This window comes from Salmo trutta, chromosome 2, assembly GCF_901001165.1.
Source record: "Salmo trutta chromosome 2, fSalTru1.1, whole genome shotgun sequence".
NCBI classification, from domain to species: Eukaryota; Metazoa; Chordata; class Actinopteri; order Salmoniformes; family Salmonidae; genus Salmo; species Salmo trutta.
The window spans coordinates 52,400,720-52,821,729 of record NC_042958.1 but is presented as its reverse complement, the minus strand read 5'-3'; the positions used below and the strand labels follow the sequence as shown (position 1 = coordinate 52,821,729).

Below are 421,010 nucleotides of genomic sequence, written 5' to 3'. Positions count from 1 at the left end.
AACCTTATTGGGTAAGGAGTGGCACAAAAAACTTCCTCTTGACTCTCCTTGATATGGCCGAATCGGATCTACCAATAAATGTGCCCTGACATGTCTTAAGAAGATACAAATGAACTGTGGTGACTTCCAGGAGTTGTCACTTCTACAAGTCTTTGGTTTTGTTAGAACAACATTTTGGTTGTGTGACTTCACAACGTAAGCATTATGTAAGGAGTTAATAAGTATGATAAAAAAAGCATGATTTTGACACATATACTGTACACTATTAGAAAAAAAGGGATCCAAAAGGAGTTTCGGCTGTTCCCATAGGAAAACCATTTTTGGTTCCAGGCAGAACCCTTTTTGGTTCCATGTAGAATGCTCTGCAGGAATGGTTTTACATGGAACCCAAAAGAGTTCTACCTGGAACCAAAGGGGTTCTACCTGGAACCAAAAAGGTTCTTCAAAGCGTTCTCCTATGGGGACAGCCGAATAACCATTTTAGGTTTTAGAGAGCACCTTATTTTCTAAGAGTGTACAATAAGTTCATAACAATTTTAATTGTTTTGTTTTTTGGGTCAGTGACACAGCAAAAGCTGTTTCTTAGCACTAAGATAGATGACCCAGTACTAGCTGCTGTACTTTTTACTAGCAGCCTGTCTGCCATGTTTGAAAATTACAGATGTGAAATTCCAACAGTAATGATGTCAGGCATCACACATAGGAGCTCACAGAGAAGCGGACTTCTAAAGAGCAGGCGCTTGTCTGGTGGGTCAGTACACAAACAGAAAGGAACAGTCAAACACCTTTAATGTTGCAGGTTTACCCAAAGATTTACAGGTCAGACTGACCGTCAGAGACATAAAGGATTTAGGTGAAAAATCTGTTTATGTGCCCAAAGAGCAAGGCACTTAACCATAATTGCTCCTGTAAGTCGCTCTGGATAAGAGCGTCTGCTTAATGACTAACATGTAAATGTAAATCTTCAAGTAAAAGCTAGCTAAAGGCATTACCTTAAGCATCAGTATCAATTGCAATTTATATGGAGTAATGATTGTGTTCATTACCAAGACATTGCTCACAAGACGGTTTACCACATTGCCTGGGAACTGCAGATGTACAGTATACTGAACAAAAATATAAATGCAACATGCAAAAATTTCATTTTTTTTACGGAGTTACAGTTCATAGAAGGAAATGAATCAATTGAAATAAATTCATTAGGCATTAATCTATGGATTTCACATGACTGGACAGGGGCGCAGCCATGGGAAAGCCTGGAAGGGCATAGGCCCACCCACTGGAGAGCCAGGCCCAGCCAATTAGAATGAGTTTTTCTCCACAAAAGGGCTTTATTACAGACAGAAATACTCCTCGGTTCATCAGCTGTCCGGGCGGCTGGTCTCAGATGATCCCGCAGGTGAAGAAGCCAGATGTGGAGGTCCTGGGCTGGTGTGGTTACACGTGGGCTGCTGTTGTGAGGCCAGTTACTGCCATATTGTCTAAAACGACGTTGGTGGCGGCTTATGGTAGAGATATGAACATTCCATTCTCTGGCAACAGCAATGGTGGACATTCCTGCAGTCAGCATGCCAATTGCGTGCTCCCTCAAAACTTCCGACATTTGTGGCATTGTGTTGTGTGACAAAACTGAACATTTTATAGTGGCCTTTTTTGTCCCCCAGCACAAGGTGCACCTGTGTAATGATCATGCTGTTAATCAGCTTCTTGATATGCCACACCTGTCAGGTGGATGGATTATCTTGACAACGTAGAAATGCTCACTAACAGGGATGTAAACACATTTGTGCACTAAATTTGAGAGAATAAGCTTTTTGTGCATATGGAGACTTTCTGGGATCTTTTATTTCAGCTCCTGAAACATGGGGCGAACACTTTACATGTTGCGTTTATATTTTTGTTTAGTATATTATAGTCCGGACCTCTGGCAGTCTCTATGGGGGTACCACAGGGTTCAATTCTCGGGCCGACTCTTTTCTCTGTATATATCAATGATGTCGCTCTTGCTGCGGGCGATTCCCTGATCCACCTCTACGCAGATGACACCATTCTGTATACTTCTGGCCCTTCCTTGGACACTGTGCTAACAAACCTCCAAACGAGCTTCAATGCCATACAACACTCCTTCCGTGGCCTCCAACTGCTCTTAAGTGCTAGTAAAACCAAATGCATGCTTTTCAACCGTTCGCTGCCCGCACCTGCCCGCCCGACTAGCATCACCACCCCGGACGGTTCCGACCTAGAATATGTGGACAACTATAACTACCTAGGTGTCTGGTTAGACTGTAAACTCTCCTTCCAGACTCATATTAAACATCTCCAATCAAAAATCAAATCTAGAATCGGCTTTCTATTTCACAACAAAGCCTCCTTCACTCACGCCGCCAAACTTATCCTAGTAAAACTGACTATCCTACCGATTCTCGACTTTGGCTATGTCATCTTCAAAATAGCCTCCATTACTCTACTCAGCAAACTGGATGCAGTCTATCACAGTGCCATCCGTTTTGTTACCAAATCACCTTATACCACCCACCACTGCAACCTCTATGCTGTAGTCGGCTGGCCCTCGCTACATATTCGTTGCCAGACCCACTGGCTCCAGGTCATCTATAAGTCTATGCTAGGTAAAGCTCCGCCTTATCTCAGTTCACTGGTCACGATAACAACACCCACCCGTAGCACATGTTCCAGCAGGTATATCTCACTGATCATCCCCAAAGCCAACACCTCATTTGGCCGCCTTTCCTTCCAGTTCTCCGCTGCCAGTGACTGGAACGAATTGCAAAAATCGCTGAAGTTGGAGACTTTTATTTCCCTCACCAACTTTAAACATCAGCTACCTGAGCTGCTAACCGATCGCTGCAGCTGTACATAGTCCATCTGTAAATTTCCCACCCAATCTGCCTACCTCATCCCCATACTGTTTTTATTTTATTTACTTTTCTGCTCTTTTGCACACCAATATTTCTACTTGCACATCATCATATGCTCATTTATGACTCCAGTGTTAATCTGCTAAATTGTAATTATTCGCTCCTATGACCTATTTATTGCCTACCTCCTCATGCCTTTTGCACACACTGTATATAGACTTTCTTTTTTTTCTACTGTGTCATTGACTTGTTTATTGTGTTATTGGCTTGTTTATTGTTTACTCCATGTGTAACTCTGTGTTGTTGTCTGTGTCACACTGCTTTGCTTTATCTTGGCCAGGTTGCAGTTGTAAATGAGAACTTGTTCTCAACTAGCCTACCTGGTTAAATAAAGGTGAAATAAAATAAATAAATACATAAATAGACAGACTATATTCACTTTACCTCTGTATTATCCAACCAAAGGTCTTTATCTCTGCCAAAAGCATAACATTTTGCATCATTGTTGGATTTCTGCTTCTCTGCCAGACAAACATTGATATAGCCAACCACAAATATGCGATGGATTTGTCATCTGGCTCTATGAAGCTGGCCACATCCTTAATGACAAGGATATGCTGTCTGTATCAATACACTCTGTCTGCTTAGACAGACAGTATTGGAATTCCAATGTATTCCAATACAGCTTCAGGCTCTATTCAATCTGGATCCCTGAAGAGTTACAGATTCTGCAATAGAAATGTAAAGGGAATTTCTGATTGAACATTATGCAGCTTTTACCGTGAATGCGGTCTCCGCTAACGCATGAACATTGCCTATAAATTTCTCAATCACGCTGAACTTCCCACGATGCGGATTGAATAGAGCCCTTCATCCAAAAGGTTTTCCTGCAGGATGATGTCTCCAGGCTACATCTGCACCAGGCAGGTGGAATCTCTCTGTGCCCGAGGAAATGACTGTCATAAGGTCAATAGGCAGCCCTGGTGTTCCAACAAAAAAAAAAAATAAGGTGGACATGAAAAGGCAATATCTGTCCTGCTGAATATCCTATAGTAACATACTGGAGAGAGAGATATGGTAGAGCGAGATAGAGACAGAGAGAGAGAGAGAGAGAGAGAGAGAGAGAGAGAGAGAGAGAGAGAGAGAGAGAGAGGAAAGTGAGGAACTATGTGACTGGCCCCCTGTCGTAAATGCAGCCTCTGAGTTACAGTAAAGTGGGCTGGGGAAAGGGAAAACAAGGTCAGCCTGCTGCACAGGGCTGTAACCAGCTGTATGTGTGTGTGTGTGTGTGTGTTCGCGTGTGTGTGCTTGTGTGTGTGCGTGTGTCTGTATGCTGGGGTAGAAACCACAGCTAACCTAACCAAAACCACAGCCTCGTAACCCAGAGAAGGTAAATAGATGCTTTGATTCAGACTCTTCATGCTAAAACGTGACACTATGTTTTGGCTTGAAAGCGCTGATGATTCATACAAACACAGGACTGTGATACTGTATGTTCCAAAATATTATCCTAGCATTAACCACAGGTTTACTTCTGCCACTCAGTCACAAAGATAGTCCTTTGATATGGTGAATCTCTGCTTGTCTCAGACGCACGTTGATTTAACATGACAGCAGGACTTCATGTGACGCTTGTGTCACTGAAACAGATTATATTAAATAAATGAAAGAATGGAAAGTACTTTCGCTATAATGATTTAATGTCTGGTGGAAATTCATATGTGCAGACAAATCCTGTCAATTTCAACTAACGGTAGTCTGCTATCCAAGCAAACACACAACTACCTTAAAGTCGTGTCCAGATGAAGCCCACTGAAGGTCGTGGTAAATTACAGATTCAGATTCAACAAACTGCAGTGCCTCAATCTAATGTGGTTTAAAAACATGGTTTGGTGTAGCCTAAAGTCAACTACTAGAAATGTGATTTCAACGTTACCTACAATGGCAAATATTAATGAAACCTAGAGTCTAAACTCTAGAGTCATTTTTTTATATATAGCATTATTTGTTTGACTGAGTAAAAATTTTGAAAAAGAGTCCATGGTCCTCTTCGACCGCCAACCTTTTTCAACAACATCAACAAGACTCCAACATCATTTGCATATTCCTCATGTCCAGAAACAACAGGAATATGTCCGCAGGCTTTTTTACAAGCACCATAAAAAAATAAAGATTTACAATGTAACAAACTGCCAAAGTCGGTGTTGCCAAAGGGTTTTTACACATTTTGTAAATAATTTGATACAAAACAGGTCATTATGAAGTCTAACAACTTGCGTACCTCCAACTACTTTAGCCCTACCTAGCCCCACCAATCACGTTGCCCAAACTCGGTCCTTTCCCAAACTCGGTCCTCGGGACCTCAAGGGGGGCATGTTATCTTTTTTGCCCTAACACTACACATCTGATTCAAATGATCAAAGCTTTACGATTTGTTGATTATTTGAATCAGCAGTGTAGTACTAGGGCAAAAATCTAAATGAGGACCAAGTTTGGGAAACACTGATTAGGCTAGCATTAGATTTCATTATTTTCTGTTATAGGCCTATTTCAAAGACTATAATTGAGTGTTCCAGGCAGCCCAGGCCTCTACAGCTGCAGAAAGATCTGATTCAGACGGCCTATGCTTCAGACTGGGCCTTCTGGACATCCCGACATACCAGCCTTTCTAGATAGATTCTTTCAGTTCCGAGCACACACTAAAAAACAGCACAACGTTATGTCTACTTTTAGTGCCAGACAAAATGAAACAAGATAAATAAATCCCCTTGGGCTGCATTTCATTACTTCAATTGGCCCAGATTTTCTTTGGGAAGAAATGTTGGTCTCATTTCTCTTTGAAAGTGTTTAATTCTTGCAACTCTGTCAAGGCCATTTTGTTTTGCATTCGACATTAATCACACGTATACAACATGTATCACTTAAATCGCTCTGCTGACTCACACTAAGAAACAAATATGAGTGAAATATGGTTCACTATGTATTTGCAACTGAAAAAAGTTAATGTATCTTAATCAAGACAATTTTAAGAGCCCTTTCCAAGTAATCACACTGCACATCTTTGGAGTATATTAACCTGATGCTTCTTAGAAAGTGGAAAGAAACACAAATTCAGCCATTTCTTTCCATAAGACTCTCACATTATTTCAGCCAATGTGTAATGGGCCATAAATTGCTCACTTCAAGTCATAAATTCATTTCAAGCTAATTGAATAATTTGTTAGCATGTCTTTGAGTGAAGATGGTTAATTCTGTCAACATACTGTATTGCTTTGCAAGAGGCCCGTTGACAGTATTTCTCTTGGTTTGAACCCATGAAGGTCAAAAGGAGTTGAAGTGAGATAACATTGCATACTGTAGCCCTATGTCTCAAAATAGTTCTGGAGGTTAAGCAAATACTTTGGTACAAAAGCCCTTTCTCTATCTCCTGCCCCGAGAATGAAAGGGACAATGCCATTCCTCCGGATCACTCAATCTTCTGATGTCCAATATTAAGGCCAATTATGTCACATCTATTTCTCCTCATGGCTCTATAAAGGGAAGCCGCCAAAGCGGCCAAAGCCTATTTACTGTGTGTTTTCAATTGTCTCCATTGTGCCTTGTACAGTTTAGAGAGCTTAATAGGATTGGGGCCGCTTACCTTTGATACCACCTCTTCCACCGTGAAACACATAATGCCCCCATTTGTTTTACACAAAACACTGACTTACACTAGACAAAGAGAGGGTTACAAGCAATCTCATTTGCTTAAGTGATCACATTCACAAGAAAAGAGGAGAAATCTTTGATCTGGCAGAGGTGTAAATGTGTTGGGTTTTCTGTTGTCAGTGGCTGTTGTCCGGTGGTGTGAGCCGTTGGGTAATACAATGTTGGATCTAATAGAGGCATAGTACTTCCACATGACTATCTCTGTGTCGGCTCATTTGCACAAGGTGTTTAAAACGGGAATACAATATGTGTCAATGGGTAGAACTAAAGCAGATGCTCTGAGATTATCTTCGTCTGCCAACAGGAACAGTAGGTAGCCTTTAAAGTTTGATGACACACTTCAAAAAGGAGGGCCTTCCCAGGTCCGCCACTATCTGAAGACAAACAACATTTAGCACTTTGGTGTCTAGTAACAAAGACGAACAAGATGGGGAATGGAAGAAAGGACTGGAAGAGCTGAGAGAAAAGCTCTATACTTCCTCCGCCCAGCTCAGTTCAGTCACTTCTTTGCCCTTTTAACAAATACAAATGTTTTTTCTTTACAATCATTGTCTCTCAAAATATGAATGAACTAAAAAATGGGGGTTCCTTCTCATCTGTGCTTGAAACAAATACCATAAATAAAGCAAAGAGGGAGGGGTTGGTGCACATTACAAGACATCAAAGAGTGTCTCTGCCCCACAGCTAAGGTAGTGTGGTTATGTTCAAGGTGCCTATTCATGTGAAAAGACTTGGGGCAAAATCATTCACCGTTACCTGAGGATACTTACCCGTTTCCTCTAAAAGAGAAAACAAATCTCTGAGAACTTGAAACTGCCAAAAAGGATATGTTTTGAAGTGACCCTTTCACCCAAAGGCAATATCAATTAACCCCCGGTTTTACAGTCTGGTAAGCTGTGAGAAAATACTCACTTTCACACAGCAGCTCTAATGATAAGATACTATTAACACAGAAAGCACAGGGCCTGCTGTAAAAACACAGTCGCAACCTCAAGGTTTAACATTTGAATTATATCAGAAATCTAAATGGTCCAATGTTTTCATGAATGATTGCCTCTAATTCTCTGTCAAACTAGAATAAGAATACTACAGATGTGAATAAGAAAACCGTTACAAATCAAAATGTTTTCGTAGACACTCTTATCCAGAGCAACTATGGTTAAGTGCTTTGCTCAAGGGCACATCAATATATTTTTCACCTAATCGGCTCAGGGATTCAAACCAGGAACCTTTTGGTTACTGTCCCATTGCTTGTAACTACTAGGCTACCTGCCGCCCAGAAGTAGAATGAGGTTTCATTGCCTCCATTAATTAAGTTGAAAAATCTTTCCTTTCACAGTGTCCTCACCAACACCTTGATTGTTCCGCCCTGTAATGTTTTGATCCTCCCTTTTCATCATATACAGATGTAGGATCTTAATTTGAGCCAGGTTGCTACAGCAGGAAAATAATCCCGCAGGAAGAGGAAATGTGAATTATTATGTGATTATATTTAGTGGACATTTTTGGAGGGGTTGATACATTTTTCATAAGAGAAAATGAAGTCTGACATTTCAAAGTGGAAATTACAAACTTCAGAAGCCTTTTTAAACCTCAAATACACTACAAGTTTTAAACACCCACACAATCCACTTTTTTTTGCTGAAAGACTATGACCAGAGCTTACCCATGATGTTGCACAACGATTTAAGGCTTGAAGTAACAAATCCTGCCAGCAGCACACCAAAAGTTGGACCATGTCCATTACAAAGTAGAAAAACGCATATCAACTATCTTTCAATAGTTATCCATATTACCGAAGCTACACATTATTCCTGCTAACTATTTCTACGACAGATTTGTGGCCACAATTTTTGGAAAATGCCAAAACTTTGGATATAGCAGTAGATGGCAAAGATAGGCCAGTGGTTTCCATCTGTGGCAAAGTTTTCCCTAAATCTGTCACATCCTGACCATAGAAAGATGTTATTTTCTATGGTAGAGTAGGTCAGGGCGTGACAGGTTTCTTTTCTCTATGTTTTCTATTTCTATGTTGTCAGGGTCTAGTTGGGATTTTGTTTTGGATGATCTCCAATTAGAGGCAGCTGGTCCTCGTTGTCTCTAATTGGAGATCATACTTTAGTAGGGGTTTTTTCCACCTGGGTTTGTGGGAGATTGTTTTTGAGTAGTTTATGTTTCACCTCTGCGTCACGGTTTGTTGTTTTGTTCTTTAGTTTATGTTTATGTATTGCATAGTTTCACAGTGTAAATAAAATGTGGAACGACACACACGCTGCACTTTGGTCCGCTTCTCCTTACAACAGCCGTGACAAAATCAATGTTTATGAGAAATCCAGCTCCAGCCATAGAGCCAGCTGGCTAATCTTTTAAATACGGTGTAGTAAAAGAAAAACTGCAACAACAGATAACATTAGCTAACTAGATAAGGTTATCAAGATAGCTACACAGACAGCAGTGCCCTATTTGTTAATATTAATAATCTCTACGTGGAAATTCCCACACCCAATATGTATAAGCAGCCTTCATAGGTGGAACCTAAACGTGCATTTCATCTCTAGGAAATTACATTGAAATAGTGGAGACAACTTCTTCTGGGGGAATGACTCACTCTCTCTCCTCTCTCTCTCGCTCTCTCTCTCTCTCTTCTCTCTCTCTCTCTCTCTCTCTCTCTCTCTCTCTCTCTCTCTCTCTCTCTCTCTCTCTCTCTCTCTCTCTCTCTCTCTCTCTCTCTCTCTCTCTCTCTCTCTCTCTCTCTCTCTCTCTCTCTCTCTCTCTCTCTCTCTCTCTCTCTCTCTCTCTCTCTCTCTCTCTCTCTCTCTCTCTCTCTCTCTCTCTCTCTCTCTCTCTCTCTCTCCTGTAAAATAAAAATTATTTTGAATTCTGGACAAAGTTCCAAATATAAAAACATATTTTTTTTAGGTTGACCAGAGACTACTGGATTACTGTAAAATGGATTACAGTAGCTGTACTGTAAACTTACAGTAACTTGCTGGTCAATTACTGCCAGTAAGATTTACAGGAGATGCTTTAGAGTGTTGCCGTGAAAATTCATTGTTTGCCAACATTTCCAAACACCCAGCAGCATGGGCATTCTACTGTGTTCTCCTTGGAAAGTTAATGATCATCTTTGGCCCTTTCCGGCTGTTGCCTTCATCAGAAAAGGTTCAGCAAATCCCTCTTCGACATCAAACTAGCTGCAGGGTGCAGGCCAAGAGGGTGCTGCTGATTCAACACGGTCGTTCTATGGGCTGTGAAAACACTCTCAGCTGCAGCTTCACATCTCCTTGGGATATCTGCCTGACACCAAGGCCGTAATTAAGATGCATCGACCCACACACACACGTATCCTGAAAACATATTACTCTGCAGTTTTCATCTCTCTCACACCCCTGCTCCCTCTCTCTCTCTCTCTCTCTCAATTCAATTCAATTCAAGGGGCTTTATTGGCATGGGAATCATATGTTTACATTGCCAGAGCAAAGGGCTCCCGAGTGGCGCAGCAGTCTAAGGCACTGCATCTCAGTGCAAGTAGGTGACACTACAGTCCCTGGTTCAAATCCAGGCTGAATCACATCCGGCCATGATTGGGAGTCCTATAGGGCAGTGCACAATTGGCCTGGGGTAGGCTGTCATTGTAAATAAGAATTTGTTCTTAACTGACTTGCCTAGTTAAATAAAGGTAAATAATGAACAAGAAATATTACACTCACGACAGTTCCAAAATAATAAAGACATTTAAAATGTCTCTCTCTGATACTTTTGTAATATAGACACTTTTACTGTATCAATTGTAAAATAACAATGATTTTGAATTCTGGCCAAAGTTCCAAATATATAAATGATTTTCTAGGAAAAAAACAGGACAACTTGACCAGAGACTACTATGTATTTGATAAGTGACTGATTCTGGTGCTATCTGCCTGTCCATCTCTGGCACGCCACTGCAGGATTTATTTTGGGATCATGTATTGATTAAGTCTCTTTGATTAAAGAAGTGGCTTTCATTCTCACAGGAATGTGCTGTTTCAACTGTTCATATGGAAACACTTGTCAGACAGACGTGAACTTGTCAGTATTACGAAGAAGTAACCTTTGTCACAATGCAGTCAGAGGCTGTAATATGCAATGATATTCAATATAGCAGACACTTCTATCTGTGGGTGGTCCCGGGAATCAAACCCACTATCGTGGCCTTGTAAGCACCAACAAATGCATATAGATGACCACTATATGGTGGAGCTGGGTATAAATACAGAAGCCTGGTAGAAATAATCCATAACCATGTATCATGGAGTTGACTGTATTCATTCATTGAAGTTGCATAAAGATGACACCTTAATAGGGATAAATAGTGACATTACTACCGCAGACACACAACTGCTGAGTAAGAGGCATGTTCTTCCGCCGTATAAAAAACAGTCAAACTGTGCCTGTGGTCTCCTCATACAAGACTCATTACATTGCAAAGGCAATATAGAAATACAACTCTGAAGGAAGGATGTCATGAGCCCCAACCCTTACTGTCACTGATGATATACGCAGAAAAAGCCTAACTGCTGTGACGCTAAGTGACAGTGGTTTTTTTTGGTGCGCAATTACAATTATGCCACTCTTGTTGCCTCTCCTGCCAATACCTTGGTTTCAGCTCCGTTTGTGGGAGCTTAGCCTTAGACGTGTGGTTTGCCACAGCTCAGAAAGTTCGCCAAAAGCATGAGAACGATTTTGTTGAAAACCACACATAGCACACAACCATACATGTTATTTCTTTTGATAGGGCACACATACCCATATTTTCACAGCGAGGGCTGAAACCAAATAATGTGTCCAGTAAAAGAATGTGTGGAAGAATGTTTTGTGTGTTGTTTTGTCCCCCCAGCCTCTATGGTAAGAGGTGCAGCGCTAGACCGTGTCAATGACAACCCTTGGAAAGTAGAGTAGACCCTACTGATTAACGTGACAGGAATGGCTAGCCGTGCTCTGCGGTGTTGACATGTTGAGTGGAGCCTGCGTGCAGGTGAAGGAAGCCCTCTTAATAACACAGAGCATTACCTATCAGGTAAAAACAACCGCCTTTGGAGTCTGAGACGGCTCCTAATCGCCATCCCTGGCCCATGTGCTTCCCATTCAAACAAACATGTTTACTAAGAGGTTTCTTACTTACTGAGGGATGAAGACAAGAAACACCAGAAATGTCCATTGTGAACAACAGTGCAGAGCCAAGTTAGTAATTGGGTCATTTCTTTTACACAGACATTTCTGAGAAGTTACAGTCCAAAGACAGACAATTACAAATACCAAAGCTATTTACAGCGATTATTCTGAGATGAAGACCACAAACATCAGCATTTTGTTTGCTATTTTATCCAGAGAGAGCGATAAGAGTGGGACATCATTCGCCAACTGATATACTGACTACTGTTAGCATTCCGCGATCCAGATGGTCAAAAGATGTACCACTTCGCTAAGTATTCTCTACCACCCTGCATAGCACAGTGACTAAACCAGTGCCTAGAGTGGAGAGCCTTTCAATACAATACCTTCTGAGCCGTACCTGTTTCCATGGCTGACTGACAATGTAATTCCAGGCACATCAGTAGTCCAGGCTCCAGCAATGAGCCACTTGGCTTAAAAGGGATTCACATTATAGAAGCAAAAAAGCTTTGAAGTCACCTAGAGTTAAACACATGACATAAGCACCTTGAGTTTTTTTCACCACGTCTTCACACTTGGATTGCAATGGGTCATTATAAACGTGATTGATGAAGAGGTTTCTCAAACAAATCACCTCAACTTTCCATGCGCAGCGTGCCAAGGAAACTCTAGACACATTCCCTCTGGTTTGAGCCATCCCCCATCATCACTTCATCGTCAGGCCAGTATACAAGCCTCTGGGTAATAAAGGAATAGTGCTTAAGTGGCAATAAGAGGGCCATAGAGAGGTTTCAGAGACTCTTGGGAGGACTGGAAGAGGAGGGGAGGATCACACCAGCCACAGAGAGAACACACCATCCACAGACCACAAAGCCACCCCAGCCACCCAACCAATGATATTTGCACACTTACTCAGCAGCTTGTGGTCACTATGGCATCCACTGGCAGTCTGTCAGTGTGTGTGTATGTCTTTTAACGTACCTGTTTAAATAAAGGTGGATTGATTTGAATTGGCGCAGTGTCCTCAGCAGCAGAGATGAAGGCTGTTCTTTGTTACCCCTAAGGTGAAAACACTCATGTAAAAGTGGCTGGTTGTCAGTTTTCATCAAACATCCACCTGTGTAAACGTACATTCTGACATTCATTTAGTGCGAACATTTCTGTTTGTTTATTAAACCTGACATCTAAATGAGGTTTTCAACTGGGCACTGGACCCTGTTGACCAAGGTCTCCAAACTATTCCTTCATTAGGGGAACAGACACAATGTAGGCCTACTGTATATTCCCTCAGTAATAGGGGAATATACTTCTGTTCACATATTTGAGTACAACAAATGCTAACTCACATGCAGTCGATGACATGCCTTTGTTCATGCTAATAAAATGCCAATTATTTTCAAATATGTATTAAGTAAATCCACAAAATAAAATAAAATGCACTCTTGTTCTGAAACCAAAGTGCAAAGCAGAATTTGAGGAAGAAACTTCATCTTAACAAATTGTCCATGACCAGTCATATAACCATGTTTGGAGCAGCCTGATATTTAGGATGAGGCAAAAAAATACTTTCAGGAAAAAAAGGGGGAAAATTGGTCTTCAATGGCCTTTTAAAGGATTGCGAAGAGGAAGTCACTGATGCCTTTAAACCTTCAATGAACCTCCTAGTCTACACTAGCAGTAATACTGCTGCGAGAGACAACTGGATTCACTCAGAGGAGAAAAGCTCTTCCTTTGAAAGATAACAATGACTGCACGTCTGATAGCCGAGGAGGCAATCTGTGATACTTAAAAGACACAGCAAGAGGATGATAATGTAAGGATCTAAAACAGGGCTCCCGACAAAAACCCCTACAATGGTAATGATAATTGATATCACATGTTCCCTTATCAGAGGACAAAGACAGGAGCTTAGAGGAAAGAATCCATACGTTAGTCTCCTGATCTCCCAACCTGGACTCAGGGGTAGATGGAAATCCAGGAGAGTAAATGTAAATCTGGGACACTCCCATTAATATGATATGTTATCTTTCATATTGGTATGTATTCATTTGTGGACATCTATCATCCATTTTGTATGATATGTTACAAATTACAAGTAGTATGATATGTTACGAATTACAATATGTTTTTTAAAATTATTATTAAACTTTTATTTAACCAGGAAGGGCTCATTGAGATTTCAAATCTCTTTTTCAAGAGCGTCCTGGCCAAGATAGGCAGCACCAAGTCATTAATGTCATGTTGTCGTCAACGTTAGCTAGGCTAAGGGTTAAGGGCAGGGTTAAGGTTGGTTTGTGAGTTTGCTTAAAGGGTTAAGGGAAGGGTTAGCTAACATATTAAGTCGTTTCAAAGTAGCTAAAAAGTAGGAAGTAGTTGCAAAGTTTCTAATTAGCTAAAATACTAAAGTTGTTAGTGATGAGATTTGAACACGTTTGCGTTATACGCCTACTCTTCCACACCGACCAACCAACCTACTTTCGTTTTCTTCTATCTTATGTAACCATACCAAAAGTAACATATCATACTAATTTGAGTGTCCTGGATTTACATTTACTATGTTACGTCTAGTCTATGAGACCAGGCTGGACCTCCAGTCTGCCAGTGCACTTCCTCGTTGGTGCCTCTTGCTAATTTACAGGGTTCTCCGCTCAGCTCAGGAGAACCTCTCTGATAAATGGGGATTAGGATGTGTGGATGGGACAACTAATGAAATGTCATGAAGCTTAGTGTGGATGTGACCTCAGCAGACTAGGCCTGCTGGCTCCACTCTTGGCTGCCTGTAAAGCCAGGGTTTCTCAAGCCCTCTTCTGATGAATACAAGAGGAATCCTGAGGAGGACTGGAGAGGGGAAATACAACAAGGTGAGGCTTTCTTTTAATCCTCTATAAGGCGGCTCAGACTGGCCCCAAACACTGGTCCGTCTAGGGACTTGACAGGACACTTTAATTGAGTCAGACCCATAGGCCTTTATAGAGTAACATTTGTTATATGTAAAGTAACATTTGTATTCATATTTAGGTCAAGTCATCCACATTCAAGAGATCCTGTCAGTTTGACAGTGGTGAAATGACCGTCCAAGTTCCATGGAAATCTAAAGTGTGTGTTATCTTCGACAATCCAGCAGTACAGAAATACAGCCACCTTTGTGGAGTAATTCGATGACTCTTTACTGCAGTAGCCACTCCAGGAATGTTGGAAGCAGAGCAGACATCCTCAAGTGTTTGAGGAGACAAGATGGAGATTCATTGCTAGATAATGACATGGCTCTGGACAAGAGGATTAGGGCTTCACTAATACATATACAATTTAGGCCACTTTTTGGACAAAATGATTGGTGTATGTGCAACTTCAAATATTACATGGAAAGTAACTTTTCTCATAATACATCTGAGAGGTTATAAATAACTGTCAGTTGGACTGAAATAGCCTGACCGAATCAGAATGGTATGTTAGTTTATGTGTTATGCTGACTAAGGGCCATAGGGCTTTGGTCAAAAGTAGTGCATTATATATAGAATAGAGTACCATGGCAGTCAATACTTCGTCTTTCATATGGTATAGCCCTCTTCCGAACAATACATTTTCAGTTATTATGTATGGCCTCCCTATTTCATCCCAAACACAATGCCTTTATAGGTCCCTTAGTCGTGTCACATATTGATCAGTCTGTGGTGGACTACCAGTCTCAGGTTACAGTAGCAGTGTCAGTATGTGTCTCCCATTGGGCTGAAACCTGATCCGGAGCCAGTGTTCAGAGGTGCAGACCTACTGGCACCAGGCAGTGTGGAGAGAGAAGATGCTAACAGTGCTGGAGGGGAGGCCTGTCATTAGAGTGGCTGACTCCAGATCAGCTGTATGATGAATCACCCAGCAGAGCGGCGCTGTGTTGCATGGCCCTGGCAGAAGATGGAGTACTAGCGATACACCTTAAGCCTGGCTGGGGGTCACCCAGTCTCCTCGGGCCTCATTAGGGCCTGCGCTGGCCTGTAATTTACTCTCCTCTCCCAGAGAGATCTGTCTTTGGCCCTGCGTCAGAGGCTCCTTGCCATCCACCACAACCCACTGAGGTGTCTGACAGAGGGCCATTCAAGGAATTCCAGGAGAATACTTTGGATGGTTAAAGGTTGAAATGTTTCATGGTGATGGAATGGTAACCTCTGAGATAAGTCACTGGAGAAATAAATGTGTTAATCCATGACGTCAACTAAAACTTTACCATCAGTGTGATACACAGTGTGTCACTCAGGATAAGGTCAGTTATGAATATTAACTTTAAATCAAATCTTTATCACAAATATATGTCAAGACTGTGTTTAAACATAAAACTTAAATGTATAACTGTATGAATAAACCTTATTATTACCAGGATCAAGAACCTCAAAGCAAACTGTAGTCTACATAGCAAACGCATACACATGTCAACATAACAATTCTGAAATATTTCAGTCTGACAGCGTGGAGACCAAATTCCTTCCTGTAAAATGACTTCATCTTCCTCAAAGGGAGCGGGTCCTCCAGTAATGAGCTGAGGGCGTAATAACAAGGCTCCTGCCGGCAGATGTACACTCTATGGTTGGGAGGGACAGCGGGAGTGTTTTCTCCCTGGCGTCACTAGTCCTCAGACCATCCATACAATTTATCTTATTACAAGGCGATGCAGTGCATACAAGCCCGGGTACAAAATAAGCAATTACAGTTAATTAGACAACAACACAAAAATATGGCCTCGGATACTTCAGTCAGTCAGTTCAACTACGGCCAAGGTAATGAATGAAGAAAACATCAAAGAATAGGTTAAATGACTGTTTCATCAGTGGAGCCAACCAGGACCCTCAATTGTGTATTCTTATTTCCCCTGGTTTAAGGACTCCTCTCAGTAGTTGAGGCCTCCTCTCAGTAGTTAAGGGCTACACACCACAAAAAGGTTGTATATAGTGCCAAATACGGGTTATTTAGCTTGTAACCACAGTGCATTCATTTTTGGTGCTATATAGAACCCTTATTTGAAGGTTTTATAAAGAACCATGCTCATAAGGTTCTGAATGGAATCTTTATGCTGGTATGAAGAACATTTTCCTAAGGTTCTACAAAGAACCATTAATAAAGGTTCCATATAGCACCAAGCCCGAGCCGACACACCAAAGCAAGGTTACTTATCCTGGACTCAGTCAGTGGAGTTAAAAGTCAGTCTTCCTTTTCTTCTTCTTGTTGTTGCAGCAGGCAAGCGGGCAGGGAGGCAGGGAGGGAGGCAGGCAGGCAGCAGACACTCTACACGCTGTCTTGCCTCTTTCTAGTAATAGATCTGCTCAGCTCTCTCCTAATTTTCCTGGCTTCTCACCACTGTCAGAGCCACCTGTTTGATCTCACAGACACCCTCACCTCTGCAGTCTGTCTGCAGCCCTGGGAACAGCCCAGCCGCCCGGACCCAGCCTGGCCCAGCCTGGCCTGTCACACCACCCGCACTGCAACTGCATTGAGCTGCAGTGGACTGGGAGATAGAGAGGGGGGGGGGGGGGGGGGGGGGGCAGACGGACAGACAAACAGAGAGAGGGAAAGAGATGAAACAGAGAGAGAAAGAGAAAAACATAGAGAGAGAGAGAGAAAGAGAGGGAGAGAGAGACAAACAGAGAGAGGGAAAGAGATGAAAGAGAGAGAGAAAGAGAAAAACAGATACAGAGAGAGAGAAAGAGAGAGACAGACAAACAGTGAGAGGGAAAGAGATGAAAGAGAGAAAGAAAGAGAGAGAGAGAAAGAGAGGGAAAGAGACAGACAAACAGAGAGATAGAAAGAGAGAGAGAGGGAGAGAGGCAGACAAACAGAGAGAGAGAGAGAGAGAGAGAGAAAGCATGCAGAGCCACTATACACACATGAAAGACAGACCGGTAAGGTCTGCCAATCTCCTGCTGTCGCCATGCCGACCTGTGTCTGAGCCCAGACAGTGGAGCTGGCCAGAGGGAGTTCTGACCAGAGGGTGGAGTACTGTAATACTGCAGTATAGGGGTGAAACTGACCAGGGCCATATATAGTAGGCTTATATTGTGTACAGTATATTGCATCTAAATCAAATTAAATGTTATTGGTCGCATACAAATATTTTGCAGATGTTATCACAGGTGGAGCTAAATGCCTACAGTTGAAGTGGGAAGTTTACATACATTTAGGTTGGAGTCATTCAAACTCATTTTTCAACCACTCCACAAATTTCTTGTTAACAAACTATAGTTTTGGCAAGTCGGTTAGGACATCTACTTTGTGCATGACACAAGTAATTTTTCCAACAATTGTTCACAGACAGATTATTTCACTTATATCTCACTGTGTCACAATTCCAGTGGGTCAGAAGTTTACATGCACTAAGTTGACTGTGCCTTTAAACTGCTTGGAAAATTCCAGAAAATGACGTCATGACTTTAGAAGCTTCTGATAGGCTAATTGACATCATTTGAGTCAATTGGAGGTGTACCTGTGGATGTATTTCAAGGCCTACCTTCAAACTCAGTGCCCTTTGCTTGACATCATGGGAAAATCAAAAGAAATCAGCCAAGATCTCAGAAAAAAATTGTAGACCTCCACAAGTCTGGTTCATCCTTGGGAGCAATTTCCAAACACCTGAAGGTACCATGTTCATCTGTATAAACAACAGTACGCAAGTGTAAACACCATGGGACCATGCAGCCATCATACCGCTCAGGAAGGAGATGCGTTCTGTCTCCTAGAGATGAATGTACTTTTGTGCGAAAGTGCAAATCAATCCCAGAACAACAGCAACGGACCTTGTGAAGATGCTGGAGGAAACAGGTACAAAAGTATCTATATCCACAGTAAAACGAGTCCTATATTGACATAACCTGAAAGGCCACTCAGCAAGGAAGAAGCCACTGCTCCCAAACCGCCATAAAAAAGCCAGACTACGGTTTGCAACGGCACATGGGGACAAAGATCGTACTTTTTGGAGAAATGTCCTCTGGTCTGATGAAACAAAAATAGAACTGTTTGGCAATAATGACCATCGTTATGTTTGGAGGAAAAAGGGGGAGGCCACTCTGTACTATACTCCGTTCATCTTTCCCTCGATCCTGACTTGAACTGACTTGATCATGCTGTGGGGATGGAAAGACATCCCCACAGCATGATGCTGCCACCACCATGCTTCCCCGTAGGGATGGTGCCAGGCCAAAGAGTTCAATCTGGGTTTCATCAGAACAGAGAATCTTGTTTCTCATGCTCTGAGAGTCCTTTAGGTGCCTGTTGGCAAAGTCAGAGCGGGCTGTCATGTGCCTTTTACTGAAGAGTGGCTTCCGTCTGGCCACTCTACCATAAAGGCTGTAGTGCTGCAGAGATGGTTGTCCTTCTGGAAGGTACTTCCATCGCCACAGAGGAACTCTGGAGCTCTGTCAGAGTGACCATCGGATTCTTGGTCACCTCCCTGACATCTCCCCCAATTGTTCAGTTTGGCCTGTGGCCAGCTCTAGGAAGAGTCTTGGTGGTTCCAAACTTCTTCTGTTTAAGAATGATGGAGGCCACTGTGTTCTTGGAGACCTTCAATAATGCAGAAATATTTTGGTACCCTTCTCCGGATCTGTGCCTCGACACAATCCTGTCTCATAGCTCTACGGACAATTCCTTCGACCTCATGGCTTGGTTTTTGCTCTGACATGCACTGTCAACTGTAGGACCTTATATAGACAGGTGTATGCCTTTTTAACTTATGCCCAATCAATTGAATTTACCACTGGTGGACACCAATCAAGTTCTAGAAACATCTTAAGGATAATCAATGGTAACAGGATGTACCTGAGCTCAATTTCGAGTCTCCTAGCAAAGTGTCTGAATACTTATGTAAATAATACATTTCCAAAAATGTCTAAAAACCTATTTTCACTTTGAAATTATGGGTTATTGTGTGTAGATTGATGAGAGAAAATGTGTATTTGATCCTTTTTAGAATAGGGCCGTAACGTAACAAAAGTTTGAAAAAGGGAAGGTGTCTGCATACTTTCCAAATGCACTGTACACTCAGGTACACCCATCCAGTACTGGGTCAGACCCCCCTTTGCATACAGAACAGCCTGAATTCTTTGGGGCATGGAAACGTTGCTCAATTGGTATCAAGGGACCAAACGTGTGCCAGGAAAACATTCCCCACACCATTATACCACCGCCACCATCTTGTACGGTTGACACCAGGCAGGATGGGGCCATGGACTCATACTGCTTACGCCAAATCCTGACTCTGCCATCAGCCTGACGCAACAGGAAGCGGGATTAGTCGGACCAGGCTATGTTTTTCCACTCCTCAATTGTCCAGTGTTGGTGATCGCATGCCCACTGGAGCCACTTCTTGTTTTTAGCTAATAGGAGTGGAACCCGGTGTGGTCATCTGCTGCAATAGCCCATCTGTGACATGAACCGGCAAGTTGTGCATTCCGAGATGCCACTCTGCACACCACTATTGTACAGAGCCATTATTTGCCTGTTTGTGGCCCACCTGTTAGCTTGTACGATTCTTGCCATTCTCCTTCGACCTCTCAACAAGGAGCTGTTTTCACCCACGGGACTGCAGCTGATTGGATGACTCACTGTCTATAGGAGAGAAACCATTTTCGTGAACCTAATAAACTGGCCCCTGAGTGTACGCATATGATGGTGTGTATAGACAGTATAGACAGTATATGATTAGGAAAGGTGTGTACAGCAGTAGTTATATAGGATGAGCCTTGACTAGAATACACTATTCATACCCCTTGACTTTTTTGTTGTGTTACAGCCTGAATTCAAAATGGATTAAATATACATCTTTTTCACACATCTACACACAGACCCCATCATGACAAAGAGAAAACACGTTTTTAGAAATTTTTGCAAATGTATTGAGGACCTTGGTCAGGGACCAAGAACCGAAGGGACTGTACATATAAAGTGAGTAAAACAGTATGTAAACATTAGTGACTAGTGCTCAATGACTATGTACATAGGGCAGCAGACTCTAAGGAGCAGGGTAGAGTACCGGGTGGTAGCCGACTACTGTACTAACAGTGACTAAGTTCAAGGCAGGGTACGAGGCGGAGGCCGGCTAGGGGTGATTATTTAACAGTATGATGGCCTGGAGATAGAAGCTGAAGTCTCTCGGTACCAATTTTGATGCACCTGTACTGTCTCCTCCACCTAGATGGTAGCGGGGTGAACAGGCTGCGGCTCGGGTGGCTTGATGATTTTCTTGGCTTTTCTGTGACCCCGGCTCTGAAAGAGGCCCACTTATATATAAAAGTCCACACCTACTCTGAAGGTGTTGGATTGAGTCAATTCAGATTGATGCATGGGAAATAGAGGGAATATTGGCACTCATTCATGGTTCAGTATCTTGGAATCAGAGTGGAATTAACAAGTGTTACAGTCATCAACACAAATGGCAAGAAGAGATTCCTCTGAAGGCACACGGCTGACTCTTACCAGGAAATATATATATATATATATTGAACAAAGATATAAACGCAACATGCAACAATTTCAACGGTTTTACTGAATTACAGTTCATAAGGAAATCAGTCAATTGAAATTAATTCATTAGGCCCTAATCTATGGATTTCAGATGACTGGGCAGGGGCCCAGCCATGGGTGGGCCTGGGAGGGCATAGGCCCAACCACTTGGGAGACTGGCCCACCCACTGGGGAGCAAGGCCCAGCCAATCAGAATTTGTTTTCCCCACAAAAGTGGTTTATTACAGACAGATACTCAGCTGTCTGCATGGCTGGCATGGTAACACGCGGTCTGCCGGTTGGACGTCCTGCCAAATGATCTAAAACAACGTTGGAGGCAACAGCTCTGGTGGACAGTCCTGCAGTCAGCATGCCAATTGCACGCTCCTTCAAAATAGGACTGTAAATTTCACAAATGTAAGAGGACTCCCATGGTGTTTACATATTTGCAGAAATCCATGTATTTTGTGGCTTTTGGTGAATGTGTTCTAATGAAAGTCGTGCTGTTGCAACTGCCTGTAAACACATAGTCCAGTTCAAAGTGAATGATGGCAGGCCCATGTGGCAAATGGCTTGTTTGTAAAGGCCTACTGTAGCTCTGATTGGCTATAGTGCATCGGTCTGGGTAGACTCCAGTCCTGGACAAGACAGATGTTTTTATTCGGTTTTATTTACTGCAGTGTCTATTAATTGTCCAAACTGTCGCTTTCCCTCTCTATTTTGCTGTAGAATTTTCACAAAGGCCTTTGTATACATCATTCCCAAACATTCTAAGAATTTATGAAAACATTAAAATGACCACATCTAAGTATCATATTCTTCCTGGGGGTGCATATGAACAGATTTTAATAAGATTTCAAGTTTCTAAAATGCTGTCAGATCCACTTTAAATGCAACAATGTTTCACACACATGAGTTATTTTCAAAGCGATGGCAACAACAGCAAGCGTGCTGCAATAAAAAAACACAGTTCCACTCACCAGATGATGATCATTTGAAAGTTAACTTCTTGTTGAAAGTAATTCTTGAAAAGGGAGAAGCTAACAAATTAGCGACATCATCCTCATTGATAACACCCGCTGCAAACTAGCCAACAACAAAAGCTAGCTAGCTAGACCGTGGGAAAACTACTACCGTGACCAGTTGGCCTTCAAGAAGGCACAAGTTTCCATAAGATTTTTTTAAAAACGGTCCCACCCATTAATTCAAAATGTGATTGGTTGATTCCTCTGTCACTCCAAAATGTTGCTCTAATACAGTTGAATGGCAGAGGCCTTTATCTACTATAGCATCTGATGGCCTAGCCAATGGCTGACTTAGCTACATAGATTTATCTCCCCAGAGACCAGCAAAGAAAAATCCTGATTGAATCTTTTTTTTCTTCAGTGTTAACCCTTTCCTTTCTAAAACAAACTGAAGAGATTAAATAAGGATGTCATTGAAAATAGTAATACAATTATTTTACAAATCCTTAGCCCTTCTCTGAAGGCGTAGAAGGCCCATTGTTCCTCACTGTGTTTGGGTTAGTGGCTCTACTTCCCTCAGCATGCATTTCACTATTCTGAATGACTAAAGAATCGATATGTTGTTTTAAAATATGAACACAGAAATACTGGACATTTTTAACTCTTATTATTGTGGTGATTTGACAAAATTACAATCATGGTCTTGAATTGGACTCAAATTTATCTGGTCTCGGTCTTGACTCAGTCTCGCCCCCCCCTCTGGTCTTGGTCTTGACTCGGACTCGATTTGCTCCTGTCTTGGTCTTGAATCGGTCTCGCTTTAGGTGGTCCTGAACACAACACTGCTGGTCATTACTTTTTAGGGTACATGTGCAGATAATCTATGTTGATAAAGGTTGAGCATATATTTTGTCATGGTCAGTTCTGCCTTCTTTGTAAGAACTTGTGGTAATTAAGAGTGGCCCTGTTAAGAGCTTACTGTGCCTCTTCCATAAGCTTCATGGGCAGCTGGTTCACAGGAAGTTAATGTTTATTTTCCTCCAGGGGACAATGACACAATGTTCTGAGAATGTCCTAAAAATGTTGTTGGGATGTCCCTGGAACAAACCGTGAACTAGACCAAACCTGCAGGGGAAAATCAAATTGTATTGGTCACATACACTTATTTAGCTGATGTTATTGCAGGTTTAGCGAAATGCTTGTGTTCCTGGCTCCAACAGTGCAGTAGTACCTAACAATTCACAACAATACACAAATCTAAAAGTAAAAGAACGGAATTAAGAAATATATAAATATCAGGACGAGTAATGTTGGAGTGGCAATGACTAAAATACAGTAGAATAGAATACAGTATATGCATATGAGATGAATAAAGCAGTATGTAAACATTATTAAAGTGACTAGTGTTCCGTTATTTAAAAGGCATAACTTACATGAATTCAATTTATACCATCAATACCGTAAAGAATTCTAAATTACAGTTGACATCTCGTCTTTCACGTGTTCACATGTTGTCACATGTAGTACCTCGGTATCACATGGTGATTTATTTCACAATCATTTCACAAGATCATGTTCTTCCCTGTTGTCACGTGTAGCTTTACGTTATCACGCTGCTTCACATTAAATCACGTCATCACACCAGATCATGTGAAATGCATGTTTTTTTCTTCTTCGTAAGGGTTGCCTGGCATTCATTCTGTATGAACCACAGTGTTAGTATGGGGTCACCCAATCAATAGTGTAAATGACTATGTCTACAGAATGTCTGCAGCCCTTTGAATCTGGACAAAAGCATGCTATTATAGTCACATGGGTGGACGTGGTACATCTCACACTATTCCCTTACCACACAAGACATCACTGATATGTGAGGGAATGAAAACAACATTCCTTGGCTGGTTTGTAAGTGCATCCTCCTCACTTCTATTCATGCATAATTTCAATGGGTGTATAATTCTGAAGGAATCACATTAATAACACAAGATCTCCATACCATCAACCATATCGTCATGATTTCATTGCATAGACCAGGGTTTCCCAAACTCGGTCCTGGCACCCCCCTGGCACTAGACACTAGACTGCATCTTGTTTTCAAACCATTAAACTGCTACTTGTCTTTCATACCATTAGACTTCTACTTGTCTTCATACCATTAGGATGCTACTTGTCTTTCATACCATTCAACTGCTACTTGTCTTCATACCATTAGACTGCTACTTGATTTTCATATCACTATACTTCTGTCTTCATAACATCATACTGTTACTTGTCTTTCATACCATTAGACTGTTACTTGACTTTCATACCAGTAGATATTCTACTTGTCTTCTTACCATTAGACTCCTACTTGTTTTTCATACTATTAGACTACTACTTGTCTTTCATACCATTATACTGTTACTTGTTTTCATACCATTAGACTGTTACTTGTATTTCATACCATTAAACTGTTACTTGTTTTCATACCATTAGACTGTTACTTGTTTTCATACCATTAGACTGTTACTTGTCTTTCATACCACTAGACTGTTACTTGTTTTCATACCATTAGACTGTTACTTGTTTTCATACCATTAGACTGTTACTTGTTTTCATACCATTAGACTGTTACTTGTTTTCATACCATTAGACTGTTACTTGTCTTTCATACCACTAGACTGTTACTTGTTTTCATACCATTAGACTGTTACTTGTTTTCATACCAGTAGACTGTTACTTGTTTTCATACCATTAGACTGTTACTTGTTTTCATACCAGTAGACTGTTACTTGTCTTTCATACCACTAGACTGTTACTTGTTTTCATACCATTAGACTGTTACTTGTTTTCATACCATTAGACTGTTACTTGTTTTCATACCATTAGACTGTTACTTGTCTTTCATACCACTAGACTGTTACTTGTTTTCATACCATTAGACTGTTACTTGTTTTCATACCATTAGACTGTTACTTGTCTTTCATACCACTAGACTGTTACTTGTTTTCATACCATTAGACTGTTACTTGTTTTCATACCAGTAGACTGTTACTTGTCTTTCATACCACTAGACTGTTACTTGTTTTCATACCATTAGACTGTTACTTGTTTTCATACCATTAGACTGTTACTTATTTTCATACCATTAGTTCCCTACTTGTTTTCATACCATTAGACTGCTACTTGTTTTCATACCATTAGACTGCTACTTGTTTTCATACCATTAGACTGTTACTTGTTTTCATACCACTAGACTGTTACTTGTTTTCATACCATTAGACTGTTACTTATTTTCATACCATTAGTTCCCTACTTGTTTTCATACCATTAGACTGCTACTTGTTTTCATACCATTAGACTGCTACTTGTTTTCATACCAAGGTCCTATTTCTTAGTGTAAGTAAGGTAGAGGTGACAGACTGAATGACTCTGGGATGATGAGGCTGCACACCAAATACAGCTGTGCTTACTGTGCATAGGGGAACACATCATTTACCAGCAGTATGAGGTGTGTGCATACCTCCGTTCAGGCCTGGTTGGAGGGAACATACAGATCCATTTACAAGCAGTGTTTGGTAAGATAACAATACTGGGATTGTGTCATTCAAGGCAGGGGTTTAATTGCATCAAATTAGACAAGTTGACAAAATACAAACGCTAACGTGTCATTTAGTTCCATAGTGTTGTTTGATGTTGGGCAGAAATACTAAAGGGAAGACTTGAAGAAAAGACCTAAAACAAATCCTGTGTTTGTGATACCATAGCAACCTCAACCTCAATCTAATGCCTGGCTAGGCTGTTAAATAACAGGGTCCAAGCTTGAAGCGTCTAGTAGGCCTATCAACAATGGGAACTGGGTACGAACACATTCAGCTACAACTGAACAATAGGTGGACGATAATCCAACACTGTGAATAGAATAGTCATCGAGGTCGATGTCATTAAGGCTTCTACCTCGATATATTTAGCAGTTACAAATCTTGTGCTTGTTGGATTGTTGTCAAATGCATTCTCACACTCTTCTAGATGAAGAATGACTCAGCAGCTGGAGCCAAACGTAAATGGGGTAAACCAAATAAAAGCAACAGAATGATGGCTCCTATTGAGGGAGTCAGTTGAAGTTATTGGCATTGCTACTTATAGGTACTAAAGAAATCCTGCTTATCTAAAACACTTGGGCAAATCAACACCCACAGTGTCTTTACGAGCACATGGGAGTTATCTTAAGTTTCTCTGAGTGTGCAGTGAGTTGGGTGGATCGAGGATGCCAGACGCTGTGGTCAGACTCGTATCACATCAAGCCATAACAGCTGTTATAATGAGAACAGACGGTCAAATTCTAATTTAAAAATCTGTCTTTAGTGCCGGGTCCACCAGTAAGACTCAGACCATGGAATTTTTCGATTGTCTCATCTAATTTGGTTTTAACAAGATTCCCCGCTGGGGCTCCATTCCACATTAGGAGCCTGTTGGATGGCTGGCCAAATGCTCTGCTGGCTACAGCTAAATTATCAGAGGAAGTACTGAGCCTGAAGCAGCCCATTGCTGTGAGTCGATGGTATATCATGATTTATTCACAATGATTGGTTAATTGATTGATATATCATGATGCCTTGTGCATACCCAGAGCAATACAATTATGATCCAAATTAAAATTTGTGACATGGTTGCCTCCAACAATATTTTCATAATTTAACCATAGAAGATGCTTGGAAATCTCACAGATCCCCCATTTGTAGTAGCTGTGACTGTTACTTCCTGTTCTCTGTTGGGTGTGGTGAAGTCAGGAAGTCTACAAGATTTTCACCTGTGGAAAACAATATGTATAAAACAGTACTTACTTTGTTTAAAGATGACATGATTTGACCCAATGAGTGTAATTTTGAGGAGAATATCTCCATAACATGACCATACAGGTACTCCCCTTCTGGAGACGATCACATGCTGCCTGCAACCCAATTCATGTTTTCTTACAGCTGGTTCTGGTGCCATGGTGGCAAATGTATGTCTTCTAATGTCTGAGCAGGAGACATGCATAAAGCACCCCCTCATTAACTGGGACCGACAGTGCCAAGCTTCTATTTTTCTATAGGCCCTGCGTTTTGAGAAATAATAAAACGCTTGGGTGGGATGCCATCAACATTATTTACTCTGTGTACGTTTGTGTGTGCGGGTGAAGGGAGATCAAGAACATCTCTCAAATGCTACCTTAGACTGCATGCACACTACATCAATTATAAAGCACCCAGAGTCTACAACATATAGTTTAGAAAACCAGAAATACTCCAAAAATCTATACATGGTTCAGGAAAAGGGCTGCATTACGGGTTTCACATTTCACACAGTCCTGCCATTATACAGTGTGACTGAAATTGGTCTAAAATGTGAAAAATATATAAACAATGTAATAAAGTCAGTGACTGTCCAACGGACAACGTCAACTTCAGTTTTCAAGTTTTAAGGAAACATTTCCTGGGGTGTGTTCTGTTAGATGTGGTCCATCTCTAAACGCTGTACAGCTATGACCACAGAGTTATTATCCACCTGCAGTCAACATCTCTGATGCTATTGCTGCGTGGTGTGTGTGAGCTGTGTGTGTGTACACACATTTACTTGCATGTGTTTTGTGTTTCCTCTGCATTGTGCTGTATTAGCTTCAGCTGCTATAGAATGTAAAGGGACCATGATGCTCGGCTGCTGCTGCATAATAACAAATCTGCCGGCTTGTAATTATTCACTTAATTATGTATTTTGGATGTTTGTTTGATATATTTCAATGGGAATCCATAATGTGCAGATCACAAGGTCACAAGGGACAGGTAATCTTGTCATAATTGTTTATTGTTAATTAGAGTGCCTCTCCTTGTAAGTTATTATCTCTCTCTCTTGGCGGGTGTTCAAGAGCAGTGTAATTCACTTGTTTACTAACATGACCACTTAATGTGGAGATAAACCACTGACTTCAGAGTGCTTTGTCAGTGTGATGCTGCCTGCTGGTGAAAAGTCAACTTTGAGTACCTCTGGACATGTTTAGAATATATTATTAACCGTGGAACAGCACGGTGCTCTGCCTGTGTAGTTAAATGGTTCATAAACAAGGGTCTACCCTTAGTCATTTCTGTGCAGAAGTGAAGAATTTGTTTTGCAGGCCAAGTGACTATCATTATACACCTTGTGCAATTAAAAACAATTGATATAATTGGCACTTAATTAAACATGTTAAAGTAACTGTCTAGTGAAAATTTCACATTTGAAAGTTCATATTCTGTTAACTCATACCCAAATAATGTTGTTGACTCCAATAATCTATACTATTTGAGGCCAAAGCATAAATTGGAGAGAAAACCTTCAGAAACCCTACCTCAAACAGACCGTTTTTCAAATGCTTGCTATTTCCTCATGGAACATGATGTCATGTTGGCTCATTGGCTGAGCTGGCCAATCAGCAGTCTACACGCATTCATATTTTTACTGACTGGTATACACCCTCACCAATCTGTTGTTGGGGTACGCCCACTCCATTCTGTTGTTGGGGTACGCCCACACCATTCTGTTGTTGGGGTACGCCCACACCATTCTGTTGTTGGGGTACGCCCACTCCATTCTGTTGTTGGGGTACGCCCACACCATTCTGTTGTTGGGGTACGCCCACACCATTCTATTGTTGGGGTACGCCCACACCATTCTGTTGTTGGGGTACGCCCACACCATTCTGTTGTTGGGGTACGCCCACTTCATTCTGTTGTTGGGGTACGCCCACACCATTCTGTTGTTGGGGTACGCCCACTCTATTCTGTTGTTGGGGTACGCCCACACCATTCTGTTGTTGGGGTACGCCCACACCATTCTGTTGTTGGGGTACGCCCACACCATTCTGTTGTTGGGGTACGCCCACTCCATTCTGTTGTTGGGGTACGCCCACACCATTCTGTTGTTGGGGTACGCCCACTCCATTCTGTTGTTGGGGTACGCCCACTCCATTCTGTTGTTGGGGTACGCCCACTCCATTCTGTTGTTGGGGTACGCCCACTCCATTGTGTTGTTGGGGTACGCCCACACCATTCTGTTGTTGGGGTACGCCCACTCCATTCTGTTGTTGGGGTACACCCACTCCATTCTGTTGTTGGGGTACGCCCACTCCATTCTGTTGTTGGGGTACGCCCACTCCATTCTGTTGTTGGGGTACGCCCACTCCATTCTATTGTTGGGGTACGCCCACTCCATTGTGTTGTTGGGGTACGCCCACTCCATTGTGTTGTTGGGGTACGCCCACACCATTCTGTTGTTGTGGTACGCCCACTCCATTCTGTTGTTGGGGTACGCCCACTCCATTCTATTGTTGGGGTACGCCCACTCCATTCTATTGTTGGGGTACGCCCACTCCATTCTATTGTTGGGGTACGCCCACTCCATTCTATTGTTGGGGTACGCCCACTCCATTCTGTTGTTGGGGTACGCCCACTCCATTCTATTGTTGGGGTACGCCCACTCCATTCTATTGTTGGGGTACGCCCACTCCATTCTATTGTTGGGGTACGCCCACACCATTCTGTTGTTGGGGTACGCCCACTCCATTCTATTGTTGGGGTACGCCCACTCCATTCTATTGTTGGGGTACGCCCACTCCATTCTATTGTTGGGGTACGCCCACTCCATTCTATTGTTGGGGTACGCCCACACCATTCTGTTGTTGGGGTACGCCCACTCCATTCTATTGTTGTGGTACGCCCACTCCATTCCAACACAGAAAAGCTGTTTTTTAACATACTTATTTACAATTTTTTGGAAGGAAAGATATTTAGCTCATATCGTAATTAATTATACGTCTTATTTCATAGAAATCTGGAAACACTGGACAGTTACTTTAACTGCCTGTAATCAAAACAATTGAATTTGATACCAGGGGTTGATGTACTGCAAACTTCATCACCTCCATCTACTGGTGAACAGTAGCTACTACAGCAATCAAGACCACACATCAGTTCTTTCTCTCTCCGGGCTCTCTCCACACGACAGATAAAATATATGGTGTCAGATGCCATCTGGTGGCACACATGTTTCTTTAAAAAGCCTGAAATAAACAGTGTAAACTGTCCAATGGTTTTATATTAAAATAACAGGTGTGAGGTTTCATGTTAGGTGTCAACACAATATTTGAAGGAAATCATAATCTCAATCTTTTATGAAACATTTGCATAAATATTACATAAGCCTAAAGTAAAAAGTGACTTGTATTGAACAAATAAAAGTGTTAACAGAATACTTACCACTAAGCTATGGTGAACTCAGGAAAACTGAGATTCTCCCCTAGATAGGTATTTCTCACGCCCAGGAGAATTATAATCTACTGTTTAAATGGAGTAGCTCTGAAAACCTCTCTGGTTGTGAAAGGAAACTCCTTTGACAACGAGCCAGAGAAAGAGAGAAGTGCTTGAGGTGCCAGAGAAAAGAGCTTTTGGAGATTTTGATTGTTTTGGGGGTTTTCCAGCTCTATTTTCTCTCCCCGTGTCTGTTCTTTTTAAAGACTCCGTCTCCCAGAAATCTTTGCACTGCGGGGGAAGTGCCTCATGAGAATCAGCCACCTGCGGTAGCAAAGAGCACAGTGATACTGATCACACACTTTTGAGTTAAAGCAGCTGCACATTCAGACTACACATTTCACAGGTTTGCCACTTTGAACCAATACTGTGACTGGATATTTCTGTTGCGCTATTAGCTAATGATTACACTTATCGTTAAATGAATCAATGAACAAAATAAAATATATAGTACAACATGTTTCGAAATGTTGGCATTATTGATCTGTGACAAGAAGTGTGAGCCTTGGGCAGACTTGAAGAAATTAGAAGTTGACAAATAGATATCTTCGAGTCTGTGGACATGTCGATATGATTCCAGGGTCAGAGCAGACTACTTCTCTGCTCTTATAATTATCCTCCTTCCTTTCCTCCTCTTTTCCTCCGAAGATGTCATCTTCGTCCATGCAGAATCACCCTCTGTATTCAGAAATAACTGGGCTAACTCCATCCTCTGGTTAATAAGCCCAAATGACTTCACTGTCTGCACACTGGAATCGCTATAAATCAGGTAACTTAGTTAAATCAATCAAATGGATGTTTGATATGTTCTCCAAGAACCATTCAAAATGAACACCTTCTCCTGAAGGTCATCAATATCATAATGCTGATTCTCAGAGCAGAAGCAAACACATGGAAATTGAACTGACTGTAATGTTCATTTTACCTGGGCATAGACTGGGGGTTTTGGATTTGGCATACTTCTCTCTGCAAACAAAGGGATTTCTAACCATTTCGGAGAGAGAAAAAGGACTAGATGAATAGAAGTAGCAACAGTTTGATGAGAAATGTTTATTTCTGTTTCCATCAATAGGTTGAAGACGTATTTGAAATATTTATGAAGGCAGCACTAGAACAAAGATTACTGCATTGGTTTTTCATGTGCTTATAAACATCACACGGCCATTACGAATATCGATTCAAAACCAGACCACAACCAGAATTGTTATTTCAAGACATGGCAAGTATGCAGTATGCAGCAAACAGGATAGTATTTCAAATATCCCTCAAAAATGTAGCAATCTGTATAAAAATGACAAAAATAACACTGTATTCGAGTCTGAGTGACTTTTATGATTGGGGCACAGGTAAAGGCCTACGTGGACAGCAAGTGCATCCCTGATCAAGACACCTCTGTGTCGCCGAGACATTTTCATAAGCTCCTCTTAGGGAAGAACATTCTACAAGTGACAATATTGGGAAAAGAGCATGTTTTATCCTAAGTAAACTCAAAATTGTTAGTATTCTGTATTTAAAGGAAACCTATAGCTTACTGGTTGCAAAAACTTTTGGATGAATGTACAGTAGCTAAATAGAGAGAAGACCATTTTTAAGATTAAGCCAATTAATTGCGATGTTGCTTTCGTTGGCAACACTTAACAAGAAACCAGTGGATTACTGATAAATAAATGCAAATATAATGCTGAAGTAAAGTGCAATTCAATTGAGATTTATGCCATGAATTAAGTCATTGGGGACAATACTAAAAAGTTCATTTTGTCACAAGTGAAAATACAAAAGTCACAGTTTTGTCATTGGTATGTGCAGATTGTTCCAGGGCCCCATCCATAGCTCCTCCTCATCGGAATACGTGCGATCGCTCTGAGATTCTAAAGGTTCTCTCACATTCTCATTGTCCACTGTTGACTCCTGCTCCTCCGCGTTCCACGTTCTCTCGCTCCTGGCCTTGGCGATGTTGGACTTGGACGCAATGCTCTCGGCGCCCGTGGTGCTGGAGGCCAGGGAGCCGCTGGAGGGCTGGGTGTTTAGGTTCTTGTCGGCCGAGGACGTGGTCGCCACGGGGCTGTTGAGCGGCAGTCTCTCCTCGTGAGTCACCGCCAGTTTGTCTAGTTTCTTAAAGTGCTTGCCCAGGCGCACCGGGGAGTTGACCTTGATGTTGTTTGAGTGGGCGGCCCGGCGGGTGCGTATGACTGAGCCGTTCTGTGCCAGGTACACGCTGCCGTTGACGTTGCTGTGGTTGGTCAGATTGGACAGACGGTTCCTTTGGGGTTCCGGAGCACTGTCCTCCCCCGTGGAACTGGTCTCATACTCCCTGTCCACCACCAGCTTGATCCGCTTCTTCCTCCCGTACTGAACAACAACAAGCAGACAGATATACACTGAGTGTACAGAACATTAACATTAGGAACACCTTCCTAATATTGAGTTGAACGCCCCCCCCCCCTCAGAACAGCCTCCATTCGTCAGGGCATGGATTCTACAAGTTGTCGAATGCGTTCCAAAGGGATGCTGGCCCATGTTGACTCCAATGCTTTGCACAGTTGTGTCAAGTTGGCTGGATGTCCTTTGGGGTGGTGGACCATTCTTGATACACACGGGGAAACTGTTGAGCATGAAAAACCCAGCAGCGTTGCAGTTCTTGACACAAACCGGTGCGCCAGGCACCTACTACCATACCCACGTTTAAAGGTACTTAAATATGTTGTCTTTCCCATTCACCCTCTGTATGGCACACATACACAATCCATGCCTCAATTGTCTCAATGCTTGAAAATCCTTCTTTAACCTATCTCATCCACTTAATCTACACTGATTAAAGTGGATTTAACAAGTGACATCAATAAGGGATCATTGCTTTCACCTGGATTCACCTGGTCAGTCTATGTCATGGAAAGAGCAGGTGTCCTTAATGTTTTGTACACTCAGTGTATGAGAGACATGAAGCTTAACATCAAGACATTATTAAAGACACTCAGTGCACATTGTCACGCTGGAGAAGGAGCTGTTGGAGGAAATGACTATAACTTCTGAGGTGAATTAACCACAATCTTTTGTGCTTCTTCACACAGATGGATGAGAAGCAATTATTAACCATTTACTAAGAGCTTTAGAAGGAGGAATGGGATTATCACATCAAAGGACATTGCTTCCACTATTCATGAAAGAAAAGGCAGCAGCTAAAAAGAGAAGAGGGGAAGAGAGGGCATGCGGTTTGGACTCTGTAATTGGCTAAAATGGCTTCTATTACAATAACACATTCCACACAAATAATTGCAAACGCAATCAAGGCATTCGGAGATCTTACTTAATGGGATCGGAATTCAATTGAATTAAGATGTTACGGCTTCATCTTCCTCTTCTTCCTCTGTGCTATGCGCCAAGCTGTTTCCATAACTACCGCTGGACGGTCTCGTCGTTGTGGCTCCCTCATCATCCTCAGGGGTAGGGGACAGGGTCATCTGAGGTTTCCATGATGCTACCTCTGACCTCTGTCGAGCCTCGTCTCTTTCCTGTTGAGACCATTGTAAGGCTCCCACTGGACCTCTTGGACAATGACCCTTCACACCTCAGATGACTCTCCGCTCTCAGCCTCTTCTTCCTCCTCCCCCGAGGACTCCTGCTCTTCCTCGCTCTCCTCTTCGATGGTGTTCTCAGGCCCTAAAGTGTGTGAGGAAGTTGTGGATCTAGCGCTTCTTGTCCAGGTGGATCTAAAGCTCCTGGAGCTTTGGTCAGAGACTTACTCTGCTAAGTGAGGATCTCTGTTCTGTCCCACTGTGCTGTGTATCAGAGGATGTTCTCCACTGTCCTGTCTACTCTGACTGCGGCTGGAGACCACAGAGGATCTCCTGCTGGACGAGGGCGTCTGTGACCGTGTCCCTGGCTCTGTGTCCGCCTCTGCAGACGTCACATTCCTCTTGTCTTCCTCAGTCTCTGATCCTGACCTTTATCGGAGTATTTCTCCTCAGAATCCCCAGCCTCTCTCTCTTTCTCTCTCTCTCCCTCCCTCTCTCTCTCCCTCCCTCTCTCTCTCTCTCCCTCCCTCTCCCTCTCTCCCTCCCTCCCTCCCTCCCTCCCTCCCTCCCTCCCTCCCTCCCTCCCTCCCCTGCAATCCAGTGTGGAGGATGAAGCAGTGCTGCTCATACTCCTCCTGTCTGAGAAGGCCTCCCCTGGGACCCTTCCTCAGAGCTGCTGCAGTCCTGTTCACGACAGTCCCCCCCGCCAGGGAGGCCTGCCACCTCTACTCCCTCTCAGTCACTGGAGCATTGGGACCTGGAACCATACATTCTCTGCTCAGCTACAGAGCTCACACTGAGGATATCCTCCTCTCTTGAAGCCTGCTTGATATGTTTATACAGTTGAAGTCAGAAGTTTACATACATTTAGGTTGGAGTCATTAAAACTCGTTTTTCAACCACTCCACACATTTCTTGTGAACAAACTATCGTTTTGGCAAGTCGGTTAGGACATCTACTTTGTGCATGACACAAGTAACTTTTCCAACAATTGTTCACAGACAGATTATTTTACTTATAATTCACTTTATCACAATTCCAATGGGTCAGAAGTTTACATACACTAAGCTGACTGTGCCTTTAAACAGCTTGGAAAATTCCAGAAAATGATGTCATGGGTTTAGATGCTTCTTATAGGCTAATCGAATCATTTGAGTCAATTAGTGGTATACCTGTGGATGTATTTCAAGGCCTACCTTCAAACTCAGTACCTTTTGCTTGACATCATGGGAAAATCAAAAGAAATCAGCCAATACCTCAGAAAAAAAATTGTAGACCTCCACAAGTCTGGTTCATCCTTGGGAGCAATTTCCAAATGCTTGAAGGTACAACGTTTATCTGTACAAACAATAGTACGCAAGTATAAACACCATGGGACTACGCAGCCGTCATACCGCTCAGGAAGGAGAAGCGTTCTGTCTCTTAGAGATGAATGCACTTTGGTGCGAAAAGTGAAAATCAATCCCAGAACAACAGCAAAGGACCTTGTGAAGATGCTGGAGGAAACATGTACAAAAGTATCTATATCACAGTAAAACGAGTCCTATATCGACATAACTTGAAAGGTCGCTCAGAAAGGAAGAAGCCACTGCTCCCAAACCGCCATAAAAAAGCCAGACTACGGTTTGCAACTGCACATGGGTACAAAGATCTACTTTTTGGAGAAATGTCCTCTGGTCTGATGAAACAAAAATAGAACTGTTTGGCCATAATGACCATCGTTATGTTTGGAGGAAAAAGGGGCAAGCCGAAGAACACCATCACAACCGTGAAGCACGGTGGTGGCAGCATCATGTTGTGGGCTTTGCTGCAGGAGGGACTGGTGCACTTCACAAAATAGATGGCATCATGAGAAAGGAAAATTATGTGGATATATTGAAGCAACATCTCAAGACATCAGTCAGGAAGTTAAAGCTTGGTCGCAAATGGGTCTTCCAAATGGACAATGCATACTTCCAAAGTTGTGGCAAAATGGCTTACAAAGTCAAGGTATTGGAGTGGCCATCACAAAGCCCTGACCTCAATCCTATAGAACATTTGCGGGCAGAACTGAAAAAGCATGTGCGAGCAAGGAGGCCTACAAACCTGACTCAGTTACACCAGCTCTGTCAGGAGGAATGGGCCAAAATTCACCCAACCTATTGTGGGAAGCTTGTGGAAGGCTACCCGAAACGTTTGACCGAAGTTAAACAATTTAAAGCCAATGCTACCAAATACTAATTGAGTGTATGTAAACTTCTGACCCACTGGGAATGTGATGAAAGAAATAAAAGCTGAAATAAATCATTCTCTCTACTATTATTCTGACATTTCACATTTTTAAAATAAAGTGGTGATCCTAACTGACCTAAGACAGGACATTTTTACTAGGATTAAATGTCAGGAATTGTGAAAAATGGAGTTTAAATGCCTTTGGCTAAGGTATATGTAAACCTCCGACTTCGACTGTACATCTTGGCACCTTCACCAACCACTGTTTCACCGAGGGCTTGGCCTCGTACCAGGCCTGGAAGTAGCTACCATCTATGACCATCTATCACTGTTCATCCTCAGCATGCTGTCGGAGCACTAGGCCTTAATTAGTTCAGGGGCAGTCTCCACCATCTCCTCCGTCCCTCCGATCATTGGAGAAGAACTTCAAGGGGAATATCCTGGCTTAGTTACACGGGGGGTGGAGTGAGGGGGGCTCACCAGGAAACTGCAGAGTTTCATGACTGTCTTTAGTTTCTGAGCAGCCGTAGAGGAGTGGTGGGGCCAATGGAGTCTGCTGCAGCAGCACTGCTGGGGGTGGCTGTTCCTGGCCTGGGACGGGGAGACTGCAGGTCTCCAAGTACCTGTTGGAGGGGCCACTGCGGGGGCTGCGGGGTGGTCCTCTACCCCACCTAGATGGCCTCCTCCCACCACGCATGGCCACCTATATTACAGTCACATCAGCCCAAGCTACCGTTAAAGCCACTGTTGACCATTAACCATTACTGACCCATTACTGAACCAAGCAGGGCTTCCTCCAGGGACATACTTTTCATTGAATTCAAAGGTGCATCATTTTGAATCAAACAAATCTGCTACCTCTCCATCCGACTCCTGTGGACTGCAATAGTAGTAGCTCCCATCGTCTTCCACAATCACCTCTCCGTACTCATCATACAGGCCTGTCGGCGATATCAACTTCCTGCGACTGCCATACTGAGGCAGCTCATACCTGTAGGGAGACACAACGGTTTAGTTACACACTGTACTGACTGACACACAGACACAGATAGACAGACAACACACACACACAGACATACACACACGCAGCACACAGATACATGCACGCGCGCACACACACACACACACACTAGCAGCCATAACATGATTTATTCAACCTCTGTCAATACACATTTATCAGTATAATTGTGCCATTCGTTTTTTAGAAGCGAGTGTGAAACAGAACATGTGATTCAGCCCGGGTCTCCAGTGGCTCCTGGATAACAGAAAGAGTGAGAGGTGGGCGGTAAAGGAGGCTCCTTATGGGACTTTACAGTCATTGTCCCAGACAGGCTATTTCTTTTTTTCCTCTGTCTTTGTTCAGCCTGTCTTTAGTGCCAGAGGGGGGCAGACAAGGCGTACAATAAGATCCAGGGCCCACTCACTACAGAGCGTAGAAGTCAGTTCCCTATGAACCCAGATTAAAGGCTTTGAGTGCTCCTAGGGAGAAACCGTCTGCTAAAACAGAAACAGACCATCAGCTTAACAGGGCTGACTGTGACTGTATGGACACAGGGTGTGGTGACCTTTAACCTACATTCTTAAGAAGTAAAGGTGCCTGGAAGAACCTTTTTGGTGGCCACACAGGCGGAACCTTTCCAGTTGAAAAAGGTATTCGAGGAACCTCCGTGTAAAGGTTCAAACCAGAACACTTTTGTGATTGGAGGGGTTCCATTTTTTTTAACCTTTTTTTATAATATAGTGTCGAGGTAGCAGCCTATCAGATTGGAGGTGTGGCTTATTGGAGGTGTGGCTTTATGATAGTTATTTTTGGTCCCCAGTTAGCATAAATGTCATTAACTGTTCATAACATTAATTTTGTACACTACAAATGAAATGTTCCATGAATATCTATGCTTATTACATATTCTAATATAATATGAACATTACTGACATACAGTAATAAAGTGTTAACTACTCCAACTTCTGGATTCACAGAAGCTCTTGGGGAACTGAAGCTACAAACGCCTCACTGAAGCTACAAAACTGTCAGCTTTCAACCTTAACATTGGAAGACAATACAACAGATCAGATGAACAAGAATGACATTTACTTTAATGGGTGGCCCAAAAAATACTGATCCGCAAGCCATACCCCTAATAAGCCACGCCTCTGCTCCAGGGTTCCTCCAGGAACACGTTGCTACATTGAACCAATAAAGGTTCCTCCATGAACCACTCAACTAATCGAAGATGCAAATATGAACCATTGACTAGCAAATGGTTCCTTGAGGAACTCCAGGGGTTCCTTGAGGATCTCCAGGGTTCCTCGAGTCACCACTAGTTCTAAGAGTGTACAGTACACGGTGTCAGTAGAGGCCAAATGGCTAAAGGGCTCAAGCCTCCAGCCAGAAGACTATTACCCACATCTCAACCCAAACACTCTAATTTTATTCATAGTGATCGATGTGAAGCGAAACATTAGCATTTTGAGAGACCCGCTACATAGCAGAGAGAAAAATAACATGCGGTATGGCTGAAGTCAGAGGCTGGACGTTGTTATTAAAAGGTGAAAAGCTGCATATAGAGAGAGCGTGAGGAGAGAGAGGAGAGACAGGAGAGAGAGAGTGAAGAGCGAGAGGAGAGAGAGAAGAGAGAGGGAGTGAGGCGAGAGGAGAGAGGAGAGAGACAGTGAGGAGAGAGAGGAGAGAGAGGGGAAAGAGGAGAGAGAGAGTGAGGAGAGAGATTGAGGAGAGAGAGGAGGGAGAAGAAAGAGAGAGGAGAGAGAGAGGAGAAAGAGACACTCAGAGACAGTGAGAGGTAAATGTATCTGTCGCTAGAGCATATAGAAATCCGAATCATTCAGTTTCTACATCCGGGGTGTCAACTCATTCCATGGAAGGCCTAGTGTCTGCAAGTTTTAGGTTTTTCCTTTCAATTAAGCCCTAGAAAACCAGGTGTGGGGAGTTCCTTGCTAATTAGTAACCTTAATTCATCAATCAAGTACAGGGTAAGAGTAAAAACCTGCAGACACTCGGCCATCCGTAGAGTGAGTTAGACACACATGCTCTATAACTATCATCCTCTCACTTGGGTGCTGGAGAGCTTCATTCCATAACTTTCAATCTGCATCAACACTCCTTGTTGTTCTCCTGTTGTTAGATAACGTGGACGATGCTCAATGTAACGTGCTAAGTGAGTGATTAGCCTGGCTACCATTGTGCCAGGACACCTAAATGGGGTCTCTAGTGTCTTAAAATGAAATTATGGAATTCATCACAGGTGGCAACAAACGACAATTTGAATGATTTCGTCTGAAGCTATCATTATGTATTCTGAGCTGAACGCTTCACTTCAAGGCTGTTCGGAAACTACTTCCGATTTTTCAGTCTGGAGGCCTGTTGTGTCGAGAGCTGTTTGTTATGGACGGGTATTTAACTCTAAATGAGTTTCCGGACTCTGCAGACCGACTGAGTTTCCCTGGTGTGAGGTGAACTGTCGGCACTCACAGGATCAGCAAGGCCTCAGGAACAAAAACACACACAAACACACACTGTGCAGAGACACACCGTACACAGACACACCGTGCACACACACAGCCACGCACACTCCCTTACCCATGGTCATAATTATAATAATCCTGGGTGTAATAGTCCTGGCCAGGATCGATACCAGACTCAATAGAGAGCTCCTGTTGTGGGTAAAGAAGAGGTATTAGTTAAAGGAAAACAAGAGAAGACCACCAAACAGGCTTTATTAAAGGAGGATTCTTTACTACTATGGATAGCAAAGGGAGACAGACAGACAGACAGACAGACAGACAGACAGACAGACAGACAGACAGACAGACAGACAGACAGACAGACAGACAGACAGACAGACAGACAGACAGACAGACAGACAGACAGACAGAGAGACAGACAGAGAGACAGAGTCTAAACCACACAAAAACAACACTAGACACTATGGAACACAAAACTTTTACTAGCTCATCCTGGAATATACAAGGCCTGAGGTCATCTGCCTTTGGCCTAAAGAGCAGGAACCCAGACTTCATCAAAGACATTGGAAATACAGACATTGTCATTCGACAAAAAACATGGTATAAAGGAGATGGACCCACTGGTTGCCCTCTAGGTTACAGAGAGCTGGTAGTCCCATCCACCAAACTACCAGGTGTGAATCAGGGAAGAGCCTCAGGGGGTAAGCTAATTTGGTATAGAGCAGACCTAACCCACTCTATTAAATTAGCCAAAACAAGACAATTTTACATCTGGCTAGAAATTAATAAGGAAATGATATCAACAGAGAAAAATGTCCTCATGTGTGCTACCTACAATATATCACACCAATATATTCCCCATACTTTAACAGTGACAGCTTCTCCATCCTAGAGGGGGAGATCAACAATTTCCAGGCGCAGGGACATGTACTAGTCTGTGGTTACCTAAATGCCAGAACTGGACAAGAACCTGACACCCTCAGCACACAGGGGGACAAACACCTACCTGCAGGTGACAGCATTCCCTCCCCCATATTCCCCCTTAGAAACAACTACGACCACATAACCAAAAGAAATGGGTCACAACTCCTGCAGCTCTGTCGGACGCTGGGTAAGTACATAGTCGCTGGTAGGGTTCGGATCGGACTTCTTTGGTAGGTACACCCATAGCTCATCTCTTGGCAGTAGTAATGTAGACTACTTTATCATTGGCCTCAACCCAGAGTCTCTCAGAGCGTTCACAGTCAGTCCACTGATACCCTTATCAGATCACAGCAAAATCACACTCTATTTGAACAGAGCTATGCTAAATGATGAGGCATCAAATTCAAAGGAACAGAATAATATTAAGAAATGCTATAGATGGAAGGAAAGTATTGTGGAAATCTACCAAAAAAAGGTTTAGGCAACAACAACTTCAATCCCTTCTAGGCAATTTCCTGGACAAAATGTTTCACTGTAATAGTCACTTATAAATGTCCTTGTTTTTGAAAGAAAAGCACATTTTTTGTCCATTAAAATAACATAAAATTGATCAGAAATACAGTGTAGACATTGTTAATGTTGTAAATGACTATTGTAGCTGGAAACTACAGATTTTTTATGGAATATCTACATAGGCATACAGAGGCCCATTATCAGCAACCATCACTCCTGTGTTCCAATGGTACGTTGTGTTAGCTCTAGAGGTCGACCAATTATGATTTTTCAATGCCGATACTGATACCGATTATTGGAGGACCAAAATAAGCCAATACCGATTATATATATAAAAATTGCCCGATTAATCGGTATCGGCTTATTTCTCTGTTGATATCATATATTTGTAATAATGACAATTACAACAATACTAAATGAACTATGAACACTTATTTTAACTTAATATAATACAGAAATAAAATCTATTTAGTCTCAAATAAATAATGAAACATGCTCGATTTGGTTTAAATAATGCAAAAACATAGTGTTAGAGAAGAAAGTAAAAGTGTAATATGTGCCATGTAAAAAAGCTAACGTTTAAGTTCCTTGCTCAGAACATATGAAAGCTGGTGGTTCAATATTCCCAGTTGTTCAATATTCCCAGTTAAGAAGTTTTAGGTTGTAGTTATTATAGGAATTATGACACGCTGACTATTTCTCTCTATACCATTTGTATTTCATATACCTTTGTCTATTGGATGTTCTAATAGGCACTTTAGTATTGCCAGCCTAATCTCAGGAGTTGATAGGCTTGAAGTCATAAACAGCACTGTGAATCAAGCGTTGCTAAGAGCTGCTGGCAAAACGCAGTAAAGTTTCAATGAATGCTTACGAGCCTGCTGCTGCCTACTACTGCTCAGTCAGACTGCGCTATCAAATATCAAATCCTAGACTTAATTATAATATAATAAACACAGAAATATGAGCCTTTGGTCCTTAATATGGTCAAATCCGGAAACTATCATTTTGAAAACAAAATGTTTATTCTTTCAGTGAAATACGGAACCGTTCCGTATTTTATCGAACGGGTGGCAACCCTAGTCTAAATATTGCTGTTACATTGCACAACCTTCAATGTTATGTCATAATTATGTAAAATTCTAGCAAATTAGTTCGCAACGAGCCAGGCGGCCCAAACTGTTGCATATACCCTGACTCTGCGTGCAATAAACGCAAGAGAAGTGACACAATTTCCCTAGTTAATATTGCCTGCTAACATGAATTTCTTTTAACTAAATATCCAGGTTTAAAAAAAATATACTTCTGTGTATTGATTTTAAGAAAGGCATTGATGTTTATGGTTAGGTACATTCGTGCAACGATTGTGCTTTTTTTGCAAATGCGCTTTTGTTTAAACATCCCCCGTTTCGCGAGTAGGCTGTGATTCGATGATAAATTATACGCAAGGCAGGACAAGCTAGTTAAATTAATAATATCATCAACCATGTGTTGTTAACTAGTGATTATGTGAAGATTGATTGTTTTTTATAAGGTAAGTTTAATGCTAGCTAGCACCTTACTTTGGGTCCTTGCTGCACTCGCATAACAGGTGGTCAGCCTGCCACGCAGTTTCCTCTTGGAATGCAATGTAATCGGCCATAATCGTCGGGATTTTTTTTTTAAATTACCGATTGTTATGAAAACTTGAAATCGGCCCTAATTAATTGGCCATAACGATTAATCGGTCAACCTCTAGTTAGCTAATCCAAGTTTATAATTTTAAAAGGCTAATTGATCATTAGAAAACCCTTTTGCAATTATGTTAGCATAGCTGAAAACTGTTGTCCTGATTAAAGAAGCAATAAAACTGGCCTTCTTTAGACTAGTTGAGTATCTGGAGCGTTAGTATTTGTGGGTTCGATTACAGGCTCAAAATGTCCAGAAACAAAGAACTTTCTTCTGAAACTCGTCAGTCTATTCTTGTTCTGAGAAAAGCAGGCTATTCCATGTGAGAAATTGCCAAGAAACTGAAGATCTTGTACAACGCTGTGTACTAGTCCCTTCACAGAACAGAGCAAACTGGCTCTAACTAGAATAGAAAGAGGAGTGGGAGGCCCCGGTGCACAACGGAACAAGAGGACAAGTACATTAGAGTGTACTGGCCTTCTAAGCAGAGTTGCAAAGAAAAATCCATATCTCAGACTGGACAATAAAAAGAAAAGATGAAGATGGGCAAAAGAAGACAGACACTGGATAGAGGAACTCCTCCTAGAAGGCCAGCATCCCGGAGTCGCCTCTTCACTGTTGACGTTGAGACTGGTTCAAAGTTCTCCCTCGCCCTCCATTTGGCAAATCGGATAGAATGCTATTCGGACCTAAACAGAGAGTATACAGCGGCAGAATACCTGACCACTGTGACTGACCCAAAATTAAGGAAATCTTTGTCTATGTACAGACTCAGTGACCATAGCCTTGCTAATGAGAAAGGCTGCCGGAGGTAGACCTGGGTCTCAAGAGAAGACAGGCTATGTGAACACTACCCACAAAATTAGGTGGAAACTGAGCTGCACTTCCTAACCTCCTGCCAAATGTATGACCATATTAAAGACAAATATTTCCCTCAGATTACACAGATCCACAAAGAATTTGAAAACAAACACAATTTTGATAAACTCCCATATCTACTGGGTGAAATACCACAGTGTGCCATCACAGCAGCAAGATTTGTGACCTGTTGCTACAAGAAAAGGGCAACCAGTGAAGAACAAACACCATTGTAAATACAATCCATATTTATGTTTATTTATTTTCCCTTTTGTACTTTAACTATTTGCACATCACTACAACACTGTAGACATTTGAAATTTGGAAATTCTGTGAGTGTAATGTTTACTGTTAATTTTTATTGTTTATTTCACTTTTGTTTTTTAACTATTTCACTTGCTTTGGAAATGTAAACATATGTTTCCAATGCCAATAAAGCCTTTGAATTGAACTGAATTGAATTGAGAGAGAGAGTATTCTGTACCTCCGGTCTCAGAAGAGAGGGCCTGAGCAACTGCTGTTGCTGCCAGAGAGAGTGGACAGTTGAGGAGGAAAAGACAGTCAACAGGGAAGTAGATAAGAGGAAGGTTTCATTAAACAGATAGTGGATCAATGTAAATATGGATGGGAAGGGGTAGCAAGCGAGGTCAGGGGGAATTTGATGGGAAATAGACAGAAGAAACAGCCTGTGTCAGTGAAGTATAATAAGAGAATTTCATAACCAAAACCAAGGGATTTAATACGAAGGGATGACAGCTTCCGCCATCAGCCAAACCTTTCCAATATCTGTGCATCACATCGCCTCCCCAAATATAAGGCGGGCGGTGCATTGGAAGTTTATTTCCATATTTAGTTTTGGTCCTTCTATCAACGCTGTGTCTACAGATAAAATAATGTTAAATAAACTGACAAGTAGGTTCACCATTCAAAAGCAGCAATGCCAATTTCAGAGGAATGGAAACGCCAACGTACCTCATGATGTCCATACCCGCGCCTGTAGAGGAAGAAACATTGTGGAAATCAGTAAATCAGATTGTCAAGATAAAGATTGTCAAGATAAAGATTGTCAAAAATAAAGATTGTCAAAAATAAAGATTGTCAAGATAAAGATCGTCAAAAATAATGATTGTCAAGATAAAGATTGTCAAAAATTAAGATTGTCAAGATAAAGATTGCTTGAGTTTGTATTACTTACTGTAGCAGTAATTGGCTGCTTAAATCAAAAGCAGAGAGTGGTCTCCCTTCGCTAATTTTTCAGTTTCAAGTACATGAGAATTGTAAAGCAGTTGTTCATCTCCTTTTGGAAGGCAATAATATGAATTATTCAGTGCTCTTAAATCTATTCTACCCCTACACCTCACTAAGAGAGAGAGAGGGAAAGAGAGATGGACAGAGGGAGAGAGAAAGAGAGAGAGGGACAGAGAGAGAGAGTTTTAATTGAATTGTAATTTAATAATCCATAGAATCTAACCACTTCTGGGAAAATTGTATAACTCTAAACAAACAATCCAAAATGAAAATGTGTGGATAAACCACATCTCAAATCTTTTTGTCTCTATAACAAAGAATAAACAGCAAAAAAACATGATCAAATACAAATCCTAGAATCAACTATTAAAAACTACCAGAACCCACTGGATTCTCCAATTACATTGAATGAACTACAGGGCAAAATACAAACCTTCCAACCCAAAAAAGCCTGTGGGTTTGATGGTATCCTCAATGAAATTATAAAATATACAGACCACAAATTCCAATTGGCTATACTTGAACTCTTTTAACATCATCCTCAGCTCTGGCATATTCCCCAATATTTGGAACCAAGGACTGATCACCCCAATCCACAAAAGTGGAGACAAATTTGACCCCAATAACTGCCGTGGGATATGCGTCAACAGCAACCTTGGGAAAATCCTCTGCATTATCATTAACAGCAGACTCGTACATTTCCTCAATGTAGACAATGTACTGAGCAAATGTAAAATTGGCTCTTTACCAAATCACTGTAAGACAGACCACGTATTCACCCTGCACATCCTAATTGACAAACAAACAAAACAAAACAAAGGCAAAGTCTTCTCACGCTTCGTTGATTTAAAAAAAGCTTTAGACTCAATTTGGCATGAGGGCCTGCTATACTAATCGATGGAAAGTGGTGTTGGGGGAAAAACATACGACATTATAAAATCTATGAACACAAACAACAAGTGTACGGTTTAAACTGGCAAAAAAAACAAATTTCTTTCCACAGGGCCGGGGGTGAGATAGGGATACAGCTTAAGCCGCACCCTCTTCAACATATATATCATCAAATTGGCGAGGGCACTAGAACAGTCTGCAGCACCCGGCCTCTCCCTACTAGAATCTGAAGTCAAATGTCTTATTGTTTGCTGATGATCTGGTGCTTCTGTCCCCAACCAAGGAGGGCCTACAGCAGCACCTAGATCATCTGCACAGATTCTGTCAGACCTCGGCCCTGACAGTAAATCTCAGTAAGACAAGGATAATGGTGTTCCAAAAAAGGGTCCAGTTGCCAGGACCACGGATATAAATTCCATCCAGACATTGTTGCTCTAGAGCACATAAAAAACTACACATACCGCAGCCTAAACATTAGCACCACAGGTAACTTCCACAAAGCTGTGAACGATCTGAGAGACAAGCCAAGAAGGGCCTTCTACGCCATCAAAAGGAACATAAAATTCGACATTCCAATTTGGATCTGGCTAAAAATACTTGAATCGGTTATAAACTCAGCAACAAAAAAAACGCCCTCTCACTTGTCAACTGCTATAATCTATAACATAGCCCATCTATAATTTAGCCCATACAACTACCTCTTCCCCTACTGTATTTATTTATTTTGCTCCTTTGCACCCCATTATTTCTATTTCTACTTTGCACTTTCTTCCACTGCAAATCTACCATTCCAGTGTTTTACTTGCTATATTGTATTTACTTTGCCACCATGGCCTTTTTTGCCTTTACCTCCCTTATCTCACCTCATTTGCTCACATTGTATATAGACTTATTTTTCTACTGTATTATTGACTGTATGTTTGTTTTACTCCATGTGTAACTCTGTGTTGTTGTATGTGTCGAACTGCTTTGCTTTATCTTGGCCAGGTCGCAATTGCAAATGAGAACTTGTTCTCAACTTGCCTACCTGGTTAAATAAAGGTGAAATAAACTTTAAAAAAGAAATAAAACTGCGTTTATTTTCAGCAAACTTAACATCTGTAAATATTTTTATGAACATAACAAGACTCAACAACTGAGACATAAACTGAACAAGTTCCACAGACATGTGACTAACAGAAATGGAATAATGTGTCCCTGAACAATAGTAACAGTCAGTATCTAGTGTGGCCACCAGCTGCATTAAGTACTGCAGTGCATCTCCTCCTTATGGACAGCACCAGATTTGCCAGTTATTGCTGTGAGATTTTACCCCACGCTTCAACCAAGGCACCTGCAAATTTCCTGACATTTCTGGGGGGAATGGCCCTAGCCCTCACCCTCCGATCCAACAGGTCCCAGATGTGCTCAATGGGTTTGAGATCCGGGCTCTTCGCTGGCCATGGCAGAAGACTGACATTCCTGTTTTGCAGGAAATCACGCACAGAACGAGCAGTATGGCTGGTGGCACTGGCATGCTGGTGGGTCCTGTCAGGATGAGCCTGCAGGAAGGGTACCACATGTGGGAGGAGGATGTCTTCCCTGTAACGCACAGCGTTGAGATTGCCTGCAATGACAACAAGCTCAGTCCGATGATGCAGTGACACACCGCCCCACACCAAGATGGACCCTCCACCTCCAAATCGGTCCCACTCCAGAGTATAGGCCTCGGTGTAATGCTCATTCATTCGACGATAAACGCGAATCTGACCATCACCCCTGGTGAGACAAAACCACGACTCGTCAGTGAAGAGCACTTTTTGCCAGTCCTGTCTGGTCCAGCGATGGTGGGTTTGTGCCCATAGGCAACGTTGTTGCCGGTGATCTCTGGTGAGGACCTGCCTTACAAAAGGCCTACAAGCCCTCAGTTCAGCCTCTCTCAGCCTATTGCGGACAGTCTGAGCATTGATGGAAGGATTGTGCATTCCTTGTGTAACTCGGGCAGTTGTTGTTGCCATCCTGTACCTGTCCCGCAGGTGTGATGTTCGGATATACCAATCCTGTGCAGGTGTTGTTACACGTGGTCTGCCACTGCGAGGACGATCAGCTGTCCGTCCTGTCTCCCTGTAGCGCTGTCTTTATTGCCCTGGCCACATCTGCAGTCCTCATGCCTCCTTGCAGCATGCCTAAGGCACGTTCATGCAGATGAGCAGGGACCCTGGGCATCTTTCTTTTGGTGTTTTTCTGAGTCAGTAGAAAGGCCTCTTTAGTGTCCTAAGTTTTCATAACTGTGACCTTAATTGCCTACCGTCTGTAAGCTGTTAGTGTCTTAACGACCGTTCCACAGGTGCATGTTCATTATTTGTTTATGGTTCATTGAACAAGCATGGGAAACAGTGTTTAAACCCTTTACAATGAAGATCTGTGAAGTTATTTGGATTTTTACGAATTATCTTTGAAAGACAGGGTCCTGAAAAAGGGACGTTTCTTTTTTTTGAGTTTAGAACCCATTGCCCTTTGTGGTTGTGAGGTCTGGGGTCTGCTCACCAACCAAGAATTCACAAAAATGGGACAAACACCAAATTGAGACTCGGCATGCAGAATTCTGCAAAAATATCCTATGTATACAACGTAAAACGCCAAATAATGCATGCAGAGCAGAATTAGGCCAATACCCGCTAATGATCAAAATCCAGAAAAGAGACGTTAAATTCTACAACCACCTGCAAGGAAGCGATTCCCAAACCTTCCATAACAAAGCCATCACCTACAGAGAAATTAACCTGGAGAAGAGTTAAGCAAGCTGGTCCTGGGGCTCTGTTCACAAACACAAACACAAACAGACCCCACAGAGCCCCAGGACAGCAACACAATTAGACCCAACCAAATCATGAGAAAACTAACAGATAATTACTTGACACATTGGAAAGAATTTACAAAAAGAACAGCGCAAACTAGAATGCGATTCGGCCCTAAACAGAGAGTATACAGCGGCAGAATACCTGACCACTGTGACTGACCCAAAATGAAAGAAATCTTTGTCTATGTACAGACTCAATGACCATAGCCTTGCTAATGAGAAAGGCTTCCGGAGGCAGACCTGGATCTCAAGAGAAGACAGGCTATGTGCACACTACCCACAGAATTAGGTGGAAACTGAGCTGCACTTCCTAACCTCCTGCCAAATGTATGACCATATTAGAGACACATATTTCCCTCCGATTACACAGATCCACAAAGAATTCGAAAACAAACACACTTTTGATAACCTCCCATATCTACTGGGTGAAATACCACACTGTGCAATCACAGCAGCAAGATTTGTGACCTGTTGCCACGAGAAAAGGGCAACCAGTGAAGAACAAACACCACTGTAAACACAACCTATATTTATTTTTAATTATTTTCCCATGTATACTATTTGTGTATCATTATAACATTGTACATAGACATAATATGACATTTGAAATGTCTTCATTCTTTTGGAATTTTATAAGTGTAATGTTTACTGTTAATTTTTTATTGAGAGAAAGAGAGATGGACAGAGGGACAGGGAGAGAAGTAGAGAGAAGTAGAGAGGGAGGGAAAAAGAGAGAGAGAGAATAACAGACAGAGAGATGGAGAAAGAGAGGGAGGACTGAAAGTTTAAAAAAAACTACAAGACAACTTTTAAAATGAAATGTTCTAGTATGATAAAGCTATCGACTACTCCTTCCGTCATATGGGCAAATTGTTTTCAGTAATCAAACCAATTGGAAACAATGTGCGTTGAATAGGAATGCATACCTCGTAGGCCTCAAATCATATAGAATTTGAGTTATTGCCAGTGAAGGCTTATAAAATACTACACCTACGGATCTGACTGAGACCTATGTTATCCATTATATACCATTGTGGCATCTCAGAGTATAAATTAAAATGAAAGACACGGATTCATTCACACTTTACACACAGCAAGTGAAGTATATAATATACAAAAGTGAAATAAACAATAAAAAATGAGCAGAAGCTCCAAAAGAATAAAGACATTTCAAATGTCATACTATGTATATATACAGTTTTGTAACGATGTGCAAATGGTTAAAGCACAAAAGGGAAAATAAATAAACATAAATATGGGTTGTATTTACAATGGTGTTTGTTCTTCACTGGTTGCTCTTTTCTTGTGGCAACAGGTCACAAATCTTGCAGCTGTGATGGCACACTGTGGTATTTCACCCAGTAGATATGGGAGTTTATCAAAATTGTGTTTGTTTTTGAATTCTTTGTGGATCTGTGTAATCGGAGGGAAATATGTGTCTCTAACATGGTCATACATTTGGCAGGTTAGGAAGTGTAGCTCAGTTTCCACCTCATTTTGTGGGCAGTGTGCACATAGCCTGTCTTCTCTTGAGACCCAGGTCTGCCTATTGTGACCTTTCTCAATAGCAAGGCTATGCTCACTGAGTCTGCAAAACTTTTCTTAAATTTGGGTCAGTCACAGTGGTCAGGTATTCTGCCACTGTGTACTCTCTGTTTAGGGCCAAATAGTATTCTAGTTTGCTCTGATTTTTTGTAAATTCTTTCCAATGTGTCAAGTAATTATCTTTTTGTTTTCTCATGATTTGGTTGGGTCTAATTGTGTTGCTGTCCTGGGGCTCTGTGGGGTCTGTGTGTGAACAGAGCCCCAGGACCAGCTTGCTTAAGGATGTAGAATTTAGAGTCTCTTTTCTGGATTTTGATCATTAGCGGGTATCGGCCTAATTCTGTCTGCATGCATTATTTGGTGTTTTACGTTGTACACAGAGGATATTTTTGCAGACTTCTGCATGCAGATTCTCAATTTGGTGTTTGTCCCATTTTGTGAATTCTTGGTTGGTGAGCGGTTCCCAGACCTCACAACCACAAAGGGCAATGGGTTCTATAACCAATTCAAGTATTTTTTTGCCAGATCCTAATTGGTATGCCGAATTTTGTTCCTTTTGATGGCATAGAAGGCCCTTCTTGCCTTGTCTTTCAGATCGTTCACAGCTTTGTGGAAGTTTCCTGTGGTGCTGATGTTTAGGCCAAGGTATGTATAGTTTTTTGTGTGCTCTTGGGCAATGGTGTCTAGATGGAATTTGTATTTGTGGTCCTGGCGACTGGACCTTTTTGGGAACACCATTATTTGGACATTTGTCTTCAGATTCTAGTAGGGTGAGGCCGGGTGCTGCAGACTGTTCTAGTGCCCTCGCCAATTCGTTGATATATATATATATATATATATGTTGAAGAGGGTGGGGCTTAAGCTGCATCCCTGTCTCATCCCACGGTCCTGTGGGAAGAAATGTGCGTGTTTTTTGCTCATTTTAACCGTACACTTGTTGTTTGTGTACATGGATTTTATAATGTTGTATGTTTATCCCCCAACACCACTTTCCATCAATTTGCATAACAGACCCTCATGCCCAATTGAGTCATAGGCTTTTTTGAAATCAACAAAACATGAGAAGACTTTGCCTTTGTTTTGGTTTGTTTGTTTGTCAATGAGGGTATGCAGGGTGAATATGTGGTCTGTCGTACGTAAATTTGGTAAAAAGCCAATTTAACATTTGCTCAGTACATTGTTTTCACTGAGAAAATGCACACTGTCTGCTGTTAATGGTAATGCAGAGGATTTTCCCAAGGTTGCTGTTGATGCACATCCTACGGCAGTTATTGGGGCCAAATTTGTCTCCACTTTTGTGGATTGGGGTGATCAGTCCTTGGTTCCAAATATTGGGGAATATGCCAGAACTCAAGATTAAAGAGTTTAAGTATAGCCAGCTGGAATTTGTTGTCTGTATATTTGATCATTTCATTGATGATACCAACACCACGGGCCTTTTTGGGTTGGAGGGTTTTTATTTTGTCCTGTAGTTCATTCAAAGTAATTGGAGAATCCAGTGGGTTATTGAAGTCTTTAATAGTGGATTCTAAAATTTGTATTTGATCATGTACATGTTTTTGCTGTTTGTTCTTTGTTATAGAGGCAAAAAGATCGGAGAATGGTTTACCCATACATCTCTGTTTTGGATAGATAATTCTTTGTTTTGTTGTTTGTTTAGTGTTTTCCAATTTTCCCAGAAGTGGTTAGAGTCTATGGATTCGTCAATTACATTGAGCTGATTTTTGACGTGCTGTTCCTTCTTTTTCCGTAGTGTATTTCTGTATTGTTTTAGTGATTCACCATAGTGAAGGCGTAGCCTCAGGTTTTCTGGGTCTCTATGTTTTTGGTTGGACAGGTTTCTCAATTTCTTTCTTAGGTTTTTGCATTCTTCATCAAACCATTTGTCATTGTTGTACATTTTCTTCATTTTCTTTTTACATTTAATACTCTCTCTCGCTCTCTCTCTCTCTTACACACACAGACACTTTTCTCTCTTTCTTCCCTTCTCTCTGTCTACCTCCTTCCCTCCACACCTGACAGAAGGCAGTGCAATATATAGTGGGATGAATGAGGTCAAACTGTGTAATCTAGTGAGCAAAATACAGATGGCTGTGTGGAAGCAAGAAGCCGATGATCACTCTGACAGAGCTCCAGTGTTCCTCTGTGAAGATGGGAGAACCTTCCAGAAGGACAACCATCTCTGCAGCACTCCACCAATCAGGCCTTCATGGCAGAGTGACCTGACGGAAGCCACTTCAGAGTAAAAGGCACATGAAAGCCCACGTGGAGTTTGCCAAAAAGCACCTAAAGACTCTCAGACCATGAGAATCAAGATTATATGGTCTGATTTAACTCTTTGTCCTGAATGCCAAGCGTCACGTCTGGAGGAAACCTGAAACCATCCCTACGGTGAAACATGATGGTGGCAGTATCATGCTGTGGGGATGTTATTTAGCGGCAGAGACTGGAAGACTAGTCAGGATCGAGGGAAAGATGAACGGAGCAAAGTAAAGAGAGATCCTTGATGAAAACCTGTTCCAGAGTGCTCAGGACCTCAGAGTGGGACGAAGGTTCATCTTCCAACAGGACAACCACCCTAAGCACACAGTCAAGATAAAGCAGGAGTTGTTTCAGGACAAGTCTCTGAATGTCCTTGAGTGGCCCAGTCGGAGCCCGGACTTGAACCCGATCAAACGTCTCTGGGGAGACCTGAAAATAGCTGTGCAGCGATGTTCCCCATCCAACCTGACAGAGCTTGAGAGGATCTGCAGAGAAGAATGAGAGAAACTCCCCAAATACATATTTGCCAAGCTTTTAGTGTCATACCCAAGAAGACTCGAGGCTGTAATCGCTGCCAAATGTGCTTCAACAAAATACTGAGTAAAGGGTCTGAAAGCTTACGTAAAGGTGAAATTTCATTTTTTTATATATATTTTTGCAAAACTTTCTATCAACCTGTTTTTGCTTTGTCATTATGGCGTTTTGTTTGGAGATTGATAAAAAAAGATATATATATATATATATATATATACACACACATTTTAGAATAAGGATGTAACGTAACAAAATGTGGAAAATGTCAAGGGCTCTGAATACTTTCCGAAAGCACATACATACAGTATGTGACTGTGTAATACATCTGTAAAGTTTGCAAGTTGAATTCCTTCATAACATATTCCTTCAAATGAGATAGCTCTTTAAGTATACACTTGTTAGCGCAACACTGTGCGCTACTCTAGAATCCGCATAAAGAAACTATGCACATTTTCCCACGAGTGGTATGTTTCCACCAAACATACACTACCGTTCAAAGGTTTGGGGTCACTTAGAAATGTCCTTGTTTTTGAAAGAAAAGCAAATTTTTTGTCTATTAAAATAACATCAAATTGATCAGAAATACAGTATAGACGTTGTTAATGTCATAAATGACTATTGTAGCTGGAAACGGCAGATTTGTTATGGAATATCTACATAGGCGTACAGAGGCCCATTATCAGCAACCATAACTCCTGTGTTCCAATGGCACGTTGTGTTAGCTAATCCAAATTTATAATTTTAAAAGGCTAATTGAGCATTAGAAAACACTTTTGCAATTATGTTTGCACAGCGGATAACTGTTCTGATTAAAGAAGCAATTAAACTGGCCTTCTTTAGACTAGTTGAGTATCTGGAGCGTCAGCATTTGTAGGTTCGATTACAGGCTCAAAATGGCCAGAAACAAAGAACTTTCTTCCGAAACTCGACAGTCTATTCTTGTTTTGAGAAATGAAGGCTATTCCATGCAAGAAATTGCCAAGAAACTGAAGATCCCATACAACGCTGTGTACTAGTCCCTTCACAGAACAGCGCAAACTGGCTCTAACCAGAATAGAAAGAGGAGTGGGAGGCCCGGTGCACAACGGAACAAGAGGACAAGTACATTAGAGTGTCTAGTTTGAGAAACAGATGCCTCACAAGTCCTCAACTGGCAGCTTCATTATATAGTACCTGCAAAACCCCACTCTCAACATTAACAGCGAAGAGGCATCTCCGGAATGCTGGCCTTCGTTCATAGATGACCAGCAAATGTTCATAGATGATCAGCAGGGTCAAATAATAATAATCACAGTGGTTGTAGAGGGTGCAACAGGTCAGCACCTTAGGAGTAGATGTCAGTTGGCTTTTCATAGCCGATCATTCAGGGTTAGAGACAGCAGGTGCGGTAGAGAGAGAGAGTCGAAAACAGCAGGTCCGAGACAAGGTAGCACGTCCTGTGAACAGGTCAGGGTTCCATAGCCACAGGCAGAACAGTTGAAACTGGAGCAGCAGGTGGACTGGGGACAGCAAGGAGTCATCAGGCCAGGTAGTCCTGAGGCACGGTCCTAGGGCTCAGGTCCTCTGAAATTCCTTATGCGATTTTACCATTGAACTTAAAATGGTTGAAATTACTTGAGAGAAATTAATACGATTTCTTCTTTTAATTAAACGGATGGGTAGAATTCTCTAGATTATTTTCATCTTTAGGTGACCATAAAACCTTACAATTTCAGGCTAAGTTATGACACGGAACAAGACTAGCCATGCATTCATAAATAAAGAAATATCAATCAACATTTCAGATTGAAAACAACTCCCTTAAAAAAATACAGAAATAATGAGAAGAATGGAATTGCAAAAGCACACAAATTGAAGAAGAAAAAGAAGAAACAGTCACTGAAGAGAAATAGAAGGAGAGAGTCACATTGCAGTGGACTGAGAGGGGAAGCGTTTCTCCAGCTCTTCCACTAAGGAGTTCATTTTGATGTTTGGCTGGACGTGTACCTGTTTGTACTGTGCTCCAAACGGAGCCTCTGCCTGTAACTCTGCTGTGGTGGGGGCTACGGTCTCTGCAATGTCTAGTTCGCCATAGAAGGAGTCCACAGAATCGACAGACCCTTGTGGCTTCAGGACACTCCGTGGAAGCATCGTTTTTTTTGTCTATTTGATTGCACATGTTGGAAACAGATTTCTCGATGTCAGCGATATTCTGTACATTATTCAGGATCCCCTTGGGCTCCTTCCTGGGGAACCACCCCTGCATCATTATTACCCATCACTCTGGGTAATAATGATGCAGGGTGGGCCCTCTCTTTCTTGTCCCAAATGGCAGTCCTCTCTACCCAGGATGGAGCCCAGAGACTGGCGGTGGTGCTGGGGGCTCTCTTTACCCAGGATGGAGCCCAGAGACTGGCGGTCCTCTCTGTTTCTACCCAGAATGGAGTTCAGAGACTGCCAGGCCTCTCTGGCCCGGTGCTGGGGGCTGTCGAACCCCAACCCCATCAGGAAGTCTGCAGAGAGAGACTCCTGGGAGTCACGGCTCTGCCTCTGCTTCATCTCCCATTTGGCCTGCTGCTCAAACTGCCTGGCCTGCTCCTTCACGGACATGGGCTTGGGCTCCATTTAGGTGCCGCTCCCCAGGTTTCCCCAGTCCAGGCCGTCCAGCATGTCCTTACTGTCCTTCAGCTCAGTCTGTGGCCCGAGCCCCCGTAGTTGAAATTCAGGAAGGGGCCCTCTCTGAGGCCCACAGGGTTCTGCGGGGGGGGGGGGAGTAGGTCCCCAGGAGGTCCATCATCCTCTGGTGCTGCCCCAGGATCTCTGGGCTGCTGAGAGTGCCCGTGCCTTCGTCAAACAGGGGGTTCTTGGTGGTTAAGGGGTTCTCGTCTGAGAATAACGTGATGTTACTCTCGGACTTGGGCATGTTGTTGAGGAGGATCCCATTGGCACTGGAAAGCTTGTGTGCAGCGATGCCCCCTGTGGCAAATGTGCTTATGAACCTCTGGCAGGTACCCTCCTCTAGCAGACAGCGCTTGCTCCTGCTTTTATGGAGACGGCAGAGGAGAAAAAGACTTGAAACGATAGAAGGAGGAAAGCTGTGATGAGAGAGATAACTTCCAAAGAAAAAGTTGACCATTTACACCTTACTGCCACCAAATAAGCTTAGCGACCTATCTCCTCTACTAAAATGTTACAAGGCAAAATAAGACCGCAACTGCCAGACTGAACGGGCTCATTGTATTGGCCGGAATGTAATCAATGGAAGGGAGTCAAATGTGTGGTTTCCATATGTATGATGTGTCTGATACAATTCCATTTATTCCATTCCAGCCACTACAATGAGCCAGTCCTCCTATAGCTCTTCCCACCAGCCTCCACTGATCTACATACAATTTAAGGGCCTGCTACTTGAATAATAACCAACAACAGACAAGAAGCAGAGACTAAAGGAAAACTCAACCTAGCGTTACAACACAAGTACTCACTTCACTCTGGAGGCCAAGGAAGAGAAACGAGGCAATAAGATAGATGAGTATAGCAGGAAAAGCAGGGTGAATCACACAAATGCTACACACTTTTCTCTGAATGTCAACCGCCTGGTTGATGGCTGACAATTTAAAAAACAATTCGCTCTACCATTGCATTGTTTTTGATCAGACAAGGAGGAAGCTACAAGTAAGCACTGAGGGCTACTTGATTAGTAGAGTGGTTAACCAGTTAATTCTAAAGTAACCCTAGACTCCAGCCTGTTCTCTATGTGATCGGGACATATCTTATGGCTTTGCAGCAGCACATGAAGCCAAACCCTGTACTGCTCGATATCTGCCCGCAATGACTGAGCCACTCAACAACCTTATCGATAAAATAAATGATGTTTCACCACGGCACTTATGAAGAAGTATTTAAATCATCTTAAATTGACATTCATTTCCCTCTTGTTTTCAGAGAGCTGGCCAGTCTGTTTTGAAGTCAATCGTACTCCATCTTGAACAGTAAAAAAATAATATACATATTCCAGATGGTATTTTCCTTGCATATGAAATTCTATTAAGTTTATAGATCATGGAAGCGAGCGTATCTAGAAGGCAGGAAACTGCTGAGCCACGGAACGGTGATAACAGCTTTGCCCAGTTGCCTCCCGTGAAGAACTACACTGAAGCACAGCATGATTTAACCTCACAGATAAACTGAAAACAATGTCTACAGTAGCATATGTTTGACCAAGGAACCCAATCACGCCCAGGAAAATTGGTCCAACTCTAAATTAAACAGAGAATTTGCAAGAGCCCACATAATGGGATAAGATAGGATATATTATAAAACTTACATAGTGCTGTCCCCCAGCTCTTCATACAGGTTGTTGGTGGCAGCAACCACTGATTTGCCAGTAGGGAGGGTCATTTGTATCCGGGCAGTTTTAGCACACTCCGCCTGTCTCCTTTAGTCGTACCATGGAGAAATATTCAACCAAGTTACGTTAAATTACAGCGTCAGCAAATTCAAAGAGGACACTGCTACATTATAAATGCACACATAAATAAATATCTTGGCACACAGTGGCACCCCAATATACTCAAAGAAACCAATTGTTGCCGGGACATTTCTTATATATTGCCTCCGACTGCAGTGTATAAAAACAGGCTATGCACTATTCATTTGTTTTAGGTTTCGTTGACTTCCCTGATCCCAATCATTGACTTTGAAAACATGTTCGAGCCACTGAAATATCACATGAATACACATTAGACATGGAAAAATGTGTAGAATTGCACAAGAATAAGCTTTAAACCTGAAACATTTTCTCTCTGCCAACCAGAGGGGAATGAACGGTGAGGGGAATGAACGGTTTGTGTCATGAACAGTGTTTGTGCCCATGGAAACAGATGTGGCGCACACAGCGGGGGTGTGTGGGAGGTTGCTCGTTCTAATATTTCTATATTTGGGATTTGTGTGTATTGTTAGATATTACTGCACTGTTGCAGCTAGGAACATTAGCATTTCGCTACACCCGCGATAACGTCTGCTAAATATGTATATGCGACCAATAAAATTGGATTTGATGATTTTAATACTCACTCTTTGAATCTGTTGACAATGGAAGAAAGAGGAGAAAGAAAGAGAAGGATGTTGGTAATAGCGAGGGGCAAATTACAGACACAATGCTTCATTGTCTTTTAATACAAAAAGAGAGAGATTGAAAGAATTCTCTGTAGACTAAGCCACTTTCCTGAAGCTGAGACACTGATGAAGATGACACACAATTATTTTCTCATCTGTTTCATGTCTAGCCCTGAAATCGTGATGGCTGTCAGTCTAGCCCTGAAATCGTGATGGCTGTCAGTCTAGCCCTGAAATCGTGATGGCTGTCAGTCTAGCCCTGAAATCGTGATGGCTGTCAGTCTAGCCCTGAAATCGTGATGGCTGTCAGTCTAGCCCCGAAATCGTGATGGCTGTCAGTCTAGCCCTGAAATCGTGATGGGTAGCAGTCTAGCCATTTGCTGCTCGGTATGGTTCGCAGGCTCAGAGCAGAGGGAGAAAATCTCCCCCAAACCGCAACAATCAGTCTGCAGTGTTTATCTGCTCTGACATTAATTAATGTGCTTTCACGCTGTATAAATAGACGATTATGCCGGCTCTCAAAGGCGTTTCCATGGTGAATTGTGGAGAGAAAGCTTGCTTCCTCCTAAAACGATGGGCATTAGGGACAGCCTCTGAGGACTAGAAAGCAGGTAACGTGTTGTCTAAACAACTGTGTCTGCACCTCTGTGTCTGTCTGGCACCTCTGTGTCTGTCTGGCACCTCTGTGTCTGTCTGGCACCTCTGTGTCTGTCTGGCACCTCTGTGTCTGTCTGGCACCTCTGTGTCTGTCTGCACCTCTGTGTCTGTCTGGCACCTCTGTGTCTGTCTGGCACCTCTGTGTCTGTCTGCACCTCTGTGTCTGTCTGCACCAGTACTTGTGCATTGTGGCCTATTCATACAATTCCCATTTGACCCAAAATGTACTTCCAATAAAGCATTTGAACTGTTTTTTCTACACACTGCCTGTAGGTGATGATGACGATGATGATGGCGGGGATGCAGCAGAGGATGATGATGACGGCGAGGGCGAGCAGCGCCCCCTCTGTGTAGCCCACGGTCTGCACGGCCTTCTTCACGCTGGTCACCACGACAGGGGAGCGTATCTCCAGGATCCTCCCTCCTCGGCCCAGGTACGGCTGGAACTCCTTGTTGATGTCCAGCAGCTTCCCATCCAGAAACCTTGGATGGAAACAGAGATTACATGCAGTATAGTTACACACACACACGGTCATCATCATCATCATCACTATCACATCATTATCATCACCACCATCATCACTATCATAACTATCATCACTAACATCATCATCACTATCACATCATTATCATCACCATCATCACTATCATCACTATCATCATCATCACTATCACATCATTATCATCACCACCATCATCACTATCATCACTATCATCACTATCATCATCATCACTATCACATCATTATCATCATCATCACTATCATCACTATCATCATCATCACTATCATCACTATCATCACTATCATCATCATCACCATCATCATCATCACTATCACATCATTATCATCACCACCATCATCACTATCATCATCATCATCATCATCCTCATCATCATCATCACTATCATCATCACTATCAACATCACTATCATCATCATCACTATCATCATCATCACTATCATCATCACCATCATCATCACTATCATCATCATCATCACTATCACCATCATCATCATCACCACCATCATCATTATCATCATCACCATCAGTCAAAGGGCCTGGAGTTTTTCCTGATCACCTGACCAGGCCTTAGTTATAGTTAAGTGTTCAGGAAAAAACAAATGTCTCCAGTCATATACCAATTATGTGCATGAGAAAATCATTATGATATATCCATCAGTTACATCTAAGAGCAAACAATGGAACACAGAGTGCAACACTCTACTCCCTGTAATGGCCGGAAGCCTAAATGACAGGTGTGGGTACACACTGTTTCACAATTATGTTGTCATTGTTCACTAGGTCCATTTGTCACTCTGTGGAGCTGAAAGAGGCAGAGGGCGGTTAGATGACCACTGAGCCTGCTGTGGAGTGTGTAGGAAGCAGTACAGAGCGGTGGCTCAGCCGGTTGTCAGCCAGTTGAATGGCAGAACCGGGGCTGCTGTCGTACGAGGGCATGCGTTTGGCTCTCTAATGAGGGCCTGACTGCAGGGTGACAGGGAACAAAACAACTCTGGTGAGTGGTGACATCCCCCCTCTGTCTGTCACTGGGTAAACACCTGCTCCACAGGGATGGCGTATCTAGATACTACAGAGGGTGGCCCTAAGGGGCAATCACTTTAGTTATAAACTGTTTTGTCCCTCAGGGACACCGTAGTGACTTTCTTCTCACTTGAACAGCTCTTGGCGTGAAACGGCCCTGTTGGTCAGAGGGTCGATAGCATACACCATCAGGTCTGACTTGGAGTAGTCCTCCTGCTCGAAGCCGTCGCCAAACCGCCGCGGTCCTATGGACTCCACCACCACTTTGGCCCCTGGAATCTGGTCCTGCACATAGCGCTCCAGGACCCTGCAGAGGGAGAGGAAGCAATCATCAGGTGATTTGTATAGAAACAAGGTAATAGCAGGATCTAGGGGGAAATGTTCAACGGTGATTTACACTGGGTACAAAACGTTATGCTCTTTCCATGACATAGACTGACCAGGTGAATCCAGGTGAAAGCTATGATCCCTTATTGATGTCACTTGTTAAATCCACTTCAATCAGTGTAGATGAAGGGGAGGAGACATGTTAAAGAAGGATTTATAATTCTCGAGACAATTGAGACATGGATTGTGTATGTGTGCCATTCAGAGGGTGAATAGACAAGACAAAAGGTTGAAATGCCTTTGAACAGGGCATGGTAGTAGCTGCCAGGCGCACCGGTTAAGTGTGTCAAGAACTGCAACGCTTCTGGGTTTTTCACGCTAAACAGTTACCCGTGTGTATCAAGAATGGTTTTGGATTGCAATGCAAAGCCAAACGTGGTGCTCCGTCTCCAAAATCGAAGTATCTACAATAGTATCAGTTCAAAGAAAATATCCTTGTGTGCATCTGAAATGGTACCCTGTTCACTATAAAGTGCACTACGCCCTATACCCGAATAGGGTTCTGGTCAAAAGTAGTGCACTATATTGGAAATAGTGTTCCCTTTCAGAGACAACCCTTGTCTGGCGATGGGCCTCTGCAGCCCTCTGAGCTCCGAGGGAAGACACAGTAGGTGTTGAGCCAATTACCTGGGAAACGCCAAAGAGGACGGCATGACAGAACTGAGACCAGATGGATGTCTCTCCCCTTGGGAGTGGGAAAACACTGATGAACTAGGTGGCTCCACAGCTGGGGCCGTAGCCCTGGGAGAGAAAGTGGAGAGACCTAGGATGACACCCAGTCAGAGAAAGTCCATCAGGAGGACTGATACTGGTTGATTGTCAGTAGGAGGATACGTTGGGTGACGGACAGGTGTATAGTAGCAGTACAGCTAATACACGCAAGCTCACACACATATGCCGGAATTCACACACGCGCAGACACACGCCCCACCTCACAGGAACAGGAGACAGCTATAGAGCCACTGGCACTTTTCCTCTTTTGCAATTTAGATTCAGAGAGAAGTTAGACTTCTACTGATGATAACAATACCAATGGCTAAGAAGTAAGCTCAAGACAAGAAGGGAACCATTGGGGAGTGGCTGTCTGAAGTGTATGACAGAGCTCCGATAGACCTGAGGAGGCAGGTAGGGAGAGGCTCGAATGGAAACTGAAGGAAGGCTCGCAGTGCCTGACACTTTCATTTGAGCAGCCGTCACACAGTGGGACACCTTTTCATCTCGGTAGAAGGCGACGATCAAATCAACTTTGAATCATGCAGCCCCCTCAAACACCTGCACGCCTGGGAAAGGGCCAAATGCAAGTGTTACTGAAATGAGTCACTTGCATATGAAGTTTAGGAGACAGCTATGAGCACAGTCGCGACTCGAATGTTAAAAGACGGACGCAATAGCCTCCTTAAGTGAATTATAATAGATTAGAGATCTTCTACGTTACCGGAGGAGCTTGTCCTTGTTTTGTTCCACCACTGTAGGAGCAACGTTGGAGACCACCACCTGCATATCCAGCAGATTCACCACGGATACCTGGGAAACAGGGTTCAATCAGATGATCAATGCGGCAGACACAAAACCAGTATCTATTCCCCTCCCCTCCCTAACTTCTACAAAATGAGCTTTCATTTTGGAAAGCAGGCTAAACCACACAGGAACTCTCCCTGTAGTTTGGCAGGAAGGTCCCTTTATACAGTCCCCATGAAATTAAGCTTCCCGTTAGAATTAGATTAATTTAGCCCCAGCGTGGCTCCTCTCGTTCAGGCAAGGCTCTGACCCAGCCAGCCCCTTATTTCATTAAGGGCAACGGGAGGAATAGGCAGCACAAGGCTGTAATGTATAATCAATGGTCCCCATATGCCCTGGGACAGTTCAATTTGCAACAAACTGGGAAGCGGCCAGCACGGAAGGAACACACATTCATCTACTCTCTCAGGGATAGCTAGCCTATACTATCTACCACAAGGATGGCACCGGACACAGATCATTGATTAGCTGGAGTATCACTACTGTGTCTTTTTACAAATGCAATTCCTATGGGAAGCTTTGAATGTGTATTTTGGGAGGAGAGGAGGGGTATGTACTGCCAGTGTAAACCTGTGGAGTGGAAGTATTGTGGATATTGACATACTTAAATTTCCATAAGCTAGAATTGTTCATAGCTGGCATGGAGTATGAAAAACTAGGCGGGACTGATGGAACTTGAACTGAGCATTGAACAAAAGACTCAGAGACCAAACCAATGGCTTTTCACGGAGGGAAACGCACAGAACATAGAACTAGAGTTACTAGAATGGGAATCTCCATTTAATTCAATGGGAACAGGACAAACACTCACCACCACTTCTGCCTTGTTGCTCAGTCCCCCCTGGCCGTAATTGTCAGTGGCGACCACTTCAAACTTGAAGTAAGACCGGCGCATGTTCCTGTACATAATGGCAGTCTTGATGACACCGGTGTAGGGCTCGATGACAAAGCCGTCCTTGCCGTTGGTGGTGGGGGGGATAACGAGCCTGTACTGCATGGAGCTGTAATTCCCTGTGTCCTTGTCCAGGGCCTGAGACACAGACACAGACACACACACAGACAGAGTCAAAGCATTCAAGAGGTTCAAACACAGCAGCGTCAACAACCCCAACAACCATACAACATCAAGATCCCAATCAGCTCATCCACTGAAAATACAAAGGGCACAGAATTGTTTTATTGTTTGAAGTGGTTGTAGTTCTCCATTCTTGCTGTAGGTGGAGTCTTTGAGCCGCGAGCCACTCTCTCTTTAACAGGGACACAGCTGACTTCAGCGGTTGCCTTGTTGCTCTGCAGTGACGTTGATTTATTAGACCTCTTTTGTTTTTTACGACTGAGACTGAGTGTTAAGGAGCAGAGACAGCACTGTGCCCTGCCCAGCTGGAGTCATTCACACTAATGAGATATTTTCAATATTCTGCAACTCATTTGTATCTCACACTATACTGTACAGTATACTTGTATAAGTAAATGTTCACTGGTAAAAGAATCCACCCCCTGGGTTAGTTAATGGTGAGACCAGACCAGGAAAAAAGATACCAGTGTATGAATGCAGTGTGAAAATGTGGCACAAAGACTGCACCAAGCAAGCAGAGAGAGAGAGGACAGCCTTTGACTGTGTTATGAAAGCAACCCTGGCTTGTTAGAAACTGAGGTTCTGATTTGAGGCTGATTTGCTGCGAAATTGGATTTGTTCTTTGCAGAGATTCCGCTCTGTTTTCCTATCTGTACAGGAACACAAACACATTCCGTCAAGAGTGACTTGTTTTGTGTTCAAATATACTAATTATGAGATCAATCACAGACAATGTGTGTCACTCAGAAGACAAGTTCTTATTTATTTCTACAGTGCCGACGCTCCTGTGTGACACAGTAGCAAACATCCCTTCTGCCCCTCCCTCTCTCCATTCTACCCTTTCTTCAGGTTTGGCCACCACTCCATCAGGGTTTAAATGCCCTCTTTCTTACAAAACTATTTAAAGAAGGATTTAAAAGTAGATTAGTCTAATCTTGGGGATGCTGAGCAGCTTTTACAGAGATCCATATTCAGATCTGCTACGAATGTCCTATTAGTAAAGCAACAGGGAATAGGTATGAATACTAAAGACGAAGATACTGACCCCGACTGTGAGTGAAACACCTGGGAGGTGGAATGTTACCATTAGGAGTTGGAACCAGTGGGTACAGTATGTCAGCTCAGGAAATCTTTGACCCAGTAATTACCTCCTGGTCTAAAAGATCTCTTTTGAGAATCTTGACAAACCCGTTTGTGACTGTGTTCTACACTAGCCTGAAGGGAGCCACAACAGTCGAGCGGAGCAAAAACAGTCCAATGGAGCAACAACAGTCCAATGGAGCAACAACAGTCGAAGGGACCAAAAACAGTCGAATGGAGCAACAACAGTCCAATGGAGCAACAACAGTCGAATGGAGCAACAACAGTCCAATGGAGCAACAACAGTCGAAGGGAGCAACAACAGTCGAAGGGAGCAACAACAGTCGAAGGGAGCAACAACAGTCAAATGGAGCAACAACAGTCGAAGGGAGAAACAACAGTCGAAGGGAGAAACAACAGTCGAATGGAGCAACAACAGTCGAAGGGAGCAACAACAGTCGAAGGGAGCAACAACAGTCGAAGGGAGCAACAACAGTCAAATGGAGCAACAACAGTCGAAGGGAGCAACAACAGTCGAAGGGAGCAACAACAGTCGAAGGGAGAAACAACAGTCGAAGGGAGCAACAACAGTCGAAGGGAGCAACAACAGTCGAAGGGAGCAACAACAGTCGAAGGGAGCAACAACAGTCGAAGGGAGCAACAACAGTCGAAGGGAGCAACAACAGTCGAAGGGAGCAACAACAGTCGAAGGGAGCAACAACAGTCCAATGGAGCAACAACAGTCGAAGGGAGCAACAACAGTCAAATGGAGCAACAACAGTCGAAGGGAGCAACAACAGTCGAAGGGAGCAACAACAGTCGAGCGGAGCAACAACAGTCCAACGGAGCAACAACAGTCGAAGGGACCAAAAACAGTTGAATGGAGCAACAACAGTCCAATGGAGCAACAACAGTCCAATGGAGCAACAACAGTCGAAGGGAGAAACAACAGTCGAAGGGAGCAACAACAGTCGAAGGGAGCAACAACAGTCAAATGGAGCAACAACAGTCGAAGGGAGAAACAACAGTCGAAGGGAGAAACAACAGTCGAAGGGAGCAACAACAGTCGAAGGGAGCAACAACAGTCAAATGGAGCAACAACAGTCAAAGGGAGAAACAACAGTCGAAGGGAGAAACAACAGTCAAATGGAGCAACAACAGTCGAAGGGACCAAAAACAGTCCAATGGAGCAACAACAGTCCAATGGAGCAACAACAGTCCAATGGAGCAACAACAGTCCAATGGAGCAACAACAGTCGAAGGGAGCAACAACAGTCGAAGGGAGCAACAACAGTCGAAGGGAGCAACAACAGTCAAATGGAGCAACAACAGTCGAAGGGAGAAACAACAGTCGAAGGGAGCAACAACAGTCGAAGGGAGCAACAACAGTCGAAGGGAGCAACAACAGTCAAATGGAGCAACAACAGTCGAAGGGGGAAACAACAGTCGAAGGGAGAAACAACAGTCGAAGGGAGCAACAACAGTCGAAGGGAGCAACAACAGTCGAAGGGAGCAACAACAGTCGAAGGGAGCAACAACAGTCGAAGGGAGCAACAACAGTCGAAGGGAGCAACAACAGTCGAAGGGAGCAACAACAGTCCAATGGAGCAACAACAGTCCAATGGAGCAACAACAGTCCAATGGAGCAACAACAGTCGAAGGGAGCAACAACAGTCGAAGGGAGCAACAACAGTCGAAGGGAGAAACAACAGTCGAAGGGAGCAACAACAGTCGAAGGGAGCAACAACAGTCGAAGGGAGCAACAACAGTCGAAGGGAGCAACAACAGTCAAATGGAGCAACAACAGTCGAAGGGAGAAACAACAGTCGAAGGGAGAAACAACAGTCGAAGGGAGAAACAACAGTCGAAGGGAGAAACAACAGTCGAAGGGAGAAACAACAGTCGAAGGGAGAAACAACAGTCGAAGGGAACAACAACAGTCAAATGGAGCAACAATAGTCGAATGGAGCAATAACAGTCGAAGAGAGCAACAACAGTCGAACAACAGTCGAAGGGAGCAACAACAGTCGAAGGGAGCAACAACAGTCGAAGGGAGCACAGCGAGGGAGCAACAACAGTCGAAGGGAGCAACAACAGTCAAATGGAGCAACAACAGTCAAATGGAGCAACAACAGTCGAATGGAGCAACAACAGTCGAAGGGAGAAACAACAGTTGAAGGGAGCAACAACAGTCGAACAACAGTCGAAGGGAGCAACAACAGTCGAAGGGAGCAACAACAGTCGAAGGGAGCAACAACAGTCAAATGGAGCAACAACAGTCGAAGGGAGCAACAACAGTCGAAGGGAGCAACAACAGTCGAAGGGAGCAACAACAGTCGAAGGGAGCAACAACAGTCGAAGGGAGCAACAACAGTCGAAGGGAGCAACAACAGTCGAAGGGAGCAACAACAGTCAAATGGAGCAACAACAGTCAAATGGAGCAACAACAGTCGAAGGGAGAAACAACAGTTGAAGGGAGCAACAACAGTCGAACAACAGTCGAAGGGAGCAACAATAGTCGAAGGGAGCAACAACAGTCGAAGGGAGCAACAACAGTCAAATGGAGCAACAACAGTCGAAGGGAGCAACAACAGTCGAAGGGAGCAACAACAGTCGAAGGGAGCAACAACAGTCGAAGGGAGCAACAACAGCCAAATGGAACAACAACAGTCCAATGGAGCAACAACAGTCCAATGGAGCAACAACAGTCCAATGGAGCAACAACAGTCGAAGGGAGCAACAACAGTCGAAGGGAGCAACAACAGTCAAATGGAGCAACAACAGTCGAAGGGAGAAACAACAGTCGAAGGGAGCAACAACAGTCGAAGGGAGCAACAACAGTCGAAGGGAGCAACAACAGTCAAATGGAGCAACAACAGTCGAAGGGGGAAACAACAGTCGAAGGGAGAAACAACAGTTGAAGGGAGCAACAACAGTCGAACAACAGTCGAAGGGAGCAACAACAGTCGAAGGGAGCAACAACAGTCGAAGGGAGCAACAACAGTCGAACAACAGTCGAAGGGAGCAACAACAGTCGAAGGGAGCAACAACAGTCGAAGGGAGCAACAACAGTCAAATGGAGCAACAACAGTCGAAGGGAGAAACAACAGTCGAAGGGAGCAACAACAGTCGAAGGGAGCAACAACAGTCGAAGGGAGCAACAACAGTCGAAGGGAGCAACAACAGTCGAAGGGAGCAACAACAGTCAAATGGAGCAACAACAGTCGAAGGGGGAAACAACAGTCGAAGGGAGAAACAACAGTCGAAGGGAGCAACAACAGTCGAAGGGAGCAACAACAGTCGAAGGGAGCAACAACAGTCCAATGGAGCAACAACAGTCCAATGGAGCAACAACAGTCCAATGGAGCAACAACAGTCGAAGGGAGCAACAACAGTCGAAGGGAGCAACAACAGTCGAAGGGAGAAACAACAGTCGAAGGGAGAAACAACAGTCGAAGGGAGCAACAACAGTCGAAGGGAGCAACAACAGTCGAAGGGAGCAACAACAGTCGAAGGGAGCAACAACAGTCGAAGGGAGCAACAACAGTCGAAGGGAGAAACAACAGTCGAAGGGAGAAACAACAGTCGAAGGGAGAAACAACAGTCGAAGGGAGAAACAACAGTCGAAGGGAGAAACAACAGTCGAAGGGAGAAACAACAGTCGAAGGGAACAACAACAGTCAAATGGAGCAACAATAGTCGAATGGAGCAATAACAGTCGAAGGGAGCAACAACAGTCGAACAACAGTCGAAGGGAGCAACAACAGTCGAAGGGAGCAACAACAGTCGAAGGGAGCAACAACAGTCGAAGGGAGCAACAACAGTCAAATGGAGCAACAACAGTCAAATGGAGCAACAACAGTCGAATGGAGCAACAACAGTCGAAGGGAGAAACAACAGTTGAAGGGAGCAACAACAGTCGAACAACAGTCGAAGGGAGCAACAACAGTCGAAGGGAGCAACAACAGTCAAATGGAGCAACAACAGTCGAAGGGAGCAACAACAGTCGAAGGGAGCAACAACAGTCGAAGGGAGCAACAACAGTCGAAGGGAGCAACAACAGTCGAAGGGAGCAACAACAGTCAAATGGAGCAACAACAGTCGAAGGGAGAAACAACAGTTGAAGGGAGCAACAACAGTCGAACAACAGTCGAAGGGAGCAACAATAGTCGAAGGGAGCAACAACAGTCGAAGGGAGCAACAACAGTCAAATGGAGCAACAACAGTCGAAGGGAGCAACAACAGTCGAAGGGAGCAACAACAGTCGAAGGGAGCAACAACAGCCAAATGGAACAACAACAGTCAAATGGAGCAACAACAGTCGAAGGGAGAAACAACAGTCGAATGGAGCAACAACAGTCGAATGTAGCAACAACAGTCAAATGGAGCAACAACAGTCGAATGGAGCAACAACAGTCGAATGGAGCAACAACCCTCCTCACTCCTGAACCAACACTTGCACTTGACAACCCCACCCCTGATAGCTACTTTATTGAGGAAAAGTGTACTTACTATGCCTATGATATGTGGTTGTCCCACCTAGCTATCTTAAGATGAATGCACTATTGGAAAGATGAAGGCAGGAAGACAGGCAGGCAGACAGAGAGGGAGACAGGCCGGCAGGGAGACAGACAAGGAGACAGGAAGACAGGCAGGTAGACAGACAGGGAGACAGGCCGGCAGGGAGACAGGCCGGCAGGGAGACAGGCAGGCAGAGAGACAGGCAGGGAGACAGGCAGGGAGACAGGCAGGGAGACAGGCCGGCAGGGAGACAGGCAGGGAGACAGACCGGCAGGGAGACAGGCAGGGAGACAGGCAGGGAGACAGACCGGCAGGGAGAAAGACCAGCAGGGAAACAGGCAGGGAGACAGGCATATAGACAAACAGGGAGACAAACAGGGAGACAGACCGGCACGGAGACACAAACATCAGACAAACACCAGAGAAAACAGCATGCATATCTGAATAAAAAGTAGTCTTGCTACGGCTCATCATTCTGAAACAACGATGCAAATGACACACACACACACACACACACACACACACACACACACACACACACACACACACACACACACACACACACACACACACAGTCTCAGCACACTCCCAACAGGTGTCACAGTGGCTTTAGCAACAATGGCGCGAAGAACTAACAACAACACGCCCCGGTGCACACAGGGGATAATTCCCTTTCACACAGGACTTTGCAACATGCTATTGATAGATGTGTGGAGATATTATGTGAGAACCTCTACGGCCTGGGTATTCTAAGTATTGTCAGAGATTTTATGTGAGAGGCTATACGGCCTGGGTATTCTAAGTATTGTCAGAGATTTTATGTGAGAGGCTATACGGCCTGGGTATTCTAAGTATTGTCAGAGATTTTATGTGAGAGGCTATACGGCCTGGGTATTCTAAGTATTGTCAGAGATTTTATGTGAGAACCTCTACGGCCTGGGTATTCTAAGTAATGTCAGAGATTTTATGTGAGAACCTCTACGGCCTGGGTATTCTAAGTATTGTCAGAGATTTTATGTGAGAGGCTCTACGGCCTGGGTATTCTAAGTATTGTCAGAGGTGTCTGCAAGTCTGAGATGGTTGACCTCCAGCTGGTCATGCATTATCAACACGAGTCAACTACAACTACAAAACTCTGCATTTCAAATGCAAACACAGATAATCGGTCAACCGGACACATTTTGGCTGGTTGCATCGTGAGGAGGAGTGATCGTAGTTTGATCGTTCCATTTCAGAAAATTTGCATTTTTTGAAAATAATGAATTGTCCTCTTTCGACACCAATTGCACTATTTAGAAGTTGTCCACGTTGTGTAAGAAAGGAGCTTGGTGTACCTGGACTTGTAGTACAGAAGTGAATGTCTTGGCATCCTCGGCCACTCCTCCCAGGTACAAGGGTTTGGTAAAGACAGGAGAGTGATCATTCTCATCCAGAACATCAATGAACACCCTCGCTGTGTTGGCTGCAGAGGAGAAAGAAAAAAATAATAAAAAATGACCCCAAAGGCTAATCTGAATGTAATTTGAATTGAATAGAAAACGAGAACTCTAAACAGTCAAATGTGCATCATATACATTTCACTGCCAATACAATGATTTAGACGTTTGACTAAAATACTACAGCACTGCACTGAGGTTTGTCATTTCTCATAGTAAAATGCCAGGCCACATCCTGAAGGGCTACAAATACGCAGAGGGACCCGCCAAATAAAATGTCTTACATCATCTGACAAAATGCTCTGGGGCTGACCAGTGGGACAGACCAGGGGGACAGACCAGGGGGACAGACCAGGGGGACAGACCAGGGGGACAGGCCAGGGGGACAGACCAAGGGGACAGACCAGGGGGACAGACCAGGGGGACAGACCAGGGGGACAGACCAGGGGGACAGGCCAGGGTGACAGGCCAGGAGTACAGACCATGGGGACAGACCAGGGGGACAGACCAGGGGGACAGTAGAGTCAGCACCTTTCTCGTCTACCCCTGCCAGAATGTCCAATGTTACAGCGGATGACAACACTAAACGAGCAACAGCAGGAGAGTACTTACAGCTGCATTGCAACACACACCTGGGTATTTCTATAAACTAGGATACCAGTGAGGATAAGTCATTTATAATAACTGGAGTGAAATCAGTGGAATGGTATCAAATACATCCAACACATGGTTTCCAGGTGTTTGATGCCATCCCATGTGCTCTGTTCAGCAGCCTCCACTGTTCTCATGGTGTCTTGATGGGTTTGTCCAAAATCATGTGACATAAAATGTCCTTTTCTGTCCTTGCATTTATGGCAGTGTAAGTTGTTGTTGTTGTATCATATATTAAGCATGAATCAGTTAAATTAGACATTGAATTTGAACCCTGTATGAATCCTGGATCTAGCTGACGGACAGTTGTTTTGTGGAGAGATCTCAGAAATGCAGTGTAACTACGTACTTAACATTTCGTGCATAAGGAATGAAACAGTTTTCATGGACACACAAATCACATATTTTACAATGTAATAATAATATGATTACCAATTCATTGGCAAGGTCTAAAAAATGTATTATAAAACACTTTTTGCATGCTTGCACCCCCCGCATAATCAGTGCTGTGGCTCGAATCAATTCAACCAAGTGTCTTCATAATACAGTGATGATGTCACCTCCATAGCCAAACGCAGTGAGGAGTACCCATCCACTCTCTGCAGCCATTTACCACGCTACCTCCTCCAGCGGACTGAATCAAACAACATCAATAGCCCCCCCACCCCCCCATGATGAAACTTCCACGACATCTCAAATATAGCTGCCAGGCCTGCTTCAATGGAATGAGGACTTAATCTATTGCTAGTGGGTGTCTTTGTCATGTTTGCTGCTGCCCCCTCTCAGTCTCTCAGCCCCCTCTCAGCCTCCTCTCAGCCTTTCAGCCTCTCAGCCCCCTCTCCGCCCCCTCTCCGCCCCCTCTCAGTCCCCTCTCCGCCCCCTCTCAGCCGCCTCTCAGCCGCCTCTCAGCCTCCTCTCAGCCTCCTCTCAGCCTCCTCTCAGCCTTTCAGCCTCCTCTCAGCCCCCTCTCAGTCCCCTCTCAGTCCCATCTCAGCCTCCTCTCAGCCTCTCAGCCCCCTCTCAGTCCCCTCTCAGCCCCGTCTCAGCCCCCTCTCCTCCCCCTCTCCGCCTCTCAGCCGCCTCTCAGCCTCCTCTCAGCCTCCTCTCAGCCTCCTCTCAGCCTCCTCTCAGCCCCCTCTCAGTCCCCTCTCAGTCCCCTCTCAGCCTCCTCTCAGCCTCTCAGCCCCCTCTCAGCCCCCTCTCAGTCCCCTCTCAGCCCCGTCTCAGCCCCCTCTCCTCCCCCTCTCCGCCTCTCAGCCCCCTCTCCGCCTCTCCGGCCCCTCTCCGCCTCTCAGCCCCCTCTCAGACTCTCAGCCCCCTCTCAGCCCCCTCTCAGCCACCTCTCAGCCTCTCAGCCCCCTCTCAGTCTCTCAGCCCCCTCTCAGCCCCCTCTCAGCCCCCTCTCAGTCTCTCAGCCCCCTCTCAGCCTCTCAGCCCCCTCTCAGTCTCTCAGCCCCCTCTCAGTCTCTCAGCCCCCTCTCAGTCCCCTCTCAGCCCCGTCTCAGCCCCCTCTCCTCCCCCTCTCCGCCTCTCAGCCCCCTCTCCGCCCCCTCTCCGCCTCTCCGCCCCCTCTCAGCCCCGTCTCAGCCCCCTCTCCTCCCCCTCTCCGCCTCTCAGCCCCCTCTCCGCCTCTCCGCCCCCTCTCCGCCTCTCAGCCCCCTCTCAGACTCTCAGCCCCCTCTCAGCCCCCTCTCCGCCCCCTCTCCCCCTCTCAGCCCCCTCTCAGCCACCTCTCAGCCTCTCAGCCCCCTCTCAGTCTCTCAGCCCCCTCTCAGCCCCCTCTCAGCCCCCTCTCAGCCACCTCTCAGACTCTCAGCCCCCTCTCAGTCTCTCAGCCCCCTCTCAGCCTCTCAGCCCCCTCTCAGTCTCTCAGCCCCCTCTCAGTCTCTCAGCCCCCTCTCAGCCCCCTCTCAGCCACCTCTCAGACTCTCAGCCCCCTCTCAGTCTCTCAGCCCCCTCTCAGTCTCTCAGCCCCCTCTCAGTCTCTCAGCCCCCTCTCAGCTTGAGTGGCCTGGATACAGTATATTTGTCAATTTAGTTGAGTATAGAAAAACATTCTGAATCTAATTCTAATTGTAATCTGGGTAGAACATACAGCAGTGACCAAATCTCTACAAGCCTTTTATTCTAGAATCGACTAAGTTGGCATTTAGATATAAGTGGTTGACAGCGCTATTGTAATCAAATTGATTTGAGTGATTGCTTCTGTATATGGAGGAGACATGATGAGATTGTCCAGAAAGGAATGTTTTTAAAGAAATCTGTCACATTTAACAGTAACTGTTAAATCAAATGTCTCGTCCTCCGCAGCAACTCAGCATGAATTTGACTAATCAGAAAACTAAATATCGTGAAAGGATGAGGCATGCTTTTAAGTATTTTGGAAAAAGCTAAGATGGGAAATAATTTACAGACAAATGCCAGATAAACATTTCTGTTACAAGTGAGAAAAACAGAGAGACGGCAGAAACAAAGATTTGAATTTAAATTACTCCTCAAATTAAGGTTGTAAAAAGCTTTTTTGGTCAACCATTGCCTTCCGTTTTTAAGTCTTTCTGAGGCCATTAACCCAGAAGCTACAGAAGGCTTTTAGCCCTGGTCAAAAGCAATGCCCTATATAAGAAAACAGGGTGCCATTTTCTAAGTGACAGTTTGAATGATAGGCAGGCGTACTCTTGGAGGGCGCTCGGAGATTGGACTCGGCCAAACCCATGGAGTCAGCCTCCACTCTGAGGCTGTAGCTGCCGTTGGTCTCATAGTCCAGCGGCTTGGCCGTAGAGATCACCCCGGTGTTGTTGTTGAGCCTGAACACACCTATTAGACGATGAAAACATAGTCATTTAATACTGTATCAGTCCCTGGGTAGAATGACAAGTCTATTCACCTCCCCAAATCCCACTGTGTGTGGCGTCACGTGTTGAGGCACGACACCAGAAAGAAATGACACTAGACTGGAGAATCACTTAGTCACTCATTGATTTTGTGTAAGGCATAATTGATGCACATGCACAGCAGGAACGCACCGAAGAGCATAGCTAGAACTCATCTCGCTCCCCTTTATTTTCAGACCTACAATTAAGTCCTCCCAGTACGCCATGAACCTTGAATTCAACAACAATGAATCTTCCTGGTGCTTCTTCATTGAATCTAATGAGAGTTAAAAGTGAAGCCAATTCCCTTTGTTTCCAAATGACTAAATGCTTCAGATGTAGTTGAATGCAAGGCTCAGTATTGGGATGCAATTTCATCTTTTCACACTCTGAGAGGCATGAGCCCAGGTTTTAATCACAGTGAGGGACGATGGGAGAATGGACGGGTCTAATCATCCCTCAGGGCGCTTTTACATGGCAGTAACTCTGTCATGACCGGGGCACGCACACATACACACACACTTTGGGTGCTGTCTCTCTCTGGGCAGATGACTGACTAGAGCCATAGAAGAGCCGTATAGAGGTATATAGAGCTGTACAGAGCCGTATATAGCCATATAGAACTGAATAGAGCCGTATAGAGGCGAATAGAGGCGAATAGAGGCGTATAAAGGCGTATAGAGCCGTAGAGAGGTGTATAGAGCCGTATAGAGGTGTATAGAGCCGTATAAAGCCGTAGAGAGGTGTATAGAGGCGAACAGAGCCGTATAGAGGCGTATCGAGCCGTATAAAGCCGTAGAGAGGTGTATAGAGGCGTATAGAGGCGCATAGAGGCGTATAGAGCCGTAGAGAGCCGCATAGAGCCGTATAGAGGCGTATAGAGCCGTATAAAGCCGTAAAGAGCCGCATAGAGCCGCATAGAGGCGTATAGAGCCGTATAAAGCCGTATAAAGGCGTATAGAGGTGTATAGAGGTGTATAGAGCCGTATAAAGCCGTATAAAGGCGTATAGAGGCGTATAGAGGTGTATAGAGGCGTATAGAGCCGTATAAAGGCGTATAGAGCCGTATAGAGGCGTATAGAGCCGTATAAAGGCGTATAGAGGTGTATAGAGGCGTATAGAGCCGTATAAAGCCGTATAGAGCCGTATAGAGGTGTATAGAGGCGTATAGAGCCGTATAGAGGTGTATAGAGGCGCATAGAGCCGCATAGAGCCGTACTTAGCTGCATAGACCCGTATAGAGCCGTATAGAGCAGTATAGAGATGTATGTATGGCTCTGTGAGTGACCTCTGAGGGTCCTTACTACTTCATGTTAATAGTGTGTCAGAATAAAAAACTGGGACTATTACAACATGACCTCTGGAACTAGGTCAAAGGCACAGTGTAGGTTAGAGTCTGTTACTACTCACCTCCCTCGTTGCCCTCCACTATGGAGTAGACAATCGTTTGATTGACAGCTGCAGCCAGTATGACACCGACCAGCTTCCCCACCTTAGCCTTCTCACTCACAGGGGGAAATCTGGAAGAAAACACACACACACAGTATATGAGACACACCGATGAGACACACACACACGACACATAGGATGAGATACTCAGATGAGACACACACACAGAGTAGATGAGATACACAGATGAGACACACAACACAGTAGATGAGATACACAGATGAGACACACACACACACACACAGAGTAGACGAGAGACACATATGAGACACACCGATGACACACACACACACACCCACACACACACCCACAGACCCACACACACACACACACACACACACACACACACACACAGAGTAGATGAGATACACAGATGAGACACACACAACACACAACACATAGATGAGAGACACATATGAGACACACACACACAGAAGATGAGATACACAGATGAGACACACACACACAGAAGATGAGATACACAGATGAGACACACACACACAGTAGATGAGATACACAGATGAGACACACACACACACAGTAGATGAGATACACAGATGAGACACACACACACACACACACACACACACACACACACACACACACACTAATGGAGACCTACTGACTGGTGCACCAATATATAATTTTTTTTACCACATTCTCCCAAGCCACATGCTAGCTAATGATCTCTCCCAGCTCTATGTAGACTGCAGTATAATCCACATTCCAATACCACGGTGCTGTTCATACTAATACCACAGAAGGAAAGGGTGCACAATCTCTTGAGGTCCTTGAGGGCCACAAACACTGTGTTTTCATATTTTGCCATTTCATCAGCAACTCGCTTCATCTTGGGAAACCAGATGTGTGAACTTTCTGGCTAATTCAAAACCATTAGAATCAACAGAGAGAGAGCGAGGAGTAATCAACAGCAGGACTGTGGTCCTTGAGGAACAGAGTTTTACTATGCTTTTCTCAGACTTAAAGCTCTATCTGATGTATGTGTAAGTGAGTAATGCGACCAGTAATATTTGATTTGAAGTACTGTAGTTGAAACAAAAAAGAAGAAAAAATACCCAAATTATAGACTGAGGAGTTAGAAGAATAGACGGAGGAGTTAGAAGAATAGACTGAGGAGTTAGAAGAATAGACGGAGGAGTTAGAAGAATAGACGGAGGAGTTAGAAGAATAGACGGAGGAGTTAGAAGAATAGACTGAGGAGTTAGAAGAATAGACGGAGGAGTTAGAAGAATAGACGGAGGAGATAGAAGAATAGACGGAGGTGTTAGAAGAATAGACTGAGGAGATAGAAGAATAGACGGAGGAGTTAGAAGAATAGACGGAGGAGTTAGAAGAATAGACGGAGGAGTTAGAAGAATAGACGGAGGAGTTAGAAGAATAGACGGAGGAGTTAGAAGAATAGACGGAGGAGTTAGAAGAATAGACGGAGGAGTTAGAAGAATAGACTGAGGAGTTAGAAGAATAGACGGAGGAGTTAGAAGAATAGACGGAGGAGTTAGAAGAATAGACGGAGGAGTTAGAAGAATAGACGGAGGAGTTAGAAGAATAGACGGAGGAGATAGAAGAATAGACAGAGAAGTTAGAAGAATAGACGGAGGAGTTAGAAGAATAGACGGAGGAGTTAGAAGAATAGACAGAGGAGTTAGAAGAATAGACGGAGGAGTTAGGAGAATAGACGGAGGAGATAGAAGAATAGACAGAGAAGTTAGAAGAATAGACGGAGGAGTTAGAAGAATAGACGGAGGAGTTAGAAGAATAGACTGAGGAGTTAGAAGAATAGACTGAGGAGTTAGAAGAATAGACGGAGGAGTTAGAATAGACGGAGGAGTTAGAAGAATAGACTGAGGAGTTAGAAGAATAGACGGAGGAGTTAGAAGAATAGACTGAGGAGTTAGAAGAATAGACGGAGGGGTTAGAATAGACGGAGGAGTTAGAAGAATAGACGGAGGAGTTAGAAGAATAGACGGAGGAGTTAGAAGAATAGACGGAGGAGTTAGAAGAATAGACGGAGGAGTTAGAAGAATAGACTGAGGAGTTAGAAGAATAGACTGAGGAGTTAGAAGAATAGACGGAGGAGTTAGAAGAATAGACTGAGGAGTTAGAAGAATAGACGGAGGAGTTAGAAGAATAGACGGAGGAGTTAGAAGAATAGACTGAGGAGTTAGAAGAATAGACGGAGGAGTTAGAAGAATAGACTGAGGAGTTAGAAGAATAGACGGAGGAGTTAGAATAGACGGAGGAGTTAGAAGAATAGACGGAGGAGTTAGAAGAATAGACGGAGGAGTTAGAAGAATAGACGGAGGAGTTAGAAGAATAGACGGAGGAGTTAGAAGAATAGACGGAGGAGTTAGAATAGACGGAGGAGTTAGAATAGACAGAGGAGTTAGAAGAATAGACGGAGGAGTTAGAAGAATAGACGGAGGAGTTAGAAGAATAGACGGAGGAGTTAGAAGAATAGACGGAGGAGTTAGAATAGACGGAGGAGTTAGAATAGACAGAGGAGTTAGAAGAATAGACGGAGGAGTTAGAATAGACAGAGAAGTTAGAAGAATAGACAGAGAAGTTAGAAGAATAGACGGAGGAGTTAGAAGAATAGACGGAGGAGTTAGAAGAATAGACGGAGGAGTTAGAAGAATAGACGGAGGAGTTAGAAGAATAGACGGAGGAGTTAGAAGAATAGACGGAGGAGTTAGAATAGACAGAGGAGTTAGAAGAATAGACGGAGGAGTTAGAATAGACAGAGGAGTTAGAAGAATAGACGGAGGAGTTAGAATAGACAGAGGAGTTAGAAGAATAGACGGAGGAGTTAGAAGAATAGACGGAGGAGTTAGAAGAATAGACGGAGGAGTTAGAAGAATAGACGGAGGAGTTAGAATAGACAGAGGAGTTAGAAGAATAGACTGAGGAGTTAGAATAGACGGAGGAGTTAGAAGAATAGACGGAGGAGTTAGAATAGACGGAGGAGTTAGAATAGACGGAGGAGTTAGAATAGACGGAGGAGTTAGAATAGACGGAGGAGTTAGAAGAATAGACGGAGGAGTTAGAAGAATAGACGGAGGAGTTAGAAGAATAGACGGAGGAGTTAGAAGAATAGACGGAGGAGTTAGAAGAATAGACGGAGGAGTTAGAAGAATAGACTGAGGAGTTAGAATAGACAGAAGAAAAGCAGACAAACTACCCACTTATTTTAACACAGAGATGTGTCCTCCTAACCCAGGATATGACTGACTGTGGAACAACCCTGTTTGGATACAAATCATTTCTGTGCGATATGGTGAAACTACACCGTTAACGGGAACACTGGCAGAGAGACATTAGTCGCCGTGCCAGATAGCTTGATTAACTCCTATTTGGCACAGTGAAACCTCATTTAATTAAATACACTCGATTCATTTGGTCTCTGATTACAGCTGGTTCACCTCAAAAACATGGGCAATTAACCAGGTAAATTATCATAATTTCATAAAGGCTCAGTTGATGTGAATCACATCACAAACAGCATGTGGATGCCCCATAAGGGTGCATGCTCAGCCCCCTCCTGTACTCCCTGTTCACCCATGACTGCGTGGCCATACACGCCCCCAACTCAACCATCAAGTTTGCAGACGACACAACAGTAATAGGCCTGATTACCAACAATGACGAGACAGCCTACAGGGAGGAGGTGAGGGCCTTGGCGGTGTGGTGCCAGGGAAATAACCTCTCCCTAAAAGTCACCAAAACGTCACCAAAACGTCAACAAAACGAAGGAGCTGATCGTGGACTTCAGAAGACAGTAGAGGGAGCACGCCTCCATCCACATTGACGGGGCCGCAGTGGAAAAAAAGCTTAAAGTTCCTCGGTGTACACATCACTGACAATCAAAACATACCACGGCCTGTTCATCCCGCTTTCATCCAGAAGGCAAGGTCAATACTGGTGCATCAATGCTGGGACTGAGAGACAGAAAAACTGATTCTACCTCAAGGACATCAGACTGTTAAACAGTCACCACTAGCTGGCTACCGCCCAGTACCCTGCCCTGAACTTCATCATAGTCACTAGCTGGCTACCGCCCAGTACCCTGCCCTGAACTTCATCATAGTCACTAGCCGGCTACCACCCGGTTACTCAACCCTGCACCTTAGAGGCTGCCTATGTAGCGCCTATGTACATAGACATGGAATCACTGGTCACTTTAATAATATTTACATACTGTATTCTAGTCAATGCCATCCTATTCAACTATTGCTGTACATGTACTATTCTATCCTACGTATTCTACAGATATACTACATATTCTATCCACATACATGTCCATAATGTCTATACATCCCATCACATATACATACGAATATATACAGTGAATATATTTTTATACTCCGGACTCCAACATTGGTTGTCTTAATATGTATATATTTCTTAGCAAGGGACACAAGCATTTAGCTACAACCACAATAACATCTGCTAAATATGTGTATGCGACCAATAAAATGTGATTCTATTTCATTTTATTTGAAAGCAACGGTGTGGCAGATTACGCAGTCATAAGGTGATCAGTAAAATATGAAACAGCTGGGATGCAGGGAAGCACTCCACTGAGGGTTGGTCAGACGGTCAGAGAATGAGAAACAATGTTGTCTATGAGCCAACAGTGTGTTACATATGAAACGCTTGGGAGATTTAGAGAGTCTTACAGGGGGACTGGTGTGAACTAAGGACACCTACATCATTTGTTGGACTTGCGTCAATGTGTAATCTTTTCACAAGCAAAATCGAAAAATGGCATTAGAATATGGAAATGAAAAAATGCTATGCATTCCTAGCGCCTGGTGACCCCAACAAAATATGGCTTTGTTAATACATAGTAGTTAAAACAAGGACAGTTTGTCACTATATTTATGTGGTTCTTTATTGGTAAATGAGAATACTATTCTGTAAATCTGAATACTGTCGTCAAGGTTGCGAATGTCGTCAATGGCAGAGTGACAATTAGGCCATCTAGTACTTCATAAACAAGTAGGTTCTGTTCCTCTGGTCTGTTTGCTAGCCATGAGCTACATGCCAACAGTACCAATGTGCCAGAGGAACACCTACACCTGTGGCATGGTAATACGGCTGGGCTGAATGATATTGCTTTGACCTGCATGCTACCCAATACCTTTCTATAGTCAGGAGCTGAGATTGTAATTCTGAGGAGGACGGGTTGTTGTTCTTAACTTTGGTAGCTGATGGTAGATTCACAGTTATATTGCCTCATCTCTAGTCCCCACCTGTCCCCTTCCTCACACCTTCCTGTGTCTGCCTCCCTCCCTCAAGGTCTCCACGACAACACGTGAGCTGCCTACCACATATTTCATGACACGGTGTGCATGTTACAAACACCAACCCTCCCCTAGACACACGCCTATGACACATACACACTGACACACACTGACACACACTGACACACACACACACACACACACACACACACACACACACACTGACACACACACACACACACACACACACACACACACACACACACACACACACACACACACACTCCTGCAGCATGCATGGAGGGAGAGTGTTCCACCTACCACATCCCCACAGCCCCAGTCTCTCTCTGAAGGAAGGAGGATATCATCCCCACAGCCCCAGCCTCTCTCTGAAGGAAAGAGGATATCATCCCCACAGCCCCAGCCTCTCTCTGAAGGAAGGAAGATATCATCCCCACAGCCCCAGCCTCTCTCTGAAGGAAAGAGGATATCATCCCCACAGCCCCAGCCTCTCTCTGAAGGAAAGAGGATATCATCCCCACAGCCCCAGCCTCTCTCTGAAGGAAGGAGGATATCATCCCCACAGCCCCAGCCTCTCTCTGAAGGAAGGAGGATATCATCCCCACAGCCCCAGTCTCTCTCTGAAGGAAGGAGGATATCATCCCCACAGCCCCAGCCTCTCTCTGAAGGAAGGAGGATATCATCCCCACAGCCCCAGCCTCTCTCTGAAGGAAAGAGGATATCATCCCCACAGCCCCAGCATCTCTCTGAAGGAAGGAGGATATCATCCCCACGGCCCCAGCCTCTCTCTGAAGGAAGGAGGATATTATCCCCACAGCCCCAGCCTCTCTCTGATGGAGGGAGGATATCATCCCCACAGCCCCAGTCTCTCTCTGAAGGAAGGAGGATTTCATCCCTACAGCCCCAGCCTCTCTCTGAAGGAAGGAGGATATCATCCCCACAGCCCCAGCCTCTCTCTGAAGGAAGGAGGATATCATCCCCACAGCCCCAGCCTCTCTCTGAAGGAAGGATATCATCCCCACAGCCCCAGCCTCTCTCTGAAGGAAGGAGGCTATCATCCCCACAGCCCCAGACTCTCTCTGAAGGAAGGTGGATATCATCCCCACGGCCCCAGTCTCTCTCTGAAGGAAGGAGGATATCATCCCCACAGTCCCAGCCTCTCTCTGATGGAGGGAGGATATCATCCCCACAGCCCCAGCCTCTCTCTGAAGGAAGGAGGATTTCATCCCTACAGCCCCAGCCTCTCTCTGAAGGAAGGAGGATATCATCCCCACAGCCCCAGCCTCTCTCTGAAGGAAGGAGGATATCATCCCCACAGCCCCAGCCTCTCTCTGAAGGAAGGATATCATCCCCACAGCCCCAGCCTCTCTCTGAAGGAAGGAGGATATCATCCCCACAGCCCCAGCCTCTCTCTGAAGGAAAGAGGATATCATCCCCACAGCCCCAGCATCTCTCTGAAGGAAGGAGGATATCATCCCCACGGCCCCAGCCTCTCTCTGAAGGAAGGAGGATATTATCCCCACAGCCCCAGCCTCTCTCTGAAGGAAGGATATCATCCCCACAGCCCCAGCCTCTCTCTGAAGGAAGGAGGATATCATCCCCACAGCCCCAGCCTCTCTCTGAAGGAAGGAGGATATCATCCCCACAGCCCCGGACTCTCTCTGAAGGAAGGATATCCTCCCCACAGCCCCAGCCTCTCTCTGAAGGAAGGAGGCTATCATCCCCACAGCCCCAGACTCTCTCTGAAGGAAGGTGGATATCATCCCCACAGCCCCAACCTCTCTCTGAAGGGAGGATATCATCCGCACAGCCCCAGCCTCTCTCTGAAGGGAGGAGGATATCATCCCCACAGCCCCAGCGTCTCTCTGAAGGAAGGAGGATATCATCCCCACAGCCCCAGACTCTCTCTGAAGGAAAGAGGATGTCATCCCCACAGCCCCAGCCTCTCTCTGAAGGAAGGAGGATATCATCCCCACAGCCCCAGCCACTCTCTGAAGGGAGGATATCATCCGCAAAGCCCCAGCCTCTCTCTGAAGGGAGGATATCATCCCCACAGCCGCAGCCTCTCTCTGAAGGGAGGATATCATCCCCACAGCCCCAGCCTCTCTCTGAAGGGAGGATATCATCCCCACAGCCCCAGCCTCTCTCTGAAGGGAGGATATCATCCCCACAGCCCCAGCCTCTCTCTGAAGGATGATATCATCCCCACAGCCCCAGACTCTCTCTGAAGGAAGGATATCATCCCCACAGCCCCAGCCTCTCTCTGAAGGGAGGATATCATCCCCACAGCCCCAGACTTTCTCTGAAGGAAGGATATCATCCCCACAGCCCCAGCCTCTCTCTGAAGGAGGATATCATCCCCACAGCCCCAGCCTCTCTCTGAAGGGAGGATATCATCCGCACAGCCCCAGCCTCTCTCTGAAGGGAGGATATCATCCCCACAGCCCCAGCCTCTCTCTGAAGGAAGGAGGATATCATCCCCACAGCCCCAGCCTCTCTCTGAAGGAAGGAGGATATCATCCCCACAGCCCCAGCCTCTCTCTGAAGGAAGGATATCATCCCCACAGCCCCAGACTCTCTCTGAAGGAAGGATATCATCCCCACAGCCCCAGCCTCTCTCTGAAGGAAGGAGGACATCATCCCCACAGCCCCAGCCTCTCTCTGAAGGGAGGATATCATCCCCACAGCCCCAGACTCTCTCTGAAGGAAGGAGGATATCATCCCCACAGCCCCAGACTCTCTCTGAAGGGAGGATATCATCCCCACAGCCCCAGCCTCTCTCTGAAGGAGGATATCATCCCCACAGCCCCAGCCTCTCTCTGAAGGAAGGATATCATCCCCACAGCCCCAGCCTCTCTCTGAAGGAAGGTGGATATCATCCCCACAGCCCCAGCCTCTCTCTGAAGGAAGGAGGATATCATCCCCACAGCCCCAGTCTCTCTCTGAAGGAAGGTTGATATCATCCCCACAGCCCCAGACTCTCTCTGAAGGAAGGAGGATATCATCCCCACAGCCCCAGCATCTCTCTGAAGGAAGGAGGATATCATCCCCACAGCCCCAGCATCTCTCTGAAGGCAGGATATCATCCCCACAGCCCCAGCCTCTCTCTGAAGGGAGGATATCATCCGCACAGCCCCAGACTCTCTCTGAAGGGAGGATATCGTCCCCACAGCGCCAGGCTCTCTCTGAAGGAGGATATCATCCCCACAGCCCCAGACTCTCTCTGAAGGGAGGATATCATCCCCACAGCCCCAGCCTCTCTCTGAAGGAGGATATCATCCCCACAGCCCCAGCCTCTCTCTGAAGGAAGGTGGATATCATCCCCACAGCCCCAGCCTCTCTCTGAAGGAAGGAGGATATCATCCCCACAGCCCCAGTCTCTCTCTGAAGGAAGGAGGATATCATCCCCACAGCCCCAGACTCTCTCTGAAGGAAGGAGGATATCATCCCCACAGCCCCAGTCTCTCTCTGAAGGAAGGAGGATATCATCCCCACAGCCCCAGCCTCTCTCTGAAGGAAGGATATCATCCCCACAGCCCCAGCCTCTCTCTGAAGGAAGGATATCATCCCCACAGCCCCAGCCTCTCTCTGAAGGGAGGATATCATCCGCACAGCCCCAGACTCTCTCTGAAGGAAGGAGGATATCATCCCCACAGCCCCAGACTCTCTCTGAAGGAAGGACATCATCCCCACAGCCCCAGCCTCTCTCTGAAGGAAGGAGGATATCATCCCCACAGCCCCAGCCTCTCTCTGAAGGAAGGAGGATATCATCCCCACAGCCCCAGACTCTCTCTGAAGGAAGGAGGATATCATCCCCACAGCCCCAGCCTCTCTCTGAAGGAAGGAGGATATCATCCCCACAGTCCCAGCCTCTCTCTGAAGGAAGGAGGATATCATCCCCACAGCCCCAGCCTCTCTCTGAAGGAAGGATATCATCCCCACAGCCCCAGACTCTCTCTGAAGGAAGGAGGATATCATCCCCAGAGCCCCAGCCTCTCTCTGAAGGGAGGATATCATCCCCACAGCCCCAGGCTCTCTCTGAAGGAAGGATATCATCCCCACAGACCCAGTCTCTCTCTGAAGGAAGGAGGATATCATCCCCACAGCCCCAGACTCTCTCTGTAGGGAGGATATCATCCCCACAGCCCCAGTCTCTCTCTGAAGGAAGGAGGATATCATCCCCACAGCCCCAGCCTCTCTCTGAAGGAAGGTGGATATCATCCCCACAGCCCCAGCCTCTCTCTGAAGGAAAGAGGATATCATCCCCACAGCCCCAGCCTCTCTCTGAAGGAAGGAGGATATCATCCCCACAGCCCCAGCCTCTCTCTGAAGGCAGGATATCATCCCCACAGCCCCAGCCTCTCTCTGAAGGCAGGATATCATCCCCACAGCCCCAGCCTCTCTCTGAAGGAAAGAGGATATTACAGAGAGTTGAGCTGTAATGCCTTTCTCCTCCCATTATGAGGAAATTGGATTCCTAGGGTGGCAGTGTGCGAAACGAGTCGCACTTAGACGACACACACACACCATGCAAGACCATGCATAACACAAACCCCAAGCGGGCTCTCAGTAGCTCATTCTACCCCAGTAATCCCCCCTGACATTTCCCAATCAGACCCTCCTCGCTGCCAAGTGAGTGGCGAGCGCTGCTGTTTGCAGGGATAACACAGAGGGCGCTCATCCATTCCCCTGGCTCAGACACGGCTGTAATGGCCGCTCCACATAAGCAGACGGTTAAGTGTGAGAGATGACTGATGTCCACAGAGCAATGCCTCTCTGTATCGCTGTGGTGTACCTAGAGTCTGGAGCACCTCGTAATAACTGTAGGAAACATAGCTAAACCTCACAGTATCATTTACAGTATATATCTTTCTTGACGAATTGTAATGGAATGTTTGTCTTTTTCCTTTTTTTCCCCTCAGAGTTTTGGTAGTCAGTCTAGGAAATGTGCAAGAGTGAAGTAAAAATCTGCATCACAATTATTATTATTATTATTATTATTTAAATCTGCTAGCTTTGGTTCATACATGATGTCACTGGGGACTGACTGTTATAAAAATGCAGCAAATATTATATATATGTTTTTTAGATGCAACTTAACTTCACGATGAAATCCAATTCACATCTCTTCATTTGATCTTCATATTATATCACATCATTTCATCTTCTGAAGTGTAATTGGAAGATAACGCAAGGGATGGAAGCAGTCTGCAACACTGATATGAAAATTTGCCAAAACCCACAGAAAATATTAAATTAATGATAAGAGCCACATTTAATCCAGGTCTTGACTAAAGCATGTCACTTGTTATGAAGGACAACCATAATAATCCACTTGTTATTAAGGACAACCATAATAATCCACTTGTTATTAAGGATAACCAAAATACTCCACTTGTTATAAAGGATAACCATAATACTCCACTTGTTATTAAGGATAACCATAATAATCCACTTGTATTAGGGATAACCAGAATAATCCACTTGTATTAAGGATAACCAGAATACTCCACTTGTATTAAGGATAACCAGAATACTCCACTTGTTATTAAGGATAACCATAATAATCCACTTGTATTAAGGATAACCAGAATAATCAAATCAAATCAAATCAAATGTATTTATATAGCCCTTCGTACATCAGCTGAAATCTCAAAGTGCTGTACAGAAACCCAGCCTAAAACCCCAAACAGCAAGCAATGCATGTGAAAGAAGCACGGTGGCTAGGGAAAACTCCCTAGGAAAAATTCCCTAGAAAGGCCAAAAACCTAGGAAGAAACCTAGAGAGGAACCAGGCTATGAGGGGTGGCCAGTCCTCTTCTGGCTGTGCCGGGTGGATATTATAATAGAACATGGTCAAGATGTAATCCACTTGTATTAAGGATAACCAGAATAATCCACTTGAATAAAAATGAATTGACACAGTCTGAAATAATAACAAAGCCAACAATGTGCTGAGATCCTGGTTTAAATCAACACTAAACAGCGTTCTACTTACTAGAAGTGCAGGGAAACAAATTGACTTCGATCCAAGTTATGTGTTTGTGTAAGGTCATGAAGCCTGCTTCTGTTCTGTGTTGGCGTGAGAGACAAATGCTCATGTTACCCATGCTGAGCCCTCTAGCAGACCGTGTGAGATCTAAGGAAAGCATGCGCTCTGATATGGATTATAGACAGCATCAATCCTCCCAGAAAACAGCTGACTCGGCCACTAGACACTATGGCTTCTTTCACTGCACACAACGGGAAAAGCTAACTCCGAAAGTTTTGTACTCTCAACGACGCCAAGAGAAACTAAAAAGCATCCATGTTGGCTATTTGGCTTTTTTCAGACTGGGCCTAATCGACAAAGAGCCTTAAGATGTTTTGGGGGAGCAACTGTTTTGCTAGCGTGAGTATTAGACACTGACCTTTTCAAAGAGATTAGGATCGGTGCAGTTAGAAACCAGTTGGCATACTGAGGCTGTCCTTTTGCAAACAAGAGGTAAAGGTCAACTCTCAGACCTGTGAACTTATCTAAAGCCGTTCAAAACAAACCGATTCCTTCCCGTCCAGATGGAATACATCAATATGAAGCATGCATAATGGATAATGGGTGTGTATGTTGCAAATTAAAAACCTGTTGTTACAATGAATCAAATCAAAGTGTATTGGTCGCGTACACAGTTCAGCAGGTGTTATAGCGGTGCAGCGAAATACTTATGTTACAAGCTCCTAACAATGCAGTCAAATGTCAAACGGCTAAAATGTAAAGAAAAATACAAAACAAACGGAAGAAATCAACAATGGTGGGACAAATCCAATTAACAACCCAAATAGCACTGTAGATGTATCAAAATGCAATCTATACATATCTACACTGGGGAATTTACACGATATATACTAAGAATGATAGGTACAGCAGTACCCCCCCCCCCCCCAAGGTGTAGACCCCGGATGCACCTCACACAAAAAATAAACCCCAAAACAAAAAAGAATCCTAAACTAAAGGGAGGGAAGGGAGGGTGGCTACGGTCACCGACGGCTCCCGTGCTACACCTCCCCTCCCCAATCCTCCTCCTATGGAGGTGGCTCAGGCTCTGGCCTTAGTCCCCAACCTAACCTGTCCACCCCCGCTGAAGACCTCGGGCTGAAGCGCGTCGCTGGAGACCTCGGGCTGGAGGGCGACTCTGGGAGCTCCGGACTGGAGGGCGACTCTGGGAGCTCCGGACTGGAGGACGACTCTGGGAGCTCCGGACTGGAGGGCGACTCTGGGAGCTCCGGACTGGAGGGCGACTCTGGCTGCGCCGGTTCGGGACTGTAGGGCGACTCTGGCTGCGCCGGTTCCGGACTGTAGGGTGACTCTGGCTGCTCTGTCGGCTCCGGACTGTGGGCCGTCTCTGTCGGCTCCGGACTGTGGGCCGTCTCTGTCGGCTCCGGAATATGGGCCGTCTCTGTCGGCTACGGACTGTGGGCCGTCCCTGCCGGCTCCGGACTGTGGGCCGTCCCTGCTGGCTCCGGACTGTGGGCCGCTCTGCTGGCTCCGGACTGTGGGCCGTCTCTGCAGACTCCAAACTGTGAGCCATCTCTGGACGGGGCCCTGTTGCCGGACACTCTGGACGGGGCACTGTTGCCGGACACTCTGGACGGGGCACTGTTGCCGGACACTCTGGACGGGGCACTGTTGCCGGACACTCTGGATGGGGCACTGTTGCCGGACACTCTGGACAGGGTACTGTTGCTGGACACTCTGGACGGGGTACTGTTGCTGGACACTCTGGACGAGGCACTGTTGCCGGACACTCTGGATGAGGCACTGTTGCCGGAAGTCCTGGACAGGGAATGCGCACTGGAAGCCTGATGCATGGGGCTGGTACTGGAGGTACCAGACTGGAGACACGCACCCCAAGGCTAGTGCGAGGAGCAGGAGCAGGACGAGCTGGACTGGGCTGATGCACTGGAGGCCTGGTGCGTGGGGCTGGTACTGGAGGTACCAGACTGGAGACACGCACCCCAAGGCTAGTGCAAGGAGCGGGAACAGGACGTACTGGACTGGGCTGACGCACTGGAGGCCTGGTGCATGGTGCTGGCTTTGGAGGCGCCAGACTGAAAACACGCACCTCAGGGCTAGTGCGAGGAGCAGGAGCAGGACGAACTGGACTAGGCTGACGCACTGGAGGCCTGGTGCGTGGTGCTGGCTTTGGAGGCGCCAGACTGGAGTCATGCACCTCAGGGCTAGGGCGAGGAGCGGGAGCGGTTCTGTAACGGCCGTTGAAGGGCGCAGCGGGTTGAGTGCTCATTTTTAACTTTTATTGAACACGTAAACAAAACAAGAAACGAACGACAGTTTAACAGTTCCGTCAGGTACAAAACACTAGACTGAAAACAACCACCCACAAACACAAGCTGAAAAACCTCTACTAAATAGGACCTCCAATCAGAGGCAACAAGAAACAGCTGCCTCCAATTGAAGGTCAAACAAAAACCCTAAATATAGAAATAGAAAAACTAGACACGGACATAGAAATATACTAACATAGAACATATACCAAAACCCCCGAAACACATAAAACAAACACCCTCTGCCACGCCCTGACCAAACTACAATAACAAACAACCTCTTTTACTGGTCAGGACGTGACACATCTATCTACACACAATACCCCGTAACGACAAAGCAAAAACAGTAATTTTCTTCTTTTTTTTATTTTTCTTTTTTTACAAATGTACACAGCAATTACAGCCTCAAGTCCTCTTGGGTATGACACTACCAGCTTGGCACACCTGTATTTGGGGAGTTTCTCCCATTCTTCTCTGCAGATCCTCTCAAGCGCTGTCAGGTTGGATGGAAAGCGTTGCTGCACAGCTATATTCAGGTCAGAGATGTTAGTTTGGGTTCAAGTTTCTGGCTGGGCCACTCAAGGACATTCAGAGACTTGGCCCGAAGTCACTCATGCATTGTCTTGGCTGTGTGCTTAGGGTCGTTGTCCTGTTAGAAGGTGAACCTTCGCACCAGTCTGAGGTCCTGAGCACTCTCAAGCAGGTTTACATCAAGGATCTCTCAAGCAGGTTTACATCAAGGATCTCTCAAGCAGGTTTACATCAAGGATCTCTCAAGCAGGTTTACATCAAGGATCTCTCTGTACTTTGCTCCGTTTATATTTCCCTCGATCCTGACTAGTCTTCCAGCCACCACCATGCTTCACCGTAGGGATGGTGCTAGGTTTCCTCCAGACGTGACGCTTGGCATTCAGGCCAAAGAGTTCAATCTTGGTTTCATCAGACCAGAGAATATTGTTTCTCATGGTCTGAGTGTCCTTTAAGTGCCTTTTGGTAAACTTCAAGCAAGCTTTCATGTGCCTTTACTGAGGATTGTTTTCCGTCTGGCCACTCTACCATAAAGGCCTGATTGGTGGAGTGCTGCAGAGATGGTTGTCCTTGTTGAAAGTTCTACCATATCCACAGAGGAACTCTGGAGCTCTGTCAGAGTGACCATCGGGTTCTTAGTCACCTCCCTGACAAAGGCCCTTCTCCCCCGATTTCTCAGTTTGGTTGGGCGGCCAGTATTAGGAAGAGTCTTGGTGGCTCCAAACTTCTTCCATTTAAGAATGATGGAGGCCACTGTGTTCTTGGGGACCTTCAATGCTGCAGAAATATTTTGGTACCCTTCCCCAAGCCTGTGACTCGACACAATCCTGTTTCGGAGCTCTACGGACAATTCCTTCGACATCATGACTTGGTTTTTGCTCTGACATGCACTGTCAACTGTGTGACCTTATATAGACGTGTGTGCCTTTCCAAATCATGTTCAATCAGTTGAATTTACCACAGATGGACTCCAATCAAGTTGTAGAAACATCTCAAGGATGATCAATGGAAACAAGATGCACCTGAGTTCAAATTCAAGTCTCATAGCAAAGGGTCTGAATACTTATAAAAACCTGTTTTCGCTTTGTTATTGTTGGGTGTTGTGTATAGATTGATGAGCCCCCCAAAAATAATTGAATTCATTTCAGAATAAGGCTGTAACGTAACAAAATGTGGAAAAAGGGAAGGGGTCTGAATACTTTCCTGAATGCACATTATATCAGAGTGAGCTACAAATCTAGCACGAGCACTTCAGTACCTAACTATTTGAGCAGCTTTCTGTTCAACACTTGGGATATACAATAATACTATGAGTATGTGAGTCAAATTGGCTATTGAGAAAACAAGTAGCAAAAGAGAAGAGCATCAAGGGAACCTTTAAGTATCCTTTAAAGTTGCCCTTAAATCGACTATTTAATCATAAAACATAAAATAACACATTTATAGTTTCTACACATTCTCCTTTGATGCTAGCTAGCTGTCTAACCCTTAATGTCAAGACTGGTAGCTAACACATTAAACCCAGAGGGCGTGCCATCAAAATTACATTTGCATGATTTACCCATAGTGCAGCTTCACATTTTCCAACCATGCTCAGGAGAGTTTTAAAATAAGATAAACCGATACGTGATAAATAATTTAAAAGCACAATCAATATTTAAACGATGGACCCTTGTTGTAAGAGAGCAGATGAGGGCTGTTTAATTAAGACATTGTGGGATAAAAGTAATGGAATTCTAATGAGAACAACAATGATTTTCAGGCTATACGGCAAAGCTGTTTATCCATCTATCCAACTAAAGACACAGGAAACTCACACACAGACAGACAGACAGACAGACACCTGCACATGTGCGCTCACACTCACACACATTAATGAGCCCAGTAATGATCCAATAATCTCACTGATATGCCATCAATGTTTGCAATGCACACAGGTGACTTCTCAATGACGTGTAGCAAATCAGAATGTTAATCGTGATGTCTGTTGTTGCGAGATTTTCATGTTTGTTTCAGTGTCATTGCCTCTATGATTCTAGGCTGCTAACACCAGCTATAAATAAAACAAAAATGTATTTCAGTGCGATCAACACACAACTTTGCCTGTAGCACTCTGTGATGCAGTAGCGATGGTAACCTTGGTCGTAAGTAGCTGGGGATATTTTTTTTCGGGCACTTTTTACGAGTGCGCATTTATATCGTTGTTAATAATTTAGAGGTTCTGTGAGTCATGTGTTTGTTAGCGGATGCAAACAGTTTAATAGCTGAGTCACATCATAATAAACTTCATAAAAGTCATAAAAACATTCAGTCAAAAGAAAAGGGACTTGAGTATGGAGGACAGACGGGTGAGGGATTATTACTAAAAAACACTAAAAAACATTGGACTATTTAGTAAACAACGAACATGTACCAGATGGCAGTCACATTCAATATGGAACAACTGGTGGCTCTGAAGAGGCAAGTACACCTATACATTCCGTTAAGTGTCATCTCATCTCGCTTTCAACAATCTTAATTACGTTAATTAACAAGGCCGTCGCCCATCACACCACATCTGTTTGACAGTGCACTGTGGCTAACTCAGCTGCTAGCATTAGGACATGTTAATGAGCTATGTTATGCTAATATTGTGTTTGTTTGCCTGACCTCCGTGCTGGTAGCGGTGCGTGGGGACTGCCAACAGCTGCATACTAATACTGCAGGGAGTCCACTTCCCTAATCATGAGAGAGAGAGAGAAAGAGAGGGTGGAGGAGAGAGAGAGGGAGGGTGGAGAGAGAGGGTGGGTGGAAAGAGAAAGAGGGTGGGTGTGGGTGGGTGGAGAGAGAGGATGGATGCAGGAGGAGGAGGAGAATAGGGTGGACTAAACAGCAGGACTCTGCCAGGTTGTTAATTGGACCTGACCATTAGGAATGCACACAGCCATGACAGATGACATTAAACACCGCACCACAGCAGTGTAACGTTGCACAACCCAGTCTGTAGCATAAACACTCCTTATGATAAAACAGGCTGGTGGCTGCGAGGCCACGCCTCTCTACAACTCTAAACACATATTTAAGGTTGTTACACGTTTAATCCAGTTAAATGCAGCAATGCAAAACAGAATATCAACAAACTCAAAATACTTCAGGAGTAACTTCAAAGTGGTGCGTGCCACTGTAGATTTACAGAGAAACATTTACAGTTAGCTACTGTAAAGAGCAATGCATTAAGGGCACACTGCTGTAAAATTATTTGACACTATTTTTACAGTAAGGTACTGTATTACCTGTTTTGCTGTATTTGTTACAGCAGCATAATTTGAATTATGGTGCATTGTGGGAAAATGTTGTGGGTGACTAAATAATCTCTGGCTCATTAACATATTTTGAGGCGTGCCTCTTAAGAGGCTTTATTTGTTTCACCTGTTTGTGAAAATGCTGTACCCAACAGAATACAGTACCATACCATATTTTTGAAAACTAGAAACCTTTACCTCTAAATCTACAGTAATTTACTAGCTACTGTGCTGCCAGTAATTTACTGTAATTCAGTACCACCACACAGAATACAGTACAATACCATATTTTTGAAAACTGAAAACCTTTACCTTTAAATCTAATGTAATTTACTGGCTACTGTGCTGCCAGTAATTTACTGTAATTCATTACCACCCAACATAATACAGTACCATACTGTATTTTTTGGAGCGCCAAAAACTGTTTGAACACTAGTGGGTGCATGTTTTTTTCTTCTGGCTCATTAACATATTTTGAGGTGTGTGTTGTAAGAGGCTATATTTGTTGCAGCTGTTAGTGAGTGCTGTACTAATTTAACTGAAACGTGGCAGTAGTTCCATAACAATTTAATGTGTATCGGGGACAAATCAGAGTGGCAGCAAGTCTCAACTCTTTAATGGTTGAGTTTTTAGCCATGTCCTTTTGCCCTGTAGTCACTGCCAGTTTAGAAGCCTTTGTTTAAGCCTCTAGAAGTGCAAGTGAATTACAAATATTCATTGGTATGCTGTAATATATAATTACTATTCACTGTTAGCAATTGCTGTGATTTTATTGCAATGGCTTCTGTGCTGCCAGTAATTACTGTAAAAACAATAGGACATGTTTTACAGTGTGTGTCCACGTGTGTGTGTTCCATGTGTGTGTCCACGTGTGTGTGTGTGTGTGTTCTATGTGTGTGTGTGGTGGGCTCATTAATCTGGCCTTGCCCATTATTTTTCCACAGAGAGACTAATCACACGGCTGTGATGCGCGCCAGGGGGTTAGGCCGGTACAACCCATCCTTCCATCCATGCCTGCCTGGGACACACACAGCTAGGCAGGCAGCACTCTGTCTCCCCCCTTGCTCTCTGCTCCAACCCAATGAGGGTCATGGAGAAGATGGAGCTTCCCCACTATTTAACTGTGACTCATATCATGACTATCGCAGCACATCTAGTACCTAGTTACACTCCCTTCCTTTTCCCCGCCCTGCTCCACTAACCTGTATGCCAGGGACAGAGCACGGCGATTGCCTTTATATAGCATGACCATTGCTTAGCAGGCAGGCTCTGGCACAATGTTCACGTTCGTTAAGTCATCCTATTAGGATCTTTTAATCGTCTACCTCTACAGGTAATCTGATGATCATGATTGACAGGTACTGGCATGCAAAACTGCAGCTGTTCTTGTTCTCATTTCTATTGTTAGACTTCTCTTATTCAGCAGGCATTTATGCTCAAAGGTATACGGTGTAAAAGTAATCAAATGGCTGACATGTTGTTTCTATGCAATAGCCTTGTGTGTGTGTACTGTGTAATAACGAATAAACAATCGAATGCAGGGTTTTTCCGCTTTCAATTGCTTGCAGGGCACAGGGCTGCTTACTTCACAGACACGGTGTAAAAGCCCATCTTGCCTTGGATGCTGCGTTTTCCTCATTATTTTTCATGCACTAGTCTTACTCAGGAAGGGCAGATCAAAAAAGCTAATTCACACATCCACGGAGGTAAGCAGAAAACGAGACAGTGGTTGCTGTGATCGTCAAAATGACAAACTCAGAAGTGGTTACGCTGGTGGTTGATTTAGTGAAAATCACTGCGGCTTCATTAAGTGTTTTTATAAGATAAGCGGCGTGGAAGGAAAGGTTTTGGTGGGCATCTTCCCAGTTAGTTCCACTCAGAGGGGGAATCCACTGGTGTCACTTGCCAGATAGAGCTTCTGCCAGCCAGCCAACCTCACGTCACTTTACGCACACTAAACAAATATAATCTATAATATCAAGCTCTTCGTCAGCCCTATGCAAATTCATGGTCATTGATGTTCAGAATCAACCCACCTCATACACTTATTAAAATCTCCACAGATTCCCAAATGTTCTTGTCTTAGAAGTTCAACGACAGAGCTTCAGATACAAGACAAACGTTTCTATCATCCAATCAGGTGATCCAATAACCTTTCACCGCAGCTCAAGGATTCCACACTCTTACATTGTAACGCCATTATACATTAGGCTACATTATATGCCACGTTCTAAACTGAACAGTTGATAAATGCTGAATATTACATAAAAATGTCTGCAACACATAGATTGGTTGAAATGGACAGTGTAACAGGACAGTGAATTATTGATGTACACTGATTGATTGGCATAGCACAGGGACCTGAGTCCACTGATACTGAGTTAAATGGGTCATTGGTTCCTGAGAGGCCCACAGACGGAGTAGGGAGGGATATAGGGAGGGGGAGGCATTATTTTGTGGACTGTAAGTTGACTAGTATGTGGCGTTTTATTAGGATCCCCATTAGCTGTTGTGAAAGCAGCAGCTACTCTTCCTGGGGTCCACACAAAACATGAAAAATAAAATACTACAGAACATGACTAGACAAGAACAGAACTACATACATTTTAAAAAACAGACCACATAGTCTACATAAACTCAGCAAAACAAGAAACGTCCCTTTTTCAGGACCCTGTCTTTCAAAGATAATTCGTAAAAATCCAAATAACTTCACAGATCTTCATTGTAAAGGGTTTAAACCCTGTTTCCCATGCTTGTTCAATGAACCATAAACAATTAATGAACATGCACCTCTGGAACGGTCGTTAAGACACTAACAGCTTACAGACGGTAGGCAATTAAGGTCACAGTTATGAAAACTTAGGACACTAAAGAGGCCTTTTTATTGACTCTGAAAAACACCAAAAGAAAGATGCCCAGGGTCCCTGCTCATCTGCATGAACGTGCCTTAGACATGCTGCAAGGAGGCATGAGGACTGCACATGTGGCCAGGGCAATAAATTGCAATGTCCGTACTGTGAGACGCCTAAGACAGCGCTACAGGGAGACAGGACGGACAGCTGATCGTCCTCTCAGTGGCAGACCACGTGTAACAACACCTGCACAGGATTGGTACATCCGAACATCACACCTGCGGGACAGGTACAGGATGGCAACAACAACTGCCCGAGTTACACCAGGAACGCACAATCCCACCATCAGTGCTCAGACTGTCCGTAATAGGCTGAGAGAGGCTGGACTGAGGGCTTGTAGGCAGGTCCTCACCAGACATCACCGGCAACAACGTCGCCTATGGGCACAAACCCACCGTCGCTGAATCAGACAGGACTGGCAAAAAGTGCTCTTCACTGACGAGTCGCGGTTTTGTCTCACCAGGGGTGATGGTCAGATTTGCGTTTATTGTCGAAGGAATGAGCGTTACACCGAGGCCTATACTCTGGAGCGGGATTGATTTGGAGGTGGAGGGTCCGTCATGGTCTGGGGCGGTGTGTCACAGCATCATCGGACTGAGCTTGTTGTCATTGCAGGCAATCTCAACACTGTGCGTTACAGGGAAGACATCCTTCTTCCTGTGGTTCCCTTCCTGCAGGCTCATCCTGACATGACCCTCCAGCATGACAATGCCACCAGCCATACTGCTCGTTCTGTGCGTGATTTCCTGCAAGACAGGAATGTCAGTGTTCTGCCATGGCCAGCGAAGAGCCCGGATCTCAATCCCATTGAGCACGTCTGGGACCTGTTGGATCGGAGGGTGAGGTCTAGGGCCATTCCCCCCAGAAATGTCCGGGAACTTGCAGGTGCCTTGGTGGAAGAGTGGGGTAACATCTCACAGCAAGACCTGGCAAATCTGGTGCAGTCTATGAGGAGATGCACTGCAGTACTTAATGCAGCTGGTGGCCACACCAGATACTGACTGTTACTTTTGATTTTGACCCCCCCCCCTTTGTTCAGGGGCACATTATTCAATTTCTGATAGTCACATGTCTGTGGAACTTGTTTAGTTTATGTCTCAGTTGTTGAATCTTGTTAAGTTCATACAAATATTTACACATGTTAAGTTTGCTGAAAATAAACGCAGTTGACAGTGAGAGGACGTTTCTTTTTTTGTTGAGTTTATCAATACATACACACAATACATACACACAAACTATCTAGGTGAAATAGGGGAGAGGCGTTGTGCCGTGAGGTGTTGCTTTCTCTGTTTTCTGAAACCAGCTTTGCTGTTCATTTGAGTAATATGAGATGGAAGGGAGTTCCATGCAATAATGCATTTATATAGGGGAGTAGAAGGAGAGAGGGATGGCTGGAGAGAAAGAGACTAGGGGTGCAGATTGTTGAGACCTGGCTGTGGAGGGGGACCAAACACCTGGCTAATGTCTCCACAGGCTCTAATTAACAACTGATCCAGGCAGTGCTGCCTGCTAGGTGGCCTGTTACCAAGAGCCACCGTTATTCCCCCGCCTGCCAGAGAGCCTATATCACCGGCGACCTTCTACCGCTGTGTAGGACATGGCATCCATTTAATCCCCCATCCAAGGCTTTTCATTGGCCATGTTTCTGGCTCTGTAGCCTTGATCAATCAACAGATAAGGTTGGCTTGTTAAAGAGCTGGTTTACACACACATCCCCCCACCAGATTACAACACAGCTCTACTCCCCTGGCAACAGGGAACTGGACCAAGTTAAGAGACCTACATGGTTTGGGAGTGTGCACACAACATACTGTATATATAAAGCATGTCGAGATGTTGAGAACTTTACATGGACTTCATGGGTCTCAAATGCACTTGATATTCGGTATTGATAATGATTCGATGTGGTGGGGTGAAAAATCATTGTTGCACAAATGGCTTTCACACACACACACACACACACACACACACACACACACACACACACACACAAATGAGGGTTTCTCAAGGTTCTTTGGGAAGGGTGATGGTTCTCTTTAAGTGATAATTAAAATGTAGGGGAGGTGGCTCATTAGAATATTTTGGGGTGTGGTTTGCGCACAGCTCTTTTTGTGCAACCGTGGGTGAGAGTGTCATTCCAGTTTAATTAATGTGTTGTGTTATGTCATTACATATTATCTAGGAATATGACCAGTGATGGTGTCTTGTGGAAGACTCATGTATGGCCTTTTGTCAATTGAGACCAGTTACCTAAATCAGTAGTTCTCTACTCAGGGACCCCAGCCATTCCAGAGCTAACACAACTGATTCAACTTGCTAATAAAACCTATGGAATTATAATAACGCTATTAAACTAAAATAAAAACCTGTATGGTTCCACAAAGAACCTTTAAGATTGAGAAAGGTTCTTTACAGAACCATTCTCTATAAAGGTTCTATATAGCCCCTGAAAGTGTTGTGACCATAGCGGAATTCGTTTTTTGAAACCTTTTTTTAATGGTTCTTTATACAACAGTGGTCACCAACCTTTTCTGAGTCAAGATCCCTTTCGCCTGGCATGCCTATATTGTTCTTCTCAGACCATATTATATTTAAAAACTTGAGCTTTGATAACAAAATAGATCAGTTGGTGTAGCACTTGCAAGGCACAGCTGAGCCTAAATTGAAAGGATTTGCAAATAATTCGCTTTTTTTATTTTGTGCTTTAAAGACAACTGGGAAATCATGACATCCGTGATCTTCAGGTCGGAAAGTCGGAGCTCTAGAAAGATGCCAGAGTTTCCGATTTGGAATTTCGAGTTTGATGACTGTTCAAAAAAATGTTTACAGTCGGATCTCGTTTTTTCCGAGTTCCCAGTTGTCTTGAACGCACTGAAGTCAGAAGTCTGAGATTTCCGAGTTCCCAGTTGTTTTGAGCACGGCATTAGTCTCAGTGGAGGGAGGGAGAGAGCAGCAGAAGGTCCGCCTCACGGTCCCTGCTCTCTCCTTCCTTTCCACCGGTGAGACTGAGGGGACACTGTCTCCACCTGATGGCAAAACTCGAGTCACACCGCGCCTGCCTCTTCCACAAATTCATGTTGTTCCTATGATCAGAGAATGTGAAATATTCCTTGATATTAAAATAGACACGACACTAATAATAATACAATGCAGGGCTATCGATACACGTGTCTACTCATTCATTGCAGCTGCAGCACGAGTGGATATAGGGAGAATGCACATTTGATGTTTTGTAATAGTGTTGAATGAAAACAGTGTTGAAAGTGCTGAATAAAACTTAAACATGAATTCACTCATAAAAACAGCAGCTCTTTGCTGTATTCTTTGACAGTCTCTTTGTGGTCATGGTTTTAAGAGTTATTAAATCTTACGTAGACTAGTATTAAACTTTGCTGTGGCCGGGGTCGTGGATGCTCTAGAGGTATGCTGATTTAAGCTATCCAATTGGCCAGCGTAGTAGCCACACTCGATTTAGCCACAGATCTCCCGGTCCGCCAGGCGGAGTTTGTCTTTTCAGATAAATTAAATGGTTAAAAATGGGAACACTTGCCTCCCGAGTGGCGCAGTGGTCTAAGGCACTAGAGATTCTGGGTTCGAGTCCAGGCTCTGTTGCAGCCGGCCGCGACCGGGAGGTCCATGGGGCGGCGCACAATTGGCCCGGCGTCGTCCGGGTTAGGGGAGGGTTTGGCCGGCAGGGATTTCCATGTCTCATCGCACACTAGCGACTCTTGTGGCGGGCCGGGCTCAGTGCACGCTGACCAGGTCGCCAGGTTTACGGTGTTTCCTCCGACACATTGGTGCGGCTGGCTTCCGGGTTGGATAGGCGTTGTGTCAAGAAGCAGTGCAACTTGGTTGGGTTGTGTTTCGGAGGACGCATGGCTCTCGAACTTCGCCTCTCCCGAGTCTGTATGGGAGTTGCAGTGATGAGACAAGACTGTAACTACTGCCAATTGGATACCACGAAATTGGGGAGAAAAAAAGGGGTGAAAAATAAAAAATAAAAATGGGAATACTTTGCCGGGTATGCAGGGCTTCTGAATCAACTGCACCTACCGCCAACAGTGCAACACACAAAAAAACCACAAGCCTTTATCATTGGCTTTCCTACATAATTCGACTGGTTGGTGACCACTGTTATAGAACCATTTAGAACCTTATGAGCATGGTTATTCATAGAACCTCAAAGTGGGCTAGGTTCCATATAGCACCAAAAAGGGGCCCACTGTGGTTACAAGCCAAAATAACCCTTATTTGGCAGTATATAGAACCACTTGTTTTTAGCATGCATGCCCTCACTATCTTTTTTCTTTTCTTTATGGAAATCAATAATAGCAATTTAGTAAGCCAGAGCTCCAGCATGCTGATCTATCTCGAGTCAATGCCAGGGGATCTGAATTAATTAGCCCCTTATGTCATATATGTACAATACTTAATTCAATAAAAGTGCTATAATTCATGCAGAGCAAGTGCACTTCACCCTTTGAGAAAACAAAAGTGTGTAGTGGTACAGTACATTTGCTGCGCTACACACTCTAGCTGTGAGCTATTATGAATATTCATTAAACACTAGCAATGAAAGCTTAACTGACAGTTTCCATATCGCCTCTAACCCCTTCAGAAAATACATCAACAGTTTAGCATTCTCTTAAATACCTAAACATCTCCACAAAGAGGCATTAATGAAGAGTGTTTAATGTTTTTTCAGTATTTTTTCAAATTTGTACAGAGAAGAAGAAAACCTGTGCTCTGACCATATGACCTCATAAAAGAGGAAAACCTGTGCTCTGACCATATGACCTCATAAAAGAGGAAAACCTGTGCTCTGACCATATGACCTCATAAAAGAGGAAAGCCTGTGCTCTGACCATATGACCTCGTAAAAGAGGAAAACCTGTGCTCTGACCATCTGACCTCATAAAAGAGGAAAACCTGTGCTCTGACCATATGACCTCATAAAAGAGGAAAACCTGTGCTCTGACCATATGACCCCATAAAAGAGGAAAACCTGTGCTCTGACCATATGACCTCATAAAAGAGGAAAACCTGTGCTCTGACCATATGACCTCGTAAAAGAGGAAAGCCTGTGCTCTGACCATATGACCTCATAAAAGAGGAAAGCCTGTGCTCTGACCATATGACCTCGTAAAAGAGGAAAACCTGTGCTCTGACCATATGACCTCATAAAAGACGAAAACCTGTGCTCTGACCATCTGACCTCATAAAAGAGGAAAACCTGTGCTCTGACCATTTGACCCCATAAAAGAGGAAAACCTGTGCTCTGACCATATGACCTCATAAAAGAGGAAAACCTGTGCTCTGACCATATGACCTCGTAAAAGAGGAAAGCCTGTGCTCTGACCATATGACCTCGTAAAAGAGGAAAACCTGTACTCTGACCATATGACCTCGTAAAAGAGGAAAACCTGTGCTCTGACCATCTGACCTCATAAAAGAGGAAAACCTGTGCTCTGACCATATGACCTCATAAAAGAGGAAAGCCTGTGCTCTGACCATATAATCTCATAAAAGAGGAAAGCCTGTGCTCTGACCTATGACCTCATAAAAGCAAAAAGCACTGTCATAGGCTACATCATTTGACATGTCGACCAGTGTCCGCGGCTCCACTTTGATCAAATAATAGTCTACCTGACAGTCCTGTCCTTGTAGAGTACCTGTATTCCTCCTGGGTGAAAACTGGTATGATGGAGGGTTGCAGGACAGTGATAACCACCAGGGTCTTGTTGACTTTCATTGGCTCCCCGTCGTCATAGGCAACAATAACCATCTGAAGAGGGAAATAAAATCAATTTGATGAATAGATGAAGTGGAACATGGGGTGTCACTCAAAAGCCCCCCTCAAATCAGTAATTGTAGATGGGTATGTACTCACACTAAACACTAGATTGGGCTCTTCATTGAGGTTGACTCGTGTGATGACGCTGCCTGTGATTTCATCCACGTCAAAGATGCTGCCACTGTAAGGGTCCTCATCCAGGTCCAGTCTGTAACGTACATGGCTGGCAGGGGTGCCCTGTGAACAGGAAAACACACCTCCTGTTCATTTATCTGCAATGACAGGACGATCATAACCAAATGCATAAGGACTATCTACCCAAAGCTCTAAGGCAGGGAGGCGGCGACTCAGTTGGGTGTCTAGATCATTTCGGGCGGTGAAGTGAGGGGGAACGAGAGCCTCCAGGGGAGCGAAACCCCCCCCCCCCCGGTGGCAGTGACATCTCAAACAAATCCATTCTCCAACAGCATGAATGCCACAGGAAATGGAACCTGATGAACGGGGGCTTAGTGTGAAATCTGCTCAATAAATCATTCAAAGGTAGTGCACTATATAGGTAAAAGGGTGCTAACTGGAGCACAGCCTGCTGGGATATCTAGTGAGGCATGATGCATGCTCCATTGTGACTCAAACATAAACCTTAATCATAATTTGTCTTATCGCATTCCTGTGAATTTATCTCCTTCTGTGTTTCTGTGTTTCACACAATATGCCAATGTGTTTTTCTCGGTTTCCTCTGAACTCTAATATTTTCTCTGCACTTTAATCTCTCTCTCTCTCTCTCTCTCTCTCTCTCTCGTTAAAAAAAAAATCTCCTAGTTGATTTTCCATGATCAAATAGCTTCTTGAGACGCTAAGACCCTGCTTGTGCCCAGTAGCTTAGCTGGCAGCAAAGACCAAGATTAGTCTTCCCAGTCAATAGCCAGTCATGAGCAGGCTTGCAGTGTCTTCCTTTATTTGAATAGAGAGAAAGCTACACTTTCAACAATAGATTTTTCTTTAGCTTCCTCAACTTTCACAGTGTGTGATCATAACATTTAGTGACAAAGCAACTACTCTGCTTATCAGATTGATTAAAGGGGGAGGGGTTCTCTCTAGGGTGGGGTATTCAATAATACCAGCATAATGAATGCTGATTGTGTAGCTTGTTCATGGGATCGTGTTAATTGCGTATCGCATATAAAACATTATTAGACAAGATGGGAAATGAGAGGAGTAATTGAACTCCTGATATCAGAAGCCCAACAGAGTGTGATTACCTTTCTCTCATTAACAACTGATCTTCTCTATTGTGACACCAAACCTTCCCTCCCTGCATGAATACTGAACAGTTGGGAGAAGACATTGAACAGCTTGCACAGCGCACTGAATTCACTTGTGAGATGTTCGATAAAACAACCGAACAGAACCAAAGAGACTTGACTTGAGTCTCATCCAGCTTTGACTTGAGTTTCAAAAAGTATTCTCTCTTTGAGGACCAACTTGGACATAGGATAGATTATGCTACAAAAGCTCATATTAAAGGCAGACTATTGTCTCTGAGATGTTGAGGACAGCGGAGGAAACAGTGACACCGTGACATAACATCTGCAGTGTGGACCAGCATTCTCAGACTCCCACCCTCCACAGCTTATCTGTCAACAAACTTGGATGGAGAGAAAGAAAGAGAGCGAGAGAGACAGACAGAGAGAGAGAGGTAGAGAAAGAGCGAGAGAGGATGGGGAAAGGGGGGAAGAAGGGAAGCAGCCGAAAGAGAGAGTGAAAACAAGAGGGAGGGAGGTTCTCTCCTCCGTCTCCTCGCCTGCATTCATGACCAGGAGTAACCTGTGTGTGAGACTGGGGGCAAGCCTGCTTTGAGGCTCTAGTCAGGCGAGGTGCCAGGAAGGCTCTGTGGCGTCTCCATCTCCCTCCCCGTCTCTTTCAGTGATTCATCTCGCAGCTCAGCTTGAGAACCTGCCTTTCCTGTCATCTCAGAACTGCTTAACATACTACTGAGAGAGAGAAGTGATGCAGAGTGGGGCGCTGGCAGCACCAGTCCCAGCCCAGCCAGGGCCTCCCACCCATGCAGAGAGATATCACAGGGGCTCAGCTCAGCCTGCCAAGCCTGCCAGGCAGAGGTGGTCTCCAGCGGGGCAAGCCTGGACCTCCGATGGGGCTCTCTACTCTTCCTTTCCTCTGCTCCCTTTAGTTTTTCTGTCCTGTTTTCTTCCCTCCTCTACTCCCGACTGCTGTGACCATTAACACAATTCTTTAGAATGACTTGACCTATAACAGGACAGTTAAGTTAAAGAGGAAACTGTCTCTATACAGTAAGCTCTGTCCTACTGTACCACTATGCACTAGCTACATATGGAATATTATCTATGTGTTTGAGAAATGCCTTAGACTATTTCCACTGCATATCAATTGACTGTTATCATTCATGAATAACATTTGCTCTGTGCGTTATTTGTTCTGAGAGATCGTAAGTCATCTACCAATGTGACGGGTGAATTTGTGAAATCAAGCGTTTAATACCATTGTATATTCAGGAGCTTGATGCCGAGGCACGGATAATTCTCCACGCCTTGAGACGTCGGCTTGGTAACACTGCTATTATTTTTTCAGGCCACAGGCCAATGAAATCCCACAACACAGTAAGCATGTGCAATATGCTCCTATATGACATGCAGAAGGCAGATTGCTTTCTGCCTGCAGGTCCACCCATGGCTATAAGATGTAAGAACATGTAGTGATATCAACCTCTGTCATGAATAACCATCTATAACTCATGTATGAATGAACGAGTCCACGAACACAAAACATTATCAATAAATGAAAGCCCAAAATGATGAGACTTTGCCTCCCACAGAAATAATAGCATAACATAACCAAAACACACTGCAACAACTCCAACTCCGACCGACGTACACTACCTGGCCAGAAGTATGTGGACACCTGCTCGTTGAACATCTCATTCCAAAATCATAGGCATTAACATGGAGTTAGTCCCCCCCTTCGCTGCTATAACAGGCTGCACTCTTCTGGGAAGGTGTTCGATGGGGTTGAGGTCAGGGCTCTGTGCAGGCCAGTCAAGTTCTTCCACACCGATCTCGACAAACCATTTCTGTATGGACCTCGCTTTGTGCATGGGGGCATTGTCATACTGAAACAGGAAAAGGCCTTCCCCAAACTGTTGCCACAAAGTTGGAAGTGCAGAATTGTCTAGAATGTCATTGTATGCTGTAGCGTTAAGATTTCCATTCACAGGAACTAAAGGGCCTAGCCTGATCCTCTTTCACCAAACTTTACAGTTGGTACTATGCATTCAGGCAGGTAGCGTTCTTCTGGCATCTGCCAACCCAGATTTGTCTGTTGGACTGCCAGATGGTGAAGCGTGATTCAGCAGTCCAGAGAATATGTTTACACTTCTCCAGAGTCCAATGGTGGCGAGCTTTACACCACTCCAGCTGACACTTGGGATTGCACATGGTTATCTTAGGCTTGTGTGCGGCTATTCGACCATGGAAACCCATTTCATGAAGCTCCAGACGAACAGTTCTTGTGCTGACGTTGCTTCCAGAGGCAGTTTGGAACTCGGTAGTAAGTGTTGCAACCGACAATTTTTACGCGCTGTGTGATTCAGCACTCGACGGTCCCATTCTGTGAGCTTGTGTGGCCTACCACTTCGCGGCTGAGCCGTTGTTGCTCCTAGACATTTCCACTTCACAATAACAGAACTTACAGTTGACCGGGGAAACTCTAGCAGGGCAGAAATTTGACGACTGACTTTTTCGAAAGGTAGCATCCTATGACAGTGCCACGTTGAAAGTAACTGAGCTCTTCAGTACGGGCCATTCTACTGCCAATGTTTGTCTATAGAGATTCCATGGCTGTGTGCTAGATTTTATAAACCTGTCAGCAACAGGTGTGGCTGAAATAGCTAAATCCACTAATTTGAAGGGGTGTCCACATACTTTTGGGCATGTAGTGTATCTAAATCAATAAGCATTCCAACAATGGGACACCATCCTCTGTGGACCATGCTTATTAAATAGAAACACATCATGCAAACACAACTACAATGAACAAGCACAGTAACCTTTTCTCCTCTAAATCGCTGGCTTGGACAGAGCTGAGTCAATCACTGTCTCACCGGCATCGCCATGGGAGCAGAAACCTGGCAGCCATGTTGTAAAGTTACAGTCAAGCACAGAGCGCAGAGCTGTCACATTGTTGTCTACTCACAGGAGGGTCTAGGTCCTCTGCCTGTACCGTGGCGACCACAGTCCCCTTGACTGCGTTGGGAGCTACCATGCCCCTGTACACCACCTGGCTGAACACTGGAGAGTAGTCATTCATATCCTGGAGAAGAAAGAGAGAAACACAACCATGTAATTAGTGAGATAGTCTGAATCAATAGCTCTTTTGACTGTAAAAACCTACTACTGCTACTGCAACGACTACTACAAACTACTGCTATTTCTGCTACTGCTGCTACTACTACTGCTAATACTACTACTACTACTGCAACTACTACTACAAACTACTGCTGTTTCTGCTATTGCTGCTACTACTACTGCAACGACTACTACAAACTACTGCTATTTCTGCTACTGCTGCTACTACTATTGCTAATACTACTACTACTACTGCAACTACTACTACAAACTACTGCTGTTTCTGCTATTGCTGCTACTACTACTGCAACGACTACTACAAACTACTGCTATTTCTGCTACTGCTGCTACTACTACTGCTAATACTACTACTACTACTACTGCAACTACTACTACAAACTACTGCTGTTTCTGCTATTGCTGCTACTACTGCTTCTATTACTACTATTACTGCTACTACTACGACTACTACTACTACTACAACTACAAAGTACTGCTACTAATACAACTGCAAACTACTGCTACTACAAACTACTGCTACTTCTACAAACTACTGCTACTACTACTACTAAAAACTACTGCTACTGCTACAAACTACTGCTACTGCTACAAACTACTGCTACTGCTACAAACTACTGCTACAACTACTAATAACGACTACTGCTACTACTACTATTGCTACTACTACCACTGCTAATGCTGCTAATACTGATACTACTCCTACTACTGCTACTATTGCTACTGCTACTACTACTACTACTACTATTGCTACTACTAATAATGCTACTAACACTGATATTACTGCTACTACTGCTACTACTACTGCTACTCCTACTTCTACTACTGCTATAACTATTGCTACTACCACTTCTACTCCAACTATTACTACATTTACATTTACATTTAAGTCATTTAGCAGACGCTCTTATCCAGAGCGACTACAAACTACTGCTACTAATACTGACACAGCTTCTACTACTGCTACTAAAAACTACTGCCACTGCTACTACCACTACTACTGCAAGTACTACTACAAACTACAACTACTACTGCTGCTACTACAACGACTACTACTGCTACTAATACTGACACAACTTCTACTACTGCTACTAAAAACTACTGCTACTACCACTACTACTGCAACTATTACTACTGCAACTAATGCTACTAATACTGACACAGCTTCTACTACTGCTACTAAAAACTACTGCCACTGCTATTACCACTACTACTGCACGTACTACTACTACTCCTACTGCTGCTGCTACTACTACTACTACAACTACTACTACTACTGCTGCTACCCCAACTACTACTACTGCTAATGCTACTAATACCGATACAACTTATACTACTGCTACTACAAACTACTGCTGCTGCTACTACTACTGCTACTACAACTACTACTAAAAGCTACTGCTACTGCTATTACTACAAACGAATGCAACTACTTCTACTGCTATTACTGCTACTACTACTCCTATTGTTACTACTACTAATGCTACTACTCCAAATACTGTTACTACTGCACCTATTGCTACTACTACTACTACTGATAATGCTACTAATACTGATACTACTACTACTGCTACTATTACTACTTTCTATTGCTACTACTACTACTGATCCTACTACTACTACTACTACTACTGCTACTGCTATTACTACTACTACTGCTGCTACTACTACTATTGCTACTACTGCTACTACAAACTACTAATACTGCTGCTACTACTGCTACTGCTGCTACTATTGCTACTATAATTATCATTGATATTACTACTATTACTAACACTGATACAACTGCTACTGCTACTACTGCTAATACTGCTACTACTGCTAAAATCAAATCAAATTTATTTTGAATGTAGCGAAATGCTTGTGTTCCTAGCAGTAGTAGTAGTATCTAACAATTCACAACAATACACACAAATCTAAAAGTAAAAGAATGGAATTAAGAAATATATAAATATTGGGACGAGCCATGTCAGAGTGGCGTTGATTAAAATACAGTAGAATACAGTATATACATTTAAAATGAGTAGAACAGAATGTAAACATTATTAAAGTGAATAGTGTTCCAGGTCTCTGAACATAGGGCAGCAGCCTCTAAGGTGCAGGATTGAGTAACCGCTGAATAGTGTTCCAGGTCTCTGAACATAGGGCAGCAGCCTCTAAGGTGCAGGGTTGAGTAACCGCTGAATAGTGTTCCAGGTCTCTGAACATAGGGCAGCAGCCTCTAAGGTGCAGGGTTGAGTAACCGCTGAATAGTGTTCCAGGTCTCTGAACATAGGGCAGCAGCCTCTAAGGTGCAGGGTTGAGTAACCGCTGAATAGTGTTCCAGGTCTCTGAACATAGGGCAGCAGCCTGTAAGGTGCAGGGTTGAGTAACCACGGAATAGTGTTCCAGGTCTCTGAACATAGGGCAGCAGCCTCTAAGGTGCAGGGTTGAGTAACCGCTGAATAATGTTCCAGGTGTCTGAACATAGGGCAGCAGCCTCTAAGGTGCAGGGTTGAGTAACCGCTGAATAGTGTTCCAGGTCTCTGAACATAGGGCAGCAGCCTCTAAGGTGCAGGGTTGAGTAACCGCTGAATAGTGTTCCAGGTCTCTGAACATAGGGCAGCAGCCTCTAAGGTGCAGGGTTGAGTAACCGCTAAATAGTGTTCCAGGTCTCTGAACATAGGGCAGCAGCCTCTAAGGTGCAGGGTTGAGTAACCGCTAAATAGTGTTCCAGGTCTCTGAACATAGGGCAGCAGCCTCTAAGGTGCAGGGTTGAGTAACCGCTGAATAGTGTTCCAGGTCTCTGAACATAGGGCAGCAGCCTCTAAGGTGCAGGGTTGAGTAACCGCTGAATAGTGTTCCAGGTCTCTGAACATAGGGCAGCAGCCTCTAAGGTGCAGGGTTGAGTAACCGCTGAATAGTGTTCCAGGTCTCTGAACATAGGGCAGCAGCCTCTAAGGTGCAGGGTTGAGTAACCGCTGAATAGTGTTCCAGGTCTCTGAACATAGGGCAGCAGCCTCTAAGGTGCAGGGTTGAGTAACCGCTGAATAGTGTTCCAGGTCTCTGAACATAGGGCAGCAGCCTCTAAGGTGCAGGGTTGAGTAACCGGTGGTAGCCGCTATTTTATAGTCTGATGGCCTTGAGATAGGCCATGCTACCATTACTACTACTACTACTACTACTACTGCTACTACTATTGCTACTACTACTACTCATACTGCTGCTACTACAACTGCTACTAGTACTACTGCAACTGCTCATACTGCTCCTACTACTGCTGCTGCTCCTACTACTGCTGCTGCTACTACTACTGCTACTACTATTGCTACTGCTACTACTCATACTGCTGCTACTACTACTGCTACTAGTACTACTGCTACTAGTACTACTGCTACTGCTCATACCGCTCCTACTACTGCTGCTGCTACTACTACTGCTGCTGCTACTACTACTGATGCTGCTACTACTACTGCTACTAGTACTACTGCTACTGCTACTGCTCATACCGCTCCTACTACTGCTGCTGCTACTACTACTGCTGCTGCTCCTACTACTGCTGCTGCTCCTACTACTGCTGCTACTACTACTACTGCTGCTGCTCCTACTACTGCTGCTGCTCCTACTACTGCTGCTGCTGCTACTACTACTGCTGCTGCTACTACTACTACTGCTGCTGCTGCTCCTACTACTGCTGCTGCTCCTACTACTGCTGCTGCTCCTACTACTGCTGCTGCTACTATTACTGCTGCTGCTACTACTACTGCTGCTGCTCCTACTACTGCTGCTGCTCCTACTACTGCTGCTGCTCCTACTACTGCTGCTGCTACTACTACTGCTGCTGCTACTACTACTACTGCTGCTACTACTGCTGCTGCTACTACTACTGCTGCTGCTACTACTACTACTGCTACTACTACTACTGCTACTACTACTGCTGCTGCTACTACTGCTGCTGCTACAATAATAATAATAAAGATACTCCTCACAGTTAGATGCTTAGAATGAGAAGCATGTCTGTGTAGGCAGGAGTTTGTAAACAGATACCCTCCATTAACATGCTGTATCTTCAGAGTGTTTGATTGATTTCAACATTTTTGTGAATTAGTGAAGTAGCTAGCACCATCACTGTCACTGCTGCTGGACATGGCAAACAATTTTCCCCTGCTCATCTTTCGGCGGCCTTTACAACTGTCAGCCTGGCCTAGAGAGTCTCCCATTAGCACTTAGGCAGAGCACTAAACCAAAATGTCATACAGAAATATCTAATTTATGTAATTATTAACACCCCTGAGTCATTACTTTGTAGAAACACCTTTGGAGGTGATACGTCTCTAAGAGCTTTGCACACCTGGATTGTACAATATTTGCCCATTATTATTAAAAAAACATGTTTCAAGCTCTGTCAAGTTAATTGTTGATCATTGCTAGAGAGCCATTTTCAAGCAGATTAAAGTCAAAACTGTAACTAGGCCACACAGGAACATTCAATGTCGTCTTGGTAAGCAATTTCAGTGTAGATTTGGTCTTGCCAGTGTAGATTTGGCCTTGTGTTTTATGTTATTGCCCTGCTGTAAGGTGAATTCGTCTCCCAGTGTCTGTTGGAAAGCAGACTGAACCAGGTTTTCCTCTAGGATTTTGCTTGTGCTTATTGCTGTATTGCGATTATTTTTATCCTAATAAGCTCCCTAGTCCTTGCCGATGACAAGCATACCCATAACATGATGCAGCCACCACCATGCTCAAAAATACACTGCTCAAAAAAATAAAGGGAACACTTAAACAACACAATGTAACACTTAAACAATCACACTTCTGTGAAATCAAACTGTCCACTTAGGAAGCAACACTGATTGACAATAAATGTCACATGCTGTTGTGCAAATGGAATAGACATCAGGTGGAAATTATAGGCAATTAGCAAGACACCCCCAATAAAGGAGTGGTTCTGCAGGTGGTGACCACAGACCACTTCTCAGTTCCTATGCTTCCTGGCTGACGTTTTGGTCACTTTTGAATGCTGGCGGTGCTTTCACTCTAGTGGTAGCATGAGACGGAGTCTACAACCCACACAAGTGGCTCAGGAAGTGCAGCTCATCCAGGATTGCACATCAATGCGAGCTGTGGCAAGAAGGTTTGCTGTGTCTGTCAGCGTAGTGTCCAGAGCATGGAGGCACTACCAGGAGACAGGCCAGTACATTAGGAGACGTGGAGGAGGCCGTAGGAGGGCAACAACCCAACAGCAGGACCGCTACCTCCGCCTTTGTGCAAGGAGGAGCAGGAGGAGCACTGCCAGAGCCCTGCAAAATGACCTCCAGCAGGCCACAAATGTGCATGTGTCTGCTCAAACGGTCAGAAACAGACTCCATGAGGGTGGTATGAGGGCCCGACGTCCACAGGTGGGGGTTGTGCTTACAGCCCAACACCGTGCAGGACGTTTGGCATTTGCCAGAGAACACCAAGATTGGCAAATTCGCCGCTGGCGCCATAAGCTCTTCACAGATGAAAGCAGGTTCACACTGAGCACATGTGACAGACGTGACAGAGTCTGGAGATGCCGTGGAGAACGTTCTGCTGCCTGCAACATCCTCCAGCATGACCGGTTTGGCGGTGGGTCAGTCATGGTGTGGGGTGGCATTTCTTTGGGGGGCCGCACAGCCCTCCATGTGCTCGCCAGAGGTAGCCTGACTGCCATTAGGTACCGAGATGAGATCCTCAGACCCCTTGTGAGACCATATGCTGGTGCGGTTGGCCCTGGGTTCCTCCTAATGCAAGACAATGCTAGACCTCATGTGGCTGGAGTGTGTCAGCAGTTCCTGCAAGAGGAAGGCATTGATGCTATGGACTGGCCCGCCCGTTCCCCAGACCTGAATCCAATTGAGCACATCTGGGACATCATGTCTCGCTCCATCCACCAACGCCACGTTGCACCACAGACTGTCCATGAGTTGGCGGATGCTTTAGTCCAGGTCTGGGAGGAAATCCCTCAGGAGACCATCCGCCACCTCATCAGGAGCTTTCCCAGGCGTTGTAGGGAGGTCATACAGGCACGTGGAGGCCACACACACACTACTGAGCCTAATTTTGACTTGTTTTAAGGACATTACATCAAAGTTGGATCAGCCTGTAGTGTGGTTTTTCACTTTAATTTTGAGTGTGACTCCAAATCCAGACCTCCATGGGTTGATAAATTGGATTTCCATTGATTATTTTTGTGTGATTTTGTTGTCAGCACATTCAACTATGTAAAGAAAAAAGTATTTCATAAGATTATTTCATTCATTCAGATCTAGGATGTGTTATTTTAGTGTTCCCTTTATTTTTTTGAGCAGTGTATGAAGAGTGGTACTCAGTGATGTGTTGTGTTGGATATGCCCCAAACATTACACTTTATATTCAAGACATAAAGTTCATTTTTTGGCACTATTACTTAAGTGCCTTGTTGCAAACAGGATGAATGTTTTGGAATATTTGTATTCTGTACAGCCTTCCTTCTTTTCACTCTGTCATTTAGGTGAGTATTGTGGAGTAACCACAATGTTGTTGATCCATCCTAAGTTTTCTCATATCACAACCAATAAACTCTGTAAGTGTTTTAAAATCACCATTGGCCTGAAGGTGAAATCCCTGAGGAGTTTTCCTCCTCTCCAGCAACTGAGTTAGGAAGGAAACCTGTATCTTTGTAGTGACTGGGTGTATTAATACACCTTCCAAAGTATAATTAATAACTTCTCCATGATCAAAGGGATAGTCATGGTCTGCTTTTTGAATTTTACACATCTACCAATCGGTGCCCTTATTTGCGAGGCATTGAAAAACCTCCCTGGTCTTTGTGGTTGAGTCTGTGCTTCAAATTCACTACTTGATTGAGTGACCTTACAGAGATGGTGTAGTCTTTCAAACATTGTGTTTTTATTGAACACAGAATGAGTCCAAGCAACTTATGCGATTTGTTAAGCACATTTTTACGCCTGAACTTATTTAGGCTTGCCATAACAAAGGGGTTGAATACTTATTGACTCAAGACATTTCAGCTTTAAAATGTTTATTAATTTCTAAAATGTTCAACAAACAAAATTCTACTTTGACATTATGGGGTATTGTGTGTAGATTAGTGACACAAAATCTCAATGTAATCCATTTTAAATTCAGGCTGTAACACAAGAAAATGTGGAAAAAGTAAAGGGGTGTGAATACTTTCTGAAGGCGCTGAATAGGATAGCTTGGATCAGAACAGAAAACATCTAGAATCTGTCCAGTGGCTGCTCAACTATTCATCATTAAGACAGAGCTACATTCTAAAGCATTCAATAGAGTATGTCGCCTCACAAAGTCCCGATGAGGCCAGGCTAGTATCCAAATTACACATCCTCCCCTGGCTTCCTCCTGCTCACAGAATTTATACAAAAACGTCCTTGGTACAGTACCTCGGCTTGTTAATAAAACCTAGCGGTTCTCTGAGTGAGTTTTGCTCTGGCAGAGTGGAAAATGCTGCGGCAAAGAATCTCAACTGTGTTATTGTGTTTCTATCGATGGTTTCCTCATCAAGTCTATCCAACCCATAGAAGCGATCTCACAGCTTAATCACTCCGCGCTCCCTCTAGTCTCCACGGACCAGGCATCACATTACATTACCATCCTACACCGCGCCACACTGTTCTGTCTCAACAGCAAATAATCATCGATTAGCATCGCCAGACGGAAAGGTACACTATCTGTTTCCCTGCCCTTTAGATACAGGAAGGAGGATGGATACACCTCATTTGTACTTTTCATTCCTTTTCCCATGTTGTTTGGCTGGTAAAACACACAGGTCATCCTATTCGTGACGAGTGAGGGAGTGAGGAGTTAGGAATGAGGGAGTGAGGGAGTGAGTATGCAAAACCCTAACACAAAGCAGCAGTGCTTCACAGCTTCAAAGGTGTCGTCCTCCAGTGTCCCTCTTTAACAGTATCCTTTTTCATGAGTAACATATCTATGTAGCAGCTAGATCTAAAGAATTCTACTCAAGGACACCGGCCGAGTACTACAGTCTTGTTTACGTGCAGTGTAATACCACATCACGAGCCTGATCTATTTTAGTGGCTACTTTTCTACTGTACCACAGTACTACAATAATACTGTTCTAGTGTACTACTAAAATACTGTTCTACCGTTCTACTGTACCACAGTACTACTATAACACTGTTCTACTGTACTACTATAATACTGTTCTAATGTTCTACTGTTCTACTGTACTACTAAAATAATGTTCTACCGTTCTACTGTACCACAGTACTACTATAACACTGTTCTTCTGTACTACTATAATACTGTTCTAATGTTCTACTGTTCTACTGTACTACTATAATACTGTTCTACCATTCTACTGTACCACAATACTACTATAACACTGTTCTACTGTACTACTATAATTCTGTTCTAATGTTCTACTGTTCTACTGTACTACAATAATACTGTTCTACTGTACCACAGTACTACTATAATACTGTTCTACTGTACTACTAAAATACTGTTCTACTGTACCACAGTACTACTATAATACTGTTCTACTGTACTACTATAATACTTTTCTATTTTACTAATGTTCTACTGTTCTACTGTACTATAATACTGTTCTACTAATCTACTGTACCACAGTACTCCTATAAAACTGTTCTACTGTACTAATGTTCTACTGTTCTACTGTACTAATTTTCTACTGTTCTACTGCACTACTATAATACTGCGCTAATGTTCTACTGTACTACTGTAATACTGTTCCACTGTTCTACTGTACTACTATAATACTGTTCCACTGTACTACTGTTCCACTGTTATACTGTACTAATGTTATAATGTTCTACTGTACAACAGTTCTACTGTACTACTGCATTACTAAAATACTGTTCTACTGTACTACTATAATACTGTACTACTATAGTACAATAATACTTTTCTACTGTTCTACTATAATACTGTTAAACTGTTCTACTGTACGACTATACTACTGTACTACTATAATACTGTTCTACTGTCCTAATATACTACTACTCAACTGTTCTAATGTACTACTATAATACTGTTCTACCGTACTACTGTAATAATGTTCTAATATAGCACTGCTCAACAGTTATAATGTACTACTATAATACTGTTCTACTGTACTACTGTAATACTGTTCTACTGTAATACGGTTCTACCATAATAATGTTCTACTGTAATACTGTTCTACAATAATACTGTATTACTGTAGTACTGTACAACTATAATACTGTTCTAATGTTCTACTCTTCTAATAAAATACTGTTTTACTGTAGTACTATAATATTGTACTACTGTTCTACTGTCCTACCATAATACTTTCCACTGTAATATTGTACTACTGTACAACTATAATACTGTTCTACTATAATACGGTTCTACTGTAAAACTGTTCTAATGTACTACGATTCAACTGTTCTAATGTACTACTATAATACTGTTCTACTGTACTACTGTACTACTATAATACTGGTATACTGTTCTACTATAATACTGTACTACTGCAATACTGTTCTACAATAATACTGTACTACTGTAGTAGTACTGTTCTACTGTGATACTGTTCTACTGTACAACTATAATAGTATAATACTGTTCCACTGTACTACTGTTATTCTGTACTAATGTTATAATGTTCTACTGTACTACAGTTCTACTGTACTAATACAGTACTGCTCAACTGTTCCAATGTACTACTATAATACTGTTCTACTACTCCACTGTACTGCTATACTACTGTAATACTGTTCTACTATAATACTGTACTACTATACTACTGTACTACTATAATACTGGTCTACTGTTCTACTATAATACTGTACTACTGTAATACTGTTCTACAATAATACTGCACTACTGTAGTACTGTACTACTGTTCTACTATGATACTGTTCTACTGTACAACTATAATACTATAATACTGTTCCACTGTTATACTGTACTAATGTTCTACTGTTCTACTGTACTACTAAAATACTGTACTACTGTACTATTGTTCTACTGTACTACCATAATACTCGTCTACTGTAATATTGTACTACTGTATTACTATAATACTGATCTACTATAATACTGTTCTACTGTAAAACTGATCTACTGTAAAACTGATCTACTGTTCTAATGTACTACTATAATACTGTTCTACTGTCCTACTATAATACTGTTCTACTGTACTACTATTCTATTATACTACTGTACTACTATAATACTGTTCTACTGTACTACTATTCAACTATGATCCTGTTCTACTGTACTACTACAATACTGTTCTACTGTACTAATATAGTACTGCTCAACTGTTCCAATGTACTACTATAATACTGTTCTACTGTTCCACTGTAATGCTATACTACTGTAATACTGTTCTACTATAATACTGTACTACTGTAATACTGTTCTACTATAATACTGTTCTACTGTCCTACTATAATACTGTTCTACTGTACTACTATTCTATTATACTACTGTACTACTATAATACTGTTCTACTGTACTACTATTCAACTATGATCCTGTTCTACTGTACTACTACAATACTGTTCTACTGTACTAATATAGTACTGCTCAACTGTTCCAATGTACTACTATAATACTGTTCTACTGTTCCACTGTAATGCTATACTACTGTAATACTGTTCTACTATAATACTGTACTACTGTAATACTGTTCTACAATAATACTGTTCTACTGTACTACTGTTCTACTATGATACTGTTCTACATGATACTGTTCAACTATAATACTATAATACTGTTCCACGGTACTACTGTTCCACGGTTATACTGTACTAATGTTCTAATGTTCTACTGTTCTACTGTACTACAGTTCTACTGTACTACTGCACTACTAAAATACTGTTCTACTGCACTACTGTTCTACTATACTGTTCTACTGTACTACTGTTCAACTATGATCCTGTTCTACCGTACTACCACAAAACTGTTCTACTGTTCTACTGTACTAATATAGTACTGCTCAACTGTACTACTATACTACTGTAATACTGTTCTACTGTTCTACTATAATACTGTCCTACTGTAATACTGTTCTACAATAATACTGCACTACTGTTCTACTGTACTACTATGATACTGTTCTACTATGATACTGTTCTACTGTACTACTAAAATACTGTTCTACTGCACTACTGTTCTACTGTACTACTGTTCAACTATGATCCTGTTCTACTGTACTACTACAAAACTGTTCTACTGTTCTACTGTACTAATATAGTACTGCTCAACTGTACTACTATAATAATGTTCTACTGTTCTATTATAATACTGTTCTAATGTACTACTATAATACTGTTCTACTGTTCCACTGTACTGCTATACTACTGTAATACTGTTCTACCATAATACTGTACTACTGTAGAACTGTTCTAAAATAATACTGTACTACTGCAGTACTTTTCCACTGTACTACTGTACAACTATAATACTGTTCTAATGTTCTACTGAACTACTGTAATAATGTTCTACTCTTCCAATAAAATACTGTTCTACTGTTCTACTATAATACTGTTCTACTGCCCTACCATAATACTGTACTACTGTCCTACTATAATACTGTTCTACTGTCCTACTATAATACTGTACTACTGTAGTACTGTTCTACCATAATACTGTACTACTGTTCTACTACGATACTGTATTACTGTACTACTGTTCAATGTTCTACTGTACTACTGTAATAATGTTCTACTTTTCTACTATAATACTGTTCTACAGTTCAAATGTACTACTATAATACTGTTCTACTGTACTACCATAATACTATTCTACTGTACCACTGTAATACTGTTCTACTGATCTACAGTACTACTGTAATATTGTTCTATTATAACATTGTTTTATTATAATACTGCACTACTGTACTAATGTTCTACTATAAAACTGTACTACTATACTACTGAGGTAATATTCTACTGTTTTAATGTACTACTGTTCTACTGTACTACTATAATACTGTTATACAGTACTACTATAACACTGTTCTACTGTTCTACCATAATACTGTTCTACTGTAGTACTGTTCTACTGTACTACTGTTCTACCATAACACTGTTCTGCTATAACACTGTGCTACTATACTACTGTACTACTGTTCTACTGTACTACTATAATACTGTTCTACTGTTCTACCATAATACTGTTCTACTGTACTACTGATCTACTGTACCACTGTTCTACCATAACACTGTGCTACTGTCCTACTATAATACTGTTCTACTGTTCTACTATAATACTGTTCTACTGTCCTACTATAATACTGTACTACTGTAGTACTGTTCTACCATAATACTGTACTACTGTTCTACTACGATACTGTATTACTGTACTACTGTTCAATGTTCTACTGTACTACTGTAATAATGTTCTACTTTTCTACTATAATACTGTTCTACTGTTCAAATGTACTACTATAATACTGTTCTACTGTACTACCATAATGCTATTCTACTGTACCACTGTAATACTGTTCTACTGATCTACAGTACTACTGTAATATTGTTCTATTATAACATTGTTTTATTATAATACTGCACTACTGTACTAATGTTCTACTATAAAACTGTACTACTATACTACTGAAGTAATATTCTTCTGTTTTAATGTACTACTGTTCTACTGTACTACTATAATACTGTTATACAGTACTACTATAACACTGTTCTACTGTTCTACCATAATACTGTTCTACTGTAGTACTGTTCTACTGTACTACTGTTCTACCATAACACTGTTCTGCTATAACACTGTGCTACTATACTACTGTACTACTGTTCTACTGTACTACTGTTCTACTATAATACTGTTCTACTGTACTACTATAATACTGTTCTACTGTTCTACCATACTACTGTTCTACTGTACTACTGATCTACTGTACTACTGTTCTACCATAACACTGTGCTACTATACTACTGTTCTACTATAATACTCTTCTACTGTACTACTATGATACTGTTCTACTGTTCTACTATAATACTGTTCTACTGTACTACTATAATACTGTTCCAATGTTCTACTGTTCCACTGCACTACTGTAATAATGTTCTACTGTTCTACTATAATACTATTCTATTGTTCTAATGTACTACTATAATACTGTTCTACCATAATACTGTACTACTGTTCTACTCTACTACTATAATACTCTTCTACTGTACTACTATTCTACTATAATACTGTTCTACCTTAATACTGTACTACTGTTCTACTGTACCATTATAATACTGTACTACTATACTACTGTACTACTATACTACTATAATACTGTTTGACTGTACTACTATACTACTGTACTACGATAATACTTCTCTACTGTTCTACTGTTCTATTATAATACTGTACTACTATACTACTGTTCTACTGTACTACTGTATTACAATAATACTGGTCTACTGTACTACTATAATACTGCTCTAATGTTCTATTGTTCTACTGTAATAATGTTCTACTGTTCTACTGTACTACTATAATACTCTTCTACTGTACTACTGTTCTACTATGATACTGTTCTACTGTTCTACTATAATACTGTTCTACTGTACTACTATAATACTATTCCAATGTTCTACTGTTCCACTGCACTACTGTAATAATGTTCTACTGTTCTACTATAATACTGTTCTATTGTTCTAATGTACTGCTATAATACTGTTCTACCATAATACTGTACTACAGTTCTACTATAATACTCTTCTACTGTACTACTGTTCTACTATGATACTGTTCTACTGTACCACTATAATACTGTTCTACTGTACCACTATACTACTGTTCTACCATACTACTATACTACTGTACTACTGTAGTACTGTTCTACTGTACTACTGCACTACAATAATATTGGTCTACTGTACTACTATAATACTGTTCTACAGTCCTACTATAATACTGCTCAAATGTTCTACTGTTCTACTGTAATAATGTTCTACTGCACTACTAAAATACTGTTCTACTGTACTACTATAATACTGTTCTACTGTACTACTGTTCTACTGTAATAATGTTATACTGTTTATTTATTTATTTTATTTAACTCTGCAAGTCATTTAAGAACAAATTATTTTTTTAAATGACGTCCTACCAAAAGGCCGTCTGCGGGGACGGGGGCCTGGGATTAAAAATAAATACAATATAAATATAGGACAAAACACACATCACAACAATAGAGACAACACACACTACATAAAGAGAGACCTAAGACAACAACATAGCAAGGCAGAAACATGTGAGAACATAGCATGGTAGCAACACAACATAAAAACAACATGGTAGAAACACAACATGGTAGCAGCACAAAACATGGTACAAACATTATTGGGCACGGACAACAGCACAAAGGGCAATTAGGTAGAAACAACAATACATCACGTGAAGCAGCCACAACTGTCAGTAAGAGTGTCCATGATTGAGTCTTTGAATGAAGAGATTGAGATAAAACTGTCCAGTTTGAGTGTTTGCTGCAGCTCGTTCCAGTCGCTAGCTGCAGCGAACTGAAAAGAGGAGCGACCCAGTGATGTGTGTGCTTTGGGGACCTTTAACAGAATGTGACTGGCAGAACGGGTGTTGTATGTGGAGAATGAGGGCTGCAGTAGATATCTCAGATAGGGGGGAGTGAGGCCTAAGAGGGTTTTTATAAATAAGCATCAACCAGTGGGTCTTGCGACAGGTATACAGAGATGACCAGTTTACAGAGGAGTACAGAGTGCAGTGATGTGTCCTATAAGGAGCATTGGTGGCAAATCTGAAAGCCGAATGGTAAAGAACATCTAGCCACTCGAGAGCACTCTTACCTGCCGATCTATAAATTATGTCTATGTACTCTAGCATGGGTAGGAAGGTCATCTGAATCAGGGTTCGTTTGGCAGCTGGGGTGAAAGAGGAGCGATTGCGATAGAGGAAACCAAGTCTAGATTTAACCTTAGACTACAGCTTGGATATGTGCTGAGAGAAGGACTGTGTACCATCCCGCCATACTCCCAGGTACTTGTATGAGGTGACTACCTCAAGCTCTAGAACCTCAGAGGTAGTAATCACACCTGTGGGAAGAGGGGCATTCTTCTTACCAAACCACATGACGTTTGTTTGGGAGGTGTTCAGAACAAGGTTAAGGGTAGAGAAAGCTTGTTGGACACTAAGAAAGCTTTGTTGTAGAGCATTTAACACAAAATCCGGGAGGGGCCAGCTGAGACTGTATCATCTACATATAAATAGATAAGAGCTTCCTACTGCCTGAGCTATGTTGTTGAAGTAAATTGAGAAGAGTGTGGGACCTAGAATCGAGCCTTGGGGTACACCCTTGGTGACAGGCAGTGGCTGAGAGCAGATTTTCTGACTTTATACACAGCACTATTTGAGAGAGGTAGTTAGCAAACCAGCCCAAAGACCCCTCAGTGACACCAATACTCCTAAGCCGGCCCACAATAATGGAATGGTCTACTGTATCAAAGCTTTGGCCAAGTCAATACAAATAGCAGCACAATATTGCTTATAGAATCAAGGACAATGGTGACATCATCAGTCGCATTAGAAGGGGTGGGAGATGAGGAACTGTACTACTGTTTTACTGTTCTACTACAATGCTGTTCTACTATAATACTGTTCTACTGTACTACTGTTCTACTGTACTACTATAATACTGTTCTACTGCTCAACTGTACTACTATACTACTGTACTACCATAATAATGGTCTACTGTACAACTATAATACTGTTCTAATGTTCTCCTGCTCTACTGTACTATTATAATACTGTTCTACTGTACTACTATAATACTGTTCTACTGTTCTACTGTACTACTATAATACTGTTCTACTGTACTACTATAATACTGTTCTACTGTACTACTATAATACTGTTCTAATGTTCTACTGTACTACTATAATACTGTTCTACTGTACCACTATAATACTGTTCTACTATAATACTGTTCTACTGTTCTACTATAATACTGTTCTACTGTTCTACTATAATACTGTTCTACTGCTCTACTGTACTACTATAATACTGTTCTACTATTCTACTATAATACTGTTCTAATGTTTTACTGTTCTACTGCTCTACTGTACTACTATAATACTGTTCTACTGTTCTACTATAATACTGTTCTAATGTTCTATTGTACTACTATAATACTGTTCTACTATAATACTGTTCTAATGTTCTACTGTTCTACTATAATACTGTTCTAATGTTCTATTGTACTACTATAATACTGTTCTACTATAATACTGTTCTAATGTTCTACTATAATACTGTTCTACTGTTCTACTATAATACTGTTCTACTGTAATACTGTTCTACTGTTCTACTATAATACTGTTCTACTGTTCTACTATAATACTGTTCTACTGTAATACTGTTCTACTATAATACTGTTCTACTGTAATACTGTTCTACTGTTCTACTATAATACTGTTCTACTGTAATAATGTTCTACTGCTTTACTATAATACTGTTCTACTGTTCTACTATAATACTGTTCTACTGTTCTACTATAATACTGCTCTACTGCTCTACTATAATACTGCTCTACTGCTCTACTATAATACTGTGTTACTGTTCTACTATAATACTGTTCTACTGTACTACTGAGCGTCATTCCGAGGCCAACGGCAGGCTAATCTCCATTCAGCAAGTGTCTGGTGGTTAATCTTCTGAAACATAATAAATCAGACTGACAAAATAGAGCCCTCAGAAACCTAATGACCATCAAGACATAAAATACCACAGCACTGTACTACAGTATCAATCTGTCAGCTTGTCTTTTGTCAGGCCAGGAAAAATGAGAGGTAGCTGGAGGATCATTTATCTCTCTTTAGCTCCGTGGTGATGAGGGTGGCTAGTGGTTTCAGACCAGAGAGAAAGACGAGGGAGTGAGAGAGAGAGAAAGAGTCACACGGCAAATCAACATGGTGTCCGTGGATCCATATAGAAACCGGAACAGTGTTAAATTAACACTGCTTAGCAGTGGTGTAAAATACTTAAGTAAAAATACTTTAAAGTACTACTTAAGTAGTTTTTTGTGGTACTTTTACTTTTACGTCACTACATTGCAAAGAAAATATTGTACTTTTTACTCCATACATTAACCCTGACACTCAAAAGTACTTGTTCAATTTTGAATGCTTAGCAGGACTGGAAAATGGTCTAATTCACACACTAATCAAAAGAACATCCCTGGTTATCCCTACTGCCTATGGTCTGGCAGACTCAGTAAACACAAATGCATCTTTTGTAAATAATGTCTGAGTGTTGGAGTGTGCCCCTGGCTATCCATACATTTTTTAAACAAGAAAATGGTGCTGTCTGCTTTGCTTAATATAAGGCATTTGAAAATGTATACTTTTACTTCTACTTTTGATACTTAAGTATATTTTAGCAATTACATTTACTTTTGAAACTTAAGTATATTTAAAACCAAATACTTTTAGACTTTTACTCAAGTACTCTTTTACTGGGTGACTTTCACTTTTACTTCAGTAACGTTCTATTAAGGTATCTATACTTTTATTCAAGAATGACAATTGGGTACTTTTTCCACCACGGCTGTGTAAAGTATAAAGCCCTCTTCAAATATTTCCCAGAGTGCCTTGCCTTTTGAGTAAATTGTAGAGTTAGCACCCATGACTTTATTTGTTAGTGACAGAGACATGGTTGTTGCATTCATTAATTTTCGGTCCTGTGGAGATCCTAAGCGAATATGTTAGCAATATGCAGTTGAAGTCGGAAGTTTACATACACCTTGGCCAAATACATTTAAACTCAGTTTTTCATAATTCCTGACATTTAATCCTAGTAAAAATTCCCTGTTTTAGGTCAGTTAGGATCACCACTTTATTTTAAAAATGTGAAATGTCAGGATAATAGTAGAGAGAATGATTTATTTCAGCTTTTATTTCTTTCATCACATTCCCAGTGGGTCAGAAGTTTACATACACTTAATTAGTATTTGGTAGCATTGCCTTTAAATTGTTTAACTTGGGTCAAACATTTCAGGTAGCTTTCCACAAGATTCCCACAATAAGTTGGGTGAATTTTGGCCCATTCCTCCTGACAGTGGTGGTGTAACTGAGTCAGGTTTGTCGGCCTCCTTGCTCGCACACACTTTTTCAGTTCTGCCCACAAATTTTCGATAGGATTGAGGTCAGGGCTTTGTGATGGCTACTCCAATACCTTGACTTTGTTGTCCTTAAGCCATTTTGCCACAACTTTGGAAGTATGCCTGGGGTCAATGTCCATTTGGAAGACCCATTTGCGACCAAGCTTTAACTTCCTGACTGATGTCTTGAGATGTTGCTTCAATATATCCACATAATTGTCCTTCACCATGATGCCATCTATTTATTGAAGTGCACCAGTCCCTCCTGCATGAGGGACTGGTGCACTTCAATAAATAGACCCCCACAACATGATGCTGCCACCCCCATGCTTCACGGTTGGGATGGTGTTCTTCAGCTTGCAAGCCTCCCCCTTTTTCTTCCAAAATAACGATGGTCATTATGGCCAAACAGTTCTATTTTTGTTTCATCAGACCAGAGGACATTCCTCCAAAAAGTACGATCTTTGTCTCCATGTGCAGTTGCAAACCGTAGTCTGGCTTTTTTATGGCGGTTTTGGAGCAGTGGCTAGTACCTTGCTGAGTGGCCTTTCAGGTTATGTTGATATAGGACTCGTTTTACTGTGGATATAGATACTTTTGTACCTGTTTCCTTCAGCATCTTCACAAGGTCCTTTGCTGTTTTTTTCTGGGATTGATATGCACTTTTCGCACCAAAGTACGTTCATCTCTAGGAAACAGAACATGTCTCCTTCCTGAGCGGTATGACAGCTGCGTGGTCCCATGGTGTTTATACTTGCGTACTATTGTTTGTACAGATGAACGTGGTAACTTCAGGCGTTTGGAAATTGCTCCCAAGGATGAACCAGACTTGTGGAGGTCTACAAGGTCTTGGCTGATTTCTTTTGATTTCCCCATGATATCAAGCAAAGAGGCACTGAGTTTGAAGGTAGGCCTTGAAATACATCCACAGGTACACCTCCAATTGACTCAAATGATGTCAATTAGCCTATCAGAAGCTTCTAAAGCCATGACATAATTTTCTGGAATTTTCCAAGCTGTTTAAAGGCACAGTCAACTTAGTGTATGTAAACTTCTGACCCACTGGAATTGTGATACAGTGAATTATAAGTGAAATAATCTGTCTGTAAACAATTGTTGGAAAAATGACTTGTGTCATGCACAAAGTAGATGTCCTAACCGACTTGCCAAAACTATAGTTTGTTAACAAGGACTTTGTGGAGTGGTTGAAAAATTTGTTTTAAGTGTATGTAAACATCTGACTTCAACTGTACAGTATATCTTTCTTTTATTACACAATACCATATGAATTTCATTAGGCCTTATTTTGAGGGCCTATTTTTACCCTAATTGAGGGGCCTGAAACTCATACACGTCCCCTTCATTGTTTGTTTTAATATCTATGTTTGTGAACAACTATAATTATTTTAACACTGGAGAATTTGCTGTGCATGTATCTATGAAAAAAATAAATAAGTCTTCTGCCAGACTTTTGCATTTTCCCCTTTGAATGATGGCTTTGGCTTGTGAGTGATGAACAGCCTAGTGGCTTAACTGATGGGGCTCTGTTATGGAGGAGGCAGAGGGAAGGTCGTTTCCTTACCGTTATCTTTACAGTGACAGTGGCCAGGCCTGGGGGCATGCTCTCTTCATTGTCCAGGGCTTCCACCACGAAGGTGTAGGTATGGTCCGAGGCTGCCAGGGTCTCAAAGTCCAGCGTCTGCAGCACAGAGAGCTCTCCAGTCACTGGATTGACGGCAAAAAGTTGTCTAGCCTCCTGGGTCCGGATACGGAAGGTGATGTTAGAGTCCAGGTCAGCGTCTTTGGCCTGGAGGAGGAGGAGGAAGAGGAGGTGGAGGAGAAGGAGGTATGAAGGAAGAGGCGGAGGTGGAGGAGGAGGAGGAAGGAATACTGTGGGTAATGGTTCAGTATCCAGTATTAGTCGGTCTCGCCTATAGGACCTGATATCCATTAACTTTTACAGTAGTTATAAAAAAAAGTATTACGTAAGAAACATTTCCCTATTTTCTAAGAACCCAACAGCCAGAAGATGATACGAATTATACAGCATTTTGCAACCTTTATTTCAACCTGAGTCCCTTATTCAGGCGACAAGCAATTCTAGTTTCTACAGAATGGCAACTCGTCAGACAAATCACAGTGATCTGCAGTAATAACTACTCAAATCCATTGTCAGGAGGGAGGCCACTATTAACGGATTCATCCCTGTCTGTGTGTCTGTAGAGTGCTTTCAGGTGGGGGTGAGTGTGTTAACTTGGAGTGTGTATTGGGGAAGAATATCATTGGGCCTATACACAGGTAAACCCCCTACCGTGCTAGCTCAGTCATCAGTGGCCCCACTAATTTGCCCAAAATATCAGCGTATCAGCAGGTTCGGTGTGGCGTGGGGAGCGACGGAAGGTGATGATAGGTTTGTCACTGCTGAGGGATCAGTGTACTTGGACCAGACAGTCATTGTCACGGCAACTGTCAATCGACCAACCCCACCTGAAATGTCCCATGATTAGCCCAACACAGGGAGATATGACTGGTCTCATAAAAAAGTATTCTCTGGGCTGGCCAACAACAAATAACCACAATTGTAGTTAGTCTAGGTTCAACTTTTGGATCAAAGAAGGTTATTTTAAAACACAATTCATCACAATTCTAAAAGGAAAGGTTCTTGTTAAACACAAATACACACAATTCTAGAGGCAGGTTCTTGAAAAATAATGGGGTAAAAATTGGGTGGTTTGTCTTTTTCGGTTTCTATTCCACTCAGAGAGTCATGTTCTGTTTGTTTGTTTGTATGGTTGGTTGGTTGGTATAGATACTTGGTGTAATTTGATGTAACAAAAGGCAGCAACCGCTGTGTGGGAATCTGCAGCTCCTGTTTGCCCTTTCCTGGCAGCATGTGACTGAATAGTGAGGCCATGTCAGAGGTTTTGATATCCTCTGTCAATACGCTCTAGGCTAACCATGTACCTCCTGGCTTTGTGTGCTTTGATGTACTAGAGGATGCATTTGGACTGTGGAGTGTTTGAAGTAGTATATACCCCTGCTGCTGAGTGTGTATGGAGCATGCTGTGCACTCTTGGACACACACACACACACACACACACACACACACACACACACACACACACACATATACAAACACACACACTCACGGTAAACTGCAGGATGACTGTGTTCTTAGGACTATTCTCCGGCAGATTGACCGTATAGGATGGTTGTGAGAACACCGGACTGTTATCATCCACATCCAGCACGGTCACCGACAGAGTCAGTGTGGTTCTCCTGGGGTCCTCCACCGCTCCGTCCTCTGCCTCCACGATGAGGTCATACTGACCCTTGACCTCTCGATCCAAAGGCACTGCGGTGGAGATGGTGCCGTTGGAGTTGATCCTGAAGAGGTCGGCGTGGTTGACCAGTCGGTAGCGCACCTGGCCATTAACCCCCACGTCTGGATCTGTGGCCTGGGTGTATAGATAGAGGGATGGGTGGAGAGATGGAGGGATGGATGGATGGATAGATGGAGGGATGGATGGATAGATGGAGGGATGGATGGATGGATAGATGGAGGGATGATAGATAGATAGAGGGATGGATGGATAGATAGAGGAATGGATGGATAGATAGAGGGATGGATGGATGGATAATGGATAGATGGATGAATGGATAGATAGATGGATGAATGGATAGATAGACAGATGGATGGATGGATAATGGATAGATGGATGAATGGATGGATAGATAGAGGGATGGATGATAGATAGATAGATAGAAGGATGGATGGATAGATGGAGAGATGGATGGATAGATAGAAGGATGGATGGATGGATGGATGGATAAATGGAGGGATGATGGATAGATGGATAAATGGAGGGATGGATGGATAGATGGATAAATGGAGGGATAGATGGATAAATGGAGGGATGGATGGATAGATGGAGGGATGGATAGATGGAGGGATGGATAGATGGAGGGATGGATAGATAGATAGAGGGATGGATAGATGGAGGGATGGATAGATGGATAAATGGAGGGATGGATAGATGGAGGGATGGATAGATGGAGGGATGGATAGATGGAGGGATGGATGGACAGATGGAGGGATGGATAGATAGATGGATGGATGGATAGATGGAGGGATGGATAGATGGAGGGATGGATAGATAGATGGAGGGATGGATGGATGATAGATGGAGGGATGGATAGATGGAGGGATGGATAGATAGATGGAGGGATGGATAGATGAAGGGATGGATAGATGAAGGGATGGATAGATGGAGGGATGGATGGATAGATGGAAGGATGGATAGATGGAGGGATGGATAGATGGAGGGATGGATGGATAGATAGATGGATGGATAGATGGAGGGATGGATGATAGATGGAGGGATGGATAGATGGAGGGATGGATGGATAGATGGAAGGATGGATAGATGGAGGGATGGATGGACAGATAGATGGAGGGATGGATGATGAGGGAGACACAGGGGTAGTTAGACCAACCATATGGTAAGCATCATGCATAAACCAATAGGGAGGAACACATACACACGACGAGACACCTGTTTCAACAGCAGGGAGAGAGCAGTGCACAGGCCCCAAGCTGACAGCCTTAAACAGGTACAGTGTTACAGTTTAACCCTCTCTCCAAACTGTGTCCTCTGTAATGCAAATGAAGAACATTGTGCAAGTTAAGCAGTGCTGTCTGTATACTGTAAGGCTTATATTGTATTCCACATTAATTCCTCCATTTCTCTTCAGGATTTGATCGAGGTTGAGGACAGTGGAGGAGGTTTTCCAACCCACTCTAATGAGGTAACGGAATATATAGCTCATGCAAAGAAGAAATTACATATCTCAGAAGCCTTTTAAACCTCCAATGTACAGGAACGTTCTAGGTCTTTGTAGGAATGAGACGCCGTGATCCCATTGAACAAAGGAGGATCAAGACATAACATCTCACCTCGAGATTGGGAGCTAGAAGTCATTGACAGACAAAAAGATACACGATCTTGAAAATGAAACTTATTCTACTAAAAGATAAGTGATAATTTACTTTGGAAAAGGTTTCTTTTCAGAGATCATTTCTTTTCGACCAGAGATAATGAGACAGGATTGGATTTAAATTTGCATATGCAATTTTCAATTGCAATCACTCAAAGCATATTGCAATGGGGTGCAAAAAGTAGAAAAAACGACCCAAATGATGTTCCTGCTGTTAATGTCTGGTGTACAACATCCTACCATGAGAAATAACAAAGAACATGTTGGCTCGACTGTAGTCTGAAAGCAGCCAGGTCAAAAGCATGACGATAGCTACAGTATCCAGTCAGTGATGGAATTCATTTTTTATTACCTTCTAAAGGAACCAGGGCCTGGTAATGAAAGCATACATTTTCTCAGAAAATCAATTAAAAGTTCATTAAAACCTGTATGGAAGAGAAGCAGAGATATGTCTTACACTGTGCATCACCCCAGACCCAACCGGTAAACACCACAATTTGGGAAGAGTGTCATTATCTAGTGAGGAAGAGACTGCACGCCGAGCCAGAGAGAGAACAGTGATTTCTGCTTCACTTGTCTTGCTGCCTGCTCTCTCTCATAAAGTGAATGCAGTAATGGGTCTTGCTGGCTTGATAAACAGAGCAAAATGCCGCTCAGTAGCAGACAGAATGTGCCAAGTAAAACATTGGAGATGGGCTGATAGTGCTATCAACGAGATAATAGAAGCAAACTAGACAAGTCTTAGACATCAATTCCAATCAGGCAACGATTTTCATCCCGTCACTGACACATATTCAAACTCATTTGTCTTGCAGACAGTACCTTGGATCACTTCGATCAACATTATACCACAAACCCCCGAGGTGCCTTATTGCTATTATGAACTGGTTACCATCGTAATTAGAGCAGTAAAAAATAAAGGTTTTGTCACACTGTCACGTCCTGACCAGTAAGGGGTCATTTTGTTATTGTAGTATGGTCAGGACGTGGCAGGGGTGTGTTTGATTTATGTGTCTTGGGTTTTTGGGTAATGTTCTGTGTTGTCTATTTCTATGTTTGAATGTCTATTTAGTCTATTTCTATGTTCAGGTTTTGGTTTGGCCTTCAATTGGAAGCAGCTGATCTTCGTTGCTTCTAATTGGAGGCCATATTTAAGTAGGTTTTTTTTTGTCACTGTGTTTGTGGGTAGTTGTTCCATGTATAGCCTTTCAGGACAGTTTTTTGTCCTTGTTTGTTATTTTTGGTAAGTGTTCACGTTTATCCAAATAAAAAAGGAAGATGCGCACGATACCGCTGCGCCTTGGTCCACTTTTTACGACGCACCTGACAGGACTACCCCCCTTACGAAGACCAAGCAGCGGAGATTGGAGCACCAGGGAGAAGGATGGACTTGGAGTGATGATGACGATTCTGGGAGGACAAACTAAGGGAACTAGAGGAGACCAGGAGGCATCCCCCCCAAAAAATGTTGGGGGGGCACACAGGGAGTTGGGCAGAGTCAGGATGCAGACCTGAGCCAACTCCCCGTGCTTATTACAGGGCGCGATGGATCAAGAAAGCACCGAGCTATGCGGAAATGCGCACTATATTGCCCAGAAGCATTCAAAGGCCAGTGCGATTGGTTAAAGCTCCTCAGTATGGCCAGGCGATGTTGAGCACTCAGCCAGGAAGGATTGTGCAGGCTGTATGCTCCAGACCTCCAGTGTGTCTCCAGGGTCCAGTTTACCCTGTTCCTGCTCCTCGCACTAGCCTTGAGGTGCGTGTCACCAGTCTGGCGCCTCCAAAGCCAGCCCCACGCACCAGGCCTTTAGTGCACCTGCCCAGTCCAGTACGTCCTGGTCCTCGCACTAGCCCTGTGGTGTGTGTGTGTCCCCAGTCTGGTGCCGCCAAAGCCAGCCGCACACATCAGGCCTCTAGTGCGCCTGCCCAGTCCAGTACATCCTGTTCCTGCTCCTCGCACTAGCCCTGAGGTGTGTGTCACTAGCCCGGCGCTGCCAGAGTCGCCCGCCAGTCCAGAGCCTTCAGCGGGGGTGGACAGGTTAGGTTGGGGACTAGGGCCGTAACCAGAGCCACCTCCGTAGGGGGGAGTTTGGGGAAGGGGGGGGGGTGTTTGCACAGGAACCGTCGGTGACGGTGGCCACCCTCCCTTCCCTCCCTTTAGTTTTTGTTGTTGGGGTCTTTTGGTTAAGGTGATTTCGGTTTCACGTCCTGACCAGTAAGGGGCCATTTTGTTATTGTAGTTTGGTCAGGATGTGGCAGGGGTGTGTTTGATTTATGTGTGTTGGGTAATTTTCTATGTTTGAATGTCTATTTAGTCTATTTCTATGTTTTGGTTTGGCCTTCAATTGGAAGCAGCTGTTCTTCGTTGCTTCTAATTGGAAGCCATATTTAAGTAGGGTTTTTTGTCACTGTTTCTGGGTAGTTGTTCCATGTGTCGCCTTACAGGACTGTTTTTCGGCGTTGTTTGTTATTTTTAAGTGTTCACGTTTATCCAAATAAAAAAGGAAGATGAGCACGATACCCGCTGCGCCTTGGTCCACTTTTTACGACACACCTGACACACACCAGTGGTATACGGTCTGTTATACCACGGCTGTCAGCCAATCAGCATTCAGGGCTCGAACCACCCAGTTTATAAATAATACCACAACACACAAGGTTGCCCACCGTCGGTACTACGGTTTTTTTCTGAATGCTTAAAACACTAACAGTGATTCTTGAGGCACTATCTCTGAAACCACTAACACTTGTAGCCAATGCATTTACCAAGTGTGCCAAACTGAATGCACGTTCTCTGCTTTACACTCAGTGTGTAATTTTACAACAGACTTTTTGCAAAACTGTAAACACAACTCGGTGCTCTACACTCAGTTTGCAATGTAATAACACACTTCAGGCAAAACTGGAAACATTGGTCTCTACAATGCTACACTATTTCGCAAATTTCCTTTCCACATTGACAAATGTGAAAAGACTTTTATATAATGAGTACACTTACAAATCAGAGCTTGAGCACTATAAATAGTCCACAGGTAAACATTTGGTTGGGACAACAATGGAGGCCAATATTGGACAGAGTAAGAGGGGTGAGAACTAAAGGAGGAGGAAGAGGAGGGCGAGGAGGACGAGGAGAAGAAGTAAGAAGAGGAGGACGAGGAAAAGGTGAAATAAGATGAGGGAGAAGGAGAGGACGAGGAAGGGGAGTCAGGAACACAATAACTGATGAAATCAGAGCGACTGTGGTTGGCCATGTTGTCAACCATGGGATGATCACGAGGGAGGTTGGGCAACGAGTTCAACCAAATCTGAGCCGCTAAACTGTTGCAGGTATCATCCGGATATTTTGAAATGAGAAGCAGTAAGTAACTAAGTGCTGTAGTTCTACTGGTACAGTAATATGTACTGTACTTTCATAATGAGAAGGATCTATCACTAAAACCATTCAAATGCTTTTACAGAACTGCAAGAAAACCAGTATCTGGTGGAAGAGGTTGACTGTTCTCCCCAGAGCAGGAGAACTACATTGTAAATATGGTCATTGCAAATAACTTCCTCAGACTCACTGAACTGCAGGACCACATAATGGCAGATAACACCATATTTGAAAACATCAACAGAGTGAGTCTCTCTGCACTGTCTCGTCTACTGAAATGCAATAGAATTAGGATGAAGCAGCTGTACAGAGTCCCTTTGGAAAGAAACTCAGACCGTGTAAAACAACTGAGATATGAATATGTGCAGGTAAGCTATACTATCCTATCATTGGTACTGGATCTGGAAGTACATGGTGCTACATCATATTGACTGATCCCTGTCTTTTCCTACTGTGCTACATTGTCTTGTCTCTTTCAGAGAGTCATGGAGCTAGAAGCAGATGCAGTGCATCATGAGCTAATATATGTGGACGAGGTAGGTTTCAACCTTGCAAAAACAAGGGGCCCGACAGAAATATCATCGGACACCGTGCCATCATCAACGTCCCGGGACAAAGTGGTGGCAACATAACAAAGTGTGTGGTTATTAGTCAAAACGGCGTCCTTCACCATCTTGCAATCCTAGGCCCATACAACACTGCACACATTATCACAATTCAGGACACCCTCAACAACAGACTAATCCCTAATGACCAGGGGCCAGAGCAGCCCAGGTACGTTATCATCTGGGACAATGTTAGTTTCCACCGGGCTGCTGTGGTCCGCAATTGGTTCACAGGTCACCCACTTTTCATTGCACTCAATATCCCCCATACTCTCCGTTCTTGAATCCTATTGAAGAATTATTCTCTGCATGGCGTTGGAAGGTGTGTGTTCGCCAGCCCCACCAACACATACCCCTTCTACAGGCAATAGAGGAGGCTTGTGGAGATATCGATCAGGTGTCATGCCAGGCCTGGATACGGCACTCCAGGTGATACTTTCCACGCTGTCTAGCTCAAGACAACATGTGATGTGGATGAAGTCTTATGGCCAGACCCACAAAGAAGGTGAGATGGAGCCACATTTGTTTCTGTTCTATTGATAGTGTGTTATGTTCAGAATACACATCCATACTTTACACATTTGGATAGCTGTGCGTATGTGTGTTTAATACATGTATGACAAAACTTTATTGCAAACTGCTATGCCCTGCACACAGAAAAAGCAAAAGCCAAAAGTGTTCATAATTTATACCATCAGTGCGTAGTTGGTGATTCGTGTGCTCATTCAAATGATGGTTTGTGTGTACTGTTGATGCAAAACCACTTTTCTTTTATAGAGTTTGAAGAATTTTTACAAGAATTGTTTGCTTTTGCAAGAGATGTATAATGTTTTGCTGGTATGGTGTAAGGTTTTGTGGTTGGTGTGTAGAGCTTTGCAAAAATAGCCTATTGTTTCAAAGATAGTGCCTAAGCAATCAGAAAAAACTGTAATAACCATGCGTTGGCAGATTGAGGAAGGGCAGATGGTTGAGTGGTTAGTGTTCCATAAAGGCTTGCTCATTTCGATGTGCATACTGTAGCCTCTGTAGCTACACAAATCCCACTTGTCTTATCATATGCTGAGCCAGTATGAGCGACTTGCTGATCAATTGCACATTCCGAGATGTTATTGCAGTAATTGATCATATCTGAGAGCTTATTTGATCAAATATTTCAGTTTGGCGGGAGAATTAGTGTTGATGGTCATGTTTGGCTGAGATAAATTCTGATAGCACACTTCAGGGCCTCTGGCCAGCTTTAATGTGGCTTGTGGTCCATGGTTTTGCTCCAGGTTAGCTGTGGGGGGGGGGGGGACAAACATGGAATGTTAGGGTTGGGAGCGTGTCCCAAACTCCCCACTGGAGGCCATGTTATGTGGTTGGAATGATTGTCAGTTTGGAGGAAACTAAGGATCAGGTTTGGGAGTCTAGCCACGCACGCACACGGGTACGCATGCACGCACACATACACACACACAGTAGTGTAGTGGAGTGTATACACAGGTATTCGCCCTTTGCCCACTTATAATTTAGTGGGCATTCCCTATACTCACTTCTTAATCCCCATTGATGCGTATATCAAAGTAGTTTAGTGGAGGTATACGCCATATCAATTAATAGGACTGATGGAACAGGTCGGAATGTTTAGCTTAACATTTTGATAAATGATTATTTCTTCACATTTTAGGCGCAGTAACGTACACACGGCAAAACGCCGTTCTAAAATGCGCACCGCATATGTGAGCGAACAGAGATGGACATATCTGCTAGAAATGTTAAAAGAGTGGTATCTAAAAATGCAACAACTATCATGTGTTGCTAATATGACTAGGATAATGCCATTGGCTGCTAGACATTGAGAAAAAAAGAATAGAACAAATAGAACAGGAGAATGCATAATGAGGAAGTCTTTATACAAATAATTGCCTCCATCTTTCTATGGTGGGGTTTGGGCTATAGGCTACTTTGAAGCAAGGTAAGACATGCCTCATAATATGAAGTAAAACATCCAGATTTCAAACAATTATGGAACAGGAAAAATATACATACTAATGATAGGCCTAACTGTCTTCTGGTAGATGGAAAGTATTTTCCAAAAACCTTCTCTATTAAATATTAGCTACAAAGTAGCCTATGCCTACCTGGCATAAATCCAGTGGCCATTTATTTTGCAAACCTCATCTCATGTGCTACAGAAACAATGCTAATCAAACCACAGTGCTAGGTGCCTGCACACTTCAATTAAACTGTAACTACACAAAAAAACAAAATGTATTGGATTTTTGCCAGACTTCAAAAGTTGTCTGCTGATGTCCTTTCAGCATTGTTATGGACTTTGAGAGCAAAAACCTGAAAAAAATGGAAACCTTTGAATTTCTGACTCAGTTGACAGCCTCATTTATCTGTTTCAATAGTAGGCCTACTATTAGCCTACTGCACAGTACAGCTTGGGTTGGCCTGACTGTGAAAGACCAATATGGGATTCATCATTTTAGGTCATTCCGTGTGGATATCACTGTATCTCATATCATTTTTTACACAGGGTGCCTTTCCTTCACCGGATGGCCGGGTCAGAATTTTTTGGGCATACCCACTTCTCCAGGCACCACACACACACACACACACACAGGTAAACATTCATCTAATGATTCACAACACAGCATTCTGCTGTACTGTACAGAAAAAGCACAGAGTCCCACCAAAGATGTCTGCCTACATTATCCTCCGCTTATTCCACAAACAATCCTCCCGCCCTATTATTCACACCACTAATTACAGCTCCTCGCAGCTTAACAGAGCCCAACAAAGCTACTCATTATGGGATGTCCCTGAACGTGACAAATTATTAAAATTTAATTTATTTAATTGGAAAATTATCAACAGCGGACCGGGCAGGGAGCCCTTCCTTTAACTGTAAGAGGTAAATATTGTGTTTTTTATCGTTTCTGGATGCTGTTGCCATAGTGATAACCAAAAGATACGGGCCCTGCCTGCTCTGGGGCTCTTGGCAGCTGGGCACACATGCAGGGAGACCGGGGGGGGGATCGGCAGGCCAAGCAGAGAGTTGGGCCTTGGCACCCTCACATCCCTGAGGGCCACTAACTACAATTAGCCAAATGGGACAGGGAGAGTTAGCGGGAGACAGACACCAGAGTCAAAGAGGAACAGTAGGGTGTACTGCTGCAAGCCAGCTACATGTAAGTTAAACAGCATTGGGACAGACTTTCAATGTCAAAGGCCCCTTGGACATTATGCCAATGCAAGCTGCAATATACATGTTGTGGCAAAGAAGGGGGTCGAGTGATAAATGGCAGATATGTGAGGGCAGAACTAATAAACGGGCTCTGCCCGATCACTAAAATGGCCACCCCGATCAGAACTACAGATCACAAAATGGCCGACTGCCAAAACTACAATTCCCAGAAGCAAGGGGAACCCTCAGAAGGTGGAGCCGACCCACAGATAAAAGGTCAAGAAAAACCAGGAAGAGAGAGAGAGAGCGGGAAGGATCTATGAACCATAGAGAGAGAGACATTCTACATTGGCTGGATTTACCGTGTACGAGCTGGACTGTTTTGGACTTACCTGTTGGCGTTTAGACCTGGACCTACCGAGAACCAGATTTGTGTACCGAACCCTGCTATCCTTGACCTTACCTGCGACCTGGGTGGACCAGGACAGAGAAACAAACATACAGGTACTGTCGTGTTCGAAAGAACTTTAATTCTGGGCTGACTTTGGTGACAGTTTCTCACTTAATTTGTGACAAACGCTCCTAGCTTTGAAGAGGTTTGCCACACGTGGTGGAGAATGTGGGCATTGGATTAACCATACCGCTGGTTAGGTAGAAAAAAAAAAAAAAAAAAAAAGTTTAGTTAGCACTCCAAAGGGGAGTCAAGTTTTTTTTTTGTTTGTTTTTTTGTGGCTTTGTTTGGTTAGGACAGTTTTTTCAGGAAAATGAGTATGGAGGGAGCCATACAGGCCCTGTTACAAGCGGTGGCCGCCCAACAAGAGGCAACTAGAGCTCAACAAATAGCTCATCAGGATGCAATGCGAATGTATCAGGACACGTTACAGGTCCAGCACCACACCAACCAGCTGCTCAGAGAAGAGCAAGAGAGAAACACCCGGGAGTTAAGAGAAGGCCTAAAGGGGCTAGCGGACCAAATTGGGACTCAGTTACCAGCTGCAAATACCCAAAGGTGGGCCAATCATTTTCTTAAAAAAATGACAGCGCAGGATGATGTGGAAGCATATCTTACCACCTTCGAAAGGACGGCAGAGAGGGAGAAGTGGCCAAAAGAAGAATGGGCAGGGCTTCTGGCACCATACCTGGCAGGGGATGCTCAAAAAGCATATTTTGACCTGGAGTTGAAGGATGCACAGGATTACGATAAACTCAAGGGAGAGATTCTGACTAGACTGGGAGTGACCGATACCGTGAGGGCACACCGCTTCCACCAGTGGTCCTACAGACCGGGACAACCCCCCCGAACACAGATGTTCGACTTGATTCACCTGGCACGGAAATGGTTGCGACCGGAGACCCGTTCGTCCGCTGAGGTCGTCGAGACCATCGTACTCAACCAGTTTCAGCGAGGTCTACCCCAAGAAGTGCGACGATGGGTTGGCCAGAACGAGGTACTTTCCGCTGACCATCTCGTGGGCCTGGTTGAACGGTATTGTACGGCAGGAACAGCTGAGCAGGCGCAGGAGGAAAGATTCCCATTCCCCAGGCCTGGGCGAACCAGCGGACAGGTTAAGACTGTGCCAACAGGGGGAGGGGGAGGAGAGCAGCGTGGGGCCATGAGGAAAGAATCAGAATCAGGCCGAGACACTAAGGGAAAAACCGGAAACCGGGACTGGGGGTCGAGGAGGTCTCCCCCCTGGAACCCTATTATCTGTTACAATTGTAATCGACCGGGACATATTGCAGCCTACTGCCCTATTAAAGAAGAGCCAATGCAATGTAACCTCGGTGAAAAAGAAGATGAGATATGGTATGCATGTCCCGTGGTAACCACTGTACTTGAAAGATCAAGAAACAAACATATGTGCAGGGTGAAGGTTGAAGGGAAGGAGGTTGAAGCACTACTGGATTCCGGCAGTATGCTAACCCTGGTCGTTGCAAACCTAGTGCCGACGCATAAACTGGATACAAGTCAGGATATCAGTGTTACGTGCATTCATGGGGATACCCGTCTGTACCCCACAGCATTAGTGAGCATACAAACAGAGGACGGTCTGCTGGATTATGAGGTCGGCGTGGTCCCAAAGATGCCATATGATGTAATATTGGGTAGATACTTTCCTAACTTTGCGAAGTTAGGTCAAAAGAACGGCATATTTGAGAAGCCAACAACCCTGACCAAGCAGGAAGAAGCATGGGGCCTTCAACCAAGGCCAAGAAAAGAGGTCTCCCAGGGGCCAAGCCCACAGGTACTAGTAGGGGAGGATGAGGATGAAGTGGCAAACCTTGTTGATAATGAACAGCCCAGTACTAGTGGGGCTGGGGTCGATCTGAATCCAGAGGACGACTATCTAGAACCAGCAGACCTGGCAGGGTCCATGACTAATTTCGGGACGGCCCAACACCAGGATCCAACCCTGCAGCAAGCCAGAGCAGACGTGCAGGTCATAGATGGTACTCCCATAAATGATAGGATGATGCCTAATAGTTTTCCCCACTTCATCATGAAAAATGGTTTGGTGTACAGAGTCTCAAAAATAGGGGTTGATGTGGTGGAACAGTTGTTGGTCCCCACCCGGTACAGAAAGACAGTGCTGGATCTAGCTCATGGGCACATTCTGGGTGGACACCTTGGTATCGATAAAACCCGAGACCGGATTGTAAGGAGGTTTTACTGGCCAGGAATTCAGGCTGAAGTGGCTCGGCATTGTGGAGAGTGCCCGGAGTGCCAGGTAACAGCTCCCCGACCAGCGTTTAGAAGCCCGTTAGTGCCACTCCCCATAATCGAAACGCCATTTGAGAGGATAGCGATGGACATAGTGGGCCCACTACCCAAATCTGCCAGAGGGCACCAATACATTCTGGTCATTCTAGATTATGCCACTCGCTACCCAGAAGCCATTCCCCTTCGGACAATGGCTTCCAAAAATATCGCCAAGGAACTAGTGCTATTGTTCACCAGGGTTGGGGTCCCAAAGGAGATCCTTACTGACCAGGGGACCCCCTTTATGTCCCGCCTTATGGCAGACCTTTGTAAATTGTGGCAGGTGAAACAGTTGAGGACATCAGTTTACCATCCACAGACGGACGGGCTGGTTGAGAGATTCAACCGGACCCTGAAGTCAATGCTCAGGAAGGTAATCGACAAGGATGGGAAAAACTGGGATTGCATGTTGCCATATCTGATGTTTGCCATTAGAGAGGTTCCTCAAGCCTCGCTGGGGTTTTCTCCCTTCGAGCTGGTATATGGGAGGCACCCCCGGGGAATCTTAGACATTGCCCGGGAAACCTGGGAACACCAATCCACCCCGTATACTAGTGTCATAGAGCACGTCACGGCAATGCAAAACAGGATAGCCACAGTCATGCCCATCGTCAGAGAGCACATGAGACAAGCACAAGAGCACCAGCGGCACACTTATAACCGGCAGGCTACCCTGAGGGAATTTCAACCGGGAGATAAGGTGTTAGTGCTGATCCCCACGGTAGAGTGCAAACTACTAGCCACATGGAAAGGACCATATGAAGTACTGGAGAGAATAGGAGAAGTTAATTATCGGATCCGACAGCCAGGTCGACGGCCCCAGGAACAGATCTATCACATAAACCTGTTAAAAGCATGGAGAGAGAGAGAAACACTAATGGTCACGTACCCCACACACACTCAGGAGACAGCTGAAGTAAATATTTCACCTACTTTGTCCCCAGCACAAGTACAGGAAGTAAAGACCCTGATCCAGAAAAACAGAGATGTGTTTTCAGAAGTACCCGGCCGAACTGAGGTTACAGCTCATGATATCGTTTCCCTACCAGGGAGAAAAGTGAGCATGAGGCCATATCGGGTACCCGAGGCTCGACAGGCAGCGATTAGAGCAGAGACGGAGAAAATGTTGACAGCTGGAGTGATCGAAGAGTCACATAGTGAGTGGTCTAGCCCAATTGTGATGGTCTCCAAGCCCGATGGGTCTTTGCGGTTCTGTAACGACTTTCGGAAGGTAAATGAAATCTCCAAGTTTGATGCCTACCCCATGCCCAGAGTAGACGAACTACTGGAGAAAATTGGTAAAGCTCGGTACATTACGACCCTGGACCTGACAAAAGGGTACTGGCAAATTCCTCTGACCCCCAGGGCCAAAGAAAAGACAGCATTTGCAACCCCTGACGGTTTGTTTCAATACACCGTCATGCCATTCGGCCTACATGGGGCCCCAGCCACCTTTCAACGGCTCATGGACAAGGTCCTAAAACCGCACCAAGCATACGCCGCAGCTTATTTAGATGACGTGGGGATCTACAGCCCAGATTGGGAATCCCACTTACCCCGGGTACAGGCGGTGTTAGACGCCCTTAGAAAGGCAGGGCTCACGGCGAACCCTGCCAAGTGTTATGTGGGGTTAGAGGAAACGGAGTATCTGGGATACACCGTGGGAAGAGGATTAATCAAACCCCAACGTAAGAAGGTGGAGGCAATTAGAGAATGGCCGAAACCAGTAAATAAGAAGCAGGTTCGAGCCTTCCTAGGGCTGACCGGGTACTACCGGAAGTTCATCCCAAGTTATGCCACAGTGGCCGCCCCACTCACCGACATGACTAGAGCCAGAGGGCCAAACATGGTCAAGTGGGATGAAAGGGCCACCAAAGCATTTAGGACATTACAGGAGGCCCTCTGCTGTAATCCAGTGCTGGTGGTACCAGACTTTGAGAGAGAGTTTGTGGTTCAGACGGATGCTTCAGAGGTCGGCTTGGGAGCAGTGCTGTCCCAAGAGGTAGAAGGGGTGGAACACCCCATCCTGTTTTTAAGCAGGAAGCTGGAACCACGGGAAACCAACTACTCAGTTGTTGAGAAAGAGGCGCTGGCAGTAAAGTGGGCTCTGGAAAGCCTGAAATACTACCTGCTGGGGCGCCACTTCACCCTCATCAGTGACCATGCACCACTCACCTGGATGCATAGGGCTAAAGAGAAGAATGCTCGGGTGATGCGGTGGTTTTTGAGTCTCCAACCGTTTCACTTTGACTTGAAACACAGAGCAGGAAAGGAAATGGGAAATGTGGATGGGTTATCCCGCATGCACGCATATTTTGCTGCGGTAGCCCGACCTAGGGGGTCGGATCTAGGGGGGGAGATGTGTGGCAAAGAAGGGGGTCGAGTGATAAATGGCAGATATGTGAGGGCAGAACTAATAAACGGGCTCTGCCCGATCACTAAAATGGCCACCCCGATCAGAACTACAGATCACAAAATGGCCGACTGCCAAAACTACAATTCCCAGAAGCAAGGGGAACCCTCAGAAGGTGGAGCCGACCCACAGATAAAAGGTCAAGAAAAACCAGGAAGAGAGAGAGAGAGCGGGAAGGATCTATGAACCATAGAGAGAGAGACATTCTACATTGGCTGGATTTACCGTGTACGAGCTGGACTGTTTTGGACTTACCTGTTGGCGTTTAGACCTGGACCTACCGAGAACCAGATTTGTGTACCGAACCCTGCTATCCTTGACCTTACCTGCGACCTGGGTGGACCAGGACAGAGAAACAAACATACAGGTACTGTCGTGTTCGAAAGAACTTTAATTCTGGGCTGACTTTGGTGACAGTTTCTCACTTAATTTGTGACAAACGCTCCTAGCTTTGAAGAGGTTTGCCACAATGTTCATAGATTCAGTACCACAGAAATATTACTCTACACAGCTAACCAGCCACAGTACACTGACTTACTCATCAGACAGGTCTACTGTATCTTAACATGAGTCCATTCTACAAGGGTCTATGGATGAGTCAGTCATGTGGATTATACAGTGAGTACACAGTATGGCAGACATAAGGTCAGACTTACCTTTACATGGCCCACAAAACAGTTGGCCTCCTCCTCTGTAACCGTTAAGTTTTGGGGCAGGAGAGGATCGAAGACAGGGTCATTATCGTTGACATCAGTGACCACAATATTCACAGTGGCCGTGGAGGTCTGGAAGCACAGAATAAAAAAACGACACAACTTTTGATCTCCGTTTTGAGCAAAGCTCTTCCTCTATCTAAAATAGTAAGTTAAAAGCACAGTAGACTTCTCTGTATGTTATGCTTAACCCAATCAGAATGTGAGTGAATAAATCCATGTTTTGTTTCTGGTTAACTGCTACATCTTATGCTACAGCCCTTGGAATTATGATGACATACTGTGTTTGCATTCATCATCATGTAATGAATGACTCATCTCCTCAGCCTTAGGTGAATTAGCGTCTTAGTGTTCGATATGAAAGCAGGAACACATTTAGTTTGAGGTTCTCTTAGACTGTGCATCTTGTCAAAATGTTTGCTTGATTAACAAAACTACTGAGCCGTACTGACATGACATCTCTTCAGAAACCAGTATACATCACGCAACTTGCAGTCTCTTACAGAAAATAAGGCTTTTATAAAACTGTATCTTCAAATAAATGCCTTTTCACTTCTAGCTACACTCTTACCAGAATGAAGAGCAGAATCCAGGAAGTACGAGCAGGTCAACAAGTACCAGTTAATTCCATCATACTGTACTTAAGCCTGCTGGCTATAGAGGTTGGTATTTAAAAGCCAATATCACAGTGTGGAGAGTCCATCTGCAAATGACCCATCACCGTGACCATTTCTCTTGAACTTAATGTGCTCCTGGACCATTGGCAAACCGTGGGAGGAAGGAAGGCGGTCAATGCCGGTTATCTAACATCTCAGCACTTAAAGGTTTAATCTGTAATTTGTAATGTTACAGATGGACTGGGTGTGTTGTCCTGATTCACTGTTTCACAAATATGATGGAATCTCTACCTAAAAAGCCAATTAGGTAGTTTTTTGCTGGCGGTATCAGAGCAGGCCATTTAATGGATTAAGAATATATATACATATATGGTCAGAGCGGCATTATACTAAGATACAGTGGCATAGTATAGAGTACAGTATATACATATGAGATGGGTGATGCAACATTTACACACAATTAAAGTGACTAAGATACTGTAGAATAGTATAGAGTACAGTTTATACATATGAGATGAGTAATGCAAGATATGGAGACATTATTAAAGTGGCTAGTGTTTCATTTCCTTAAAGTGGCCAGTGATTCCAAATCTATGTCTATAGGCAGCAGCCTCTGATGTGCTGGAGATGGCTGTTTAACAGTCAGTGGTGTAGTATAGAATACAATACAGTGTATATATATATATATATATATATATATATGAAATGGGTGATGCAATATGTAAACACAATTTAAAAGTGACTAAGATACCGTAGAATAGTGTGGAGTGCAGTTTATACACGAGATGAGTAATGCTCGATACGGAAACATTATTAAAGCGGCATCCATTTCTAAAAGTGGCCAGTGATTTCTAATCTATATCTATAGGCAGCAGCCTCTGATGTGTTAGTGATGGCTGTTTAGCAGTCTGATGGCCTTGATAGAAGCTGTTTTCAGTCTCTCGGTCCCCGCTTTGATGCACCTGTACAGGCCTCGCCTTCTGGATGATAGTGGGGCGAACAGGCAGTGGCTCGGGTGGTTGATGTCCTTGATTATCTTTTTGGCCTTCCTATGGCATTGGGTGCTGTAGGTGTCCAGGAGGGCGGGAAATTTGCCCCTGGTGATGCGTTGGGTAGACCACACCCCCCTCTGGAGAGCTTTGCAGTTGTGGACGGTGCAGTTGCCATACCAGGCGATGATACAGCCCGACAGGATGCTCTCAATTGTGCATCTGTAAAAGTTTGTGAGGGTTTTAGGTGTTAAGCCACATTTCTTCAGCCTCCTGAGGTTGAAGAGGCACTGTTGCGCCTTCTTCACCACACTGTCTGTGTGGGTGGACCATTTCAGTTTGAAAGTGATGTGTACGCAGAGGAACTTGAAGCTTTCCACCTTCTCCACTACGGTCCCATCGATGTGGATGGGGGGGTGCTCCCTCTGCTGTCTCCTGAAGTCCACATCATCTCCTTAGTTTTGTTGACGTTGAGTGAGAGGTTATTTTTCTGGCACCACACTCCCAGAGCCCTCACCTCTTCCCTGTAGGCTGTCTCATCGTTGTCGGTAATCAAGCCTACTACTGTTGTGTCATCTGTACACTTGATGATTGAGTAGGAGGCGTGCTTGGCCACGTAGTCATGGGTGAACGGAGTACAGAAGGGGGCTGAGCACGCACCCTTGTGGGGCACCAGTGTTGAGGATCAGCGAAGAGGAGGTGTGGTTTCATACATTCACCACCTGGGGGCGACCCGTCAGGAAGTCCAGGACCCAGTTCCACAGGGCAGGGTTCAGACACAGGGCCTCGAGCTTGATGATGAGCTTGGATGGTACTATGGTGTTGAATGCTGAGCTACAGTCAATGAACAGCATTCTTAGGAGGTATGCCTCTTGTCCAGATGGGACAGGGCCGTGTGCAGTATGGTGGCGATTGCATCGTCTGTATCTATTGAGGCGGTAAGCAAATTGAAGTGGGTCAAGGGTGGCAGGTAAGGTGAATGTGATATGATGCTTGACTAATCTCTCAAAGCACTTCATGATGACAGAGGTGAGTGCTACGGGGCGATAGTCATTTGGTTCAATTACCTTTGCTTTCTTAGGTACAGGACAATGGTGGCCATCTTGAAGCATGTGGGGACAACAGACTGGGATAGGGAGAGATTGAATATGGTCTGGTCTGCGCATGCTCGGACGATGCGGCTGCCTTGGGATGGTTAGAACATGCTCTGACAACCATCTGGGCCGGCTGCCTTGCGAGGGTTAACACACTTAAATGTCTTACTAACATCGGCAATGTAGAAGGAGAGCTCACAGTCCTTGACCGCATCAGTGGCACTGTATTATCCTCAAAGCGAGCGAAGAAGGTGTTCAGCCTGTCTGGAAGCAAGACGTAGGTGTCCGCGACGTGGCTGGTTTTCCTTTTATAATCCGTGATTATCTGTAGACCCTGCCACATTCTTCTGGTGTCTGAGCCGTTGAACTGGGCTTTGTCCCTATACCGAAGTTCAGCATGCTTGATTGCTTTGCGGAGGGAATAACTACACAGTTTGTATTCTTCCATATTCCCAGTCTTCTTGCCCTGGTTAAAAGCAGTGGTTCGCGCTTTCAGTTTTGCGGGAATGCTCTCATCTATCCACGATTTCTGGGTGGGGTAGATTTTAGTAGTCACAGTGGTTACAACATCTCCTATGCACATCCTGATAAACTCATTCACTGTATCGGTATTGGTGTCGATATTATTTTCTGAAGCTACTCTGAACATATCCCAGTCCAAATGATCAAAACAATCTTGAAGCGTGGATTCCGATAGGCCAAACCAGCATTGAATAGTCCTTACCACGGGTGCTTCCTGTTTGAGTTTCTGCCTATAAGAGGAGCAAGATGGAATCGTTGTCCAATTTGCTGAATGGAGGGCACGGGAGGGACTTATATGCATTCTGGAAGGTAGTATAACAATGGTCGAGAGTTTTAGCAATTCAAGTACAACAATCAATATATTGATAGAATTTCTGGAGCCTTTTCCTCAAATTTGCTTTGTTAAAATCACCAGCTACAATGAATGCAGCCTCAGGATATGTGGTTTCCAGTTTGCGTAAAGTTCAGTGAAGTTCTTTGAGGGCCGTCGTGGTATTCGCTTGCAGGGGATATAGACCGCTGTGGCTATTATTGACGAAAATTCTCTCAGGAGATAGTACAGTCGGCATTTGATTGTGAGATATTCTAGTTCGGGTGAACAGAAGGACCTGAGTTTCTGTATGTTATCACAGTTACACCATAAGTTGTTAATCATAAAACATATGCGTCCACCCTTCTGCTTCCTGATGAGATTTTTGTTCCTGTCGGTGCAATGTACTGAGAACCCTACTGGCTTTACAGAGTCAGACAGTATATCTCGAGAGAGCCATGTTTCCGTGAAGCAGAGTATGTTACAATCCCTGGTGTCTCTCTGAAAAGAAACTCTCGACTTGAGCTCATCAATTTTATTATCCAGAGATTGGACATTAGCGAGTAAAATACTCGGGAGCGGTGGGTGTTGTGCACACTTCCACCCCCGAGCCTTATATGGACTTCCTGCCCCAACGAGGCGAGGCTGTGGTTCATTAAGCCAGGGAGGGCTTGGAGATAAAGGAGGAAGCAGCCTGCACAAAGGGGCAGAAAATGGAGAGAGAAACGTGCGTTATGAAAAGTGGGAGAAGAGAGAACAATATCTGTGAGATTACCCGTTGTGACCTGGACTGTCGGATTACCCCCCTTGTGTACCGAACCGGATTGGCTGAGGACCCGAGTTTTAGGTTTACCTCTGGAGAACGGAACGGACAATGAGAACGGCTTGTGGACTGTGAAGTAATTGGTGAATTCCCTCTTCTTTCCCCATGTATAAAAATCCCTAATAAACTCCCCATTTGCATTCTAGTTGTGCTACTGGTGAATGTTTTGTTATTGAACTTGGTAATGTGGAAACCCCACACCCTTGAGCCTGCTACAATATGAAAAGAAAAGCAACCAATTACAGCACAGACTAAATTAGAAAGTTGTGGGAACATACGTTTTTGGTTTCCCATTGGTTTTGGGAACGAAGCCATACGCTTTCTGATCGGTAAAACTGAACTTTTTTTTTTAAATGTTCAAAGAACGGAAGTTAAAATGTTGCCTGTTCTGTGAATGTTCATTTTTAGGTTGCAGGGAGGTTCTGAGAACATTTTACTTTGGTTTCCTGAAAGTTTTCCAATGAGGTTTCATTCTGAGAACAGAAATTCTAGGTTATTTGAAGGTAATGAAATAATGTTCTGAAAACATGTTTCAATGGCTTAGGTTAACAGTTTCTAACTCCAAACACAGACAAGCATATTCAATTATGTGCCTAAGCATTAATCATGCAAACATGTATTTTTAAATTGTGGCACAGCATTCGATTCAAACCTAAGGTTTTCTATCCATGGAATAGTCCACTGCACCACCAGGACAGAGTTAGCATGCCACGTTTATTTTTTTTGTTTTACTCCTACAAAGCTGTTCATTTTAGTCTATTCAAACAGACCCCATTTCCAAGGAAACAAGCACTCATTATGATCAGGTGTGGCCAATTAGTGGGTGTGGCAAACACCTGAACACACGTACAGTGAGGGAAAAAAGTGTTTGATCCCCTGCTGATTTTGTACGTTTGCCCACTGACAAAGAAATGATCAGTCTATAATTTTAATGGTAGGTTTATTTGAACAGTGAGAGACAGAATAACAAAAAAATACAGAAAAACGCATGTCAAAAATGTTATAAATTGATTTGCATTTTAATGTGAAGTAAGCTCAAACAGACTTGATCTAGAAGCACTCAAACAGACTTGATCTAGAAGCACTCAAACAGACTTGATCTAGAAGCACTCAAACAGACTTGATCTAGAAGCACTCAAACAGACTTGATCTATCTTATTTAGCTACTGTTGTAGCCTATATCTCTTTTAATGTAAATTACTTCTTGTTTATTTTGCTTAACAAGCACTGAGATTCTGTCTAATGAAAAGAGCTTGTCACGGTTGTCGTCGGTGAAGGAGGACCAATACGCAGCAGGTACGTGTATGCTCATCTTGATTTTTAATTACTCTCAAAAATAACAAAGAAACGAACGAACAACTACAAACAGTCTGGCTAGCATAGGCTCAACACAGAACAATCACCCACCAATCACAAACACACCCCAATATATGGGACTCTCAATCAAAGGCAGATAGACAACACCTGCCTTCAACTGAGAGTCCCAACCCCAATCAACACAACATAGAAACACACTCACCAGACTACACATAGAAATACATAAACATAGACTATAAACCAAAACCCCGGAAATACTACATCAAACACCCTTTAAACAAACACACCACCCTGAACCACATAAAACAAATACCCTCTGCCACGCCCTGACCAAACTACAAAACAATTAACCTTATATACTGGCCAGGACGTGACAGAGCTAGAAAAGTTTAATAAATTAATTTTATTAATATGGAGGATTGAGAGTTTTGTTGATGCTGAGAACAGAACGTATATTTAAATAATATTCTTAGAACGTTCTCTGTTATTTATCGAACATTTTCTTAACGTTTCTAAATGATGTGGGAACATGACTTTAAAAAGAACCATGAGGAAACCTGTAGGAAACATTATGCTGAAGTACTGAAATTCCCACAGAATGTTGTTTCTTAACATTCTCTGAACTATTTGAGAACATTCCCTATGTCAAACCAGTTGGAGAAAGTTCCTAAAACATTACCAAAATTGAAATTAAATCAAACCATGTTTGAACTTTTAGGAAACGTTCTGTTAAAATAATGAAATACCAAGAAAACAACATTTGTTTGTCAAGTTCCTTAAATGTGCTGAGAATGTTCCAAAACCAAGCAAATATCCTGCACCATTCCCAGAAAGTTGTAGAAAGGTTGTATGCAAAATAACCAAAATAAACACGCTCTCACCAAACTCTAAGAAACATATGGTTCTCAGAACATTATGTGCTAGCTGGGATAGTACTGTACTGTAAAGACACACATTCTGAGGTTATGAATGAAGCTACAGATATAGGATCTTAATTGATCACGCTTTTGTTGCTGAGAAACGCAGATGAGCTTTGTGATTTACATGATGGCACTGAAAACCCTAACTAACACACGGTTATAGTAACAGTATTGTACTTTTCATGTAGCCTATATTCTTCCAGCTAATAGCCTAACAACCAATCAAGCAACATTATGGACTAAACGTTAATAGTCAACTTAAAATCCTAAATATGTATAGCTAGTCAACAGAGCACTAGCCTATGGGGAGAAGTAAACTGTCATTAGCCAGCACACAGGGCTTCCCTTCTTCAGAGAGAGAACGGAGCAGAAAACAAAGGAGGCCTCGTGTCCAGGTGTGCCCTCGCAGAAGGAAGCCACTTCCCTTTTCATTATCCCTTCTCAACATCTCTCTTCCTCATTCTCTTCTCTGCGTTTAGCATTGAGCGAAGATCAAAGACACTCCTTCCCACTATTGCACACCCAGAGAAATGCAAATGTATGGAAGAATCCAAACCAAAATATAAATGAGGATGTGTCGGTTTTGTAATGGTATTGCATGAAAGATAGAGCGTTTGAAAGGAGCTGGGATTCTTCACGACGCAAAACTCTATGATGAAAAACATCTATATGGTCCATGAAACATTTACTTGGAGCAAGGAGGGTAGTAATGAGGGAATTGAACAAATACTGAACAAATAAATACTACATTCAGCACTATTGCTTTGACATGAACACAAAGTTGCTCTGCACGTTGAACTGCATGTTGTTCTGCACATTGAACTTCATGTTACTCTGCACGTTGAACTGCACGTTGAACTGCACGTGACTCTGCACGTTGTTCTGCACATTGAACTTCATGTTACTCTGCACGTTGAACTGCACGTTGAACTGCACGTTACTCTGCACGTTGAACTTCACATTGAACTGCATGTTGTTCTGCACATTGAACTTCATGTTACTCTGCACGTTGAACTGCACGTTGAACTGCACGTTGCTCTGCACGTTGAACTTCACATTGAACTTCACGTTGCTCTGCACGTCGCTCTGCACGTCGCTCTCCATGTGTACCATCAAAAAGGGAAACAGTAATGCTACAGTAAGTAGCCATGTTCCCAACTGCCCTCATGCTCTAGTGCATACGCACAAGTAACAAAATGAACGAACCCATTCATCACAGAAACACACATGTTTTAAAACCGCAGTGTCTCTTTAATACCAATAGTACAAGCAGTATTTATTAGCTATAACAGAGTGTTATGTAACACCTCTGGTTTGACTGTATAATAGGTACTGTTTCCCTCCCTTTCATGTGGGGCATGGCCCTGGGCCTCGTCAAATAATATTGGCTGGCCCCGGGCCCTCCAGGCCCCTGTGGGACACCTGCAGGGGCCTGGAGGAACACATACCCCATCCAGGAGGTGACATCACCAGGGAGGGAGGTCATGCAGTTCTGGAGCGTCAGGTACAGTGGTGTGTGTGTGTGTGTGTGTGTGTGTGTGTGTGTGTGTGTGTGTGTGTGTGTGTGTGAGTGTGTGTGTGTGTGTTTTCCATTTGCGCCAGCTGTCGACTATGCAGCCGATTACAGACTCATTTTCAGCCGGGTACTTTTTCCACTTACAGTAAATTAACTAAACTACTTTTCAATTCGCTAGTAAGAAAAAAGTCTGCCGAGCCCTCTCCCGCTAGAATGAACAATATGCATCTTCTAGAGGATAAGAGCGTTGGGCAAGTAACTGAATGAACACTGGATCGAATCCCCGAGCCGACTAGGTGAAAAATCTGTCGATGTGCCCTTGAGCAAGGCACTTAACCCTAATTTCTCCTTTAAGTTGCTCTGGTTAAGAGCGTCAGCTAAATCAGTGTTTCCCAACCAGGGGTACTTGGCCTATGCATAGAGGATACTTTTGAACTCATGAGAACATAGGCTTACTGGTAAAATGCACATGAGGGGGTACTTTGTGGTACATTAACCGAAAAAGTTTGGGAACCACTGTGCTAAATGACTAAAATGTAAAATGCAAATGTAATTGATAGGACAGGCACCTGTCAGTCACAAAGTGAGCGATGACAACGAAACACTACTGGTTTGACAGTCTGCTGTCTGTCTTGCCTCTCGGGACCTGGGGGTGTGCGTTGCGGTTGCAGAAAAATGTCTTTACACAGAGAGAGAGAGCATGATTTTGCGTGTCCCATATAGCCTAGTTTGAGTGAATTTGCACCTCCCATATAATGTGGTGAAGATTAATCAAAATCCACTTAGCCTATTTTTTTTCTGGCAAATTTATTTATTTTCATGTGCAGGATCCGACATTAACGTTGGCCCACTGGCCCAGTGCCAGTAAAAACAGTAGATCTCGTCAGTCGCTAACTTTTCAGCGCATTTTTGCGTTCCAGTTTAACATTTAACTGCTCTGCCGCAGTCTATCATTGAAGATTACAAACTTAAATGTCATGATATTTGTATTTGAGCAATACGATTGGCCGTTCAATCAAGCACCACCACGCTCCTGCGAGTCACAACTTCTCGAGCAGTCAAGCAGTACATGAGACGATGGCTGCAGTCCAAACACAATATTATTACCCCCTCAGCCCTTGCTCAGCCCTTGCGCTAGCCACTTTCCCTCTGGGAAACTGGATGCAGTTTGATAGCCATCTTAAGTGGAGGTCCAATTTACTAACGTTGCCCCCTCGGCCCTCGATTTAGCTCAACGGAGCGAGTGAACAACATTGGTCACTTGTGGGTAGTTATCACCCACAATTCAATGCAAACTGTAGTCACATGTCAAACTCTGATGGCCGCGAAGTGTCAAATTTAATCAACAAGGCTTGTCAGAAAAAAAGTATGAATCTAGCTTGCTAAAAAATATACACTACCGTTCAATAGTTTAGGGTCACTTAGAAATGTCCTTGTTTTTGACAGAAAAGCAAATTTTGTGTCCATTAAAATAACATCAAGTTGATCAGAAATACAGTGTAGACATTGTTAATGTTGTAAATGACTATTGTAGCTGGAAACAGCTGATTTTTAATGGAATATCTACATTATCAGCAACCATCACTCCTGTGTTCCAGTGGCACGTTGTGTTAGATACAGGCTCAAAATGGCTAGAAACAAATAACTTTCTTCTGAAACTCATCAGTCTATTCTTGTTCTGAGAAATGAAGGTTATTCCATGCGAGAAATTGCCAAGAAACTGAAGATTTCGTACAATGCCGTGTACTACTCCCTTCACAGAACAGCGCAAACTGGCTCTAACCAGAATAGAAAGAGGAGTTGGAGGCCTCACTGCAGAGCAAGAGGACAAGTACATTTGAGTGTCTAGTTTGAGAAACAGACGCCTCACAAGTCCTCAACTGGCAGATTCATTAAATAGTACTCTCAAAACACCAGTCTCAACGTCAACAGTGAAGAGGCGACTCTGGGATGCTGGCCTTCTAGGCAGAGTTGCAAAGAAAAAGCCATATCTCAGACTGCCCAATAAAAATAAAAGATGAAGATGGCAAAAGAACACAGACACTGGACAGAGGAATTCTGCCTAGAAGGCCAGCATCCCGGAGTCGCCTCTTCACTGTTGACGTTGAGACTGGTGTTTTGCGGGTACTATTTAATAAAGCTGCCAGTTGACGACTTGTGAGGCGTCTGTTTCTTTCAAAAACAAGTACATTTTTTAAGTGACCCCAAACTTTTGAACGGTAGTGTATATATACAGTGATTTCAGCATTGGTAAATTGGCTTAGTCTCGTAGTGAGGAGCCTATAAAACGTTGCTAGAGTCATAAACATATTTTTGGAATTCTGAAATGTATTGGAATAAATGACCAAGCTATAAAACTAGCTAGCCAGCTATGGGTAACTATTGCTAGCTACCTGACAGGAGTGCTAGCTAGATATGTTAGCTTACTAGGTACATTCGTAGCTTTAGGTTGGTTGTTTTTAAGCTCAACTTTAAGATTTCCACCAAGGATGTTGCCTCTCCGATCATCACTCTCCCTCGCTTGTGCAAGGGACATTTAAGGTACACTCGGATGTGACGATGTAAAATGTCATTCAAGGGCTGAGAGTTTAGATCCGAGGGCTGTCTACTTTGAGCTTGAAACGCAGCCGATGCCTTCACAAAGCACACGCGAGCTGTCCAAAGCAAAAAGAAGCACCCATCAATGATTTATTTTTTCTCAGGAAAGTGATTTCCAAATGTAAACCTTCAATAGTGAACATACTAGCAATATGCTGGCTACTGTTAATAGTCTGTAAAAAGAACGGTACAAAAAGAGACCTAGCATTCCTCTTGGCTAGCCTACTGTAGCCATGACGATATCTCTTTTGGAACGTTGGTCTTAAAGGGTCAGTGTCCTATTATCAAATCTTCTCAAAATGACATACTTTAGAAACAAAAATGAACGCAATTAATACAACGCAATTCTAAAGAATAAAATAATATTATACAGCTTTTTAATACACATCACAATAACTATTTATAGCTGAATATAGAGAGAAGCCATGCCAACCTATAGGCCTTGCATTACCCTAATGCATTTAAGAACTACACCATGTCCGGGCCAGTAGAAATTCAGTTTGGGACAGTAGATTTTTGGTCAACCGAGAAACAAAGTTAACGTTGGGCCCTGGTGTGTTTCATAGGCAGCCATGGAGTGGTGGGGCATAGGCCTTGGAGTGGTGGAGCATAGACCACGGAGTGGTGGGGCATAGACAACGGAGTGATGGTGCATAGGTTCTATACTGTGCTTTCATTGGCGAACAGCAAGCGTGACTAGTTTATAAAAGGTGTAGAACTGACTGAATAAAGTCAATGGGGCCAAGCTTCCTGTCATCCAGGACCTCTATACCAGGCAGTGTCAAAGACTCCAGCCAGCCTAGTCATAGACTGTTGTCTCTGCTACCGCACAGCAAGCGATACCGGAGCGCCAATCAGGGTCCTTAGCTTATTGATGAGCTTTGAGAGCACTATGATGTTGAACGCTGAGCTGTAGTCAATGAATAGCATTCTCACATAGGTGTTCCTTTTGTCCAGGTGGGAAAGGGCAAAGTGGCGTACAATAGAGATTTCATCATCTGTGGATCTGTTGGGGCGGTATGCAAATTGGAGTGGGTCTAGGGTTTTTGGGATAATGGTGTTGATGTGAACCATGACCAGCCTTTCAAAGCACTTCTTGGTTACAGACATGAGTGCTACGGCTCGGTAGTCATTTAGGCAGGTTGCCTTAGTGTTCTTGGGCACAGACACTATGGTGGCCTGCTTTAAACATGTTGGTATTACAGACTCGGACAGGGAGAGGTTGAAAATGTCAGTGAAGACACTTGCCAATTGGTCAGCGCATGCTCGCAGTACACGTCTTTGTAATCCATCTGGCCCCGCGTCCTTGTGAATGTTGACCTGTTTAAAACCTCTTAGGGCTAGGAGGCAGTTTTTCACGGCCGGATGAAAAACGTACCCAATTTAAACAGGTTACTACTCTGTCCCAGAAACTAGAATATGCATATTATTAGATTTGGATAGAAAACACTCTGAAGTTTCTAAAACTGTTTGAATGGTGTCTGTGAGTATAACAGAACTCATATGGCAGGCAATAACCTGAGAAAAAGTCAAGCAGGAAGTGGAAAATCTGAGGTTGTAGTTTTTTCAAGTGATTGCCTTGACTGTATACAGTGACTTAGGGTTCATTTTGCACTTCCTAAAGCTTCCACTAGATGTCAGCAGTCTTTAGAACGGTGTTTGAAGATTCTATGGTGAATTTGAAGGGAATACCAGCTGTAGTAAACTGGTGTCCCATTATAAGGCATGGGCTCAATTCACGCGCAAGGACTTGGGAGCGAGCTGAGTTCATATTCACTCCTAAAGAGAATGGATAGGTCCGGTTGGAATTTTATTCAAGGTATATGATAAAAACAACCTAAAGATTGATTCTATACATTGTTTGACATGTTTCTACAAACTGTAGTATAACTTTTTTGACTTTTTGTCTGGACTAAGTAAGCACGCGCGTAGTGGATTTGGATAGTGAACCTAACGCGCGAACAAAATTGATTATTTGGAAATAAATATGAACTTTATCGAACATTTATTGTGGAGCTGGGATACCTGGGAGTGCCTTCTGATGAAGATAATCAAAGGTAAGTGAATATTTATAATGTCATTTCTTAGTTTTATTGACGCCAAGATGGCGGGTTTCTGTTTGCTAGTTTGTTAGTGTCATCTGGGCTGTACTCAGATTATTGCAAATTGTGCTTTCGCCGTGAACCTTTTTTGAAATCTGACAAAGCTATTACATTTAGGAGAAGTGTATATATAATTCTGTGCATAACACTTCTATATTGATCAATGTTTACGATGAGAATTTACGTACTATGTGTGCTCATTGTGCTCATTCACCGGAGGGTTTTGAGGGAAAACATTTCTCAACATTACGTGCCAATGTAAAATGCTGTTTTTGGATATAAATATGAACTTTATCGAGCAAAACATACATGTATTGTGTAACATAATGTCCTAGGAGTGTCATTTGATGAAGATCGGCAAAGGTTAGTGCTTCATTTAGCTGTGTTTTGGGTTTTTGTGATGCATCTAGTGAAGCCTTTTTGAAATCGGACAATGTGGTTAAATTAACGAGAAGTTTATCTTTAAAATGGTGTAAAATAGTTGAGAACGGTGAGGAATCAGCCCAGAACTACACGGGAGGATCTTGTCAATGATCTCAAGGCAGCTGGGACCATAGTCACCAAGAAAACAATTGGTAACACACTACGCCGTGAAGGACTGAAATCCTGCAGCGCCCGCAAGGTCCCCCTGCTCAAGAAAGCACATATACATGCCCGTCTGAAGTTTGCCAATGAACATCTGAATGATTCAGAGGACAACTGGGTGAAAGTGTTGTGGTCAGATGAGACCAAAATGGAGCTCTTTGGCATCAACTCAACTCGCCATTTTTGGAGGAGGAGGAATGCTGCCTATGACCCCAAGAACACCATCCCCACCGTCAAACATGGAGGTGGAAACATTATGCTTTGGGAGTGTTTTTCTGCTAAGGGGACAGGGCAACTTCACCGCATCAAAGGGACGATGGACGGGGCCATGTACCGTCAAATCTTGGGTGAGAACCTCCTTCCCTCAGTCAGGGCATTGAAAATGGGTCGTGGATGGGTATTCCAGCATGACAATGACCCAAACCACACGGCCAAGGCAACAAAGGAGTGGCTCAAGAAGGACATTAAGGTCCTGGAGTGGCCTAGCCAGTCTCCAGACCTTAATCCCATAGAAAATCTGTGGAGGGAGCTGAAGGTTCGAGTTGCCAAACGTCAGCCTTGAAACCTTAATGACTTGGAGAAGATCTGCAAAGAGGAGTGGGACAAAATCCCTCCTGAGATGTGTGCAAACCTGGTGGCCAACTACAAGAAACGTCTGACCTCTGTGATTGCCAACAAGCGTTTTGCCACCAAGTACTAAGTCATGTTTTGCAGAGGGGTCAAATACTTATTTCCCTCATTAAAATGCAAATCAATTTATAACATTTTTGACATGCGTTTTTCTGTATTTTTTGTTGTTATTCTGTCTCTCACTGTTCAAATAAACCTACCATTAAAATTATAGACTGATCATTTCTTTGTCAGTGGGCAAACGTACAAAATCAGCAGGGGATCAAATACTTTTTTTCCTGCACCAGCTGTTATTTACAAAAATACATAGTCCGCCGCCCCTTGTCTTACCAGATGCCACTGTTCTATCCTGCCGGTACAGCGTATGTTGATAGTGTAGCTGTTCAGCCACGACTCCGTGAAGCATAAGATATTACAGTTTTTTATGTCCTGTTGGTAGTTTAATCTTCCGAGTAGGTCATCTATTTTATTCTCCAAAGATTGCACGTTTGCTAGCAGAATGGAAGGAAGTGGAGGTTTATTAGATCGCCTAGGAATTCTCAGAAGGCAGCCTGCCCTCTGGCCTCTTTTCTCCGCCTCCTCTTCACGCAAATCACGGGGATCTGGGCCTGTTCCCGAGAAAGCAGTATATCATTTGAGTCGGGCTCGTCAGACTCGTTAAAGGAAAAAAAGGATTCTACCAGTCTGTGGTGAGCAATCACAGTCCTGATGTCTAGAAGTTATTTTCAGTCATAAGAGATGGTAGCGGCAACATTATGTACAAAATAAGTAAAAAAATAATTTGCATACTGCTTGACTTTTTGGCAATTCTCTGCAGATAAATCATGAAAACATTTGACGAAGATGGTGAATCCTCCTGACTGCACTGCAGGAACAATGGGTAGGTTAGTGGAGAGATATCCTTACTCTGGTCCAAAATATTATAAAAGAAAACAGATTGACTTGTTTTAAAAGCTAATGATATGGTATTTTAAATATATTAATATAGGTCTACTGATTAAATCAAAGTGTTGACAAATCAAAGTGTTTCTGTGTAGCAAAGCCCATGTTTAACACCTGCTTCATTCTTCAATCATACCTGTATTGCTGATAGCAGAGAAAATGCCACTTCAAAAGGAAGCTTAAAGCTTTACTGTAAAAATAATGTTTTCCTGTTTTTTTATATCCTATTGTACAACAGCTGATAAAACTAACACTGTAAAAGAGTGACATTTTTTATCAGTGTTATTTCCTGATAGTTGCTGGTTGGAAATACAATCTAGCTTTAGAATGTACAAAAGGCTAACAAAATCCAGCTTGTTCTGCAAAAATGCCATAACCCCACCAGCCCGGGGGAGCCTGGCTGGCTTCTTTTTCTATTTGGCTTGCTACTCCATATGCTTGTGGAAAACCCTGTGCGCGGGTGTGTGTGTGTGTGTGTGTGTGTGTGTGTGGGTGTGTGTGTGTGTCTCCTAAACTAGAAAGCTCTTCTTAGTTCCTACATGACTGTTTATTAGCATCGCTAATGACCAGCTGATTTGGAAAGGTCAATGCATTTTAAAGACCTCTGTCTCTTCTTCTACCCTACCCACTCAAGTCTGCAGTTTAAACTTTGCTCAATGTTTTATAGAATAAGTGGAATCGTGGAGAGCACAGAGGGGAGGGATTTTACTGGTACTCTACTCTTCCTTGCATTATCTGACTTGCATGAGACAACCAACAGGACTACTCTTTTAAGGAGAGGATGAGAGTTCTCCTCTCCACTAGAGGAGAAAGAGACAAGCTCTGAGACTATTGGCCAATTAAAGATGCACTCTGAAACTTTTGTAGAATTTCAGCCTGTAGTTTTGAAAGTGGTGCCAGCAAGCCAAAACGTGTCCCAATTTTATTGTGTACTACGTCATCTAATTGTGTACTACGTCATCCATTTAGTGGTTTATGTTATGATACAAATCCAATTTGTTGAGTTTAAGACCCCGGAATGCATCTTTAAGGTGGCTAGTGATTACATCTAGGAGGAGGTGCTTCAGTTATCAGAACGTGTCAGAAGAGAGACATTTGTATTCATTTTCATAAAGGTCAGTTCGGTAACCTGTCACAGTTGCATTATTAAATATAACACCGCTGGTATCAAAGAGAATAATTTCACAGGAATCTGTCCGCTGGCTTCCTCGTTACGTGTGTGAGATGGAGAGAGATGTTTATGACATGGGGAGATGCAACGACAAGGGAAAGGTTTTAGATAGATATAATAGTAGGGGAATGCATCACATGTTTTGCCGATTATTCCCATTTTCTTAACACTGTATGCAACCTTTAAGATGCCAATTATTGATGACAAAATACGGATATTCCACATTTTAATCAACCCTGATTATCACCTAATAACCCCCGGTACTGTTATACATAAATCACTGTTACTCCTGTTTGGCCAGGATCTAATCAAAACAATGGACTGGAGACCTCAAACACTGTTTTAAATACAAGCCAATTTTGGCTATGCAGAAATCTAAAGTTTTATAGTATGTGAAATATTTAAAATGTAGTCTGCTTTAAATGTCAGTGTGTCAAATGAAATGTGACTATTTATCTAGTAGAATTCACTGCATGCTGTTGAGGAAGAGAATCGTATTTTAAGTCCCACGTGTGTTTGACAACAGCTGATAATCAGATGAGGGGATGAGCTGTATCAAAATGAACAAATGGCGGGAAGCAACACATTAGATGACACATTCTCAGTATGGGGGAGTCTAGTATTAGACGACACATTCTCAGTATGGGGGAGTCTAGTATTAGATGACACATTCTCAGTATGGGGGAGTCTAGTATTAGATGACACATTCTCAGTATGGGGGAGTCTAGTATTAGATGACACATTCTCAGTATGGGGGAGTCTAGTATTAGACGACACATTCTCAGTATGGGGGAGTCTAGTATTAGACGACACATTCTCAGTATGGGGGAGTCTAGTATTAGATGACACATTCTCAGTATGGGGGAGTCTAGTATTAGATGACACATTCTCAGTATGGGGGAGTCTAGTATTAGATGACACATTCTCAGTATGGGGGAGTCTAGTATTAGATGACACATTCTCAGTATGGGGGAGTCTAGTATTAGACGACACATTCTCAGTATGGGGGAGTCTAGTATTAGATTACACATTCTCAGTATGGGGGAGTCTAGTATTAGATGACACATTCTCAGTATGGGGGAGTCTAGTATTAGATGACACATTCTCAGTATGGGGGAGTCTAGTATTAGATGACACATTCTCAGTATGGGGGAGTCTAGTATTAGACGACACATTGTCAGTATGGGGGAGTCTAGTATTAGATGACACATTCTCAGTATGGTGGAGTCTAGTATTAGACGACACATTCTCAGTATGGGGGAGTCTAGTATTAGATGACACATTCTCAGTATGGGGGAGTCTAGTATTAGATGACACATTCTCAGTATGGGGGAGTCTAGTATTAGATGACACATTCTCAGTATGAGGGAGTCTAGTATTAGATGACACATTCTCAGTATGGTGGAGTCTAGTATTAGACGACACATTCTCAGTATGGTGGAGTCTAGTATTAGATTACACATTCTCAGTATGGGGGAGTCTAGTATTAGACAACACATTCTCAGTATGGGGGAGTCTAGTATTAGATTACACATTCTCAGTATGGGGAGTCTAGTATTAGATGACACATTCTCAGTATGGTGGAGTCTAGTATTAGATGACACATTCTCAGTATGGGGGAGTCTAGTATTAGATGACACATTCTCAGTATGGGGGAGTCTAGTATTAGATGACACATTCTCAGTATGGGGGAGTCTAGTATTAGATGACACATTCTCAGTATGGTGGAGTCTAGTATTAGACGACACATTCTCAGTATGGTGGAGTCTAGTATTAGATTACACATTCTCAGTATGGGGGAGTCTAGTATTAGACGACACATTCTCAGTATGGGGGAGTCTAGTATTAGATTACACATTCTCAGTATGGGGGAGTCTAGTATTAGACGACACATTCTCAGTATGGGGGAGTCTAGCATTAGATTACACATTCTCAGTATGGGGGAGTCTAGTATTAGACGACACATTCTCAGTATGGGGGAGTCTAGTATTAGATGACACATTCTCAGTATGGGGGAGTCTAGTATTAGATTATACATTCTCAGTATGGGGGAGTCTAGTATTAGATTACACATTCTCAGTATGGGGGAGTCTAGTATTAGATTATACATTCTCAGTATGGGGGAGTCTAGTATTAGACGACACATTCTCAGTATGGTGGAGTCTAGTATTAGATTACACATTCTCAGTATGGGGGAGTCTAGTATTAGATTATACATTCTCAGTATGGGGGAGTCTAGTATTAGACGACACATTCTCAGTATGGTGGAGTCTAGTATTAGACGACACATTCTCAGTATGGGGGAGTCTAGTATTAGACGACACATTCTCAGTATGGGGGAGTCTAGTATTAGATGACACATTCTCAGTATGGTGGAGTCTAGTATTAGATTATACATTCTCAGTATGGGGGAGTCTAGTATTAGACGACACATTCTCAGTATGGGGGAGTCTAGTATTAGATGACACATTCTCAGTATGGTGGAGTCTAGTATTAGACGACACATTCTCAGTATGGTGGAGTCTAGTATTAGATGACACATTCTCAGTATGGGGGAGTCTAGTATTAGACGACACATTCTCAGTATGGGGGAGTCTAGTATTAGATGACACATTCTCAGTATGGTGGAGTCTAGTATTAGATTATACATTCTCAGTATGGGGGAGTCTAGTATTAGACGACACATTCTCAGTATGGGGGAGTCTAGTATTAGACGACACATTCTCAGTATGGTGGAGTCTAGTATTAGATGACACATTCTCAGTATGGTGGAGTCTAGTATTAGACGACACATTCTCAGTATGGTGGAGTCTAGTATTAGATGACACATTCTCAGTATGGGGGAGTCTAATATTAGACGACACATTCTCAGTATGGTGGAGTCTAGTATTAGATGACACATTCTCAGTATGGTGGAGTCTAGTATTAGACGACACATTCTCAGTATGGGGGAGTCTAGTATTAGATGACACATTCTCAGTATGGGGGAGTCTAGTATTAGACGACACATTCTCAGTATGGGGGAGTCTAGTATTAGATGACACATTCTCAGTATGGGGGAGTCTAGTATTAGACGACACATTCTCAGTATGGGGGAGTCTAGAATTAGATGACACATTCTCAGTATGGTGGAGTCTAGTATTAGATTATACATTCTCAGTATGGGGGAGTCTAGTATTAGATGACACATTCTCAGTATGGGGGAGTCTAGTATTAGATTACACATTCTCAGTATGGGGGAGTCTAGTATTAGATTATACATTCTCAGTATGGGGGAGTCTAGTATTAGATTACACATTCTCAGTATGGGGGAGTCTAGTATTAGATTACACATTCTCAGTATGGGGGAGTCTAGTATTAGATGACACATTCTCAGTATAGGGGAGTCTAGTATTAGATTATACATTCTCAGTATGGGGGAGTGTAGTATTATATTATACATTCTCAGTATGGGGGAGTGTAGTATTAGATGACACATTCTCAGTATGGGGGAGTCTAGTATTAGATGACACATTCTCAGTATGGGGGAGTCTAGTATTAGACGACACATTCTCAGTATGGGGGAGTCTAGTATTAGATTATACATTCTCAGTATGGGGGAGTCTAGTATTAGATGACACATTCTCAGTATGGGGGAGTCTAGTATTAGATGACACATTCTCAGTATGGGGGAGTCTAGTATTAGATGACACATTCTCAGTATGGGGGAGTCTAGTATTAGATTATACATTCTCAGTATGGGGGAGTCTAGTATTAGATTACACATTCTCAGTATGGGGGAGTCTAGTATTAGATTATACATTATCAGTATGGGGGAGTCTAGTATTAGATTACACATTCTCAGTATGGGGGAGTCTAGTATTAGATTACACATTCTCAGTATGGGGGAGTCTAGTATTAGATGACACATTCTCAGTATAGGGGAGTCTAGTATTAGATTATACATTCTCAGTATGGGGGAGTGTAGTATTATATTATACATTCTCAGTATGGGGGAGTCTAGTATTAGATGACACATTCTCAGTATGGGGGAGTCTAGTATTAGATGACACATTCTCAGTATGGGGGAGTCTAGTATTAGATTATACATTCTCAGTATGGGGGAGTCTAGTATTAGATGACACATTCTCAGTATGGGGGAGTCTAGTATTAGATGACACATTCTCAGTATGGGGGAGTCTAGTATTAGATGACACATTCTCAGTATGGGGGAGTCTAGTATTAGATTACACATTCTCAGTATGGGGGAGTCTAGTATTAGATGACACATTCTCAGTATGGGGGAGTCAGTCTAGTATTAGATGACACATTCTCAGTATGGGGGAGTCAGTCTAGTATTAGATGACACATTCTCAGTATGGGGGAGTCTAGTATTAGACGACACATTCTCAGTATGGGGGAGTCTAGTATTAGACGACACATTCTCAGTATGGGGGAGTCTAGTATTAGATGACACATTCTCAGTATGGGGGAGTCTAGTATTAGATTATAAATTCTCAGTATGGGGGAGTCTAGTATTAGATGACACATTCTCAGTATGGGGGAGTCTAGTATTAGATTACACATTCTCAGTATGGGGGAGTCTAGTATTAGATGACACATTCTCAGTATGGGGGAGTCTAGTATTAGATGACACATTCTCAGTATGGGGGAGTCTAGTATTAGATGACACATTCTCAGTATGGGGGAGTCTAGTTTTAGATTATACATTCTCAGTATGGGGGAGTCTAGTATTAGATTACACATTCTCAGTATGGGGGAGTCTAGTATTAGATTATACATTATCAGTATGGGGGAGTCTAGTATTAGATTACACATTCTCAGTATGGGGGAGTCTAGTATTAGATTACACATTCTCAGTATGGGGGAGTCTAGTATTAGATTACACATTCTCAGTATGGGGGAGTCTAGTATTAGATTATACATTCTCAGTATGGGGGAGTGTAGTATTATATTATACATTCTCAGTATGGGGGAGTCTGTAATAGATTATACATTCTCAGTATGGGGGAGTCTAGTATTAGATTACACATTCTCAGTATGGGGGAGTCTAGTATTAGACGACACATTCTCAGTATGAGGGAGTCTAGTATTAGATTACACATTCTCAGTATGGGGGAGTCTAGTATTATATTATACATTCTCAGTATGGGGGAGTCTAGTATTAGATTACACATTCTCAGTATGGGGGAGTCTAGTATTAGACGACACATTCTCAGTATGAGGGAGTCTAGTATTAGATTACACATTCTCAGTATGGGGGAGTCTAGTATGTTGATATTTGTTGCTTACTGCAATCATTCTACTAAACAGTACGTTCTAAATAGTATGCAGTATGTGGTATTAGTAAGTAGTAGGCAAGACAGATTTCGGCCAGTGAATAGGGCTAGTTATACAACCTGCCATAGACTGAACTGAATGGATCGAATAGATGAATATACACAATAAATGTATTGATGATGAGACAGCACACATGAATGGATGAAGGAAAGGATTTATGAAGGTTTAGATGAATGAATAGATGGATGGAAGGACAATTGAGGCAGGCTTACCCCGTCTGGACGGCCATCTGAGGCAGTTACAAAGAGGGTGTAGCGATCCTCTGTCTCCCTGTCCAGTGGTTTCCTCAGGACCAACAGCCCTGACCTGGGGATAGGAGAGACAGAGACCCAGGGGTTCTTTTTCACCAACACACTCACATGGTTCAATACAGTCCATTTGCAGCTTTAGTGAAACATTCCCACTCACTCTGCTTCCCGCAGAGCCAAACGTTTTCAGGTCGTCTGAGTACAGATAAACATTACCCATACAACAACATGGAAGAAGTAAAGGAGACAGAAATGATTGCATCAAAGACTGTATTCAGACACTGGGAATGTGAACATTTCAGCTGAAATTATTGAATCACAATTGTGACGGGTTCAACTGTCCAAAAATCACAACCTTGTCAGTGTAAGCAGATTCTTTGTACTTGTAAAATATTAGATTTTTTTTTGCTTGGGGGTATAGAAGCCTGGCTATTTAAGTACATGCACGTCTGATACACTGGGGCAGAAATGCATTATGTGTGGACCAGCCAGCTCAATAGAATAAAATGGAAGCTCAGAGGACAGTTATACGTCGGCACTTTGGCAAGCTAGCCTAGCACAAACACTGAGTGTATAGAATTTACAGTTCAAGGTAATTTGGTGTGGGCTATTCTTGGCATGCATACAGCAGTGGTTTCAGCCCTCTGACACACTGATCCCTGAGTGTTTAAATCTATGGGATGATTCTCTGCTGTCAGCTTTACATCTGTCGGCTGTTTGTCTGCTGCAGCTCTCAGAGATGGGGCCCAAACTCAAGGGGAATTTACAGCAACCTGAGGAACTGTCACGCATCTCGATTTTCCCTCTACTTCTAGTTTTATAATGGTTACTCGCGAGCAATCATTTTAGACAGGCATTACTCAGAAATTAGAAGTCATTTATAATTCGGTATTCAGGAGAACATCTGCACTTCCTCTTCTAAGAGGCCAGTTACACCCATCTTAAGAGGTGTAAGGGTTCTGTGAGGACCACTGTGGACTGATATAACCCTGTTGAAATTAAATAGACAAATGCAAAGCGGCATCTCAATTGCTGCCGCCACAACTCTCATATATATGTATTAGCTATTCATAGAGAGAATTGCTTCGACACACACACACGCACACACATCCTGCCATTCTAAAACATCACAGGATGATGATAACGCCAAGCTGAAATGAAAGATCATGATTATTAGCAGCTGGAAACACAAGCGTGCTCAGACCAAGCATGGGAGAGCACATCATTCACGAGGGTGTTGTTTTGAAGTGCTGAATGACTAGGAGAGCATTAAAGAAGATATCATCTCAAGCCCACTAAGAGACCGCACAGAGAGGAGGTTATTCAACAGATTATGATCTGTAAGGCCTGCCCGTTGTTGGTGCTAAGCTGGCGACAAGATGCAGGCAGGTCTCTGATCTCAACCACCTCTACAGCTCACGTAATAGTCTGGACATTCTGATGTTTTAAGTCTAATACAAAGCAATCCAATGAGCCACTTGTAAAGCTGTCTTGTAAATAATCAACTCCTATCACTATATCAGTTGGATGGAAATAGCTTTCTTCTGATGAACCTGATCAATATGCACATTTTACCTCAGTAGTATGACGATGAGGATACAACGTGTTATGACAGGCAAGTGAATCTATTGGGATGCATCGATTACTAGGGGCTTTACAAGGGGACATATTTGAGCTCTTCTGCTCTGGGACTGGGGAGCTAGGGCCTCTCCTATCCATAAGAGACAGTCTCCGCCCAGATCGCCTTAGCACATTCCCCTCCCCAGCTCCCCAGTCGTGTGCCCTACTGTTCTAATTTGCCTCTTTATTGATGAGACGCGGGGCTTATTAAAACACTATAGTTGTGGTGTATGCAGTTTCCTGGGCTTGACAGTCTGCAACAGGAGAGGCTTGATGACAATGTGAGTTTGGCGCTGTGACTGAAGTGGCCTCTGGTAACATAGGTATGTCTGCATGGCAGTGTGCTGGTTATTGCAGAGGAAAACAGAGAGAGAGGGGAGGGAGGGGGGAAGAGAGAGATTGAGAGAGCAAAGAGAAAAGAGAGAGCACAGGGATAGCTCTAGGCTTCACAGCAAATTCCCAAGTGCCAAATGAACACTGAAAGTGTGGATCTGTATAGACACTGAACAGTGTTGAATTAACACACTGCTTAGTGTAACACTTTATTTGCATATTTTCCAGAGTGCCTTTCAAGTTAATTGTAGAGTTACCACCCGTTACCCGATTTGTTAGTGACAGAGATATGGTTGTTACATTTATCAATTTTCAGTCCTATGGAGTTCATCATGTGAGAGCCTAAGTGAATATGTTAACATTTACTACTTAACACAATACAATGATTATTTCACAAGGCTTTATTTTGAGGGCTTACACAAATAAATACTGGGTTATTTGGATGACCCAACTGCTGGGTTACAGGCATTTGGTAACTTCCCCAGTGCTTTCTCCCTCTCTCTCTCTTTGTGTGGGTGTATCTGATTGTGTGAGTGAAGACAGGTGTGCTGGAGTCAGAGCAGATCCCCACCAGCTGCAACCTGTTCCATAATCAAGACCTCTACAAATACTCAGCCCTGCCACTGCTAGTTCGTAGCCTCCTCTCATTCTGTCCGCACTGACTCTGGTCCCTGTCTCGTCAGTCCTGCTTCCCTGCCCTGGACCCCCGCTCTACTGCTTCCTTGGATTCCACTCTAGATCTGCTTACCCTGCCCCTATTCCCCTTGCCCCTACTCCCCTTGCCCCAGCCGTAGCCTCAGTTCCTGGTTCCCTGCTACCCACCTGAGCTCCTCCTGGCCTGCACCCCATCTCCCCCCTGCTTTTCAATAAATACCTTGTTTACTTTATCCCTGTCTCCTCGTCTGAGTCTGCACTTGGCTTCACATGCTCCACCCTGCTTAACAAATTAGTAGGCAACGCCAACTCATAATTGGCTAAAATCACACAATGCACACCAATTATATTTTTGGAAATACTTATCTTCCTCTGTATTTCTTACTACTAAACATAAAAAACATTTTCTCATATGTTGATGTTGGAGGGGGGTGGTGGAGTTGAACATTCTTGAAAAGTCCCTATAATATGATCATCAGGATTGACATTTACTGTCATGGGTGGCCAAAAATAACTCTATAAAAGCTACACCGCTAATAAACCATGCCTCCTGAAAATAGCCTAGAGATTATAATAAAATTGACCTGCAATAGAGCATGCTGGGAAATATGATAATGGCCGTGATTATGGTTCAACTCTGGTTATTAATACCAACACTGGGGGTTATTTTACGCCAATGAGTGGTAATTCAACATTTACAGAGTTAATTGTTAAGTTTATAGTTTAGGCCCTCAAAATATGTTTTGGATTGTGTTGTGTTAAATAATTCCGTTTAAATGATAAGATATTCACTCAGGATCTCACCTGGTGAAGTCCAGAGGACTGAAAACAGATGAATGCAACAATGATGTCTCTGTCACTAACAAACACAGTTCACTCAAAATGCAAGGCACTGGGAAATAAGTCTTCCAACCAATGTCTATACTGGTCCACACTTTCAGTGTTAGATTTAACATTTGAGAATTTGCTGTGTTGCTTCGCTGCTAGCCATACAAAAGTGCTCCATAAACAATCACACCAAATCTTATTGCAGGCTTCAATTTCATCTCTGAAATTAAGAAAAAAGATTTACTCCAAGCCAAGGCACAGGGGTAACCTCGAGACTACTAATGTATAATCTGATATGTGGACTGTTTTTCAAACTGGGAGAGAATTGTTTTGGTTTTTATTCATTTATTACTTATTAATTATGTATTTAAGATGCTATGGAGAATATTATCTACATTTCCAGCCCCTAGTGTCTCGTAGAGAGTTTCAGAGAGAACAGTTTGGTTTACTATCTGTATTGAAAAAAGCTCCAGACACTTATCCAGGCAAAACACTATCATTTTCCCAAATCGACTCCTCTGCAACAGAGAAATATTATTTATATTAGTTTCATGGATAAATCCGCTACTATGATAGGTAATGTAGTTGATGACTAAAATGAGCTCACGTACATCTGCGAGAGCTCAAAGAGGTGGTGGGGATCCCCGTTCTGGATGCTGTAGGTGATGACGTCTCTTTCACGGTCCGTTGCCTGTAGCAACACAGAGAAGCCCCTTCATGTTGCCGTTATTCCACTACTTTCACTACGACTCCAATAAAACAACAGAATGAAAAGGCATCAAGTTAAATCCATAGCGCAGTCCATAAATGTAATGTGGCGAGATCAAACCCAATTTCACAATGACTAAATTACTTCACACAGTATCCAGTCCATTTCTACTTGACGCATTACAAACAATAGTTTGGTACACACATTTTTTACCAAAGCGAAACCTTTTTTTGGTGCTATATAGAACCTTTTTTTGAAGGTTCTATAAAGAACCATGCTCATAAGGTTCTAAATGGAACCTGTATGGTGTTATAAAGAACCCTTTCCTAAGGTTCTATAAAGAACCATTCAAAAAGATATAGCACCAAAAAAGGGTTCCGCTATGGTTGCAACCCTTTGTGGGGCTACATAGAACCCTTTTTTATGGTTCTTTATGGAACCTTTATGGAGAATGGTTCTATAAAGAATCTTTCTCAATCTGAAAGGTTTTTTGGAGATCCTTTTGTAGAACCATACAGGGTTTTTAATTCTGGTCAGCCATATAATATTATTAAACTTCCATAGGTGTTATTATTGTGTTAATTAACAAGTTGAATCTAGTGAGCTATGTCTGGAACAGCTGGGGGTCCCGGAGGAGGGAAATGAGAACCACTGACTGATATAATAACATACATAAATATTTCACAAAACACTAATAAAAGCCATAATCTTACATAACATGTAACAGCATAACACAACAGATTACATAAACTGGAATGACACTCTCACTCACGGTTGTACAAAAAGAGATGTGCGCAAACCACGCCCCAAAATAGTCTAATGAGCCACCTCCCCTACACTTTAGTTATCATTAAAAGAGCAACAACAAAAAATAGTGAACTGAACAGAATCATTGAAGAGCTCAAAGGGTTCATTGAGCCATTATGGTTCCACATAGAACCATCAGCCTTCCCAAAGAACCCTTGAGGAAGCATCATTTTCTTTGTGTGTACAGTCTAAGAGGTCTACATAAACAGCTTAACCCATTCCTTCTCAAACAGACTAATCTGTAACATTGGTAACTGTCTCAGTCCCTTCTCAGACTGAATAGGGGCCATTGTTAGGAGCTATTCAGCTGTATAGAGTACACTTGTGGCCTGACAATGATAGTCAGGTAAGATTCTGAAGCAGATCCGGGTACAGTATGCTCAGTGTGTGCTACAGAACAGTGTGGCATTGTGAAGAAGCCTTGTCCCCGTGCTCACCTGCAGGCTGAGGAGTGTGGCTCCGATCCTCATGGCCTCGCTGACCTCCAGGCTGTAGAGAAAGCGGGGAAAGCGTGGGGGGCTCTGGTTGTTGGGGGGGAGCACCTCAATGTACACGGTGGTGATGGAGCTCCTGGGACGGGAGATAAGGATGGGGAGAAATGAATTCTGGGTGAAAAAAATCCTGATGAAGGCTGAGGGCTGAAATGTGTTGGATTTAATTTTAACAATAAAAAGCACTTTTATCAACTTCAACTGTCCACAAAGAGCTTCACTTCTGAAAAACAGAAACGGTAGGCGGTTTTGTTTACATTATGAGAATTTCTGTGTGGGATGTAGGGTTCTGTTGTCGGTGTTTGTTTTGTGTTTGTTGGGGGGGCGGGGGGTTTGCTAGAAAATCTATATGATTGTAGATTAAAAAGCAAGGAGGTACTGTACGTAGGTTGGACAAGAGTTAAGGTTAGCCAACTTAAAGCTGAAATCCGTAGTCGGTGCAATTGCCACATCCGTTTGCAATATTACAACAATAAAGAAGTCACTTCAAACAACAAACACCATTTTTTTTTTCACTCTGACCTCACGTGCTATAGAACAGCAGCATATGCACTGCTACTTTCTTTAACCACAATGCTGGATGCTCTTCTCCTCCGTTTCATCAACAAAACAAAATAAATAACAAAGGTGCAGTGGCGAACTGTGGCGCTGTTTTCCCCTTGACAGATTTCAGTTGTAAATTAGTTTGAGATACATCATCTCCCAGTATTTGGTATAATCTGTATCCTGCAGCATATAGAGAGAATCTTGAGATTGTTTTAGAAAAGCTGAAATAAACAACCTCTAACCTTGAGCAAGGTCATCAAATCAAATGTATTTATATAGCCCTTCTTACATCAGCTGATATCTCAAAGTGCTGTACAGAAACCCAGCCTAAAACCCCAAACAGCAAGCAATGCAGGTGTAGAAGCACGGTGGCTAGGAAAAACTCCCTAGAAAGGCCAAAACCTAGGAAGAAACATAGAGAGGAACCAGGATATGAGGGGTGGCCAGTCCTCTTCTGGCTGTGCCGGGTGGAGATTATAACAGAACATGGTACAGTACTTCACTAGAGACTGAATCCCTGGTCAGTGAAATCACAGTTGTGTACAGAACATTAAGCTCCAAGTGTCTGAGTCGGGCCTGAACAGAATAAACATAATTTAATGATTACAGCAAGTAAATTTTAGAGAAACATATGAGGGACTTTTAAGACTGGTTATTTGAAGACTGGTTATTTGAAGACTGGTTATTTGAAGACTTTTTTCCACTGGGGCAATCATGGCTGCTTTATTCATAAAGCCACTGGAAACATGAATCAAACGGTTTTGATCCTGGACATGCTCCAAACAGAACCCTGTAAATATAAGTAGTGATTTATCAAACAATCATACGAGCGTCAAACGCACACAAGTAGGAGATAACCATTGATAAATACCTATTGTTCTCAGCCTCAGTGCTCGTGCACAACTTTGGCTATTTTGCATTTGAAAACACCCCCAAATAACCATATATGGCCAAAATCACCCAGTAAAGCCCGTGGAGAATACACAACGCCATACCATGAAATACAAAGTCGCAACCCATGATGTATTGTTGTCTCTACCTTCTTGCCCTTTGTGCTGTTGTCTGTGCCCAATACTGTTTGTACCATGTTTTGGGCTGCTACCATGTTGTCCTGCTACCATGATGTTGTCATGTTGTGTCTCTTGTCTTGATGTGTGTTTTGTCCTATATTTTTATTTTATTTTTAATCCCAGGCCCCCGTTCCCGCAGGAGGCCTTTTTCCTTTTGGTATGCCGTCATTGTAAATAAGAATCTGTTCATAACTGACTTGCCTAGTTAAATAAAGGTAAAATAAAAATTGGAATAAAAAAACTAGCTGCAGCGAACTGAAAAGACGAACGACCCAGGGATGTGTGTGCTTTGGGGACCTTTAACAGAATGTGACTGGCAGAACGGGTGTTGTATGTGGAGGATGAGGGCTGCAGTTAATATCTCAGATAGGAGGGAGTGTCAGGCGGTGGGTAACTGGTGCAGTGAATCAGGCGCAGGAGAGCAGAAATGAGTGTACAAGGTATTTAATTCCACGACAGCACCAGTATACAGACAATACTCAAGGTGCGGAGAAATACCGGTCACTCGAAAATAACGGGGGTAAATAAATAACCCGGCAAACATAACCAGCCGACAAGTACCGACATGAAAAATCAATAAACATGCACACTAACAAGTTGGAAACAGAGGGTTAAATAATAATGGGGAATAGAAACCAGGTGTGTCGAAAACAAAAACAAAACAAATGGAAAATGAAAAGTGGATCGGCGATGGCTAGAAGACTGGTGACGTCGACCACCGAACGCCGCCCGAACAAGGAGAGGGACCGACTTCGGCGGAAGTCGTGACAGGGAGTGAGGCCTAAGAGGGTTTTATAAATAAGCATCAACAAGTGGGTCTTGCGACGTGTATACAGAGATTACCAGTTTACAGAGGAGTATAAAGTGCAGTGATGTGTCCTATAAGGAGCATTGGTGGAAAATCTCATGGCCGAATGGTAAAGAACATGTATCCGCTCGAGAGCACTCTTACCTGCCAATCTGTAAATTACATCTCCGTAATCTAGCATGGGTAGGAAGGTCATCTGAATCAGGGTTTGGCAGCTGGGGTGAAAGAGGAGCGATTACGATAGGGGAAACCAAGTCTAGATTTAACTTTAGCCTGCAGGTTTGATATGTGCTGAGAGAAGGACAGTGTACTGTCTAGCCATACTCCCAATAGATTTAGGGAGTCCCATTGCTTTAGGACGTGGTCACGTCTTTTGGATGGGACGTTAAACGGGTGTCCTGACTCTCTGAGGTCATTAAAGATCCCATGTCACTTATTGTAAGAGTAGGGGTGTTAACCCCAGTGTCCTGGCTAAATTCCCAATCTGGCTCTCAAACCATCATGGTCACCTAATAATCCCCAGTTTACAATTGGCTCATTCATCCCCCTCCTCTCCCCTGTAACTATTCCCCAGGTCGTTGCTGCAAATGAGAACGTGTTCTCAGTCAACTTACCTGGTAAAATAACAGGTAAATAAATACAAAATAAAATAAAATGTCTCAGTTTATGTCACCAAGCAGGACAAATTCAGACTTAGTGTAAGGAATTCAGACTTAGTGTAAGGGGCCAGGAGAGAACTTAGGCCAGGTAGGATACAGGCCGGTGCTGATGGAGGACGATAGCACCCAGCAACAGTCAACAAAGTTTAATGCTTAAAAGCAGCAAATCAAATTGTTTCTTGGACAGACTTGGTGGAAACAACCGAGCACTGAAGGTGATCCTTGGTAAAGATTGCCACTCCCCCACCTTTGGAAGATCTGTCTTGCCCGAAAAAGGTTATAACCAGAAAGGTTAACATCAGTATTCAAAACCCTCTTCCTTAACCACATCTCAGTAATGACCAACACATCTGGATTGGAGCTGTGAACCCACACTTTCAATTGATCCATTTTATGTAATAAGCTTCTAGCGTGCAGAAAACCCAGGCTTTTACGAAAGCAGATATCAGTGAAGCAGATATCAGAGCACAAGTCAGAATTGGTGATAACAATAGTAGATGGGCCAGGGTGTACATGCACATTTCCAGATATCATCAGCAGTAATAGAATCAAGGCATGGCAGAGGACAGGGAGAGCTCTGCAGTGTTGATTTATGACATCTGAATGTGCATTAGATGGCAACAATATCATATTGTACAGCAATTTCATCAAGTAACATGAATACAAAGCCGGCGAGAGGTGGTTAGAATAAAATGGGAGGCCAAGAGTCTGTGTAACCAATAGAGAGTCAGAGTCCCGAGTGTGGGAACAAACGTATTCTGTCCCATGGTTGGGTAAACAAGAAATGGAATAGTCAACAAAGCATGCAGTAGTCATCAGGCAAATAACAAAATAGCAAAATGTTATATGTTAGTTTGTTTTGCTGATGATTGCATTCGAAACATTGGCTCATCGAGGGCTGTGAGATGCCGATCAGCAGGCTCCCGCTGAAAAGTGCCCGTTGCCAAAAACCCAAGGGTGGATAGCACTTGGATGTGCACCGGAATGGCATGTGTTTGCCTTTTTAAAGTAGGTCTTAAATCCTTCCAAATATTCTATAAAATTAGTTTTGGGAAACAATATCTGAACGGCCAATCTGTAATTTATGCAACAACAAAAAATCTCACCTGTCTCTAAAAATGTGCTCTCTGCGAAATGCAGCGTGTGCCAAATCTTCCATCAGAGCAAGATCTCTCTTTCCCATTATCTCAGTCTTTTATAGTATTCCAACAATGGTTTCAATTTCATACGTGCATCTAATTTAACAAATTACTGTACTTTGTATGGATTATTCTCATAACATATTTACTGATGTGATAAAGGTATATGCCTGTCAAGATATGTTGCATGAATTCACAATGGAAATACAATGAAATCTAAAAATGCTTGAATTATTACTCTCACAATTTCAACATATATTTTCTCTATTCTACGCTTGACAAGCAGTTCCCTTATTCCACCGCTTGGCGCTGTGCGTACTCATGGTCATGGCTGTGCGTAAATGTACGTACACTCTGAAGCCAACGTTCATACAGATAAATATCACACTTAGCGTGGAAATGATCCCACACATGGTTTACACACCGATTTGTGCCTACGCATGATTGATAAACGAGGCCCCAGATTATTACATGGTTCCCAGTCGTTGGATACGTATTCACACCCCTAATCATCAGTCTTATCTTGCGTGTTTGTCCTTGACTCAAAACAAAGGCTTACAAGGATCTTTGTGCGGCAAAACATTTACCTGGCATGTTCGATGAAAGACGAAATTCCCAAAACTGCTGCCAAAGAGACCCTAACGTTTTCCTCTTCAGATAGAACTGAGCCAGTAGTCACTGCCAAATTCACTACATTTCTCTTTCTATTTCAGCCTGTTGAGCTATATTGATCCTGTGGCCACCAAGCTTTACAGAGGGCAGAAAGGCAACACAGATTGAATTGAGTTGGAGGGTAGGCATTGCAAATCATTATGAAAAGTCTCTAGTTTCCGCTTTGGGTGCCAGATGGGCCAGTCCTGCGAGTAACATTTACCGGCACATTGTTCCAGGGATATTTCCCTAGCATAATGTGTTACCCTGCAGAACACTATAGATTTAACACACAGAGACAGAGACAGACAGAGACAGAGAAAGACAGAGAGAGACAGAGAGAGAGACAGAGAGAGAGACAGAGAGAGAGACAGAGAGAGACAGAGAGAGAGAGAGAGAGAGAGAGGAATAGACAGACAGAACAAGAGAGAGAGAGGGGGGAGAGAAAGAGCAGAAAGAGAAAGAAAGGAAGCGAGTCTGTGACTGCTGCAGACGGAATGGAAAGTGACTTGTACTCTGCGGCTCTCAGCCTTTACTGGCCACGCCAGTTCCCAGCCTCCACCTCCCTACTCCGCCTTTCCATCCTCAAGCTCCCCTGCTCGGTCTCCCCACACCCCAGCTCTACCCATCCTCCCCTCCAGCCTCTCACCCCTCGGGGCTTCCCACCGCCAGCCCTACCCATCCTCCCCTCCAGCCTCTCACCCCTCGGGGCTCCCCGGGGCTCCCCACCCCCCAGCCCTACCCATCCTCCCCTCCAGCCTCCCACCCCTCGGGGCTTCCCACCGCCAGCCCTACCCATCCTCCCCTCCAGCCTCTCACCCCTCGGGGCTCCCCACCCCCCAGCCCTACCCATCCTCCCCTCCAGCCTCCCACCCCTCGGGGCTTCCCACCGCCAGCTCTACCCATCCTCCCCTCCAGCCTCCCACCCCTCGGGGCTCCCCAACCCCCAGCTCTACTCATCCTCCCCTCCAGCCTCCCACCCCTCGGGGCTCCCCACCCCCCAGCCCTACCCATCCTCCCCTCCAGCCTCCCACCCCTCGGGGCTCCCCACCCCCCAGCCCTACCCATCCTCCCCTCCAGCCTCCCACCCCTCGGGGCTCCCCACCCCCCAGCCCTACCCATCCTCCCCTCCAGTCTCCCACCCCTCGGGACTCCCCACCCCCCAGCCCTACCCATCCTCCCCTCCAGCCTCTCACCCCTCGGGGCTTCCCACCGCCAGCCCTACCCATCCTCCCCTCCAGCCTCCCACCCCTCGGGGCTTCCCACCGCCAGCCCTACCCATCCTCCCCTCCAGCCTCTCACCCCTCGGGGCTCCCCACCCCCCCAGCCCTACCCATCCTCCCCTCCAGCCTCCCACCCCTCGGGGCTTCCCACCGCCAGCTCTACCCATCCTCCCCTCCAGCCTCCCACCCCTCGGGGCTCCCCACCCCCCAGCCCTACCCATCCTCCCCTCCAGCCTCCCACCCCTCGGGGCTCCCCACCCCCCAGCCCTACCCATCCTCCCCTCCAGCCTCCCACCCCTCGGGGATCCCTGGGGCTCCCTATTAGCCTCACCTCCTCTGGGACCCCGGACCGTTATCCACAGCCTTCACGGTCAGCGTGTAGGAGCGTCCCACGGCTAGGGAGACTCCAGGCACCACGGTGATCACTCCTGAGCGGTTATTTATGATGAAGTGTCCTTGATCCCCCGCCAGGATCTTGTAGGTCACAAGCCCATTGGGACCCCCGTCAGCATCCAGAGCCGTCAGCTAAAAGGGAGACAAGAGAGGAAGTCTCTCACTCAACAGTGTCCTCTGGTGTCCTAAGCCCAGGGACTTTACTAGGGGAAGGCCATCTATCCCAATATTTTCCCTACATTTCAAGGAACATGGAAATGTTTGATTCCTCGCTGATATATTCTACACATATCAAATGCATAATTAAATATCTTGCGTTGGGGGATTATTAAACATTTATGGCAAATACAGTCAGTGAATTTGAAATAAGTAGAAACTGATATCATAATCAAACGCAGAAATACCTTTTAACCTTCGCATAATCCAATTATAACATACTTCATATTCAACGTGTAGAAAAGAGGACACACTTTGATAGAAATCTCTAAACAATAATGTGTTTACGTAGCAAAACGCTACAGTGTGTAACTGAGAGGATGTATAGTGTTATTTTCCCCATACGCCATTCTGAGACTTTACATACTGTAACTCAAAGATGAATGACTAATGAGACAATGCAATCACAAGCACCTCATCAACAGTCATTCAACCGACAAAGAGTTAACTCATAACTGCCATTATTAACGTGCTCCTGAAGCCTACCGGCTTGCTATGAGAGGAAGTCTTCCAATGGGAAAACAGAGATTAAACTGCCTAAATTTGACCTTTTCTGGCAGTCTTTTGTTTCCTTTAAGTATCAGAGTGACTGACTGGACTGGGCTCATGCTCTGACTGCAAAACAGGGGTTCTAACAAATGACACACAATCCTCCCAACACCCAGAGGGGAACAGCCTATGGCAGCAGCTTGCTGAGAGCTGAACCAAACAGTCTGCTACCACAATAACTCCAGGTTTACTAATGCTATTACTCTAAGTAAGTGGATGGTTTGGGAAAACAGCGAGTGAGTATAGCATATTGATTACCTGTAATATTGTTTCCCCAGGCTGCATATCTGTGTAAACATTGACACTGTAGGAGGTGTTGGGGAAGGTCGGTGTGTTGTCGTTGGCATCGATCACTGTGATATTAATGGTCACTGGAGTACTCTCCTGAACTCCATCAGAAGCCACCATCTATAGAGAAGAGAAGTGAGAGAGCGAGAGAGCGAGAGAAATGATCAAAAACCTCAGAGAAAACCATTGAGGAATGAGCTATATGAACAGCCTGTTGAGAACATTTATGAATGATTGAATCAGTGCTCATTCAGGACACACATGTATGCAGTAGAGAACAACCTATATATCCCTGACATGTTCTGTCAAGGCAGAAACCAATGGGACAGTCCCTGACAGTCACAGGACAGAACAGGAAGATAAGGGTGGTGACCAGTGGTCAAAGATGAAAGATCGAGAGCAATACCCTTATTGAAAGCTGTTTACACCGGCTTTACAGATATTAATTCATCACAATGACTAAACAAAACCTATTGTCTTAACAACAACGTACAGTAACAAAGACTACAACACTCTTATAACTCCAATTGTGATTGCACACCATTATTGTTTTTCTCATTAGATAAAGTGTGTGTGTGTGTGTGTGTGTGTGTGTGTGAAGTTGTATCTGACTGTCAACTTCCACATAGAACACAACCGCTCACACAAACTAACCGAGAGTAACAGCAACTTCAAAAACAAAAGAGCATGTAACAAGTGTCAAACAGCGAGAAAAGCACCTTGATCCTCAGTTGAGCAGGAAATAAAATATCATCCGTGTTCAAAGCTCTCCCCATTAACTTTTAGAGTTGTACCTCTTTCCCCGCCAAAATACGACGACAGAAGCATCTAAAAAAGCCCACAGGTAAACACAGCGATGAGTGCTAGCGAAAACCAGAATCGAGAAACATCTTTTCAGTGTTTCTTTATGTTCATAGTACTTAGCAACACCACACTTCAAAGTCTTGACAGGATAGCGCTGCGGGCTCCTCCACTGCTCCAGCAGGATGTGGTGGTGGGAAGAGAAAACGTCCAAATGTTGTTTCCTTCTCTGAGTTTCCGGTGCGATGCACTGCGCCACTCAGAGGAGCTAACATTATAAAAACCTCTACTAGCTCACAACTTCATAACACAGCACAAAGCCTCTAGGCAAGACATAGAGGTAGAGGAGATGATCATTTGACATCATTAGGTGGGTAGCGGTTGTTGTAGATGTAATTTGACTGGCAGGAAGAGTGTCTTGCAGAGTGGGTGGAATAACACATTCAGTGGCCACAGAGCCAACTGAATGAACTCAAATAGACATACTTCGACCGAATATGTATTGGAACACAAAACAGTGAGAGACACATCCTCATGGATTTCTCCACGGTAATGCTGGAGAGGGGAAACACATATTGAGGTGCTGACTGACTGGGTATCGTTCGTATGCACGACGGATCCATAATTTAACAGCACGGGTGGAACGGCTCTCAGAATCCTTCCCAGACAAGCGAGCTTGGTCTCAGTGTTTTAATCAATCTGTTACTGCCAGGACATGGCGGCCGAGTGCTCGGGAATGCTAATTCCACTGCCCTGTGCACCCCAGAGTTAGGGCTGGAGGGAGCCGCACACCAACGTTTACATTCAGAGAAGTCTGATGTTGTCTGGATCTTTTGGCACCAGGCATTATTTCACATTCTGATGTTTATTGGAGGGAAACGTAGCACTGCTTGCTTAGCGAGTACCACTTCCTCCTGACTTGGCTCATACCAATGCTGGAATGAAGGACCTCTGCCTTGCTAACACAGGTGACTGTCCTTCTGAAGCATCTTGCCCAGTCAGCACACTGAAAAGCTAGCTATTCGGCAGCGCAAGTACAGATACTTCAGGCTGACGAGTGAGTTTCACAGAGCCCATCTGCTATACGGCCCTTGAATCGCAAACAGACATCCAAACCTAAAAAGTTATTTGAAAGACCTACATCGGAATATAGCCAGACTGGCAAAGTCCATCAATAAGACATTGCCTTTACAGACTCTGTTAAAAGATAAGGTCTCTGAATTCTAAAACAAAGATGTGGTGAGGTGGGCAAGATAAATGGAACTGTAAGAAGTTCTTATTGGAAAAATTCCAATTCTGGTTTCAGATGACATGGCACTTGGCAATTTCAAAGCCTGACAAGACGACGGTTCTTAGACTGAGTGATACACCTGTTAGGTGACATTTCTTGAAATAAACGGTACATCTGATCTAGAGGGAACAGCGAATAACCCAGTGGCAGTTATAGCTGAGTGAAGAATACATCAACAAACATATGGAGGAACAGGACTGAGGATAGCAGTATGCTGTTCTGAACTGGGCTGTTCTGAACTGGGATTTTCTGAGCTGTGCTGTTCTGAGCTGTGCTGAACTGGGATTTTCTGAACTGTGCTGTTCTGAGCTGTGCTGTTCTGAGCTGTGCTGTTCTGAGCTGTGCTGTTCTGAGCTGTTCTGTGTTGATCTGAGATGTGCTGTTCTGAGTTTTGCTGTTCTGAGCTGTGCTGTTCTGAGCTGTGCTGTTCTGAGCTGTGCTGTTCTGAGCTGTGCTGTGCTGTTCTGAGCTGTGCTGTGCTGTTCTGAGCTGTGCTGTTCTGTTCTGAGCTGTTCTGAGCTGTGCTGTTCTGAGATGTGCTGTTCTGAGATGTGCTGTTCTGAGATGTGCTGTTCTGAGATGTGCTGTTCTGAGATGTGCTGTTCTGAGATGTGCTGTTCTGAGCTGTGCTGTTCTGAGCTGTGCTGTTGTGAATTCTGCTGTGCTTTATCATGGTCTTACAGCTGGACACAGTGCACTAGCCAGCAGCAGAGAGTATTACTGTTGAATGAAAGCTCAGTAGTTGGTGATTCATGGTTTCATCATTTCCATTTTGTAGGTGCTGGCTCAGGGGAATGCAAAAATACATAATGAGAGAGGCTACTGCATCACATTACATTTAGGATTCACCATCTATCTTTTGCCACAATTACATTTTTCAATAAGTGCTTTTACACTGATTGCTTTGTCTAATCTCGACAATCAAATCCACAAACCCTTCTCACTTTTTACTTACAAATTGCTGCAGACACACCATAGAAACACATATAAATACACACATGGTGAATCATGCACGGCACGGCACGCACAGGCAGGCAGGCAGGGTGCCAGGCAGGCAGGCAGGCAGGCAGGCAGGCAGGCAGGCGCACACACACACACGCACACACACACACACACACACACACACACACTAAATGAAGTACAGGCCCTGTGCTAACGGCTAGCTGGACGGAGAAAAGCGTAAGACTTTTGTGTGAGCAACAACAGATCATTATTGTCGACAAACACCATTGTTCTATCCCAATGGCCGTAAAGGGAATGACAGTGTAATGCACTCCAACATTATACAACAAAACAACAACAAAACCCAGCATGCCGTTCGCCGAGGAAACAATGTGACAGAAATGTAACAAATAGGACATTGAGGATGAACAAACTGTCAAGGGATTTCAAGAACATTGGAAAACTACTCACTAGAAATCCTTGCTGATATACTGTAATAGCGTCTATGTTTAATGGTACAGTACTAGTGGAACTACTGCCATTCTAGAATATGGTATCATGGGACAAGTGTGACTGTGGATTCCAGTTACTGATGTGCTGTGTTGTGTGATAGGGGCGAACGTGATGGTGGGGGGTGAAGAAGAGGGAGAGAATAGGGATAAAGGGAGCGAGCGAGAGAGGGAACGAGAGACAGAGAGAGAGAGAGAGAGAGAGAGAGAGGGATAAAGGGAGCGAGAGAGAGAGAGAGAAAGAGAGGGACAGAGCGAGAAAGGGACAGAGAGGGAAAGAGAGCGAGGGAGAGAAAGAGGGAGAGAGAGAAAGAAAGGGAAAGAGAGAGAGAGAGAGGGAGAGAGAGAGAGAGAGAGAAAGAGAGGGAGAGAGAGAAGAAAGAGAAAGAGGGAGATATCAAATATAGAGAGAAAGAAAGAAAGAAAGCACGAAAGAAAAAATAAATGGAAAGAGGGAGAAAGAAAGAAAGAAAGACAGAAAGAAAGAAAGAAAGAAAGAAAGAAAGAAAGAAAGAAAGAAAGAAAGAAAGAAAGAAAGAGAGGGAAAGAGAGGGAGGGAGTGACAGATGTTTTCTGATGATCTGTTGCTTCTGTCCCCAACCAAGGAGGGCCTACAGCATTTCAAGAAGCAAAGAAAGAAACCTTGCTGATATACTGTAATAGCGTCTATGTTTAATGGTACAGTAATAGTGGAACTACTGCCATTCTAGAATATCGTATCAGGGGACAAGTGTGACTGTGGATTCCAATTACTGATGTGCTGTGTTGTGTAACAGGGGCTAACGTGATGGTGGGGGGGGGGGGGGGAATAGGGATAAAGGGATAAAGAGAGCGAGATCGAGGGAGAGAGAGAGAAAGAGAGATACAGATAGAGGGATATAATTCAAATCTTAGAATCAACTATTAAAGACTATCAAATCTTAGAATCAACTATTAAAGACTACCCTCTGGATTATCCAATTACTTTGAATGAACTACAGGACAAAATAAATGCACCCAATAACTGGCAAAGTGGAAGCAATTGTTGCTTTTCCTGCTCCCACGTCTCGCCGCCAGTTGCGCAGATTCCTGGGGATGGTAGGGTACTATGGTACATTCTGTAAGAATTATTCGACAGTAGTAGCTCCCCTGACATCTCTGCTCAGTCCCAAAGTACCATTTAAGTGGTCCCAGGAATGTAACTATGCTTTTGAGTCCACCAAAGTGCTGCTTTGTAGTGCCCCAGTGCTTGCCGTCCCCAACTTTGACTAACCTTTTAAGTTGGAGGTAGATGCTAGTATAGTGGAGGTGGGTGCGGTTCTCTTGTAGGAAGATGAAGAGGGAGTGGATCGACCCGTCAGTTTCTTCTCCCGTAAGTTCAACTCGTGTCAGTCAAGGTACTCCACCATTGAACAAGAGACGCTGGCTTTATTGCTAGCCTTACAGTTTGTTGAGCTATATGTGGGCTCCAATGCCTTGCCTGTACTGGTCTTCACAGACCATAATCCTTTGGTGTTTCTTAGGCAAATGTACAATCAGAACTGCCGCCATATGTGGTGGGCTCTGATTGTACATGGATACAATATACAGATTCACTATGTGAAGGGTTCGGTGAACGTGAGGTCCGATGCTCTATCACGAGTTTAGTAACTGGGGATGCGTGTTGGTTTTTGTTATTGCAAACTGGGAGTTTGCAGGTTTTGGGATGGGCGTGTTATGTTCCCCAGTTTCTGTGTTGTGGGTTTGTGTGTGTGTATTTCAGGAAATGGAATCCTGGATTCCTCAAGCAGCTGATTGGTTGGCCCCCACGATGATTGGAGCTCTGAACCCTCCCTTTCGTCAGGGGAAACAGCTGTCTTCAATTACCAACTCGTTCTACAGCTGGATAAAAGCCAGTGTTCCTTTATCAGGAGGGGAGAGCTTCTTTGATGTCCTGTGTTGGTTGTTAGCCCATGAACGTTTTTGTTGAACGTATTTTGTAGCCGCTACTCCTGAGGTATGTGTATTCCAATAGGACTTAGTGTTTTTGATTATTGAAATTGTTCCCTTTAAGTTAGTAATTATTCTGTTTTATTTGTTCCCGGGGGGGAAGGGGAACGCACCTTGGGAGTGTTTAGGCAAGAGGCCTGCGAACATACATAACCCGTAGTATTTACTCTGTCTATGCACACTAGGTAAGACCTGGGCAGACCACCCCCTGTATTTTGGTTAGCGCACCAGGAGGTGTTAAAAGATTAGGTAAGGTAGGAGAGGGGGCTCTAACCTTTTTTGGTTCCGTCCAGCCCCTTTTCCCCACATTACCATGTTAACCTCTACGGGCCACGGGGGCAGTATTGAGAATTTTGAAAAAAATATGTGCCCATTTTTAACTGCCTCCTACACCAACTCAGAAGCTAGGATATGCATATTATTAACACATTCGGATAGAAAACACTCTGAATTTTCTAAAACAGTTTGAATGGTGTCTGTAAGTATAACAAAACTCATATTGCAGGCAAAAACCTGTGAAAAATAGATTTAAAAAAATGAGAATTTTGTGACTGTACTATTTAGTGTCATTGTTTTAAAGATACCACAGTGAGAAAGGATTCAGTTCGCAACTCCTACTGCTTCCACTAGATGTCAACGATCTTTAGAAAGTTGTTGGAAGCATCTGTCATGAATACAGACCGAATTAGAATGCTTACAAGTTGACACGTCATCACCTCATTTTTTGCGCCTGCGCATGAATCTGAGAAGAGTGTCTTTGTCATAATCGTTTATTCTAGACACTTGATAGGTTGTGTGAAAATATTACTGATGTTTACTGATGTTTCACGTTAAAAATGGACCAAAAGATTAATGCTAAACAACGTTTGACATGTTTGAACAAACATAAATAGATTATTTACTAGGTTTTTTTTAGCTTTTCGGCGTGACTTTACACTGCCCACCTCATTTTGTGGGAGCCTACTGAACGCTAACTATTTGGACATAAATTATGAACTTTATCAAAAGAAACCACATTTGTTCTGGACCTGGGATCGCTGGCAGCGCCTTCTGATGGAGATAATCAAAGGTAAGGGGATATTTAGAATGTTATTATCGATATTAGATGATGCTAATGCTAACGGTATAGCTTAGCTTAGCTTATAGCTTAGCTTATGTTGTTAGCATAGTACCCAGTTTATAGCAAAATGTGATTTCCCAGTAAAGTTATTTTGAGATCTGGCCATTCGGTAGCAATTACGAGATGATAATATATTATTCTTTGAATGACAATATTATAATTTACCAATGTTTTCGAATAGTAATTCCGTGATTTGTAATGCTGGATTCACTGGGAGCATTCGAGCCGAAAAAAATTCTGAATTTCACCGTGACTGTAAATGCTGTTTTTGGATATAAATATGAACTTGATGGAACTAAAAATGCATGTATTGTCTAACATAATGTCCTATGAGTGTCATCTGATGCAGATTGTCAAAGGTAAGTGCATAATTCTAGCTAGTTTTCTGTCTGTTGATGCCCTTCTTTGAATTGGCTAAACATTACACGCAGCTATTGTCAATGTACTCTCCTCACATAACCTAACTTTATGCATTCTCCGTAAAGCCTCTGAAAATCGGACAGCGTGGTTAGATTTAGGAGATATATCTTTCAAATGGAGGAAAATAGTTGATTATTTGATTATTTGAAATGATTACTCTTGCAGTTTTGAATTCCCCGCCATGGTCACATGACAATGAATCCCAATACCGGGATAAGATCCTGCCCCCTGGCCTCAACAGTTTTTAAGGAAATAAATTCCCAGTAAACTGTAATTTTCTCTGCCTCTGTCGTCCTTCCCCCGCACCTACGATCAAATACCTTTTTTACTTCACGTGGAGTTGAGTTGTAGCAGGGTGTTGCGTTCCCTCCTCCAAGAGGCATACGTAACAAACCCAAAAAGGCCTGTGATGTTGATGGTATCCTCAATGAAATTATAAAATATACAGACAACAAATTCCAATTGGCTATACTTAAACTCTGTAACGTCATCCTTAGCTCTGGCATCTTCCCCAATATTTGGAACCAAGGACTGATCACCCCAATCCACAAAAGTCGAGACAAATTTGACCTCAATAACTACCGTGGGATATGCGTCAACAGCAAACTTGGGAAAATCCTCTGCATTAACAGCAGACTCGTACATTTTTTAATTGAAAACAATGTACTGAGCAAATGTCAAATTGGCTTTTTACCAAATTATTGTACAACAGGCCACATATTCACCCTGCACACGATAATTGACAACAAACAAAACAAAGGCAAAGTCTTCTCATGCTTTGTTGATTTCAAAAAATCCTTTGACTCAATTTGGCATGAGGCTCTCTATACAAATTGATGGAAAGTGGTGTTGGGGAAAAAACATACGACATTATGGAATCCATGTACACAAGTGTGCGGTGAAAATTTGGAAACACACATTTCTTCCCACAGGGCCGGGGCGTGATAAGGGGATGCAGTTTAAGCCCCACCCTCTTCAACGAATTGGCGAGGGCACTAGAACAGTCTGCAGCACCCGGCCTCACCCTACTAGAATCTGAATTCAAATGTCAGATTGCTGATGATCTGGTGCTTCTGTCACCAACCAAGGAAGGCCTACAGCAGCACCTACATCTTCTGCACAGATTCTGTCAGACCTCGGCCCTGACAGTAAATCTCAGTAAGACCAAAAAAGCGATGTTCCAAAAAAGTCGCCAGGACCACAAATACAAATTCCATCTAGACACCGTTGCCCTAGAGCACACAAACTATACATACCATGGCCTAAACATCAGCGCCACGGGTAACTTCCACAAAGCTGTGAACGAGAGACAAAGCAAGAAGGGCCTTCTATTCCATCAAAAGGAACATAACATTTGACATACCAATTAGGATCTGGCTAAAAATACTTGAATCAGTTATAGAACCCATTGCCCTTTATGGTTGTGAGGTCTGGGGTCCGCTCACCATCCAAGAATTCACAAAATGGGACAAACACCAAATTGAGACTCTGCATGCAGAAGTCTGCAAAAATATCCTCAGTGTACAACGTAAAACACCAAATAATGCATGCAGAGCAGAATTAGGCCGATACCCGCTAATTATCAAAATCTAGAAAAGAGCCGTTAAATTCTACAACCACCTAAAAGGAGGCGATTCCCAAACCTTCCATAACAAAGCCATCACCTACAGAGAGATAAACCTGGAGAAGAATCCCCTAAGCAAGCTGGTCCTGGGGCTCTGTTCACAAACACAAACAGACCCCACAGAGCCCCAGGATGGCAACACAATTAGACCCAAACAAATCATGACAAAACAATAAGCAGCAAGATTTGTGACCTGCCACAAGAAAAGGGCAACCAGTGAAGAACAAACACCATTGTAAATACAACCCATATTTATGTTTATTTATTTTCCGTTTTGTACATTAACTATTTGCATATAATGACATTTGTAATGTCTTCATTCTTTCGGAACTTTTGTGAGTGTAATGTTTACTGTTAATTGTTATTGTTTATTTCACTTTTGTTTATTATCTAGTTCACTTGCTTTGGCAATGCTAACATATGTTGCCCATGCAAATAAAGCCCTTGAATTGAATTGAGAGAAAGAGAGAGAGGGAGGGAGAGAGAGGAGAGGAGAGAGAGGAGGGGTGGTGTCAAGCCAGCCTTACTGTGAATGTGTAGCTGTGCTGCTCTTCACGGTCCACGGGCTTCAGCAGTGTCAGGTAGCGCGTAATCCCTGAAGGTGTCACTGTGAAGATTGTGTTGTAGTTGTCCAAGGATATCTGCAGCATGGGATCTTTCGTCTTCAAGGGAAGGAAAAGAAATGACACAAGTCCACAAACAACTGACTGACTGGATTTGGATTGATAAAAGCAAGGTGATGAAACCTCATCAGTCAGTTTCAAATCAAAGTTTCAGAGAAGAAGGAAACACATGATAAACACACACAACCGTTGGAAAAAAATACTTTTGACTATCAAATAAGTACATGAAATACGAAAAAAACTGTTTGTCAATGGTGGTGTTGAGTGACAATGTAAATCTACAATTATTATGCAGCTCTATGTACATAGCACAGTGTTACCATGACACTGATGTTGATATCTTTATCTTATTTGCTGAATGCATTACAACGAATACTAAGGATTTTTTGTTTTCAATGCGCCATCTGTCCACAGTATCTGTATAGCTGTGTTGCGGGGTCTGTTGTGCCAATCTAAACATGTTTCACAATGTTAAACCCCACATCTCTACCTAATCCATTTGAAGTTCTGCAGGGCTTTGTAGTCCTTGTGTCACGGAGCAACACAGTACATGTACGAACACAGACTAGAAATGAAGAGTCCAGCCTCATCTTCCGCCCACCCCTGCAATAACACAATGTATATGTCTGAAATAGCACTATATATTGTGCACTACATTTGACCAGAGCCCAATGGGAATGCCTATGGTCCCTGGTCAAAAGTAGTGCACTATATTGTGAATAGCTTGCCATTTGAGAAACAGCCAGTCCTTTTAATACTAAACTGGTAACAGACAGACTTGACTGCCTTCATTACTAATATGCACTCCTCAGCACTGTGGATATTGTTGACGCTGCTTTCAGTGGATATCGAAGTTACGCCGGACAGAGCGAGACATAAATAAATTCAACTGCTGCAAATAAAAGTGATTTGAATAATAATCACCCCAGACACTTAACAAACGTCTCTGTGTTAGTACAGGTCTCCCCTCCTATCACCACCGCTCAGTGGGAGATGACACAGCTTCCATCAGCATGGGGTTTCCCCAAAATAATCCAAGTCACACGGGCCTGCTCCAGATGGGCATGTGAGAAACAACTCCACTGACTGTAGGGACCACTAAACCCAGAATGCTCACAACCAGAGCCATATATCTGGAGTATATACAGTACCGGTCAAAAGTTTGGCACACCTACTCATTCAAGGGTTTTTCATTCTTTTTACTATTTTCAACATAGCAGAATCATAGCGAAGACATCAAAACGATGAAATAACACATATGGAATCATGTAGTAACCAAAAAAGTGTTAAACAAATATATTTTGGATTCTTCAAAGTAGCCAGCCTTTGCCTTGATGACAACTTTGCACACTCTTGGCATTCTCTCAACCAGCATCCCCTGGAATGCTTTTCCAACAGTCTTGAAGGAGTTCCCATATATGCTGAGCACTTGTTGGCTGCTTTTCCTTCACTCCGCAGTCCAACTCATCCCAAACCATCTCAAATGGGTTGAGGTTGGGTGATTGTGGATGCCAGGTAATCTGATGCTGCACATCACTCTCCTTTTTGGTCAAATAGCCCTTACACAGCCTGGAGGTGTGTTGGGTTATTGTCCTGTTGAAAAACAAATGATAGTCCCACTAAGCGCAAACCAGACGGGATGGCTGCAGAATATGTGGTAGCGATGCTGGTCAAGTGTGCCTTAAATTCTAAATAAATCACAGACAGTGTCACCAGTAAAGCACCCCTACACCATCACACCTCTTCCTCCATGTTTCACGGTGGGAACCACACATGCGGAGATCATCCGTTCACCTACTCTGTGTCTCACGAAGACAACGCGGTTGGAACCAAAAATCTCAAATTTGAACTCATCAGAACAAAGGACAGATTTCCACCGGTCTAATGTCCATTGCTCATGTTTCTTGGCCCAAGCAAGTCTCTTCTTCTTACTGGTGTCCTTTAGTAGTGGTTTCTTTGCAGCAATTCGACCATGCGTGAATCGACCTGATTCACGCAGTCTCCTCCGAACAGTTGATGTTGAGATGTGTCTGTTACTTGAACTCTGTGAAGCCTTTATTTGGGCTGCAATCTGAGGTGCAGTTAACTCTAATGAACTTATCCTCTGCAGCAGAGGTAACTCTGGGTCTTCCTTTCCTGTGGCGGTCCTCATGAGAGCCAGTTTCATCATAGCGTTTGATGGTTTTTGAGACTGCACTTGAACAAAATTGAAAAGTTCTTGACATTTTCTGGATTGACTGACCTTCATGTCTGAAAGTAATTATGGACTGTTGTTTCTCTTTGCTTATTTGAGCTGTTCTTGTCATAATACGGACTTGGTATTTTACCATATAGGGCTAACTTCTGTATACCACACCTACCATGTCACAACACTACTGATTGGCTCAAACACATTAAGACGGAAAGAAATTCCACAAAATAACTTTTAACAAGGCACACCTGTTAATTGAAATGCATTCCAGGTGAATACCTCATGGTTGAGAGAATGCCAAGAGTGTGCAAAGCTGTCATCAAGGCAAAGGGTGGCTACTTTGAACAATCTCAAATATAAAATGTATTTTGATTTGTTTAACACTTTTTTGGTTACTACATGATTCCATGTGTGTTATTTCATAGTTGTGATGTCTTCACTATTATTCTACAATGTAGAGAATAGTAAAAATAAAGAAAAACCCTGGAATGAGTAGGTGTGTCCAAACGTATGACTGGTAGTGTATGTACATACAGTATATATTGCAGTAATAATAACTATACAACAGCGCTACCCTCAATTATCTGTGTTATCAATGTACTAGAGCTGGGATGATAAACCGAACATTATCGACACCGACCATACCGAACACTTATTGCAGGCATTTTGCTGATATCGTTCATTATTGGCTCAGAACAGGGCAGCACGGCTGGCCCTTGGATGTACACAGAGAGCAAACATTAATAATATGCATGTCAATCTCTCCTGGCTCAAATTGGAGGCGAGATTGACTACATCACTACTTGTATTTGTGAGAGGTTTTGACATGTTGAATGCACCGAGCTGTCTGTCTAAACTACTGGCACACAGCTCGGACACCCATGCATACCCCACAAGACATGACACAAGAGGTCTCTTCACAGTTCCCAAGTCCAGAATAGACTATGGGAGGCACACAGTACTACATAAAGCCATGACTACATGGAACTCTATTCTATATCAGGTAACTGATGCAAGCAGTAGAATTAGATTTTTTTAAAACAGATAAAAATACACCTTATGGAAAAGCAGGGACTGTGAAGCAACAAACATAGGCACATGACACATGCTCACACACACATGATAACATACGCACTATACTCACACGTACACATGGATTTTGTGTTGTAGATATGTTGTAGTGAAGTAAGGGCCTGAGGGCACACACTTAATGTGTTGTGAAATCTGTTATGAATGTATTGTAATGTTTAAAAAATTGCCTTAATTTTGCCGGTGTCATGTCCTGACCAGTAAAGGGGTTATTTGTTATTGTAGTTTGGTCAGGACGTGGCAGGGGGTGTTTGTTTAGAGTGTTTCGGGGTTTGTTGGGCTATGTTCTTATGTAAGAAGGATGTTTGTTTTATGTGTATCGGGGTTTGTGGTTAATGTTCTATGTTCGTTCTAGTCTTTCTATTTCTATGTTTAGTTAATGGGGTTGACCTTCAATTGGAAGCAGCTGCTCCTCGTTGCTTCTAATTGAAGGTCCTATTTAAGAGGGGTGTTTGTTCTCTATGGGATTTTGTGGGTAGTTGTTCCTTGCTTAGTGTTTGTTGCACCTGACAGGACTGTTTCTTTTTGTATATGTATTTATTTTTGTTTCTCCTTCTTCAAAATAAAAAGAAGATGAGTATACACATTCCCGCTACGTTTTGGTCTGATCCTTGTGACAGCCGGACCCCAGGAAGAGTAGCTGTTGCCTTGGCAGCAGCTAATGGGGATCCATATGTCACGACCTGACCAGGTGAACTCGGGGATATTGGGTCAGGGTGTGTCATGTTAGGTATTTTTCCTTGGTTTGTGTTTTGTTTACGTTTTAGCCTTGTGTAGGCTCTAGGTGGGAAATTCTAGGTTGGGTTCTGTCGATTCCCAATCAGAGACAGCTGTCGCTAATTGTCTCTGATTGGGATCACATTTAAGTGCTGTTTTCCCCACGCTGTTTGTGGGGTGTTGTCTCGTTATTTGAGCACGTAACGTATTGGCATTTTTTCTTGATTTTGTGTACATGTTTAATTCCAGTGTGTTGAATAAACATGTGTTCGCTCCCAGCTGCGTTTTGGTCCACTTCCTCGTCACCAGACGCCGAACGTTACACCATAGTAAATACACATTTTGATAAGTAGCCTTTACTAGAGAAATGTGAAATTTGAAATGAAATAATTTTGCTAATATGGGTGATTGTTAATGGGACAATTGATGGCTGCAACCATCAGACTAGTAGAAGTAGTTTAAAGGATCATAACCAAAAAACTGGTGCACCTTAATGTTATAAACGCATCATTCTATTCATCATTATCGCTTCAATTCAGGCAATTTATCACAATATAGATTTCTGTCCATATTGCCCAGCACTACAATGTAATAAACACATCCATGTACTGTGGGGAACCTTTCCCTACATTACTACAAGCTTCTCAGGTTAGAGAAAAATAGATCACTTCAAAGACTAACCAAGCTGGCAAAAAAATTGAAACAATAATCAATAAAAAACACAAGTGAAGCAGAAATGCAAATATGAGAATTGGATAGTTTAAAAAGAGGCGGATCAGTAGAAAAACAGAGAAAGAGAACTTCACATTAGTAATCATGCAGCATGAATGCATCAGCTAAAACATACGGGCTGATCACCAGGGATGAGCTAAAAAAAATAGGACAAACAATAGATTGAACAACCTTCTCAACTGAGAGATGGTGATAAAATGGCTTCAAAACTAAAAAGCCATGTATGTTTTTTTGCTGATTAATTCCTATAGTATCATCTTGAAAGAGCAAACACCTTATTTGCAGCTGACATATTTGGATCATGGAACTGTATCTAGACTAGGGGTTATATCCTGCCTGTTTGGCCCTGTCCGGGGGTATCATCAGATGGGGCCACAGTGTCTCCTGACCCCTCCTGTCTCAGCCTCCAGTATTTATGCTGCAGTAGTTTGTGTCGGGGGGCTAGGGTCAGTCTGTTATATCTGGAGTATTTCTCCTGTCTTATCCGGTGTCCTGTGTGAATTTAAGTTCTCTCTCTCTCTCTCTCTCTCTCTCTCTCTCGACCTGAGTCCTAGAACCATGCCTCAGGACTACCTGGCATGATGACTCCTTGCTGTCCACCTGGCCGTGCTGCTGCTCCAGTTTCAACTGTTCTGCCTGCAGCTATGGAACCCTGACCTGTTCACCGGACGTGCTACAAGTCCCAGACCTGCTGTTTTCAACTCTCTAGAGACAGCCGGAGCGGTAGAGATAGTCTGAATGATCGGCTATGAAAAGCCAACTGACATTTACTCCTGAGGTGCTGACCTGTTGCACCCTCGACAACTACTGTGATTATTATTATTTGACCATACTGGTCATTTATGAACATTTGAACATCTTGGCCATGTTCTGTTATAATCTCCACCCGGCACAGCCAGAAGAGGACTGGCCACCCCTCATAGCATGGTTCCTCTCTAGGTTTCTTCCTAGGTTTTGGCCTTTCTAGGGAGTTTTTCCTAGCCACCGTGCTTCTACACCTACATTGCTTGCTGTTTGGGGTTTTAGGCTGGGTTTCTGTACAGCACTTTGAGATATCAGCTGATGTAAGAAGGGCTATATAAATCAATTTGATTTGATTTGATGACTAGACAAACACTTGAATCAACAGTATGTACTGTAAAAAGATCAGCTCTCGACCTCTCTGCTGTCGACCTCTCTGCTCTCGACCTCAACATGATCGCAAACTCTCTCATCAACATCTACAGCAGTCTTCCATAGAAAGATTGTGTATAAATGAAGGAATGAATGAACAAATGAAGGAATGAATGAACAAATGAAGGAATGAATGAAAGAAAGAAGGAACAGATGAATGAATAAATGAACAAACAAATGAATGAATTGATGAAGAGACCGGTCAGCTATGAGGTCTTACCTTCTCAATGTCGTTGTCCAGAACGTTGATCCCCAGAGGGGTGGTGAGGCTGGCGTCGGTGAACACTGTGGTACCCACTGGTGCTGACTCGATGATGAAGCCCTGGTACGTGGTCTCCAGGAAGAATGGTGACTGGTTGTTCTCATCCAGAACCTCGATGTGGAGGTTAGCAAATGCAGGCAGGGGGTGGCCGTTGTCCTGCTCTGCCTGGAAAATATAGAACAGGGTGGCGTTCATTAAGGCACAGTGTATACTTTTTTGTGTTCTTATTGGACACAAAACTATCCCAGATTCACTTTTTTTCAAAAACATTTCCCCCCTAATTAACTACTCAAAATGTGCATGTAAGCAGCACTGAGATTTTGCACAAGTAATGCTTGGTTCATGGACTAAACTTTCCAAAGATAACTGATAAAAACGTGATTGAATCCAACAAGGATACAAAAAAATAACCAATTGGAATGAGATTTGAGAATACCAAAGGGTGATGCTTATTGCTTTGTAATTCTATTCCTTTCTAACAAACATGGAAGTAGACTGGAGACTCATTCATTGTAGAGGCGTTTGTTTTATTCTCTCCATCAGTCATTTTGATCCAATCTATGGTCAATCAGTACAGTTGTGTCAATAGAGTAATGAAACCGCCTTGCAATTATTGATCATGACAACAAAGAGGGAGAGGGGTGTCTTCTGCAGCTCTTAGATAAAAACCACTGACTGGTGATGAAATGAATGCCTTCATCAACCAGCTGAATGTTCCATTAAAGACCTAGCCTTCAAAGGTGTTGCCAATATCCCTCCACCTCCATGATTGCTTGTATCCACAAAATCAACTGTCTTCAGTTCCATTCCCTGACTGGTCTACCAGACAAAATACACAAAATAAAGAAATGCTAATTTCCCCATGCATCAAAGTGTCTAGCGTTACCCTGGGGCTATGTCACTCACAATTATATTAGAATATTATATCATTTCAATGAGTGAACAATATGCCTTCTAATTGCACTTTGATATGTATGTGCAGGGTAAGCTTTGTGTAACAACAATCTGACATTATTAAATCGGACATTCTGACAATAGTAACTTTATGTCATTGACTGAAATAAAAGTGATTATATAGGGGGTGGCAGGTAGCCTCGAGGTTAGGTTCGAAGGCTGCTGTTTCGAATACCGGAGCCGACAAGGTGAAAAATATGTTGCTGTGCCCTTGAGCAAGGCACTTAACTCTAATTGTCCAAAGGTCACTGTATAATTGTGACCCCCATTCCCTGCGGCTGTCTCAGGGGGATATGCAAGAAACATCTCCATTACACGCTTCTGTAACAGGGCAAATATAAGCCCCCCCCCCCCCCCCCCAATTTAAAAAAAAATTAAAATACAATATATTATTAATTGTCCTTTGATGGTACAGTATGGTTGTTGCTGTCAATTTTAAAATAGCATTTTATTTACAGTTCCTTCAGAAAGTATTCACACCCCTTCACTTTTTCCACATTTAGTTGTGTTACAGCTTGAATTTAAAATAGATTAAATTGAGATTTTTGCCACTGGCCTACAAACAATAGCTCATAATGTCAAAGCGGAATTATGTTTTTTGAAATTGTGGCTAATTAATAAAAAATGAAAAGCTGAAATGCCTTGAGTCAATAAATATTCAACCCCTTTGTTATGGGAAGCTTAAATAAGTTCAGGGGATAAAATGTGCTTAACAAGTCACATAATAAGTTGCATGGACTGTGTGTGCAATAATAGTGTTGAACATGATTTTTGGATGACTACCTCTGTACCCCACACATACAATCATCTATAAGGTCCCTCAGTCAACCACAAAGACCAGGGAGGTTTTCAAATGCATCACGAAGAACGGCACCAATTGGTAGATGGGGAAAAATTTTAAAAAGCAGACATTGCATATAATTTTGAGCATGGGTAAATTATTAATTACACTTCGGATGGTGTATCAATACACCAAATCACTACGAAGATACAGGCATCCTTCCTAACTCAGTTGCCGGAGAGGAAGGAATCCACTCAGGGATTTCACCATGAGGTCAATGGTTATTTTAAAACAGTTACAGAGTTGAATGTCTGTGATAGGAGAAAACTGAGGATGGATCAACAACATTGTAGTTACTTCACAATACGAACCTAAATGACAGAGTGAAAAGGAGGAAGCATATACATCCCAAAACATGCATCCTGTTTCCAACAGGCACTAACGTAATACTGCAAAAAATGTGGCAAAGCAATTCACTTTTTGTCCTGAATACAAAGTGTTGTGTTTTATTGGATTTGCCCCAAACATATTACTGAGTACCACTCTCCATATTCTCAAGCAAAGTGGTGACTGCATCATGTTATGAGTATGTGTCAAGGTTGTCGTAGAGAGGAGCGGACCAAAGTGCAGCATGTGTGTCGTTCCACATTTGATTTATACTGTAAAACTATGCAATACATAAATAAACTGAAAGACAAAAAGAACAAACCGTGACGCAGAGGTGAAACAAACACTACTCAAAAATAATCACCCACAAAACCCAGGAAGAAAAACCCCTACTTAAGTATGATCTCCAATTAGAGACAACGAGGACCAGCTGCCTCTAATTGGAGATCATCCCAAACAAACCAACATAGAAATACAAAAACTAGAACCTAAGAACATAGAAATAGAACTCATAGAATAAACCCCCCTGTCACGCCCTGACCTACTCTACCATAGAAAATAACAGCTTATCATGGTCAGGATGTGACAGTATGCTTGTAAAAATTAAGGAATTGGGAGTTTTTCAATATAAAGAAATTATGGAATGGTGCTAATCACAGGCAAAATCGTAGAGGAAAACCTGTCTCAGTTTGCTTTCCACCAGACACTGTATGATGAATTCACTTTTCAGATGGACAATAACCTAAAACACAAGGCCAAATCTACACTGGAGTTGCTTCCCAAGAAGACAGTGCATGTTCCTATGGAAAGACCTGGAAATCGTTGTCTAGCAATGATCAACAACCAATTTGAAGGATTTTCTTAAAGAATAATGGGAAAATGTTTCCCAATCCAAGTTTCGAATGCTCTTAGAGAAATTCCCAGAAAGACTCACAATTGTAATCACTGCCAAAAGTGATTCTAACATGTATTGACTCAGGGGGTTGAATACTTATCTGATGAATATATATTAGTGTTTTATTTTTCAGGAATTATTTACAAATGTTAGAATGTTTCTTCTACTTTGACATTACAGGGTATTTTATTTAGATCGTTGACTAACAATGACAATTAAATCCATTTTAATCCCACTTTGTAACAACAAAATATGGAAAAAGTCAAGGGTTGTGAATACTTTATGAAGGCACTGTAACTGTATAATTTTGCTGTCAGTTTTGAATAATATGCCCCACACACAATCAACCAAAACACTTGTGTTTCTGTGGAACACTAAATATTATTTTCAGTTATATTTTCAATAAAATCTCAAGGTTACTGCATCAAACACCATCCTCGCCTCTGAGGCCATGTCTTGTGATAACTCAACATGGAAGCCAAAGTGTTAAGTGAGTGACAGCATGGTCTCCGTTCCTGGCTAGAAGAGTTTGTAACTGTGTATATATGAATAGCAATGTCTTGTGTCAAAAGCACTTCACACCTCCCTGGTGGGGGAATATTAACTCGATTGCCCCCCCCCCCCCAACTAAGATCAGATTCTATAACTGACACCCGCGAGCAGCGATCATATGAAACAGAATCAGAACCAAATTTAAACAAACAGAATTTAAACAAGCAGTTACTGAAACTATTAAATCTTAGAAGTGGTCCATAACCAAATGCATACTCTGCAGCTTCATTCAATTACAGTGGTGGTAGAAAGCGTTGGATGACCGACTCCATATAGTTAATGAAGGGTGATTAACATGTAGGTCATTATCATCTCTCAAACCACTCCGATAGTCAGTCACATACACGTATCAGTCAAATCCAGTTCAAATATGATAGTCATCATAAAAGTATACGTCTCTGTCCACCGGACAACCAGCTGCACCTTCCCCTCCATTCTGAGACATTTACATTTACGTCATTTAGCAGACGCTCTTATCCAGAGCGACTTACAAGTTGGTGCATTCACCTTATGATATCCAGTGGAACAACCACTTTACAATAGCACATCTATATCTTTTTTTTGGGGGGGGGGGTAGAAGGATTACTTTATCCTATCCCAGGTATTCCTTAAAGAGGTGTGGTTTCAGGTGTCTCCGGAAGGTGGTGATTGACTCCGCTGTCCTGGCGTCGTGAGGGAGCTTGTTCCACCATTGGGGTGCCAGAGCAGCGAACAGTTTTGACTGGGCTGAGCGGGAACTGTGCTTCCGCAGAGGTAGGGAGGCGAGCAGGCCAGAGGTGGATGAACGTAGTGCCCTTGTTTGGGTGTAGGGACTGATCAGAGCCTGAAGGTACAGAGGTGCCGTTCCCCTCACAGCTCCGTAGGCAAGCACCATGGTCTTGTAGCAGATGCGAGCTTCAACTGGAAGCCAGTGGAGTGTGCGGAGGAGCGGGGTGACGTGCGAGAACTTGGGAAGGTTGAACACCAGACGGGCTGCGGCGTTCTGGATGAGTTGTAAGGGTTTAATGGCACAGGCAGGGAGCCCCGCCAGCAGCGAGTTGCAGTAATCCAGACGGGAGATGACAAGTACCTGGATTAGGACCTGCGCCGCTTCCTGTGTAAGGCATGGTCGTACTCTGCGAATGTTGTACAGCATGAACCTACAGGATCGGGTCACCGCCTTGATGTTAGATGAGAACGACAGGGTGTTGTCCAGGGTCACGCCAAGGCTCTTAGCACTCTGGGAGGAGGACACAATGGAGTTGTCAACCGTGATGGCGAGATCATGGAACGGGCAGTCCTTCCCCGTGAGGAAGAGCAGCTCCGTCTTGCCGAGGTTCAGCTTGAGGTGGTGATCCGTCATCCACACTGATATGTCTGCCAGACATGCAGAGATGCGATTCGCCACGTGGTTATCAGAAGGGGGAAAGGAGAAGATGAATTGTGTGTCGTCTGCGTAGCAATGATAGGAGAGACCATGTGAGGATATGACAGAGCCAAGTGACTTGGTGTATAGCAAGAATAGGAGGGCCTAGAACTGAGCTCTGGGGGACACCAGTGGTGAGAGCAGGTGGTGCGGAGACGGATTCTCGCCCCGCCACCTGGTAGGAGCGACCTGCCAGGTAGGACGCAATCCAAGAGTGAGCCGCGCCGGAGATGTCCAACTCGGAGAGGGTGGAGAGGAGGATCTGATGGTTCACAGTATCAAAGGCAGCAGATAGGTCTAGAAGGATGAGAGCAGAGGGGAGAGAGTTAGCTTTAGCAGTGCGGAGAGCCTCCGTGACACAGAGAAGAGCGGTCTCAGTTGAATGGCCAGTCTTGAAACCTGACTGATTTGGATCAAGAAGGTCATTCTGAGAGAGATAGCAAGAGAGCTGGCCAAGGACGGCACGCTCAAGAGTTTTCGAGAGAAAAGAAGGGATACTGGTCTGTAGTTGTTGACATCGGAGGGATCGAGTGTAGGTTTTTTGAGAAGGGGTGCAACTCTCGCTCTCTTGAAGACGGAAAGGACGTAGCCAGCGGTCAAGGATGAGTTGATGAGCGAGGTGAGGTAGGGGAGAAGGTCTCCGGAAATGGTCTGGAGAAGAGAGGAGGTGATAGGGTCAAGCGGGCAGGTTGTTGGGCGGCCGACCATCACAAGTCGCAAGATTTCATCTGGAGAGAGAGGGGAGAAAGAGGTCAAAGCATAGGGTAGGGCAACGTGAGCAGGACCAGCGGTGTCGTTTGACTTAACAAACGAGGATCGAATGTCGTCAACCTTCTTTTCAAAATGGTTGACGAAGTCATCCGCAGAGAGGGAGGAGGGGGGGGAGGAGGATTCAGGAGGAAGGAGAAGGTGGCAAAGAGCTTCCTAGGGTTAGAGGCAGATGCTTGGAATTTAGAGTGGTAGAAAGTGGCTTTAGCAGCAGAAACAGAGGAAGAAAATGTAGAGAGGAGGGGGTGAAAGGATGCCAGGTTCTCAGGGAGGCGAGTTTTCCTCCATTTCCGCTCGGCTGCCCGGAGCCCTGTTCTGTGAGCTCGCAATGAGTCGTCAAGCCACGGAGCAGGAGGGGAGGACCGAGCCGGCCGGGAGGATAGGGGACATAGAGAGTCAAAGGATGCAGAAAGGGAGGAGAGGAGGGTTGAGGAAGCAGAATGAGGAGATTGGTTGGAGAAGGGTTGAGCAGAGGGAGGAGATGATAGGATGGAAGAGGAGAGAGTAGCAGGAGAGAGAGAGCGAAGGTTGCGATGGCGCAATACCATCTGAGTAGGGGCAGAGTGAGTAGTGTTGGAGGAGAGCGAGAGGGAAAAGGATACAAGGTAGTGGTCGGAGACTTGGAGGGGAGTTGCAGTGAGATTAGTAGAAGAACAGCATCTAGTAAAGATGAGGTCAAGCGTATTGCCTGCCTTGTGAGTAGGGGGGACGGTGAGAGGGTGAGGTCAAAAGAGGAGAGGAGTGGAAAGAAGGAGGCAGAGAGAAATGAGTCAAAGGTAGACGTAGGGAGGCTAAAGTCACCCAGAACTGTGAGGGGTGAGCCATCCTCAGGAAAGGAACTTATCAAGGCGTCAAGCTCATTGATGAACTCTCCAAGGGAACCTGGAGGGCGATAAATGATAAGGATGTTAAGCTTGAATGGGCTAGTGACTGTGACAGCATGGAATTCAAATGAGGAGATAGACAGATGGGTCAGGGGAGAAAGAGAGAATTTCCACTTGGGAGAGATGAGGGTTCCAGTGCCACCACCCCGCTGACCAGATGCTCTCGGGGTATGCGAGAACACGTGGTCAGACGAGGAGAGAGCAGTAGGAGTAGCAGTGTTTTCTGTGGTAATCCATGTTTCCGTCAGCGCCAAGAAGTCGAGGGACTGGAGGGTAGCATAGGCTGAGATGAACTCTGCCTTGTTGGCCGCAGACCGGCAGTTCCAGAGGCTGCCGGAGACCTGGAACTCCACGTGGGTCGTGCGCGCTGGGACCACCAGGTTAGAGTGGCAGCGGCCACGCGGTGTGAAGTGTTTGTGTGGTCTGTGCAGAGAGGAGAGAACAGGGACAGGCAGACACATGGTTGACAGGTTACAGGAGAGGCTACGCTAATGCAAAGGAGATTGAATGAGCACTCAATGACACTCAATGACACTCAAATATAACTTTCCAACTTCCACTTTAGAAATTATAATTGATGTAAACTACAGTGGTTCAATGTTACCAGCAATAGGCTCAAACTTAGTTTATTCAGCTAGATAACTTGGTACAGTATTCTTCCAGCTTCTACCAGTGCACCGTGTCCTATGACGCCGTAGCTAACTAGCATGCTAGCATCCAATAACACATGGTTAGCACCAATACTTGGTTACAACAAACTACCAATGGATCATTCGTGTCCGTGTCTGGTACCTTTCATAACGCAGAAGTGATTAAACGTTGGCCAGCTAACACAAAGTCAGTCCTACTAGCTACACAAGTGGACTACACATCTCGAATGTTCAGAAAGTTAAGCTTACGTTGCAAAAATCTTGTTGACTAAAATGATACAGTACTCCTCGCTGGTAGAGTTGGCTGTGAGACTATTCCTCTCAGATGCATCTGTGTCATACTGTGTGTCTATAGTTAACGCAGCCGCAGGGCAGTATCTGCTTTATTCATACTCTGTGTCTATATTTAACGCAGCCGCAGGGCAGTATCTGCTTTATTCATACTGTGTGTCTATATTTAAATGCAGCCGCAGGGCAGTATCTGCTTTATTCATACTCTGTGTCTATATTTAACGTAGCCGCAGGGCAGTATCTGCTTTATTCATACTGTGTGTCTATATTTAATGCAGCCGCAGGGCAGTATCTGCTTTATTCATACTGTGTGTCTATATTTAAATGCAGCCGCAGGGCAGTATCTGCTTTATTCATTCTGTGTGTCTATATTTAACGCAGCCGCAGGGCAGTATCTGCTTTATTCATACTGTGTGTCTATATTTAATGCAGCCGCAGGGCAGTATCTGCTTTATTCATACTGTGTGTCTATATTTAACGCAGCCGCTGGGCAGTATCTGCTTTATTCATACTGTGTGTCTATATTTAAACGCAGCCGCAGGGCAGTATCTGCTCTATTCATACTGTGTGACTATATTTAAATGCAGCCGCAGGGCAGTATCTGCTTTATTCATACTGTGTGTCTATATTTAACGCAGCCGCAGGGCAGTATCTGCTTTATTCATACTCTGTGTCTATATTTAACGCAGCCGCAGGGCAGTATCTGCTTTATTCATACTGTGTGTCTATATTTAAATGCAGCCGCAGGGCAGTATCTGCTTTATTCATACTCTGTGTCTATATTTAACGTAGCCGCAGGGCAGTATCTGCTTTATTCATACTGTGTGTCTATATTTAATGCAGCCGCAGGGCAGTATCTGCTTTATTCATACTGTGTGTCTATATTTAAATGCAGCCGCAGGGCAGTATCTGCTTTATTCATTCTGTGTGTCTATATTTAACGCAGCCGCAGGGCAGTATCTGCTTTATTCATACTGTGTGTCTATATTTAATGCAGCCGCAGGGCAGTATCTGCTTTATTCATACTGTGTGTCTATATTTAACGCAGCCGCTGGGCAGTATCTGCTTTATTCATACTGTGTGTCTATATTTAAACGCAGCCGCAGGGCAGTATCTGCTCTATTCATACTGTGTGACTATATTTAAATGCAGCCGCAGGGCAGTATCTGCTTTATTCATACTGTGTGTCTATATTTAACGCAGCCGCAGGGCAGTATCTGCTTTATTCATACTGTGTGTCTATATTTAAACGCAGCCGCAGGGCAGTATCTGCTTTATTCATACTGTGTGTCTATATTTAAACGCAGCCGCAGGGCAGTATCTGCTTTATTCATACTGTGTGTCTATATTTAAACGCAGCCGCAGGGCAGTATCTGCTTTATTCATACTGTGTGTCTATATTTAACGCAGCCGCAGGGCAGTATCTGCTCTATTCATACTGTGTGTCTATATTTAAACGCAGCCGCAGGGCAGTATCTGCTTTATTCATACTGTGTGTCTATATTTAAACGCAGCCGCAGGGCAGTATCTGCTTTATTCGCAGCCTGGCAAGTTCCAACTCAATGAAGCCTAGAAGAAACTTTCCAACACCAACAGATGCTTATGGAAAGATAATCGTTTTTTTTTTTTTTGCCTTATAAAAAAAGAGGGAAAGGATTAGCACTCTATAACTGTCAGTGGACAGGGCAGACTGGTAAATGGGTTTACTGCTGAGCTGATCTCTCCCCCTCTCAGACTAGAGGGATGGATGGAGAGGGGAGGGATGGAAAGACGAAAGCTGAAGGGGAAAGAGAGAGGAGGAGGGCACTCTGAATCCTGAAGGAGAACATCACTCAAGCACATTGCTGGTCTTAGATAAAAAGGTGTTATCTAGAACCTAAAAGGGTTCTTCGGCTGTCCCCATAGGAGAACCCTTTGAAGAACCCTTGTTGGGTTCCAGGTAGAACCCTTTTGGTTTCAAGTAGAACCCTTTTGAGTTCTATCTAGAACCCTTTCCACAGTTGGTTGTACCTGAAATCAAAAAGGGTTCTATCTGGAACCAAAAAAGGTTGTACCTGTAACCAAAAAGGGTTCTTATGGGGACAGCTGGAGAACCCTTTTGTATACTGGCTGTTGGTGCACAGCAGAGCAAGCATGACACTATACACATACACACACACACACACACACACACACACACACACACACACACACACACACACACACACACACACACACACACACACGACATTCTAGGTTGAACAGAAGACCGCTACATACAAACACACAGTCATTTACAGTTTAATCTGAATCCTAAAACACGAACAGTGATTTTAGAGGCACTATCTCTGAAACCATTAACACTAGTAGCCAATGCATTTACCAAGTGTGCCAAACTGAATTCACGTTCTCTGCTTTACACTCAGTTTGTAATTTTATAACACACTTTTAGCAAAACTATAAACATTGGTCTCTACATTGCTACACCATTTCGCCAATTGCCTTTCCACCTTGACACATGTGAAAACACTTTTATATAATGAGATCACTTACAAATCAGAGCTTGAGCACTATAAATAGTCCACAGGTAAACATTTGGTTTGGACAACAATGTAGGGCAACACTGGACAGAGAGTAAGAGGGGTGAGAACTAAAGGAGGAGGAAGAGGAGGGCGAGGAGGACGAGGAGAAGAAGTAAGAAGAGGAGGACGAGGAAAAGGTGAAATAAGATGAGGGAGAAGGAGAGGACGAGGAAGGGGAGTCAGGAACACAATAACTGATGAAATCAGAGCGACTATGGTTGGCCATGTTGTCAACCATGGGATGATCATGAGGGAGGTTGGGCAACGGGTTCAACCAAATCTGAGCCGCTAAACTGTTGCAGGTATCATCCGGATATTTCGAAATGAGAACCGGTAAGTAACTGTAAGTGCTGTAGTCTTACTGGTACAGTAATATGTACTGTACTTTCATAATGAGAAGGATCTATCACTAAAACCATTCAAATGCTTTTACAGAACTGCAAAAAACCAGTATCTGGTGGAAGAGGTTGACTGTTCTCCCCAGAGCAGGAGAACTACATTGTAAATATGGTCATTGCAAATAACTTCCTCAGACTCACTGAACTGCAGGACCACATAATGGCAGATAACACCATATTTCAAAACGTCAACAGAGTGAGTCTCTCTGCACTGTCTCGTCTACTGAAATGCAATAGAATTAGGATGAAGCAGCTGTACAGAGTCCCTTTGGAAAGAAACTCAGACCGTGTAAAACAACTGAGATATGAATATGTGCAGGTAAGCTATACTATCCTATCATTGGTACTGGATCTGGAAGTGTATGGTGCTACATCATATTGACTGATCCCTGTCTTTTCCTACTGTGCTACATTGTTTTATCTTGTCTCTTTCAGAGAGTCATGGAGCTAGAAGCAGATGCAGTGCATCATGAGCTAATATATGTGGACGAGGCAGGTTTCAACCTTGCAAAAACAAGGGGCCCGACAGAAATATCATCGGACACCGTGCCATCATCAACGTCCCGGGACAAAGTGGTGGCAACATAACAAAGTGTGTGGCTATTAGTCAAAACGGCATCCTTCACCATCATGCAATCCTAGGCCCATACAACACTGCACACATTATCACAATTCAGGACACCCTCAACAACAGACTAATCCCTAATGACCAGGGGCCAGAGCAGCCCAGGTACGTTATCACCTGGGACAATGTTAGTTTCCACCGGTCTGCTGTGGTCCGCAATTGGTTCACAGGTCACCCACTTTTCATTGCACTCAATCTCCCCCATACTCTCCGTTCTTGAATCCTATTGAAGAATTATTCTCTGCATGGCGTTGGAAGGTGTATGATCGCCAGCCCCACCAACACATACCCCTTCTACAGGCAATAGAGGAGGCTTGTGGAGACATCGATCAGGTGTCATGCCAGGCCTGGATACGGCACTCCAGGTGATACTTTCCACGCTGTCTAGCTCAAGACAACATGTGATGTGGATGAAGTCTTATGGCCAGACCCACAAAGAAGGTGAGATGGAGCCACATTTTTTTCTGTTCTATTTTTTCTAGTACAAATGTTTTTGTTTTCTTCTACTGCGCTTTTGTTGTTTGAGGAGTGTTAGAACATTTTCCCCTTATTTGTATTGATAGTGTGTTATGTTTGGAATACTTTACACATTTGGATACCTGTGTGTACAGTCGTGGCCAAAAGTTTTGAGAATGACACAAATATTAATTTTCACAAAGTCTGCTGCCTCAGTTTGTATGATGGCAATTTACATATACTCTAGAATGTTATGAAGAGTGATCAGATGAATTGCAATTAATTGCAAAGTCCCTCTTTGCCATGCAAATGAACTGAATCCCCAAAAAACATTTCCACTGCATTTCAGCCCTGCCACAAAAGGACCAGCTGACATCATGTCAGTGATTCTATCCTTAACACAGGTGTGAGTGTTGATGAGGACAAGGCTGGAGATCACTCTGTCATGCTGATTGAGTTTGAATAACATACTGGAAGCTTCAAAAGGAGGGTGGTGCTTGGAATCATTGTTCTTCCTCTGTCAACCATGGTTACCTGCAAGGAAACATGTGCCGTCATCATTGCTTTGCACAAAAAGGGCTTCACAGGAAAGAATATTGCTGCAAGTAAGATTGCACCTAGATCAACCATTTATCGGATCATCAAGAACTTCAAGGAGAGCGGTTCAATTATTGTGAAGAAGGCTTCAGGACACCCAAGAAAGTCCAGCAAGCGCCAGGACCATCTCCTAAAGTTGATTCCGCTGTGGGATCGGGGCACCACCAGTACAGAGCTTACTCAGGAATGGCAGCAGGCAGGTGTGAGTGCATCTGCACGCACAGTGAGGCAAAGACTTTTGGAGGATGGCCTGGTGTCAAGAAGGGCAGCAAAGAAGCCACTTCTCTCCAGGAAAAACATCAGGGACAGACTGATATTCTGCAAAAGGTACAGGGATTGGACTGTTGAGGACTGGGGTAAAGTCATTTTCTCTGATGAATCCCCTTTCCAATTGTTTGGGGCATCCGGAAAAAAGCTTGTCCAGAGAAGACAAGGTGAGCGCTACCATCAGTCCTGTGTCATGCCAACAATAAAGCATCCTGAGACCATTCATGTGTGGGGTTGCTTCTCAGCCAAGGGAGTGGGCTCACTCACAGTTTTGCCTAAGAACACAGCCGTGAATAAAGAATGGTACCAACACATCCTCCGAGAAAAACTTCTCCCAACCATCCAGGAACAGTTTGGTGACGAACAATGCCTTTTCCAGCATGATGGAGCACCTTGCCATAAGGCAAAAGTGATAACTAAGTGCCTCGGTGAACAAAACATCGATATTTTGGGTCAATGGCCAGGAAACTCCCCAGACCTTAATACCATTGAGAACTTGTGGTCAATCCTCAAGAGGTGGGTAGACAAACAAAAACCCACAAATTCTGACAAACTCCAAGCATTGATTATGCAAGAATGGGCTGCCATCAGTCAGGATGTGGCCCAGAAGTTAATTGACAGCATGCCAGGGCGGATTGCAGGGGTCTTGAAAAAGAAGGGTCAACACTGCAAATATTGACTCTTTGCATCAACTTCATGTAACTGTCAATAAAAGCCTTTGACACTTATGAAATGCTTGTAATTATACTTCAGTATGTCATAGTAACATCTGAGAAAAATATCTAAAGACACTGAAGCAGCAAACTTTGTGGAAATTAATATTTGTGTCATTCTCAAAACTTTTGGCCACGACTGTGTGTGTTGAATGCATGTATGACAAAACTTTATTGCAAACTGCTATGCCCTGCAAACAGAAAAAGCAAAAGCCAAAAGTGTTCATAATTTATACCATCAGCGCGTAGTTGGTGATTCGTGTGCTCATTCAAATGATGGTTTGTGTGTACTGTTGATGCAAAACCACTTTTCTTTTATAGAGTTTGAAGAGTTTTGCAAGAATTGTTGGCTTTTGCAAGAGATGTATAATGTTTTGCTGGATTGGTGTAAGGTTTTGTAGTTAGTGTGTAGAGTTTTGCAAAAATAGCCTATAGTTTCAAAGATAGTGCCTAAGCAATCAAAATAAACTGTAATACAACACACAGCTTGCACTGCGCTCTTTGCTCCTGACTTTGAGCCATCTGTCGTACAGGAGTTCCCCCTGGCCTGATAAAGGAATTCTATCTACAGAAGCTCATGTTCATATTCCCCTCTGAGTGGGAGGATCCTTGTAGCATGCAGAAACTTAACGGATCATCGCCCTCTGGAGTTTAAAGCAACAAGCCTCCTGGGCGATGGTGTGTGAGATACCTGACTCATCCTGATGGGGTTTAACACACACACAGACAGACACCTACAGCCAGTGCATCCCCAGCCTCTGCCTCTTTCCAGCTGTGATTTACCGGATCATTCCCCTCTTAATCAGGATAAAAGACCATGATCCTGTCATGAAGAGAGCATCCCGGGCTACAGAGCTTTATTCTGATTACCTTGATTACCAAGTCAAATCTATTGTTCAGGTCCCTGATGAGCGGTTTGAGGAGCTGCAGCTCGGCGGTGGTTCTGTTCAGGGAGAAGAAGTCGACGTACGTCTCAGGCTTGCCTAAAACGGGAGACAGGGAAATAAGCAACCGTCACTCTGAAAGTCAGGGGAGAAGATGGAGTCTTTAGAAAAATACTGTAAGTCTTCCATATACCGTTACTTTAAATACATTTTACTGCACCTGTCATTACACGTATACATGACTGTAATTATAATGAAAAGTATTAAAAGCTTATTGTCAGTGTATGTCAGAGAATACCAGGTTGCTTTCAAATGATCGGGGTAAAGAAGGCGGAGGGATTGAAGGGTTTGAACTGCTTCCAGACAGATGGATCCATCACTGTCTCTGACCGACAGGTCTCTCTCTCTCTCTCTCGCCCAGACATCTCTTTATTGGCCTCCCAGAGAGCCAGGGAGCGAGGAGGGGAGCATTCCACATCAGCATGATTCCCTGCAGGGGCTACAGCTGTGCTGCTGCCTGCTCCGGCCCTCCAATAGCCCTGGGATGCTCATCTCAGCTCACCACAGGTGGCCCTCCACTCCCCTTTGCCACCGCCAGCAGAAATACATCTCATCCTACCCCGCCTCCCACTCATCTCTATCCCTCCCCACCACCAGCCTTTTGGCTACTGCTGCTGTGCTGAGTCCCCACAACCACCACCCCTCTGCATGGCCAGGCCTGGGAGCTAGCTATCCCCTCTGCAGGCCTGGGAGCTAGCTATCCCTTCTGCAAACCCGCGAGCTAGCTATCCCATCTGATGGCCCGGGAGCTAGCTATCCCCTCTGCAGGCCCGGGAGCTAGCTATCCCCTCTGCAGGCCCGGGAGCTAGCTATCCCCTCTGCAGGCCCGGGAGCTAGCTATCCCCTCTGCAGGCCCGGGAGCTAGCTATCCCCTCTGCAGGCCCGGGAGCTAGCTATCCCCTCTGCATGCCCGGGAGTTAGCTATCCCCTCTGAAGGCCCGGGAGTTAGCTATCCCCTCTGAAGGCCCGGGAGTTAGCTATCCCCTCTGAAGGCCCGGGAGTTAGCTATCCCCTCTGAAGGCCCGAGAGTTAGCTATCCCCTCTGCAGGCCCGGTAGCCAGCTATTCCCTCTGCAATGCGCGGTACAGTGGTGACTGTATATAGCAATGCACTTGGCAGTATTCAGAACCCTTGAATTATCCGCATTTTGTTACGTTATTGCCTTATTCTAAAATTGATACAATACTACATAAAAACAAAACATAAACAGGCTTTTAGACATTTTTGAAAATTCATTAAAAAAATAGAAGTATAACATTTACATAAGTATTTTCAGACCCTTTAGTCAGTACTTTGTTGAAGGACCTTTGGCAGCGATTACAGACTGAAGTCTTTTTGGGTATGACGCTACAAGCTTGGCACACCTGTATTTGGGGAGTTTCTCCCATTCTTCTGTGCAGATCCTCTCAAGCTCTGTCAGGTTGGATGGGGAGCGTTGCTGCACAGCTATTTTCAGGTCTCTCCAGAGATGTTCAATCAGGTTCAAGTCCGGGCTCTGGCTGGGCCACTCAAGGATATTCAGAGACTTGTCCCGAAGCCACTCCTGCATTGTCTTGGCTGTGTACTTAGGGTCATTGTCCTGTTGGAAGGTGAACCTTCACCCCAGTCTGAGGTCCTGAGCGCTCTGGAGCAGGTTTTCATCAAGGATCTCGCTGTATTTTGTTCATCTTTCCCTCAACCCTGACTAGTCTCCCAGTCCCTGCTACTGAAAAACATCCCCACAGCAACATCCGCCACCACCATGCTTCACCGTAGGGATGGTGCCAGGTTTTCTCCAGGTGTGACGCTTGGCATTAAGGCCAAAGGTCCTTTAGGTGCAAAGTCCAAGCAGGCTGTCATGTGCCTTTTACCAAGGAGTGACTTCCATCTGGCCACTCTATCATAAAGGCCTGATTGGTGGAATGCTGCAGAAATGGTTGTCCTTCTGGTAGGTTCTCCCATCTCCACAGAGGAACTCTGGAGCTCTCTGAGTGACCATCGGGGTCCTGGTCACCTCCCTGACCAAGACCCTTCTCCCCAAATGCTCAGTTTGGCTGGACAGCCATCTCTAGGAAGTGTTCCAAACTTCTTCCATTTAAGAATGATGGAGGCCACTGTGTTCTTGGAGACCTTCAATGTTGCAGATTTTTTTTGGTACCCTTCCCCAGATCTGTGCCTCAACACAATCCTGTCTCGGCGCTCTACGGACAATTCCTTCGACCTTATGTCTTGGTCTTTGCTCTGACATGCACTGTCAACTGTGGGACCTTATACAGACAGGTGTGTGCCTTTCCAAATCATATCCAATGAATTAAATCTACCACAGGTAGACTCCTATCAAGTTGTGTAAACATCTCAAGGATGACCAATTGAAACAGGATGCACCTGAGCTCAATTTCGAGGCTCATAGTAAAGGGTCGGAATACTTATGTAAATAAGGTATTTCTGTTTTAAAATTTGTAACATTTCTAAAAACCTGTTTTCGCTTTGTCATTACGTGTTATTGTGTGTAGATACGCTCCGAATGCACTGTAGATGACAGCCGTGTTGACAGGGACCTACCAATGAGGATGGAGTAGAGGATGCCTGGCCTCTGGGACGGAGGCTGGATGTTCCTGTCCTGGTCCACGGCCTGAATGATGGGCGTCACGTTGACAGGGTTCACTTTGCTCTGAAAGGAAAGAGTAATGGTTAGGTCTATCTGGCTGTCAATACCCCAAAAAATGAGCCATTTCCCCTGTGTGGGAAACGGGAGCTTCCATTCTTGCTGTGCTAAAAGGATGGAGAAAATAAATGATGAAGAATTAATTTATGGCGTTGGACACAATCTTCATCAATTAGTTATCTTGGCATTTCACAGCAGCAACAGCAAAATAATTGCAGTGTTTCAGTTGTACCTCTAACTTAAACATTATGGGCAAAGCACAAATCATGTAGATTCTGCTGACTTGCTTTGCAGTAAAAGGTGTATTCTTAAAACAGTGAATAATCATAAACTGTATGACCTCTTTGTGGACCTCTTTATCACAGTACCTGTCACAAAAACCAATGAATTGCAGACATTTGTGTTGTTCTCCCCGGTACAACACATCTTTGTGTCATTTAAGAGGGTGAAAGCACAAGAGAGAGTGTGGGAGAGAGAGCGGAAGGAAGGGAGAGAGAGAAAGAGAGAGAAAGAGAGATAGGAAAAGAGAGAAAAGAGGGGAAAAGAGGGAGAGGAACAGAGGGAGGGAAAACAAGAGAGAGAGAAAGAGGGAGAAAAAGAGAGAGGAAAAGAGAGACAGGAAAAGAGGGAGTGAGACGGTGGGGGCGAGAGACTGAAAAATAAAGTTTGCAAGAGAGAGAAAGAGTTTGTGAAAGTGAGAGACTCCAAAGAGAGAGAGAGAACAGGAAGGGAGAAGTAATGATAAAGTGAGTAACTGGTCCTCCATTCCAAGTTGCCCCAGCCTAGGGGGAGGAGTAAAGATGTGCAGAATTACAAACAACAGGCGGGCCCATCTCAGTCCCAGTAAATAAGCAGCTCATTTAGAACTCAACTCTTCTCAGAGAAACCAAGTAACACTGCTAAAAGTGAAGATGAGTTTCAACCAGTGTTAGCTGCCTGGTTGCCTCTGAAATAAGGCTCTGGGAATCTTGTCTGTGTGTGGATATGTATGTGTGTGTGTGTGGTGTGTGTGTGTGTGTGTGTGTGTGTGTCATGACCCCTACAGGGACCCCACTGCATAATTGTGATCTCTGTGTGCCAGGAAGAAGTCTCGAGCAGCTGCTGTAAACACACACACAAACACACACACACACCGGTAGGACCATATGCTCCGGGGGCTGGTTGGCAGGAAATGACAATTTGTGACAGACATTGATGACAAGCTCGAGGAGCTGAGGTGCTGCAAAGACAGACGCTGTTTGTGTGGAATAAATGACAGACATCTCGGTTTGTTTACCTTGTAGAGTACAGAGACTACAAGGAGGTCAGACATTAGTCAGAACCATAATAAAGCCACCTGGAATCAAGCTCTGAATGAAACTAAAGGCTTTTCCTCCTGTCATTCCTCACCATGTTACTTGATCATCATATTTCACACAGCCCGATGAGTAGTTGTTAAGTGGAGGCAAAAATGGTCGCCTACATTTTATCAGACACTGTTATCCAGGGCGATTTACTGGAGCAATTAGGCTTAAGTGCCTTGCTCAAGGGCACATGAGCAGATTTTTCACCTAGTCGGTGACTCGAACCAGCAACCTTTCAGTTACTGGCCCAAAGCTCTTAACCACTAGGCTACCTGCCACCCATCCACTCCTCTCTGCTCTGTACATCTCCCTCCCTCATCATAGATCATGAGCACAATTTGGCAAAGATTTATCTCCGTGGGGCCCATTGTAATCCTCAGCCCCTGCAACTACAATGGCCCCAGTATGACTGCAGTAAATCTAATGACTCTTCGGGGCCCTGTCCTCAGTGGACAGATTAGCTCTGATGATACTCCCTCAGTCAGCTCTTATCTCCTGAGAAACTACAGCAGACAAGACTGGGGTCCAGATTACAAGGAAATGCATTTATATGAAATAACGTGAAGGTGATGATGATGATGATTATTCATCACAATATGTGTCCGTGTTAAGTTGAATTGCAGAATGAATCAGCCTCATTCAAGGCAAGGGAATATAGATTTTTAGTGATACATTCAATTATTTAGAAGCCTGTATTTAAAAAGTCTAGATTTTGCTTTTTCTTTACAAATAATACTACTCAGACTGACTGATGCAGATGAATATTTCATGTGACTGAAATACACAACTAGGCATGATGCCAAATGAATGTATTTGCTTTGATCTGGATGAAACCATAACTACTCCTTCTCAGCAGACCAGCCAGGGTCCTCCGCTCCGTTCCACATCCGTGGTCCATAATCAATGGTTGACTGAGTGTCGGCTGGGCGTTTTAACGGCTGAACTGGAGGAAGATCGTCTCTTGAGGGACCGGTTGAAGCACGAGAGGATTTTATTACTGTAATTAACGAGGATGGATTCTCTGGTGGAGTGTGATCTGTGATGGTGTAACGAGCAAATGGCAGCCCTTTGGTCCCTCCTCTATTTTCACTAACCCACAGGAAGACAAATCAATAGACTGCTTTACTCTACACTACTCTATTCAGATGAACCCAACCTTCCAAATGAATGCTGAGCATCTCCAGATTCCTCTATGATATATAGTGAACACTGACAAGAAACTTCAATTAAAAGACTCTGCATCGGGTATAATTTGACAGTTTTGCATATGATATCAGCACCTGTTTTCAAAACGGCCAATTACTCGTCTTAGATTTGGAATTACTTGTCTGTTCACATTTTCATTATTAGCTATATCTTATTTCAACTTTAAATTTCAGCCACCAAACGAATTATCCAGTGAATTAATTTATTACACTCTCCATTTAATTTTATACACACCAGTCACCAACAAAGCAATTATGCTCCACTCAACACTGGGGTATAATACTTTCAAAGCCTCCTGTGTTAATTGTAAACAGACAATAGCAGTTGCCTACCTGCTGTTCTCTCAGTGCTGTATTTTCAATCTGATATCTCAGCTCTGATGGTCTGTTAGATGATGTTAACACTAGCCACAGAGGACGTCCAGAGTGCTGCTGCGTTTGGGGTCGGGGAGCAAAATAGTAGAATTGACAGAGGAAACCGCATTGGAGCCCCACTTCAGCCTTGTTTGGGATGACCTTTTATGTTATTCCTGCTCTGGAGAGGCTCTCTAGCTCTCTGCTATGGAAGGATATAAAGAGGCTGCCAGGAGGGATCAGTTTGTCTTGGGGAATGCACCTCCACTGTCCTCATGAACATTCTCCTTGCTCCAGGCTCCTGTTCCCTAGAATGTCTCACTATTCCCTGGATCCTCGGCTGAGATATTGTCTTTCAAACTAAGTGTAGCGCGAAAGGAGACCCAGTGGCATAACATTGTGACAAAGAGGAGTTTTTGGGATCTGACCTATGACCTGCTGTATCCCTCTCCTCCTCCCCTCTAATCACAAGCTTCGTTTCACAGGTAGCGCTGTTTTTATACGCTGCAAGGTACCTGAGCAGTACTGAGCCTCAGTAAATAAGTTGAAGCATTATTTAAATGTTTCGTCGAGCACCTGCGGAGGAGATATGAGAGGCGTATTAAAGAGATAACGGGGAGAGCTGCCTGACAGGGAGGATGTCTGAGAGAGACAAGAGGAATATTACAGTACATCATTACACATGTGAAACTGAACTAGCCCCCTGAGTGATGGGATTGATGGGGTTGACAGGATGAGGTGGGGGTGTTTTGAAGACCTGATAAGAGGTTATGCTGGCTTCGCCTCGGCATACATAATCAGAATCACATAATGCCGCCTGTCACAGCCCTCGTAAAATGTGTCCTTGAGTGCGTTCTAGCGTTCGCATTAAGTACAGGAACCAGCCACCCAAACCAGTGGCGTAAACTTGACTTAAGGCTCCTGTTCCCTTGTTCTGTCACTTGGCTGCGGAGTGTGGAAGGTTCTTAATGTAAGCAAATGCCGTTTTAGTCTTCTGTGTTTGGTATGGCTCTAGTGCACCACTGCCTTCTCACGGACACAGTTTGACCTTCTGTAACTCTCTCTTAGGATATAGTGGAATGTCAGCAAAAAATGGCATGTATTACTTTTCAGCAAAAACGCTGCTTGATCGTGTCAATGGAATAGATCTGGAGGCGAAAGAAACACACACGTGTTTAGGTGAGGCACTGTCTAGCAGAGTAGAACACGTGTTTAGGAGAGGCGCTGGCTAGCAGAGTAGAACACGTGTTTAGGCGAGGCACTGGCTAGCAGAGTAGAACACGTGTTTAGGTGAGGCGCTGGCTAGCGGAGTAGAACACGTGTTTAGGTGATGCGCTGGCTAGCGGAGTAGAACACGTGTTTAGGTGAGGCACTGACTAGCGGAGTAGAACACCTGTTTAGGCGAGGCGCTGGCTAGCGGAGTAGAACACGTGTTTAGGAGAGGCGCTGGCTAGCGGAGTAGAACACGTGTTTAGGCGAGGCGCTGGCTAGCGGAGTAGAACACGTGTTTAGGCGAGGCGCTGGCTAGCGGAGTAGAACACGTGTTTAGGTGAGGTGCTGGCTAGCGGAGTAGAACACGTGTTTAGGCGAGGCGCTGGCTAGCGGAGTAGAAAACCTTTTTAGGCGAGGCGCTGGCTAGCGGAGTAGAACACGTGTTTAGGCGAGGCGCTGGCTAGCGGAGTATAACACCTTTTTAGGCGAGGCGCTGGCTAGCGGAGTAGAACACGTGTTTAGGCGAGGCGCTGGCTAGCGGAGTAGAACACGTGTTTAGGCGAGGCGCTGGCTAGCGGAGTAGAACACGTGTTTAGGCGAGGCGCTGGCTAGCGGAGTAGAACACGTGTTTAGGAGAGGCGCTGGCTAGCGGAGTAGAACACGTGTTTAGGCGAGGCGCTGGCTAGCGGAGTAGAACACGTGTTTAGGAGAGGCGCTGGCTAGCGGAGTAGAACACGTGTTTAGGCGAGGCGCTGGCTAGCGGAATAGAAAACCTGTTTAGGCGAGGCGCTGGCTAGAGGAGTAGAACACCTGTTTAGGCGAGGCGCTGGCTAGCGGAGTAGAACACGTGTTTAGGAGAGGCGCTGGCTAGAGGAGTAGAACACCTGTTTAGGCGAGGCGCTGACTAGCGGAGTAGAACACGTGTTTAGGAGAGGCTCTGGCTAGAGGAGTAGAACACCTGTTTAGGCGAGGCGCTGACTAGCGGAGTAGAACACGTGTTTAGGAGAGGCGCTGGCTAGAGGAGTAGAACACCTGTTTAGGCGAGGCGCTGACTAGCGGAGTAGAACACGTGTTTAGGAGAGGCGCTGACTAGCGGAGTAGAACACGTGTTTAGGAGAGGCGCTGGCTAGCGGAGTAGAAAACCTGTTTAGGCGAGGCGCTGGCTAGAGGAGTAGAACACCTGTTTAGGCGAGGCGCTGGCTAGAGGAGTAGAACACGTGTTTAGTCGAGGCGCTGGCTAGAGGAGTAGAACACCTGTTTAGGCGAAACGCTGCCTAGCGGAGTAGAACACGTGTTTAGGAGAGGCGCTGACTAGCGGAGTAGAAGACGTGTTTAGGCGAGGCGCTGCCTAGCGGAGTAGAACACGTGTTTAGGAGAGGCGCTGACTAGCGGAGTAGAAGACGTGTTTAGGAGAGGTGCTGGCTAGAGGAGTAGAACACGTGTTTAGGCGAGGCGCTGACTAGCGGAGTAGAAGACGTGTTTAGGCGAGGCGCTGGCTAGCGGAGTAGAACACCTGTTTAGGTGAGGCGCTGGCTAGCGGAGTAGAACACCTGTTTAGGCGAGGCGCTGGCTAGTGGAGTAGAACACGTGTTTAGGCGAGGCGCTGGCTAGCGGAGTAGAACACGTGTTTAGGCGAGGCGCTGGCTAGCGGAGTAGAACACGTGTTTAGGCGAGGCGCTGGCTAGCGGAGTAGAACACGTGTTTAGGCGAGGCACTGGCTAGCGGAGTAGAACACGTGTTTAGGCGAGGCGCTGGCTAGCGGAGTAGAACACGTGTTTAGGAGAGGCGCTGGCTAGCGGAGTAGAACACGTGTTTAGGCGAGTCGCTGGCTAGCGGAATAGAAAACCTGTTTAGGCGAGGCGCTGGCTAGAGGAGTAGAACACGTGTTTAGGCGAGGCGCTGACTAGCGGAGTAGAACACGTGTTTGGGAGAGGCGCTGGCTAGAGGAGTAGAACACCTGTTTAGGCGAGGCGCTGACTAGCGGAGTAGAACACGTGTTTAGGAGAGGCGCTGGCTAGCGGAGTAGAAAACCTGTTTAGGCGAGGCGCTGGCTAGAGGAGTAGAACACCTGTTTAGGCGAGGCGCTGGCTAGAGGAGTAGAACACGTGTTTAGGCGAGGTGCTGGCTAGAGGAGTAGAACACCTGTTTAGGCGAAACGCTGTCTAGCGGAGTAGAACACGTGTTTAGGCGAGGCGCTGGCTAGAGGAGTAGAACACGTGTTTAGGAGAGGCGCTGACTAGCGGAGTAGAAGACGTGTTTAGGCGAGGCGCTGGCTAGAGGAGTAGAACACCTGTTTAGGCGAGGCGCTGGCTAGAGGAGTAGAACACCTGTTTAGGCGAGGCGCTGGCTAGCGGAGTAGAACACGTGTTTAGGCGAGGCGCTGGCTAGAGGAGTAGAACACGTGTTTAGGCGAGGCGCTGGCTAGCGGAGTAGAACACGTGTTTAGGCGAGGCGCTGGCTAGCGGAGTAGAACACGTGTTTAGGCGAGGCGCTGGCTAGCGGAATAGAAAACCTGTTTAGGCGAGGCGCTGGCTAGAGGAGTAGAACACCTGCTTAGGCGAGGCGCTGACTAGCGGAGTAGAACACGTGTTTAGGAGAGGCGCTGGCTAGAGGAGTAGAACACCTGTTTAGGCGAGGCGCTGACTAGCGGAGTAGAACACGTGTTTAGGAGAGGCGCTGGCTAGCGGAGTAGAAAACCTGTTTAGGCGAGGCGCTGGCTAGCGGAGTAGAACACGTGTTTAGGAGAGGCGCTGGCGAGAGGAGTAGAACACCTGTTTAGGCGAGGCGCTGGCTAGAGGAGTAGAACACCTGTTTAGGCGAAACGCTGTCTAGCGGAGTAGAACACGTGTTTAGGAGAGGCGCTGGCGAGAGGAGTAGAACACCTGTTTAGGCGAGGCGCTGGCTAGCGGAGTAGAACACCTGTTTAGGCGAGGCACTGGCTAGTGGAGTAGAACACGTGTTTAGGCGAGGCGCTGGCTAGCGGAGTAGAACACGTGTTTAGGCGAGGCGCTGGCTAGTGGAGTAGAACACGTGTTTAGGCGAGGCGCTGGCTAGCGGAGTAGAACACGTGTTTAGGCGAGGCGCTGGCTAGTGGAGTAGAACACCTGTTTAGGCGAGGCGCTGGCTAGAGGAGTAGAACACGTGTTTAGGCGAGGCGCTGGCTAGTGGAGTAGAACACGTGTTTAGGCGAGGCGCTGGCTAGCGGAGTAGAACACGTGTTTAGGCGAGGCGCTGGCTAGAGGAGTAGAACACGTGTTTAGGTGAGGCGCTGGCTAGCGGAGTAGAACACGTGTTTAGGCGAGGCGCTGGCTAGCGGAGTAGAACACGTGTTTAGGCGAGGCGCTGGCTAGCGGAGTAGAACACGTGTTTAGGAGAGGCGCTGGCTAGTGGAGTAGAACACGTGTTTAGGCGAGGCGCTGGCTAGCGGAGTAGAACACGTGTTTAGGCGAGGTGCTGGCTAGCATGAATGATAGCATACAATCATAGATACAATTTGGCTTCATAGGACCTACAAACATTTACAATGAATAGCAAAATCACAATAATCACAAGAATAGATTCAGATCAAAGTCTACGTTGAGAAATTAAATATCCAGGCAGCCTCTCAATTTAACAATACGTTGGAATAGATCTACAATAGAGTTGGCCAATAGCTGGGCTACTCAAGGTCTTTGTTTTTGTGGAGTCTGGGATTCAATCATCATGTGCATTCAAGGAGTGATAATAACCATCCTTTTCTAGAGTTCTAGAACTTAAGCGCCAAGACAATTTAATGTGGTCAACTGGGAAATGTTATTTTCCTAGTGTCTGCTGGGTTCCAAAGTTCCCTGACCATGAGTATCCACTTTACATTTGGATTAGTAACAATTTAAATAAACCGGTGCTTCCACTCAAGGTACGAGAGTCCAAAGTGTAAAACTAATTACCTGTGAATAATCTGTCTTGTAATTCTAGCATCTCCATGCTTCCCTGACTCTGCCATTTACTTGCGTTAGACTCTGATCAAGAGAAACTGTAAACAGGGCCCTGCCTAGATCAGTGAACAAAAACCAAATGGAACTGACAAGGAGGTATCATTCTGATTGTCATTCTACATGACAAAACACGTGTCACGCTATTGGGAGTCTAAATCTAATCTAGTCTAAATTACTTCCACACGCACCAGAGGAGGCTGGTGGAAGGAGCTAGAAGAGGACGGGCTCATTGTAATGGCTGGAATGGAATTAATAGGACATTCCATCCATTACAATGAGCCTGTCCTCCTATAGCTCCTCCCACCAGCCTCCTCTGATACACATCCTCTCATACTTTCGACAGTTCAACATGGTTCCTGTAAGGCGAAGGTCGAGAGCCGTGTGTCCTCCGAAACACGATCCAACCAAGCCGCACTGCTTCTTTTTTAAAGTCTTTTTTTATACATTTTTTTAGTATTTTAAATGTTTTCCCATTTTCTCCCCAATTTCGTGGTATCCAATTGGTAGTTACAGTCTTGTCTCGTTGCTGGAACTGCCGTACGGACTCGGGAGAGGCGAAAGTCAAGAGCTGTGCGTCCTCCAAAACACGACCCAACCAAGCTGCACTGCTTCTTGACACAATGCCCACTTAACCCAGAAGCACCAATGTGTCATAGGAAACACCAGACACCTGGCGACTGTGTCAGTGTGCACTGCGCCAGGCCTGCCACAGGAGTTGCTAGTGCGCGATGGGACAAGGATATCCCTGCTGGCCAAACCCTCCCCTGACCCGGACAACGCTGGGCCAGTTGTGTGCCGCCCCATGGGTCTCCGGTCGCAGCCGGCTGCGACAGAGCCTGGACTCGAACCCAGAATCTCTATTGGCACAGCTAGCACTGCGATGCAGTGTCTTAGACCACTGTGCCACTCGGGAGGCCAGTGAACACACTAACGCTGGGTTGGGGAAGCCCCTGTGGGAGGGGGGTCGGACGGGGACATTTTTGTCTCATTCCATCTCGTCGCTTGTTTCTTTGTCCATGTGTCACAACAAAAAAAAAACAGCACACGTCTCTGATGTTTATGTGAATTTTCATCTTCATTCTGGTTATGCATGACCAATAAATGTAATATATCACTACCCATAAATAGCATAAATCTATCCCTAGCATAAATCTAATAGCCCTCTGTATTTAAAGCCAAAATCTTTGAAATTATCTTAAACACAAAGAAATCACACTGAACCAGTCTTGTGTTTAGTACTAATATGCCGAAGATGACTCCTGAGGCTGATATGCAAAACAGAGGCCAGAGAAGACAAGCTGTGTCTCAGCCACCTCTCTCCCTAGCACTGAGAGGAGTGTGCTGCTTGTCAAGCAGCCCTGTTTGAATGGAGCAACATGTAAAAGGCTTCTTCTCAGCAGGGGTCTGAAGCTCAGGGTTCTGGAGCCGGTGCTGGTGTGCAGTAACACTTACTGGGTCAGTGAGCTCCAGGATGTGGACCCGGTAGGTGAGGGGGCTGCAGTCACGTGTGTTGTCGACCAGAGAGCAGGGCAGGAACATAGGCCCCAGGTCATCCCCATCTAGCACGTCTACAGTCAGGGTGGTGGTGGCAGTGCGCCGTTCGTTGGGGTACGGGGCACGGTCCTACAGGGGGAGATGACAGTGGTGGATGTGGTAAACTGAGGATTTAAAGTACATTTTTGAATGTCTACCCTTCTTCTACAGCTATTCTATCTTAAGTGCAACTTCCTTTCACGTTTTCTAAAACATTCTGTATTGTATTAATTAGAGGCTGGAAAGCACTTGCATTGAAAACAGTAAAACCTATATGCCACATCAGGTATCTGTTCATTCAAGTGTTCCAGTATCAAAAGGCCTTGTAAAACATTTTGGTAAAATGAAATGAATGACGTTTTTGGTGATTGTTCCATTCCAGATGAAGACCTTGACATCATATAATGCATTATTCCTATCTGTACTAACCATTCATGAATTGGAAATGTAGTACTTGTATATTATTAACATTTTTCAACAGATTTCGTTTTCTTATTATATTTCAAAAGGACATGCAACAATAATGGAACACAACAAAAAGGTACTTTTGCATTTACAAAGTGGTACAAAGTTTTCCTTCAAGGTTTTCTTAGTGCTATAGCCTACCCTATTTAAAAACCACATTGTACAGAACTGTACTCAGGTAAGTGCTCCAGTGCTTCGTTGGTCCATTGGTTTCCCCAGACAGACTAATTTATTTACAGTAATGTACTGTTAAACCATAGTTTATTTGGAATTTACGGTAACACTTAAGTTACCGTAATGTTACCGTAAAAACAAGTTAAGTATTTATAGTGTAGAATAAGCCACCTCAATATTTGCAGCCATAGGTTGCAATATACACTATGACCAAAAGTATGTGGACACCTGCTCGTCGAACATTTCATTCCAAAATCATGGGCATTAATATGGAGTTGGTCCCCCCTTTGCTGCTATAACAGCCTCCACTCTTCTGGGAAGGTTTTCCACTAGATGTTGGAACATTGCTTTGTGCACAGGGGCATTGTCATGCTGAACAGGAAAGGGCCTTCCACAAACTGTTGTCACAAAGTTGGAAGAACAGAATTGTCTAGAATGTCATTGTATGCTGTAGCATTAAGATTCCCATTCACTGGAACTAAGGGGCCTAGTCTGAACCATGAAAAACAGCTCCAGACTTTTATTCCTCCTCCACCAAACTTTACAGTTGGCACTATGCATTTGAGCAGATAGCGTTCTCCTGGAATTTGCCAAATCCAGATTCGTCCATCGGACTGCCAGAGGGCGAAGCGTGATTCATCACTCCAGAGAACGCATTTCCACTGCTCCAGAGTCCACTGCTCCTGAGTTTTACATCACTCCAGCCAATGCTTGGCATTGCGCATGGTTATCTTAGGCTTGTGAGTGGCTGCTCGGCCATGGAAACCCATTACATGAAGCTCCCAACGAACAGTTCTTGTGCTGACGTTGCTTCCAGAGGCAGGTTGGAACTTGGTATTGAGTGTTGCAATCGAGGACAGACAATTTTTACCCGCTACGCGCTTCAGCACTCAGCGATCCCGTTCTGTGAGCTTGTGTTGCCTACCACTTCGCGGCTGAGCCGTTGTTGCTCCTAGACATTTCCACTTCACAATAGCAGTACTTACAGTTGACCGGGGCAGCTCTAGCAGGGCATACATTTGACGAACTGACTTGTTGGAAGGGTGGCATCCTATGACGGGGCCACATTGAAAGTCACTGAGCTCTTCCATAAGGCCATTTTACTGCAAATGTTTGTCTACGGAGATTGCATGGCTGTGTGCTCTATTTTATACACCTGTCAGTAACGGCTGTGGCTGAAATAGCCGAATCCACTAATTTAATGGAGTGTCCACATACTTTTGTAGGTATAGTGTATCTTTAGGAGCTGATCCATTGTGAGTATTGTGATATAATTATTATGTTAAGGTAAGATTTGAAAATGGAAAGCTGATCTGAGAGCAGTGGTGTCTTACTTTCGACCCTTTCAGTATCGTCCCAATGACCCACGTAGCGAACGTTCGACGCGTCGTTAAAACCCTCTTAAGCCTAACTTCCATCTCTATCGGGAAACCATACAGACAGACAGACAGACAGACAGACAGACAGACAGACAGACAGACAGACAGACAGACAGACAGACAGACAGACAGACAGACAGACTTACATTGGCCTGGATGAGAACCAGATAGCGGGTGATCTCCTCGTAGTTGAGCCTCTCCCTCAGGACCACCGAGCCGGAGAGGGTGAGAGGGATGTCAAACGTCCTGTTGGCTGTCTGCGACACAAAGAGATACAGTGCCCTGGGTTAAGAGTGGACTCTACTTAGGAAAGCTTTCCCCATGAGAAATTCAGTGTCTGCCAGAGCGGGTGCAGAGATCTCGGGGGCAGAGATTGCCTCAACAGGACGTGTGTGGCCTTCTTACTCCTACTTAGTGACATGAGTAAAACCGTACTGCTCTAATGTCTTTATCAATCTTTTTGGGCTGTGAAGTGTGATTGCCATCAGTCGTGGCTTTAAAGAGAATGTGTCAGTAAGTGTTGAGATGTGACGTACCGGGTCAGTTGGGTTGTACTGGATGATGTATTCAATCTGTCCGTTAGGGCCGTCATCAATGTCCCTGGCTCCATTATTCCCAGTGAAGCCGGAGAAGATGGTGGTGCCAACTGGGGTCAACTGTAAGACAACATTATTACATTACCTAATGACAGTGCTAACAATTCAAACTATACAAATAATTCCCCAAACTAAAACCATGATTCAGTCAAACAGTACGCATTAGGGGCCTCCCAAGTGGCACAGCGGTCTAAGACACTGCATTGCAGTGCTTGAGACGTCACTACAGACCTGGGTTCGATCCCAGGCTGTGTCAAAACCGGCCGTAACCGGGAGTCCCATAGGGCAGTGCACAACAGGCCTAGGGTCGTCCGGGTTATGGGAGGGTTTGGCTGGGGGGGCTTTACTTGACTCATTGCACTTTAGCGACTCCTTGTGGCTGGTCGGGTGCCTGCAGGCTGACAACGGCTGTCAGTTGAACAGCGTTTCCTCCGACACATTGGTGCAGCTGGCTTCCGAGTTAAACTGGCGGGTGTTAAGAAGAGCGGTTAGGCGGGTCATGTTGCATGAACGGTTAGGAGAATGCATGACTTAACCTTCGCCTCTCCTGATCTGTTGGGGAGTTGCAGCGATGAGACAAGATCTCAAGATATCACGAAATTGGGGAGAAAAAGAAGGTAAAATACAAAAAAAATAACAAAAAAAACAGTTCACCTGAAGTAAAGTGCTTTGATTTCTGAAAGTGCCTTCTACTGACAGTGTCTTTGAGATGTGGAGCGAGGCGTACGAGTGCTATCAGCAGTGGACCTCTATCAGCCATACCTGAGCCCCACAGTGGACCTCTATCAGTCATACCTGAGCCCCACAGTGGACCTCTATCAGTCATACCTGAGCCCCACAGTGGACCTCTATCAGTCATACCTGAGCCCCACAGTGGACCTCTATCAACTGTCATACCTGAGCCCCACAGTGGACCTCTATCAACTGTCATACCTGAGCCCCACAGTGGACCTCTATCAGCTGTGAGAAGAGGAGATAATAGTGTAGCATCTGTTGGCAGCACAGAGGAAACGTGGTTATTTTAGCTCCTCTGCTACTCTTATATCTGACAAGACTTTTCAGGAACACAAAAATATGTCAGAGACAAGAGGAAGACAGGAGACAGTTCAGCGAAACACTACTGATCTCAGGTATGGCTTGACTGGTACTGAATTGAAAAAAATAAGTCTCAGAATAGGAGAAATCTAATAGAAAGCCCACAGCAGGGTATCAGAGGTCATTTCTAAAGAGATGCTGTAATGAAAGTAGAGGCAGGATTTCATGTTTCCCATGTGCTAATTGAAAATATCCTAAGGCATCGACGACAGAATAGGAAAGGCCATACACCCCATCCATTCGGCAGTGTTGTTAGCCAAAAAACAACAACGTAAAGCATGCATTATTTAGGAGCTCACGACGTGTGAGTCTATATTAAAATGGTGAATCATGGTGTCTGTCCTCATTGGGATGCGAGGCTCTCCCCCCTGCCGCCCCGCCACAGACACACCTCTGGGAGCAAATCAACCCTTCACGTCCCTCCGTCTGCACGTCAGCGCCTTGATGATAAACATTGCGTAGCAGACTGTATGCATGAAGGCTGTCGTAATGAATTCTTTAATGTAGGACAAAGAAGTGTACAGTGCCTTTAATAACCAAGAAATGACATGGGGGATATCTAATAATAACAGGGGGTTGAGCAGAATGCTATATGTCATAGTAGTACATTTATTGAGATATACAAGGAGAGGCCAACAATTCTCCCCATATGAGATAAATAAGGTCTTGTAAGGTTATGGCATATCTAAAGCTGTCTGAGCACCTGGAGACTAGTACGTGCTTGATTAACACGTGTGAGGGATTCAGCTCTTAGAGATGTAGTTAATGGCACCCGAGTGGCGCAGTGGTCTAAGACAGGCGTCACTGCAAGGCTACAATTCAGGCTACATCACATCCGGCCGTAATTGGGAGTCCCATAGGGCGGTGCACAATTGGCCCAGCGTCGTCTGGGTTTGGCCGGGGTAGGCCGTCATTGTAAATAAGAATTTGTTCTTAACTGACTTGCCCAGTTAAATACAGGTTAAATAGAAAAAAGAAAACATGGCATTTATAAACAGTGTTGAGGTCTGACAAGAGCATACAGCTGGAACACATTCAAATAATCACGTCTTCAACAGAGATTTTATTTTTCTTTCCGCTTCGACAGCCCTGTAGAACTCCACTATATGGGCTTAGGTACTACTAGACGCTCTATGTTGACTGATGGACAAGGGACTGCATTCTGTATCTCTGTGTCAGTTTAACATTTCAAACACTGCAGAGCAGAATACGGAAAGCAACCATGCCCAACCGTTTGAGAACAGCAGCTTCAGCTACTCTGCAAGGCTGCTTGCTATTGAGCTAAATTGACTAGGATGACATTCAGGGGAACCTCTTTCAATTAGGGAAAAGCTGCAAAATCCCCATGTCACTATTTTGGACCACGGTGGCACACCAGCCAATCTATGGCTGGTGTGCCCATGGAGAATGTACAGATGTAGGATCTTAATTTGATCACCCTATTGCAGGAGAACTTTTTTGCAATGCAGGACATTTTAAACTTGTAATGTATTTGAAGTTTTTAAAGGCTTCTGAAGTTTGTAATTTCCACTTTGAAATTTCATTAATGATTTTTCCTTACTTAAAATGGATCAACCCCTACAAACATGCCCATTAATTACAATCCACATAATAATTCACATTTCCTGTTACTGCAGGATTATTTTCCTGCTGTAGCAAACTGGGTCAGATTAAGATCATACACTTGTACAGTTAAACCACATAGAGACCCGTGAAGGTCCCACTGGTGGTCCCACTCGTGGGAATTGGCCTACAGTATGTGGAAAGGACTAAAATGCATAACCATGGTAGCAATTGAAAGGGAACAGTTTGGAGATAATATGAAAATTATTAGACCAAAGGTGAGTACACAACAGTTCATCTGGCACAAGACTGACATTACACTGTTGATTTTACGTGCATTTTACATTTACTGTACGTTTCGCTGTATTTGTTGATAATAAAATCTGAAAATGTTCTGATAAGACCATTCCTGGAAAATGTGGGTTATGACAAGGGTTTGAGTGAGAGGACTAACTGGTGTCTCCAAAGTGTGCACAGTTCCTAAGCAATTCCTAAGGCACTTTTATAACTCAAAGCAGTCTTCAACTAGAAGGTGCTTTTCTGAGCTCTCCTAGCTGTGCTGTTGAGGAACTACCGCAAGCACACTTGTAGATGTTTCATTTGGAACACAACCCTGCAATCACACAATTCCAAAAACAGTCCATTATAAATCCCAATCTGGGTCAGGTGGGCATGATTTGAAAGTGTGTTCCATTGCTAAATTATAAAATATGACCTTACAGTGGTAGGCTGTCAGAAGGCAATTCAGAGAAACAAATAGACATTTTTGTTTGCAAAGAAAGAAATCATGAGTATGTTCAGGTGCGTGTGCCACGGCTAATTTTCTTCACAATAAACAAACAAGGGCTCGTCCTGTCCAGGATAACTTAGGGTATGATGACATGTCATCTTGTAAATGCACATCAAACATAGTGATCATAAGCGTTGACATGAGGTTTAAGATATGGAAATGTGACGTGCACATTTGGACTCGCGGGTGTTTGACTTGATTGTATGACATCAAAGAGGTCTTTATGATCATCCTCAACGGCTCACCTTTTAAAATACATTGAGTCCTCTTTCATTTACAACATTTCCCTCAATCAGACAACAAAACATTTGCAAAAGTTGCCCAATTAGCGGGAGGGACGGGGCAACTTCTTGTCGCATGAGGTGCCCATGTTCAGATCGTCTAACAGACTAAACCCACACAGAGCTGTGAAGCGGAGAGCCTAACGTCACTTATAAACTGGGTGGTTCGCACGGGTATGACAAAACATTTATTTTTACTGCTCTAATTACATTGGTAACCAGTTTATAATAGTAATAAGGCACCTCAGAGGTTGGTGGCATATGGCCAATATACCACGGCTAAGGGCTGTATCCAGGCACTCCTCGTTGCATTGTGCATAAGAACAGCCCTTAGCTGTGGTATATTGGCCATATACCACACCCCCATGTGTCTTATTGCTTAAGTATAGCATGTTACCGTACAGCCACTATGTTCCAATTTAGGTGTTTATCAGTGTCTAAATCTGCCATTTTCAACCCATATACCAGTACAAGTGTAAAGGGTTAAACCAGATAGAGACCTGTGGAGGTCCCACTGTTAAACCAGATAAAGACCTGTGGAGGTCCCACTGTTAAACCAGATAGAGACCTGTGGAGGTCCCACTGTTAAACCAGATAGAGACCTGTGGAGGTCCCACTGTTAAACCAGATAGAGACCCGTGGAGGTCTCACTGTTAAACCAGATAGAGACCTGTGGAGGTCCCACTGTTAAACCAGATAGAGACCCGTGGAGGTCCCACTGTTAAACCAGATAGAGACCTGTGGAGGTCCCACTGTTAAACCAGATAGAGACCTGTGGAGGTCCCACTGTTAAACCAGATAGAGACCCGTGGAGGTCCCACTGTTAAACCAGATAGAGACCCGTGGAGGTCCCACTGTTAAACCAGATAGAGACCCGTGGAGGTCCCACTGTTAAACCAGATAGAGACCCGTGGAGGTCCCACTGTTAAACCAGATAGAGACCCGTGGAGGTCCCACTGTTAAACCAGATAGAGACCCATGGAGGTCCCACTATTAGACCTAGTGCTGAGCGATTAATCAAAATGTTGGTCATTATTCATTTTTTAAACAACTTGACATTGGTTCAATTATTTGAATTCCATTCTGTTTATGAATTTGTCTGTGAGCTCGATGTGCAGTTTCTGTAGAGATAAATCAGATCAAGATTGAACTGTGCAATGTAGTAGGGAGTTGAAATTTCCAACTGGCCAATATTCTACATAGTTTAGCACAGAAAACGTGCCAATTAACTACAATGGCCATAATCCAATGCGCATCCACTTAAACTTGTCCGGTCTGGGTGGAGCTCTGAGCTTTAATATGAACAGTGTGGAGCAGACACGGAGACGGAGAGAAGAGAGAACACAGTGATCGAGAGGGTTAGAAAGCCGTTGCTTCTCGAGCCTGAAAACACATTATCTAAGTGATTAATAGTTGGTATTCAGCAGTCATACAAGTATGCCTTATTTACTTTGAAGAACTACTAAAATAGTGATTTTGTCAGACAGCATAGGCAGATCTATAGAGATGAGAAGAGATGATGACTTGGAATTAAATAATAAAGTAATCAAATAAAACACATTACTTTATTTTAAGTAAAGTAATGTGAATAAATGATTGTTAATAAGTGATGAGCAGCAATGGACAGTCACTAATAATGGACCATCATGGGACTTTTAGTAATTGTTTTATTCAGTGTTACAGCATTCAACCCCCATAATGCATAGGTCATTTAATGTCCCTCAAAAAAATGTGAAACCTAAATCGAAAACCGTGATTATTTTTGAATAATCGAACCGAAACCGAACCGACCTCAAAAAGCACTAATCAAAAATCAGGAAGTATCCAGAATGGGATATGGGCCACCACTGTTAAACCACACAGAGAATCAGGACATCTCCATAATGGGCCATGGTCCACGCATGATACACCCTGTATGTCATTATATTACCCAGTCATGTATTACCATTACAGTCCTTTTAATGACCAGACTCAGTCCCTTTTCTAACAGTCAAAAAGCTCCATCTGAATACATTTAATTCGATTTGAAGTTATTACCCATACCTACCAGTCCACGGTCACTGAGCAACGGCTAATATTTCACATTTTTACAGCATTTTTTTCAAATCGTATGGTCCTATTCAGGTTGAATGGACTGAAATATTTAATGCTAAGTAATGAGATACTGCTCACACATCGTCTTGGATTGTAATAAAAGATTTAACTAGGCTGTCCTGGGGGCCTCACCTCATTTATGGCGACATAGTAGCGAGGCTGCTGGAATCGGGGTGCGTTGTCATTGCGATCCCTCACCACAATGCGCACCTCGTGTAAAATGACGGTCCCGACCAGCTCATTGGTGCACTGGACCTGGACAACAATGGAATGGATGTAGGACGGGGGCTAAAAGGAAGGAGGAAGTATTAGTCTCGGAAATCCCAGACCTAAGGAAACAACGCTAATGTGGGAGGCAAACGTCTGCCTAGGGAGATATCTTTTCAGGTATCATTTCAGTACAAACCGAGGACAGGAGGGGACAGAGTCCTTTTCAGGTATCATTTCAGTACTCATCTTTTCAGGTATCATTTCAGTACAAACCGAGGACAGGAAGGGACAGAGTCCTTTTCAGGTATCATTTCAGTACAAACCGAGGACAGGAGGGGACAGAGTCCTTTTCAGGTATCATTTCAGTACTCATCTTTTCAGGTATCATTTCAGTACAAACCGAGGACAGGAGGGGACAGAGTCCTTTTCAGGTATCATTTCAGTACAAACCGAGGACAGGAGGGGACAGAGTCCTTTTCAGGTATCATTTCAGTACTCATCTTTTCAGGTATCATTTCAGTACAAACCGAGGACAGGAGGGGACAGAGTCCTTTTCAGGTATCATTTCAGTACAAACCGAGGACAGGAGGGGACAGAGTTCTTTTTCCTAATTCTATGGCCATGTGTCTCCTTTTAAACAGGTTCACATTGAAGTACAGGACTGAGATGGATGTGTACAACATGTAGCGGAAGGTATGCCTCAGATTCTACCTTTTAATCTCTGCGATTATCATAAACTACTCTAACACCGCGACATAACATATACCATCTAGCAGAAGCTTTTGTCCACTCTACTGTGTACAAAGTGGACATGTGCACTATGAATATATACATGTCCAATAGGAGAATGCAACAAAAAAAACACTGAATTGAAAGAAGCTACATTATCCTGTGGAGCTTACTTTACCTCAGGATGTATTTTAAGGGAATGTACATGTATAGCTAACCTGCAGTGAACAGTTTTTTCGTTAGAGGAAGCCAAACCACAAACCCTTTTGAGTCCTATTCTCCACAGACAAACATATGGATAGTCATAGTGAGTGTCAGAGGACTTACATCTCGGTCGAGGGCCCTGCCGGTGCTGTTGAGGTACAGCCTCTGTCTGACCGGGTCCAGTATTACCCAGTGGTTGTAGTTGTCTCGGAGGGAGAGAGAGATGGTTCTGCCTGGGTCTTCCACTCGGCCTTGGATTTGCATATTCTCAACCAAAAGTGTTCCTTATGAGAAAAGAAAAGGGGTTCCTTAGAAATGCAGTGAGGAGTTGATTGACAGAGATGTGATAAAACTACCTCCTATAAGCAGGTTCTCTGGGCAGTAAACGTTCCCTTGTGGTGTTAAACTCACTGTTCTCAAGTGCTCTTTTATGAGATATTGTTACTTTCTTTCAGAAAAGCACAAGTAGAGAGAGAAATAAGCCCAGGACAACAAAAGCTTCTGACTCATATGACTTATTTTCTGAGAATGAAAAGTTCTTATGGAAAAAAAACTTCAACAACTGCTAGACTGAAATGTTTTCAAATCAGAGGAGACCAATTAGTTGAGTCCAGCAGCATTTGAATGATGCATAACCTCTGAAAATTGTCAGCTATTGACGTTCATGAAAACCAGGGAGCCGGCCAAGCTAAAATTACATTTGACATCTTGACCATCTTCTCTGAAGCGTGCCTGCTTTCCACAAACTCTGATGCTGCAGTCCAGACAGGGACTAACAGCCTGCCAGATATCAAGCTTTGATGGTGCTTGAGCCTGAAGGTACTACCGTCCATGTACGTTCATTCCAATTATGGCAAGCACTGGCCAGTTCAGCCTCTGCTAATTACACAGTACTACCCTCTGGACACACATTTCTGACATCAATTGTTGTGCAGTTAGAGTGGCTGTCAAACTTCAAACCCACGCCTAGCCTAGGTCCAGTACACACAACAAATAATGGTTCTAAATAGTACCAGATGGGGGTTCTTTGGCTTGTAAACATAGCGGAACCCTTTTTGGTGCTATATAGAACCCTTTCCAAAGGTTCAATAAAGAACCATTAAATAAGGTTAAATACAGTGCATATGATAAAGAACCATTAAATAAAGTTATATACAGTGCATTCGGAAAGTATTCAGACCCCTTGACATTTTCCACATTTTGTTATGTAACAGCCTTCTTCTAAAATGTATTAAATACATGTTTTCCCTCATCATTCTACACACAATAGCCCATAATGACAAAGCAAAAACTGTTTTTGATACATTATTGCAAATGTAAAAAAAAATAAAAATAAAAAACCACCTTATTTACATAAGTATTCAGACCCTTTGCTATGAGACTCAAAATTGAGCTCAGGTGCATCCTGTTTCCATTGATCATCGTTGAGATGTTTCTACAACTTGATTGGACTTCTCCTGTGGTAAATTCAATTGATTGGACATGATTTGGAAAGGCACACACCTGTCTATATAAGGTCCCACAGTTGACAGTGCATCAGAGCAAAAACCAAGCCATGAGGTCGAAGCAATTGTCCGTAGAGCGCCAAGACAGGATTGTGTCAAGGCACAGATCTGGGGAAGGGTACCAAAACATTTCTGCAGCATTGAAGGTCCCCAAGAACACAGTGGGCTCCATCATTCTTAAATTGTAGAAGATTGGAACCACCAAGACTCTTCCTAGAGCAGGCAGCCTGGCAAAACTGAGCAATTGGGAGAGAAGGGTCTTGGTCAGGGAGATGACCAAGAACCCGATGGGCACTCTGACAGAGCTCCAGAGATCCTCTGTGGAGATGGGATAACCCTCCAGAAGGACAACCATCTCTGCAGCACTCCACCAATCAGGCCTTTATGGTAGAGTGACCAGACGGAAGCCACTCCTCAGTAAAAGGCACATGACAGCCCTCTTGGAGTTTGCCAAAAGACACCAAAAGGACTCTCAGACCATGAGAAACAAGATTTTCTGGTCTGATGAAACCAGAATTGAACTCTTTGGCCTGAATGCCAATTGTCTCGACTGGAGGAAACCTGGGACTATCCCAACGGTGAAGCATGGTAGTGGCAGCATCATGCTGTGGGGTTGTTTTTCAGCGGCAGGGCCTGGGAGACTAGTCAGGATTGAGGGAAAGATAAACAAAGAAAAGTACAGAGAGATCCTTGATGAAGAAGGCTGTAACGTAACAAATGTGGAAAAAGTCAAGGAGTATGAATACCTTCCGAATGCAATGTTTATACAGTACCAGTCAAAAGTTTGGACACAGCTACTCATTCAAGGGTTTTAATTTCTTTTTACTATTTTCTACATTGTATAATAATAGTGAAGACGTCAAAACTATGAAATAACACATATGGAATCATGTAGTAATCAAAAAAGTGTTAAACAAATCAAAATATATGTTTTATTTGAGATTCTTCAAAGTAGCCACCCTTTGCCTTGATAACAGCTTTGCACACATTATCTCAACCAGCTCAATGCATTTCAATTAACAGGTGTGCCTTCTTAAAAGTTAATTTGTGGAATTTAATTCCTTCTTAATGCGTTTGAGCCAATCATTTGTGCTGTGACAAGGTAGGGGTGGTATACAGAAGATAGCCCTATTTGGTAAAAGACCAAGTCCATACTATGGAAAGAACAGCAGCTCAAATAAGCAAAGAGGAACGACAGTCCATCATTACTTTAAGACATGAAGGTCAGTCAATACGGAAAATGTCAAGAACTTTGAACGTTTCTTCAAATGCAGTCGCAAAAACCATCAAGCACTATGATGAAACTGGCTTTCATGAGGACCGCCACAGGAAAGGAAGACCCACAGTTAACTCTGCTACAGAGCATAAGTTCATTCGAGTTAATTGCACCTCAGATTGCAGCCCAAATAAATGCTTCACAGAGTTCAAGTAACAGACACATCTCAACATCAACTGTTCAGAGGAGACTGCGTGAATCAGGCCTTCAAATCAAATCAAATGTTATTTGTCACATGTGCCGAATACAACAGATGTAGACCTTACAGTGAAATGGTTACTTACAAGCCCTTAACCATCAATGCAGTTTTAAGAAAAATACCTAAAAAAAGTAACAAATAAAAGTAACAAATAATTAAAGAGCAGCTGTAAAATAACAATACAGAGGCTATATACAGGGGGCACCGGTACAGAGTCAATGTGCGGGGGCACCGGTTAGTCAAGGTAATTGAGGTAACATTTACATGTAGGTAGAGTTATTAAAGTGACTATGCATAGATAAAAACAAAGATTAGCAGCAGCGTAAAATAGGGGGGAGGGGGGGAAATGCAAATAGTCTAGCCATTTGATAGCCATTTGATTAGATGTTCAGGAGTCTTATGGCTTGGGGGTATAAGCTGTTTAGAAGTTTCTAGAACCTAGACTTGGAGCTCCGGTACCACTTGCCGTGCGGTAGCAGAGAGAACAGTCTATGACTAGGGCCTTCCTCTGACACCACCTGGTATTGTCACGTCCTGACCAGAAAAGGGGTCATTTTGTTATTGTAGTTGGTCAGGACGTGGCAGGGGTGTGTTTGTTTTGTGTGTTTCGGGGTTTTTTGGGTTATGTTCTATGTTAATATATTTCTATGTTCGTTCTAGTTCTTATAATTCGATGTTTAGTTAATTGGGCTGACCTTCAATTGGAGGCAGCTGTTCCTCGTTGCCTCTAATTGAAGGTCCTATTTAGTAGGGGTGTTTTTCCATGGGTTTTGTGGGTAGTTGTTCTTTGTATAGTCTAGAGGACCTTACGGGACTGTTTTTCGTCGTTGTTTTTGTATAAGTGTTTTGTTTTGGTTTCCTTCTAATAAAAGAAGATGAGTATTCATATACCCGCTTTGTTTTGGTCCACTTTTTACGACGCACCTGACAGAACTACCCACCAAACGAGGACCAAGCAGCGGAGAAAGGAGCAGCAAAGGAGCTATAGGGAGTCATGGACCTGGGAGGAGATACTAGCTGGAGAAGGACCATGGAGGAAGGCTGGAGAGGACCGGGAGTGTGATGTGGGAACACGGCTGGCAAGGAAGCCCGAGAGGCAGCCCCCAAACGGGTAGTATGGCTAAGTCAGGTCGTAGACCTGAGCCAACTACCTGTACTTATTATGGAGAGCAACGGATCATGAAGGCACCGAGCTATGCGGAAATACGCACGGCAGCCATCATGCCTCAGCACAGCCCAGTTCGCCCTGTGCCAGCACTCCGCCCGTGCCGAGCTATGGTAACAATCCAGCCAGAACGGGTTGTGCGCTCTAGACCTCCAGTGCGTCAGCCCAGTCCAGTACGTCCTGTTTCTGCTCCTCGCACTAGCCCTGTGGTCTGTGTTACTAGTCTGGCTCCTCCAAAGCCAGTCCCACGCACCAGGCCTCCATTGTGTCAGCCCAGTCCAGTACGTCCTGTTCCTGCTCCTCGCACTAGCCCTGTGGTGCGTGTCCCTAGTCTGGCACCTCCAAAGCCAGCCCCATGCACCAGGCCTGTAGTGCATCAGCCCAGTCCAGTACGTCCTGTTCCTGCTCCTCGCACTAGCCTTGTGGTGCGTGTCCCTAGTCTGGTACCTCCAAAGCCAGCCCCATGCACCAGGCCTGTAGTGCGTCAGCCCAGTCCAGTACGTCCTGTTCTTGCTCCTCGCACTAGCCTTGTGGTGCGTGTCCCTAGTCTGGCACCTCCAAAGCCAGCCCCATGCACCAGGCCTTTAGTGCGCCTGTCCAGTCCAGAGCTTCCGGCGACAGTTCCCCGTCCAGAGCTTCCGGCGACAGTTCCCCATCCAGTGCTTCCGGCGACGTCCTACAGTACGGAACCGACAGAGACGGCCTACAGTCCGGAACCGACGCAGCCAGAGTCGCTCTACAGTCCGGAACCGGCGCAGCCAGAGTCGCCCTACAGTCCGGCGCAGCCAGAGTCGCCCTACAGTCCGGCGCAGCCAGAGTCGCCCTACAGTCCGGCGCAGCCAGAGTCGCCCTACAGTCCGGAACCGGCGCAGCCAGAGTCGCCCTACAGTCCGGCGCAGCCAGAGTCGCCCTACAGTCCGGCGCAGCCAGAGTCGCCCCTCAGCCCGAGGTCTCCAGAGACGCCCCTCAGCCCGAGGTCTCCAGAGACGCGCCTCAGCCCGAGGTCTCCAGAGACGCGCCTCAGCCCGAGGTCTCCAGAGACGCGCCTCAGCCCGAGGTCTCCAGCGACGCGCCTCAGCCCGAGGTCTCCAGCGACGCGCCTTACCCCTGAGTCTTCAGCGGGGGTGAACAGGTTAGGTTGGGGACTAGGGCCAGAACCAGAGCCACCTCCGTAGGGGGGAGTATTGGGGAAGGGGGGGTGTTTGCACAGGAACCGTCAGTGACGGTGGCAACCCTCCCTTCCCTCCCTGTAGTTTTGGGAGTTTTTTTGTGGGGTTTTTGTTTATGTCATATGGTTAAGGTGCATTCGGTGTCTGCACCTTTGGGGGGGGGGGGGTACTGTCATGTCCTGACCAGAAAAGGGGTCATTTTGTTATTGAAGTTGGTCAGGACGTGGCAGGGGTGTGTTTGTTTTGTGTGTTTCGGTTTTTTGGGGGTTATGTTCTATGTTAATATATTTCTATGTTCGTTCTTGTTCTTATATTTCTATGTTTAGTTAATTGGGTTGACCTTCAATTGGAGGCAGCTGTTCCTTGTTGCCTCTAATTGAAGGTCCTATTTAGTAGGGGTGTTTTTTCCATGGGTTTTGTGAGTAGTTGTTCTTTGTATAGTCTATAGGACCTTACAGGACTGTTTCATCGTTGTTTTTGTATAAGTGTTTTGTTTTGGTTTCCTTCCAATAAAAGAAGATGAGTATTCATATACCCGCTGCATTTTGGTCCACTTTGTACGACGCACCTGACAGGTATAGAGGTCCTGGATGGCAGGAAGCTTGGCCCCAGTGATGTACTGGGCCATACGCACTACCCTCTGTAGTGCCTTGCGGTCGGAGGCCGAGCAGTTGCCATACCTGGCAGTGATGCAACCCGTCAGGCTGCTCTCGATGGTGCGGCTGTAGAACCTTTTAAGGATCTGAGGACCCATGCAAAATCTTTTTCATTTCCTGAGGGGGAAAAGGTTTTGTCGTGCCCTCTTCACGACTGTCTTGGTGTGCTTGGACCATGTTTTGTTTGTTGGTGATGTGGACGCCAAGGAACTTGAAGCTCACAACCTGCTCCACTCCAGCCCCGTCGATGAGAATGGGGGCGTGCTCGATCCTCCTTTTCCTGTAGTCCACAATCATCTCTTTTGTCTTGATCACGTTGAGGGTGAGGTTGTTGTCCTTGCACCACACGGCCAGGTCTCTGACCTCCTCCCTATAAGCAGCCTCATTGTTGTCGGTGATCAGGCCTACTACTGTTGTGTCATCTGCAAACTTAATGATGGTGTTGGAGCCGTGCCTGGCCGTGCAGTCATGAGTTAACAGGGAGTACAGGAGGGGACTGAGCACACACCCCTGAGGGGCCCCTGTGTTGAAGATCAGCGTGGCGGTTGTGTTGTTACCTACCCTTACCACCTGGGGGTGGCCCGTCAGGAAGTCCAGGATCCAGTTGCAGAGGGAGGTGTTTAGTCCCAGGGTCCTTAGCTTAGTGATGAGCTTTGAGGGTACTATGGTGTTGAATGCTGAGCTGTAGTCAATGAATAGCATTCTCACATAGGTATTTATTTTGTCCAGGTGTGAAAGGGCAGTGTGGAGTACAAAAGAGATTGAATCATCTGTGGATCTGTTGGGGCTGTATGCAAATTGGAGTGGGTCTAGGATTTAATGGTTGAATTGCTGCAAAGAAACCACTACTAAAGGACACCAATAATAAGAAGAGACTTGCTTGGGCCAGGAAATACGAGCAATGGACATTAGACCGGTGGAAATTCGTGTTTTGGTCTGATGAGTTCAAATTTGACATTTTTGGTTCCAACCGCTGTGTCTTTGTGAGGCGCAGAGTAGGTGAACAGATGATCTCCACATATGTGGTTCCCACCATGAAGCACAGAGGAGGAGGTGTGATGGTGTTGGGGTGCTTTGCTGGTGGCACTATCTGAGATTTATTTAGAATTCAAGGCACACTTGACCAGCATGGCTACCATAGCATTCTGCAGCGACGCCATCCCATCTGGTTTGCACTTAGTGGGAATATCATTTGTTTTTCAACAGGACAATGACCCAACACACCTCCAGGCTGTGTAAGGGCTATTTGATCAAGAAGGAGTGTGATGGAGAGCTGCATCAGATGACCAGGCCTCCACAATCACCCGATCTCAACCTAATTGAGATGGTTTGGGATGAGTTGGACCGCAGAGTGAAGGAAAAGCAGCCAACAAGTGCTCAGCATATGTGGGAACTCCTTCAAGACTGTTGGAAAAGCATTCCTCTTGAAGCTGGTGGAGAAATTGCCAAGAGTGTTCAAAGCTGTCATCAAGGCAAAGGGAGGCTACTTTGAAGAATCTCAAATATAAAATACATTTTGATTTGTTTAACACTTTTTTGGTTACTACATGATTCCATATGTGTTATTTCATAGTTTTGATGTCTTCACTATTATTCTACAATGTAGAAAAAAAGAAAAAATAAAGAAAAACTTTTGAATTAGTAGGTGTGTCCAAACTTTTGACCGGTACTGTATATATACTGTATATCATGAAAACAGGGTACCGCTATGGTTACAACCCTTTATGGTTCTATATAGAACCTTTATAGAGATTGAGAAAGATTCTTTACAGAACCAATCTCAAAGGTTCTTTGTAGATCAGTTTGTAAAACCATACAGGATTTTTAATTCTGGTCAGCCATATTATATTGTTTAAATTCCATAGGTGTTATTATTGTGTTAATTGACAAGTTGAATCAAGTGAGCTACCTCTGGAACAACTGGGGGCCCCCTGAGGAGAAAATTGAGAACCACCAACTGATTTAGTCAACTGTTCTCAAATTACACAAGCCATACATGAGTCTTTCACAAGACACTATCACTAGCCATATTCATATATAACATGCAGTAATAACACATGAGATAAACTGGAATGACACGCTCACTCACGATTGCACAAAAAGATCTGTGAGCAAGCCATGTCCCAAAATATTATAATGAGCCACCTCCCCTACATTTTAATTATCACTAAAAGAGCAAAAATGCATTTTGTGAACTGTGAAGAACCAATGAAGAACTCAAAGGGTTATTTGAACCATTATGGTTCAACATAGAACCATCACCCAACCCAGAGAATTGTTTTTAGAGTGTATGAGGCCAGGCAAGAGGCAAGGAAAGAGAAGGGCAGACAGGCCAGGCCAGAGGCTGGGGCGAGAAGGGCAGACAGGCCAGGCCAGAGGCTGGGGAAGAGAAGGGAGGCCAGGCCAGAGGCTGGGAAAGGGCAGACAGGCCAGACCAGAGGCTGGGGAAGGGAAGGGCAGCCAGGCCAAGTCAGAGGCTGGGGAAGAGAAGGGCAGACAGGCCAGGTCAGAGGCTGAGGAAGAGAAAGGCAGACAGGCCAGATGGTGGGGAAGAGAAGGGCAGACAGGCCAGAGGCTGAGGAAGAGAAAGGCAGACAGGTCAGATGGTGGGGAAGAGAAGGGCAGACAGGCCCATGTGCATCTTTCTCCCTTGCCAGCCAGGTCACCTGCTGTGATGCATCTCACACTAATGCCCATGGACGGCTCGAGTAACCTAACCTCAGGCTGGCCCAAGTCTCTAGCAGTGTGGCTGAGTAACCTAACCTCAGGCTGGCTCCAGTCTCTAGCAGTGTGGCTGAGTAACCTAACCTCAGGCTGGCTCCAGTCTCTAGCAACATTGGCTGATTAACCTAACCTCAGGCTGGCTCCAGTCTCTAGGAGCGCTGGCTGAGTAACCTAACCTCAGGCTGGCTCCAGTCTCTAGCAGTGTGGCTGAGTAACCTAACCTCAGGCTGGCTCCAGTCTCTAGGAGCGCTGGCTGAGTAACCTAACCTCAGGCTGGCTCCAGTCTCTAGCAGTGTGGCTGAGTAACCTAACCTCAGGCTGGCCCCAGTCTCTAGCAGTGTGGCTGAGTAACCTAACCTCAGGCTGGCTCCAGTCTCTAGCAACATTTGCTGATTAACCTAACCTCAGGCTGGCTCCAGTCTCTAGGAGCGCTGGCTGAGTAACCTAACCTCAGGCTGGCTCCAGTCTCTAGCAGTGTGGCTGAGTAACCTAACCTCAGGCTGGCTCCAGTCTCTAGGAGCGCTGGCTGAGTAACCTAACCTCAGGCTGGCTCCAGTCTCTAGCAGTGTGGCTGAGTAACCTAACCTCAGGCTGGCCCCAGTCTCTAGCAGTGTGGCTGAGTAACCTAACCTCAGGCTGGCTCCAGTCTCTAGGAGCACTGGCTGAGTAACCGAACCTCAGGCTGGCTCCAGTCTCTAGCAGTGTGGCTGAGTAACCTAACCTCAGGCTGGCTCCAGTCTCTAGCAACATTGGCTGAGTAACCTAGCCTCAGGCTGGCTCCAGTCTCTAGCAGTGTGGCTGAGTAACCTAACCTTAGGCTGGCACCAGTCTCTAGCAGTGTGGCTGAGTAAACTAACCTCAGGCTGGCCCCAGTCTCTAGCAGTGTGGCTGAGTAACCTAACCTCAGGCTGGCTCCAGTCTCTAGCAGTGTGGCTGAGTAACCTAACCTCAGGCTGGCTCCAGGCTCTAGCAGTGTGGCTGATTAACCTAACCTCAGGCTGGCCCCAGTCTCGAGCAACATTGGCTGATTAACCTAACCTCAGGCTGGCTCCAGTCTCTAGGAGCGCTGGCTGAGTAACCTAACCTCAGGCTGGCCCCAGTCTCTAGCAGTGTGGCTGAGTAACCTAACCTCAGGCTGGCTCCAGTCTCTAGCAGTATGGCTGAGTAACCTAACTTCAGGCTGGCCCCAGTCTCTAGGAGCGCTGGCTGATTAACCTAGCCTCAGGCTGGCTCCAGTCTCTAGGAGCACTGGCTGAGTAACCTAACCTCAGGCTGGCTCCAGTCTCTAGGAGCGCTGGCTGAGTAACCTAACCTCAGGCTGGCTCCAGTCTCTAGAAGCGCTGGCTGAGTAACCTAACCTCAGGCTGGCTCCAGTCTCTAGCAGTGTGGCTGAGTAACCTAACTTCAGGCTGGCTCCAGTCTCTAGCAGTGTGGCTGAGTAACATAACCTCAGGCTGGCTCCAGTCTCTAGGAGCGCTGGCTGAGTAACCTAACCTCAGGCTGGCTCCAGTCTCTAGGAGCGCTGGCTGAGTAACCTAACTTCAGGCTGGCTCCAGTCTCTAGGAGCGCTGGCTGAGTAACCTAACTTCAGGCTGGCTCCAGTCTCTAGGAGCGCTGGCTGAGTAACCTAGAGTACCTCTGCTTAGCTAGCAGACCTTTGCAAGAAAGACACATGAAATGTACTCAACACATCCAACCTCTTGACTCTCCTTATCTGTGACTGTTTGACTGTTCTCAGTGCCCTTGAAAAACAGCTGTGACTTGGATTGAGTGAAATACAGTCTGAAGTTTTCCTATCAAGGTACATCAGGCTATAAGGACTGATAAATAACTTGCCGTTTGGACACTGAGGTGCAGTTTAATGCAAACAGAGTTCCACTTCAGTTGAGGATTACTGTTGCTGTATGTTGACAGCATATGGAAATGTGAAAGCCTCATCTTGTGCTTGAAGCAGTTTACTGTGTTTGAAGCATGTTTCTGACAGCTGATTAGAATGCTTGGCTATGTAAAATTTGAATAAGCAGCAGTATGTGTATGTTATGTGTTCATGTTACAACAACCCTGTCACCTTCAGTAATGATTTCATTTACATTTCACATGGCTGTTTCTTCTGTTTACTGCAGTTTGTTCCTAGCTGAATTCCCAACTACAATGCTTCTTCTGCCTGATTGGAAAAATCAGGGTCCCTGTACTTAGAAGTGCACTGATTAAAAACACACATCCGCAAAGGAGATCTGCATGTTCAATCAACAGATGACTACGCAGGCACGCACGCACACATGCGCACACACACACACACACACACACACACACACACACACACACACACACACCCACAGCCTGACTCTGGGACGTGGGAACAATACATGGAACAAAGCCAATATCTACAGGGAAAACGAGAGAGCCCAGTTGAAATGGTTGCTAGGTTTCTTTTTACACTCACTAAACAAACAAGAGAGATGACTGCACACAAGTGAACATTCCAAATATCTATGAGGAATTGCAGTGAGACTTAGTTCACTGGCTACATCTTTTCTCTAATGTGCTAAGGGACTTCTTTCTTGTGTATCATTTAAACATTTGATGAAAGATAATTTCACTTCTTCAGGTGCTGGACAGAAAAGGCAGAAAAATCTGTAATTCACAACAGTGATTCAGGTGTTAGACAGACGGACAACACGTCACTCTCGTCTGATCAATTCATCAATTGGAAAAATAGGCAGGATTTCCGGAAGCTCAGTTATTTGTGCCTGAACATCTCCATTCGTTACATGTGTTATACCATCTACACATGATTCATTTGTTCCTTATGACTCTAATCTTACCTCATCCCCTGCTCTACTCCAGTTGTGTTAGCGTACAGCAGCCAGATGGTTGTTATTCTACACTGACGGTTAAAAGAACACATTAGTGGCTGGTGCTGTTTGAGTTACAGTACAGACACAGACAGCACTTCCCTCTCTGTTTCCCGGCAGCTGTGGGCTGACATTTGACCAGCAGCGAGCGCAGTCATGCAGGTCCCTCAGCAGCTGGCACATGGGATGGCATCCTGGCATGGTCCTGCAAGCTGGCAGAGTACCTGTGACTGGTGATGGGTAGACAGTGGAGGCTTGGCTCCCTGTCGGATCATACTGGGCTCCAGCCTCCTGGATACGAGGAGAAGCCTGCTGGGTCAGCTAGCTCTGTTTACTCATGAATCATCGTTCCCATTCACCCCATGCAGAGCAAGCATTTACAATAGGACAGGCAGTGAGACATGCGGATCTTGGTCCATTATCTCTTGTGGAATTACCCAGATTGAGAGTACTCTAAGGCAGTGATATTTTGTTAGTAGGTGTACTGGTGTTGGGCATATTGTGGAGCGATGTAAACAATTTTATTTCACCAAGTGTCTATCTCAAGCATACCAGACAGACACTATTGAAAACCCTGTTGATTATTGAATACATTCATTCTCTCTTGAGCTATAAAGGACACACAGTACATTAATTTATTTTATAAATACCAGAGACCTTGGCATGGAATGTAAGCATTTACATTCGTTTCTCATGGTCTCCGAGGCTTTTTTCACACACATTAAAAAAGGCCGTACAGTTTGAAAGAAAAGCCTATAGGAGTGAACAGCTATTTTGTAAATTGTCTCCTGACCAGTGCTTGACTTGGGTACCGACACCTCAAATGTTCTACTGCTTGAGCTCCTGTTCCTATTATAGAATATTAGCTCAACAGTATTGTGGCGCTCCTGCACCCAAATATAAACAGTACCGGCACCCGAAATGAGAACTGCTCCTGACAAAGTATATTTCTATATTATATTTCTACATGGGTAAATTTTTCATGTACAGAAGGACAAAAGGAATGCATACAGTATGTGAGGATGTTGTTCATCGACTACAGATCGGCCTTCAATACCATAGTGCCCTCTTAGCTCACCACAAAGCTCACGGCCCTGAGTCTGAACTCCTCCCTATGCAACTGGGTCCTGGACTTCCTGTCAGGCCGTTCCCCAATTGGTGAAGGAAGGCAACATTACCTCCTCGACACGGACTCTCAACATGGGGGCCCAACAAGGGTGCGTCGACAGTCCCCTCCTGTACACCCTGTATACCTACGTTCGATGACAAGACGACAGTCAAAGTCCTGATTACCAATAACGACGAGACGGCCTACAGGGAGGAGGTAGACAACATCTCCATCAACGTCAGAAAAACAAAGGAGCTAATTGTGGACTTCAGAAGGATCTGGGCACGGGCATGGGCATGCCTCCATCCTCATCAACAGGGCTGCTGTGAACATAGTCAAAAACTTAAAGTTCCTCTGTGTATCTCCGAGCAGCTGACCATACGGACACCACGGTGAAGAAGGCACGACAGTGACTCTTCAACCTCAGGATGCTGAAGAAATCCGCCCTGTCCCCGAGGACCCTCACAGTGTTCTACAGGAGCACCATCGAGAGCATACTACCGGGCTGCATCACAGCCTGGCAGGGCAACTCCACCGCCGCAGACCTCAAGGCGCTACAGAGGGTGGGTGCACACTGCCTGCCCTCCAGGACACCTACAACACCAGGCATCCCAGGAAGGCCAAGAAGATCATCAGGGACCCCAGCCATGGCTTGTTCTCCCCGCTTCCATCACTAAGACGCGGGCATTACAGGAGCATCATAGCAAAAACTGGAAGACTGGCCAAGATCTTCTACCCCTAGATCATCAGGCTGCTGAATAGCCACCACTAGTCAGCCTCCCTCCCTCCCCCCATTGTTACAGTGTTAATATGTATTTGATTTCTATTTTTAGTTATTACTTGTATTGTTTTTATCTCTCATTGTTGGAGCTCGGAGTTGAAGATTTTCACTGTACCATGTAATTACACCTGCAACCATATACATGTGACTGTTCAACTTGTAATCTGATCTAGTGTAGAAGAGAGATAACGCGCTTCACATATTTTGCCTATCATTTAATCCAAGGACAGAAATGTTTTTGGGCCGATGACAATGATAAAAAATTGCCCTGTTCCATTTCTCCCTGACATTACTGTACAAGTGAGCGACTCTGAGGAGTCCCATGATTAAAATGATCTGAGTAAAATCGAATGAGCATAGCAGGGGTGGATGTGGGAGAAGGTTGGGCGGAGCGGTTCAGATTTGCTGCAGGATGTACTGGTATAAGCATTAGACAGTGAGCGAGTGGACGTGACCACTGGTGAACAACACATTACAGATTTCTTCATCTTCTTCATCTCTAACGCTTTGGCTCCTGCTGCTTCTAGAGAATGGTGCTTTGTGGGATGTGGAACCAAACATGACAGAGTACATGAGGTGATGATCTAACTCAGGACTCTTAATGGTGACATAGTTGTTTTCTGGGGCAGCGTCCACCACCGTGAAGCCTAAAGTGTCCGTTTTTCACATTCAAGACCCCTGGTCTGAGGACAAATGGACACGGTCCTCATAAAATGGCCTAATAGTTAACCCTCTGCTGCTATTACTAGTAGTACAGTCCCTGCAGGACCTGATCACTACCAGGCAACAAGCCTGGGACTATATTGGTCCATTAGAGCGGATGTTTAATCAAGACACAAAGTCAAGGGCTCTGACCAGGTCTCATCGAACTGAGCACTCTGCCAGCCGGCCAGCCAGTCCAGGATGATTTAGAGCAGTGGCTGGCACTGAGTCCTAATGCACACTACCATGCAGGCTGAGCAGAGGACAGGCGATGCAGGCAGCAACAACACAATCACTGAATGAGAGTACTTCTCATAAACACTACAGACCTGGGTAAAGAGGCTTATCCTCATTGGCAGGTGACAGGGATGTAGGGTTTTAGGGTCATTTTTCATGTTATGTAATGTATTACTGTAAATATATGTATTGAAATGAAATGGCATAACTGGTATTGCATAACCAACTATTTCCAATACACATTTTGGGGGTTTTCAGGTTGCCAGATTATAGGGATAAGAGTGGAGTAAAGAAGTGAAATAGGCCTAGATCAGTCATCGTGCTATTTGGTTCAAGAACTATCTAACGGACAGGACACAATGGGGCGGCTTCACGGACAGTGTTTAATTTAAATCAGGCCTATGTTACTTCCACTTAAATTAATCCAGATTTCTTTTTTTTAAATGGCTTTCTGAGACGTTGCTTAACTTCAGATTAATTCGTTCTAGATTACGGAGTCCCAGACTAAGGTAAATTAGATTAACGATGTGCATTTAGTGCTGACCAAAGGATGCTTCAAAAACTAGGGATGGGACACTAATACATAAGCATTGTGTGGAATTGGAGCAAATCACCGGAACCAAACAATGGACAGTGGTAAAAGAAAACATTCAAAGAATTTCTGGACTTTAAAAAAACCCTCTTCAAGTGAATTATGTCAAACCACCCAGTTATGGAGAACAAACAGCATGATTCATCAACATAAAACAATAAGAAGTACGCCCTGGACAACCATCTGTAATGAATTCAACTCAAAGGAAAAAGGAAACAAAAGGAAGCTACAACTTCAGGTAAGATACTGTATTTACTGTTGTCCCACTTTTACAAAGAGTCACTTTGAAATGGTCGTTTTCTTGTGTAACAACACAGTGGGGCCTACATTTATTTGTGACAGAAATGTAACACAAACACTCTCATCCATAATTACGAATCTAATTTCTATATTTTCCTATGGAAAAAAATGTAAGTCAACTTAAAGAAGACAAATGCTGTTGCTCGTAGGGAGTGTTTCACGACTGGTGGCGTACCCCAAGTAAGATTAGAGACAGATAAGCTGGGGGACTTGTTGACCGGGATCATTGATAGCCAGCAACCCCTGGATGGTATCCCCGATGATGACCATTTGGACAGTTCAGATGGAAGATGGTTCCAATCCTCATTTGATAGGACACATCCATTCAACATGGGCCATCCCCGGATTGCAGGGAATATGTAATGTTGTCAGTCATCTCTTGCACTCCCATTATACAAATGACGTAATGAACTCATCTCTTGAAGAAATTCTGTCATCTAATGCAGCAACGTAATCATTTTCTAGAGGGAGATGATCACCATAGCTTGGAGAGTATAAGACCGGAGGAAGGTCAGCCCGCTACATCTGCAGCAGACAGGAAGAAAGATTGTGTCACTAACCTGGGCCGGAGGACAAAGACAAAGAAGCTGACTATGCATGAGAAACTTACCATGGAATTTTGTGAGCGCAAACCAACGTACTTAAAAGAAGATCATGATGTGAAGCTGCAAATCATTAATGTTGAGTTGGCTATGAAGAAAGAGGAGACAAACATGAATCAGTAACAGTACCAATGTTCTTCACAAATAAGCACCAGTTTGGGGTCCCAATATTTCCATTTGTGAATTAAATCCTTTTTCGTTACCAATCCATGGCTATTGTTTTCTTCAATCACTGAAGCTATCTTTGTTGTGAGAAGTGCTGCATAGTAAAAGCATCTCTGCAGGCTAGTCCATTTCTGTCATTGTCTGCCTCAACCATAGGAACATCTGTGTCCTCCTCATCTTCAATGCCAGGATCTGGGCAGCCATGCTGTTTGAGGTCATTGTGAAGCACTGCTGTTGCAACCATGACAATGCAGCATTTTCTTGGTTGAAAGCCTAATGTGTTTCTGAGACACTGGAAACGACTTTTCCATACACCAAATATGCGCTCCACTACACTTCTGGATATGAACTTGGTTGTACTGTTGTTGCTCAGGTCCTATTGCATGGAGGTGGGGGGTGAACAAGAAGTTGGTCTGTGCATACCCACTGTCAAAAAGGATGATTCCACAATGTTGTGCTTCTTCAAGCTAAGCATACAAAGAGGAGTATTGGAAAATCCTTAAGTCATGAGTTGCACCTTTCCAAAGTACAACAATGTTGGAGAACTGCATATAGGGAGTGCACACACCTGTACTCCTCAGTGCCCCCTCAGTACAGTAGTGCATATTTGCACATTGAATGAAGCCCAAATTGAGCAAGTTCCCCATTATAAGTGAAAGGCTATTTGGATTGAGAATAAGCTCTCTTAAAACACACATTGAAAAACGGACAAAAACGTTGAGAATTAAGAATGTAAAATAAATGGGAAGAGATTTCCGATGTACCGATTCCATGGGACATATTCTATGAATAGATGGGATGGGCTGAGAGTGGCTGAGGGATGTGATTAAAGAGTTTATGTTCAGTAATGTGTTATTATTATTTGATTGCAATATATAAAAGTACAACTTATTTAAAATGTATATGCAAAATGTATGCTTATGAAGCAGAAAAGCTGTAAAAACTAAAAAACTGTGTCCTACAAAGGGGTGGGTTAATAAAAAAATAAAAAAAGGTTTATTTTATAGAAATAAATCCTGCCTCACTTTGGAAAGTAGAATGAAGATTGTTCAAGCAATGCTTTTCCCAGTACTTAATTATGGTGATATAATCTACAGCAGCCTCTGCATTAAAACCTTTAGTTTCAGTCTATCACTCAGCACTGTGTTTTATCACTTGGGACAAATTTTGTACACATCACTGCATTTTGTGTAGTTCTGTTGGCTGGGAGTCTCGGACTACCAGAAGGGCCCAGTATTGGCTACTTATTGCATATAAAGCAGTTCTTCAGAGACTCCCCCACTACTTCAGCTCACGTACTAACTGGACATCGAGACATTTTCACAGCAGCTCTCTGGACTGGCTGCTTCTGGAGGTCCAGCTGGTCTCCACTGACCTGGGGAAAAATGCTTTGAGTTGTATGCCCCCAGCTCATGGAATAGCCTTCAGGCTACTTTGAAATTAGACTCGCTGGTCTCCATTGGAAAGCTTAGATCGAGTTTAAGGGAGGCGATTATGTGAGAGTTTTGTTTTGATACATTTTGTTGTATTTATAGTATTGATATTATTTATTGTATGTTCACGTTCACAGGGCTACCTTGCAAATAAGATCCTTGTCTCAATGGTGAAACACCCTGTACATATAAAAGTTTATAAAAAATAGATATATTTCAAAAAGCACAGAGCTGTATTACCATACTACCTATCCTCTGCCTCATCTGACTCCATCCCTCTCAGAAGCTCCCCTTCACACTCAGTACACACCTGATATCTTTATGTTGTCTGCAGAGAGGTCTATTCTCCATAATCATCTCACAAAACACTGATTTGATACTCTCCCTCTCCGTTTCTAGCTGGAAAATTACATTTTAATTCAATTTTGGAACATGTTTGAGGAGAATGATTAAATAGCTATGTTAATCTGTGTCCTACACGGGTCTTGGTCTTTGGTCTGTCATTTCTCAACTGTTTTTCCAAAGCTTAGACAAGTTTTTTATGCCTGCAGAAGAAAGCAAACTCTTTAAAATGAAAATGGGGACCCATGAAATCCATCATATAGAATAAAGAAAGTGACTGTGGATCCGTGCACAGTCACTGTATGAGAAAAATCATCATTTTTGTGGTGCCGATATAAAATATATTCACGACTGCAATTGCTTCGGATAAGTATAGTGCACGGCTTAAACGACATAAAAAGAGTTTGATGGTGCCGGAGGAGATGGCTGCCGTTTAACGGGATCCTAACCAATACACTTTTTTTTCTTAAAACTGCATTGTTGGTTAAGGTATTGTAAGTAAACATATCACTGTACACCTGTTGTATTCGGCGTATGTGACAAATACATTTTGATTTGATTTAATTTCATATGATGCTGAGGCATTAAGTGAGGAATTAAAGTCGCTCTCACGATGTATGGGGTGAAAATCACAGGTAAATTACTGTTACATGAGGAACAGATTACCTTAAATCCTGAAGGCATCACTGAGCTTGGCAAAGAGAGAGTCAAACTAAGGGCTTTTCTCTAATTTGCTTTACTATCAATGCAAACACATTCCTACTCCTGCACACAACCTCTCTCTGACTCAGTCCCTCTCAGAAGCTTCCTTTCACACTCAGTACGTTCCTATTAGATCAATATCCTTCCTCATGATGTCACAAATGATTCCTATCCCTCTCGTTGCCTGCTCCGCCCCCTTCTTGACACCTTTGTCTCCTGTGCTATTGTGGACACTCAAAGGGACCTTGACATTGGCCCGGGTGTTGTTGATCAGCTGACCTCCTCTCTCCTGGCTCAGAGCTTTGTCTGTCTGTCTGTCTCTGTGTGTGTGTGTGTGTGTGTGTGTGTGTGTGTGTGTGTGTGTGTGTGTGTGTGTGTGTGTGTGTGTGTGTGTGTGTGTGTGTGTGTGTGTGTGTGTGTGTGTGTGTGTGTGTGTGTGTGTGTGTGTGTGTGTGTGTGTCTGCCCATGTGTGCGGTGTGTATGTGTGTGCGGTGTGTGTGTGTGTCTGTGTGTGAGTGAGTGAGGATACCTCACTACCTCCCAGAAATCTGACACCTAATCTCCTGGCCAGTCCAGAGTGACCCTCCACTGCCCCTGCATCATCCACATTAGCCCCACACCTCAGATTCCATCATCCACACTAGCCCCAAACCTCAAATTCCATCATCCACACCTGACACTCGCCACTGTGCCTAAATAGTAAAAGACCATAAGATAGCGAAACTCAAATGAGAATCAGGGATTGTAACATACTCTGTTTCACGGAAACATGGCTCTCTTGGGATATACTGTCTGAGTCTGGACAGCCAGTTGGGTTCTCAGTTCATTGCGCAGACAGGATTAAATATCTCTTTGGGAAGAAGAAGGGCGGGGGTGTATGTTTAATGATTAACTACTCATGGTGTGATTGTGATAACGTACAGGAACTCAAGTCCTTTTATTCACCCAACCTAGAAAACATCACAATCAAATGCAGACCGTATTACCTCTCAAGAGAATTCTCTTAGGTTATAGTCAGAGCCGTGTATATTCTCCCTCAAGACGATACCACGACAACCCTCAAAGAACTTCACTGGACTTTATGCAAACTGGAAACCACATATCCTGAGGCCGCATTTATTGGAGCTGGGGATTTTACAAAGCAAATTTGAGAAAAAAATTACCGAAGTTCAATCAACACATTGATTGTAGCACTCGCTAAGCTAAAATACTCGACCACTGCTACTCCAACTTCCGGGATGCCTACAAGGCCCACGCCGGCCTCCCTTCGGCATATCTGATGACGACTTCATTTTTCTCCTTCCTTCCTATTGGCAGAAATTCAAATAGGAAGTACCCGTGCTAAGGACTATTCAACGCTGGTCTGACCAATCATAATCCACACTTCAAGATTTTTTGGATCACACAGACTGGGATATGTTCCCGGGTAGCCTCCGAGAACAACATAGATGAACACACTGATACGGTGACTGAGTTTATCAGGAAGTGCTTAGAAGATGTTCTACCCACTGTGAATATTACAACCTACCCTTCCAGGCTCTGTCGCAGCCGGCCGCGACCGGGAGACCCATGGGGCGGCGCACAATTGGCCCAGCATCGTCCGGGTTAGGGGAGGTTTTGGCCGGCAGGGATGTCCTTGTCCCACTAGCGACTCCTGTGGCTGTCTGGGCGCATTGCACGCTGACACGGTCACCAGGTGTACAGTGTTTCCTACGACACATTAGTGCGGCTGGCTTCCGGGTTAAGTGGGCATTGTGTCAAGAAGCAGTGCGGCTTGGCTGGGTTGTGTTTCGGAGGACACATGGCTCTCGACCTTCGCCTCTCGCGAGTCCCTACAGGAGTTGCAGCGAAAAAACAAGACTGGAACTATCAATTGGATACCACGAAATTGGGGAGAAAACGGGGTAAAAAAATAAATATAAAAATACCTACCCTAACCAGAAACCGTGGATAGATGGCAGCATTCGTGCAAAACGGAAAGTGCAAACCATCGCATTTTACCATGGCAAGATGACTTGGCATATGGCTGAATACAAACAGTGTAGTTATTCCCTCCGTAAGGCAATCAAACAGGCAAAACGTCAGTATAGAGACAAAGTGGAGTCGCAATTCAACCGCTCAGACAGGAGATGTACAGTGAGGGAAAAAAGTATTTGATCCCCTGCTGATTTTGTACGTTTGCCCACTGACAAAGAAATGATCAGTCTATAATTTTAATGATAGGTTTATTTGAACAGTGAGAGACAGAATAACAACAAAAGAATCCAGAAAAATGCATGTCAAAAATGTTATGAATTGATTTGCATTTTATTGAGGGAAATAAGTATTTGACCCCCTCGCAATCAGAAAGATTTCTGGCTCCCAGGTGTCTTTTATACAGGTAACGAGCTGAGATTAGGAGCACACTCTTAAAGGGAGTGCTCCTAATCTCAGTTTATTACCTGTATAAAAGACACCTGTCCACAGAAGCAATCAATCAATCAGATTCCAAACTCTCCACCATGGCCAAGACCAAAGAGCACTCCAAGGATGTCAGGGACAAGATTGTAGACCCACACAAGGCTGGAATGGGCTACAAGACTATCGCCAAGCAGCTTGGTGAGAAGGTGAAAACAGTTGGTGAGATTATTCACAAATGGAAGAAACACAAAAGAACACCCTCGGCCTGGGGCTCCATGCAAGGTCTCAATCTCGAGGAGTTGCAATGATCATGAGAACGGTGAGGAATCAGCCCAGAACTACACGGGAGGATCTTGTCAATGATCTCAAGGCAGCTGGGACCATAGTCACCAAGAAAACAATTTGTAACACACTACGCCGTGAAGGACTGAAATCCTGCAGCGCCCGCAAGGTCCCCCTGCACAAGAAAGCACACAGACATGCCCGTCTGAAGTTTGCCAATGAACATCTGAATGATTCAGAGGACAACTGGGTGAAAGTGTTGTGGTCAGATGAGACCAAAATGGAGCTCTTTGGCATCAACTCAACTCGCCGTGTTTGGAGGAGGAGGAATGCTGCCTATGACCCCAAGAACACCATCCCCACCGTCAAACAAGGAGGTGGAAACATTATGCTTTGGGGGTGTTTTTCTGCTAAGGGGACAGGACAACTTCACCGCATCAAAGGGAAGATGGACGGGGCCATGTACCGTCAAATCTTGGGTGAGAACCTCCTTCCCTCAGCCAGGGCATTGAAAATGGGTCGTAGATGGGTAATCCAGCATGACAATGACCCAAAGCAACAAAGGAGTGGCTCAAGAAGAAGCACATTAAGGTCCTGGAGTGGCCTAGCCAGTCTCCAGACCTTAATCCCATAGAAAATCTGTGGAGGGAGCTGAAGGTTCGAGTTGCCAAACGTCAGCCTCGAAACCTTAATGACTTGGAGAAGATCTGCAAAGAGGAGTGGGACAAAATCCCTCTTGAGATGTGTGCAAACCTGGTGGCCAACTACAAGAAACGTTTGACCTCTGTGATTGCCAACAAGGGTTTTGCCACCAAGTACTAAGTCATGTTTTGCAGAGCGGTCAAATACTTATTTCCCTCATTAAAATGCAAATCAATTTATATATCAATTTATTTGACATGCGTTTTTCTGGATTCTTTTGTTGTTATTCTGTCTCTCACTGTTCAAATAAACCTACCATTAAAATTCTAGACTGATCATTTCTTTATCAGTGGGCAAATGTACAAAATCACCAGGGGATCAAATACTTTTTTCCCTCACTGTATGTGGCAGGGTCTACAGACAATCACGGAATACAAAGGGAAAACCAGCCACGTCGCGGACACCGACGCCTTGCTTCCGGACAAGCTAAACACCTTCTTTGCCCGCATTGAGGATAACACAGGACTGTAGGCTCTCCTTCGCCATGACCGACGTGAGTAAGACATTTAAGCGTATTAAACCTTGCAAGGCTGCCAGACAAGACGTCATCCCTAGCCGTGTCCTCAGAGCATGCGCAGACCAGCTAGCTGGAGTGTTTACAGACATATTCAATCTCTCCCTATCCCAGTCTGTTGTCCCCACATGCTTCACGATGTCAACCCTTGTTCCTGTTCCCAAGAAAGCAAAGGTAACTGAACTAAATAACTATCGCCCCGTAGCACTCACTTTTGTCATTATGAAGTTCTTTGAGAGGCTAGTCAAGGATCATATCACCTCTACCTTACCTGACACCATAGAATCACTTAAATTTGCTTACGCCTCAATAGATCCACAGATGATGCAATCGCCATCGCACTGCACACTGCCCACTGCCCTATCCCATCTGGACATACCTATGTAAGAATGCTGTTCATTGACTAAGGAATACCTGGGATAGGATAAAGTAATCCTTCTAACCCCCCCCCCCCCCCCTTAAAAGATTTAGATGCACTATTGTAAAGTGGTTGTTCCACTGGATATCATAAGGTGAATGCACCAATTTGTAAGTCGCTCTGGATAAGAGCGTCTGCTAAATGACTTAAATGTAATGACTATAGCTCAGCATTCAACACCATAGTACCTTCCAAGCTCATGATTAAGCTCGAGGCCCTGAGTCTGAACCCCGCCCTGTGGAACTGGATCCCGGACTTCCTGATGGGCCACCCCCAGGTGGTGAAGGTAGGAAACAACACCTCCACTTCGCTGATCCTCAACACTGGGGCCCCAAAAGGATGGTTGCTCAGCCCGCTCCTGTACTCCCTGTTCACCCATGACTGCGTGGCCATGCACGCCCCCAACTCAATCATCAAGTTTGCAAACAACACAACAGTAGTAGGCCTGATTACCAACAATGATGAGACAACCTACATGGTGGAGCTGAGGGCCTTGGGAGTGTGGTTCCAGGAAAATAACCTCTCACCCAATGTCAACAAAACAAAGGAGCTGATCGTGGACTTTTCCACATCGATGGGAGCACAGTGGAGAAGGTGGGAAGCTTCAAGTTCCTTGCCATGCACATCACTGACAAACTGAAATGGTCCACCCACACAGACAGTGTGGTGAAGAAGGTGCAACAGCGCCTCTTCAACCTCAGGAGGCTAAAGAAATTTGACTTGGCGCCTAAAACCCTCACAAACTTTTAAAGATGCACAATTGAGAGCATTCTGTCGGGCTGTATCACCGCCTGGTATGGCAACTGCACCGCCCACAACCGCAGGGCTCTCCAGAGGGTGGTGTGGTCTGCCCAACACATATCCGGGGGCAAACTACCTGCCCTCCAGGACACCTACAACACCCGGTGTCACAGGAAGGCCAAAAAGATCATCAAGGACAACAACCACCCAAGCCACTGCCTGTTCACCCCGCTATCATCCAGAAGGTGAGGTCAGTACAGGTGCATCGAAGCTGGGACCGAGAGACTGAAAAACAGCTTCTATCAAGGCAATCAGATTGTTAAATAGCCATCACTATCACATTAGAGGCTGCTGCCCAATATACATAGACTTGAAATCACTGGCCACCATAATAATGGAATGCTAGTCACTTTAATAATGTTTATATATTTTGCATTACTCATCTCATATGTATATACTGTATTCTATCCTATTCTACTGTATATTAGTCCATTCCGCTCTAACATTGCTCGTACAAATATTTATATATTCTTTATTCCATTCCATTATTTTAGATTGTGTGTATTGTTAGATATTACTTGTTAGATATTACTGAACTGTTGAAGCTAGAAACACAAGCATTTCGCAACACCCACAATAACATCAGCTAAACATGTGCATGTGACAAATACAATTTGATTTGATTTGAAAAAACTCATGAATTTGCTGAGACAAGTAAAAGTTTTAAGTAAATGGGTACACAATTTACAGCTGACCTGATTTGCTTTCATTTTGGGGGGTGATATCTTTATGGTGTCTGCAGAGAGGTCTAATCTCCATAATCATCTCACAAAACACTGATTTGACAACACTCCCTCTCCGTTTCTAGCTGGAAAATTTTGATTTAATTCAATTTTGGAACATATTTGAGGAGAATGATTAAATAGCTATGTTAATCTGTGTCCTACACAGTTCTTGGTCTTTGGTCTGTCATTTCGCAACTGTTTTTCCAAAGCTCAGACAAGTTTTTTATGCCTGCAGATGAAAGCAAACTCTTTAAAATGAAAATGGGGACCCATGAAATCCATTATATTGAATAAATACATTGACTGTGGATCCGTGCACAGTCACTATATGAGAAAAATCATCATTTTTGTGGTGCCGATATAAAATATATTCATGACTGCAATTGCTTCGGATAAGTATAGTGCATGGCTTAAACTACAGTGGGGCAAAAAAGTATTTAGTCAGCCACCAATTGTGCAAGTTCTCCCACTTAAAAAGATGAGAGAGGCCTGTAGTTTTCATCATAGGTACACTTCAACTATGACAGACAAAATGAGAAAAAAAATCCAGAAAATCACATTGTAGGATTTTTAATGAATTTATTTGCAAATTATGGTGGAAAATAAGTATTTGGTCAATAACAAAAGTTTATCTCAATACTTTGTTATATACCCTTTGTTGGCAATGACACAGGTCAAACGTTTTCTGTAAGTCTTCACAAGGTTTTCACACACTGTTGCTGGTATTTTGGCCCATTCCTCCATGCAGATCTCCTCTAGAGCAGTGATGTTTTGGGGCTGTCGCTGGGCAACACGGACTTTCAACTCCCTCCAAAGATTTTCTATGGGGTTGAGATCTGGAGACTGGCTAGGCCACTCCAGGACCTTGAAATGCTTCTTACGAAGCCACTCCTTCGTTGCCCGGGCAGTGTGTTCGGGATCATTGTCATGCTGAAAGACCCAGCCACGTTTCATCTTCAATGCCCTTGCTGATGGAAGGAGGTTTTCACTCAAAATCTCACCATACATGGCCCCATTCATTCTTTCCTTTACATGGATCAGTCGTCCTGGTCCCTTTGCAGAAAAACAGCCCAAAAGCATGATGTTTCCACCCCCATGCTTCACAGTAGGTATGGTGTTCTTTGGATGCAACTAAGCATTCTTTGTCCTCCAAACACGACGAGTTGAGTTTTTACCAAAAAGTTATATTTTGGTTTCATCTGACCATATGACATTCTCCCAATCCTCTTCTAGATCATCCAAATGCTCTCTAGCAAACTTCAGACGGGCCTGGACATGTACTGGCTTAAGCAGGGGGACACGTCTGGCACTGCAGGATTTGAGTCCCTGGCGGCGAAGTGTGTTACTGATGGTAGGCTTTGTTACTTTGGTCCCAGCTCTCTGCAGGTCATTCACTAGGTCCCCCGTGTGGTTCTGGGATTTTTGCTCACCGTTCTTGTGATCATTTTGACCCCACGGGGTGAGATCTTGCATGGAGCCCCAGATCGAGGGAAATTATCAGTGGTCTTGTATGTCTTCCATTTCCTAATAATTGCTCCCACAGTTGATTTCTTCAAACCAAGCTGCTTACCTATTGAAGATTCAGTCTTCCCAGCCTGGTGCAGGTCTACAATTTTGTTTCTGGTGTCCTTTGACAGCTCTTTGGTCTTGGCCATAGTGGAGTTTGGAGTGTGACTGTTTGAGGTTGTGGACAGGTGTCTTTTATACTGATAACAAGTTCAAACAGGTGCCATTAATACAGGTAACGAGTGGAGGACAGAGGAGCCTCTTAAAGAAGAAGTTACAGGTCTGTGAGTGCCAGAAACTTGCTTTTTTGTAGGTGACCAAATACTTATTTTCCACCATAATTTGCAAATAAATTCATAAAAAATCCTACAATGTGATTTTCTGGATTTTTTTCCCTCATTTTGTCTGTCATAGTTGATGTGTACATATGATAAAAATTACAGGCCTCTCTCATCTTTTTAAGTGGGAGAACTTGCACAATTGGTGGCTGACTAAATACTTTTTTTGCCCCACTGTACGTAAAAAGTAATTTCATATGATGCTGAGGCATGTTTTATCCATTAAATTAGGAATTAAAGTCGCTCTCACACTGTATGGGGTGAAAATCACAGGTAAATTCCTGTTACATGAGGAACAGATTACCTTCAATCCTGATTACCTTAAATCATGGACAGTTCTGATTTAGAATATGTGGACTACAAATACCTGGGTGTCTGGCTAGACTGTAAACTCTCCTTCCAGACTCACATTAAGCATCTCCAATCCAAAGTTAAATCTAGAATCAGCTTCCTATTTCACAACGAAGCATCCTTCACTCATGCTGCCAAACATACCCTTGTAAAACTGACCATCCTACCGATCCTTGACTTTGTCCATGTCAATTACAAAATAGCCTCTAACACTCTACTCAGCACATTGGATGCAGTCTATCACAGTGCCATCCGTTTTGTCACCAAAGCCCCATATACTACCCACCACTGTTACCTGTATGCTCTCGTTGGCTGGTCCTCGCTACATATTTGTCACCAAACCCACTGGCTCCAGGTCATCTATAAGTCTTTGCTAGGTAAAGCTCCATCTTATCTCAGCTCACTGGTCACCATAGTATCACCCACCCGTAGCACACGCTCCAGTAGGTATATTTCACTGGTCATCCCCAAAGCCAACACCTCCATTGGCCGCCTTTCCTTCCAGTTCTCTGCTGACAATGACTGGAACGAATTGCAAAAATCACTGAAGTTGGAGACATATCTCCCTCACTAACTTTAAGTGTCAGCTGTCAGAGCAGCTTACCGATCGCTGCAGCTGTACACAGCCCATCTGTAAATAGCCCATCCAACCAACTACCTACCTCATCCCCATATTTGTTTTTGTTTTTCTGCTCTTTTTCACCAGTATTTCTACTTGTACATCCTCATCTGCACATATATCACTCCAGTGTAAATTGCTAAATTGTAATTACTTCCCCACTATTGGCCTATTTATTGCCTTCATTTGCACACACTGTATACAGATGTTTCTATTGTTATTGACTGTACGTTTGTTTATCCTATGTGTAACTCTGTGTTGTTGTTTTTGTCGCACTGCTTTGTTTTATCTTGGCCAGGTCGCACAGTTGTAAATGAGAACTTATTCTCAACTGGCCTACCAGGTTAAATAAAGGTTAAATAAAAATTTTAAATAAAAAAGTAATCACTGAGCTTGGCAAAGAGAGAGTCAAACTAAGGGCTTTTCTCTAATTTGCTTTACTCTCAATGCAAACACATTCCTACTCCTGCACACAACCTCTCTCTGACTCAGTCCCTCTCAGAAGCTTCCTTTCACACTCAGTACGGTCCTATTAGATCAATATCCTTCCTCATAATGTCACAAATGATTCCTATCCCTCTCGTTGCCTGCTCCGCCCCCTTCTTGACACCTTTGTCTCCTGTGCTATTGTGGGACCTTGACATTGGCCCGGGTGTTGTTGATCAGCTGACCTCCTCTCTCCTGGCTCAGAGCTTTGTCTGTCTGTCTGTGTGTGTGTCTGTCTGTGTGTGTGTGTCTGTCTGCGTGTGTCTGTCTGTGTGTGTGTCTCTCTGTGTGTGTGTCTCTGTGTGTGTGTGTGTGTGTCTCTCTGTGTGTGTGTCTCTCTCTGTGTGTGTGTGTGTGTGTGTGTGTGTGTGTGTGTGTGTGTGTGTGTGTGTGTGTGTGTGTGTGTGTGTGTGTGTGTGTGTGTGTGTGTGAGTGAGTGAGTGAGTGAGTGAGTGAGTGAGTGAGTGAGTGAGTGAGTGAGTGAGTGAGTGAGTGAGTGAGTGAGTGAGAGATGATACCTCACTACCTCCCAGCAATCTGACAGCTAATCTCTGGGCCAGTCCAGAGTGACCCTCCACTTCCCCTGCATCATCCATCCTAGCCCTACACCTCAGATTCCATCATCCACCCTAACCCTACACCTCAGATTCCATCATCCATCCTAGCCCTACACCTCAGATTCCATCATCCACCCTAGCCCTACACCTCAGATTCCATCATCCAGCCTAGCCCTACACCTCAGATTCCATCATCCAGCCTAGCCCTACACCTCAGATTCCATCATCCATCCTAGCCCTACACCTCAGATTCCATCATCCACACTAGCCCCAAACCTCAAATTCCATCATCCACACCTGACACTCCCCACTGTGCCTAAATAGTAAAAGACCATATGACAAAAAAACTCAAATGAGAAGGTAATCTCGCAATAATCCCCATGTCACAGCATCTACTGTTGAAGGTGCAGAGAAATGCAGAGCAATTTTCAAAGTCTGTTAAGGTTCTACCTTCAAATGACACATACTTTAGGTTTCTGCTCCTTGGCAATCACACATAAAACTGCCCCTTTATAATAAAAAGTCGCCAGGGCTATACATTTATTCATTTTTTATTTCTAGCTGTCGGAAGGGAGTGAGGTACAGTGCACCTGAAAAAAACTCATGAATTTGCTGAGACAAGTCAATTTTTTTAAGTAAATGGGTACACAATTTACAGCTGACCTGATTTGCTTTCATTTTGGGGGGTGATATCTTTATGGTGTCTGCAGAGAGGTCTATTCTCCATAATCATCTCACAAAACACTGATTTGACAACACTCCCTCTCCGTTTCTAGCTGGAAAATGTGGATTTAATTCAATTTTGGAACATATTTGAGGAGAATGATTAAATAGCTATGTTAATCTGTGTCCTACACGGGTCTTGGTCTTTGGTCTGTCATTTCTCAACTGTTTTTCCAAAGCTTAGACAAGTTTTTTATGCCTGCAGAAGAAAGCAAACTCTTTAAAATGAAAATGGGGACCCATGAAATCCATCATATAGAATAAAGAAAGTGACTGTGGATCCGTGCAGTCACTGTATGAGAAATATCATCATTTTTGTGGTGCCGATATAAAATATATTCACGACTGCAATTGCTTCGGATAAGTATAGTGCACGGCTTAAACGACATAAAAAGTAATTTCATATGATGCTGAGGCATGTTTCATCCATTAAATGAGCTCTCACGCTGTATGGGGTGAAAATCACAGGTAAATTACTGTTACATGAGGAACAGATTACCTTAAATCCTGAAGGCATCACTGAGCTTGGCAAAGAGAGAGTCAAACTAAGGGCTTTTCTCTAATTTGCTTTACTCTCAATGCAAACACATTCCGACTCCTGCACACAACCTCTCTCCCTAAAATAATTATGCAATTCCTTGATACTGGATTAAAGGGATACTTTGGGATTTTGGCAACGAGGCCCTTTATCTACTTCCCCAGAGTCTTACGAACTAGTGGATACCATTAGCATGCTAGCTTAGCGTTGGCTCGCAAAACTACCTATAACTTCCTTCATACTGGACACAAAGACATGCAAATTGTAAGAAATACATGCCCTACAAATAGAAATTAGCACTATATTAGCTTTGGTCAGCTTTATTCTGCAAGTCAAATTAACTCCAAAGAGGTGTGACAGAGACAATAAGCCAAAGAACTGCAGAAGAGTTACAATCAGTTCGGAGAAAATACTCCAACCCAATTAGAATTTCAAACAAATACCTGCCCTCCATCCAATGTCTCAACTCTGACCCTGGTTCTGGCACCACCTCGAGGAGCAGTAGACAGCCCTAGTGAGAAGGTGCAGGGTTCTGCCTGCTGACATCCGTTGCCAAGGAGCATCAGTGTGGAAAACCTGATGCTCATTGGGCAGTCAATAGGGAAACAACAGCCAGCCACTGACCTCTGCTAACACCTGTCAAATGCATCACCAATGTTCAAACGCAATTACAGCTCAGAACGCAACGAAGCCAGGCCTGGCCCGGCCCGGCTGCCACACCCAATAGTGACTCAGAGTGGAGAAAGAAGGGAAAGATGGGAAGAGGGGGGAGAGAATGGAGAGATCTACTACAGCGAGGGTCCCTGGCTGTGCAGCACGCTGAACACCATTTGTAATGTGGCTGGCAGGGCCGGCCCCGCGTGGAGCCACCGGGGAAGGTCAAGGGAGGGAGACAAATATGGCCCCAACAACCAACAGCATTAGCAGCTCCATTCATTAGCGTTAAAGACGCTATGTATGGCTGCCTCCCTCCCTGGTGGGCCCGTTTAAATTCACCCATAAACTGGTAATGGCTCAGCCCTCAACCGAGGAAAACAATTAGGACAGAGAGAATGTGGAGTTTAAGTGGTCGGAATCCTCCTCCTGAACAAATATTTAGTGAACCATCCTTTAGTCTTTTTGTTTTATTACATTGGAAAATACAAATGCTCTGTGTCTGGAACTGCAAGCTTGAAGCCTGTGCTTGGAGTGCTTTTCACTCAACCAGAGTTTATGATTTCCCCAGCATCGTCCATTATTCCAACAGTGCTGCATGGAAAGAATACATACCATTGGGGCTCTCTTCATCTATGGCAACAATGGTGGCGGGTGGACCAGTTCTGGAGAGTTTGCATTCTGGAATTCACAGACACACGAGAAGAAAAAACATGAACCTGTAATCTCCTGTTACGCACCAATAGAGTTCACAGCTATACTATGTCTAGAAGCAACACTGGACAGAACACACTGAATAGATCTAGGATGTATAGATCCAAGATGTATCGATCCACGATGTATCAATCCAAGATGTATCGATCCAAGATGTATCGATCTAGGATGTATATATCTAAGATGTATAGATCTAAGATGTATAGATCTAAGATGTAAACAGTAGATCTAAGATGTATAGATCTAGGATGTATAGATATGTATACAGCAGATCTAAGATGTATCGATCCAAGATGTATCGATCCAAGATGTATCATCTAGGATGTATAGATCCAGGATGTATAGATCCAAGATGTATAGATCCAAGATGTATCGATCTAGGATGTATATATCTAAGATGTATAGATCTAAGATGTAAACAGTAGATCTAAGATGTATAGATCTAAGATGTATACAGTAGATCTAAGATGTATAGATCTAGGATGTATAGATATGTATACAGCAGATCTAAGATGTATCGATCTAAGATGTATCATCTAGGATGTATAGATCCAGGATGTATAGATCCAAGATGTATAGATCCAAGATGTATCGATCCAAGATGTATCGATCCAAGATGTATCGATCCAAGATGTATAGATGTACTGCCATGGGGGGATAGAAGGAGAATGTGGGCAAATTGTAGAGTGGTAATGAAAGATGAGGCTGTATGAGACTTCTTTATGAGCAGAATGAGGCTGTAACTGGAGGTTAGAGTGCTACAGTCTGTTCACAGAGAGAAAGATCTATGGCCTTACCATCATACTGCCAGTCTGGAGTCAAATATAGTAACATCAGCCAGAGAGCAGAACAGAATGACAGAAGAAAAGAAAAGGACAAGCAGGAAGTCAGTTATCTTTAAGACACTTGAAAGAGAACAAAAAAATAGGAAAAAATGAGGGAAGAGAACATATCAAAAGAAAAGTTCAGAAACTTTGAAACAGAGGTGCGAAAGTTCACATTATATTCCTAGTGAAACTAGAACAAAACAGGACCGTGATTTTGGTGATTTTCACTAAATATAATCCATAGAAGGATCCTTTGGAGGAAGGATTGTTGACATGTATTTGACATTTGTAACTTAAAGTGTAATTCAAAAATAATGAATAAAGTTGGAACATCTGTGGCATTTTGAGACGGGTCAGTTGCACAACTGGCATTTTGGCCTTACCCAAGCCTCCTTTCAGAGTCCAGAAATGTTTCATCTGTAGATGCTACAAAGCAAAAATTGGTGTTATATGTAGCTTTACCTCTTGCTCTGTAATATGAGTAGTATTGTGATTTCAATGACAATTTTCAACATGAATATTGAAAATATAAAAACAATTATTTTTGCAAATCTTTCAATATATTGTTGAACAATAATATAATCTATGGGCATATCAAAGTTTCAGAGTGTGACAAGCTGACTCAGTAGCTCTCGTCTTGAACATGCATTATTTAATTATCCTTATAAATTGTTTAGCGCGTTCATGTTTCCCCAGAAATCTAGTAATTCCTTACTCCGAAATGTATATACTGTTGTTCTTTCCCTCTTTTACCAGTATCATGAGTATTTACTGTGCGCAAGGCTAATTATGTGTCAAGGAAATGTTTGGTCAAGTTGCATTGTGACGTATTTCAGTTTCATATTTAAATGCAGTAAATTACAATTTTGCAATCCTCCAAATGGATGCGATGTTCAGGTGCACATGAACACTTGCTACACTGAAGAGAAAGACGTTTGTTTATTTCCATATTGTAATGTATCCTGTGTTTGAAGTTTGCGGATCTCGGAACGCCAGGTGCGGCTCCATAAGTAATATGTTTTGCTGAACGTTGGCCTGTAGAACTATAGTTAGGAAATGTGTATTCATTAATGGAAAGTATTCCCGCTTTGAGGATAAGCCAGGAATGTTTAAGATGTTTATTTATTAATGGAAAGTATTCCCGCTTTGAGGATAAGCCAGGAATGTTTAAGATGTTTATTTATTAATGGAAAGTATTCCCGCTTTGAGGATAAGCCAGGAATGTTTAAGATGTTTATTTATTAATGGAAAGTATTCCCGCTTTGAGGATAAGCCAGGAATGTTTAAGATGTTTATTTATTAATGGAAAGTATTCCCGCTTTGAGGATAAGCCAGGAATGTTTAAGATGTTTATTTATTAATGGAAAGTATTCCCGCTTTGAGGATAAGCCAGGAATGTTTAAGATGTTTATTCATTAATGGAAAGTATTCCCGCTTTGAGGATAAGCCAGGAATGTTTAAGATGTTTATTTAGACGGAATATGCAAATGTGGGTAAAATGAAGATGTCTGTTACATGATTTAATATGCCATATTTGGGTAAAGAGCTCCGTGGTTAATGGTTTGGCCATAGGTATAAAGGTACCTGTTGCACTTGTGAGCTGGAGTTGTGTTCTAGCTCTGGTATGTGAGCTGTGTGGGGAGGCTGTCCATAGCCTGTTATACCCCAACCTGCTATAGTTGGTCTGGTATGTGAGCTGTGTGGGGAGGCCGTCCATAGCCTGTTATACCCCAACCTGCTATAGTTGGTTTGGTATGTGAGCTGTGTGGGGAGGCTGTCCATAGCCTGTTATACCCCAACCTGCTATAGTTGGTTTGGTATGTGAGCTGTGTGGGGAGGCCGTCCATAGCCTGTTATACCCCAACCTGCTATAGTTGGTTTGGTATGTGAGCTGTGTGGGGAGGCCGTCCATAGCCTGTTATACCCCAACCTGCTATAGTTGGTTTGGTATGTGAGCTGTGTGGGGAGGCCGTCCATAGCCTGTTATACCCCAACCTGCTGTAGTTGGTTTGGTATGTGAGCTGTGTGGGGAGGCTGTCCATAGCCTGTTATACCACAACCTGCTGTAGTTGGTTTGGTATGTGAGCTGTGTGGGGAGGCTGTCCATAGCCTGTTATACCCCAACCTGCTATAGTTGGTTTGGTATGTGAGCTGTGTGGGGAGGCTGTCCATAGCCTGTTATACCACAACCTGTTATAGTTGGTTTGGTATGTGAGCTGTGTGGGGAGGCTGTCCATAGCCTGTTATACCCCAACCTGCTATAGTTGGTTTGGTATGTGAGCTGTGTGGGGAGGCTGTCCATAGCCTGTTATACCCCAACCTGCTATAGTTGGTTTGGTATGTGAGCTGTGTGGGGAGGCCGTCCATAGCCTGTTATACCCCAACCTGCTATAGTTGGTTTGGTATGTGAGCTGTGTGGGGAGGCTGTCCATAGCCTGTTATACCCCAACCTGCTATAGTTGGTTTGGTATGTGAGCTGTGTGGGGAGGCTGTCCATAGCCTGTTATACCCCAACCTGCTATAGTTGGTCTGGTATGTGAGCTGTGTGGGGAGGCTGTCCATAGCCTGTTATACCCCAACCTGCTATAGTTGGTTTGGTATGTGAGCTGTGTGGGGAGGCCGTCCATAGCCTGTTATACCCCAACCTGCTATAGTTGGTTTGGTATGTGAGCTGTGTGGGGAGGCCGTCCATAGCCTGTTATACCCCAACCTGCTATAGTTGGTTTGGTATGTGAGCTGTGTGGGGAGGCCGTCCATAGCCTGTTATACCCCAACCTGCTATAGTTGGTTTGGTATGTGAGCTGTGTGGGGAGGCTGTCCATAGCCTGTTATACCCCAACCTGCTATAGTTGGTTTGGTATGTGAGCTGTGTGGGGAGGCCGTCCATAGCCTGTTATACCCCAACCTGCTATAGTTGGTTTGGTATGTGAGCTGTGTGGGGAGGCCGTCCATAGCCTGTTATACCCCAACCTGCTATAGTTGGTTTGGTATGTGAGCTGTGTGGGGAGGCCGTCCATAGCCTGTTATACCCCAACCTGCTATAGTTGGTTTGGTATGTGAGCTGTGTGGGGAGGCCGTCCATAGCCTGTTATACCCCAACCTGCTATAGTTGGTTTGGTATGTGAGCTGTGTGGGGAGGCTGTCCATAGCCTGTTATACCCCAACCTGGCTTGGTATGTGAGCTGTGTGGGGAGGCTGTCCATAGCCTGATATACGCAAAGCTGCTATAGTTGGTTTGGCAGGGTAGGCTTGATTGAGGCTTACGTTTTCGATTTAGATTCAAATCTGTATTTTGAGAATCTGTTCATCTTGTAAATAGCTTTGTAGATGATGTAAATATTGGATTTATTCATTCACCTGGCCAGTATTTTGCACCTGATCCTGCTGCCTCCTGCTACTTACTACCCTTAACGCTGCTTCAAATTCCACTCCCAACAACAGGAAGCTCTGCTAGTTTACAGTTATTACCTCAAAAAGTCCTATTTCACTTCCTTAAATGTCCACCCTTCACAGATCAGTCTGCACCGATCATTACCCACAACCCACTATGGTAGAAGAACAGTCTAGCGCAAAGCAGTGGGGCGAGGCTGTGGTGGTGGTGGCGAGGCATCTGAATAGAGTGCAGGAGTGAGTGATTTGATGAACACTGTTCCTGGGTGGCAGGCGGGGAGAGATCTGCTGCTTCAAGGGACTGCATTTGTTAACCGGGGAGGGGCGTCACTTTCCCATCGCTCCCAACTTCCCTGCTTCCGACACACACCTTTAGGAAATATGAATGGGTAGTTATGAGAAGACAGACAGCTCGATATGAATAACACCGCGTCGACACGCTGCTGAGTTCCCCCTGAAAGAAAGATAAGTGGTCATGGAGAAAATGGCTTTTCGAGGGATGGTGCACTTGCTAGATTATTTCTTCTTAAAAAAAAAGATTTCTCTTCCTAACACAATAGCCGTTTGCAGACGGGCGGTGAGTGCACAATGCAGTCAGTATGTAAATGCTTGGAAACCACTACTACCTGACTAGATATCCAAACGCTCCAGCTCCCATATAAACAGCTCTAAATGTGTCGGGGTCTTGAGTTTGCTCTGGAACATTGAGCCTTGATGACATTGGTTTGTTGTGTCTGGAGAATGGATGTATGGACAAGCATGGGGCAGCAACAGATGAGAGATACATTCAGAGTCCATGTGCCCTCTGTATGGCTGGCCATCATAAATGACTAATTACCCAATAGCTGACTAGGGTTATGAGTCACATGACATCAGAAAGGCTGTAACCCAACAACGCCCCGGCGACTGTCGCCCTTGTATCAACGCTAGCTACAGTATTTGCACAGCCACTGCAATGCCACAAATATCTCTACGGGTGAACAAACAGGTAGAGTTATGCTGAAATATTAATGGAATATTAGTACCCAGGACAACTGAATGAGTTCTTTGACATCAGAGGGCCTGCTGCCTGTGATCTACCTTCCAGATTCCAAAAAAAGCAAAAAAGCAAAACGAGTAATGTTTTGATGAATCATTTGGGACTGTTCAATAATAAACAGGATCCTACAGACAGAGCATCCAATTTTGCCTACTGTTTGAAAGAAACTGTAACATATGTGGTGCAAAGTACTACTTAAGTATTTTTTTGGTATCTGTACTTTAGTTTACTATTTATATTCTTGACAACTTTTACTTTTACTTCACTACCTTCCTAAAGAAAATAATGTACTTTTTAATCCATACATTTTTCCTGAAACCCAAAAGTACTCGTTACATTTTGAATCCTTAGCAGGACAGGAAAATTGTCAAATTCTCGCAGGTATGAAGAGAACATCCCTGGTCATCTCTACTGCCTCTAATCTGGTGGACTCATTAAACATAGAACATCCCTGGTCATCTCTACTGCCTCTAATCTGGTGGACTCATTAAACAGAGTACATCCCTGGTCATCCCTACTGCCTCTAATCTGGTGGACTCATTAAACACACATGCTTCATTTGTAAATGATGTCTGAGTGTTGGAGTGTGCCCCTGGCTATCCATAAATAAAATAAAAAACAAGAAAATGGTGCCGTCTGCTTTACTTAATATAAGGAACTTAGTAAAAGTATAAATTATTTCCTTGATACTTAAGTATATTTTAGCAATTACATTTACTTTCGATACTTAAGTATGTTTAAAACCAATTTTTTTTACTTTTACTCAAGTAGTATTTTACTGGGTGACATTCACTTTTAATTGAGTCATTTTCTGTTCAGCTATCTTTACTTTTACTCAAGTATGACAATTAGCTACTTTTTCCCCACCACTGCCAAAATTTCAGTTTCCTCAAAAGCATGTATATTTAGTATGTATAGCACTAGCAACATCATGCTCCTTCCCTTGTACACTATCCAACGTTGTGTTTGTATGTTGCTATATATTTTCAGAATGAATGTGTACAAGTAGAAAGGAACAAACATCCGTTTTTAAACAACTAAAATACTAAAGTGGGCAGTAAATGCCTCAATAAGCAGACATTCCAGTTAGCACATTATCTGGCTATCTAATCATCCCACATCAAATCCACTAGTTTGTCTGGATGCCAAAACTGTAAAAGGCAAAGGAACCGCCCACGAAACCTGCTCTAGCCGAAAGGCAATTTCCAATTAACTGATAAGTGTACCTAAGTCTAAAAGTGGGTTATATACCTGTCTTCGATTTGATGGATTCTGCATTATTTGAAGCAGCACTAGCTTTCACTTGAGGTTGGTGTTAGGGCCAATTAGGATTAGTATTCCATTTCAGAATAATGAGGGTGATGAGATCATCGGCTAACATCTGACCTTTTGATTGGTTAAATAGTTAAATGCTTCTTTGACCCTGCAGGGGCAACGTTCCTCCCATAGAAATATAATTACTAGAACGGATATCCCCAAATTAACTAAATGCTCTGTTATTCTATTTCTATGCTGCCTCTAATATGACACCAGGACATTGGCTGATTCCAAAGTAGAGCGTCGCTTGTGACAATGACCATGGATGTTTGATGTCAAGAGACAATCCCTGCATGTACCCACTCCTCTAACTGTGATAACCTGTGTGAGAGATGCTGCTAGGAGATTGGACCAACGCCATCGAAGGTCATCATCGCAGAAATCAATAGCGAGCAATAAGGCAGCTAACGGAACACACTCCAGGCCAGCGAGGCTAGCGTTACTCCCAAGACGAGAGGCCATTCAAATCACAATATGGCTCCTTCGCCCATTCAAGAGAAATACAATGTAAAGGGGAGGGGGGTTAGTAATGCATTGTGATTTTGGTATGTGAGGTGAATTGGATTCGAACAAAGTGAATGTGGAATCAATAGAGAATTCTAAAACATAAGTTGTGATGTCCGTATATTAGAAATCAAAAACACCTGTTGAACCACTTATAGAATTGAATAACTCGATTTTTCCAGAGGGAACTTTTCTAAAGAATAACTGCTTTGTAGTATGATAGCACAGTACACTATCAAGGTTGATTTGCTAAGAACAGATCACACCTATTAGAATCCACTACAGTCCGTCTTTCATGTATCATGTCATACTTCACTAATGTTTTAGTTATACTTTGAATTAAAACTGGATGGTGATGAAAAACAGGATTATATTCCGATTTTCTCAAACCACCTTACGAAGTCAAAGGCACAGTGAGCACAACAGGTGCCAGTGCCTGAGCTCTTTAAGGCAATGGGTATTCATTATCTGTTTTACACGCACACACAAATCACCACCACCCATTCCCTTTTCTGGTCATCTCTAATGAGGCAGATAGATATAGGCACAAAGGAATCTCTGGAAGAAATGTCAGGGAGTCAGACTCCAAAACACATGATTCATGACATCATCATTACAAGACCCAACCTGAGATCACAGTCAACGTTCTACTTAGCACACATCATAACCCAACGAGTCACTCACAGATAGGACATCATTTGAGGAACACCAATGATGTCAGCAGACTATTACACCCAAATTCACCACCCAAAATATATCTCAAAATATTCTATTTCCCTATTACCCCAGCGATGGCTTGTGTATACTATAATATGATTGCCACTATGGGAGTCTTGAGAATGGAGTTTGAGGCTATTTTGGACAGAGCTATGCTGCAGCTGCACTGACATCAACCTGATCCTTGTATGCCCGGGATGGGCTGAGGTGGTTTTCACCAGACACATCAATCTCTTACAAGGTCAAAGATCTGTCTCCTCCTGAGGCGGATGGATGAGCCTTCAGGGAATGGCTTTGAATACCTGCTGATTTAAACTTAGGGACTTCGAGTCCTATTCTATTTTATTCTAAAATTGTGCCTCGGTTAACTGCATGAGCGGGGGAAAGAAAAGGGGTTAGAAAAAGCGGTTGAAAGCTATTGAGGCTTTACTGTTGACTGAATAGACGCCACAGTGTTGTTAACATATCTGTTGTGTGTGTATACTGGGAGAAATGTGATGAGTCTCAGTCACAACAAGTGGCTGCACAGTCAATTGGCCACCCAGGCCAAACATCACGGCTACTCTTTCATCAGATATGAGATGGTGTGGGCTTCCCTTCACAGCATTTATCCTGCTGCTTTATTTGCATCTTGGATCACTGGAAATAGGCCTGAGTGGGTGTGAGTCAGGGTTAAGGAAATAGGCCTGAGTGGGTGTGAGTCAGGGTTAAGGAAATAGGCCTGAGTGGGTGTGAGTCAGGGTTAAGGAAATAGGGCTGAGTGGGTGTGAGTCAGGGTTAAGGAAATAGGGCTGAGTGGGTGTGTAGTCAGGGTTAAGGAAATAGGGCTGAGTGGGTGTGAGTCAGGGTTAAGGAAATAGGGCTGAGTGGGTGTGTAGTCAGGGTTAAGGAAATAGGGCTGAGTGGGTGCGAGTCAGGGTTAAGGAAATAGGCCTGAGTGGGTGTGAGTCAGGGTTAAGGAAAAAGGGCTGAGTGGGTGTGAGTCAGGGTTAAGGAAATAGGGCTGAGTGGGTGTGAGTCAGGGTTAAGGAAATAGGGCTGAGTGGGTGTGAGTCAGGGTTAAGGAAATAGGGCTGAGTGGGTGCGAGTCAGGGTTAAGGAAATAGGCCTGAGTGGGTGCGAGTTAGGGTTAAGGAAATAGGACTGAGTGGGTGTCAGTCAGGGTTAAGGAAATAGGGCTGAGTGGGTGTGAGTCAGGGTTAAGGAAATAGGGCTGAGTGGTTGTGAGTCAGGGTTAAGGAAATAGGCCTGAGTGGGTGTGTAGTCAGGGTTAAGGAAATAGGCCTGAGTGGGTGTGAGTCAGGGTTAAGGAAATAGGGCTGAGTGGGTGTGTAGTCAGGGTTAAGGAAATAGGGCTGAGTGGGTGTGTAGTCAGGGTTAAGGAAATAGGCCTGAGTGGGTGTCAGTCAGGGTTAAGGAATTAGGGCTGAGTGGGTGTGAGTCAGGGTTAAGGAAATAGGACTGAGTGGGTGTCAGTCAGGGTTAAGGAAATAGGGCTGAGTGGGTGTGAGTCAGGGTTAAGGAAATAGGGCTGAGTGGGTGTGAGTCAGGGTTAAGGAAATAGGGCTGAGTGGGTGTGTAGTCAGGGTTAAGGAAATAGGGTTGAGTGGGTGTGAGTCAGGGTTAAGGAAATAGGGCTGAGTGGGTGCGAGTCAGGGTTAAGGAAATAGGCCTGAGTGGGTGTGAGTCAGGGTTAAGGAAATAGGGCTGAGTGGGTATGTAGTCAGGGTTAAGGAAATAGGGCTGAGTGGGTGTGAGTCAGGGTTAATGAAATAGGGCTGAGTGGGTGCGAGTCAGGGTTAAGGAAATAGGCCTGAGTGGGTGTGTAGTCAGGGTTAAGGAAATAGGGCTGAGTGGGTGTGAGTCAGGGTTAAGGAAATAGGGCTGAGTGGGTGTGTAGTCAGGGTTAAGGAAATAGGGCTGAGTGGGTGTGTAGTCAGGGTTAAGGAAATAGGCCTGAGTGGGTGTGAGTCAGGGTTAAGGAAATAGGGCTGAGTGGGTGTGAGTCAGGGTTAAGGAAATAGGCCTGAGTGGGTGTGAGTCAGGGTTAAGGAAATAGGGCTGAGTGGGTGTGAGTCAGGGTTAAGGAAATAGGACTGAGTGGGTGTGAGTCAGGGTTAAGAAAATAGGGCTGAGTGGGTGTGAGTTAGGGTTAAGGAAATAGGGCTGAGTGGGTGTGAGTCAGGGTTAAGGAAATAGGGCTGAGTGGGTGTGAGTCAGGGTTAAGGAAATAGGGCTGAGTGGGTGTGTAGTCAGGGTTAAGGAAATAGGCCTGAGTGGGTGTGAGTCAGGGTTAAGGAAATAGGGCTGAGTGGGTGCGAGTCAGGGTTAAGGAAATAGGCCTGAGTGGGTGTGTAGTCAGGGTTAAGGAAATAGGGCTGTGTGGGTGTGAGTCTGGGTTAAGGAAATAGGGCTGAGTGGGTGTGAGTCAGGGTTAAGGAAATAGGGCTGAGTGGGTGTGAGTCAGGGTTAAGGAAATAGGGCTGAGTGGGTGTGTAGTCAGGGTTAAGGAAATAGGGCTGAGTGGGTGTGTAGTCAGGGTTAAGGAAATAGGGCTGAGTGGGTGTGAGTCAGGGTTAAGGAAATAGGGCTGAGTGGGTGTGTAGTCAGGGTTAAGGAAATAGGGCTGAGTGGGTGTGTAGTCAGGGTTAAGGAAATAGGCCTGAGTGGGTGTGAGTCAGGGTTAAGGAAATAGGGCTGAGTGGGTGTGAGTCAGGGTTAAGGAAATAGGGCTGAGTGGGTGTGAGTTAGGGTTAAGGAAATAGGACTGAGTGGGTGTGAGTCAGGGTTAAGGAAATAGGGCTGAGTGGGTGTGAGTCAGGGTTAAGGAAATAGGGCTGAGTGGGTGTGAGTCAGGGTTAAGGAAATAGGGCTGAGTGGGTGTGAGTTAGGGTTAAGGAAATAGGGCTGAGTGGGTGTGAGTCAGGGTTAAGGAAATAGGGCTGAGTGGGTGTGAGTCAGGGTTAAGGAAATAGGGCTGAGTGGGTGTGAGTCAGGGTTAAGGAAATAGGGCTGAGTGGGTGTGTAGTCAGGGTTAAGGAAATAGGGCTGAGTGGGTGTGAGTGAGGGTTAAGGAAATAGGCCTGAGTGGGTGTGAGTCAGGGTTAAGGAAATAGGGCTGAGTGGGTGTGAGTCAGGGTTAAGGAAATAGGGCTGAGTGGGTGTGAGTCAGGGTTAAGGAAATAGGGCTGAGTGGGTGTGTAGTCAGGGTTAAGGAAATAGGGCTAAGTGGGTGTGTAGTCAGGGTTAAGGAAATAGGGCTGAGTGGGTGTGTAGTCAGGGTTAAGGAAATAGGGCTGAGTGGGTGTGAGTCAGGGTTAAGGAAATAGGGCTGAGTGGGTGTGAGTCAGGGTTAAGGAAATAGGGCTGAGTGGGTGTGAGTCAGGGTTAAGGAAATAGGGCTGAGTGGGTGTGTAGTCAGGGTTAAGGAAATAGGGCTGAGTGGGTGTGAGTTAGGGTTAAGGAAATAGGGCTGAGTGGGTGTGAGTCAGGGTTAAGGAAATAGGACTGAGTGGGTGTGAGTCAGGGTTAAGGAAATAGGGCTGAGTGGGTGTGAGTCAGGGTTAAGGAAATAGGGCTGAGTGGGTGTGTTGTCAGGGTTAAGGAAATAGGGCTGAGTGGGTGTGAGTTAGGGTTAAGGAAATAGGGCTGAGTGGGTGTGTAGTCAGGGTTAAGGAAATAGGACTGAGTGGTGTGAAATAGGGCTGAGTGGTGTGAAATAGGGCTGAGTGGGTGTGAGTCAGGGTTAAGGAAATAGGGCTGAGTGGGTGTGAGTCAGGGTTAAGGAAATAGGGCTGAGTGGGTGTGAGTGAGGGTTAAGGAAATAGGGCTGAGTGGGTGTGTAGTCAGGGTTAAGGAAATAGGGCTGAGTGGGTGTGAGTCAGGGTTAAGGAAATAGGGCTGAGTGGGTGTGAGTTAGGGTTAAGGAAATAGGGCTGAGTGAGGTGAGTTAGGGTTAAGGAAATAGGGCTGAGTGGGTGTGTAGTCAGGGTTAAGGAAATAGGGCTGAGTGGGTGTGAGTTAGGGTTAAGGAAATAGGACTGAGTGGTGTGAAATAGGGCTGAGTGGGTGTGAGCCAAGGTTAAGGACCACATAGTTGAATAAGGAGACTGGGGGGTAGAGGGATAGATTCAGTCTCTCTCTCTCTGTCACAGACCCAGTGGAAGGACACTGAAGGGTTAGTGGTTAGCTGGCTCACAGTCAGTGTGGTGTATGGATGGATGAGAGATGCAGGTCTGAGCCACACTGAGGCTGGCAATGCCTGCCCCCTAATGAAATGAGTGCTGTAAGTTCTGTCAATACTCTCATCTCCACCATCAGTGTGTTGTAAGTTCTGTCAATAATCTCATCTCCACCATCAGTGTGTTGTAAATTCTGTCAATAATCTCATCTCCACCATCAGTGTGTTGTAAATTCTGTCAATAATCTCATCTCCACCATCAGTGTGTTGTAAGTTCTGTCAATACTCTCATCTCCACCATCAAAGTGTGTTGTAAGTTCTGTCAATACTCTCATCTCCACCATCAAAGTGTGTTGTAAGTTCTGTCAATACTCTCATCTCCACCATCAAAGTGTGTTGTAAGTTCTGTCAATACTCTCATCTCCACCATCAAAGTGTGTTGTAAATTCTGTCAATACTCTCATCTCCACCATCAAAGTGTGTTGTAAGTTCTGTCAATACTCTCATCTCCACCATCAAAGTGTGTTGTAAATTCTGTCAATACTCTCATCTCCACCATCAAAGTGTGTTGTAAGTTCTGTCAATACTCTCATCTCCACCATCTGCTTGGCCTGAATAGTAATCTGGTTGTAACTCAAAACAAACAAAAATACAGAAATTGAAATGGGTTTTCTTTAAACTCACAAACCTCAAGAATAACTGAGGGGAGACAACTAAAAGGTTGATGAGGATAGAGCAAATAAAAACACTATATGTCCTTGATATAGTCCTTGATATAGTTTCCTGTGAAGTTAGTTTGTTTTCACAGTGAGTGTCTTAAATATGTAACTTGCTAAAGTAGGCCTATATTATGATGTATTATGTATAGCTAGCTAGACACTTATATGTATATGTATAGCCCAGAGGGGCATGTGGCGCATAGCAGAGAGAGAACTCTGGATAAGTGTGTAGGTGTGAGTGGGACACTTTGCCTGCCTTAGCACCGGATTGGTGCTGCTCAGTGCTCAGGGAGAACCAACCTACAGTCCTATCAATGCACAGCCCTGGTTCCCCAGCAGAGTCTGGTTATAGACCTGGACATAGGCCCGTTTCAGTAACCACGCTTGTCTTATTGGATATATTAAATGACTTCGATAATAGGAATCAGTGTGTTGCCATATTTATAGACCTATCCAAGGCATTTATTTGGTGTTTGGGGTTTTAGGCTGGGTTTCTGTATAGCACTTTGTGACGTCGGCTGATATAAAAAGGGCTTTTCAGATACATTTGATTGATGGATTTCATACTGTCAACCATCCTCTATCCATTCAAAGGTTGTCTGAAATGGGCATCGACCAGGCGTCTTGCAAGTGGTTTGGGAACTATCTATCAGACACGACACGATGTGTGCTTTCTGATGGTGCCAAGTCAAGTTACCTCAATATTACTAAAGGTGTCCTGAAGGGGTCGATTTTGTAACCTGTCCTATTTATATAAATAATATTGGTCTATCTGCAAAAACCTGTAACATTCATCTGTATGCAGATGACACTGTTATGTACGCTATTGCCCCTACATCTGACCCGACTATGTTGGAGCTGTAGTCTGATTTTGTTGCCTTGCAGAAAGTCCTTGTTGATTTAAAATTGGTACTTAATGTGGAAAAACTAAATGTAATTCTTGTAGAAATATTTCAGATGGCATTTATACATTAGATGGTTCTTTCATCGAGCAGGTTCCAGCCTATAAATATCTGGGCTTTTGGATTGAGAATAATTGGACGTTTAAAAAACATACGGATGAGCTAGTAGAGAGGCTGAGCTTTAAAGAAAGCTTCTTTTATAGAAAGAGATCATGACTCTCCCTAAACAGCAGGAAGCAGATTGTACAGTCAACCTTCCTGACAGTTTTTGACTATGGTGACACCATTTATCAGAATGCAGCAGCCACTACTCTTAAACCTTTGGATGCCGTCTACTATAGCACCCTTCGCTTTATCCCAGGTGACATTTTTTATATGCATCACTGCATCCTGTATTAAAAGGTTGGCAGGGCCTCATTAAAGTCCTGTAGATCATATCATTACTTACTTTTTGATTACAAAGCTCTACTACAGAAGCTTCCAACCTACCTAATTTGATTGTTGAAGCATAAAAACAAGAGTTACCAAACCCATTCACAGGATTGGTTAACTCTTGAGATTCCTCAGGTCTCCACCGAATTAGGTAAATCAGCTTTTAGTTTTAGCGCTCCACATTTTTTGGAATCACTTACAAAATTCATGCCATTTGGTTTCCCTGGTACCACTAGGGCATTTTAAAACCCTGATGATAAATGAATTCACTGAGGTGTGCATTGTTTTGATTGACGACGGCTGTGACGTTTGTTATGTTCTATGTAATGTACTTGTTATTCTATCTTGTATCTTGTCGTTTTTATCTTTTATATTATGTCCTCAGGTCACCATTGGAAATTAGACTCTGGTCTCAATTGGGCTCCCCTGAATAAATAAAAGTTACTTACGAGGGGAAACTCAACTGTCTAACTGCAGAAAGAATGGAAAGAGGGACAGAGGAGAGAGATCATAGAGAGAGAGGTGGAGAAAGAGAGAGGGAGGTGGAGAGAGAGAGAGAGAGAGCGAGAGGTGGAGAGAGAGAGAGAGAGGTGGAGAGAGAGAGAGAGAGAGGGAGGTAGAGAGAGAGAGGTAGAGAGAGAGAGAGAGAGAGAGAGAGAGAGAGAGAGAGAGAGAGAGAGAGAGAGGTAGAGAGAGAGAGAGAGAGAGAGAGAGAGAGAGAGAGAGAGAGATGGAGAAAGAGAGAGAGAAGACAGAAAGAGAGAAGACAGAAAGAGAGAGTCTGTCTGCGTGGTGACACTGATTGGTATCTATCACTTCTATGTAGAGAGCGGGACAGGAGAGTGAGATAGAGAGTATTGAATTGAACTGAATTGAGAGAGAGAAGAGTGCACAAACTCAAATTAAGACCGTCTCTGTGGGTGACACTGATCACTGGCTTAAGACGGTATCTGTCGCTCCATGGCAACGACAGGATGAGGATGCATTCATTTGTTTTTGCATTGGAGTTGCTTTGCTACAACACACTCATCTCTCTAACATCCATCTACTTCAGTGACAAATGCATATCTTCGACTGAAATAGGAAATAGTCTACTTGACCATGATGATGTCATGCCACATTGCTCTAGGTGGTCAAGTGGTCTGATGTTTTACATGAATAGACAGACCAGAAACTATTCTCCAGCACCTTGACGATCATCCTAGGTAGTAGGTCAATATAAGAGCAATACCAACTACAGCTTCAAAGCCTTGACCCCTAATTAAGTCTAAATGTACATCAGAAAGTGGGGACACAGACAAAAGCGGTGAAAATCTGATTTCTTAACCAGAGGTGAAATTAACATCGCACCAAGGTGAGAACAGTTCATTAAAGTGTCCAACATTAGTGGCCCAACCCGATAAATCAGTTTGAAATAGTTGGACATTTCTACCTATTTTTTCTTAAAGAAAAATGTTTTGGGGTGGGGTGGGGTGGGGTGGGGGGGGGGCAGGTGCACGGAGGAGCTTCGATAAATCAATAGTACATTTCAGAATATACAACTCCATTAAGGCACGGGTCAAATGAGTCAAATATTGGCACATAAATCCTGAGGAATCTGTCAAGTAGAATATGAATAAGGGAGCAAGAGGCTATAACTGAGCAGGAGTATAGAATCAGAGTTTAGCTGTGGGTCTAGGCAAGCTGAACATATCAGTTAGCTTGAATCTGAGACCATGACATTAAATACAGTGGTACAAATGACATAGAAATACTAAATTTTCATGAAAATCAACACAAGCAATATAACTGGCCTTCTTTGGACTAGTTCAGTATCTGGAACATCAGCATTTGTGGGTTCGATTACAGGCTCGAAATGGCTAGAAACAATGAACTTTCTTCTGAATGTTGTCAGTCTATTCTTGTTCTGAGAAATGAAGGCTATTCCATGTGAGAAATTGCCAAGAAACTGAAGATCTGGTACAAAGCTGTGTACTACTCCCTTCACAGAACAGTGCAAACTGTCTCTCACCAGAATAGAAAGAGGAGTGGGAGGCCCTGGCGCACAACTGTGCAAGAGGACCAGTACAGTGGTTCCTCCTTTAAAAGTTGCGTCATACTGCAGCACACCTTGCATGCTGCCACAGCACGTCATTTAATTCTCAGCTATTTTTTCTCTCAGCATGTTTTTGCTAGTTTGACCACCAGAGAGTATTCCGTATTGGCATTACCAGAGCATTTAAAACCTTTTTTGTAATAACATAGTATATGGGATTGATTAAGAAATGTGGCTTAATTAATTTGATTAATATTATGGTGTTTCTATTCAGAGAAAAGCGAAACACTCAGGGTTTCCGTTAGGATGGAATGGAAAATATGGCGATGTACAACAGGACCGTCGGGAGTAGGCTACAGGATTGGAGGATTCTAAATCGTTTGCCTTCATTAGACAACTTTGTTCCAATATTTCTGTAAATCAGTATTATTTATTCCCATAGTAATTTGTTATGGATCCATAACTAAATCAACATCTGCATTTTGAAAGAGTATTTTTTTATCATTATTTTATTAACAAAATGCGTTTATTTGTTTATTAGGCTACTGTGCAGTCTACAATACATACTGTAGTAAACATGGGAAAGCGCCTAATTCCTTACATAAGGGAGAGCAGGCCATGTCTGTACTACAGAATGCGGTCCACGCAGGAGACCGGGGTTCAAATCCCCATTAGGGAGGCATAGGCTGTCCTTGTAAATAGGAATTTGTTCTTAACTGATTCCATATGTGTTATCTCATAGTTGTGATGTCTTCACTATTATTAGACAATGTAGAAAATAGTAAAAATATTGAAAAATCCTGGAATGAGTAGGTGTGTGAAAACTGTGGACTGGTACAGTGAGGGGAAAAAAGTAGTTGATCCCCTGCTGATTTTGTACGTTTGCCCACTGACAAAGAAATTATCAGTCTATAATGGATTCTGGATTTTTTTGTTGTTATTCTGTCTCTCACTGTTCAAATAAATCTACCATTAAAATTATAGACTGATCATTTCTTTGTCAGTGGGCAAACGTACAAAATCAGCAGGGGATCAAATACTTTTTTCCCTCACTGTACTTGCTGGAACGGAAAATGACAGTCCTTGTAAATAAGAATTTGTTCATAACTGACTTGCAAAGTTAAATAAAGGTTACACTAAGAGCATAACATTTCTGCACCCTAATTTTCAAATTCTTGTCTAACCAATACCCAAATGGAGATTAAGTGAAATATAAACATCCGCATTTGAATGTCCTTTTTTCTCGTTATTTTATTAACGAAAGCATAAAGATGTTGATGAAGAAATACTGTACTGCTGTTTTGAGTTAGAAATGTAACACTTTAGAGTACTTAAGCATCAGATACATTGCAAGTTGAGGGATTTTCACAACAGTAGCCGGGTTATAAAAAGTCTATTGTCCTGCTAATAGGAAACATTTGCATGATGGGCTACACCTGCTACAGTTGTTATGTCTTCACTGTTATTCTACATTGTAGAAAATAGTAAAAATATAGATAAATCCTTGAATGCGTAGGTGTGTCCAAACTTTTGACTGGTACTTGCTTAATTAATTTGATTAATATTATGGTGTTTCTATTCCATGAAAAACCCTCTGGGTTTCAGTTAGGATGGAAAGGAAAATATGGCGCTGTACAACGTGATGTCTGGCAGTACAGTACTGGGCTATTTAACAAAATAATCCCTGTGTCGTGCTTGTCTCAGAGCAGCACAAAACAGTGCTAAACTAGATGTAGGCTTTTTCTTCTAACTTCAATATGCTCTTAAAATAAATAACACCTACACCATTTTTAACAGTATATCTAAAAATATTTTTTTCAATGATGTGACTTTCCGCCAATAATTACATTTAGAGGATTGGAGGAATCTATATTAATATCTAATGGGCATTTTCCTTACATTTAGAGGACTGGAGGACTCTTATTAATATCTAAGGGGCTTTTATATCATTTTAAATTAAATAATAATTGCTTTATTTAAAAAGTAACGACATTTTGGAGATTTCATTTTCATTTAACCTAGAGTGAGCGAGAAAAAGGCAATTCTTGAACATGGGGTGAGACATTCTCACTAATTTGTAAATAAAGCCAGTCATTTAGAATTATTTATTTCTGGAGAAACCTAACTTGATTATTTAGCAGACATCACTTGCTTATATTCAGTCAACACATATCTTAAGAATATCATGGAATATTTGAACATTTTCGCTTCTCCATGCTTGTCTCAGAGCCGCGCGAAACGGTACTGAATAGACGGCCACATCGGGAAGGCTATGTATTCTGTGCCCACTCGTGGTATCTCTCTTCCGTTACACATCCTGGGGAATAGCAGAACAGCATAACGGTCCGGGCAGCCCTTGCTGTGCCTGGTGAGCAGTTGGTCAAGTTCTGTTGTAAGAAAAGGAATGGAAATGTCAGGGTGAACCGAAAACCTGACGAACCCGCCACGTACTGTATGTTGACTCTGCCTGTCGGAGGTGGAGTTCCAGAGCTCACAGGTGTGCCTGGCACGGATTGTAACTCCATCTCATCCCTCACCCTTTTCAACGCATGAGTGAGTCAATGACTATTCAAGCCATTGACTCATTGATGAATGAAGATGATGAGCAACCGGCAAAGGCAATCTGTTATCTGTGGGCATCACGGTTCGGTAAGAAATGTTATAAATATATATATTATTTGTAAAAAATTCTCAGAACACTAACCATGTGTGTTCGCTTGTTTTGTTCTGTTCTGTAGTTTCGACCCAATGATTCGTCTGACAAACAAAGAACTTTGCGTCTTGCAGGCCCAGGCATGGATCAAAGCTGGCGAGACATTCAATAACATCATCTTTACAGACGAATCAACCATGGCCCTTGAGCAATTTGCTCAAAATTGCTACAGAAAAAAAAGAAGAAGCTCAAGAAGATTAACAAAAGCATAAATATGTTGATGAAGAAATGCTGTTTTGTGCTGTTTTGAGTTAGAAATGTAACACATTAGAGTACTATATATTGCAAGTTGAGGGACTTTCACAACAGTAGCCTGGCTATAAAAAGTCTATTGTCCTGCTAATTGAAACCATTTGCATGCTGGGCTACATTCTTTATTGTAACCACAATGTCACACATAATTTGTACCTAACTTTAAAATTACTTTTAGTTTGGGAATTACAAATGTGCGCTTTCTTTTTAGTTACATTGTATTAGTTTGAACGTGCAGACTTTTTTCTTTAAGTTATTCTTTTATGTAGGATGCTACATTTTTGACCAGTTGCAATTGTAAGTAGGCCTAATAAAAAAAACTACTTCTATTAGGCTGTTAAGCCTCATAACTGGTTGAGGTAGGCTAAGTTATTTTATATAGGTCTAGGCTCCGAAGAAATAGATTCCAATGCAGCCCACTTGTTGTTTGTAAAGTCAAATTCAAAATTCAAAAGGCACTCGCACATCTGAGCAACGGTCTTCATCAGAGCTTTTGTGAGTTTTTGCATTTTTTGCAGTCAGTTGAGGACTTGTGAGGCATCTGTTTCTCAAACTAGACACTCTAATGTACTTGTCCTCTTTCTCTGCACCGAGGCCTCCCACTCCTCTTTCTATTCTGGTTAGAGACAGTTTGCACTGTTCTGTGAAGATCTTCAGCTTCTTGGCAATTTCTCGCCATGGAATAGCCTTCATTTCTCAGAACAAGAATGGACTGGCGAGTTTCAGAAGAAAGTTCTTTGTTTCTGGCCATTTTGAGCCTGTAATCGAACCCACAAATGCTGATGCTCCAGATACTCAACTAGTCCAAAGAAGGCCAGTTTTATTGCTTCTTTAATCAGACCAACAGTTTTTAGCTGTGCTAACATAATTGGAAAAGGGTTTTCTAATGATCAATTAGCCTTTTAAAATGATAAACTTGGTTTTTCTAACACAATGTGCCATTGGAACACAGGAGTGATGGTTGCTGGTATTTTAATGGAGAAAAAATGTGATTTTCTTTCAAAAACAAGGAAATGTCTTAGTGACCCCAAACTTTTGAACGGTAGTGTATATATGTAGTTGTATATGTAGTTGTGTGTGTGTGTGTGTGTGTGTGTGTGTGTGTGTGTGTGTGTGTGTGTATATATATATATATAGTTGTACAGTGTGCATAGGATATAAGTGCTGAGGAGGCGGTATAGAGGACTTACCATCTGTGTCTTGAGACAGGCAACAAGTAGCTAACAGCAGAAGTCCTATCCCTAACCATTTGAAGTGCCATGACCTCTTCTGCATTTTTGTCAATCGTTACTGCGTGCCTACCTGGAGGGCGAGAGAGAGAGAGAGAGAGAGCGAAAGAAAGATAAGGAAAATTACTTTTCTGTCGTGTATGTCATAATAAGTCCTGCCATCCTGACTTGAACAGGAAAAACTCCTCTTGGCCCTATCCTCTAGGTCTAATTAGCTTCATAGACAGGTCATAATAGCTGAAATCTTTACATCCACATGTTAACATGAACATCGACAACCAAGAACAAACTGCCATGCCACGGTATCTTGACATGGTATCTTTGACATGGTATCTTGGCATGGTATCTTGTTAACATCTTAACTCTTTCTCTACAACATCGTCCACTATTCCTTCTCCAGAAACCAGAAAACCTAACCTTCACAGGGGAATTGCAGGTATTCGTAAAGAAATCTGAATCAGTCCATTTCAAAGGACATATCCTACCCAATTTTACCTTAGTGAAAGTATTTTTTCGAAGGGCTACGGGGGTCTTCTATCAAATTCAGGTTCTCTCATGTAATACCACCAGGGAGGAACTACATTCAACCATTCCCTTTGAAGTAGACAGTGTAGTTTATAGTGTTTTCCACCTGAGAGATATTACAGTAACGCTCCACAATAAAGTATAGCTTTGATGTTTCCTTCATGTCTTCATTGGTAACTAATTATATGAAAATCGGTCTCTTCCATGTATCCCTTCACTACTGATAATATACCCCCAAAAATGTTTTGGGGAAATGTATTGAAAGAGGATTGTAAGAGGATAGTGCTAGGGTAAAAATGCATGCAATCGCTAAGATATGCAGGTACTGTGAATTCATGACTGTGTGGATCTCACAGACGGTGCAGAATGCAATGTTAACTGACTTGCCTAGTTAAATTAACAAAAGGAATTTCGCTCAAAATAAAATATAAAAGCAGTGGAGAAATGCAATGGGTTGAAATTATTTTTCAATAGTACATACTTTGGTAGAAAGCTTTAGTCCTGAGCAAAGGAAAAATAACACACAGACAGAGACATATCGTGACGTAGGCTATCAAGCTAACCGATTCCTTATAACATCAAGCCCTTCTCTTTCTGAACTGATTCGAGTTGCAAGTGTTATTGTCACGTATACAGCAGATTTAAACAGTACAGTGAAATGCTTAACTTGCGAGCTCTTTCCCAACAATGCACATCGCTACCCAGTTATGTACAGGGGTGCAACTTTGGTTTAAGTAGTGGGGGGGATTTAACTTATAAACAAAAATGTTCCAGTCCGATAAGCACTCCAAACAGCCTGCCCGACTTGGAGGCGTCTGCATGGTCCTAAAGCACACCAATTGCCTCGTTTTGTATCACATTCCAATGATAAAACTGGGGGGGGGGCACAAAAATGCAATTTCAGAATGTGGGGGACATGTCCCCCCCATCCCCAGTAAAAGTTGCGCCCCTGGTCATGTAAGTGGACTGATAATTATGGTCTTTGCTCCTCTCAACCAAGAGCTTCTTTGGAGAGAAAATGTAATTTCATACACTCCATTGTCAGAGCGGATGCATATCTTTCCCCCATTGTAGTTCTGTTCCCAGATAAAACCAGAGAGACCTCTGACAACCAAGACTCAAAAGCAAAATGAACACTGGGGTTTCAAAGCTTTAATGCCAAAATATGTCTAGTTTTCTCATGTAGCAGAGCTTTTGAGCATTTAATCCACCCAGGTAATTGACTGTAGAGACATTTTAAAAACATACATCCACACACAACAAACAAGAGCACACACACACACACACACGTGCACACACACATGTATGCCCACACACGCACACATTTATGCCCACACACGCACGCATGCACGCACACACACACACACGCACGAACACCCACACAGTAAACATCTTCCCCAGAATTGATATAGGTCTCAATAAGCTAATGGCCCAAGACAGAGCCCTTCACTTCAGCTTTAATCCCTTAGAGTAACAGAGACAACACCTGCCTTCCTGTGCTATTGGCTCAACCTCCCAGCAGCACAATCTCACAAAAAGGCTCCACATCTACTCTGACAACAACTGCCTTTTATTAATATTCTTTGAGAGGGAAAGCTAATATATTTCCGGAGAAAAAAAATGATTTCCAATATTTTGTAAAGTGGAAAAAGTTGGCATAAAAAGAGAAAGACTATGATATTATATGTGTTCTCTGAAAGGTTTTCTTGAATAGGCTGTTGGTTCTTCCTGTAATCTAATGTCTATGAAATGGAGGAGACTGGAAAGTAACATGGTACTTTGGAAGTCATAAATGTGTATTGTCTGAGAAGCAGGCAAAGGGCAGCTGGGTAATGGACCACATTTAACTTGTTAACACTGCTAATCCAGTTCTGTCACCGGTGTTTCACTAACTCTGAGGAGAAAGACCATTAGCCAGGCGAGCTATCTAAAGGGAAACTATTCATTGGGAATAATGAGGCGGAAAGGGAATGTGATGTTGTGGAACTGGCAATAACACTGAAGGAAGGATTACTCTTACCAGTAATTAGTAGATGAGTAAAAAAACTGCCATCTTTACCTTACTTCATCGCAACGTTTCACTAGAAACTTGATAAACCTTTACAACATATTAATCCATCCAATAGCACTCTACTGTCTTGGAAAAGAAAATACCTTGCCAACAAAAAGTAAAATCTCTTTAATGTATTCTTCATTGGACATTGTGTAATGGTCTTTCCCAGAGAACTTTAATATCTATTAGGCTGGTGAAATTTAGCCCTCATTATCCACAGTGAAAGGTAATCAGGCAGGACTGGGTTGTAGTGGAGCAGGAGCCAGAGGAGAGTAATGATGGCACTGATGCCCATCAACACTAACACCGGAGCACCTTGATTTACTCATGCAAGAGAGCCTCTCTGAAACATCTCTGAAATATCTACAACCCTCGGAAATATCTGTATCAAGATGATAGTTTTAACATTTACACTGTTTGCAAACAAAATATTTGGGGTTCCGATTTGATGTGACAGTTGAACTGAGCTCATGAGACATCTACAGTATAAGTTAAATTGTTCATGAATCAATGGGTAAATATCATTCATTTAAAAGTCTAACAATGGATGTAGCAACTGCAGATTGCCCCTTTAAAAGGTCTACAAGCTCTACTAGAGCTACTGAAGCCTACATGATAAACAAGAGAATGCAAAATGAAGGCAAATAATGACAGGAATCAAAAGACTAATAATTGGTTAGATTTGGTATATTTGTGAGTGTTTTCCCCCCCATTAAAAACAATCTGTGAATGACTCATGTTCAGAGATGAATGACCTAAATCAGGGGAACAAATTAATATAATTACGCGCTTTATCATACAGATTGCCACAAATGAATGCTCCTGAGTAGTGTTTTTTTGTGTTAATCGTAATGAAAAAAAACTGTGATGCAATGGATGTTGAGCATAATGTCCTCGACACTGTGCTTTAGCTATTTATAATACAACACCGGTAAGTGAACTAAAGTATGTCAATGGACATCATTATACTTCGTAATGTGGCACTGCAGAGGGCTGCAGCACAAAAGATTGCAAGCCTGAAGGTATTCAGCTCCATGGACAGCAGCCCCAATAATGTCCGTACTGTTCAGCACCATGGACAGCAGCCCCAATAACGCCAGTACTGTTCAGCACCATGGACAACAGCCTCAAGCACACCAGTACAGTTCAGCACCATGGACAGCACTAGCATCCTCAATAGTGTACAAAACATTAGGAACACCTGCTCTTTCCATGACATAGACTGACCAGGTGAATCCAGGTGAAAGCTATGATCCCTTTATTGATGTCACCTGCTAAATCCACTTCAAATCAGTGTAGATGAAGGGAAGGTGACAGGTTAAAGAAGGATTTTAAAGCCTTGAGATAATTGAGACATGGATTGTGTATGTGTGCCATTCAGAGGGTGAATGGGAAAGACAAGAGATTTCAGTGCCTTTAAACGTGGTATGGCAGTAGGTGCCAGGCCCACCGGTTTGTTGGAAGAACTGCAACACTGCTGGGTTTTTCACGATCAACAGTTTCCTGTGTGTATCAAGAATGGTCCACCACCCAAAGGACATCCAGCCAACTTGATACAACTGTGGGAAGCATTGGAGTCAACATGGGCCAGCATCCCTGTGGAATGCTTGACACCTTTCAGTCCATGCCCCAATGAATTGAGGCTGTTCTGAGGGCAAAAGGGGTGCAACTCAATATTATGAAGGTGTTCCTAATGTTTTGTATACTCAGTGTAGATCCAATAATATCAGTAGCCCCAATAGCCCCAGCCTATTCAGCACCATGGACAGCAGCCACAAAAGCACCAGTACTGTTCAGCACCATGGACAGCACCCATCACTACATTTTCAGTACCATGGGCAGAGTCAGCTGGACAAACAAAGGCTGTTTGGTAGCATGAGCACTTTAAAAACAAATATTTGGATTTATAAGTGTCCAACTTGCTTTCTTTTTCTGATATGAGCAGAGGAATGCAGAGAAATAACATTATTTGAGCCAGCAATTGTATAAAATAACTTTCACAGCTGACTGCCTCAAGGGCTCTAAATAATAAACCCAAAGCCAAACTCATCATTCTCAAATGTAGAGGAGACAAAGGCGAAAGTGTTGACTGAGTTTTCAAGCACTTTAATCCAAAACACAGACCCTGATTCACATAGTCTTTTTGAAGGTCTAACATCCATAGCAGAAGTCAAACCTCTCCGTAAGTGTTCTGTTCCTCCGTCCTCTGGATGGAAGTGAACTGATTTTATGCAGGTTTGGGGAGAATGGACCTGACAGACGCAGCAAACGGCATTTGTTTCAAATGACAAGCTTATTCGATGAATCCCTCTTTCGTTATTTTCTCCCTGTTCTGTTCACTGCTGCTGGCTACAGATTGGTCTAGGTGGCAATGATGGATAGTTGGAACAAACATTTCTGGACAGCTAATTAAAGAAATCTAATTCGATAAGGGGGCTCCAGACTTAAAGAGCATTAAATGCAGTGCCTGAAAGCAGGCTGAATCCAATTACCCATTGTCTTTAATGAGAGGGAGAAAGCTTAACAAGCTATTGGCACCTAGACTGATTATTTGGAGTATGATCCAAAAATGTTTTGGTCTCCTTTGATGAGCAACATTGAAAGACATTTAGAAATATAGTAATTATGTCTAAATGTAAAAATGGACACAGCCAAGTACTCAACTGCTCTACAATTCCCTCTCTCTACTACTGGATACAAACAGACAAGACAACTGAATGAGAGCTAGACATGCCTCTTGTAGACATAGTAAACACAATTCAGTGAGTATCAGGTAACGGTTAAATGCTAGAAGCAGCTTGTCAGGACCCTAACCAGGAAGGGTCCTGACTTCTGACTCAGTGAGATCAGTGATGAGCCCACGGCAATGTATACCCAGCCGAAATGGTAAACACGATGACCTGGCTAAACATCAGCATCCTCATCTTACACTTGGAGAAGGTTACTATTGCGTCCAGCCCAGAGGTTATGCTTAAGCAACGGGATGAACTCTTGTAGCTTAGCATATGGCCCATTGATTTAACATCAGTTCTGGGCTGCATTTGACTTGTGTGTGGAGGCTGACAAAGTGCAGTATGTTTTTAAGACACTTTTAGATATTGAATTAACATTCCTCATACAGCATTATGTCATCAGGCACCAGAGAAAGGAAGGCTTGTATTATGCCATCAGATGTCAGAGAAAGGAAGGCTTGTATTATGTCCTTCAGGTGTCAGAAGAAAGGAAGGCTTGTATTATGTCATCAGGTGTCAGAGCAAGGAAGGCTTGTATTATGTCCTTCAGGTGTCAGAAGAAAGGAAGGCTTGTATTATGTCATCAGGTGTCAGAGCAAGGAAGGCTTGTATTATGCCATCAGATGTCAGAGAAAGGAAGGCTTGTATTATGTCCTTCAGGTGTCAGAAGAAAGGAAGGCTTGTATTATGCCATCAGGTGTCAGAGAAAGGAAGGCTTGTATTATGTCCTTCAGGTGTCAGAGAAAGGAAGGCTTGTATTATGTCATCAGGTGTCAGAGAAAGGAAGGCTTGTATTATGTCATCAGGTGTCAGAGAAAGGAAGGCTTGTATTATGTCATCAGGTGTCAGAGAAAGGAATGCTTGTATAATGTCATCAGGTGTCAGAGAAAGGAAGGCTTGTATTATGTCATCAGGTGTCAGAGAAAGGAAGGCTTCTATTATGTCATCAGGTGTCAGAGAAAGGAAGGCTTGTATTATGTCATCAGGTGTCAGAGAAAGGAAGGCTTGTATTATGTCATCAGGTGTCAGAGAAAGGAAGGCTTGTATTATGTCATCAGGTGTCAGAGAAAGGTTGGCTTGTATTATGTCATCAGGTGTCAGAGAAAGGAATGCTTGTATTATGTCATCAGGTGTCAGAGAAAGGAAGGCTTGTATTATGTCATCAGGTGTCAGAGAAAGGAAGGCTTGTATTATGTATGCAGTAGCAATTATGCATATGCAGATGTATGCAACACCCTTGATAATGCACAAACGTGTATGTTAATGTGAATCCAGCTACTGTGAGCCTAAACACTGAGAAAGGATGGTACCACTTTATTTGGATAGTTCATCTGTAGATGCTCTACACTCTTTCAACTAACTATCTACTAACCTTAACCCTAGCCCTAATCCTAACCCTTATTCTAAACCATACCCTAACTGTAACCTTAGCAAGCAGGCATCCATGACATCCAAATGTGAGTAGCTTCACGATTTTGCTCCTGCTTAAAGATGCGCAAAATTCCAGAAGCATTGACAATAAATTGAACTTTTCCTTTTTTTAAACCGATGTAGGCTACCCCTCTTTTTCACAGATCAGTTTGGGACCTTGGGGATTCAATTCTGATTCCGGAATCCTTGGGACATCCCTACCCTAAACCCTATCCCTTACCGAACCCTAAGTTTAACCGTTTTAAATGTTAACTTCAAATGGGGTAGGGACATCCCAAGCCTAACAAAAGACACTTTCGTTTGCAGTTGAGAATGTTCACGCTAATTGGATGACCCTTTGCATAATCATGCCTGCATTAAGTACAACGGGATAATGTAACTGTACACTTAAAATAGATAAATATACTATTGTAAACCTTTAATTCACATGCGTGTTATTGCAAAGGTTCGGAATTAACGAATTCCCTATAGTTTTGTAGGTATGGGATAACGATATTCACGTTGTGGTGTCATGTGGAGAAAATCCGGTTACACGTTCGTATGCGTTCTATAACAAGTAAATACAGTAATCCCGGCAAATAATAACTTGGCCATTATATCCCAAAAAAGTCGTTCACCCAGGATGACCATTCTATGAAACGGACAAATAGTGACAGCCAGTCTGATACACTGACTTTAGTAGGACCCTGCAATAGACTGGCACTTCATTCTGTAAAATCCTTAGAATAAAAACATCTCAAACACTCTTTTCTTCTAAAAAATACAAGTAATGGGCAGAAAAAGACTTACCATTAGCTCTAAAGCCATGTAAATCCTGTCCCGATAGTGCTTCTTAGAGAAAAACGCATCCCGAGGAATCCCTGAACATCAGGAACTCTATCGCCCTCTGTCTGCTTTGCCTTCCCGTTCCCGTTCTAAAGTGGCATTCAGAAACAGAAATCACACGCACTCCTCCTGCGATAAGTGGCAAAGTAGCCAGTGTGGAACTTGCTTGTATCGGAATAGGCTCCGTCGGAATTGATGACTGCTACTACTCGAGCGCCTTAATAACAGTAGTCCCCTTGGGTACTCTATGTATTAACCAGAGCGTCGCTGCTCAGAGAGGAAATATCCATTGAAGCCGTGAATTCACAACAGCACTACATCGCCGTAATCTAAATAGGACACAGTAAAACACTCAGATTATAGGCGCAGAGTACAATTCATGTGCCCGCTGCGGATAGCTCACTATGGGCAGACCCAGCCTGGTCTATACACTAAAAGCAACATAGTACACGTAAATCCGGGACACTCGAATTAGTATGATCCTGTGTGTTATGCTTGGAATGGTTACATAAAACAGATGGAGGTAAGGCGGTTGATCAGGATGGGTGAATGTATAATGCAAACGTCTAACAGCCCAAAGGTTGCGAGTTCAAATCTCATGATGGACTACGTTAGCATTTTAGTTAATTAGCAACTTTTCAACTACTTACTTCTTTTGAGCTACTTTTCAACTACTTAGCATGCTAGCTAACCCTTCCCTAGCCTTAACCCTTTAGCTAACCCTTCACATAACCCTAACCTTGACCAATTTAGCTAATCCTTCCCCTAACCCTTTAACTAACTCCTAAACTTAACCCTAACCGTCATAGAAAATGTGTGATAGACATCCACAAATGAATACATACCATAGGAAAAATAACATATCATACTAAATGGAGTGTGATGGATTTACGTAGAGAATAATACGAATGGACCTGAGACCAGACTACAACCAAGCATGAGCTGTGTTCAAATCAAATTGTATTAGTCACATGTGCCTAATACAACAGGTGTAAACCTCACAGTGAAATGCTTACTTACGAGCCCCTAACCAACAATGCAGTTAAAAAAAATATGGATAAGAATAAGAAATGAAAGTAACAAGTCATTAAAGAGCAGCAGTAAAATAACAATAGTGAGACTATATACAGGGGGTACCAGTACAGAGTCTATGTGCCGGTTAGTTGAGGTAATATGTACATGTTGGTAGAGTTATTAAAGTGACTATGCATTGATGATAACAACAGAGAGTAGCAGTGGTGTAAAAGAGGGGGATTGGGGGGGGCAATGCAAATAGTCTGGGTAGCCATTTGATTAGATGTTCAGGAGTCTTATGGCTTGGGGGTTGAAGCTGTTTAGAAGCCTCTTGGACCTAGACTTGGCGCTCCGGTACCGCTTGCCGTGCGGTAGCAGAAAGAACAGTCTATGACTAGGGTGGCTGGAGTCTTTGACAATTGTTAGGGCCTTCCTCGGACTCCGCCTGGTATAGAGGTCCTGGATGGCAGGAAGCTTGGCCCCAGTGATGTACTCACTAGCGGTTCTGGGGGGGGGGGGGGGGGGGGGGGGGGGAAGTGACAACAATTTTGGACCCCCTTGTATACCCCCTAAATGTGGAGTATGAAATTATTTTTACATAACAAATTTTTGCTATCTTTCTTTTTTTACATCTGCTATTAGACAGTGGCAACGATGATGATTACGAACATGGTATTTTGCCTGCTAATGTCTGCAATGCAGTGAAGAATGTGATATGACAACAATAACGTCTAATGTAACTGGCCCCTCTAACAGTACAAGTGGCCCCAGCTTGGCCCCCCCAATTGAAATGGTCTAGAACCGCCACTGGATGTACTACCCTCTGTAGTGCCTTGTGGTCAGAGGCAGAGCAGTTTCCATACCAGGCAGCGATGCAATCAGTCAAGATGCTCTTGATGGTGCAGGATTTTGTGGAGCGACAGGTAACGATGTTGTACCTATTCAAATAACTAATGACTCCTCAACATGTTTCATGATCGTGGAATGCCAAGAGACTGTTGACTATTGTGTGAGTATAGTACTGTAGCCTACACTTACTCTTGCCAAATTGCTTTTTATTTATGTTAATTTTTTAAATTATAAAGTGAAAATTGCATCATCAAACTTCCTACTACTAAGTGTAACAGTATTGCTTCTGTCCCTCTATTCGCCCCAACCTGGGCTTGAGCCAGGAATCCTCTGCACACATGAACAACAGTCACACTCAAAGCATCGTTACCTGTTGCTCCACAAAACCCACAACCCCAGCAGAGCAAGGGAAATAACAAATTCACCACAAACTAGCTAGCAATTTCACACTAGTTACATAAGCATGGACCAACAGCATCGTCTATTTTTGGTCCTTTTTCTGGCGCGGTCCAGACCGGCCTTGATTTCAACGTCCATGGATGTTGATTTTAGGTCTGTTCCGGACCGGACCAAATCTGAACCAGTCATAGACGTCTGTGTTTGCTTCAGATTTATCATTAGAATAATACCCAGCATGCTTTGCAAGTCTTTGTTTTTACATGATATTTACATTTTGGTCATTCAGCATGCATGCAGGACTTTAGGCGCTTTGGATAAAAGTGTTTGCTAGATGGCATACATTATTATATTCATACCTCTTGACTTATTCAATATTTTGAAAGACTGAATTGAAAATGTATTAAAATAAAAAAATTCTCTCACCCATATACACACACAATTCCCAAATAATGACAAAGTGATTTATTGAAAATGAAATACAGAAATGTAATTTACAAAAGTATTCACACCCATTCGCTATGAAACTCAGGTGCATCCAATTTTCCTCCCCAATGTCCTTACAACTTGATTGGTGTCCACCTGTGGCCAATTCAATTGTTTGGACATGATTTAGAAAGAATCACACCTGCCTATATAAGGTCCCACATTTGACACTGCATGTCAGGGCAGAAACTATAGCATGAAGTACAAGGAACTGTCCGTAGAGCGCCAAGATATAATTGTGATGAGGCATATATCTGGGGAAGGGTATAAAACAATTTCTAGAGTGTTGAAAGTTTTCAAGAGCACAGTGGTCTCCATCATTGGGAAATTAAAAAATATGGAACTACCCAGACTCTGCCTAGAGCTGGCCATCCAACCAAACTGAGCAAACATGCAAGAAGGACCTTGATCAGGAAGGTCACCAAGAACCCAATATCAACTCTGACAGAACTACAGAGTTCCTTGGCTGAGATGAGAGAACATCCCAGTCTCTAAAGCACTTCACCAATCTGGGCTTTATGGGAGAGTAGCCGGAAGCCACTGCTGAGAATAAGGCACATGACAACATGCATGGTGTTTTTAAAAAGGCACTTGAAAGACTAAGTGCATAAGGTAAATGTTAATGTGTTTTGATGACAGAAACATTTAACTCTTTGGCCTGAATGCAAAGAGCTATGTCTGGAGAAAACCAGGCACAAATCATCACCCATCTAACACAATCCGTACCATGAAGCATGGTGGTGGTATAATCATGCTATTGGGATGCTTTTCAGAAGCAGGGACTGGGAGACTGGTAAAGGATAGAGGTAATAATAAATAAAACCAAATACAGGCAAGTTCTTGATGAGAACCTGCTTCAGAGTGCAAACTACCTTAGACTGGGGTGAAGATATCAGTTCCAACAGGACAATGACCCCAAGCATACAGCAAAAGCAATGCTGGAATGGTTTCAGACCAAGAATGTGAAAGTCCTTGACATAGCCAAAGCCCAGACTTGAATCCCATTGAAAATCTGTGGAAAGACTTGAAGATTGCTGTTCACCGCCGCTCCCCATCTAATTTAACAGAGCTTGAGAAAATCTGCAAGGAAGAATAAGAGAAAATCCCAAATCCAGATGTGCAAAGCTGATAAAGACATACCCAAGACAATTCAAAGCTGTAGTCAACATCAGGAAAATATGTATTTTCAATGTCAAGAAAATGTATTTTCACCTTTCATTCAGAACCTAAAATGAACCTAACATCAAGGTCTGGAAAATACGTCTTTTCAATGTCATTTTACACACTAGGATGGGTCTACAGTCATATTGTGTTTCCACCTCTAATAGTAAAAGGGTTGGGGGTGCAGAGCAATTATAGCATAGTGGCTTTACCTTCTGTCCATCTGTTCAGTGAGTAGGATTACATCAAATCCTGTTGAGCCAGGGTATTCAGAAAGCCAAGGACTAGTAGTAAGTGGTCATCAAATCAACTGTGATAAAGTCGAGCAATGATAAAGAACGTTCTGTATTATATTTGTGTGAATGACGTAACACTAATTACTAGGTAGGTTTCCATTGACCCAGGTTTATAAAAAAAAAAACATTACGACATGTGTAATGAAAACAGCTGATAGAAAATACATTTTCTAACAATCAACACCATTTTGATCCGTTCAACAGGGTGCATTTTTATTTTGATGATGGAAACAGTGTTCTTCAACACTGAACTATAAACACAACATGCAACAAACTCCCGAGTGGCGCAGCGGTCTTAGGCACTGCAGCTCAGTGCTAGAGGTCGTCACTACAGACACTCTGGTTCCAATCCAGGCTGTATCACAACCGGCCGTGATTGGGAGTCCCATAGGGCGGCACACAATTGGCCCAGCGTCGTCTGGGTTTGGCAGGTGTAAGCCATCATTGTAAATAAGAATTTGTTCTTAACTGACTTGTCTAGTTAAATAAAAATGTAAGGTTTTACTGAGTTACAGTTCATATAAGAAAATCTGTCAATTTAAATAATTTTATTAGGCCTTAAATCTATGGATTTCACATGACTGGGTGTACAGATATGCCTCTGTTGGTCACAGATACATAAAAAAAGAGAGGGGTCAGTATCTGGTGTGACCACGATTTGCCTCATGCAGCGTGAGACATCTCCTTCGTATAGAGTTGATTAGGCTGTTGATTGTGGCCTGTTGAATGTTGTCCCACTCCTCTTCAATGGCTGTGCGAAGTTACAGGATATTGGCGGGAACTGGAACTCTGTTCACGAATTTGACATCAGAAAACCGCTCACCCACACGATGCCATAAACGCTGTCTGCCATCTGCCCAGTACAGTTGAAATTGGGATTCACACTTCTCCAGCGTGCCAGTGGCCATTGAAGGTGAGCATTTGCCCACTGAAGTTGGTTACGATGCCAAACTGTAGTCAGGTCAAGACCCTGGTGAGAACAACGAGCATGCAGATAAGTTTCCCTGAAAGTTTTTTTTTACAGTTTGTGCAGAAATTCTTCGGTTAGGCAAACCGATAATTTCATCAGCTGTCCAGGTGGTTGTTCTCAGACGATCCCGCAGGTGAAGAAGCCGGATGTGGAGGTCCTGCGCTGGTGTGGTTACACGTGGTCTGCGGTTGCGAAGCCGGTTGGACGTACTGCCAAATTCTCTAAAACGACGTTGGAGGTGGCTTATGGTAAATAAATGAACATTAAAGTCTCTGGCAACAGCTCTGGTGGACATTCCTGCAGTCAGCATGCCAGTTGCATCTGTGACATTGTGTTGTGTGCCAAAACTGCTGATTTTAGAGTGGCCGTTTATTTTCCCCAGCACAGGGTGCACCTGTGTAAAGATCATGCTGTTTAATCGGCTTCTAAATAATCCATCCACCTGCCAGGTGTGGCATAACTTTTCAAAGGAGAAATGCTCACTAATAGGCATGTCAACAAATTTGTGCAGCAAATTTGAGAGAGCTTTTTGTGCATATGGAACATTTTTGGGATGATTTATTTCAGCTCATGTTTAATTTTTGTTCAATGTATAAAGCTCTACTCCATTTTTAATTCTAAATGCCTACTGCTTGCTAAATAAAAATTTCAACTATACAAATTGTTTCTTTGCAAGGAAAGGATTGTCCTGACGTTCAATAATGCCTGAATTGCTTCGCCCTGCTTTTCTGGTTGGCTGGATACAAGTTTCACCATCCACTTATTTCAGATCTACAGGAGTGCAAGTTTCACCATGCACGGACCATGGCGATACATTCAGGCACATGAGAAGTATTAGAATGTGGCAAATATTAGTCAGTTATTGCGTTCTACTCGCAGGCTACCTGAGACATGAAACAGATAGGTGGGAGGGGATACAGGCTGTCGCCAATTTATAAATGCTTTATTTGCCTAAATGGGTAATGGAGACACTTCAACCACAACCTTTTTATTCGACACTGCACAGTGGTTGCTCAACTAAAAGTTTTGAGATTATGCTGTGGGTAGTTTGTGGTTTAGAACGGTACCCTGTGTCACTGCTTCATTGCTCCAGACCACCACAAGGGGGAGTTAGAGCACTGATTATGCTTTTGGGTCCTACTGTGACAATGAATGGGCGACATAAACCAAATAGATACCGATAATTGTGCACAACTTCAAAATTGAATTTCAATGAACTGAATGATGAGGATGAAGAAGGTGATTGAATTTAGAACAATAGTGTAAGAATTGCTATTCCCCTGTCCTGCACCCGCACACCCGGAAAAATACACTTCTTTTTTTGTTACTACTTTGGATCAAAAATAAATAATTACCAACACTCTTTCTGATAGTCTTTAATAAATACATGTTTTGGTTATCCTGACCTGGACACCATGTATTATAATAGACCATTATGTGCTATTAGCAGGACAATAGACTCACCATGTATTATAATAGACCATTATGGGCTATTAGCAGGACAATAGACTCACCATGTATTATAATAGACCATTATGGGCTATTAGCAGGACAATAGACTCACCATGTATTATACTAGACCATTATGGGCTATTAGCAGGACAATAGACTCACCATGTATTATAATAGACCATTATAGGCTATTAACAGGACAATAGACTCACCATGTATTATAATAGACCATTATGGGCTATTAGCAGGACAATAGGCTCACCATGTATTATAATAGACCATTATGGGCTATTAGCAGGACAATAGACTCACCATGTATTATAATAGACCATTATGGGCTATTAGCAGGACAATAGACTCACCATGTATTATAATAGACCATTATGGGCTATTAGCAGGACAATAGACTCACCATGTATTATAATAGACCATTATGGGCTATTAGCAGGACAATAGACTCATGCCAACACCTCCCTGTAGTTTGATACTATGTGCAAGGCAATTGATCAGCATTAAAAACTTTGTGGATGGGGCCTCCCGAGTGGCACAATGGTCTAAGACACTGCATCGCAGTGCAAACTGCGTTGCTACAGATGCTGGTTCGATACCCGTGCTGGCCGCGACCGGGAGATCCATGAGGCAATGGTGGGCTTTTGGTTTCTCTCCCTCTAAAAACATAATTAAATCATTATAAATAGCAAACTGGCTTTATTTACAAATTAGTAAGAATGTCTCATCCTATGGCCTTTTTCATCGCTCACTTTCAGTTATTTGAAAACAAATTAATCTCCAAAATAGTTATTTTTTAAACAAACCATACCATAGAAAGTTGGTTGCAATTTCAGTTGAAATTTAAATTGCAATTTCCACCAGAAAAGACAGAAAAAATAATACAACAAGTATTGTGGTTAAACTCAAATATACTAATTGATAAGAAAAACTTTATTGGCTGTACTAGATTTTTAGTTCCTCCTGAAAGCCCTAATCTGCTCACTTAAATGAATAGAGATCCTGGTCATGGTGCTACAGTATGTTGTTATAGCATAATCAAAGTGAGGACAAATCAGCGATCTGCTGTATACTTATAACCTACTGTAAGGTGAAAGTCACACCTTTCCAGTACTCCTCACCGCGCCCCAAACTCCACCTGAAAAAAGCGCATTGATTGCCAAGAAACGAGTTCGTTTTGCTAGATCCTTAAAACGTGTACGCAGCATGTGTGTGTTGGAGTCACTTAATTCTTAATTGATCTACCGTTTCTATCATAGGCCACTGTAATCGATGAGGGCTCAGGGCGGTACCATTCTGCTCGTCTGATTAAGGTGCTCATGGATCAGATTTCAACTTTGAAGACTGAGATTGAGTCATTGAAGGCAGACCAGCAGAAAGAGAAACAGTAGATCATGAGGGCAGAGAAACGGGTGACAGCTGATGCATTGGTCCAGAGCCAGGCGGTATTGGCAGAGAGTCACTCGTCATTGGCGGAGAGTCAGGCGGCATTGGCGGAGAGTCAGGCGGAGAATGACCCGTTCAAGAGGGAGAGGAACGAGATGGAGTCACAATCCATGCCAGGCACACCTGTGAGCTCTGGAATTCCACCTCCGACAGGCAGAGTCAACATATGTGGCAGGTTTGTCAGGTCGTCAGTTCACCCTTATATTTTCATTCCTCTTCTGACAACAGAACTTGACCAACTGCTCACCAGGCACAGCAAGGGCGTCGTCCGGACTGTTATGCTGTTCCAAGGATGTGTAACCGAAGAGAGATACCACGAGTGGACACAAAATACCAACTGGGATGGATCCCGAAGCAAATGTAGCTTACCAGTGAACCTCCGGGTGTTCATCATTAACACTGTGTCTCAGAAATTTCTGTCCATGACTAATGCAACCCGAAAAAGCAGTAAAAGACAGAGTTAATGAGTACTTGAGATCACCAAGAAAGTCTGGACATGGCCTGCTCTCCCTTATGTAAGGAATTAGGTACTTTACCATGTTTACTACAGTAAGTACTGTAGGCTATATTTACTTGTCAGACTGCACAGTAGCCTAATAAACAAATGCAGGCGGCTTCTATCTTCAAAATGCTTGAAATGCTTTATTATCCAAATATTTAAAGCGAGTGTGGGCGACCGCATGTAAAATGTCAGATAAAGCATATACTGTATAGTACAGTATTTCTTCATCAGCATCTTTATGCTTTCATTAATAAAATAATGATAAAAATACTTTTTCAAAATGCAGATGTTTATTTCGTTATGGACCCATAACGAATTGCTATGGGAATAAATATCACTGAAAGACAGAAATATTGGAACAAAGTAGGCTAATGAAGATAAACAAATTGTTGCTTACTGGAAAATACTCTTTCAAAATTAATGGAAGAGACAGCATTCAGAGGTCAAGACAGCGCTGCTCTGAGGCAAGCATGGGGACTGGTCTTGATAAACGCAATTTTTTATTTTCACTGAATCTCAATTTGGATATTGGTTAGACTACAATTAGGGTGTGGAAATTTTAGGATTATTTTGCTCTTACTGTAGCCTACTCCCGACCGGTCACGTTGTACAGCGCCATTATGGGCTATTAGCAGGACAATAGACTCTTGTCAAGGAGGAGGGTAGGTGGAGAATTGTATCGTCAAATGTATTCCTTAGTTAGGTTGGCTGTATCACAACCGGCCAGGATCGGGAGTCCTATAGGGCAGTGCACAATTGGCCCAGCGTCGTCCAGGTTAGGGGAGGGTTTGGCCGGCCAGGATATCCTTGTCCAAAAAATAGGCACGGTGGGCTTATGGTTTCTCTCCCTCTAATAACAGAAATAAATATTTTGGCCTTTATAAATATTATTTTGGCCTTTATTCAGATTACAAATCTGAATCGCTCACTTTATTTTATTTGAATACGAAATAATCTCCAAAATATCGTTATTTTTTAAACAAAATGATTATTATTATTAATTAATTTAGAATTATGTAAAAGCCCCCCCTTTTCCTGAAAAGCTTTTTTTCTGGAGTGAAGTCATTAAGTCAAGCTAAGATAGTTAAATGGAAACTGTTGTCGCATTCAGTTTGTATGCCAACTTTCTAAATTTCGTTTTAAAAAATCACTGGACGAGTTAATGGAAACATAGCTAGTGATGAACAGGAAAAAGCATGGTTGGCATTCATTGGATTACAGATGGAATGACAAGAACTTTTGTAATTTGGTGTGCTCCACACTTTGTTGAAGCCAATTTTGGAAGCAGATGTTAGTTTCTGACAGTGTCAGCCAGTAATTGTTTAATTATTCCTGATAAATGATTTACTGTACACATTTGGGGCCATAAATTCACACATTTTGTTTATTTTTTACAACTCTTTGACCCAAAAATGTGCAAGTTATCTTTTTTTGTCATGAATCTTGTTCTGGAGGCCACACTACTGCTGAGTGGTCATTAGCTGTCACAGCCGAAAATTCATTAAATCTGATTTGTTACTCAAACCTTAACAACACGGCTAACCCTAATCCTTAACCCTAACCATAAATTAAAACCAAAATCTAATCTTAGTTTTCCTGAATTTTTACAATATTATACATTTTGACTTTGCAGCTGGCCCATCTAGCGGAAATCGCTCCGTTCTGCCTCCAGGGCAAGTTGCATAACAAAAAACATCAACCTGTGAAAAAATTACCTCTTGACGCAGGACAACATGAATTTACCACTTCAGATGTTTAAGTATTAACACAACGAAAGGTGTTTTGTGAGGGTAATTCAAATCTAAAATACAAGTGCCTCTATTACAGATGTAGGATCTTAATGTGATAACTCTTTTGTTGCTTAGAATGTTCCAGCAGGAAATGCAGATGAGCTTTGTGATTTACATAAATTCACTGAAAACCCACATTAACACTAGGTTATATTAACAGTATTGCCTACTTTTGGCCAGCTAATAACCTAACCACCGATCAAGAAACATTACGGACTAAACGTTAAAATCCTGTTGCTGCAGAATTATTTTCAAAATAAGATCCTACATCTGTACATGGTGAAACAGTAAATCAGCTGAACCGAAACCATATAACATACAAAACCAGATCAAGAAAACGTCAAGTAAAGCAAAATGAACAACCTTCCAGTCTTACTTACAGGAACTTAACACATTACAATGGCAATGTGCCAACAAAATGAGCCTCCAACACACAGAGAGAGAGACAGAGAGAGACATACAGGCAATAAAGATTTGATAGACTGGCAGCCAATTCAGAGACTAAATGTGCTCTTTTCTCATGCTTTTTTATTAAACAGGCCTCAATAACTTCTTCAACAGGACTGCCTGGGTTTGCTGTTCCAAAAGTAATTCATGTATTATTTGGAAAGCGAGAAAGGCAAAGGATCATTTTCACCAGCTTTGTAATGCCCCTCTCTGTAACGACTTTCCCTTTTGTTCCCAACACACACAGGGTATTTGGATGCACTGTTGCCTCACATAGTCTAATAAGGCAAATGGTGGAACTAATATGCAAATCTCCCTCTAAGTAATTGATGCATGTAAACATTCCTGATGCATATGTGCATGCTGAAATGAAAAGGACACAGAAACAAATCCACCCTTATAGAGCCTATTCATTCATGCTTAAAAGGTGTAAAATGCTGATATGAATTAATTCATTATGATCACACAGGTGATTTATCTATCACGACCTGAGGCTAATGAAATATATATGTTTGGGCCTATAAATCTCAATTTCAAAGACCCATAGCAAAAAACGGCAGTCGTTCAATCAAATGTCATTTTGCTTCACAAATGATTTAGTCCATCTCAAGTTCAATGGACACAGAATCCAATTCAAGAGGTGGATCTACAGTACAAAACAACCATTCAGGTGACTGCTGCCATGCCTTTTGACTCAAGTTGTTAGCTGAGACCAACAACAAAGGTTGTTGCGTTGGAGCTCTCCACGGTGCCTGCTTCGGCTCAAAGAGAGCCGTCAAGTTAAGTGCTGACACATATCCTACTACACTATAATTTCTGTAAAAACAAAAATATTTTGATTTAGATTTGTTTTAACATTATCCAAATATCATCTTCGTCTATTAACGGACAGTCACTGTGTTTATACAGTATTTTCTGTCATTTCTTTGAAGGAACTGTCTGTAAAATAATGGAAATTGTACCGGTAATTGTTTGCCGGTTCATTTTCCGTAGTTTTTTTTTTACAGAGTACTACTGTATCATTGGATAATGATACATCCTAAAGTAGATAACAGGACAAGGAGTAGTATTTTAACCCTATAACAGCATGTAGACAGTAGACACAATGCTGTGTGCAAAGCTTCTATACTGTAGGAGGGACACTGATTAAACACACTAGCTGTGTTCGAATATTCATGCTAACTGCACTAAGCGTACTATTTGTGATGTAAATTGAGAATGCAGTATGCTTATTGGTCATAGTATGGATATAGTCAGTACGCCAAAAGTTCCCCGGATGTCGTACTACATTCGCTAAAATACGAAGTGTACAAGCAATGGACACTATTTCCATGCTTTTAGGGCCCATAATGCAGTTCTTCAGAAAATGGGTGTGGTTTCATAACGCTTTCAGATTTCAAAAAATATGCAGCCGAAGTCCAATGAGAGCGAATACAAATTCATTGCTTTAACTAATTATGACAAATGTTAAGAAAATGTCAATGTAATAAAGTAATGACTTTTCAAATAAGTTACCTTACATGTTATGTTGGCTGACAATTTGTTAGCTACGCTGTCCTTACGAACCACATAGCATATCATCACAGCAGTATGTACCGGTATGTTAGCTAGCTACCTAACGTTAGTTGGCTACTAATACATCGATCTTGCCGGTATATTAACTAACTACTCAACGTTTATTGACTTGATTATTCCAGCCATTCTTAGCCTAGCTAAGTGGTATAGTTGATGTGAGTTCTCAATGGACATTGTTAATTTGGGTGCTTTCGTAAATTTGTTCTGGCTATCTACTCCGATTTCAGAGCACTCTCCTTTGAGTGTACCAGAGTGCAGAATAACTGATGAATTTACGAACGCTCAACACCCGTTGAATATGGGTGGTGTCAGTAAACGTCGGCAAAAAAGCGTATTTAAATTGTTGCCAGCAGCACAGTTACAGTCACCAACGCTCTGGATAACATGAAAACAGCCTAACCAGCTCTACTAGGATTAGTAAAATGGTCAGAGTGAGGTGTTCTCTCATTTGTGTCTGGAAGTAGCTAGCAAGCTAGCCAATGTTAGCCAGTTACCTTGGGTGCTTGACTGCCGTTGTGAGGTCAGAATGCTCGGATCAACCCTACTCCTCGGCCAGAACGTCCAGTGGCAGTGGCGCTCTGAACCCGCCGAGAGCGAAACGCTCTGAATTTACAAATGGACAATCTGATAACGCTCTGAATTTATGAACTCCCAGAGCGCACTCTGGCACTCCAGATTGAATTTACAAACACACCTGAAGTCGTAAAATGTTTAGCTAGTCATTTGTTTTGCTAAAAAGCTAGCAAGAGGTTGCATAACAACAGCATCAACTTCCGGTACATTTACATTTAAGTCATTTAGCAGACGCTCTTATCCAGAGCGACTTACAAATTGGTGCATTCACCTTATGATATCCAGTGGAACAACCACTTTACAATAGTGCATCTAAATCTTTTTGGGGGGGGGTTAGAAGGATTACTTTATCCTATCCCAGGTATTCCTTAAAGAGGTGGGGTTTCAGGTGTCTCCGGAAGGTGGTGATTGACTCCGCTGTCCTGGCGTCGTGAGGGAGCTTGTTCCACCATTGGGGTGCCAGAGCAGCGAACAGTTTTGACTGGGCTGAGCGGGAACTGTGCTTCCTCAGAGGTAGGGAGGCGAGCAGGCCAGAGGTGGATGAACGCAGTGCCCTTGTTTGGGTGTAGGGCCTGATCAGAGCCTGAAGGTACGGAGGTGCCGTTCCCCTCACAGCTCCGTAGGCAAGCACCATGGACTTGTAGCGGATGCGAGCTTCAACTGGAAGCCAGTGGAGAGAGCGGAGGAGCGGGGTGACGTGAGAGAACTTGGGAAGGTTGAACACCAGACGGGCTGTGGCGTTCTGGATGAGTTGTAGGGGTTTAATGGCACAGGCAGGGAGCCCAGCCAACAGCGAGTTGCAGTAATCCAGACGGGAGATGACAAGTGCCTGGACTAGGACCTGCGCCGCTTCCTGTGTGAGGCAGGGTCGTACTCTGCGAATGTTGTAGAGCATGAACCTACAGGATCGGGTCACCGCCTTGATGTTAGTGGAGAACGACAGGGTGTTGTCCAGGGTCACGCCAAGGTTCTTAGCACTCTGGGAGGAGGACACAAGGGAGTTGTCAACCGTGATGGTGAGATCATGGAACGGGCAGTCCTTCCCCGGGAGGAAGAGCAGCTCCGTCTTGCCGAGGTTCAGCTTGAGGGGGTGAGCCGTCATCCACACTGATATGTCTGCCAGACATGCAGAGATGCGACTCGCCACCTGGTTATCAGAAGGGGGAAAGGAGAAGATTAATTGTGTGTCGTCTGCGTAGCAATGATAGGAGAGACCATGTGAGGATATGACCGAGCCAAGTGACTTGGTGTATAGTGAGAATAGGAGAGGGCCAAGAACAGAGCCCTGTGGGACACCAGTGGTGAGAGCACGTGGTGCGGAGACAGATTCTCGCCACGCCACCTGGTAGGAGCGACCTGTCAGGTAGGACGCAATCCAAGCGTGGGCCGCACCAGAGATGCCCAGCTCGGAGAGGGTGGAGAGGAGGATCTGATGGTTCACAGTATCAAAGGCAGCAGATAGGTCTAGAAGGATGAGAGCAGAGGAGAGAGAGTTAGCTTTAGCAGTGCGGAGAGCCTCCGTGACACAGAGAAGAGCAGTCTCAGTTGAATGCCCAGTCTTGAAACCTGACTGATTAGGATCAAGAAGGTCATTCTGAGAGAGATAGCAGGAGAGCTGGCCAAGGACGGCACGTTCAAGAGTTTTGGAGAGAAAAGAAAGAAGGGATACTGGTCTGTAGTTGTTGATATCGGAGGGATCGAGTGTAGGTTTTTTCAGAAGGGGTGCAACTCTCGCTCTCTTGAAGACGGAAGGGACGTAGCCAGCGGTCAAGGATGAGTTGATGAGCGAGGTGAGGTAGGGGAGAAGGTCTCCGGAAATGGTCTGGAGAAGAGAGGGGATAGGGTCAAGTGGGCAGGTTGTTGGGCAGCCGGCCGTCACGAGACGCGAGATTTCATCTGGAGAGAGAGGGGAGAAAGAGGTCAAAGCACAGGGTAGGGCAGTGTGAGCAGGACCAGCGGTGTCATTTGGCTTAGCAAACGAGGATCGGATGTCATCAGCCTTCTTTTCAAAATGGTTGACGAAGTCATCCGCAGAGAGAGAGGAGGGGGGAGGGGGAGGAGGATTCAGGAGGGAGGAGAAGGTAGCAAAGAGCTTCCTAGGGTTAGAGGCAGATGCTTGGAATTTAGAGTGGTAGAAATTGGCTTTAGCAGCAGAGACAGAAGAGGAAAATTTAGAGAGGAGGGCGTGAAAGGATGCCAGGTCCACAGGGAGGCGAGTTTTCCTCCATTTCCGCTCGGCTGCCCGGAGCCCTGTTCTGTGAGCTCGCAGTGAGTCGTCGAGCCACGGCGCAGGAGTGGAGGACCGAGCCGGCCTGGAGGATAGGGGACAGAGAAAATCAAAGGATGCAGAAAGGGAGGAGAGGAGGGTTGAGGAGGCAGAATCAGGAGATAGGTTGGAGAAGGTTTGAGCAGAGGGAAGAGATGATAGGATGGAAGAGGAGAGAGTAGCGGGAGAGAGAGAGCGAAGGTTGGGACGGCGCAATACCATCCGAGTAGGGGCAGAGTGAGAAGTGTTGGATGAGAGCGAGAGGGAAAAGGATACAAGGTAGTGGTCGGAGACTTGGAGGGGAGTTGCAATGAGATTAGTGGAAGAACAGCATCTAGTAAAGATGAGGTCAAGCGTATTGCCTGCCTTGTGAGTAGGGGGGGAAGGTGAGAGGGTGAGGTCAAAAGAGGAGAGGAGTGGAAAGAAGGAGGCAGAGAGGAATGAGTCAAAGGTAGACGTGGGGAGGTTAAAGTCACCCAGAACTGTGAGAGGTGAGCCATCCTCAGGGAAGGAACTTATCAAGGCATCAAGCTCATTGATGAACTCTCCGAGGGAACCTGGAGGGCGATAAATGATAAGGATGTTAAGCTTGAAAGGGCTGGTAACTGTGACAGCATGGAATTCAAATGAGGAGATAGACAGATGGGTCAGGGGAGAAAGAGAGAATGTCCACTTGGGAGAGATGAGGATTCCAGTGCCACCACCCCGCTGGCTCGATGCTCTAGGGGTATGCGAGAACACGTAGGCAGACGAGGAGAGAGCAGTAGGAGTAGCAGTGTTATCTGTGGTAATCCATGTTTCCGTCAGCGCCAGGAAGTCTAGGGACTGGAGGGTAGCATAGGCTGAGATGAACTCAGCCTTGTTGGCCGCAGACCGGCAGTTCCAGAGGCTGCCGGAGACCTGGAACTCCACGTGGGTCGTGCGCGCTGGGACCACCAGGTTAGCGTGGCAGCGGCCACGCGGTGTGAAGCGTTTGTATGGCCTGTGCAGAGGGGAGAGAACAGGGATAGACAGACACATAGTTGACAAGCTACAGAAGAGGCTACGCTAATGCAAAGGAGATTGGAATGACAAGTGGAATACACGTCTCGAATGTTCAGAAAGTTAAGCTTACGTTGCGAAAATCTTATTGACTAAAATGACGAAAATGCTAGCTAACTAACACAACACTACACTAATCAAGACAGGTGAAAGCCCTAGTACGCTCAACTGAAAGGATACTGTTCATTTTAGTATACTGTAAACAAACTAATAGTATACAGTATGTTAGTATGGGTATTCGAACACAGCGACTGTCTCTATATGTGAAGTTAGCACCTTTATACAGTACTGTACTTAAGACTAAAAATTTCAACAGGGGTCCGAAGACATCAAGGTGTTGTCATGGTATCATGGTATCAGGGTCTGACCCCTCGTCGCCCGGCAACCTGTCTACACATTCCTGCTCTCACAACTCTCACTGTCAAACTCTGACCCACTTCTATTCACCCACACACCAAAAGTGGTTTGCTTGTTAGCTACATTTCTTTCTTCACTTTCCAAGTAACACTTTGTGTCTTATCGCTGAGCTTCAACATGTGTCTTAGTCAGGGTCGGTCTGAGAGAGAGAGAATGCATGTGGAAGATTGTGAGGCAGGCTCTGGCTCTGTGGTCCATTATAAGAGGGCCAATTGTTCCTTCTCTGGTGGCAGTGAGGTGCCCTAGGAGCAGGAGCTGGCTACAGCACTCTCTCTCTCACACACAAACACACACATAAAAACACACACACAGCTTACAAATGTCACTGCAAAGTTACTGTGGGGGTGTAAGTTCAGACTTATTTTTCCCTTGGTCTCCACTGACAATGTGTTGGAGACAGAGGCTGAGTGGAGGCTGCCTAGCCCAAGCATAATAAAGTGGTAACAAGGGACAAAATAAATGTCACACTGGATATGAAGGTCAGGCTAGGAATGTGTAGGTGATGGTTGGTAGGTTAGGGTAGGTATGGTTAGGTGTGCATAGGTGAGGGTAGATAAGGGTAGGTGTGGGTAAGTGAGGGTAGGTGTGGGTAGGTGAGGGTAGGTGAGAGTCCGTGTGGGTAAGTGAGGGTAGGTGTGGGTAAGTGAGGGTAGGTAGGGGTAGGTGAGAGTAGGTGTGGGTAGGTGAGGGTGGACAAATACGTGTGGAAAATGTAATGATGTAATCAACTGTAGCATCTTTTAATACTATCTTTTTAATATACAGTACCAGTCAAAAGTTTGGACACACCTACTCATTCCAGAGTTTTCTTTATTTTTACTATGTTTGATGTTGTAGAATAATAGTGAAGACATCAACACTACGAAATAACACATATGGAATCATGTAGTAACCAAAAAAGTGTTAAACAAATGAAAATATACTTTATATTTGAGTTTCTTCAAAGTAACCACAATTTGCCTTAATGACAGCTTGGCAGACTCTTAGCATTCTCTCAACCAGCTTCATGAGGTAGTCTCAACGTCAACAGAGAAGAGGCAACTCCGGGATGCTGGCTTTCTAGGCAGAGTTCCAAAGAAAAAGACATATCCCAGACTGGCCAATAAAAATAAGAAGATTAAGGTGGGCAAAAGAACACACACACTGGACAGAGGAACTCTGCCTAGAAGGCCAGCATCCCAGAATCACCTCTTCACTGTTGAGACTGGTGTTTTGCGGGTACTATTTAATGAAGCTGCCAGTTGAGGACTTGAGAGGCATCTGTTTCTCAAACTAGACACTCTAATGTACTTGACCTCTTGCTTTGTTGTGTACCGGAGCCTCCCACTCCTCTTTCTATTCTGTTCAGAGCCAGTTTGCGCTGTTCTGTGAAGGGAGTAGAACACAGCGTTGTACGAGATTTTCAGTTTCTTGGCAATTTCTCGCATGGAACAGCCTTCAATTCTCAGAACAAGAATAGATTGACGAGTTTCAGAAGAAAGTTCTTTGTTTCTGGCCATTTTGAGCTTGTAATCGAACCCACAAATGCTGATGCTCCAGATACTCAACTAGTCTAAAGAAGGCCAGTGTTATTGCTTCTTAAATCAGGACCACAGTTTTCAGCTGTGCTAACATAATTGGAAAAGGGTTTTCTAATGACCAATTAGCCTTTTAAAATGATAAACTTGGATTAGCTAACACAACGCGCCATTGGAACACAGGAGTGATGGTTGCTGATAATGGGCCTCTGTACGCCTATGTAGATATTCCAATAAAAAATCTGCAATTTCCAGCTACAATAGTCATTTACAACATTAACAATGTCTACACTGTATTTCTGATCAATTTGATGTTATTTTAATGGACATGTCTAAGTGACCCCAAACTTTAGACACTCTAATGCAGTATATATATATATATATATATATATATATATATATATATATATATATATATATATATCTCCCCTTTTTGGCTGAAGACCCTGCTAACCAGTAGCTAGCTAACACCAGACACAGATGAAGACCAAGCTAGACAGTAACTAGCTAACACCAGACACAGATGAAGACCTAGCTAGACAGTAACTAGCTAACACCAGACACAGATGAAGACCTTGCTAGACAATAACTAGCTAACACCAGACACAGATGAAGACCGAGCTAGACAGTAACTAGCTAACACCAGACACAGATGAAGACCTAGCTAGACAGTAACTAGTTAACACCAGACACAGATGAAGACCTAGCTAGACAGTAACTAGTTAACACCAGACACAGATGAAGACCTAGCTAGACAGTAACTAGCTAACACCAGACACAGATGAAGACCTAGCTAGACAGTAACTAGCTAACACCAGACACAGATGAAGACCTAGCTAGACAGTAACTAGCTAACACCAGACACAGATGAAGACCTAGCTAGACAGTAACTAGCTAACACCAGACACAGATGAAGACCTAGCTAGACAGTAACTAGCTAACACCAGACACAGATGAAGACCTAGCTAGCCAGTAACTAGCTAACACCAGACACAGATGAAGACCAAGCTAGACAGTAACTAGCTAACACCAGACACAGATGAAGACCTAGCTAACCAGTAACTAGCTAACACCAGACACAGATGAAGACCTAGCTAGACAGTAACTAGCTAACACCAGACACAGATGAAGACCTAGCTAGCCAGTAACTAGCTAACACCAGACACAGATGAAGACCTAGCTAACCAGTAACTAGCTAACACCAGACACAGATGAAGACCTAGCTAGACAGTAACTAGCTAACACCAGACACAGATGAAGACCTAGCTAGCCAGTAACTAGCTAACACCAGACACAGATGAAGACCTAGCTAGCCAGTAACTAGTTAACACCAGACACAGATGAAGACCTAGCTAGACAGTAACTAGCTAACACCAGACACAGATGAAGACCTAGCTAGACAGTAACTAGCTAACACCAGACACAGATGAAGACCTAGCTAGACAGTAACTAGCTAACACCAGACACAGATGAAGACCTAGCTAGACAGTAACTAGTGTAACAGTGTAGGTTCCGTCCCTCTCTTCGCCCCAACCCGGGCTCGAACCAGGGACCCTTGCACACGTCAACAACTGACACCCCACGAAGCATCGTTACCCATCGCGCCACAAAAGCCGCGGCCCTTGCAACGCAAGGGGAAACCCTACTTCAAGTCTCAGAGCGAGTGACGTCACTGATTGAAATGCTATTAGCGTGCACCACCGCTAACTAACTAGCCATTTCACATCGGTTACACTAGTTAACACCAGACACAGATGAAGACCTAGCTAGACAGTAACTAGTTAACACCAGACACAGATGAAGACCTAGCTAGACAGTAACTAGCTAACACCAGACACAGATGAAGACCTAGCTAGACAGTAACTAGCTAACACCAGACACAGATGAAGACCTAGCTAGACAGTAACTAGCTAACACCAGACACAGATGAAGACCTAGCTAGCCAGTAACTAGCTAACACCAGACACAGATGAAGACCTAGCTAGCCAGTAACTAGCTAACACCAGACACAGATGAAGACCTAGCTAGCCAGTAACTAGCTAACACCAGACACAAATGAAGACCAAGCTAGACAGTAACTAGCTAACACCAGACACAGATGAAGACCTAACTAACCAGTAACTAGCTAACACCAGACACAGATGAAGACCTAGCTAGACAGTAACTAGCTAACACCAGACACAGATGAAGACCTAGCTAGCCAGTAACTAGCTAACACCAGACACAGATGAAGACCTAGCTAGCCAGTAACTAGTTAACACCAGACACAGATGAAGACCTAGCTAGACAGTAACTAGCTAACACCAGACACAGATGAAGACCTAGCTAGACAGTAATTAGCTAACACCAGACACAGATGAAGACCTAGCTAGACAGTAACTAGCTAACACCAGACACAGATGAAGACCTAGCTAGACAGTAACTAGCTAACACCAGACACAGATGAAGACCTAGCTAGACAGTAAGTAGCTAACACCAGACACAGATGAAGACCTAGCTAGCCAGTAACTAGCTAACACCAGACACAGATGAAGACCAAGCTAGACAGTAACTAGCTAACACCAGACACAGATGAAGACCTAGCTAACCAGTAACTAGCTAACACCAGACACAGATGAAGACCTAGCTAGACAGTAACTAGCTAACACCAGACACAGATGAAGACCTAGCTAGCCAGTAACTAGCTAACACCAGACACAGATGAAGACCTAGCTAGCCAGTAACTAGTTAACACCAGACACAGATGAAGACCTAGCTAGACAGTAACTAGCTAACACCAGACACAGATGAAGACCTAGCTAGACAGTAACTAGCTAACACCAGACACAGATGAAGACCTAGCTAGACAGTAACTAGCTAACACCAGACACAGATGAAGACCTAGCTAGACAGTAACTAGTGTAACAGTGTAGGTTCCGTCCCTCTCTTCGCCCCAACCCGGGCTCGAACCAGGGACCCTTGCACACGTCAACAACTGACACCCCACGAAGCATCGTTACCCATCGCGCCACAAAAGCCGCGGCCCTTGCAACGCAAGGGGAAACCCTACTTCAAGTCTCAGAGCGAGTGACGTCACTGATTGAAATGCTATTAGCGTGCACCACCGCTAACTAACTAGCCATTTCACATCGGTTACACTAGTTAACACCAGACACAGATGAAAGGGGAAACATATAAGTATCTTTGCCATAGATGAATAGGTTCAACTTTTAATTATATTTGCTGAACCCTACAGTCAAATTTTGGCACAAGGAGAGTAGCTATCTAGATATATAAGTCATGCCCCTCTGCAAACACACCTTCTCCGATGTTGGTTAAATTAGTTACAAGAATATCATGTGTATTAAAATGAGAGTTATGGTGATGTCACCTTGTCCCTTAATAATGAATCCAAGTGTTTGACACGGGGGAGGGGACCAGTAACTTTATGTTTAAAAAAGTTTGAACATTTATTTTACCCCTTTCTCGTGGTATTCAATTGGTAGTTACAGTCTTGTCTCATCGCTGTAGCTCCCGTACGGACTCGGGAGAGGCGAACGTCGAGAGCCATGCATCCTCCAAAACACAACCCAACCAAGCCGCACTGCTTCTTGACACAATGCCCGCTTACCCCGAAAGCCAGCCACACCAATGTGTCACAGGAAACATTGTACACCTGGCGACTGTGTCAGTGTCAATGCTCCCGGACTGCCACAGGAGTCACTAGAGCGCGATGGTACAAGGACATCCCTGCCGGCCAAACCCTCCCCTAACCTGGACGACGCTGGGCCAATTGTGTACTGCCCCATGGGTGCAGCAGGCTGTGACAGAGCCTGGACTCAAACCAGGATCTCTAGTGGCACAGCTAGCACTGCGATGCAGAGCCTTAGACCACTGCACCACTCGGGAAGCCCTTAACTTTATGATCAAACTTGATCAATGTAGAAGCAACAGTCATTTTCCACACATTAGTCATCATATTCTGATCTGGTTTCCTTCAAATATCATCAAATTTCATGAAAAACATGATTTTGACTGTTCATTACCTTTAACCTGTTGCGTCCTTCTTAGGGTTGGGGGCATATCTTTAAAACCCGATCCTTAACCTGTTCATCAGGAGATATTATTAGGAAAGATCCATGTTTTATTTGTCTTTAAAATGCAACCAGCCTGAAATCCTCAGATAAGAGCACTACTACAACAAAAACCAGTCATGGCAATGCTGGAACCAGTGTCTGAAAAATGAGTGTCTGAAGTTTTGAAAAGCCCAAAGTCATTACATCTGAGGTTCACAGAAAACTGTGAGAGAGGGTGATTACTGGAGATGACTACCACCTGCCTATGCTGCCGGTCAGTGGTACCTAAGAGAACCAAGGCAGGCAGGCAGGGCCAGGGCCCATTCCAGTGAACTTGCACTAATATAACTAATTATAAGTGAACTGGAAGAACACTCAGGGTCCTCCATCACAAGGCAGCACCTCAATAAATGTGGTGGTGGCAGCTGACAGATTTTGTGGGTTTTTTAAGAGTAATATATTTACAACCTGCTTACTTAGACACCTTTACGGCCCCAGTCAATCCAAATGTCAGAGCCAATAAATTCAACATTAATATTGATGCGGGTTAAAACAGGGGTATCTACATCGTTTTATGTAGTGTACCAGCCCAGATCACATTGTACTACATGGTGCTGTGTAAAGCTCAGAGCACAGTACTAATCCTATAGCTATTGTCTAAATCTTTATTGAACTTTGATCCTGTGAAGGGTGAGATAGAGTTCATGGTCTGTGAAGGGTGAGATAGAGTTCATGGTCTGTGAAGGATGAGAGAGTTCATGGTCTGTGAAGGATGAGAGAGTTCATGGTGATTGGCCTGTGCTAATTTCAATGGGTTTTTTTAGGTCTTCAAAATATACCTGGATGTGAGTATACAGTACTTCTTCCCAGAACATGGGTTTTCAGGCTGACGACTACACCCTGTTTATAGGAGCTTCTGTGACACTTGAGAATTCAATTACAGACCAAGCAAATGCCCTCTGAGCACTCCAAACCAGCACAGAGTGAGAAGTGGAGGTGGTATATTACGCTACTCTATCTATCTGACTTCACACTCCTCTTCCAGTCCACTTGTCTCCCTCCTGGCTACCCGCCCTCACCATTCAAGGCCACTTGAATGGCCTCTGTGATGAGGGATGGGCCTATCACTCCATTTTTTCTCACAGGGATAACATCAGCTTGGTGCTAGATGTGTATTGTTGCTGACAATTGAGGTCTTAACATATAGCTAGTAGACAGATTCAGAGAGTTCAGGCTCTGGATTGGTTCCACCATTGGTCAGATACATGAGGATTTACAGAATCTGGTACAAAATACATATCACATTCTTGAAAAGGGGTGTCAAACATACAGCCCAAGATTTTGATGGCAAGGAAATACAACCAATTTGTATCGCTGCTCTCCGGACCTCGTTTAAAGGCCGGATGAGGCCCAGGGAGAAAAATGAGTTTGACACCCCCGTTCTAGATAAACAATGAGACCAGTGGAGGCTGCTGAGGGAAGGACGGCTGATAATAAATAACGTCTGGAACGTTGCGAATTGAATGGTATTTGATACCATTCCACTCAAGCCATTACCACGAGCCCTTTCTCCCCAATGAAGGTGCCACCAACCTCCTTTGAATGAGACATCTGGATGAATTCAAACAATGGTATGATCATAACCCCTGGCAAAGGCTGGCATCAAGAATTATATTCAGCTGGTAAAACAAGAAACAAGGTAGACCAAGACTTACCAAGGCTGTTTCCTTGAGATCAAAACACACATTTTCTCCTGGCAACAATGCTAACACCTACAAGAGACAGGTTTGTTATGGGTTTGAGCAATATTTTGTTACAAAAGGTTCTCTGTCGATTTTAATACAACTGTCACAGATGATTTTAACTCGTAAGTATTTTCCGAATTCTGTGCTAGCGATTGCTGGTTAGAGGATTGAGTGATGGTGAATGTGTTTGTTAATGAAACATATAGGAGGCTAAAACAGACAGGATGAAGAGCTCTTTATGCATTCTCTATAATGTAATCTCCCATGGGCAAATTCTGCATGAGGACCAACCAGGATTATACTATAATGTGAAGACAAAGTCCCATAGATGAAGACACACATTGCTGTTTTGAACATTACAGTGTAATGTCACATATGACAACCGCCTCAACCGTCCAAAACAATGATTGACTAGAAATTGGAATTTGGATTTGTTTCGTTAAGGTCACACCTCCATTTTTATGTCAGACGAAATAAGCGGGAAGCCTGCTGACAATGATGGGCATTGGGCAACAAATTCTCCTCCCCTTCAGGGTTAATGCCTGCTTTTGGGAGATAATGAAAAATGATAGGCCATATGAACCTGAAACCCAGGTTTGCTTTAGTTTTAATTACCTGTCAATATGTGGCAGAAGGAGCCGGAACAAATGTCAATGATCTGCAGAGCGTTTAACGGAGAATACATTTTGGTTGGATTATTGACAAGACGTATTTACTTTTTATTACATGTTTGCCTCTAGCATTAAGCCGGCAAGGGGATAAGCTAGACATCTTATTGACTGACTTCATTTGGTAAGCCACAGAAATCCACTGGGATCTCATTGGGAGCTCATTTTCCTACTGTACAATAAACAAAAGATACTGATACACACTAAATAATTAGGGTTCTAAATAGTACCAGATAGGGGTTATTTGGCATATAACCATAGCAGAACCCTTTTTGGTGCATTATAAAACCCTTTTTTGAAGGTTCTATAAAACCATTCTCATAAGGCTCTAAAAATAAAGAACCCTGTCCTAAGGTGCTATAAAGAACCATTAAAAAAAGTTATATATACTTTAGGAACAAAAAAAGGGTTCTGCTATGGTTAGAACCCTTTTTCGTGATACCTTTTAGAACCTTTATGGAGAATGGTTCTATAAAGAACCTTTCTCAATCTGAAAGGTTCTTTGTAGAACCATACAGGGTTTTTTATTCTGGTCAACCCTATTATCGGTGTTATTGTATTAATTGAAAAGTTGAAACTAGTGAGCTACCTCTGGAACCGCTGGTGGTCCCTGAGGAGAGAATTGTAGTGATGTTACGTTTGGTACCGGAGCTCTGAGGTATGTGTCAAAATCACTAAGCAGCTAACTTCGAAGCAGTGTGCCGATGCGTGTATCACTTTATCAGAAGTACGTTGTCAATGACGTCCGAAGCTTCGTTTGATCTTGTGCTTTTTAAAACTGTGTGTTTCAAAATACGAGATCCCACTGATTTTGCCGTGGTTCCGGTACTTTCTTCTCTTCCAAGCTGCTTACAAATGCCGACCTCTACTGGACACCGCACTTACAAATATAACTAGGATTTGTACAAATGTTTCATCTGATCGGTAGTTTAGCAGGTAGATTATGGAACATTCAGGGATGTGAGTGTATGAGGTCAAATCCTGTTGAAGACATACTATTTCAAAAATGGTTTTATGTGAAACTACACTGTTCAAATATTTTGTTTTATATAGTATAAGTTTCAGTCTTAAGCATCCTAAATAATGCCATAGATTCAAAAAAAATGTATATAGTAAACATGAAGGAGAAAAAGAGACGCAAAAAATGGAAGCATGATGCAAAAACCTGGTATTCCAACGGATTATAGGTTACTAAAGCCAACGATTTAACGCTGCGCCACGGAGTTGTGATGGAAAAAATATATATCTGATAAACAAGCTCCTATTTAATGCTGACCAGCAGATGTCTCTAATGTGCATTATGGACAGATAACGAAGCTCTGAGAAATGAACCGTTTCGCGGGAACAATTTGGTGAAAGCGTCAAAGCCTTCAGTAGTACTTCTCTGATAGAGTTCAGTGTGTCAAATCGGATGGCCTGTTGTCCGGACCTCTGGCAGTCTCTATGGGGGTGCCACAGGGTTCAATTCTCGGGCCGACTCTCTTCTCTGTATACAGTAATGATGTCGCTCTTGCTGCTGGTGATTCTCAGAACCACCTCTATGCCGACAACACCATTCTGTATACCTCTGGCTCCTCTTTGGACACTGTGTTAACTAACATCCAGACGAGCTTCAATGCCATACAACTCTCCTTCCGTGGCCTCCAACTGCTCTTAAATGCAAGTAAAACTAAATGCATGCTCTTCAACCGATCGCTGCTTCCTATTTCACAACAAAGCATCTTTCACTCATGCTGCCAAACATACCTTCGTAAAACTGACCATCCTACCGATCCTCGACTTCGGCGATGTCATTTACAAAATAGCCTCCAACACTCTACTCAACAAATTGGATGCAGTCTATCACAGTGCCATCCGTTTTGTCACCAACGCCCCATATACTACCCACCACTGTGACCTGTACGCTCTCGTTGGCTGGCCCTCGCTTCATACTCGCCGCCAAACCCACTGGCTCCAGGTCATCTACAAGTCTCTGCTAGGTAAAGCCCCGCCTTATCTCAGCTCACTGGTCACCATAGCAGCACCCACCCGTAGCACGCGCTCCTGCAGGTATATCTCACTGGTCACCCCCAAAGCCAATTCTTCCTTTGGCCGCCTTTCCTTCCAGTTCTCTAGTGCCAATGACTGGAACGAACTGAGAAAAAAAAATCAATGAAGCTGGAGACTCATATCTCCCTCACTAACTTTAAGCACCAGCTGTCAGAGCAGCTCACAGATCACTGCACCTATACATAGCCCATCCGTAAATAGCCCATCCAACTACCTCCTCCCCATACTGTATTTATTTATTTATTTATTTATCTTGCTCCTTTGCACCCCAGTATCTCTACTTGCACATTCATCTTCTGCACATTCTACCATTCCAGTGTTTAATTACTATATAGTAATTACTTCGCCACCATGGCCTATTTATTGCCTTACCTCCCTTATGCTACCTCATTTGCACATGTGTTATATAGACTTTTCTTACTGTATTATTGACTGTATGTTTGCTTATTCCATGTGTAACTCTGTGTTGTTGTATGTGTCAAACTGCTTTGCTTTATCTTGGCCAGGTCGCAGTTGCAAATGAGAACTTGATCTCAACTAGCCTACCTGATTAAATAAATAAATAAAAGATAATTGAGAACAACTTACTGAGCTGTAAGCAAAGCACGCCCTAAAATATTTTAATGAGCCGCCTCCCCTACATTGGATATTTTTGTGAACTGTAAAGAACCATTGAAAAGCTCAAACGGTTCTTTGAGTCATTATGGTTCCAAATAGAACCATCACCCTTCCAAAAGAACCCTTGAGGAACCCACATTTTTTTGTGTGTAGAGAACAGGGTTGAGGGCAATTCTAATTTAATTACAAATTCCAAATTCAATTATAGAATTCAAGGAAGAAGCGGTGAATGTACTTGGAATTGAATTGGAAGTGCAGCAATCTTCAAACAATTTAATTGGAATTGTAAAATAACATTTATAGGGAGGAAATTTAATTGGAATTGAATTTGTGGAATTGACCCCAACCACAGTAGAGACCATTAGAAAATGACTTTATTATAGGAGCTGGCAAAACCGTTATTTAGGGGTCAAGGAAAAGTCTATATACCACATGTGCAAATGAGGTAGGACAAGGGAGGTAAGGCAATAAATAGGCCATGGTGGCGACGTAATTACAATATAGCAATTAAACACTGGAAAGTTAATATCTAACCATCCACATGTTCCTATGGAAGTTTGGCCAAGTACTATCAAGCCATAACTTCCCAACTCCCAGCACACTCATGACATTATCAAGCCTCTGGGACAAGACCAAAGAAGCAATACTGGAATCCAGATACTACACCCAGCATTAGATACTCTTTACTACTCCCTCCAGGGTTCATACAGACAGTGGAAAGTCAAATTCAACAACTTTGAAGTACTTTGTCAAGCACTAATATCTATTTTTCAGGACCATCAATTTGTAATTGTTCGTTTTGTACAATTGTTTCTAGTCGCCACCAGATGGCAGTATATCGCCACAACCGCATGAATAAAACAACTAACTTACTATTCATCACTACCTTACAAGTTCTACTCAAAAATATGTATTTCACTACTTATTTACTACATACAGCAGTGGTAAGTCAGTACTGATGATGTTGACTTATTTTCTTACGTGAACTGTAAGTCAGTAAAATCTTTGAAATTGTTGCATGTTGCATTCATAATTTTTGGTCAGTATACATGATAATAATATCACATTGTCTTTATAATTTAAATTGGTGCCACAGGCTGTCCCAACACATAATGACACAAAAGTGAATTTGAACAGTTTAAAAGGCCCTAGTTGACTCTAAAATGTTGTATTCTATACCCATTGGAAGAGAAACAAGTTGTTAATGTGTTTGATAAGATTGAAGATTCTCTCAGGGGAACCTATTTAAATTTTAGGGGACCCCTCATGGGTCTCCAACCCCAAGTTTGGGAACCACTGTAGTACTAACCTCTCTCCCTGCTCGCTTCAATGCTTCCTCTCTCTGTGTATCTCCTTTGCCTGCATTGCAGCTTGACTCATCACTTTGTCTCACTACTCTCTGTAAAGAAAATCTATTTTGTTATAAGAACTTATAGAAGTCCATCTTTTGATTATAGTTAGCTTAATATTTGTGAACTGCTCCTGCTAAGGTCAGGCTCCATTCAACGTTAGCTTCTAACTTCATCCTTCTAGCCAGCTAGTCACAGCGAGCTACCTGGCTAACAGCCAAAGCCCTTGAGCTACCTAGCTAGACATCTGACTGGAATATCAGCGATGTATCAGTTGTACACTCATTCTCTGAGAGTCAGGTTTTTTGTTTGTTTGGTGGATGTCACAATTCAGGAGTCGAGAGATACATATATTTTTTTTAAATCCCACTGTCAGCGGCGTCTCTCTGCCACTTGAAACTGAAGGGAGCAGGTGAACATAATGAGCATACATGAATCATTCACAATTCACTCATTCGCAGAGGTAGGCGGGATTAGAACTCAGATCAAGAAGCCTTCTGAGCGTTGATCAACACAATAATAAATTGGTAAACAATAATTAACAAAATAAAAAGGTGTGTAAACGGCGTTTACCCTCCACTACATTCCTGGTTGGGTCTGGCAAAACCCATTCATAAACATCAATATCCTGCCAGGCAGGGTTGAATCTACATTTGCCCGCCATTTTAGCTATCGATGTGACGTTTAGCTGCACCTAATCAGTCAGTTCTGTACCAACCAGAGCGCCAAACACATGAGGAAATAAAACTTGGTAGTCTGCCTGGAAATTAATTCGCAAGACCAATACATTTACCAACTTGAGAAAATTTCTGATTTTCAATGTATTCCAGTACTTGAATTTCAGAGTGCCAAATTCAAGTACACAAGTACCTTGTACGAACACTTTCCCCCCCCTATGACATTTGCAGACATGAGCAATATGGTTTAAAAGTGAACAGGACATAATTCTCATAACGACTTAAACGGAAAGGGGGGAATCAATGATCAATTTAAAGGTTAAGCCTTCTTAGCTTTCTTGCAGGGGCATAATCCTATCAATGTCTCTGTTTATACCGAGACCTGACAGAGTCTGGGGACAACACAGACTTAACCGTTCAAGCTACAATTACAGCAGGCCAGGGACCAATAGAACACTTTTATAGTCAAAGTGCAACTAATTTTCTACAAACAACTTTGATAATGCATGGGCTATCACCTTATACAAGTCCTCCAAGATGCCACCTTGTTGCTGTCCGTGATCAGCCAAATGTTTACACTTGTACTTTTCTGATGTACATTTTGCTTCATATTCACCTTTTCTGGGGGAAAAACATTAAAAGCTATAAGACGTATACCAAAACTCACATTTCACCATTTCTAGAAAGATAATTTCTATTTTTAGACTGAGTGAACAAAATTGAACTGAGCGTGCAAAAAGCTTGCTCATCCTTCAAAAGACAACAGCAATCTCCCCCTTTCTCTTGAGACTGCAGGCATTCATCTAGCGTGCCCCATGGGCCCTTCAATGTGCTCTGCTACCATCTCCCTTCGATGACTCAACAAGACTGAGCTGTCCAACAATAGTCTACAAAAATGCCATTCAGCCTTCTGAGGCATGAGCTCACTGCATTTTATTTTCATATTAAAAAGGCCCAGTGCAGTCCAAAACATTATTCACCTGTGTTTTATTTAAATTTGCCACTTGGCGATGTCACCATGGAAGGGCAAAAAATATATATTGCCCTTCCATGCTGACATCACCAAGTGGCAAATTAGTAATGACCAATAAGAAAGAAAGTTCCAAACCACCACTCCGGCCAATAACAGCTATTTTTCAGTTTTCCCCTTCCACTCAGACCACTCCCTGACAGTCCTAGCAAAATTCTTGATTGAGCAATTGCTCTTAGCTAAGAAGTTATTTTTGTTTCTTTTCAGCCATTTTAATTGAAAACATTCACAATAAGGTACTTACTTGTTCCCCCAAAATGATTTGATATCGAGATAAAAACAGCTGCATTGGACCTTTAAAATTAGTCTTGTTGTGGGATTAGATTACCTGGCGACCATTCAAAGATTGGGGCTATTAATAGCAGTTTCACTATGTGTTTGTACAGATCAACCGATCCATCGTTCTTCATGAGCAATTACTATAGATGGAAAATATAAAGGGGCAGTAGCTGGCTTCTGAAAACAAAGGTCAACTGACGATTTGACAAATGTATAGTTTGTGTGGTAAAAATGACATACTGAATTAAACCCTTAAAAATAAGCTGCCTTCTGTGGTACCTAGGCCAACTGCTATTTTACCATCACTGAAAATAAAACTTGTAATGGCAAAACGATGAGCTTTCTCAGAAAAGTGAGAAATGTCAGAACTGTCAATGAGCAACATTTCCTGTGTGACCTGGGGTTGTACAGTATGATCGGGAAGGTGTGTCCTCTATCTCTGATTCAGATCAGGCCCTTAAATGTTTAACCTTTCTGTTTAACTCTATTTCAGATAAGCATGCCCCATATAAGAGATTAAGGGTAAAAGACAGGGGGTGGAGATTTTAAAATATATATATATATTATTTAGATTTGAGCACTTTCCAGAATTTAGCTGGTTTTCCACCACTCTCAGATACACAATTCGAGAAGTAGGTTGACTTTGCTTTTCTAGCCAGAGTGTCAGTCAGAGGTAGAATCAGTCTATCTAGCCTTAGCCCAAGCTAAGTTCCTTTCATGAAATCTTTCAGATAATTAATGCATGAACCACGAGTTAGATCTCATTGCCCCAGCAGGTTCTGACAGCCTCTGGTCCCATTACAGACAAAAATGACATTTGTGGTGCTTTTAAAAAACATTTTGCCTCAGCTAGCTATCTTTGAAAATACCTCAAGTTTCACTAGAGGGAGTCCTTTATTCACCTCTAAACAATTAGCAGAGAATGAAACACTGCCAGGCACTCTCTCTTTTTTTCTTTCATTTGAACCATTTTATATCAATGATGTATTAAGTGTTTTGTAAGAAATGTATGTGAAAAAAATCCACAGGAGCTGATTCACTTGATCCCTTTCTACTGCAGCTTTCTGCCCCCTCATTCTAGAACCTGTGACCCACATTTTTCATTTAGCAATTGCTTCGGGTGCTATCCCTAAAATCTGGAAGGCGGAGCATGTCCTCCCCCTTTACAAAGGGTGGGGATCCTTATGACCTAGATAACTACCGCCCAATTTCTAAACTATCTTGACTTGCAAAAATATTAGAATCACTGGCAAACTTTTTTTAACGTAAAATTATATTCCTAATGTGTACCAGTCTGGTATTAGACCTGGACTTCGCACTGTTTCAGTAACTACGCTTGTCTTAAATTGTAAATTAAATTGCTTAGATAATAGTAATCACTGTGCTGCCATATTCATAGATTTATCCAAGGCCTTTCATACTGTCGACCATCCCCTACTAATTCAAAGATTGTCTGAAATAGGCCTCGACCAGGTGTCTTGAAAGTGGTTTGGGAACTATCTGTCAGATAGGACACAATGTGTGCTTTTGGATGGTGTCAAGTTACCCTGATATTACTAATGGTGTCCCGCAGGAGTCGATTTCAGGACCTGTCCTCTTTACTATTTATATAAATAATATTGGTCTGTCTGTAAAAACCTGTAACATGAATCAGTATGCAGATTGCACTGTTGGACATTATTGCCCCAATGGCTGATCAAGCTATGTTGGAGCTGTAGTCTGATTTTGTTGCCTTGCAGAAAGTCCTTGTTGATTTAAAATTGGTACTTAATGCGGGAAAAACTTAATGCATGCTATTTTCGAATCCTTGTAGAAATATTTCAGATGGCATTTATGCATTAGATGGTTCTTTCATCGAGCAGGTTCCCGCCTATAAATATCTGGGCTTTTGGATTGAGAATAATTGGACGTTTAAAAAACATACGGATGAGCTAGTAGAGAGGCTGAGCTTTAAAGAAAGCTTCTTTTATAGAAATAGATCATGACTCTCCCTAAAACAGCAGGAAGCAGATTGTACAGTTTTTGACTACGGTGACACCATTTATCAGAATGCAGCAGCCACTACTCTTAAACCTTTGGATGCCGTCTACTATAGCACCCTTCGCTTTATCCCAGGTGACATTTTTTATATGAATCACTGCATCCTGTATTAAAAGGTTGGCTGGGCCTCATTAAAGTCCTGTAGATCATATAATTACTTACTTTTTGATTACAAAGCTCTACTACACAAGCTTCCAATCTACCTAACTTGATTGTTAAAGGATAAAAACATGAGATTCCAAAACCGTTCACAGGATTGGTTAACTCTTGAAATTCCTCAGGTCTCCACCGAACTACGTAAATCTGCTTTTAGTTTTAACGCTCCACATTTTTGAAATCACTTGTGAAATTCCTTACATTTCGAATCCCTGGTGCCACCAGGGAAGTTTAAAACCCTGATGATGAATGAGTTCATCATTTAAAGAATAACAAAGAATATCGAGTTAACAGAAGAAAAGAAAGAGAAAATCAGGACAGAAGAAAAAGGATATCAAAGTGAAACAGTTCTCTAAAGACACAAGAGACAATAATACAAGAAACAACACTTCTGTAGCTTGTCAACTATGTGTCTGTCTATCCCTGTTCTCTCCCCTCTGCACAGGCCATACAAACGCTTCACACCGCGTGGCCGCTGCCACTCTAACCTGGTGGTCCCAGCGCGCACGACCCACGTGGAGTTCCAGGTCTCCGGCAGCCTCTGGAACTGCCGGTCTGCGGCCAACAAGGCTGAGTTCATCTCAGCCTATGCTACCCTCCAGTCCCTAGACTTCTTGGCGCTGACGGAAACATGGATTACCACAGATAACACTGCTACTCCTACTGCTCTCTCCTCGTCTGCCCACGTATTCTCGCATACCCCTAGAGCATCGAGCCAGCGGGGTGGTGGCACTGGAATCCTCATCTCTCCCAAGTGGACATTCTCTCTTTCTCCCCTGACCCATCTGTCTATCTCCTCATTTGAATTCCATGCTGTCACAGTTACCAGCCCTTTCAAGCTTAACATCCTTATCATTTATCGCCCTCCAGGTTCCCTTGGAGAGTTCATCAATGAGCTTGACGCCTTGATAAGTTCCTTTCCTGAGGATGGCTCACCTCTCACAGTTCTGGGTGACTTTAACCTCCCCACGTCTACCTTTGACTCATTCCTCTCTGCCTCCTTCTTTCCACTCCCCTCCTCTTTTGACCTCACCCTCTCACCTTCCCCCCCTACTCACAAGGCAGGCAATACGCTTGACCTCATCTTTACTAGATGCTGTTCTTCCACTAATCTCATTGCAACTCCCCTCCAAATCTCCGACCACTACCTTGTATCCTTTTCCCTCTCGCTCTCATCCAACACTTCTCACTCTGCCCCTACTCGGATGGTATTGCGCCGTCCCAACCTTCGCTCTCTCTCTCCCGCTACTCTCTCCTCTTCCATCCTATCATCTCTTCCCTCTGCTCAAACCTTCTCCAACCTATCTCCTGATTCTGCCTCCTCAACCCTCCTCTCCTCCCTTTCTGCATCCTTTGATTTTCTCTGTCCCCTATCCTCCAGGCCGGCTCGGTCCTCCCCTCCTGCTCCGTGGCTCGACGACTCACTGCGAGCTCACAGAACAGGGCTCCGGGCAGCCGAGCGGAAATGGAGGAAAACTCGCCTCCCTTCGGACCTGGCATCCTTTCACTCCCTCCTCTCTACATTCTCCTCTTCTGTCTCTGCTGCTAAAGCCACTTTCTACCACTCTAAATTCCAAGCATCTGCCTCTAACCCTAGGAAGCTCTTTGCTACCTTCTCCTCCCTCCTGAATCCTCCTCCCCCTCCCCCCCCTCCTCCCTCTCTGCGGATGACTTCGTCAACCATTTTGAAAAGAAGGTTGACGATATCCGATCCTCGTTTGCTAAGTCAAACGACACCGCTGGTCCTGCTCACACTGCACTACCCTGTGCTTTGACCTCTTTCTCCCCTCTCTCTCCAGATGAAATCTCGCGTCTTGTGACGGCCGGCCGCCCATCAACCTGCCCACTTGACCCTATCCCCTCCTCTCTTCTCCAGACCATTTCCGGAGACCTTCTCCCCTACCTCACCTCGCTCATCAACTCATCCTTGACCGCTGGCTACGTCCCTTCCGTCTTCAAGAGAGTGAGAGTTGCACCCCTTCTGAAAAAACCTACACTCGATCCCTCCCATGTCAACAACTACAGACCAGTATCCCTTCTTTCTTTTCTCTCCAAAATTCTTGAACGTGCCGTCCTTGGCCAGCTCTCCTGCTATCTCTCTCAGAATGACCTTCTTGATCCTAATCAGTCAGGTTTCAAGACTGGGCATTCAACTGAGACTGCTCTTCTCTGTGTCACGGAGGCTCTCCGCACTGCTAAAGCTAACTCTCTCTCCTCTGCTCTCATCCTTCTAGACCTATCTGCTGCCTTTGATACTGTGAACCATCAGATCCTCCTCTCCACCCTCTCCGAGTTGGGCATCTCCGGCGCGGCCCACGCTTGGATTGCGTCCTACCTGACAGGTCGCTCCTACCAGGTGGCGTGGCGAGAATCTGTCTCCGCACCACGCGCTCTCACCACTGGTGTCCCCCAGGGCTCTGTTCTAGGCCCTCTCCTATTCTCGCTATACACCAAGTCACTTGGCTCTGTCATATCCTCACATTGTCTCTCCTATCATTGCTATGCAGACGACACACAATTAATCTTCTCCTTTCCCCCTTCTGATAACCAGGCGGCGAATCGCATCTCTGCATGTCTGGCAGACATATCAGTGTGGATGACGGCTCACCACCTCAAGCTGAACCTCGGCAAGACGGAGCTGCTCTTCCTCCCGGGGAAGGACTGCCCGTTCCATGATCTCGCCATCACGGTTGACAACTCCCTTGTGTCCTCCTCCCAGAGTGCTAAGAACCTTGGCGTGATCCTGGACAACACCCTGTCGTTCTCCACTAACATCAAGGCGGTGACCCGATCCTGTAGGTTCATGCTCTACAACATTCGCAGAGTACGACCCTGCCTCACACAGGAAGCGACGCAGGTCCTAATCCAGGCACTTGTCATCTCCCGTCTGGATTACTGCAACTCGCTGTTGGCTGGGCTCCCTGCCTGTGCCATTAAACCCCTACAACTCATCCAGAACGCCGCAGCCCGTCTGGTGTTCAACCTTCCCAAGTTCTCTCACGTCACCCCGCTCCTCCGCTCTCTCCACTGGCTTCCAGTTGAAGCTCGCATCCGCTACAAGACCATGGTGCTTGCCTACGGAGCTGTGAGGGGAACGGCACCTCCATACCTTCAGGCTCTGATCAGGCCCTACACCCAAACAAGGGCACTGCGTTCATCCACCTCTGGCCTGCTGGCCCCCCTACCTCTGAGGAAGCACGGTTTCCGCTCAGCCCAGTCCAAACTGTTCGCTGCTCTGGCACCCCAATGGTGGAACAAGCTCCCTCACGACGCCAGGACAGCGGAGTCAATCACCACCTTCCGGAGACACCTGAAACCCCACCTCTTTAAGGAATACCTGGGATAGGATAAAGTAATCCTTCTAACCCCCCCCCCCCCCCTTAAAAGATTTAGATGCACTATTGTAAAGTGGTTGTTCCACTGGATATCATAAGGTGAATGCACCAATTTGTAAGTCGCTCTGGCTAAGAGCGTCTGCTAAATGACTTAAATGTAATGTAAATGTGAGTTCACTGAGGTGTGCAATTGTTTTTATTGATTGACTTGAATCATTTGTTTATGATGACTGTGATGTTTGTGATGTTATATGCAATGTAAATGTTATTCTATCTTGTAGATTTTATATTTTATTATCCTCAGGGCACCATTACAAATGAGACCCTGGTTTCAGTTGGCCTTCCCTGATTGAATATTTTATTTTATAACAACTTTTTCCGGCCCTGAGTTTAAGTGAATTCTTAGACTCCACCAAAGTGCATTTCCACACTTACTACAAAATAAACTAATTGTGTCAATGGCGCCGGAAAAGATGGCTGACGTTTTACGGGCTCCTAACCGACTGTGTTTTTATGTTTGGTTTTTTGCGTTGTTTGTAACGTATTTACTCACCACGAACTGGCGGAAGCCTTTTTTTGAGCCCGACATACTGCTTTCCCAGGAACAGGCCCAAATCCCTGTCATTTGCGTGACCACCCCCCCCCCCCCCCCCCGCCGCCTTCTGTTCTACTAGCTAACGTGCAATCTTTGGGAACTACCAACGGGACATTAAAAACTTTTTTTTTAATTTAACCTGTTTGGTATAGGGGGCAGTATTGAGAATTTTGGAAAAAATATGTTCCCATTTTTAACGGCCTCCTACACCAACTCAGAAGCTAGAATATGCATATTATTGTTCAGGTTTGGATAGAAAACACTCTGAATTTTCTAAAACTGTTTGAATGGTGTCTGTGAGTATAACAGAACTCCTATGGCAGGCAAAAACCTGACAAGGTTTCAAGCAGGAAGTACCCTGTCTGACAAGGAGTCGTGCGTCTTACCTCTTTTTATTGAAAAGTAAGGATCTTAGCTGTAACGTGACAATTCCCAGGGCTCCAATAGGCTCTCAGAGCCCGCGAAATAACTGAAGGTTTACGAGGGAACCTCAGGTTGAAATATATTATCGCCTTTTGTAAGTGGATGCTCGGAGGACCTTTCAATGATGCGCGTGCATGAGTCGCTTCTGAGGAGAAATTTTATTCGGCTGTTTAGGCTCAATGCATACTCCCGGTCGGAATATTAACACTTCTCTATGACATAAATGGCATAAAAATTGGTTTTAAACAGCGGTTGACATGCTTCGAAGTACGGTAATGGAATATTTAGACATTTTTGACACGCCAATGCGCCATGCGCGACACCGCGAAAAAGCATTCTAGAACTCACGAACAAAACGTCGCTGTTGGAACATAACGATGGATTATTTGGGACCAAACCAACATTTGTTATTGAAGTAGAAGTCCTGGCAGTGTATTCTGATGAAGAACAAGCAAGGTAAGAACATTTTTCTTATAGGAAATGTGATTTTGGTGGAGGCTGAACTGGGTGGGTATCTAAATAGCTAGCCCTGTAACGCCGGGCTATGTACTTACATTATTGCAAAATGTGCTTCATCCGAAAAGCTATTTTAAAATCGGACATATCGAGTGCATAGAGGGGTAATGTATCTATAATTCTTAAAATAATTGTTATGCTTTTTGTGAACGTTTATCGTGAGTAATTTAGCAAACTGTTAGTAAATTCACCGGAAGTTTGCGGTGGTTATGCTTTTTCTGAACGTCACATGCTAATGTAAAAAGCTGGTTTTTGATATAAATATGAACTTGATTGAACAGACATGCATGTATTGTATAACACAATGTCCTAGGTGTGTCATCTGATGAAGATTATAAAAGGTTAGTGCTGCATTTAGCTGTGGTTTGGGTTTATGTGACATGATATGCTAGCTTGAAAAATGGCTGTGTGATTATTTCTGGCTGGGTACTCTGCTAACATAATCTAATGTTTTGCTTTTGTTGTAAAGCCTTTTTGAAATCGGACAGTGGGGTTAGATTAACGAGATTCTTGTCTTTAAATAGCTGTGAAATAGTCATATGTTTGAGAAATTGAAGTTATAGCATTTCTAACGATTCAAAAATCGCGCCACTGGATTTCAGTAGCTGTTACGTAGGTGGGACGAGTTCGTCCCACATGTACTAGAGAGGTTAAAAACTGTAATTTGTAAATTTTTGATTTAAAAACTGTAATATCTTATGCTTCATGCTTCCTGAGTTAGAGTATCTCATGTTAAGCTGTAGACCACACTATCCACCTAGAGAGTTTTCATCTGTATTTTTCGTAGCGGTCTACATACAACCACAGACCGATGCTGGCACTAAGACCACACTCAATGAGCTGTATTTCGCCATAAGCAAACAGGAAAATGCTCATCCAGAGGTGGCGCTCCTAGTGGCTGGGGACTTTAATGCAGGGAAAGTTAAATTAAGTTTTACCAAATTTCTATCAGCATGTTAAATATGCAACCAATGGGGAAAAACAACTCTGGACCACCTTCACTCCACATACAGAGGCGCGCACAAAGCTCTCCCTTGCCCTCTACTTTGCAAATCTGACCATAATTGTATCCTCCTGATTCCTGAAAAATTAAAGCAGGAAGCACCAGTGACTAGATCAATAAAAAGACCGCTGGCTACGTCCCTTCTGTCTTCAAGAGAGCGAGAGTTGCACCCCTTCTGAAAAAACCTACACTCGATCCCTCAGATGTCAACAACTACAGACCAGTATCCCTTCTTTTCTCTCCAAAACTCTTGAGCGTGCCGTCCTTGGCCAGCTCTCTTGCTAGCTCTCACAGAATGACCTTCTTGACCCAAATCAGTCAGGTTTTAAGACTGGTCACTCAACTGAGAGTGCTCTTCTCTGTGTCACGGAGGCTCTCCGCACTGCTAAAGCTAACTCTCCTCTGCTCTCTTCACTGGCTTCCAGTTGAAGCTCGCACCCGCTACAAGACCATGGTGCTTGCCTACGGAGCCGTGAGGGGAACGGCACCTCCGTACCTTCAGGCTCTGATCAGTCCCTACACCCAAACGAGTGCACTGCGCTCATCCACCTCTGGCCTGCTGGCCCCCCTACCTCTGAGGAAGCACAGTTCCCACTCAGCCCAGTCAAAACTGTTCGCTGCTCTGGCACCCCTATGGTGGAACAAGCTCCCTCACGACGCCAGGACAGCGGAGTCAATCACCACCTTCCGGAGACACCTGAAACCCCACCTCTTTAAGGAATACCTGGGATAGGACAAAGTAATCCTTCTAACACCCCCCCCCCCTAAAAGATTTAGATGTACTATTGTAAAGTGGTTCTTCCACTGGATATCATAAGGTGAATGCACCAATTTGTAAGTCGCTCTGGATAAGAGCGTCTGCTAAATGACTTAAATGTAAATGTTAAGCAGACCACCATAGTCCCTGTGCCCAAGAACACTAAGGTAACCTGCCTAAATGACTACCAACCCGTAGCACTCACGTCTGTAGCCATGAAGTGCTTTAAAAGGCTGGTCATGTCTCACATCAACACCATTATCCCAGAAACCCTAGACCCACTCCAATTTGCATACTGCCCTAACCGATCCACAGATAATGCAATCTATATTGCACTTCACACTGCCCTTTCACACCTGGACAAAAGGAACACCTATGTGAGAAAGCTATTCATTGACTACAGCTCAGCGTTCAACAAAGCTCATCAATAAGCTAAGGACCCTGGGACTAAACACCTCCCTCTGCAACTGGATCCTGGACTTCCCAACGGGCCACCCCCAGTAAGAGTAGGTAACAACATATCCGCCACGCCGATCCTCAACAAAAGGGCCCCTCAGCGGTGCATGCTCAGTCCCCTCCTGTACTCCCTGTTCATTCATGACTGCACAGCCAGGCACGACTACAACACCATCATTAAGTTTGCCAATGATCACCGACAACAATGAGACAGCCTATAGGGAGGAGGTCGGAGACCTGGCCATGCGGTGCCAGGATAACAACCTCTCCCTCAACGTGATCAAGACAAAGGAGATGATTGTGGACTACAGGAAAAGGAGGATCGAGCACGCCCACATTCTCATCGATGGGGCTGTAGTGGAGCAGGTTGAGAGCTTCAAGTTCCTTGGTGTCCACATCACCAACAACCTAACATTGTCCAAGCTCACCAAGACATTCGTGAAGAGGGCACGACAAAACCTATTCCCCCTCAGGAGACTGAAAAGATTTGGTATAGGTCCTCATTTCCTCAAAAGGTTCTACAACTGCACCATCAAGAGCATCCTGACTGGTTGTATCACTGCCTGGTATGGCAACTGCTCAGCCTCCGACCACAAGGCACTACAGAGGGTAGTGCGTACGGCCCAGTACATCACTGGGGCTAAGCTTCCTGCCATCCAGGACCTCTATACCAGGCGGTGTCAGAGGAAGGCCCTAAAAATTGTCAAAGACTCCAGCCAGCCTAGTCATAGACTATTCTCTCTGCTACCGCACGGCAAGCGGTATCGGAACACCAAGTCTAGGTCCAAGAGCCTTTTAAACAGCTTCTACCCCCAAGACTCCTGAATATCTAATCAAATGGATACCCAAACTATTTGCATTGCCCCCCCCCCCCTCTTATGTTGCTGCTACTCTCTGTTATTATCTACACAGTCACTTTAATAACTCTACCTACATGTACATATTACCTCAATTACTTCGACTAACCGGTGCCCTTGCACATTGATGCTTTACCGGTACCCCCTGTATATAGTCTCGCTGTTGTTATTTTACTGCTGCTCTTTAACTACTTGTTACTTTTATTTCTTATTCGTATTTTTTAAACTGCATTGTTGGTTAGGGGCTTGTAAGTAAGCATTTCACTGTAAGGTCTACATCTGTTGTATTCAGCGCATGTGACTAATAAAATGTGTTTTGATTTGATGAAAATTAATTTCTTTTTTTCATCCGGAAAAAGCAAAAGAAGGAAAAAAACGATTACATTCCAGGGTGGCTTATATCTACGTTGCTTAGGGTTGTAAATCATGCTGTTACACTACCCAGAAGACACTGTGATGAGAGCGGACAGTGTTGTTACATTACCCGGTGCACTAGGAGAAGACACTGTGATGAGAGCGGACAGTGTTGTTACATTACCCGGTGCACTAGGAGAAGCCACTGTGATGAGAGCGGACAGTGTTGTTACATCACCCGGTGCACTAGGAGAAGACACTGTGATGAGAGCGGACAGTGTTGTTACATCACCCAGTGCACTAGGAGAAGACACTGTGATGAGAGCGGACAGTGTTGTTACATTACCCGGTGCACTAGGAGAAGACACTGTGATGAGAGCGGACAGTGTTGTTACATTACCCGGTGCACTAGGAGAAGCCACTGTGATGAGAGCGGACAGTGTTGTTACATTACCTGGTGCACTAGGAGAAGCCACTGTGATGAGAGCGGACAGTGTTGTTACATCACCCAGTGCACTCGGAGAAGCCACTGTGATGAGAGCGGACAGTGTTGTTACATCACCCAGTGCACTAGGAGAAGACACTGTGATGAGAGCGGACAGTGTTGTTACATTACCCGGTGCACTAGGAGAAGCCACTGTGATGAGAGCGGACAGTGTTGTTACATTACCCGGTGCACTAGGAGAAGACACTGTGATGAGAGCGGACAGTGTTGTTACATTACCCGGTGCACTAGGAGAAGACACTGTGATGAGAGCGGACAGTGTTGTTACATTACCCAGTGCACTAGGAGAAGACACTGTGATGAGAGCGGACAGTGTTGTTACATTACCCGGTGCACTAGGAGAAGCCACTGTGATGAGAGCGGACAGTGTTGTTACATTACCCGGTGCACTAGGAGAAGCCACTGTGATGAGAGCGGACAGTGTTGTTACATCACCCAGTGCACTCGGAGAAGACACTGAGAAGAGAGAGGACAGTGTTGCAGACTGGTTCCCATTCAGGGGAAAACAAGCGTTGCCAGCAATTCACAGATCAAAGGAGGAAGACGTTGGAGATTCTTTCTCTGTAAATAAAAAGCCTTCACATCCTGCAGAGTACTTGACCTCAGATATATTTGATTAATAAAACCAATTACATGGTGTTAGCATAGCTGCTGCTCTGATCTACGTAGCCTGATTGACAGCTACCTGTCTGTGGGTCTAATCTGAAAGCTGGGAAAGAGAAAAGGGTCAATAATGAGGGACCTTTGTTATATGAGAAGCAGCTGATATGGAGGGGTGCACATTCCTATGGAAAAATGTGTTTTAACATAATGAGTTCAAGTCCTACTGAACAGAATAAGAAAATGCCCCATTCCTTGAAGAACAGAGAAATTAGCACAAAAGGACACTCTTTTCGCTTGTTTTCAAACAGACCAATCTTAGGTTTCTTAACATTTGCTGAAATAATGCTGTACAGTATATCTGCAATTAACAATAGCACAACAATTCTGAAAGTGTAAAGCCACATAATGCTAATTGAAACTATTTTATACTCTGACACAATGTATTGATTGAGACAACATTATGAAAGTAGTTTCACATTCAGACGAAGCTTATGAGATTCAATCCGAATATTCTAAATCTTTGGTTGCATGAGTGACCTTGTTTCCTGTTTGATATAAAGACTGTAGCACCACCACACCAGGTGCTATAAAGACAGTAGCACCACCACAATGGGTGCTATAAAGACAGTAGCACCACCACACCGGGCGCTATAAAGACAGTAGCACCACCACACTGGGTGATATAAAGGCAGGAGCACCACCACACTGGGTGCTATAAAGACAGTAGCACCACCACACTGGGTGATATAAAGGCAGGAGCACCACCACACTGGGTGATATAAAGACAGTAGCACCACCACACCAGGTGCTATAAAGACAGTAGCACCACCACACTGGGTGATATAAAGGCAGGAGCACCACCACACTGGGTGCTATAAAGACAGTAGCACCACCACACCAGGTGCAATAAAGACAGTAGCACCACCACACCAGGTGCAATAAAGACAGTAGCACCACCACACCAGGTGCAATAAAGACAGTAGCACCACCACACCAGGTGCAATAAAGACAGTAGCACCACCACACCAGGTGCTATAAAGAAAATAGCACCACCACACTCTGTGCTATAAAGACAGCAGCACCACCACACTGGGTGCTATAAAGACAGTAGCACCACCACACCAGGTGCTATAAAGACAATAGCACCACCACACTGGGTGATAAAAAGACAATAGCACCACCACACCAGGTGCTATAAAGACAGCAGCACCACCACACTGGGTGCTATAAAGACAGTAGCATCACCACACTGGGTGCTATAAAGACAGTAGCACCACCACACTGGGTGCTAGAAAGACAGTAGCACCACCACACTGGGTGCTATAAAGACAGTAGCACCACCACACCACACGCTATAAATACAGTAGCATCACCACACTGGGTGCTATAAAGACAGTAGCACCACCACACCACACGCTATAAATACAGTAGCATCACCACACTGGGTGCTATAAAGACAGTAGCACCACCACACTGGGTGCTAGAAAGACAGTAGCACCACCACACTGGGTGCTATAAAGACAGTAGCACCACCACACCACACGCTATAAATACAGTAGCATCACCACACTGGGTGCTATAAAGACAGTAGCACCACTACAACGGGCGCTATAAAGACAGTAGCACCACCACACCGCACGCTATAAATACAGTAGCATCACCACACTGGGTGCTATAAAGACAGTAGCACCACCACACTGGGTGCTATAAAGACAGTAGCACCACCACACCACACGCTATAAATACAGTAGCACCACCACACCGGGTGCTATAAAGACAGTAGCACCACCATACCGGGTGCTATAAAGTCAGTAGCACCACCACACCGGGTGCTATAAAGACAGTAGAACACCCACACTGGGTGCTATAAAGACAGTAGCATCACCATACTGCACACTATAAAGACAGTAGCACCACCACACTGGGTGATATAAAGGCAGGAGCACCACCACACTGGGTGATATAAAGACAGTAGCACCACCACACCAGGTGCTATAAAGACAGTAGCACCACCACACTGGGTGATATAAAGGCAGGAGCACCACCACACTGGGTGCTATAAAGACAGTAGCACCACCACACCAGGTGCAATAAAGACAGTAGCACCACCACACCAGGTGCAATAAAGACAGTAGCACCACCACACCAGGTGCAATAAAGACAGTAGCACCACCACACCAGGTGATATAAAGACAGTAGCACCACCACACCAGGTGATATAAAGACAGTAGCACCACCACACTGGGTGCTATAAAGACAGTAGCACCACCACACCAGGTGCAATAAAGACAGTAGCACCACCACACCAGGTGCTATAAAGACAGTAGCACCACCACAATGGGTGCTATAAAGACAGTAGCACCACCACACCGGGCGCTATAAAGACAGTAGCACCACCACACTGGGTGATATAAAGGCAGGAGCACCACCACACTGGGTGCTATAAAGACAGTAGCACCACCACACTGGGTGATATAAAGGCAGGAGCACCACCACACTGGGTGATATAAAGACAGTAGCACCACCACACCAGGTGCTATAAAGACAGTAGCACCACCACACTGGGTGATATAAAGGCAGGAGCACCACCACACTGGGTGCTATAAAGACAGTAGCACCACCACACCAGGTGCAATAAAGACAGTAGCACCACCACACCAGGTGCAATAAAGACAGTAGCACCACCACACCAGGTGATATAAAGACAGTAGCACCACCACACCAGGTGCAATAAAGACAGTAGCACCACCACACCAGGTGCAATAAAGACAGTAGCACCACCACACCAGGTGCTATAAAGAAAATAGCACCACCACACTCTGTGCTATAAAGACAGCAGCACCACCACACTGGGTGCTATAAAGACAGTAGCACCACCACACCAGGTGCTATAAAGACAATAGCACCACCACACTGGGTGATAAAAAGACAATAGCACCACCACACCAGGTGCTATAAAGACAGCAGCACCACCACACTGGGTGCTATAAAGACAGTAGCATCACCACACTGGGTGCTATAAAGACAGTAGCACCACCACACTGGGTGCTAGAAAGACAGTAGCACCACCACACTGGGTGCTATAAAGACAGTAGCACCACCACACCACACGCTATAAATACAGTAGCATCACCACACTGGGTGCTATAAAGACAGTAGCACCACCACACCACACGCTATAAATACAGTAGCATCACCACACTGGGTGCTATAAAGACAGTAGCACCACCACACTGGGTGCTAGAAAGACAGTAGCACCACCACACTGGGTGCTATAAAGACAGTAGCACCACCACACCACACGCTATAAATACAGTAGCATCACCACACTGGGTGCTATAAAGACAGTAGCACCACTACAACGGGCGCTATAAAGACAGTAGCACCACCACACCGCACGCTATAAATACAGTAGCATCACCACACTGGGTGCTATAAAGACAGTAGCACCACCACACTGGGTGCTATAAAGACAGTAGCACCACCACACCACACGCTATAAATACAGTAGCACCACCACACCGGGTGCTATAAAGACAGTAGCACCACCATACCGGGTGCTATAAAGTCAGTAGCACCACCACACCGGGTGCTATAAAGACAGTAGAACACCCACACTGGGTGCTATAAAGACAGTAGCATCACCATACTGCACACTATAAAGACAGTAGCACCACCACACTGGGTGATATAAAGGCAGGAGCACCACCACACTGGGTGATATAAAGACAGTAGCACCACCACACCAGGTGCTATAAAGACAGTAGCACCACCACACTGGGTGATATAAAGGCAGGAGCACCACCACACTGGGTGCTATAAAGACAGTAGCACCACCACACCAGGTGCAATAAAGACAGTAGCACCACCACACCAGGTGCAATAAAGACAGTAGCACCACCACACCAGGTGCAATAAAGACAGTAGCACCACCACACCAGGTGATATAAAGACAGTAGCACCACCACACCAGGTGATATAAAGACAGTAGCACCACCACACTGGGTGCTATAAAGACAGTAGCACCACCACACCAGGTGCAATAAAGACAGTAGCACCACCACACCAGGTGCAATAAAGACAGTAGCACCACCACACCAGGTGCTATAAAGAAAATAGCACCACCACACTCTGTGCTATAAAGACAGCAGCACCACCACACTGGGTGCTATAAAGACAGTAGCACCACCACACCAGGTGCTATAAAGACAATAGCACCACCACACTGGGTGATAAAAAGACAATAGCACCACCACACCAGGTGCTATAAAGACAGCAGCACCACCACACTGGGTGCTATAAAGACAGTAGCATCACCACACTGGGTGCTATAAAGACAGTAGCACCACCACACTGGGTGCTATAAAGACAGTAGCACCACCACACTGGGTGCTATAAAGACAGTAGCACCACCACACCACACGCTATAAATACAGTAGCATCACCACACTGGGTGCTATAAAGACAGTAGCACCACCACACCGGGTGCTATAAAGACAGTAGCACCACCACACCACACGCTATAAATACAGTAGCATCACCACACTGGGTGCTATAAAGACAGTAGCACCACCACACTGGGTGCTAGAAAGACAGTAGCACCACCACACTGGGTGCTATAAAGACAGTAGCACCACCACACCACACGCTATAAATACAGTAGCATCAACACACTGGGTGCTATAAAGACAGTAGCACCACTACAACGGGCGCTATAAAGACAGTAGCACCACCACACCGCACGCTATAAATACAGTAGCATCACCACACTGGGTGCTATAAAGACAGTAGCACCACCACACTGGGTGCTATAAAGACAGTAGCACCACCACACCACACGCTATAAATACAGTAGCACCACCACACCGGGTGCTATAAAGACAGTAGCACCACCATACCGGGTGCTATAAAGTCAGTAGCACCACCACACCGGGTGCTATAAAGACAGTAGAACACCCACACTGGGTGCTATAAAGACAGTAGCATCACCATACTGCACACTATAAAGACAGTAGCACCACCACACTGGGTGATATAAAGGCAGGAGCACCACCACACTGGGTGCTATAAAGACAGTAGCACCACCACACTGGGTGATATAAAGACAGTAGCACCACCACACCGGCTAATATAAAGGCAGGAGCACCACCACACTGGGTGCTATAAAGACAGTAGCACCACCACACTGGGTGCTATAAAGACAGTAGCACCACCACACTGGGTGCTATAAAGACAGTAGCACCACCACACTGGGTGCTATAAAGACAGTAGCATCACCACACTGGGTGATATAAAGACAGTAGCACCACCACACCGGGTGCTATAAAGACAGTAGCACCACCACACTGAGTGCTATAAAGACAGTAGCACCACCACACTGAGTGCTATAAAGACAGTAGCACCACCACACTGGGTGCTATAAAGACAGTAGCACCACCACACTGAGTGCTATAAAGGCAGGAGCACCACCACACTGGGTGCTATAAAGACAGTAGCACCTCCACACTGAGTGCTATAAAGACAGTAGCACCATCACACCTGCTAATATAAAGGCAGGAGCACCACCACACTGAGTGCTATAAAGACAGTAGCACCACCACACCTGCTAATATAAAGGCAGGAGCACCACCACAATGGGTGCTATAAAAACAGTAGCATCACCACACTGGGTGATATAAAGACAGTAGCACCACCACACCGGGTGCTATAAAGACAGTAGCACCACCACACTGAGCGCTATGAAGACAGTAGCACCACCACACTGGGTGATATAAAGACAGTAGCACCACTACAACGGGTGCTATAATGACAGCAGCACCACCACACCAGGTGCTATAAAGACAGTAGCATCACCACACCGGGTGGTATAAAGACAGTAGCACCACCACACCGGCTAATATAAAGACAGGAGCACCACCATACCAGGTGCTATAAAGACAGTAGCACCACCACACCGGGTGCTATAAAGACAGTAGCACCACCACACCGCGTGCTATAAAGACAGTAGAACCACTACACCGGGTGCTATAAAGACAGTAGCACCACCACACCGGGTGCTATAAAGACAGTAGCAAAACCACACTTGGTGCTATAAAGACAGTAGCACCACCACACTGGGTGCTATAAAGTCAGTAGCACCACCACACTGGGTGCTATAAAGTCAGTAGCACCACCACACTGGCTAATATAAAGGCAGTACCACCACCAAACCGAGTGCTATGAAGACAGTAGCAGCACAACACCGCGTGCAATAAAGACAAAGGGCTCCACCATATTGGCTAATATAAAGGCAGGAGCACCACCACAATGGGTGCTATAAAGACAGTAGCATCACCACACTGGGTGCTATAAAGACAGTAGCAACACCACACTGCACACTATAAAGACAGTAGCACCACTACAACGGGTGCTATAATGACAGTAGCACCACCACACTGGGTGCTATAATGACAGCAGCACCACCACACTGGGTGCTATAATGACAGCAGCACCACCACACTGGGTGCTATAATGACAGTAGCACCACCACACTGGGTGCTATAATGACAGCAGCACCACCACACTGGGTGCTATAATGACAGCAGCACCACCACACTGGGTGCTATAATGACAGTAGCACCACCACACTGGGTGCTATAATGACAGCAGCACCACCACACTGGGTGCTATAATGACAGCAGCACCACCACACTGGGTGCTATAATGACAGCAGCACCACCACACTGGGTGCTATAATGACAGTAGCACCACCACACCAGGTGCTATAAAGACAGTAGCATCACCACACCGGGTGGTATAAAGACAGTAGCACCACCACACCGGCTAATATAAAGACAGGAGCACCACCATACCAGGTGGTATAAAGACAGTAGCACCACCACACCGGCTAATATAAAGACAGGAGCACCACCATACCAGGTGCAATAAAGAGAGTAGCACCACCACACCAGGTGCTATAAAGACAGTAGCACCACCACACCAGGTGCTATAAAGACAGTAGCACCACCACACCGGGTGCTATAAAGACAGTAGAACCACTACACCGGGTGCTATAAAGACAGTAGCACCATCACACCGGGTGCTATAAAGACAGTAGCACCACCACACCGGGTGCTATAAAGACAGTAGCACCACCACACTGGGTGATATAAAGACAGTAGCACCACCACACTGGGTGATATAAAGACAGTAGCACCACCACACTGGCTAATATAAAGGCAGTACCACCACCAAACCGAGTGCTATAAAGACAGTAGCAGCACAACACCGCGTGCAATAAAGACAAAGGGCACCACCATATTGGCTAATATATATAATAAAGACAGTAGCACCACCACACCGGGTGCTATAAAGACAGTAGCACCACCACACCGGGTGCTATAAAGACAGTAGCACCACCACACCGGGTGCTATAAAGACAGTAGCACCACCACACCGGGTGCTATAAAGACAGTAGCACCATCACACCAGGTGCTATAAAGACAGTAGCACCACCACACTGGGTGCTATAAAGACAGTAGCACCACCACACCGGGTGCTATAAAGACAGTAGCACCACCACACCGGGTGCTATAAAGACAGTAGCACCACCACACTGGGTGCTATAAAGACAGTAGCACCACTACAACGGGTGCTATAATGACAGTAGTACCACCACACCGCAAGCTATAAAGACAGTAGCACCACCACACCGGGTGCTATAAAGACAGTAGCACCACCACACTGGGTGATATAAAGGCAGTAGCACCACCACACTGCGGGATTAAAAGCTGCCCTTGAAATGAGCAAAGACAACAGCACTGAGATAGGATATATCTTCATTCTGAGGGGTCATGATTCATCAAGTGATCCACATTCAATGTTTGAACTGGAGCTTTGTAGACACTGCCGAGGTGAAAAGTCAGCTAAATTGACGATGACATCGGGCAGAGAGAATCCTCGCTTCTACAAAAACAACGTTTTAAAGAAGCATTGGAAGAGAAAAACCATGAATAAAACATGGGTGATTGTACTTCTCTTCTTGCTGAGAAGGTGATCGTGCTACTAGACTATAATTAGGCAGACAGCGCTATTTACCATAAAAGTGTATGTAACATAGAAATGGCATAGCCTCCTGCTTTAAAATAATGGATACCAGTATTGCAGAGATCAGGGGTGATTCTGTGAAGCATGGGTAAGCTACCCTGGTCCTGGACTGCCGCAGGCACTTCATGTTTTTGAGTTAACCGACCTGGAAGACCAGGTATGTTGAAGTTAGGCAATCACTGAACTGACCCATTAGCTCAGCTGGTCAGGTGTGGTCCCTAGTTGGAATTAAATCCTGCGGCACTCCAGGAACAGGGTTGCCTACCCCTGCTCTAAAGCATGCACAAGTCCATTTACAAATCCAACAATATCCAGACAGACGGCAAGACTACTACTTGGTTCTGATATCGACTCTCAGCTGCTCATGTTGGAGCCAATAGTTTATTTCCACTGCAAGGTCCTGAGCCTGGCAAGCTGTGGAACATCGACACAGCTCTTATTGTCTCTCTCTGATTGACAGTGCATTGTTTTTATTGAGTAGAGGACAGTGTTTGTGTGGATGCCTGCCTGTCTTTCTTAGCTGAATATTGGAATACTTTCACTCCAGGCAGCACAGTATTATCCTCCATGGAAGCAGGGAGGCCAAGGATACTACTCTCGGAAATCCAACAGCCTTAGGATTTGGGAACATGGGGGATTGTCTCGGCAACTTTGAAAGGGGTGAAAAAAATCTTCAGACATATAAATCACGAGTTTGGTTAGGCGAGGCTTAAAATGTGTGCCCTTGAAAAAAATAATCCCTTTAAAAACATGACAGAGGCGAACACAATGCGGACGCAGATAGCTAGGGTAATTATAGCTACAGCCAGTCAGTGGTTGAAAGCTTGTAACGCTAACGTTAGCTGACATGGTGCATACAAACTACTCACTTGCAATATACACTCAATGAAAGTAGTCCTCCGTGAGCTCCATCTAACTAGCTAGAAATGTTCTGTCCGGTAAGAAAGTTTACGCCAGGGCACTAACGCATAAGGCTCGGGGTCGGATTTCCTACTTCACTTCGGCCTATGGCAACTGATGCTTGTACCTGTGCAGACATGTATGTCATAACATTGTTCATGTGGGATGCAACTTGTCTCCCTGTGGAGACTGAAAGAATACAACGGAATAAGGGTTCAAATAGTAGAAGACTACAGATGTAGGATATTAATTTGATCAATCTTTTGTTGCCGAGAATTTTCCTGCACAGCATGAAATGCAAACTTGTAGTGTATTTGAGTTTTTTTTAAAAAGGTAATAATATTTGTAAATTCCATTTCGAAAATTCGGACTTGATTTTCCCAAATAAAAAAAAAGTACAAAAATGTCCATTAATTATAATACACATAATTATTCACATTTCCAGTTGCTGCAGAATTATTTTCTGCTGTAGCAAACTTCCTCAAATTAAGATCCTACAGGAGTGGATCTGCAGTAGCAGTGCTACACACACAGTAGACTATAAAACAAAGCCAGTCTAACATCCTCAAGCTAGCCTGTCACCTCACTTAGCGCAGCCAACTTCTCTGGCGAGATTCCGAGCACTGAACTGGACGACACCATCATTTCCACCCAATGACAAATCTGGTATTCGTTTAACTTGTGCTTTTTTTTGTCACACTTATTCCAAGCCTGTCATAGCATTTCATAAGTCATTTGTGGTGTTCGAACAAGCATGTACCATTAATACATTCCTTTTCTATGGAATGTATTAATGCACACGGTCCATTCAGCGCAAGCTCTTTATACCACTCTTTTGCATATTATGCTTAAATCCTCAGCACATTAATAGCACATTTGCCTCCCAAGTGGCGCAGTGGTCTAAGGCACTGCATTGCATGATTGGCCCAGCGTCGTCCGGGTTAGGGGAGGGTTTGGCCGGCCGGGCAAAACGGCCTGTGCTCTAGTGACTCCTTGTGGCGGGCTGGGCGCCTGCAAGCTGACTACGGTCAACAGCTGCCCGGTGTTTCTGCCGACACATTGGTGCGGCTGGCTTCCGGGTTAAGCGAGCAGTGTGTCAAGTTGCAGCGATGTAACTACCAATTGGATAACACGAAATTGGGGAGAAAAAATACCACAAAAATATCAACATATAAAACATCAACTACCGACAGACAATGCTTTCCTGTTTTTTTTTTTTTTTACTGAAACATCACTCTAGATCGGAGGAGAGCTGATGTGACACCTATGCTTATTAGTCCTCATAATGTTTTCTTTGCACTTTCAAGTACTTTCAGATATGACTGAATTGTTCTTAGCAACTGATGTTCAATACAGAAATAAAATAAATTGGAAAAACCTTGAAATAAAACTAAATCTTAAATATGAATGTTCCCTTTCTTCTGAAGGTTCATTGCCAAAACGGGGTTGATAGTGATTACCATGCTGAGGATGTCCCTCAAGCATCACTAAAAAAAGAGAGGCTGGTGGAATTTCTCCCTCCTAATGATGGCGCCCAGCAATCCCAGGGCAATAAAAAGAGGGCATTATTTAAAAAAATGGGATGCAATGAGGACAAAGGAAGGAGGACACAGCCCCAGTAGTTTATGGTGGGTAATTACCAAGCGAATAATGTTCAATAGTAACCTCCACACGCCCCAGGAGTACCACAGGCTGATGAAACATTTAATAGCGGGAGTTAACGTCTTTATAGATGAATTCAACCGTATGTTCACATCTTAAATAAACCAGTGGGATGTTGACAGATCCTTGGATCCAATGTCCTTTGGTGGAGAACAATGCAAGAGCAACTTCTGTAGAGAGAGGCACGTCTCAATGAAAAGTGTTTGGGAGATGTCCTAAGGAAGCTAGTTCCTTCTACCCCATATCTAAACCTGTGCCATTCTGTAATACTAGCCCCTGTGTTAGGAGGTTGTTACAGGGGGGTGGCAACGTTGAAAGAACTAACCGTCCTGCTTACGCCTCTGTGAACAGACATTCATCCCTACACCCACACCACCCTACGTGTTAATTAGTTGTCAGGACCCAACCTGGCAACTCTTCAACACACAAAAAAATGAGGGTTCCTCAAGGGTTCTTTGGGAAGAGTGATGGTTCTATGTGGAACCATAATGACTCAAAGAACCCTTTGAGCTCTTCAATGATTCTTAACATTTAAAAAAGGGTTCTTTCCTCCTTTATTGAAAATGTAAATATAGGGGAAGGATCTCAGAGTATTTTGGGGTGTGGTTTGTGCACAGATCTTTTTGTGCAACTGTGAGTGAGAGTGTCCTTCCAGTTTATCTAATATGTTGTGTTTAGCTATTGCATGTTATATATGACTATAGCCAGGGATAGTGTCTTGTGAAAGACTTCTACATGGCCTTGTGTCAATTAAAAACAGTTGACTAAATCAGTCAGTGGTTATCAATTCTCTCCTCAGGGACCCCCAGCTGTTCCAGAGTTACTGTAGCTCTCTTGATTCAACTTGTCAAATAGAACAATAATAACACCTATGGAAGTTTAATAATATAATATGGCTGACCAGAATTAAAAACCCTGTATGGTTCTACAAAAGGATATCCATAAAGGTTCTTCAAATAACCATAAAAAAGGGTTGTATATAGCCCCAAAAAGGGTTGTAACCATAGCAGAACCCTTTTTTGGTGCTATATAGAACCTTTTTTAATTGTTCTTTATAGAACCATAGCAAAGGGTTCTTTATAGCACAATAAAACCTTCAAAAAAGGGTTCCGCTATGGTTACCAGCCAAAGAACCCCTATCTGGTGCCATTTAGGACCATCATTTTTTTAGTGTGCAGATGACTAGTTCAGACCCCAAACTAGCACTAACAGTCAAATGCAGCCAGTCGCTAGCCACAAATGTAGTATCTCTAGCTAGCCCCAAGTTCACACAGAATTATTTAAAACACACCGTGGAGCCTCAGGCAGTTGTTAAAGGTGAGTGTCTTAAATCCATGATCAGGTACTCAACACAGCCATTTCCTTCTGAAGAAGGTTTTTGAATGCTACTGTCCTGAAATTAAGTAGAATCCAAGACCTAACCTGAAAAGGCAGTCAAACGAGTGCATTTCGCCCTATAAATATACACTAATACCATCATGTGTACACTAATAATATACACTAATACTCTACCATCATGTGTGGAGTTTTAGGAAAAGGCATGCTCTCATTAGAGAGTAAAAAAAAAGCATCCAGCATCCACAGATTCCCTATTCAAATGGATAGCATGAATTTTTCGGCCAGACTTTTTAATTGCATGTCATCCATTAACTTCAAAGTGGCGTTGTCAAGACTTGGCTGGGTCCGTAAGCCCCACTCACATCCCCATGCTCTGTACTCATTACAGGCTCTCCCTCCTCATCCTGCTCTTTCCTCTTTCTCATGTAGCCTAGTAGTGCCCATCGCATCTCTTCCTGGATGTTTCTTGCTTTGAGATTAAGTAGAAGTAAAACGACTGCTGGTAACAATCAACCCAAATGATGTATGATGCACTCTCCACCTCTGATCCTGTCTCAACCATGAGAATATGTATCTGTGTGGTATAATTGTTGTTGTCATTTTTGCTACCACACTGCCAATATATTGTCCTTTTTTACTAATCCTGTGTCTATTTCCCAGCTTGACTCTACAACCAAAGCCATGAAACAATATGTTCAAGTGTACAGTACGCACACAGAGAAATATCCCAATGCCATATGGATTTTATAAAGCCAACTGATTCAAAAAATATGACTGAAGGACCTGTAGGAGTTCTCCTAATGTTCTAAACAACAATACGATGACTGTTCCCAAAAGACTAACCCGTTTGGGTCTGCCTCTGACAGTTGGATTCCAAAGAGATAAATAGACCCTTTTCCAGGACACGACACACTCACGTCGCGCACAAATGCGCGCAACTCTTGGCAGCAGTAAGAAAGCCATCGCCATCTGCGCCCATTCAACATAAATCTAGTCTGTTTTTATTACTTCTAAACAAAATCACTTTTTTTGTGGTTCTCATACACTTACAATTATGTTTGGATTCTTTCTTGAACAGTCGCTAAGATTATATTTGGTTGTGATCTTTGCAAAATAACTATTTGGGATGCAGCAGTTGTTAGCTAGAATGCTAACGCTCATTGATATAGGCTGTAGCAAAAGCTAGCCAAAGAGCCATTTTACTGGTTGAAGTTGAAGTGTATTCTAAGTATAATGCAGTTCATTTGCGATGATGACACAAACATTATATTAAGCAAGACAATCATACGAGCCTTAAAATCCAATTATAATCCAAAAGTAGTGTGAAATGCATTCATAAGCAGCATGTAAATATAGGCTTGTTCTGCCACCAACTTTCACGCATCACCATCGTGCGACAATGTTTTGTAAACACAGAAAGAGGTCTATACTCCAGCTCAGTGTTACTCACTTTTTTTTGTAAGGGGGCCACTTTGGGTTGAGACAATCATTCAGAGAGCTGCACAGATTTTTAATGTTATACTTTTTCCTTCCAATATTATAATTTATCAATTGAGAGCAAATTCAGAGCATTAGAGTACATGCAATTGATTTGATGTCCAGCACATCACAAATATATACATACATCAAATAGGCTACATCACATGTGCACTACTGGTCAAAAGTTTTAGAACACCTACTCATTCAAATTTGTCTCTTTATTGTTACTATTTTCTACATTGTTGAATAATAGTGAAGACATCAAAACTATGAAATAACACATATGGAATCATGTAGTAACCAAAAAAGTAACCAACATTTTTGAGATTCTTCAAATAGCCACCCCTTGGCTTGATGACAGATTTGCACATTCTTGGCATTCTCTCTACCAGCTTCATGAGGTAGTCACCTGGAATGTATTTCAATTAACAGGTGTGCCTTCTCAAAAGTTAATTTGTGGAATTTAATTCCTTCTTAATGCATTTGAGCCAATCAGTTGTGTTGTGACAAGGTAGGGGGTACACAGAAGATAGCCCTATATTGTAAAAGACCAAGTCCATATTATGGCAAGAAACGCTCAAATAGGCAAAAAGAAACAACAGTCCATCATTACTTTAAGACATGAAGGTCAGTCAATCCGGAAAATTTCAAGAACATTGAACGTTTCTTCAAGTGCAGTTGCAAAAACCATCAAGCGCTATGATTAAACTGGCTCTCATGAGGACCGCCACAGGAATGGAAGACCCAGAGTTACCTCTGCTGAAGAGGATAAGTTCATTAGAGTAACCAGCCTCAGAAATTGCAGCCCAAATAAATGCTTCACAGAGACACATCTCAACATCAACTGTTCAGAGGAGACTGTGTGAATCAGGCCTTCATGGTTGTATTGCTGCAAAGAAACCACTACTAAAGGACACCAATAAGAAGAAGAGACTTTTGGGCCAAGAAACACGAGCAATGGACATTAGACTGGTGTAAATTTGTCCTTTGATCTGGAGTCCAAATTTTAGATTTTTGGTTCCAACCGCAGTGCCATTGTGAGACGCAGTGTGGGTGAACGGATGATACCTGCATGTGTATTTCCCACCATAAAGCACAGAGGAGGAGGTGTTATGGTGTGGAGGTGCTTTGCTGGTGACACTGTCTGTGATTTATTTAACAAGCATGGCTACCGCAGCAATACACTATCCCATCTGGTTTGGGCTTAGTGGGACTATAATTTGTTTTTCAACAGGACAATGAACCAACACACCTCCAGGCTGTGTAAGGGCTATTTTACCAAGAAGGAGAGTGATGGAGTGCTGCATCAGATGACCTGGCCTCCACAATCCCCCAACCTCAACCAAATTGAGATGGTTTGGGATGAGTCGGACCGCAGAGTGAAGGAAAAGCAGCCAACAGGTGCTCAGCATATGTGGGAACTCCTTCAAGACTGTTGGAAAAGCCTTCCAGGTGAACCTGGTTGAGAGAATGCCAAGAGTGTGCAAAGCTGTCATCAAGGCAAAGGCTGGCTATTTGAAGAATCTCAAATATTAAATATATTTTGATTTGTTTAACACTTTTGGTTACTACATGATTCCATGGGTTATTTCATAGTTTTGATGTCTTCACCATTCTTCTACAATGTAGAAAATAGTAAAAAATAAAGTAAAACCCTTGAATGAGTAGGTGTTCTAAATCTTTTGACCGGTAGTGTATAAGACCCATATTAAGGGTTACCGCAGTAGTTGGATGAGCGAAAATGTCCCTTCTGCTCCTTGACTGAATTCATTTGAAATGTATAGTCTGTTGTTGCTATCCTTGTGAGGCAATCTAGGTGTGCATTTGTTTGTCTGTTTCTGTTTCACAATGTTCATTGTTGAAAATGTTGCTTCACATGAATAAGTCCTGCACACACTGCTTCAGAAGTGGATACTCTTTGTCTGACAAGGCTCCAGAAATGGGTAACACCTGCTCTTAGTTCACCTTGCAATGTTTCATTTGCCTGCAGCTCCACTATCTCTCTGTTCCAGCATGGTCAGGACAGAGGGCTGTGATGACTGGGGTCAGAGATGACACTGGCACATGAAAGTGATTCTCAATGAAGTTGGAAAAACTCCTTGTACTCATTGATATCCTTGAATCTTGACTCAAACGCCAACTTCAGCTCTGAGTTTTGGGAAATGAACAATCTGTCTGTCAGGTATGAACAGTGTGGTGATTTTATTTTGAAATGCTGTGACCACACGCAACATTTTGCCCGGAGTTTTAGCTTTCCCTTGGAGCTGGAGATTCACAGTGTCAGGTGGCAGGTGATGTAAGTAAAAAAAAAAGCCAGCTTATCCACTGTGGATCATCCAGCTCTGGCTCTTCTCTCTCCTTGCTTGCAACAAATTCACGGATTTGAGGGAGAGAGAGAAATCTTTCTAAAAACGCCACAAGACAGCCATCTCACCTCATTGTGAAATATCAAGTTGCCGTATTCTGTCTGGTATTCCTCCAGCAAGTCGCACAACTACCGGGGATTCAGTGCCCTCACAATAATAATGTTCACCACGCGCACAACTTGCTGCATCACATCCTGAGTTTAGCCACAAGTGCTTCCTGATGAATGATACAATGAAACATAACACATTCGGGAATATCCTCTCTCTTTCCCTTTCTCAACTATGAGTCCCTTCTCCTTCCCTCGCATGTTTGGGGCGCCGTCAGTGCACACAGACGCCAGATTTGACCAGTCAATATTATTAAAATCAGCAAAAAATGTAACAAGGGTTTTCAGAATATCCTCTCCCTGAAGGGGCACTAAACGTCAAAGTTCCTCTCTGAACGACTCGTTTTGAGGGAAGCGGACCCAAACACATAATTGAGTAATGTCACTTACATTAGTGCTTTTGTCAAGCTCAATAATGAAACACAGCACCACGGATATGTCAGTAATCAGTTGCTTATGGATGTCCTCGCCGATGTCTTCTATGCGCCTAGTTAGGGTCGAGTCTGAGAGTCGCAGTCCCTTAATTTGCTTTAAAATAGCTTCCTTGTTTGTGAAATCAGCATACAATACTTTGGCTGAGGCCAAAAAACATTATTTGACAATCTCCGCGTCTGTGAAGGCCTTCTTGTTTCTTGTGAGTATCCAAGCAATCTCATATGTTGCCTCTGTCGTTTTCTCTGCAACAGTGCAAGATCTGTCCGTCATTTGTTGTTGTCCTTTGAGCTGTCCTTTGAGTTGCGCTATTTTGATGTTTCTGAGGTTGCTTTGTGGCGGATATGTTTTGTCAAAGTGGGCAATGTGTGACTTGAAATGTCGCTCAAAATGTTCTCATTGAAAATAATTGACTGTCTAATGGCAAATAAGACCAAGTCAGCTAGTCCCATCATGCAGTACAAAAAATACTTGTCTGTCCATTTCTCTTGGAACTTTGTGTTCTTCTTGAATCGACTGTATCCTTCTCTTAGCTAATGTAGCTAACATGGCTCCGGTGGCTAACTGCATTTCCCCGCCTCCATATTCCTGATTTTCCTGGTTCTCCGGTGGTTGTTCGTTCATAGCTGTCACATTGTTCTCCAGCTCTTCCCCCTCATTTTCATTGTCAACAGATTTAGGTTTCTTTTTTACAATAAATCGATCCATGTCGACCAGACTGCAAAATTAGCTAGTAGCAAACTGATATGTGTCAGTTACTGTAGCTGAGCAGTTGTGTTCTATTTTGGCAAATGTTCTATTGCGGCCTTTCTGTTCAACAGCTGCGCTTTACTGCCATATGTCTTCTGTCCAGGGAACAATAGATATATTCAATGGAGTGATTCAGGCCTGCATTAAACACATTTAATTGAAATTGTATCATTGTTATGCATTTTGAATGGAAAATTAGAAACTCACCGCAAGCCGCACATGAAGGACTTGTGGGCAGTTTGTGCCCTGCGGGCTGCCCAATGAGTACCACTCGTCTAGCTGCTGGCTGCCCAATGAGTACCACTCGTCTAGCTGCGGGCTGCCCAATGAGTACCACTCGTCTAGCTGCGGGCTGCCCAATGAGTACCACTCGTCTAGCTGCTGGCTGCCCAATGAGTACCACTCGTCTAGCTGCGGGCTGCCCAATGAGTACCACTCGTCTAGCTGCGGGCTGCCCAATGAGTACCACTCGTCTAGCTGCGGGCTGCCCAATGAGTACCACTCGTCTAGCTGCGGGCTGCCCAATGAGTACCACTCCTCTAGCTGCGGGCTGCCCAATGAGTACCACTCGTCTAGCTGCTGGCTGCCCAATGAGTACCACTCGTCTAGCTGCGGGCTGCCCAATGAGTACCACTCGTCTAGCTGCGGGCTGCCCAATGAGTACCACTCGTCTAGCTGCGGGCTGCCCAATGAGTACCACTCCTCTAGCTGCGGGCTGCCCAATGAGTACCACTCGTCTAGCTGCGGGCTGCCCAATGAGTACCACTCGTCTAGCTGCGGGCTGCCCAATGAGTACCACTCGTCTAGCTGCGGGCTGCCCAATGAGTACCACTCGTCTAGCTGCGGGCTGCCCAATGAGTACCACTCGTCTAGCTGCGGGCTGCCCAATGAGTACCACTCGTCTAGCTGCGGGCTGCCCAATGAGTACCACTCGTCTAGCTGCGGGCTGCCCAATGAGTACCACTCGTCTAGCTGCGGGCTGCCCAATGAGTACCACTCGTCTAGCTGCGGGCTGCCCAATGAGTACCACTCGTCTAGCTGCGGGCTGCCCAATGAGTACCACTCGTCTAGCTGCGGGCTGCCCAATGAGTCGGGCTGCCCAATGAGTACCACTCGTCTAGCTGCGGGCTGCCCAATGAGTACCACTCGTCTAGCTGCGGGCTGCCCAATGAGTACCACTCGTCTAGCTGCGGGCTGCCCAATGAGTACCACTCGTCTAGCTGCGGGCTGCCCAATGAGTACCACTCGTCTAGCTGCGGGCTGCCCAATGAGTACCACTCGTCTAGCTACGGGCTGCCCAATGAGTACCACTCGTCTAGCTGCGGGCTGCCCAATGAGTACCACTCGTCTAGCTGCAGGCTGCCCAATGAGTACCACTCGTCTAGCTGCTGGCTGCCCAATGAGTACCACTCGTCTAGCTGCTGGCTGCCCAATGAGTACCACTCGTCTAGCTGCGGGCTGCCCAATGAGTACCACTCGTCTAGCTACGGGCTGCCCAATGAGTACCACTCGTCTAGCTGCGGGCTGCCCAATGAGTACCACTCCTCTAGCTGCGGGCTGCCCAATGAGTACCACTCCTCTAGCTGCGGGCTGCCCAATGAGTACCACTCGTCTAGCTATACGTTTTCACCACACATTATCTTACTCTTGCTCGGCTGAAGAACGGATATGACGAGTCTGAATAGATATTTCTGTGAAGTGATTTCATACTTTTTATGCTTTATCATCATGAATGAAATGTTGAAGACATCAATTATTGGTAATCACCACAAGCCGCAAATGTCATCAGTCATTCATACAATCCTAGAATTTGTCAACTGGTGCTAAAATGGTCTGACTGAAACCTTTAATGTTACATCTGGGTGAGCTCTGATCAGTTTTAATAAGAGTGCTGGCAGCTGTAGGGGTACTGAAAGTAACATTAGCAATGGTAGTAGTAATAGTACTAGTCCCGTGTGGCTCAGTTGGTAGAGCATGGTGTTTGCAATACCAGGGTTGTGGGTTCGATTCCCATGAGGGACCAGTACGGAGAAAAGAAATGTATACGTTCACTACTGTAAGTCGCTCTGGATAAGAGTGTCTGCTAAATGACTAAAAAATGTATTAATAGTCATTGTCATCGTCAGGCAGGATTGGACAGATTGGCCAATTCTGGGAAAAAAAAGTGTAATTGGGTGGGCTGGTGGAAATTGACACACACAAAAATATGTTTTGTAGATAAAAATAAAATGCTGAAAAGGGTGACATGGCTGGCAGCACATGATACATTTTTGTTGTTGTTTTTTGCGCAATTTCTCTGTTATACTTATCTATAATGAGCCTTCGGCTGATCAGCGGCAACGGGCGGCCAAGAGGGGATGGCCCGGTTGTCTGATAGGCTGAGCGGAGGTCACGCACAGAAACATTCAAAGTCAAATGCAGCATCAGCAAAAAGACCTGCTCCGACTCTCTCATCAGTCAGACAGACAACATCATGGATCGTAAAAAATAGAAAGGGTACCTATGAATGTAGAAAGATCACTTTCTACTTTGTCGCCTCTCATAAAAACGTCCTATTTTTGGGGCGGCTAAAACCAGGATCTGGTCAATCGGTAAAGTGCATTATCCTCATGATTCCTGTATGGAAGGTGTCTGACCTGCCCCAGTAGCCTCACTGCTGTGATGAGTGAGCCACTCTCCCCCGCCATGTGCTCAAGAGAAAAATGCATTCTGATTGTATAACATTTCAAATATTCAGCTCAATAGCAACTCTTTTTACAATAGTGCGTGAAATGCGCACCGGCCATTGCGAGGGCGTAGGCCTATTGGTCTCATGGGTAGTCGCTCACAACTTCAAAGTGCTTTAGGACATTACATTTACTATTGGATGAATAAATGGTTACTGGCAGTGGGCAATCTAGTTAATGTGTTTTGAGTTTCCACTTCCTCAGGTGTTAAACCCCAAATGAATTAGCCTATGATATTAGTTTGGCTATCTTTATGTGCACGATGTAATTCATCTCTATTAAAATCTCTAAATTATCTCTATAGGAAAATGTATCTATAGTCTAAATATATTGAATCATGCATTCCTGCTTGGACGTGTTAAATGAAAAAAAGTATTTCTTGAATACTTCAGTAGTCTATTTATTATACTTCTTAATAAAGCACTATGAATGACTATATAAGATAATTACTTATGATGTGGGTCTGACCCAAATCGTGGACTGGTTCCACCACCTGTAAAAGTTAGCGGCACCAGTGATACCAGGGGAACATGTTAGTATGGAGACCTGTAATGTAATGAACACTTAGGGGAGGTGATGATTCAGGAGAACATGTTAGTATGTAGACCTGTAATGTAATGAACACTTAGGGTAGGTGATGATTCAGGAGAACATGTTAGTCTGGAGACCTGTAATGTAATGAACACTTAGGGGAGGTGATGATTCAGGAGAACATGTTAGTCTGGAGACCTGTAATGTAATGAACACTTAGGGGAGGTGATGATTCAGGAGAACATGTTAGTCTGGAGACCTGTAATGTAATGAACACTTAGGGGAGGTGATGATTCAGGAGAACATGTTAGTCTGGAGACCTGTAATGTAATGAACACTTAGGGGAGGTGATGATTCAGGAGAACATGTTAGTATGGATACCTGTAATGTAATGAACACTTAGGGGAGGTGATGATTCAGGAGAACATGTTAGTCTGGAGACCTGTAATGTAATGAACACTTAGGGTAGGTGATGATTCAGGAGAACATGTTAGTATGGATACCTGTAATGTAGTGAACACTTAGGGGAGGTGCTGATTCAGGAGAACACATAAAACAGGAACTAATTTGCAATAGAGCCTAAGTCGGTAGCTTGGCTTTTATAATGTATAAGGCTTTTTTATTTCACCTTTATTTAACCAGGTAGGCCAGTTGAAAACAAGTTAGTAGTAGTAGCTTAAGCACACAGACAAACAGCAAGAGACAAAGAATAAGAAGTATTCATAAGAAGTGACAACAGAGAAGATGCTGAGACCGGTAGACAGCACAACAGGGAGGCAGATGGTGAGAAGGCGGCACACGCAGTAATGTGTGTTGGTGTGGATAAAATGCCAGGAGTGAATTCTTGTCCCATCCGCCCATGGTAGTAGTAGTAGTAGTAGTAGTAGTAGTAGTAGTAGTAGTAGTAGTAGTAGTAGTAGTAGTAGTAGTAGTAGTAGTAGTAGTAGTAGTAGTAGTAGTAGTAGTAGTACTTAGAGTCAGTAAGCTAGGGAGGCCTTTGACTTAAATGTTTTCAACACTCAGTGTTCGTGGAAAACACTTTCAGAAAGAGCAATATTTCCATTGATACATCCTTGAGATGTTTCTACAACTTCATTGGAGTCCACCTGTGGTAAATTCAATTGATTGAACATGATTTGGAAAGGCACACACCTGTCTATTTAAGGTCCCACAGTTGACAGTGGATGTCAGAGCAAAAACCAAGCCATGAGGTCGAAGGAGTTGTCCGTAGATCTCTGAGACAGGATTGTATAGGGGCACAGATCTGGGGAAGGGTAAAACATTTATGCGGCATTGAAGGTCCCCAAGAACACAGTGGCCTCCATCATTCTTAAATGGAAGAAGTTTGGAAACACCAAGACTCTTCCTAGAGCTGGCTGCCTGGCCAAACTGAGGAATCGGGGGAGAAGGGCCTTGGTCAGAGAAGTGACCAAGAACCTGATGATCACTCTGACAGAGCTCTAGAATCCTCTGTGGAGATGGGAGAAACTTCCAGAAGTAGAGTGGCCAGATGAAAACCACTCCTCAATAAAAGGCACATGACAGCCCGCTTCGAGTTTGCCAAGAGGCACCTAAAGAAACAAGAAACAAGATTCTCTGGTCTGATGAAACCTAGATTGAACTCTTTGGCCTGAATGCCAAGCGTCACATCTTGAGGAAAACTGGCACCATCCCTACGGTGAAACATGGTGGCGGCAGCATCATGCTGTGGGGATGTTTTTCAGCGGTAAGGACTGGGAGACTAGTCAGGATCGAGGGGAAAGATGAACGGAGCAAAGTACAGAGAGATCCTTGATGAAAACCTGCTCCAGAGCACTCAGGACCTCAGACTGGGGCGAAGGTTCACCTTCCAACAAGACAATGACCCTAAGCACAAAGACAACGCAGGTGTGGCTTCTGGAAAAAGTCTCTGAATGTCCTTGAGTGGACCAGCCAGAGCCAGGACTTTAACATCTCTGGAGAGACCTGACAATACCTGTGCAGCGACACTCCCCATCCAACCTGACAGAGCTTGAGAGGATCTGCTGAGAAGAATGCGAAAAACTCCCCAAATACAGGTGTGCCAAGCTGGTAGCGTCATACCCAAGAAGACTTGAGGCTGTAATCGCTGCCAAAGGTGCTTAAACAAAGTACTGAAAAGGGTCTGAATGTGATATTTCAGTTTATTTTTTATAAATTTGCTAAAATTTCTGAACTAGGTTTTGCTATGTCATTATGGGGTAATGTGTGTAGATTGATGAGGGGAAAAAACCTATTTAATCAATTTCAGAATAAGGCTGTAACGTAACAAAATGTGGAAAAAGGGGTCTGAATACTTTCCGAATGCACTGTATGACACTAAGAATATTCCAGCACCAATCACTACACACTTCTTAATTTCACAATGTATAAATCAAAGCACTCAGATGTAGTACTAACACCAAGATTTCCCCACACACCCATTACATAACTTGATCGTCTACATTGAAATAACAACCACCCCTGAAGCTGAAAACGTTTAACTATAAGCCATACTCAAGCATTTTGGATTTGAGATCAAACGGTTTTTTAGGAGGTGACAGTACATTGGCATCTTATTTGAGGGTGTTTTCATACATATTAGTGGTGGAAATGATTTCACTATTCAATTAATATATGTATGTCATCACAGCAGCAAGATTTGTGACCTGTTGCCACAAGAAAAGGGCAACCAGTGAAGAACAAACACCATTATACAAACCATATTTATGTTTATTTATTTTCCCTTTTGTACTTTAACAAGTTGCACATAATGACATTTGAAATGTGTTTATTATTTTGGAACTTTTGTGAGTAATGTTTACTGTTAATAAACAAAAGCGAAATAAACTATAAAAAGTATCTACTTCACTTGCTTTGGCAATGTTAGGGGTGGCAGGTAGCTTAGTGGTTAGAGCGTTGGGCCAGTAACTGAAAGGTTGATCGAATCCCGGGCTGACAAGGTAAAAATCCGTCACTGTAAATAACAATTTGTTCTTAAGTGACTTGCCTAGTTAAATAAAAGGTAAAAAAAGATATTTAAATATTAACATGTGTTTCCCATGCCAAAAAAACCCTTAGAGAGAGAGAGAGAGAGAGAGAAAAAAGAAGTTGATGCCATAAGTTATATATCATACCATCTGGTAGTGCCTGTCTTGACTGCATCATATTGTTGTAAAGAAGCTAGCTAGCTAAAGTAGCCAAGATAATTGAGCCTATTTTTGGGTTATTGGTAATGGTGAAGGATGAGAAGTATTGGTGGCATCTGGAACCTTCTCACTCATCATTATTATTCACGATTTGAGATGAAGCGTTTTTTTAACGGGGTCACAGTACAGTGTTATCTTATTGGAAGGTGTTTTCATACATATTCAAATCATGCTAGCATCCACATTAATGTAGAACTGTTCACAAACATATTATATTTTTACTTACAATCAAATTAACTCCAAAATGAAGCAATACATTATTACCATTCATTTCTATTGGGCACAACATAATCAGAAACACAATCAAAACAAACTGCCAAAAGCATCTAACAAGTTTGTAGAGTCACAAACTTAATGTAAACTCAGCAAAAAAAGAAACATCCCTTTTTCAGGACCCTGTCTTTCAAAGATAATTTGTAAAAATCCAAATAACTTCACAGATCTTCATTGTAAAGGGTTTAAACACTGTTTCCCATGCTTGTCCAATGAACTATAAACACTTCATGAACATGCACCTGTTGAACGGTTGTTAAGATACTAACAGCTTACAGACGGTAGGCAATTAAGGTCACAGTTATGAAAACTTAGGACACTAAAGAGGCCTTTCTACTGACTCTGAAAAACACCAAAAGAAAGATGCCCAGGGTCCCTGCTCATCTGCATGAACGTGCCTTAGGCATGCTGCAAGGAGGCATGAGGACTGCAGATGTGGCCAGGGCAATAAAGACTGCGCTACAGGGAGACAGGATGGACAGCTGATCGTCCTCGCAGTGGCAGACCACGTGTAACAACACCTGCACAGGATCGGTACATCCGAACATCACAGCTGCGGGACAGGTACAGGATGGCAACAACAACTGCCCGAGTTACACAAGGAACGCACAATCCCTCCATCAGTGCTCAGACTGTCCGCAATAGGCTGAGAGAGGCTGGACTGAGGGCTTGTAGGCCTGTTGTAAGGCAGGTCCTCATTAGAGATCACCGGCAACAACGTCGCCTTTGGGCACAAACCCACCGTCGCTGGACCAGACAGGACTGGCAAAAACTGCTCTTCACTGATGAGTTGCGGCTTTGTCTCACCAGGGGTGATGGTCAGATTCGCGTTTATTGTCAATGGAATGAGCGTTACACCGAGGCCTGTACTCTGGAGCGGGATCTATTTGGAGGTGGAGGGTCCGTCATGGTCTGGGGCGGTGTGTCACAGCATCATCGGACTGAGCTTGTTGTCATTGCAGGCAATCTCAACGCTGTGCATTACAGGGAAGACATCCTCCTCCATCATGTGGTACCCTTCCTGCAGGCTCATCCTGACATGACCCTCCAGCATGATAATGCTACCAGCCATACTGCTCGTTCTGTGCGTGCTTTCCTGCAAGACAGGAATGTCAGTCTTCTGCCATTCCCCCAGAAATGTCCGGGAACTTGCAGGTGCCTTGGTGGAAGAGTGGGGTAACATCTCACAGCAAAAACTGGCAAATCTGGTGCAGTCCATGAGGAGGAGATGCACTGCAGTACACTGCAGATACGGACCGTTACTTTTGATTTTGACCCACCCTTTGTTCAGGGACACATTATTCCATTTCTGTTAGTCACATGTCTGTGGAACTTGTTCAGTTTATGTCTCAGTTGTTGAGTCTTGTTAAGTTCATACAATATTTACACATGTTAAGTTTGCTGAAAATAAACGCAGTTGACAGTGAGAGGACATTTCTTTTTGTGCTGAGTTTAGTAATTTTGTACTAGGAATATGGGATCAAATATTAAACTTTTGACTAAATGTTATACACTAAGTGAATTTGTCCAAATACGTATTACACCTGAAGTGCCTTAATTTCTAAAGGTAAAACAGATATGAAAATACCCTCAAATAAAAGGTGACATTCTGTAGGCGACACACTAAAAAATGTTGATTCCTCAACGGTTCTTTGGGAAGGGAGATGGTATGTGGAAACATACTGACCCAAATAACCTTTTGAGCTCTTCAGTGGTTCTTTACATTTCACAAAAGGGTTCTTTGCTCTTTTAGTGATAATTAAAATGTGGGGCCTGCGTCTCATTAGAATATTTGGGGGCGTGGTTTGCGCAACCATGAGTGAGAGTGTCATTCCAGTTGATCTAATATGTTGTGTTATAAATGACTAGAGCCAGTAAAACTCATGTATAGTCCTGTGGTTATTCTCTCTTCGAGGACCTGTAGCTATTTCAGAGTTAGCACACCTGATTCAACTTGTTAATAAAACCCAATAATAAAACCTATGGAATATTAACAATATAATAAGGCCATTAAACCAGAATAAAAATCCTGTATGGTTCTACAAAGGGTTTTAACCATAGTGGAACCCTTTTTTGGGGGCTATATTTAACCTATTTTTAATGGTTCTTTACTGAACCGTAGAAAAGGGTTCTTTATAGCACCATACAGGTTCAATTTTAGAACCTTATGAGCATAGTTCTTTATAAACCTTCAAAAACAGGTTCTAAATAACACAAAAACGGGTTCTGCTATGGTTACAAGCCAAATAACCCTTATTTGGCACTATATAAAACAAGTTGTTTTTAATGTGTAAGAAATTCAAGTACTATTGCATTGAGACACATTTATCTTACATTCATCAAGTTCTAATCATCCACATAATTGCAAGTCCAAATGCAACGACATTAAACTCTGTTCAAGCCTGAAAACAAATTACAAGTATAGGGCACCTCTTAAATGTTATCAGTGATGCTGCCAGAGATTCAACACTTCTGAGCAACTGTGAGGACCAGCAAAAAAAGGTCAAGAACACAGCTAATGTGATTGGTTAGAGCGCCCAGCCCGGGTGGAAGCAGGGCTGTAATACAGTATCACCTGGCGAGATAAGCTAATCCACTCACTGCAATGCATTTCTATCAGAGGGTGGGACACAACATGGGTATGGTCTCTTCCTCTTTAAAATCGCTGCAAATATTTTCAATTAAAACATTCCTTTAAAAGAATTGTGAGCAACAAGAGCTAATGCCAAGTTTAATAATCACAGAATAATGTAGTCAAGGGGGATGTCCACCCCATGCATGTCTAACAAACGGTCATAATGAAGGTCATTGCACCATCTGCAGGATCGCTAGCACCGCTTTTAGATGTTAACAAGGCAACACTCCTTAACTCCTCCTCCACATCTATTGGATTGGTTCAACAGTGCAAAAGAGAACCTCCCCCGACAGTTATATTTTCTCTTTTCAGGATCAGAAAGAAAGAAACGCAGCTCAGGCAAATATTTTGCACTTGCTATGTTAGGTTTGGGCCATTATGACCCTACAAGATAAGATAGGACAACAGTAGCAAATCCTATCTTATATCTATGATTGCGTGTAGTTTACTAAGACAAGGGAAGACAAAGGCAAGAGTAAATGCCTTGAAAAACTGACATTGTGAAAGGGATGCTTTTGAACATTCCGTGACAATTTAGTTGAACCCTGACTCATAAGGCAGTCACACAGTCATAATAATGTAATGACATGACATATCAACAGGTGTGTATTGCTGCAGGAACACACCGCAGCCACTTCTCAGAATGTTGCTTGTTTAATAAAGTTGAGATCAAATCTGAATCAGTGTCTCGCAAGATCACTTAAATGGTTATTCTACATAGGCCTAACATACCGAATATAATAGCATAGTGTAACGTTACTGCTAGACAACAACACTTAAATAGGCTAAATAGACCTACGGTATGTGTTTTGATTGACACAAAATAAAAGGTAGGCTGTAGCATATTAATACCATCTTCTCTAAAATTCGCTCAAAAACAGTAGTAGGCCTACATCATTCTGGAAGATCTAGCTGTATATTCCCATGAAACTGATTGAGATCAAAATGGTCGGCATGCAGGATTCAGCTTGGACGTTTCACCTGTAAAACGTGATGAATCATCAATCGCGATTGACAGTGATAATGGCCTACTTTGAAATGAGGGCCTAATTTGGGTGTTTGAGTGTAATATAAACATTTTCTTTGAGATAATATATTACTTAATAGGCTATCTGTCGGTACAACTTGGATTGAGAAAATATGTCATAAAATGTTTTTAAAAAATAGCACTCCGGCCCTTACAAGAATAGAACTACACCACTGATCATAACAGACTAATAAACCATTGTTTAAGTCAGCAAGTTACCAGCAGCAAGAATGGCATTTTAAGTGACACTAAGTGCTTCATTGTAATTCTAATGCAGACATCAAATCATACAAGATTCGCAATCCCATAAAACCCCTATGAATCCATACATCTCTGTATCATCCATCAGAAATCAACATGTAGACTTACAGAGTGCCGTTTGAGATAAACAGGAAACTTGTTTTGAAATACATCACAGCTTTCATGTCTTTCCTTTGACACATTTACCATCGCCTGCTATAAGAAGATACATGACTTTCACTGGCTATAGATAAATTCATAAAATATTTACATTTAAAATCCACAAAAATCGAAATGACAAATCCTCAACAGATGTTGCTTCAGTAGATTCAAACATGTTGATACGAGAACAAACAGGCATTGTATTGTGTGTGCGTACGTGTAAGAGAGAGAGAGAGAGAGAGAGAGAGAGACAGTCTGACTATGTTTAGGATAGAGTATATGTAGTGAAAACATTGGTTGCCTGTCTATGCTCTTAAAGCCTTCAAAACATCCAATGTGTGCAACACAGTTCCTTGATTTCGCAGAGCTTGACTAGAGATTACACAGCATGATACCTTGTGAGAAGAGCGATACGGGGCATATTTTAGACTTCACCAAACTAATGAGATATTCAGTCAGCTTTGCAGAGGGACTCACTTTTCTATGCAGTATGTACTCTGTCTTTGCCTATCAACCACTTAGACGGATACACATTCCATGATACTCTAAAGGGATAGTCCATCCCAAATCAAAGTGTCTTGAATTCTGTTCAAGTATACCTCAAAGGGGGTCTAAAGTTGAACTGAGACATTTGAATCTCAAACCCAGATGAACAGGAAAGATTGGCAGAAGCTAATTCGATACAATAACATGTTGCCAGTCTTTCCCAATTCATGTGGGATTGAGATGCAGAAAGCATGTAATAGGATTCACTCAACAGATGGGGTGGACCACAGACTCAGTTTAGGGTAGGAAAATGTCAAACGCTGACTCGGTGGGCAACATAGTATATCAACTACCATATGGACGTGGGGTATTTAGTTGGCCTTTGTTTTCTATTGGTCAGTTGTGTATACTGTAGCTACATCTAGCCCTCTACTCCCATGCCAACCTATTGGAAGACAATAACATAATGCAGGGGAAAATGCTGCTTCTTGTTAGTCACCTTTTCTAACAGTCAATCTAGATTCTGTTAATCCATTTACATGGTTGTGTCATGAGTACTAGTGTAATTTAGACACCCTCTTAGATATATTGCAATGGGTTTTCCAGGGCTTTCTACAATACAGTGCAATTTCTAAATCCAAGATTAAACGTAGAAATGAATTAAGCTATAGACATGTTGGGGCATAGATCCTGGATCAATGAAGATCGGTGTATCTTGAATTAGACTTTTCATTGAAAGGACCATTTTTTACTTTATGATGTCAAAATGAAAGCACTGCATTGTAAATGTCACCTAAATTGAGCTTTGACATGTTTTAGCTGGATATAGTGACGACAACAATTTGAGTGGCTTGAAGATTAATTTGCTTGGATGCACAAGCCTTCAGATGTTTTAGTTTGTATATACAGTTTGTATATACAGTATGTTAAACTTCAAGGACTCTGCATTGCGTCCTGCTACGCTGTGGAATATCACAACCTGGTTTCAGAGCATTTGGTATTATTCTGTACGTATATCCAAGATGCACCATTTAGTTTGATATGTTACATTTCGTATGGTATGTATTCATTTGTGGATGTCCATCACACATTTCACATGATATGTTACGAATTGCCAAAACGAACAATGTTTTGAATTTGCAAAACCTTAGCTAGCTGGCTAACGTTAGCGAGGCTAGGGGTTAGATTTAGGGGTTAGGATTAAGGTTAGGTTTAAGTTTAGAGGTTAAAGGGTTAAGGTTAGAGGAAGGGTTAGCTAACATGATAAGTATTTGCAAAGTATCTAAAAAGCAGTAAGTAGTTGAAAAGTTGCTAATTAGTTCAAATTGTCCGTGATGAGATTCAAACTCTCAACCTTTGGGTTGCTAAACATTCGCGTTACACAACCACCCACCCCGACCAACCACTGTACTTAAATCTGTCCTATGTAACCATACCAAACGTAATATATACTAATTTGAGTGTCCCGGATTTACATTTACTATGTTACGTCTAGTTTGAGACAAGGCTGAAGATCAAATCAGTCACACAAGCCCACATCACCACAGAGGGAGTAGATTAGTCACACACACACACACACACACACACACACATTCTCAAAATGGGCGAGATTTAAAAAAATTAACATATTTCCTTTATAGATTATCTTTGAACTAACATGCGCTTTTGCATGAAAATACGTAAAATGTTGTGGACAGCAGACTGTATACTTTTTTAATTAGTTGAACATATGATACCAACACAAGTTAACACCATAGGCACATACAGCAACTATGTTGAAAATATGCAGCATGTCGCTGCCTCCATCCAGGTCAGACTCAATGTACTGTAGTATTTGTGATGCAGATGGCTGTGTTCACCATTCATTCACCAAACCGTAATCAGAAGCAGAGACAAACATATTCAATTAACATTTCAGGTCAAACCAGAGAAACCCCAGCATTAACATAAAGTATTACTGTATTTTACAGCATCCCCATACAGCCATCTATTTCTATGGCTAATGTAATCGTATCTAAGTTCCAAACCTCCATATTATGTAGGTTGTTGCTTTTTTTTACTCAAATTAGGTTCTTCAAGAGACAAAGATCTTTCAAACATATCCATGGGGTAGGGCAATAAGACATAGTGCCGTGTGTGTGTGTTTCAGAAACTAAATCATCTGAACCCTCAACCAACTAAAAAAATCAATGACCCACTGAAGAGTCTCAGGTGGGCTGGGATGGCCTTGCCATTTCAGGGAAGCAGTTATTGTGACATCCTTCAGTCCAGAAGGCTACTTGTGGAGTGGTTGTATTAAATGTAAGGCTCATTCCATATCAAATTCACAAAAGAGCAAAGCATGCTATGAACAGGCTAGAACTAGGAGGGTTCAGACATAGGAGTTTCACAACACACTACACATGAGAGATACCTGAAGATTCAAGTGGACCTTCAAATGAGCAATGTCACTGAGGAAAAAAAGGAGGGAGAACAAATCTTTAGTCTACCTATGAGACTTTGCACAACTGCCAATCACGTCAGTAGCCTAATAGGTATATGTAGGCGTCATCAGGAATGACAACCTCTCATTCATTAGCCTTCTCTCTGCACATAGTTCTCCTTGTCCACCTACTGAGATCAAAATAATATATTAGCCGAGGGATGCATCAAAGAAAATGCATTGCAGCAAATGACGTGTAGCCTACTGAATAACAAATCAACATTTCGGACAGGCTGCATGGACACCTTTCTTGCTAAAAAAAAAAAAAAATAAGGAAAAGAAACGACCCTACCTTCATACAGTGTCTTCAAAATAGAATTTAAGTTTCCTCCGTAAACCACGACGCGTCTGTGACAGACTCAGGCAAAATTAGGGAAAGCATGAATGGATTGATATTCCTTCACTTTTGATGCTCAACCGACAATATTTTAGAACGCTATGGCAGAACGGATCAACGCCATCCAGCGCACCCGGCGAAGCTCGCTTCCTCCAGAGCGCTTGCTGAAGTTTCCCCTTTGCGTCTCCAAGCGAGCAGTGGCAGCCTTCTCTGCTTTTACACGTCAGGTTTCAGTCCTCATAGAGACAGGGAAGAGTGGCGGTGAATGATACATCATGCCAACAGATGCTTTTCTCTATTCCTGACAGGTGAGCGATTTTTTTAGAACGGTTCTTGTAGTAAATGCGCCGGTATAAGCGAGAAACGGAGCGTGATGGAGAGAGACCATAAGTGCATACATGTATCTTACTACCCAATGCTTTCCTTGAACTCCAGCGCCACCCTCAGCGGTAACGATTTTAACCAGTCAAGTGGAGTAAAAATTAAAACAACCGATAAACACTTAGCAGGTGGCAGATTCTGTGAAATACGGCTCTATTTCAAGTATGTTATTCAGAATATTTAATACTAATTCAATATCACAATCTGGGATAATAGCAAACATAGTCTAACTTCACCCTGTACACCACAATCTCATTATCTAAAATAGTGTTGCAAGGTATACTGAAACTTGGGTACATTTTCGATAAAAAAACAAAAACGTTTAGGTACTACATTTTTTGTTATGTTCAGGAGACCTACTTCTGTCACGTGTCTCCCTTAATTGAGAGGATCAAGTCTATCAGCGCAGTCCTCATTATAGTGTGTGTGTAGTCTGCTCCACTTACTCATTCATTTCTCAAGTGCTGCATTAGCTCCTCAGTCCCCACTTATGCTGCACAGAAGTTAACACACTTGAATAATGCAACACAGCATGTTGAAACTGTTCATTACTGTTCGCAAAACAATGTCCATAGGCTAGAACATTATTACAGTGCAAGATGATACTTGTAGCTTCCAGCTTTAATTGTAGGCTAGCTTACAGCTGAATTCACTACCCAAGTATTTTGTTTGTGAAAATATGCTGATTTCATAGCTGATTGTCACCAAAAACTTTATTAATTCACTTCCTTCTTTGCCAACGAAAACTCTTCCTTTGCCTACTTTCCACTACATTCCACAGCCACATTCTGCCTGGCAAATGGCATCATTCATTTCTTAAAGAGACAGCCACATTTTTATAAATGAAAAGATTGCTTCTTCTATGCAAATGTTGTTAATTGGTACAATAAAATATGTTCTCTTAGTAGTTGCCAATAAAGTAAGTCCTAAATGGAAAGGATTGTTTGTCATCTGTAGCCCCATGAAGTCAGCTACAACAAGCTCAATAACTCACTGCATGCACACACTCCTATTGAATAATATGCATTCACCTGTATTGTGAATGGACCGAGGCTACATCTCGATTTAACCAGTGTATCAGTAGAGATTTACCATTCAAATAAATGTTCACCATTCTGCTGTTTTGTAGTTAGATTGGTAAAAACAAAGTGAAATTGATTGTATGATTAATTAAATTAATGCATACATGGCTGTCTCTTAAAAAAATGAACAGAAAAATTTTCAAATGTAATGATATTGAACTCAAAAGATGCCCAATGATTAATTGAACAGAGCAGTAGCTAAGTTTATCTGTCTGGATCAAGTGCCATTCTGTGACTCTGGTTAGAATGCCTTTTTTTTGTGTTATCATTTTGGTATCGAGTATCGTAATGGTATCGAGTATTGTAATACTAAACCTGGTATCGGTATCAAAGTCTAAATGCTGGTATCGTGACAACACTAATAGAAGGGAGTGAAAGTAGCCTTGAAAGTACTTGTGAGTGAATGTCATGGCATGGAAAACAGTGTGTTTGTTTTCCTGGTCAGTGACAACCTTCTGCTCGATGTCAAGGGTGCTGAGCCCTTCCATCTGTTGTGTCAGACATTAGCGGGTGGCATGTCTAATAACGTGAGCTAAGGTAGGGAAGGGGGCGTGCGTGGGATGCCGAGACTGTAAATTGGCTCAGACAGGAAGGGTAAACATCTTACAATTCGCAATCTACACCTATTTTGTTTTGATGCTGCTGATGACGATGAACCATCTTAGTGAGTAGGCTTAATGTCCTAGCAACATCTTTTTGGCAATATCAAGTTCAACACACCATGAAATTTCACAAGATAATAACATCTCACAAAAACGTCAACAAAACAAAGGAGCTGATCGTGGACTTCAGGAGATAGCAGAGGGAGCACCCCCTATCCACAGTGACGGGACCGCAGTGAAGTAGGTGAAAAGCTTCAAGCTCCTTGGGAGTACACATCACTGACAATCTGAAATGGTCCACCCACACAGATAGTGTGGTGAAGAAGGCGCAACAGCGCCTTTTCAACCACAGGAGGCTGAAGAAATTCATATTGGCCCCTAAGACCCACACAAACTTTTACAGATGCACAATTCAAAGCATCCTGTCAGGCTGTATCACAGCCTGGTACAGCAACTGCACCACCCGCCACCGCAGGGCTCTCCAGAGGGTGGTGTGGTCAGCCCAGTGCATCATTCCGACACCTGCAATAACATCTGCTAAATATGTGTATGTGACCAATAAAATTTGATTTGATTTTTAGAAAGTGTTTCCTTTGGATGTTGCAGCACCATAGACAGAAGCAAGCGGACAAATAGCTAATCAATGGAGACAAGTAAGAGCAACCGTAGAGATCCATCAGTTTGTAAAGGCATTTCTTAGTGAAAATGTCTTAGTATAAATGCACAAATGCTGGGTAATAAGCTAATGACTAACAGCTCAAACTAATAATCAATAAAAACTAAAAGTCACAACCTGCAGGGACCATTCCAAATAGCAACATTGTCACAATTTTTTGTATATATATATATAATTATTTATTACAAAAAACACAAGGAAGGGGTAACATGAAAGTATTAGAGCATGAAGGACAAACAATACAGCACCAAGACACTATCAAACATGAATCAGTCTTTCCAGAACCATCCTTATGCGTGAGGGTGCATGTGCATGATAGTGATATAAAATATATGTCATACTTTCCTTTTTCATGATCACAATCTTGTCACAAATGTTAGCTAAACTCAAGACAAGTGAAAATGAAACCTCCGAAATCCTATTGGGAAAGAGTTTGTTATAAGCCTCCCTGTAAGGCTGTGGCTGTCTCCCATAACGGATAGCACAAAAGCCTCAAGCATTATCCTGTCTAGCTCCATGTCAAATGGGGTGACAAGATGGCCCACCATTTCCAGATCATAACTGTGTGTCAAGAGCTGAACCAATGATATTGACCTTCATGCAACAAGTACACCTCTGTCAAGCGTGCTCTTTCCATTTTAATATCAGACTAACAGCTTACAAAGACACAGATAAAGATGCAACAGCGGTTCTATACAGAAGTCTGATCGTGCATGGTGTCCCCCGCTCTCATAAGTAGTGAGTGAGTAACTGAGCTTTTACAGCTATTGAGATGTCATCAGATGATCAATGAGCTGCATGGCAATTGATGGCTGAGTGGGGCTACGGTTTTACAGAGGTAGGGTAAGGATGCCACTCTTACTCCTTGTATATAGCTTCATTCTTGTGTATTTTATTCCTCTTGTGTTATTATTTGTATTTTTATCATTTTTAACTGCATTGTTGGGAAGGGCTCATAAGTAAGCATTTCACGGTAAAGTCTAAACCTGTTGTATTTGCCGCATGTGACAAATAACATTGATTTGATGTATGATGAAGGGATTTGAAGCCCTTTATATATCATAGAGAGATATCGAGATATTGTCCACTTCAGGAAGGCATTTTGAATATTATGTAATGTGCAGTTTCAACTCTAATGCTGAGCATTTAAGAGAAAGAGCATGTAATCATGGTTTGCATCACATCTTGTTGTGGGGGAAAAACAGGATACTTTAACTCTGAATTTCACAAATACTAAAGTGCTCTTGTCAGCAGCTACAGTAGCGTGCCAGTAGCTGCCATAGAGACCGTTTCAGAAGGGAGTCTACGGCAGCTTGACAACGGAACCCTATCTTATCAAAGCTCTCTGTAAATGCAGCTTTTGTCATTTTACAGTGAAAATTGTATGCATTGTCCTTGACCCCGTTTCAAACGGGCTATTTTGACACCTTGTTTCTGGGGCTAACCCTAAAAAGTCAGTGCTAACCCTGCTCCGGAGTAGGGCCAGCTATCCCTAGGCTAGGGTCTGTACTATCCCTGTTATCCCTGGGATAAGTGCACAACCTGGGATCAGGGGTAGACGTAACATAGTAAATGTAAATCTCCCTTCATTTTAGTATGGTATGTTACGTTTCGTATGGTACAGATGTCGGATCTTAACTTGATCACTCTTTTGTCTCAGAGAATTTTCCTGCTACATCAGGAAATTCAAACGAGCATTTTGAGTCCCTGAAAAAGAGCAGTTGTCTTTCTCTTCATGCGGGGACTGTCGAGTCATTGGGATCAGGGCTTGCTATCACAATGATGTTCTCTCTCGCTCACTCAAATTCGACGCCAAAATCCTATTACTGCAACGTTCAAATGTACAAATATTTCTCTGAAATGCAACCATACACATCAACAACTGTCATTTTATATAGCTTAATAACATAAGATAGATATTGTTCTCCACTAGGTCAAAAATGTAGCTCAACCGTGGCTTGAAGTGATCTAGTGGTTAGGGCTGCTGCCATCAGAGTTAACATACAGGCTTACTGTGTCAGCGTAGGTTCAGTTTTGTCCCATGCCTTTCTGAGAAAAATAACTCATATCACCCCAATTGACTTGATTTAGTTAAACATTTCAAATATGGACGGTCCAAGTATATTTTACCCCCGATCTTGTTAAATAGTGACCATACCAGACACTTTTGGATAACATAAACATGAAACAAATAAAATAATAACAGTAGGCTACACCAATGTTAGTTTCCATTCATACAAAGTGTCGGGTAAGTTGCCACGGTAGTTTTACCAAATACTTTATTTCAGTTGTATGGAACGCTTGTCAAATAGATACATCACCCTTAGTCTGATCAAAAAGCACAAAGTTGTTCCGATTTAAAATACCAACCAGACGCCAAAAATATCTTGAAAGACTTTGGTTGCAAGCAGGACTAAAGTAACACCAACGTCATCTTTTAGGGAGTGATAAGGAGGGGATCAATAATGGTTGCAATTGAGATCAGCTGTGCGGGTGAATTTAGCGCATATTGATGCTTTAAAGAGACATCAGCTGACGATTAATCTAGTGCCATCGATGGTTCCAATAGGCCCCTTGCTATTTGACGATATACCAATAGGCTACATTCTTTAGGCTACCCGTTAGCCTATCCATTGTTACATAATGAAAGGGGTGAAAACCAATAATAGGCTACTGTCTTTCCCTGGCTGAGTTGTTGAGCTGATTTGGGCCATGTAGGCCTACTGTAGAATAATAAACTTTCCTCCAGTGTGGCTGCTCGTCCACATTTTACAGGTTACGCAGTTAGGTTATGTATACTTTGTCAGTATAGTTCTGAGCTGTGTTCGAATAACATACTGTATACTACATACTGAATGAGTACATACTATTAGTTAATTTTAGTATACTGTAAACGAACAGTATCCTTTCAGTTGAGAGTACTAGCTCTTTGCCGGTGTACCGGAGGTTGATTCTGTTACTATGCAACCTCTTGCTAGCTAGTTAGCATAACACAATACTAGTTAGACATTTTACGACTTGGGTGTGTTCTTAAATTCAATCTGGAGTGCCAGAGTGCGCTCGTAAATTCAGAGCGTTGTCAGTTTGTCCGTTTGTAAATTCGCTCGGGCCGAGGAGTAGGGTTGATTTGAGCATTCTGACCTTACAACGGCAGTCAAGCACCCAAGCTAACGTTGGCTAGCTTGCCAGCTCCTTCCAGACACAAATGAGAGTGACCACTCTGACCGTTGGTAACTGTGCTGCTGGAAACAATTTAATGACTTTTTTTGCCAACGTTTACTGACACCGGCCGTATTCAACCGGTGTTGAGCGTTCGTAAATTCGTTATTCTGCACTCTGGTACACTCAGATGAGAGTACTCTGAAATCAGAATAGATAGCCAGAGCGAATTTACGACAGCACCCGAATGTCCATTGAGAATGCTCAATAACTATACCATTTAGCTAAGAATGACGGGAATAATCAAGTCAATAAACGTTGGGTAGTTAGCCTATAGTTAATATACTGTGAAGTTTGATGTATAAGTAGCCAACTAACCTAGGTAGCTATCTAACATACTGGTACAAACTGCTGTAATGATATGCTATGTGGTTCGTAAGGATAGCCTAGCTAAAAAATTGTCAGCCAACATAACGTGTAAGGTAACTTATTTGAAAAGTAATTACTTTATTACATTGACATTTTCTTAACATTTTTCATAATTAGTCAAAGCAATTAATTTGTGTCCGCTCTCGTCGGACTTTGGCTGCATATTTTCCAAAGTTCTTTTCAAATCTGAAAACGATGTGAAGCCACGCCCATTTCCTGAAGAATTGAATTATGGGCCCTAAAGTACAGAAATAGTGTCCTTTGCATGTATACTTAGTATTTTAGCGAATTTTGTACAACATCCCGGAACTTTTGGCATACTAACTATATCCATACTTTGACCAATAAGCATACTATATACTCAATTCACGTCACAAATAGTACAGTGAGTGTGGGTAGTATGAGTATTCGAACACAGCTCTGGTCTTTGGTGTGGTTTTGAGTGGCTTTGATATTTCATGAAGCTGTCAAAATGTTTATGCCTATCCAAAGACTATTTTGATACACTTTTCTTTGACATGTAAATGATCAGACTATTCGTTTAACTTCTTGAAAACATTGAAATAAATGCAATTAACTTGTGGGCCTAATGTAAGCTCAGGCCAGTCACTATATCACCCAGCACTGCGAACAAACTCATGCAGTTTGGAGCGCGCTGCTTAGACCATTGCACTATGGCAGTTCCCAATGCTCTAGCAAGCCCTAAGAATGCTATGAATACTGATGATACGGAAGGTGCGTCGTTTTTTATTATTTTGTTTTAAGCCTTCCCCAAACCATAACCCTCACATTAACCACTCTGAATTAATACCTAAAGTGTTCACCTTTGAGTTGTTTCTGTTTTAACCCTGTAACCATGCGAAATTAACCATGTAGCCACGTGGAATTAATGCATCAAAAATAGACACCCATGAATCAAAAGGCAGTGGGCCAAATTCGAACCCATGCCAATTCTGCCATACATGCACTAGGGTGAATGGCTGTAACCATTGAACCACATAGGCACTGAGGAAACCAATAATTTATTCTGCCTATTGCTTGCCTTCAACATATAATAAAACAATTGATGTAAACAAAATTATTTTCCATAACAAAAAATACATCTACCCCCTACAAATATGTCAATTTATTATAGTTCACATAAGAATTCACACGAGATGCGCTGTAGCCTGCACGTAGCCTACATAAGGTACAATGTAGGTACAGTGTGCATCATATACAAACACTGCTTTCAGCTATCCCCTGGTGACAATTCTTCACATATTAAATTCCTCCTGTGACAAAAGGGGTCAAATTAAGATCCAACATCTGTATGTAGCCTATTAATTTGTGGATGTCCATCATCCATTTCATATGATCTGTTACGAATTACATTTCATATGATCTGTTACGAATTACATTTCATATGATCTGTTACGAATTACAATTCGTATGATCTGTTACGAATTACATTTCATATGATCTGTTACGAATTACAATTCGTATGATCTGTTACGAATTACATTTCATATGATCTGTTACGAATTACATTTCATATGATCTGTTACGAATTACAATTCGTATGATCCGTTACGAATTACAATTCGTATGATCTGTTACGAATTACATTTCATATGATCTGTTACGAATTACAATTCGTACGATATGTTACGAATTTGCAATACGTATGATATGTTAAGAATTCCAATTTGTTGTTGCTAATGTTAGCCAGGTGACTAGGTGGCTAATGCTAATGTTAGCCAGGTTATGTGGCTAACACTAGCGTTCGGTAGGTGGCTAATGCTAATGTTAGCTAGGTTGATAAAGTTAGCTATGCTAGGCATTAGGGTTAGGGGTTAGGGTAGCTTAAAAGTAGCTAAAAAGTAGTAAGTAGTTGCAACGTTGCTATTTAGAAAAAATGTACATTTGTTTGTGATGAGATTCGAACACACAACCTCGGGGTTGCTAGACGTTCGCATTATACATCCACCCACCTTTCGTTTTTGTCTTAAGTGACCTTCTGTCTCAGTGGAGGCTGATGGGAGGAGCTATAGGAGGATGGGCTCATTGTAATGGCTGGAATGGAGTTAATGGAACAGTATCAAACACATCAAACATGGAAACCACATGTTTGACTCCGTTCCATTGATTCCATTCCAGACATTATAATGAGCCCATCCTCCTATAGCTCCTCCCACCAGCCTCCACTGTTCTGTCTCATGTAACCGAACAAAATGTAACATATCATACAAATTTGAGTTTAGCGGATTCACATTTACTTTATTACGTCTAGTCTATGAGACCAGGCTGAAGTGCAGTGTGAAATGGCTTATTTCAGTCCTCATCTAGCTGCAGTGGCGGGCAGAAGTCACTCAAATGAGGCAAATCGGAGGTGACAGCCAGAAAAGGATACATCTAGCGACAGATGATGGATGCGTGGAATGGAACAATATACCACACAAAGAGAGGACACTTTCTCTGAGAGGGTGTGGAAATTGTGCGTGAATTACCATAATGTTAGGTTATCTCCATTCATTCCTTTCTCTCTCGTCAGTGGCCATGGGGTACAATTATAGGTCGTGACAGTGGACAGGAATGGCATTGTGAAGCAGAGTTGGTAATAAGGTGAGCTGCTTACCCCCTAAATATTTAATGTACTGTCAGCAACACTATTTTGATTCTGTATCTATGAAAGGCATCATCACCTACCTACAGGTGCCCAGGGGCACTTTACTTAAAAAAAAATGCATAGGATACAGTCTAAAAAAGCTCTGACGAAGGCCAACAGACCGATACGTAAGCGGAATAAACTGAAGTGATACTGGCAAAAGCTGTGTGTGGTCCTTTATTTTCTTAGAAAGCAAACAGTCTTAAAGGTGTTCTAATAGCAGGTCTGTGTTTATTTCCTGGAATACAAAAAAAGCCACTCTGCAGAGCACGGTGGTGTGTGCAATATACAGGCTGGTTTCAATGCAGGAGAAGGAGGTATCGTCGTTTACTGAGGAGCTGACATTTACATCACTGCACAATGATTAAAGAGGGATTTGTAGAAAACTAGAAAGGCCTGGAATAATTTAGCCTCAGATGATTCAACCTTAACCTTTTCTCTGTGGGCTACTTCATAGTAAAAGACGGGTATGAATTGTAAGCTATGTTATCTGTGTGCACACACATCCACCAGACCTCTCGCCGGAATTGTGCTGGTTTTGTATTCAACAGGAACAGTCTACTTGGCAATTCATAAAACGTAATTTGAGGGGGAAAAAAGTGCCCAGCAAATGACAGGTGGTAATGCACAATAATGTGCCAAAATCTCTAGTGTTTGTTTCCACACTGTGCTCATTGCTATCATGAGCCTACAAATTACTAAACAAATGCATATGTGAAAGAGAGCAAGACCTCTACTTCCTCATGGTTAGATTCAAGACCACACATTTAGTATGACCGCTGCAAACAATTCTGTTTTAGCTTGTTGTTTTCTAAAACTGAGATTGACGCTAAGTGCTTAGTATGGTTCTGAGTTGGAAAGCTATTTTGTCCGTTCTCTGTTGGCTGATTGACATCAAGAGAGACATGGTCTTTCTAAAAATGGTTTCAGCCATGCACTGTCCGGCATTTGAAATGTGCAAAGATTTGATTTCCCATGACTGCAGTCTCAACCTATTGTGGGAGACATTCATTAACTCCATCACTATTCAACAACTATACAAGAGCCTCATCTTATTCCATACCGACAGTCACCTTCTAAAATTCACACAAAACCCCATTGCTTTTCTATTGCATTACCATTCCATTGCTTTGCCTTCAAGAACAGTAGGCCTCCAACTTAAAGGGCAAGTCTTGTCATCTATTTCCATCAGTGTCGTTGTAAATTAGAATGCAATGACCTTCTAAACAGGTGATTAACAATTCACACAAATTCAAGGGCTTTTGAAATCAACTCGTCTATAGAAGACACATTTATCTTGATCTGTATATCGAAGCAGAGAATGGAATATTTAATGTAAAGGACCTACTTACTGAGGAGTTGTAATGTAATGAGATAATGTATGTATAACCACCAAGGACGCTGAGGAGAGCTTCGATCAATAATACGGACCCAGAGGAATTGTTCAATTATCCACAGCCTCCATCTCACAGAGGGGCCTTGCTCTCTAGACAATTTGGAGAGTCTGATATTTAATCTTTCAGAATTTTTACATATTTAATGTTAAATTCCGGTAAAGATAGTTCAAAACGAATCAGCTGAAGCAAAAGTGCATTTCCCAAACATTGCACCTTTATGCCCCTCTGTCTCAGCCACTGAATTCCAAATCATATCTTCAACAGTCATTTCTTTCTCACGTCTTCAAAATGACAGATAGACATAGGACCTATATTGACCCATCATGCCCACAAAGTCCTGACACTGTCCTCTCAGCTGTCAGGGACTAAAATAAACTACACTTTTCTATTTCTAAATGGTTTAGCCTTTTTAGTGCCGATTCATCCTTCTCAGTTTACCTAGTGTCTGATTTACACTGTGTCATTGTGCCAGCCTGTCCTATATGTGACAGCCCTTCACCATCAATGACATGAGGGGATACCTGTCACTATACCATCTGATGTGACACACGCACATACAGTACACACATCTCAGGAACATATTACAGTGGGAAAGAAGGGATATGCAGTACTTTAAGTTTCAACTCCCCGAGCCCCGTCTTACCTGCCTGAGCACCGATAAAGACTCAAGGGTGTACTGTACATTCAATAAGCAAAGCCGTCCCACTTCCTCAAATATATACGGTATGTGTAGTAGATTTTTGAAAGAGGTTAGACATTTTATGTGTAGCTAACACTTTCCCTAAAATCCACCGAAATACCAGACATCAAATTCAAAAGACATTCATTCAAATTCTGGAATGAAGATTTTTGTCACTTCCCCTTCTGCCCTGTATTCCTTCCATATCAACAATTTACTGTCTACAAAGAAGTGGGTTGCTCTAAAGACACCTATCCATATTGTAGTTACAGAAATGAAATGGAATATGAAAAATACATGCTGTTAACTTACAGTTGCAGTCAATTGGCCAATCAGATCAACCCTGAAAAAGATCTGATGTGATTGGTCAAAAGACCAATTTGTAGAAAAAAGATGACAATTGAGCTAACTGTCTTAAAACAGCCTTGGAGATGGACCTACAGCCAGCATTAAAAAGTAGAGCTACCTTGGTTCATCACACTTCCATTGATATGAACAGGCTCCGATTATGTACCTTTGTCTGTGCCCTGAGGTAAGCATCTGAGTGACGAGAGGCTGTCTGAGGGAGAGGCTGTGGCTGTGGTCACCTGCAGCAAGACTGAAAGCCAATCTCGGAGATAAAATAGGTGTGTTTTCATGTGGGCCACAAAGGACAGTTTGATGTCTTGGCAACTGAACAGACACTCACATGTCATTGTGTTATGGGCTGTTTGGTAACCAGTGCCCGCTGCATCAGCTCAACATGTTAGACCATTGTCTGGGCTTACTGAACAGTAAGCTTTGTATTTGGCCCAATGAGAGAGTTGGTGGGAGATGCGAGTGGTGTGAAATGTACTCAAGATCAAGTGTGTTGTAACCCACAACGCTAATAGGTAGTGATGGAGAACCGAAGCTTCCTGAGGCATTGTGGTTTTCCAGCCAATTGTGCCAAATATGTTAATTATTCGAGGCTTTGATTAACACAGTGTATACTAGTGACACCTGCTGGTCAAAAGAGCTGCCAAATTTAGAGCTGAATTTAGAGCTGGCAAATTATTATAGATGACATCCCACACCCCGTAGTGCGTGCGCAGCGTAGCCTTTTTGTCTTCTACCAAAACAGTCAGGTGGTTGTTCGACAAAGTGAGGCTTCGGACGTCATTGATCACGTGCTTCTGATAAAGTGATATCGGCACACTGCTTCGAAGTACACTACTTAGCAATTTTGATGCATACCTCGGAGCTCCGGTATCAAACGTAACACCACTACTAATAGGCACACAATTAGTTGACAATGAACACTGTATGGGCTCCCGTATGAAAAAACACATGATTTCACATGTGACATTTCCACATTTCACATGAAGTTTCACATGTGGATTTTCACGTGATTGCATAACCTGTCATGTGTGGATAAACTTTTTCTCATGAGATTTCACAGGTGATGCCTTGCAAACACAGCAGAAAGGTCAATGTACTTCAAATCCAGAGGTTGTGAGTTCAAATCCCAGGTTGGGTCATACTTTAGAGCTGAACAGTGATAACGCATGCAATTGCACATGGGACAACATGTGAAGTTTCAAAAACACATCTTTTCACATGTGAAGTGTTCCAAAAACACGAGAGCGACTTACAGAGCGACTTACAAATTGGTGCATTCACCTTATGATATCCAGTGGAACAACCACTTTACAATAGTACATCTATATCTTTTTTTTTTGGGGGGGGGTAGAAGGATTACTTTATCCTATCCCAGGTATTCCTTAAAGAGGTGGGATTTCTCCGGAAGGTGGTGATTGACTCCGCTGTCCTGGCGTCGTGAGGGAGCTTGTTCCACCATAGGGGTGCCAGAGCAGCGAACAGTTTTGACAGGGCTGAGCGGGAACTGTGCTTCCTCAGAGGTAGGGGGGCCAGCAGGCCAGAGGTGGATGAACGCAGTGCCCTTGTTTGGGTGTAGGGCCTGATCAGAGCCTGAAGGTACGGAGGTGCCGTTCCCCTCACAGCTCCGTAGGCAAGCACCATGGTCTTGTAGCGGATGCGAGCTTCAACTGGAAGCCAGTGGAGAGAGCGGAGGAGCGGGGTGACGTGAGAGAACTTGGGAAGGTTGAACACCAGACGGGCTGCGGCGTTCTGGATGAGTTGTAGGGGTTTAATGGCACAGGCAGGGAGCCCAGCCAACAGCGAGTTGCAGTAATCCAGACGGGAGATGACAAGTACCTGGATTAGGACCTGCGCCGCTTCCTGTGTGAGGCAGGGTCGTACTCTGCGAATGTTGTAGAGCATGAACCTACAGGATCGGGTCACCGCCTTGATGTTAGTGGAGAACGACAGGGTGTTGTCCAGGGTCACGCCAAGGTTCTTAGCACTCTGGAAGGAGGACACAATGGAGTTGTCAACCGTGATGGCGAGATCATGGAACGGGCAGTCCTTCCCCGAGAGGAAGAGCAGCTCCGTCTTGCCGAGGTTCAGCTTGAGGTGGTGATCCGTCATCCACACTGATATGTCTGCCAGACATGCAGAGATGCGATTCGCCACCTGGTTATCAGAAGGGGGAAAGGAGAAGATTAATTGTGTGTCGTCTGCATAGCAATGATAGGAGAGGCCATGTGAGGATATGACAGAGCCAAGTGACCTGGTGTATAGCGAGAATAGGAGAGGGCCTAGAACAGAGCCCTGGGGGACACCAGTGGTGAGAGCACGTGGTGCGGAGACAGATTCTCGCCACGCCACCTGGTAGGAGCGACCTGTCAGGTAGGACGCAATCCAAGCGTGGGCCGCGCCGGAGATACCCAACTCGGAGAGGGTGGAGAGGAGGATCTGATGGTTCACAGTGTCAAAGGCAGCAGATAGGTCTAGAAGGATGAGAGCAGAGGAGAGAGAGTTAGCTTTAGCAGTGCGGAGAGCCTCCGTGACACAGAGAAGAGCAGTCTCAGTTGAATGACCAGTCTTGAAACCTGACTGATTTGGATCAAGAAGGTCATTCTGAGAGAGATAGCAGGAGAGCTGGCCAAGGACGGCACGTTCAAGAGTTTTGGAGAGAAAAGAAAGAAGGGATACTGGTCTGTAGTTGTTGACATCGAAGGGATCGAGTGTAGGTTTTTTCAGAAGGGGTGCAACTCTCGCTCTCTTGAAGACGGAAGGGACGTAGCCAGCGGTCAAGGATGAGTTGATGAGCGAGGTGAGGTAAGGGAGAGGAGTAGCTGGACCAGGCAGAGGAGTAGCTGGACCAGGCAGAGGAGTAGGTGGACCAGGCAGAGGAGTAGCTGGACCAGGCAGAGGAGTAGGTGGACCAAGCAGAGGAGTAGGTTTACCAGGCAGAGGAGTAGCTGGACCAGGCAGAGGAGTAGGTGGACCAGGGAGAGGAGTAGATGGACCAGGGAGAGGAGTAGGTGGACCAGGGAGAGGAGTAGGTGGACCAGGCAGAGGAGTAGATGGACCAGGCAGAGGAGTAGGTGGACCAGGCAGAGGAGTAGGTTTACCAGGCAGAGGAGTAGCTGGACCAGGCAGAGGAGTAGGTGGACCAGGCAGAGGAGTAGATGGACCAGGGAGAGGAGTAGGTGGACCAGGGAGAGGAGTAGGTGGACCAGGCAGAGGAGTAGATGGACCAGGCAGAGGAGTAGGTGGACCAGGCAGAGGAGTAGGTGGACCAGGGAGAGGAGTAGGTGGACCAGGGAGAGGAGTAGGTGGACCAGGGAGAGGAGTAGGTGGACCAGGGAGAAGGAGAGGTAGGGGGGAGAGGAGTAAGAATGCATGGTGGTGTTCAAAGGAGAGTAAGAGCTGTTGTCACTGATGAAATAAGAGCCACCATCATAGACCATGTGATAAACCTTGGTCTATCACTGAGAGAGACTGGTGAAAGAGTCCAGCCTAATACCATGGTCTATCACTGAGAGAGGCTGGTGAAAGAGTCCAGTCTAATACCATGGTCTATCACTGAGAGAGGCTGGTGAAAGAGTCCAGTCTAATATCATGGTCTATCACTGAGAGAGACTGGTGAAAGAGTCCAGCCTAATACCATGGTCTATCACAGAGAGAGACTGGTGAAAGAGTCCAGCCTAATCTCAGACATTCAACCGTGGCTTCCATTATCTATAATTTTCAACGAACTAACAGGTAAGTAATGCATTTCACAAGGGCTTCTTCTATCATTGCTGTTGCTATGTCCTACATTAACTGTAGGCCACCAGTATTTTTGTTCCTCTAAAGGACGCAACGTCTTCCTCCGTCTGGGGGAAGAGGATAGCTCCTCAGTGAAGACCAAGAGCATGCCATTGTAGGATTGGTCATTGCGGACAATGCAATAAAACTGAGAGAAATTCAGACCAGAATTGTAGAGGACAACCTGGTATTTCCCAATGTGGAAAGCATCAGCCTGACTACCGTTGGCTCGGACTCTGACCAAACACAGATTTTGAATGAAACAGTTGTACACAGTTCCTTTTGAAAGGAACAGTGAGCGGGTCAAGGAACTCCGGCACCAATACGTCCAGGTATGGTGTCTATCCAATATGTCTTGTTCTATAGTGAGTTTAACAGTATGCTACTCTACATGTAAACATGTAGGACATACTGAAAAGCACTTACACATACTGTGTTTGATTTCTTTCAGAGAGTCATGGAGTTGCAGGCTAATCAGACCCCCCATTAAATCATTTATGTAGACGAGGCAGGGTTTAACCTGTCAAAAACATGTCGGCGGGGAAGAAACGTCATCGGGAAAAGGGCCACCGTTGATGTGCCGGGTCAGAAAGGAGCAAATATCACAATGTGTGCTGTAATCTCGAGTGCTGGTTTGGTCCTGCAGAAGTGCCAGATGGGTCCCTACAACACTGAGCTCCTTCTGCTGTGTCTAGATGACCTCCACCAACAACTGGTGCCAGAAGCAGAAAGGGAACAGCTGGGAGGAAGCATGAGGACATTTATGATTGCATGGGACAATGTAGCATTCTACCATTCACATGCAATCACAAACTGGTTTGCAGCCCATCCAAGAATGGTTTCTCTTTTCCTCCCCCCTACTCACCTTTCCTCAACCCCATTGAGGAATTATTTTCTGCCTGGAGGTGGAAAGTGTATGATCATCGGCCACATGACCAAATGTCCCTCCTGGATGCAATGGATGCCGGCTGCAGAGACATCTCAGCTGAAGACTGCCAGGGGCGGATAAGACATGCCAAGCGTTTCTATCCAAGGTGCATAGAGAGAGACGACATAAGATGTGATGTGGATGAGAACATGTGGCCAAATGCTGAAGATGGTATAGATTAGAACAGGACTGTGCTTGTTTCTGTTTTTTCCCTCCCTGTACCTTTTTTACTGTAATTGTGTTTTTCATTTTGACACATTTGGAACCAAAGGCCATGTATGTTGGATTTTTTTATTGATCACTGGCAGCAATTTCATGTTGCTAATAAAGCTTTTACTGAGCAATTATGTCACATACAATTTTTTTCCTACTGTACATTCTATAAAGTAAAGATGACTCATTCACTTTTAGATAGTATGTTGCCAGAAATGCACACATTCGACACTCAACCAAAAAATGTAGAGTGGTTTACAGTAAAAGGAAACTGAATTATAAAAAACAATGGATTTCATGTTGTCTATTGATGCAGGTAGAACTGAAACATGAAAAGTAATGCAGTTTTTGTAATGCATCAACTGTTAGTATTTTGAAAGTCGTTGTGCTATAATTGACTATATGTTCCTCTTGGATAGAAAACATGTGCTGGTGTTTTGACAGAATGATTAGATATTGAGTCGGGTTTTCCGTGTTTTGACAGAGTTAGTTTATGTAGAGAACATTTTTATTTTTTTTTGCATTTTGAAATGTAGAATTGGTATTTAATGAACAAAATGTGCTTTTGAGCAGAAAATGTACTATTTGGCTAATTGTGTGATGTAGGTGTGTTGCTGTGTTGAGTTTAGAAAAAGTATCTTAAGTATAGGTAAACGCTTGTTAGCAATTGTAAAGTTAGCAATTCCTTAATTCCTTAATAGTTGAGGTCAGCATGTGGGAGAAGTCGGAGCTCAGGGATGATAGACTCATTCCCCACTAGTAATTACCAGTTGGAGCTGTTCAATTCGATTTTTACCAGTTGAATGTGTTAAATTCACACTTCCCGCTTGGTTGTGAATGCAGGATTAGGCGCAATCATTACTGCACTTTGAAATTTAGGTCGGGGAAATGTGCTGGCGGGGTCTCATTAGCATATTTGGGAATGTTGTACCAGTTTAAGTGGTTTTATTGGTACGTTATAAAACCTCGAGCACATCTTTTGACGCTGTCAGTTCTGCAATCTTTGTAAGCACATGTGACACTCAAACTCTGCACTGTTAGGAGGTTACTGTGCTTCTTGTTAAAGCTTAATGGAAGCTAGTTCACAGGAAGTTCATGTTTAATTTTCATTGATTGGCAATTTACTAGTTGCAACTTGTCAACAGAAATGTCAGAGCAATTCAGAGCAACAAGTTGCCATTAAATTACTGGGAAATGCACAATAACCTCTTTACGGCACAGCTCATTACTGCTGCATTCTTTTGTGAAGTTTGCAGAACATTGTCAAAGAAGTTGCTCAACTTGAATAGGAATAACCATCAAACACTTAAACTACTCCAAGACTTCCATTGATGCTTGGCACAAATACACATATTTAACCATGCCTCAAATATGCTAATGAGCCCCACGCAGTACATTGCCCCCACATAAATTTTAAATTGCATTGATGATCGTGCCATATTCAAAATATTGTGTCGAAAAATCTCCCATTCCTAGGTACTGAACTGTACCATGTGAGTTTATATGCGTATCTGTGTTATATGTGTACCCAGGGAACAACACTGTACCATGTGAGTTTATATGTGTATCTGTGTTATATGTGTACCCAGGGAACAACACTGTACCATGTGAGTTTATATGTGTATGTGTGTTATATGTGTACCCAAGGAACAACACTGTACCATGTGAGTTTATATGTGTATCTGTGTTATATGTGTACCCAGGGAACAACACTGTACCATGTGAGTTTATATGTGTATCTGTGTTATATGTGTACCCAGGGAACAACACTGTACCATGTGAGTTTATATGTGTATCTGTGTTATATGTGTACCCAGGGAACAACACTGTACCATGTGAGTTTATATGTGTATCTGTGTTATATGTGTACCCAGGGAACAACACTGTACCATGTGAGTTTATATGTGTATCTGTGTTATATGTGTACCCAGGGAACAACACTGTACCATGTGAGTTTATATGTGTATCTGTGTTATATGTGTAGCCAGGGAACAACACTGTACCATGTGAGTTTATATGTGTATCTGTGTTATATGTGTACCCAGGGAACAACACTGTACCATGTGAGTTCATATGTGTATCTGTGTTATATGTGTACCCAGGGAACAACACTGTACCATGTGAGTTCATATGTGTATCTGTGTTATATGTGTACCCAGGGAACAACACTGTACCATGTGAGTTTATATGTGTATCTGTGTTATATGTGTACCCAGGGAACAACACTGTACCATGTGAGTTTATATGTGTATCTGTGTTATATGTGTACCCAGGGAACAACACTGTACCATGTGAGTTTATATGTGTAAGTGTTATATGTGTACCCAGGGAACAACACTGTACCATGTGAGTTTATATGTGTATCTGTGTTATATGTGTACCCAGGGAACAACACTGTACCATGTGAGTTTATATGTGTATCTGTGTTATATGTGTACCCAGGGAACAACACTGTACACTAACCATACCCTTATTCTCTGTGAGTGTGTTAATATACAGTATGATACAAGCAATGAGTATGAACCTGGTGGCACTACAGAAACATCGATCCACTCCCAACCGAGCCAAATAAGTATACTATACTTTACGTCAAGTGTCCTTGAGCACTGCTAGTGTTACATTGATGGTGATAATTGTACAATTATTTACTTGATTCTGGGCTGCTTTTAGCAAAGGGCAGAAATGCATTCTTGCCAATAAGTCTGTGGCCATTTCTCTTTCACGCCATAGATCTGGTGGTGTAGCTGCAGTCTAGCAGGACATTACAGGTTGGTAGTGAGCAAGGGGTTATTAGTTCAATCCCATCTAAGGGTAAACCCCAATTTTGTTCACAGTACAAAAGTATACAAGACTTTGCAGTAATTAAAATCAGAATACAACCGCATACTGTCATTTTATAGAAATATCCTTCAAGTTGTTATTATTATTTACTTTAATTCTACTGAAACTTTAGGTAATGTGCAGAAATGTGTTCTTGGCAATAAATACACTGTAAATATATAGCCAATCCATTATGTCCATACACCTGGTGGCTCAGCATGCGCTTCAGGGAGCTAGTATCCTAGAGGCTATGAGTTCAAATCCCAAGTGAAGTTGAACCTCAAATAATCAGCATACTGTCCTTCAAATTCTTAATAGTCGAATTGCGGGGGGTTAATGAAATGTTGAATTTGGCCTTACTGCTTATTAGCCCATAGAAACGCATTGAATAACAGCTTCATACATGGTTGAACAGATGTCTCATGCTCTGTCAAACACAACTAGACAAAAACTTCCAAAGGACCATAACACAATGTTCTGAGAACGTCCTAAAAACCTCCTTGGTACGTCCCTGGAACAAAACCGAGAACTAGAAAAAAAACCTGCAGGAAACCATGGCTGTTTAAATTGAATTAATGTCAATTATGCCTTTTAAAGTAAACTATTCTAAATTACATTTGACATCTCAGCTTTCACATGTGCTCAACAGAGGAGGTTGGTGGCACCTTAATTGGGGATGACGGGCTTGTGGTAATGGCTGGAGTGGAATAGGTGGAAAGGTATCAAACACATGGTTTCCGTGTATTTGATGTTTGAAGCCATTCCATTTGCTTCCTTACGGCAGTTGTTATGAGCCGTCCTCCCCTCAGCAGCCTCCACTGGTGCTCAAATGTTGTCACATGTAATTTCATGGTTTCACATGTTGAAATGTTGCATCCCCATGTGATCATGTGTCAAATTCATATGGTTTTTCCATAAGGGCTCTTCATTTACTTACATCCAGAGGTCTGAAATGAGTAGTAATCACCCAAACATGGAAGGGTTATTGAAAAAGAACATTTGAATTACTGCATGAAGAATAACATTTTAATTACTGCTTGAAGAACACACCACGCACAGAACACATCACGCACAGAACACACCACGCACAGAACACACCACGCACAGAACACACCACACACAGAACACACCACACACAGAACACACCACGCACAGAACACACCACGCACAGAACACACCACGCACAGAACACACCACGCACAGAACACACCACGCACAGAATACACCACGCACAGAACACACCACGCACAGAACACACCACGCACAGAACACACCACGCACAGAACACACAGAAGACACCACGCACAGAACACACCACGCACAGAACACACAGAACACACCACGCAGAGAACACACCACGCAGAGAACACACCACGCAGAGAACACACCACGCGCAGAACACACCACGCACAGAACACACTACGCACAGAACACACTATACACAGAACACACTACACACAGAACACACTGAGGGAACACGCTATACACAGAACACACTATACACAGAACACACTATACACAGAACACACTGAAGGAACACTCTATACACAGAACACACTGAGGGAACACTCTATACACAGAACACACTATACACAGAACACACTACGCACAGAACACACTATACACAGAACACACTACACACAGAACACACTGAGGGAACACGCTATACACAGAACACACTATACACAGAACACACTATACACAGAACACACTGAAGGAACACTCTATACACAGAACACACTGAGGGAACACTCTATACACAGAACACACTATACACAGAACACACTGAAGGAACACTCTACACACAGAACACACTGAGGGAACACTCTATACACAGAACACACTGAAGGAACACTCTATACACAGAACACACTACACACAGAACACACTGAGGGAACACTCTATACACAGAACACACTACACACAGAACACACTGAGGGAACACGCTATACACAGAACACACTACACACAGAACACACTGAGGGAACACGCTATACACAGAACACACTACACACAGAACACACTGAGGGAACACACTATACACAGAACACACTACACACAGAACACACTGAGGGAACACGCTATACACAGAACACACTACACACAGAACACACTACACACAGAACACACTGAGGGAACACGCTATACACAGAACACACTACACACAGAACACACTGAGGGAACACGCTATACACAGAACACACTACACACAGAACACACTGAGGGAACACGCTATACACAGAACACACTACACACAGAACACACTGAGGGAACACGCTATACACAGAACACACTACACACAGAACACACTGAGGGAACACGCTATACACAGAACACACTGAGGGAACACGCTATACACAGAACACACTGAGGGAACACTCTATACACAGAACACACTACACACAGAACACACTGAGGGAACACTCTACACACAGAACACACTGAGGGAACACGCTATACACAGAACACACTGAGGGAACACTCTATACACAGAACACACTGAGGGAACACGCTATACACAGAACACACTACACACAGAACACACTGAGGGAACACTCTATACACAGAACACACTGAGGGAACACTCTATACACAGAACACACTACACACCAGTGGAGGACAGCTCATAATAATATCTGGAATGGAGTGGAATGGAGTGAATGGAATGGTATCAAACATATGAAAAACATGTTTTTGAGACCAGTCCATTTACTCCATTCCAGACATTATTATGAGCCGTCCTCCCCTCAGCAGCCTCCACTGCTACACACAGAACTCACTGAGTGAACACACTACGCACAGTCACAGCTGGTGGCATATCTGTCTGGCTGTCACTTAATCGATCTATTCCCGGTGTCTAGATTTAACAGATACCACTGAATTGGAATAATCCGACGGGGGTGGGATAATTGGACAACACTTGAATGAAGTCCTCAGTGCTCTGACACATTGAGACAGGTTCATTAGGTGGTAGTGAACTCTTAACAACAATTGACACTGACAATTTTGCAGGTTGACATTTATTGTCATGAATCTTGCCCTGGAGGCAGAACTGAGCGATTCCCACTTGATGGGCCAGCTGCAAAGTCAAAATTGGCTATATCAGAAAAATTCTAGAAATCCAAAATGGGCTTAACGTTAGGCATTAGGGTTAGCATTGTGTTTAAGGTTTGGGATGGGTTTAAAATCAGATTATATTTACTTTGTGGCTGTGCCAGCGAGTGACCACTGTGGAGCTGCCTCCAGGGCAAGATTCATGACAATAAATGCCAACCTGCAACAATTTCACAATTAGACACGCATCACTGACCTCAGACAAGGGATTATAGATTAACAGATATTTCTTTGTAATAAATCTAATGTTGTTTTAGGTAGTGTTTCATCATAATGTACAGGACTGGGTGGTCATAGACAAAGAAAATTGGCCACCAATTTCTCCTCGACTTTCACATTTTAGAAATAGTTCCTTTCTATTTTCTTCCGATACTCTTTATTTTTGCGAGACTACACTGCTGCTAGCCACTTCCAGCGCCGACCTCCCATCGCCGGCAGCATCACAGTGAAAGGCACAATATATAGAAATCAATTTGCAATGGATGGCTAGTTCTAAATGACTGGATTCCCTGGATATTCCTCTTCCACAGTCATCTTGGATATCACAAGGCCAGAGCCACAGAGCTGTGAGATCTTTCTCTCCCCATTCACATGGAAGTCTGGGGAAACAGCACAGGGCTGACTCCTTATTTGAAGGTCACTTACAGATTAAGTATTGATTTCAAACTACATGACACAACCCCGTTCAGTAATATTTCCTGCTAATTATCGTCTGATCATCAGTATGTTATAGATGATATGGTAGAAGCAACTTTTTCCTTAATCACAGATGCAAAAAAAGATACTGTATACATTTGCAGCTACTTGTCAGGGCTTGTCAGGGCAGTTTTGCTCCACATTGACTACTCTATATTCCTTTTAGTGTACAGAGAAACTAAAGCTTTTATGAACTACTTTGTGCATGCTCTGCTTTTTAAATGGGCTCTTTGGTTGGCACATTTTGTTTATTTATATGCAAATGTACAATATGCATGCAATGCTTTGGATTGTGCACGTGTAGCACAGTGGAAGTTTGAGGCAGATTAGTTATTTGACATGTGTGGCACTGCAGATGTGTGAGTGACAACATTGTCTGATCCGCTTCCATATTGGCTGGCAGAACACATCATTCATTCCATTATGGCAGCACCTCGCTCTGTTTCAGTCATGGGAGAACATGCTGATGTGGCACCAAATAAAGCATATCCCGAAAAGGGGGAAAGTGTGAAAGAGATTCAATTAGTAACATATAGCAAGCTATTGTCTCTCTCTCTCTCTCTCTCTCTCTCTCTCTCTCTCTCTCTCTCTCTCTCTCTCTCTCTCTCTCTCTCTCTCTCTCTCTCTCTCTCTCTCTCTCTCTCTCTCTCTTCTGTTGTTGCCACTGTTTTTCTGAACAACTAAATAAAATAAAAAGGCAATTTCTTTGCTCTTGTAAAATGTGAAATAAGGAATCCCATGAGATTAGGTTGCTGGTTGAGCAACACGTCTGTAGAATAGAGGTCTTTTAAAAATGTGCCCTCCACAAATAGTCAAGAAAATTGTTGCTCATTTTATTTACCTTTGTTTACTAAATCCCTATGCTGATAGCAAAGCATTTCCAACACTCAAACCTTAGGCTATAAAACAGAAGTGGCTACGTCTCTAATGAGTAAAGGAAAATCAGTTCCCTTCAGACCATCTAGAGGAGAATAAGCTATTTTGTGATAAAAGAAATCAATGCATGGAACACATTACTGACAAATTGTATGGGCCTTTGAAAAGAATCCATCTGTTTCATCTGGCTATACAAACACAAAGAATCAATTGGAAATAGATGGTTTTGAGCATGAAGAGGACCTCGTACACATACCCAATTGGAAGTGTGCCTCAAATACGTTCAGTGATCTCCTTGCTCCCCTGTACCTGCTGAAGCTGGAAAGAGACTGCCTAAAAATAAAAAGCGGAACAACATTTCTGACATTGATTGTTTCTGTTTGTTTTCCAGTTTTGTCCCCACTCAAACTACCAATACGATGGCATTTTTTTCAACCAAATAGGCAGTTTACAGCAGGTTTTTCGACCCCCACTAATGGATTAAAAGAGTCTCCATAGAGCCCTTGGCTTGGATGAGGCACATCAAACACACGGAGAACGCATGAGTGTGTTCTCCGACTGGGCCTGGGTCTGGGTGGCGTCATGCTAATGCTATTGTGGCTCTGACTCACATGTCAGGACTGAGGATCCGCACCGATGCAACAGAGCTCAGGGAGAGAATGTAGAAACTGATGATGATGCAGAAAGGGGTGACGCTTTTTTCTGTTAGACATTACATAAACACGCACAGTAAAACACAGAATCAATTCCATGAAGAGGTGTCCAAGTGTGACCCAGATAAAGCCTATTCCTGAACTGAAAAGCACTTTCATTGGAGATATTTTTTAGTCCAGAAGTAGTCTTAAACTGGTTTCAGGAAACAGGCCCCATACAGTTTATCCAACACATACTTGTTGGGTATAATCTTAAAGTCATTTAACATCTTAATCCATGACTTTAGTGATACATTTTGAATAATCCTTGAAATGTACTGTATTTTAAGACCTTAGGGTGAGCTATATTTTGGAAAAAATGATGCATGTTCTTGCATAACTCTCCCTTACTCATGAAATGTTATGTTGTTTTCATAGTCACGCTAGCCTTTCCAATTAAAACATTTAATTCGTGCAAAGATTAAGTCGAGCTTGTTGGACAAAAAGTGCCCTTGTTGCTACGGAGACTGAAATCGACAAAGATGATTTTCAAGCTAATAATGACTACGCCAATCAAAAGTTTAAAAGCCCGGAGATATATGTGTTTGACCTTATACCGTTCTACTGTTGAAAGGAATAGATATGCAGACCTTTAATATACAGATTTAATCTTCAAGTGCAATTACAACCTCCTTATAGTAAGAGCTCAGCCCAGCCTTAGTAACCAAGAATAAATGTACAACAACTTTATTAATTAAACTTGATTTCTTCCTCATCACGCTGATAAAAGATTCAGAATGAGGTTCCTGTGATTAAGCCCTTAATTTGTCTGCTCTTGAATTTTTCATCCCCTCCAACCTCAGAAGCACATGATTATTAAGCCCCCCTTTCAGACCGTTAGTGCAAGGACAAGCATTCTTTTACTCACTTCTCGGTAGCTTACTCACAGTGAACTGCACTCCAATGGTGGAGTATTGATTTGATTTAACTTTTAATGGTTTGGTGTTTGGCATGCCTTTCTCTCTCAATGTAGGCCCTGAAGAATTGCGATGGAAAGCAGAAGTCAATTGGATATGCAGCCCTGGCATGCTTCACTCTAAAAGTACGGACATCACACTTGTTTATGGAAAAGCAATTCCTTTTAATTTCACTGCCTCTTTATTTCACTGACATTTTAAATAGTGTCTTGAATTTGAGTCATAACACTCCTACAAATTGATTCAATGTTTTTGTGATTGATTCAGATATCATATGCTGAGCAAAGCACAGCCAGCCAAGGACATGAGCGATTGTTTGACCTCTATGTTTGACCTCTGTGCATGCAACTCCCCTCATTCAGACACAACATGTTTTTGTTTTATTTTGGCCTACAGATGGTCACTATCACTATTTTATTGATAATCATTGAATATCAAAAAGGCCATGACGTTTTCGGAAATAAAAGCGGGCTTGAGGGAAATCAGAAACAAGCAGTGGAGAGGCATGCCTCATATTTCCTGGGCACAACTCATAACTATGGATACTGGAGAGATTTGTACTTGAGATCTGGTCATTTGGGAAATCCCAATTTTTTTATTTAACCAGGCAAGTCAGTTCAGAACATATTCTTATTTACAATGACGGTCTGGAACAGTGGGTTAACTGCCTTGTTCAAGGGCAGAAAAACAGATTTGTACCTTGTCAGCTCGGGGATTCAATCCACCAACCTTTCTATTACTGGCCCAATGCTCTAACCCCTACTCTAAAAGTTAAATTATATCGCTAGTGTATCAAGGCTTGTTATTTTCAACGACTACTAACTAAACAACAAAGTATCTCTGGGTCAAAGTCAGGGTAAGAGCTTGGTTCATGCTTAGCCTACACACAAAGAAAGGAGGTTTCCTCAAGGTTTCTATGGTAAGGGTGATGGTTCTATATAGAACCATACTGATCCAAAGAACCCTTTGAGCTCTTCAATGGTGCTTTGCCTTTAAAAAACGTTTTTTTGTCCTCTTTTAGTGAAAATTAAAACATAGGGCCAGCGGCTCATTAGAATATTTTGGGGGTGTGGTTTGTGCACAGCTCTCACAGCAACCTTAAGTGAGAGTGCCATTCCAGTTGATCTAATCTGTTGTGTTATGCTATTCCATGTTATATGTGACTGTGTCTTGTGACTGTGTATATGTGACTGTGACTCTTCAATCAATTAATCACATTTATTTATAAAGCCCTTTTCACATCAGCTGATGTCACAAAGTGCTATACAGAAACCCAGCCTGTGTGTTAAGCATGTTATGGCCTTGTGTGAATAGAGAACAGCTGACTAAGTCAGTAATTCTCTTCTCAGAGACCCCCAGCTGTTTCAGAGCTAGCACACCATTTAAACACAATAGTAAAACCTATGGAATTTTAACATTATAATATGGCTATTAAAGATCCGCTATGCAGAAATCATTCAGTCAGTTCCTGGTTGCTAAGATTCTAATAGTTCACCTAATTTCAGTTTATGTGACAAAACAAGCAAGCATAGTGTAAAGAATCATTGTACCATCTAAACCGCTGTGAAATATCTTTTCCATAACCAAAAACATTGTATTTTCAGCTGTTTGAAGCTGGTGTACAAAACCAAAAGTAAAATAGGCAAAAACTCAACTTAAGTACGGGATGCATAGAAATAGCACACATAGAACAGATATAATGCTTCTTAGAAGTGCTTTCAATGATAATGACAGATCTACAACTTGAATTTGACTTTGGTCAGGTTGCCCGAAAAGTCACATATTGCAGCTTTAAACAAGAATAAAAAACCATGTATGGTTCTACAAAGAAGCTTTTAGATTGAAAAAGGTTCTTTATAGAACCATTTTCCATAATGGTTCTATGAAGACTCATGGCAAATATACTTATATGTTTCCCCTTTCATTTGTGTCTGGTGTTAGCTAGTTACTGGCTAGCTAGGTCTTCATCTGTGTCTGGTGTTAGCTAGTTACTGGCTAGCTAGGTCTTCATCTGTGTCTGGTGTTAGCTAGTTACTGTCTAGCTAGGTCTTCATCTGTGTCTGGTGTTAGCTAGTTACTGTCTAGCTAGGTCTTCATCTGTGCCTGGAGTTAGCTAGTTACTGGCTAGCTAGGTCTTCATATGTGTCTGGTGTTAGCGAGTTTCTGTCTAGCTAGGTCTTCATCTGTGTCTGGTGTTAGCTAGTTACTGGCTAGCTAGGTCTTCATCTGTGTCTGGTGTTCGCTAGTTACTGGCTAGCTAGGTCTTCATCTGTGTCTGGTGTTAGCTAGTTACTGTCTAGCTAGGTCTTCATCTGTGTCTGGTGTTAGCTAGTTACTGTCTAGCTAGGTCTTCATCTGTGTCTGGTGTTAGCTAGTTACTGGCTAGCTAGGTCTTCATCTGTGTCTGGTGTTAGCTAGTTACTGGCTAGCTAGGTCTTCATCTGTGTCTGGTGTTAGCTAGTTACTGGCTAGCTAGGTCCTCATCTGTGTCTGGTGTTAGCTAGTTACTGGCTAGCTAGGTCTTCATCTGTGTCTGGTGTTAGCTAGTTACTGTCTAGCTAGGTCTTAATCTGTGCCTGGAGTTAGCTAGTTACTGGCTAGCTAGGTCTTCATCTGTGTCTGGAGTTAGCTAGTTACTGGCTAGCTAGGTCTTCATCTGTGTCTGGTGTTAGCTAGTTACTGGCTAGCTAGGTCTTCATCTGTGTCTGGTGTTAGCTAGTTACTGTCTAGCTAGGTCTTCATCTGTGTCTGGTGTTAGCTAGTTACTGTCTAGCTAGGTCTTCATCTGTGTCTGGTGTTAGCTAGTTACTGGCTAGCTAGGTCTTCATCTGTGTCTGGTGTTAGCTAGTTACTGGCTAGCTAGGTCTTCATCTGTGTCTGGTGTTAGCTAGTTACTGGCTAGCTAGGTCCTCATCTGTGTCTGGTGTTAGCTAGTTACTGGCTAGCTAGGTCTTCATCTGTGTCTGGTGTTAGCTAGTTACTGTCTAGCTAGGTCTTAATCTGTGCCTGGAGTTAGCTAGTTACTGGCTAGCTAGGTCTTCATCTGTGTCTGGAGTTAGCTAGTTACTGGCTAGCTAGGTCTTCATCTGTGTCTGGTGTTAGCTAGTTACTGGCTAGCTAGGTCTTCATCTGTGTCTGGTGTTAGCTAGTTACTGTCTAGCTAGGTCTTCATCTGTGTCTGGTGTTAGCTAGTTACTGTCTAGCTAGGTCTTCATCTGTGCCTGGAGTTAGCTAGTTACTGGCTAGCTAGGTCTTCATATGTGTCTGGTGTTAGCGAGTTACTGTCTAGCTAGGTCTTCATCTGTGTCTGGTGTTAGCTAGTTACTGTCTAGCTAGGTCTTCATCTGTGTCTGGTGTTAGCTAGTTACTGTCTAGCTAGGTCTTCATCTGTGCCTGGAGTTAGCTAGTTACTGGCTAGCTAGGTCTTCATATGTGTCTGGTGTTAGCGAGTTACTGTCTAGCTAGGTCTTCATCTGTGTCTGGTGTTAGCTAGTTACTGGCTAGCTAGGTCTTCATCTGTGTCTGGTGTTCGCTAGTTACTGGCTAGCTAGGTCTTCATCTGTGTCTGGTGTTAGCTAGTTACTGGCTAGCTAGGTCTTCATCTGTGTCTGGTGTTAACTAGTTACTGTCTAGCTAGGTCTTCATCTGTGTCTGGTGTTAGCTAGTTACTGGCTAGCTTGGTCTTCATTCAGCATGGAACAAAAGGGTCATTTAGAACTCTGATGCAGTTATCATGTCAACACATTTGTCAGTGCTGCTGTGAACCGCATCAAAAGAAACATACCAAATAAAATATATAATTGATGCAATTTCAATGTTGTTTGTGTTGTTATTTGTATCACCAAATTAGCTTTAAATGAATTTACTGTGACACTGCTCATTGCATCCGAGTGGCTTGACATAGGTGTTTCAAAGTGCTGTTAGTCAAGGTGAGCTCATTAGTATAAGCTTCTCGCCCACTCAGCCTGTCTTTTCAAACTGCCTGGTAATTAGCCATGAGAGAAAAAGTACTTTTCAAATGACTGTTCAGGACCTTTACGGGTTCATTTACATTTACATTTAAGTCATTTAGGGTTCTTCATAGAACCTTAGAGAAGGGGGCTTTGGGGGGTTATTTTGCTTGTAACCCTCCGCTATGGTTACAAGCAAAATAACCCATATTTGGCACTATATAGAACCATTCATTTTTGTGATTACATTATACGATTTTCACTGTAGTCTAAGGCATTTACTTAAACCAGAGTCTAGACACACCTTCCCTGGTTTTAGATACAGTATATGTGGGCTACATGGAAAAGGAATGAGCTAAAACTATTCAGAATTCTCTGTGCTGCTATGATGTGCTTGGTTCCATCTATAGCACTGTCCTCCTACATGATGTTACTGTAGCGTAGCTATCTGTGGAGGGCATCTACAGTCTTGAGCCAATCAGAACATAGTTCAGGTTCTCTGGTTATGACCGTGCTATCTCACAGACACAGTTATGTAATGTATACTGAACAAAAATATAAATGCAACATGCAACAATTTCATCAATTTACTGAGTTACAGTTCATATAAGGAAATCAGTCAATTTAAATTCATTAGACCCTAATCTATGGATTTCACATGACTGGGCAGGGGCGCAGCCATGGGTGGGCATAGGCCGACCAACTTGGGAACCAGGCCCACCCACTGGGAAGCCAGGTCCAGCCAATTATAATTAATTTTTCCCCTCAAAGGGGCTTTATTACAGACAGATATACTCAGTTTCATCAGCTGTCCAGGTGGTTGGTCTCAGACAATCTCGCAGGTGAAGAAGCCAGATCTCAAAGTCCTGGGCTGGCGTGATTGTGAGGCCAGTTGGACGTTCTGCCAAATTCTCTAAAATGACGTTGTAGGTGGCTTATGGTAGATAAATTAACATTCAATTATCTGGCAACAACTCTGTTGGACATTCCTGCAGTCAGCATGCCAATTGCACACTCCCTCAAAACTTGAGACATCTGTGGCATTGTGTTGTATGACAAAACTGCACATTTTATAATGGCCTTTTATTGTCCCCAGCACAAGGTGCACCTGTGTAATGATCATGCCGTTTAATCAGCTTCTTAATTTGCCACACCTGTCAGGTGGATGGATTATCTTGGCAAGTAATAAATTCTCACTTACAGGGATGTAAACACATTTGTACACAACATTTGAGAGAACTAAGCTTTCTGTGAGTATGGAACATTTCTGGGACCTTTTATTTTAGCTTGTTAAAAATGGGACCAACAGTTTACATGTTGTGTTTATACTGTATCTTTGTTCAGTGTATATAATCCCCAGCCAGGCAACACACATTTCATGCAGTGAGATGGACACAAACAATAGAGTTGACCTTGTCTATCTTCATTAGTCTCAGTAATCATGGCGAAAACATAGTCAGAATGCCTCAGTCTCAGAGTCAAGCATGTGTGAAATCTTTGTGGCACAAATCACATGGGCTCACCTTCAGTGGTGCAATAGAACAATGCACAAACGTGTCGACCACTAAATTCCCACTGGGGTTCAAGACAATGTATAAGCAGACTTCTATGGTTTTCGTCCAGGCATATGTTCTTTGGCGAACAAATGCACCTCCGCTTGTTTGTGTATGCTTACAGTGCTTTGGTATGCCTTGAATTGTAGTGGACTGTACTGCCTGTATCTCCCCAAGAAAACAGCATGACTTTTTCTTGACTTTGGAGACCAATTCTGTGTAATTACTGTATGTTTTGTCTGCCATACAAAAGTGCATGTAATTGAATACAGAACAAAATCACAACACATAATTTTCACCAACGATTCGACCTTTTCTATTTTCCTCTCCTATTAAAGTAATCATAAGTCTACTATGCAGCATGGTTCATCCAAGCCCAACACACGCTATATTATTTCACAAATATCTTGTTGACAATTCCCCAACATAATTGATTAATTCATGTTTTTCCCCATTGTACATGGAAACTCAATACTAACTAAAACGAACTCTGATTGGCCTGCACATACAAGTCTCTACAATTTATACTGCATATAACTGGTGCTAAAACTCCATCTCCATACTACTACTAGATGTGTAATGGTTTCTGTGTCATTTTCAGTGTAATGATACCAAGGTAGGTATCCCCTCTGCCCCTCTGCTCCTGAACCATGGGCCTGCCAATCAACCCAGCGTGCCAGCCTTCCAGGTTTCCTCTCCACTGGGCAGAGCTGTGGGTGGAAGTGGGCTCAAACCGGCCCGGGCACTGGCAGGCTATCTACTGAGTCATCCCCCTCCCAAGCCTCTGCACCTGCGTGGGGGCTCCTCTCCCTCCATTTCACTGTCTATTTCCCTGCTCCTGGAGCATGTCCTACCCGCGTGAGAAGCACTGTGCCCCATCATGGCAAATCCAATACTGTCTGGTTCCTTCCCTGGTTTGGCATTGGAATCACACACCGTAATAGGATTTTTAGTCATTTAAATGTGGTTACATGGGGAGGAAATGGTGTATTTGATATTCAGTAGAATACACATTTTGAATTATTTTGTCATTGTAATGACGATTAAAAACAATGTGCCAGTTATAATGTACCGTTTGAAAATCATGGAAAATAATAAGTCAAGATTTGAATTGAAATCATTGTCTGAACATTTGTCTGAACAGTACAGTGCGGAAAGTATTCAGACCCCTTGACTTTTTCCACATTTGGTTACGTTACAGCCTTATTCAAAAATGTATTTAAAAAAAATCCTTATCAATCTACACACAATACCCCATAATGACAAAGTAAAAACAGGTTTTTAGAAATGTTTATACATTAAAACTGAAATACTTATTTACATACAAATCAAATCAAAATCCAATCAAATGTATTAGTCACATGCAAAGAATACAAGCGGTGTAGACCTTACAGTGAAATGCTTACTTACGAGCCCCTAACCAACAATGCAGTTTAAAAAAATACGGATAAGAATAAGAAGTAAAAGTAACAAGTAATTAAAGAGCAGCAGTAAAACAACAATAGCGAGACTATATACAGGGGGGTACCGGTACAGAGTCAATGTGCAGCTGCACCTGTTAGTTGAGGTAATATGTACATGTAGGTAGAGTTATTAAAGTGACTATGTATAGATGATAACAACAGAGAGTAGCAGCGGTATAAAAGACGGGCGGGGTGCGGCGGCAATGCAAATAGTCTGGGTAGCCATTTGATTAGATGTTCAGGAGTCTTATGGCTTGGGGGTTGAAGCTGTTTTAGAAGCCTTTGTGGACCTAGACTTGGCGCTCCGGTACCACTTGCCGTGCGGTAGCAGAGAGAAGAGTCTATGACTAGGGTGGCTGATGTCTTTGACAATTTTTAGGGACTTCCTCTGACACCGCCTGGTATAGAGGTCCTGGATGGCAGGAAGCTTGGCTGTTCGCACTACCCTCTGTGGTGCTTTGCGGTCGGAGGCCGAGCAGTTGCCATACCAGGCAGTGATGCAACCAGTCAGTGTCACGTCGGCATAAATGATTCGGGAGACAGGTGCAGGAATGCGTTTTTTATTAAGCCCAAATTACGGCATGCTGTGTAAGTGCACTGGGACGAAGACCAAACAAACACATAACAAAACACAGGGTTGAACCTCAAACAAAAGAGCGAGGAGTACCTCGAATAAATAACACATGCGCACAATGAATAACACATGGGACGAAACCCGTAATCATCTGCGCAATCCACAAAAGCCAAAACACACAGCACAGGTACTCACACACATCAACGGACGTTGTAACAAAAATGGACAGCCCAATGGAAACCAAAAGGCACACTTATACAAGTACTAATCAGTGGGAATAGGGGACAGGTGTGCGTAAGGAAAGTTCCAGAGGGATCCGTGACAGTCAGGGTGCTCTCGATGGTGCAGCTGTAGAACGTTTTGAAGATCTGAGGACCCATGCCAAATCTTTTCAGTCTCCTGAGGGGAAATAGGTTTTGTCGTGCCCTCTTCACGACTGTCTTGGTGTGCTTGGACCATGTTAGTTTGTTGGTGATGTGGACACCAAGGAACTTGACGCTCTCAACCTGCTCCACTACAGCCCCGTCGATGAGAATGGGGGCGTGCTTGGTCCTCTTTTTCCGGTAGTCCACAATCATCTCCTTTGTCTTGATCACGTTGAGGGAGAGGTTGTTGTCCCGGCACCACACGGCCAGGTCTTTGACCTCCTCCCTATAGGCTGTCTCAACGTTGTCGGTGATCAGGCCTACCACTTTTGTGTCATCGGCAAACTTAATGATGGTGTTGGAGGCGTGCCTGGCCGTGCAGTCATGAGTGAACAAGGAGTACAGGAGGGGACTGAGCACGCACCCCTGAGGGGCCCCTGTGTTGAGGATCAGCGTGGTGGATGTGTTGTAACCTACCCTTACCACCTGGGGGCGGCCTGTCAGGAAGTCCAGGATCCAGTTGCAGAGGGAGGTGTTTAGTCCCAGGGTCCTTAACTTATTGATGAGCTTTGAGGGCACTATGGTGTTGAACGCTGAGCTATAGTCAATGAATAGCATTCTCACATAGCTGTTCCTTTTGTCCAGGTGGGAAAGGGCAGTGTGGAGTGCAATAGAGATTGCATCATCTGTGGATCTGTTGGGTGCGGTATGCAAATTGGAGTGGGTCTAGGGTTTCTTGGATAAAGGTGTTGATGTGAGCCATGACCAGCCTTTCAAAGCACTTCATGGCTACAGACATGAGTGCTACGGGTCGAGTCTACACTGCTTAAAACATGTTGGTATTACAGACTCGGACTGGGAGAGGTTGAAAATGTCAGTAAAGACACTTTCCAGTTGTTCAGCGCATGCTCGCAGTACATGTCCTGGTAGTCCATCTGGCTCTGTGGCCTTGTGAATGTTGACCTGTTTAAAGGTCTTACTCACATCGGCTGAGGAGAGCGTGATCACACAGTCTTTCGGAACAGCTAGTGCTCTCAAGCATGTTTCAGTGTTATTTGCATCGAAGCGAGCATAGAAGTATTTTAGCTCATCTGATAGGCTTGTGTCACTGGGCAGCTCTTGGCTGTGCTTCCCTTTGTAAGCTGTAATGGTTTGCAAGGCCTGCCACATCAGAGCCGGTGTAGTACGATTCGATCTTAGTCCTGTATTGACGCTTTGCCTGTTTGATGGTTCATCGGAGGGCATAGAGGGATTTCTTATAAGCTTCCGGGTTAGAGTACCGCTCCTTGAAAGCGGCAGCTCTAGCCTTTAGCTCAGTGCGGATGTTGCCTGTAATCCATGGCTTCTGGTTAGGGTATGTACGTACGGTCACTGTGGGTGTACTCCTCAATGCCATCGGAAGAATCCCGGAACATATTCCAGTCTGTGCTTGCAAAACAGTCCTGTAGCTTAGCATCTGCTTTATCTGAACACTTTTTTATTGATCTAGTGACTGGTGCTTCCTGCTTTAATTTTTGCTTGTAAACAGAAATCAGGAGGATAGAATTATGGTCAGATATGCCAAATGGAGGGCGAGGGAGAGCTTTGTATGCGTGTCTGTGTGTGGAGTAAAGGTGGTCCTGGGAGTTTTTTCCCCTCTGGTTGCACATTTGATAGATATTTGGTAAAACAGATTTAAGTTTCATTGCATTTGCGTCCCCGGCTACTAGGAGCACCGCCTCTGGGTGAACATTTTCTTGTTTGCTTATGACGGAATACATCTCATTCAATGCTGTCTTAGTGCCAGCCTCAGTCTGTGGTGGTATGTAAACAGCTACAACAAATACAGATGAAAACTCTCTAGGTAGATAGTGTGGTCTACAGCTATCATGAGATACTCTACCTCAGGCGAGCAATAGCTTGAGACTTCCTTAAATATCGTGCACCAGCTGTTGTTTACAAAAATACATAGTCCGCCGCCCTTGTCGTACCAGACACTGCTGTTCTATACTGCTGGTACAGCGTATAAACAGCCAGCTGTACGTTGAGTGTCGTCGTTCAGCCACGACTCTGTGAAGTACAATATATTACAGTTTTGAATGTCCTGTTGGTAGTTTAATCTTCCGCGTAGGTCATACATTTTATTCTCCTAAGATTGCACGTTTGCTAGCAGAATGGAAGGAAGTGGAGGTATTCAGACCCTTTGCTATGAGACTCGAAATTGACCTCAGGTGCCTCCTGTTTCCATTGATCATCCTTGAGATTGATTGGAGTCCACCTGTGGTAAATTCAATTGATTGGACATGAGTTGGAAAGACACACACCTGTCTATATAAGGTCCCACAGTTGACAGTGCATGTCAGAGCAAAAACCAAGCCATGAGGTTGAAGGAATTGTCCGTAGAGTGCCGAGACAGGATTGTGTCAAGACAAAGATCTGGGGAAGGGTACCAAAACATTTCTGCAGCATTGAAGGTCCCCAAGAACTCAGTGGATTCCATCATTCTTAAATGGAAGAAGTTTGGAACTACCAAGACTCTTCCTAGAACTGGCTGCCCAAGCTGAGCATTCGGGGAGAAGGGCCTTTGTCAGGGAGGTGACGATGGTCACAGAGTGCCTCTGTGGAGATGGGAGAATTCCAGAAGGACAACCATCTCTGCAGCACTCCACCAATCAGGCCTTTATGGTAGAGTGGCCAGACGGAAGCCACTCCTTAGTAAAAGGCACATGACAGCCCGCTTGGATTTTGTCAAAAGGCACCTAAAGCACTCAGACCATGAGAAACAACATTCTCTGGTCTGATGAAACCAAGGTTGAACCAGCGTCACGTCTGGAGGAAACCTGGCACCATCCCTACGGTGATGCATGGTGCTGGCAGCATCATGCTGTGGGGATGTTTTTTAGCGGTAGGGACTGGGAGACTTGTCAGGATTGAGGGAAAGATGAACGAAGCAAGATACAGAGAGATCCTTGATGAAAACCTGCTCCAGAGTGCTCAGGACCTCAGACTGGGGCAAAGGTTCACCTTCCAACAAGACAACGACCCTAAGCACACGGCCAAGACAACGCAGGCGTGTCTTCGGGACAAGTCTCCGAATGTCCTTGAGGGGACCAGCCAGAGCCCGGACTTTAACTTTTTATTTTGAATACATTTGCAAACATTTCTAAAATAAAATGTTTTTGATTTATCATTATAGGGTATTGTGTGTATATTTGATCAGTTTTAGAACAAAGTTTTAACTTAACAAAATGTGGAAAAATCAAGGGGTCTGAATACTTTCCGAATGCACTGTAGGCCTATCCTACATGGGAAAGATTTGAAATGTATTGAACTCCGTTCTGACTTACATGGTCAATCTCCTTCCAGACTATTCCTGTTATCAGATAACTCAAAGATACTTAAGTATCAAATCTGCAGTGTGTTGAAACAGAAAAATAGCCACAAAACCCACTACCTTTATCTGAGCCCAACAGCCATTTTAACTTGACCCAAAACATTTTCATTGATGTACCTGTAATACCAAAACAAAAATGTACAGCTTCAGATTGATGTAATTGATTGAGTGTGTGTGTGTAAGACTGTGTTGGTGTGCGCGCATCAGGCCCTCATCCCACAGTGTGCATGGAATCACTATGCAATTATAATGCAATTATAATAGGAATACATTTAAAATAAAATAAATTATATGACTCGGAGTGAGGTTTAACCCCTCGCTGAACCTTGAATAGCAGTTAAGAATGTGATCAATGTGACTGATTAGTGGTTATGTCAGCACTGGCCTTGGGAAATTTAAGCTTGATCAGTGGTGTAGTGCAGGGGTTCTCACTTTTTCAGTCAGGCCACCCTTCCAGCATTGAGGAACATCCCCCCCCTCGCTTGCACGCGCTCCACGTCTGTTGCTATTGGCAAAAGCACTGTTCATGACACAAACTGTTTACACCCCTCTTGCTGGCAGAGGGGTGTAAATCATTTCAAATTCCTTATATTAAGCAAACCAGACGGCACCATTTACTTGTTTTATTTTTATGGATAGCCAGGGGCACCATCTAACATTCAGACATTTAAAACGAGGCAATGTGTGAAAATGTAGTGATGTCACGACTTCCGCCGAGGTCGGTCCCTCTCCTTGTTCGGGCGGCGCTCGGAGGTCGACGTCACCGGTCTTCTTGCCATCGCTGATCCATCTTTCATTTTCCATTGGTTTTGTCTTTATTTTCTACACACCTGGTTTTCATTATCCAATTCCATGTTCATGTATTTAGCCCTCTGTTTCCCCATGTTTGTTGTGCATGATTATTTCTATGTTCAGTTCGGTTCATGATGGCTGGTTTTTAGACGGGTGCTGTGTTCACCCGTGCGTAATGTTTACCGTTGGTTATTGGTCAAGTGTATTTGTTTACCTTGTGCCTTTGTTTTTTGAGTAAAGTGTGTTGCTCACTCATTTTGCTCTCCTGCGCCTGACTTCGTGCACCAGCTACACTCACCTTCTGATAAGTGAGTGCGCCAGATCAGAGGCAGTAGGGATGACCAGGGATGTTCTGTTGATAAGTGTGTGAATTGGATCATTTTCCTGTCCTGCTAAGCATTCAAAATGAAACGAGTACTTTTGGGTGTCAGGGAAAATGTATGTAGTAAAAAGTACATTATTTTCTTTAGGAATGTAGTAAAGTAAAAGTAGTCAAATATATAAATAGTAAAGTACAGATACACAACAAAACTACTTAAGTAGTACTTTAAAGTATTTTTACTTAAGTACTTTACACCACTGTATAATGGTAGATAAGGTCTCAGTATAGTGGAGAGGGTATTGTTGCTGGTTCTGGAGAAAACTGATGGAACTACATTGAGGAGTCAACAGGAGTGGAACTGAAAGAGTGGCACAGCAAGCCGAAGTAGTTTACCCCTTTTTACAGTTAACAACGCTGACTGAGGGATAGTTGAAATATGGATCTCTAAATTTAAGCAAAAACATACGCCGGCTAGATTTATGATCAAGCAGTCAAACACGGGTGAACTTCACATGTCAAAACTATTCAATATGTACCAAATAAATGATCCATCAGTTAACCATAATAAAGATGGATGCCTGACATACAGTCCACATGCCAGACGATCTTGTTCTTCTTGTTATTCTTTCCACTTAGTCTTAAAACTCTATTTGGATTACATTTTATGCCTCATTAATAGCTCAACTCGGTGTGGTGTTTAATGATAGCTGGGTTGTGTTATACCAGTGCTAACAGAAATTGCAGAAATTCCCACTAGTGTTTGAAATACTTTCTGCATGCTTTGCCGGGTTCTGTAAAACTGCAAGAAAAGCACATTTGGTGTTACGAAATGAATCAATAAATCGTCCTATTCTATGGCACTGTTAGCATGGTACCTCCATGTGGCATCATCAGTATTGTGCATATTGTGTTTGGGAGGTAAGGTGCACAGAGAAAAGCTGTTGGAGCTCGCCAGGAATGGGGTGGTTTTGACTCTACACTGGCCAACGTACGAGGGTAAGAAGAACTCACTGAAGGTAACAAATGGGAACCCATGCCTAGGTCACAATCCATTTAATGATCATACTATCTGTTGAGAAGCAACTGCTTGCTAAGGTTACAGTTAGGTTTAGGTTTAGAATATGGGCTAGGGTTACATTTAGGGTTAGGATAGGGGTTAAGTTTTTTTTCCCCCCACCTTTATTTAACCAGGTAGGCTAGTTGAGAACAAGTTTTCATTTACACCTGCGACCTGGCCAAGATAAAGCAGATCGATACATACAACAACACAGAGTTACACATGGAATAAACAAAACATACAGTCAATAATACAGTAGAAAAAGTCTATATACAGTGCGTGCAAATGAGGTAGGATAAGGGAGGTAAGGCAATAAATAGGCCATGGTGGCGACGTAATTACAATATAGCAATTAAACACTGGAATGGTAGATGTGCAGAAGATGAACGTGCAAGTAGAGATACTAGGGTGTAAAGGAGCAAGATAAATAAATACAGTATGGGAATGAGGTGGTTGGATGGGCTATTTACAGATGGGCTATGTACAGGTGCAGTGATCTGTGAGCTGCTCTGACAGCTGGTGCTTAAAGCTAGTGAGGGATATATGAGTCTCCAGCTTCAGTGATTTTTGCAGTTCGTTCCAGTCATTTGCAGCAGAGAACTGGATGGAAAGGCAGCCAAAGGAAGAATTGGCTTTGGAGGTGACCAGTGAGATATACTTGCTGGAGCGCCTGCTACGGGTGGGTGCTGCTATGGTGACCAGTGAGCTGAGATAAGGCGGGGCTTTACCTAGCAGAGACTTGTAGATGACCTGGAGCCAGTGGCTTTGGCGGCGAGTATGAAGCGAGGGCCAGCCAACGAGAGCGTACAGGTCGGGGTAGTATATGGGGCTTTGGTGACAAAACGGATGGCACTGTGATAGACTGCATCCAATTTGTTGAGTAGAGTGTTGGAGGCTATTGTGTAAATGACATCACCAAAGTCGAGGATCGGTAGGATGGTCAGTTTTACGAGGGTATGTTTGGCAGCATGAGTGAAGGATGCTTTGTTGCAAAATAGGAAGCCGATTCTAGATTTAATTTTGGATTGGAGATGCTTGATGTGAGTCTGGAAGGATAGTTTACAGTCTAGCAGCACAATCTCTGAAGATAGATGGGGGGGGGTCAATTCACATATGGTGTCCAGGGCACAGCTGGGGGCAGAGGGTGGTCTATAGCAAGCGGCAACGGTGAGAGACTTGTTTCTGGAAAGGTGGATTTTTAGAAGTAGAAGCTCGAATTGTTTGGGTACAGACCTGGATATTAAGACAGAACTCTGCAGTTCAGGTTCGGGTTAGAGCTAGGGTTAGGGTTAGTAGATAGTTCGTTGAAACGTTACTGATAGTCTATAGAGCATCTACAGATTAATTATTCAAATTAAATTGTACAAATTTTCGTGTAAGCATACGTAATAATCTGTTGTAATTCCAGACCGTGGAATGACCTGCTCCTTTTCAAGAAGGATGTCATCTTCATTTATCTTACTCCCACCAGACAAGTGTCTTCTTTGATCAAGCCTGAAGCCACCAGCCTCTACTGAAAACAGACAGCCAGGGATAGTTCACAATCTTGAATGGGAGCAACAGGTTTCGTAGCCCAGAGTGCAGCAGACGAGAGCTTTTTAGCATATGGTGGCCTGGATGGTCCACAGTTTGAGGAGGCTCCAGCCAGTCAGCGCAGTTTAGCTGAGGGCAATCTAACACAGTGGCCTCAGAGCCAACAGATCTCTGCCTGCTAGACGTGATGCTGTCTGACAGCCGAGTCAGGGAGTAGGGATGGAACACATGCAACCGCCGACACGACGGGATTGTTTGTCACAAGAAAACAGTACATTTAATCACAATGACTGATTATAGATTGTATGTATACAGAGATCCAGTACACTCTGAGAAATAAAGGTTTAGATTTGTTCTCTAAGAGTTACAACCACTGGGGTGCAGACTTAGGATAACTATAGTTTTAAATAAGCTTTGTGGAAAGTTTTTAAAAAATGGGGCAGAACAAATAGTTACGATGGAGGTGAGTACAACTACACTGAACAAGAATATAAACGCGTCATGCAACAATTTCAGATTTTACTGAGTTACAGTTCATGTAAGGAAATCAGTCAATTGAAATAAATAAATTAGGCCCTAATCTATGGATTTCACATGACTGGGAATACAGATATGCGTCCTGTTGGTCACAGATACCTTAAAAAAAAGTAGGGACGTGGATCAGAAAACCAGTCAGTATCTGGTGGGACCACCATTTGTCTCATGCAGCACAACACATCTCCTTCGCATCTGCTTTGAATTGATCAGGCTGTTGATTGTGGCCTGTGGAATGTTGTCCGAAGTTGCTGGATATTGGCGTGAACTGGAACACGCTGTCGTACACGTCGATCCAGGGCATCCCAAACTTGCTCAATGGGTGACATGTCTGGTGGGTATGCAGGCCATGGAAGAACTGGGACATTTTCAGCTTCCAGGAATTGTGTACAGATCCTTGCAACATGGGGTCATGCATTATCATGCTGAAACGTGAGGTGATGGCGGCAGATGAAGGGCACGACAATGGGCCTCAGGATCTCATCACGGTATCTCTGTGCATTCAAATTGCCATCGATAAAATGCAATTGTGTTAGTTTTCCGTAGCTTATGCCTGCCCATACCAAAACCGCAACACCCCCATGGGGGACTCTGTTCACGATGTTGACATCAGAAAACCGCTCACCCACACAACGCCATACACGCTGTCTGTCATCTGCCTGGTACAGTTGAAACTGGGATTCATCCATGAAGAGCACACTTCTCCAGCATGCCAGTGGCCATTGAAGGTGAGCATTGACCCACTGAAGTTGGTTATGACGTCAAACTGCATTCAGGTCAAGACCCTGGTGAGGACAACAAGCATGCAGATAAGTTTCCCTGAGACAGTTTCGACAGTTTGTGCAGAAATGTTTTGTTTGTGCAAACCGACAATATGATCAGGTGGCTGGTCTCAGATGATCCCGCAGTTGAATTAGCCTGATGTGGAGGTCCTGGGCTGGCGTGGTTTTCACGTGGTCTGCGGTTGTGAAGCCACTTGGACGTACTACCAAGTTCTCTAAAACAACATTGGAGGCGGCTAATGGTAGAGAAAGGAATATTAAATTTTCTGCCAATTGCACGCTCCCTCAAAACTAGAGACATCTGTGGCACTGTGTCGTGTGACAAAACTGCACATTTTGGAGCGGCCTTTTATTGTCCCCAGGACAATGTGCACCTGTGTAATGAGCATGCTGTTTAATCGGCTTCTTAAAATGCCACACCTGTCAGGTGGATGTATTATCTTGGCAAAGGAGAAACAAATTTGTGCGTTTATGTTTTTTGTGCATATTGAACATTTCTTGGATCTTTTATTTCAACTCATGAAAAATTTGACCAACGCTTTACATGTTGCGTTTATATTTTTGTTGAGTATATGTACCTGTAACTAATGGTACCACCCCTGCAGACCTGGGCCGAAAATAGTTGTATTTGGTTGTTTATTTGAATACTTGAGGAAGTCGACTATAGAGAATCAACTAAAGGTAACTATTGGCAATAACAAAGATATTAAGAACAATTCAAAAAAAAATCGAAACTAATTCAAATAGACAGAACACACATTGGGTAATTTTTTTACCCATCCATTTGGGTCACTTAGTTGGGTTATTGAGCTATGATCCACCGGGACAGATCCAAAGACTGGAGGCATGGCTTAGTAGGGTAGTGGCTTTCAGATAGTTATTTTTGGCCAACTGTGAGAGCAAGTGTCATTCTGGTTCATCTGTTCTGTTGTATTGTCAACACATGTTAAGCACTGGCACTTTTGTAGCTTAATGAGTTTTACACATGTTTTTTATTTATTTTTATTTCACCATTATTTAACCAGGTAGGCTAGTTGAGAACAAGTTCTCATTTGCAACTGCGACCTGGCCAAGATAAAGCAAAGCAGTTCGACACATACAACAACACAGAGTTACACATGGAATAAACAAAACATACAGTCAATAATACAGTAGAACAAAAGAAAAGTCTATATACACTAAAGTCTATATACACTGAGTACAAATGAGGTAAGTTAAGACAATAAATAGGCCATGGTGGCGAAGTAATTACATTATAGCAATTAAACACTGGAATGGTAGATGTGCAGAAGATGAATGTGCAAGTAGAGATACTGGGGTGCAAAGGAGCAAGATCAATAAATAAATACAGTATGGGGATGAGGTAGGTAGATAGATGGGCTATTTACAGATGGGGTATGTACAGGTGCAGTGATCTGTGAACTGCTCTGACAGCTGGTGCTTAAAGCTAGTGAGGGAGATATGAGTCTCCGGCTTCAGAGATTTTTGCAGTTCGTTCCAGTCATTGGCAGCAGAGTACTGGAAGGAAAGACGACCAAAGGAAGAATTGGCTTTGGGGGTGACCAGTGAGATATACCTGCAGGAGCGCGTGCTACGGGTGGGTGCTGCTATGGTGACCAGTGAGCTGAGATAAGGGGGGACTTTACCTAGCAGAGACTTGTAGATAACCTGTAGCCAGTGGGTTTGGCAACGAGTATGAAACAAGGGCAAACCAACGAGAGCGTACAGGTCGCAATGGTGGGTAGTGTATTGGGCTTTGGTGACAAAACAGATGGCACTGTGATAGACTGCATCCAGTTTGTTGAATAGAGTGTTGGAGGCTATTTTATAGATGACATCACCGAAGTCGAGCATCGGTAGGATGGTCAGTTTTACGAGGGTATGTTTGGCAGCATGAGTGAAGGATGCTTTGTTGCGATATAGGAAGCAGATTCTAGATTTAATTTTGAATTGGAGATGCTTAATGTGAGCTTGGAAGGAGAGTTTACAGTCTAACCAGACACCCAGGTATTTGTAGTTGTCTGCGTATTCTAAGTCAGAGCCGTCCAGAGTAGTGATGCTGGACGGGCGAGCAGGTGCGGGCAGTGATCGATTGAATAGCATGCATTTAGTTTTACCTGTGTTTAAGATCAGTTGGAGGCCACGGAAGGAGTGTTGTATGGCATTGAAGCTCGTCTGGAGGTTAGCTAACACAGTGTCCAAAGAGGGGCCAGAAGTATACAGAATGGTGTCGTCTGCATAGAGGTGGATCAGAGAATCACCAGCAGCAAGAGCAACATCATTGATGTATACAGAGAAGAGAGTCGGCCCGAGAATTGAACCATGTGGCACCCCCATAGAGACTGCCAGAGGTCCGGACAACAGGCCCTCTGATTTGACACACTGAACTCTATCAGAGAAGTAGTTGGTAAACCAGGCGAGGCAATCATTTGAGAAACCAAGGCTGTCGAGTCTGCCGATAAGAATGTGGTGATTGACAGAGTCGAAAGCACCTGGGGAGTGGGAGTGGAGCTAGGCACTGCAGGACCTGGATTAACCTCCACATCACCAGAGGAACAGAGGAAAACGCTGAAGTGTTTCAGGGAGCATTTGACAGTGATGAGTGGAGGTCGTTTGACCACTGACCCATTACGGATGCAGGCAATGAGGCAGTGATCGCTGAGATCTTGATTGAAAACAGCAGAGGTGTATTTGGAGGGTGAGTTAGTTAGGATGACATCTATGAGGGTGCCCGTGTTTACGGATTTGGGGTTGTACCTGGTAGGTTCATTGATAATTTGTGTGAGATTGAGGGCATCAAGCTTAGATTGTAGGATGGCCGGGGTGTTAAGCATGTCCCAGTTTAGGTCACCTAGTAGCACAGGCTCAGAAGATAGATGGGGGCAATCAATTCACATATGGTATCGAGGGCACAGCTGGGGGCAGAGGGAGGTCTATAGCAAGCGGCAACAGTGAGAGACTTGTTTCTGGAAAGGTGAATTTTTAGAAGTAGAAGCTCAAATTGTTTGGGTGCAGACTTAGATAGTAATACAGAACTCTGCAGGCTATCTTTGCAGTAGATTGCAACACCGCACCCTTTGGCAGTTCAATCTTGGTGGAAAATGTTATAGTTAGCAATGGAGATTTCAGGGTTTTTGGTGGTTTTCCTAAGCCAGGATTCAGACATGGCTAAGATATCCGGGTTGGCAGAGTGTGCTAAAGCAGTGAGTAAAACAAACTTAGGGAGTAGGCTTCTAATGTTAACATGCATGAAACCAAGGCTTTTACGGTTACAGAAGTCAACAAATGAGAGCACCTGGGGAGTGGGAGTGGAGCTAGGCACTGCAGGACCTGGATTAACCTCCACATCACCAGAGGAACAGAGGAAAAGTAGGATAAGGGTACGGCTAAAGGCTACACGAACTGGCCGTCTAGCACGTTCCGAACAGAGAGTAAAAGGAGCAGGTTTCTGGGCATGATAGCATAGATTCAAGGCATAGTGTACAGACAAAGGTAAGGTAGGATGTGAGTACATTGGAGGTAAACCTAGGCATTGAGTAATGATGAGAGAGATATAGTCTCTAGAGACGTTTAAACCAGGTGATGTCATCGCATACGTAGGAGGTGGAACAACATGGTTGGTTAAGGCATATTGAGCAGGGCTAGAGGCTCTACAGTGAAATACGACAGTAATCACTAACCAGGACAGTAATGGACGAGGCATATTGATATTTGAGAGAGGCATGCGTAGCCAAGTGAACATATGGATCCAGTGATTGGTTGGGCTGACTGGGGACACAGCGATTCAGACAGTTAGCAGGCCGGTGCTAACAAGCTAACAGTTAGTAGGCCGGGGCTAAATAAGCTAGCAATTAGCAGACCGGGGCAGGCAAGCTAGCAGTTAGCAGACCGGGTTAGCAAGCAAGCAGTTGGCAGACCGGGGCAGGCAAGCTAGCAGTTAGCAGACCGGGGCTAGCAAGTTAGCCTTTGGGGAAAGTCACGATGGGGGTAAGTCTGTTTTTGCCTCTTTGTGCGGTGACGTCGATAGACCAGTCGTGGAATTAGTAGGGCTCAAGTAGCTCTAGATAGCTAGCAGGCCGGTTAGCAGAATGGGCCTTCAGCGGACGTCGCGCCTGAGGGGCCTGTTGGAATCCTCGGGCAGATTATGTCGGTATTCCAGTCGTAGAGGATCGGCGGGGTTCCATGCCCCGTACCGGCAGTAGAAGGGGTCCGGATATTGTAGCCCAGGAGTGGGCTTCAGTGGTAGCACAGGAGCCCTGGCCGAGCTAGCTTCAGGCTAATTGGTGCTTGCTCCGGGATGGAAACGCTAGCCAGGAGTAGTCACCTGGGATTGCGGTTAGCTAGTTGCGAAGATCTAGATGAAAATGTTCAGAGTTTGCGGTAGGAATCTGGGGGAAAAAATTAAATAATAATAATAGATCCGTTATGCTCTGGTTTGAGTCACGTTGTTCGAACTCGCGAGAGCTTTCCGAGCTAAAGGTTAGCTGATGACCGCTAGCAATGGTTTGCTGACTGATAGCTGGTAGGTAATTAGCTGGCTAGCTTCAGTTGAGGGATTCCAGATCCGAAGTAAATACTTTAGAAAATACTTTAGAAAAAAAACTGATCCATGCCACATTGGGTGAGGCGGGTTGCAGGAGAGTATTTAGAAGTTGAGGTTTAGGAAAATATTTTAAAAAGATATGCAAAGAAAAAGATGTAAAAAGATATATACAAGGGACACGACAGGACAAAGACGTCTGACTGCTACGCCATCTTGAGTTGCTCGTGTATATCCCAATATTGGGATCATTGGGATCGTTACCACATTGTTATAATATTTAAATAATGTATTATATTAAAATACATTTTTATATAAAAATGTTTAGTGTTTAAATATGTAATGTGCAAAAATATCGAAGAAAAATTGACATTTGCAGTATAGAAACTTAAAGGGAGATTTCACAGCTGCTCCATTTCACTGAACCTACTGTACTTTCTCAACTACACTCCATTGAGATACCACTGCAAAGTTCCTCCAGCAGAGATTTGTTAGTGCTAAAAACCTATTTACTCTGGGATCTCTTAATTCGTCTGAGAACACTGCATTACATTGTACCTCTATTGAGGCTGTTTTGGAGGAAATAGTCTAATGTAGCTTTTAACAAGTTTATGTTTTTCTTTTTTATGTCTTAAGGGCCCATAAGCCCTTTTGCTCCAAACTGTTTTCTTTAATGTCAAAGAAGTACATGCTAACACAGCGACAGGTGTATGCACTTTCAATTTACTCCAGTTTCACTTCCTCTATTTCTCTTTCAGGGCTAAAGGGATTTTTGATTTGTGTATGAAAATGGTATAGAAAATGGTATACTTTTTAACTGAAGTTTTGGTCTGAGTTACAAAATTCCCACAAGTGTTATTTGATGTGAATTAAAGACAAAAAACTATTCTTAAGGTAAGATCATGTCTTATTTACAATTTATCCTAAGATCTCGTTCCTCCTGCCCTAATATTTATTTTACATTTTATTCTTCCTAATAATAGATGGAACTTTGTCACTGTGTATTAGATACCTACTAAACTAAGCCCAATGTTTTCTCAGCACAGTATCGTATTGTTTGTAATTGAGAGCTCTTCCTTGCTTCCCCTGTGTAACGATGAAGATGATCCGTTAACATCTTTTCTTATCTCATTGTCATTCTCCACACACATGAAAGGGAGTCAAACCGGGGGGAAAAGAAAGAATGAATTCCGTTGTGTTTTCTGGACTGACTCCACTCCTGAGAATTTTTGCAGGCTTCTTATGGAATGCATCAACAGGAGCCTACTGATGGGGTGGGGAAACAGCGACAATGATGAAATACCAGTGAAACACTCAGCCCCCAAACCGCCATCTTCACTCCCTTTCACTTACATCACTCATTCAATACATCATTGCAAATTCCGTAATTTGGGGCATTTGCTTATTCAATTTGATGCAAATTGATAATATATTTTATCTAGCTAAATTCAGAGAAGAGATATTAACATAGCCTTGAAGTTGAGACCTTGGTTACGGATAACATTAATCTGCTATGGCGTTCATTCTCTTCAGCTACGTTTTCTTCATACATGCATGTATTAAGAGAATGTAATATTTATGTAACTGCTCAATACATGACATGATGCTACATGTGGTTCAATTAATATGGTGCGTAGCTGTGTGGTACTGTTCATCTGATGCGTAACACTTTCTTTAGATGAGATTATAGCAATACCTTAATTAGTCAAATATCCCTGAAGCTAAATCTGCAGATATACAGAGTCCCATAGCAACTAGTCACATATTAAGTGTATTTCCTTGACGGTGCTGTTTAATTGAAGTCTAATCCAATCTAGCTTCTTTCAGTTTAATTAATGATGTATGAGGGGATATCATTATGATGGAATGTGCCTCATTGATTAAACCTTCCGACGAAATGAAGTCTGCCACTTCTGCTTTACTCATGATACGGTGGTGAAATGTCAACCCCTGGGGGTATGAAAACTCCAGCCATGATTTCCATCATTTTATTTTCTAATTAAACGTAGGAACATATTGAGCTTATTTGAACTCATATAAAGGCAGACTGTTGAAACGCTGGTGCTCTTTAAGGCTCGGCAGGATGCTATAAGAAAGCCTTGAACACTCTTGTCCCCAGGAACACAAAGATGGAAACAAACATCCCTAAACTACCAAGATGGTAGAATTCAGCCTTAATTAGACATTTTACAACTAATGTGTGCAGTCAGCCGTCTTCTCAAATTGCTTTTTAGGAACAATTTATTTTTGTTTTTTTTGTGGTGTTTTTCTGTTAGTTTTCACAGATCTTGTGGAAAATGTTGGAAAGCAGTTGCGCTTCAGTCAACTGTTGGAAAACCACCACATCTCATTTGAAGTATTTGACAAAGATGTGTCGACATATAAGAGAAGGTGCTTTGAGAGAAGAAGCCCAGTGGAGTTGGCCGAGTTAAAAGCACTCTGTGCCTGAGAAAGAGGCTTGAGTCAAACTGGAATGAACCCATGTGTTAGCTGATGTAGAGTAATGATTAATAATCCACAGCCCCAACACCTGCTCCCCTGGAATGGATTGCCTTGCCTTGGGATGCGAGAAGTAATTTATATCACTTATGTTCCCCCAAACATTAGGCCTTCCACCACCACCAGTGCAATTCTTTAGTGCTACAGAAATCTTGCTTTTAACTTTGATTTCACATAGAAAATAATTCATTTTATGAAGGCAGGAACAAAAAGGCACATTTACTGAATGAGAGGTATTGAAGACATGCTACAGACACTTATTTTTCCATATTTTTTCCTGGTTGAGATGTGAAGATGTGATCTCAGCCATTGAAGCAGCACATGCATTTTGATTGCATGACTGTTTTGATCTTTATCATATTCTGTTTGTTGCTGAGGCATATTGTAGCATGTGAGCAACATACTAAGGAGTGTTGTCAAAGACTCATATTGGGCAGGGTTTCTCTGACTAATGCCAGGTTTCTGTGAGTCAGTCCTGGAGGGCATCTGTCTGTCTGTCTGTCTGTCTGTCTGTCTGTCTGTCTGTCTGTCTGTCTGTCTGTCTGTCTGTCTGTCTGTCTGTCTGTCTGTCTGTCTGTCTGTCTGTCTGTCTGTCTGTCTGTCTGTCTGTCTGTCTGTCTGTCTGTCTGTCTGTCTGTCTGTCAAAACAGGTCTACCCTCTCTCTGCCCTCTTAAACAGCACTCCAGTGTTTGCCCATGCCTCAACACTCACTAAGCAAAGCACAGATGGGTTTCAAATCCATTCTTGGCAAAGAAGACTATACTTAGATATCCAGAGTGCAGTTTATTATTGAACGTGGCTACCCTTATGTAAAAAACACATGATTTCACATGTGGAAAATCACATAACGTTTTGCACATGTGAACTCATGTGAAACCATGTGTTTTTGTTCACATCACATAACCTTTCATCTGTGGATAGAAATGTTCACGTGATTTCATAGGGGATGCCCTGCAAACAAAAATGTATCTTCAGAACACAGACAGTGCTTTTAACTTAAATATCTGACACACTTTGACATACATTGCTTGTTTATACGGTAGTTATTATTCGACATGGCATTACCTGAGATTTGAACTCACACCATATTGGTTCGCTGCATTCTAATCTTGACGCTACACTACCACTTCTGTATCAATAAACGATTTCACCTGTATTACTACCCTTTGGACTTCAAAGTAAAACTCAGCTTTGTTAAAAATATACTGAAGAAAAACAACAATGTTTATCACAGTGATTCAGGAGTAACATTAAAACAGAATAATGTGCCCTACGATCATTAGACTACTATACAGAATACCCTTTAATTGCTGAAATAAGTCAGTTCAATTGTCAGAATAACTGATAACTAAAATAGCAGTGCAGATGGCACTCTTTTACTAAGTGCAAAAGTGAGGAATGTGATTTTTGTGGCGCAGCAGAAAGGTCAGTGCACCCCAAATACTAGAGGTTGTGAGTTCAAATCCCATGTTTAGCTGAACAGTGATAACACATGCAATTGCTAAGGTGATAACATGTGAAGTTTCAAAAACACATCTTTTCAAATGTGAAGTGTTCCAAAAACACATTTTTACAAGTGAAATGTCATGTGAAGTGTTCCAAAAACACTATCACATGAAATCATGGGATTTTCCATATGTGAAATTATGTGGTTCAACATGTGATAACATGAATCTACACTGTTAGCCATTGCTGTTAATTCTGCAGTACATTTTTGTAATTTTATGGTAAATTTCTACAGTAAGTGTTTTGCTATATATTTACTGTGAATTGCAATGCACTTTGGTACTTTTTGGCCCATCCTGCAAATGAATTTGGCATGCCTCACTTGCAATTGTTTTAAACTTATAGGATACTAGTTCAGATGCACTTATAGCACAAACTCTATTTTTTTTTTATCTGTAATTTTATAGTCAGTTACCGGCTACCAAGATTCAGTGAAAGTAGTGGAAACAACTTTTAATATATTTCTACAGCTGAACTGTATTTTTACAGTAAATATACTGTACAACAATTAACTGTATTCAGGAAGTTCACAGAAATTCTAATTCCAATTAAGTAACATTTGGAATTGGGTTCTAAATTGACTGGAACTGACCTCAACATTGGTTAGCACACTTAGGATGCAACCACACCTAGGGTTTGAAGTCACAAGCTCTTGAATGCCAGCAACCTGAATGCTCTGCTTCACCACCAGGTCTGTGGCCATGACAGGGATCGGCCACAGATTTATTGACAATAATGCATTTCTGCACGTTGCTGAAAGTTGCCCGGAATCAAGTCAATAATCATGCAGTTAACTGACAACACCAACTAAAAAGTAGCTGTGCTCAGGTAAACACACAACTGCCAACACCTGCGTAGCTGGTGCAGATCTGATAGAATCTAGCCCTAAGTTTTCATAAATGGCCTCGGGATCTTGAACTTGCCACCTTTTAGTTTGTAGTGCATTAATGTCTCAGCAGTGCCACCAGATGGTTATTTGTTACCAAGACCATATATCCACACACTCTCAATAATAAAAGTATGGTTATGGTACAGTGTTGTTCCCTGATGTACAAAAAGGTCAAAGGTACACATAAGGTACCTTCAGAGTTACACATAGGAACTCACATGGTACTGGGTTGTACCTTTTAGGAAATGTGTGCGCATAATCTATTATAATGGTACATTTTTCTACCCAATATATTCAATATAATGCTGCGTTCGTAACCATGTGGGAGGTGAGAATTTACAAGTTGTGGAGTCATAAATACCAGTTGAGAAACATCAATTGACTAAATGGCCAACAAGCTGCATCGACCATAAACTAAAAGTACAGCTATCATGAGTTCAAAAATCATATTAATAGATTGCTTTTCAGAAATAATGTTTTGTTGTTTAACTGCTGAATATGCTGTTATCGAGGTTATTTCCCTGGTAGGTGATGTCAGAGGTCAGCATGTGGGAGAGCTCAGTGATGATAGACGCATTTTCCACTGGCAATTACCAGTTGGAGGGCCGTTCAAGTGGATTTTATGTGGTAAATTTACACTTCCCACTTGGTTAGTAATGCAGGATTAGGTACAATCATTACTGCACTTTGAAATGTAGGTGAGGTGCAATGTGCTGGCAGTGACTCATTAGCATATTGTGTAAACATTGTACCAGTTTAAGTGGTTTTATCGTTATTTTGATAAAGGTTGAGCACCTCTTTTGACACTGTCAGTTCTAAAAAAAAATACGAATTTGTGAAAATCAAGTGATGTGCTTCTTCCAAAAGCTTAACAGCAGCTGGTTCAGAGGAAGTTAATGTTGAATCTTTAATAACTTGCTATTAACTACTTGTAAATTGGCTAATGTAAAATTCCCTTAAATTTGCTGTAGCTAATCTGTCACATTCACAGTGATCTGACAGTATAGTAGGTAAGTATTACAATAGCATGGGGACTAGCAATGAATGAAATAGAGTATCACTCTTATAGCAGCCTTTGACAAGGCTGCAGAACTGACAGGACATCAGCATAATGTTTTCACCTTAATACAACAGACGAGTTTAATTGGGATGACATTCACTATCACGGAAGAAGCAAAAAGAGTAGCTGATAGCCACACCTCAAAAAAAACTCTGACAGTCTTCTGATAGGCTGCCGTTACTACAATATGCAGCCAATCAGCATGTGATGTGAATGTTATCAACAGAAACATCAGTGGAGGCACAATAAGTTACTGGTATTGTTTGCCATTAATGTTATTGACTTTCACAATGACTTACTGACAAGTAGTTTCCAGTTAAGAAATGAAAACGTCCGCTGACGGTTGGCACAAATACATATATATTTAACCAAGCCCAAAATATGCTAATGAGCCTCAACCAGTACATTGCCCCCACAGCTCTTGATATTTTAAATCGCAGTGATGATTGAACCTTATGCTCAAAACGTTGGGTAGAAAAATCTCACATACCGACAAGGTACCGAACTGTATTGTACAATATGAGTTTATATGTCACGGTTGTCGTCGGTTAAGGAGGACCAAAACGCAGCAGGTATGTGCAGGCTCATCTTAACTTTTATTAACTATAAAAATGAACGTACAAAAATAACAAAAAAACGAAACCACGAACAACAAAACATTCTGACTAGGCACAAGGCTAAGCACAGAACAATCACCCACAAATACCAAACACAAACACACCCTACTATATGGGACTCTCAATCAAAGGCAGATAGACAACACCTGCCTTCAACTGAGAGTCCCAACCCCAATTAACCAAACATAGACATACACTCACTAGACTCCACATAGAAATACCTAAACATAAACCAAAACCCGGAATTACTAAATCAAACACCCTTTTAACAAAACACACCACCCTGAACCACATAAAACAAATACCCTCTGCCACGTCCTGACCAAACTACAAAACAATTAACCTTATACTGGCCAGGACGTGACAGTACCCGCCCCTTAAAGGTGCTACCCCGGAAGCACCTTAACAAAAAATAACCCCAAGCAACACCAAAAGAAAAATTCCCCTTTTCTAAAGGGAGGGAAGGGAGGGTGGCTGCCGTCAACGACGGCACTGTGCTACACCCCCCCTACCCAACCCACCTATTTCTGGAGGTGGCTCCGGCTCAGGCCGTTCCAGGCTGTCTGGGCAGTCTGGCAACTCGGGACAGTCTGGGCAGTCTGGCAGCTCGGGACAGTCTGGGCAGTCTGGCAGCTCGGGACAGTCTGGCAGCTCGGGACAGTCTGGGCAGTCTGGCAAATCGGGACAGTCTGGGCAGTCTGGCAAATCGGGACAGTCTGGGCAGTCTGGCAAATCGGGACAGTCTGGGCAGTCTGGCAAATCGGGACAGTCTGGGCAGTCTGGCAAATCGGGACAGTCTGGGCAGTCTGGCAAATCGGGACAGTCTGGGCAGTCTGGCAACTCGGGACAGTCTGGGCAGTCTGGCCACTCGGGACAGTCTGGGCAGTCTGGCCACTCCGGCAGTTCAGGGCAGTCTGGCCACTCCGGCAGTTCAGGGCAGTCTGGCCACTCCGGCAGTTCAGCGCAGTCTGGCCACTCCGGCAGTTCAGCGCAGTCTGGCCACTCCGGCAGTTCAGCGCAGTCTGGCCACTCCGGCAGTTCAGCGCAGTCTGGCCACTCCGGCAGTTCAGCGCAGTCTGGCCACTCCGGCGACTGTTGACTGGCGGGCAGCTCCGACGACTGTTGACTGGCGGGCAGCTCCGACGACTGTTGACTGGCGGGCAGCTCCGGCGACTGTTGACTGGCGGGCAGCTCCGGCGACTGTTGACTGGCGGTGCTGGGTTTACGCACTTGAAGGCTAGTGCGGGGAGCGGGAACAGGACGAGTCGGACTGGGTTGACGCACTTCCGGGTCCGCACGAGAGACAGGAGCTGGAAACCCAGGGCTATGGAGGCGCACAGCCGGTCTAGATCTTACCTCCTGCACAACCCGCCTTGGCTGGATGGAACTAGTAGCCCTGCACGAGCGGAGTGCTCGTACAGGGCAGACTGGGCTGTGCAGGGGCCTGATGGTAGCCGTGCGTAGAGCGGGAGTTGGGTAGCCTGGTCCTCGGAGGCGTACCGGCGACCAGATGCGCTGCGCAGGCATCCTCCTACCAGGCTGGATGCCCGCTCTAGCACGGCACCTGCGAGGGGCTGGAATAACTCGCACCGGACTGTGCGTGCGTATGGGTGAGATAGTGCGCTTCTCAGCGAAACATAGCGCTCTCCACCCCATACGCTCCTCCATATAACCACGGGTAGCTGGCTTCCGGCTCTTCCTACGCCTAGCCAAACTACCCGTGTGCCCCCCCAAAAAAAATTCTTGGGGGTGCCTCTCGTGCTTCTCCCTCAGGGCGTCTATGGCCTCATACCACCGCCTCTCTGCCTTGGCTGCCTCAATTTCCCACTGCGGGCGGCGATAATCCCCAGCCTGATGCCAAGGTCCGGCCCCGTCCAGAATTTCCTCCCAAGTCCACTTCTCCCGCCAGTCCAACTCGAAATCCGTCTGCTCCTTCCTCTGCTGCTTGGTCCAATTTTGGTGGGTGATTCTGTCACGGTTGTCGTCGGTGAAGGAGGACCAAAACGCAGCAGGTATGTGCAGGCTCATCTTGACTATTATTTATTTTCAAAAAATGAACGTACAAAAATAACAAAAAAACACGAAAACTAACGAACGAACAACAAACAGTCTGGCAAAGCCTAAGGCTAAACACAGAACAATCACCCACAAATACCAAACACAAACACACCCTACTATATGGGACTCTCAATCAAAGGCAGATAGACAACACCTGCCTTCAACTGAGAGTCCCAACCCCAATTAACCAAACATAGACATACACTCACTAGACTCCACATAGAAATACCTAAACATAAACCAAAACCCGGAATTACTAAATCAAACACCCTTTTAACAAAACACACCACCCTGAACCACATAAAACAAATACCCTCTGCCACGTCCTGACCAAACTACAAAACAATTAACCTTATACTGGCCAGGACGTGACATTATATGTGTATCTGTGAAGTGTACCTTGGACCTTTTTGTACCCCAGGGAAGAACACTGTATCCTAACAATACCATAATTTTTTGGAGTATTTTACTGTTTTTTCTGATTGCTTAGGCACTCTCTTCGAAACTATAGGCTATTTTTGCAAAACACTACACGCTAACCACAAAACCTTACACCATAATTTAAATAAGCACATGAAGCACCAACTACGCACTGATGGTATAAATTAAAAACACTGTGTGCAGGGCATAGCAGTTTGCAATAAAGTTTTGTCATACATGTATTAAACACACATACACACAGCTATCCAAATGTGTAAAGTATGGATGTGTATTCCCGAACATAACACACTATCAATACAAATAAGGTGAAAATGTTCTAACACTTTTGTGCTAGAAAAAAAAAGAATAGAAAAAAATGTGCCTTTGTGGGTCTGGTCATAAGACTTCATCCACATCACATGCAATATTGCCTTGAGCTAGACAGCATGTGTCACGGTTGTCGTTGGTTATGGAGGACCAAGGCGCAGCAGGTATGTGTACGCTCATCTTGACATTTATTAACTCAAAGTGAACATACAAAAACAACAAAACGAAACGAACAACGAAACAGTCTTGAAAGGCTCACTCGGCAAAACAAGAAACAATCTCCCACAAATACACAGACAAACACACCCAACTAATATAGGACTTCCAATCAAAGGCAACACCACACAGCTGCCTTCAATTGGAAGTCCACCCCAATTAACTCAACATAGAAATAGATCAACCAGACTACACATAGAAATACATCAACATAGACCATAACTCAAAACCCGGAAATAATAAATCAAACGCCCTCCTAACTAACACACCACCCTGAACCACATAAAACAAATACCCTCTGCCACGTCCTGACCAAACTACAATACCAATTAACCCTTATACTGGCCAGGACGTGACAGCATGGAAGGTAGTCCCGGGACATTGATGATGGCACAGTGTCCAATGAGATTTCTGCCGCGGCCCCTTGTTTTTGCAAGGTTGAAACCTGCCTCGTCCACATACAGTTGAAGTCAGAACTTTACATACATTTAGGTTGGAGTCATTAAAACTCATTTTTCAACCACTCCACAAAATTCTTGTTAACAAACTATAGTTTTGGCAAGTCGGTTAGGACATCTACTTTGTGCATGACACAAGTCATTTTTCCAACAATTGTTTACAGAAAGATTATTTCACGTATAATTCACTGTATCACAATTCCAGTGGGTCAGAAGTTTACATACACTAAGTTGGCTGTGCCTTTAAACAGCTTGGAAAATTACAGAAAATGATGTCGTGGCTTTGGAAGCTTCTGATAGACAATTGGAGGTGTACCTGTGGATGTATTTCAAATCCTACCTTCAAACTCAGTGCCTCATTGCTTGACATCATGGGAAAATCTAAAGAAATCAGCCAAGACCTCAGAAAAAAAATTGTAGACCTCCACAAGTCTGGTTCATCCTTGGAAGCAATTTCCAAATGCCTGAAGGTACCACGTTCATCTGTACAAACAATAGTACGTAAGTATAAACACCATGGGACCACGAAGCTGTCATAACGCTCAAGAAGGAGACGCATTCTGTCTCCTGGAGATGAACGTACTTTGGTGCGAAAAGTACAAATCAATCCCAGAACAACACCAAAGGACCTTGTGAAGATGCTGGAGGAAACAGGTACAAAAGTATCTATATCCACAGCAAAACGAGTCCTATATCGACATAACCTGAAAGGCCGCTCAGCAAGGAAGAAGCCACGGCTCCAAAACCGCCACAAAAAAGCCAGACTATGGTTTGCAACTGCACATGGAGACAAAGATCGTACTTTTTGGAGAAATGTCCTCTGGTCTGATGAAACAAAAATAGAACTGTTTGGCCATAATGACCATCATTATGTTTGGAGGAAAAAGGGGGACGCTTGCAAGCTGAAGAATACCATCCCAACCGTGAAGCATGGGGGTGGCAGCATCATGTTGTGGGGGTGCTGCAGGAGGGACTGGTGCACTTCACAAAATAGATGGCATCATGAGGAGGAAAATTACGTGGATATATTGAAGCAACATCTCAAGACATCAGTCAGGAAGTTAAATCTTGGTGGCAAATTGGTCTTCCAAATGGACAATGAGCCCAAGCATACTTCCAAAGTTGTGGCAAAACGGCTTAAGGACATCAAAGTCAAGGTATTGGAGTGGCCATCACAAAGCCCTGACCTCAATCCCATAGAACATTTGTGGGCAGAACTGAAAAAGTTTGTGATGGAATGGGCCAAAATTCACCCAACTTATTGTGGGAAGCTTGTGGAAGGCTACACAAAACATTTGACCAAAGTTAAACAATTTAAAGGCAATGCTGCCAAATACTAATTGAGTGTATGTAAACTTCTGACCCACTGGGAATGTGATGAAAGAAATACAAGCTGAAATAAATCATTCTCTCTATCATTATTCTGTCATTTCACATTCTTAAAATAAAGTGGTGATCCTAATTGACCTAAGACAGGAAATTTTTACCAGGATTAAATGTCAGGAATTGTGAAAAACTGAGTTTAAACGTATTTGGCTAAGGTGTATGTAAACTTCCGACTTCACTGTATCTGTTGACAAAAATCAAACTCTGGCCATGCGTAATGAGGCTCTAACGCTCTATACCCAAATTCATAGACTTGAGATTGCTTTTCTTTGTAACTTGTGGAACACAATACTCCAGCGTTTTCAGAATACAGGCATTGCACTTCAGGCTGTCCAACTGGACCTGTATAATGATGTTTGTCTGGTGGCCTTGAGAGATTTTGTGGCAGGGCTTCAGGATCAGTTTGATAGCTTTGAGGCAAAAGGAAAGGACATGCCAGTGTTGTGTTCGAGATCACCTAAAGCGAAACCCATTCAAGACCAAGACTGGAGCAACTTGAGGCCGAGTCAAGACCAAGACCAGAGGGGAGGGGGGGGGGGGGGGCGAGACCGAGTCAAGACTGAGACCGGGAGGGGGACAAGGAGTCATACCGAGACCAGAAAAATGCGAGTCCAATTCAAGGCCATGTGTGTAATTTTGTCTCATCACCACCATAATAAGAGTTTTAAATGTCCAGTATTTTTGTTTTCATATTTCTTTAGACATTCAGAATAGTGAAAAAATGCATGCTGAGGGAAAATAGAGCCACTCTACAAATTATTACTAACCCAAACACAATGGGGAACAATGGGCCTTCTTAGCCTTCAGAGAAGGGCTAAGGATTTATTAAATAATGATTATAATAACAATGATCATTATATTATTAATTCAATAATATTCTGAATGAATCACTTAGGTTTTTTTGGAAAGGAAAGGGTTAAGAGAAAAAAAGGTCCAATTAGAAATTTTCTTTGCTGGTCTCTGGGGAGATAGCTTGATAGATGTAAGTCAGCAATGGGCTAGGCAATCAAAAGCTAGATAAAGGCATTTGCCATTCAACTGTATTAGGGCAACATTTTTGAGTGACAGTGGAGTCAAGAAATCAGATTTTGACTTAATGAGTGGGACCGTTTTTACAAAAACGTATGGAAAGTTCTGCCTTCTTGAAGGCCAACAGGTCACTTCGCAATAGCGAGCAGTAGTTTTCCCACGGTCTAGCTAGCTTTCAATGTTTGCTAGTTTGCAGTGGCTGCAGCCGTTGTTTTCAATGAGGATATTGTTGCTAATTTGTTAGCTTCTCCCTTTTCAAGAATTACTTTCAACAAGAAGTTAAGTTCAAATAATCATCTGGTGAGTTTTTTTCTGTGTTTTTACTGCAGCGAGTTTGCTGTTGTTGCATTTAAAGTGGAACTGACAGCATTTTAGCAACATGAAATCTTATTCAAATCTGTTCATATACACCCCCAGTGTTACGTTCCCCAGTTTCTGTGTTGTTGTGGGTTTGTATGTGTTTGTTTCAGGATGGCTTCCTGGATTCCAAGCAGCTGGTTTGGTCGGCCTCATTGCAGATTGGCACGCCGTCCTCTCGTCAGGGGATATGGCTGTCTTCACAGTATTACAAAATCTCTCTCTGTTGTAACAAAGGGATTTTTCACTTCCCTTTCATTGTGTTTGGAGAGCGAGAGTTCCTGCAGGTATTTACGACCATCATAAAACGGTAGGAGAGATATTTCAGTACTCACCAGTTTCTCCACAGAGAAACAAAATAAACAAACAATATTGGGTGGCAGGTAACCTAGTGGTTAGAGCGTTGGACTTTTAACCGAAAGGTTGCAATATTGAATCCCGGAGCTGAGAAGGTAAACATCTTTCGTTCTGCTCCTGAACAAGGCAGTTAACCCACTGTTCCCCAGTAGGCTATCATTGTAAATAAGAATTTGTTCTTAACTGACTTGCCTAGTTAAATAAAGGTAAAAAATATGTGTAAATATTATTTATTTTTTTGCTCCTTTGCACCACAGTATCTCTACTTGCACATTCATCTTCTGCACATCTACCGCTCCAGTGTTTAATTGCAAAATTGTCATTACTTCGCCCATACGGCCTATTTATTGCCTTACCTCCCTAATCTTAACTCATTTGCACACACTGTATCTAGATGTTTTCTATTGTGTTATTCCATATGTAACTCTGTGTTGTTGTTTGTGTCGCACTAATTTGCTTTATCTTGGCCAGGTCGCAGTTGTAAATGAGAACTTGTTCTCAACTAGCCTACATGGTTAAATAAAGGTGAAATAAAAAAAGATGATCCTCACCCGAAAGGGAAAGTCATGACAGTCCCCCTCTGGTTATTTTCAATCTTGTGTTTATCCTGCAAGTTGTAAAGCAACATAAAAAATGACCATGGGATGTCCTGGTTGTGGATCACCGTGGCATTCCCCCTCTGGTGGTTGACCCGGGTAGGATTTCTGCAAATGGAGCAGGCCACCACACGGATGGGCAGCGGATGTACGGATTGGGATCGCCATTCCGGACCCGTCGTCTGGTTGCCCAGGGTGGTGGATCTAGGCAGTAACTTAGGCAGATGTTAACAATGCACCCACACTCACAAAATGTATAATTACATTTCTTCCCAAACGTGCGGCATTGTGGCACTAAGCGATGGTTGTATGGGGAATTTATTTATGGCTCTATCACTTCCTAAGTGTCAAAGGAAATGAAACTAAAAGGAATAAAAGCATAACAAAAGATATGAAAAATATAGTTGTCACACCTTAATCATCTAATTGGACTGTATTCTATATACGTATAGGTCTTGGCAAAATGACCCTATCATGGCATTGTCTAATGTCATATCTAGGGCGTTCCTAATTTGCGGTGTGTTGCTTAGGGCACTATCCCAAGTTGATAACTACATAAGTCTACAGCTGCAAGGCACCAGCTTCGGGCAGTCTACAGGGATGACGTATGGACCTCTGTGGAGAAACTGGTGAGTACTGTAGCTGTAGAGTCAAAGGCCTCAGAGTAAATTTTCAACTTTACAAAGGCTGGTATTTTGTTCGGACCCTTAAGTAATCCGAGCATAAAT

The 421,010-nt window shown here is 43.5% G+C and overlaps 1 protein-coding gene across 4 annotated transcripts; it reads right to left on the bottom strand.

The window, feature by feature from the left end:
- Positions 1–31,507: 31,507 nt before the first annotated feature.
- On the bottom strand, positions 31,508–360,652 carry LOC115156999 (protocadherin-15). 4 transcript variants are annotated; one of them, XM_029704842.1, is made up of 38 exons: positions 360,179–360,652; positions 279,118–279,229; positions 259,698–259,712; positions 258,802–258,867; positions 228,182–228,342; positions 227,048–227,203; positions 221,033–221,152; positions 220,643–220,753; positions 218,398–218,568; positions 208,755–208,863; positions 206,140–206,252; positions 192,044–192,250; positions 185,826–185,960; positions 176,594–176,743; positions 175,509–175,702; positions 169,028–169,160; positions 167,686–167,765; positions 163,604–163,697; positions 141,859–141,987; positions 127,030–127,338; positions 125,463–125,687; positions 105,593–105,709; positions 101,462–101,602; positions 101,244–101,356; positions 75,208–75,317; positions 73,601–73,741; positions 70,175–70,302; positions 62,976–63,194; positions 62,082–62,170; positions 60,390–60,566; positions 58,981–59,199; positions 58,018–58,026; positions 57,269–57,379; positions 44,616–44,637; positions 44,128–44,166; positions 39,796–39,869; positions 37,059–37,191; positions 31,508–32,826 (listed from the first exon to the last, which is right to left on the bottom strand). In XM_029704842.1, the coding sequence occupies exons 2-38, from the start codon at positions 279,200–279,202 to the stop codon at positions 32,257–32,259; spliced, it is 5,175 nt and encodes a 1,724-aa protein (XP_029560702.1). In that variant the 5' UTR covers positions 279,203–279,229; positions 360,179–360,652; the 3' UTR covers positions 31,508–32,256. The 4 variants fall into 4 exon arrangements, 3 of the variants coding, with proteins under 3 accessions (XP_029560702.1, XP_029560711.1, XP_029560694.1); XM_029704851.1 differs by lacking the exon at positions 360,179–360,652 and adding an exon at positions 345,327–345,981; XM_029704834.1 differs by lacking the exon at positions 360,179–360,652 and adding an exon at positions 286,687–287,032.
- Between the last annotated feature and the right edge of the window lie 60,358 nt (positions 360,653–421,010).

Bases quoted from the DNA above. Each gene is read 5' to 3' on its own strand.
- LOC115156999 (XM_029704842.1), bottom strand. From the start codon at position 279,202: ATGCAGAAGAGGTCATGGCACTTCAAATGGTTAGGGATAGGACTTCTG. The intron at 167,766-169,027 runs GTGAGCACGGGG...GTGTTGCTACAG, and splicing joins CCACACTCCTCAGCCTGCAG to GCAACGGACCGTGAAAGAGA. The intron at 59,200-60,389 runs GTGAGAAGAAAG...TTTCCATCCAAG, and splicing joins TCACGCCAAGAGCTGTTCAA to GTTTCTGGATGGGAAGCTGC.